The sequence below is a fragment of the Gopherus evgoodei genome, chromosome 4, assembly GCF_007399415.2.
Source record: "Gopherus evgoodei ecotype Sinaloan lineage chromosome 4, rGopEvg1_v1.p, whole genome shotgun sequence".
NCBI lineage: Eukaryota > Metazoa > Chordata > Testudines > Testudinidae > Gopherus > Gopherus evgoodei.
Window position 1 is genome coordinate 97,929,560 of NC_044325.1, and position 576,716 is coordinate 98,506,275.

Sequence of the window (576,716 nt, forward strand, 5' to 3'; positions counted from 1 at the left end):
CAACATGATCAACATCAGGTCGTGCCTTTAAGGAAAATCCCATTATATTAATTTTTTTCAGTAAGAGACTTATAAAGAGCCATACAAATGCTGCTTCATTGTGTATACTTCAGACTGCTGTATATGATCAACATTTTCAGACATAGGTGCCCAAATTTAGGCACTTAATTTTCAACTATACTTATACAGAGCACCTCAGTATTGTGCAAATAAGTAGAATATACACAGATGTGGTTATATCTAGTATATACTACAGCAAAATGGCTTCCTAGCCACTACAGCATGCAACATTGCTGAATATGCATGGTACTAAGTGATTTAATGATTCCATATAATGGTCATGATTCTGATCTCATGGATGCTACCGAAGACAGTGGAGTTACACTAGTGTGAAACCAGCATGATATCAGAATCAGGCCCAGCATGTTTACTGAGCACAGCACAATAGTACAAAAAGATCAGGTGGTGTTTCATTATTTTGAACAGTGTTTTTGCCAAAGGTCACCTAAGCCTTGCAGTTCAGATATCAGGTTGCTCTTTTGCTGGACACTTTGTTCTTGTTACTTCATTCACAGTCATTCTTGGTAACAAATGGTTATATTCCAACTATAGCTGTTGCGGTGCTTGTGTTATGCATATCTTTGTAGTGAAAGTGTGCCACATGCCTGCTTTTCATTTATAGGACATCACCAGTCTGGGCCATGCTCCTGCCACGTGATCACATGCCAAAGCTTGAAAGTGGGTATGCAACATGCTCCATGTTTTAGTGCTGTATATGCCCCATTTTTCAACATACCATAAAATGCCTCTCACATTTTTGCACATGGAACATTCCATTTTTCGCCTGCATGTGTTTTCCTACCCACTTTTTGTCTAATTACCACTTCAAATACAATAGCTTAGCTTGCTTTCTGAATAAGAGATGCAAACCTCCCGTTGATATGAAAGAGAAATAAACCTGTAAATCTCTGAAAGACTTCTAAACCATCAATATTGCCTGTTACCTTTACAGAGTACTTTTGACTTTTACTTATTCCACCTCAAAGATCTTTTAAAACTTGGACCAGAAGTGTGGTGCGTTCTAGGGGGAATATGCCTTGGAGAAGTGCTGCCATGTCTCCTGGCCAAAACAAGCACCATCTCCAACTGCACAACCCCCCAGCATAGTTGGTACAGAGGGATTTTTATAGGCAGTGGTGTCCACTTTTTTTCTCACCTTCCAGTGTCCTAGCTCCATCGCCTATGTGCACATCTGCAGTAGAACCTCAGAGTTACAAATATTTGGGACTGGAGGTTAACTTTGAAATGTTCGTAACTCTGAACAAAACATTAGGGTTGTTCTGTCAAAAGTTCACAACTAAACATTGACTTAATATAACTTTGAAACTTTATTAAGTAGAAGAAAAATGCTGCTTTTAACCATCTTAATTTAAATGAAACAAGCACAGAAAGTTTCCTTAACTTGTCAAATCTTTAACTTCCCCTTTGTTATTTTTAGTAGTTTACATTTACCACTGTACTGTACTGTATTTGCCTTTGTTTGTTTATTTATTAATTTTGTCTCTACTGTCTATGTACTTTCAGTTCCAAATGAGGTGTGTGGTTGACTGGTCAGTATGGAACTTTGGTGTTGGTAACTTTGGCGTTCTATTTTAACACCATTTGGAATGAATGTGAGTTGCACATGGAAAGAAAAATAAACTTTCATATTTTGTAACCCTCTCTCAAAAAAAGCCTTTGAAACCATTTTCCAATGCTTTAATATTAATTAATAAATAATATCTAGCTCTTAGATAGAGCTTTTCATGAGTAGATCTCAAATCATTTTTCAAAGGCATAAATATTATCCCAGATTTACAGATGGGGAGACTGAGGCTCAGGGAGGTGACGTGACTGGACTAAGGTCACCCAGCAGGCCAGTGGTAGCACCGGGAATTGAACCTATTTCTCTCAGTGCAGTGCGCTATCCACTAGGCTACACTCCCACTTCTGCTATATTTGATCATGTCATGTGAACAACAAAACACAAATATAATCCTACTTCACCATGTGTATGCCCAGTTTCAGCTCACTTCAAATTAAAATGGCTGACTTTTATAAACCCTTGAAAAATGGAGTTTAGATTGGAAATGCCAGGGGTCGCTAATCTATAGCAATGCTGAGTGCCAGAACCAGTTCTAGGCACCAGCAAACCAAGCATGTGCTTGGGGCGGCACATTTTCGGGGGGGCATACCAGCCATCCCTTTTTTTTTTTTTTTTTTTTTTTTTTTTTTTTTGCTTGGGGCGGCAAAAGCCTAGAGCCGGCCCTGGTGGTGGCAGCAGCACATCATGCATGGTGGGCACCCCGGAGCTGCTGCTGTTTGTGTCGGGGAGCAGCACCCGCACCTTGTGGCCAGGCAGGCTCCAAGTGCGGGACACTCGGGCTGCGGGCCGCTCCGTGGGGTGCACAGAGCCGCCTGCAGATGCCACAGAGTGGCCACATAGGAGCTGTGGCAGGGCGGTCAGAAGCAGCAGCAGCAGCAGTGGGGCCAGAGTGGGGACCAGTGCCTGGGGCACTGCCATGCAGGGCCCATGTCCTGCTCTCTGTGGCTCTGCCCTGCCCTGGCTCCTCAGCCCCTTGCTAGGGCGGTCCCCCCAGCTCTGCCCTCTTAGGTCCAGGCCAGTCCTGGAGGCAGGAGCCCCAGCTGCAGCCTGGAGGGACCCTGGGCTGAGGTGCGGCCGAGGAGCCCTGCTGCTTTCCCCGACCCTGCCAGTGCCAGACCAGCTAGAGGCAAGGGGGTGTGTGGGCGGAGTCAGCACTGGTTGGGGGGAGCCCAGGGCTGGGGCGGCAGGCGGTGGGAGGGGGGAGAGCCCAGTGCTGGGGTGGCAGGGGATGCAGGTGCGGGAGGGAACTGGTGGGGGGGTGAGAGACCAGGGCTGGGACAGCAGAGGGGTGTGGGGTGGGAAGCCCAGGGCTGGGTTGGGTGGGCATCAATAATGTTTTTGCTTGGGGCAGCAAAAAACCTAGAGCCGGCCCTGCTGAGTGCTGTTATAATGTATCACTGGCAGTCTGAGGCTCAAAGAGCCATTCCTCTAATGATATATGAAACTCACTCCAGCAAGGTACAGTAAGCAGGGGCCAATTCCACAAAGCAAAAAGCCCACTTTTCTTTAAAAGGAGGAAAAACTGTTGAATCTATAGCTATATATAATGTATAAAAACTTCTGAGTAAACTATTGAGGTATGTTAGGAGCTCGTTGAAAAAAGGTTGGTTTCGGTGACATTGCTGGTCAGCAGGTATCAATAAGTCTGTCAATGATGTCATTTTATTCTTCTATTTTATTTCATTAGTCTCTTCTTTCCCTAAAAATCCTTTCCCTCTTCCCTCTTATTTTTGACTATTTAATATATGTTGTTATTTGAATGAGGTTATAGAGCCACCGAATTTAAGACCAGAAGGGACGCTGGATCATGTAGTCTGACCTTCTGAATAGCAGGAGGCATAATTGTTTTGGGCATTTGTAGGGGATTTGACTACATAAGGAATATAGGATTTGGACATTTGGGTTTAACTGTGCAATTGTCTTCTGGGCAGGTATTTATGTAATATTACTTCTATTTATGTAATAGTTGTCTGAAGCCTTGATCACTAATTTTTATATTAAAATCAGAAACATATTCAGAAAAGAGGGTTAGGAAATGTTGTTATAGACATATTTAGAGCTGAGTGAATACTGCAAGGAATGTATTTATGATCCGTTTAGTCAGATAAAACCCCGGAAATTTCATTGACTATCTCTGACTGGTTTTCAGGAAAAAAATTGAATAGTGAAAATGTCTTCATACACAGTTTTTTCAGAAAGAGAATGTGTCACAAATTCCCATGCAAAAAATTTACATGATTGTTTGCACCGCAATTGTTGAAGGCTTTTTTGAGTTTTGGGAGCCCAACTAATATGAGAATGGAAATTGTGTTCTTCTTCGAGTGCTTGCTCATATCGATTCCAATTCCGTGTGTGCGCGCCGCGTGCACGCTCGTTGGAAGATTTTTACCCTAGCAACACTCGGTGGGTCGGCTGGGTCGCCCCCTGGAGTGGCGCCGCTATAGCGCCGGATATATACCCCTGCCAACCCAACAGCCCTTCAGTTCCTTCTTGCCGCCCGTGACAGTTGTTGGAACTGTGGAGCGTGGCTTTGCTGATCTCCACATCCCTAGCTTCTCATAGTTCTTTGCTCTTTACTGTGTTTATAGTTCGAGTTCTTCTAGTTACAGTTAGTGTTAGTACTTCTATTCATAGTTAGTGTATATAGTTGAAGGGGGGATCGGGGATTAGCCCCTTTCCTCCACCCCGGTGCTGGCCCATGCTCAAGGCACTGGGATTCAAACCGTGCTCAGCATGCCAGAAGCCGATGCCAATAGGGGATCCCCACAACTCCTGCCTCAAGTTCCTGGGGAATCCCACCTTGTTGACAAGTGCCGCATCTGCAAGTCATTTAAACCAAGGACGAAGAAGGAGTGGGACTTTCGTTTGAAGCAGCTCCTCATGGAGTCGGCACTTAGTCCTGCAACATCGGTACCGAGCGCACAACAGACTGCCTCGGTAAGGAGCGCTCTGTTGGCATCGGATCACTCTGGTACCGAGAAGGAGTCCCAGCACCGACTCCTCGGCACCGCTCGCTTTCCCCGACTGGGAAACGACGTAGTGCTCTGACTCCAGTCTCACAAAAGGAACACTCGTCTAAGATGGTTCGTCGAGCACCGTCATCCGCTGCGGCACCGTCGAAGCCAGCACCGCAGATTGCAGTTTAACCTGGCACAGCACCATCGATTCCGGTCCCACAAGGGCCGTTGAGTCTGGTGCCAGACAGCTCCCCGGCTCCAGCTGTGGTTGAGCTTGTTCTCCCTTCTACGCCGGAGACCTTCTCTACGGCAAGGGAGCTCATTGCTATGACGGAGCCGATATGTCCTCAACCCCTGGCACCGCCAGTGCGGGTTGTTCAATCAATCAGCAAGCCGGCCCTCGTAAGGCCTCCTTCTGTCGGTCCACCAGAGAGATGTCATTCCAGATCACAGTCTTGCAGATGCTCTTGATCACGTCGTTCCCACTCCCGGCGCCGCTCGCAGTCCCGGCACCGCTCTCCATCACGCTACCGGTCGCACTCGCAGCGACGTTCAACATCTCATTCACCGGACAGATACTCTCAGTACCAATCTGGCTCTCGGCACTGATCTCGGTACCGTGTATCCTGCAGTCACTCCAGGTGAAGGGACTCGAGATCCCGGTCGACCTCCCGGCACCGGTATAGTAGAAGGTCCTGGTCTCGCTCGCGGTACTGCCATAGCTCCCAGTACCTCTCCCCGGTACCGCCCCGGGATCGAGCGTCAAGAACAGTGGCGCCCTCCCAGGGTCTCTCGGCACCACCGTTGCCTTCAAGACACACACCAGTATTGTCTCAAGCTGGCAGTGCATCCTACCATCAGGAGGGGGAATCTGACGTCCCCAGCCAGTATCCACAGGGATAAAGCCACGAACAAGGGTCTCATCACTGGTCCTTCTGGACACCATGGGCATACCACCAGGCCCAAGGTGCCCCATCAGTGGCTCAACGCTCGGCCCCGTCAGAACACCGGGTACCAGAGGCGACAGTGAGCCACCCTCCCCCACAGGCATGGACGAGGCTCCAATTCCCTCTGCAGTCACCAAGGTTCCATCTGATTCAGATGACGCCCCTCAAGTGCACGACCCACCTCAGGACCCTTTGGTCCCGGGTCTCTTCTCTTCCTCCTCCTCACCTGATGAGGCGGTAGCAGGAACATGTTCCTCAGGCCCTCCACCAATTGATCTCAGAGCCCATCAAGACCTCTTGAGGCGGGTGGCCCAGAATATGAACTTGCAGGTAGAGGGGGTCACTGAAATAGAGGACCCAGTCATGGACATCTTATCGGCTGATGCACCCACTAGAGTGGCTCTCTCGTTCATCCGCACTATACTAGCCAATGCGGACACCATTTGGCAATCCCCAGCTTCAATTCCACCTACAGCTAGGGGAGTAAGAGGAAATATATGGTCCCCTCAAAGGGTACTAATATCTCTACACCCACCCACCACCCTGCTCTCTGGTTGTCCAATCGGTGAACGAACGGGAGCGTCATGGCCAGCAAGCATCAGCTCCTAAGGCGAAGGAGGCTAGACACATGGACCTCCTAGGATGCAAAATATACTCGGCTGGGGGCCTCCAACTTAGGCTATGGCTACACTTGCAGCTGTACAGCGCTGGGAGTTACAGCTGTCTTCGTACAGCTGTGTAGGGAAAGCGCTGCAGTGTGGCCACACTGACAGCTACCAGCGCTGCAGTGTGGCCACATTTGCAGCATTTGCAGCGCTGTTGGGAGTGGTGCATTGTGGGCAGCTATCCCACAGAGCACCTCGTCCCATTTTAGCGCTGTTGGTTGTGGGAAGGGGACAGAAGGGTGCGGGTCATTCCGCTTCCTGTTCCAATGCCCCGTGGTGCATCGCTTCACATCCCAGCAGTCACTGTTTTTACATCCACATTTGGCGCCATTGTGAGTCTCCCAACGGTTTCTGTGCAGCGCGATTTCTGTGGGAAATGGAGCCTGAGCTGCTGAAGACTTTGCTGATGAGTGTCACCAGCACATCACGTTTGGCAGTTGAGCTATTCCTTCAGCTCCAAAGTGACAATAAGGAGTCCGACGATGATATCGAGTCATCTGATGCATATGACACTAAATTGCTTGTGGCATTCACGGAAATGCTCAGCACCGTGGAACGCCGCTTTGGGGCTTGGGAAACAAGCACTGATTAGTGGGATCACATCGTCATGGAAGTCTGGGATGACAAACAGTGGCTGCAGAACTTTCGGATGAGAAAAGCCACTTTCATGGGACTGTGTGAGGAGCTCGCCCCCACCCTGCGGCGCAAGAACACGAAATTGAGAGCTGCCCTGCCGGTGGAGAAGTGGGTGGCTATTGCAATCTGGAAGCTGGCAACTCCAGACAGCTACTGATCGGTCGGGAACCAGCTTGGAGTGGGAAAGTCGACTGTTGGAATCGTGTTGATGCAAGTTTGCAGGGCCACTAATCGCATCCTGCTAAGAAGAACTGTGACTCTGGGGAACGTGCAGGACATTGTGGATGGCTTTGCACAAACGGGTTTCCCTAACTGTGGAGGGGCGATAGATGGGACACGTATTCCTATTCTGGCACCACCCCACCTAGCATCTGAGTACATTAATCAGAAGGGGTATTTCTCTATGGTTCTCCAGGCGCTTGTGGATCACCATGGGCATTTCATTGACATTTACACAGGCTGGCCTGGAAAGGTGCATGATGCACGCATCTTTCGGAACAGTGGCCTGTTCAGGAAGCTGCAGGCCGGGACTTTTTTTCCAGATCCGAAGATCACAGTAGGGGACGTTGAAATGCCCATTGTGATCCTTGGAGACCCAGCTTCCCCGTTAATGCCTTGGCTTATGAAACCGTACACAGGGAAGCTTGACAGGAGCAAGGACTGGTTCAACTATGGGCTGAGCCGGTGCTGAATGACGGTGGAGTGTGCTTTTGGCCGTTTAAAAGGGCGCTGGAGATCTCTGTATGGGAAGCTAGACTTGGGGGAAAGCAGCATCCCTGCGGTTATATCTGCGTGCTGTACCCTCCATAATATTTGTGAAGGGAAGGGTGAAACATTCAGTCAGGAATGGACCTCCGAGGTTCAACGCCCAGAGGCTGAATTTGCATAGCCAGAGAGCAGGGCTACTAGAGAGGCCCAGCACAGGGCTACAAGGATTAGGGATGCCTTGAGGGAGGAATCTGAGGCTGAAAGCCAACAGTAATGTTTGGTGCCTTGCACAGGAGTGAAGTGCAGTGGTTACAATGTTAGTAGGAATCTGTTTTTCCTAAAATGATTTGCAATGCATGTTTCTTTCCTGGGCTACGGTATTTTTCACTTTCTGCAATAATAAAAATTGTTTTAAAAGCCAAGAATTCATTTATTGAAAAGAAAATAACGCACAACATTTTGGGAACCTAAAAGGGCAGGGGACTGGGGTGGTGAACTGTACAGTCACAGGTTTGAATATGTCCTGTCTGGAGTGCTGTGCAATGGCTGCTGCACTTCAGGATGAAAATACTGCATGGTGATGGGGATTGAGTGCAGGGGTAAGGGTCGTAGTTCTCAGGGCTGGTTGGTGAACGTACAGGTGTTGGGGGCAGCTGGTGGTGGTAAGAGCCTGGATGCTGGGCAAGGGGGTTTGGAGCTGACATTGGGGCACAAGGGAAAGAGCTTTGGGACGGGCGGCACGGTAGTGCTCTGCCTGCATGGCTATGAGCACCTGGATAGAGTCCGCTTGGAGCGCCAGGATGCTTATCAGCTGCTTTGTGCTTTTCTTCTTAGCCGCTGCATTTCTCTGGCAGATCCTGCTTTCCCTTTCCCTCCAGTCCTGCAGTTTTTTACTCTCTCTGGCAGACTGATCCATAACTACTTTCAGCATGTCTTCTTTGCTTTTTCGCGGCTTCTTCCTGAGGTTTTGTAGCCTCTGAGCAGTCGCTGACATGGGCATTCGAGAAATCAAGGACACTTTTCGAAAGACAAAAATGGCAACAGTTAACACAGGCTGCATTGTTTATAATCTCACACAGACAGTTATTCCCACACAGTGAAGGAGTTTACAGTCTTCACTTTAGCATACTTTTCCCATACCAAACAGAGCACACATACCCCACAGGAGCGAAGAAATGGTGAGTAAGGGGGAATGATTGCTTCAGGGCTGTGCAGGGGTTTCTGTGCATTGGGGAAAGCAAACTGCTGCAGGGGGCATCTACCCTGAATGGTCTCCCAACATTTTCCACAGAAGTTAATTCTGGAAGATATCTCGCTGCTGCGGGTCACCTGGGAAGAGTGGGAGGGTCTTCTACAGCGATGCGGATTCCGCCCTGGCCCCTATGCAGCTTGCCTGTGTGCAGCAATGGTCCCCCCACCCCTCGCGGCACAGTAGCGCGGATGCGTTAGCCTGACTGGGACAAGGACCACAGTGGCTTTCCCTATAAACTTGCGCAAGCGCATTGCCCACGCTCTGGCTGAAACTTTTGAAGAGATTACCGAGGCCAATTACCATGACGTGATAGACCACATCAATGGGCTATTCCACATCTAGGCATGCATGCATGCAGCCCTAACCCCCACCCTCCTCTCCTGAAACATTTCCATCCTGAAAATAAAAGCTGCTTACTGGTAACCCGCTCCTCTGCTTGTCCTTCACCAAGTTCTGGCTGCTGCGACTGGCTACCTTCCTCCTGGCTTAAGAAGAGCTCCTGGCTGCATGCCTCCAGGGATTCCGAAGTGTCTCCCCCTACTCCAGTACCCTCACTCTCGGTTTCCTCCCCCCGTCCCCCCCTCCTCCTTCTCCTCCTCATCTCTCCCGCCTTCTCCCTCCCGCTCTGAAGTGTCCATCGTGGTCATCGGATTGGCGGTGGGGTCAACTCAAAGTATCGTGTCCAGCTCCTTGTAAAAACAGCAGGTCGTGGGGGCAGCGCCGGAGCGGCGGTTTCCTTCACAGGCTTTGCAATAGGCACCCCGCAGCTCCTTCACTTTAACCCTGCACTGCACCGCGTCCCAGTCATGGCCCCTTTCCATCATGGTCTTTGATATCTGCCTATAAGTATCGTAATTCCTACAGCTGGAACGCAACTGTAACTGCACAGCTGCCTCACCCCAAACACTGATGAGGTCCATCAACTTGCCATTGCTCCATGCTGGGGCTCGTTTGGTGCGTGGAGGCATGGTCACCTGGAAAGATTCACTGATTGCATTCAACACCTGGCTGAGCAAACAGGAAGGGGATTTTTAAAATTCCCTGGGCATTTAAAGGGCGGGTCACCTGAGGCCAGGGCAGTAGAGTGCGAACTGATGAGCAGAGTGGCTGAACAGGCATTCTGGGATACCTCCGAATACCTCGGAGGCCAATTACAGCACTTCTGGTGGCCACACTGGCTGAGCAGCGCTGCATCACCAGTGCTGCTATCCTTATACCCCAGGCAGAGCAGGAGTACAGCCAGCGCTGCAGCCAGGGAGATGCAGTGCTATATGTGCCTTGCAAGTGTGGACAGTGAGTAAGTTGCAGCGCTGTAAACCCTACCACCAGCGCTGCAACTCCCCAGTGTAGCCATGGCCTTAGGATGACAAACCAACAAGTCCTCCTAAGTCGTCATAACTTTAATAAGTGGGTGTCTGTGGAGAAGTTTACGGAGCTTCTTCCCCAGGAGTCCCATCCAGAGTTTATGGCCCTGCTTGAAGAGGGTAAAAAGGTAGCAAGAACCTCCCTCCAGGCCTCTCTGGATGCAGCGGACTCGGCTGCCAGAACTCTGGCATCTGGAGTGACGATGAGGTGTATCTCCTGGCTAGGGCTTCAGGCCTTCCCCCTGAATTGCAACAGACCATTCAGGATTTACCCTTCAAGGGCCAGGGCCTTTTCTCAGACACAACCGACCCTAGGTTGCAAAGTCTGAAAGACAACCGGGTCATAATGCGCTCGCTGGGTATGCACACGCCAGTGACCCAAATAAGGTCCTTCCAGTCCCAGCCACACTGCCCTTACAACCAGTCTAGGCTGCGTCAGGACACTACTAGAAGACGTGGAAGGGGGAATCGGCGGAGGCAGTCTGGTCCTCAAGGATCCCAAAGTCAAGTGCTTCCTAAACCACCAACGGGACCCAAGCAAAACTTTTGATGGGACGCCCGAGGACGGCCCACCAGTGATCCTACCGGATCCTTCTCCCTCCTTTTTCAACCGCCTCTCCCATTTCCTCCCTGCCTGGTCCCAGCTAACCTCAGATTGTTGGGTCCTCCGCATGGTGGAAGTGGGATACCACTTCCAGTTTGTTTCAACCCCCCCCCCCACTCGTCCCTCTTCAGGGACCCCTCTCACAAGCAAGTCCTCTTACAAGAGGTCCAGGCGCTCCTAAAACTGGGAGCCATAGAGGAGGTGCCAGAAGACATGAGGGGCAAGGGGTTCTATTCCCGCTACTTCTTAATCCCCAAGGCAAGGAGGTCTATGACCGATCCTAGACCTGTGAGAACTCAACAAATTCCTGATAAAGTTGAAGTTCTGCATGGTATCCCTGGGGACCATCATCCTATCCCTGGATCTGGGAGACTGGTATGCCACCCTTGATATGAAGGACGCTCATTTCCACATCGCCATTTATCCACCACACAGACGGTACCTCCGTTTTGTGGTCAATCACCAACACTTTCAGTTCACAGTACTTCCTTTGGCCTTTCTACAGCTCCAAGGGTCTTCACCAAATGCATGGCTGTAGTAGCCGCCTCCCTCCGGCGTCGTCGAGTACACATCTACCCGTATCTTGACGATTGGCTCATTCGACTTCCCAGTCACAAGTATCGCAGCACCTGTGCATCATCAGAAACCTTTTTGGGAGCCTAGGCCTCATGATCAACACAGAAAAGTCTACTCTGACACCCACGCAGAGAATAGACTTCATCGGAGCTGTTTTGGACTCCAATCTGGCCAGAGCCTGCCTCTCCCAGTCGCTTTTTCAAACGATGGCTTCAATAATTCGAAGTCTTCAATCCTTTCCGACATCGTCGGTGTGCACTTGCCTCGGCCTAATAGATCACATGGCCTCCTGCATCTTCGTGACCAAGTACGTGAGGCTACATCTCCATCCCTTCCAAACCTGGCTGGCTTCAATATACCATCCACACAGAGACAGTCTGGATTCAGTGCTCACTATCCCCAGGAAGGTTCTCGACTCCCTCATTTGGTGGTTAGACCCCTCTCTGGTTTGCACAGGGATGCCATTCCACCCACCGCAACCCTCGGTGGCCCTAACCACAGACACATCATCTCTGGGTTGGGGTGCCCACCTCGGGAGCCTTCACACTCAAGGCCTCTGGTTGCCCCAAGAGCTGGCCCTGCACATCAACGTGAGGGAGCTGAGAGCAGTCTGTCTAGCATGCCAGGTGTTTCGGGACCATCTGCAAGGCTGTTGTATATCAGTGTTCATGGACAACACAACGGCCATGTTTTACATAAATAAGCAGGGCGGAGCACGCTCCTCCCTCCTTTGTCAAGAAGCCATTCGCCTCTGGGACTTTTGCATAGCCCACTCTATCAATTTGGTAGCGTCTTTTCTCCCAGGAGTCCAGAACACTCTGGCAGATCACCTCAGCAGGTCCTTCCTGTCTCACGAGTGGTTGATACGCCCGGACGTTATCCATTCTGTTTTCCGGAGGTGAGGTTTTCCCTACATAGACCTCTTTGCCTCTCGAGAGAACAGGAAATGCCAGATGTTCTGCTCCTTCCAAGGATGCTCCCCGGGCTCCCTCTCAGACGCATTCCTGATCCCGTGGAAGAGGCACCTACTTTATGCCTTCCCACTGTTTCCGCTTGTCCACAGAGTCCTACTCAAGCTCCACTGGGACAGAGCCCGCCTGATCCTCATTGCTCCAGCATGGTCGAGGCAGCATTGGTACACCCTGTTGTTCGACCTCTCAGTGGCAGACCCGATCCCCCTGCCACTCTGGCCGGACCTCATAACACAGGACTTCGGAAGGCTTCACCATCTGGGCCTGCAATCCCTTCATCTCATGGCATGGCTGCTGTGTGGTTGAGCCAGTCTGAGTTGTGTTGCTCTGCCTCGGTTCAACAGGTGCTCTTGGGCAGTAGGAAGCCTTCCACGAGGACGACATATCTTGCCAAGTGGAAGCATTTCTCCTACTGGTGTGCTCAGAATAACTTAGTCCCTGGACAGGTATCTGTCCCCACTGTCCTGGATTACCTATGGTCCCTGAAAGAGCAGGTCCTAGTGGTCTCTTCTATAAAGGTACATTTGGCAGCTATTTCCGCCTTCCACCCAGGGGAAAGTGGCAGTTCAATCTTTTCTCACCCCATAGTTTCCAGGTTCCTTAAGGGATTGGAGCGGTTGTACCCTCAAGTCAGACGTCCAGCCCCTACCTGGGATCTAAACCTGGTGCTAGCCAAGCTTATGGGTGCCTCTTTTGAGCCTCTGGCCACCTGCTCTGTACCTCTCCTGGAAGACAGCCTTCCTTGTTGCTATCACCTCGGCAAGATGAGTATTGGAGCTTTGGGCTTTGACAGCGGATCCCCCCGTATACAGTATTCCACAAGGACAAGGTACAGCTGCGACTGCACCCCTCTTTCATCCCTAAGGTGGTGTCTGCCTTTCATGTCAATCAAGACATCTTTCTCCCAGTCTTTTTCCCAAAGCCGCACTCATCGCGTCGGGAACAACAACTACATACCTTGGATGTCCGCAGGGCTCTCGCCTATATTGAGAGGACCAGACCCTTCGGATGTTCGCCTCAGCTCTTTGTAGCGGTGGCAGACCGGATGAAAGGCATGCCGGTTTCTTCCCAAAGAATTTCATCTTGGGTGACATCCTGCATCCGAACATGCTATGAATTGGCTCACATTCTGGCTAGCCATCTCACCGCCCATTCTACTCGGGCGCAAGCCACATCTGCCGCTTTCCTGGCCCATGTCCCCCTCCAGGAAATATGTTGCGCTGCTACCTGGTCATCGATTCACACCTTTGCCTCACATTACGCATTGGTTCAGCAGTCCAGAGACGATGCAGTCTTTGGCTCAGCAGTTTTGCATTCTGCAACGTCTCACTCCGACCCCACCGCCTAGGTAAGGCTTGGGAATCACCTAATTGGAATCGATATGAGCAAGCACTCGAAGAAGAAAAGACAGTTACTCACCTTTGTAACTGTTGTTCTTCGAGATGTGTTGCTCATATCCATTCTAAACCCGCCCTCCTTCCCCACTGTCGGAGGAACTGGCAAGAAGGAACTGAAGGGCCTTTGGGTCGGCAGGGATATATATCCAGCGCTATACTGGCACCACTCCAGGGGGCGACCCAGCCGACCCACCGAGTGTTGCTAGGGTAAAAATCTTCCAACGAGCGTGCACACGGCGCGCGCACACCTAATTGGAATGGATATGAGCAACACATCTCGAAGAACAACAGTTACAAAGGTGAGTAACCATCTTTTACGTGACTCAGGTGACCCATAACACAAGGTGAATAGTTCAAAGGAATGTTCCATTGCAAACAGAGATGGTGAGCAATCCCTAGCTGAAATATGTCCATGTAAAACCATTCAATGGATATTTTTGAATGGTGATCAAATTTGAAAAAAATGAAGTTTAATTGTTCACTGCATATGTTTTAACCAGCTGTGAGCAAGTTAAAGGTAGTGAGGTTAGGAATGAAGTGAAATCACAAGTAAATAGTAAAGATTAGTATGAGATAATTGAATATAGAATAGACTCTAAGTGGTTTTGTGTTGCTAAGTATTCACTCTTGCGGGGAAGGGGCACGGGGGTTGGTGGGGCGGAGAGGAGACTTAACCAGCTCCTCTGGACTTGTTCAGCACCAATGAGGTGCACCTGCAAGGCTTATTCACCCCCAGGATGGGGGTGAGCTTAAAAGGGAAAACCTGCTAGAGGTGGGAGTGATGAACAGCTGCTCTGCTTCAAAGATTGCTGTCAATAGAGACAGGCAGCCGAGAGGGAGTCCGTGGCAGGCTGCACTACTCCTGAAGTTGCACAGCCCAGCTACAAAGCAGTACACCCAAAGAGGAGGGCCATAAGACCAAAGAGCTGATAGCCAGGTCACTTTTGCCTTTCTTCGTTGTCTTCAGGGCCAGCTCCAGGCACCAGCTGACCAAGCACGTGCTTGGAGCGGCATCTTGTAAGGGGCAGCCAATCTTGGCGTGGTGGGGGGCACTCATATTTTGTTTGTTTGTTTGTTTTTGGTTCGGTGGGGCAGCGCTTGAGGTTTTTTTTTGTTGTTGTTTTTGTTTTGGCGGCACTCGGGGGGGTGTTTTGGAGGTGGGGCAGCGTGGCGCTCGGAAGGGTGGGGATTGTGGCGGGATAGTGCTCTTTTTTTTTTTTTGCTTGAGGCAGCAAAAAAGTTAGAGCCAGCTCTGGTTGTCATACAGATTCCCCTCTCCAATAAGGGAAAGAGAGGGGAGAGGACCTTACTTTTGGCCCTTTTTTAATTGGAGAACCCCTCATGTGCTATGAATTTAGGGGGGGAAGGACATTATAAATGACTGGACTCGAGGGAGCCCCTGGCCTCCCACACTAAGATTCAACAACAACTGTAATCTTTGCAGTTCTATTAAAGTGTGGTTTATTTTGAAAATTAACTGTATAAAAAGGCACCTCCTTCCTCAATAAATCTGTTCCTTTTATATATCCAGATAAATATCTTCATACTTCAACAACAAAAAATGAATATTTACTCTTCTTAGCTCTAGAGAACAACACAGCTATGAAAGTGAGCACTGCTGATTCTATTCCATCTTGCACATCAGCAACAGAATTGTTGACTGAATTTCTATCAGTTGCATCTGTGAAAACCTGTTCAAAACAGTGGGGTTGCACAGGTGTTACTAAGGGCAAAATTGGAAGACAGTGGTATTACACAGGTATAGTGGAGGGTTCAATTTAGCTTGTAGAAATTTTATTTCTGGTGGCAATGTGCAAGAGAAAAAAACTATTGGAATCTTTAAGCCTATGGGAAGATTGCAGGAGTGGTAGTTAGGGGATAAAAAACAACTTTGTATTTGTAAGATGAGGTCATTTAATCCAGAAATTGCTGAGACAAAATAAACCTAGAACTTCATAGTCTTATTTTTAACAGAGTTACTTTGTGGAGTAGAACCTCACTTTAATTCCCTCCACAAATGTAGTGTTGTTCTTTAGGAGTCCATCAGTATGAATTTGACTGTATTTTCAAGTACTATTGACATTCTTTAGGGATCCTAAAGATAGCTGGCAACGTTTAGGAGGGGAGTGAGGTGTGGAACATTTAAGAAACTCTTTTACTTCAGAGCATTGGAAGGGATGTTTAGATTAAATATTCCAAGAAACTCAGACTTCTTTGGACTGAAAAGCTCTCCAAAACAAAATGAGCCTAGAAGGCAAGTTTCTGCCACAGCTTAATCTCTAAAGAACCATTCAAAAACAGCCTTAGTTTAAATCCTTCTGTGCTTATGTGGCACCTAGGGCATTGAACAGATTTCCCAGACCTTTTTCCTCTGTGCAGTTTCAGACAGCTAGTTAGCACCACAATTTGCCAACTTTCAATCTGTTTTCCCCTAAACTACACCTGGAGGGATCGTAACAATCTTTCTCTCTCCCTCTCTTTGACCTTTATGTCCTGCTTTGAAGAGTGCCTCTAATAATATGCAGGCTGCAATTCTCAATGTGTCAGGAACCAAATATTCTTATAATGTACACTATAAACTAAAACTTCACTGTCAGCATCAAACAAGCTGTTCACATGCACTATTAAACAGGCAGCTATAATTAAACTATTGGGAGTTTAATATTAGGGATGCACTGCACTGACTGACAGTGATATGAACTCTGCTGAGCAAATCTCTGCAAACTCTTATTCTCATTGCCCTTTGCCCTCGAGGCTCCTAATAGAAAGCAAATTGAAAACAGTGCTACTGAGCCATCAGAAAATGTCCCAAGTATTAGAGGCACCCAGGCTGTATCCATTGCACACTAAGGCAGCAAACATTTAGAAGACATCAGTCTCCAGATTTCATTCTGAGCAGCATTTCTGGAGAGCTTGTGATCTTGGGGTCTGCATTATGCAGAATGAGGACCCAAACCAGTTCTTATTGTAGATAATTGGGCTTTTGCTAATGACTTTAGTGAGAGTAGGACTAGGCACCCTGGGTTTGGTGCAAACCCCATTGAAGTCATGGGGAAAACTCCCACTGGCTTCCATAAATTTTGCCTTAAGAGAGGAAAGGTAGAAAGAAATGGAGGTGTGGGATTAACTAAAGCCAATTCACAAAGAGATTTAAGCATTGCAGCACCTAACTTTTGGCCCCTAGAAAAATCATAAGTACACCACTGCAATCTATAAAGCCTGAGTTAGGCACAAATGAATCAGGGAGGGGAGAGACACCTGCAAATGGGATCCATGAAACCCAGAACATTAGTTTGGGAGCCACCTAAGCTAGCCAATGGTAGATTCCAACAACTCTCCCATGGAGTTAGCTGCATGGGCTGTGGGGAGGTGCCTGTCTCTGCTTGCAGTCTGGAGCCAGAAACCCTTCTCTTGGAGTTCAGTGGCTTTAGTGTGAGAACGAGTTAGGTGCCTGCCTCATTCTCACACAAAACTGTGGGAGGAGTGGGTTGTGCTGCCCAATTTATAGCTTTTATCCAAGAGGTTAGAGCACTCACCTGGGATGTAAGACAGCCAGGTTTAATGCTCCCTTCTGATAGAGGGGGAAAAAAAATTGGACTGGGGTCACTCACCCATTAGGAGAGTACTCTAACCACTGAGATATGGATATTCTCGTGTGGCACTCGCTCAGGCTGCCCTATAGAAACTGTTGCACTTTGGGTAACTGCTTGAAGAGTCATTGGGTCAGAGAGAGAGAGAGTGAGTGTAACAGGGTATGAGAATGATTCTGTCATCCAGTGATCAGAGCACCCACCTAGGAGATAGAAGACCCTGACTCCAATCCCCCTGCTGCAATGACTATTCAGCTATGTATACATAGCTGAACAGCTTCAAACGGAGATACAGAGGGAACGCCACATTGGAATATCCTTTAGTCTTGTGATTAGAATTCTCTCCTGATGGCTGGGAGACCCCTGCTCAGGCAGAGAAAGGAATTAAACCCGTCTCTCTCACATCTGTCATAGTATCTTTCCCCAATCTGAACCTTAGAGTCCAAAAGTTGGGGTACCAGCATGAATTCCTCTAAGCTTAATTACCAGCTTAGATCTGATAAGCTGCCACCAGTCAGGAATTCCAGTGCCTGATACACTCTGGTCCTCCCAAAACCTTCCCTGGGGACTCCCAAGACCCAGTCTCCCTGGATCTTAACACAAGGAAAGTAAACTCTTTCCCTCATCCATGCCTCTCCTAGGATTTCCCTCCCTGGGTTACCCTGGAAGAGTACCATGATTCAAACTTCTTGAATCTTAAAACAGGGAGGAATGTCCCTTCCCCCAACCCTTCTCCCTCACCCAGAGGCAAAACAGATTCAAGCTCCATGAATCTAAAACAAAGGGATTCCCCCTTTTCCCCTCCCCTCCCCCTTCCCTGTTAAGTACAGACTCCATTCCCTTGAGCCTCAACAAGGGGAAAAAATCAAACAGGTCTTAAACACAAAACTTTTAATAAAAAGAAAGAAAAAGAGTAAAAGTTATCTCTGCAATTTAGATGGTAAAAGTTACAGGGTCTGTCAGCTTATAGAAATTGGAGAAAAAGCCTCCTCCAGCAGAAATAAAATTTAAAATACTTTCAGCCAAATACACATTAAAACCAGCCAGATACACATTTGCAAATAAAGAAAACCAATTAAAAAGACTATAACCGCCTGTTTCTTAATACTCACTATTCTGAATATATAAGAGACTGTAGCAGAGAGATTGGCAAGAAACCTGGTTGCATGTCTAGTCCCTTCCAGGACCCAGAGAGAACAAAGCAAAACCCAGAAAACACAAACAAAGGCTTCCCTCCACCGAGATTTGAAAGTATCTTGTCTCCTGATTGGTCCTCTGGTCAGGTGTTTGATTCCCTGTTTGTTAACCCTTTACAGGTAAAAGAGACATTAACCCTTAACTATCTGTTTATGACAACATCCCACATGAGTGCTCTAACCACTGGCCTGAAAAATATAAGGTGCGGGGCACCACCACCTCCTTTTCTGGTCTGATTTTGAAAATGACCTGATCTGGTTGTCATTTTCTGTGTAAGTCTACTGGATTGGGTCCCATGGGTGAGATAGGTTTTTCCTTTACCTATCTTCCCTTGGTTTGTGGATTGCTCTGGGGATTAGGCACCCAGATGCTTATCTCACACTTAAAGGGAGGCAGCAGTGTCCGTGCTCAGAGACAGAAACATAGGCACCTAGGGAAATTTTACCAGAAAACATAGCTGCTGAGTGAGTTTGGGTGGGTTTGGAGGCAGGCGAATGGGAGTTTTGTGGATTGCAGTGGCACCTAAAACTGGGACTTTGGAGCCTAAGTACTTCTGTGGATCAGGGACCCAGTCTCCAACCATATCTTTGAAAGCATGGAAGTTAGAGGTGGAAGAGACTTAGTGGACCCTCTAGCTGTTTTCCCAGCCAATGCAGGGTTGCTTCTGTAATATATTCTCCAGTGGTTTATGCAGTTTGATTTTAAAGATTTTGAAGCTCTTTTCCCCATGAGAAACAGTATGACAGACTGCAAATCTTGTGAAGTTTTTGCTTTGTTTTGTTAAGATAACCGACCTGGCAAGCAGGTTTTCTCCAGCAATTACTGCTCCATTGAATATATGATATTACCTCATAAATTGTCATGTCTAAGTCATGGACAGCAACATTATTTGTCCCAGGAAGTGCACAAAGAAAAGCAGCACAGCAATCATGAAGATGCCGAGATTTCTCTGTTAAATTTACCAGGGATGATTGGCTTTATTAGTCAGCATGTGTCTTTGACTGATACATCATACTGGATGCTGTAGGCAAACATATACTAATTGGAAGAACAAATAGAAAACCCTAAGGATGCTCATGTTTAATGACACTGCCCATATTCTAAAATGTCTCTACCACAAATTACCCATTACATAGCTTTCGGCAATGCAAGTTAATTTATCAGTATCAGTTAAAGCATGAACTTCTAACAAGATACACTGTACAGTACCTAGCTAGGAAAGTTTCCAACCGCTCAGATTTTAAATGAAAGAGAGAGTGAGAGAAACAGGCCAGGCCAGTTCAGGGAGAAGAAAGCAACAATATATAATGTATTGTAAGGTTAATGATCTAATGGATGGTGATGAATTAATTAACTTTTAATTAGTTCTACTTTGGTACTGTATTAGAACCAAATTATTGCTGAAGAGGACTGTTTAAGCTGAAATCCTCACAGGAGCATCAAGTTAGAAGCAAAAACCTGGCTTCAGAACAAAGACGAATTGAATAGAAATGTATCTGGTTGTCGCCTGTAATGATTTCAAGCCAGATAATTGCTTTTGAAGCCAAGCTGAACAAAAGAAAGGGAAAATCAAGTATGAGAAGGCAGCAAATTCCCAAACCTTTTTTGGCAGTGGGGACTTTATCTTGTCGCATTGTCAGTTGTGTATTAGCTTGTTTTCATCAACTGATAAATCTGACATACAGACTTGTATGAAGTACCTGTGAGTTGTGCTGGTCTAAAGAGGAAATATGGATGTTTTCGTTAACCCTATTACTGTTCTGGAACACTCAAAAATTACTGACCTGAACATAACAGTCAAATGAATACAACACCCTCTTGTAAAGTTAAGAGTTAACATGATCTACAATCTAAACCAAGGGTAGGCAAACGTTTTGGCCTGAGGGCCACATTGGAGTATGGAAATTATATGGTGGGCCATGAATATTTACCAAATTGGGGGTAGGGAAGGGGTGACAGCTCCGGCTGCGGGTGCGGGCTCTGGGATGGGGCCAGGGATGAGGGGTTTGAGGTGCAGGAGGGTGCTCCAGGCTGGGACCAATGGGTTCAGAGGGTGGGAGGGGGATCAGGGATGAGGCAGGCTGTTGCGGCACAGGGATGCATGTGTGTGCAGATGTTGCGATGGGGCTGGGGATAAGGGGCTTGGGGTACAGGAGGGGACTCTGGGCTGAGATCGAAGGGTTTGGAGGGTGGGAGAGGGGAATCAAGGCTGTGGCAGGGGGTTGGAGTGCGGGGAGAGGCTCAGGGGTGCAGGTTCCAGGTGGCGCTTACTGCAAGCAGCTCCTAGAAGCATGTCTCCCTTCCAGCTCCGAAGTGCGGCCAGGTGGCTGTGTGTGCTACCACGTCTGCAGGCACCACCCCCGCAGCTCCTATTGGCCATGGTTCCCAGCCAATGGAAGCTGTGGGGGTGGTGCCTGCAAATGGAGCAGCATGCAGAGCCACCTGACCACACCTCCATGTACTATGTAGGAGCTGGAGAGGGGATATGCCAGCTGCTTCCTGGGAGCCAGCTGGAGCACCAGAATGGGGCCAGCCCCCGACCCTGGCAGGAGCTGAGGGCCGGATGTGGCCCGTGGGCCATAATTTGCCCACCCCGAGCAAAACAAACATGAGAGACCAGGTGGGTGAGGTCATATCTTGTATTGGTGAGAGAAACAAGCTTTTGAGCTTACATAGAGCTTTTCTTCTTACATGGCTACAACAATGCATAAACAAACACGAACATTGGGGGTAGGAAACTTACCCTTTACTGAACTAGCTTGCAGTAAATGGTTCAATGCAATTCCAAAAGTTTTTGCTGCCAAGGCCCCAGAAGTTTATGGATGGAGACTACCCAGCACCTGCTACTTCTAATCCAACGCAACCCAACTCAAACTGCCAGAATCCACCTAGCCACTTGTTGTTAGAGCTAAATCAAATTTTTAAGACAACGCTTTTTACACTAAAAAATGCAGATATGGGTTGTCCAAAACATTGTGCGAATTCATGCAAATTCACCAAATTTTCTTGGTTGGAAAGGAAAGAAAATCCAACATTGCAAAAATATTGAAACATTTTGTTTGGACATTTTCTAGACAAACTTTTTTATTCATATCAAATGACACATTTCATTTTACCCCAAACATTTTTTTTTTCATTTTTTGGTTCAGACAGCAAACCAAAAATCTGTTATTCTCACTGGTCTATTTATTATTATTTATACTTGCTGTATCACAGCAGGTCCCTAGTCCTACACCATGGTCCCACTGTGCTAGTCACTGTAAACAATATCATAAAACACACCACACAAATGAGCTTAATATCTAACAAATCTTTCTGGATGCAAAGGATTAGGGTCCATATGTGAATCCTGATGAGTCTATACTATCAGCTGGCCCTCAACAAGAAGTCCTAGCCAAAGGACTTCCAACTCTGAACTTGGGCTGGGGATCCAGAAACTGGCATCTGCTACTAAACAGGTCCACAGAGGACACTTACCATAGGGTGGAGGGGGGCCCCTGGGATTAATCTCACTCTCACACACACCACTTCCTTCTGCCAGTTATTAAGAAACTGACCCAATAGCCTGTTAAATTTGGAAAAAGTAAATTTTCTACCTCATCAGGTGCACTCCATCATCCCTGAATAAATTAAGGGAGGAATGGTTAACATTATAGTGGTTGATCACTGAACTCTCTAAGTCCTGGAAGTGCTTAGATTGTGAATATGTAGGTGCCTTTCTGTCCCAATTGCTCCTGGTAGGACTTCCCACTAGATTTGCTTCTGGCACATCTTGGACCAAACTAGTATAAAGCTGTGGCCCAGGTCCCTTTTTCTCCTGGTCACCTAACTAACAGCTGTTCTGGACAGAGATCACTTTTCATGGAAATGAGCTATTAAAATCTGAGATGGATAAAAATGATCTAAGAATGAATGTCAGAGAGGCATTTGCTGTTTTCACAGCATGTGTTCTTGTCCAAACCAGAGCACCCATGTGGCTTCCCCTCCAGAGCTGCGAGGTGAACCACCTCAGCTGTTGGCTGCCGGCTTGTGTAGCTAATGAGCGCTGCTCGGGCCTCATGTACATTTGTGAGGCTTAGACACTTGGTCCTGTAAGGAGGACATTTAGAAAAAAACAGGAAAAATTTAAATACTAAATTTCTATTAATTCATTGAAATCAAGAGAGGTAGATTGTGTATTTACAACTTACAACTATCCAGTTACCAATGGCCTATTCACTGAGGTTGGGGCTTCACAGCTATTAATTAAGGCCACAAGGAACCACTGTGATCATCTAGTCTGACCCCCACCCACCTGCATAACACAGGCCAAAGAACCTCACCCAGTAAGCTTTGTATCAAGACAATAACTTCTGTTTGAGCTATAGCATATCTTTTAGACAGACATCAGGCTTTTATTTATTATCTGCAAGAGATGGAGACTACCACACTCCTGTGTAAGTTGTAATCATTCTCACTTTAAAAAATATTTACTTCTTATTTCTAGTCTGTATTTGTCTGTTAGGGAGCTTGCAACTGCTAGATCCTCTTATGCCTTTTTCTATTTGATCCCCATATAGAGCATGGTCAAGTCAACTCTTAACTTTCTTGAATAAACCAAATAGTCTCTCACTAGAAGTCAGAATTTCCAGATTTTGAATTATTCTTGTAGCTCTTTATGAACCTTTTCCCAATTTCTGGAATTCGGTGGGATTTGGACACCTAATCATAGCATGTAGCACTGGAAGGGCCCTTGACAGGTCACCTAGTCCTGTCCCCTCTACTGAGGCAGGACTAAATATTACCTAGAGGCCATCCCTGACAGGTGTTCATCTAATTTGTTCTGAAACACCTCCAATGACAGAGATTCCACAACCTCCTTAGGTAATTTGTTCCAGTGCTTAACTAGCCTTCTGGTTAGAAAGTATATCAGACCTAAATCTCTCTTGCTGCAATTAAAGCCCATTACTTCTCGTCCTGTCTTATCAACAGACAATTTAAGGAGAATACTTTATCACCCTCCTCTTTATAACATGCTTGATGACTGTTATCATGTCCCCGCCCAGTCTTCTCTTTTCCAGACTAATCCCACTTATTTCAATCTTTCCTTGAAGGTCATGATTTCTAGACTTTTAATGATTGTTGTTGCTGTCCCCTGGACTTTCTCCAATTTGTCCACATCTGTTGCCAAGTGTGGTGCCCAGAACTGGACACACTACTCTCCAGCTGAGGCTTTACTTTTCCAGGGTTCCTACTTTCAGCCTGAATCTGCTAGGCTAACATCCCAGCGGGGTTACTGAGGTAGCTGTCCCCTATTCTATGCAGACTAATTATCTGGGGTCAACCTCCAAAATGGAATCCCCTTTTTAACACTATTGTGAACTGAAATTGGATGAAGAGTTTCCCCACATTTTGAGGTAAACAAAGGATTCTGCAAGGAGACTGTGTCTGCATGGAGGAAAGAAGAAGGAAGAGACAGCAGTCAAGAAATGTTCTTTACAGGACACCCCTTTGTTGTTTCATTCATTGGGAACTATTTGAGATCTGATGTCAACCACATCGACTTTGATATATTGGAAAGTCAATATTATGGATCCTTGGTCCCATTGGAAGTTGTCTTTAGACAAGACCATGCCTAACATATCATTCGCTGAGCTTGCTATAACCTTGCTCACCCAGTGCATGCCGAAGAAATTGGCCCAGGAGAGAGAGGGATGGCAGAGCCTTGTTTGTGCCTTATGCAACATATGGTGGCATGAGAATGATTCAGACACATGACATGACTCTGGTGGGTTGGTTGGTTTGCCTTTTCCTGAGGAGGAAAAGTCGTGTAGTTGAGGTACTGGCCCATGACTCAGGAGAAGAACTGCCACAGACCTGCAGTGTGACCTTGGGTAAGTCACCATGTGTAAAATGTGCCTTTGTACATTGTGCCTTTCTGTTCCTCAGTTCTGCATGTGCAAAACCTTTATTCAGTCTGTATGCTATTCTTGGGCATAGACTGTGTCCCTTCCTATAGGTAGGTGCAGTTCTTGGTACAATGGGGCTAAATCTTGGCAGCACCCTCTTGGCCCTACCACACCACTACTATAAAGCTAATTTCAGCCTGCAGTAAATCCTGAAACATCTGTGTGTGTGGAGCCGCTCTTTTGTGGATAGTTCATCTATTTAAGAGCCCCTCTATTCACCAAATGGATATTGAAGTCAGAATTTGCCAGTGAGTGCATGTATATAAAATATACAGTTGCGGGATGAGGATTTGGTGTAGAAATTAATTAACTGCTTCTGGCATATCCCTCTACCCATATCGCTCACATACATGGCCCTGATAAAGTTTGCACTGAAGAAACTGCAGCCCAGCCTCCCTTTGCTTTTCAAGTCTTCAGGGAGTATGTGGCTGTTGCTGCGCTGAACTCGATAAATGTTTGCAGTGTCTGGTGGTTTGAAGAAAAGTGGTGTTGGGGGGAATCAGGAAATTCTTTGAGCCTTTTTATCCCTTCAGTAACTATAGACTTTGGCAGGAATGTGGGTGATTAATTTCGAGTCTGTTAGCTCAGTCCATCCAGTTGAAGCTCTCCCCCCCTTTGGATGTCTTGGAGACAGCAGCGTCCCCCGTGCTCTGCTATTTCACCAAACCCTGTGAATGCAGCTCTGCTAAGTAAACATTGCCGAGCTGCTAATCACAAGCTCTGAAACAAAACAGCACTTCACTTCGGGATCTGGGCAAGATCAGAGCTCGCTGCTCGCTCCCTCTCCCTCCCTCTCTCCCTCCCTCGGATCTCGCAGCTTTCAGCCTCTCTCTCTTTCTCCCCATGCTGGGGAGAACTAGCAGGGTAAAACTGACAGAGGCTGCGGCTTTGTCAGAGGCTTGCTTGTTTTCTCCAGAGACAAGGGGGTGGGAGGGTATTTCCTAACCATCCTTTCCAACCTGTTCATGTTGTGATCCGCCGCAGCACCACAAAAAGTTGTTGGGAGCACCTAGGATGGGACTTCATTTACAACCCTTCGTTTTGCACTTTCTGGCTTTGACTTTTCCCTTAGTGGCAATGGGTTTCTTTGATGAAACCTTAGAGAAAGCCACGAAATCAGAAGGCTATTGCAGCCGGATTCTGCGAGCCCAAGGCACCAGAAGAGAGGGATATAATGAATTTAGCCTGAGAGTTGAAGGCGATCCTGAATTTTACAAGCCTGGAAACAATTACAGGGGTAAGTCTTTGCAGTTCTGTAATTACACAGTGTAATAATAACAGTAATTAATAATGATGATGCTGGTAACTAGGACAAGTGTCACTGAAACTAAAAGACCTCTGTGTGTGTGTGTGTGTGTGTGTGTGTGTGTGTGTGTGTGTGTAAAATCGAGACACTGGGGGGTACTTCCGCACACCGCTTGCAGTGGGGATGCTTTCACCGCAAGTGAGTGTGAGTTGTATTTCAGAGTAATACGTCACCCCAAATATTTTATTCTGCACTAAGGGGGATTTCCTGCTTCTTTCGTGTGTTCTAGCAGCTTTATGAGTGGTAGCAAGAGTCTACAGACCGCTTGTTCTACGGTGCAACAGGAATTCCCCCTCTGTTACTCTGATTTCCCCCACCCCCAGCAATGGAGCACAGCAAAATGTACAAGATTTAACATGCAGTGGAAAGGCAGATAAACTTGGTTCTAATTGTTCTTGCCCTCAAATATGAGTATTAATTTAATGAGTTAGCATAAAGGGCTTCTATGCAGGAGGCTCCTAACTTCCCAATTTCCCACTTACGTTTATCTCTCCCCACCCCCACGCGTTTTTGCTGGGGATATGAACAGATGGTTCAAGCAGGAAGAAGAGAGTGAGAGAGAGATGGTGCTAATGACCACTGTAGATAAGAGTGCTAGGGATGCATTCTGTGCTGAACACTGCACATATAATGCTGGAAATGAATGTCCTAAACTCATCTCAGCATTTTTGCATAATTAACAGGTGAAAGCAGTTTCAGGTCACTTTTTCTGCCTGATAATATTTATTTGGAAATAAACATCCTTCATAAACATTGTTCAAAGTGGTATTTTCAATACCACTTTGAAAAGAAACTGAACGTGCAGTTAGACATCTGATCTCTCATTACAGACTGATAAGTAGTGTATCAGTGAAACCATCTTTTGTGGAGAGCAAATAATTTTTTCAGAGCTGCTTCCAAGTGTTGGTTCTCCATCCTTCCCCCCCATTAGGGTATGGCTACACTTGCAGCCATACAGCTAGATTCAGTATTAAGAGCAATGCTCTCCCACTGGATGAACACAGAAATCTGAGTTCAAGTTGAAGAAAAATCATGTGCACTGTCTCATGGAATATAATCATTAGACTTAAATTCTTAGAGAGGAACATCTACAACTGTGAACCTGTTGTGAGCATCACAACAGCATCACTTGTGAGCATATTACTTTGTGTGATCTTTCTTCACATGGAGAAATTAAAGCATTGTAAGCAATTTGTAACATGGTTTGAAGAAACACGTTTCCCACTAACAGGTTAACAGACATTTGATTTCTTAGCTTGAGTTTGCAAGACTTTATATTGCATGTCATCTTATTATCTGTTCTAGTGGTACTACAGAGAAGCCTCAGGTTCTTGGGCAATAATTTACACATAAACATTCTTATAAAGTTTTGCAAACTATTTCCAGTGAAAATGTCATTAGGTGTTTGATTCATCTGCTCAGAAGATTTTATTTTATTTTATTTTATTTTATTTTTGAGTTGGGGAAATAGATTTCTGAAACACAGTTGGTGGGTATATTAAGTCTTTTATTACACAGACCTCAATTAAAAAAATAATCAGTTTAATGTTTTTACATTCCTTTTTCATTATTAGCTCTCAGGTTCTTGTCCCTAACAAGTTATACTGTGGCACTAAAGGTTCAACTAAGCACACATGCTTATGACATTTAAGAGTAAATTATTCAGATGACACCTAAACCTTAGCAAACGGTCTTTCAAGAATGCTTTACTAGAGTGTAGGTGGAAGATAGCTAAATGTTCCTGTAAGTATGCTTATCAGCTCCAGCAAGAGTTAATGTAACTTGTTTCATGTACAATGTTTCATGCAAAGTTTTAACACAGGGCTTTTGAGTTCATTTTCAAAAGAGTCTCCACTGGGAAATTAGCAATATCCTTCTGTGTTATACAAAGTGAAGAAACTGTGTGTGATGAGAAAAGCTGGGACATTAAGGACAAGCTAGTTTAGTAAATTACCAGAGAACAAGAAATAGTGTTGTAGAAGACTCTAGGAACTTGAGCTGAGGCAGAGCCAAAATTAATCAAAGGCTGTTACCATGGGCCCAGGGCTGATTTAAGGTGACCTGGGGTACAAGGCATGCCCCCTAGGGGCTCCAGTAACCCTGATCCTTTCAGATCTGTGCCTCTGCTTTGGTTGGTGATGGAGGGGGCATGAGTCTGAAGCTATAGTAGTGGGAACCACTGCTGCTGTTCCAGTGCAGCAGGGAGCAGAGGACCGCAGATCACAGCTGTCATTCACCTTTCAGAAGGCCTAGGGTCTTCCTATTCTCTAGCCTACTGCTGCTGCTTATCTTTGGGTGGGGTAGGATCCATTTGCCCAGAAGCAGGCATTAAGAGGGCTCTCTAGGTGGAGAAGTCTTGCTTGCTAGCCCTATAGAGTGTTCTGAGTGGCAGTGATAGAGACAGCGGGAGTCCCCCTCACAGGGCTTTACCGCTCAGGGAGATGTTGGGATGGTGGTAGCTCATAGGTCTGGAACCGGAGGGGAGCATCTCATCAAAGGGCCCTGTCATAAGCAGATAGTTAAAGGTTAATAGAACAGGAGTACTTCATGTCTCTTTTGACTGTAAAGGGTTAACAAGTTCAGTGAGCCTGGCTGTCACCTGACCAGAGGACCAATCAGGGGACAGGATACTTTCAAATCTTGAGGGAGGGAAGTTTTTGTGTGTGCTGTTAGTTTTTGGTGGTTGTTCTCTCTGGGTTCTGAGAGTGACCAGATGTGCAACCAGGTTTCTCTCCAATCTCTGTGATACAGTCTCTTCTATGTCCAGAATAGTAAGTACTAGGTAGATAAGGTGAGTTAGGCTTATGTTTGTTTTCTTTATTTGCAAATGTGTATTTGGCTGGAAGGAGTTCAAATTTGTATTTTGCTGAAAGGATTTTAATTTGTACTTGTATACTTATTCCCAGTGTCTATAGCTGAAAGACCCTGTAACATATTCCATCTTAAATTTACAAAGATAATTTTTACTGTTTTTCTTTCTTCAATTAAAAACTTTTCTTGTTTAAGAACCTGATTGTTTTTTTATTCTGGTGAGATCCAAGGGGACGGGGTCTGGACCCACCAGGGAATTGGTGGGAAGAATGGAGAAGGGGGAGAGAGAGGTTAATTTTCTCTCTGTGTTAGGATTACTTTCTCTCTCAGGGAGAGTCTGGGAGGGGGAGAGAGGAGGAGGGGAGAAGGTGAATTTTCCTCTCTGTTTTAAGATTCAAGGAGTTTGAATCACAGTGATCTTCCAGGGTAACCCAGGGAGGGGAAGTCTGGGAGAGGCAACGGTGAGGGAAAGGGTTTGCTTTCCTTGTGTTAAGATCCAGAGGGACTGGGTATTGGGGGTCCCCAGGCAAGGTTTTGGGGGGGACCGGAGTGTACCAGGCACTGGAATTCCTGGTTGGTGGCAGCGCTACAAGTACTAAGCTGGTAATTGAGCTTAGAGGAATTCATGCTGGTACCCCATCTGTTGGACGCTAAGGTTCAGAGTGGGGAATTATACCATGACAGGCCCTATGATCCAAGGGTGGCCTCCGGAATCATGCTAATGGTGATAGGAGCAGCTGAGGGCTGTGGTCATGGGGTTACTCCCTCCTCCAAGGGCCACATAAAAAACCTGAGGTCAGCATCTGGATGGCTCTGCCTCCCAAAGAAGAGGCAGCAGCAGTAAATGTGTCCCTTCTCCACCAGCTGCCCAGAGGAGAGGGAGTAATGGTGGCTTGGGACTCTCTTTTCTCCTGCTCTCTTCCTTTCCCTGGCTGCCAAGAAAGCAGCCATGTCCAAGGGCTCATTGGCTTTCCCCCAGCAGAAGTTGTTTGGCTGACGGCGTCTCCCAATATACTTATTTGGAGGCTCTAGTGCTGTAGCATTTGGATGGCAGGGCATTCCCTTTCCCTCTCCCAGTGGCACACAATCTGCTCCTCTGGCTCCCAGGATCATGTGACAACATTGTTCACATCGCTGCATGGCCCTGGAGTTTAGGCTAGGGTAGTCAATAAGCAGACTGCAGGCCCAATTCAGACCACTGGACACTTTTGAAAAGACTGCAAAATCTTTTTATTTACTTATTATCAATATTGTCATTATGGTGTGAAAAATGTTTCTCTGGAGTCTGCCCCTTGACGAACAATAACTGACTACCCTTGGTTTAGGCCCATATGCATAGAACTATTGTGCTTGTAAGAGAATCCAGGCCATAACAGGCCTGCTGTTGCTCCCACTGAAGTCAAGGGCACAATTTCCATTGCTCTTAAAGAGAGCAGGATTGGGCCTCCTTGTAAGCAATCAAACAGGGACTCAACCTTTAAAAATTATTCTTGGTAATAAAGTCTCAGAAGTAGTAACTGACAGTTACTGGATACTTTATTAATCCTATAGAGGTTTTTGCTCAGTTAGAAAACTGCATAACGTTATTTTACATGACAAGACAGAGTGAGTTCTATTCCCATAAATATGTACTTAAAAAAAAAAAGCCTCAAAAAAGTCTGCAGGATGGATGTTTCACATGAGCATACAAATTGTTCCCTCCTCAAATTGTTATGCTATTGAAGAGAACAAGGAGAAGACTATTATAATCCATTTAAATGCTCCTTCCATTTGGATGCTGTTTCTGTTGCTAATGGAATTTTCATTTGCAGGTCTGCTCACCTTCTCTGAAGAATAAACAGTGTTCAAGGTCCAGCTCAGATAAACACTGTGTGCTCCATTTGCATTGGTTTTCCAAGTGCTTCCCTCTTGAGTAGTGTTGAATCTGATTCTTTCTCTCTCTTCACCACACACACAAAGATGCACTTTTTTGGAATATATTAACAACTTCTGTTCTGCACCAATCTGGGTGCTTCTGATTTATCTACCTTAGGAGTTTAATGGGCATCGTAATTAGGGTAGAAAGCACCTCTTACAACTAAAGTACCTTATTCTGTCTTCACTTATGCAACATACAACAGAGGTTTTTGCTTAATTTAAATGAGAAAGTTACACAATGTGGCTTCTTTACCAAAAGCCAAGTGTGTTTAGAATCCTACTGTGCAATTCTGACTGCATCACATTTAGTAGGAGGTGGAGGAGGGTAAAGAGAGAGTGTATATCCTTATAAAGGGGTTAAGATTTGGCCAAGTGCTATAGAAATGATCTTCTGCCATTTAATCTCCCCCAGGAAAGTAAAATATACAAAATCCTTTTGCTTAGGTTGAATATCACCCTTAGAGTTCCATAGACTTTACTTTGATCTGTTATTTTCAATAAACAATTTGCTCTACATGTAAATCAACAATCATCCTAAATGACCTACAAAATAGTATACATATAACCTGTGTTATAATTTAGCTCAAGAAAGGGCCTTTATCTTCTGAGTCTCTATCAAGTAATGACATCCCTCCACCTCTTGTATGAAATGAGACTGAGCTCTGACATAGAAATCACAGTCATACAGTTATATAAAGAAACAAATATTGTAGGACCAATAGTGATACAATGTGCATGCAAGTTACTATAACAAGCCTTTTTATTTAACAATTCTTCAAATCAAATCTTGTAAAGCAGTGTTACCTTAGCAGACTGGATAGGTCAGAGAACTGATAATAGGCTAGAAATACTTTCGCTCCTACATCTCTGTGTTCAATGCTCAACTCAGTAGTGTCCAAAAAGCTACCAAGCAGTATTACCTACTTCAAGCATTCAAAAATCATGATTCAGGCCTCAGTATATCATGATTAGCTTAAAAATCATGAAGTTTTTAAACGGTAGTAAATTTTGGACTCATTTTATTTGCTTTCTCAAGTAACCAGGTGCCTCCAGGAGCTGGGGCTTTAAAAAAAGCACCAAATATTGTGATTTTTGACAACCCAGTGTCCTATCTGAAATTAATTTAGAGATCTTAGTTCATTTTTTCAGTGCCTTGGTGTCCTCATCAGTGAGCCACCACAAATGGCACACATTGCCAATCTCAACAGACCAGCCAAGGACGGAGAGGTCCTTAAAGGCTGAAATACTTTCTTGCTTCGATCTGGACCCCTGGGTTAGAATTTTGTGACACTGACAAGTAGGTGGAAGTTTGCACTGTATCTACAATACAGATACATAAATTCAGTCATCAAAGCTACCTGTTCAGCATCTTTCAGGAACACTAAGGGTGACATCCTGGCCTCATTCATGTCAATGGCAAAACACATCTTTAGGGACTGATGCAAAGCCTTTATACTGATTTTGGAGACTTTGGATCTAACCCTATGACAGGTTGTATAAACCAGCAGTTCTCAACTGGCGGTTTGCGCTCCCCCTCCCACCACCCTTGCAGGGGGTCCGCGGAGCCTGCTACTGAAACCCGGTGCTCCGAGTGGTGCTGAAGTGGGGAGTGGTGTGGGGCTGAAGCCACAAGGTCCTCCTATCTGCAGTCGGGAGTGGTGTGGAATTGAAACCCCGAGCTCCCTCCCATCCCTGCAGAAGTCAGGAGCAGTACAGGATTGAAACCTTGAGCTCCACTCCCCCTTCCCCTGCTGAAGTCAGGGGCGGGGGCTGAAACCCCAACACAGGCAGAAACCTTGAGCCCATGGACAGTGTTGAGGGGCACAAGGGTGTTGCCTCCCAAAATTGCAGTGCATTCACCAGAGTGGGGCAATCCTCAGGGCAGCTCCTCCACCTTCTCTTCCCCAACCCCTCTTAGACCCTGCCCTCTGGCCAGGTCCTAGATGGGAAGCTGGAGCCAAGCAGTGTGGGGCAGCTGCTCCTCTGGCCAGTGGGCAGTCATGGCATTCGCCCATCTGCTGCTGGTGCCAGAGGTTGTGGCTGCTCCTCAGCTCCCAGGCCCCTTTAACTGCTCACGTAGATGGTCAGACCTGCCCAGGCAGCTCTAGGCCCAGCTTAGCCCTCAGGGAGTAGTCACCGGTGCACAGCCCCAGACAGGCAGGTGGCCTGCTGAGGTGAGTAAGGGGGTGGACGTGGTGCTTCCTCCCTAGACTCTGATGTATAGAGTTGGCCAGAGGCCCGCTGCTCCTTGCCCACTCCCCCACCCCACCAATAGAAGTCAAACTGTGCCTATGCCCAAGGGGTCTGATCCCTGGCCTGGAGCCCCAAGTTCTCCCCTCCCCACCCTGGACCCTGGAGTTTTTTAGCATGTTGAGGGGGGGCCTCAGAAAGAAAAGGCTTAATAATTCCTGGTATAAACCCCACCCCAATGATGAAGGGGTTAAATAGCTGCCATGGGCAATGCTGGCCCCATTCCTTCGGCCCTGTCAATCATATCCAGGGTGGAATAAGGACTTAAAAGCAGGAATTTTCCAGCAGTTGCTGAGCAGTTCTGGGATAGAGCAGATGGTAGCTCTACAGCTCCTAAGGGAAATTCCTGGGACGCCTTCAGGAGAACTGCCCTCACAAAGGCCATTTACAAGTACTGTCCCCCCACCCATGCTTACAAGGAGACAACAACACTGGTAGACCAGCCAGGTAGGTCCCAAGGCAAACTGATTAGGTGGTTGATACCATTAACGTCTGCCCCTTTTTGGGTTATGGAATATGAGGACATACAAAAAGGGACTAGGGGAGTGAGAGCCAAGAACCCCATCCTATCCAAGCACAAGTGGACTATGTAACTCAGTTTGTATCACAGGATCCATTGTGTACTGTAAGCAAATGGGGGTACCTGAAGGATTGTTCAGTGTCCATACAGTAGGAGGCTCCCATCAGCAGCCCGAAAACTGTGACAAATCCTAATTTCACAGAGCGGGAAAAATAAAAAAGAAATGCCAATTGATCTTCTTATTTATGTAGATTCTAAAATATAATATCTTCTTTATTGTTGCTCTGGATATTAACTATACTGTGCTTGTTTATGCAATAAATGCAACTGTAAAACATATAAATACTGATTCAGGAAAGCATCCCTATTCAGGACAACACTTCAATACGTATTTAAGTGTTGTCTTGAATGGGGATAGATTTGACACCTTGCTTGAATCGGGGCCATAGTCATTATGTGCATACTAATGTATTTGTCTTATTCCTTTGGAGGCAAAACCGTTTCCACAACAACCATCTCTGTTCCTTCCTTTTTGGTGCCTGAAGAATCTGAGACAGAAATAGCAAATGGGCTTTATTAGAAGGATTAATGTAACTAAAAAGTATCACCAATCAGAAACAAAGAATCACCAGTCAGTTTGGTCTTGATTCCATCTTCTCTGGTTTGTGAAAAATCTCTTTCTCTCTAATGTAACAAGTTATGAGCTTATGTTATGAACGGTCTTTATGCCAACCAACCTATTCCACATAAATGTTACAGTGTAAATCCAGCATCTGTAGTGAATCCCATTGAAAAGATAGAAACAATCATTCCACAAGTAGTAATTTACACTCACATTTTATGTCATAACCCTTTTCACTCAAATCTCTCCCCATACTCAAATTCTCATTTCCACTATCCAAGAGAAATAAAAGTTGTGTGTGAAATCCACAGGATAATAGACCATAGCTATATGTAAGTCAAAAATTGCAGAATAGGACTTTAAATGCGGAAAACGTTCCTGGTCAAGGATCTAAGTGGATTTTGTGCATATTACCTATGTCCAAGGTCAGCCCACAATTGGATTTTTCTACTCAAATTCATAGTCACTTAGATGTTGCTGAAATAACTATGTATTTGATATAGTCATATTTTCCTCTTGAACTGTGACTAATCCATGGGAAAGTTTGCTACATATCAGTAATTTTTGTGAGAATTAGACTCTGTCAGTTCCTCAGCAAGAGTGAATGGGTGCACTTCATTGACTTCAGTCGTGCTGCATCTGTTTACTCCAGCTGAGAATCTGGTCCTAGAGCTTCATTTACATTTATCAACTCCCCACCCTCATTGGCCTTCTGCACTGACAAGAGAAGGACAATTATGATTATTATTTATTATTATTGCCATAGTGCCTGAAGGCCCAGTCAGATATTGAGACCATATTGTGCTAGGCACTTTACGTGCATGTAATGAAAATATAGTTCCAGCCCCAAAGAGTTTGCAGTTTGATAATTAAGTTCCATTGAATGAATACAAACTTATGCTAAAAGTCATCACATTTTCAGGAAAAGCTAACTTGTTGATCAATATTCTGCTCTTCTCTGGAAAAAACAATAATAACAACAATTTCTAGATCATAGTGAGCCAAATGCTGCACATATATTCACAAAGGTATTTTCAAATTAATTCCTCTGTTTCAGTGATTCTCAATCTTTCCAGACTACTGTGCCTCTTTCAAGTGTCTGATTTGTCTTGCGTACTTCAAGATTCACCTCACTTAAAAACTAACTTACAAAATCAAACATAAAAATACAAAAGTGTCACAGCACACTTACTGAAAAACTGCTTAATTTCTCATTTTTACCATATAACTATAAAATAAATTGACACCCCCACCAGGTAGACAAACACTGATACAGTATATAGAGCACTATAAACAAATCAGTGTCTGTATGAAATTTAGTCTGTACTGACTTGGCTAGTGCTTTTCATATAACCTGTTGTAGAATATCTGAATGAGTTGATGTACCCCCTACCTCCAGGTTGAGAACCACTGCTCTAATTGACTAGCTCTTTCCAGAGATCAGACTTGCTCAGAGGTCAGCAACCTACCACATGCGTGCCAAAGGTGGCGTGAGAGCTGATTTTTAATGGCACGCGGGATGAGCTAAGCCGCTCAGCCTGCCACCGCTCTAGGGTTCCTGCTACTGGCCCCTTGCCAGCTGGGGTCCCCCCTGCCGCAGCCCCACTCAGCACCTGCTGCTGGCCTGGGGGAAGGAACCCCAGGCTGGCAGGGGGCTGAGACTCCAGCTGGGAGGAGACAGGCTGAAATCCCAAAGCGGGGCAGGCTGAGCCACTCAGTCGCTGCTGTGGGGTTCCGGCTGCTGGCCCCTTGCCAGCTGGGGTCCCCCCTGCCGCAGCCCCACTCACCTTGCGCAGGCCCCCTTCCAGACAGGGTCCAGGCTTGCGGCCCTGCTCCGCCCTACGGGGGTCAGCTCACTCACCTCAGCTGCCAATCTGGGGTTCTAGTTGCTGACCTCCTGCCAGTGTGGGTCTGGATCTCCAGCCTTGCTCAGCCTGCTTTCTGGCCTGGAGTTCCTGCAGGCCAGCCTGAGCTCTGCTCCTGGCCTTGGATCACTGCTCTGCAGCCTCCCCACTGTGGCCCACTGTTCCCAGCCTGGGACAGTGAGGGTTGCACACAAAGCAAGAGGGGGTTCAGCTCAGCACCCCCATCTTAAACTTGCTTATCTCAGACCACACTGTGTTTGACCTTGTGCCTGCCTTCTATCGCCATTTTTTTCTCCACTGAGAGTTGAAGGGAACATTTGACAAAATGGCAGCTCCTAAGAAAGTGAAGCTAGATGTCCAATCATTTCAGCCTGCTTGGACAGACTCATTTGGATTTATTGAAAAGGAGGACTGTTGACGAAGCAGACAAGACTGAATCAATCAAGAAGGCAGGAGTAGCCTATGAGAAGCAAAGTAGTGTTTTTAAAAGCTTAAGTGTAAGTAAAAATCAAGCTACAGAAGGAAGTTGCAAGATTGCCCAGTGCATTGCAAAAACCGGAAAGCCATTTACAGATGGGAAATATATAAAAGAAATTTTTCTCAGCAGTTCGGAGATTTTGTTAAATGATTTACCAAATAAAGATACAATCATATCTAGAATAAAAGAAATGCCCATCTCTGCCAGAACAGGTGAGAGACGCACAAGTGAAATGGCAGAAAACATTAAGGAAAAGCAGATGACTGCATTGAAAGACACAGCATTGTTTAGTGTTGCAGTTGATGAGAGTGTGGATTTAAACGACGTTCCACATTTGGCAGTTGTTGCAAGATACTGTGCTTCCGATGAAATTCAAGAGGAACTTTGTTGCCTAAAACCCCTGCATGGCACAACAAAGGGGGAAGATATACTGGAAAGTTTTGTAAACCATTTTGAAGAACGAGAAGTTGACATCAGAAAAATATTTTGTGTGACAACAGATGGTGCTTCTGCCATGGTCGGAAAACAGAAGGGATTTGTAACATTACTTGAAGATCAAATTGGCCATCCGACAGTCAAATTTCACTGTATCATCCATCAAGAAAACCTGTGCGCTAAAATTTTTAATTCAGAGCTTAATAATGTGATGAATACAGTGGTGAGAATTATAGATTTCCTTGTTGCTCGATCTGCTTTGACTCAGAGACAATTTCAAGCGCTGCTAGAAGAGATGGACAGTGCTTATAATGACATTCCACTTCACAGCAACATTTGGTGGCTAAGTTGTAGCAAGATTTTGGTGCGCTTTGTAAACTGTTTTGATGCAATCAAGGCCTTTTTGTCGGAAAAAGAACAAAACTACCCCGAACTGGATGATGACAAATGGCTGTGTAAGCTCATGTTTCTAACTGATATCACCGCTCACCTTAACGAACTCAACCTCTGTCTCTAGAGTGCAGGGCAAACAGTTCTGGATCTTTATGAAGCGCTGAAAGCATTTGTTGTGAAACTAGCAGTTTTTTCCAGGGATATTCAAACTGCTACTTTCCACTACTTCCAACTCATATCGACACGTTGCATTGTCAATGTGGATGAGATTGGAAAGTACATGCAAGAATTGGAATCAGAATTTTCTGACAGATTTCAAGATTTCCAGCAATTTGGCCCAATGCTTTCTTTTCTAATTAAACCTGAAAAGTTCAACGAAAGTGACTTGGATTTGTCTGTATTTCAGTGGATGGGTGTTGAAGATTTCGAAATGCAGTTCATTCAGTTAAAAAGCTCAGAATTGTGGACATCAAAGTTTATGGATCTGAGGAGCACACTTGAAGCTCCCGAGAGAGATCCTGGAGCCTATATTCTGACCTGCTGGACATCTCTGCCAGTGAAATTTAACTGTTTGAAGAAAATTGCGTTTGCAATGCTTTCAGCATTTGGATCCGCATACCTGTGTGAACAGGTATTTTCACACATGAAATCTGTCCTCTGTCCCTCTCGGAGCCGATTAACAAGTGATCACTCAGAAGCCTGTGTGCAGATTAAAGTATCCAAATATGTGCCAGACATTGGAAAACTCTGCAAGGAAAAGCAGGGGCAAGGATCACACTAAACTAATAAGATCTACATTTTAATTTAATTTTAAATAAAGCTTCTGAAACATTTTGAAAATCTTATTTACTTTACATATAACAGTAGTTTGGTTATATATTATAGACTTATAGAGAGACCTTCTAAAAACGTTAAAATGTATTACTGGCATGCAAAGCCTTAAATTAGAGTGTATAAATGAAGACTTGGCACACCACTGTTGAAAGGTTGCAGACCCCTGGACTAGCTCATTTAACTTAATTTTTGGGTTTTTTTTGTTCATTTCTCTGATCTGCCTTTCTTCATGCCTGACCAGAAGGATATAGGTAGAAATCCTCCCAGAAAACCTATTATTTTCTTTTTTCTGACCTAACTATAGTAGATAGTGCTGGAAATCATCTGATAAATTCTGTCCTTGTGATATTTCTAGACCAGTGGTTTTCAGCCCATCCCTGCTTATGGACCCAGTCAACACACTGCTGCAGCCCATGTGACATCCTCAGGGCCATATAGCTAGTATATATTATGTGGATGCAGCCCACATAATACATAGAGAGTTTAATATGTGACCCACAATGGTAAATAGGTTGAAACCCACCTGTTCTAGACTAATTTCCAGATCAAGGAGAGCTACCTGTGTTCCAGATAAGCAGCTACACTTTTGGACATTGAACAAATTCTAATATAAAAACCCTTTAAATTTTACCTATCACTCTCAGACATTCATTTCAACCACCAATGGCCTATCTGCATCAAAGGGATTCTACCATGGATTTTCTCCTGTGTAGTGGCATTGATGGTGGGAATTGTTCACACGGATTCAGGGGTTTTCCTCAGTCTTTATGTTGCCGACCAGAGTTTAAGGGTGTGAAGGTAGATTATGAAATGACAGTAACTGCATCATAGTTGAAGTTGAAGCTACTCTCACAGTGTAAGCCCAATTTTCAAACACCTATTTTTTCTCCCAAAAGAAACAAATTTCCCTGAAATTTCACATGACCATTCTCATCCCAGGATAGAATTTTTCTTGGAAGTTTGGAGAAAGTTAGAAAGGAATTTTAGAGTTATCGAGCCACAAATCTGTTCCCTTTGCACCAGTCTGGGAGCATAAAAGACATGGAGAGACAGCTGTTTGTCACTTTGCATAAGGCACTGCTGGAAGGTTGTCAGATACAAGGGTGAAGAGGACAGCATAAGAACTTAGGTAGAATGGGAGAGAATACAATAGAAAGATGGACTAACAGGAGAGTTGGGGAATCTCTCAATGTAGGGGAAGTCTCCAGCGATTCTGAAATCAGAGAAGCCAGCTCTGAAGCACACAATCACCTCCACAGACACTTGAAGCATGGGGCATTCCTGGGCAGGTTAGGGCATTGGTAAGGGTGCTTTTGAGGTTTCTTTCTTTCTTTCTTTCTTTTTTTTTTGTTACCAAAGTCCACTGTGCTCTGTTAATTCATAGCTAGCAGAACAATCTCCTGGGGTCAATTCTAGTAGTAAATTATGCTTGTGGCATGTTCAGCTCCAGGATGAGGGTAATGGAAAGTAGTTAACCTTGACTGGTGGATAAGGTATTTGTAGCTCAGTTGCAGAGCTGGCTCCAGGCACCAGAGAAGGAAGCAGGTGCTTGGGGTGGCCAATGGAAAGGGGTGACACATCTGAGTCTTTGGCAGCAATTCAGCTGCGGGTCCCTTAGTTCCTCTCGGATGGAAGGCCTAGCCACCAAATTGCCACTGAAGAAAGAAGTGGCATGGTAGAACTGCCACCGAAGTGCCGCCGATCGTGGCTTTATCTTTTTTTGGGGGAAATTTCTCACAAAAAAAGTTGGAGCCAGCCCTGCTCGGTTGGACTCGGAGATTTGGCTAAAATTTTTCTTATTTTGCATTTAAAATTAAGGAAACTTGGTACACATCAGGGACCACATCCCTGCTCAGCAAAGAGCCTGAGCTACTGGGGGAAAGGCCCCAGTAGATATGTCTCTGCAGCAAAATTCCCTCAAGAGTTTAGCATGTTGACAGTCTATTTTTAAGAAAATCCATGCATTGTAAATAACAGCAATGTTTCATATTAAGGCTGAGACTCATTGGCAGAATTGCATATGGAAACTTGGACTGAACCTTCCTGCACTCTGCCTGACTGTACTCTATTAATCTTTAGCTTTCATTAGCACCAAATTTACACAAATATTTAGACAAAACTGAAGAATAAACTGTTACATAGATTCTTGATTTCACAATCAACTATTTTTTTCTTTTTTGCTTCAGTAACCCTTTCTGCTGCCACTCCAGCCTACTTCCGTGGATTCACACTAATTGCTCTGAAGGAGGGCAAAGAGGGAGACAAAGAAGAAGATCATGCAGGAACCTTTCAGGTGAGAGACACTTCCTTGCTGACCTATGGCTTCAGTGCTCCACACCACTGTGTGGTTGGCTCAGAGAAGACCCATTATTAACATTAAAGAATGCAAGATGTTGTAAAGCATGAACATTTCTGTGGTCCTTGGCATGATGCAAAGGCAGCATAATTTACTTTACATTCTGCTCTTCAGGAGATCTGCAAGGCACTTAAACCTTGACTTCAATGGAACTTCATCACATCTTAAAGTTAAGCTTCTGCTTAAGTGCTTTGCTGAATCAGGGCATAATAGATCAGAGTTTGGGCTGGATATCCTGCTACACCTCCACCTTAGTATAACGTGACCCGATATAACACAAATTCGGATATAATGCGGTAAAGCAGTGCTCCGGGGGGCGGGGCTGCGTGCTCCCGTGGGATCTAAGCAAGTTCTATATAATGTGGTTTCACCTATAACGTGGTAAGATATTTTGGCTCCCAAGGACAGTGTTATATCGAGGTAGAAGTGTATTCAAATATGGTGGTGGTTTAATCCATACATTTCACCTTTTATATTTCTTTTCTTACATGTTTTTGTCGTATACTATATCTCTTTCAAATACAGCTAATGTTTCCTGGTCATTTCTTTGGCTGTAATTATCTTACTAGTTACATGTTTGAGTGTGATAAAGATATGTTGAATAGTAACTTGCTCTGTGAATAGTCCCAATTAAGTCAATGGGGGAAAGTGCTATTTAACATAATTAAAAATACCACAATCTGGCCCTTTGGGTGTTATCAGAGAATAGTTAGGGTTCTTTTGAAACTTGGCATTCTTTCAGTTATTTCACAACCACATTACATGACAAATAATTCTGCACAAAAGTAAGAATGAGTATTACATTTTTAAATTAGACAGAAATCATGCAAGTCTTGTCCAAGATTCCTTATGTAACAATAATAAATTAATAAAAGATTTATCCTGGCAGCTAGCATTCAAGAACAAACACATATTTTAAAGAGAAAAAGGTAAAAGACTTTATTTTTGGTAAGTAACAAGGAAAGAGATGTTAACATCATCCCACTGTTCCCTCTTACAATTTATTTTGGTGCTGTCAGACAGTAAATGTCACCAGCATATTCAATATATTGAATATTTGTCCTATTTCCTCATATCTGGAATATTTGGCAGTGGATTTCAGACTTCTGTTTGTGCAGTTCACAAGAAAAACCTAGACATACATTATGTTGATTTAATCATAGAATTTGGCCCCCAGAGTTAAGCCTCTTCCTAGGCACACTGCTGACCTGGAATAGATTTCAGTTATGAAGACATCTAATGGAAAGGGATATTTGGCTCAGTTTGGACAGTGGAAGGGGATTCAAATAAAGCATAATCCAGTAGTTAGGAAGTACAAATTATTGTGGTTCATTTAATAATTACTATTTTTTTTAAAAAAGTTTCCTTTCCTCTTTCTAGTTAGTTGTATTCCCACTTCTAATATTGCATTGAAGCTAAAATCTAATTAATTTCTCTGTCACTGGCCAGTGTGGAAAGTTATGCCTGAGCATAAACAACGCAAAGTGCATTTCTGCAGCACAATAGAGTCAGAAACTCACTTAGTTTTGCAGAAGTGGAGAACAGTTTTGAAGCCAGTAAAGAGTAGGTAGCAAATAGAAATTTCTAAACAGCACAAAAAAACCTAATGGATCTCAGTGGAGGGATGATTATTAAGATGTTTAATTAGATGTATTGTACTGCTGGCAAGCTGAAATCAATGTTTTAATTGGCAGATGAATATTTCAGAAGTGGTGCATACTAAATTAATATTTCTGTGGCACAAACAGTACTCATTGTCTCCTTCCCCCTGCATAGATACTATTAACTGCTGTTCCTCAGGTTAGCAGCTGACTATGATATATGCATTCATAAAAGATTTAAATATAGGTTTAACTGACGTATATTCCTGTGGCATGGCTAGATACTACCAGTCAGAGAGAGAGGTTTTTTAAACGCTGCATCAGGTTTGCACCGTGTCTTGACCTATGATGTAAAGTCACCAGAGGTGAGCAAAAGTTTTGCAAAGGAAATAAAAACTATGCACAAGACAGTTTTTGTGTGAAGGATAGCTACAACAAATGTTTTCTGTTTGAAAATGGGAGAAAATGGGACATTTCTCAAAAAAAAAAAAGGGAACACAATCAGACAAAAGGATTTGATCCTGCTTCTGACCATAAGCGTGGCCCCCTGCATCCGTGAAGAGTCCCACTTACTTCATGGAGCCCATGCCAGTAGATTCCAGTACAGGATCATTACCAAATTTATGAAACACGATGCATTTGTATACATTGTGGAAAATGTAATGAAGTCGTGAAACAAGATATTCATTCATGTAAATATGAGCCTGTAGTATATCCATAATGGGACGAATCTGATGCTTTTTTCCCCTCACAAATATGTACACTTCATTGTTAATATTGTGAAAGCCATTGCCATACAGTACCTGAAGGACTGCATTGAAATGCATACTGTACATGAGGAAAAATTGTATCTACATTGTATAATGCGGTGAAGATTCCACTGCAGCCATGGATTATTGTATGAAAATACATATCCACGGAGAGTTAAGAATTAAATGAGGCCTGCTTCACCACTGCAATGTTGCATGGTTTCAGTGGAGTTATGCTGGCATAAAACTGGAGTAACAAGATGGTGGATAATCTCAATGAATGATACAAAACTGAGGGGAGAACTAAACAGGGAATATTTTATTGCACTCATAAAATAAACAAAGAATGAAAGAAAAAAGAACAACAATGCCAGCTAAAATAAATGAATCTTTTAAAAATAAAAGATAATATAGTCATCCTCAAAAACTGAGTTGCCATAATTTTTATTTTTAAGACCCATCTTTTGAAAAACATTAAAATGGCAGCAAAAGCTTATCCAATGTAAGCTGCTTAAAATAAACAAATCTGCATAAGGATTCTGTGTTATTTATCTGCAATGCCTATTATCAGCAGGGAGGTGGAGAGCAGATCCTGAAAAATGTCACAGAGCACACAACAAGTTAAATTAGGATGTCAATATTATTCCATTTGGGGTATAAACTACAGTGCTGTGTAACTTTATAAAAAGTCAGGCATTCCAATTAATTGTATTTTCATTGAGTGAATAAGTCAGAATTATGATGATGATTAATAAATCTTTCACTAGAGAATAAAGGCATCACCACTGTTTTCAGTGGTTGCAATCATGCTCTGATCTGGTTGATGTTCCAGCACTTTGAAAATCACAAGTATTTCCTCTGCTGCAGTAAATGGCTACCTTGGGTCAAGTCTGCAGGTGTTCCCTTTTGAAATCCTCTTCCGGCTCATTTACTTTTGAAGGTTAAGTAACTCAGCAGATATGGTCAAGCTTCATTAATCATTAATCAACAGGGTCTTGATCTCATAAATGGTACAGCTGTGATTTGGACAATGCAGGACCTGGTGGATGGGTATTTTCTTCACTTTTTTGGGTTATCTTCACGTTAATCAGGGCTGGCCCTATACCAAATGGGGCCCCACATGAGAAGCATCTTTATTTGTTCAACTTTTGAATATCTTATTTTTATTGCATTTGTAGCCCATTTCACAACATTGATGCACAATTTGCATGCATGATTTATCCCTGTCATACAAGATGATAAATTTGCATGCTAGGATCTGTAAATCTGTATTTATTCATGCCATGTATAAGCAAATAAAAAATATTGTTTCTTCTAAGTGTATAGAAACTTTTAAGAATAACTGAAATGTGCTAACATGAAGACACTGACCTGTGCACCAACATTGGCTGGACCAGTATTAAAGTGTTATAGTAGGTGACAGCTTTAGAATGCTAACCCTAGTCCTTTAGTGCAAAAGCTCTTTATTTCTCGCCTTTGCCCCAGCAAACTGAAGGACAACGCTAGAGAGGTCCGGCCAATGGCATTTTCAAGTGATAAAATAGCAAGCGATGGTCAGTGAGAGACTGCCATCATCAACTGAAGATATGTTTTAATGAACCTGAGTTTCAAAAAGCTGCGTTCACCACTCGCGACTTGGCAAAGGAAGTAACAATATTTCATTTATATCATTACACAGATAGGGGTTCAATACATACTTCTTGCATCTCATTAAATATGTCCTTTATTAGTCGTTGCTTGAACTTTTCAAGTCTTAAAACACAAATACACTTTCACAATTACACAATAAAACAAGGTTCACAGTATCACAGCTTGGCTTTCACTTCACTTCATTCTTATATCTCACTGATTGACTGGCAATGCCCTGCCCCTTATATACCTGCCAGGGCATGGCTGACAAGATTCTAAGAGGTTCAAGGAAAATGTAGTTCTCAGAAAGTCTGGAAGGTTCTGTGAGATTCTATAAAGGTCCAGAACATTCTAGGACGTTAGTGAAAAATTTATCCACATATTGAATACCTGAAACATTTTATTTCAAACTTTCTATTTGCCCTTTTGTCACTAAAAACAGAAACAGCACCCTGAGTCTGGCAAGCCCCAAGCCCAGCATTCTAGGCAGTCGCCTGACCCTAATCTTGCTCTGATGTTAATCACATGAATAAAGATGCGTTGCTGAAATTGATCCAAGTTTATAGTTTAGGCCACACTAATCTGAATCTACTTTATAAGAAGTGAGCAAGATGAGGCACTTTAAACAAGAATCTCAGGGCTGGCCTTACCATCAGGCGAACTGAGGTGGCTGCCTCAGGTGCCAGACTGGGGCAGGGGGGAGGTGCCACTAGGACCCAGAGTGTAGAAAATTGTGTCTGCTGCATATGTATTCTCTCTGCTCTGGATGCACAGAGGTGTTGGAGTGCTGTGCTGGAGGAAGGGGGGCACAAGAGACATAACAGACAGGCAGGAGAAAAGGTGAGAGGGAATAACAGAAAGCAGCAGGAGCTGCAGGGAGAGAGAGGAGGAGGAGCCTCTTATGTACCTCTCTGGCACCCCCAGGAGCCTGGACTGATTAACGCCAGCTTCTCAGGGAGCTTCCTGTTTCCTGCTGCTTCCCTGAACCCACTTGAGGAGAACAGGCAGTCAACTGAAGTAGTAGGAGCCAGTTAGGCCCTTAAGATGCTGATATCTTCCCTCACTCAGGCCCTGCTACTAGCCTGCTTATTTGTCCCCTTCAACTGAGAGCCACTATAGCTGGCACAGAACAGCAGTCATGAGAGAAAGAAGAAAACGCCCCTCTGGGGCAGCATTCAGAAAAAGCAAGCAAGCAAAGGAAACTTTTCTATCTAAGCAGGAAGGAGCTCTCCTGAGATACATAGACACAAATATTCACAGTGAGCCTTCCGGCCCCAGTGAGGATGTGAGTGGTGAGGAGATGCCTGATCTTCCAGTTAGTCAGAGTGCAGGTGACCTGGCAGCTACTGCAGCATCCATATCACCATTGCAAGTGGATGTAACCATGCATATCACTGAAGAAAAGTGTAGAACAGACAAGAGTGTGCTGGAGGTGCAAAAAACAGCTGCTGCTGAGTTTAGTTCCTTAAGTCTAGATGATTCAGGACTTTGGTCCAACTTGAGCAGTAGCCTGAGGGACTTCCTTGTACTGCTTGGGTCACAGCAAGTAAAAAACTTCATGTTCCTCAAAGACAATGAAAATAGACGTTTAAATCCAACACCTTACTGGCATGAAATCCCCAATGGTGACAAAGTGGAGAGGCCATGGCTTATGTACTCAAAAACCCAGAATGCTGCATAATGTTTTTGTTGCAAACTCTTCCAGTCTAATGTTCCAGCCACATTGGGTTCTACAGGAACAAAGGACTGGAAAAATCTGTCATGCCATGAGAAGGCAGCAAATCACCAGAGAGCATTCCATAGGTGGAAAGAGCTTGAGATGAGACTAAGGTTATAGGCCACCATAGATGATCAGCATCAGGAGAAGATTGCATCAGAGTCTCTTTACTGGCAAAATGGTATGAAAAGGCTCATTGCCATTGTGAGAATGCCTGCTACCCAAAACTTAACCCTGCATGGCACTTCAGATCAGCTGTATGTGCCAAACAATGGAAACTTCCTTAAAATTGTGGAGCTGACGGCTGAGTTTGATGCTGTACTCCAGGAGCATCTAAGAAGAGTCACCACCCAAGAAATGTACACACACCACTACCTTGGAAAAACAATTCAAAATGAGATTATACAGTTACTGGCAACAAGAGTCAAACAGAAGATTGTGGTAGATCTGAAGTCAGCAAGATAGTACTCTGTTATTCTGGACTGCACACCTGACATCAGCCATATGGAACAAATGACTTTAATGGTGCATTTTGTAACAACAACAGAACCTAGTGAAAATGTCCCTGCAGTGGTGACTATCAGAGAGCATTTTCTAGAATTTATTGACATTGATGATACTACAGGAGCTGATATGACAAATGTGCTTCTTAAAAAGCTGGAAGTTACAGGAATTGCGATAGCTGACATGAAAGGTCAGGGCTATGATAATGGTGCCAAAATGAGAGGAAAGAACAGAGGAGTGCAGACACGGATCTGAGAGTTAAACCCGTGAACTTCATTTGTCCCATGCAGTTCTCATTCATTGACCTTGGTGGTCAGTGATGCAGCGTCAGCTTCTAGTGAGGCTGCTGAATTTTTTAATGTAATTCAAAGCATCTATGTATTTTTCTCTGCATCAAGTCATTAATGGCAAATTTTGAAGCAACATCTGGATACGTTCTCTCTGACGCTGAAACCACTGAGTGCCACACGATGGGAAAGTTGAGCGAACCATAGAGTATCAGAGTTGGAAGAGACCTGAAGAGGTCATCTAGTCCAACCCCCCCCCGCTCAAAGCAGGACCAATCCCCAACTAAATCCCCAAATGACCCTCTCCAGGATTGAACTCATTAGCAGGCCAATGCTCAAAGCACTGAGCTATCCCTCACCTATCAAACACCAAATTAGGAAGATAGATGATGCTATAGTTGCCATTATGGAGGATAAAGCTATGACAGGAACTGTTTGTGGCAGAACAGTGGGAGAGGAAAATGGAATCACCAGAAACATACATAACTTCAAATTTCTGTGTGGCTTAGTGTTGTGGCATGACATACTGTTTGAAATAAATGTTGTAAGTAAGAGACTCCAAGGTGTTGACCTTGATATATCTGGAGCAATGACACAACTGGACAAAGCAAAGTCATACCTACAGTCTTATCAGTCAGATGAGTGATTTCAAAACATTCTGAAGAGTGCACAGAAGTTGGCAGAGGAACTTCACACTGAAGCTATTTTCCCACCCATTCAAGAATACAAGAGTCACTGATGAAGAAGACACTTTGATTACGAGGTATGGGATAACCCAATAAGAGACCTCAAACAACAATTCAAAGTTGAATTCTTTAACCAGGTGCAAGATTGTAAATACAGTCAGTTGAAAAACGTTTCATGCAGCTCAAGGAACACAGCAGTATATTTGGGATATGGTATGATATTCCAAAACTCCTCACTATACCTGAAGAAGACCTACACCAGCAATGCAGGGCACTAGAGACAGTGTTGACACATGATGACAAGTGCGATATTGATGCAAGTGATTTAGGTGATGAACTGAAAGCTCTTTCAAGATACATTTCAGCAGGATCAACTCCAAAGGCTTTCTGGAATATATGTGCACAAATATGACCACCCTCTTTCTAAATGCTTTTGTTGCTCTGTGCATACTTCCAACACTTCCTGTAACAGTTGCCAGTGGAGAATGCAGCTTCTTCAAGCTGAAGTTAATAAAAACACATCTACTCTCCACAGTGACACAAGAGAGGCTGGTTGGCCTTGCAACCATCTCAACAGAGCATGAGCTGGCCCAGACTGTGGACCTTCAGGAAGCAGTTCAAATCTTTGCAACCAAGAAGGCACAGAAAGCACCACTTTGATTATTCAAACAGATAAAAATGTCAGTGTTTACTTTGCAGACAAGAAAAGTTACATTTGCTGTTCAAGCATTTGAAAGTTAAGTGTTAGTTAACATTTTTGAACAAGGCATTTTAAGTTGTTAGTTCTCCTTTATTGGTGTAGGTATCCGAGCAGTACCATGAGAGAAGTAGAGCAGGAAGAAGGCGGAATTGAGACCTTTCAAAGTTTTGACCCAAGTGAGGGGACATGGGGGCGTCATTTGAGCTCCCTGCCTCAGATGCCAAAATGTTGTGGGCCGGCCCTGTGTATCCAACCCCTTTAGGTAAACTGCTTCTAAATGCAACTACCACAGTATTATTCCAGGAGTGATCCTCCCTCTACAACTATATGGGTTTGATTGTCTTCTCCTTTGCACTAGTGTAAATTGGGAGGAACTCAGCGGAAGTCAAAGGAGTGTAAAGCCAGTATAAGAATAGAACCAGGCTCTACATTTCAGTGAATTAAATGAGTCATTAAAAGTGCTCCATGTATAGAAGTTAAATTTATAACACATGAGATGGTTTTGAAAATGTGCAGTTATCTTTTGCTGTGAGCCTCGCATATCTCACAAGCTAAGTAGGGTTGGACTAGGTCAGTATTCGTACAGATAACCAGAGAAGTAAACACTGAGTACTGTGAGATGGGGCATTGGTCATTTAGTAGGTTGACTTTTTCCTCTGAGTTTATATTGAACCAATGCTCCAGAATATTGCTGAGGGCTTAAGTGCTGCTGATGCTTCTGTCATTTGGCGGAGCATAAAAAAAAGGTGCTGACCATTTGTGATCATTGAAGTTCCCATGGCACTGTTCTAAACTGGAAAATTACATCACATTGTACAGGACCTTGCAGACATGGTTATTTTTCAATAGCAGAGCTACAGTGCTGTGTTGGGTTGTTTGTGTGGTCAAATAGTTGACATTTAATTTCAGAGGTAGTGAGTCTCATAATGTCTGTATATGGCTCATGATTTATGAAGTCTTGGAGTTAGGAATTCCACTGTGTGTGTTTAAAGAACCAAAATGTAGCACATGAGAGTGGTGGGCAGTTGATTGTGTGAATAAGGTGAATTCCTGTTATAAAGAAAGTACTATAATGAAGCTGTGTCATGTCATCACATAGTTGTATTGAGATGTTGTTATTCTGTAACCCAGTATGAGGACACTAGGAAAAAATATCTTGCCCAGAGGTATGTGAAATTATGGGATTCACTTCACAGTGGTTTGTATTCCATACATTTCTCTTTCTAGAATCTCAGACTGAAACTCAGTCAGTTATCTGGTTTCACATAAGCATATGAAACAATGCATTATCATTTGGTTTTGACGCAAGATTTTAAATCATGCCAAATTCTCGCAAAAGGTTTGCGAACTGTAGTGAATCTTTCAATAAGCATGGACTTAATTTCCAGTTTATTATAAAGCCAGATAAGTTTCATGGAGTTGGGGGGTTTTAATGACACCCTCACCCCACACTAGTGAATTAAACTAAGATACATGTGCAGCTTGACCCAATCAAAGGTAAATTCAGAAGCAGTAAAGAAATCAGTCTGAAATGACTATTCAGTCATTAAATCCATGATCCAACACACTAATTAAGGAAGTGTGTTAAAGACAAAAGGGATGGAAAATGTCAGGTATATATTTTGAGGTGTTTGGGAGGTGGGGAAACCTCTAAGTAAGCCCATAAGTTATAAGACTGTATTTTTAATCTTCAAAGACTTTCTCAGTGTCCAATGTTATGCCACATCTGGATGTTTTTGCTGAATTGCTGTCCCTCCTTACACTGCATTTTATGCTATTAGAAGTGTCATTCTAGGAAGAAGAAAGCAGCTCAATGACATTACCATGGTTCTGTGTTAATCTTTGATTAGCAGTGGAATTGACAGCCCTTTATGAAGGCTGGGTTATGTTTAGTGTTGAGGATGTGTACTTTGCAGAATGTGCCAAACCCAGTCCAACCTAGATGAATCGAAGCCCCTTGACTTCTGTTAAACACTATTCAGTGGTTAAAAATTAAAACCTATTCCCTGATAGAGCAGGTTGGAATATGATGAACAGTTTTCATGAACAGTTTTCATAAGTTTTACATAACGTTTGGAAAAATGTTGACCTGCTCTTCTCACCAGCAAGCATTGGTTGACGTAGGCTCAATAGGAAATTGATTCTTGCTTGGGACAGATGGGTAGGGAACCAGAGTAGGTAAGATAGTAATAACTTAATGAAAAGGAAGGAGATGAGGGACTGATGGGAAAGGGAGGTGTTGCTGAATGGAAGTCCATTTGGGGCATTTAGGGGAGCTGTGGGGTTGGAGCATTACAAACTCCCAGTGATCCTCAGCAGTGAAGCAGTTCCATGGGAGCTTTTATCTGTCAGAGAAGCTTCAAGGTTGCTTAATTTTCATTAACATCTGCTGGGAGCAATTTGTCTTGGCTTGTGGGTGGAATATAAAGCTGGCCTGAAATCACCTGTGTCTTCCATTCCCTGCATGAGCTGAGTGATATTCTGGTATGTCAAGGAACTACCTCAATATCTATCATGTGTTCTTTTTTCTTATATTCATTAATGAAATAGGAAGATTGCACAGCTAAAATAAGAAAATGTTAGAAAACGTGAGTCTTAAGGACACTATGTCAATATTTAACTTGACTATACTTCATATTTGAAGTATTAAGAGGTAGAAATTTACCAAGAGAACTAGGAATATAAAATTCTACATATATGCAACATGGCCTAGTTAATGTTACTGAGTGAATCTTGATTTTGAATTTCCTGACTTTTGCTTATTTGAACTCTGCAAATTGAACATTGCATCAAGAACAATTGTTTGCATTCAATTTCCCTACTTTTTTTTAGCCCTATAAAGAAAAGGGTGAAAAGTGGCTTTAGTAATTAAACTTGGCCCAGAATATGTAAAAATAGAGTTACTATTGAAACTGCTGTGCAGATGTAATATATAATGGTATATAATCCTTAGGGAATGGGCAATATTTATTCATGATTTCCAATTACTTGTAAAGCACATATCAGATTTTGTTCTTATGACTTATTTGATCTTTTCTGATATTGCAAGAGTAGGAATAATCCTATTCTGCTTGTGCTGGAAAATTTAATTACACTTGATTGTACTTGGTTTAGACTGTTTATCTCAGACCTACTTTATTTAAAGTTAATTTTTTGCTTTTCAGAGAGGAAGCGGCTAGGGAAAAAGGGACAGAGGAGGTAGATAAAATAGCAAACAAAGCCTGGAAATGGAGAAAAGTTATATACCATGACCCATCTTAAGCAACAGTCCAAGGTTTCTACAAAAATTAGTTACCTATTGTATGTTGTCATTATCTAAAGATTGAAGAACATTTTACTGGGAGCTTCATGGAGATATTTTAGAGTGGTTGCTAGGGTAGTGGATTTAGTATTGTGGGAACCCCAGGTGTATGTATATAGCAGGAAATTGCAGTCAGTAAATTACCCCAAATGTCAACCCTGCATGGGAAGAAAACCTGACCACACGTTTTGATAAGTCCCCGTATTATCATTAAGGTGATCATTAACTCTCTGTAACAGAGCAGTGAGCCATTTGGCTACGTGAAGTTTCTTGGCTTTCCTGAGGGGTGTGTGTGTCTTTAAATAACCTAGTTGTATTATCCTTTAAGGTTATCCACACTTACTTACAATGATTTGACTGTCTGACTTAATATTAGGATATGTAATGTGAAGACAGTGGAATTATAAAGTGCCCTTTTTTCCAGATATCTGGTATCCCAAAGGGTGATCTCTGGGGATTGTTTTCTGAACCTGACTGATAATATGAAAGATCTGTAAACTGTCTGCACAAAGTTGGCTGGATATTAAGCTCCTTTTGAAACATCATGTTCCATATTAGCTGTAAAGATTTCAGTGACTATTGCAAAATAAACCAAATTGGTCTAAGAGTTTATTACAGAATATGAAAGAGATGTGGGATTTCCTTTTTGGGATAATAGACTTGGCTATAAGACACATACAACCACTTTCTACGCTAGTGTGTGTGTTTTTTCCATTCTGTACACTCTGTGTCCAAAGGAGTTTGATTATAGAACTTATGCAAGTGGGCCAGAAATAACATTCTCATAGGTGGGAGTATGCAAGGGAGAAATGAAGGTGGCAAACTGGGAATTTCGGTATAAAACACTGAAATTCCGTGGCAACAACCAATGAACCTGGCTAGCATAGAAAAAATCATCAACAATCGGAATACTATTGCGTTGCCTTCCTATTACAGGTCAGAAAAGGAGCCATAACAGGAATAATTTATTTTTCAGATTTGTTTGTGGAAAACCAGTGTAATGTTAATGGAGGACTCTGGGGAGGATCTCTAAGGTCCAGACTGTGATTTTCTTTCTGACATTTAATACTGTCTCGCTCCATCTGTAGTTCCACTGAAGTCAATGGGATCAAATGTGTAATAAGGTTCTATTTATCATGAGTCAAGTTCTTTGAATCTGTCCCTAAACTTATTTTCATCAAATGTAACAGACTTGTGGCTACCCTTTATGGATAATAAAATAGCTTTTGAGTTGCTCAAATAGGCATTTCTTTGTACTTACATAGAACTTCCATTGGAGGATATTAATGGGCTTGCCTGAATTAAGTGTCATAACACATCTCTATGGAGATAAGCATTATAAACCCATTTTACAGAAAAGTAAGTTGTGGTGCAATTTATTCAAGGTCACAGATAACATTCTGAGTGCAGCTGTGAACAGAACTCAGGAGTTCTGTCTCCTAGGGTTCTGCTGTCAACACAGTATCTCCTAAATCAAGCATGTTTGAACATTAATCTTTCTTTGCATGTACAGTGTGGCTATGTCTTAAACACTCAACATTGGTAAAATGAATAAAATTCATTTCAAGAGAACAAAATCTAACACCAATTCTAAAATGCAGGCACATCGTATAACAGTATTGCCCATTTCTTGAGGATTACATACAAAACATTAATTCTAATATTATTAAAAATGGCAGCAGTCTATATCAGAAAGCCAGGCATGGCCTCCACTGAAAGATTAAAATAGCATAAAACTACTAAATACTGCTGTTACTAATCACACGAAATCCTGGCCCACCTAAAATAAAACATGGACTTGGATCAATTCTAAGTATTTAATTCTATCGATCTTTCTCGTTGTGTATCAGTAAACATCAGGATTTAGGTGTACTCTTGATTAACAAAAAAGATGGCACATTTCCTACTGAGCCATGCATAAAATGCAGGATTATGGATTTTTTTAAAACCTGCCAAAAATACTCCCTTAATCCATTTAGCATGATTCTGCTCCTGTAACTTTGAACACACTTCCCTAATTAAACTGTTCATATTCCAGATTTAAATTGCTGTCCACATCTGCTGCAAAATTATTTGTCCCCTGCTGATAATTGAAACTGATGACTGAAAAAAAATCAAAGATGTTTTTAATTTATTTGTTGCACTAACAAACTACTTTCAGCTCTTTTTTGTTTTGTAAAACTTTTTTTATATCTGTGTACATTTTAGAGTTAATTTTTAACAAAAAGTGTATTTTTGTTGATTCTGCAAGATTGTTCTACCTGTGATGGCATTTATTTATTTATTTAGTTATTTATTTATTTTAAAGAAAGTGTTGCTCTCAAGAGATCAATTTTGGGCTGAAATCTTATGAGTACAACTCACAGTATTTTTGGTACCATCAACTCCAAAGTCTAGTGTAAATACTACAGTGACTGCTGCTCTATAAATACCTAAGATGTAGCAAATAGCTGTGTTCAGCCTCAGAACTGACCTAGGCATCAAACTTATCCTGATCTGGGCACCGTCTGCTGGACTCTTTTCTGCCAGTGGTGGTTTATGCCCTTATTAGTGCTATATACCATTAGTGATACTATAGTGTTTTGTTCTCTGTAAATGACTAGAACACGTGATATATATGTAGAAATGAATTGATTCTAGGTACATTTTGTTCTCAGATGTAACTTTCACAGTTATGTGCCTTGGATTCTCACATGGGAATCTAGATTACAATAAGAAAACAGCTGGTTTTCTTGCTGCACACCAATGCTTCATTAGTATAGTGACAGACAATATTTCCTGTGCTCACAATATATTTATTGCACTATTTTCCCCCTTATTTATGTATGTTCTCATGCAGTTTATTTAAATTCCAGATGAAAAGTACAAAATCAAAGTCTTTGTTTAGTGACATCTGAACAGAACAGGTGGGAATATCTTTAGCTGATAGGAATATATAAACAAGAACAAATTATTTTTTCTGATCTAAAAAATGAGTTGAAGCCAACCCATTCACTGGCTAGTTGGATTATACATTTGTCACATATTTATATGTTCCAGATGATGGGAGTCTTGGATTTAATTCCTTGTGTCATTGAAAATTAGGTCATGAGTCATATAAAGATATACAAATTTTGTATGCATTTATAAAAATGTCAGGAACTTCCAAAGTCCTCTCCACATATTCTCTTTTCAACTGCTTGTTAGGTTTTGGTGGTAAAAAGAAAACAATATGAGCCTTTACGACAGTCTCCGGAGATGAGTAGAAGGGACCCGAGTTCAGTTTCTCCATCTAATTAAAAGCCGTCTGCATTGATAATTATTACTGAAGCATAGTTTAAGTTATTAATAAATACAGTAGTTACAAGGCCATATGCTAATACCCAACATTAGTTATAACCAGAATTGCCATGTGAATTGAGCCCTTTAGTATGATCACAGATTGTTTACATAATGCAGCAGGGTATAACAAGTACCAGATGTTCACCCAAGCACTGTGATTTGTAGTATTTTTCTACTTATTCATTTCTAATTTCTCTTTGCTCTCATTAAAACTTCATCTACAGAATTTATTCAGCTTATTTCCACTTTTCCATGAAATTATCTGAGTCGTTATCTCTTTGAAGAAACTGAGCGACAGCACTTATGGGTGAAGTCAACATATAATTTATGCATCCAGACCCTCAGTACTGTAGCTCTATGGTACTTAGTGATGTAATCTTCTATTTCATTCCAGATTTAATTGACCCTTTGGCAAAAGAGGTGAACACTTGCTAATACTGTTTGTGACCTGATCCTCAGAACAGTTTCAATCTTATGAAACATCCTCAAGGCTATTATCTTTTCATATTGTACTGTACTGTCGTGTTTTGTGGACAGACTCTGTGAGACAGCACTACAAGTTCACATTTAGAAAGTTTTCTATGCAACCATAAAGGCTGATGTTTCTGAACAAAAATTGAAATACTAAAATGAAATATATAAAGACTGCAGACACAGGCCTGGTCTATACTGGAGGGGAGAGGGGGTGGAATTGAGCTAAATTACACAACTTCAGTCGACTGCTGCCTCTCCCCATCGACTCTGACTGTGCTTCTCACCGAGCTGGAGTACAGGAGTTGACAGGAGAGTGCTTGGGGATAAATTTATCATGTCTAGACTAGACACGATAAAGTGATCCCCACTGGCTCGATCGCTGCCTGTCAATCCAGCCAGTAGTGAAGACATACCCACAGTCTAAAATATATACCAGCTCAATCTATGTCCTGTCTGGTGCATTAGCTCTCCTCTGACTAAATACAGTTGATCTTCAGCTTTTATTGTTAAGTGTCATCTAAGGATTTCAGTTTTTTGTGCCCATTTTTGTTGGAAATCAATTTCAAATGAATAGCTGTATTGTAAGAACAAATTCACTGAAGTTATCTGCTCTCTCTTTGCCTTTAAAAGTTCAAATCAAAAATAGAGCTCCAGCTTACATAAAGTATTTGACACTGGTCATGACCCATGTACATAGTATAAAAGTACAAAACTGATTAAGCAGAACACTTGATTAACCTTTTACTTGAAGCAAAATTGAGTCAGTTTAGCCATAGCATAGGTATTGTACAGACGGGGAACATAAAAACCTGAAATTTTAAAAAGACTATTTTTAGTCCAGTTATTGACATCTCATGCAGTAAAATGATAGTCTGTTATAGTTTTCAAACTAAAAATAAAACAAAATACGATTGAAATCTACTTGGACAGATATAGTTTGTATTATCTACTTTATCTACCTAATCATAATAACTTCAGCCTGCTACCTTGGGAAGAACTTCTTTGTTAATGTCCATTGTTGTCATGGTGAAAAGCAGTGCAAAAATCTTGCCACATTTAGGCTACTGAAGTTGACATCAACTGGCCAAATTCTAATAGCTATATTCTTGTGCAGTAGGGCTAATCATGTGAGCAAAACGAGTTGTGTTTCTATTCAGACACCATTACCTGAGGCTCTTCCTATTCTTGTTAAATCTGCCAAAGATTGTTACTTCCAATAGCATTAGTCAAACGTTTTGGTTCAAACTTGTTGCCACTGAATCAATAAGAAACAGAAGTGAATTGGAGTCATTAAGTTAATAATGGATAGAAAGATATTTTAAATTTGATTTTTAATGAATAAATAATATGCATGTTAATTATTTATGAATTTTAATAACTACAGCAATAATTATAAAATTTCTGTATTTAGGATAAACCACCACTTTAAACACATCAGATTCTGCTATGACCATTTTACACAGAAATTCTGTAATTACATTTGGAAATAGATAATAACAATTAGGGCCAGATTTTTAAAGGTTTTTAGGTACCTGACAACAATTGATTTCATTAGGAATTCATTGTGTTTATACTTTTAAAAAATGGCCCCTTAGTCTACACTGCAGTAAAAGACCAATGCTGCTGAGTCTCAGAGCCCAAGTCAAATGACTTGGGCTTGCAGGACTCAGGCTGCGGGGCTAAAAATAGTGGTGTAGATTTTCAACCTTGGGCTGTAGCCCAAACTCTGGAAGGAGGAGGAGGGTCTGAGGGTACGTCTACACTGCAATTAAAAACCCACAACTGACCTTTAGGGTTCAGGCTAAGGAGCTGTTTAATTGTGGTGTAGACATTTGGGCTTGGGCTGGATTTTGGGCTCTAGGCCTCTTCAAGGTAGGAGGGTCCCAGAGCTCAGGCTGCAGCGCAAACCTGAATGTCTACATCACAATTAAACAGCTCCCTTAGCCTCAGCCCCACAAGCCTGAGTCAGGGTTGGAATGGGCCAACCACAGTTTCTAATAACAGTGTAGAAATACCTTCAGAACCCAGTCTCCAGACATCTATGCTGCTATATTTAGCATTGCAGTCTGAGCTCCAAAAGCCTGAGTCAGTTGACCCAGCTCTGACACTCTGTGCCACAAGCTTTTCTTTGCAGTGTGGACGTACCCTTAGTGCTCATGATCTCTGTTGGATCTGCAGCCCTGGGGACTGAAGCCATCTATTAATATAAAAATAGTGACTCCACGAGTATTAGCAGTGCAAGCTCCCTTACCAACATACCCATATCAGACCTGGAAGACCTCCTGTAAGATCTCCATGCCTATTCAGTCCTTGGTCAATTAATGGTGGGCTTTGTGATGTGGATACCAAGTATATATCTACACTCTGATTAAAAACCCCACAGCCCCAAGTCTCAGAGCCTGGGTCAGCTGACTCTGGCTCATGAGGCTTGGGCTAAGGGAGCTACACAATTGAAGTGTAGATGTTTGGGTTCAGGCTGGAGTCTGGGTTCTGAAACCCTGTGAGGGCAAAGTCAGCTGACTCAGGCCAGACTTGAGTCTAGGGACTAGACTGAGATCATTTATATATTTTTTATTTTCCTTAAGGCTCTGATCTGGATTAGGACCCAACAGGGCTAGATGCTATACAAAAACAGTTTGAAGATAATCTTTGTCCTGAAAAGTTTATATCTTATGCCCCACTCCTGCAAATGCTCCAAGGCCCATCTTCAAAACTGCTTCAAGGAAGCTATCATGGGCCAATGTGGGCACAAGAAAAGCCATAAAATCTCATGACTGCATGTGTTACACTTCACTTTCCTCTGTGGAATTCATGTTGGTAAATTCAAGAGACTTTATATGCTTTATGTAAATATTTGTCATTTATAAAATTTCAAAGCAAATCTCATACTAATGAGAATATATTGTTCATGAATACAACCTAACCCAGTCAGTGTTAGAAAATGTTGCTAGGAATGTTTGATTGTGTTTTTGGCACTGCAGCAAATTACTACCAAATACATTTAGTAGCTAATAAATTAGGTGGTTAAAACCGGCACTAGATTTACATTATCATTAGTTAAATCTGAAGGTGGTTATAACATAATGACACAAAAAAACTATTCATTCACTCACTCACTTATCTCCTATAAATGTTACTGGAGATATATCCATCCTTATGACATTCTGATTTTATTAACAAAATTCAACCTCTTTCAGTGAATTCCTGGAAAAAAGCCACCTAATTAGAAAATTCACAGTATTCATGAAATGTTTTCCCCAGCCTTATGTGTAACTAAAATCATTGGGGAAACCCCTCTCCCAAATAATCTCTGCAGTGCTGAATAAAAAAAACAAAAACACACCTGTTAAATTTGAATCATTTATATGTATTTTATTATATCAGTATGGATTAGGTTCTTTGAATTTTACAATAAGAGGACACAACAGATGGTCAAAGTTTAGTTTAAAGTCATATGTGCATTAAAATAACTTATGCTGCCAACAAGTGACTACACTATAAGAGGGTGTTCATTCACTACTATTTAGCATAGTGTTGTGCTTCATTGAATTGGAAACATATGTTACTTTTGAAAGCATCCACTTTACTAGAGGATTCACTGTGGTGTGTGGCAGTTGGTGGCCGCAGACACTAGAGAAGATGGAAACAATTTTAACTGAGTCTCCAATCAGCAGTTGAACTTGTTTTGTGCATTAGTAGAATCAGAATGGAAGCTGTGATCATTCATAGACAGCAGCATCACTATCAAATGAGCCTTCTAGTTGACCCAGTAAGAGCTGTCTCAGGTGAAAGTCATTCTTTGCCTATCTTATGTTTGCCATAACTCAAAGGATATATAAAAGCAGCAAAGAATCCTGTGGCACCTTATAGACTGACAGACGTTTTGGAGCATGAGCTTTCGTGGGTCAATACCCACTTCATCAGATGCATGTAGTGGAAATTTCCAGGGGCAGGTATATATATATGCAGGCAAGCTAGAGATAATGAGGTAGTTCAATCATCCTCCCCGATTGTCATGCAATCACAGTTTAACAACACAGTTTAAATAGGAGTCACTTATCAAATACTCTGAGGCCTGGTCCACACTACACAGTTAAATCAATTTAAACAGCGTTAAATCGATTTAACTCTGTACCCGTCCACACTACAAGGCACTTTAAATCGATTTTAAGGGCTCTTAAAATCGATTTCTGTACTCCTCCCCAACGACAGGAGTAACCCTAAAATCGATATTACTATATCGATTTAGCGTTAGTGTGGAGGGAAATCGAAGTTATTGGTCTCATTCTTTTACTGAGCTACCCAGAGTGCACGGCTCTGGAAATAGATGGTAGCCTAGGACCATGGACGCACACCACCGAATTAATATGCCCTAGTGTGGACGCGTAAAATCGATTTTATAAAACCAGTTTTATAAAACCGGTTTTAATAATTTCGATTTTATGCTGTAGTGTAGACGTGGCCTGAGAGAACTCTTAAGGGTGGCTGCAAGACCTCCCTCTTTGACAAAGCATTTCTATCATCTCCGTTAGCAGGTTTATTACTACACACATATATATTTCCCAAGCAAAGCCCTCCTTATTCAAGAGGGGTATAAGAGCAGAGATCTCTTGAAGTCCAGTAGGGACCTCAGTGTGCAGATTTAATTTGTGTGAGAAGCATGTAGATGCTATGGTGTTAGGCACTATAGAAAACCCTGAGTCAGGCAGGTAGGGAACTTCTACATAATCAGTGTTCAGAGCTGCAATACTTCTGAATACTTTCAAAATTAGGAATGAATTTGAGGAAATCATTATCTGATGCCTGATTATTGCATGAGCATAAATAAATAAATAAAGGGAGAGCTAAATTCAGTGGAGAAACTATTCGTTGCAAATTATTTGCTCAACTTTAATCTGGACGTCAATAGGCCTAGGATTCCATCTAGCTGAGGACGAATGTAAAGACTGGGTTCACATTGCCATTACTTACAAATCTTATCGTGCTCTGCTGCCACAAACCCTTGTAATTATTTATCTGCCATAGCTCTGCTTCACAAACTGCATTGCAGATTTGGCAGCTGATGCTGATGCAAGCTGTTATGCAAAAGAGTGCTGAAGCCCTTTAAGGAGATTAAAGACTTAAATTAAACTAAATGAAGTCTGTAATTCAGGATCGACACTATTTATGTTTTTAAGTGTGATTTTTACCAGTAGATTCTTTCTGAAATAGATTATATTTCTGTAATCAGTCATCTGAAAATGAGGGGAATTAGTTTGGGGTCTATTTGTGCCAGTTGGTGTAATTTTTGGTATTGAGGCTTTGATGAAGAACACAAGTGGCACATGTGCCAATGCTGCTACTGCTTCAAAGCTTTGCCACCAAGCAGGATGCTAATGTCATTAAAAATGTGTACTCGCTATAATCCCCAAATCCCTTTCTCCTTAATTTAGAGGAATTTCAAGTCTGACATGTTCACTTGGCACAGTTCTCTTTATATTAAATTTGTGTCTAAAAGGAAGGAGAGGAAAAAAGTCTGAAGCAAGATAAGCAATTGAGAAATGCTTATCAGCTAAAACTCCCCTTCTGCTTTCTAGTGACTTTCATGGCCTCTCTCTGATGTACATGACTGCAAAAGTGGCTACTTATGTATACTTAGTTTATAGGAAAATTTGGTATGATTTTATATTATATTGTAGGAAAATGTCATTTATATAATTATCATTATTATTTGTAAGATGGTAGGGCCTAGAAGCCCCGAAGATTGAGCCCATGCTGAACAAACTCACAGTAAGTGACAGTCGCTCCCTCTAAGAGCTTACAATCTAAAACAGACAAGGCAGAAAACGTTTGAGAGAAAATGATTATCATTTAGCGGATGGGAAACTGAGGCATAAAGAGATCTCCTGAGTCCTTGTAAAAAGTCTCAATCACAAGACTGTTCTCTTTAATCAATAAGTAAATGTTATCATGTATATATGGCTGAGGCAAAGTGAGAGGCCTCTTACTCATCATCACCAAATGTGCATAGTCTACTGAGGACTGTTGCGCCAGGCAGAGTGATCACAGTTGATGGCATCATACAGACATCGTAGAGTGAAGTTCACAGATCTGACTGAACCATGCAAATCTAGGACTCTCTGGGTAATGCCAGGTAGAGTAAAGATGTGCACCTCTTCACATGTTGATGGAGCATGTAAGAGCACAGTATGCTGGGATGTTTTTGTCCATCCTAATGACATGGGCAAAGAGTTTGCAATGCCGTTTTTGAGCGTAGTGAGCAATTGAAGAAAGGCCAGATCTCTGTGAGATTAGTATATTTTGCAAAAAGTGGAACCACTTTATGCTCAGGATTTGGCACTGATAGCACATGTAGAATGCCTCTAGCCACTCCAGGTTTTGCTGTAAGAAGGTCCAGGTTTCTGCCCCGCCTAGCAGTAAACAGGCTTGATAGATTCTGAACTTCATCTCAGTGCAAAGACACAAAGAGCTGGAGCAGAACTGAATAGTCAGTTTTCTTGCTGGGCTGGGAGAGGAGATGCAGTGCAGCAAGAACTAGCAAGTTAACCATCTGCTTTCTGCACAGAGGAGCAACTGCCCCTAAAGACAGCCCAGGGTCAGACCAGGGACTAGAGGAGTGGCAGGATCCCTGTTGCTATAGCAGCTAATGAGAGGGCTGAGAAAGTGACAGTGTTGCTATCTTTCATAATTGTCTCTTGTGATATTTGGTATCTTTCTTAAAGCCCTAGTTGCTAGAATCCAGTTTTTTAATCTCAGCTTTCATTTTAAAAGAAAGAGTTTCTAGCTTTCATGACTATGGACCATGAAAATGTCAATCCTGAACTCTCTAACCCCCAAAAGCAAATGTAATAATCTACATTTATTGATTTGTAAATCTCATGATTTCTAAGCCAGTATCATAGAATCGTAGGACTGGAAGGGATGTCAAGAGGTTTTCCAGTCCAGTTCTCTGCACTCAAAGCAGACCATCCCTGACAGATGTTTGTCTAACCTGCTCTTAAAAATCTCCAATGACAGAGATTCTACAACTTCCCTAGGCAATTTATTCCACCATTTAACTACCCTGACGGTTAGGAATTTTTTCCTAATGTGCAACCTAAACTGCCTTTGCTGCAATTTAAGCCCTTTGCTTCTTGTCCTATCCTCAGGTTAATAAGAACAATTTTTCTTCTTCTAACCTTTTATGTACTTGAAAACAGTTAGCATGTCCCCCTCAGTCTTCTCTTCTCTTCTCCAGAGTAAACAAACCCAATTTTTTCAATCTTCCCTAATAGGTCATATTTTCTAGATCTTTAATCATTTTTGTAGCACTTCTCTGGACTTTCTCCAATTTGTCCACATCTTTCCTGAACCAAGAACTGGACACAATACTCCAGTTGAGGCCTAATCAGCGCAGAGAAGAGCAGAAGAATTACTTCAGTCTTGCTTATAACACACCTGCTAATACATCCCAAAATGAAGTTTTCCTTTTTTGCACATTTAGCTTGTGATCCACTATGACTCCCAGATCCCTCTCTGCAGTACTCCTTCCTAGGCAGTCATTTCCCAATTTCTGTATGTGCAACTGATTGCTCCTTGATCATGAATTTGGGGTCCTGATTCATAATTTTTGAACCTTTTAGGCTGCCAGTGCTGGAGTGAGGTCAGCTGAGAGAGATTGCTGGGGCTTGCTGAGACTCTAAGCATACTTCTTAAGACCACTGGGAGGTCCAGCAGGTGATTCACTTACTTGATGCAGCCTGGAGTGTATTCGGGCAAGGCTGCAGAAGAGCAGATTTGATCAAACCTACTCAGAGGCTAGTAATTCTGAGTTGTGGAGGAGTCAGAAAGCTTTCTTCCCTAACCCCCAGCAAACCCAAGTGTACACTTCAGGTGTTGGAAAATCAGGCAAGGGCTCTGAATTTGGGAAGTGATTAGCCACCCTAGTGATATTCAGAGGGAACAAACCACTAGTGATTTGGGGAACCTACAACTGAAAGTTTTAGTGTCCCTTTAAGGTCTTAAAGGATCAGAGGTATAAAGCTCAGATAGATGCCTTTTCTCTGCAGAGAAAGTGAGAATGGATTGTATACTGTTGTGGGCAGAATCTTTTTTGGAGGTTTGTCCATCTCAGTTGTTTCCTGATATCTCATTACATGACTGAGAGTATCACAAGAAAATGTATTTATATGGCAAGAGTACTACACAGTGTAAATCTGATTTTTTGATACGGCTTCTGAATATTATTTTGAATAAACTTGTTTTCAGATAGTGTCCATGTATTCCCAGGGTGACTTCAGGGAAAGAGACATTGCTTTGTGTAAGGTGTGATTAGGCCACTAGGATAGAAGTGTCCTTACCTGAAGTCACCTGTGTCATCTTAAATTTGAAATCTAATGACCTGTGGTTGTTTAGTCCTGCAAATCTACTGTGCTCTTAGCACTTCCTCTTGCTGGGGGCAGATCAACTCCTGGAGGAACTGAGCTTCTTTAAATACTGTTGACTTCAATAGGGGTTGAAAATGCAATTGCTCAGAGCCATGCAGGATTGAGCCTTTAATGTAGTTTTTTATGATGCAATATAAAAATTCTTTGCATTAAAATAGTGTTTTGCTTTTGAGGCAATCCAAGTACTTTATAAGCCTTACCTGAACTGCACAACACAACAGATGTTTTACAAAGTGGGAAAATGGACAGATATGAAAAGTGACTTACCCATGGTCCAATAGCAAGTCAGTGAACACTTCCGGAATAGTGCAAGAAATTCTGGCTCTTCCGGCTAAGCTCTCCATGTTGTCATAGTAAGTAAACTTGACAGCACTTCTTTGAGATTTTTACTTGTTGGGACCAGAAATTAGTAAGAAAATTAATCAAAAGAATATATTGAGAGCTATGAGATCTCAACAACCTTATGTGCACACTATGGAAGTAATCAAATAAACTCCAAGTGAATAAGGCAAACCATATGGGAAGCCTACTGTGTGAATGAGGGATTAAGTCCCAGTCTTGTGTGAGACTATGGGGGCTAATTCACCAGAGTTCACATTCCTGTGGACACCTTGCTACTGTTCTAAGGATAGTGATTATGTATAAATGTGACCACAGAGCATAAAAATGATTACCTTTAGCAAAAGATTAATCCTACAAACCCTTTTTAGAGATGAGGATTAAACTCTCAACTGTAACATTTAATTTCACCATACCAGAATTGGTGAATACTGTCATTAGGATGTTGCAACTGTCACCCGTGGTATGTTTGTCATACACTTCATGCAACAGTCAGATTTTTCTTGGCCATTAGCCTTTTGTTAGTTGAATGTGCCAGAGACAAAAGAATGAAATGAAGAATTTAGAAATGGAATTGACTTGTCCTCACTAGAATATAGTTTTATTACTTGACAGTTAAACCGGATGAATGAATTTAAGTTTCTCAGTTATTTACTTTTCTCTCTCTCTCTCTCTCTTTTTCTTTTTTGGTGGGGGATTAACTGAATTGTTTTATTGCTTATGAAAGTTCTGGACCACTGAATCCTAAGTTTAGTATTAACTGGACTCAAATGAAATGCCTATCACCTGTGGCTACGGATCATATTCTGCAAAAGCTGTAAAAGCTGTTTCAGCTCCAGTAGATCAGCAAAATAATTATGTTCACTGACAGAAACAGAAACATGCTCAACTAGATGAGGATTTTATGAGCATTGTTCTAATGCTATTTTTATTCATTCGGAAAATCATAGCTACAAAATGGCTTGTTGTGAAAATGGTAAACTTGAAAGAGAGACTAAGACAGTTTTTACCAAGTTGGAGCTCCCTTATCTCTGTAAAAAGGTTTGTGAATGTCATAAGTGTGATAAGTTGGATCCCCCCATCCAGGGTCCTGATGTGTTGGGGTTCCACTGAGCTCACCCGTTCCACCAGCCTGGGCTCCCTCACCCTGTCCTGCTGCGAACACGTGCGCATGCACACACACACACACACGCACACACATATGCACCCAGCTGTGGAATCACACAGTCTGCAATCAGCTCTGTGTGGGAAGACTCAGCTCAGGGAATTGCCCAGCTCTCTGGAGCACACACCCTCTGGAGTGTAAACCCAAAAGTATATTGTCTTGCTCTGTATAGAGATCTCCCTCAATGTGGAGGAAGATATGCACAGCTTCCCCCCTCCCACCCCCGCTCCTAAGTCATTAACTGCACAAACTGGGTTTTGGAATAAACAAAAACAAGTTTATTAACTACAAAAGGTAATTGTAAGTGATTATAAGGGATAGCAAACAGAACAAAGCAGATTACTGAGCAATTAAAACAAAACATGCAAACTAAACTTAATATACTCAGGAATACTGGCTACAAATAATCATTTCTCACCCTACATATTTTTTCAAGAAGGTTGCAGAGTTTGTTGAAGGTAAATTGCACTGCTTGCAGTTTAAAGCTCCAGGGATTCCTTTTACAGGCTGACCTTTCTTGCCTAGACTCAGCCTCCTGCCTCCCCCAGTTTAGTTCCTTTGTTTCTTCAGGTGTTTTCAGCAGTCTTCCTTCTTGGGTGGGGAGGCAGTGGAAAGAAGCCCAGATTAAATCACCCCCCAGCCTTAAACAGAATTTGCATATGGGAGGAATCCTTTGTTTCCCATTCCGTGGAAAAATACCAGCATTTTAAGATTGTAACCTGTACCAGGTGACATGATCACATGACCCTGCAGTGTCAAAGCAGCATCCCAGGAAACTTCTCAGGCAGGAGGGAGATTAGTAACTTCAAAGTCCTATTTCAGAGTAGCAGCCGTGTTAGTCTGTATGTCCTTCCTAATGACCCATCCAGGCTGATTGCATACTGTCTGGTGGGCATTCCCCAAACACACACACAGTTGTAATAGATACATAGTCAATATTCCTTACTTCAGATACAGTAAATCATAATCTTTCCAATGATACCTCACATGACCCATCTTGCATAAAACATATTTTGGTTATGCCATATTCATATGACAATATTTCTAAGAAGAATATTGGGCGTGATTCACAATAAGCTTTCATGACTTTTTTAAAATATGAGTGTGTCTCTTCTGATTGTGAAGAAAGCATTTAAAATCCTCAAACTTATACTTTTCCCATAGTGAATTTTCCTAAAAATCCTTGGATATTCATGATGATGATTTTTCCATTACACATTATTCAGTAAATAAATTTATCTTAAAATTTACACATCAAAATGACTAGAGACACTATAATGGCTCTGTCCCTACAGTAAATTCTGCATGCATGCCAAAGTACTTACTAGCTTGAGAGACAAGCCATTATTGTCAATCAGATAAATATTCCTTATACCAAAATAGGTTTTTTTACTCCTAATATTTAAACAGGTTAAAAACTTTAATTCTGAAAATACTAAATGACCAATCCTACATATATTTGTGTGAAAGTTATAGTTTATAGTTAAGTACGTTTCTGAGATGGCCATACTCATTTATAACATTGCCATGCAGGATTTCTTTTATGATTTTCCTACCTCCTATGTGAGGGAGGAAGCGGGAGTGGAGAAATTCAAAATTTACTGGCTAAAAAATTATATTGAAATGCTTTAGGTTTAAGACAGAAACCTTTAAGAGCCAAAGAAGTCTAAGTGATAACTAATACTCCAGCTTTGACTTTTGATCTTGGATTAGATTCTCTACTTCCCCTAGTTTTGATTGGGTGCAGTAGATGAGGGCTGGTCCCACATAGGCTCTGCTTGGGTGAGATTACAGCAGCAATGGGACTACTCTATGCTGACTATGGTCCTGAGGGGTGTTATAAACAGATAGCTAAGGGTTAATGTTCTTTTACCTGGAAAGGAGTAACCTGAAACACCTGACCAGAGGACCAATCAGGAACAAGACTATTTCAAATCTGGGTGGAGGGAAGTTTGTGTGTGAGTCCTTTGTTCTTGTGTTCTGCCTGTACTCTCTCGGCTATGAGAGGATTTTTTTCTGCCTCCTGCTTTTCTAATCTTCTGTTTCCCAGTTGTAAGTACAAAAAATAAAATAGTGATTTATAGGGTTTTTATTTTGTATTTACATGTGTGTAGTTGCTGGAGTGTTTTGAATTGTGTTCTTTTGAATAAGGCTGTTTATTCATATTTCTTTTAAGCAATTGACCCTGTATTTGTCACCTTAATACAGAGAGACCATTTTTATGTATTTTTCTTCCTTTTTACATAAAGCTTTCTTTTTAAGACCTGTTGGAGTTTTTCTTTAGTGGGGAACTCCAGGGAACTGAGTCTGTGCTCACCAGGGAATTGGTGGGAGGAAGAAGTCAGGGGGAAATCTGTGTGTGTTAGATTTACTAGCCTGACTTTGCATTCCCTCTGGGTGAAGAGGGAAGTACTTGTGTTTCCAGGACTGGAAATAGAAGAGGGTGGAGTCCCTCTGTTTAGATTCACGGAGCTTGCTTCTGTGTATCTCTCCAGGAACCCAGGGAGGGAACACCTGGAAGGGAGAAGGGGGGGGAAATGGTTTATTCCCCTTTGTTGTAAGACTCAAGGAATTTGGGTCTTGGGGTCCCCAGGGAAGGTTGTTGGGGGGACCAGAGTGCCCCAAAACACTCTAATTTTTTGCGCGGTGGCAGCTTTACCAGGTCCAAGCTGGTAACTAAGCTTGGAGGTTTTCATGCTAACCCCCATATTTTGGACACTAAGGTCCAAATCTGGGAATAGGTTATGACAAGGGGCCATGGTCATCTAACAGCCAGGGCTTATCAGAGTGCAGAGTGCCCCAGCCTTGTCTCCTTGCCATTCTCAACACTCCTGCTTTGATGCAGGAAGATGATGGGGGATGATATACCAACTGACTATGCTGGCTCTATACCTGCTAGGGATTCCAGTATGCGGAAACTCTCCTCAGACTGGGGAGAGCTAGTCAGTTTTCCACTACTTTGCCCTGCTGCAGTGATTACTATTGTTTTGAGAAACAAATTAGAGACAAGAAAGGAAGATAATTTCTGTTTAGATACAATTTCTTAAAATGTACAGTTTTTCCTCTCTGCTTGTTTCATGTTTAGTCAAATTTGACTTGCTCAAATGTAAATTATATCTGAATGTAAATATCTCACTAGCACAACTAGGCCCACGTCTCAGTTGGTAACTTTAGGACACTACTAGAATACAAAGAATGAATAATAATAATATTGAATGCATTTGGACTATATGGACCAGATTGTGGTCTTGCTTCAATGGATTTACTCCAGATTAACAGTAGCAAAAATAAATCCATTATACAGCTAGATGAGCAAATATTTTGGGGAATTTATGAATGTTTGTTTATCCAAATCTGTAATTGCCAATTTTACACAGGATTCTAATTTGTTGTTTGAAATGCAACTTTGTCCTAACAAGAGCCTGAACTGGATTTGAAGCGTTCAGGATAGAGCCTTCCCACATATCGTGCAGAGCACAAAGGGCCTGGTTGGTTTTGCGGAAACCGGCAGGAAAACTTCTCTCACAATTTATTCATGTTGATGTTTCTTATGCTACTACTAATTTTTATGCTCAGTCGCTGATGCCAGGGCATTCTTTTGGGCCACAGTCAGCTGGCACACTCTGATTCTTCATATGCCAAGACAAGAAAATCAAGTTCAGTCCTCAAAAGAATTTACCATGTGTTCTGAGGATCAGCAGATAGCATTTCAACAGGACATTGTTCAGAATAATTTTACACTTTTTCACCACCACTTTATTGTGTAATGAGGGCTTTTAGGAACTCAAACATGAAAAAAAAGAGGAGGATTTTCTTTACGGTTGGTCACAATGGGTATGTCTACACTGCTGTTAGTGACCTGTGGATGGCTTGTGCCTACTGACTCGGGGCTCACAGGGCTTGGACTAAGGGGCTGTTTAATTGCTGTGTGGATCATAGAATAATAGAATATCAGGCTTGGAAAGGACCTCAGGAGGTCATCTAGTCCAACTGCCTGCTCAAAGCAGGACCAATCCCCAACTAAATCATCCCAGCCAGGGCTTTCTCAAGCCTGACCTTAAAAACCTCTAAGGGAGGAGATTCCACCACCTTTCTAGGAAACCCATTCCAGTGTTTCAGCACCCTCCTACTGAAAAAGTTTTTCCTAATATCCAACCTAAACCTCCCCCACTGCAACTTGAGACCATTACTCCTTATTCTGTCATCTGCTACCACTGAGAACAGTATAGATCCATCCTCTTTGGAACCCCCTTTCAGGTAGTTGAAAGCTGCTATCAAATCCCACCCCCATTCTTCTCTTCTACAGACTAAACAATCCCATTTCCTTCAGGCCTTCTCATGTGTCATGTGCTCCGCCCCTAATCATTTTTGTTGCCCTCTGCTGGACTCTTTCCAATTTCCTCACATCCTTCTTGTAGTGTGGGCCCAAAACTGGACATAGTACTCCAATGTCAAATAGAGGGGAATGATCACGTCCCTCAATCTGCTGGCAAAAATATTATACAGCCAAAAATACCATTAGCCTTCTTGGCAATAAAGGCACAATGTCAACTCATATCCAGCTTCTCGTTCACTGTAACCTCTAGGTCCTTTTCTGCAGAACTGCTGCCTAGCCTTTCGGTTCCTAGACTGTAGCAGTGCATGGGATTCTTCTGTCCTAAGTGCAGGACTCTGCTCTTGTCCTTGTTGAATCTCATCATATTTCTTTTGGCCCAATCCTCTAATTTGTCTAGGTCCCTCTGTATCCTATCCCTACCCTCCAGCGTATCTACCACTCCTCCCAGTTTAGTGTCATCTGCAAACTTGCTGAGGATGCAGTCCATGCCGTCCTCCAGATCATTAATGAAAATATTTTACAAAACTGGCCCCAGGACTTATCCTTGGGGCTCTCCGCTTGATACCAGCTGCCAACTAGACATTGAGCCATTGATCACTACCTGTTGAGCCTGATGATCAGGCCACCTTATAGTCCATTCATGCAGCCCATACTTGTTTAATTTGCCAGCAAGAATACTGTAGGAGACCGAATCAAAAGCTTTGCTAAAGTCAAGGAATAACACGTTCACTGCTTTCCCCTCATCCACAGAGCCATAGAAGGCAATTAGGTTAATCAGGCATGACTTGCTCTTGGTGAAGCCATGCTGACTGTTCCTAATCAGTTTCCTCTCGTCTAAGTGCTTCAGAATTGATTCCTTGAGGACCTGCTCCATGATTTTTCCAGGGACTGAGGTGAGGTTGACTGGCTTGTAGTTCTCTGGATCCTCTTCCTTCCCTTTTTTAAAGATGGGCACTACATTAGCCTTTTTCCAGTCATCTGGGACCTCACCGATTGCCATGAGTTTTCAAAGATAATGGCCAATGGCTCTTCAGTCACATCTACCATCTGGCCTTATGGACTTGTGCTCATCCAGCTTTTCTAAATAGTCTCGAACTACTTTCTCCACAGAAAGTTGGTCAGCTCCTCCCCATGTTTTGCTGCCCAGCATAGCAGTCTGGGAGCTGACGTTGTTCGTGAAGACAGAGGCAAAAAAAAGCATGGAGTACATTAGTTTTTTCCACATCCTCTGTCACTAGGTTGCCTCCCTCATTCAGTAAGGGGCCCACACTTTCCTTGACCACCTTGTTGCTAACTTGCTTGGGCTGCAGCCAGAGTTCTGGGACCCTTCCTCCTCACAGGGTCCCAGAGCCTGGCTGCCATGATGATATAGAAGGGCAAAATCATTCTGAACAATGTCCTGTTCAAATGCTAAGGAACTGTTTAATTGTGGTGTAGACATTCGGGCTCAGGTTAGAGCCCTGGCTCTAGGACCCTGCAAGGTGACAGGGTCCCAGAGCTTGGGCTGCAGCCCAAGCCTACACCACAATTAAACAGCCCATTAGCCATAGCCCTGCAAGCCCGTGTCAGCTGGCACGGACCAGGTATGGGTGTCCAGTTGTGGTATAGATATACCTAATGGGTGTTTCTTAAAGAAAAAAATAGATTTAGGTCTGATGACAGCTCTTTGTGCCTAATATATTTATGAAACAATATAACATGAGTACTGCTTTAAAGATTTCCTAATAATGTGTTTATGATCTGTGAATTTTTGGATTATCCATCCCACATTTTTGGGACATATGAGAAAGTAAAGTAGCTTTAATCAGATTATCTAGTTGTTCCCATATTATTCTCAATTTTATAGTTATTGAGAGTTTCATAGAAAACAGGCTCCTTTCTTAAGCTTAATTCTCTTTTGGAATTGTGTGTGTGTGTGTGAGCGACAGCGAGAGAGTAATTTATATTGGTTGACACCTGCTTTAGAGTCATGTGATCTGAGTTCACAAGAATTGGCCACACACAGTTCACTTGCTGCTAATTCCTTCAGCATCAACCTTATAAAGATTAATTCAGCATATTGCAAATATTGATTAAATTTACTGAGACTGGCTCATAAAACAGAAATGTTATACACTATGATAATGGCTATTTTACATCAACTAAGTGTTTTCAAGTTATTTTTGTCTATCCATATCAATATACTTGCACTATCTTCTTAATATATTGACTTAAGTAATGAGTCATATGCTGTTTTATAGGGCTGTTTTATAGGGCTTTTCCTGAATCATTTCTCAGAGATGGAAAAGGTGCTCAGAATGAAAAGCTGGCAGCTAAGTACCTTATTTTTGTTATAGTTAATATTTTGGGCACATTAAACATATTTCTTCCTCTCTTGTTGTTGGAAATGCACATTGAAAAGGGCCATTGTAGGCATAATGTGGCTATGGTGCTCATTTAATCTGATGACCTGAAGAACAACATATGCTATAGTATAGCATATATAAGGTTCATACTAGCTAGGTAAATTAGGGACACTTGAATGCATTTGATTCTCAGACTACAGTTGTTTCTCTCTTTTTGATCATGTAGCACAGCCTTTTCTGCCAGGTACACAACTGAAAGTGCTTATTCTAGGGAAGAAAAGAACAGTTGGACAGAATTCAAGCCCTTCTTTAGAAAGTCTCTTGCAGACAGATTGTTAATTCATTTCTTGTGTCCTGAAGTAGAGAGCATGTACTTTGTTTTCCTGTCCTTTAGCTAATGGATATCATACCCTTTGGTCTTTGGATCATAGTTCAATTAAATGTTTGAAGAGGAGTTCTTAACTTTCCAAGCCTTGTCCTCATCTTCTGCCCATCTCTTGGACTGACTTAGAAGACTTGTCTTTAGGGTGCAGAGGGGGATTAAAATACAATTTCTGTCTTTTTATGTTAGAGATTTTATAGCATCCATCACCATAGTATCTAAGTGCATCACAGGTAAATTAGATTTGCATGGCAAGGTCCCAAATGGACTTCGTGCATATTCTGTCCCTCTGCTTTCCTGGGTATACCAACCATTCTTGTTATGGTGGGAAAGCTTCCTCAAAGAGAAGGGCCTTGCATAAGGCTTATTTTGTAGTGAAAGAGTTGCTGGGGCTCAAGCAATTTTTTTACTTTCATAACTGACGCAGGAAGCCCAGAGGTGCCAGGGCTATGAACTGCCAAGCCTAGAGGTGGGGCTCAGCCCTGGCATGCCCTGGCACAAATTAAGCGCCGGTCTTGCAACATATCCTTGCACAGACTCAATAGTCTGACCTCCTGTGGGACCTAGTTTCAAAGCCAAAGACTCAGCAAAAATGCTAATCTCTTGCTCTCATGTACTTTGTTTGGGTTTTATGAACTACTAAATTGTTCCAAAGGAGCGCAGCTGTTTTAGTGTTTTGAAGATGTGATCACTGACGATTGATGGCTCTGAAGATCAGGACCAGACCCATGATCTTGCAATGGAAGTAGATACTGTGACAGTGGAGGGATTGGAACATTATTCTTTACAGAGCTTTTTCTTCCTTCATCCTCAGTACGGATTTTTTTTTAATACTAACCCCTCTTTCATCTTGGTGCTGTTTTGTCAGCATCATGGCATTTTCCTGTACAGCTTCAGATACTATTTCAAACCACTGTAAAACAAATTTCACTGTATGGAAAACTAATTGCTAGTTTAACTTCTTGAACTAACCATCTGCATAGAATTGCATGCAGATACAATAGTCCATCACTCAACGCTTTGCTCTGATTTGCCATGGTTGTGGGAGAAGATATTTAATCATTCACATTACAGCGAAGGAGTGTCCTTTAACACCCTACACTCCTCCTGAAACCAGTGGGGTATAAAAAGAACGCAAGATCAAGCCTGAAGCCAGTAGTCATTGCCTTTTAATATTTTCCTTATACACATGATGAGCCAAATTCTACTCTCCATTACAGTTTAAATTCACATTATGGTTTAAATCCACAGTAACTTCGAGGATATTGTTCTAGATTTACAGCAGTCTCCCTAACTGAGAGCTAGTATTGCTATAACTAATGCAGTAATTTAGACAGTATTTACAGCTTTCCCAGGAAGTCATCCCTTTTAAGAATGACCCAACCAGCTGTTTTGCATTTTAATACAGTTCTTGAATAGGTCTGTATTTTTGGAGAACAGATCGAACAACTGTTTAATTAATTTAACTAGGTTCAAAGCTGTAGCTTCCATTAGAGGTATACTTTCCAACATTGATTGCTGTTCCATTGTGAAAAATAATGCAGCTTCCACTTCCAGTTTCTTAAGTGGAGGAGAATGATCTCAGCAGAATGATGAACCTTGCTCATTTTGGTTTGGCAGTATCCCTGAAAAGTGTAGAAACGGGCTTTCTTCTTTTGCTTGCTTGATTCTCCCACAAGCCAAAAGTCAGTTTTGCCAGCACATGTTATGAGGGGTGTGAAAGCAAAGTAGGGGCAGATCAGTGGGGCATAAGGTGGCAGAGATAAAGAGCATATTCTGCTTTCTGTGACATATTTGTAAGTGATGGGGAAATCCAAGAAGTTTCTAAGGCCTCCATTGACTAAATGTTCATAAATCCGTATTGGCATTATAGCAGACCTTAGAGGAGTTCTCAGGAAAGGATGGGGGATACTTCCTCCCAACTTTCAGCCTGCAAGGAGCTCTATTTCCCTCCTTCCCTCAGTCTCTCTTCATTCTCCTCTCTCCCAAACTTGCTGCTTTCTTCTCCATCCCGAAGCACCCTAGTCACACCAACATCTCACCAACTGCTCCCCCCGAATCTCAAACTCTTTACCCATGCAGTGAAGACAAACCATAATGTGCTTGAATGGCACCTGTCTCTGATCACCCAGGTGCAAGCATCTCCACTGCAAAGCCCTACCCATGTTACTGTCCTCACTGTGTCTGCACCTGCCCATGTGGGTCTGTGGGTTCTTTGCACTCTAGGGTTTTTCCTTGTCAGTTGTGGGATAAAGTGTCTGTCTTTCAGGGGAATTGTGGAAAGACATTGAAAGAATATCAGCACTCAGATGATTTTGCCTGCATGCTCACTGCAATGTGGGCAGGTTCCACCAATAATTAAACCAAAGACCGGGCTCCAACCTGTACCTCCACCTGGATAATCTAGTTGGGGCTAAAACACCTCCAAACCCAGGTCACAGATTTCTCTGCATGGATGGCAGGAAGATTTGTGTTGAAACCCAGGTAAGAGCTCAAGTTGACTGTGCAGTGAAGATATATCCTTACCCACATCCCTTCCCTGTGGCTCCTTTCTTGTATCCTCCTTCCAAATGTCTTGAGTTTCTCCTTCCTTTGGCCACAGATACCTTATTCCCAAACACCCATATCTCTGTTCCTTCCAAGAGACCACAATCCCCACTCATCTCTCCCACAATTATCTCCCTCAAACTATTCTCCTTTCCCTCTCTCCCACCTTCCTCACCTTTCTCCTCATTTTCTCTTCCCTTGTTGGGAGAGTGGGTAGCAGGCAGAGAGGTAAGAGGGAGCAGGGGAAAGACAATGATGGTGGGAGGGCTCAGTGGCTATATTTATGGAAGGAAGGGGAAAGGTCCTTAACCACATTTTCCTAACCCTCAAAAATATTCCTGTCTGTGTCAAGAAATGGATGTGGCTTCTGGGAAGATGGGGGAGGAAGGGGAAAGTATTCTGATTTTAACAAAATCAGATCAAGGTGTACCTATCCCTAATCAGAAATGTGGTTTAGTTGTTAGGGAGACCAGGATTCTAGTCTTGATTCTGCCACTGACTGTATGCATTATCTTTAGTCAATTCACTGGACTACCCCTGCCTTAGTTTCCCCATCTGTCAAGTGAGAAAAAACAGTAATACTCACATTTGCAAAATGCTTTGATGCCCTTTGATAGAAGTTTCTGTGCAAATGCAAATATTTTCACAGGTTAATGTATACCACAGACACCCAGCTTCCTATTCACTAAGAGGACTGCTAAAGGAGGAAAGGGGATATGGCATATATATATCTTGGGGAAGAGAGAAATGAATAGCTCAGAATTAGCTTATGTCTCACTGTATTGCTACTTGATCTCCTTTGGCTTCACCTGGAAAGGAGAATGATACCATTTTTTTTTCAGTGCTATTTTTATTTTTAAAAGGAGAATTGGCAGAGATAAAGGAACAGACTTGGGACAAGTTGCAATCACCATCATCATCACTGAACATCAGGGAAAACTTTTTGACAGCTCTAGTAGGATATGGAACAGTCTTTCAAGGGTAAGTCCCCTGATTGGACGGGACAGGATGGTTTGTTTACCTGCCATGTCCAGATGTTCGGCTGATCACAGCTCCCACTGGGCGCAGTTCGTTGCTCCAGGCTAATGTGGGCTGTAGGAAGCTGTGCGGGCTGAGGGATGTGCTGGCTGCTGCTTCCTGCAGCCCCCATTGGCCTGGAGTGGCGAACCGCGGCCAGTTGGAGCTGCAATCGGCCAAACCGGCAGACGCTGCAGGTAAACAATCTGACCTGGCCCACCAGGGGGGTCTTACCCTGGCAGGCCACGTGCCAAAGGTTGCCGATCCCTGAACTAGCCTGTACTAGCATGGGATTGCTCTAGATTAGATTATATGAGTTTTTTCCTTCTCTTAAGTTCCATGGGTCCAATCCTGCCAAGTATTGAGTGCTCTCAATGCCATTAACTTGAGTAAGATCTGAGAGATCAGATCTGGTCATTCTATGTGATTCTCAGCCCGTGGTCTGCAGACGCCTGGGGATCCACAGACTATGTCTAGGGGTCTGTGAAAGGTTATCGTTACCATAGAACTGTGGTTTTCAACCTGTCATGACTATGTCCAGGACTTTCAAAGGGGTCTGCAAATGAAAAAAAAAATTGAGAACCACTCATATATAGAAAACATAATTTTGGAGAGGGAGTTAACCAAACTTTCTTGAATTCGCAGAAAGGTCTTGTGTAAATCCGAGTTTTGGATTAAGGTTTAAATTAGTTTCTAGCTTACTCCTTTCTAGAAACAATGCGAAGAGATTGAACCAAACAGGAAAGAACTGTTAATATCTTTATGAATTAGTTATTCTTTTTTTTTTCTGTAAAAGTTGCTCCCACACTGAAGCATGGCTATTTGAATTACCTATAAATTTTGTGGGCTAGTCAGGTATATGTCACCAATTTGAATTAACTTGGATTCTGGACAGTATTTAAAATTAACTCATTCAAATTATTCCCCATGAGGTTTATGCAGTGTCGTAGCCATATTGGTCCCAAGATAGTATAGACAAGGTGGGTGTGTTACGAGAAAACTGGATTTGATATAACCCACAGCCATCTTGTGCACTTAGCCACCAAAAACTGGAAGTGAGAACACCACTTAGCAAAAAGAAATTTGGCCTTGCTTAGACAGACAAAAACAGCTGCTGACAAGGTTAACTGACCTGACTCTAAGTGCCTGTGTCCTTAAGTTTCTTCCTAGAGCTGCTTTGCTGAAGATAAAAATTATGAGTTCTTTGCTGTTGCTAGGAAAATGATCATCCTATTAAAGATTAGTTTAAGTTATGCTTTGTTTTAAGTTACTTATAAAATATTAGTTAGAAAGTGTACTTTGATAAAAGTTTGAATTTTCTAAGAACAAAAAGGCAATAATAATAATCTCCCCAGCAGCTAGGAGAAAGGCTGGCAACTGGAACCCTACTGCTGCCACTTGCTATCACCTCAGATTTCGGATAACTATTTGGGGTGCTTCTAGGTTATTGATAGTTTTAATATGTGCTTTGTACTTAATCAGAATATGGATTTTTGAGTAAAAGCACATTTGTGTGTATCAATCATTTATCAGACAGAGGTGCTGTGTCCCCTCACTGATTTATTTCCTGACACTGCTTGAAAAACAGAGATTGGTTACCATAGCTTTGGGTTGAGATAACCCTGGGTAATAGGCGAAGGAATATCTTTTATTGGGCCAATTTATGTTGGTGAGCAAGAAAAGCTTTAGAGATTACAAAGAGCTCTGCTTCAGGTGAAGAGCTCTGTGTAAGTTTGAAAGCTTGTTTCTCTCACCAACATAAATTAGTCCAATAAAAGATGTTACTTCCTTCACCATGTCTCTCATATAGGTTTGTGGGATTTTCAATCATTCATCTATAACAATATAATCATAATATTTTTGCTGTGTAAATGTTATTTCAACTTAGTAGATATGTTATTTAAATCATGCAATAGTATTTACTTACTAGTTATTAGTTAACATTCATAATTCAACATAGTCTGGGTTTATGCTAAAATGCTGGAAATGATAGTTAATTTTTCATAATTTTATCAGTATATAAAATGAAAAGCAGACATCAGCATAATCCAAAACAAAATTAGAATATATTTCACAGTATGACTGCAAGGAAGTAAATTTAAACAAGTGTTGTTGTTTCAAGTATCTGTGATTGATATTCTTTCCCTCCGAAACATAATAATGTTGCTAGGTATATAAATCAACGTGGGGTGTAGAATGACATGTTCTAGACCATCAGACCTATTTAGTCAAGCAGGCACTGTATTACTTCATCTTCTCAGAGCTATAACTTGAGACATAACCCTTAGGCAAAACTAATCCAATTCCTCTTCTTCCCTTGTCTTTATTCTCCCACACTCTCTGGGTTTTAAAACACAGTGTAATGGGAGACAAGCTAAAATGTAAAATATAATGAAATAAGTTGAAAATGAAGTCCCTTTGCTAAGAAATGCCACCGTGGGCTAACATTAGAGAAAATAATGACATTAATAGCTTACAGTGGTGTGCAGAAAATGCATGTGCTATGAAAAGCTTAATTCTGGTCCTGTTCTGTCCCCAGTTATGCAGCCTGGGCAAAATTTCACACTCTTCATTCAATCAATGACTTACCCGTATAATGGAAAATGGAGCAAGCCTTGCCTATGCCATAATTAGCTGCTTCCCAGCATGATGGGTCAGGTGACAGTCTGGTGAACACCTTAGCCTCATAAAAAGGGCGAAGAGAACTCAGAGAGCGGGAAGCTCTGAGGTAGGATCTACAGGAAGCAGAGAACTCCAGTGAGTGGTGGATGGTAAGAAGGACACCAGGGAAGCAGCTTAGGAGTTAGCCCTTTATCTCAGAGGAGAGAAAGACTTAAAGGTAGCCCTGAAGGAGGGCTGAAAAGTAGCTAAAGAGGAAGAATCTTTTGTTTGTTGGGATTTGGGTTTCTTTGGACTTTTGTTACTCTGGAAGGTGTTAAATTTGCTTGGTTAGTTGGCCAAAGGGCCACATTACCAACACTGACCCATGTGGGGAAGGCTGAGAGGACTCATCTTGAAGGAGGAGAGTGAGGCAGAAGAGGATGATGAGTGGCCGTGCCTGTACTATGCAACATAAGCAAGGGAATCCTAATCAGTCACTGAGCAGTTAACTCTCAGAATATCTCAGAGGAAGGATGATAAATATTATTTTCCCCATTTTGCAGTTGGGGAATTTGAAGCAGATAGGATAAGTACAGCTCAGTGTCAAAGCCAAGATTCCAGTTTAGGACTTTGAGTGAGTGCCATTTGGTGCTTAGACCATTAGATCGTGTCAAATAGAAGGGGGAAAAAAATCAGTATAGCACCTGAACTATATTTGTTCACAGCCAAGGCCGGCTCCAGGCACCAGCTCAGCAAGCAGATGCTTGGGGCGGCCAAGGGGAAGGGGAGGCACATCGGGCTCTTTGGCGGCAATTCGCGGCGGGTCCCTCGGTTCCTTTTGGAGGGAAGGACCTGCCGCCGAATTGCCGCCAAAGAAGAAAGCAGTGTGGTGGAGCTGCTGCCGTCGCGGCTTTTTTTTTTTTTCTGCCGCTTGGAGTGGCAAAAACCCTGCAGCTGGCCCTGTTCGCAGCAATCCATATTCTTAACATTTTGTGCAAAAAATTTACAAAATTCAAATCTAGTGGGATAGTTTGGCCATGACGTGTCTCATAAGGGATGTGGTACAAATCAATAAATGTGATGGACAAAATGTATGGGTATTAGATATATTTAAAAAAAATTGTATACACATACATTCCTTGAATTTATATATTCATTGTTTTTTATTTTTGTTTATTTTCTTAGATTTCATAAAAGAGGCCAGAGTAATGGCCCTAGAATCCAAAGGCATCTGTTTATCTATACACCAAGTAGAACAGAGGGTTGTCCACACTGGATTGTGCCAATGCACCTCCACCCTGACCTAAAAGGAAAGGAGTTCTAGCTCTATGTCTCTCTTTTGAGATTGCAAACAAGGGTGCCAGTTGTTTTAATGTAGACTCCACCTACCCTCTAAATGAAAATCTGTTCAAACTACAGATATTCCCTTTTCTACACTACATAAAATGCTTTCAGTTGTACCAGAACATCTGTTAAAGCAACATTAATTGCAGAATGTATTCAATGGTGAATAGAGTTGGGCAAAAAGTTTGCAATTAAAACCTGCAGCCACAAAAAATGTGCCCAGTTGCAATCTTGAAATTCAGAAAAGATTTGCTGAATGGTTTGGCTAAGATTTGTAACTCCCTAATGTAAACTGGACCCAGTTTGAAGTCACCCTTGGCCAGGCCAAGTCAATGCAAGCCATTTTCTGATTTTGAAGTGCAGCCTCTCAAAATCACAGCATTGTGTGGTTCCAAATAAAACTTCGCAGTTTTAACTGAATTGAGAGTTTGTGCTTGTTCAAACACCAGATTCCAAGTGAAACCCGTGGAATACAAATACTAGAGGACATTGTAGGAAATATTTGCACATGTATCAAAACCAGAATCTTGCAGATTCTAATTCAACCTCTGTTTCAGAGCCCATGTTCCTGCAGAGCATCAGCTTATCACAACTGGCTCAAGGGTATACGGTCACATTATATTATTTTTTCACTTCACTTCTCTTATATTTACCAGTAACCAACCCTATGAAAGATTGTCAACCCCTGCTCTAAAGCAATAATTTATGCATATTGCCTCAGATACCAGGAATGAAGCTATGTTACAGATGAAAGTATGATTCACACCTTACTGGTCACGTTGTGCATAAGACCTTGAGTATAGTAGGATTTACACAGAAGTTTGATGAGAAACTGCCCACTGTAACATGTTTTCTCTACTAACTCTAGTTGCTACAATATAAATAGTGGAAATAATGTAAATTTTGTTATCATTCTGTCTGTAAACATTTATGTGAAGTTTCAATTATCAAAGCCAACTTAATCTTACATCAGCAGTTCCCTAACTGTGGGTCAGAAGCCCAAATGGGATTGTGCCACCAGCAGAACGGTGCAGCGATCCCTAGTGTGCAGAGGAGGCCATTTTGCTCCAAGCAGCATGACTTCGCATAAACAGTGTGTGTGAGGCATAAGCCATTAAGGATGCCATTTTGTAGAGTAAAACAGTGTCCTCCATGCAGCGTGAGCTTACATGTATGGTGTGTGTGAGATCATGCTGTATAGGGGATGCCATTTTGCTGTTCAAAATGTCATCTTCCTTGCTGTCTGGCATCCTGGGAGGAAATAATTCATGAAAATAGGGTCAAGCTGGCAAAAAGTTTGGGAACTCCGTCCCTAATGGTTGATTGCAGCCATATTCAGAAAGGAGCAACTGCCCATAACCTGAGAACCTGAGAACATTTCTTTGTTAGGGCTGGTTTTCATTTTGTTTATTTTAATAGATTAATTGACTTTCACAGCTCTGTCTGGTGATCTAGAAAAATATAGTTACAGGTAATTCCATTTAAAGGAGACACAAACTGACATAAAACACTTTCTAAGCACAATTTTTATTATAAAGTATCTTTATATTTCTTTAGATTATAGATGAAGAAGAAACACAATTCATGAGTAATTGTCCTGTTGCTGTTACCGAGAGCACGCCAAGAAGACGGACACGCATTCATGTTTTCTGGATAGCGCCTCCTGTTGGTACAGGCTGTGTAATTCTGAAGTAAGTACTTTTACATGGCTCCAAGTTACAAGTAAAACCAGGTTCAGTTTATAAGAAGTCTAATATGATTTACAATACATTGATGCCTGTTTTTATATACATGAGTCAGCAGTAGTTTAACCTGCACATCATTCCCTTGCAACTATTTGGCCTACATTTTTAAAAACAGACTCACTATTCCGGGCACAGCTCTGTGTCCCCAGTTGCACCGATTTAGAAGCATAGCTTTTAGTAGACTTCACCAACAAATTAGGCAGTTAGTCTTCTAAACATTTTTTGGAGGAAATTATGTGCATAATATAGGAGGCATGGCTGAAATGCTGGCAAATCCTTACATTTTAGCCAAGCATGTCAATTGGGCTGCACTATGGTATCTGCATTTTCTCAAATTAATCAATATCACTCAGAAAAGCACTGTGTTAGTTCAGCAACCGGATGTTTTTGACAGAAATTTGTTTTGTTTCCTGATTTAAGGTTACAACAAAATATTGCAACTTGCTGTCCACTATGTTGCAAGCTAATTTAAGAACTATGTAGAATGTAATGATGTTATAAGAGTCCTATCAGCAATTCAAAAGGTTCATTCAGTGTCAATGCATTGTTTAATAGAGAGATGATTCCCCTTGCCCACGAGCAACACCTTCATCTTACTTTGATTGTATTTGAGCCCTTTTTATTCCTCAAGGTGTGTATTTCTTCCAGACATTGGGGTAACTAGTTGATGGTGGTGTTTCATTCTGATGAGAATGAGTTATATTGCTCTGTATTATCAGCACACTGTACGCATATGACCCTGAAGCATCATCCATTGTCTCTTGGTGGTTGAAACAGGAAGCGAAAAATATTTAATGCAGTAAAAGCTACTGGAAACATTTAGCTAGGCCAAATTTAATTCTTAACACCCATAAATATCATGATTCCTACAAAACTTTTAACAAGGGTTGGGCAGTTGGAGTACTGTGATTGCTCCTTATTATACTAACCATAAGTGTCTCTGTGTTACCTGCATCTTTGCTGCATCCACCTGAGGTTTGTCTGTTTTATTCTTTGATTATAAGCAAGGATCATTCCATTATATGTGTGCATAGTGCCTACCACAACAGGGCAACGAGGTACTACCATATAACAAATAATAATTATTAGTATTAATTGAGTCGGAATTTATCCGGAACCTCATAATTTAAGACCCTGCTCTTACAAGAATTATGGTGGGATCTATCACGACCACAGGTTGTAAGGAGGAACTTGGTTTTACACACCTTCTAAAAGTCAGCCCACCAACAACAAACAGAGTGCCTCTGATTAGAATTCTGAGATATTAATTCAGTAATGACTAGGGAGAAAGTGTGGGTGATTTAGAAGGTAGGTCTCTAATTTCTACAGTATATAGACTACTCATCCAAATACTGAATCATTTCCAAACGGTTAAGCTTGCAGTATCTGACAAGATCAAAGCCAGGGTGGAATAACTGAAGGTCAGGTGGAAGGGCCACTGTTAGATACACAGGTTTCGGTGAATGTGAATAAAACACTATTTGATTATTAGCTGTCTTTCAATAAAACTTCTGTAGAAAATACAATTTTCCCTGAACTAGTTTCTTAGAGATGCAAAAGATAAATCAACTGTTGTACTTCTGAGTTCAGTTCAAAAGAAGAATGAAACACCTCAGAAAAAAACAGCTACCTATTATTGTGATTTGTTAGAGCCAGTGATTAACATTATAATGTGGCTTTCATTTGCACTGAAATTCAGTGCTCAGTAGTACGATACATAGCAATTACTGTTGTGCTTTTTGGCATAAACTTAACACCATTTACATTTTTCCATTTGGAACTCATCTAAATTATAGGGTTTACATTAAGCCTTCTTTACAATCACCTCCCCATGCTTCCATACAAATGCTGGGCACCATTTTCTCAACTATTTTGGCAATCATAAGCACTTCAATGAGACCATAAAAATTACATAGTTTAAAAATAGCCATTATAATTAGGGATGGCCAAAACCAGCCAGGGGAAATTCTGCTACCTTGAACTCTGAAGAAGGCAAATCCATCCCTCCTCCTACCCACCTTTTTCTATATATGCAGGCGTTCAACTCAGTGTATAGCTGGAGCTGGGACTCTATCCTGATAATTTGCTGGTAAGATTTGCATCAACTGGTGCTGGTGGTTTTGAGCTAGTTTTGAACAGAGAGGGCCTGATTCTTATCTTACACCATATAGTGATCCATTGGCTTCAACTTACACCAGTACAAGTGTAAAGAGAATCATGCCTTAAGAAGAAAAGGTAGTTATCAGTTTATTAAATGAAGCTAATCTACAAATACATTTTTAACTTACTATGGGCCAAATTTTGCTCTCATTATGCCACCTAAATCCAGAGTAACTCTACAGACTTAATGAAGTTGCTTTGGAATTGCACCCGTGTAACTGGGAATAGAATTTAATCTGATGTTCTTAACACTGAGTTTTATTTTCCTGGTTAGTAAAATCTGTTACCTGAGGCCCATAATTGACCAGCAGTCCCCTTAACATTTTTCAGGCGCTGTACCTGTTACATGTTCGGTATGGGAAAGTGAAGGTTCCAAGTGCAGCCTGGGAAGGAGAAATGCTTTGGCAGGAATACTAGTTAGTTTGATGCATAACTTCAAGGGCAGCTTGTAGGTAGCATTAGCTTACATTGTGCCTCCCCACCCCCACCCCATATTACCTTGCTTTGTCACACAACTATTAATCCATTTTTTGCATAAAAGGTTAACATTACCAGGTTATTTTACATCTGATATTTCATAACCATAATTGTTACAGAACACGGCAGCCAGATTCCTCACTCTCACAGGTTGTTGCAGCACAGAAGCCTGAAGGTTTGGTCTCTATTTTGCCCTAGTTTACAATAAGTGTCTTGAATTCTCCCAGCCTCTGCACTGAAATACGTAACCATGAGTCTATTGAGCATCTCTACGCTGCTTGGATACATATACAATACTAACTAATGCAGCAAAGTACTTAAGCACATGCTTAGGTCCCATTGAAATCAGACTTAAGTGCATGTTTAAAGTTTAAACATCCTCTTAAGTGCTTTGCTGGTTCCTGGCCTATACTCTCACAAACATGTTTGTGTACACGGATGTTTTCTGGAATGGGGGTGAGCAAGAGCATGTGAGCAGCAATGATCTGTCCCTACAGCAAGTGGAACATCTTAAATATGGATGATAGGAGAGTCTTGGGGAAATGTGTATCTTTACACAGAAGCTGAGAAGCTCTCCTTCTTGGACTGGGTTATTTAAACGTTGCTAATCACCTCTTTTGCCATATGATAAGAAAAAAAATTCTCCACTATCAATGTAGCTCTCATTGTGGTGTCTCAGTGCAAGAGGGCTTGGGTGAATTCAGCACATAGATCCAGAAATATGGCCTCTGACATCTAAAAGTTCTGCAGCCACCGTTCATCCCCCCAAACCTGCCATATGATGTAATCCCACTAATCAGTGCTTGTTTCCTGGGCCCAGAAGCACTGATCCACCATTTGGAATTGCTCTGTGAATGCCAACAGCAGTCCTGACATTTTTATTCACTGTGTCCATCAGCCTCTCTTCATTGTTGTCAAACATCTCTTCTTCCTCATTGAACCATCAGCTGAACTGGTAGTCACTGAAGTTCTGCAGATACAGACAAATTGTGCATCCTATATTAGCTTTGGTCATTAAAGTTGTGCTGAACTCTGGGTTCTACCAGAGGGATGATGGAAACCAAAAAGTGACACATGGGAGTGTGAGCATTTTAAAATTGTGAGATGGAATGATCAGTATGGGATGGAGAACGTGGCTTTATGGGAACTTGATACCTAGTTCTCAGAAATCCCTGGGAAAATTGCTGATATCCCAGAAAGCACTGAGAAAATGCCGCACAAAGCATTGTGCTGGTTGGCTGCACAGGGCGCACTGGGATGCCTACCTGTGACGCACTGCATTTTCCACTGATGCAAGCACTTGTGGTGTGTATGTGCAGCATTGACACAAGCAGCTAAATGTACATGTGCCTGAGCAGTGTAAACCAGTGTAATTTACATCATGTAGAAACTTTGTAGTGTAGACACACAGCCTTAGATTATAGGTGCATTTCTTAGCTAAGCTGGAGAACAGACTGTCTTAAACCACTTTTAGCCCTAGGTTTCTGAAGTTGAATGATAAAGTATATTGCTGGGGATAAAGTATCTCATTTAAGTGTGATTTGAAATCTGGGAAGATTAAGATTTCAATCTGAAAAAGAAGGAAAATATTAAGGGAAAATGTGTACAATAGAAGGATATACACCTTTACCACGATAGAACACAACCCAATATAACACAAATTCGCATATAACGCGGTAAAGCAGTGGGGAGCCCCGAGCCCCACTGCTTTACTATGTTATATCCAAATTCGTGTGGAGCCCCAGGCCCTTTAAATCGTCGCCCAAGCCCCACTGCTCTTGTAGACCACTTACATTTAAAACAAAATCTGAAAAGTTCCACCTTCTTACTAGACTTAGGGTTTATCTACATGATGCTTTAGTTCACACCAGATGGGTATAAATTTGAGTCTGCATTAGCATGTTGTGCACTAACTGGCCCATCTGGACCCTGCTGGCATGCACTGAAAGTTCCTTACTGCGCATTAATATAGTCCTGTGTCAACATTAATACTCACTAGAGAATCTCAGTGTAGTCCCATTTCAAATACTGCTACGTTATTGCACACTAAGGAACCTTTAATGTGCTCCATCAGGTCCAAGTGGGGCCAGCTCATGTGGACTAAAATTTACACCCCTCTGGTGTGGACTAAAGCACTGTGTAGACAAGCCTTAATATAATTTCTTAAATTTCAAGGAGCCCAGGACAGTTGGAGTACATGTCTAATAAATATACTTTCTTATAGTGACATGCACTAATCTGATGTCTGAGTCAGGACGAATATATTAATGTATGCTCTGGTTGCTTTGTGCTGCTACAGTGAAACTAAACAGCTACAAATCTGGCTTAACTGGCTAGCTACTGTAAACTAGGTTCATACTTGCAGAGATGCATAGCCACTGTAGCCTACTAGTGAATCTGAGCTTAGGTGTTTAATCAAAAAAACAAACCATACCAAATCCAGCTATGGTCATTCACACTGGGCCTCTAAACTTGCACTTCTGAAAAGAGAATAGGAATGACTAGAGCTAGTCGGGAACTGGAATTTCTCTTTCAAGGGAAATTCCACAATTTCAAAATTTGTTTCTGTTCAGAATTAGAACAAAATCTTGGATTTTAAAATATCCTGGAAAATGAAATTGAAGAAAATAATTTTAAGTCAATTGAAATGTTTCATTTAGATAAAATTGTAATGTTTAATTTTGACTTTGACTTCTTAAATTTTACTTTATGTATTTTTATTTTATATGAATTGAATCTGTATATTTGTTTATAACACTACATATGAATTTCAAAACAAAAAGTAACTTAAAAATGAAACATTGAAACATTCCAATCTGATGAGGTTGAAATGGAACCTTACTGAAATGCCTTGTTTCAATTTATATTAGGGCGGTCAAGTGATTTAAAAAAATAACGATTAATTGCACTGTTAAATAATAATAGAATACTATTTATTTAAATAGTTGAAGATATTTTCTACATTTTCAAATATATTGATTTTGATTACATTTGCAGGAGATAATGCTGCCCCCTTCTTGTTTACAGTATCACCTGAAAGTGAGAATAGGTGTTCGCATGGCACTGTTGTAGCAGGCATTGCAAGATATTTATGTGCCAGATGCACTAAAGATTCATACGTCTCTTCATGCTTCAACCACCATTTCAGAGGACATGCATCCATGCTGATAACGGGTTCTGCTCAATAACCATCTAAAGCAGTGTGGACCAACACATGTTTATTTTCATCATCTGAATCAGATGCCCCCAGGAAAAGGCTGATTTTCTTTTTTGAGCATTTTGGGTTCTGTATTTGCCACATTGGACTATTACTCTTTTAAGACTTCTGAAGCATGCTGCATGCCTCATCCCTCTCAGATTTTGGAAGGAACTTCACGTTCTTAAACCTTGGGTCGAGTGCTGTAGCTATCTTTAGAAATCTCACATTGGTACCTTCTTTGTGTTTTGTCAGATCTGCAGTGAAAGTGTTCTTAAAATGAATATCATGTGCTGAGTCATCATCCGAGACTGCTATAACATGAAATATATGGCAGAATGAAGGTAAAACAGCAGGGGACATAAAATTCTCCCCCAAGGAGTTCAGTTACACATTTAGTTAAATGCATTATATTTTTAACAAGCGTCATCAGCATGGAAGCATGTCCTCTGGAATGGTGGCTGAAGCTTGAAGGAGCATATGAATGTTTAGCATGACAGGCATGTAAATACCTTGCAATGCTGGCTACAAAAGTGCCATGCAAACACCTGTTCTCACTTTCAGGTGGCACTGTAAATAAGAAGAGGGCAGCATTATCTCCCACAAATGTAAACAAACTTGTTTGTCTTAGCAATTGGCTGAACAAGAAGTAGGACTGAGTGGATTTGTAGGCTCTAAAGTTTTACACTGTTTTGGTTTTGAGTGCAGGTATGTAATAAAAAACTCTACATTTGTAAGTTGCACTTACACAATAAAGAGATTGCACTACAGTACTTGCATGAGGTGAATTGAAAAATACAATTTCTTTTGTTTGCCATCTTTACAGTGCAAATATTTGTAATACAAATAATATGAAATGAACACTGTCAACTTCGTATTCTGGGTTGTAATTGAAATCAATATATTTTAAAATGTAGAAAAATATCCAAAAATGTTTAATAAATTGCAAATGCTATTCTATTGTTTAACAATATGATTAAAACTGTGATTAATAGCAATTAATTTTTTTAATCATGATTAATTTTTTGAGTGAATTGCATGACTTAACAGCAATAATCGACAGCCCTAATTTACATAAAACATATTTTTTCAAAACTGACTTTCTCAGGGAACATTTTTATTTTGATTCATCTGCATTTTCTTATGGAAAAATGTTCCACTGGAGAATTTTCAAGCAAATTAGGGGAATGTACTGGTGTACTGCAACTCTAACATTGTACACTAGTGAATAAGTTGTGTTCCACTCCAGTGTTACTGGAATTGATAGTGACAGCATATGTAATATATAGGATTAAATTTTCAGCTGGCCTCAAATTGACCTCTCATTTTACATCTGGAAATATGAATGTGGAGGTATTTCAGTGCAAAACTGATTACTATAGGTAGTTAGGATTCCTACTACCTGATACATATTTAAATGCATGCACGCATACATACATACAAATACTTCCTTGCATAGATTCTTGTGCTGATTAGTCAATACAAATATTTGCATCATTGCAAAATAAGGAGCCATTCCTTAAAATGTGATCAGTTGTTTGTAAAGTGCATAGGGACTGAAGGTATTAGGCAAATATAATGTTTATTGTCTTCATGAGAAGACATGTTGCTATCATTTCTTCTTTTGAATGTCTTTGCATTTTCTAGTGTCTTGCAAAATGAAGATTAAAGGTGTGCCTAACATTTGATTGGAAACCCAAATGCAATTGAAATCAATCATGAATCTATTAAATCTGTGTTTGCTGACTAGCTGAGTGAAATTTGTTCTTGGTCATTAACTTTTTGTCTAATATTGATACAAACTTTTTTGCTGCCTGTGGATATGCAGTAACATTTTGAGGCCAATCTTTGGTGCTGCATTCAAGTTCAAAATATGTTCATTGGGAAAAGTTACATGAAGCAGTAAGATGCATGTTTTTTTTCCCATTATGGTCAGTAGTTCCACTTCCAGAAAACCTATGTGAACATTCGTGAGGTCACTGAACTTAAAAACTCATCTATGGATTTCGCAGTGAATTCCAATCATTATGAAAACCAGGTTTGTTCCAGGTTAATTATTTTATTTTATATTTTAATTTTAGTACCTTAAAATTCCTGTAGAGTAGCTCTGAAGTAAACAATTTGTTGGCTTGTTTTGAACCGAACTTTGAAGAATTGGCAGTTGTGACTAGGATACACCATTGTTCAAGGTGTTTACAGTTCTTAAAAGACTAAATAGTGTAAAGAGAGTTAAGGACCTATTTCTTTTATTTTTTTAATTTAAAATTTAAATAATTTTAAATTAACAAATGAACAATACCCCAAGAAAAACATATTTGATTGTACTTTTAAATATCCATGAGGAAAACAATGAAAAAAAACCAATGTCCTGTATAAGAAGAGTGGAAAGTTCCCCAAATTATCAGGTGCTAAGATTTGGTTCAGGCTGTATTCTGCTTACATCAAAGGTAGTTCTACATTAACAGGCTCAAATTGTTAGTCTCTTCCTCCCCTATTCCCCCCACCCTCCTCTTTCTGACAGTGTCTTTTATGAAGTCTTCATTTTTCTGTATTGTAACCAGTAATAAGACAAAGAGGGAGAGATGCTATCATTTCCTAGTTATTTTCTGTTTGTAAATGAAAATTATTGTTAATTTAGGACCCTGACAGCTGTAAAACATTTGCCATTCCACAGCAGCTGTCAGCAGCACTCCAGTTTATTTTATAAACAGATGTTTAATTTGATTTCAATGCCATTGTCAGCTTTTGAGAGGAAAAAAAGAGAGGAAATAGAAATAGAAATAATCATGATATTCATCATTTTGTTTCTTTCAAAACATAAATCAGAGTGATAAATGAAGACATCAGAAGTGTTTTGATATATCTTTAGCTCTAGAATGGTTTAACTCAATATTTATTTTTGTTAACTGCATGGATTGAAATTAACCTCTCTCATTGCACAAAAATGCATATTTAGAACATGTTGTGTCTTTTATTATGCCAGTGCTTGAAGACAATATTTTGCTTTGGAAAACATAACATTGATTTAAAAAAATTAATTCACTCTTTGGTGAATAAAATTTTCTTGCTCTCCAAATTACAGAAAAGTATTCTCTGTTTATATATTACAGCCAGTGAGCCTGATTCTGATCTCAGTGATTATTGACTTCAATGGAATAAAATGCCCAGTATTAACCAGGGGAAATGAGAGGAGAATAGTTTCATTGACTAGAAAAATGATATTGCACAAACTCTTGTACAGCAGTGGTAATAATACTATATACTATACAAGTTCATATCTTGCTTTTCACTAAGGGTTTTATCCTGTATTGCTCATGCAAGATGTCCAGTGACTTAATAGGATTTAATGAAGTATTAAATAAAAAATCTGGGCCAGATCCTCAGCTGGTTTAAATAAGAATAGCTTCATAGACTACAATGCTTCCAGCTTATCGGCTCAGTCCTACAGTCCTTATAGTTGCAGAAATTTCACTGAATTTAATGGGCAAGGCTGCATGTAATTTGTTAATTTCCTTGATATGTTCTGTTCTATTCATTTATTTATGTATTTATTTTGTTTGAGTGCAAGAGAGTGATATATACACAGAGAGAGAGAGAGAGATTTAGCTGTATAATGTATATAATCAACTCATACCATAACTTATCCTGCAGCTAGTGATAGTACTAAACAGGCTAATAAATTAAAAGGGAAAAAAAATCATAACCTGTCACAATTTGTATTAAAGTGACATTGATAAAGGACTAATAAATGATTTATACTATTGTAAATATGTTATAAAAATGAGTAACATGGTTATAAATATATCAGTAAGACATTTTGTAGATCATAATTCACTGTTATATGTTTATTGCCCTATTGGCAAATTGATCTCTTCAACAATCTATAACAATCGATTCACCATTGATTAAAACATCTATTACTCATGTATGACTCTTTTATGAACTAAACCTTAATATAAAGCATGGCTTTATATTCTATATTTCAACATCTGCAGATGGGTGAAAAAATTGTCTGGAAAAAGTTAATTTTCTAATTTAGGGTCAGATTTTGTCATAATGTTGAATAGCACTTATAGCTTCAACGTTAGTAAGGTGATAGAATATGGTCCCTCATGAGTAGTAATAGAACGATGACAGCAACTCTAAAATAATATTGGCCACTATGCTCACTTCCTGCAGTAGAAGTCTCTGGAGGAGAAAAGTAATCTGTGAACTCTGGCTTTTACACCAGGAAGAACCTACGTAAAACACTCTCTTTCATGAGGAGGGGTACATGGACACATAGGGGGAAAACCTATGGTTAAACCAAGCTTAATTTCCTCAGATTTCAGGTCAGCCATGAGAAAGCTTGCCTACTACTTCCCTGTGTTGCTTGGGATTCCCTTTCCCACCTCAAGACAGCATTTTAATTGGTGTCAGAAGATACAGAATTAACTATCATGCTGATATCTCCATAACAAGCCTCCAGTGTTTAGGGAAGCAGATTTCATAGCTTCCCCCCCTGCTCTGCCCTGCACTCTCTCTGGCTTGCATATTTCCAGACCTGCTACTATCCTGTGAAGGGGATGCTTCAGGCCCCTGGGGTTAGGGAGAAGATCTGTCACTGATTCCATTCCTTCTTCTGCAGGGTCAGGAGAATGTTCCTCACCATCTTTCCCAAAGAATGGAGGGGCATGTAGAAGATGATGTGTGTTTGTGTTGGTGAATATCACTTTTCAACAGCAGAGTTCAAATAAACAAGCAAACCAACAAACAAAACCCCACCATTGTAACCAAGGAGCCTAAACAAGCTCAGTCCAAATAGAAATTGACTGGAATAAAGGCTTAGCATTTGGATGAGACTTGGACCATCCAATGGAGCAATAATCCACTTCTTCTGTGAGTGCTTAACCAGATTGGGTGATACTCCAATGGCTATTTGGGGAGGCACAGACTTCCCTACCTGGCTCTCCATATAGTTTCAGAACCTCAATGTGGCCCTCAGGCCAAAAAGTTTGCCCACCCCGTTTTAGTGTCATATCTACAATTAAGAATGAAATATGATCTTAATATTTGTAGTGGTCAATGTCATTAGAAGATACTGTATAGAGAAATTAGCATTGCATTTTCTGATTGCTGGCAGTGTAGGTGGGTGAAACATTTTATGTAAAATATAAATACATCCACTATTTTCTTTTTTTCAATTTCTGGAACTTTTAAAGGTGTGCACAATTTCAGATGAAATTTGCATTGGCAAAATTTTCAGCTTTGCTGTGCTCATGGCAGTTTGGCTGGCCATGAATATTCTGAGCAGCTTTTCATAGTGTATTTTATAGTTAGAGTTTCAAACAGGGATTGATTTCATGATGGAAATCAAATTGCTGACATTACATAGTGCCAGATTCTGCCATCCTTACTTGTCTTGAATAATGCCTTACTCCGTAAGTGGAGTTTAAATGTAATCTCTGGGACCATTCAAGGAGTGAGGTATTACTGAACATAAGTAAGGATATCAGAATCTGACCCACGGTATTTATTCCTAATTCTGTGTGCTCAGGAGGCCCAAAAAATCCATTAGTTTTCTTAAAAAGAGTGGCTGTGTTTTTTGGATGTGATTAAAAAGTGGGGGCAAATTATCCTTGGTGTAACTTTTAGTTATTTTTCTTGGTATGAACCATATCCAGCTGTAATTTTCGAAGGAGTTGTTACCCCATTTTGACCCTATTGGATAGCCCATTTTCAGGAGCTAACAGATTATTTCTTTTAGGAGGAGAAATTGATTCAGTCACAAATTTCCTTGGTTCAAATGTATTTGTTTGCATAAAATGTAGAAAGTCTTGTTTCCCTGAATGCAATAGGAATCAAACAACAGGAGACAGGTTTTAACTGTTCCCAACCTCTTGCAGCCAGCACTTTCCTAAAAGCTCTCGTAGCTCTTTTTTTCTAAGGGTCATGCCATCTGTGCTTCTCTGGCTGAGTCTGGAGCATCTTTATTCCTTCTCTGAGTCCCTCTATATGGTGCTGCTGCTTCTCATAGACTCATAGACTCTAGGACTGGAAGGGACCTCGAGAGGTCATCGAGTCCAGTCCCCTGCCCTCATGGCAGGACCAAATACTGTCTAGACCATCCCTAATAGACATTTATCTAACCTACTCTTAAATATCTCCAGAGATGGAGATTCCACAACTTCCCTAGGCAATCTATTCCAGTGTTTAACTATCCTGACAGTTAGGAACTTTTTCCTAATGTCCAACCTAAATCTCCCTTGCTGTAGTTTAAGCCCATTGCTTCTTGTTCTATCATTGGAGGCTAAGGTGAACAAGTTTTCTCCCTCCTCCTGATGACACCCTTTTAGATACCTGAAAACTGCTATCATGTCCCCTCTCAGTCTTCTCTTTTCCAAACTAAACAAACCCAATTCCTTCAGCCTTCCTTCATAGGTCATGTTCTCAAGACCTTTAATCATTCTTGTTGCTCTTCTCTGGACCCTCTCCAATTTCTCCACATCTTTCTTGAAATGCGGTGCCCAGAACTTGACACAATACTCCAGTTGAGGCCTAACCAGCGCAGAGTAAAGCGGAAGAATGACTTCTCGTGTCTTGTTTACAACACACCTGTTAATGCATCCCAGAATCACGTTTGCTTTTTTTGCAACAGTATCACACTTTGACTCATATTAAGCTTGTGGTCTACTATGACCCCTAGATCTCTTTCTGCCATACTCCTTCCTAGACAGTCTCTTCCCATTCTGTATGTGTGAAACTGATTGTTCCTTCCTAAGTGGAGCACTTTGCATTTATCTTTATTGAACTTCATCCTGTTTACCTCAGACCATTTCTCCAATTTGTCCAGATCATTTTGAATTTTGACCCTGTCCTCCAAAGCGGTTGCAATCCCTCCCAGTTTGGTATCGTCCGCAAACTTAATAAGCGTACTTTCTATGCCAACATCTAAATCGTTGATGAAGATATTGAACAGAGCTGGTCCCAAAACAGACCCCTGCGGAACCCCACTTGTTGTACCTTTCCAGCAGGATTGGGAGCCATTAATAATTACTCTCTGAGTATGGTTATCCAGCCAGTTATGCACCCACCTAGTAGTAGCCCCATCTAAATTGTACTTTCCTAGTTTATCTATAAGAATATCATGCGAGACCGTATCAAATGCCTTACTAAAGTCTAGGTATATCACATCCACCGCTTCTCCCTTATCCACAAGGCTTGTTATCCTATCAAAGAATGCTATCAGATTAGTTTGACACGATTTGTTCTTTACAAATCCATGCTGGCTATTCCCTATCACCTTACCATCTTCCAAGTGTTTGCAGATGATTTCTTTAATTACCTGCTCCATTATCTTCCCTGGCACAGAAGTTAAACTAACTGGTCTGTAGTTTCCTGGGTTGTTTTTATTTCCCTTTTTATAGATGGGCACTATATTTGCCCCCTTCCAGTCTTCTGGAATCTCCGCTGTCTGCCATGATTTCCCAAAGATAATAGCTAGAGGCTCAGATACCTCCTCTATTAACTCCTTGAGTATTCTATTCTCTCTCAGGCCTTGTCTACACTTACTGGGAGTTCAGCGCACGGCAACTGATGCATCGGCAGTTGATTTAGCCGGTCTAGTGAAGACCCACCACTGATTGCTCTCCCGTTGACTCCTGTACTCAACCTGAACAAGAAGCACATGGGGAGTCAACAGGAGAACATCTCCCATCGACATCATGTAGTGTGGACCCTGCGGTAAGTAGATCAAAGTACGTCAACTTCAGCTACATTATTCATGTAGCTGAAGTTGCGTAACTTAGATCGATCCCCCAGCAACTCCCACATAGTATAGACAAGGCCTCACACACAGACATGACAGCTCCACCAGTCAATGCCCTGGCCCCTTTGTTTGCTGTGTAAGTCTCCAAGGAAACCCCTTTGACTACGTGGTTTATCTTCTACTCAAGCCTTGCTGTGCATCTGTGTTTTGCTTTGTGGTTCCTATTCTTTAGCTATCTCATTCTATACAGGATTATTTGTGGATTCTTTCTTACATTTATCCTGAATGAAGGATGGTAGTTAATCCCATCATCTTCAGTCAGGTTTCCACCAACCCCCCAATATAACAGAGTCTCAGAGTTTAAACACTCAAAATTACAGTGAAATTCAATCAGAGCTAGGTGCTTCACTCCTGTGTGCTCCTTTAAAAATTCCAGCCTACACAGGATTCTCTTGCCTAGATCACAGTACCCTGAAACAAAAAAGGAGAAACTTTTAAATGAAACCTATCATTTTTTGAAAAGATCATTTTTGCACAGTTCTAATAACAGAGATAAATTCAATTGGGCTTGGGTGGGCAGCTGCCTTTCTGAGATGTACAGGTACCTATCTTTTCAGGTAGCACATTTTCTGCTTCATCAGAGATATATTCTATCTCAACAGTGTCATTCCAAATGCTTTCTGCCCTGCTATCTTGGAGAAATGGATTTGCTTGCTCAGTCAAATCACTGCTGCAGCTGAACATAGTTTAAAGTCTTGCAATGCATCAGAAAGTGCACTTGCTTTTATGAATAATTTCTCACACACGATTACATTAAAATAAACTTCAAGTTTTCCTATGCCACAAAAAACGATGGGTTTGCAGACACTGGGATGGGTAGATGCGGGAGGAATTAGCTGTGTTTAGAGTGAGGATAATGGGATCTTCACTGACATCCTGTACAGACAGGCAGGTAGTAAGCCTGTTAGTATGCACGACATGTATCGACAATTCTTTTTTAAGTCCTACAGCTTATCAGGATGTCTCTCTTCATGCACTTCTCTAAAGACTGTATGAACTCAGTGAAGTTGAAATGAAGGCATTCACTGGAAAGAGAACCTCTTCTCATGTTGCTGCAGGCTTACAGGTGTCTGAAAAGTAAATTCATATGATGAGAGAAAAGTAGGATATGTATTACAAATAACAAAAGGCTCTGCACTCCAGAGTAACTGCCACTCATAACAGATGTGACATGGCTCCCACAGTGCTTTAAAGTAATCCTCTAGTACACCAGAGTCACCTTAGCAGACACTGTTAACAAGTGGGCATTGAACTTGTCTGTCTGAACAAAGCATAGGAAGACTCACAGTTGTCTTTAATGTAATGAAGGAACAGACAATTGTTCATTCCTGCTAGTCTTCTCATACCAATCAGCCTCTGAAGCATTCAGTTCTGTCACCTGTAGTTCACTACACACAGTACAATGTAGGACAAGCTTAAGAAATGAAATCTGGCACTTTAGCAGGCAAAGTTGAATGCATTTGAAGATGAGTTTTATGGAATGTTTGTAAACAGAAAAAGTTGGCTCAGCAGCATCTTGTAGTTTTTAATGAGGCCTTTCTACTTTCCTGATTTAAATGTCAAAATATATGAAGGCCTCTGCCCCTTTCCCCTATTCAGTCAACTTCAGCTCGGTCATTGATTTCAGTAGAAATAGGGTCAGGCTTGCCCATTATCATACAATAATACAAAATTTCTAGATACCATTAATGACTGCTTCTTGGAGCAGTTAGTCCTAAAACCCACAAAGGGAGAGGCAATTCTTGATTTAGTCCTAAGTGACGCACAGGATCTGACGCACAGGATCTGGTCCACGAGATTAATATAGCTGAATTGCTCTGTAACAGTGTACACCACAGTGTAATTAAATTTAACAGCCTTGTGGGTGGGGAAATACTAAAGGTACCCACCAGAGTAGCATTTAACTTTGGAAAGGGTAACTTCACAAAAATGAAGAAGCTAATTAAACGGAAATTAAAATGAGCATTTACAAGAGTGAAATGCCTGCAAGCTGCATGGAAATTATTTTAAAACACCCTAGGAGATGCTCAGATTAAATGTATACCCCCAAATTTAAAAAAAAATAAAGTGAGAGAACCAAAAAATGCCACCAGGCTAAACAACAGACTAAAAGAGGTGGTTAGAGACAAAAAGACATCCTTTAAAAATTGGAAGTTAAATCCCACAGAAGAAAATAGAAAGAAACACAAATTCTGGCAAGGCCAGTGTAAAATTATAGTTAGGCAGGCCAAAAAAGAATTTGAAGAGCAACTAGCAAAAGACAGAAAAACTGACAGCAATTTTGTTACGTACATCGGAAGCATAAAGCCTGCCAAACAATCAGTGGGGCCAGTGGATGAGAGAAGTACTAAAGGAGCACTCAAAGAAGACAAAGCCATTGAGGAAGAGCTAAATGAATTATTTGCAGGGGATGTGAGGGAAAGTCTCACACCTGAGCCATCCTTTATTGGTGATAAATCTGAGGAACAGTTTGAGATGGTCTATAGAAGCAGGGCCGGCTCTAAATTTTTTGCTGCCCCAAGCAAAAAAGAAGAGTGACACCCTGCCGTACCCCCCCCACAAGCGCTGCGCCATGGAAACCCCACCCCCCTCCGAGCGCCGTGCCATGCCCCTGACCCCACCCTCTGAGCGCCGCGCCTGCCTGCCCTCCCAAGCACCATGCTGCCTGAAGCCCCGCCCCCTCCGAGCGCCGCCCCAAGGCCCCACCCCTCAAGTGCTGTGCCCCCATTCACCCTCTGAGCACCGTGAAGCCCCGCCCCCCCAGCACCATACCACCTAAACAAAAAAAAGAAACTCTCCAGCGCTGCCCTGAAGAATAAAAAAAAAAAACCCAAGCGTTGCCCCGCCCCAAGGTGCCACCCCAAGCATGTGCTTGGTTGGCTGGTGCCTGGAGCTGGCCCTGTATAGAAGAGGTTTTGGAATAAAATGATATATTTATCAGTAATAAATCACCAGGACCAGATGGTATTCACCCAAGTGTTCTCAAGGAATGCAAATATGACATTGCAGAACTACTAGCTGTAGTATGTAACCTATCACTTAAATTGGCTTCTGTACTAGATGATTGGAGGATATCTAATGTAACGCTGAATTTTTTTTAAAGGCTCAAGAGGCGATCATTACAATTAGCGGTTGGTAAGCCTAATTTCAGTACCAGGCACATTGATTAAAACTCTATTAAAGAAGAGAATCACCAGACACCTAGATGACTAAGATATGTTGGGGAAGAGTGAACACGGCATCCGTAAAGGGAAATCATGCCTCACCAGTTTTTTAGAATTCTTTGAGAGTGTCAACAAACATATGGACAAGGGTGATCCAGTGGGTATAATGTACTTGAACTTTTAGAAAGCCTTTGACAAGGTCCCACACCAAAAGCTCTGAAGCAAAGTAAGCAGTCATGGGATAAGATGGAAAGTCCTGTTACGATCAGCAACTGATTAGAAGATAGGGAAATAAAGGGTAGGAATAAATGGTCAGTTTTCACAGTGGAGAGAGATAAATAGTGGGGTCCCCCAAGGATTGGCACTAGGACCAGTGCTGTTCGACATATTCATAAATGAGCTATCAAAATCTATTATCTGTTAATAGTGAGGTGGCAAAGTTTGCAGAGGATACAAAATTATTCAAGATAGTTATGTCCAGAGCTGATTGAGAAGAGTTACAAAGGGGTCTCACAAAACTGGATGACTGGGAAACAAAATGGCAGATGAAATTCAATGTTGATAAATGCAAAATAATGCACATTGGAAAACATAATCCCAACTATACATATAAAATGATGGGGTCTAAATTAGATGTTACCACTCAAGAAAAAGATCTTGGAGTCATTGTGGATAATTCTCTGAAAACACCCACTCAATGTGCAGCAGCAGTCAAAACAAAATGATAAAAAACGTTAGGAAAAGGATAGATAATAAGACAAAAAATATTATAATGCCACTATATAAATCCATGGCATGCCCACACCTGGAATACTGCATGAAGTTCTGTTAGCACCATCTCAAAACATATATTAGAACTAGAAAAAGTGTAAAGAAGGGCAACAAAAATGTTAGGGATATGGAACAGCTTCTATATGAGGAGAGTTTTAAAAGACTCAGATTGTTCAGCTTAGAAAAGAGACAACTAAGGGGGCATATGACAGAGATCTATAAAATAATGAATGGTGTAGAGAAATTGAGTAAGGAAGTGTTATTTACCTCTTCATAAAATGCAAGAACCAGGGGTCACCCAATGAAATTAATAGGCAGCAGACTTTAAAGAAATGTAAGGAAGTACTTCTTCACGCAACACAAAGTCAGTATGTAGAACTCACTAATGGTATATTGTGAAGGCCATAAGTATAACTGGGCTCAAAAAAAATAAGATAAGTTCATGGAGAATAGGTCCTTCAATGGCTATTAGCTGAGATGGTGAGGGACTCCAGAAGTTGGGACTGGACAACAGGGGTGGATTACTGAGCGAATTGTCTGTTCACTCCCTCTGAAGCATATTTCACCTGCCATTGTCAGAAGACAGGATACTGGTCTAGGTGGACCATTGGTCTGACCTAGTATGGCCATTCTTAAGTTCTAAGTCAGTAGCTTAGTCAGTATGAAAAGCCAGATAGACCTAAATTTTCATACTATTCTCATCACCATGATAATTGAGGGCCTGGTATGTTTGTTTCTCAACTTTCATTTTTAAAAGTATGTTTTTTCTCTCTCCCTTTCTTCCATATAGTTGTTTTGGGAGGGGACAGTGCTAATTGTCGAATAGATGAGTTCTGTAATTTGTTCTGAAAACAGTGAGATTCATAGTCATTGTGTTGTGCTCTAGGAATGAGTTTCACAATGTGAGCCAGCTACCGAGAAGGTGTTGTGCCCCTATTGTGTCTGGCCCTTATGGCTGATAGTTGTATTGTTCCAACGGAGCATAACTGTCGTGGGTGATAGTGTAGTGGAAGATGGTCTCAGTTCTCAGGCCTTTATTCCCACCACTCATTCACATAAAATCCATAAAAACATTCCTACTTTTTCTATTTTCTGTAGAATCACTAGCCTTATATCCCCTAAAATCCAATTTCTGGCCATATAAAAGAGGATGTTTCATTCACAGTTTTAAAGTAATATAAACGTATTGTATAGCCTTTGTTACATGCACTATGATAACATTTCATTAATATATGATGTAGCAGAATCTTGTAGGGAAAGCCCACTTTTCTACCCTCTTGTTCTTTTCTGTTTTTTAAACCTGCATAGCTGTATAAATACTGATTTAAAAGGCAAGAAAATCTTTACGGAAAATATTCATGTTCATCTTTGCCAACTGAACTCTCAACTCCAGCCAAAATACCATGTGAACTAAAAATGCCGTCCACTATTTTGTCCTCTTCTACAAACCTTTTATAAGAAATATATAGTAAACTGTAAGAGGAGGGGCTTGTGAAAATATACCAGCTATTTATTTATTTTATACTTGGCAATAAAGTTTTTTCTAAGGACTTGCTATATGATATAGTACTAATGGCTCAGTGGAAAAGGAACTCTCTCTAATGAAGTGGAATCTTGTTATGTGGATTAATTTCAGCAACAATGTTTGATCATTATACTTGATCCATAGTCATAGTGATCTGTTGATTAGCCCCCAAGCACAGTTTGAATAAACCTCCTTCCCACATATGGACCATCCAGAAAGACAATTTTGAGGAGGAGAGAAAGAGTTTTACAGATCTTGATCCCATTCCCCTTTGCCAACACCAATTCTTGCCTCTCTCTTTACATTGTCCCTCAGTACCAATTCTCTCTTCTGCCAGGCTGGAAGCAGCTCTTCATATGTGCAGCAGCCTGTAGTCTCCACTGCTGGTGGAAGCTCTTGAAATAGCCAACATGCAGGAGGTTCATCTCCCTATGGTGGTAGCTCTTCAAAGCCGCTGTGGTGTTGCTCAGCTACACTTTGGAAATAGCATTCCTCTTTGTGGCGGTGGCGCCACATTCTGTTGCAGTGGATTCACGGTTCTCCCTCACCTCAAGTATAACAAGGGATCTATCTAGATAACTTCATCATATCCATAACAGGAGTGTAGTCAAGCCCTTCCTTAAAAGCAAAATCTCCATCAAGCAGGAACAATAAGTACTATGAATCATTTTAATGCCAATTCAAATCAGTGGGTCCTAATTTGGCTTTATCACACAGTGTAATATGGTTTACCTGAAGGCAAGTGGTACTATAAAGGTTTGAAAATCTTTCTGACCTTTGAAAATATCAGATAAATTACTTCCAATCAGACCTTTGCAACTACTTTCTCACTAATCAGGGACATGAACATCAATAACACGTGGCTCTTGTGTAATTTTTTTTTTATCTGTGGAGCCAGTAATTATTTCTGCTCATTCCACTCTTTCCAAAGTCCAGTAAATACACTAAAGATTAGAATGTTTGCTTAGATTTTTGCTTATATGCTCCATTAACTGGACACTGGCTCTAGTAAGCTCAATTTTACAGCATAACTGCCATAGCAAATGAAATGAATTTCCTTTTCATAGCCTGGAATGGGAGGCTAGGGAATGTATGAAGAGTCCTATTTCCATTAGTCTACAACAGTGGTTCCTAAACTTTAACAACTCGCAAACCCCTTTCACTAAAATGTCAAGTCTCATGAACCCCATCCTAAAAATGAATATTTCCAGGGATTTTCTCCCTTACCTCAACATAAATTATAAAAGCAGTGATCTTGGAAATATAAAATTTGTTTTTATGACATGCTTATTGCACAGTATTTATTAATTATTAGTTATTACAGTATTTTTATTATATTATGAAAATGGCAACTCTTCCAAGATCTCACTTTTGTTGCTTATATCACTCTTGATTAATCTTATTATAAGACAAGGCTCATATCAGAGGCTCCTGTAGGGAAAAAAAAAAAGTGTGAGGGCAAAGCCCCTGCACACCCTAGGGCCTGGGGATGCACCTCCAGAAAAGGGAAGGGGCCTGCGGGAGCCATGGAAAAAAAAGGAGAGGGACCTGCTGAGGAGTGAGCCGATGCGGGGGCAGCACATGACCCTCGTCGCCCCCCCGTACTGGCTCCTCTGGCTTCTGTGTTTCATCAAGGAGTATCAGATGTGAAACAGCATGAAGGTATTTAAGAAGCCAACTCAAAGAGTTCCTCCTACACAAGCATTCAGGTCTTGAGCAACAATGCACATTACAACAAAGCTTAAATTTGTTCTTCATAATAATTTAAAAACAACACTAGCAGCCTATTTAATTTTAAAAACAGCAAAAAATATCCACCTCCCTTTCCATTTCTTATAAGGAGTCTTGAAGTTTAAATCTCCTCAGTGTGATAGATCTGCTTGCTTTGATCTGCTTAGCTCTTGGAAGTCCCCCAGGCTCCTGGCTGCTGGCCCCGTGCTGCCCGGGGTCCCTATGCAGAGCTATGTCCACCATGAGGGATTTTTTTCCCAAGAACCCCCTGTAACATTTGGTGAACCCCCAAAGGTTCACAAACCCCAGTTTGGGAACCACTGGTCTACAAGAATCTTATGAAGGGAGAAAATGGTGCCACTGCTGAGCCCTGGGAATGCAGTAAAGAGAACTGAGTACATTGCTGGAGAGATGGGTAATTAGCAATGCTGCAGTGTGGTGGGCTAATCAGCAGGGGCCCAACTGTGGCAATTAATAATTGTCCTGAATAAGGGCAGTGAGGAGCAGCCGGTATGAGGCATTGGAAGAGGTTGGGCTCTTTAAGGTATTTCTTCTCCCTGAGCAGCCTGGTGTTCCCATGCTCATCTGAGGGTGAGGATGGGGCCCTGGCCCTGACTCTGCATCATTGCCATCCCCTAGAACCACACTGAGGGAAACAACCTTTGTGGCCTCATACACAGGGATTGCAACTGTGCCAGCTTATTGTATGAATCATGTAAGTGGCATTAAAGCTCCTAGACCCAGACCCACAAAGGGACTTAAGCACCTAAATCCCAGCTTTAAGCCCTATTGTGCACCACAAAACCCCCACTCAACTACCGCCTAACGCTGTAGGCGCCTAAACTCACTTGGCACCTACATTTTGCAGTAAAAGTCCCCTAGATCTCTAAATTTCTGAGTCTGGGCACGTGCACTGCTGTCCAGGTAGGCGCCCTGAAGCCTATCTCTTGCACAAATGCCAGGACAATCCTTGACTTGGTATATTCCCACCTGATTTGCCTGTTGGGCCCAATCTGGTACACCGATGCCTAAGCTGTTCTGGCAAGAAACAGCTTAGGTGCCTAAGGCACCTGACTCCAGGAGAGGGGTTCCCAGTTGTGGACCACAAATAGAAATAGGCGCCAATCTCAGTGATAGAGGTGGGGCTTAGGCTGCACTCCTCATTGGTCTCTCCCTTTGGCTAGCTTACATGGCTTGCCACCATGTGGATCTCATTGTGCGGCATCTCTCTCTCTCTCCTGATGGATTGTATGGGGAACCTAGGCATCTAACCCAGGCTTTGTGGATTCCAGTTATTTTCAAGGTGCCTAAAAGGTAGGCATTGTGGTGCTAGCAGTCGTACCGTCTAAATCACTTTCTGGATCCAGGAGCTAGTGTTCTCTCTGTGAACTTGGTTAAGGGCTTGTCACAGTTTAGTCCCAGGGTAGTATCATGAGAAAAACCTCTGCAGTTCTGGCATCATTAATATGGCAAAGTCCTTACTGCCCAGTTGCCAGTAAGTTTGGCTGTTCCTGTCTCATGCAGGGAGACAGTATTTTAAGCAATGACACTACACTGTCCTCCAGCCAACACTATCTAACACTTTATGCCTCTTCTCCAGAATATGGGTTACAGCCTAGTGCCTACTGTGTGGAATACTGGACAGGGAAAATAATTCAGCTGGATGCAGTGCTCAAAAGAGTTAGGTGTGAAAGGACTGGAAGCTTACTCAAGAGGTCTAGCCAATCTTTCTTACTTTTATCCTTTCTTTTCTTGAGAAGAAAAGCATGAAATGTCAGAAAAAATCTCTTCATCATGGGTTTTTATCCTGAAGGTTTTAGATTTAATATTTATATCTGTGACAATTCAGGCAAAGAACAGAGAGATTTTCTGAGCACAGGACAAACATAATGTTGCAGCATATTTAATAACATTTTCCTGAGATGTTTCTTGTTGTATTATATATGATAGGCCAGATCCTATCTTGAAGTCGTGGGAATCACGCTCGTGCATATGATGGCATGGCTTGGCACAAAATCAGACAACAAAAGACTGGTGAAAGTCCAGCAAAATCCATGAAAGTTACTTACAATTCTTTGATCTTGATGCAGAATTTTGCTTAGTTGTGTCTCCTGACATTGGTCTGGAGTGCTTAACACTTTTCTCAGAATGAAACAGAAGAAAAAAAACACTTTATTAATTTTATTGTTATTGTGGAGACTTTTGTTGTTTTGTGTCTGATAGTAGGCTACCAAAGAGATGACAGTGTTTTGTCTGCACTAGCCTAAAAACTAAGCTAGGGAAACAGTGAAACTCGACTTAAACAAGATTCCATGTAAAGTAAGTAAAAGTATGCCTGGTTGGCACAACCTGTGTCAGCACCATTTTTAAAATCTATGTCTTAGCGGAGGCTAGACATCAGAAGAAAAATGTTTTTAAGCATGTTTCTAATAGCAGTGAATCTCTGTCAATGCTGGATGATCAAACTCTGGTAGACTCTGATGAAGATGGAATTGTGTCCATAGTGAGTTTGAACACAACTCCACAGGTGCCAGCATCTGAAACAGGTGGCTTTGTGTGCATACTGGTGAATTTTAGCTTATTTGAAATAAAAATCTCTAATTTGGGGCCTCAAGATATAAATAGATTTTTGGTAAACCTCCAGGATATTATGTCATTTCCTAACTTCTAAGTGCTTGGCTTTGCTATTGTAACCTTCTTTTAACATAATTTCAATGTAATATTTATATGTAGCACTGCATAGCCAGCACTGTAGTTACCCTAAATTACATACTATATTTAAAAAAAAAACCTGACCATCACTACCAACAAAAATCAGGACTTTCCCAGCAAAAATAGAACAGTTGGCAAATATATGGTTCTCCAATTCAGTTTCTAAACTGGTATAAATGGGGCTTTTGCACTAAAAATTGAACATTCAGAAACTATATATAAAAGGGGAAGGGCAGGGAGCTACTATCTTCTCATCAACAGCCCAGTTAAATATATTTTCTTTGGGTATGTTGGAAGCTGGCAAAGGAATTCCAAAAATGCGATAAAATTAAAAAAAAACATGAGAAGGAAACAGTTGAAGGGACAAATTGTGATGTAGTAAAAAAAGTTTAACTCATAAATAATAAAAAACAAAAAAAGCCTCTCATCCATAATCCAGTAATGTATCATGATTTCTTGATATCTGGTTGGGGTTTGGTCTCTCTTATTTAACCACTTTTTAATTTTCATTTAAGCTATCTAAGTCCTTTCAAATCTCACAAGCTTTCAAATGCTGATTTTGCTTACTAGGCAGGTTTCCCAAGCTCTTACAATACTACTGAGTGGCACTAATAGTTCTGCTTCCACATACTTGAATCAAAAAGGTTATCCCAAACTGCAAATTGTTTCAATTATAGCTCTTAGAGTGCCAAGCCAGGCCATTTCACATAAAGAAAAAGTGTGGAAGTTTATTTTCTATATATTCCATTCCAATGTGAAACATTTATTGTCCTCATTTCCACCTACCAGGAATCAGGAGGCAAACTGTTTTGTTACTCAGAGAAGGAAATGTACAGCATTTGAGTATGGTTCAGGTAATGAATAGGGAATTATGCAAAATAGTTTTATTTTGGTTAAGTGTCATTTTTGTCCATGACACTGAGTAATGCTTTGAAAATGTATACCATATGTTTTATTAAAATGTCAAGCTGTTTATTGAATTGTGGGCTTTGGCCTAAGTTTCCAGAAGTGACTAGTGATTTAGGAACAAAAGCATAAATTGGTTGGGGTGTGGTCTGACAAAAAGAACAAGATGATCTTTTAGAGTTTTTTCTTAAAACATCTCTCGTGGAAACAGTTGCACCTGCCATATTAACGCTCCTTTTGCAATTTAGAGCATCTTCAGGGTTGCTCTGAGTTGTATTAGCTTGTAACAGCATATTAGGGCTTTTTGCATTAGCTGATAATAACAAGAGCATTCAAGCCACATGCTGTCTGTCATCCTCAGCATGCCTCTGCACTGGGTGCTGTGTGGAAGGACAGCATACAGCCATTGCAGCAACTCTGTGCTGGTTAGGAAATTTCTTATGCCAGGGGTATTCTTTTGGGGCAGGTTCCAGCGCCTACATGCTGCAAGTATGGCATACAGCTGGACAGAACACTGACTATGACATAGTTGTTTTTAAGTAAATAGGCATCCTTGTGCAATATTTCCTAACCCAGAAACTTCAGCCCTATGTACCTGATCTTTACTAGTTTTCATTCGTGAAATGAAAGAACTGCAAAACGCAAACAAACATCATAAAAACAAGTTTTTTTTTCATTTTAATAAGGTAAGGAAATGTGTTTGTTTAAAAATATATATGGGTTAGATCAGTGGTTCTCAACCAGGGGTACGTGTACCCCGGGGGGTATGCTAGGGTAAGCAGATAGCAAATGTGAAAAATCAGGATGGGGTGGGGGGTAATAGGAGCCTATATCAGAAAAAGACCCCAAAATTGGGACTGTCCCTAAAAAATCAGGACATCTGATCACCCAAGGGTATGCAGAGGTCTTGCAGGGGGGTACATCAACTCATCTAGATGTTTGCCTAGTTTTATTACAGGCTACATAAAAAGCACTAGGGAAGTCATACAAACCAAAATTTCATACAGACAATGACTTGTTTATACTGCTGTGTATACTATACACTGAAATGTCAGTACCCGGGCCGGCTCCAGGCACCGGCGGAGGAAGCACGTGCCTGGGGCGGCACATGATAAGGGGCAGCATTCTGTCCATTCTTGGAGTGGCACAGTCTGAGTGGTTCAGTTTTTTTTTGTTTTTGTTTTTTTGCTTCTGCAGTTTGGGAGCATTTGTTTTTTGCTTGGGGCGGCAAAAATGGTAGAGCCGGCCCTGGTCAGTACAATATTTATATTCCAATTGATTTATTTTATAATTGCATGGTAAAAATGAGAAAATAAGCAATTTTTCAGTAGTAACGTGCTGTGACACTTTTCTGTTTTTATGTTCGATTTTATAAGCAAGTCATTCCCAAGTGAGGTGAAACTTGGGGGTGCGTACACACGACAAATCAGACTCCTGAAAGGGGTACAATAGTCTGGAAAGGTTGAGAGCCACTGGGCTAGATTATGCCTTTAAAATTAGTGCAAAAGCTTTTACATCAATCCAGGGTAGTCTTGGGAGTGAATGCAACTCAGACAACTTTCTGAAGCAAATTCCATTGCTGCTTCCTCCTCAGTTCAGGGGAAGAGTAATCTGTTTCTGTTCCAAATTACAATAATCCCCATAGCTGGGTCAGTTTTGCTAGCTGGCACATTGGAGGGGCAGAGTGAAGGCTTTGCTCAGTATTCAGCTCTCCCCATCCACCTATTCCGGGGCAGAAAGGGGGTGAATAAGGTGTACAATGCCTCTTATTCTTATGTGCTTGGGCTCAGAGTGCAGATATCCCACAGAGGTTTTTAAGGGCCTGTGTGTCTCTTGCTTCTCTGAGAAACCTAGCCTTTGAATTTTGGGCTTACAGCTCCCCTGATATAGCAGCATCAAAACCCTGTGCAAAAACCTTTCTTTGGTCGGAGGCAGAGGTCTTGGAGCTGAGTCAGCATAATTTCAAACCCTTTGAAGCAGACAAACACAAGGACCAGCTCCTGTTTGGTTAGCAAATCAGTTTGTGACCTAGAATGCTGATTATTAAACCAGACAGCAAATAAAACCATTATTAAATTCACTGAAAAAATAGCCTCTCCTGTCTGTGTGGATTCGTATCAATGTATGCATATCTACAGTATGCATGTGCCACTGTGTATAATCTGCAGATCCTGTTCCAGTTGATGACAATGGCAAAACTCCCATTGACTTCAATGAGAAGATGATCAGCTCCGTATATAATTTTAAACACAGCTGAAGACATAATGACTCACAAAGCTGTGAGGAAAAGGAAGTGAACTGTTTCTCTGGTATTTCATGCTCATCAGAGCCAACGCTGAGGCATAACAAAAAATTTAAACTTTAAGAGTGTTCAAAAAGAAAAAAAACAGTCTGATAACTTTTCCAAAATGTAATATCCTTAAGTATTTGCCTCTGCTGCAGGTTTGGTGAATCCTTCCTCCACACTTAGGTGATGTTGTGTTGTATTTTTTTTTTAAATGCTAGAAGAAACTTTCTCACACACACACACACACACACACACACACACACACACACACACACACACACACACACACACACACACCCCTTTGAAAAGAGAAACCTAGTCATTAACATGTTCTTTGCCACTCTACTGTGTACAAGGAATAAAAATATCTTGTAAACACATGAGGCCCTAATTATGCCCATGATTGCAGCTTAGAGGATGGTTATTCTGAATTTTACTAATCATCCTAAGTGACTATTAGCTGGTTTTATTCTATTGATGGATGGTTCTTTAAGGACATTTAATGTTTCACTGAGTCTCTCTCGGAGAGAAGAGAACCTCTTCTGCATTGTAGCATCTTGTTCCCAAAAGTCCTTTTGGTAATTTAGGAGAAATTCAAGCAAGGGTGATAATCTATCCTTTTCTTAAGCATGCTATTGTCTGCTGGGCATTTGCTATTACTAGAAAGATTTTTTTTCCCCTTTGTTTTTTTTTCTTGATCAGTGGAACTACTGTCACCATAGTGTGATGTTGCAGCAAATTTTTGTTCTCTGTCATGGATATATTTGGTCAGTGCCTGCTAACTCCATCTGATTCAGCCCAAGACAGTCCTGCCATTAATATGTCCTAGGTTTATTTAACCTGAAACCAATTCTTATGATTTACTCTCTGCTTATGTAAGGGGACTATTGCACCCTTACTAACATTCAGTGGGGGTGTTTTGGTTGGCTAGCTCCCAGTACTAAAAGAATGGGGAGAGGCCAATGCTCCAGGTCAGCCTCAGCCTCTGAGCCTGATTGACAGGGTGGGCAGGCTAATCAGGAAGTCAGGAGGCCAGCGGGATTCTGTCCTCTGTGTGAGCTGGAATTGCCTGGATCAGACAAAGTGGGGCTGAGCTAAGGAGAAAGCAGGGGCCCAAGCCGAGCTGGGGAGCAGAGCTGTGCCAGATCCAGCGGGGCCAGAAAAGTAGCTCAGGAAGGAGGTCAAAGTTGGGAGCAGAGTTGCAGAAGCAGCCCAGGGAGAGAGAAGATCCTGTGCTGGGAGCAGAGCTGCAGCCACAGAGCCAGGTGTGGTGAGCAACTGGGGCCAGCCAAGAGGGGACTTTGGGCAAAGGGCCCAGCACAGAAAGACACCCCTAGCCAAGGGTCCTTGCAGGCCAGACTGGGAGGGGGATCTTAACCTGGTGGGGAGCTGATGTTGGGAAGAAGGGTCCCACCACCCAAAGCCTGGAGGTGTGTGGCCACCGCCATTGCAAGTGTCCAGTGCAGCACAGCCAGGGCCTGAGAAGGAGACATGGGACCTACAAGGAACATACTGTGAAGTTCCCTGGTGTCCAGAGACACTGTTTGTAATGTTCCCTGCCACAGAGCAGGGTGATGTGTTTTCCTTTAACTTTTTCCATTGTTCCTTATTCTTTTTTAAAATTAGTTGTTAATTAAACAACTTGTATTTGTTTTAATTTTATGAAATGGTCAGTGGGTCATGGAGGTGCCCAGTGCAGAGAGAGCACACCAGAGTGGGGACACCCTAGCCCCTGTCCTAGGTTACCACAGCAGGATCGGGGGCTGAGCCCCCCAGGAATCCTGGGCCCAGCCTTGTTGGGGTTATGAGGACTCTGCCAGACAGAAGAGTGGAAAGGGAGCCCTCGAGGGCAGGGGGACCTCTGGGTAAAGGAAGTGGGAGCGAGGACTCAGATCCTCTTGCTAGCCATTTCATCGAGGTCGTGCAGAAGCCAGGAAAGTTCCCCACAATAGTGGGACCATTCCCCCGCTTACACTTATATCTACCCCTCTTGTGGATAGTCTCCCTTCCTATAGGTGATGTCCACAAGCTGCTCTCCTAAATGCTGGACATGCATCCTCTGATTCTATGCAGGAGGGGATCTTGTGCCGGTCCTTGCTTCACACTGCTTTTTTTAACCTTTCTTGGTTGGTATTCCTGGATTGTCCCTTCCCACAGGTGCTTGTACATGTTGCCAACCATGTTAACATTTAGGGCAAGCTCCACCTTTCTGAAGCCTCTCCTGGTCTATGAACATTAGCCATTCTCTTGAGCATTTTAGTGTGAAATGAAATATTTCCTTTATATATTGCCGCTCTCCACTCATCTCACCTCTTGCATTCTGGCAAAGGAAGCACAATCAATTACATTTTATTCTAGTGATGTGTCTGGAATAGGATGTTAGCACAAGTTCACATCTTTTACATTAACAGCAGCTTTAACCATATGCAGCCAGATTCACCTCTCATTTGGTAAATCAAGAATAAATCCATGGAAGTCAGTGGAGTAAATGTAAAATTGAGATGAGAGTGGGCTCAGACCCATGCAGTTTTAACTAATATGGCCTTCATTTGCCATGAAAATTAATTCTTGTTAACCGTTTTTCTTTGCATTATACTTTGGTAAGAGAAGAAGTGTTAAATAAATTATACCAACATGCTGGTAATAAGTCTGGAAGTGGGTGATGTTCTCTTATGTGTAAACAAAGGAAATACAAAGTAATTCCAAACTGAGGAATGGTTTCTCACATTTCCTTTAATTTGACTAAAACCTGTAAGTTTTTACTTTGGAAAGGACACAGGGCTTGTGTGAATTTAAATTCACATAATTATGTGGGCTAAAAAGAAAAGAAATCCAATTATAACTTGTACAGAGCACTTTAGCAACATGTCTCAGTCTGATGGCAACTGTTCAGCATTCTGTTTTTAAAGAGAGGGAGTTGCCCATATTTCAATATACTTTTTCAGAGCTGCTCAACAATAGGATTTAGAACATTCTGGAAATAAAAAATATTACTAATAATGCTTAAAATATTTGCACCTTCTGCCTGATTTATTGTATATTTATTTGAAGATTTATGTAACAGAGGAGGAAGTCAAGATAAAACCGCATGAATAGAAAGAAAATAAATGAGAGAAAACCCTCTAAACTTGTATGCTGTCATCTAAAAACATACATAGCTCCCCAGTGGCCAGAGCTGTGAGGGTCACGGCAAGCTTTGCCCTCTGACCACATGAGCCCTGCTAATGCAGCAAACTCACAAAAGACAAAGACCTGGTGCTGTCTCCTTGGAGTCCTTAGAAGCAGAATGTTTAGGGTTTTTTTAAAACCAAAAGTTGTACATACGAATTAACATTTTAAAAGGTCAAATTAAAAATGAAGTGTTTCAGATCGGACCCCGAGGGAGGGACCTATGGTACAACTATATAGTAACAGCACAATAAAAGATAGAATTATGGTCTTTCCCCAAGTTTCTCTCTATCTCATTCAGGCTCAAAATCTCAAGACAGATTGAGGCTTGCAAACCCACATTTTGTTTTGACTATGAGAGTTAATGAAATATTTCGTGTTTTATGAGTTTTAAAATTGTTTTTTTTTAAGGTTGAGTTGCCCTTTGGAGGAATTTAGTATGATGTTAGTTCTGTGTGATAATAGCACACTATATCTGCATTAAATTGCTGCTGTGTATCAGAAACATTTATCTCCTCAGAACGCCAAGTAATTTCTTATAAACAGCTGCTTGCTTTTAGAGGTGTTATTTTTCTGAATTTGTGACAGTTGAATATCATACACTTCAAAAGAGCAGATTCTGTACAATGTGACTGATCACCTTTTCTTAAGGCATTAAATTATTTCAAGTTTCTGCTGTATGTAATCATAATCAAATGCAACTTGAAATAAAAATATACATCTCTCCATCTGTATCTCTGTCTATAGCACTGTAGGTGTGTATGTATGGGGGGGCAGTACTAGTTTAGATAGCAAATATTACTCATCACAGAGGAAACAATTTTAATATAATACAGTTCTTAAAATGTGGCTGTCATGGGGAAAAAAGAGTGTATACAGACTTTGAGGTATACCTGACTGTAGATAGACTTTTAGAGATCTTATCTTCTAATATAGCAATTTTTACAAAACATTCTAAGAATGACCTATACTGTCCATTCACTGCTTCAACGTTCATCCGCTTCTTCCTTTTAAGGAACAGATATGTTTCATTGTAGCTGTATTTCTCTCTTCAACAGGGCCAGTATTGTGCAGAAGCGAATTATTTATTTTCAAGATGAGGGCTCTCTTACCAAGAAACTATGTGAACAAGGTAAGATGAACCAGGTCCTCCCTTGGCCCTCTTTGAAATATTCCATCGGCTGCTTCTTGTGTCAAGTTTAAACTGCTACGCCTCAATTTTGATGTTCTGCATAACTCTGTCCTGGTATAGATTTGGTATCTGCAGTCTGATGAGGTTTTCTCACCATCTCATCACCTTCATACTACTTTCATATCCTTTCCCCACTTCCACCCTTGCATTTCTTCCATGTGGACCTAAAGGTAGGGCACACCCTCCCCATCACCAGGCAATGACTTCCACACTTCACATTAAATTGCACTCATTTATGCAAGTCTCTGTGTTTATAAACAAGAGCCAAGCCCTCATCGTTCCCTGAACTCTGCATACTGCAGGTGTTTCCAAGATGATAGGGAGGTGGAGATAGAGCTGGAGTTGTCTTACAATTATTATATCTATGTTTCTACATGAAGTGATTACACTGCTCTACAGCCAAAATGCTTCTGAAATAAATGTAGTCCAACTTTACTAATTCTGGGTCACTGAGAACGAAAATGATGCTTAAAATTGTTGATTGGCTCTAGTTTTCAAGATATGCTATTGGGTCAGTATATACGACCCTTGACTTGGGAATGGCAGAGGATAAGTGAGTTATAAAGGGAAGGGATCTCAATTTAAACTAGAAATGACTAAAATACATCTTTGACTGAATCTATGAATAAATCTATGACTGGGTTTGGATAGAACTTGCTTTTGAGGCAAAACAATGAATGATGCAATCTGAAGCTGGTATTGCATCATACGTGATATGAATTGCATCATGTTATTCCTAGAAGTCATGGATGATGCGATCATAACAAAGCTTACATCACTCTGCTGAACAAATTGCCCTCTATCAGCTCTAGAAATCATACAGTGTGGTGCTCTCTTATTTGTCAGTGTTTGATTTTGCAAAGGGACACATTTCTGTTTAGCCAAAGTGAGCAGAGATGCCTTGTACTTGTGTGAACAGTGCAGATAACTTCTGCTAGGTTTGTGGTTAAATGACTTTTGCATCACAAAAGCGCAGTATAACCACTAATGGTTAAGAAAGCCTATCACCTTGATTTCGGCTGCAAAATTGGAGATGAGGACAAGAGGTGGGCCCCACACATATGCTGCAACACTTGTGCAACAAATCTTCGCCAGTGGTTGAACAGGAAAAGGAAATCTATGCCTTTTGCAGTGCCAATGATTTGGAGAGAGCCAACAGATCATCCCAGCAATTGTTACTTCTGCATGGTGCCTCCAGTTGGGAAAGGTGGGTCAAAGAAGAAAAAGTGGACTGTGCATTATCCAAACATTCCATCAGCTATACACCCAGTACCCCACGGAGAAGGACTGCCTGTTCCTGATGCACCAGAATCATTCTCACTTGAGTCAGATGAGGAAGAGGAAGAGGATGAAACTTCTGGTCCTGAACCATCAATGTCACAGGACCCACATTTTCTCCCATCCTCCTCCTCGGAACCACACCTCATAACACAAGGTGAACTGAATGACCTTGTCAGGGGTTTGGAACTACCCAAGAGTAAGGCAGAGCTGTTGGGCTCCAGACTACAGCAGTGGAATCTCCTGGCAGGCTATCAGGGCAAATGGAGCCCATCAATGCTTGCAGACTATTGCTGGACAGTGACAAGAGATGCTCCATTTAATGAATACAAGAGACAAGCCAAGAAGCACCGAGTAGACACTGAATAGGACTAAACTATGTACAGAATAGTTTTTTTGCCTTTTCTTTCATAATAAATGTTATTTATATAACCCTTTTGCTGATTTTTAAAGTGTTACATAAACAGGACAGGTGAAATATTATCATGTAAAGCAACCATAAACACATGAAAAGACCTAGGTTTACAATTTATGATTAAAACTCTACTATCTACACAATATACATAGATATAAAATGTAAAAACTTAAATATCTTAGAAACAATAGCCAATCAGTTGTTTTAATTGTCATATTTGAATTCAGCACATCAAAATACATAATAAATATCACATTTTATCTCTGAAGCAGACGACTTCTCAAAAATTGTAGACCAGTGTTATTCCTCTCTAACGTGGTCTGATTTATAAAGAGACAATGTCTTAGATAACTCCATTCCTTTAGTTATCTTATTGTCTTGTCTTATGTTTGTCTTGGTGTTAACTCCTCAAGGCAAGGACTGTCTTCATGACAGTGCAGACTCTCTTGGGGGAAGATTTTCAAAAGCAGCTAAGACACTTGGAAGTCAAGGGGATTTGTGTGCCTAAATCCATCAGGTGCTTTTGAAAATCCCAGGATCAGCGCTTAATAAATATGTAGAACTAGGGGAAAGAAATCAGGCAAGTAGTTCCTAAATTCAGTTTGCTTGGCAAGTAGTGGGATGTAGGATTCAATTTTAAATGTTATGAGAGAGGTTAGGTCAAGCTGCCTTTAAACAGAGGTTTAATTTGAGATGATTCAAACTCGAGGAGGGGGCTTATTACTCAGACCTCATGGAAATGAGTGATAATTTCTTTGTACAGAAATGCAGAGATAATTGTTGTAAGATGATACTACCTCTATCCCCTTTTCCCCACCGGCTTGGAAACCACTTTGGCTGTGTCTAGTTTAGGAGAAGTTAAGGAGATAACCAGTTGATTTTTGGGCTTGAAGTTAAGGCCCTGGATTGGTTTAATCTGGCCCTGACTATAATGTCCTTCATTTTTACAAAACTGAATGTGTGCTAAGATGCTTAACTGAATTTAATAAATGTAGCATCCTTGATGCTAGCCAGAATTCTCACATTCCATTATATTGTTCTGTTTTATACATTCAAGAATGCACATTACACTCATTAAAAATAACCCTTAACATTAAGAGTGGTGAGTATGTTGAATAAGACCATTGCAAGCAAGCAAAATAAATGAAACTGAGGCAGCTGTTCATGTTCCTGAGAAGAGAGAGGACAGTAGAAAAGCAAGAATATGAAATTGGGAATAGGAAGTAAATTTGCATCATGTGTATACTAGGAAAATAGGTTGTGTTTAAAATGTATTAGCTAAACATTGTAACTAACATGTTTTTAAACACTAGTGTAGACAAGACAAGTCATATTTAAAACATGTTAGCTGGTCATGGTCAACCATGTGGATGGGAATCTAGGGTTGATCATGACCAGCTAACACATTTTTAAAGGTGTTAAACCTTGTCTACAAAAGTGTTCAAAATGTGTTAGTTAAAAGATTTCAGCTAACACATTTTTAAACAGAACCTATCTTCCTAATCTAGTTATAGCCTTAGATAGGAAAAAGCATATTGGGCCTGTAAGTGAGTTTTGTGCTTTGATAATATTCAGTTGTGACCTGAAGGCACAGGGCTGCATTGGGTGCTAGGGAAAAGTTTGGAGCTGCACGGTCCAGCAGAGAAGGCATTATACCATAAGCAGACACATTACCTCCTAATACTCCTGGGGGGGTATGTGGTCACTGGCCATGCTTTCAGAGAGATTAAAAGGTCTGCTTTTATACTCCGCTTCCTGTACAAGGCATCCAGTACTCTCCCTTCCCGTGTTCACTCACACAAGGGCCAAATACAGTATGATCTTCCTTAATCTCTTTTATAGGCTGATAGATATGATCATTTGTTACTGTTGGCTTCATATTAATTCACTAAAGAAACAGAGTTGTATTTTAACTAGAGTTAAGATGATGACATGTTGTTTGGCTTCAGATCTGGATTATATTTAGGGTTGGGCCTGAGGATCAGTATTAAATCTAAATCAGAGAGCAGCTGTTCTTATAAAAATTTGATCCAAATTGAAATAAAAACCAGAAAATAGAAAACCTGTCCAGTTTTGGACCTGAAGTGGAACCAAAACCATAGTGGCAGGTTCAGATCCAGAGATATGAAGCCAAATCACTAACCCCACTTTGAAATATCAAGGTTTCAGTTTTGGCCAATAGCTAATTGTAACTCAAAATAATAAAATACTATGAGTTATGTTGCGATGCTCATATTTATAATTGGAGTTTTGCTGTCATCTGTTGAACTGCAACTGAACATTTTCAATAACTGCTGTTTTTTTAGACTCAACCTTTGAGGGGGTGACTGATAAACCAATCTTAGACTGTTGTGCCTGTGGAACTGCTAAATACAGGCTAACTTTTTATGGAAACTGGTCAGAGAAGACGCATCCAAAAGATTATCCACGTGAGTATTATTATTTTATTATTATAATAGAATCTCGAGGTTAAAATAAGAAGCATGAGGATTCTTGGTGAGAGATGATAAAACAAACCTACAGAAAGATAGTCTTCATTATGATGAATATATGTAGTACTGCCAACCCTGTGTTCAAAAATCTTGAGTCAGGCCCCCCAAAATCAAGAGGTTGGTTTAAAAAATCATGAGATTTTAAAAATAAAAATGCGGTTGATTTGCCTTCTGGCATTTGATATTTGAAATGTGTTGTTGTAGGGTCACATTTTCAAGCTTCTCTTTGTAACCATGAGGGTTAGAAACTTATTTTCTCTCTTTTTTTAAAGAATCTCACATAATTATGTAAGTCTTGGTGCTGAGTTTTTTAGAAACTCAGGAAATGTCGAGATTCAATATAAAATCTTGAGTTTGCAGCAGCGTATATGTCCAATCCAATGACCATATGGAAAGACTCCCAGTGACTTCAGGCTGTTAGTGAGGTTGGCTGCATGTATAAACCATCATTTATGCATTCTTCTTTCTTTCACCATGCTAGCTAGATAAATGTACAAATCTTAAAATACAAACTTTTTTCCTAACTTAAATCAAGTATTACAAAGTTTCTAATCTACAGAATCAGTAGGTTTATGACAATAAAACGCAAATAGCTGTAGTAGATTAAATCTACAAAAACATGCATATGAAAATGGGGATTTTTGTTTGTTTTTAGCATTCTTCTTTAGTTCCTTCCTTTGTCTTTTCCATCTTACATTTGTTCTTTAAATATGGTCTTCATTATCATTGACAATAAAGGCAGGTAAGAGGCTTAGGCATGAAAGTCATATATTTATTTGGTCTTTAAGCTTTGATAATATATTATCTGCTGCATGATCTTTATTAAAGCTTTTGTGTGTAGCTTTTCTTTTTAATATCAATGTGGTGAATTTTCATCATGCAGTCAAAGATTTGTCTGCATATGAATTGTTCCTTGATACTGATTACACTGATTCTGTCTCAAATTTTGCTTTATTAAGTTGAACATAGAATAGTTCAGATACAGCATAATGCGAGTTAATACAAGTCTGCGATGATGCACTGAAACTTGTTTGACTTCCTGGTTGGGCAACAAAACAAACACATGGAGCATAAAACAAGCTATCGTCCCAGTATTCACAGTGATACTCTTCTGAGATATTAGATGATTTGTGTACCTGCTAAATGGTACCCATTCAAATTCATTGTGTGCATAGATTTCACTAGTATTATAGAAACATTTTGAATATATGAGTCAATTTATTTCTTTTCACTTCTGTGGAACATATTTTATAATTGATCATACTTTCCTGCTTATTAGAACATTAGAATGGCCATAGAGAGTCAGACCAATGGTACATCTAGCCCGGTATCCTGTTTTCCGGCAGTGGCCAATGCCCAGAGGTGAAAGTAAGCCGGTATGCCCCAATACGGCGTACCAGCAAGAGCCAGTGCACTGTACCGAGGCGGATTGGCTTCACCTGGTGGCAATGTAAAGGGTCTGGGCTCCCAGCAGCACCTGGAGCCCTGGACCCTTTAAACTGCTGCCAGAGCCCTGCTACCAGAGCCCTGCAGAAGCTTGGGTGGTGATTTAAAGGATCTGGGGCGCCTGCTGCAGCTACTCCCCTAGGCCCTCTAAATCATCCCCAGAGCCCTGGAGCAGCAGCGGTGGGGCTCCAGTGGCTATTTAAAAGATCTGGGGCTGCGGCAGCAGATACTGCCCCAGCCCTTAAAATAGCTGCTGGAGCCCCACCACCGCCTCCCCAGGGCTCCAGCAGCAGGGCTCTGGGGACAATTTAAACAGTTCAGGGCTCCAGCAGCTACTACCACCCTAGGCCCTTTAAATCATCCCCAGAGCCTGCTGGAGCCCTGGGGTAGTGGCGTTGGGACTCAGGCGACGATTTAAAGGGTCAGGGTCTTGGCCGCCACTACAGCCCCGGGCCCTTTAACTTGCCACCGGAGCATTGCCGCTGCTACCCCAGGGCTCCAGCAGTAGGGCTCCAGGGACGATATAAAGGGCCTGGGGTGGTAGCGGCAGCCGGAGCCCCGGGCCCTTTATATCACTGCCCAAGCCCCCGGCTGCTGCTGCTACCCCAGGGCTCTGGCAGCGCTGCTCGGGTGGCGATTTAAAAGGCTTGGGGCTCCCACTGCCGTTAGCCTCTGGGGCCCTTTAAATCACGACCTGAGCCCTGCTGCTGGAGCCCTGGGGTAGTGGTAGCTGGGCTCTGGTGGTGATTTAAAGGGCCAGGGGCTCCCAGATGCTGCTACTGCAGCGGAGCCCTGGACCCTGTAAAGCTCTGCCAGAGGCCGAGGCCCCCTCTAATGGTGAGTTAAAGGGCCTGGGGCTCCACTGCAGTAGCAGCAGCTGGAGCCCCGGGCCCTTTAAATCACCACTGGGGCTCCCAGCTGCCAATCCGGGGGTGATTTAAAGGGCCCGGGCTCCCAGCTGCTGATACTACAGCCCCAGCCCCAGCCCTAGCCCTGGGCCCTTTAAATCCTGATTTAAAGCACCCAGGGATTTAAAGGCCCTGCCTGTTTCGGTAGAGGCCAGACCTCTTCTGGTTGAGGCCCCACCCCCTTCCTAAGGACTTCGGAGTACCGGTAAGTCCTTTAAGTTACCTTCATCCCTGCCTATGCCAGATGCTTCAGTGGGAAAAAAACAGTAGGGCAATTAGTGAGTGATCCATCCCCCATTGTCCAGTCCCAGCTTCTGGCAGTCGGAAGTTTAGGGACACCCAGTGCATGGGGTTGAATCCCTGACCATCTTGACTAATAGCCATTGATGGACCTATCCTCCATGAACTTATCTAATTCTTTTTTGAACCCCGTTATAGTTTTGGTCTTCACAACCCTGGCAATGAGTTCCACATGTTGACTGTGCTTTGTGTGAGAAATACTTCCTTTTGTTTCTTTTAAGCCTGCTGCCTATTAATTTAATCGGGTGACTCCTATTCCTTGTGTTATGTGAAGGGGGGAAATAACACTCCCTTATTCACTTTCTCCATCCCAGTCATTAGTTTATAGACCTCTATTGTATCGCACCCCTCTCCCACCCCCAAGTTGTCTCTTTTCCAAGCTGAACAGTCTATCTTTTTAAACCCTCCTTGTATGAAAGCTATTCCATACCGCTAATCATTTTTGTTGACCTTTTCTGTACTTTTTCCAATTCTAATATATGTTTTTTTGAGATGAGGTGACCAGAACTGCACTCAGTATTCAAGTATGGGTGTACCAGAGATTTATATAGTGGCACTGAGATGTTTTCTCTCCTATTGTCTATCCCTTTTCTAATAGTTCTGAGCATTCTGTTACTTTTTTGACTGCTGCTGCCCACTGAGTTCATGTTTTCAGAGAATTATCCACAGTGATTCCAAAATCTCTTTGTTGAGTGGTAACAGCTAATTTAGATTAGATCTTTTTGTATGTATAGTTGGGATTATGCTTTCCAATGTGCATTACTTTGCATTCATCAACACTGAATTTCATCTGCCATTTTGTTGCCCAGTCACCAGTTTTTTGAGACCCCGTTGCAACTCTTTGTGGTCTGCTTTGGACTTAACGTTTATCTTTAGTAATTTTTTATCGTCTGCAAACTTTGCCACCTCACTGTTTACCTCTTTTTCCAAATAATTTATTACTATGTTGAACAGCACTGCTCCTAGTACAGATCATTGAGGAACCCCACTATTTAACTGTCTTCACATTTAAAATTGACTATTTATTCCTACCCTGTTTCCTATCTTTTAACCAGTTACTTATCCATAAGAGGACCTTCCCTCTGATCCGATGACTGCTTACTTTGCTTCTGAGCATTTGATGTGGGACCAAGTATATTACATTCACTAGATCAGTAATTCTCAATCAGGGGTATATGTACCCCTGGGGGTACACAGAGGTTTACCACAGGATACATCAGCTCATCTACATATTTGCCTAGTTTTACAACATGCTACATAAAAAGCACTAGGGAAGTCAGTACAAACTACAATTTCATACAGACAATGACTTGTTTATACTGCTCTATATACTATATGCTGAAATGTCAGTATAATATTTATTTCCAATTCATTTATTTTATAATTATATTGTAAGCATATAAATACTACAATTTTTCAGTACTACTGTCTTGTGACACTTTTGTATTTTTGTTTGATTGTGTAAGCAAGTAGTTTTTAAGTGAGGTGAAACTTGGGGGTACACAAGACATATCAGACTCCTGAAAGGGATGCAGTAGTCTGGAAAGGTTGAGAGCCACTTCACTAGATCACCCTTGCCCACATGTTTGTTGACATTCTCAAAGAATTCTAATAGATCGGTGAGGCATGATTTCTCTTTACAAAAGCCATGTTGGCTCTTCCCCAACATATTGTGTTCATCTATTATGTCTGATAATTCTAATCATTCCTATAGTTTCAACCAATTTGCCTGCTACTGAAGTTAGGCCTACCATCCTGTAATTGCCAGAATCACCTCTGGATCCTTTTTAAAAAAATCAGCATCACATTAGCTGTCTTCCCATCATTTGGTACAGAGGATGATTTAAAGTGATAGATTAGTAGTTCTGCGATTTCATATTTGAATTCTTTGAGATATCTGGGGTGAATATGATCTGATTCTGGTAACCTATTACTGTTTTACTTAACGATTTGTTGCAAAATCTCCTGTACTGACACCTCTATCTGGGACAGTTCCTCAGATTGGTCACCTAAAAAGAATGGCTCCGGTGTTGGGATCTCTCCCACATCCTCTGGTGTGAAGACTGATGCAAAGATTTAATTTAGCTTCTCTGCAATAGTACCTCAATCATCCAATGGTCCCACCAGTTGTTTGTTAGTCTTCATTATGATGCACTTAAAAAAATGCTGTTAGTTTTTGTGTCTTGCTAGTTGTCTTCAAATTCTTTTTTGGTCTGCCTAATTATACTTTTATGTTTGATTTCCCAGAGTTTGTTCCTTTTTATTTTCCTCAATAGGATTTGACTTCCAATTTTTAAAGGATGTCTTTTTATCTCTAATTGCCTCTTTTACTCTGTTGTTTAGCCATGGTGACATTTTTTGGTCCTCTTACTGTTTTGTTTTGTTTTGTTTTTTATTTGAGGGATATGTTTAGTTTGAGCCTCTATCATGTTGTTTTTAAAAAGTTTCTGTGTTGTTCGCAGGCATTTCACTCTTGTGACTTCCTTTTAATTTCTGCTAAACTGGTCTCCTCATTTTTGTGTTTCCCCCCTTTTTGAAGATAAATCCTACTGTGGTGGGTTTCTTTGGTATCCACCCCCTCCAAAAGGATGTTACATTTAATTACATTATAGTTGCTGTTACCCCGAAAAGTTCAGCTCTATTCACTTCTTGGACCAAATCCTGTGCAGCACTTAGGTCTAAATAAATAATTGCCTCTTCCCTTGTGGGTTCCAGAACTAGCTTCTCCAAGAAGCAGTCATTAATGGTGTCTACAGATTTTATCTCTGTGTCCCCATCCTGAGGTGACATGTTCCCAGTCAATATGGGGATAATTGAAATTCCCGATTACTATTGGGTTTTCTGTTTTTGAAGCTCTCTAATCTCCTTGAGCATTTCACTATCACCATCAACATTCTGATAAGGTGTTTGGTGGTATATTTCTATTGCTGTAGTCTTATTATTCAACATGGAATTTCTAGTTATAGAGATTCTATGGTACTGTTTGATCCATTTAAGATTTTTACTATATTTGACTCTATGCTTTCTTTCACATATAGAGCCACTCCCCCACCTGTGTGACCTTCTCTTTCATTTCTATATATTTTGTACCCTGGTATTCAATGTTTCACTGATTATCATCATTCCATGACATTTCTGTGATACCTACTATATCAATATCCTCATTCCATTTTTTACTTGCTTCTCTGCATCTTTGCTATTTCTTCTCTTCTTCCTTTCTGTAGAGAGATTGACGTGTATTATTCTTCCTCCATGATTCTCAGGCAAAAACGTCCATTAACCACTTAAAAATGTTCTCACTATGCTTCAGTCTATCCTTCACGAATCATTAAGCATATGCTATGGGTAGACCTAGATGAATGCTAATAAATAAATAAATAAATCAAATCTATAAACATATGTTAGAATTGTAAAATGAATTAATTATGTCTATATTCATGCATCATTTTACTCACATATTTGTGCAATGTAATGTTTTGGCACATATGTCCATGGAAAGCAAATTTCAATGATGCATAGATGAAAATTAACAGAAACCTGATTTTGAGCTGAAATTCAGTCTCCTTCAGTCATGTGACTTATTACAGTCAAGTAACTGGGTAGGTCAGAATCCGAATGCTCACATAGAAAATAATAGTTGTTAATAGTTTCAATAACAAATAAATATGAGCTATCTGCTCAGGGATATTCTATGAGAAGAAAAGGAGGGTTATTTTTTATTACAATGGATGTGGCAGAATGGTTTTCAACACAGCAGGGCAGGACTTCAAGTTAAAATGAAAGTGTTTGCTGAAAGTCTCCAGCTAGGGCAGGGGGTCTCAAACTGGGGGTTGGGACCCCTCAGGTGGTTGCGAGTTTATTACATGGGGGGTTGTGAGCTGTCAATCTGCACCCCAAACCTTGCTTTGCCTCCAACATTTATAATGGTGTTAAATATATTAAAAAGTGTTTTTAATTTATAAGGAGGGGGTCGCACTCAGAGGCTTGCAATGTGAAAGGGGTCACCAGTAAAAAAGTTTGAGAGCCACTCAGCCCACAGAGTAATACTAAAAAAAAATCAGTGTTTAGAATGATTTGGTAAAAGAGGGTTGTTTTCATATAATTACTCCCATTGTCCCTTTATTCTTCATTTAATTCTAACCGTGGATCCATTAGGCTATTTACTATTTTAGAAGTCCGTGATTTGATCCCATGTCAGTCAGGAGTGTATGCAACCACACGAGGATCAAACTAGTTATTGGGAAGGAATCACATAATAAGAGGATTAAATGTTGTTACACTTAATGATTATAAAACAAAATAAATAAAGCTACAGTTATTATTTGTTTCACATCCATAGACTCTGCCATCATTAACATATAATTAGAAAAGTCTAATTATGAAAGTACAACAAATCTATTCTCTTTGCACCAAATCTTTGTTCACATTGGAATTGGTGGGACTTTTGACATTGGACCTTAGTGGCAGCAGGACTGGACCCAGGCAGAAGAGCCACTAACAAATTTAGAGCTAAAATTTCTGGAAGGCCAGAGAAATTTGTCATGTGTTCACACGTAGAGGTATTAAAAATGAAAAGTAGTTATCAAAATTCCTGTTTAAAATGTTGACACCATGCAACTATTAAATTAAAATAAAATCTTGTTCACTATTGACTGTGTTGAATCACTGACAATTTGACATACCACTACAGAAATGTTTACAAATATATTTCCAATCCAGTTGTTCTATAAATATATTATTGCTGTCCAACATGTTACATATCACCTACCATTTTAATTGGAGAAGATTTCTAATATTGATCTCCCAAGGGGAATATTATTTCAAAATCCATACTACCTCCCATTTATTCATTTACAGTAGGAGCTAAAGAAGGAGAATATTCTGTTTCTCAGGCTGTATGGATCCAGTGTTGGTAGGAAAAAATCTCCCTCATCAAGAGCAAATTTAGAAAATTGAGAGTTTTGGAGTTTTTTTGGTTTTCTATGGCAACTAAAAACTGAAAAAGCTAAAATTCCCCTTTGCCCTGACAACAGCAATATAGCTAATATATAAACAAGATACAAACACTTATATTTCTCATTCATGTTTCCCTCTAATTTATTTGACAACTCTTATCTTATTCCTATCAGATTCCAAGTCTTTAACATTGACCTTTCTTTACATTTGTATTCTTGATGACTAGCAAACAAGAACTGCAGAGAAAGATTATACAATTGTGACTTTAAAAAAATAAAATAAAACCTAGCCAAGTCCCAGACACTATTATAACGTGTAGTATATTCTTTCCTGAATACACAGGAATTTCCATACAAAGCTCCATTTTATATGCTTTAATTTACTCCAAAGAACTATTTATGCCAGAGAAGCATTGTTTTTATGATAAAAAAAAAAAAGCTTCAGCAAGCTATTTGACAAAGCCTTGAACTCAAGCAAACATCATTTTCCAAGTCCACAAGTACTTCGCTATGTTAGGTACACAATAAAGGATGATTTAGCTGAAGTTACACTATGAAGCTGAAGAACTTGTGTTCCATTAAATTTCAAATTGTATTGTTATGTGTAGGAACCAACAGAGCTGATGAATCCACACAACAATGCTCGGGATGAAATCACTGCATTATACTCTTGTTCTGAGTGTGTTGTTCTGATGGCACCAGCTGACTCTAAAGCAGAAGAAAAGCAGAGCTAAAGAATGATAATATTATCTTTCTCTTTGTGTATGGTTTCAATATTGGTTGTGGGGGGGGGAATCTCCCCTTTTATGAGCAAATTTAGAAAGAGGGGATTGGGGTTTTTTTTAGAAGCGTGAACAGTATCCCAAATGATCACTTTGTAAGTGCTTTTGCTTTCTTCAGTATCAGAGAGACTGTGAGATTTTAATTAAGGTCTTGTTAGACTTGTGAACTTAGATAGATATAAGACAAGAGAAATAGCAAGTACACTTACCAGACACATTTTCACCAGCTATCACAGCTCTTGATAAAAATACTTCTGGAACCCAAATGCTGTATTTATTACATTTGGCTCATTGAAATGGAAGTATTAGATTTCTTCTTACATTTTGCTGGCTAAAATGATTAGTGAGTAGAGCAATCCAGTGGCTTATAGACAATTGGCATCATTTGTGGTTTTTTGGCTAGTGCCCATATATCATGGAAAACAGAAAACATTCAAGAATAATAATTTTACCTGCTCCACCTAGCAAGTATATGGTAGGTGCTAAATTGTCAGTGCATTTCTAAGACACATTGGTCTGTGCAAAAATTTGCATTTCAGCTTGTAAACGGGGGAACTGAACACACAAATAAATAGTGAGGTGTATCAGTAGAAGATTGCCTATATTCCACTGGCCTTCTTGAGAGTTTTGAGGCCACTCTAGTGAGAAATGGGGAATTTGTCTATTCACCTCTGGCTTCTGTGAATGTGGGGTTCATTCCAGAGAAGGTGAGTTTCCTTCGGTTTTTTAGAGAATCACTAGCAGGATAAGAGCAGATTGGGGGAGTGAAATAAGGTATCCATTTGCATGGGTGTGAAATGAAGGTGAGGTGGAGAGTGTGGAAAATTTTGTGGGTTTTCAAGAAGCCTAGGGTACATAGTGTTTTTCAGTCTGCTCTGAAGGTCTTCATTTGAGTATGTAGCTGGGGCAGCTGCTTCCCTTCAATAGATACCTTTCAATAGGTAAGAAGCTTGAGGGATATTATGGCTCAGTAGACTTAGGGTGGACTTGAGTTGGGGGGCTTAATGCCTTTTGGACCAGGTCATGGCATTTAGGGAAGAGACTCCTTGGAAGACATGGGCCACAGTGATAAATGAAGGGAGGAGTAGTTCCATTTTATGTATATTCAGCCAGCCAGTAGCCCACTCACTTCCTTTTACCTATGCATAGCAGTGAGACTGTTTAACCTTTTACAGGTAGAGCAATCAGAGAACAGCTATTAAGAGAGATTTTATAGATACTGGCTGGCTGGCTGTCCATAAAAGGGAGCTACCTTCCCCCCCCCCCTTCATTTATCACAGACACTAATGTGAAATTTATTATATTAACCTTACTGGCCATGCCAGATAATTTTCTCAGGAATGCAGGGTATCAATGATCTTGCTCACACTGAAAGTGTTGAATACAAAGTCAATGTCTGTAATGTCATCACCATTCATGTGTGATTAAGGATGAGGGCTCTGAGTTCTCATGCATGACAGAAACACAGTTGGATAACACTATAGGTTCAGTAATGGCCCAGTTGGGCATTCAGTTCAACATAAACCAAATAAATGTCACAGAGGTGATGTAGCTGTTTTGTATTAATCTGATTTTAAATGCAAGAAGCCTCCCACCCTAAATCTGAATCTGATAGAGTACGTTGCCCTCGCATATGAATCAAAGGGTGGGGATTAATTGCTGTCCAGATTGCATGGTCTGCTCAACAGAGGCCTTGCTTGAGTTGAGAGATTCTTCTCTATGGTAGCAAATTTGTGCCTAATGGGAACAGATGTGGAATCATCTCTACTTGCGTTTCAGTATATGTCACTCACTAAGCTACTGGAGATTCAGGGAGAACTGCAGGCTATGACCTGTGAAATTAGATATGTGTCCCTAGTAAAGGAAAATGAGGGATTCAGAGACCATCATTGGAGCAGATTGACCATGTGTCCATTTGGAGTTACAAAGTACCAGTCTGATAAAATGATTATTAGATCCTGGGTCAAGAAACCATCTCTAGACCCTGAAGGCTCTCCAGCTATCACCCTGTCATTAATTTTCCCATGTAGGGTAAATTATTGAGAAAGTTGTGGTGGAATCAGCTCTAGAAGCCTCTGAAGTCCTTAGATCTCCCTGATTCCAGTAAGTTTGCTTTTAGCCTTGGCCAAAGTATGACTATGCTGGTAGTATTGTTAGATCACCTCCTGGCAATGGCTGAAGATCATGTGGCCATGTTGAGTCTCAGATGTGTCAATTGCCTTCAGTAATGCTGCCTGTGTTTACTAATTTACAGTTTCTAGCAAAGGTCACTGAAGTCCATCATGAGAGGCTCCATAGCTTGCTTTCTGAGATTTCAGGGGATCTTTGTTATAATTGCTTCCTCTGTTGATTGTATTTTCTTCTGTATTTTTTCTAATACCTAATTTTGAACTGCTGTTTATTTTTCTATTATTTCTAATCTCTTTTTTCTAGTGTCTTTTGATTATTTTCCCTTGTGTTTGTTTATTTCTACTCCTTTTCGTCCCCCCTTTCTTTTTCGATTTCACTGTTTCACCTTTAAGTCTTTTAATTTGCATTTCTTTTGTTTACTTCATTACATACTTCTATTTGTTTACTCTAACTTTCTACTCTTCTCTCTGCTTTCACTCTATGTTTTTAGCTCTCTTCCTTCCTGCAGACCAAAATAAATATGCTGGGAGATTCTATTTCTTATTCCCTCAATCTCTTTCCCATATACCCTTCCAGTATACACTATAATCTTTCCTTCCATTAATCTCTCTGCCTCCTCACCACATTCTCTGTCCATCTTCCTGAGTACCCCATTTGTTACCCATTTCCCCTACAGCATCCCATTTCTCCCTTACCATTGTTTCTCTCTCTCCCCCATCGCCCCCCAAATGCTTTCTTCTTCTTCTTCTTCTTGTATATTATGGCATAACAGACTCACATTCTGAGTCTATAACTTCCAGGTGCTGGATTTCATGACACATAGTTAGTCTCTCTTTTTCCCCAGAATTTTAAAAAAATTATAACATTGCTTTCTTAATGGTGCCCCATTTCCTGGATGCTCTAACCAGGTATTTTAGTGTAAACTTTGCCACTTTGAGGTGCCTGAGTTTGTCATACAAAATCCCCCTATTAACATTACACTCTTCACACTGCCAGAGGATATGATTAACCATTTCTTTGACCTTACATGTCTCACACAGCCCATCTCTGAGTTTATTAATTAAGGCCAAATTACTGTTTAAACCACAGTGTCAGGAAAGTATTTGAAGTAGAGCTACTTCACTCTTTCTCTCAGGTTCTTTCAGTACATCACCATCTTTTATTCTAGGGCAGACTTCATGAAATCTTTTCCTCCTGGTTTCTTTTATGCATACTTCCTGTTACTCCTTTCTCAGTTCATTTTAATAAGATTTTTAAATCCCTGTTTACTTAGGAGGATCTCTGTCAATTTTTTTTCACTTTTACAGTGTTTTTGTCTATTTTGTCTGTCACCTCATTTCCTGCTATCCCAGCATGCATTGGGATCCATGCTACTTCAATGTTTACTCCCATCTGCTCCAGTGTTGTTGTTAGTAACAATATTTCATTAATTATATCATTTCTGCTATCTGAATTCCCATTTTTGATTGCCAATAGGGGATATGACAAGATAACAGTGAAGGTAGGTTGCACATCTAGTATGTCCACATTATCACTGCTATCTCGGTCATCAAATGGCTACAAAATTTGATAATCTAATGGATTTCTTTATTCCATGTGTTGGGACATAGAATGCTGTCTCCACTCTCCTGGTTTTCTTATCTTTAGACCCATCCATAAATATTTGGTAATGTTTCCCCATTTTATCACATAGATATTGATTTAACACATTTCACTCTCCTTTCCCCCTTTTAATTTCATTATATAGTCCTTCATTTATATCGTGGTGGAGGGCATGATTTTCCACCTATGATGTGTGTTCCTGTGGCTATATATGCTTATTTCTTATACGTATTTCTTTTGTCTTCATTCCTTTCTCCATACTTTAATCCTATTAACATAGGTATTTGGGTTTTTTCCCCCCTTGTTTTCCACTGAATTCCCAGTATTCTTCATATATTTGTTTAATGTTTCATAGACTCATAGACTTTAAGGTCAGAAGGGACCATTATGGTCATCTAGTCTGACCTTCTGCACAATGCAGGCCACAGAATCTCACCTACCCACTCCTGTAACAAACCCCTAACCTATGTTTGAGTTATTGAAGTCCTCAGATCATGGTTTAAAGACCATCCTCCCTGTTGACTTTTGCCCAAAAGGTTAAGGCTAGTAATTTTGTTCTTAACACTACAGGCATGTCACCAGCAGCTCTCTGCATTATTCAGAAAGAGGTTGTAATGGAGGCACCATGTGCAATGCGTAATGTCTGGGCTTGGTTGCGTCTAACATCCTTAGGTTCTTTTTTGATGCTCAAGTAAACATTTGGCCTCAGTACTCAGTGACTGGTATTAATGTTCTATAAAGCATTACCACTGCTTTCATATCAGTGCCCTAGGTGACTCTGGAAATCCTTCTAAGTATATTGAATTTACCTTTACATTTATTTACAATATTTTCCATTTGATTCTTCCATGTTAGCTTGCTATTTAATGAGGAATGTGTAGCTTTTAACTATACCTATTTACTGTCCATACATAGTGTACAATATTTTTTAATTTTCCTTTTAGTGAATATCATTCCTTCAGTTTTTAGAATTGAAAATTTAAAGCCCCAGGTTTCCCCAGTCCATGCTTTTCCTAAATGCTTCATTGATTTGCTTCTCAGCTATTCCCTGGTTTTTGTTTTGAGCCCATATGTCACAATCACCTGCGAACTTGGATATGCCTATTCCTGCACTCACCCTTTTTAGGAGCTTATTTATCATTATGTTTAATAAGATAGGACTGTTGACACTCTCCTGTCGAGTGCCATTTGCGATTGCACATATGCTAGGGTAGGCTTTCCCTATTCTGACCTGCATAGTTCTTTTACTTAAGAAATCTTTTATTCATCTCCATATTCTTCCTTTCATGCCAACGGATGCTATTTTATGCAATAAGCCCTCTCTCTACAACATATCTTATGATTTTTCAATATAAAGGAAACCTATATATTCTTTATTTCTCCTACATTTTTGTACTTCCATCTTCACTCTTACTATATGATCAACTATACTCCTCCCCCTCCTGAGCCCACTTTGCACATTGTCATAAAGCCATTTCTCCAGATATGGTGTTAATCTTTCACTCATTCTTTGCATGGCTTTACTCATACATGACGTAAGGGCAATTGGCCTGTATGCATCAGGTCTTGCTCGCGGCTAACCTGGTTTCTACATTGAAACTACAACCACATGTTTCCACTGCATTGGTAGCTCACTTTTTTCCCATATACTGTTGTACAGCATTAGCAGTGTTTTCAGATTCCCCTCATCCAAGTGTTTTAATATTTTGTTACATATGCCATCCTTACCTGGTGCAGAGTTTTTGCTCTTAGATAAAGCTTTTTAAAGTTCCTGCATATAGAAGTGTTCATTTTAATAACTAATATCATATCCTTATCTTCATCTCACCTCTTTCAGTTCTCATGATTCTTCTATTTTTTTTCCTCATGTGGATTTCTATTCTCTGATTTTCACATTATTAACGTTGTGGAATATTTCTACTAGAGGTTCTGTGTTTTTCTTCATAAGAGCTTTTTATCCCTCAGCCTGTCACGGTGGTGTTTAATTGCTCTTACCTTGTATTCCATTCATTGTCCTAATCTGCTTATATACCTGTGATGTTTTAGCATCTTCATTTATTTTCCCATAGTACTTTCTCCAACTTTCTTTTTTTGCCTTTTTGATAGCCCTTTGTGCAATTCCCTTGTTTATCTTATAGACCTCTACCTCGATATAATGCTGTCCTCGGGAGCCAAAAAATCTTACCACGTTATAGGTGAAACCATGTTATATTTAACTTGCTTTGATCCACCAGAGTGCACAACCCCTCTCCACTCCCCCCGAGCACTGCTTTACCATGTTATATCCAAATTCGTGTTATATCGAGTGGCGTTATATCGAGGTAGTGATGTATTTCATTAAGTCCTCACTATTCATATATGTTTTGGTCCTTTCCTTAATTGCTTTTGTTACGCTCCTCATTTCACCATGGTACTTGTTTTCTACCTTTAGGATGACCAGATAGATATACCTAAGATAACTTTTCTGCCATCATGATTCCCTTAGTTATATTACTACTAAGTTACAAAATGTTCCCGGTTTGCTTTTTTAATATTCCAAGTAGAGGACTTCTTCCAACCTCAACATTGCCTTTACCTTGATATTCTGTAAGGATAGGGAAGTGATTATCTTCTTTATCTACTTTGCAGCTGTATTTGCTTGCTGTACTCCCGGACACTATTCCCGGGTCTTGAGAGGAGAGATTTCCATTGGCTGCATTAAACCAAGAGGGTTTACCATCATTCACTATTACTAAATTATTTTCATCAATAAATTGTCTAGACATTTACCATTCTTACCGTTTTTTCCACTTTCCCACATTCGGTTATGGTTGTTTAAGTCTCCATGTATAATAAATATGTAGGCATGCTGCATCTTCAATTATCTGTCAAATCCCTAATCTCCAGTTTTCCACAGGGTTTGTATATATTATATGTTCTCAAAGATGAAAATTTATTTTGTGTTGGAATCTCAGTAGCGTTTTACTTTATGTTCAGTTTCTTCACCTCAATTTCAATATAAATTTAAGTTTTTCTTAATTATAAGGAAAGGTTTTCCTCACTCCCAATTCATATTTCTCCATCTTGCCTATAGATGCCATATCCTGGGATTTTGAAATCTAGTTTTTCTATTAAACCTGTTTCTTGTATGCAAATATTATCAGATTTAGTAGCCTTATCGTGGATATTTTTATTTCGTTCCTGTCCATGTGTGATAAGGCTATGTGCATTACAAGAATAAATAGTACCATTTTATTTATCCTTTACTATTTCCTTGTCTTAAAAAAGCATGGAGTCACTCTACTGATAAATTGCTGACACGTAGGTACTTTTCTGCTGCTTTAACTATAATTTTCATTTTCTCTTTTTCCCTGTCTGTGATGTGCAGTTTATTACCTCAGTCATAAAAGCTATAAACCTCTCTTTGTCTACATATAATATGTCTTCTCTTGTTTTCCCCTGTATCACTCATATCCTTTGATGTATTCTATTGTGCGTTTATCTCTTTCTCCTTACTGAGTTTCCTTTTCTCTTCCCCTTTTGGTCTTAGATGCATCTTATTAGCTTACACACATATTATGTTATTTATAATTTTTGGTTTTCTGTCTCTCTCTTGATTGCTTTGCTGCTATAGAACCGCTGTACGCTGCACTGTACTTTCTTGAACCACAGTTGCTTTATTTTGTCCCTTCCACAAAATTGTAGGAGTGCTCCCCTCCAGATTTACTGCATCTGATTTTCCCTTTACATATATTTGTCACATGTCCAAACATTTGACATCTGTAGCACCTCACCAAGGGTGGAATATATGGTTTGGTTTAAAAAATGTGGTATCCTACGGTTACCCTAAAAGCTTCTCTTTTAAATGCAACAAGCACAGCTGTTCATGGCTTTCTTTCCCCTCCTCTCTCTTGCTAATGAGCAGCTTATCATCCGCTATGCTTTACTTCATCTTCTGTCATTTCGATTGGCACCCCGTTTATAAACTTCTCTTATCTCCATCAGATACTTAAGCAGTTGGCAGCTTACTTTCAGTTTTCCCAACATTTTAACCTCTCATAGTTTCCCCACTTGGTCCTTGCTTTTGCATTCAATTAATAGATCTCCTCCTTACAGCTTTCTACCTCTTTCTATGTCTCCATAACTTTTTAAAATTTACTCCGCCAGTTCAGAGGGCTTATATCCCCTATATTCACATCCTTGATTAGTGATTTTATTATTATAACAATTTTAGATTTTACTCCTTCTGGCTGCTGTTTCTTCTTCTAGCTCAACCAAGTCCACGCTTTACTTTTTCCTAACTTCTGGCCAGTCATTCCCTTTGCTACCATTGTATTTCCCATCTCCCCGCTCTAGAGTGTAGCTCAGCCAGTCAGCCTGCCTTAGCCCCAGGAGCCTCATCTGCTCCAGCCAGCCTTCCTGACTGACTTCCCAGCCTCCAGCCCATTCTATTCCCTCCTCCCCCCATGTCTAGCATCTTGGAACTCTTGACCCATTAATCTAGTCCCTTTGCCTCTTCTTCACTATCATTTTTTGTCCCAAGTCTTACATTTTCCCTCTCTCTCTCCTCACAAAGATAACAAATTGGAACAGAACTCCTGAAATAACCTTGTCCTTCATTCCTGACTCTGGAGGACTTCCATGGTCCTCTAGACCTATAAGAAATTAAAACAAACAAGCTGGATAAATGCAGGTGCATTGAAATTTGCGTCTTTGTTCCATTCTTATGATTCTGTAAACATAGAGAACCCTTTGATGAAACTGCTTTGAAATACTGGTGCTATCTGAACAATGAAAATGTGCAGAAGCACAGAGAGAACAAGTCTGAGAGTGCCATAAAAGTGCTCCTCTTTATCATGATTTCGCATGAGAAAATATGTGGCCCACTGATAAGACGGCCCTAGTGAACAGAAGTAAATACTTCCAAGTTGTTATCTAGTGGAATTACTTCCTATGAAACTTTCAAAGGACTGTTCCTTTTTCCCTCTGCTTCCCTCAACTGAATATCTTTAACAAGATATTCTTCTTTAGCTTTAGTTTTCAGGGGCAAATTCTATTATCTCTTTACCCTACACCTGGATGTCTAACCCCCACTCTAATTTTGCCATTCTCTTACATATTTATCCACATTTTCACTGAGATTTCAGAAGAAACATGACCAAAAGTCTACATTTGGAGGGTACAGCCTCTAGATTTAATCTAGGGGAGGGATAGCTCAGTGGTTTGAGCATTAGCCTGCTAAACCCAGGCTTGTGAGCTCAGTCCTTTAGGGTGCCGCTTAGGGATCTGGGACAAAATCAGTACTTGGTCCTGCTAGTGAAGGCAGGGGGGACTCAATGACCCTTCAGGGTTCCTTCCAGTTCTAGGATACAGGTCTCTCTCTCTATGTATATATAATATACTAGTGTATCTCTGTTACAAAGTGGCTTGCCCTGAGTCTGGGACTCAGCCAAGCCTGATTATAGAATGAGCCCCACTTGAGGGGAATCACTCAGAACAAATGGAGGATGCATAGGGAGTTGTGGTAAATGGGGGAGGGAGATATTGCAGCAACAAAAGAAAACTAAAAAAGCCCTTTCAGAACTATGGCACTGGGAAGCTTGGGTAAAGCCTAGTGAGCTCTGTGAAGAAGAAGCCCTGACTGTGTTTTGGATTGGATATGTGTCCTAAATAAGTGATAGAAAAAGAGCTTTGGGGGTGAGAGAAAATGCCAGAGATAAGTATGGACTTTTTCTTTGTGTTGTTGTTTAATGAACTCTAGTTTGGGACTGTGGGCTGTTGTAAACTAGTTCTGGTATTGAACTAGCCCTAGGCAGGGATACTGTTAACCAGAGAAAGTCTCTGTGGGTTCTCAAAGGGCCCTGAAGAGAGGAAAAATGGATAGGGAACAAGCAGAGGCACCACTTTGCCAGGAGGCTCAGTAAGCAGCAGTCTTGTTATACACATAGATGCTTCATAACCATATGTGTGTGTGTATATATACAGATAGTGCACATGCAAGTGTAACCCACACACCTCCTGGGTGTGGTGTTCTGGCCCATCTAGTGGCACTGAAACCAGTGAGAGAGGTAAAATGAGTCTGCTCTACAGCCTTAGCTAAGCTTTTAGCTCATGCAGTACAGGCTCATGCACTAAGGCCCAGAGGCCCCAGGTTCAGTCCCGCTTGCTGATGACCAGGGTCTGTCTGTGTTACACAAGTGATACGTGTGTGGGAAGTAGATGTGTTGAACTCAAGACCTGTGAAGCTCAACAGAAATAGTTTTCAGGCAGAATTTTCAAACAGTTTGGAAGCTGGGACCATATGCAAAAATGCATGTGGCACTTTCTTAATCTGGATATGCAGTTACTTTAATTATGTGAACCAAAAGCCAATTAGATATTAAAATGCAATGTGCACTTGCTAATATAGTATTTGTGCTTGCAGGTTCGAGTAACTACATGTGTAAATTAGGTGTGCAGCTGCAATGCACATATTTGCAAGTGGTCCTAGGTTCCTGACAATGAAAATTTGATTTTTGTGTTGATTCAGTGTTTTCCTGTGTAAGGATGAAAGAATAAAGCAATACTGCCCCCTCTGTCTCTGTAAGGGGTAACTGCTCCCTTTTCTGCTAGTGAGCACTTTCCCTTAGAGCTGCTCAACTGAAGGTGCTTGGGCTCAAAGGAGTGAGCCTTATCTCAGCACGAGGGCACCTCGAGCTCTACCACTGACCCCTGTCTGGGATATTCTTCAGCCTGACCTCACACACAGCAGAAGAAAAGTTTGTTAGGGGGCATGGGCTATTGTTGAGTACTGAAAACTGGTAGAATGGAAGGAAGAGAGAGGACAGGAGTAAGAGAGAGGACAGGAGTAAGAGGAAGGATGAGAAAGGCAAGTATTTTCTATAGGAAGACAGCAGAGGTAGATGGAGGAAGAGATAACAGATCTTGTGCCTGGGCAGGATGGTTGACATTATGAATCTGGGGAAACTGGGGCTTCTTAAGCAATTTTCACATTAGAGATCAAAATAGGGGCTGTGCAAATAGCAATAATGCAAGGAAACATACATTAGGCAACCTCCTATCTTAAAGAACTAACCTGAGTACAAAGCTGATCTATCTTTATTAGAAAACCATCTCTGTTGAGCAAACAATTCTTGTTAAATCCCTTGTGTGGTCATTTAAGACACAACTTCTCTGAGTATCATCTAATATTTTATGTGGAAATTCCAAAGTTAAAATTAAGAGGGAACTTAAGCTCTCAGTCACAGGGTGACTGGCCCTTTAAGGAGTAAGGGGTCCAGCCCCACCTGTGATTCATTTGGCCTTCCTGCCCAGGTAGGGAAAATGAATGTAGCCACTGGAGGCCTGAAGATAAGAGAAGCTTCTTGAGAGACAAAGAGGGAGAAGGACTAACACTGTTTGCTGGCTACTTTCAGGCTTGGTGAAGGGGAAGCAGAAGCACAGGGTTGAAAGCTGAATGAGTGCTGAAGCTGGCCTTAATTAGCAGTGTAGGCCCCAGAATGGTGCCCGTGGGACTCCTGACATGAGGAGAGAGACCCTGTATGAGTTAGCAGCCCAGACATAAGGCCATGGAGCTCCTGACCCAAGGAGAAGAAATCTGTTCAAAGTATGGCACGGTCCCAGAAGGAGGGCTGAGGGGTCCCTGAATCAAAGGGAACGAGCACTGGACTTGAGGAGTGAAGGGAAAGGTTCTCTTGTCATGAGAGACTTAATAAGCAAAACCCCACAAAGTGGGGAATCTTAATTAAAAGTATTCTGGCCTGGGAGATAGTTCTTACAAGAACCAGAAGAGGGAGTGGAGGGAAGCACACCTCAGGGCTGTGTTGGGCTACAAGAGGGCTGCTTGAGATGGCTCCTGTTATGCTGCATAAAGAAGTACAAATCAAGGAGAATATATTTGGTTTTGTTTTGCTTAATTACAAAATTGCTAACCGGTGCATCTACCAAGTGAAAATGTTTACCAAGTGAAAATGTTAAAGGCTCATACCAATTGGCCAGCATGGGTGTGTGTGCCTATCCAGCTGGAACATTGACCACTTTTCCACTTCTATATTTTATTGTTAAATTAATTAAATATTTAGGAGTTTTCAAGTATCCTGTTATAGTGAAATAGTGTTTTTTGTTCCCTAAGGAGATATGGACTGTGGGTTTCATGGAGATCAAAAGCATTCACTAAGCCTCATAAGAGATTCTCAGCACTTGGCAGAATTGGACAATTTAAGCAGAATTTCACTATAATAGGGGAGGGCATAATATGCCCTGGCCCAGGGAGTGGTAGCAGGGCCTGTCTTCACCTTCTTCGGTATTGGGGCTGTAGGCAGTCTGAAAGCCAGTGTGCCTATTCCCTTTTAACCCATTCTCTTTTTATCGTCATTTAAAGGACGAGCTAATCATTGGTCGGCAATCATTGGTGGTTCTCACTCCAAGAACTATGTCCTTTGGGAATATGGAGGATATGCTAGTGAAGGTGTTAAACAAGTTGCAGAGTTGGGGTCTCCAGTAAAAATGGAAGAAGAAATTCGACAACAGGTGAGTGTAATGAAAATAATTATGAATATCTTTAAAAGTAGTTTAGCTTTCACTTTGAATTGCTTGACATTTGACATGTACAGCAATGTCATTGCACTGGCTAGTTTTGAACTGGACAAATTAGGAAGGCCTTCTACTGGTACTTTAAAAAAACACAACAATCCTCAGTTCTTACACAGGCAAATATTAATGAAGCTAACCAGAAGGTCTGCCTGAGTAAGAACAAGTTACATTGTTTGTCAAGTTATTGACATAGGCAAGGCTCCTATAAAGTGGAATGTGATGTACAAAAATAAAGTTAATTTTCACTGGGTTAGTCAATGAAGACACTTTTAATCTGTTAAAAGGAACATGCTGAAGATGGCTTTTCTAGTTAGACAATCAGTATGCCGTGTGCCTCTTTTCCCTTCTGATTTTCACTTTGTATTTCATGATGTGGCAGACCCAGACCAGTGGGGTACAGGAGTCTGGTAGAGGGCAAATATACTGGTCACTGGATAAGTAGTTTTCTGTTCCCTGAGTGACCAGAGCAGAAGCTGCACTAGGGTAACCAGGAACCTGGTAGAACCAATTAAGGCAGACAGGCTGATTAGATCACCTGCAGCCAATCAAGGCAGGCTAATCAAGGCACCTGGGTTTAAAAGGGAGCTCACTTCAGTTTGTGGTGGGCATGTGATGAGCTGGAAGCAAGATGCGCAAGGAGCTGAGAGTGAGTGCTGATGGAGGACTGAGAAGTACAAGCGTTATCAGATGCCAGGAGGAAGGTCTTGTGGTGAGGATAAAGAAGGTGTTTGGAGGAGCCCATGGGGAAGTAGCTCAGGGAGTTGTAGCTGTCATGCAGCTGTTACAGGAGGCACTACAGACAGCTGCAATCCACAGGGCCCTGGGCTGGAACCCGGAGTAGAGAGTGGGCCCGGGTTCCCCCCAAACCTCCCAACTCTTGATCAAACACAGGAGGAGTTGACCCAGACTGGGTTCCACCAGAGGGGAAGATCACTGAGGTGTGCAAATCTGCCAGTAAGTGCAGGACCCACCAAGACAGAAGAGGAACTTTGTACAATGACCATTTGTAACTTATTCTGGTGGGCAAAGCATGTGCAATATTTGTAACTTCTCAAAGCTGTTCAAGTTAAAAATGCTATTTCAGCAAATCAGAAGAGCACTTGTAAATAGTAGCATTTTTGCAAGTTTGCACTAATAAAACTTGATAGATCAGGCAGTCCACTAGCATCATTAAAGGTAGAAGAGTTTTAGCTGTATATCAATATTAGTTTTCTTCATCTGTAATGAAGTCTACTTCTTGAAATGGCTTTTAAACCATTTATATTTTATTACATGGTCTAGAATAAGCAACCAAGTAAAACATTCCCTTGGATTATTTATTGTGTTTATTATGGAATTGTGTAAGGAGAAACCTAGATCAGGGCCCTGTTGCTAGAAACTGTCGAAACACAGAGTAGCAGATGGTTCCTTCCTTGATGAGTTTACAGTCTAGCTAGACAAGACACGTATAGTGTGGTGGGGAGGGATAGAACACACAATCAGAGAGAACATATGATGGCAGCAAATGTCATTATTTATTTTGGGAATGGGTATAGTTATGAGAGCATCAGCTAAATGGAAGGAAAAGACCAGGGAGTGAAGAGGACAGGGCAGAGTGGAACTGAGGAAGGGGGGACTGTGTTGGAGCAAACAGCCAATCAGCACTTGGAAGGGAAAGTCCTGTCAAAACTGTAGAAAGTCCTCCATGTCCAAAGGTACCTGCTTTGGCAGCTGCTCCTACTAGCTATAGTTACTAGCTGGTTCCTCTTAGCCTGGGAGAGAGGCTGTATTGTGGCAGGGAGAGAAAAACACACCACCAGGCCACCTGTGGAAGTTTCATCTAGGACAGTGAGGCATGTGTGAAGACTGAGGGCAATATCTGACCCTAAGGGCTGAATTCTATCATTTGATATATACATATGGTTCTCATTATCTTCACTGAGAGTTGTTTGTGGTTTCAGCAGCAGAATTTTGTCCCCGGGAGTAGCCCCTATGGTTGGATTCACATTTTGTATAAAATGTGTCCTGAGTGAATCCCTTCTGATATGGATTTAAATGTGGCTACATCTTCTGGTATCAAATGGGTGACTAGTGAGTAATTGAACTCCCTTGGTCTCACGCACACTTTAGCTAACCTAGAAATAGTTATGTTAACAGGAACAACTTCCTCATTAGGATGAGATACAATATTTCTAATGTGTTTCCTGAAGACTTTCAGGTGCCTTTATTGATGAGATTTAAAAGCCAAGTAACTAAGGTCTCTCTATTACTATTTATTATTTGAATTACAGTAGTGACTAGAGGGCCCAGCCCCCCTGTGCAAGGCACTATCCAAACATACAGCACAGAGATGGTCCCTGCCCTGAAAAGTTTACAGTCTAAGGTATCCTGCAAACATGCATCTTCAGCGGAAGCTGATTGGTGCAGTGAGGTCAGCTAGTCTAATCTGTACAGACGAAAACTGGGGTGGGATCTGAACTTTTTTAGAAACTGCTCCTTTCAAATGCTCAGAGTGCAAACAAAATAGACTTTCTCTAATGTTGATTAGTTCAGAACTAGTGTGAGAATAGTGCCACTTACAACCATAGGGCTAGATTCACCCCAGCTAGTGTAGGGAGATATAAAATCCATGCAGGTTACACTCTGGCCACAAAGGCTCTCTGGAAAGTGCTGCACACTTTTTAGTGTGCATTGGCCCTCGGTGTTTGTTGTTGTAGAGAGGGCTGCACCCATATAGTACCATCTGAAAGTGACAGGTTTGTGGAAATAGACATTTGACTTTGAGAGTCCCCCATACCCTGTGTGTGTCTGTCTGTGACATGAATGCTTAAATATGTGACTGTATTTTAAAGAAGGGTAATGACAATACATAGTGATTTTTATAATATCAGGTTTAAATGAGTTGGATGAGCAGTTAAAGGCCATTATCAGGGGAAGTTTTCACGGGACAGGAAAAAAAGAATAGATGGGATTTACTTAGAGTTTAACTAATAACTCTAAACTCCAAAATATAGTACATAGAGATTAAGGATAGGGCTGGCTAAAAATTCTACAGTGAAACACTTTTTTTTTTCCAATGGAAAACTAGGATTTCAACTAAAGAAAATCTTTTGAGAAGTGCCTGCCTTTTGGCAGAAAATTTCAGATTTTTGAAAAAACAAACTCCCATAAACCAAAAACTTTGGGCTAAAAACCAAAGATTTCAATTTGGAAATGCCACTGCTGTTCCTTATAGGAGTCTTAGTTTGGATGCCTTATGCCTCTGTAGGCCAAGCTGTCTACACTGCCACATGGGGTCGATCTAAAGTATGCCACTTCAACTACGTGAATAGCGTAATGCCACTTCAACTACGTGAATAGCGTAACTGAAGTCTAAGTACTTAGATCTACTTAATGCAGTGTCTTCACTGCAGTAAGTTGACAGCTGATGCCCTCCCATCAACTCCACTTGCGCTCCTTGTGCTGGTGGAGTACCCGAGTCTATGGGAGAGTGCTCAGCAGTCAATTTATCACATCTATATGAGACATGATAAATCAATCCCCGCTAGCTGGATCGATGCCTGCTGATCTGGCGGGTAGCATAGACAAGCCCTATGTCTCTCATGATGTACCATGGCAGTTCAGCAGGAGGGGAGACAATGGTACATTTTCTGTGTGTGGGTAGATGGCACAGAGTAATGCTGAACATCTTCAGACCAGCTCTAATTAGGCTTTTTTAATACTTCTTTGAGTGTATTGTTAGAGTTGGGAAATAATACTTTTTCATGCTGTTAGGCTTGAAAAATATTGATTACGCACAGCTCTGGTGCATAGTGTTCTTGCATGGCACCTTGCAAAATTTATAGCAATGTTTTCAGTACTTGAAAACAACAAATTGCTGCTGTGGTTTACAGTACCAAATCCATGTATGGTGCACATGTCAAATACAGTAATTAGAAAATTCTCTACTGCTATATCAAGGTTTCTACATTCTACAGAACTGAACTGAAAAGTCATTTTTGTGTTTACTCAGAATTAAAACTATGAACATAGTTATCTCATTGTCTGTAAATAAGAAGTTGTATTTGCCATAACTTTACCTTTCTGGGATGATTAAAATCACATGCTGTTGGTTAAAGGTTAATGCCCTTTAAAATTAAGTAAGTGACTTGATTACTTCGTTATATGCAGCCTTTGATTACAATGGCTGATTGCAAGGGATTGCTAGCTTTGCTCAGTCTTAGTCAAATGAATGCAATGATTTAGATTAGTGCTATGGATCGGTACATATTTTCTGTTGGTTAATGACTATGAATAAATTTTGTGTACCCAAAACCTTGTTAAACAATAATAAAATAAGTGATGCAGTATAATTTTTACCTTAAATCTGGAATGACAAATAATGGTGTAATTAATTATATTTAAATCTTACCTTTATTCCTAAAAGTTAGTTGATCTAATGGTGAGAAGTTAGGGCCCAATCCTGCTTCAGATGAAATCAGTGATTATCATTCCATTGATTACAATGAGTTGGATCACATAGTTGTTCTGTGTCAAGCTCCTAATAAAGAGTTCAGTTGCCTGAGAAAGGATGGCAGAATTAGACCTTATTAGTCATCTGGCACTAAACCCTAAACTGTGCAGTATTCACAAGCATCACTAGTATAATGAGAAGTAGACATTCTTCAGTGATATTTAGAAATGGCAGCCTTTTCTGAATATCCTCTCTTGCAGAGCAGAAGGAACTCTTTAGGTGTCCAAATTGATCCAGCTATCTAGATATGCCAAAACTCTTCAATTAGTACTTCATACAAACAAAAACAGAGGATTGCGATAGAAACAAAGAGCCTGCTTAATTTTTTTTATGAACATCAGGTAGTACATAAATCAAACAAAAATCCCACCTGTGATATGTCAAACTCTATTCTGTATCATCTAGGTCTCTCCTGTAGGCTTTGCTAAAAAGTTGGGGGGTGAGAATCAAATCCTAGGTTCTGGCTTTTAGTACTGAACAAGTGAAACTTTTTTTTAAAAGTGGCTAGAACCATAGTTTCACATGTTTCATAGGTTGTTGTTGTATTTGTTTGATTTGAAAAAGAACAGCATAATTTTAATGGGAAACTTGAAAGTCTTGCAAAATTTGTTTTTAACAAGGAAACAATCCCCAGCATCTCCTATCTGTCTAGATTAGATCATACATCTGTTTGTACTATGATGTACATGACAAGCTTTTTTCATTGGCTGAGCCTATTAAAAATCAGACCTTTAAAATAGCAAGAGGCTTGTAGCATATGTTACTTTTTCGACTATTCAGTGTCCTTCTGTCAAAGTCCATGCTTTATCAAAATCTGAAGATGTAAAAGTATTCTGTGAATGGGAAGCTAAGTACTAAACAAAAAGAATTTGTACTTTGGTTAAGTGGATGAATTATACCTTTTTGGCTAGATAAATTTTGCTATGATTGAACATTTAAAATTGTATATGGAATAAATATTCATTTTCTTTTTAAATGTGAAAAATGTGTTGCCTTTAGTGAAATTATACTTTCTTGTTCTTATAGTGTGGGAAAGTGTAATATTGGTGTCAGTTTTGCTTTCTTCTATTCAGTCATAATCTATCACAATGTCTTCTTTCCAAAGAAAATTGTCCTAGTCCTCAATTTTAGCACATTAGGAGAACAGCAACAAAGGGATTCCTATTTTTTCTACTTGTTAAGATGAAGTGAACAAAATTGAATACAAAATTTAAGGTGAAAATGTATTATTGATTACTATAATGGCATAATCACACTTTCCATATATTATATTTCCCATGTTCATGTAGCCTAAAATTGTACTCATTTTTGTCTCCACTGCACATTGAACAGATTTGTTTCAGCTCTTCAAAATGATACCCAGATCATTTTTCCTGAGTTTAGAACTAATTCAGACCGCAAGCTGCAAGCAGAACTTAAATTGCTCCAAATAATGCCCGTTAAATTTCATCTGACATTTTGATCTAGCTATTTAAATCCCAAGAACTACTACTGAATTTTGCATGTTTCCTAAAAGCAAAGGATAATAAGGAAATAATAAAAAGAAGCTGGAATCAGGGCTGGCTCTTAACTTTTTTGCTGCCCCAAGCAAAAAAGAAGAGCGCCTCTCTGCCATACCCTGCCCCCCCCCCGAGCGCTGCGCCGCCTGAAGCTGCTGCCTCCCCCGAGCGCCGTGCCTCGAAACAAAAAAAAAACCAACCCTCCAGTGCTGCCCCAATGAACCCAAAAAAACCCTAAGTACCGCCCCGCCCCAAGGTGCCGTCCCAAGCACGTGCTTGGTCGGCTGGTGCCTGGAGCCGGCTCTGGCTAGAATACAGCTCATTAAAGTTGTATAGCTGCAGCAGAGAAAAGGGGTGATGAGACAGACTGAGTACATTGAGGGCGGAGAGGAGACACAACAAATCTAATAGAGACATTTAAAAGGAAAAGAATTGGATGTAGCCATCCCTTTAGTGAGTATGTTATCACTATATTTTTCCTAACTTGGGCTCTGTGGGAATTAGAGTGGAAAGAAGCCCTGGATCTTATGTGTTACTTTTTTCACCATTGTCATACGTGGATGGCTTGATTCTTCCCAAGAACACTGTATAAATCCAGCGAAATAGGAATATACTGGCAAATACTATGTATAATGTGTATATTGAGAGATTAAATGTATTGATCCAGGTTAGCAGTATTTTGAGACAGATTGACTCGGGGCATAGAACAGGAGTACCTTCCCTCCAACAAGCAGTTATTCGCTCCTTTGCTTTACAAACCATGTGATGTTGAATCTCACTGACTTTCACGTGTAAATAAAGGAAGGCATGGATGTGAAGTCCAGAGATGGTAGAAGACATAAAGGAGGAAGCTGTAAGGGCAAAGGAATGGGGGGAGAGTAGGTGGAAATGGGAACAATGAAGTAGGAATTCTTAGCTGGCTTTTTTTTTTTTAAACTTTTAGAATGTTCAGTTCTCTAGTTACTGTGTGTCAGCCCCATAACCTGGAGCCTGTTCTAACTAGTGTATAGATATACGAGTACCTCCCATTAATGGTTGTTATGGTTTGAAGGAATTACTACAGTAGACAAACCTACAATAATAGGGGCTGATATGAAATCCATTGAAGTCAATGAAAACACTCTGATTGGATCAGGGCTATAGTGCATGCATCAGTCCCTTGCAATCAATGGGGGCTGTGCATATCTAATGAATGCAGGCACTATAACAGCAATGAATACCTGAAGTTGCCCAGAACTCAACCAACCATTAAAATGCATGATTTTGTAATTACTATATATAGATAGCTAGGTATACATTATGTATAATTAATGATACAATATAGCAGCGCTTGCAGCCTAGTCTAATTTTTTTGTTTGGACTTTTTTTTCTAAAGTGCATCTGTTTTGGACTTGTATCCTCAAAATACTGAAGTCAGTCCTCTGTAGTAATGGTAGAAGTGCAATATGCTTTAAAACAAGTAGACTTAACTTCTCCAGTTCTTGGGCATTTCATTTAGTGTCTTATTCCTGTAGCTTTGTAGAAGACCGTGTCAAATTCTTTGGACTAAAGAGCCCAACTTGTCAACACAGTGCAGCACACTGCAGCACTTCAAACTACCCAGGCACCATGATAATTAGTATTTTAAAGCACTTACGCTCTTGTGGTCGTGACACACATTTCTAACGGAACAGAAGCAGCAACCACAGGGAACTTAGAACTTTCATAAATTACCCTTTTGGTTACTGACTGCACCATTTTTGCAAAATTACCCTCAGCATTGTGTCAAGGAACTTATGGGAGCCTAAACTCTATCGTGACTCAACTTTGAAAAAGTATTTTCAAATGGAAAAAAGTGTGTGAGAGAGAGTTGGGGAGGGGGATACTGCTCCATACCCTGCCCTGAATAAAGTGATCTTCATGGAGGTTTCTGTGCTGCTCTCACCATAGTACAAGTGTTTCACAGGCACTAAAGAATTTCTTTAGTTCGGTGAGATTAATGATTATATCCCCATTTTACACCTGAGATAGTGAGTCACAGAGGAAAATCAAAATTGTCACATTTCTACTAATGTTTGGTGCCCAATTTGAGACACCTAAAACTTGACTTTTCACAGCACTTAACTAAAGTACTACAAAAATGTTGTTCAAAACACCATTCCTATTGACTTCAGTGGCAGTTTTGATACTGAGAAATTCTGCAGCTCTGGCCCTTTGTGTCTTGTAATGGATTTTCAGACAGTGAGGAACACCCTATGAAAAGTTAGTTTATATGACTTACCCAGCATTATAGAGAAACTCTGTGGCAGAGGCAAGGATAGAATTCAGTTCTCTAACATGACATTCAACTTCCAGATCACTGAGACCATCCTTTCACTTTTGTTCTTCCCTGCCTTACAAACTGCACATGTTTCAACTTCTGCAATAAATGATGCAGAGGTCCTGTGGACAACAGCCTAACTTACTTTCTACACAGCCCTGATTCATCCTAGAGCACCTTCCATTACATTCACTGATTGAGTCATTATGAAACTAATGAACAAGTGAGCCAAATTAAGGCTGCACAGGCATGATGAACTCTGGCATTTCCAAACTTTTGAGTGCTTCACCTTGCTACTTTAACATTCTTTTAACTGTTATTTTGAAGTAAATTCCTCTTCTTTTTCTTTAAACTGGAAGTAACTTCCTTTTCTTTTCTTTTTTTTCTTTAAACTGGGCAGGGTGGGGGGAAAAAAACACCAGAATTTCTATCAGGTGGAATCAAAGTAGCCAACAACTTGGGTCATCAGCAGGTTTTGTACCTTTTCCATCCACAGCACAATCCTCTACCACTTGAGCTACTGGAATAACTGGTAGCAGCAGAGGGCTGGACCAGCTGCTAGCGGGAAATGAATGACACTTTGCCTGTAGGTTTCACAATTATTTGTTGATAGCAGAGTGTAGAGGCTCAGGATTCCTGGATTCTAATCCCAGTTCTGAAGGGGATTGTGTCTGCTGGCTATAGACCCTTCTTACCCTGTACCCTAGCTCCTCTGCTCTTATCTGTCCCACCCTGGATCCTTCCCTTCTACTCCTATACACCACTGCCCCATCCCTTTGCTGCTCCTGGTCCTGTGATTCTTTCATCACCTCTGCCCATTTCTCATCCTCTGCATGCCAGTCAGGTGGCTTCATTTTTTGTCCACCCCACTCCTCCTGGCATGGGTTTAGCAGTAGGAACATTGAGAAAATGGGAGACAGTTTCCTGTGTGGGGGTGTTTTGTGTTTTTTTTTGTTGGCTAAATTCGGTCAGTTTTTCCACAGGGATGACAAAAGGCACTTTCCTCATGCCAGAGTGATCCCCCTCAGCTAAATTTCAAGCCCCCTTTCGACAAAGCAAGAGAATGCTAGAGCTACATTGTTGCAAGATATTTTTTTTTAACATAGAGGAAATTGTTCCTCCCCTTCCTCCCACACCTTGTTTTCAGAAACAGTTAAAGCATTTTAGCTTTAACTTGCTAGGGAAAAAAAATCAGCCTGAGGCAAACACCTGACATAAGAAATTTCAGCCCTAGTGATTTGTTTGACAAAGTTATGAGCAATTGAAAATGTGTTTTTTATAATGGACGTGTTAGACCATATTAATTAGAAGTGGTACTAGTAGGGTTGCCACCTCTCGGGTACCAAAAACAGGACCTCTGCCAGCCCCATACAGTGCGCTGGTACCTGGGGACATGAGCACTGTATCCCCACCCCACCTCTGCTAGGGCTGCCCCAAGCACTCACCTTGCCAAGCAAGATGCAGCCCTGGCCAGATTCACTCTGCTCCTGCCCACCAGTGACCTTTGCTGCCAGTACCTGTGTGGTGATCACTGGGTGCTGTCCCTGTCCTGCTCATTCTCGAGCTGCCCTAGTGCCTCAGCTTCCAGACACTTTGGAGCCAGAGTTCCTTCTGCACAGGTGCTGTCACCCCTCAGCTACCCTGCGGGGCTGGAGGAGCCAGCTGGGGTGTGACTGACAAAACCAAAGACTTCTAATATCTTGGGAAGACTGAGATTTCCTGGGACAGCTTCCTGGTTTTCCCAGGATTTTTCTTTTTTGGATGAGTGACACATGTAGGCAGTACAAGCCCTGCCTATAGCACATGTGCACAAACATGTACAATATTTGTGTGAGGTTCCCAATAATCCTCACCAAGCTTCTTCTCCCAATATGCTCCTCCACTGTCATCCCGCTTTCTGACACCCCAACCCTACCCTCCACACACTGTAGCTCTTGTCCCCTTTGCGTTTGAATCAGGCAGCTTCCACCTGCAGGCTCCTGGGGGTGTTATTGAGAGGACAGCAGAGACAGTTTACCTGTTGTGTTAATTCTGATGCCTGTACCCTGACCTAGATTGTTCAGAGTACCAGAGAGCTATAAATTGCAGGGAAGTCCTGTTCAGGCCTAGGCTGGAGCATGTCCAGTGCAGACAGAGTCTTTGGAGAACTTAGCTGCTAAAATCTATTAGGCAGAACTGAGCATATAAACAGCAATTTTCAAAGGCCTATAACTCAGCCAAATTTGGGCAGATTTTCAAGATGCATCCCTGATAGAGGCCATCCCTTGCCAAATTTCAAATCCCTGCTTCAAAACATGGCAGTTCTAAAGCTGCTCAATGAAAAGGTCTTAAGAATATTATTACGTGGGCTAAACAGTAGATTGTGTTATTTCTTACACACATAGATATATATTTCTTATATAAATGGGAAGTTTGCATTTATGCACACATCAAGAGTCAACTTAATTTCTTTTTTATTGAAAGATTTAAAAAAGTTTCTAAAAGTGCCAAAGAGCTCTGGTTTGCTCTATAAATGAAATATGTTATAGCAAAAGTGCTATAACAGATATACAATATTAGCTGGATGCTTGTGAACCATGGACTTTTATTTGTTCAACATTTGAAAAGCCAGAGGGCAAAATGCTGAATTGTCAACTTTTCTTATTGACTGATCATGCCTTACACTTTGATACGTGTTTTTATTGTGAAAACTGTGTGGTGTTTTTGCACAGATGGCCCTGCGTAAGATAAACTTGCTTTGTACTGTAATCTGGGAGAGTGGGGGGGAACTGATCCACTCTTTATTAAACTTTTTCTGGCAGTCTGGAAGGGAAGCCACAGCACATACAAGTTTTAGTAAAATAATCTCTCAGACCTTTCATATGTACAGTATGATAATTCATGTGTTAAATCTCTGGGGTTATAAATGAACAAAGAAGGGATGCAAAAGGAATTCTTTGAGTGAAAACATTAGCTGACATCTCATCTCTAAAATATCTTCATTCCACTCACCTTAGGAAACCTTACTGTGTTTCATTTTCAGAAAGTCTGATTTATCTAAAATCAATTAGAAGTAGAGCTGTCAAGCAATTAAGAAAACTAATCATGATTTAAAATATTAAGAATACCATTTATTTAAGTATTTTGGATGTTTTCTACATATATTGCAACACGGAATACAAAGTTTACAGCGCTCGCTTTATATTTATTTTTGATTGCAAGTATTTGCACTGTAAAAAACCCAAAAGAAATAGCATTTTTCAATTGAACTAAATACTTGTATTAAGTGAATCTCTTTATCATGAAAGCTAAATGTAGAAACATAGAATTATGTACAAAAAACTGCACTCAAATAAAATAATCTAAAATTTTAGAGACTGCAAATCCACTCAGTCCTACTTCTTGTTCAGCCAATTGTTCAGACAAACAAGTTTGTTTACATTTGCAGGAGATAATGCTGCTCAATAATAATCCAAAGCAGTGCGGACCGACACACATTCATTTTCATTATCTGAGTCAGATGCCACCAGCAGATGGCTGATTTTCTTTTTAGGTGGTTTGGGTTCTGTAGTTTCTGCATCAGAGTGTTGCTCTTTTAAGACTTCTGAAAGCATGCTCCACACCTCATCCCTCTTAGATTTTGTAAGGCACTTCAGATTCTTAAACCTTGGGTCAAGTGCTGTAACTATCTTTAGAAATCTCACATTGGTACCTTCTTTGTGCTTTGTCAGATCTGCAGTGAAAGTGTTCTTAAAATGAACAACGTGTGCTGGGTCATCATCCGAGACTGCTATAACCTGAAATGTGTGGCTGAATGGGGGCAAAACAGAGCAGGGGACATTGAACTCCCTGAGGGAGAATTCTGTCACAAATTTAATTAACACTTCTTTAACGAGCATCATCAGCATAGAAACATGTCCTCCAGAATGGTGGCCAAAGCACGAAGAGGCATGTGAATGTTTAGCATATCTGGCACATAAATACCTTGCAATTCCAGCTACAGAAGTGCCATGCAAATACTTGTTCTCACTTTCAGGTGACATTGTAAATAAGAAGAGGCAGCATTATCTCCTGTAATTGTAAACGAACTTGTTTGGCTTAGCGATTGGCTGAACAAGAAGTAGAACTGAGTGGACTTGTAGGCTCTGAAGTTTTACATTGTATTTTTTTTTGAGTGCAGTTATGTAAGAGAAAATCTGTTTGTAAATTGCATTTTCACCAACAAAGACATTGCACTATAGTACTTGTATGAGATGAGTTGAAAAATACTTTCTTTACAAATATTTGCACTGTAAAAATGATGATCAAAAAATATACACTTTGATTTCAAATACAACAAGGAATACTATATATGAAAAAATGTAGAAAAACATCTGAAATATTTAAATTGGTGTTCTATTGTTTAACTCAAAAAAATTAATCGCTATTAATCAGTTTTATTGTACTGTTAATCATGTGAATGAACTGCTATTAATGGACAACGCTTATTAGATGTAAAATAGACCTGACAGAAAACAACTATGGAATTTGAGATGGAATTTTGTGTCTAATTTATGATCACTTTAATAAAAGAATGGAAGAAAAATGGGGATTTTTTTTTTAAATTTCTAACTTTCATAGCATGGGCAGTTAAAACAGGTTCTGAAGACAAGAACATATCTATATTCCCAGTTGGTTTACACTTCTCAGATCTTTAGTGATCTGGTTTATGCTGCCTAATTAATTTAGGATAGATGATGATTAGATAGTAATTTAACAGCAATGTTGTTTTTTTTTCTGTAACTCTTCCCCACTATTGACAGCAAATGCATTCTTTCCTTTTGCTTTATAGAAGTTTAAATGGTTATTCATTATGGACATGGTCCAATGCTCTTTGAAATGTCATTGTGTATGAGTACACTTTCCACCGACTTCAGTGGGTCCTAGGTCAGGTACTGTCTTTCAGAGATACCTGTATTCTGTATCCTAAATTCAGATGCCTATTTGTGGGCATGTATATATTAATTTGAGACATGTAGAGACTGGAAATTGCATGTTGCAGAGAATGAGATCTCAAAATTTGTTTTTGGTTAGGAATGAAACTCCCAAATATTGAAATACTTGGAAAGAAAATTGATTGAAACGTTCTTCTGACATTTTAATACTTTACTGTGTGTTTGTTTATATATAAATAAAAATTCTAAACAGTCATTAGAGATTTCCCGCCTTTTATCTCAAACAGAATTTTGGCAAAATTGACACAATTTCATGAAGCACTTCAATTTTCAACAGAACTGCTTTCTCCGAGGGGAAAAAAGTTTCCATCAAAATATTTCTGACCTATTCTAGCAGTAATGCATATGGTTACTAAGGTGTGTGTTTGCTATTCACTTATATTAATCTGGCAAATTATTATGCTGACAAACGCGGCTCAAACTTCAGTTTTCAATTATTTTGTTCATTCGTCATCATCAACAATCCCTCGAGGTTGAGGCTGCTCTTTCACAGGTTTTTTTTTTTTTTTTAATGTATCGTTTGGTGATTGAGGAGTCCAATCCTTGAGTCACAAATGTTGCAGGTGATGTTGGAAGTAAGGATTGCTCCATGATGATTACATGACAGACATCTGTTCCTTACTGTGTACCTATATGAATTTAAATGCATAAGCTATGGCCTAACCCGTGTTGTGCTTGTATGAATGGTAGGATAGGTGAAAAATCTCTTCCTGATATTCAAGAAAGCCTTACGAAAGGTGTAAGGCCCAAAGTTCTAACAACTAGGGCAGGCATGTCCAGTCCCTCAGTGACTTGTGTGCAAGCTGCAGTCAACACAAGCAGTCTGGGAACAGATACTGCTCCTTAAGGCTTGACCCAAAGCCCATAATACTTCCAGGAGTTTGGGATTAGACGTTTTAGCAGTGTTTTCCAGGGCTATCTCTGGCCAGAGTGGAAGTCCAGGGGTGTCAGATGGCTAGCATTTAATTGTATATAAATCAAGCTGCTGGTTTTATATTTCACATAGGTTTTGGTTTGTGATGTCATAAAAATTGGAGATTGACATGTATTAAAATATAAATGAATGCAGTATACATTTATACTCTATTTTCCACTGTCGTTCTTAGTTGGACTCACTTTAAAAAGTCTCAAGCAATAGGTTTTCCTTTCCCTTCCCTTGGAGAATATTCCACAATCTAATAGCCTTTAGGATACTTTTCATAATTAATAGTTATTCAGTTGTCCAGTACAGGATTGCTGGCTTCACTTTATTGTCAAGTTATTTGTCTTTTCTAGCTGTAAATTATCCATGTAATGGGCTCTTCACCATATCCTTGAGGGTGACTATTCCACTGCTTAATAAACTTCTCCAGTAGGAATTTGTAATTGGAATTCCTGCCAATCATACCCCTTTGGTCCAATTGAAACAATTCCTGTCTATCTTGGTGTATGCACCTTTTAAATATGTGATATCAATATAAAGGTTTTGTTTCTTTTATTTACAAGGATACATAGCTGGTTTGAGCACCATGGATTTTTTTTATCTTCCTGGGATATGAGTAATTTCTGAGGGGCATCATGCCAAGGTAGATCAAACTTCAGCATTTATTTTGAAAGGAGACGTGTCTCCAAAAAGCAACACGTTTCTGAGAGAGATTTTAAATAAAGCATTGTAAACATAATTTCTTGCAGCAATGGCAGAGTTTTCTTAATGTCCTGTTGCACGTGATGTATCCAGATGTTTGGAAGGCACATTCTCTTTGGGGGTGGAGGGGCAGAAGAGAATGTGCACTCTTATCTAGCAGTCGGATGTCAGTAACTGGAAGAACCAACTGGTGTTTTCACAAAGCCCTACTCCTCTAAAGGAAAGAGTGGAAAAAGTAGTTCAACCTTTCTAGCTTGGTTTTATTGCTGCAGGCTTATATAAACAACACTGCTGCTATATGTTCCAATCAATAAAGTAGCAATTGGTTCAGTAGTGAGTTTAGTTTCTAATTAGAGGCATATGAATAAATTCTCACTGTGCAACTAGCTACAGGTCATGTTTTGGCTGGAAAAATAGCTAAGCATTTGGCATATTCACTTTAAACTTTTCACAATGAGTTCAGTCTCAATTGCAAATTTCTCCAAGTTGTCAGAAATCTGTGTGTTGCTAACCGTCGTCATCCATCGCTTCCGCTGCACCTCTGCTCTCCTGCAGACGCCATACCACAGCAAGCATGGAGCCCGCTCAGCTCACTGTCACCGCTGATGTTGTGAGCACTGTAAACACCTTGCGCATTATCCTTGAATATGTGCAGAACCGGGCTAGAAGATGCCAGCATGAGGATAATTGTGAGGAGGACATGGACACAGACATTCCTGAAAGCACGGGCTATGGCAATTGGGACATCATGGCAGCACTGGGGCAGGTTGATACAGTGGAATGTCGATTCTGGGCCAAGCAAACAAGCAGAGACTGGTGGGACCGCATAGTGTTGCAGGTATGGGATGATTCACAGTGGCTGTGAAACTTGCGCATGCCTAAGGCCACTTTCCTGGAACTCTGTGAGTTGCTTTCCCCCACCTTGAAGCGCAGAAATACCAAGGTGAGAACTGCCCTGACAGTTGAGAAGTGAGTGGCGATAGCCCTGTGGAAGCTTGCAATGTCTGACTGCTGCCAGTCAGTCGGGAATCAATTTGGAGTGGGCAAGTCTACTGAGGGGGCTGCTGTGATCCAAGTAGCCAATGCAATCATTGACATTCTGTTATCAAGGGTAGTGACTCTGGGAAATGTGCAGGTCGTAGTGGATGGCTTTGCTGCAATGGGGTTCCCTAACTGTGGTGGGGCGATAGACGGAACGCATATCCCCATCTTGGCACCAGACCACCTTGCCAACCAGTACATGAACCGCAAGGGGTACTTCTCAATGGTGGATCACAAGGAACATTTCACTGACATCAATGTGGGATGGCCGGGAAAGGGGCATGACGCTTGCATCTTTAGGGACTCCGGGCTGTTCGAGCAGCTGCAAGAAGGGACTTACTTCCCAGACCAGAAAATTACCATTGGGGATGTTGAAATGCCAGTAGTTATCCTGGGGGACCCTGCCTACCCCTTGCTTCCACGGCTTATGAAGCCTTAAACAGGCAGCCTGGACAGTAATAAGAAGCAGTTCAACTATAGGCTGAGCAAGTGCAGAATGGTGGTAGAATGTGCCTTTGGATGTTTAAAAGTTCGCGGGGGGTTCTGTTTGCTGACTAGGTCAGACCTCAGCGCAACCAACATTCCCATTGTTATTGCTGCTTGCTGTGTGATGGAGAGGGAGGTTGAAGCAAATCACTTGGCATCTGATTATGTGCAGCCAGATACCAGAGTGATTAGAAGAGCACAGCTAGGCACACTGCACATCAGAGAGGCTTTGAAAACCAGTTTCATGATTGGCCAGGCTTCGGTGTGACAGTTGTGTGTGGTTCTCCATGATGCAAAACAGCCCCTCTTTTCTTGATTTTTTTTTTAATTCCCTGTAAGCCAACCACCCTCCCACCTTTGAAATAAAGTAGTTATTGTTTTGCAACCATGCATTCTTTAATAATTAAAAGAAAAAATTAGATAACAGACAAGGTGGGGTGGGAGAGGAGGGAAAGACAAGGCCACATTGTTGTAGCCACACTACAAATCAAACTGTTTGAATGACAGCCTTCTGTTGCTTGGGCCATCCTCTGGAGTGGAGTGGCTGGGCGCCTGGAGCCACCTCCGCTGCATTCTTGGGTGTCTGGATGAGGTGGCTATGGAACATGGGGAGGAGGGTAGGTGGTGGTGCAGTGGGGGTCTGAGCTCTTGTTGGCTTTCCTGGAGCTCCAGCACACGCTTCAGCATGTCTGTTTGCTCCCCCATTAGCCTCAGCATCGCTTCCTGCCTCCTCTCTTCATGCTCACTCAGTTCTTTCCTGGCCTCTGCCACTGAATGCCTCCATGAGTTAAGCTGCGCCCTATCCGTGTGGGAGGAGTGCATCAGCTCGGAAAACATGTCATTGCGAGTGCACTTTTTTTGCCTTCTAATCTGCAATAACCGCAGAGACGGAAATGATAGGGGGAGCGTAGAAATATTTGCACCTGGGGGAAGATAAAAAAGGAGAGTAAAATTGGGTTGGCTTCTTATGCCTTCATAACATGTGGGAATGTTTTCAAACTGCAGCACCCCCAGAGCAAACAATGGGTGGGTTTCATATTTAAAAGGAGGGGCTGCAGTATTTGAGTATATGTGCAGCACACACCTACCCCCACCCCACCATGTGGCTATTCTCTGGGATGATCCCTTCCCCCTCCCCCTGCCATGTGGCTATTCTCCAGGATGATCCATTTTAGCCAAGCGCAAACAGCCCAGCATGAACGGGGTCCTTTTACTGTTCCCTTATAAAAATTCCCCTATTTCAACCAGGTGACCATGAACACTATTGCTTTTAAACCCTGTGCTGTAGTTAAAAATGTGCACTTACCGGGGTGCCTTCTCTGGCTTCAGGGTCGGGGATCCCGCCTGGGGATGGTATTGGCTCCAGGGTGATGAAAAGTTCCTGGCTGCCGGGGGGAATGGATTTACTGCTTGCCTGCTGTGCATTCTCCTCTTCCTCATCTGCAAAATCCTCCTCTGAGTTCTGTGAGAAGTCCCCCCAGCCCCTTGCAGGTGTCCACGTACAGTGGTGGGACAGTGGTAGGGTCCCCACCTAGAATGCCATGCAGCTGTTCATAGAAGCGGCATGTGTGGGACTCTGACCCAGAGTGACCATTTGTCTCCTTTGTCTTTTGGCAGGCTTGCCTGAGTTCCTTAACTTTCTTGTGGCACTGCTGTGTGTCCCTGGTGTAGTCTCCGTCCAACATGCCCTGTGAGATTTTAGCAAATATATTTGCATTTCTTCTTTTGGATCAAAGTTCTGCTTGCACAGATTCTTCTCCCCATACAGCAATCAGATCCAGTGTCTCCCTTTCAGTCCATGCTGGAGCTCATTTGTGATTCTGGGACTGCACGGCCACCTGTGCTGCTGGGCTCACCACACTGACCAAACAGGAAATGAATTTCAAAAGTTCTTGAGGCTTTTCTTGTGTACCTGGCTAGTGCATCAGAGTTCAAAGTGCTGTCCAGAGCGGTCACAATGGAGCACTCTGGGATAGCCAGTACCTTCGATTTGCGTCCACACTACCCCAAATTTGACCCGGCAAGGTCGATTTTAGCACTACTCCCCTCACTGGGGAGGAGTACAGAAGTCGATTTTAAGAGACATTTTGGTTGATGGAACGGGGTTGGTTGGATAGACGTGGTCATTTTAAAATCGACCTAATGTGGCTAAATTTGACCTAACCCCGTAGCGTAGACCAGGCCTAAGTGGTCTTGGTGCCACTGGATGGGACAGAACACCATGCCCAGGAGGGGTGTGAGTTACATACTCATTTGAGCAGCAGACTATAAATTTAATACTGTAGGCCAGCGGTTCTCAACAGGGGGTCCACGGCTAAAATCGAGCCCCAGCACCACCCATGGAGTTGAAGCCCAGAGCAGCAGGGCTGAATTCCGGAGCCTTGAGCCCCAGTGCTCTCCATGCGGCAGACATTCTTAACCCATGGGCAGAGTTGGGGGGGACACAGGGTGTTGTGCCCCCCCAACCTACAGTGCAAGAGCAGCCCTCCCTGCTCCCTGAGCTACCTCCATGCCTGTACACAGCCCCTAGCTATCCCCTCCCCCGCACCCTGAGCTGTTTTCAAACTTTTTGTGCTGAGCCCCTCCCTCCCTTTGAGTCATAATTTTTGGTAGTGCTCCCACCTGCTGAGGTGAGTAAGAGGGTGGAGCTGGCACTGCCTCCCTGGACCCTGCCGTACAGAGCTGGCTTGAGCCCCGCTGGCCTCTGCCCACCCAAAATAGAAGTCTAACTATACTTGGACTTCTTCCCTCTCCTGCTGGGCTCTGGACTTTTTATAGCATGTTGTGGGAGGCCTCAGAAAGAAAAAGATTGAGAACCCCTGCTCTAGGCCATAGAAATAAAAGTACCCAAGGCAAGTCTTTTGATCAAGACAATACAATTGGAGTGCTAGACATTATTTGCTAATTTGAATGTCTTTTAAAATATCTTGCTTCATCCTTTCCTGCTGTTATAACAGAATTCCATGGTAGATTCTCATAATTACTATTCTGTAGCAGAGTTATACAGCGGGGAAAGATGTGAGTTTATGACTTTTTAGTTGCTTGATTTTAATCTACCATGATAGTACTTACAAAATTTGAACTTTCTTGAGGCTCTTCAATGCTGCTAATATTGAGGCACAAGTTCTGTGTGTCATAGCAGCCATTTGACAATACTAATGTGAAGCTCTGATTACAGAAACAATGTTACTATTCCCCTGAATCCTCTATTTTTGGAATGTGGGTTCTGTAGTTCAGCTACTGTACATGCATTTTACAAATTCCCTCCAGACAGTTCGGAACTGGCGTAGAACTACAGCAGCACTACATTAGGCAACATGCACGCACGCACGCACGCTTTAGGATATTAACCTGGTGAGATGAGTTGGGGTATGTGTTTATGACTTAAGAATTCTGGTTGATATTGTGAAGTTGTATTGTGAAAAACTGCTCTGTCATGAATGCCTATACATTCAGTCACAGATCTTAGTGAGCATCCGTCGCCTGCCATCCAGCAGGATAGCTGTGAGGGGAACCCAAGCATCTGCTGCTCTGGATCCCTGGGTATTTCAAGTTTCTGCAGCCTCAGCAGATTATAGCACTGGCTCATCCCTTAGCCTCTCTGGCACGTTTCTTGGGCGCAGACTCTCTTTCTTTCTTTCATGGAAATGGAGCTCCTCAGCCAACCTGCCCTAGGGCCCCAGGACAAGCACTGGCCCCCAGGGTACTCCAGTTACTTAACCACACTTTCTCCCAGAAGTCCGCCCCAAAGGTGTGAAGCTTCCAATTCATAGTTCAACTCTTAGGGGCGTGCAACACACAAACACATGTACATGGCAGTTTGTAGAAATTTTGGTGGTGCCCAGAACCCTTCGTTGTCCCTGCCCCCAAACTCCACCCCCAGCTGCCTAAGGCTCTGGGAAGGAGTTTGGTTGGGGGTGGGGAAGGGGTCTGGGGTGCAGGCTCTGGGAAGGAGTCCAGGTGTAGGCTCTGGGAGGGAATGCGGAGGGAGTGGGTACAGGCTCTGGAACAGAGTTTGAGTGTAGGCTCTGGGCTTGGGCAAGGGCAAGGGGTGGGAGCATAGGAGGAGATGAGAGGTGCAGGCTCTGGGAGGGAGTTTGGGGGCTGGAGGGGTGCAGGCTCTGGGAGGGAGTTTGGGGGCTGGAGGGGGTGGAGGGAGGGGATGCAGGCTCTGGGAAGGAGTTTAGGGGGCAGAGGGAGGGGTACAGGCTCTGGGAGCCAGAGGAGGGTGTGGGAAAGGAGTAGGGGGGGTGCAGGCTCTGGGAGAGGGTAGGGGTGGGGGTGCAGCGCTTACTTGGGGCTCCTAGGCAGGGCAGGCCAGGCGTCTCCATGTGCTGCTACCCCCAAGCATTGCCCCTGCAGTTTTCTGTTGGCTGCAGGGGCACATGGGGCAGGACACAGACCCACTCCACCCAAGGGCTGCAGGGAGGGGCCAGTAGCCATGTGGAGTGTGCAGGCAGGAAGCAGCTCAGCTCCACTGCACTGCCAGTGGTGAGGGAGGCCCTCCGGCTGTTTTAAATCGCCTGGGGGACGTGTGAATGGTCAGGGGCAGAAGGCAGGGCCAAGGGAGAGACCCAGCCCCAAACATTGTTGGAGCTGGGCCCCGAGCCAGAAATATTCCTGGTGCCCAGGCACCACAGGCCCATAGGACTCGCTGCCCATGCACGCATGCGCGCGCGCGCACACACTCTTCAGAGTCTAACACATTAACGATCTTTTATACTTCATCATTCAAAGTACAGGAAAGTAAGTACAGATCCTACAAACCAAACATTTTAAACAATTATGTCCCCCATGAGCTCACCATCTTCTTGTAAGTCCTTGTACCACTAGTGTGCAGGCAGGCAGGGTATCCCCCCGTCTCATGCATGCTGCTAAATTCTTGGTAACCTCTCCCTCATGGAGCCCCTAGCCCAGCTTCTGTTGTCTTGCTCTCTTCTATCTCATGTTTCCTCTAGTCCTGTGAGGCTTGCTATTTAATCCCCCGCCTTCCTCCAGTTTCCTTTGTTCTGTCTCTTGGGTAACTTTCCACTGCTTCTGCTTCCCTTCTCCCCAACCCCCATTTCCAAGAAGTTAGGCCCTTTGCCTTTTTTTAAAGAAGTCTTCAGGTGTTTGCACCTGAACAGGGTTGCTGAATCCTAAGCACCACCACCCCATTGTATCTCTCTCTGGCATGTACCTACCAGAGACCTGTCAGCAACGGTGGAGTTAAGTACATATACAGAAAGTACACAGAAAAATTCATGCTATCGTAGTTTTTCACAATACAACTTCACAGTATAAACTAGAATTCATACGTTGTACAGACACACAGCCCCAATTCATTACACCCTGAGCATGTCCAACTGTTTTATAAGCATGTGCAATATATTCCTAGACAGTGGACCGCTCTTCCTCATGAATGTCAGTGGCAAAACTGCTATTGACTTCACTGGGAGCAAGATCTCAGGCCTTTTTGTTTTTAACAGTCAGAGCCACCCAAAATATTTCCAGAGGATACTCCTCCCCCAAATCCACTACACCATTTTTGCTTCACACGTGGTAAGCACGCACTGAAGACCTGTCCAATGGCCTCCAGCTAGTTACTGAGGAAGTGCTATAACAATTGAACTCTTTCTGTCAGTGCTTGTGAGAAACCCCTCCCTTCTTCTGTTCTTGCATTGTAAATATTGTTAAAAGGAATAGCAGGAGGAAAAATGTTTTGAAAATGCAACTGAAGAGTCCTTACAAGTTGTTTGATTTGCAAATGGTAAATTGTTTTAATTGCTTGGAGAAATAACCACCTTTAAGGTTAAAATTTTTTTTGAAGGTTAAAAAAATTGCAAAATTTTAATGGGGAAAAAACAACTGGAAATTGCTGTTTGTAGTTACCTCCCGTGATTATTTTCACATGAATTTCATAAAACAAACAAATCCAGAAAAATACTCTATCCAAAATATCATACATCTATCAGTAAATAAATCACCTGCATGTATATCAGCATGTTTATATTTTGCAGGACGACTGGAAAGCGCTCTCACCAACAGAAATTGATCCAATAGAAGATATTACCTCACCAACCTTGTCTCTGTTGTTTCCTATCTATCTAGGATTTCCTGTTTCTTAAGATCACTTTTTAGTTATTACTTTTATTATGGATGTTGAATCCAAACTTTGCTTATTGTATATTTATGTGTGGTGAATCCACTGGCATAAAATACCAAGGTATTGGGGAAGGTATTCGTCACCCTTTAATTTAACTTTTTAATTTAATTTTCTAAGGCTGCCTTTCCAGTCATCAGTAGGAAGAGCTGTAACATGGTACTGGTGACATCAATCAGAAACACAATCAGGATTATTTCATTTGAAACAGTTATTCAACAGGAGCAAAAAAAACCCATTATTTCTGAACGGAGTGTTGTGCTTCAGTCAATCACTGAAGTAAAATGAGGCGTGAATGAATTTAGGAATAGTAATTTGCCTTGAGGATTAAAAACAGATATAGGAGTGAATATACACACTGGTAAAAATGGAGGAGGCACTGTCATTAACTTCTGAATATAAACTCATTACATTTCTTTTAAAATGCATTATTGGAAGCATCACTAGTTGACTTTCTCCTTTTAAACCAGTTGTTTTCATTTAGGACAGTCTTGATTCAACCACTGGTCTGAATGTTTATCCTGTGAACCAAATCCTGTTCTTCCATGCAAAGTAGGAAGGAAACAACATTCTATGAGTAGAAAAAAACTATTCAGGAATTTAGGGTAGAATCCTTCCTTATATGCTGGAGCCAGGGTATGGTAGTACAGTAGTTCAGGCCCCTGAACAGTGCGTCAATAGATCCTGCATTACCACACTCCAGCCAGGTGCCAGTATTGACTAGACTGTAGCAGCAAACACCTGCTCAGTGGTTCAAGTAATATTTTGCACAGATCTAGAAAACTCCCTGAAACACTGAGAACTCCCTCTCCAATGAAAACTGGTTTTGAATTACAATTTTAAAATTTAGCACAATTGGGCAGCAATGTAGTATCTTGCTAGAATAAAAAACCAGATTGCCGAAGTTGCTGAACACTTTCTGTGATGTGCTGTATACCCTAAACATCAGTTACTTTCAATAAGCTCAGCGCAGCATAGGAATCACTACGTAATTTGCATTATCAGGTCCCTTAATGCTGACATTTAGCTTTGAAAAATCAGGGTATGTAATAGGCACATCACCAGCTTGTAACATTTATACTGTCTGTATGTGTCAGGCTTGTAAGAGAATAAGAGTACAATCGCTGGAAAGGATAGCTTGACGGGCTGGCTAAAGGATTTGATTTGGATTTATTTTATTTATTTTTAAATTATTTGTTGTACTATATTCCATATAAGATGATGATACAAAGCTAGATGTTCAGAATACATGATTTTCCTCCTTTTTGGTAGAAGTCAAGTAATTTAAGATTGAATAGCAACATCTAAAATTGACTCTTCTGAATTTTTAAAAACATTCTACTTTTTAAATTCCTTTTAAAACATAGGAACACAGCAAGAAATTCACCAACAGCTCCTTCATTACAGACTGAAAGTACAGTCAGACCTGGTTATTCTAAACAGTTTGTAAAACTCAAACCGTATAAATTTATTGACTTTTCATGTGGGTGTTGGCATTGGATATTTCTTAAATCTTTGATAAGCAGACACACACAAGCCAAGCAAGGATTAACCAAGTATGACTGCATTTGTGACTTATGACATTTTAAATTGCATGGTATGAAATGGGGTTTACTTCTGTTACAAAACAAGCTATAAATAACCTGATGTCATATTCTGCCAATTCCATTATATGCTTCTGGCTTTATTTTTTTTACTTCTCTAACACACGTTTTTCCAGCACAGGTGTGTTGGACCCAAACTTGATATCAATCCTTACATTTACGCTAACCTTGTAGTGCTGTGGAAAAGGAGGAGAGAGAGTGATATCATGAAGACTACCTTATTATCAGTTTCATGTTCCGAGCACTCATAGGCATAGCTAAACCATAACTACACTTCTTTTTCTCAAATATATTTATTAATCATTCCTGAGCTCTTAAGAATTTAAAATCATTCTGTATGAAGGGTGGGTGGGGCAGTAGAGGGAGAAGGGCTAGCAGTCTGTTTTTGTCCATCACATGAACAACCCTCTGTCACTGAATACAGTAAAGGTGAGACATATTCGTATAACTTCTCAAACAGGGCCTAAGTCACATTCTTCTGAAATTCTTGTTTTGTTTTTTGACTTCTCTAAAAACAATCAATAATGTATCCAATAGTCCCAACACAACAAACTGATGCCGCTCTTTTTTTATTCTAAATTCCAGTTCAACAGTCGATAAACACATTCCTCCAGATAAAAGTCAGCCTTAATTTAGTTGCTGATTTCAGTCCTGTATCCTGTGGACAGGTGTCCACGTTTATAACAATTTCTTCCGCAATCAAGACATTTATTGGTAGGCTAAAGCTTCAGTGGGAAGAAGAGATGGGAGTTTTCTTTGCTGTTTGTGCTGTTGTATGTTTTGGGTTTGCCTATGCCCTTGAGCCACAACCCTGAGTAAGAGCATGGCTTCACTTGCAGATGTAGAGAGCTGTGAGTTAAACCTGCAGAGTGCAGTAGCGAAAGCGCTGCAGTCTGTCCACACTAACAGCTTCAAGCACACTGGTGTGGCCACATTTGCGGCGCTTGCAGCTGCATTGGGAGCAGTGCATTATGGGCAGCTATCCCAGCATGCAAGTGACTGTAATGTGCTTTTAAAATGGGAGGGGAGGGTTGGAGTGTGACAGGGAGCGTGTTGTGTGTATGTGGGGGGAGAGAGTGGGGTTTGGGGGGCTGAGAGCATGTCAGCATGCTGTCTTGTAAGTTCAGAGAGCAAAAGATCCCTCCTCCTTCCCCCTGTGCTCACACACAGCATTCCACATTAATGGCTTACATGCCAGCTGTCAGAAACGGAGCTTTGAAAGGGCATTTCCGCATTCCTATAGGAGATCAAAACAATGACAAGAGTGGCCACTTGACTTAAGGGGGATTATGGGATGTTTCCGGAGGCTGATCAGAGCGCAGTAACACAAGACCTCATTCACACTGGTGCCTGGGCATTGTAGCCAAGGCACAGCAAACATTATTCCTCTTGCCAAGGTGGAGTATTGGTAGTGCTGTAGCTGTGGAGTCCAAGTGCTCTATGTGCCTTGCCACTGTGGATAGAGAGTGAGCTAGTGCTCCCGGGGCTCCTTTATTGCGCTGTAAGTCGCAAGTGTAGCCAGGCCCTAAGTATAGCAGAGCCACACCACCCTGAGCAGTGGTTGGATGAGGATAATACGTACAAGGGCCAGGTTCAGTCTAGTTCTTCCTTGAGTGCTTGCTCATGTTGATTCCAATTAGGTGCATGCACGCCACGAGCACAGGAGCTGAAAGGTTTTATCCTCTAGCAATACCCATCGAGTTGGCTCAGGCACTGCCTGGAGTTGTACCTCCATGACGCTGTATAAAGTGCCCTGCCAACCTGCCGCCACTTTAGTTTGTTCTTACCGAATCTCCCAGCACCGGTGAAATTCTCCCAGTCACAGTCTGAGGCAGGTCCCTTCATGTCCAGGCGGAGCAAGCACAGATTGGAGTGCAGATGCTGAAGGTCGGACAGGGAGAGACAGCAATTTCCCCCGATGCCGTGGCCTGCACAATGGCAGGCTGCATCTCAATGGCCATTTTGGACCCCAAGGGCATTCCATCAAAGTCAGGAGTCCTATTCTAGGAGGTCGGATTTCAAACCACCAGCCAGTCCTTAGTAGATATAGCTTCAGTTCCTGTGGGGCTATGTCTATATTCACTGAGCTTCTGCCAGAAGACCTGAGGGTCTTGGCTGAGGAGGGCAAACTTGTGGCAAGGGCGTTGCTCCAGGCAGCCCAGGACGTTGATGATTTGGCTGCTCGCACCATGGCTTTAGCAGTGGCCATGGGGAAGAACTCCTGGCTGCAGGCATCAGGGCTCCTGTATGAGGTCCAACAGACCACCCAGGACCTCCTGTTTAAGGGTTCAATCCTTTTCTCTGAGAAAACTGACTCACAGCTTCGTAGCCTTAAGGACTCGAGCCATTCTCAAGTGTCTAGGTCTCCATACTCTGCCTACCGTAGTGGAGGCATTTTAAGCCCCAGCCTCTGCCTCGATTCTACCAGCTACAGAATAGGCAAGACTATTCTAGGAGGCATAAGAGAAACAACAGGAAGCAGTCTCCTCCCTCATTGGCTCAGGGATCTGGGCAGGCAACTAATCTTCCAGTAAAAAGCAGGCTTTTTGAAGGTCCACCCATGGGCAATGCACCAGTTCAAACACCAGATCCAACCACCCCTTCTCTTTCATGCTGACTGTCCCATTTCTACCCTGTGTGGGCCCAAATTACATCAGACCACTGGGTGCTCTGCACAGTAGAACTGGGCTATTCTCTCTAGTTTGGCTCCCTCTCTCCTTTCCACCCCACTTCTCTGTCCCTTTTCAGGGATCTCTCTCACAAGTAATTTCTAATGCAGGAGCTATCCACGCTTCCTAGTGTGGGGACTGTGGAAGAGGTTCCTCAGGAGCTAAAGGTCAAGGGTTTCTATTCCCTTTATTTCCTAATCCCAAAAGCCAAAGGTGGCCTCTGGCCTATCCTAGACCTGTGAGACCTCAACAAGTTCATGAAGAAGCTGAAGTTATGCATGGTCTCTTTGGCCTCTGTTATCCCTTCCTTGGATCCAGGGAGGGGGACTGGTATGTCGCTTTCAACTTGAAGGGTGCTTATTTTCAAATGTTAATAACACCATCTCACAGAAGGTACCTCAGGTTCATGGTGAACCATAATCACTATCATTTCATGGTCCTCCCCTTCAGACCATTGGCAACACCTCAGGTGTTCACCATGTGCATGGCAGTGATGGCCACTTTTTTGTGGAAGCGTCAGGGGCAGGTGTTTCCATACCTCAACAACTAGCTGATCAAGGGCCGCTCCAAAGCACAAGTGGATGTGCATGTGAGCCTGATAAGAGCAACTTTCCATGACCTTGGCCTTCTATTGAACATGCAAGTGTTGGACTCAAACAGGAAAGAGCATTTCTACCAGTCACATTTTCAGACCCTTTGCAACATCATACAGGGTCTCAGACAATTCCCTACCACCACAACAAGGAATTGCCTAAAACTCTTCAGCCACGTGACTGGTACTTACGTAGTGCAGCATGCCAAACTGAAGCTCTGACTCCTTCAGGTGTAGCTAGCGTTGGTGTCAACCAAACTGAGACAGTCTAGACAAGGTAGTCACTCTTTCCTGGCTGGTTTTCGAGTCTCTCAACCCACAAGGGGTGTGTGAGGATTCCCTTCTCCAAATGTCAACCATCCCTTTCACTGGTCACAAAGGCATCAGCAACGGGTTGGGGAGCACATCTGGGGGAGCTCAGGACTCAGGGCCTCTGGTCTCAATCGGAGATCTCACTTCACATGCCAGACCTTCCAAGCTCACTTGGAGAGGACATGTATCAGTCATGACAGACAATATAACAGAGATGTTTTATAATAAGATGGGGGGAGCATGCTCTTCTCCCGTGTGCCAGGAAGCCCTCAAACTGTGGGGCTTCTGCATAATTCACTCAATACAGCTGGAGGCATCTTATCTCCCCAGAGTTCAGAATGAGTTGGCAGTCAGCAGGTCCTTTCAGAACCACAAGTGATCCATCAACCTGGACATCATGAACACCATCTTCCGGCAGTGGGGAATTCCCCAGATAGATGTGTTTGCAACAAGACACAACAGGAAGCGTCTGCAGTTCTGCTCCTTCCTGAATCACAGCCTGGGCTTGATTTGTGGACGTGTTCCTTCTTCCCTGGAAGAACCACCTCCTTTATACATTTCCATCCATTCCGCTTGTCCACCACGTGCTACTCAAGGTTTGGAGAAATGAAGACTCTTGATATTGATAGCTGCAGTATGGCCACATCAGCATTGGTAGATGTCTCTCCTCAAGCTGTCAATGGAAACTCCTATCCCCCTACCTCTGCTCCGGACCTGATAACTCAGGACCACGGCTGCCTTCAGCACCCCAACCTCGAATCTCTCCATTTCACGGCTTGGAAGCTCCATGGCTAAACCCAACTAAGATGTCTTTCTCTAATCGAGTTAGAGAAGTCCTCCTTGGCAGTAGGAAACTCTGCACTAGGGCCACCAATCTAGCCAAATGATAGAGATTCACAGTTTTGTCATTGCAGAAACACACGTCTCCTATGCACTCGACAATACCTTTTATCTGGGACTACCTTCTACCCCTAAAGCAACAAGGGCTTTCAATGTTCTCAATAAACTTGGCTGCTATTTCTGCCTTTCACCCAGGCATGGCAGGCTGGTCGGTCTTCACCAGCCCAATAGTTGGACACTTTTTTTTAAAGGGCTTGCCGGGCTATACCCTCAAGTAAGGCAGACAATCCTGGCCTGGGACCTTAACCTAGTTCTTTCTAAACTAATGGGACCCTCCCCTTTGAATCACTTGTGACATACTCTTTGCGCGCTCGCTCTCTGTCATGGAAGGTGGCATTCCTAGTGGCAATCACCTCTGTCAAGAGGGTATCCAAGCTTAAGTCTCTAACCTCTGAGCCTCCTTACACAGTGTTCCATAAGGACAAGGGTGAGCTTCAGCTGCACCCAGCCTTCTTCCCAAAGGTCGTTAATCAGGATATTTTTTTCCCAATTTTCTACCCTAGATCACACACACAGCTGGGAACAAAAACTCCACTCTTTGGATGTTCGCCAGGCATTCTCCTTCTATATCGAATGGGCAAAGTCATTTCAAAAATCTACTCAACAATTCATTGCAATAGCAGACAGAGTGAAAGGGCTCCCAGTCTCTCTTCAGAGAATTTCATCATGGATTACATCATGCATTTGAACGTGCTATGATCTGGCAAAAGTTCCTGCCCCCACACTGATAGTGCACTGCATGAGGGTGCAGGCATCTTAAGTGGCGTTCCCAGCCCAGGTTCCAACCCAGGAAATTTGCAGGGCCGTGACATGGTCCTCAATCCACCCCTTTACCTCGCATTATGCCATTACTCAGCAGGCAAGAGATGATGCAGCCTTTGGCAGAGCAGTGCTTCATTTAGTGAACCTATGAGCTCTGATCCCGCCTCTGAGCACCTGCTTAGGAGTCACCTAATTGGAATCGACATGAGCAAGCACTTGAAGAAAAAATGGTAACCTTCCTTTTGTAACTGTTGTTCTTTGAGATGTGTTGCTCATGTCTATTCCAAGACCCACCCACGTACCCCTCTGTTGGAGTAAAGCCAGCAAAAACTAACTGAAGTGGTGGTGGTGGATCGGCAGGGCCCTACATACAGCACCATGGAGGTGCAATTCCGGGGGGCACGTGAGCCAACCCGACAGGTACTGCTAGGGGAAAAATCTTCTGGCTTCCGTGTGCTCTGTGTGCACACACCTAATTGGAATGGACATGAGCAACACATCTCAAAGAACAACAGTTACGAAAGGTAAGTAACCATTTTTATGTCTAACTATCTGCTCAGCAGGCATCTTAAACATTCACTAAGGGCCTAATCCAGTACTCTTTGAGATCAGTTGACTTCCATGAATTTTAGATTGTTCCTTAGATTCATATTCCAAACCATTAGAATCCAGTATTTTCTTTTAATGTATTTCTTTTTTCAGATTCATATATTCTGCTCTATTTGTGACTGTTCCACCCTACCCAGTCATTCACAACAATTTTATGTTCAGAATATATGAAAAGCCTAAAACCCAAAATATATGCATGAACTTTACCTTTAGAACACAGCATAAAAAAAAGATATCGTAACTTAGATTTATGAGAGCGCTTCTAATTTTAAGTGTTTTTCTCTTCTAAACTGTACAACACTACTCCTAGATCTGTAATTCATCAAACAGATGTGATAATAGACATGCCCCCTGGCTAACACCTTCTTGAATGACACTATGCTTTGCTCCTGAGATATTTTATCAAGCTAACAGTCAAAATCAGTGCTTACTGTTGCACTGCAATCAAGAGTAGTAATTTTTGTAAATAAGATGCATGCTAAGAAACAAGAACACCACTCCATACCTTTGTACTAAAGAAGACATAGCTCTTAAAATAATTTCTCACAACAGAGGTCGTAGGCTTCTGTCTCCTGCTACATCAGTGAAAAAACACTGTACTATAGACAATGAAAATTAATTATTCCAGCCATACAGAAATAATAAAAGACTTGGGTGCTTTACTGTCCTCCATCAAACTGCTTTTGTTGGAGGTTAAATTGAAATCCATGAATTCATTTTAGTAGACAGGTGTTTGAATCCCATACATAGCCTTCCTTATGGGAGTAGAACAAGAGATGCTTTTTTAAAAAAATTCTGTGGATGAGAACACAACTTTTTCCAAATCTCACATAGATTTCCTTTAATATATAGTCTCTGAAAATTATATTTTTTAATTCATTATTATCCTGATAAAAATGTTTACTAGAGTTGTATGAGCAGCAAAACACACATGCTGTTGGCAAATTATCCACCAGCTGCTAGTCAGGGTATATTTTGGTAATTTAATTTATGTTGAACAAAAAGAGTGGTGGAATGCTATATCAAAAAAAGGATTATTCTCTTGAGTTGCCCTTCAGGAAAGAATAAACATCTTACATAATTTTTATCAAGGAATCATTAGATCATGTGAATAGTTCCTTCAATATCTGATGAGTAGCCTTTAATACAAAATTGTTATGCAATTAGGCACTACACTACAGCAGAATATTACTTGCATTTTTCCATTGTATTGTAATAGAATATCTTACTCATGTTTATTACATGGTACTAGACATGTCAGTCATAATAAGTGAAACACTAATACAGTTGCCGCCAACATCAACAGTATTGTACCAACACAGTATATCAGATTCAAAATGATTATGATGGAAGATAAGCAGCACAATAAAATCACTGAAGGCATGTAAAGTGCTACAGTAAAATCCAATACCTGTAGTTTTTACAGAACTATTTTTATGCTGTCAGATATAGGTGGGTTGAAAGCAAGTTTAGTCAGTGTACTAAATCCCTTTTCATCAGCTGATACATTGCAAACAATACCTGTATAGTTTCACTGTTTTTATAGCTTTGTCGGCCCCAGGATGTGAAACATACAAGGTAAGTGAAGTAATATCTTGTATTAGACCGTATATGGGCCACTGATTATTCAAATGATTTTCATGAAATTCAGGCTTCTTTAATTCAATCAGTAGCCAGCATATGTGAGGGCAACTTTTTTTTTTCTTTTTTTTTTTTTGCATACACCAGTGACAGGAACATTACTGATGTGAAGATGTAAATAGAAAGGATCCAATCCTCAGAGGTGCTGTGTGCCCCCTACTTCCATATGTTAATAGATCAAGAACTAATTCAGCTCAATAGAAAGGCTCCCATTCACTTTAATAAGAATTGGATCCAACCCCAAATATAAAGAGGTGCTGAGCACTTGCAAGTCGAGCTGATTTCTCTGGGAATGGCAAGTAGAGCTACTGAATAGTTCTTTCAACATAAAACACAGTTTTGGGTCAACTAAAGCTTTTTTCCCAAATTTGAGTTGAAGTCAGCAAATAGTTTTCGCAGAAAACAAAATTGGGAAGAAAAATTCTGGAACCCTAGATGTTTCAGGTTGACATTTTTTAAACAAAATGTTTTGACTTGTTACAAAATGACATTTCATTTCAAGCTTTAGTTATTTAACCAAAAGCAAGCAAACAACCACTCCAAAATGAAACAAGATGTTTGGGTTTGACATGAAATGAAAATTTGGGTTTTTTTTTGTTTTGATGAGAGAACCTGAAAAAAAAAAAGATCTAGGTTAATCTAAAATGATTTTTTTTAATTCTATTTTTCCATTTACTACTAAACCAAAAAATCAATTTTTCATGTAGCTTTAGTGGCAAGTGCTTGCAGATGTTCAGATCCTCCCAGAAATTAGCCATCTGGGAGTTTGGGGTCAATTGGGATCCTTCAAAAAGCATTTAGCATCTTGCTGGATTGAGCTCCAAATCAAAACAGATGGAATTATTTTAAAAGCTAATCTCCTGGAAGTGTTCAAAAATTTTACTAATCTGAAGTTCAAATCTCCTTGCTTTCCTTCAGGTGCTGCAGAACTGAATTCCACTTGAAACTAAAGAACAACAGTGTCTATATCTATGAGACAAATTACTTTTGATTGCTGTGGTTAAGCAGAGACAGAATTTATGTATATGTATTGTTTTCTTCACTTGTCTTGTTCTTTTGCCTTTGATAAAAAATAGTGATATTCTGTTTGCAGAGTCCTATTTACACTTGCAGCACCTTTAGAGCAGATAGTGCTCTGCCTCAGAACTCTTGTAAATAAAAAATAGGTAGATGGAAAAACTCCATGTCCCACAGCAAAATAACAAGAAAACCCTATTATGTTTCATTGACATGCAGTTGTTTCAAATGATTTCCTTTGAGAAATTAATTATGTGATTGCTACTTTCCTTTAAAGCTGAAGAGAAAATATCTATAATGAGCTGAATCTGAACAATGGTTTGTTTTTTTTCGTATATATGCATCTCTTCAACTTTCCCTCTGGGGAAGGGTGCTTATTGAGCTCTTCATTTACACTCTATTACAGATATTTTTAAATACTTTTCTCACTCTCAGTAATTGATGTATTACCATTTCCCCATAGCATATTTTCTTGTTAAACACATTCATCTTTTCTCCATTAAGATTAAACAGAATGGTCATTATATCATACAGAAATAAAATATTCACTTCTCTACTTACTGCAAAAATGCAGCTATTATCTGTCAAGTGTACAGATTAACTTTGCCTTCAGGTAGATTTTAATGGCCTTTTAAATATAGCATTGAACCACTGTAACATACGGTAATAGATGAAGAACTTTCTTCATTAGGGAAAAGGTGTATTTTAATTAGATGTCAGCCCCAAGATTTTTTGTTCCAATCATGCTCTTAGCCATGCAAGATTTTTCTCTTTGCTTATGTGCATTCATGACAACAGTTATACTGGAAGTTAAAATTAGGGGAAGCAATCTGTACTTTATTACTTACTATAGACTTTTTAATAGGTTTTAATTAAAATGTTAAAGATCATATTCCTTATATAGTCCCAATCCAAATAAGAGTGAAAAGCTTGAGTTTGTATAGATCTGAAATAATGTGAGATTAGGCAGTTTGTGAGTGTAAATTGTATTTGCACATGCAGATGGGGAGTTGAAGACTTTACACCCAGTTATGCAGTTTCCATTCACAGATATGAATTTTTGTTCGTGAAGTATTCAGCCATAATAAAACTGCATGTTCTGAAATTTTGAGAAGTAAAACTGACATTGCACTCTATATGATTTTATGAAAATATGCTAATGAGTCTGAGTATAATATAACTGGAATATGCTTCATTCAAAAGGTCTCTTGTAAGGTATCATTACAAAGCTTATAATCTACTGAGTATGGTCATCCTATTTGTATAAAGTATCACTCTTGTATCTGAAACCAAAAATATGAAATATAATTCTGGGGTCTTATTGTAGTTATGCAAGGTGTGGGCCATTAATGGTGGTTTGGAATCTGGATGGTTCCCATCAACCAGGACAATTGACTGTGGATGGCTCTGTTTGCTTGCAGGCCGCCTTGTGAGTAAGGCTGGGAGGAATAATGAAGTGGGTTTTAGCCCACGAAAGCTTATGCCTAAATAAATTTGTTAGTGTCTGAGGTGCCACAAGTACTCCTTCTTTTTGCTGGGAGGAATGAGGGCTTGAAGTCTTACAGTGACATGTGATCATGCCACATGAACTGGAATCCATCTTTAACCTGAGGTTTTTCCATTTAGAAGGAGGGGTGGGAACGCAGAGAGGGACAAAGGATTCTCTCCTTGTGCAAAAGATATATAACGGGGTGGAACAGAACAAAGGGGGCTACAGTCATGAGAAATCCCCTAGCTACCATCTTAGCTGAAACAAGGGCTGTACCAGGGGAGAAAATTGTGCCCAAACTAGGAAGGCGTCCAGTCTGTGATAGAAGTTTATTGAAACATCTGAGGGTGAGGTTTTGTCTGTAGTCAGTTGTCTTACTGTATTAGGCTTAGACTACCGTTTTTTTTAAATTTTGCTTCGTAATTCACTTTGTTCTGTCTGTTATTACTTGGAACCACTTAAATCCTATGTTTTGTATTTAATAAAATCACTTTGTACTAATTAATTAGCCCAGAATATGTATTAATACCTGCGGGGGGGGGGGAGGAGGCAAAAGTCTATCAGTGTGATAGAGGGCAAACAATTCATGAGTTTACCATGTATAAGCTTTATACATGGTAAAATGGATTTATCTGGGGTTTGGACTCCATTGGGAGCTGAGTACCTGAGTGTTGAATACAGGAACACTTCTTAAGCTGTTTTCAGTTAAGCCTGCAGCTTTTGGGGAGCATTCTTCAAAACTGGGTCTGGGTTTATAGCAGGCTAGCGTGTCTTAGTGTTCAGCTATTGCTACAAGTGTACAAGATTTGGGACCTGTTTTTTGTACATTTGCTTTCCTTATTTCAGAATTGTAACACTACCACTTAGGATTTAACTATTTCTTGCCTGGACCTCCTTACCCATTTCATTTTCCTAAGTCTGGTACTGGTAACTGTAACATTTCAGGTCTTCAGATGGTGAATATCTCCATTCCAAGGAGTCTGGTGTAATGAACTCATAGATAAAGTTTCTCCTCGGTGTTCAGCAACATGGATATTTTATTATTTATAAGAGATGTAACCTTTAGTTAAACCCTCCCCAGACTTTTAGATGTCTAGGTCAATTCCAGGGGCTGAAATTACAGGGAGAAGATCAAATTTTTCCTCCTGTCATCCTAGAAAATTCCAGTAGACTCTCCATCATCCAAGCTTGAACCTTACCTCCCTTTTCTCACTTCCTTCCACTTCACTCAGACTGGTACCAGTTCCTATCAGTCATTTCCTACTGCCTATAAAATCTCCCCTCTTCATCCTTTCTGCTAAAACCTAGTCCAGGCCTTGGCCATCTTTTTCCTTCGTTGCTGTTGCCACTTCCTCTCTGGCCTCCATTGCTTCTCACACTGACCCACTCCAGCACATTCAAAATGCTGCTGCTAAAATCTTCTTCCTCTCTGAACACATCACACCTCTCTTGCAACCTATGCACTGGCTTTCCTTTGTCTCTTGCATCATATTAATTTTTCTCATCACATTTTAAGCTGTGTACCATGCTATCCTGATTTGCATCTAAATTCTCATTTCTTCTCACTCCTTATCCAGTTGGCACGCCTCCCAAGTCATTTTGCTAATTACCCGTTTTGTGTCCTTCTCCAGCTCTTATCTTTTTCCATGCCTTCTCCTCCACTTATGCTCCATTCCCTCTTATCTTTCCTCCCTCTTCCATTCTCCTGCAAAGCCTAATAGTGTTGTTCCACCAAAAACTAAGTGCATGGCTGTCATGTTGTCTGGAGTGGCTCACTACTGTGAATGTAGGGAGTAGGCCACTTCCACCTCAATTGAATTGGCCTCGTTAGCACTAACCCCCTCCGTCCCCACTTGGTAAGGCAACTCCCATCTTTTCATGTGCTGAAAAATACAGTAAGCTCTGTGTGTGTGTGTATAAAAATAAAATATACTGCTTACTGTATTTTTCACTCCATGTATCTGATGAAGTGGATTTTAGCCCACAAAAGTTTATGCCCAAATAAATTTGTTAATCTCTAAGGTGCCACAAGGAATTCTCATTATTTTTACCTCAGGGCTGACACCACAAACTAGTGGTATGTTCTATAGTTAGATTTCACCAACTCAGTACAAAATGTGACCTTCCAACATTCTACAATAGTCTTCTAATAGAATCATAGAAAGACTAGCGTGTCTCGGACTATGTGGTTCTTGATGCAAGTGACCATTTATCACAAATATTCTAGGTTACTCCTAGTCTCAAGAGACCAGTCACTCATCCAGGTAAAGTTTCTCACACCAAAGACAATGTTGATAGCCCGTTCGATAGCTAATAACCCTTTAATTAGTTTATTACAAAAAAGAAATTAGCTATTGAGAGATTAAAGCAGGTACAATATATGTACAAATAAGTCACAGTCAGTAGTTCCAAATGATAGCAGAGATGTTAGTAATCTGCCAGTTTCCTAAAAGTCTGTCAGGGCTACTCAGAATATTTCTGGGGATATCCATCTCCTCATCCAGTTATTCTGCCCCATTAGAATCCAAACAGGGCAGAGATGAAGAATTTTCCATTTGTGTCCGTACTTATAGGCTTTCACAGAAAACAAGCTGACCTGGTCACTACCCATTTGCTCTCTTTCTTTGGTTGGCTATGTTTTTGTAAGTGTCGAGGAAGGCTTGGGGCTTTGGCACCTGGTCTGCCAGCGTCACAATGGCATTGTGTTTTTAAAAGTTATTGTATAATTCGGAGGCAAATCTAATTAGCCTTAATCAAATAACAAGTTCCATTGACATCAGTGAACTATTGGTGAGAGTAGGACAATGGAAAAAACTGCCTCAGGAGGCTGTGGAAACTTCTTCACTGGAGGTTTTCAAAAAGAGCCATCTGTCTTGGAGGGTTTAGACACAACAAATCCTGCATCTTGGTAGGGGGCTTTAGACCAGATGGCCTTTGCAGGGCCTTCTAACCCTATGGTTCTATGAAGAATAGTAGTATTTGGTCTTTCAAACGTAAGATTTTTGGGGCGGGGGGAGAGGTTCTTCCCTCTCTTGCACAGTGAGGCGTATGTTTGTGAAAGGTGCTCATTTAAAAAAACAATAATTCTGCTATGTTTTCATTGTTGCCTGAAAGAGTGATGGTACTAGATAACTTTACCTCTTGAATTTAAAATCTCGGGCCCGTAAGCCTTCCAAACCCTGGGGCAGTTAGGATCCAGAGCTGAGTGTTGTACTTTGCTTATTTCTACATTTACCTACCATCAATTCCTCTTTTAATAAAAATATACATAATTTATACAAGAAATTAAACATTGTACTCAAGGCTGTGGCTTTCAGCCATCGGTCTCATGTAGGCAACTAGGCCACCAGCAGGAGGCTTCAGATGTGTTGTAGCTGAACGAACCAAAATTCTTTCACCACAGAAGTTCTCGGGCAGTACAGGTGTCAGCACCCAATATGTTCCCTGTGACAATTAAACTCTACTGGCTGGAGTAGGTGAGGTCAGAGCAAATAGCTCTACCGTCACACTACTCTATGCCCCCTTCCCGTAGCCAATTTCACATATGGTGCCAGAGTAGCTCAGCAACTGTGCCATTTCCCACATATATTGTGGTTGTCCCCAGCACAGGGGCATAATGATGGGGGAAAGCCCTCTATCCCCAGACGTTCTATCTCTTGCCCATACTTTGCATCTTAATTTTCCTTCTAATCTTCACTGAATTTTGCTGAAAAACCTGTTAATCAAATATTAGCATTTTATCCAAAAAAATTTCCAAGCTTCTGTTAAGTAGCATTTATTTTTCAGGTCATTCACTAATCTGCATGGCACCTATTTGGTCAACTCCCTTTCTAATTAGTTTTAGGAGACTTGAGAGTTTACAGGTTTTATAGTCCTTTTCTAGAAATCACTCAGAACATTCAGAGGGAGAACTCAACTGGAGACCCTCCATTCATCCATAAATCTATGTAGAAAAAGAGCATGTATTGGAGCCAGTAGGGACTTTCTGATCTTTTCATAGGAATTGTAATAAAATGGACTGAAAATCTTAAGTATTTTTATTTCCACCTTCATTTTCTGAATATTTGATTTATGAGCAGAGTACCCTTTTGTCTCAATTCCAGTAACTTTTGGCCAGGATTCCAAAATTTGTTGAAAGAAGGAAATAGTACTGTAGAGCATTGTTAAATATACAAGTATATTTATGTAAATGTCTCTTAATTAATCCTGGCTGTGAAGACTTTGACTAAATTACATATCATCTCTCCTGCCCCAAGCACTTGATGGTTTTTAAATGATGAATGTAAATACCAATCAGTTAAATGAAGTGGTTTTCTTATTTATGTGCCCTAAGGTCCGTGTCTCTTGCTTCAGTAATTAAAAAAAAAAAAGGGTCAGGAAAGGAAGAAAAAGCCATGCTTTTTGTTTAAAAAAAAAATTAGCTTTGTGATGCTGTAAAACTTTATTTAAAAATAGAAGAGAGTAGGCCTTATAGGCTTAATGGAGTACTGCTTTTATGTTTGAGGCAAGCTAGCCTTTCATCTAGAAGAAAAAGCTGTTGGCAAGGAGGGCGGCTCAGAATAGCAATAATCTCCTTGTTTGATTATTTATGGCCCCCTTTTTTTTTTTAAATCTTTTTGTTGTTGGTAAGAAAAGAGCAAAATTCCACCTTATAAATGTTAGACTGTAGTCCTCACTGACACCCAGTGTCCCTCCTCTCAAACATGCCCTCTCATTATCCTTTAAATTCAGGCTGGCCAGAAGTAACTTTTAAAGGTCGAAAAGGACAATCTGCCACATAAACAAAAACAAATGGGAAGTAAAGGGGGGAAGAATGTTTGTCTGTTAGTCAGGGCACTATCCCAGGACTTGAGATATCAAGTCACTGTCCCACTTACATGATCTTTGACATAGCCTCTCTCTGCCTCAGTTCCCTAGCTGTAAAATGGGGATAATAATGCTGCCCTACATCACAGGTGTTATGAGATAAATATATTGAAAATTAGGGGGCGGGTAAGTAAAATAGATAGAAATAAGACCAAAAAAACACCTTTTCCCCTCACTCCACTTAGCTGGTGGCACCATTTCTTCACACACTCTGTTGCCCCCACTAGGTACTTTGCATTCATAGAGTGCCATTCAGATGAGGCTAGCAATCTGCTTTTCAAACATTGATTAAATAAACCTTGTCATAAACAGATAGCTAAGGGTTACTGTCTCTTTCACCTGTAAAGGGTTAACAAACAGTGACCTGCAACACCTGACCAGAGGACCAGTCAGGAGACAAAATACTTTCAAATCTCAGTGGAGGGAAGCCTTTGTTTGTGTTTTTTGGGTTTAAGACCCAGCTGAATGCAGTCAAGTGGACTAATGAGTGTCAGAAGGCCTTTACCCAGCTTAAGGCGACGCTCATGTCTGACCCAGTGCTAAGGGCCCCGGATTTTGACAAACCATTCCTAGTAACCACAGATACATCTGAGCGTGGTATAGGAGCAGTTCTCATGCAGGAAGGACCGGATCACAACTTCCATCCTGTTGTGTTTCTCAGCAAGAAACTGTCTGAGAGGGAAAGTCACCGGTCAGCCAGTGAGAAGGAATGCTACGCCCATACGTTTGGGGACGGCAGTTCTGGCTACAAACCGACCATGCTGCGCTAAAGTGGCTTCATACTGCCAAGGGAAACAACAAAAACTGCTTCGATGGAGTTTAGCTCTCCAAGATTTTGATTTTAAAATTCAACACATTTCAGGAGCTTCTAACAAAGTAGCTGATGCACTCTCTCGTGAAAGTTTCCCAGAATCCACTGGTTAAAAATTGTTCTTAAAAATGTAGAAAGTCTTGTAGTTTACATACTTAGTAAATATGTAAAGGTGCATGTGTTGTATTAAACTGTTTGTTCTGAAGTTCTAGGAAGAAATCACCGCCAGTGACGTTCCCCACTGTCTGCAATTGGGGGGCGTGTTATAAACAGATAGCTAAGGGTTACTATCTCTTTCACCTGTAAAGGGTTAACAAACAGTGACCTGCAACACCTGACTAGAGGACCAATCAGGAGACAAAATACTTTCAAATCTCAGTGGAGGGGAGCCTTTGTTTGTGTTTTCTGGGTTTTGCTTTCTTCTCTCTGGGCTCTGAGAGTGACCACACATACCTACAGGCTCTCTAATCTTCTATTCCAATTTTGTGAGTACAAAGGTAGAAAGGTGGTATAGTCTTTTTATTTGTTTTCCTTTATTTGCAAATGTGTAGTTTGCTGGAAGTATTTTAAATTGTATTTTGCTCGGGAGGAGAGGCTTCTTTCTAGTTTCTATAAGCTGACAGACCCTGTAACTTTTTACCATCTATGTTGCAGAGATAAACTTTTACCTTTTTTCTTTCTTTTTATTAAAAGTTTTGCTTTTAAGACCTGTCTGATTTTTCCCCCCGTGGTTGAGGCTCAAGGGAACTGAGTCTGTACTTAACATGGAAGGAGAAGGGAGGGGAAGGGTGGAATCCCTTTGTTTTAGATTCACGGAGCGTGAATCTGTCTGTCTCTCCAGGAGACCTAATTTCTCTGTGTTGTGATTCAGGGAGTTTGAATCACAGTAATCTTCCAGGGTAACCCAGGGAGGGGAAGGCTGACAAAAGGCAATGGTGAGGAAAGGGGTTTACTTTCCTTGTGTTAAGATCCAGGGGGTCTGGGTCTTGGGGGTCCCCAGGGAAGGTTTTAGGGGGACCAAAGTGTATCAGGCACTCGAATTCCTGATTGGTGGCAGCTTATCAGATCTAAGCAGGTAATTAAGCATAGGGGAATTCATGCTAGTACCCATATTTTGGACGCTAAGTTTCAGAATTGGGAAAGATACTATGACAAACCTCACAGCACCCTGTCTGCTGTTGGTACTGTCTTCATTGGTGCAAAATGGTGATGTGACTTGCCTAATGTCACAGAATGAGTCAGTGGCAAAGCCAGGAAAGAGCTTGGGGAATTCTAGCTTAGTATTATACCCTTTTAAAGACTAATATCTTACCTTAGGAAAGATAACAAATTGTCATAGTAAGGTTATAGAAATTCTTCAAAATCTCCCCCAATAAGCATGCATAAGAAGTGCTCCTTTCCTCACCTCTCCGCTGAACTGTGAAAGTTCTGTGTTCTGGGTGTTGTAGAAAGCCTGACATCAAAGGGTCTTTTGTTTGGCTACAGAATTTTAATGGAACTTCAATACAGCAGACATGATCCTCAAATGTCTCCCAAGCTAAACTACCTTTCACTCCCTGCAGAAGCTGAGAGAGAGAGAAAGAGATGCAAACATTGTCATATAAAAAAGGGGGCAAGGGCCCAGTCTTGATTTGTAGAGAAATTCAGTGCATAAGAAGTAGAAAGATTAGGTGAGTGTCAGGTGGGATGGAGTGGTGCTAGAAAATCTTTGTTTCCTTTTTCTATTAGCTCTTGGAAAGGCGGCTTGTCCAGCGGTTAAGGCACACGATTAGGAGTCAAGATTCCTTGGTTCTAATCTTGCCTCTGCCTCCCAGTTGACTGTGTGATCTTAGGCAAGTCACTTTACCTCTTGATGCTTTGATTTCTCCATCTATAAAATAGATATAATTGTCACCCACCACATGTACATGGATGGTGAGGGTTAATGTTTATAAAGTGTTTTGAGTTCCCAAGTAAAAGTTGCTATATATAAGTGTAATTTATTGTTACCTTTAATTACTCTGTTGTTATTCCTGCATGCTACCTGTAGGACAAATGGAGGAAGAGCCAGGTAGACTAAGAATCATCTGGAAGATTTTGTTCAGAGGGTGGGGCAAAAAGAGAGTGAGGCCTGCTATTAGTATTCTTTGGGCAAGTAGGAGAACGCAGAGTTAATAAGAATTCTTTTCAGTCATTTGTCCTTCTCAGGCTCTGACTGGAGGAACTTTGGTCTGCTCTTTGTAAAATGTTTGAGACCTGACAATATTGCCTTTTATTTCTCGGAGTTTGTGAGGCGTGAGAAAATAAGATGGGTTCCAGCAATGAGATAATTCTATTTTCCATGCAGTATACGAGAAGATAAAGGCTGCCATGTGTTGATGAGAACAGCACTTTAATAGCAGTCATTTATCTCTGAGTGCACTCTGGAGGTAAACAAAATGATCACTTTTAAAGTTAAAAGCATAATTGAGCCTGGGTATTTTCTTAATTCAGTTGTCTCATTGAGGGGTGCTTGGTTCTGAAGCTGCCGCGGACAGCTAAACATAGAAGCTGCTGCCGAATTGCCACCACCGCAGAAATGCACCTGCTGCCCGCGGCGGCAATTCCGTGCGCTGCTTGGGGGCAAAACAACAGGGACTGCCGCCCCTTGCAGGTTGCCGCCCCAAGCACCAGCTTGGAATGCTAGTGCCTGGAGCCGGCCCTGATGGGAAGGAGCACCAATTCTTTTTCTGTCCTTCCTGTGCCTAGTGGGAGTGGGAGCTCATATTTCCTTTCTTGCCCTGCCCTCCTGCTGAGGAAGGTGGCTCCAGTCATCTCTCTCAGGAGAGGAGGAAACGTGACAGCTCTCATACCATTAGCTCTATTTTGTTCAGTGCTTCCTGCTCCTGTGGACTTCTTAATGGCAGTGCTTAATATAGTGAGGAGACCACTGACCAAATAAGGGCTCCCCACTGCTTGGAGGAGAGATGGTGGGTACGTTGATCAGTGCTCCTCTCCTGCTTGGTTACAGACAAAGCCCTGTTTTTATGTGAAAGCAAAGCTTCAGACTGTGTGCAGAAAGCATCTTGCCAAAATCTCCCCATTCCGCTACTGCCTTTCACCTCTACAATGTCAATTGTAGAATATTAATAAAAAAAGGGACCAGATCTTGAAATCATGACTTAAAATTTTAGCCCAGTGAGTATCCTGCCTAGATAAGGACTGAGTAACAACTGAGGACCTCAGGGCTTAGCTCATGCAGAATTGCAATTGAGGATTGCAGTAACACTGTGTGACTTACAAAAGACAGATGAAATCAGACTTCTTGGTTTGCTTATGCATGCATGTGCTTTCTGAGTAGTATGTGGTCTGTGGAAAAGAAAATCAGCACACAAGTGTCTGATGCTGCTCCCAGTAAAGTTAAAGAGGATGGGTCCTGTACCCAAATTCTCCAGCTTCAGATGTTTGTTTTGAGATGAAGCTGAAATAAGGGAAATTTATTCATAAAGAAAATACTTACACAATCTTTTGGAAGTATAATATAAAATTGCTCCTCCAAAAGACAGAGATGGAATTTCTAGCATATAAAAACATAACATGCTCATCGTCACCTTAGCCTTTCAGAACAGAATTCCTGCATTCTCAGTAGGCACAGCAATGATTAGGGTGATACTTCAGGGACAGACTCCAGAGGATTTTAGACTATTCCCACCTGTCAAGACTGTGCTGAGCCTAGTTTGGAGTATTTCATTTGAGATGCATTCAGCTTCAATGTGGTGGCATGATGAACACTTATAAATTTTTTTTTTTTTTTTGCTGAAGTAATAATCACAAGATTTATACTACATTAGTCAATTTCTATCTGTGCTGCCCTACTGCAAAGCAGTAGGAGACCAAATGTGGGGTGGATGTGGAGGGGTCCAGCAGCAGTCACAAAAATGAAAATTCTGCTGCAAATGAAATTTACCATTTCCTGAAACAAGGATATGTGTGCACATTTACAAAGAAAATTTAATTATGTATTATTAAATTAATATCACCCACTTTTAAAGTTTGTGCACTAGATGCTTACTCCTTAATATCTATTATGAAACAGTCAGCTGTAGGTGCATTCTGTCTCCATAAAATGTCCAATTAGAGTTAAAATCATTTGTTTAAAGCCCAAACAAAAATCAAAATCTAAACAAACTGCAACCCTTGAACATAACCGCCTCATTTACTATAGGAACTGCCTTTAAGTTTTGACATTTATTTGAGTTACTGAGTTTAATAATGGTCAAGAAGCAAGTACAGAGGTGACAAAAATGTAAGAGCTAACTTTGAGGAGAGATGGATTGATTTAATTAAATTTCTGTCATGTGCTCTAGAAAGAAATTGGCAAATTAAAGCCAGTTATATTGGTTAGATACCTCAGGTCTGACACAAATGAAGTCTTTATTAATTCTTTGATGCCTGACTGCTTTGCCTGCATCATAGCATAATAAGGACTTTATGATATGGGCCTGATCCTGCAGCCTTTGAAGTCCATTGGAGGTTGGCTCTAGGAGAGAAGAAATCAAACCTGCCTGCCCTAATTGCTCAATTTCTTTTATAACTAAAATACTATTTATGGTGCTTAGAATGGTAATGGGGACATACATAGGGTGGCCAAAAAGGGGACCTGACAGTGTATGGTCAGATCTACTGACAAGGTACGAAAAGTCCAGTTACTGCAAGTGGGGAATCACCAGGTCATCACTCGCCCAGCCCCTATTCAGCTGGGGCTGCCTCCTATCTGTCAGACAGCTGCAGGTCCTAGCTCTGCAGGTGAGTCCCTTCTGACTGGGTTGGGGAGGGGAAGAGGAGTGAACAGGGTGATGCGTTCTTGGGGCTAGGTGCTGGGCCTCCTGGGGGCAAGAGCAGGGTCGGGGAGGTTCTGGCACACCTGCGGGAGTGTCCGTTTTTTATATTACTAAGTTGGCAACCCAATGGTAGAGCAGGGTAGTGAACCCATTGCAGGCTAGCACCCTAACCACTGAACCAGCCTTCCTCCCTAGCTAGATTTACTGTGAGAGTCTCATGGAATACAGCATAAACAGCAGGCTTCTTGGCTGGAACCCACCTTCTGTAATAATGCATAGGCCTCCATGACCCCTGACACCTGCCCTGGTACAATTGCTACATCTCACCCGGCTTGCTTGTCCATTCTGTTGTTCCTTCTCTCCTACCTTTATTGTTGTTGAATTATGTTTTCTTTCCTGTGTGTTAACCTTTTGGATTTCCATTTTTCAGTCTCAATTTCTATTCCTATTCCTTCCCTGTCATTCTTCCCTTCAGTATCTTTACTTGTCTTCTTACCTGCCCCTTCTCTCCCTTAGTTCTCTCCTCATCTTATTTTTTTCTCTTTTCACAGCTCTCTCCCTCTCCCCTTTCTGTTTCCTTTTTCTGTCTGTCACTCGCTATCTTCCATGTCCCCCTTGCTTTCTCTGCTACTCCTTCCCTCTCTTTCTCCATGAATCTTGTTGTTCTGAATTACAGCAAAATTTGAAAAAATTAATATTCTCCAAAGGAAAATTGTGGGGAAAAATTGGGTTGATCAAAACCTTTAGCTTTGACAAAATTGAAATGTTTTATTTTGATTTAAACTCTTTTAAAAATTTTGTATGATAACAGAAGTGTTTCAATTTGAATGGAACTGCATATGCCAGTGGAATATGGGTTTTTTGTAGTTTCTTTGACCAGTTCTACTTGTGTGTCTTCTGAAGCTCAGAGCTTTTGTTTGCAGGCATTAAAGAGCCTATACGTCTGAAGGGGGTAAGGAGACAGAGTAGCATGCACAATTATCACCAAGAGATACATGAACTCCCTATAGGAAGGGACTATTCTGAGCTAAGCAGAACAACCAGTAAAGAGCTGAAGGAGCAGCAGAGTAATATTCAAAAATGTGGAGATTACTCAAGAATGGTGGCCAGAGATAATGAAGTTATTTTCATGAAAAGACAAAGTGATGTTTTGATTGTTTAAATACATAGGGGAAAGGCCTGGTGTGTGGCTGTGTGTGTACTCCATTTCAGTTCTCTCAATTTTTTTGCCAGTACTGAATCTACTGGCACTAGAGCTAAAAGTCATTCTGCCATCACTGTTGCAAACCAGAATGCAATTGGTCCTGGGCCTATATATTGACATATGATGAAACAAATGTGATGTCAGAAGAATCAGAATAAACTGACGCTGACCAAACAGACATACTTCCTATGGGGATGGGACTGGATAAATATACGGCCAATATGGGAGCAACCAGCAACAGATAAACATTAAAGGAAAATGTAACACCAGTTAGTTTCTGCAAAGTAGAAGGGCTAAATATGCTACCAGTGTTGAGGATCCAAACAACTGACGGTAAAAATTAAATTTGATAAACAAAGCACTGACATGCATTGATAAACAAAGCACTGACAAAGCTATTTATATATATGTTGCCTGCTCTAATGCTTGAGGAAGGCGATTTAAAGAAGTCTGCTTTTGCTGAAGAAATACCCTACCTGAATCTGGATCCTTTCAAGAAAATCAATTGGATTGGTCAGCAATGTATTTTTCCTCTTTGCAGTGAGAACTCATTATGAGACTTGATATTCAGCATTCCCCCAAGCTAGGCTCATGAATTACAGAAGATCATACTCTGTCAGGGCTTTGACTTTCCCCAATCAAAGATTAGGGAAGATCATTCTTCTTTCTCCATGGCAACACTCCTTTTTCCATGCCATATGTTCATTCCAAATCACAATCTCCAACCCAGTAGAAAAGAGTGAAACAAATCTCATAAACACTAGAGAAGCAGTTACCCAAATGCTTCTCTTCCATTTCAGATAAAGCCAGATAACTTTCCCAGTGCCATTCCTGATTTTAAATTAAAGCCCCTGAAAATATCAATATCTCCTTCTGCTTGAGTCTCCAGTGATAGTTTTGTAGCCCAACTGCCCACACCAATCTGGAGCCAATAAAATAATAATTCCTTTTTCTAAGGTTTATAAAATTCAAAAGATTTTTAATTTCCCCATGCTGATATAGCATTACTGTTCCTACCTACGCTGGCACACAAGATCTTCTGTACATCTTTTCTTCAGTGCTCCTGTTTCCATATTCGTCTCATAGTCATGCCATTTTTGTAGCCCTTTATTGACAATTGGATAGAGGTTCATGATAGAGACTAGCTGGGGTAAAACCACCTTACTCTTCGTATCAAAAGATAAACTTCTATAGGTCACATAGATGTACCTAGGACTTACTGCGTACCTGGAGTGTGTGTGGACTCAGTTAAGTAAGTACGTAAGCATGTGCCTCTGCATGTAAGCTGGCACCCTTGCTTGTTGATCTGTGTAATCTGATGTTACAATTAAAAGGGTGTTTCAGCTTTCAGCCTGATGTAAATTGATAGTTATACCTGCTTCTACCAGGGCTTGAAATTGGCCCTGAATATCTCTGCTTTCATGTGAAATGAGACCTTTGATGGTATTTTAATGTCATTTAAATGGTTTAATTCAGTTGGATTTAGTACTATTAAATAGAATTACCTTCAAATCCAATATCTTGTCAATAGAGGGGAAACATTTAATAGGCTTAATAGCTCTTTGGAGTTAAATTAGTTTGTTGCAACCTTCTGAGTCATTAGTGTGTTTGCTATGAATGCATACTAACAACATTATGAATTTAGTGGTATTGGGCCAGCAAATATTTATTTTTAAAGGCTTCAACAAATTAACATACCATTTTTCATTTCCACTCTACCAGACTATAAGTACTACTGTATAGTATGTATATATAAAACTATTTTCTGCCATCACAGAGATGTTTCCTAACTATATTAATTGTTTGCGTAAATCCAAATGCCAATGAGTACTTTTCAGGTATTTTTCGTGAATTATCTGGGAAATCAAAATTTAATATAAAAGGATTTGGTGCTTAAAAACCAGGTCCTATGTCTCTATTCCTTCTTCCCTAAGCCTTTTTTCCTTCCTACTTTTTGACAGAAATCATCTTTTTGAATGAAAAAATATTGTGCGAAATTTGGCCACCCATAGCTTGAGAGTTGTTACATCATGATACCCATGAAGCTTGCTTGAAAATTACTGTATTGTACAGTTAACATCTAACACTTTTCATTGGTATGTGGCATGGCTAAAACAACTGAAGGGCTAAATGTGGCATGTAAAAGGCGATGCATGGCTTAATGTGCAAAATGCATATCAGTGTGAGGGAACACTCAATGTTGGTGAAATTCACCGATGTGCAGAGGCTGGTATGAAACAGGCCTTCTTCATGAGAGGTGAGTTTCACCCTTTGGGCTGATTTCATGCATGGACTTATGTATGCCCAAAGGACTGCTTTCCATTCTTTGCCAGCCACAGACAGCTGTAAAAATTAGCCAGATTGAATAGGTACTAGGAATGGCATTCTTATCCTACCAAAAAATCCTATTCTGTTTAGTGTGTATCCAGGTAATGTTTGCTTTAGCTAGTATGACTTTAAGCTGTAGAAATATTTTTATATGATAAACCTGTTTTGAAGATTCATGGAATGAAATGTTAAAATAAAATGTCTGTTACAAGCTAAAATGCAGTCACAATGGGTTGAATCTTGTGGAAAACAGAAAAGACTCTTCAGTAGTTTACCAGAATCAATGTAAATCCATTCACAGGGGGCAGAAAGAAATATGGCACTTAGATAACAACTTATCTCCCATGAGCCAGTTGTTAATGGTCTATATGATGCTTGTACCATAGCTTGAGCGAAGCCATTATTAGAACACAGTTCTAGGAATAGTCCATTGCCTAATATTTAGCACAGCAACTGAATTAGAAACTGCACTCAGTATTTCAGAAACATTTCTCCAACTGTTCACATCATTATCACAGTCCTTCCTAGTGCAGCTAGAATGAAGGTTTATGTCAGTTTTTCCATCATTAACCCCACTTTTCAAGAGCTTATAAACATGGCCATTAACATTTACTGTGGGTTGAAACCAGGCGTATAAAGTCTCAACCCTGGAGCATATCATTTTACAATAAAATACCACTTAGTCTGTTTTTATATTATAAATGTATAAAGTGTATGTTTACTGCTATAAGGTTTCCTAATTTCCGCTTGTTTAACTCATAAACAAGTTCAGTGGTAAAAATGGAAAATTGCAAATTAGTGGCTTCGATGCAATCACAGTATCTTCCACGATTATTTATTTATTATGCACGGGAATATGTTTTAAAACCCGTCTTTACATGTATTTGTCTGCTGAGCCATACAGAACACAAAAGAGCCAACTGGAGTCTTTTCAGACTATAATCCACCCTTTTAAGAAGTCCCTGGGTTCACATTCACATAATCCACATTTTAATAAGTCATAAAATACATATTTACACAACACTTCTGCAGTCATTACTGTCTATTGTTTCCCCTTCTCAAATGCTTTTTATGAAGCACTTAAAAAAAAGTTATAGAAAGAAATGAAGTCAACAAGGAAATGACCACACAAAAATTTTATTTATGTAACATTAAAGTGATGATACAACTTATAATAATAAAACTGGCATCATTTTTAAGCCATCCTGTTGTTTGCATATTAGATTACTGTATTCTAGAATCAGTTTCTTGTACAGAATATCAAATATGTTTCATCATGTTACTATTTTGGAGTAATTTAAGGTTTGAGTTTCAGCTTTAAAATTTCTTTGCTTTTTGTTGGTTTGAGTCATAACATTTATTCGATTAACTGCTACAGAACATCATCAGTCATATTCTTTCTGTTCTGCTCTGTATGCATTTTCCCCAGTATCAGCTGGCTTGAAAATGCAGTATGGAGTTCTATGGACAGAAGCATTTCTATGCAGCAGCGAAGTTAGCATGCATACAAATCTGCTTTTCAACACATACTTAAAAAAGACTTATTTTTATTAGCACTGCACTGCTGTTGCCCTAGAAGGAACATACAGTGTACCATATTCCCATCCATAAAAAAAAAAGAAAAACGACCCAGTGTACATCATCATTTTATAGAAACAGAAAGTGTGAATCAGGCAATACAGTTAATGTGCAGGCAGACAATTCACATTCCACCAATAATATATTTAAAATATCTTTAACTGTCAAAGGTTTCTTGTATATGGCAGGGGAAGGATTTCAGCCAGTTGTAGCCTAGAGGGACCACACATTTTCCCCTTTCAAATGTCACTGATGTTTTATTGCTGCTTGAGGTCTGATTTTCTAATAGGTCTATAAAACTGCACCCACAGACATTGAGCCTACAAATCCTACATTTCTACATGCAAATAGAAATGTTGGAGTACAAGTAAGGTAGCGAGACATGCATGATGGATGTACAGTTATCCAGTCTGCAAATACAAATGCCTGTTTCTGTTGCTATTTGTAGCCTATTTGAAAAATGTATCCATCTTTATATGTATATGTAATCACATCACTTGTTTGCCATAAAACAGTGCTCCCTTTTTTACATTTTAAACTTCGCTTCAGATGCTTCTTCAAAGAAAGTGGCACAATGGAAGGTCTGAGAAACCAGATGCATAGAATGTATACACACACACACATTGTATATTTCATTTTTTCTTTAAATTTTCTTCATGGTTCATTGTTTCCCTTCTCTTATCTGGTCATAACAGGAATAATGTTCATGGTTCAGAATATAAGTGCTTGCAATAAACAGCTTCTTTGTTACAGTTGTCAAATGCCTAAACTCTGCTTCAGCATTTAACCAACTTCAAAAGCTGTTTATTGCTTTGTATATACCAAAACAATGACCATTATCTCTTAAGTATGCAGGTCTAATATAGCTATATTTTTTGAGTAAGTTGAAAATAATATGCATGTTTTTCACCTTCACAAAGTTGAAGTAATAATGATGAACCCAGTGAATGAATAATATGACCATTTTTCTCTTTATGCCATTCAAGGAACAAATAAACTTTTTAGAATCTCTCAGAAATATTGGCTTGTGTTAAGTTGGTGAATCAGTTTGATTGGTCAAGTCAGATATTATGGAGGGGCTGAACTCCACTGCATTTGATGGCAAACATGTTGCCTATGGTTTCTTGTTCTTAGTATTACAAAGTGCTGCTGTGTTTGTGTCATCTGATTCTTTTTGATCTGTGACTTCTCAGTTTGAACAAGGATCTAACTCTCTAACAGCTATTTGGCATTGGTTGGTTCTTTTCCAGGTAGTATCAGATATGTTGAGGGCTAGATTCACTGCTAAACTTTGTACGGGTCCAGACACTGAAAGCAGCCATAACCCAGATTAATTGGCCAGTTAAAGCAGATTTACAGCTGGTTTGAATCTCTGTAGAGAGATGCAAAGCAGCTGGAGTGCATTGGTGAAGCTGGTCCTGGACCACTTTGGTTGTTTTCTCTGGAATGTCTCCTTTTTTTAAAGCTATAATTGTACTGTATAGGTGGAAACTGCTCTCATAGTTTTATGCATACGATCTTGCTGAATCTTTTATAAGCTTCAGCATTGCTATTTGGAAGTTTACAGTGTGAGAAGCACTTTTCATTGAGACGTGATATTGAAGGCTTTCATTATGTCTAAACATTTCACATTTGAGTCTACTGCTAATGGCCATTATCTTGTTGAAAAGTGACATTAGTGACATGGGAGCCCAATGCCACAGACTGTAAATCATTTTGCATCCTGCCTGAATAGCATTTTATCATGACATCTTTATCTTGGTGACTGTCCCATTAGGTCAGATCTGGCCTTAATCCCAAATTTAGGAGTGTAGAATTAAGACCAAAGGGCTGATTTTCAACACCATACAACTTCCCGTCAAGTATGCCCACTATTACCAATCCCAAATGTTCATAATTTATTAGTTAAGCCCCCTATATATATAGATCGACTTAAAATAATGAGATTTAAAAAAAATCAAGTCTGACATTTTCCTTCTGGTTTCTGAGTTTATTACGTGTATGCTTGGGTCAGGTTTTCAAGTTTTTCTCTGCAACCATGAGAACTGGAAATGTCATTTTAAAAAAAAATGAAAGCTGAGATTCTCATGTAATCACAGGACTCAGAGGTGGGGCTTTACAAAAACTTCAGATATTGTGAGGCTTGCAATTAAAATTACAAAAGTTGTCAATACTACATACTGCTCAGTCTGTTCCTGCAGTCGTATCTATATCCAGTTAGTGGAGAGTCATGCTCTACCCTGCTTAACATATTGAAGTACAAACATTTTCTTGGAACTATCTACTACCTAAGCATATATACTTAAACTTCCCAATATTGAGCACTAAATATAACAATAGAATTAAATTACTCTCACTAATATTATATTCATTTTTCAATACACAAGTCTAGGAACTAGTGATCAATGGCTCCATGTCTAGTTGACAGCCGGTATCAAGCAGAGTGCCCCAAGGGTCGGTCCTGTTTAATATCTTCATTAATGATCTGGAGGATGGTGTGGACTGCACCCTCAGCAAGTTTGCAGATGACACTAAACTGGGAGAAGTGGTAGATATGCTGGAGGGTAGGGATAGGATCCAGAGGGACTGAGACAAATTAGAGGATTGGGCCAAAAGAAATCTGATGAGGTTCAACAAGGACAAGTGCAGAGTCCTGCATTTAGGACTGAAGAATCCCATGCACTGCTACAGACTAGGGACCGAATGGCTAGGAAGCAGTTCTGCAGAAAAGGACCTACGGGTTACAGTGAACGAGAAGCTGGATATGAGTTGACAGTGTGCCCATGTTGCCAAGAAGGCTAACGGCATTTTGTGCTGTATAAGTAGGGGGCATTGCCAGCAGATTGAGTAACGTGATCATTCCCCTCTATTCAACATTGGTGAGGCCTCATCTGGAGTACTGTGTCCAGTTTTGGGCCCCACGCTACAAGAAGGATGTGGAAAAATTGGAAAGAGTCCAGCGGAGGGCAAGAAAAATGATTAGGGGGCTGGAGCACATGACTTATGAGGAGAGGCTGAGGGGACTGGGATTGTTTAGTCTGCAGAAGACAAGAATGAGGGGGATCTGATAGCTGCTTTCAACTAACTGAAAGGTGGTTCCAAAGAGGCTGGATCTAGACTGTTCTCAGTGATAGCAGATGACAGAAAAGAAGTAATGGTGTCAAGTTGCATTGGGGGAGGTTTAGGTTGGATATTAAGAAAAAAAATTTCACTAGGAGGGGGGTGAAGCACTGGAATGGGTTACCTAGGGAGGTGGTAGAATCTCCTACCTTAAGGGTTTTAAAGGTCAGGCTTGACAAAGCCCAGGCTGGGACAATTTAGTTGGGGTCTGGTCCTGCTTTGAGCAGGGGGTTGGACTGGATGACCTCCTGAGATCCCTTCCAGCCCTGATATTCTATGATTCTCTGATTCTGTGAACTGCACCACATGCTGATCTGTGGGAACTCTGGGTTCAGAACTAAGGTTCGATATCTCACTTCTAGGCTCTGAAGGCCTTGGGTGGATTTTGGAGGCAGTAAACTCTTTCAGGTTTGATCCAAAGCCCCCTGAAGTCAATGAGAGTATCTCCCCTGAGTTCAGCTGATACAGAGATCCAACTCTGAGTGCTTTATCACTGACTTCAATTGATGCAGAATGAGGTTCTAGGTCTGTGGGCAGTGGGGAAGGAAGCATTTTGCATCATTATCTGATGACAGTTGTTTTTCTTTCCCTTGTACTGTTACTTTTTCCTGATTGCCTCTTTCCAGTCTGAGTGCAGTGAACTAACACATGACTACCACCCCCATCATCACCCAGAGATTGAAAAATTAATCGGGGCTCTTGCAGCACCAGCCAAAGAGGAGGGGGGCCTGCGAGGGACTGCCCTTCTCTGAGAGAGAGAGAAAGTGGAGCTGTAAACTCTAAACTCTTAGTACCCATATGCATAGACACTTATTAACTTCTTACATCAATCTTTTGAATTAGAATAGTGTTGAAAGCTTTCCTGAAATCCAGATACATTATTCCACCTTCATATTTCTAAATAGAGCATGAATAATCTGGACACTTTTCAATGTCTTGTTCAAATGAAGTCAAGTTGACATATCTCTACTTTCTTGGATCTTCCTTTGGTGCTTAAATATGTTAACTACATTACTCCAGTCGTCCTTGGCAAGCTATAGACCAAACTTCTGTATAAGGCCGTGATGAGTTGATATGTGTCTGTGTAACCCTCAAACCTTCTGGGTGTAGTTTTCTGTTCCATCTAGTGGCACCGAGACCACTTAAAGGGGGAGATTAAATGAGTCTGCTGTACAACTGTGGCTAACAGACAGTAACTTTTAGCTCATGCGGTAGAGGCTCATGCACTAAACTCCAGCGGCCTGAGGTTCGATCCCACCCACCAATAATCAGGGTCTGTCAGTGCTACAAGTGGGGGCTTGTCCGGGATTCCAGCTGGGAGTCTCTGAAGTTCAGGATGCGCTTCTTCAGCTAGGGGAAGTACATAACTCACACACCTTCTGGGTCCCATCTAGTGGCACCGAGACCATTTAAAGAGAGAGATAAAATGAGTCTATTCTACAGCGGTAGCTTAACAGCCAGTTAACTTTTAGCTCAGGCTGTAGAGGCTCATGCACTAAGCTCCAGAGGCCCCAGGTTCAATCCCAGCTGCCGACACTGCGGTCTGTCAGCGTTACATCTGCCCAAACCTGTACCAAATTGTATCCTTCACTTGACATTGTAACTACCATTTTGAAGATCATGACCTTCATTTTGAGTGTAAATATGAGTCTGACCTTCCTTCTATACTCTTACTGCCATGTTGAATTGCAATCCCATTCTTGTGTTAGGGTGCTTTGTGCCCAGGTGTGTCTCTCATTCAATCAATGGATTTGCTAAAGAGAATGACCAAGCTACAGGAAACTGGTTCTCCCGGTTTGACTCCAGGGGCTGGGACTTTAATTACTTCACTGAGGTTTTGAAGCTGGTTGGTGAGTCACTTGAAAGAGGGGACAGAAATTTTATATAAGGGCTGGGTCTGCTCCAAACTTTTGTCCTCTGTTACTGGCTGAACATCACCAGGAAGCAGGACTGCAAGAGGAAGGGTGGTCTACTTACCTGATACATGGTGTTGGTTTTTTTGCATTTAGGACCAGATCTTTAGCTAATAAAATTAATGTAACTTCACTGGATCTATATGGAATTACACCGGTCAAGGATCTTCCCTCAGATTTCTTCCTGGTTATTTTTATTATTTGGTTTTATTTAATTTAGGGCTACAGCGGTGTCTTACTAATATGTGTACATTCATCTTTTTCTTTTTAGCTGTATTCATTATCATCTTTTTTTCCTTCATATTGCTTTAATTTTCATTCCTAAGTTGAGGATCCTGTGATTCCTGTTTCTCATGTTCTCTCCTTCATGTTTTCTTTTGTATTCTGTATACTAGTGCTGTAATATGTATAATGTTGTTTCTTTCTTCTTTGGTTTATGAACAAACACAATAAAAATGAAAAAAAAATCTTGCATCAGATCCTCATCTCTTTAGCTTTATTTCCGTCACTTTAATGGAATACCGTCTGTGACTGGGTAATGCAATACTCCATACTAGCAGTGTCACCATTTTACACGCTTTTAACATTTTGGATAGTCATTTCATAGGTTAGTAATTTTCCAGAAGGTCCATAACATACTCAATCACCTGATTCCTCAGTGAAACATCTTATACCTCCATCTAAAATGACTTATCTTATATTTCTTTTCAGATTCCTTCTTCTGAAAAATATTAGTTTCCCTTCACGTTCCTTCCTAATAGCCAATATCCCAATGCTAGTGATACCATTCCAGTTTAATTATCCACATTTGGATGATGTCTAACTGCACAGACTTAGGTGCCTCTGAGTCTTAGTCTTGACAAAGTAACTTGAAAATCCACATACAGTAGCTCTGCTTCATAACTCTGCTTTTGACACATTTTCTACCATCGTCATACAAAGAACCCCAGGCTTAATCTGTGTAATCACATCCATTTTCTTAGCAGCCAGAGTGGTGGTATGCTTACTTTCACATTCATGATCCAAGCCTATGGTAAATTTACATTAACTCCTGAAAAACTCAGCAACAGGAGTTATATTACCCCATTACACCTGAGGGGAGATCATGTTTGTTCAAATATAACACAATTCATTTCAAATGCCAGTACAAACTTTTTCTTTGTCTTGCTGCTCATATGTTTCCAGCCTGTTCTTCTGGGCTTCGTGCTCTTTATGTTCAGGACCCCACTCTAACATTGTCAGATTAATCTTACCAGGATTTTAAAATAATTCTGGAAGAACATTTCTTGCCTGTTTCTTCAGTTACTGCCCATCATCCTTGTAGAATGCAAGGCCCGTTTTCAGCACATCAAACATACTGTCCGTCACACGCAATTTTATTCAGGTTGCCTGCAAAAATAGTTTCTGGAATATGTATCTGTAGTTAGATTGAATGTTATCATCTTTCTTTTTTTAAGCAGAGGTCAGCAGTAGATCTTATGCTTAACATAGGTCAATAGAGAAAGTTATTAGGGCACATTCTATATGTGCAAGGAAAGGGAAGAAGGATTGCCCAGTGGCTAGGGCGCTAGCCAAGGATTTAGAAGACTTGGGTTCCATTTCCTGCTCTACTACAAACACCCTATGTGACCTTGGGCAAGTAAATTAGTATCTCTCTGTGCTTCTAGTTCCTCTCTCTCTCACACATGCACACGCACACACACAAAGGGGTGCTCTAAGAAGTAATGCATTAAGGATTTTGAGATGGTTGGCTACTGCAGCAGTAGGGCAGATAAATCCCCTACCACTCAAGAAAGAGTTAAGAACTCCTGCAGTCACAGTAGCGCTATCCCATTACATTTATATTGCTTGTCAGGTTAGGGCAGGTCTTAAAAGCGAGGAATTCAGTACACTTGAGGCAGTGCACTGAAACAAGCAGCGTTAGAGTTTCCCAGAGCAGGGCTCTAGGTTACTTGCTACAGAACAGCTTCAGAGCAATGCCAGTCTGAGTCCTCTGAGGAAAGAAAATTGGCAGTTTGTTTCTTTTGTTGAAATCCCATGATTAGGACTTAGCCTGCAGCCATGCAGCAGGGGCAGGAGCTGAGACTTCTGTGGAGTCTGATAGGCAGCTTCCCCTCCTTTCTGTGGGGGAAGGGGCCTTTGGCCCTTGGAATGATTTTCCTTTTTTTTTTGTTTTGTTTTGTTTGGGCTGTTTTATACACTGAACCCAGAAGGGGGAAGACTCATTAACAGATACTGCTGGAAAGCTATACCCCTGCCCTAAGACCAGACCCCAGGGCTGTGTCACCAAAGGAATGACACATGAAGTAAGTGAGGTGTCTCTCTTCTCCCCAAGGGTCAACCTTTAGACATAATCTATGCCAGGGCCATATAAGTACCTAAGTAGAAAGCAAGAAATATTTCAAAGTACTGAGTCACAGACGTGTAGAATTTCTTCTTTGCCACACAGATAGCTTTAGAATTCCCATTTCTACTCTGCATTCCTATCAAACCTAACTTTAGCCATTCTTAATGTGTCTTCTGGTATTTATCACTCTGGTTAATCAATAATTTTCTAAAGAAAATCAAAAGTCTATTAATGCTGAAGCAAATTACATTTCAGAAAGCATCATCAACTAAATACCATTTTAAAACTTTAATTACAAGGAGATCCCTAATGCTGGTTTGTTTGTAACGTTCACCTAGGAACTAGTGATTGTATCAAACAATTAAACATTTAAATATACTTAACAGAATGAAAATTCTGAGAAAATAACATAATAATATTATTGGTTACTATTTGCTTGCCAGGATTTATAATAGAAGGGGTTGTTATATGTTGATGAATAAATTCCATCATGTCCGTGATTCATATAAACCTGGTAGCACCACAAGAATTTAAAAGTGATTTGATACATTTAATAAAATTAATTACATTCTTTACTATGCAGTGACCTAACTCTGATGTTATTATCAAGTAATAAAGAAGGAATCAATGAAAGTTTATAGGATATGTCATAAGATATGTTACGAAACGTAGACATTGATTTTTGTATATATAATAAACAAAATATTGATAAAACTAAAATAATGTAAAATGAACCTTGTGTTTAATATAATGAACAGATAAATCCCAATAGGAAAGCTGCTCAGAACTGTACCTGTAATATGCTATAAGGTTGATGTTTTATTATGTTAAAGTAATTTAATGTCACTGGTATTATCTTAGGACTACAACAGAAATTACTGACGAATCTATTTAATTTCTCTTCATATTGAATGTAATAGTGTTAAGTATAATGAGCTTAATGAAAAGGGATAATGAAATGAAAGTTTGATATATGGATAATGGCGAGGAGATGCTTGCCGTGGGAGGTCTGGTGTTCTGATCCACTTCATTTTGCTATGGCTAATAATAGTTAGAAAATGACATGATACAAAAAAAGTTGATAGTGAACTTGCACATTGTCATGGTATAATTCCCCACTCTGAACCTTAGCGTCCAAAAGATGGGGTACCAGCATTAATTCCTCTAAGCTCAATTACCAGCTTAGAACCTGTAGTGCTGCCACCAACCAGGAATTCCAGTGCCTGGTACACTCTGGTCCCCACAAAACCTTGCCCGGGGACCCCAAAGACCCAGACCCTCTGGATCTTAACAAGGAAAGTAAACCCTTTCCCTCACCGTTGCCTCTCCCAGGCTTCCCCTCCCTGGGTTACCCTGGAAGATCACTGTGTGATTCAAACTCCTTGACTCACAAAAGAGAGAGGAAAATTCACCTTCCCCCCCTCCTTCTCTCTCCCCCTCCCAGACTCTCCCTGAGGGAGAGTAATCCTGGCACAGAGAGAAATCAGCCTCTCTCTCCCTCTTCTCTCCTTTCTCCCCACCAATTCCCTGGTGAATCCAGACCCAGTCCCCTGGGGTCTCACCAGAATAAAAAAACAATTAGGTTCTTAAACAAGAAAAGCTTTTAATTCAAGAAAGAAAAAACAGTAAAAATTATCTTTGTAAATTTTAAAAAAAGGGAATAGGTACAGGGTCTTTCAGCTATAGACACTGGGAATACTCTCCCAGCCTAAGTAAACAAGTACAAATTAAAATCCCTTCAGCAAAAATACAAATTTGAACTCCTTTCAGCCAAATACACATTTGAACTTCTTCCAACCAAATACACATTTGCAAATAAAGAAAACAACCATAAGCCTAACTCGCTTTATTTACCTAGTACTCACTAGTCTGAACTTATAAGAACCTGGATTGGAGAGATTGGAGAGAAACCTGGTTGCACATCTTGATCCCTCTGAGCCCCCAGAGTGAACAACAACCAAAACCAACAGCACAGCACAAAAACTTCCCTCCCTCAAGTTTTGAAAGTATCCTGTCCTCTGATTGGTCCTCTGGTCAACAGCCAGGCTCACTGTTCTTGTTAACCCTTTCCAGGCAAAGAGATATGAAGCACTTCTGTTCTATTAACTCTTACTTATCTGTTTATGACACACACTTTTGTATGTATTGAAAGGATATGTTCAGCAATAAGAAGATAAGCTAGATATCTCTTGTTCCTTGAATTTTCATGAATTGATGACATTCCTAGTTCTTGAAATTCAAAGCCAGTTAAGAAATGAATAGTTCTATTGATGATTATTGAATATGTACATTTATAGGTGATGAAAAGGACAGTTTGAACCTTCTTAGGAGTGTATGACTGTTGTTCTCTAACAGCTGACCTGTCTTAATACTTTAACAAAAAAAGGAGATTCTTCTTTAGCCCAAGTATTAGGAGCCTTTGTTTAAGAGTAGTAGGCCTCAAATTCTGTCTCGTTTGATGACCAGGGCTAAATCTACCTTGGATTTTTTCCTTAAAATATCATACTGTTGTGTTAGCATGAGTGCAGTTCCTCTCCAATGTTGGTAGCAGTAGTAGAACAGCACGTACCTGCCAACATCTTCTGACAAAAGAGGAGGGTTAAAATTTGCATTAAAATGGCAACATTTGCATAAAGTCCTGATGATTATGAGGCTTCTACCTCCTCTGAAAACCCACAAATGCCAAGTAGTTCTGTGACCACCTGCCTGACCTACATCTGCCCATTTCTACATTCTGTCAGTTCTGTGCCTTCAATCAATTCTGCACCCCAAAGATCCTAGACCCATGTCAATTAATTCTGCATTCCACTGAAGCCACATATCTGCTCCTAGTTCCCCAGCATACCTGCAACACAGAGACTGGTTCCCTTTGCTCCCCTTCCAACTCAGGGGTTGGTTCTTCACCGTCAGGTCTTTTGGGATGGGGCAGATCCAGCAGGGATCTCTTCTTTTCTCTCCCTTTTCCCTCACGCCCAACCTATAGACCAGGGCTGGGACATGGTAGTTGCATCAACTGCATCTTGATCCTTCTCCCCCTTCCAGGCCTGGGCCTCCAGGGGAGAGAAGTGAGCAGAAGGGAGGAAAAGGAGAAAAGAGAAGTCAACACGATAGTCACAAAAGGAGAGTGGGCGGGAGTGGAGTCACCCTGTGTTGCTGATCTCTGTGCTGTCTTCTCCCTCCTTCTGCTCTCGTGAGAGTGGTATTGGGTACTTCCTCTCTCCCTCTCTTTACCCACCATATATTATGTTTGTTCGTGAGGGGAGGGGGGACTGCTCTGCCTGCAACATGCAGCAGTTCTGATTGGTTGCTCTTCTGCAGGAGGCAGAGGAATGGAGAAAGGCAACCATTTGGAGGGATGTGGGAGGAGTTCACCCAGATCTTTTCCTATATCTGTGGGGGAAAAGTATAGGGTTGGCACACATGTCTATCACGAACATTTTAATCTCAGTGTCATGTAACCCTGCTCAGAGCAAGACTAGATGATATTGCTGATTGCACTTGCTCCACCTGTACCCCTGGCATGCCAAGAGTGGAGATATGCAAAACTGTCCTTATTGGGGGAAAGGAGTCCTGTCTTATCTTCTCAGGCAGAAAACATGCAATGATTTGCATATCTCCTCTCTGTACGTAGGACCAGATCATGGCAACCCCTATGTGAGTGTGACAAGGGCAGTGAGCCTCTAAATTTTCACAGGGGCAACCACAATTCTGCCTCTTCCAGTCTGTGGGTGTAAAGTGGAGTGTGAAGTCTAGCACTCAGTCATATCCCTTTACAACATACAACAGTGCAGGGCTGGTACATGGAGAGTGCATGCCACACCCGACTGAAGGTCAGTACCCTGTGTACATTCCCTGCTCCCACTAATGCAGGTGCTCACTTTAAAGCAGCAATAAAGATGACAATATAGCAGACATGCTGCAGACTATGAAGTGATGTTTCCAGTTCCAGTTATGTGAGTTTTGAAAAGCATCCATTTGCTTGCTCTATGTAAACAGTACAAGGCTAAGCTGAACAGCCTGCCTATAACTTTCTTTAAAAGTAAGCAGCAGAGGTACAAAATGTTAAAACACAGTAGTATGGCTCCAGCAGGAGAACTCCCCACTTTGGGAACAAAATCTGACAAAGGCATCTTGATTCATTAGGTATATAAGTACTAAGAATGAACCCCTGCTCTCCCAGATTTATTACTCTTTTGAAAGCAGCATGTGCTATTGTGATTCTGTCTGGATTCATTTCAATGCACCACCCTGTGGGTTTTACTTGTAAGTATACCAGCAGGGTGCTTTACTATCAAAGAGATTAATGAAGCTTTTCATGCTGACCTCTCATGATTTGTCCTATTTCCTTGTGCCAGTCTCAAGAATTTAGCACGTCTTCATTATAAATAAATGAAACCTGAGCACACATTGTCAGCCAGCTGTATAATAGTGCTAGGTCCAGTTGACTGGGGAAGAGCTGGTGCTGATAGTGTGACACCTCCTGGGGTGGGGGGAGAGAGCATTAATGAAAATCTTTATATCTCTCAGAGGAGCCTCTTCTCAATTCACTTTTCAATCTCAGTAACTTGGAACATAAAGGCATCAGAATGTTACCAAAGGTAGTACTGGACGTCAAGGACCTTTCCAGCTGCTTGCTCCTTGGATAAATAGCAGGACAATACAATATACTTGACTCTGCTCTACTCAGTCCCTTTTAGGAGACAATGCCTCATGTAGAGGGCTGGTCAAGACCATGTTCCCAAAGCTGATGCTACAGGGAATCCCCCAGGTCAGAGGGCCTCAACTTATAGTTTATATGCTAACAAATTGCCTACTGGTCCTGTTCCAAAATTTCCTAACCCAAAAAGTGTTGCCTCCAACCTGGGGTAAATCTATCTTAGACTTCATCTGGATGGATAAAGAGGAACTGATCACAGAACTAAAAATTAACAGGTACAAGTGATCATGACTTGTTCACATTTATAACATGGACACAGAATAAAGTCCAAAAGTAATATAAATATGTGGTGCTTTAAAAGGGCCAGTTTCACAAAGCTGAAAACATTTGAGACAAATGATCTGGGAGGTAGAATTTAAACAGAAAAATGTGAATGATAATTGGGAATTGGTTAGGAATACTTTACTAGACATCCTAAAACCCACAATTGAGAAAGAAGGCTGTATTAGTTAAAAAAAAAAACGTGATTTAGAGGGGAAATGAAGGTAACTATAAAAATAACATGTAACAAATGGAAGTAAGGAAAAGTTGATAGTAATGAATATAAATCAGAAGTTAGGAATTGTAGAAAATTAACAAGGGAAACAAAGGGTCACAGGGACAACACAAGGACAACGGAGTTAAGGACGATAGGGAGATTTTAAGGGATATTAGTAACAAAATGAATCCTAACAATTATATTGGTCCATTACTAGATGCAAATGATAGATTATCAATAATGCAGAAAAGGCAGAAATGTTCAATTCATATTTATGTTCTGTATTTGGGAAATGATAGATGATGTCATAGCAATTATGACACTTTTTTCTGTTATCTCAGGAGAAACTTAAACAGTAGCTGCTAAAGTTAGACATTTTATAATCATCAGATCTGGATAACTTGCATCTAAGAGTTTTAAAAGACCTATCTGAAGAGCACACTGGCCCATTAATGTTGATTTGTAGTAAGTCTTGGAACGCTGGGTAAATTCCAGAAGACTGGAATAAAGCTCATGTACCAATATTTAACAAGGAAAAACAGGATATCCCAGGTAATCATAGGCTTGTCAATCTGACATAAATCCAGGGCAAGGTAATGGTGTGGCTGATAGAGGACTTAATCAAAGCAGGGTAATATAATTCTTTATTTATGCCTATGAGCATGGGCTTATGGAAAATAGATTCAGTCAAACTAATCTGATATATTTTTTTGATGAAAGTGCAAGTGTGGTTGATAAAGGTAATAGTGCTGATCTAAGACACACGGACTTCTGGAAGGCATTTGACTTGGTACTGCATGACATTTGGATTAAAAAATTAGAACATTTATCATTAAGATGGCATACATTAAATGGATGAACAGCTGGCTAACAGATAGGTCTGAAAATGTAATTGCAAATGGGAAATCATCATCAAATGGGTGTGTTTCTAGAGGGGCCCCCAGGGATCAATTCTTGGACTTACACTACTGCTTACTTTTAAAGAAAGTCAATATTTTTATGAATAACCTGGAAGAAAACCCCAAATCATCACTGATAAGGTTTGCAGAAGACACAGTTGGGGATAAATAATGAAGAAGACAAATCACTGATACAGAATGGTCGGGATTGCTTAGTAAACTGCTCGTGAGCAAACAATGAGTTTTAATATGGCTAAATGTAAATCTAGGAATAAAGACTGTAGGCCATACTTACATGATGGGGGACTCTATCCTGGGAAACAGTGACTCTGAAAAAGATTGGGAGGGCATGGTGTGTACTCAGTTGAACATGAGCTCCCAGTGCAATACTGGCCAAAAGGATTAGTGTAATCTCCAGTGCATAAACAGGGAAATCCTGAGGAAGATTACAGAGGTTATTTTACCTCTGTATTTGGCACAGCTGCGACTGCTGCTGGAATATTATGTCCAGTTCTGGACATGAACATTTTTTTCACACTGTGTGCAGGGCCTACGCAGCCCCTCAAGCCTATCCCTTATCCCCCAGGGTCTGGAAGGCAGGAGCTGTGAGGGGCAACTTTTGGGGGCCCCACAGGCAAAGAGTGGCCCAGGGGATTAGCGGGGGCCTGGGAGCAGCCCGCTCTGCTTCCCTTGCCCCAGCCCCAGCCGCATCACTCGGGGGAGGGGACTTGGGGGAAGGGATCCCCCACTCACTGGCAGCAGCAGGAAGCGGAGCAGCCCAGCCCCAGCCAGCTCTACTCTGCCAGCTCCCAGCTGCAGTGCTCCGCTTCCCATTGCTGGTGAGAGCCAGGGGCGGTCCTTTCCCCAACCCGAGTGACATAGCTTGGGTTGTGTCTCTCCGCGTCCTGCCGCCGGTGAGTGTGGGAGGCGATCCTTTCCCCGCACTCACCAGCAGCGGGAAGCGGAGCGCTACTGCTTGAGCTGGTGGAGTAGAGCGGACCAGGGCCAGGTTGCTCTGCTTCCTGCTGCTGCCAGTGAGTTCAGGGTCACTGAGGGAAGAGGTGGAATGGGGGCGAGCCAGGGGTGGAGCAGGGGAGAAGGGTAAGAGGCAGGGCGGACAGAGTTGTCTAGGGCCCCACACCCCCCTAGGGACAGCCAAGCCCCTTGCAGGGGGTGACGGCTGAGGGATAGGGCTGGTCCTGCCACGTGTGCAGCTGCCTATGGCACCATGAAATTTGGGGCAATTTGGTGCCCCAAATTTCATGGTGCCCTACACAGCTGCCTATGCTGCATATGCCTAAGGACAGCCCTGGCTGTGTATTTTGTTTTGTTTTAAAGTCTGTTGCCCAGTATTCAGCCAGCTTCTGAAAATGGGTTTGCTGCTGGCTGCTAGTTAACTTTAGAACAGTTCGACACTAACTTGACTGCAAAGCTGTTTCAGTAAATAAGACCCCAGAGGAGTTGGGGGTGGGGGAAGAGGCTTGTTAGAGTATTAGCAATCTAGCATACAACATCTCAGCCAGAGACAAGCAGTTAGATTGACAGTAAAAATCTTTCATAGTTAGGGTTCAGCTGAGACTCTAAAAAGTATAAAGTTTTTGGGAAATGGCCATGTGAGTGTGTTTTCCCTCTGCTTTTCTGCACCCAGAACCTGTTGTTAGATCTGGCTCACTGCTATTCACAGCTGACTGCTATTCTTCACCTGTTTTGTCTGATATACTAACTTGGATTTGGTACATTGACAGTGCTTGCTCAAAGCTGCACCATCACCAGCCTAGTTTTTGAAATAATATTTGCAAAGGCATTAACAAAACAAAGACTTGGAAGAATCAAAGGCCATGATTCTTCCTGACATATTGTTTCATCTAAACATAGTCAATGCTAATTGGAGGATTTATTTGAGGTTGAAGAAGATTGGCACCTTTCAAACATCTCTCTCTTTGCTTCAATGGTTACAATGTTTCCAGAACCTTTGAAGCCCCAAGGCCTAGCAGGCACTACCTGCAGGGCTAAAGCCCCACCCCACCAGGTGCTCCCCAGCTCTTGAATTTCTGAAGATTGTTGAATTTGGCTCAAAGTGTCAGTAAATTTGGCCATCCCTGATATATAGTCAGCGCTGTCCCTTGGGTATGGCGAATTGGGGTGACTGCCCTGGGCCCTGTGCTTTGGGTGTCCCCGCGCTTCTGTAAAATCGTGACGAATTGGGCGGGGAGGTGAGGCAGGAGGCGGGCGGGGAACGGAGAGGTGAGTGGCAGGCAGGCGGGCGGGGGGGGGTGAGGAGAAGCCCCTCTACAGAACCTCCCTTTCCCTCCACAGCGCCTCCTACCCGCCAGTAGGCCCTGCCGATGAGCACCTCCCTCTCCTTCTCAGTGTCTACCGCCTGCTGTGGATCAGATGTTTAACGGTGTCAGGAGGCACTGGTGGGAGGGGAGAGGAGTGAGAGACAGCATGCTCATGGGAGGACAGGGGATAGAACTGGGTGGGGAAGAGGCAGGGTGGGAAGAGGTGGGGAGGGAACGGAGCAGGGATGGGAAGAAGCAGGGTGAGGTTGGGGCCTTGGGGGGAAAAGGGATGGAATGGGGGCAGGACTTGGGTGGGTCCAGGGGCATCATTTACATCTTCCACTCCTGAAGCCATCCCTCTTCCCAAGCCTGCCAAAACCTGAAGGAATGTGACTCTTGTCCTGGGATGAGAGGCCTCTTTCATCTCTTCCCTGAGGCTATCAGTTAGACCACAGCCTTTCCTAGTCCTGGTCAGACTTTTCAGGGTTCAGCAATTGGCCTGATTCCTTAATGGAGCAGCATAAGATGGTGGATGAAAATGAAAATAGGAATCTAATGGGCCAGGGTCACATTGGGGCACAACACTTAATCCTCTGCACGGCAGCTAGCCACTGCTTTAAGTGCATCCACTCATTCCTGTGGCATTCATGCCTCAGGCATCATCTTGGTCTTGTGTTGAGATCCTTGACTTCATTGCCTTGATTCAGTACTTATCACATGGTTGTAGATATGCTTGCTGCAGCCACTTCTATTGCTCACCATGAGGACTGCAGCATTAGCCACAGTTTCCCCATTGCTACCTGACAGCACTTGCCTTGAAAATGGCAATGGCTCACAAAACAAGAATGAAACAAGAGGCATTATTGTGAACATACAGAACAGTGGCTGAGCAATGCACCATTGGATGGGTGTCTGACCAGATTGCAGAATGTTGCAAAACTACACTGTGATATGTGGCCCTAAGGTTACAAGTTAACATTAATTGATGGTGGGATTACTATGCATGGTGTTCAAATTTATCATGTGACAGTTGTGGATCATGTAACACAGATACACAAAACATACCCCATGTTAAATGTATAGGCATGCCCTAAAACACTAAAGCACCTCCATCCTGAATCTTACTATTCTGTAATGAGTTGAATTTAAGGTCATGTCTGTTGCAAAAGATAAAGTGGCAGATAAGATGTCAGAAATATTTCATTTTGGAGGTGGAATAACTTCTGTGCAACAGCTGCGACAAAGGCAGATGGCCAAAGCCTCAGCTGGTGCAAATTGGTATAGCTCCATTGACATCAGTGGACCTCTGCCAATTTTCACCAGTTAAGGATCTGGCCCAGAGTCACCAGGGAAACGGATGAACATTTTGTCTGCTAATGTAATGTGACATATTGGCGCACACACATTCAATAGTGTAATGATCACAAAGTAAACACTAGCATCAGAAATATCAAGTGAATATTCCCTAAGGATACATCTCTCTACAGCCTCACAAAATCAGCTTGGCAACTTTGTGACAGGTACAATCTAACTGCCATATGTCTCTTGCATAATTACAGGAAAAGCTGTCCATGGTACTCAAATCTATGCACAGAAATGGCAAAAGATTTGAGCACCACTCAGCATGAAAGCACCCAGAAACACAGAAATAAAGTACATGCTAACTAGAAGAAGTGGTCCGTCAACCAGTATTGAACACCATGTGTGAGGCAGCCACCTATAACACATACCTTTTCCAAATCTGCCATTAACACTAACTGTTTGGTTTCAGACTGTTCTAGTAGTTTGTTGTGTTGCAGTTTTGTACTTCAAGAACCCATAGGATATTGGAATCATAAGCCAACAGTATGTGTTAATGAAGCAGGATTGCGGCTGTGAACTGCCTTTTAAAATCAGGCATTCGTTGAATTTTTTGATTTTGGATAACTCTTTGACATTGGCTTAGTTTGGGATTGTGGTGTGTGTTATAAACCACTTTACCATATGTAATGTGATCTTCTGGAAGATGTGGAGAAGAACTGTCTTCATGATAGTCTCTTCAGTGAAATGATAGTTGAGTTGTCCACTGGAGTACTACTGGGCTTAACAATCGGCATTCGGTGGTTCGCCATTGGACTTGATGTGAAGGAGATAGAATGCAAAATCACAATTGGCTTTGTTGTACTGACATAATTTGGTTGAATTGTAGTAGTGGAAAAGCCAGGAGGCAATATTTCCTTCGTAGCTATGTTGTAATGTTGCACTTTCACCTAATTTAATAAGTAACCGCATCTTGGTTCTATTCATGCACATAAAATATCAAGTTCCCTTGTATCAACATGTCTATTCATGAAAAGAGTGTAGCAAGTACATAGTAAGAAAATAAAAATCTGGTGTGTGTTAGCCACTGACGATAGCCTTTGAACCAAGAACAAACACATCATTACTCCAAAAATGGAGTTAGCTATTGACCATTTGCCGATAAAGATGAGTCCGCAAACCACACTCACAGCCAGATAGACAAAATCCAAATCCAAAGCACAGTAAAATTGTTCTTCTGGTCCGATGATGCACAGAAATAATTAGAGATGTATTCAACTCAAAAAGATTGGTTCTGGATCCAGATCTGACCTTTCCCAGATCTGTGGGTTTATTCAGCCTATTACAGTTACATGAGGCAGCATCTGTGAAGATTGGCTCCATATGAAAACTCCTAACGTTTGATGGTGTTCTGTTCTGGGCTATTGCTAGGGCCCATGTCTAATACTAATAATTAGTGCTACGCAAAAAAATTGCATGAATAATTTTTTCACTGAATTTGATGCAAATTTGCCAAATAGTTTTTGCCATTATTTTTCCCTTAAGGATTGAGATGACATTCACAAAACAGCAGGAGGAGGTTGTAGCCTCCTTATAACTTTTATCCCAATGTCTAGGCACTCACCCAGGGTGTGTGAGATGCAGGTGCAGTTTCCTCTTCTCCCCGCTCCCTCCTCCCCCGATGTGAAGAAGGGATATTTGAACTTGGGTCTTCCACGCTGTGGGACATAACCCTAGTCCCTGGGCAATGGGTTATTTAGGTGTGGGCCCCTCTGTCTCCTGTTGAAGCTGTTCCACTTTTTATGAATAATTATTGGAACAAGGACTTGAACTTGGCTCTCCCGTAGCTCAAGAGAGAGCCCTAAGAACCAAACAACAGTCATTCCACTCTCTGGCCTAATGACTAGTCATTATCATTCTGAATGGCTGTGAATTGCCACTATGAATGACAATGGAATGCTAGAAACCACTGTTTTACTGTATTTCCCACCCTTTCTTACCTACCCTTGCCAGCAGCATCAAAGTGGCCTTGCATCTTTCCCACAGCTTCCTTTCTGTCTATATAGAATTGTCTGCCTATTTGCCTTTAAGAAGTCTTTGTAAGACTAAGAAAATGAGGAATAAAATATCAAAACAAAGGGCTCATAAAAGTATGAGGAAAATATGCATAATGTGATACATATTTCCCCTTGTCAACAATACAAAAAATTTATAAAAGTTTCCAAGAGACATTGGCTTATATGTATGTGCTTGTACTTCTTTAAAATGTAGTTCTTTTTGTCTCAGAGGTGGCATATATGGTAATTTGATGCAAGAATTGCCATGGTAAATATGTTTTCACTGAACAGCAGAATAAATAGCTACATAAAATCCATGCAGATTGGTGACTGGTGGTGAGAGGTACCCAAGGGCTGCCGTAATTCATACAATCTTTCTTTGAAAAATTCCCATTTGTTTCTTTTTATTCTATTAATTTAATATGTGTGAGAACTAGGAACATATTCTTGGCTCCAGTCCTTTGAATGTATACACACTCAAGCAAGCAATTGTGTCTGTGTGAGTGCAAGCATAACTGGGAAAAGTTTAAACATTATTTCAGAGTAAACTGGGGTGACAACATTCATTTTTATAATAAACATTTTGAGCCTGATGCTCATTTTGCTTATACAAGTGCAAACCAGAAGTAATCTCATTGAACTCAGTGTAAAATCTGTATAAGCTACATCAAACAGGCCCAGAGTTCCAGCATAGAAACGATACCTTTTACACCTTTTAAGGAAAAGCTGATGTGCTACTAATAGGACATGAAACTAGAACTAACCTAGACAGCTAATTGTGTAATAGGCTAATTTACTGGCCTTTCACCTCTTAAGGCCTGAATTCAAATTGTGCCTCAGGTCAGAAGTAAAGATAAACATGATGGTCTGATCTTTGTGCAGTTCTTAAAAGGTCTGCCCTTTTGGTCCAATTCATGGACTCTGCTCAAGGGAGATTCAGGTGCTGCAAACTATAGCTGAAGTGCATCAGCAGAAGTTGTGGGTACATTGCATAGAAGCTGCCTGTATCAGGTCTGTTTTATTATTAGCCCCCAGTTTCAGGAACACTATGTTCAATCAAAAGTATTTCAGAGAGAGATGGGGAGGAAAAACCTGAACAGCAGAGCTATTACACATTGCTTTAAAAATTATTTTGAAATGTGTTTACTGCAGCTTGGTAATGTATCTTTGTAATTATTATTTTTCATCCATTTCTTTAGAGAGGGACTTTACTGAGGGTTTCAAAAGGAGGGCCAGCTCTGTGGCTGCTGTGGCAGGGGAGAGATGCCCCTTCTTCCCAGCCCCCGCTCAGGGGTTGCCGCAGTGAGGGAGAGAGGAAGAGACCCCTCTCCTTCCCAGCCCCAGCTTGGGAGCTTCCCCGGCGGGGGAGAGAGGGCACATCCGTCGCATTAGAAAGATAAGACTACTGATATCAAAATATGAGTTGTGCTTTTATTTGTAGAACAAAAAAAGTTTAGTATTAAGGGTTTTTTTTAAATAGTGCTTTTATCCAAAGTGCTTTACAATAGTTAGCTAATGGTACAAACAACATTTGGAAAGATCATTAAGTGGTCTACCGAGACCTTCAGCAATTTTCAAGTGGTCCGTGAAAAGAAAAGTTTGAGAACCACTGCTCTACACTAACTACATGGAATATGGCAAAAACAGTGGTAAAGTCAGTGACTTGCAAAAAAAAGAGGGTTTGTACAGTGACCACCATTTTAGGAACATATAAATTGGGAATAATTAACTTCATCTTCTAGCGTTGTATAATGCTACATGTTCCTCAGAAAACTGGAACAAAAAGAATACAGAAATGTTGCAATTAATTTCATCACTTTTCTTTCTATTGCTTAATATAATTGTTACTGGGCTCCCTTGTCAAGCTGGAGATAAATGGAACCTAAAGCTTCAACTCTAGCTGTGTTGACGCATTAAGTAAACGATAGGAAGCTGCTGCACTCAAGGAGAGTCAGGGTTTTTGAGGAAGACCATTATTCCAGAAAAATACCACATTCTCCAGTTCTTTTTTCTTTTTGAAAAGCTGTCATCAGTTGGCACTCTTCCTGTTCCCCATCTATGAACATATCAATGAAATGCTGCCTGAGGATGATAAAAAGATCAGGTTGAAAAGGTAAGTTACTTAAAAGTTGCTACAGGATTTTATCTCATACAGGCTTTTTAGCCAATTGTGCTAGTCTCTTCAGTTAAAATGTAATAAAGGGGGGGAAATAGTGCAGACAAAAATTCCTAATATTAAGGGCCAGATTTTGCTATCATTATTCATAATGAGTAGTACCTAGTCCACAGATTTTAATGAGACTATATGGAGTATGCACTATTCAACATAAGTAAAGTGGAGAGAATCTGGTCATACATACATAAGGGCGTGTTTTATGTGGGTGCTCATCTGTGAATAGGTTAGAAATTGAAAAATCTGGATTAACAGCTACATTTTAATTGAATGAAAAATAAGAATATCATTTTATATAACAGAGTATGCAGGCATTAAAATGTATATAAAAAAGAGTGACTCCTGTGATCATGCTAACGTCATTCTGCTCTGGTGATCAGTCTCATAATTAGAGACTATTTAATATGGCCCCAGTCCATGGAACTAGCAGGCTCACATTGGATATGTCTGTCAAGGACCAGTGAATTTTCAAACATAGGTTATGGAACAGCTCTGCAGAGTCTATTTCAATTCAGCAGAGAAGATAGTTCATCCCACTACCAAACCCCAAATCAAAGACCTATCTGGGCTCTGTGCCCTGCAGAGAATGAATGCCTTCAAAGTCCAGCCCCCTTTTTGTTCAGTGTAACCACACTGCATTACTATCAGGGGGACCTCCACAGCCTCAGAGGTGGAGGCTGGATTTGTCCCACAAGACTCAACATTTGAGTGTTTTCATATTGTTGCAAATCTACAATTTGTCCCATTTTCTTGATATTTATGGGAATGTGCTACAAGGCTTCAGTGAAAGTGGACCACTCCTTGAGGGAAATGTTCTCTTATCAAACCAAACAAAATATTTGCGATTGCACATGTTCCTGCATGTGCATGTGGCAAAAAAACAAACAAAAAGATAACCCCACAATATTTCAGCAAAAGGAAGAGTGAGACTATTTTTGTCATTTTAGCTTACCCCTCACCTGAGGGATGTGTAGATATTACAATATAGCCTATATTTTGCTATACTTTATATAGCCATTCTCACATTTATGATTCTTCTCATTGCTCTCCCATTCATTTCCTATTCCTCATTAGAACACAGCTATGATATATTGCACTGCACTGGCTTTACAGCTGAGAAAATGATTATGGTTTGTTTTTCATGACTATTAAAATGAACTGGAGCAGGTTCTGCATATAAAACCTTATGAACTGCTAGTTTAAATTTATCAACAGATGACAAATGGAACGAATACACAGAATACATCTCTGCTTATTGTATGGAAACTAGCTGTTTATCAGCTGATAGATAACTTAGTAATCACTAGGAAGTCAAATGTATTAAAAATATTTGTGTTACAATAGCAGATGGAAGATTTTTCTTGTATATTTCAAAAAATTTAAAAAATGTCTGGATATACATAAAACTTGCTGTGCCATGTTTCAAAATAGGGGAATACAAATTGGTTTACTTCAAGCAAAAACTAAATGAATGGTTTTTCTGGCATCCATGACATTAAGTAATAAACTTAATTGAAATCACAGAGCTAGAATTTGTATAAACATACTTTGTTCATAAGGAAGATCATGTTCCAAAAAATATGCAAGAACAGTCACAAAATAACATGCAAATACCCAGCAAAAGAGTTAATGGCATAGAATTTTTCTTACTAGTTGAGACCACTTAGTTTGGCATCCTGAATCCACCACTGTCCACCACTTTGTTCTTCAGAAGAGGGCAAAATCCCCTGTAATTCTCCTAGCCCACTGTGTAGTTCTTTATAAATAGAAAAAATAATCCTTCCCTTCCCCCTCTTTCTCTCCCCCAACACTGCAGAAAGATAAAAATTAATTTCTCTTATTAGTAAAAATAAATCATCATCATCATCATCATCACAGGTCTTTGGACAAATTTTATCAAGTGTGTACCTAAAATTGGACACCCTATTTTGAAAAGTTTGGCCTTTGTTTTCATACTATTCAACAGGGGAAAAAGACTGGCAGCCGCAGCCCTGGAGCTGGGAAAAGGCGCCTCTTTGGCCGCTGCAGCCCCTCCATGTCCCAAATTTCCCCCCACCCCCTCTTATCACCCCACTTCTCCCTCCCATCTACTCCCATTCCCTATTACACATGTATCTTCTCCAGGGTCCAGACACCTAATTAATGGATCCACACCTGCGTGGCTCCACTAATTAGGTGGGTGGCCCTTCATTCTCTTGTGTGCGACCGCCCAGGCATGCACCTTATCCGCAAACCACCTGAATGGAGCTTGCAGACCATTAGTGGTCCATGGATCACAGTTTGTGAATCTCTGGTGTAGAGAATTGCACAAATACTGACACAGTGTTAATTACTTGCAGTCAACAACTGCAAAGGTTTTTATGATGGCCTCTGTTTACTTACTGCATTCACACAGTTGGGAAGATCATTGATCAACAATATTGCTTCCCTTATGCCTGCCCATGTTCCCCTCATTCTCCTCTCCTCTATAAAAGTCCTTTCCTTTTATTTACTGTGAATGTTCTTTTGCCCATGAGCATATTCAAGCTTGCAGGTTCTGAATGAACTCAACCCAAATCAAATCCAATCTGGGTTTTTTTGTGTGTGTTTGTTTTTTTAAAGAGAGAGAGAGAGACTGCTTGGGTTTTATCGTATGTCAGATCATTCCTGGCACTTTTGTTAACAACATATCTTTATAAACAATGTTATGAATCACAACATAATATTGTCAGTCACTGGTATTTCTGTATCCAGGTGGGTATAGTTACCATTTCCTTATGTCCAAAACAGTTTTGGGGGGGGGGGGAGCACTTTTTAAATTGTCCTCTTCTAATGAGTGTACGACTGATTCACATACATTTAGCTGTTGCAGGTGAAGACTGATTATGATCACAGTTGACAATTTTCATGCAGTAAATAAGCACCCCGACTTTCACAATAAGCCAAAATCAAGCTAATGCCATTTCAAAACAAGGCCGAAACAAGGCAATCCCTAAGAACCCCAACACTCTGTGACTAGATCCCCCCCAGCGTGCAGTCTGGGACTGTAGTGGACCCACAGTGCACCCCTGACTCTTTCACCCCCTTGCCCTTGCTTGCCCCCTGTCACTGCTTTCCCAGAAGCCAATCAAAAAACAGAGAAGCAACAAGCTACAAGCCAAAAACTAGCCAACAACCAACTCACAAGCCAATAAAATCAAAAACAAGCCCAAATGCTGCGTTTTTTCCATGGGTTTGGCACATCTGATTATGATATGGATGTGGAGCTGAATTTTATGACAGCATGTTTTATAATCAAATACTTGTGTACCCATGTGTGAGTGTGCATAAGCATTACACTTAGGGAATCATGGTGTAAACAATGTCTGCTTTATCTGAATGCTTCCAAATGAAGCTTCAAAGAGCTTGCTTCTGCTATGGTTTGAATTTGTTCAGTTGTGCTACTCTCTGCTGCTTCCATGGGAATATTTTTTTTTAATTTGTTTTTGGCTTGGGTTACCCTTTTTTGTAAATCTCCCAGTTTAAACTCTACAATTTAGCTGTAAAAGACAAACTTCCACCAGCACCATGATTAGAGAATTTTGGTTACGTATGTACTTGAGTAACTAGCATCTGATGGATAAACAGAATTATCACCTGCCCAGAGAACAATGTTATATTCATCATTGTCTTACTGCAAAGAGCCTATAAAGCTTTGGTGGCTCTATTGATACCTTTTTCTGGATAATCTGATTTCTAGAACAGAAGTGTCCCATTAAAGGCCAGATCCTGCAGTCCTTACTCAGGCCAACCTGATCAATGGCAGCTTTGAGGGGCTAAGTCTGCAGTTTTATTCATTCACTCAGGAGCTGACCAACAGAGAAGGAAAAATCCCTATGCATAACCCTTTTAATAAATTTGGACTGTTTAAGGCCAGAAAGGACCTTTAGATTATCTGATCTGACTTCCTGCATATCACAGGCCATTAAATTTCACCTAATTACCCCTGTATGTTTGGCTAAAGCATATGTTTCATTCCTAAAGGTACCCTGTCTTGATTTGAAGGCATCCAGTGGCAGAGAATATACCCCCTTTCCTAGGTAGTTTGTTCCAATGGTTAATCACCCTCAACGTTAAAATTATTTTGCCTATATGCCTTCTTTTCTGAAAGAGCAGAGCCTGGGCAGAATGTGGCAATCAGTGATACTGACATGGTTCTAGAAATGGGACTGGTTTAGTTAACTCATGCTGATGCTGTAGGCTAGCTAGAGATCTCTGCAGCAACAGAGCAAAATACTGCACGGGTCACATATAAATGGTAATTTAATTTCTCAATGGTTTTGAAGACTGTTTAGAATCCAGAGCACATTCCTCACCAAATTTGTAACAATGTTAAGGTAGATTAGGTCTGGGGCCTAAGCTGTTTCATAGCTTCTATAGAAAACATAGGTTTAAAAGATATTTCTCTTTTCATACTATGAATTGAAAGGTTTTTTTCAGAAGTCTTCTAGAAAAATATGTATTATGTTGGAATTTGTGTGAAAGTCAACTAACTTCTGTCAGCACTAGGTATCTTTTCCTCTAAGGGAGTAGAAAGGTAAGAAAGCGTAGTCTGGCTAAATAGTAAGGTGCTGTTGTACAAGAGTTTATTCAAACCAAAACCACATCCTTCAAAAAAATGGAAATCCAGCCCAAAGGAACATAAACAGAGGCAAGTTAAATGTACAATTAAAATTAGAAGGGCTAAAAGGAAATTTTAAGAGCAAGTAGCTAAGTGCATAAACCAAAAAAATCTTCAAGTATATGAAAGTAAGTGGAGCAATTAATTGGAGGATGAGGACTGTGCAAAGAAGCTTAACTTATTTACGTCCATTTTCACCAAAGAAGACAACGGGGAAACACCAACCTGACAACTCTTTATTATTTTGCTTAGTGTGACGGATTACTCTGACGAGTCATGTGATGTAACATAAAGTGAATTTTAAGACTGAATTATATAAATCTTGTGTCTTTAAAACAGATCAAGCTAGATTTCTTGGCTAGAGGTTTTACCAGGAAATTAACATGCAAAATCACAGTCATTCTGACCAGATCAAAGGGCATAGAATATATGTGCAATATAATATTTAAAAAAACAACAACAGAATTTAGGTTTGAGGAGAGATGGAAGAGTATTTGAGTGCCTTACCTGTGTATTTCCACACTTTAATATGTTTGGATTTGTTTTAAATCCTTAACTCTAATGTCCTCATTTTGCAATGCTTTTGGGGGGGATGATTTTAGTATATTCCTGTAATGTTTTCTGCCCTGAAGTCACTGATAGGTACTCTCAACCTTACCCCATTTGAACATAGTTTTTTGCCAGTGAATATGAAATAATGAATGGCATATAAAATATCATTCAGGAGCTTTTCTTGTAGTAGAAGAACAAGGGATTAAATTACAAGGCAGCTCATTTAAATTGGATTAAAAATAAATAACTACTTACACAGTTCAAATTAGCCTGTGGAATTCACTGTCACAAGCTATTATTGTGGCAAATAATTTATAAGCTTATTTCTAAAAATAGGATTAGACATTTATGTTAAGACTATTCAGTTACATAAGGTTGAATAAGAATGGTCATATACCCTCATACTTTTACCTAGTATTAGAAAGACATAAGCAATTCATGCACTGTCTGGGGCTAGGAAGAAACTTCACCTAAATATGTATTACTGCATAATTGTCCTTTCTGGGTGTCTTGCATCTTGCTCTGAGGGATATAATATTGGCTACTGTTAGGATATGATATGAAAGTAGATGGACCATTAGTCTGAACTGATATGGCAGTTCCTATATTCCAAAGTTCCTGATAGCGGTTCTATAGAGACATTGGAAAAACTGAGACTTTTGCAAATAGAGGGACCATTCTGACCTTAGTGTCAATGGGAGTTTGGGCCACCCGTAATCTTGAATTATTTTAATTTGCAAATCTTTTACAGTATCATGGTAAAGCTGATGCACTGTCTATGACTGAGGTACATACTCATACCCTTTTCTTCTCTCTTACTGCTACAGTAGTTAATACACAGGGCCCACTTCTCTGTGCACATTTGTTATGTTTCCTTTTGCTACATTTCAGTTTTCTGGCTTACGTCCTTCTTTTCTTTCCTCCTTCGTGAGGCTCTGACAATTTCCAACTTCATTTTGAATATCTGCATTCAAATGCAGATTTTGTCTTTGTAGCTGGGACCAAATAGAAGGTGTCTTTGAAGAAATGCTAATAGAAAATCTGTGTGATAAGGCACTGTTCCTTAGACTTACCTTCCTTTTTGGTAACATTTCTTTGAAATCTAGACTAAAAAAAATTTTCCTCTTATCAGTTTTGCTTTAATGTTCTCAGAAAGTGCATCTTTATAACACCGAAAACTAGATGGATGATAAGTGTTCATTTACTCTGCTGGTTCTGGATGGTTTGATTCCTTCTGTTCAGGTAAGGAGGAGACTGAAGGGAACAGAATTTACTTGTTCGTTTCTTTGATCTTTGTGATTAGCAGTTTACCATGTAGTATTTACTGAAATGACATACCAGCTTTAGGCACATGCCAAACACTGTCAACGCCTGTTTTAGAGTCTAACAATGTATAAATACAGAATATTGCAGCTGTCTTTTATGGTTAAGTAAAAGAAGCAGCTTTGACAGGAAATGCTACCACAGTAGTTTGGAATCCAATGTGAAGAATTCTGTAACAATTAAAAAAAAGGATACAAAACCTATGTACAACAGTATCGTGTGAAGTTTTGGGGACTCTCTGAAAGGTTACAATTATTCCTATAAGATCCACAGAAGAGGTAATGGTTTCACTGAAGAAAAAAGTGTCAGAGACAAATCTAGTCATACAATACTATACGATACAGTGCATTTATCAAATTATAGAATCACATGCTCAACAATTGTAAAACAGCTTTAAGGTTAAAGAAAATTCCTAATAACTTTATTATTCTCACTTAGAAGCAATTAAAGTTCAACTCCTTTTAACTGCATTTGGTGTCATTTTTCTTATGGCCCCATTAGAGTAAAATTAAAGTATTTGTGGAGATAGCGCAGTCATTCCAAATTACTTTCCTGTCTGATGTTCAAGCTTTTGATAGCATACTTTGCTTTTGAATTCAATTTTGGAGAGACACTAGGCATATTAATTAGATTCTCTTTGTGCTCTTTGTAGTCTAAAAGGAAGGAAAAGCAGAACGGATATTTTTTAACATTTCAGCTCTGTTGTGTTTGCTGTGTACATATCTCTTCTATGCAATGCTAAGTGTATTTATAGCAGTAAAACAATCACTGTCCAGTCTGAATTTGCCCAAGGTGAGTGTGACCTTTGGTTTATATACAGCCAGTGTAGAAATATTTTTAAAAATCTAGATGATTTTAATTATTCTGAGATTCTAATTTAAATGTTAATATATTCTGCCACAACAACATTTTCTTTTGTAACTCTGAAACGGAGCAAACCCTTGAGCGGAACAAAAGCTTAGTGTGTTTATTTTCTGCTATTTATAGGAAAGATTTATGCTAGTAAGTCATCGTTTGTAGCATCATTTCATTTTGGTATTTGCAGGCACTCACGGCAACTGTTCTTGGTCAACATGTACTGATGTCTACCTGGAGAAGCTTATGATTTCTAAGGCAGCACTTTTTGGTAGGTGCACCTTAGTGGTCCATGGACTAGTCCAGTGGTGAGAGAGGATACAAGAAAGGAACAGTGAGGTGAAGGGGAAGCTCATGACCCAAGCCGCTCTGCCCTGAAATCATGCTTCTGTGGCTATGAGAAAAAAAGAAGGTAAAGCCCCCTGCTTTCCTTCCTTGTCCGTGTTGTGGTGTCTAATTCTGCAGGCCAGAAGGAGTTTGCATTTTCATTGTTGCCAGCTCAGGCAGCAGACACCTGTCCAAACTCCTGTTCCCTCATGGATCCCAGCTCATCCATAAGATGCATGCAGCCCAGCCTCACGGAGCCACAAATGAATGGCCAATCTCAGCAGCAAGCAGCCTTCTAGTCTCTAGTGTTCCCCATCCCTATGAAGAGTACAAGTAACTCTCATTTACTCCAGTGGGAGTTACTTGTCTCCTTAGGAGATGGAAGGGGGAAATCTGAGCCCTAGGCAATAGGGATGGTCATAGCAAGCTACCGGGAAAAGAAAAAGAAAGAAAACACACACATACACATGCACGAGAAGGAGGACATAGGCAACAAAAGAGGGAGAGACAGGACAGAGAAGGATTAACGGTTTTACTGTGCTTGGATGTGGCACAAGGTGGAAGAGATGAGATGTAACCAAGCAAATTTAGGAACCATTGACCTAAAGGGAATAAATGTATATTGTATATTATGCATAAATCTGCAATATGTTGGCATACTGGCAGCTGAGATTCCTGTTCAGGATAACAGGATGACAAGTTTTTCTTTGATATGGGTAGGAATATATTTTAGGGGATTTGTGAGAGGAGAAACAAGAGCAGGGAGAAAAAGAGAGGGCAAGTGACTGTACATTATTGGTTCTGGGACTGGTATAAGTCACGTGTCCATAAAACAGTGGTGTTCAGAGTATTATAAGGTACAGATTTGAGTAAGAGAGGCTGTACAACTCAGCAATGAGTTCCAAGCGGCTTTTGATTTCTACATTCTTGGAGGGCAAAGCATGGAGAGAGGAGGTCCAAGCATTTAATGCAAAGAGGGGAGATCATGAAGCTGTTAGAGAGAAAGCATCCGACAGCTGAGAGAAGACCTGGCAGTCGGGAGAGAGAGAAAAATGAAGCCATAGACTGGAGAGAGAATTGAGGTCAAAGTGGAACAGATGGGCACTAAAATTAGAGGGGATGAGAGAAACACAGATACAAAGCAGGGAGAGATAAAGGGAGAGGGAAGAGACCCTTATTAAAAAAGAGATGGAAAGGACCTGATCAAGCAAAGGAAGAGAGATGAGAAGGAAAGTCTATAGCACAATTAGGAATCCTCTTCTCTGTCTCTCTCTTTTACTGCAGTCTTTGTATTTAATTGTAACACTGCCAAGAATCCTTTGTGGTGCTGTTGATATTGTTAGGGAGAGAGAAGAATCTGGTTTAAAGGCCACCTCAGGGTGGTAATTATTGAATAGCTATGGAGAAGTTGGAGCTCATAGTGGTAAGGGGACTGGTAGAGTTAAAGCCTTGTCTATATTTAGTTATAATTAGAGAAATGATAGCAGTTAAATTGTCATATAATAATTAGATACATTAGTCAAATAAATAGCAGGAAAGTGAGGGCTGGTCTATACTACTGCTTAAGCCTATGCAACTTATGTCGCACATGGGAGTGAAAACAGCAACTCCCTGAGCGACGTAAGTTACATCAACTTAAAGCGGAGTCCACACCATGTTATGTCGGTGGGAGATGCTCTCCTGTCAGCATAGTGCATCTTCACCAAACATGCTATGGTGGCACAGCTGAGCTGATGTAGCGTGGTAGTATAGATTTTGCCCTGAGTCTGTATAATTCCTGGGACTGACCCTATTCTGCTAGTACCAGGACTTTTCCAATCACTGTGAAGAACTCTTGCCAAGGACAGTCATGAAGGAGAAAGGAGTCAAAACCAGCCCCCACCTTCCTCAGCCATCCTTCCCACAAGAGGATACAGGAGCATTTGGAGAGGGGAACATCAGTTCAGCAACCTGATGCTTGCCATTCTCCCCAACTTCTGTAGCCATAGATGTTTCCCCAGAGCTGGAGTAATCCCTTTGGTCTGTGTCTGGAATAGAGTGGAGCAGGACATGAGAAGGGGTAGGAGTGAGGAGCTCATTTGCTGGCAAACTGGCTGGAATTCTATGATTTATTTTTTGTATCATAGGACATTAAGAAATACCCTCAATGGAGTAATTGTTAATTTTTCTAAGCAGTCAGTATGACTCAGTAACTGTAAACATTCAAAAATGTTCTGAAGATAATTGGAACATCTTGCAAAGTTCTGAATATTTTGCAACCCTTCCTAAATATCTCCTGCTTTCCCTTCCCCTCTCTAAATTGATACTAAAATACTTGCTCTTGAGTTACAAAGCCAAAGGCAGTTGTATAGGGGCTGGATATGGGGTAATGAAGAGTGTCTTAACTGTGTTATTTTGCAAGAACTGCCACAACTCTAAGGGGCCCCGGTCCCTTGGTGCATTTAGCATGATACTAATAGAAGATTCTGGTCATATAGCCAGTATATCTGCCCAGAGAGCATCATTGCATTGCTGTTGGAAGAAAGAGTGTGTGGCAAAGAGGCCTCTAGTCTGTGCCAACTCTTGGCTGCTGGTTCTGTACGCGGCAGCCCTAGAATTGAAGGAATAAAAAGCTGAGTTTTACAGCCCAGTTCCCCACTTCCACCAACTTTTTTATTTTAACTGAGAATGTAGCTTAACATTTTGAGCATAACATTCTTTGATGTGTCTTAGTAATTTGTATACGTCCATAGACAATCCTTTTGCAAAAGCCAAAAAAAAAAAAAGAAAAAAGACCATGCGCTAAAAACCCTTCTCTTCCTTTGGAAGAAAAGCTCACAGGATCCGTTTATCCAAATCTGGTGGGTGCTATTAGTAGTCTTGTACAGCATGTTAATTTTCAAAGCGCCAAGTATTGGCCTATGAAAAAATGTATGTAAAACAGCATCACATGCTCGTTTGTCAATGTATTCTCATGGTTATACAGTAACAGACTAACTAGTTCATTTTTGTGGTGGACTTTTGCTCATTCTGAAGTGATTGCTCTGCTTTTGAATAATTTTTAAATGCTTTCCAGTAAGATGCGTGTTGTAAAGAAGAAAATTTGTAACACACTGTTTCAGAGATAGGGCCAGAGTTCAGTAGGCCTGCATTGCGAGTGGCCTTATAGTAAAAAAAGGAAAAAAAAACCTTACAAGATACCCTTGTGCTAAAGGTTCTTTGGTCTGAAGTCACATGCCAAACATGAAATTGCCTTGCTACAAAATAACCTCAGTGATAAACCATTGACCCTGGTGACTGGATTTAACAAGGGGAGATCTCATCCTTTTAATCTCCTATGTCTTCCTAGCTCTTGGCAGGGTAACAACCAGAGTACTCTCAACAGGCATTATAACCTTGTGCATAATGTGGACTCCATCTTGGTAGAAGGATAGCTTTGTGAATTGACTCCCCCTTTGTTTGTGAATGCATGGACCACTTCCTCTCCCCTTCATGACTGTAACTTCCTGTGGCAACTACAGCAATTGTTTATATGGAAAAATAAGATTAGAAAGGTATATGCATGCATGGATGTAATTATGTGGGGGCGGTCCTAGGGACATTAACCTCTTAACTTTCAGTGGAACGGGGGAAAGCAGAACGTTTTGTTCTTCTCCTTGCAACTTCACGCTTGTTAGGAGCTGAGGTAGGGAAGATATGCGAGGCTATTCCCTACCCCAGAAGTAGTGCTGTGAGAGGCAACCTAATAGATTCTGCCTGATGTGTCCTCATACTGCTTCCTGCCACATCCACGCACGTGATTGCCTGATCATTGCACTCCACCAGATCACTGGAAGAGCATTCACCCTCAAGCAGCTGGCATTGCACAAGATGCTTCATTTTTGAGGCTCTCTGCTGCAGTCACAGGTACTGGGGCTAGTGATATAGTCCCACTTGATTATCACATCTCTAGACTGGCTAACTCTAGTGCAGAGTTGATTAAAGCAACATAGTCCAGGGCTGATCTGCACCAGATGGTACATACTCGACTGGTAGGAGCTATAGCATGCAAGCTACAGGGTCAGGGATGCAACCTCATGCTGTGGGTGTCCTTAGCCTCTGACTGCCAGAAGCTGGGAGTGGGTGACAGAGGATGGATCACTCAGTGATGCCCATTTTGTTCATTCTCTCTGAAGCACTGGCATTGGCCACTTTCAAAACACAGGATACTGCACTTGATGGACCATTGGTCTGACCTAATATTGCCATTCTTATTTTATCTACTCTTGTATGCTAAAACTGAACGCTTGTCTGAGTGACAATGTTAGATGTTTAATAGTGGCAAGAAAAATTTGTCATGATTTCAATTGATTCAGAATTGGTGTTATATTATGTAGCAGGTGTCTTGGATCTATGCATTGCCTTGTGTGTGCGATTCTACTAGCAACTTCCTGGTGTATGTCAGAAGGAGCAATACCTGAAAAGATGTAGAAGTTGTTGACATGGGTAGGCTTTAAGACATCTTGTAGTATAGCAGTGGATGGTGTTAAGAGCTGGGTCTAGCTTCTTTGCATGAAAGGATCATGCCCACGCTGCACTGATGTATTCAGCGAAGGAGTAGCAACCACCGGTGCTGTTGATTGCAGTGTGAACAGGATTGCACCCACTTTGATGCAATCAGCTTGCTGAGGATGTTGTTTGGTATGCTACCCTTGGCTTTAGTTTTCTAAATGCGGGCTCTAAACAAGAGTGTATGATCAAGAGTAATGCCAAGGTATACCGGATTTATGGAATGAGCAAGCTTTGTCCCAAGCCAGCTGATGTTCAGTTTGTGTTTGGGCTTTCAGTTTTTGAGCTGGAATGTATTGACTTGCATCTTTGCTGGGTTTGCATGCAGCTCATTGGCTAGGACAAGTGTACTCAGCAGAATACTCTGTAATATGCCAAATTCCTTGTGCTGTGTGATGATGCACAAATCATTTGTGTTAATAAAACATCTTGCACCAGGGTAACATGGCTGGTCATTTGTGCAGATCTTGAATAATATAGAGACTAAGACTCCTGTGGGCAGTCATTTTTCGGTTGTCACCATCGGCTCTGTTTCCCACAAAAGGTCACAAAGATTCTTCTGATTCATGACCCGAAGCAACCTAGTTCTTTTAACAGTGGTCCTAATCTTTTCTTAGCAAGGCAAGAAGGTTCTACTGGGAGTTGGACAGACACTGCTGTTAGGGAGACTGTCCCCAGAGGAAGAGAGAGAGAGAATGTGAGGAGGTTGGGGGGGACACACAGAGGATATTGAAAACTGAGAGAGGGGCAGGGTGTATGAAAACGTTGGGAGAACAGAGGAACAAGAAAAATATAGGTACTGGGAGGTTGAAGGGGGTAACTACAGAGCATGGCACCATCCACCATGAAATCTAGATACTGAACCTTGATTAAATACTTGTATGTATCCAGATAAAACAAAAAACAAATGTTCATTTGCAAATGTCCTGCTAAGGCCTCCTAATAATATTTTCCCATAAAAACTTCTGGGGCTTTTTAATTTGAGACGTGCATACCTGCTGTAATTTTATCTGTTGGCAGCCCATGTGTGAGAATCATGAGAGCCAAGTGTATTGTTCCTTGTCATTACAAATAGTCATTGTTGATTGTTGATTACATGCTGTAAGTGCTTAGTGCAATTGATCTGTAAACAAGCTTTTGTTCCAACAGATTATATCCTCTCAATTTCCATTTAATGTGTCACATTATCATCCACAAGTGGATTAGAGAATATAGGTCAGATGGGTTTGTGGGGGGTACAAGGAGTTTATAGCTCTGCACACCATGCACTTGAGGGAAGGTGGTGACTGCTTCCTCTTTGCATCACTGGGGTTGCACAGCACCCCCAAAGTGGATGGGAAGAAGGTGAAGTCATGTAGTCTAAGAACAGTGTGCCTACCACAGACTCCTCCGGTGTTCCAGCCAGCGTGGGCAGTGATTATGTCTCTAACAAATCTCCTTAGTGAGAAATCAGATCTAGAGTGTTTCCTGTGAGGGCAATGAAGAAGAGTGTTCCAGGGATTTGGGGATTAGTACAGGACTTGGTTCAAATCTCTGTTCGGACATAGACTTCATGTGTGTCTTGAAATTAGTCTATCTCTGCCTCAGTTCCCCATCTGTAAAGTGGGGATAGTAATGAGTGCTTTGTGTAGGTGTTGTGAGGATAAAGTCATTAAAAGGAATATGTGGAACTGAGATACTACAGTAATGGGCATGATAGGAGTATCTTAGACAGGAACCCTATCTTGTAAATTGGACAAGTTCCATTCCTGAAAATTAGCATAGTTGTAGGGAAAAGCTGGTTCTTATACCTCTGTAATGTCAGAATCCTGGTCCTGATTTTGGGAACATAAGGCTGCAAGACTTTGCCACCTATGTGAAAGTAGAAGTTGCAGGTACCAGTGGTCGGTCTGTTTGTCTTCCTCTGTGTTGAATGACCATTGCTCAGACCACACTTTCCCAAAGACAGGAAGTAAGCACTCTGTCTAGAAGGAATAGTCTGTTGAATTGGCCCAAAGTCTTGTTTGTTTGTTTTGGGGATAATGGGGAGAAGGCCCCAACTTTTGGTCAATCAGAGCCCTATTTAGTCCTAAACTGTGTGATTTCAATATGGTCCAGTGTTTGTGGAGGTGCAGAGCCAACATTGCCTTGGGGAAATTAGGGAGGGATTGTGCCTGACATGTTTTTTCAGACTGTTATAGTATATGCAGTATTTTCCATACATTTGATAAATATATCCTCTCCTTTAATGAACACTGATCTATCACTTAGAGAAGCGAGTTAAGCCGTCATTGGAGGCTGACTGAAGAGTTTTTTTTCTTTTGCACCAAGAAAGTCTTCTCTTAATCATATCTCTTGCTCTTATCCTTGATACTAAATCCTCTCTGCATTGTTTCTAAAAGAACTCATCATAAAATCCCAGCAATGATCGCAGTTGTGCTGGTAGAATATGTTTTGTGAGTTTCAGTGAATCTATGAATGGTTTATGAAACACTCCAAAAGATGGGGTGTGAGAATTTGGTGAAGCGCACAATACTCACAGGCTAAGGATTCCATCAGAGTCCTGAAAATAGGGGGGAAAAATCTGTACAGAAAAGTTCCTCTAAAAAGATACCTGATTCATAAAAGTTTAATAAACACAGCTCACTTAATAGCTCAGAGTTGGCATAGGTTATTGCCATGTTCACATAACTGTTTGTATTTAGCAATTTAATAGCTCTGGCAGACCGATGGGTGTCAACTTCCAATACATCATAGCTCCACAATGATAGATGTTATGACAGACTTTTCCATTCCAGGATAGTGTAGTTCTGCTCAAAGATATGGTATGATGGACATCCATGTTCATTCTCCCTCAATGATTTCTGTATAGAATGTGCTTAGTTTACAAGTAAAAGGATGAAGTTTTGTGTTTCTTTCTAGCTGTCATGGCTACAAACTCAATCTGAGCTCTGAGTCAAGCTGGGTTCTTTCTATCTCATGCATCATCAATAATAGTAAAGATTCCTCTGGGGAAATTAGGACCTCAGTGTCACCTGTGCAACCCATTGTCTTCAAACTATTCCCTCAATTTCATTTGTGCCAACCTATTGCCTTAGGTAGACCTACATAACTGTAATTGCCTTAGGTAGACCTGCATAACTGTAACTGATGGGATCTTAGTAAATAATTTGGTTGATGAGGTACAGGACGGAATAGAATCCACAGCTCAGTTTTGGCTCTGGAGAGCCAAGATGAGTGAACAACATTAAAAACTTATTTTTGATGCCATAGTCAGTGGACAAGACTCTGCATATACACAAGGAGCAGGTCTGTTGGATGAGACAGTGCCATTTTTACATAATCACTTGTCAGACAATTTTAAGTGTCTTTTGAGCAGAAGGGTAGCACCATCTCAATACTAATATATGGAACAGAAGTCACGTAATGGATCATATGTCTATAGCAGACCATGCTAGTTAATTCTTTTTAATTATTCACTCCTTCACTACATAAAACATGCACTAATAGAAAAATTATGCAGTATTCTGTGTGTATATGTTTGTGTGTGTCTGTCTGTGAAAGAGATACAATTTTCAATTTGGAATCAATGTATTCTGAGTAAATACAGATCATTTGGTGTCCATCTATGGTGGGTTGGTAATGGTGTTTTTTTTTTTGCAGGGAGAGTTCAAACTTAGCACTAATCTTTGTTCACCTTATAGGAGATGTTTCAAAAATCTATTTGTGTAGCTGCTGGGCAGTTAAAATCACCTTACTTACCGACTTACATAACCGTCCCTTCTAGCCTTAAAATATAAACACTTTTTGTCCTTTTTAAAAGGTGTTCAGGCTGAGTTTGAATCCAGCCAAGATGGCCGTGATGTAAAATTGCACACCATCTGATGGGTAGTCATTGGTGATAAGTTTTGTTATCTCAGACAAATTTCCACAGCTTGTGCTAATTTGGTATTTGTGATGACAATCTCAGCAGAGAGGCCAATGGTTAAATGGACATTGTTAGTGAACTGCTTTCTCAGTTCTAAAGGTGATCTCTGCAGTTCAAGGTTCAGGCACAGAGAAGCTGGGTTGGGTGGGAGAAACTTGCATTTCCTGTCTGTGCTGTACTAGTTCTGAGGAAGGATGTCAAGTCAGTATATTATGTGCACTGAACTCACATACTTAAATATATACTGTGGAACATTTGGTATGTTCTCAAAGTAGTTCTGCAGATTCTAGTTTGTTGGATCCATATAAGTAGTAATTTCCAGGCATCAAAATTCTGTTCTTCATTCAGTGCTTTGTGGAGCTAAAAAGCTTTAAGCTTTTTGGCACAGAGATGGCAACAGAAGGTTGGTTGCTAGTAAGTTCTGACTACATGGATTAAATATAATTTTATTATCCAACAGCCACTAAGAGTTCAGTGCAGCTCCTGTCCACTGCGCTAAATTGCTTAACTAACGCCTCATTACGTTTGCTCAGTTCATGTTGGTGAGGACAGTACTTGATTGCTGAAGACACAGAGATAATTCACCATTCTAATGTGAGGCAATGGTCTATAGGTGCATGACTTCCATTAATGGGAGTCACCCAGTTAAATCCCCAAATGAGCAATTATGGTAGGCACTGTACAGACACACAGTAAGACAATCCCTGTGCTTAGTTTACAAGTAAAAGGATGAAGTTTTGTGTTTCTTTCTAGCTGTCATGGCTACAAACTCAATCTGAGCTCTGAGTCAAGCTGGGTTCTTTCTATCTCATGCATCATCAATAATAGTAAAGATTCCTCTGGGGAAATTAGGACCTCAGTATTACCTGTGCAACCCATTGTCTTCAAACTATTCCCTCAATTTCATTTGTGCCAACCTATTGCCTTAGGTAGGCCTGCATAACTGTAACTGATGGGATCTTAGTAAATAATTTGGTTGATGAGGTACAGGACGGGATAGAGTCACCCAGTTAAATCCCCAAATGTGGAATTATGGTAGGCACTGTACAGACACACAGTAAGACAATCCCTGCCCTATAGTGCTTGCAACCTAAATAGACAATACAGAAAAAAGGAAAACAAAGGGATGAAGTGACTTGCTCAGAGTCACACAGCAGGACAGCAGGCATAGAACCCAGGGCTGGCTCACATCCAATTACCCTCTCCACCAGTTCATGCTGCTTCAGCATGTGTTCTAAAATTAGGAAAACATCTTTGGAGAGATTTTCACTTTCTTCAAAAAATAAACAGTTAGTAGAAACATTTCTGTCTTTGTTCCAGAAGAAAGGGGCCAAGTCCTGTAAAAGTCACTCAGAGAAAGCAGAAATGCTAATTGGAAAATATATGTTTCTACTTAGTATTGCTGAGCAGGCATAATAGGCTAAATCTTGTTCTAATTTTCAGTGTATGTAAGTTGTTTGCATCAGGCTGAGAATTAAAACTAAATGCAGACCCTACAGTCCTTTCTAATTCCATTTCTTCGATTCAAAGTGAGTGTTGCATGTGGGCTATTTGGTAAATACTGGTAACATTTAAACTGTCACAAATGGGCTTCAAGTGTAATACCAAGTTAAGACAGATGTTGGGGAGGAAATTCTTGTCCATGCTCTTTCATTCTTCATGGCTATTGAATCAATAAGACAGCACAGTGTCTTGATTTAGCCAGTGAAGAATCTAAATGAAAGTGTAGGATTTAGAAAAATACACTCCACTCTGTATATTCAGAGACCGTAAAACCATGTATTTAAATTGTATTTTCAGCTTACTTTCATGTGGTATTTTGAATCTTGCAGGTATATTAGTCACAAACATCTCTATGCACTTTGATCATTTTATCTATACTAGAAAAATCCATACTAAATTGCAATAAAAGTGACTTGCCATAATATCAGTTGTGTTAGAAATTCTAACTCATTAGTACGAAGCTATTTTATGCTCAAGGGGCTCACGGAACAGCAGAAAGGTTTGCATAAATACATGATAGTCTGCATAGATATTGTACTAATATCTACTCAGTGGAAACAGGTGTCCAGTTTGACTCCTCATCCCTGCCTTCTTGAGATAATCACAGTGAAAGTGAGTGGTAGTAACACATCATTAAGTTTGATATTGCACCACACTGGAGATCTTTATCTCCTGTTTTAAAAAAAGCTATAAACCCAATGTAAAAACAGAGGCATATTGACTCCGTAACTATGACAAGAGGCCTTTCACATTTCCCTATCTCCCAATGAGTATTACATAAAGAAAAATGTCAATGCCGCAAGACAAATTTCATTAACAGAATATTGTCTTTCCATAATGTTTAACCACTAACTCACTAGAGGTTCCTTGAGATCTTTTGCCACTTTCACCTCATATGGGCACGTCAGCATGGAAGGCATTTCAGGATAGAGCCCAGGTTTCCAAGGTGTGAATCTGATCATTTCTGTAAAGACATATCCGAGTCATGTAGGTTGAGAGACCCAGCAAAGGAGTCATCCTTTTTTGAATAAGCCTGAAAAGAAGACATTTGTGATATTATAAAGAGAGATTTCCTTTTTGCAGGGAACATAAATGCATGCATAAGTGAGGCTTTCGAAAATCGATGTGCATTTGTATTCTCTTCTTTGTTTCTTTCCTTCTGTAGGGAAATAGGCCTAGGAATAAATAAACCCTTGCCTCTTTTGAAGGTACACCCTTTTCCCTTTTTATTTATTTATTTATTTATTTATTTAAGGAAAGGACTTGTAATGGGGTGGCCTACCCTTTAAGATCCAAAGTCCTAGAGCTGGCCAGCCCTGCCTGCCACACTTGGGATGATATGTAATGTTTAATTAGAATCAGCTGGGTATGGAGAACTGAATCCCCTATAAAAGGCAGCAGCAAGTCATTGAGGGAAGGTGAAGATTAGGAGACTGTAGAGAGTGAGAGGGACTTCTGCAGGGAAGACTCTGAGATCAGGTGAGTTGCTTCAGCTAGCAAGGACTATGAGTGACCTGCTAAAGCAGGAAAGACTCTGAGATACCAGGGAAGTTTTGAGGAAGTACCTCCCGGGGGGAGCGGCTGTGCCCAAGTTAAGGCTACGGAAAGACTTTTTTGTGTCGATTTTGAACTTTTTGGCAATAAAACCATACCTTAAGGGGGGATATTATTAAACAGAGAAACCCTTTAGTGAGAGATTGAATCCCAGATCTGAGGAAGGATGCTTCAGAGACACCCAGAACACGAGGAAGCACTAAGAGGTGGTAATCCTATTATAAATTTGAACTGTCAAAATGTCTTCAAAGAGCTGGGAGCATCTGGGGAAAAGGAAACAGATTTCAGAAGCAAACTTAGAATGAGGTTATTCTTCAGCTCTGAATGGATGGAAACAGGAAAAAAAATCATGTTAAAAAACATTTTCAATTAGTAGGGCTGAGCACCTCCCATATGGAATTTTGACAAGGGAGTCTTCTTGTTCGACAAGACTTCTGGGATTTGAGATGTATTTATTGTAGGGCACAGGGAGATATGAATTTTGGTTTGTATAGTATCAGTCTGTTTAGCAGCATCAACTCCAAATAAATAAATAGATAGAAGAAATGGCCCACTTCTTCTGGAGATGACTCGTTACTTCAATAATTTTGTTTTATAATAAAAATAGATTTGGTGTAAGTTTTCTGAATAATTTTTCTACAAAATGCAACCAAAAAGTATTTGTGGAGGCTTTATGGATGCTTTTACCTAATCAATTAGGACATGAGCTGGAAGATGCCTTGAGAAAAACATTTTAATGTGTTCAGTCCCTAGAATAAATATTGTTTGTTACATTGCCCCATTTGTCCTCATTGCAGAGTTGTGCAAGAGCTAGCATGTTTTGACCAGGGCAGATGCTGAAGCAGGTAACCTTACTTTGTTGTTTGTGTACCAGCAAATGAGGGTGAGGTGCTGAGCAAAATAAAGCGGAGACAAGGAGCCCACGAGTTAGGGCTTTGCACGCTCAAAGCCATAGAAAGTTTTGAATGTGCAAGAAATGCAAGACTGAGACATAAGTAGAACAATAGTTGCAGATGGTGAAATCCTGGTTCTACTGAAGTCAGTGGCACCAGGGAATATATGAAGGGTTCAGGTGATGTTGAGTGGACTCTAGGTAGTTTCTTGTTTCACATATGTAAAGTGTTGTAAGGAGGCAAGGATGAAAGCATGATGTCTAAGATCAGGAGAGTGTGTTCTAATTGTAGGGGGACAGGTATGTAAAATAAGGAAAGTGGTAGATCATGTTCTCTCAAAAGGCTAGAGTAAAAACAACAGTGGAATTAAAAGGAAAAACTCCCACTTAAATTGTTTGTGAAAAAAATGTTTGATCTCAATTTAAAACTGAATGATGTTAACAGAAATAGTATGCAACTGCAAAATGGTGTTTTGAGTATATTCTGTGATGTGTATCTCTTTTCCCAATCTTATATTGTACTTATTGTTAATCCTCCTGCATCTGTTTCTTGTATGAATTCTATAAATATGAATAAATACACAGATGTAGCATACCTGCCGCATAGGATGCAGGAGGTTAGCGTATCCGTCGCCATGTGGCCTTCATAAAACAAAAATTATATTGCTATTTTTGAAAAAAAAATATTTTCATAAAAGAAAATAGAGTTCTCCATGCCCCGGGCTAAGAATTTATGACTGTCAGAACACATCTCTTCTGCTTTTAACAGATATGGGTAAAAGCCAAGGTCTGAATAACCATTTTATGAGCTTTTATCAAGATTTTGTTATCAGCTTTTATTCATTTTATAAGCTTTTAGTTGAAGTACCCTTTGAATACTGACTCCAGCGATTTTTGTTTCATAAGCATTAAACTATATTTGCTGTTTTCCCCTCATAAATCACACCGATATTAAGTACTGAAACTTAATACAAATAAAACTGAGTCTCCACTTTGAAAACAATAAAACAAATACAATGAACAACACTGGGGGAGCCAAGGAGAAATGGTAGCAATCAAAATTTGGCTTCTTAACAGTTAGCTCTGTGTTGTATAAAAATGGGTCCTGGTGAAAGAGTAAAGGACTTGCTTGGCTGGGAAATTACAGACCTGATGCAGAAATGTATTTTTCCCATACCTTTTTTGGTTCATTTTCATGTGATTAGATTTCAAGTTTATTCTTTCAGATGATGAACATTTTATTTTTAAATTCTGAAACTGATGAGCTATTTATTTCAGTCACTGTCCCTAACTGGCAGTATAATTATGCATAGGATTATTAGCTTTGATTTTTTTCCTTGAGTGATTAGCTTGTGACGCTGTAATTCATTTTTAAGAATGATTTATTTTATATTTAAAATGTTTTAATTAAACTAAGATCTGGAAGAGCAAATAGGAACATTTACATTTGACACATACAGTCTTGTAAAACATATATTTGAAGGCAGTTGTCTGTATATTAACTTAGGATAATTAATTGGGGGTATTTACATACTGATATTACCTAATTAACACTCAACAAGGTAATTAATTTACGGTTAGCAGTTGGCCAAGAAACACGGAGCATAGAAACATAGCCAACTGCTTTTACTTAATTGCATCTTTCCTAATCACTTTTTTTTTTGAATAGGCATTGTATTGTAGAGTATTCTGAGATCAAAGAAGACACCTGTTTTGTTGGAAAGGATAGTCTTCATGTTTCACTCACTGAAAGAGCATGGTATAGTACAGACACCACAAAGATGATTAGCATTCGACTCGATGTTGGTGTTCAGAGAGTGTATTGTACAAGACACATAATCTGGTAAATTATCCATCAAAAATGCCTGTACATAGTTCATGGCAGATGTTCAATAAAACAGAACACATTTCTTTTAAAACATGTCTTACAATAGAATTACCCAGTGACATGGCTGCATGTAAGAATCAGATTGGAATGCTGGGCAGCAACAGGGTAGCTGAACTAAACAAAATGGGTCCAGGCTCTGATCTCAGTGCATGCATGCAAACACAATAGGCAATAACCATCATTTAACATACTAGCATGGTCCACTGACTTTGAGGGAATGATATTCTGTAACTGACAGCAGAGCTTACTCCAGTCTTTCCAAGGGATAATGCACTTTTTCAGTATGAAATATAGAAAAGTGGGTGTAAGGTTTCCAATAAAAAAAAAAAGCCAACAGTTATGTGTAGCCTGCCTACCTCTCTGCCCAATCTTGCACAGTACACAAGGTGTTTGGGACCAGATCTTGCCCTTCCTTATACCTCTGCTGTTGACTACCTTTACCATGATGGCGTGCATGAAACTGAAGCCCAAGCCTGATCTTTTAAATGTAGGTTACATTTATGCCTGGGAGGATGTGTGGATGTGGGAAAGGAGAGAGAGAGAGAGAACGGAGAGGCACTGTGCACCATTGTGCCCCAGAGGGAGCACTTCTGCTAACCTCGCATACCTGCTGTGAATTCCTTAGTTGACTGAAATGCTGCCCCTACCTCAATAATTTCACCTGCAGATCTTCAGGGAAAATGAACAGAGTAGTAAGTGCATGGTAGGCTTTTCAAAGGTACTTGGCAGTAGCCTAACTTCACTCCTGAAATCGCAAGGCATATAGGGGGGAAAAAGCATCATGAGGAGGGACAGAGAGAATCTTGCTTGTCCCTGACCTGTAAGTCATTTCTGTGGCCCTCCTGCCAATAGTGCCAAGCATAAATATTTTTCTCAGAGCCCACCTTATAAAATATTTTACAGGGACACGTAAAGAAGGCACCGTATCTTCATTACACAGATCCTTGTGATTTAGGGTTTTCATAATGCTGCCGTCAAAAATCACAAGCTTAGTTGAGATCTACACTTTTTTTTTAAAGTGCACATTAGAATAGGGTGGGGTTTCTCATTAGAAAAGAGACAGCAGGTGCTGTGATGTGATTATCAGAGCTGTGCCTGCAATGCAGCCCAATTTTCTGTTTAAAGTGTATTAGTCTCATCACTTATTCTAAGTGAAAATTCTGAAATTAGTAAGGACAATGAAGGACAATTCATAGAGACTCAGCATTCATAAGTCTCATTAGTTTACAAACTAGACAGGGGGAATTGAGTGATATGATTGGCTAATAAGAATTCTGAATGCAGTGACAATAACACTAGCACAATCCATTGGGCTCAGATGTTATAACAGTCAGATAGCCTGTCTCTTTTCTCAGACCTCTGTAAATTAGGAGTAACTCTATTGAAATCAGCAGAGTTAGAGAGGCAGGGACCCTCATCTAGTGTCAGTGAGAGGAGAATTTCTAAAGTGTAAACTGTTGTTTTACATATTTAATGTGGAGCCATGCTCGGAAAAGTGACTCTGTGAACAGTACATTGTCTCTCCCTGACCCCAAAAGAAATTTGCTGAGTTTACAAATCCTGAGAAACTTTTTTTTTTACTGGGTCTACAAACTCAATCTGTTGTTTGAAACTAAAGCCGGGTTCTGGATCTCTGGTTCCTACAACATCATTAAGCCATTTCTGAACAGTACTGAACACACTGGTTGTGCTTGTAGTCAGACTTAGCTCTGCAATGGTCAGCAATTGGGTTTTTTTTTAGTGGGTACAGGCTTCAGAAAGTAATTCTACTGAAATGCATCAAAGTGGTTTAGGACCTCCATTCTACTTCACACCCTCCACCTAATGCCTACTGTTGCAAGTAAACAATGTGCCGATATATATGTCCTCCATAATATAAACTGATTCCAAATATATGTTACAATGCTTTATATTTGCAGTTACAATACTCCAGTGTAGTTTTGTGCTGTTAATTCATACCCTATTGTGTTTTACAGCTTAATTAAAATATTGATTACCTACATTTATCAATATTTCTGGTATATCATGAAATTATCTTCTTAATTTATGTCAATTACTCAACCAAGAAGACCCTTCAGTTTAGGTTCTGAAATCTATTCATAATTTTACAGAATGCAAATGAGAAAGTTACTATTATAATTTATTCTGTGAAAGATGGAGGTGGAGAGAGTTGTTTCATGGTACACAGGGTAATACTGAGGTTAAAACTATGACTATATTAATTGCATAGCAACTTCTGCAACATAAAAAACCCAAGTATATCAAACATGGGCAAACCATTTAAGAAAATCTGAACAAGCTGAGACCTCAGGAGATCAACAAAAATGATAAAATTTGTAGAGAACCTGACTTATGAGGAAAGTTTAAAAAAACTGAGTATCTTTAGTCTTGAGAAAAGAAGACTGAGCAGAAGCTGATAAGTCTTCAAATAGGTTAAGGGCTGTTATAAAGAGGACAGTGATCAGTTGTTCTCTATGTCCATTGGACATAGGACAAGAAGTAACTGGCTTAATCTTCAGCAAGGGAGATTTAGGCTAAATACTAGAAGAACTTTCTAACTGTAAGGATAGTTAAACACTAAAATAGGTTCCCAAGAGAGGTTGTGGAATTCCCATCAATGTAAAGTATTAGAGGGGTAGCCGTTTTAGTCTGGATCTGTAAAAGCAGCAAAGAATCCTGTGGCACCTTATAGACTAACAGATGTTTTGGAGCATGAGCTTTCATGGGTGAACACCCACTTCATCAGATGCATGCACCCACGAAAGCTCATGCTCCAAAACATCTGTTAGTCTATAAGGTGCCACAGGATTCTTTGCTGCTTTTCCATCAATGTAAGTTTTTAAAGAACTGGTTAGAGAAACACCTGTCAGGGATGGTCTAACTTGACTTGGTCCTGCTTTTGCTAAGGGGGATAGACTAGATGACCTCTTGAGGTCCCTTCCAGCCTATATTTCTATGATTGTATGTACTAAATAATATATTAAAAATTACACGTAATTTTTTGCTGCCTTAATTATAGTGCAAATGTTGCACAGTGGGTTTTGGATATTGTAGAAATATCTAACTCAGGGAATCATTTTGCAGAGTTCCATTACATACCGCTTCAGCACACCCTTCCAGGGCAATAACTATGGGTTTGATCCTGCACCACAAATGTCTGAACCTATCCAATTTTCTAACATCCTTTTTTGAAGTGTGGACAGCACAACAGGGCACAGTATTTCAGTAATGGATTCACTAATACTGTTCATATATGTATGAGGTAAGTAACTGACTTTTTGGGTGTTCCCCTGTATAAATATTAGACTCTTAGCCACACCATCACAGTGGGAATCCATGTTTGGGTATCTATCCACATTGACCCCTTTCCTAAGTCCTTTTCAGAGTCAGTGCTAAACAGTCCCTCTTATTGTAAGTGTGTACTTGTCACGGGGACCTTCACTCACTGGAGTGCTTCCTTCTGGTTATGTCTGGGGATTAGCCCTGCCAGCCTGACTCCCTTTTCTTGCAGTTCCTCGGCTTGTTATCTCACTCTCTCACTCTGTGGCCCTTCTCTTGCTCCTCAGGAGCTGCCACACCTCGTCTTTGTGGCTTAGCCTTCCAGTTAAGTCATGATATTCTCCCACTTCTGGGATACTATCAACATCTCCTGTGCCATCCCAAGAAGTTCTTAAGTGGCTGAGCCACTCCCTCAGTGACTAAAACAAATGGTCCCAGTCTTCAGGTTCACTGCCTAGATTATGACACATTCAGTGGCTGGTAGGGAAATCCAGGCCTTTCCCCTACTCTGGGTTCCAATGCAGGGACCCTATCTCCATCAGCTAAGCTTAAACCTTCCTAGACTATTTCCAACCTTGCCTATCCCAGGTTCATATTCTCCACCTTTCTAGCTAAAACCTTATGTCCTGGATCTGCTAGATAAATGCTTCCTCTTCGGTCCAAATCCATTTCTCTCCCTTGTCCCAGGGAATTTGACTGCAGGCCCCTTTCTGCTATCAGCTCCCTGGCTTGATAGAAGCGCTGCCTGCTCCTGCACAGGTGAGCTTCCCTTGATTAGGGCTTTCCTGTCAGCCTGAATGTCCCCTGGTTTTCAGCCGAATACATTAACCCCTTGAGGGTGAGTATGAGGAGCACACCCCATCACAGTACTACCTTCTTTGTTCTGCGATATAGTGCCTTCAGTTTGGGTGTATTAAAAAAGCATGTTACTCAAAAGAGCCAGCTTACCAGATGATCCAGATTGTTCTGTAAAACTGACCTGTGCTTATTCTTATATACCACTCCATCAGTTTTTGTGTCCACTGAAAACTCTTTCAGCAATAGTTGAATATTTTCTACCAGCTCTTTGCTAAGATATTCAATAGCATTGGGCCAAGGGCAGATCTCTGTCGGACCCCATTAGAAATAGCCCAGTCCATGATGATTCCCCTTTTATAGTTACCTTTTGAAATCTCTCAGTTCTTGTATTTGGGTTAAGATAGGGAGGAAGGAGAGCAGGCTGCAGCATCTTCTGGTACACTGTGCTGCTTAGTTTGAGAATGAGTGAGTAAATTGTGTTTGGTTGGAGCAATAGGAAATTGGAGGCACGGTCTATTTATAGGATTTTCTACAACACTCTTTGCTGCAGGATTTGAGCACCTCACATACCTAATGAATTAATCCTTGTGCCCTCTTAAAGTAGGGAAGTATTAATATCCCCATTTTGTAGATGGGGAGACAGAGACATTGTGTGACTTGCTCACATGATAAGTCTTCCTGGCACTCAAGGAGGAGCTTGCCAGGTCGGTTCCTCAGTCAGTAATAGCTACAGGCATTGTCTCATGGATGATGTGTCAATGCTTTTACTGTCAAAAACTCTTGGTTTTTCTTCACGTGTTCCAAAAGTTTCCCATCAGTTTTGACCTACAGTGTTTGGGAAGAATAGTGTGGATTTAGAAACAAGTTACCTCATATCAGAAGGGCCAGAACATAAGGGCAATGTGAAGAATGCTTCATGTATTCTCTTACAAAATCATGCAGATATTCCTTTGCAGCCTCTAAATGATCTCACTGTTCTTTATTATTTCCTTTTTTTTTTTTTATTCCAAGGGAAGTTTTACTCCATCAATGTCACTTTCACAACAGAGTGCCTGAGTGGTTTCCCTTTTAGCCGTGAATGACATCCACATGACAAAAATACAAATAGTTCAGCTTGATTTTAAAAAAAAATGTTGTTGGAGGGAGAGTTTTGATAGCCAGTATTTAAAAATTGACACAGCAATCCTAGGGATTTGCTTTAAATGTTTCCACTGGTGCTAGTTCATGCACAGAGTGAATAACTATGCCTGACAGTTCCAGTTTACAGCAGTTATTGCTTTGACAGGTCTTGACTTTCTGCTGACTTGGTTGACATGAGACATATATTCCTTTTGCCCCATTGGCTTCCTGGATACTCTCTCTCTTTTTCCATCCTCCAAAGTACTGCTTCTCTCCCTCCCCTCCTCTTCTGATTTCTCTAGAGTTCTTCAGTCCATCACTCCTTGTCCTCATCTGCCTTCTAGGTCCTTAAGTCATCTCTTCTGTTGAATCACTGAGACACAAACACCTTCTCATAAAGCAGGAGAGAGGCATTCATGATGCATCCCTGCTTTCTTGCCTTGTTAATTTTTTAAAGAAAATCCCCCTTCTTGACTTCAGTGCGTGGCAGCTGTTCAGTACAGTACTCTCGGGATCAAGCCAAAAAGCCCCATTAATTACCTCTTCCCCTGACCAAGAGGAAGTCGCCTGTCCCACAAATGTAGAATAGTTGAACCCTACTAGTTAGCAGTCTAAGTTGTAAGCCTCTGAACCTTAGCCTTTTATGCCTGATGCATGAAATGGCATCAGTGTAGAACAGGCAGAACTGCATATATTTGTTCAAAGAAATAAACTTTCAGAAGAAGAGAATAGGGAATGACTAGAGATCAGATGGAGGTTTCCACTAGTTTACTCCTCAACTGTCCAGACTGTTCCTTACCTACTCTGAGTCCAACTCTTGCTGTAAATATTCATGATGATTAGTTACTGTATTGGGGTACAGGCTTATGGGAATTGGTATTGGGCTCTGGAGCCTTTCATCTCCAAGTCACCAGTTCAAACAGACTATCACTGAAAATTTACTCTTCAGAGACGTGAAATGAGCTGTTAGTGTCTGTCTAGTTCCTAATGGGCAGGCATGCACAGTATAGAAATACCATTTTTTTTCTGGTCTGTCTTCTGAGGCTGCCCGAAAGGCTGAGCTGGCATGGGAAATTAGTGACACTCTCACCCTGGGAAATATTGCCAGCTCAAGGTTGGTGAAGTATGCAGAAGATTGCAGTGCTACTGCTTGTGCTGTCGCTATTTGGTGAATGACTAAACCTCAGTCTCCACCACTGTTGTTATGTCCTGAGCACTGAATTCACTGTAAAAACAAACTGTTACTGTGTGATTTGTTTTAATGTTGAAATGAGAACAAGCATGGGATCTCTTTACTTTTGCCCTGTAATCACCATTCATATAATTATTTCTGAAAAATATCCTTTGTATGCAGGTGAATGAACATTACAACTTCTTTTGTGTTTGTACGTGTGCATTAATAGTCCATTTTTAAGGAGTATGTATAAATTTAGAAGTAGAATAATAAAGCAAGGGACCCTGAGCAAAATACATATACTGAGCTAAATTCAGAGCTGACACAACTCCATTTATGTCAGTTTAGTGGTACTTATATCAGAGGTGAACTTATAGATTTAAATATGCATTATTTTAAACTGTATGGACTGTGTACACAATAGCTAATCAGAATTTTAGTGAGCCCTGTTAACTTGACAATTACCTTAGATAATTGAAAAGTATATGTACTATTCCCCAGGTAGTCTGTAAAAGAAGTATGGAGAATATTGAAGATGATGTGGGAACCTAAACTATCTAGGCAACAAAGTTTTTAAAGGAGACAACGGAATATTGAATTGAGAAAAAATCAGTTTGAGAATTGTTATTAATGAATGGAGCTCTGCAATAGTTATGCTGTGCAATAATCTAAAATCTCCCATATGGCATTAAGAATAATTAATATAAATGATAGAGCTATGCTTACAAAATTATTAATGACACTTTGTGGAATGGCTGAAAGTAGCTTTTCATTTTCTGTATCTTTAAATTATCCATATTCTAGCAGCAATGAGAAATAACATTAACATGGACTAATAGGAAGACTTAAACGATTTTTTTCTCAGAGGCGATGTGTCATATCTAGTGGGTATACTGCATGCACTTTCTGGGTCAGCTGTTCAAATACAGTCAGTTGATGCACTCACAGAAGCTTACCTCTGTCTAGTTTTTTCTCAGTCATTATCAATGTCATACACATGCATTTCTGTCTAGGTATTTATGAGACCTTCTGAGTGCTTCACAATCACTGAAGGATTTTATCCTCACAACACAACTCTGAGGTAGGGAAGTATTATCCCCATTTTAAAGATGAGGGGCTTAGGTGAAAGATAGATTAAGTTACTCACACTAAGTCACACTGACTTCCTATGGCTCACCAAGGAGTTGAACCCAGGTCTCCTGAGTTCTTATCCATTACCCTGTCCACTTGTACTGGACGCATAGCTCCATGTAGAAGACCCATAGCTGAATGCACAGTGGCAGGGTAACTGCCAGGATCAGGCAGTTAAACACAGGTTTCACCTGGAATGCACAAATGGACACTTTCACATACATGTGTGGTTTTGCTGGTGCACCAGTAGTACTTACATTTAAAAACTTGGCCCTTGATTTACAGCCTCAGAGAATTTTGCTTTATTGATTTTTATCTAAAGCTCCTTATGATCCTGGATTTCTGACCCATTCTTCCATGAGATTTATTGTATGTTTTCATTTCAAGGTGCCCAGCACACGCATAGCCTTTTATGTTGGATGTTACTTATGGCAAAACCAGGAAATTAAGTGATGCAAGAAGAAAAACACCAAACATTGTCTTGATCTCATGGGGTTGATTCAAGTTTTGGTTGGTGGTAGATTGTTTCTGATTTTATTCAGATCAGTTCTCTCATACCATTAGACTTACTCTTAAGACAAGTGGGAATAACTAGTACTCTCTTTGTTTTTAATTTTTGTAAACGTGCCCATAATGCCTTGTGGGTTACAATATAAATAATTAAATACAGTAGATAAATAAAAATGTATACAGAACACTTTATAGCACCTAACACAGTGGGGTCCTGGTCCATCAATATGGCTCCTAATCACTACAGTAAGACAAATAATAAACTTCACTATGCATGATATTTTAATCTTTTATTATTTGAAGAATTGGAAATGTTTGTCTTTCATTATTTCCTGAGGTTTTTATAGTTCATAAATCTTTCATCCAAAGAGTCACAAAAGGCTATAAACTGTGTTCCTGATATTTATCTGGAAAAATATGCAAAGTGACCTTTTAATTCTCTCAATATGAGTAAAATCAGATGCTGGCCAACTTATATTAGTCATTCCTGGCTCTACTGGAAGTGACTCCAGTAAGAATTATTATTGTTTTTTTCCTTTTCCTTTTAATCAACCCTAAACTTTACGTATGAATTTGTATTATGAACTATAAGCATTGTGAATCGCGGTCAAAGGAAAAGAATAGTAGCTGGGTTGTCCAAAGTCTGGTCAGTTAGCTATCATTGTGGGGGCTATCTTTATTCATGTAGACTAGAGCAGATTGCTACTATCCTCAACTTTCATCTGGCTCAAGATAGATCACTGTGTGCTGGTTCCTGTACCCTACAGGCCGTACATCTGTATTAAAAATAAATGTGGATCTGAGTTGTATTCCATGAGTGCATTTGCTTTATAAGCTGTTCTCAGGCCAGCTCACTGGGTGAACCCATTGGGGCCAAGTTCACTGCTGGCATATGTAGGTGTTAACATCATCAGAGAATTTGGCCCTTCAGACCTGATTCTCATTTATACTAAGGGCTCTAAACCAATAAGGCTAATTTACACCTACTTTAAGACCTTTTTACACTGTCAGATAGATATAAAAAGACCTTAATGTAAATAAGGATACATCTACAGTATGAAATTCATAGATACTTATTTTATTCGAATTTTTTTAAGTGATTTTATACATTCGGTGTTGTGTGTCCCCACTAAAGCATATGAATTCGGCGGAGTGCATCCACACTACCAAGCATCAAATGTCAGAGCGGTGCACTGTGATACCTATCCCACAGTTCCCACAGTCTCTGCTGCCCATTGGAATTGTGGGTTAAGCTCCCAGTGCACAATGGGGCAAAAACGTACTCGCAGGTGTTTCTAGGTGTGTGCCATCACTCTCTCCTCCCTCCGTAAAAGCTACGGCAGATGCCATACTACCAGCAGATGGTACAGCAGGATGCACCGCCTGTCTCCTGGTACTATGAATCCACCTCATGTGTCCTTTTATCTTTCTATATACTCTTTCATCTAACTATTTCCCACCTTTTTTCGGCTCCAATGAACAGAGCCGCACAGCTTCCGCTGCTTTTTCCTTGTTTTCTGTCCTGGGCTCCCATGGAAGCTACAGAAGGCAACAATTCCCTGCCGTTTTTTGGCCATCATGAACAGAGCTGCACAGCTTCCGCCACAAACTCTGCTCACGTTTCCACCACAAACTCTGCTCTCCTGTTCTTGCAGCTCTAACGAGCTTCCTGACTCTGACAAAAGCTACAGAAGACAACCATTTACTGCCTTTTATCGGCCATCTAGAAGCGAACAGCTCGTTTCGTGTCCTTTTTCCAGGATTACCCATGTAGGCGCCACAGCGCGGCAAGCATGGAGCCTGCTCAGATCTCCGCTTCAGTTTTGACCATTCTAAATATCTCGCACATTATCCAGCAGTATGTGCAGTACCTGCAAAACCGGGCAAGGGAGCAACAACAACGCAATTACTATACTGATGAGGACATGGACACAGACATTCCTAGAAGCATGGCATATGGTGATTGAGAAATCATGGTGGCACTGGGCCTGGTTCATGCTGGGGAACGCCAATTCTGGGCCCGGGAAACAAGCAGAGACTGGTGGGACTGCATAGTGTTGCAGGTCTGGGATGATTCTCAGTGGCTGCGAAAATTTCATATGTGTAGGGCCACTTTCATGGAATTTTGTGACTTGCTGTCCCCTGCCCTGAAGTGCAAAGACACCAAAATGAGAGTAACCCTCACAGTTGAGAAGTGAGTGGCCATAACACTGTGGAAGTTTGCAACACCCGACAGCTATCAGTCGGGAATCAGTTTGGAGTGGGCAAATCTACTGTGGGGGCTGCAGTGCTGCAAGTAGCCAATGCAATCACCGACCAGCTGCTATCAAGGGTAGTGACTCTGGGAAATGTGCAGGGCATTGTGGATGGCTTTAATGCACTGGCGGTCCCTAACTGTGGTGGGGCAATAGACGGAACACATATCCTTATCTTGGCTCTGGCACACTGGGGCGGCCAGTACATAAACCGCAAGGGGGTATTTTTTATGGTACTGCAAGCACTGATGGATCACAAGGGTCGTTTCACTGACATCAACGTGGGATGGCCGGGAAAGGTGCATGATGTTCGCATCTTTAGGGACTCCGGGCTGTTCGAGCAGCTGCAGGAAGGGACTTACTTCCCAGACCAGAAAATTACTGTTGGGGATGTTGAAATGCCTATAGCAGGTGTCGGCAGCCTTTCAGAAGTGGTGTGCCGAGTCTTCATTTATTCACTTTAATTTAAGGTTTTGCATACCAGTAATACAGTTTAACATTTTTAGAAAGTCTCTTTCTATAAGTCTATAATATATAACTAAACTATTGTTGTATGTAAAGTAAATAAGGTTTTTAAAATGTTTAAGAAGCTTCATTTAAAATTAAATTAAAATGCAGGGCCCCACAGACCAGTGGCCAGGACCCAGATGGCCAGGACCCAATGTGAGTGCCACTGAAAATCAGTTCGCATGCCGCCTTCAGCACACATGCCGTAGGTTGCCTACCCCTGGCCTATAGTTATCCTCGGGGACCCAGCCTACCCCTTAATGCCATGGCTCATGAAGCTGTACATAGGCACCCTGGACAGTAGTAAGGAGCAGTTCAACTATAGGCTGAGCAAGTGCAGAATGGTGGTAGAATGTGCTTTTGGACGTTGGAAAGCGTGCTGGTGCAGTTCACTGACTTGATTAGATCTCAGCACAACCAATATTCCAATTGTAATTACTGCTTGTTGTGTGCTCCACAATCTCTGTGAGAGTAAAGGGGAGACGTTTATGGTGGGGTGGGAGGTTGAGGCAACTCGTCTGGTGGCCAATTTCACACAGCCAGATAACAGGGCGATTAGAAGAGCGCAGCAGAGTGTGCTGCGCATCAGAGAAGCTTTGAAAGCCAGTTTCATGACTGGTCAGGGTACAGTGTGACAGTTATATTTGTTTCTCTTGAAGTTACCCACCCCCTATATATATGAAAGGAAATAAAGTCTAAACTGTTTGAAAACTGTTCTTTATTATTTGTCACACAACACATTGAGAGAAATCAGAAGGCAGACTTGGGGAGGAGGAGGGTTGGGTTAGGGGGGTGGAGGAGGAGGGAAGGACAAGTTGAGAAACCAAATCAAAAGTTTGTATATGCCAGCTTTCTGCTGCTTGGGCGATCCTCTGGGGTTGAGTGCGTGAGTCCCTGTAGCCTCCCCCCTCATGTTCTTGGGCATCTGGGTGAGGAATCTATGGAACTTGGGGAGGAGGGAGGGTGGTTATGGAAGGGCTGCAGTGGCAGTCTGTGGTCTTGCTGCCTTTCCTGCATTAGATCCACCATACAGCGGAACACGTCAGTTTGCTCCCCCATGAGCTTGACCATAGCGTCCTGCCTGCTCTCATCATGCGCGTCCCTCCTCTCTTCATGTTCCTGTAATGCTTTACAGGACTCCACAATTATTTGCCTCCACGCATTCAGCTGGGCCCTATCAGTGCAGGAGGACTGCATGAGCTCGGCGAACATGTCTTCCTTAGTTCGTTTTTTCTGCCTTCTAATCTGGACCAGCCTCTGGGATGGAATAGATAGGGGCCACGTTGAAACATTTGCACCTTCAGGAGGAGAAAAAGGAAGGGTAGTATTTTAAAATATACATTTCAGAGAACAAAAGAGACACTTTGGTATGAGTAAGCCATCACACATAGCCAGGCAATAGAATTCAGCTCGCAGGCAGCCTAGGGGCATGCGGGGTTCTGCTTCTTCTACATTCATTTCAAAGTTTTCAAACTGCTGGGACCCCTTTCCCATAGCAAGCAGTGCCTGGTGGGTTTGCCATAAAGGAGGGCTGCAGGCTCTCTGGGATGATGACTTAACACAACACCCAACACCGCCCCTCTCCCCCCCCCCCCACCCATCGCGTGGCTCTGATGAGACTGAGCAAGGATGAACCCTTTAAACTATATGCGAACAGCCCAGCGCGGCTGGGTGTCCCCACGGCCCCCCACCGCACGGCTCCGATCAGGCTCTCACTCACCAGAAGTGCCTTCTCCAGGGTCATGGTCCAGGAGCCCGCACTGGGAGTGAGGGGAGGCTATTGGCTCCAGCGTTAAGCATAGTTCCTGGCTAGGGCGGGGAACTGATTCTCCACTTGCCGCCTGTGCGCTGTCGTCCTCCTCCTCCAATGACTCTTCCTCCTCGTTCCGTGCAACTCCCCCCCTTGCAGGTGTCCACAGACAGTGGTGGGGTTTCACCCCCCATAGTTACATGGAGCTCACAGTAGAAGCAGAATATGTGGGGCTGTGACCCAGAGCATCCGTTTGCCTCTCTGGCTTTTTGGTATGTTTGCCTGAGCTCCTTGATTTTTGTATGACAGAGCTCTGTGTCCCTGGATTAGCCTCTTTCCATCAAGGCCCTGGAGACTTTAGCATAAGTATTTGTGTTCCTTTTTTTGGAATGTAGTTCTGTCATAACAGACTCATCTCCCCAACATGCGATGAGATCCAGTACCACCCATTCAGACGATGCTGGAGCTTGTCTGCGAATCCGGGACTGCGTGATCTCTTGTGATGGTGAACTGTGCGTAGCTGCCTTTGATGGTGGACTGTGCTGACGGTCAACTGTGCTGATGGTGACCAAACAGGAAATGAAATTCAAAAGTTCCCAGGGATTTTCCTGCCCACCTGGCTAGAGCATTGGAGTTGAGAGTGTTGTCCAGAGTGGTCACAAGGGAGCATTCTGGGATAGCTCCCGGAAGCCAATAACATTGAACTGCGTCCACAATACCTTTAACCGGGATTGCAATCTTGATTTAGGCGCTACGCCACTTGCCAAGGTGGAGTACAGAAATCGATTTAAAGAGACCTTTAAATCGAAAAAGCTGGTTTGGTCATGTGACTCATAGACTCATAGACTCATAGAGTCTCTGTGGACAGAATTTTTTTTTTTTCAAATTAACTCGGCTAATTCCAAAATAACAGACTAGTGTAGGCCAGGCCTAAGAATCAAGCCCTTCATATATTAATCCTACTCTATACCTCCATGTGGCACAGAAGAAAAAAAAACACCAAACCATCAAAGTTCAAAAATACTGAGCTAAATTCTAGTGCAGAAAAATATCAACCATTCTGTTTAAGGTTCTGTAATTAGGGTACATGCCATTCATGTTCATAAATAAATATTTCAACTCTAGTTGTAACCTGTTTTCAACTGCATTGTTATCACTTTTTACATCTTTGACAAAAAGATTACTTGTGCTGCTGATGTGTGAACTTAAAGCCTTTGAGCTGTCGCCTATTTTTCTCCCCTCATCAGGGCAAGTTTATTGACAAATAGAAAGAAAATTAATTCACTCTGGAAAGCAATTGGTTGAGGCTAGCTAGACTTCTGCACTTTCAGCTCTTTCTTCATGAATCTGAAATACACAGAAATGGATACAGAAGAAATATGCATATGTTCAAGATAAGCACACACAACTTATTCAGGAGTAGCATCTCTCTTAGGTAATTACAATGGCCTTCATCACCATAGTATCTGACTTCCTCGCAATCTTTACTGTATTTATCTTCACAACATCCATGTGAGTTAGAGAAGGATTGATTATTCTCATTTTACAAATGGGAACTAGTGCACAGAAATACTAAAGGTACATCTCTACTTCAGCTTGTGTGTGTGTGAGAGAGAGAAAGAGAGAGTGCTAGCTTCAAGCTAGCATCTACAAATAGTAGTGTAGCTGCAGTGGTGATGGCTAGCCATCTGAGTATAATCCCTTCCACAACCTTAACAAAGTACTTGGATGGCTAGCCCATGCTGCCATGGCTATACTGATATTTATAGCATGTTAGCACATGTGCATCTACCCGAGCTGGAAATGACATGCCCAGTTGCAGTATGACTCATGCAAGGTCACACAGAGTCTGTGTCTGAGCAGGGAACCCTGGTATCCCGATTCCCAGTCTAGTGCCCTAACCATTGGACCATCATTGCTCTCTAAACCTTGGCACTCTAGCACTGGGGCATCCTTTCTTTCCTAGTGCCTTGGGCCGTGGTTGCCTCAGAAAGCACAAGCAAAGCAGGATCAAGGTGGGTAGGTGGATAATGTCATCTGTGTCATTCTAAAAGTATATTGGATAAAAGTCCACTATAATTTTCCTTTTCTGTTTATTTGTTATCATCCTGAACACTCCTAATTACCAAAAAGTGATGTTCCCTGTCTTGCAATTCAGCCAGATTCATGTAAGGCAGATATTTAACAAAAAACACTGTATGAGATGTATAAAGGTTTTCTTTAATTACGATTCAGCTTGTGAGTCAATGCACATTGCACTACTCACTCAGTAACAGCCATCTCATATTTGTCATTGAAAAGGGAAGCTAGAGTTCACTACAGTAACTATTATAATAACAGCACAAATATTGGGGATAAATGACCTCCGATTAGATATTTTATACCTGAACCATTATAACGGCTGCAGATGCAATCTAGGTTATCAGAAAATCAAACAGCCTGTAACATGAAATCAATCAGTTTCCCTTTTAACTTCCAGCAGTGACGTATGTGGCCAGCATAATCAGCAGAATTATATTAGAGGCACCAAATGTAAAAAGATAGAGAGTGAGATTCTGTGAAACAAAAGAATACAAATAATAGAAAAAACCCCTCTATGTTTTAATGACTGAGACTAATGTGCTTTGTTGTATGCAATGCATAACAGTTTAATCTTAATCAATACACAATGAGTTTCTGATCTAAGATGAACTTGTATCAATTTGAGATTAATCCACTGATCTAGATCTCCTTGACACATTGCTGAAAGTGGTGGGTGAAATTCAGGCCATACTGAAGTCAATGGCCATTGTTAACAGCCTTTACATTAGGCTTCCAACATTGGTTACTGGTGTTAGTGTCAGTGGAAAACTCTAAATATTTCCTTTAGCTGCAGTGAGAGGAGTGAGTTGGGAAGTCAGAGGAGGACAGTAGTCACACAGCAGCAGGAGCTGCAGTAGGAAGAGATGCAATTACAGAGATAAATGGAACATAATCGTGAAGGATCTTCTGGATGAGAAGAGTGATTTGAGTAATCGATACAGAAGCAGATGGGGAGGCAGTGGATTTTTTTTTCTGGGTGGAGGTGATGCAATCACTTTTGTACATGTGGGTGAGAAGGTGCACTGCAGGGTTCTGGATGATTTGCATTTTGGATCTGAGTGATTTTACACAAAGGAGACAGAATTGGAGCTAATCAAAGTCAGAAGAGAGGAATGAATAAATGAGCCATTTAGCACAATGAATGTCAAAGCAGTATTGGAAGTGGGAGACAGAAGGGTGAGTCAGCTGTCTCACGTTATTCAGTGGCTGGAAAACAGATGTCTGAACAATATGACATCTAGCTCTTCCTGGGTGCTACAGAATGGCTTTGCTTTTTTCTTTTTTTCAGGTTCTTTTAAAGTGGGAGACAATGCATAGAAGTTTAAAAATAAATCACCGTTTAGTAGTTTTAGGTAAAAGCAGTGTCCCTGCAAACAGCAAAGGGGAAATCCTGGTCCCTTTGTTGTCAAAGGGAAACTTCAATGGGATCAGGATTTCATCCCATGTGTTGCGGATCCAAACTTTCAGTAGTGTGTGGACAGCTCACATGCAGAAGGGAGCAGTGAGCACATTTGAAAATGTGGGCTTTAATGAGCACAGCTAGTTTGAAACTATGAGGATTTCCAACATTCAGGGTCAGATTCTCATTTACACTAAGGATTTGTTTACAAACGAAGTTACTCAGGAATAGCTACTGAAGAATAAGTATTCCTGAATAACTCAGTGTGTGAACACTTTTATTCTGGAATTAAAGGGCTTGTTTACATGGTGTGTTAATATGCTCTAGGATGTGTACATTCTAATGCACACTAGCATGTTGCGCACTAACTGGCCCATGTGCACTAAAAGTTCCCTTGTGTACATTAATGTAGTGCTGTTTGAAATGGAACTACATTAATATGTGCTAGGGAACTTCTGGTCCATGCAAGCCAGTTAGTGTGTGACACACTGGAGCACACTAGGATTTATGCTCCTCTAGCTCAGACTAATGCAGTGTGTAGATAAATCCAGAGAACCTGGTTCCTGTTTAGCTTAATCTGCTTTGCGAGTGGATTAAGATAAACAGGAATAAATTACTTTTATTTTGGAGTAAGTGTGTCTACACATGGAGTTGTTCAGGAATAGCTCTAAATTCAGACCTTATCTTAATGCTAGTAAACGATTAGGTGTATACAAGGTGTAAGGAGATTTAAAGTGGATTTAAATTACATTTACCTCCCTTGAAGGCCTCTTTACACTGCCAGAATTGTGTAAAGGGCCTTACTCTAAAAGAAAAATCAGCCCTCAGTCTAATCTTGAGGCATGGCTACACTTGTAGATGTAGCGCTCTGTGAGTTAAATCTGCCTTCAGAGAGCACAGTAGGGAAAGCGCTGCAGTCTGTCCACATTGACAGCTGCAAGCGCACTGGCGTGGCCACATTTGCGGAACTTGCAGCGGCATTGGGAGTGGTGCATTAAGGTCCCATAGAGCACCTCTTCCCATTCTGGTGCTGTGGCTTGTGGGAAGCGGCGGGGGGGAGTGCAGGGCATTCTGGGTCCTGTCCCAAAGCCCCATGATGCAATGGTTCACATCCCAGCAATCCCTTTCCTTCCATCCAGATTTGGTGCCGTCTTTCAACGTTTTTTGTATTGTGCACTCTGTCTTTCCTTTCGGTCTGTGGGAATGGAGCCCGAACTGCTGAGGAGTATACTGACGAGTCTCTCCAGCACATCATGTTTGGCAGTCAAATTATTCCATATGATCCAAAGTGACAGTGAGAGCCTCAACGATATTGACTCAAGTAATGCATATGACACGAGTCTGCTTGTGGCATTCACAAACATGCTCACCACCATGGAATGCTGCTTTTGGGCTCAGGAAACAAGCACTGAGTGATGGGATCACATCGTTGTGGAAGTCTGGGATGACGAGCTGTGGCCGCAGAACTTTTGGATGAGAAAAGCCACTTTCATGGGACTGTGTGAGGAGCTCGCCCACCCTACGGCGCAAGGACACGAGATTGAGAGCTGCCTGGACAGTGGAGAAGTGGGTGGCTATTGCAATCTGGAAGCTGGCAACTCCAGACAGATACTGATCAGTCGCTAACCAGTTTGGAGTGGGAAAGTCGACCGTTGGAAATATGTTGATGCACATTTGCAGGGCCATTAATCACATCCTGCTCAGAAGAACCATGACTCTGGGTAACGTGCATGACATTGTGGCTGGCTTTGCACAAATTTGTTTCCCTAACTGCGGAGGGGTGATAGATGGAATGCATATTCCAATTCTGGCACCAGCCCACTTAGCCTCCAAGTATGTTAATCGGAAGGGGTATTTCTCGATGGTTCTCCAGGCACTTGTGGATCACCATGGGCGTTTCATTGACATTATTGCAGGCTGACCCAGAAAGGTGCATCTTTCAGAACACTGCCCTGTTCAGGAAGCTGCAAGCTGGGACTTTTTTCCCAGACCAGAAGCTCACCATAGGGGAAGTCTAAATGCCCATTGTGATCCTTGGAGACCCTGCTTACCCTTTAATGCCGTGGCTTATGAAACCCTGCACAGGGAGCCTTGACAGCAGCAAGGAGCAGTTGAACAACAGGCTGAGCCAGTGTGGAATGACTGTGGAGTGTACTTTTGGCTGTTTAAAGGGCCACTGGAGCTCTCTGTATGGGATGCTGGACCTGGCAGATGACAGCATCCCTGCAGTTATATCCGTATGCTGTACCCTCCATAACATTTGTGAAGGGAAAGGCGAAAGATTCATTCAGGCATGAAACACAAGGTTCAACACCCGGAGGCTGAATTTGAATAGCCAGAGAGCAGAGCTGTTAAAGGGGCCCAGCACAGTGCTGCACGGATTAGGGATGCCTTGAGGGAGCAATTTGAGGCTGAAAGCCATCAGTAATATCTGGTGTCCTGCACAGGAGTGAAGTGCAGTGGTTCCAATGTTAATAGGAATCTGTGTTTGCTACGCTGATTTGCAGTGCCTGTTTCTTTCCTGGGCTAAGGTATCTTTTACTTTATGCAATAATAAAGAATGTTTTCAAAGCCAAAAATCCATTTATTGAAAAGAAAATTCATTTATTGAAAAGAGACACAACTGCTTGGGAAACAGAAAGGGGAAGGGGGTGGGGAACGGTACAATCACAGATTTGTGTATGTCCTGTGTGGAGGGCTGTGCAATGAGTGCTGCTCTTCAGGATGGCTACACTGCATGGTGACGGAGGTTGAGTGCTGTGGGTAAGAGTCGTAGTTTTCAGGGCTGGGTGGTGAAGCTACAGGTGTTGGAGGTAGCTGGTGGCGATAAGAACTCGGATGTTGGGGAAAGTGGGTTGGAAGTGACATGGGACACAAGTGAAAGAGTTTTGGGACAAGGGCTGCAAGAGGGGCGAGTGCAGTAGTGCTCCGCCTGCATTGCTATGAGTGCCTGTATCGAGTCCATTTGGCGCTCCATGATGCTTAGCAGCTGCTCCGTGCTTTGGTGCCAGCGATCCGCATTCTGCTGGCAAACCCTCCTTTTGCTCTCCCACCACTCCTGCACTTTTTGATTTTCATTACTTGAATGCTGCATTACTTCATGCAATATGTCTTCCCTGCTTCTGTGTGGCCTCTTTCTGATTTTTTCTAGTCTTTCAGCCAGTGATAACATGGACACCTGAGATCTCAAGGCTGCATCTGTAAAGGCAAAATGCAACACTTAACAGAGGCAGCATTGTTCACACCAGACAGAGCAATGATTCCCCCATACTTAAGGGCAAGCACAGTCTACACAATAGCATAATTTGCCCATCCCAACATGAATGCACATAACCCATAGGAGCCCCAAAATGGTGAGTAAGCACAGGGTCATGGAGGACTGATTCTTTCATGGCTGTACTGTCCTTTGGGTTTCTGTGCCTTGGGGAGAGCCAACAGCAGTAGGGGGGCCCCTATACAGAACACTGTCCCCACATTTTCCACAGGAATTCATCCTGGAAGATATCTCGCTGCTGAGGGTAACCTGGGAAGCAAGGGAGGGTCTTCTACTGGCCCATATGCAGCTTGCCAGTGTGCAGCAATGGTCCCCCCACCCCTCATGGCACAGTAAAGCAGACAAGTTAGCCTAACTGGGACAAGGACCACAGTGGCTCTCCCGAGAAACCTGCGCAAGCACGTTGCCCAAGTTCTGCATGAGACCTTTGAAGAGATCACTGAGGCTGATTACCGCGATGTGAGAGAGCACATCAACACTCTATTCCACATCTAGGCATGCATGCAGCCCTAACCCTCCTTGCCCCAAAAACCTGCACCGAATAACTTCCTTCCCAAAATAAAAGCTGTTTACTGGGAACCTCCTTTGGTGTTTGTTCTTTCCCAAGCACTGGCCACTGTGACTGGCTACCTTCCTCCTGGCTTGAGAACAGCTCCTGGCTGCATGCATCTACGGGTTCTGGGGTGGCTTCCTCCGCCTCACTTTCCCCACTCCCACTTTGCTGCTCCTTCTGCCTTGTTGCACTGGGCTTAGAAGTGTCCATGGTAGTCCCCAGAGTCGAGGTGATGTCACCCCCAAGTATCGCGACCAGCTCTTTGTAGATATGGCAGGTTGCAGGGGCAGCACCGGAGTGGTGGTTTGCTCGTGGGCTTTGTTGTAGGCATTCCGCAGCTCCTTCACTTTAATCCTGCACTTCAGTGCATCCTGGTCATGGCCCCTTTCCATCATGTCCCTTGATAACTGCCTGAAGGTATTGTAATTTCTACAGCTGGAGTGCAGCTGGGACTGGACAGCTTCCTCCCCCCAAACACTGATGAGGTCCAGCAACTCACCATTGCTCCATACGCGGGCTCCTCTGGCATGTGGAGGCGTGGTCACCTGGAAAGATTTGCTGATAGCACTCCACGTCTGGCTGAGCAAACAGAAAGGGGATTTTCAAAATTTCCAGAGAATTTAAAGGTCAGGTCTGATGATTGGTCACCTGAGGGCAGGGCAGTAGAGTTCAAAGTGATGACCAGAGTGGCTAGCACAGGCATTGTGGGACACTTGTGGAGTCCTATGAGTGCATTAACAGACCAGGGCATCCACACTGGCTCCACGGTGCTCCAGCAGGAGCGCAGCAAATGTTATTCCATTTGCTGAGGTGGAGTACCAGCAGCACTGTAGCCACGGAGTCAGAGCACTCTATGTGCCTTGCAGGTATGGAAGGATAATGAGTAGTGTGCACGGGGCTCCTTTATTGGGCTGTAACTCACAACTGTAGCCAAGCCCTCAGTGATACTGATGGAAAGCTAGAATAAATTCATTGGGCTATATCCTCTGGTCTAGCCAAACTGGACTCTGCACAGTATCAGAGTGAATAGGACTAAAAGCAGCTTGAAGCTATGACTGTATCGTTCCAATCCTGGGGTCACTGGAGACCAGACTGGTCCCTTGGCATAAATTAGAGCAGCTGGAAGGATCCTTCCCTGCTCAGATCCCTTTGGATTCATGGCAGTGGACTGAAGTAGAGCAGCAGTAGTCTGTCCATGAGAGTAGCCACTGAGGTTTATGGAGTTACGCCCCATTTATGCTGGTATAACAGATATCAGCATCTGGTCCATAGTTTCTGTTTCCTCCTCCGCTGTTTCTTAATTGTTTGTTTTCCATTTGGGGGCTGTTTATTTTTTTCCTTCAAGGTTTATTTCAGCTCTTCAGTGATAGATTTCAATGTTTATCCTGTCATCTGGGGAAAAAACCAGAGCATTAAAAACATCATTAATCTATTTATAAATATGCGCCTGAGTGCAGTTTCTTGCCAAGAGAAACATTTTTGTTGAAGATGTTTAAACTGTCAGTTTGGTTCAAGTACATGCATCTTATTTGTTAACATCACCACATAGACACAGTGTGTGTGAGATGTGTATACATATGCATATGCCCTAGCTGTCTGTTTTTGCAACATTAGCTGTCTATATATACATGCACATTAATACCCACATACGCACCATACCAAAAGCAGGCAGTGAGAGAATATGCAGAATAAAAATGCTATTTATTTTCATGAGTTGACTACAATCAGATAATTCATAGAGTGGCAGAGCAAAAAGGAGCCATGAGTGAGTTGTCTTAGGTCAGTTGAAAGAAGTGAAAATAATGTTATTCCATTCTGTATCCATTTTAAAAGTGAGAGAAATTGAATTTCCGTTCTGTGATGGATTCAGAAAATGTTAAACTTTGGGAACCTCGAGCTGGAGAGTTGGTATTTTTATTCAGAATGAGAGACAGGCGTAAGCTATGATTTCTTTCTTTCGGGAGTAATGTGGTATTTGATTAGGAAGTAAAATTAAAGTACTGTCAAGTAATAAAGGTCAGTATGTAACATGTACATCAGCAAGAGATGCATGTTCCCACTCCCAAATGGCTGGGCAAATTCAGATGCATGTGTGTGCAGCTCTTAAACCACCTTTTATTAAAGTTTAGTCTGTTGGTTGTATCCTGAGATCAGCACGGCTCCCAGCTACAGTACACAGTTTTTGATAGCTGGGGGGAAAGTATAAGAACTTCCTATTGTTCCATAGAGGAATTCCATTTTGAAACTTGTTTTTCAGTGAAAATTGTAAAGTCATTTTAAATGAAAAGTTGGCAAACTATACTGTATAAGGTTCACACAGGTTCTGACAGTCTGATGCTTATACCTAGGAAAGATCTGCTACTAGATCTGCTACTAGACTGTGATACTCTAACACGAAAGGTTTGAATCTTCAAGGAATAAAGTACATCTTTATTTTCTTTTTTCTCAAACCAAAATTAATTTCCCTGGATGTATGTATTATTATATATACAATTCATGGAGGGCCACATTTTCAATCTTCCATACGCACGTGTAACTTGTGTACAGAAATCCCAGCATTCATGCACAAACACATCCTCATCTGTGCATACAAATGAAGTACAAATGGTTTTTAGGGGTGCGTATACTTCATGCAAGCAATGTTTCTTGAATGCAAGTAGTGAGTAGGTTGAATCCCCTTTGGAAATTAGGCCTTAGTGTTCATGCAGAAACTTCAACAAAATCAAAACCTGAAGAAAAGCCTGGCTGGATGTAAGACAGTAGATGGAAAAGTCAAGTGCTAGGTCACTTAGGCGATCATTTGCCAAAGCAGGACTGTCCTCTATGGTAGATTCTCCAGTGTTCCATTAAAGACCATCCTATAGTTTAATACATTTCACTGTTAAGACACTTTCTCTGATGTTTAGCTTAAATATTTTTTTCTTCAATTTTATCCCAAATTATGATCCCTGTGGGACCCTAAAAACTGTGGGCCAGTTGCTCAGTCAATGTAAGTCGTTGTGGCTCAATTAATTTAAATAGTGCTGTAACCATGCCTCAGTGGGCCACAACTGGGAGTGCCAAATTCAGGGCAAACCGCTGAGAAATAGGGCAGATACACCCCCCAGGACTGGTGGCTAATCCCCCATAGGATATACCAAATCAGCAACAAAAGTAAACTTCTGCTTCTCCACACTGGCTAACAAGAAGTCATAAAAGCAGTTTCCTTAGGCATTCCAGTCCTTGTATGACCACCGAAAACACTAGACTTAGAGATGAGTGGTTCTTTAAAATTAATCTCTTCAAATAAATGGTTCTTCTGATCCCAAAGGACCAGCCACACACCAGGTCAGTATATAACTTAGATCTTACCCAAAATTATGCTGATGCCAATCCTTTAGTAGCTAAAATCTAAAGGTTTTTTCATAAAAAAAAAAAAGAAAGGTGAGAGTTAAAATTGGTTAAAGGAATCAAGTACATACAGTAATTGCAAAGTTCTTGATTCAGACTTGTAACAGTGATGGAATAAACTGCTGGCTTAAGTCAAGTGTCTGACTGTTTCCAAATCATTGGAAGGTCTTCAATCCATTGGTTATAATGTTCCCATTAGTATAAATTCATAGTCCAGAGGCTGGAGCAGAAAAGAGGAAAAATGGAGGGGTTTCCAGGGTCTTTCATAGCTTCTTCCATGTGGGGGGAACCCATTGTTTCAAACAAACCCCCCAGCACAGCTCAGGGAAAATTACAGATGACAAGATGGGAGTTTGGAGTCATATAGGCAAGTCCAAGTGCATGCCCACTTTAGCTTAGTCAGTACAGAAAGCCATTACTTCAGGTGGAATGTCTGCAGGAAAGTCCACTCAGTTTAGCTGGGTGTCTCTCCCATGGTCCTTTGTGAGTTAAGTGTCCTTTTGATGGGCCACTGTAGTGAAGCGACGACTCACTGGCGAGGCACCTCCTGCTGGTTGCCTCAGGAATTAGCTCTTTTCCAGTGTACAGAGTGTCTCCTTCTGGCCAGTGTCTCGCCTGCCTGAGGCCCCCGTGTCCCTCCCAGACTCCAGTGCCCCTTACCTCAGGGTTCTGCCCCAGCAGTACCCCCACACTGTGGGTCTCCCTTTCCAGGGGAACCCCCAACACTCTATGCCCACCTTGCCTCAGTGGCTACTGCCAGTCATCATCTAGCCCCCTTTCATAGAATATCAGAGTTGGAAGGGACCTCAGGAGGTCATCTAGTCCAACCCCTTGCTCAAAGCAGGACCAATCCCCAACTAAATCATCCCAGCCAGGGCTTTCTCAAGCCTGACCTTAAAAACTTCTAAGGAAGGAGATTCCACCACCTCCCTAGGTAACCCATTCCAGTTCATCACCCTCCTAGTGAAAAAGTTTTTCCTAATATCCAACTTAAACCTCCCCCACTGCAACTTGAGACCATTGCTCCTTGTTCTGTCATCTGGTACCACTGAGAACAGTCTAGATCCATCCTCTTTGGAACCCCCTTTCAGGTAGTTGAAAGCAGCTTTCCCTGGGGCAGACTGCAGTCTGTAATGGCCACTCATCAGCAGCAATGGGGTTAGGACCAGCTGCCTCTGCCTATTTCCAGGCTGCACCTCTGTAGCCCCAGTACCTTTGTAAGCCTTCACCAAGGCCTGCAGCCTGGGGGGTTACCAGGTTGGAGCTCCCCAGCTCCTTTTGCCCTTCCCCAGCACTGCTCCACTTCAGGTACCTTGCTCTCAGGCAGCCAGCCCTTCCCATTCCAGGGCTAGAGCAAGAAGCCTCTGTCTCCTGGCCCACAGCCCTCTTATCAGGGTCAGCTGGGTCCTGACTGGGCACAGTCACAGCTGTGGCTGCCTCCCCAATCAGTCTACCTTTGCTGCTTCTGCTCTTTTTCCTAGCTGCAGCCCTCTCCAGGGCTGCTTTTAACCCTTTATATCTTGGAGTGGGGCAGCCACGCCACTACAGCCACTCAATTTGAATAGTTCCTTCAAGATATGCTGGCTAGCTACTTTGTGAGCATTACCCCAGGAACAAACATTTGAAATCCAGGTATAGAACCAATATTTATAACTTCAAATACAAAAATGATACATGCATAAAGATAGCATAATCATAACCTGCAAATCATAACTTTTTCATAGATATCTTACATGCCACATTTTGTACCAGATTTGTTGCAAATATATAACAGCGGTTGCAACAATGATCTATATGGTCATATTTTAATCAGATAACATCACAAATGCTATTCCAGTTTATACCAACAGAGGATCTGTGCCTTTATCATCTTCTTACCTCCCAAACCAACCCTATTCCACTTCCCTCTTTTAATAGCATAGTAAGCCTTGAAAGCACCTGAACCAGTGCTGTTTTGCTGCAGGGCTGTGTGTGGCAGGTTGCAGGCAACCTAAGCAGGGATAAATACATATGCATTTCACAGAACACAGCACGGTGTGGGATCCCTAGCATGACTACACAGTTACACCTGCCAGTCCCCACATTTAAGTGATGTACAGCATCTGTAAAGCTTTCATAACGGCTACAGAGTGTCTCCGTTACTTCTCTGCAACTACTGCTTATGAGTTCCTTGCCACTGCCTTTTACACAGTGAATCTCTGCAGTGTACAGCCTAGATACACAGGCTGTGTGAAGGGAATAGATTTTGCCACTCAAAGCTTACCCTCGTGAACTACTTATATTTATAGAGTCCCCCATCTCCCTCCCACACACCTTGCTTGTTGTTTGGCCCAGCTACGGTATACATATTTAGTTCCTTTAATCTTTTTTCTTAAGCCAAGCCCCTTAATAAGTGTTGTCGCTCTTCTCTGAATATAGTAAGCTGTTTATTTCTCAAGCATTGATTCTATTACTTCTTGGGCGGGGGGGGGGGGGGGGGCGCAGAATTTTGCCCAGGATTGTATGGAAGGCTGAGAGTTCGGGGGTTCAGTAAATGTGTCTGGCATGCCAATGGCATTATAAAATTATCAAGATGACCCACAAACATCCTTTGCCTTTATCAGCATCTTAAAATATTTCCCCTTTCCCCTCCCCACATACATGTGCAAAACACCCACAACATTCCTTAGTGTAATTGTTAGTACCTCTTTCTTGGAGTAATATGCCATTAGGCAAGTACTTGTTGCTTGGCAGTAATCTCATGGTGTGAGGAGCTTGTAGACTATGTAAGACAGAAGAACTCTTCATGATTTGCAGAGGGACAATGAGACTACTTAGTGGGCCCACCACTCTTAGGAGTTGATCCTGCAAGAGTCAAGCAACCCACCTCCCACTGAGTGTAATGAAAGTGAAGGACACTCAGCATCAGGCCAATAAATGCCAGCCTGGTCAACATAGGAGCTACTGAGGGAAGTTCAAGTACATCTGAAAAGAAAACCATTTGACATCTTATCACATATTAAGAGCTACTTAAAACTCCTGATTGAACTATTCATATTTTTTTTCAGGAAGGGTCTTTTTAGAGCCCTTTCCCATTTCCCTCCCCCCGTAATAGGCTATGGAAAGTTAGATGTCCAGTGGCATTCCCTTCAGAAACGTCCCTCCTAAATTTCAATTTATAGTAAATGAAACAGTCAAGCATTTCTAATCACGGGTGAGTAGCTAGGGTATATGATTTCTAAAGGTCAAATCCTGAAGCCATTACTCAATTGAACCGCAGTGGGTGTTCTGACTAAAAAGTTGAATACAAGCTGTGTAAAACTGTAGGATTTGGGACACAGAATAGTTACATAGGACAAAAATAATGCATGATCTGTTTACACTGGGACAGTATACTCCATGGCCTAAACTAGAGCTTGCTCAGCAGTATTCTGTGACTTTTCACTACCTCTCACATTCCTCTCCTGCCCATGCAAGTGGCCCTATGTTTACACCCTACTTTACGTATATAGGTGAAGACATGTTCTCTGCTGAGAAGAATTAAAATAAGAGAAACACAAAGCAAGATGTAGCACACTGGCTCAGTACATATGACCAAAACTCTCTCTTGTGTCTGGCTCCAGCTAGGATAAAAATTTGCTACTAACTGATGAATGGAGTTATACCTTTACATCAAGTGGTAGAAATTTGCATGTTTAGTGCAGAAGGTTTGATCTCCTCTGATAATTGTGGTTTGTATGTGTGCTTGAAGCCATGTCTCATTACAAAGCCACAGGACACCAGTGCAGAAGAGGGAAAGTGAAGGATGTTAATGGTAGAGGAAAGAGGAGATGTAGGATTGTTTGAAAAGGTGGGTTTCTAAGGAGGGATTTTGACCAATTGGCGGTGGTTGGTTATACTGCAGTAGTGCCAAGAAGGCCCAATCAGAAAACAGGGCCCCATTGTTCTAGGCGTATAACAAACAGATGGTCCCTGCCCCAAAGAGCTTAAAAGCTAAGAGACAAGATGTGGATACAACAGATGGAGGGATCACAAGGGAACAGTGAAACAGGACCACCAAACTCTGTTTTATTAGCATGCCAACATTGGAATGTTTTCATCTATAGCAATAAGCAAGGCAACATTGCAGGCACACTTATGACTGAATTAGGAAGGCTCCCTAAAACAGAAAGCAAGAAATCCGATTTTATTCTGGATCACAGAATGTGTTCAAAGCTGCTATCACTGCTAGAAAGGAAGCTCTGGGAATCAATGTACTGTAATTTAGAGAGTAATTTTTCAACCACAGAAGTTCAAAAACAATTACTGTTTTGATAACCACTACAGGTCTCTTGGTTATACAAGCCTTCTAGGTAATATCCAATTGTACTGAAATTCAGAGTTTCAGTTGTCTTTGATCAGCAAGGAAAAGAATTCCCCACACAGTAAACTACTGTTCTTTCTTTGCCCTGGAGCACTAGGATATTAATATCTGCCTTCTATTCTCAATCATTGGACGAGTCTTGTTAAATGTGAACATCTTCCTAGTTTTTTCTTTTTGTGATATTCCTATTCCCTGTCCCCAGCAATATAACATATTACTTAACTGGAAGGTAGTGAAAAGAGATGTTCTAACTTGTGCATTATGACAAATGAGGTCAGTAACATACGTACAGGGGTTTAGGCATTTGAATAGCTGAAACTTTAATGATAACTAGTCCCACTGAAACAGGACATTCTCTATCTTCCATTCCTAAGCTGTGTCCACGCTGCAGTTGGAGATGTAATTTTAGTTTTGGGTAGATGTGCAAGCATTATTTTTGCTCAAGCTAGTGTGCTACAAGAAGCAGGGGGGCCACATGGTGATAGTACTTATCTAGGGTCTCAGGTGCAATTGTACTCAGGTGGATAGCCCATGCCACCTCCACAGTGACACTGCTCTTTTTAGCAACCTAGCTCTGTCAAAGCTAGATCTTGTATGTCTCACTTTCAACAAAAAGTTACATATTTATATCACTTATGGACCATTTTTGCTTTTAGAGTCTGATAAGAAGTTAATGTTTAAATTAGGCTTTTAAGATTAAAACAGCTTTTATATATTGAAGGTTATTACTTTAATGGAACTCTGATGATGTCCAATCTAAGGTATTGCAGATGCTCTTAATTGAGTTTAAAGGATTAAAATAAAGAGAATCTACAGTTGTGTATGTTAGGTATTGTCATAAACAGATAGTTAAGGGTTAATGTCTCTTTTACCTGTAAAGGGTTAACAAACAGGGAACCAAACACCTGACCAGAGGACCAATCAGGAAACAAGATACTTTCAAATCTCGGTGTTTAACTACCCTGACAGTTAGGAACTTTTTCCTAATGTCCAATCTAAATCTCCCTTGCTGCAGTTTAAGCCCATTGCTTCTTGTTCTATCATTGGAGGCTAAGGTGAACAAGTTTTCTCCCTCCTCCTGGTGACACCCTTTTAGATACCTGAAAACTGCTATCATGTCCTCTCTCAAGTCTTCTCTTTTCCAAACTAAACAAACCCAATTCCTTCAGCCTTCCTTCATAGGTCATGTTCTCAAGACCTTTAATCATTCTTGTTGCTCTTCTCTGGACCCTCTCCAATTTCTCCACATCTTTCTTGAAATGCGGTGCCCAGAACTGGACACAATACTCCAGTTGAGGCCTAACCAGCACAGAGTAAAGCGGAAGAATGACTTCTCGTGTCTTGTTTACAACACACCTGTTAATGCATCCCAGAATCACGTTTGCTTTTTTTTGCAACAGTATCACACTGTTGACTCATATTAAGCTTGTGGTCTACTATGACCCCTAGATCTCTTTCTGCCATATTCCTTCCTAGATAGTCTCTTCCCATTCTGTATGTGTGAAACTGATTGTTCTTTCCTAAATGGAGCACTTTGCATTTATCTTTATTGAACTTCATCCTGTTTACCTCAGACCATTTCTCCAATTTGTCCAGATCATTTTGAATTTTGACCCTGTCCTCCAAAGCAGTTGCAATCCCTCCCAGTTTGGTATCGTCCGCAAACTTAATAAGCGTACTTTCTAAGCCAACATCTAAATCGTTGATGAAGATATTGAACAGAGCCGGTCCCAAAAACAGACCCCTGCGGAACCCCACTTGTTATACCTTTCCAGCAGGATTGGGAGCCATTCATAACTATTCTCTGAGTACGGTTATCCAGCCAGTTATGCACCCACCTTATAGTAGCCCCATCTAAATTGTACTTTCCTAGTTTATCTATAAGAATATCATGCGAGACCGTATCAAATGCCTTACTAAAGCCTAGGTATATCACATCCACCACTTCTCCCTTATCCACAAGGCTCGTTATCCTATCAAAGAATGTTATCAGATTAGTTTGACACGATTTGTTCTTTACAAATCCATGCTGGCTGTTCCCTATCACCTTACCACCTTCCAAGTGTTTGCAGATGATTTCTTTAATTACCTGCTCCATTATCTTCCCTGGCACAGAAGTTAAACTAACTGGTCTGTAGTTTCCTGGGTTGTTTTTATTTCCCTTTTTATAGATGGGCACTATATTTGCCCCCTTCCAGTCTTCTGGAATCTCCCCCGTCTCCCATGATTTCCCAAAGATAATAGCTAGAGGCTCAGATACCTCCTCTATTAATTCCTTGAGTATTCTAGGATGCATTTCATCAGGCCCTGGTGACTTGCAGGCATCTAACTTTTCTAAGTGATTTTTTACTTGCTCTTTTTTTATTTTATCTTCTAAACCTACCCTCTTCCCGTAAGCATTCACTCTACTAGACATTCCTTCAGACTTCTCAGTGAAGACCGAAACAAAGAAGTCATTAAGCATCTCTGCCATTTCCAAGTCTCCCGTTACTGTTTCCCCCTCCTCACTGAGCAGTGGGCCTACCCTGTCCTTGGTCTTCCTCTTGCTTCTAATATATTGATAAAAAGTCTTCTTGTTTCCCTTTATTCCCATAGCTAGTTTGAGCTCATTTTGTGCCTTTGCCTTTCTAATCTTGCCTCTGCATTCCTGTGTTATTTGCCTATATTCGTCCTTTGTGATCTGACCTAGTTTCCATTTTTTATATGACACCTTTTTATTTTGTAGGTCATGCAAGATCTCGTGGTTAAGCCAAGGTGGTCTTTTGCCACATTTTCTATCTTTCCTAACCATCGGAATAGCTTGCTTTTGGGCCCTTAATAGTATCCCTTTGAAAAACTGCCAACTCTCCTCAGTTGTTTTTCCCCTCAGTCTTGATTCCCATGGGACCTTACCTATCAGCTCTCTGAGCTTACCAAAATCCGCCTTCCTGAAATCCATTGTCTCTATTTTGCTGTACTCCCTTCTACCCTTCCTTAGAATTGCAAACTCTATGATTTCATGATCACTTTCACCCAAGCTTCCTTCTACTTTCAAATTCTCAACGAGTTCCTCCCTGTTTGTTAAAATCAAGTCTAGAACAGCTTCCCCCCAGTAGCTTTTTCAACTTTCTGAAATAAAAAGTTGTCTGCAATGCAGTCCAGGAACTTATTGGATAGTCTGTGCCCCGAGGTGTTATTTTCCCAACATATATCTGGATAGTTGAAGTCCCCCACCACAACCAAATCTTGGGCTTTAGATGATTTTGTTAGTTGTTTGAAAAAAGGCTCATCCACCTCTTCCACCTGATTAGGTAGCCTGTAGTAGACTCCCAGCATGACATCACCCATGTTTTTTACCCCTTTTAGCCTAACCCAGAGACTCTCAACACTTCCATCTCCTATGTCCATCTCCACCTCAGTCCAAGTGTGTACATTTTTAATATATAAGGCAACAACTCCTCCCTTTTTCCCCTGTCTATCCTTCCTGAGCAAACAATACCCATCCAGACCAACATTCCAGTCGTGTGTATTATCCCACCAAGTTTCAGTAATGCCAACAATGTCATAGTTGTATTTATTTATTAGCACTTCCAGTTCTTCCTGCTTATTACCCATACTTCTTGCATTTGTATATAGGCATCTAAGATACTGGTTTGATCTTGCCTCCCAGCTTTGCCCTGACCCTCCTTTCTCTCTGCCATTATAGCCCATGCTTCCTCCTGTTTCCAACCCATCTCCCAGGTCTTGTTCCCCACTTACCTGTGGGGTTTGCTCACCTGTCCCCATCGAACCTAGTTTAAAGCCCTCCTTATAAGGCGGTTATAGTCTTTTGATTGTTTTCTGTATTTGCAAATGTGTAGTTTGCTGGAAGTATTTTAAATTGTATTTCTGCTGGAGGAGGCTTTTTCTCCAGTTTCTATAAGCTGACAGACCCTGTAACTTTTACCATCTAAATTGCAGAGATAACTTTTACCTTTTTCTTTCTTTTTTTTATTAAAAGTTTTGTTTTTAAGACCTGTTTGATTTTTTCCCCTTGTTGAGGCTCAAGGGAATTGAGTCTGTACTTAACAGGGAAGGGGAAGGGAGGGGAGAAGGGGGAATCCCTTTGGTTTAAATTCACGGAGCTTGAATCTGTATTGCCTCTGGGTGAGGGAGAAAGGGGAGGAGGGGGAAGGGACATTCCTCCCTGTTTTAAGATTCAAGGAGTTTGAATCACGGTAATCTTCCAGAGTAACCCAGGGAGGGGAGGTCTGGGAGAGGCAACAGTGAAAGAAGGGGTTTACTTTCCTTGTGTTAAGATCCAGGGGGTCTGGGTCTTGGGGGTCCCCAGGGAAGGTTTTGGGGGGAAGGTTTTGGGGGGACCAGAGTGTATCAGGCACTGGAATTCCTGATTGGTGGCAGCTTCTCAGATCTAAGCAGGTAATTAAGCTTAGAGGAATTCATGCTGGTACCCCAACTTTTGGACTCTAAGGTTCAGATTGGGGAAAGATACTATAAGATACTATGACAAGTATAAAAATACAAATAGGTGTTTTGAAGAATTATAGTGCTAAAATCAACATACAAAAGGCTGAATCCTCAGCTAACTGCACCGAGCTCATAGTGTAGAGAATGATCTGCCAGACTCTGGTATAGCCAAGGTTCATTTTAGGTTTTTGGGAGCCTTGTTGAGGTTATCCTTCGATAGACTCCAACACCTCAACTTCTCTCAGGATCTCCTGAATCCACACTTCCTCATTCTTTTTTCTCATCCCCTTCCTCCACTCATTTCTAATCCCCATTCCATGGAACTCAAAGCCAAGATCTGCTGGTTTTACCCAGAGTCTGTCTGCCAAGGATAACCTAATCTCTTCTTTTTCTAGCTCTGCCAGATCTTAGGCAGAACTCTTTGCCTAAAGTTAGATACAGCTAGTGCAGAGCACTCAGACCACTGCAAACCTCATAGTCCTACCTCAGGAGCTACCCCGTGGCAATATCTTGTGTGGGTACTAAATGCCAGCCCTGGTGATAGCATAAGTTTGTATTTCTGAAGGTGACATTTAATCTTAGCAGAAGACTGTATAAAGAGGTTGGCTGTTACAGAACTCCCTGGATCAATTCACAATTGCAAAAGAAGCTTGCTGTCCACCTCCCAGTTGGAGGCAGAAGTGTTAGTTGTGTACTGTGGCTTCTTATCATTTTCACACCACTACATAGTTACTAGTTACTTGAGAACAGTGTGGCCAGCTGTGGTGTAAAACTGACAAAGAATAACACAGTAATCAACAACAGTGGGAAATGGGAATGAGAAGCCAAGCAATCATCTGTGATAAAGCTTAGACTCTGCCAAACATAACCTTGAGACAGACCATTACATAAACTAAAACTACTACATAACTCTGACAACCAATTTTTCCTGTCTCCTCCCACCTCTCCTTCCCACAACTGATCAACAGTGTATTTGAAAGAGAAATACACTTTACTTTTGAGTTAAATAGAGACCTGTTCCTAGTTTTCTTTTTGATCAGAAACAAAGACCCTGAGAGCCGCTTCAGATGGCACCTCCAGGCTTGTATCCTCAGAGTGCCCCCAACTCCTAGGGAGAATGGAAGGGGGCATTGCAGCCTAGATTTGCTGAAAAGCCCGTGTTATACTTGCCTGTGCTGTACTGCCGTGAGACTTCATCTCTATTTATTGAGTCCTGTTTCATCCTGATGCATAGAGCTGATCCAGGAAACGTGGGTATCTCACACTGAAATGGATACACCTACTATAGCCCTGTATAGAATAGTAAAGGTAAAATGTGAATTTCACTCAGTTAAATAAATTGGGCCTGATTCTCCACTCTGCTGCACCAGCGTTATGCCAGTGTAATCAGGCCCACTGCATGGAAAATTTGATACTATGTATGATGAAATGGGTAAATCAACCATAGAAACAAGCAGGCCACCTATTCCATTAGATATAGATCCTATCAAATCAGAGATAGCATTTAGTGAAACATTAATGTATTCAATAAATATTGACTTGAGTTGTGGTTCAGTGTAGAAAATCATTAACCTGCATGTTTAAAAGTGATTGACAGTAGAATATAATCACAGAAGCTACAGCAATGAAGGCTAACAAGAGACTTAGAAGTACTATAATGTAACTTCATCACAGACACACACATCGGATTATGGTCTGGAAAGACCAGAAATTTCACACTAGCCCATCAGGTACCTACATGGCAGCCAAGAGAGCAAGGAAAATGTTCTGAATGTCTGGAGAAATGTCCTTACTGTGAGATCTATCAGATTATGAAGTCTCCTACCAGGAAGAGAAATTTAAGAAATTCCCAGAAATTTAGTCATTTGAAACTAGACTAGATTAGACAGCAGCTGTGAACAATCCTCCATTACTGAGGAAATAGAAAAAAATCTTCAATACTAGATTAATCGTATCCATTTCCTAAGTCTAAAAGAGCGATCTTGGAGGCTTCTATAACTGAGTATTAGCAAAACTATCTTGAGGACTAGGAAGGAAATTGATACAAGCTCAAGTTGCAGTCAATTTTGTGAAAGTAATTTTTAATTTTGTTCATTTCCTGAAAGCAAAATATAGAGAATTGTGTTCTGGACCCTGCTTGGTACACTTCCCTTAGAGGTCTTGAAAGGTACTGGATTAACAGCTCCAGAGACTGAAACACTTCAATTTTCCATAGAGTAGCTCCAGAAAGCATAGTAATGCCAATTTACGTAGTGGCTCTGCCAGCGTGCCTCAACCTTATCCTTTAGAGGAAAAAGACTTGTTTAGTTCTCCATGCTTAATTTTTTGGCCTCTGTTCCAAGACTATTAGCTAGTTCCAACTTTGGTAGTTTTTGTCACCTGTTCACTGGGAACCAACACTACCTGTGCATTTCATAATCCCATACAATGACAATTCCCAGGCATGTCCTTGGTGGACATGTTACATAGGCAATCATCAATCCACTGGATCATGGTGGAGGCGTAAATGTTCTAGTCAGGTGCCTGATGAATCCACTTATGATAAGCCCAGTTTAGGAGTGACACAGCTAGTTACAAATTTCACAGATCCATGTGTTATCTGCTGCTTTCTTCTTTCTCACTTTGCTTCCATTCTCTGGATCAAACTGGCTTTGTATTGAGCTACACGCAGTGTCAGATATTCCCTCCAGATTGGATAGGATTCTGTGCACTTTTCCAAACCTTTCACACTGATGTTGAACAGCTTCATATCATTTTTGCACACATCATGATACCGCCATGAAAGGCAACTCTGCTTTCCAGAGCCATCCCGAATCTTGCCGTACATAATATTCTTGGGGATACTGTCTCCTTCCATTCTCCTAACATGATCAAGCCATTGCAATCTCCTCTTCTTAATAGTAGTTTCTAGGTGTGGACATGTAGTAATTCTGAAATGGCACCATATAGTTTGATCTGAGACAACATTCCTGAAATAAATTAGCTTCTTCCATAGACTGCACTGTCCCTAAGCTGTACATCATAATCAAAGGCATGGAGTGATGTGACTATTCACACCTGCCCTATGTACCTATGTGTCACTGACTAAGTGTACCTGTTTTCACAAGTACTGTACCCAAACCTTCATTCTTTCCATTTCCTCTGTGAGAAAATAGCAGCCCCCTTTTGGATAAGCTTTAAGTTTGTCACAGCAACCTACCATTTTAAATAAGAATAACAAACACTTGAATGAAGTAATTTATACAGTAGTTATGTGAGGTACCATAGAATAGAGACCAATAATTTTCCTTTCATTGGTTAAAATAGCATCATTTATCTACACTCAAAAGGATTTTTTTAGAATCCTTTTTATCCAAACACGATCAGCCAAGAACTGACATATGCAAATCAATATATTGTACAGATTAAATGTATATGACAAAATTATAGCATTTCAACTATTGCAACCAATTATATTGAAAAGCCTGCTTTATATTTTATATAAAAAAATGAGTACATGTACTTAACCATAATTTCCACCTATTAAAAACCACTAATTCCAGCTAACACTGTTATTTCAGTAAACAGAGAATTTGTTCTTGTAAAATCATTTCTCAGGCTATTGCTCTCGTTACACTCTTTACAAGTCAGAATGCTGCTTTTTAGATTAGCTTGCCCAAGACTAACTGTGATTCAAGTTTTGGTTCTCTGTTTATATTTCAACAGTTGGACTGTAAGAACCTCATGACAGGGTTGTTGTCTTTTGACAAGTTTTTACATTAATAGGCACACTTTAGTTATAAAAAATTGACTGGAAAGATCAATTTTAAGGGTATAATTTCCTCTGATGGTATGTTACTGTTGAGTCTTCTGTGTGAATCTCTGCATACATTTATGAGATGAGGCTTTTAGCTGCTGTGAGATAGTGTGGATCATCAGTCAGTCAGGCACCATGGGTGGAATCTGTAGATGAAGATAATATTGGGGAAAGTCCCACTCAATTCCGGCTGATAGATCAATAGACAGCATAGAGAAGAGAATGCTCTATGGAAACGCAGACCATCTTAGTGTATCCCTAAAGAGATATTTTATAAATGGAAATCATTATAGTGAGCTGGGTGGGGAAATTAGCCACATTATTTTGGTTATTTGATTTAAAATTAAGAGCTTAAGTTATCACGTCTTCCTAAAGACTCTTCACTTCCCATATACGTGTGCAGTTGATTTTTTGTTCTCTCAAATAGTTTTGGAAAAGTTACCTCTCACTCCTGTAGTGGAAAATGCAATCTTCTACAGTTGCAAGTTGATGACATATTTAAGCATTCTTCAATAATTTATACCAAAACATAAGGGCCTATATTTTTGATATAGCAATTTAAGAATAAGTTTGTGCAAGGCCGGGTCTTCTTCTATAGCATTCACTTTTCACAACTTGGCATGAAAGCTCCAGCTATACAGAAATACAAATTGATATTTGCCAAAGTCTGTGTCTATTGAGTTCTACTAAAAACACAGCCCCTTCCTTCCCCAGATAACCCACACTCTCCCAAGAAGGCTTACAGTAAAATCAGAACAAGCAAATTTGAAAATCTTGCAATACATTTCAAAACAAATATAACAGCCCTTTCCAAAGAATTCTTCCTACTAGGTGTTTGTGCAGAAGATTTCAGAGTCCCAATCTCCGACAGTCAAAGTCCAAAGCAACCCAATAGAAAATGCTTCCGGCTTTTCATGAGAACACACATAAAATATACACTTCTTAACCGGGTCTTTATAAATCCAGTTCAGTATGTAATGTAGTACAAGAAATAGGGAGAATCTGATAGTAGTCGATAAACTCCCCATAATTACTGCTGGCAATGCACCTTTAAACTGGCTCTCTAGGTATTACATGGAACCCACATTTCTTAAAGGTCTAAAAATATCTACAGTACATTTCTGTTCTCCAAAATTCAGCACCCATGAGAGTAAAATATCAACTCTCAACCCACTGCCTTCCTGAAACATCTAAAAGCAAGTGGAGATGTGGTTAGAAAAGTCATTCTTTTCCTCTCCAGAATCAGAGTTATCTCCCTGTCATGCCACTCAGTGCTTTGCAGAACCTCTGTTTTCACCATAACTGGCTATGTTTTCATAAGCACATGTGGCACTTGACGTGAAAACTTGGCTGAATTTGCAGATTTTTAAAAAATGGTGATAAAAAGGGGTGTGAAATCACAACGTTTAGAGTTGTTTTCTTAAACTTTATGAAAATGCTTCAAATAACTAGTTCATTAATCATGACTGGACTTCAGAGAATTCTGTGATATGTCAGTGCCAATTCCAATATTAAGAAAAGAGAATAGAGTGGTAGGTTCTTAGGGAGTCAGTTCTGCTGTACTAGTACTATGCAGTCATGTAATCCACCATGGGCTACAGAAGGCAGAGCTCCTAAATAGATTGTTCCTCCTTTGTGTAGGAATGCATGTAGGAAAAAGCTGAGAGTATGCAAAGCTAATGAATAATGTGAGATCTCCCTGCTCTGTCACCAACAGATTTACATAGGACCAAACCCTGTTCCTCTATTTTTATTTAATGTAAAGGTAATTTCTTCCCTCACAAATGCTTAGACACCTTCTACTGACTTCAGCAGGAGTTGTACACGTGTATTTAAAAGCAAAATTTGACCCAAAATGTGAGCTGGCTACTTAATAGTATTTATTTGTGTCTGCTTTCAGTTTTTACTTTACATTTAAACAGCATATATGACCTTTTAAGACTAAGTAGATTTTGAGCCTTATTATGGCCCCCTTAATGAAGCACCAGCAGTGTGTGGGGGGAGTGCAGGAAGCAAATCCCATGTACCTGTGCAGAAGGTATCCACAATTTATCTGTGTGCCTCCAGGAATGCAAATGGGGAGGCCTTCCCACATTTTTGGACATCATCTAGTTCCCAGCAGGGTCATATCTGGACAAGGTTATGCTGCTCACAGTAGCTGGATGAGAAGCAGGATTGGGTGGACATTGGCACTATGCATATACTATATGTTGCTAATTCTTTTTTGGTGCAGGGTGGCCCAGAGGGGGGGCAAGTGGGGCAATTTGCCCCAGGCCCCGATCTCCGCAGGGGCCCCCACGAGAGTTTTTCAGAGGCCCTGGAGCGGGGTCGTTCACTTGCTCCAAGGGCCCTGGAAAACTCTCGCAGGGCCCGGGCCTGGCCCCCAGAGCTTCTTCCGCTCCAGGTCTTTGGCGGTAATTCGGTGGCGGGGGGTCCTTCTGCTCCAGGACCCGCTGCTGAAGTGACCCAAAGACCTGTGGCGGGAGGTCTTTGGCGGTAATTTGATGGCTGGGGTCCCCCACCCCGGGTCTTTGGGGCACTTTGGCGGCGGGTCCTGGAGCGGAAGGACCCCCCGCCACCTAATTACCACCGAAGTGGGGACCCCCCACTGCCGAGGACCCCAGGCCCTCTGAATCCTCTGGGTGGCCCTGTCTTGGTGGGTATTATGCCTGCTTGTGGTTTGCCTGCTTCTGGTACTGCTCCTTACCTATTTGTCCTCCTGTGTGATTAAATGCTAGAGGGTTAGGAGGTAGATTCCTTTGAAATATAATTTTGCATTTGCAAACTTTCTGGGTCAGGAACTTGAATAATTTTGTGTGCTGTGCAGTGCCAAACACAAAAGTTCCAGCACTTAATAAATAAGTCATTCTCCATATCATCTGCTTCCTTCCTTTCTCCTCCTCTCTTCCCTTGGAAAGATGTTCATTGTAAGAAATAGAAAATACTTTTTCATAAGGGATGGGTGAAAAGCAGAAGAACATCACACAGCAGATTAGTGTTTTTGTGAACTGCATTTTGTGAACAGAGCATCACAGGGAACTATGGGCACTGATTGTTCTTTGGATGTTGAGTGGCATCCTACCTTCTTTGACATACTTGCTTACAATATATTTGTTATTTTTCAGTACTTCATATCATATAAAACATAATAGTGCCCCGCTGTGCAAAATAACCTCCACTGCCTATAGTTTACAATGCTTTAGTATGCCAGATTAATATTGAAAAGTCACATGGAAACAGACAGTTACCTGATTTGAAACCAGGAGATAATTTTTATCATTTGTATTTATTATGTCTCTTAGTGCCATGATAGCGCTTCAAGACACATGCTGAGATCACAAGGGGCAATATAATGCAACAATATCTGGTACTGCATACATGATGTGATATGTCAGAAAAGCAATATACAGTACATTCCCAAAATATTTTAGCAGAGCAAGTATTGGTTAAAAGCAGAGTCACAGCTATTTTCTAGCTGCACATTTCCAATACAAAGAGCAAATTCCAGCAAATGAATTCTGATGCTATGTAATTACTGAATATAGATTTCCCCTGGGGAAAATACTAACCCACCTGATTATAAGATTAATTCGTCCCTCAGCTGCACCAGGAAATATTCCTCTGAAGACAGCAGGCATCGTGCATCCATATGGACGGGCAGAGTTGGAAACTCTATAAAGGCCAATTCTGTGATTCTTAATTGTACCAAACTCCTGTTGAGTTCAGAACACATCTCTGCAATTGGTGAAATGGAAGACCTGTGAAACAGTCTCTCTGTGGCTTTTGGGACAGAGCCAGGAATAGGGTAAATAATCTCAGTCTTATACTGACCCTGCTGACATTTATGAGATAAGGCACTCCTGTGGTATAATTTACTTCAAGTAGAAATGTCCTGATTATTCACTCTAGAATGTAAAAGACTTGGGAAGTATGGAGCTATTTTCATAAAGAAGGGTTTTGCGGGAGATTATTTAGAATTGTCAATTAATGAAAATGAACTGTTCTCTCTGTTCAAATGCTGAGATTTCATTAATATGAAAACTGCCAATAAATTGCTCATTAACAAAACAATAGGACCTCTAATCTAAAATATAATATAATTAAAAAGAAAATCATTGCTGACAATAAAGTGTATTTAAAAGCAGCTGTGGTCAATATGAAGGTTGGATTTTAGTACATGAAATGAAAGGCATGCAGCCACGTGGGACCAATAAAGCCGGGTGATTTATTGTAGAGAAAATGTGCAGAACAAATAAGCAGAAATTTGGGTCATGGAAGAGCTGAATGGGTAAAAAGAATTTGTAGAAATTATTGAGGCTTCCTGTAGTTCCTGTTGATCCACAAACACTGGTGATTAGGAAAGCTCTTCTTTGAGAAATGCTGATTCCGTTTGATCAGGGATAGGGGCACACAACATTACAGGATTCCTCATGTCTCAGAAAAGCACAAAGGACCTGACCCAAAGCTCATTTAAGTCAATGGGAGTTTTTAGTACTTAATTCAGTGGTCCAAAGACCAGCACCGAACTGAACTATAAATATCAATCTAGTAGGCATAACAGTCTAGTAGGCATTGGTCAGTTTGGAAGAGGTAAGATTAGTTTCAGATATCCTTACTTACGTTGATTAGTTTGTGAGTCAGAGTGGTGGGATCTGGTTAATAGTATATGACAGTGTGAGTTCAGAAAGTAGAGACTGGACAAATATCAGAGTAGCAGCCATGTTAGTCTGTGTCCGCAAAAAGAACAGGCACCTTAGAGACTAACACATTTATTTGAGCATAAGCTTTCATGGGCTACAGCCCACTTCATTGGATGCATAGACTGGAACATGCAGCAAGAAGATATTTATACATACAGAGAACATGAAAAGGTGGAAGTAGCCATACCAACTGTAAGAGACCAATCAATTGAGATGAGCTGTCATCAGCAGGAGAAAAAAAACTTTTAAAGTGATAATCGAGATGACCCATAGAAGGTGAGGATACTTGACACAGGACAAATAGTAATGTTGTGTTCTACCAAGATTAGAGCTCGGCAAATAACTGATTTTTTGTTCTGTAGCTGAATGCAAAAATATAGTTCAACTCAACATGATTTAAAAAAAAAATCCTGCAAAATAAAAGAGGGTGTAGGTGTGGGGGTGTGAATACACACATGTATATATACACATACACCAAGGGTTCCCAGACTTGGTTCACGGCTTGTTCAGGGTAAGCCCCTGAGTGTCCGCAGGTACGACCGCTGGCAGCTCCCAGTGGCTGTGGTTCACTGTTCCCGGCCAATGAGAGCTGTGGGAGGCAGTGCAGGCCGGGCCACCACTTCCCGCCGCTCCCATTGGCCAGGAATGGCAAACCGCAGCCACTGGGAGCTGCCAGCCATTGTACCTGCGGACATTCAGGTAAACAAAGCGTCTCGCAGCCCATCAGGGGCTTACCCTCAACAAGCTGTGAATCAAGTTTAGGAACCCCTGACACACACATGCACACACATTATTTATTTATTTATTATTAGGTCGAACAAAAAATTTAGTTTGACCCAAAATGACATGTTTTGTTTTTATTTGTTTGTTAGTTTGTTTTTTGGGGGGAGCAGAAGGCTTAACCTTAAAAAAAAATTAATAAAATTGAATGAAATGCCAAAACAAGCCACTTCAACACTTCTGAATATTTTATATTCAGCTGTTCTAAAGGTTGCCACAAATATCTAGTGTGACCATAGGGCTAATCACCTTCTCTTAGTTTCTTCCTTTATAAAATGGGGAGTTTTGTTAATTAATATTTGTAAAGCATTTTGAGATTCTTCTTCAAGTGATGGTCTCTGTTCGGATTCCAGACAGGTGCACATGTGCCCCATGTGCCAGAAGCCAGAACTATTCAGTAATAGTGTCTGTTGACCCACACATGCATCGAGTGTCTTCTATATGTCTGCATCTGAAGCTATAAGAGGCCATGTGGGTCAGTGCTCCTCCAGTTCCCTTTTACTGCCACATGGCCAGAGTTGGAATCCTTGTTCCTTGGTGCTCTTAGTTCTTCTAAGAGAACTCTTGTCCATTGTGTCTCATCTGTCTGTATATAGTTGTTAGCATTGTATATAGTTCTTGTAGTTTGGTTAGACAGACTCCCCTGTTGGACGTCTCCCATCAGGGAGACATCCCCTGCACCCTCACTCTGGCGATTATGTCCTGACAAGTCAACCTCAAGAACTGTACCTCAAGCCCATGCTCCTTCTCCATGAGCGACAAGCACCAGAGGTATCTCTACTGCCTTGGCAAAGCCCACATCATTTCCTGCTGTTCCATCTGCTTTCCGTTCCCGTCTTGGATTCAGGAGAGTAAGGAACTTCATCTTCTTGAGTTTCTCATGTAGGAAGCTATGCATCCATGTGCACAGTCAGTTCTGGGACCAGTGAATCTGCTGCTATGGCACCCATCACTGCTGGTGAGCGCTTCTCCAGCTTCTCCCATGCACTGGAATCTTCGTACTGACGCATCTGCCAAAGCCCCACTGTGAGCATAAGAAACATGGATGTGGGCATAAGGGTGGCTCCCTAATAGAGATTTCTCCTAAACAAAGTGTTGCATCCCTGAGCCAGGCCCAGTTGGGTGAGAAGTCACATGCCAGCCTGGCTGCTCTGGTTCCCAAGAAGCCTCAGACAGAGCATAAGTTGAAACACCAACGTGAGCTGCAGGTGCTGCCTCCTGCCCCAGCTCCACCTGTCCTCTTCGACATTGCTGGGCCCTTCCAGACTGGCATGCCCAACTCCCCACATGCCATGCCACCTGGAACTGCTGATGTCCACGGCCGAGCTCATGCTCCCATACATTGGTTTTCCGCTGCCTTCTGCAGACCCCGTGCTGCTTTCCTTTATGGTGGAGGAACCTCCTCTTCTCCTCCCAGAGTTCTGCTTCTCTTCCACCTGTGCACCAACACCATTGACACCTCCACCCTTCCTGGATCCATCCTTGGATTTGGAGTGGTTCTCCAAGCTGGAACCCTCCTTCTCAACTACACGCTTTCACAGCCCGGATCCCTGCCATCACCCACCCTATCCACACGCGTATGATCTGTCTGCTGAGACTTGATTCTGTTATCACCGGGGCCTGCCAATGCATGGCAACCCTTATGCTTGGCCCTACTGGCCTCCACTGGGCCCCTATCTGGACAGCTGCCATCTTACCAGCTGTCCCCTGTCCACACTGCACCCCCTCCAGAGAAAGAGGTCATTGCACAACCAGTGCAACCAGTTCCCAGAGGAGCCTCGTCGTCCTTAGATGAGGCACTAATTCTGACTTCACTCTTCCCTCTGGATCACCAAAACCAGTACCACAATCTACTGTGACACGTGGCAGAGGCTCTTGACCTTACAGTGGATGAAGTCTAAGAGACACAAAACCAACTCTTGGACATCCTACAGTTGCCTGGGCCCTCACGCATGACTCACCCTATCCATGCAGCCATCCTACAACTGGCACAGTCAATCTGGTACATGCCTGCCTCCTGTGCCCCTATTCCGAAGCGTGCAGAGCCAGCATCTCAGGGTACAGGCTTCCTCTTTACACACCCACCCCCCAACTTCCTTGCGGTGCGCACAATGAATGAACATGCCTGATGGCAACACCTGAAGGCCACCCTGCCAGACAGGGCAGCAAAGAAGTCAGACCTTTTGGAGTAAAAAGTTTATTCCTCTGCAGGACTTCAATTCCATATTGCCAACTATCAGCCCCATGACTTCTTAACATACTCCAACCTTGCAGATTTTCAGACCTTTCTCTTGTTGGACAAACAACAGGATTTACATGTGCTGCTGGATGAGGTCAAGCTGGTGACCAAGGCACCAGCCAATGCCACTAATACTGCGTCCTGCTCCCTAGCAAACAGTGTGGTACTTTTGCCGTAACTCCTGGCTCCACTCCTCCGGATTTCCTAAGGAGGTCCAGACCATTCTTGAGACCCTAAACTTTGACAATTAGAAACTCTTTGGTGATAAGATGGACAAATCTCTCCACTTCCTCAAGGATTCCCATGCCACACTTTGGTCACCCTGGCCCTGACCATCAGGCAGCAGAGATTGTCTTTTTGTGCCTGCCCCGTGTCTCCTACCAATCCTACTTTCAACAACTGCGGGAGCCATCTCGCTGCCATCTACACAGTCAGTGGGCCCGTTATCCCGCCACTGCCTCTTCTGCTCCCTCACTCTCCCACAATGTCAATCGAAACAGCCATTTTGAGTCTCTGATTGAGACCTGAAAACCATCTCCTATACCACCCTTAGTGGTCTTCAGGGGCCATCTTGCCCTATTTGCCCACACTTGGGCCGAGATCACCACTGATTGCTGAGTACTGGATATTATTCATCCAGGAATACTCAATAGAGTTCCTCTCGTCCTCCCTTGTTGCCTACCCCAGCATGCCTGAGGAGACCCTCCCATCGTCATCTCCTATAAGAAGTGGACGCTCTCATCCAAAAGCGTGCTATAAAGTGTGTCCCCCTCACTCCAATATCAGAGCTGAGGTTTCTATTTCCTCATATTCTCCTCCAGAAGATGCACAACACGTCCTTCTATGGAAATAAAGAGTGGGAGCTCTACAATCCCACTCTTCATTCCATTTTCCACTAGTGAAGCACCCCACATTGGGACATCTTTATGACGTCGAAGAATCACGAACTCCCCCTTTCCTGTTCCAGTGGGGCCCTCAAGGTGGGCTCATGGGGTGACACCCTCCTCCTGCCCTGGACCTCCAAAGTCCACTATGCCTTTCTACCCATTCCAGTGCTCCCAAAAGTCCTGTGCAAAGTATGATAGGATTGAGCAACGATCACCCTGATTACCCCCCTTTTGGCCTCACCAATATTGGTTCACCAACCTCCTCCACTCATCCTCCAATCCACCATCCCACCCACCCAGACCTCCTCACTCGTGTGCAGCCTGGACCCACTCCACCTCATGGCTTGGTATTTCGATAGGACTTGCACATAGACAGAGTGTGCTTCACCATGATATGCAATGTCCTCACACACAGCAGTGGCCATCTACCAGGGCCTGCTATCAGGTGAAATGGAAGCGTTTCACTGCTTGAGTGCACCGTCATCATTACTCTCTGGACTCCATCTCCATTCCCATCCACCTGGAATACCTTCTCCAGCTTAAGCTATTAGGCCTCACACACTCATTCATCTAGGTCCATCTGGCGGCACTCAGTGCTTTCCTCCCCCTGTGGACAGTTCCTCCATCTTCATTCACCCACACATTGCTCACTTCCTTAAAGACATGCTCAATGTCTTTCCGCCAGTACCGAAGCCTACCCTCTCTTGGGACCTGAACATCATCCTCTCTGTCTTCACTAAACCACCCTTTCAACCTCTCATGACCTGCTCCCTCGCCCATCTCTCCATGAAGGTGATCATCTTGGTAGTCATCACCTCAGTATGGCACATTAACAAGTTGGCAACTATGATGGCTGAACCGTCCCCTACACTGTCTTCCATATCTCCCTTTGCCTGCACCCCAAGTTTATCCCCAAGATGGTCTCTCCGTTCCACTTCCACTAAAGATTCTACCTTCCAATCTTCTGCCCCATTCCTCCAGGGCAAAAGCACTGCATTCTCTCAACATCTGCCAGATGCTGGCCTTTTACCTTCAATGCACCCATGCCTTCCGTACTTCACCCTGGCTCTTCATTGCCATTGTGGAACACTGAAGAGTCCAAGTGATCCCCCGTTGCATTGTGGAATGCCACACCCTTTCTCATGTTCCCTCCCTGTCCCCCAACGTCACGCTGCACTCAGTACAGGCCCAGGCTGGCACATTGGCCTATCTCACAGACGTGCCTTGGCAGGACATTTGCAAGGCAGCCACCTAGAACTCTGTCCACACCTTTTTCACTCACTACACCATCACCCCACCGGTGGTGGCAGGTGCGATTGTTGGCCAAGCCGTCCGGCAGACTGTGACTTCACGCGAGTCCACGCAACCACCTCCACGCTGAGTGCTGCTTGCCACTCTCCCATGTCTGGAATCCATATAGGGATCATCACTCAACGAAGAAGAGGAAGTTAAATACTGTAATTAGAGGTTCCCTTCCTTGATGGAAGGTGCTATAAAAATGCAAAGTGCTATTAACTAGTTCAGAAGACTTCAGGCAACTCCACATTTAATTGCATGTTTCCTAGCCTTTTGTGAAATGTTTTCCTCTCACAGCAGTGCATCACTCAGCAGTTCCGCTTTGTGCAAATATTTTCCTTGTTTTCACTCAATAAGCTGTCGCAACTTGGCAGGAGAAGGGTGTCAAGCTGCGAGTTTCATATGATTTCACATCATAGCCATGTAAAATCATGAATTTCACATGATATCAATGTATCAATCACCTCGAGTTTGCTAGAAGGATAATGTAGCTTAATTATTCTTTCAGTGAACTGTGTCTGAGTTTATTAGTAATGAAACTAGGGAGGTTTTGCAGCTCTAATTAGTCAATACTCTGAAACTATCCCACCAAGTGTGGGGCAAATTATCTGTAGCTTTGCATAGTACACTGGAAAACAACTCTAAACTTTATTTTTAAAAACATTCTCACATTTTTAATAAACTGGTTTAGTTTATGGCATCAGGACTCCCCCTAGTGCAGAATGTATCAGCCTGCTACTTCCTCGCCGCTAAAGGAGTGGTAGAATGGTGGAGACAAGTGTTTTAAGGGCCGAATGTCCTGGTTTCAGTCACACAGAAATGATTTTTATATAGATGACAACGTTGCATGTATGGTAAAATATTTGGAGTGGGGGTTTTTTTCTTTGTTTTTTTACACAGTTCTCATGTGTAGAAACAGATTTCACCCTCTTGCTTAGGGAAAAAATGCAAAATAAATTTGTAACCAAAGCAGAGAATAGTGCATGCAGTCTTCCTGGTTTAAAAACTAAATACAAACCTTCAGTGCTGCCCTCGAGCTCTAGAATCATTGGGCAATACCAAAATAATGGGATTGTCTTCTAGAAGTAAATAGGCACACAAAAGAGACAGGCAAATCAATAGCAGCCACACTGACACCCTTTGCATGGTGAGTCACAGACAAAACTGTTAGTTTGCCCCTGCCATTGCTAGCATCACGGAATGTTTGGAGGGCACGTACTGACCTTCACTGCTTCATGGCATGCCAATGCATTTTATTGTACCATGATTATGGAGCTAAAATTGAAACAAAATGTGCACCTAATTTGAGAAAATAACTGTAAACCTTGGAGCTATAGATGCAATTGTACATGCCAATGCAAACTAACCACTGGGAATTAGCAAGATATTCACTGTCACTGTACCCATTCTGAGCATGTCTTTCTCCCTAGATTTAGATACACAAAATTTTCAAGTGTATTATTAGTAGTCGGTTCTACAGAATTGTACAGTTAAATAGAAATCATTTATCTGACCTTGATCCTGACTTCATTGAAAAAAATTTATCTTATTTATTTCATTTTATTTAATTTACAATATTTTTCTACCCTAATAATGGAATATTGTGGTGATTTAATATCAGTGCAGTAAGGTAAATGCTTCTTTTGGAAATGTAAAGCACTGTATGGGTCTCTCTAATTTTAGAGCTGTTCTGATCATAAAGTGATTATATAAATGCAACACTCAGCAGCTTCACCTCCCAAGGAGTTTACTTTAATGACACTAAGAGCAAGAAAGACTTTAATTTAAAAGTTTACCTGAAAATACTATTGTGTGATGAACCACATGGTAAGTTTTTTTTCCATCTCTGTATTCCATGGGTAAAATACTGCCAGTGGCACATCACAGAGGACAGAATTTGATACTATATTTCTGTATCTGCTACTCAAACAACTTGAAATGTCATTTTTTAAAATTTTCTTGAAAGTAGTCATGAGATGAAAAATGTTTGTATCAAGGGTAAGAATACTATTGAACCCCTATTTCTGCCACCAACTTTGCCCTGCTCCTACTGAGTACAGCCAGTATCAAGTTGGCACATCTTAATGAGTTTACTTTGATTGAGTGCACCAAGATAAGGTACTGTTTTGTTCCTGGCTTCCTCCCCTAGCAGAACCGAAAGTTTTCTTCCCTTTAAGGATATACCACCGCAGCGACTTTACCTCAAAAGATTCCAGTGGTCTAATTAAACCATTGATTATTAAGAATTGAGAGAGGAAAACTGGATTAAAACAGAACAGTGATATATCAGATCCAGTCTGAAACCCTGGGAAGCCCATGTAGATTTTCAAAGGAGTGTAAAGCCCTAACTTCCCTCAAAACTGCCCCAGGCCTCTTTGAAAATCCCACCTAAGGCCAATATATTTGTGGTGAATAAAAAGAATAGTAAGGAGTCCTTTCTCCCCTCTGTCTCTTTTGGCCCATCAGCCAGTCAGATAGAATCATAGAATATCAGGGTTGGAAGGGACCTCAGGAGGTCATCTAGTCTGACCTCCTGCTCAAAGGGGATTGATTTTAGGTTTCCTTTCCTTGACCTCTCACAGCCCTGTTACACCTTTTGGGTTTCTGCAGTGTGCCTGGTTTATTACATACCAGACCTTATTCACAAAAGAGTGTTTCCTGGAGTCCGTCCCCAGATTAACTCAGTATTCAGTGTTGTGGCTAAAGGGTTTCAGTTATTTTTCCTTGTTTTGTCTTTGCATCTCACCTCTCCAACTAAGCATACCCCTCCCCAAAGCTATCTACCCATTATGGTGACCTTGATAGCCCTGCCTTGCCACATTAATTATCTTTGTTGTGGGTGTACTACCAGCTTTTTCTGCTATTAAGGATGCAGAGCTTTTATAATTGTTTAGGTCATTCTTAACATTAATTCTACTGAATGGCAAGCATGAATCATGGATTTAACTGAACTGCCACAGGACCTAACAAAGGTATCTGCCTTCCCAGCAATGGAAGATATGGATGCCAATCATACCAACAGCAGTGTTAGAAATGACCTTATCCCACCAACCACAACAAGCCAGCCTATCTAGGGGAACGGTTCACATGCCAAACAGGTCAAGAAATAAAATAATAGTAATTTCCATCTCTGTGGCTACTAAAGAACTTGGGTTTGTCCTGAGAGCTGTGAGCCACTATCACATGCATAAATCAATGCCCTCAAGGAACTTTTCATGAAGGAACAGATAATGAAGCAACCTTTTCTAGATTAGTCATTTAGACACTTAACACAGGTTGGATCATGCTCCCCTCCAGGCAAGGATCTCTGCAGCATTAATCCTCCCATTCTTGGACCTGGCAGAGGCCTTTCTATGTGTCTGTGATTGGGAATGAAGGAGAATGGATAGGCCAAGGGGGACCAACAATCATCCACTCCCTAGTGAGATCCTGAAGAATCCTCAGGAAAAGTAATGAAGTCCTGTACCCTGCTGCATTGTCTGCTGTGCCTCCTCCACATGTGTCCTAGGAGCTGGTGCTGTCAGAATGAGATAGTTGCAGTAATATGTCGATGTGGCTGGCCCTGGATCACTGGGATCCACAGAAGGTTTAGGCCGAAAACTGTGGTCTTTTCTGGGGGAAAGGTGATAAACCCAGCCTCTGTAATGGGGGCTGTGAGAGGATCCTCCGGAAGCTTCCTCCCCTAAGTCCCCCTCTCATAAGTTTTAATGTGGATTAGGATGCTCTTGCCCACAAAATTCTAAAATCCAGCTAAGCGCTGACCCAGCACAGAAAGTTGAGACCATGATGCTACACAGCCCTGGAGAAATGTCACTCTTGGGTGCCTGAAAACACAACCAATTTGCCTTGGGATTCATTGCAATAACTGAAAATTATGAGGGAGCTGGAGAAGGTTGGGTTTTTTTTAAATTCCCATTCTTCTGATTGAATAAAGCATATTTCATAAATGGACCCCTATTTCGTTCTTTAATTTTGGTTAGAGGTTGTTCTATCAAGGATTTTTATTTTTATTTTTTTGGCACAGTTTTTACTGTTCAGGGGAATGAAAGAGTTGCAATTGCCTTTGTGCAGCAGCTGACGCACATTTGGAATATTTGTGTTGTGCATGCTGACTGAAAATAACACTATTAAGCTGATTTGTCACAAAAGCTTTTAAGGCTAGGAAAAACCCACCTGCTCACTGAACTTACAAGTGCAAGGCAGCCTTAATTAAAGTCACTTGCTCTTAATGGAAAAATATGCCGTCTCCTACATACAAGCTGCTGTGGTTGGCTTGTGCACTAATGCCTAATAGAAGCACCAGAAACAGAAGCAGCAAACATATATACCAAACTTAAAGGGTCTTCTGCATATCGTCACTCCATCCTAGAATAGCCGTGTCCTCAGTCCCCAGTTTACAGAAATCGTTTTACAGAACAATCCAGCTTCCCCTTGTGGCTTTTCCCTAGGATGTCTGCTGATCCTTCGATCCAGTTTTAACTGACTGGTTCATAGCATAGCCAGGGATGCCTTTGATGTTGTAATCTACAACTGTTCTGCATCTGACTGAAGCAGTCAGGTTAAGCAGGCATAGCTAGCTGGATGTGAACCTAATAGATAACTGGGGGTGGATGAGGTAAGTTTTCTCATTGATTCCATGAGGACAATTTTGCCAGTATTTCTAATCTCTGAGGAACAAGTCACTGCCCTGTTCCATTGATAGTTCATTCATGTGTTACAAACACGCCTATTGCACTGCCCCCTGCTCCAGAGCAATCTGGACCAAATAATTCAGGGGTGGTGCACACATCGGTAAACTTGTGTAAAGGGATTAAATTTACAGGCCAAGGTAGAAAATGGGGAAGTGTGGCAGATAGAACTACAAGCAGGAGGGTGCAAATTACACTCACATCAATTTATTGACATGTAATTTACACTATCCTTTACAATGGTGCCCATTGTAAGACCCAGCCCCTATTTTAGGCACATGGAACTTTAAGACACTGCCTACGTTCTGTATTCTTAAAGAGATGGGAAAGAAAAGCCAACCCACTCCTAGCAAGATAGTCTACATAGATTGAAGCAAGATATGCAACAGAATAGCAGCCTGCAATCAGCAAAACATGAAGGAGAGCTCTCAGGGGATAAATACTTTCCTATTATGCTGATTGGTTCACTAACTGAAAATGAGAACAGAATATTTACAAAGTACCTAGGAATGATTAACACAAGCTGCGGGGCGGAGGCGGGAGGGTTATAGTGTGTGAGAACAAAATATCACTTTATCAGAAGATGCAGGGTACCCATATATTGTATAACAACAGCTTACAAGACATAAAATAGGGCACAAAATTTTCAATGTTGCCCGTAACAACAATTCTGTTATTAATTTCAGCTCACATTGCTTTCCCAAAACATCCACTTCATGGAAAGAAAACCCCAAGGGACAGGTCATGGAGAAAGATATACCTGGAAGTGAATATATGATTTGGGGATATGTAACAGTAGTAATTAGGAAAATTCTTTTCCTTTTATGTCATCACAGCTAATATACAACACAAAACCATGATCACTCCAGAAATTATCCAGAACTGATTTTTAAATGTACTGTGAATGGAGATCAATTCAACCAGTGCTTTAGCAGTTTTATAGCACTATTTCCATTTATAAACAACGGCCTGGGATTGGTAGCCAGGTATATCGGAGCTTCGGTTCTGCCCCTGGCTCACTGCGTGGCCTGGGGCTAGTCACTTGGATCAACATTTTCTAACTTAGATGCTTGACACCATGCTGATGAGTTTGAAAAGTTTTGACCTTAATCGATCCATCTTCCTTTCTTTAAAATGTGGATACCACCTACTTCTTTTGAAGATGTGTGTATACATACATATATCGTAACATAAATGCTAAGCATTATTGACCCAATTCAGGAAAGCTTCTTTATTCAGCATAGAATGTAAGCAGTTGTATAACTTTAAGCACCTGTCTAAGAGCTCTCCTGAATAGAGACAGACCAAACCACATGCTTACTACCTGCTTTCTTGAATCAAGGCCTATTAGCATGCTAAACATTCAGAGCTGGGTTAGATTCTGATCCCTTTCTTCAGGGTTTTCAGTTCCACCCCCATTTCTACTCCCTTATATATGTCCATATGCCAGTCTGCTTCTGCAATTCCATGGAATTCCGAAGTCATCTAAACTAATACCTTAAGTGTTTTGGTGTCTTTGAGTTGAAAAAGTAGTTCATATAGCTTCTAAGATCAGATCAATTTTATTTCTTATTTCTGGGAGAAAAGAAATGCAAAATGTATACATTAAACACTGAGTTGTGCAGGGAATAATTCAATCTCTGAATATATTACAGTTGTAAATACTGAATTCAGTTCAAGTATATATGTACACTTCATTCATGATGTGTGGTTTTATTATGTGCCACAGTTTTTAAAATGTCAGGACATAAGAGCATCTCCATCCTGCTTCAGAAAAATCACTGTCATATAAATTCAAATAAGAGCAAAGTAAAATTCAGTCCTGGCGTAAGTCCACTGATTTAAATGGGTTCTTGAAGACTTACAATAGCCCTGAATTTGTCCTAGTGGATTTTAAAATAATATGCATAAAGAGAAAAAGATCTCAGCAATGATGTATAGTAAACCATTAGCAATAGTCTCCTATTTTTATTGTCGTTTTTAAAGAAAAATCTTTTTTGATCCTAAAGAACTTAACGCTAAGGTATAAATGCTCTCCTCTGTATAATGTATAAAAGCAGCTTCTTGTAAGTTAGAGTCTAAGCTCTTATAAAGAAAAATGTTGGCACACAAAAATAAACTGCATCCTAGAATTGGGGCTTGGAGTAACTGAAGCAGCACCTTTAGCAACACCCACAGGGAAATGTATGCACTATTCACCATAAGAGGTTATATGATGTTACTATCGTGCAGGGGACTTTGCAAATAAGGGTATGTAATATTTATGTTAATGGCTGTGATGATCTTCTGATGTGCCCATTGTGAACTAAAAAGTCTCAGAAACCTCAGCAGACTCAGGCTAAGCTGACTACTTACGCAATTAATGAAACCCGCCTTCTCTCCAAGATACAGAGTGCATTACTAGATTTCACATTCACGGTTATTATAAGTTAATGTGCATGTCAAGATAAATTTGAAAGCAAAAATGAAGACTGGGAAGTTTTGAGGAATAAAAAGTGATGAGTAGCTGCAACCTATTGCTGGATGCAATCTCAAAATCTGAATGAACAACTTCCTTCTATTCTGAAATCTGGGTGTGGATGTTCTCATTTTGTTCAAAAAAGTACATCTAACTGAATTGGGGAAAATATGTTTTTATTCCCACACACTACAAATAGATTTTCTCAACCAAAGGGCCTTGTTGAACTTCCATTAAGATCAATAGAAACCCTTGTGGATCAATTAACTAACCACTGATTTTGCATTCGTTCAGGGTTCAGAGAAATGTGTCTGTCTCCGTTTTTTCTAGATACTTACAAAAACCATACCATTTTATCCTCCTGCCTCTTTGCACATGCACATTTTCTTTTCTAATCTATGAAACATGAATACTTCCTGACATAGTTTCTGTCACAGTTGCATTCTCTGTACATGCATTGTAAGCATCTAAACTTGTATTCAGAGTTATATTATCAAACAAAAAAATATGTTCATGAATTCAAGAAAATTGTTCATGGACAGTGGACATTGGCTTTTCACAGATCAAGATGGTAATTTGTGTTTGTGTGTGGAGACAGGTGATTTTGTGTATACTTATAATAGTGAAACCCTTGTGTCCTGGCCTCTTCTTAGATTAGGGTACCATCATCTGTCTGCCTTACTGTCCATTGCCCATCCAAATATTTATAATGTCCTTGTCGCCATAGTTTCTGAATTAGGGCCGCCAGGGGGCGGGGGGCAAGAGGGGCAATTTGCCCCAGGCCCTGGGCCCCGCAGGGGCCCCACGAGAGTTTTTTGGGGGCCCTGGAGCGGGGTCCTTCACTTGCTCTGGGGGTCCCGGAAAACTCTCGCGAGGCCCGGGTCCCCCGGAGCTTCTTCCGCTCCGAGTCGGCAGCAACAATTCAGCAGCAGGGGGTTCTTCCACTCTGGGACCCACCACTGAAGTGCCCCAAAGATCCGCGGCAGGGGGTCCTTCTGGCACTTCGGCGGGTCCCGGGGCGGGTCTTAGGCGGCACTTTGGTGGCAGGTGGTCCTTCCGCCCTGTGACCTGCCGCCGAAGTGCCGGGTCTTCAGCGGTCAATTTGGAGACAGGGGCCCCCCGCCGCCAAAGACCCCAGGCCCCTTGAATCCTCTGGATGGCCCTGATCTGAATTTTCTACAAGTGCAACAACACAGTGTTGATTTCTTCGCTTCCTTCCCTCTCACCACCACCTCCTTTAGAGTCTTGTGGAGAGAAAAAATGATCTTGTGGTGAAGACACTGCCCTGGGATGTAGAAATTTGTGTTCAGTTCCTCTCTTTGGCACAGACTGTCAATTAGAGCTATGCATCTAGGTGAGTTTTTGGGTTGCTGGCAATTCTGAGTGAATGAATAAATAAATAAATAAATAAATAAATAAGAATTGGGTCAACCCAAAAGCAGTTCTTTAAAAAAATCTTTGGCAAATAACCCATGCCCCACAAATGTTTTTATTTTTCAGCACCTTTTAATTTTTTTAAAATTATTATTAAATTGAAGGAAATTCAAATTGAAGAGTTGTTGATATGAAAAATCTGAAAGTTAATGCTATGTTGTTAGGTTTTAAAAAAATTGTTTTGTGGGGATGACCAAAACCATCCGATGAAACCAACACATGTTCATGAAATAATATTTTCAAACTCCTGGATGACAGGAGAGGTCCTGGAAGACGGGAGAAGGGCTAACCTAATACCCATTTTTAAAAAGGGGGAAAAGGAGGAGCTGGGAAACTATAGACCAGTCATCCTGACTTTAATACATGGGAAGCTACTAGAATAATGTATAAAACATTGTTTCCAAATGCATGGGGGAATGCAGTGGACATAATATACCTGGACTTCAGCAAGGCTTTTGACACAATCCCACATGACATTCTGATAAGTAAGCTGGAGAAAATGTGAGCTTGACAGAACTACCATTAAGTAGATACATAATTGTAAAAGAACTACAAGCAAAGAGTAACTATTAATGGAATGATGTCAGATTGGAGGGAGATCTCAAGTAGGGAGGTCTCAAGTGGGGTTCCCCAGGAATCTGTTCTGGGTCCAGTGTTGTTTAATATCTTTATTAGTTACCAGGACATAGGTATAGAGAGCATACTGATCTAGTTTGTAGATGACACAAAGCTGGGGGGATGCCAGTACTTTGGAGGATAGAAATTCAGAGGGACTTGATGAATTGGAGAACTGGGCTATAGACAACATGAAATTCAACAGATACACAAGTACAGAATGGAGGGAAACTGACTTAGCAGCAGCACTGCTGAGAAGGATCTGGGAGTTGTGGTGGATGACAAGCTCAACATGAGTCAGCAATGCAATGCTGTTTTGAAAAAAGCAAATGCAATTTTAGATTGCATTAACACAGACATAGCATGTAAGTCATGTGAGATGATAGTATCACTATACTCGGCACTGGTTGGGCCTTAGCTGGAGTACTGTGTCCAATTTTTGTCACCAATGTATAGAAAGAGAAACTGGAAAAGATCCAGAAGTGAGTGACAAAAGATGACTGAAGGGATGGAATGCAAGCCACATGAGCAAAGGCTGCAGGAACTGTTTGGAAAAGAGGAGATTGCTGTCATTTCTCCCCTTAATCTTCAGATGCTTGTAAGGTTCCCACAAAAAGATGGAGAGAAGTTGCTCTCCTTTTGCCACAGAGGGCAGGACAAGAGGCAATGGGTTCAAACTACAGGATAGCAGATTTAGATTGTATCTCAGGAAAAACTTCCTAATTGTAAGAACAGTAGGACAATGGAACAGACTGCCTAGGGATGTTGTGGAAGCTTCTTCATTGGAGGTTTTCAAAAGGAGGCTGGTTAGCCATCTGTCTTGGATGATTTAGGCGCAACAAATCCTGCATCTTGGCAGGGGTTAGACTAGATGACATTTGTGGTCCCTACTAACCCTATGGTTCTATGAAACATTTTGGTGTTGCTGAATCTACATTTTTCACCAAAAAAGTTTCAGCTGAAAAATTTCACCCAGCTTTACTGTTTATGTGACCTTTGGCAAGTCACTCGGTTTCTCTGTGCCCCATCGTAAAATGGGGTGATAGCTTATCTACCTCATAACAGTGTTGCAAGGGCAAGTTCATTAATATTTGAGAGGTGCTCAGATACTATGGCAATATATACCATAGCAACAGATAGAAATCCTGTCTTTTAAAACAAAACAAATGCCAACGAACTGCTGTCTGAAACCATTAAAACGAAACCTTGGCTCAAAACATATTTATTCATTTTCCCAATTGATTCAATCTGACTGGATGATTTGGCTGTCTGCTGAAGTGCTTTATCATTTGTTTAGTTGAACTGAATCCAGTAAAAGTATTTATTATAAAGTACTAAGAATCCTGCATAGTACAATAAAATGTTATAGTATATTACATGTTACATATTATAAAAGCAGTAGTAAAAATTGCTTCATAAAAGCAATACTTTTCAATAGTGAACCAGATACAGATCATGGCAACTACTAAAAAGCAGCAGAAGCATATGAGAAAGTTTGTAGAATTTGCCAGATCCCACGAATCTCGCCTCTGATTCAGTAGGATTCTAACAGAAGACTTAAAATTCTTGCTATAAGCTTCCACAACATTTTCAACTGGCATTACTCTTTAAACAAGTTGCTTTAAATCCCATTGGTTGTGAAATACTTTAAATCAAACTATATTCCGAATGCTACTTTAGTGAGAGATGCCTCGCTTCATGATCCAGGACATTTTCTGAAGCCTTTTGTAACGCACATGATTGAGTGATTTAGTTCAATAGTTGATTTCATAGTGCAAGATTAATGTATGGTGCCATTTAATTGCAAGGACAAACAGATGTAATACAAGTTATTAATTCTTGAAAAATAAAAATATATCTATAATGGGTTTCTATATCTGAGTGGAAGCATGTTATAAAATTCTGCTTTAAAGCTTTCTTTTAGGAGGCTATTTTGGTATGGAAAAGTTGTTGCATGTAAATATCCATAATAACTGAAGTCAGTATAAAGACTCCTATTGACTTCAGAGGGCTTTGGATCAGGCCCTAAGATTATGATAAAGAGATAATTTTGGCAGATCAAGAAACTGAACTCCTGTTTAGACAAAGAACAGGCACAGCATCAGCAGTGGAAATTTCCTTCCCCCATTACTGTGTCTTTAGGGGTGAAAGGATATTTCAGTTTCGTTTCCCAATACTTCCTACTATTGAGACTAACAACGGTGCTAATTAGCAGTCATTTTTGTAAAAACTAGCTGATTGTAGAGAACTGACAGACAGAAAAAATGGCTTTATGTGGCAAAAGCATTGTTCATTATTAATTCTGAAAACTTCACTATGACTTTAGTCAACATACTGTAGTATAATTTGTAAACGTGCTACAGTATAAAGTATCATTAATGATTATATCTAAACTACACTTGTCAGATTAAATTAACTATATAGATTTTGTGATGCAATAATAGTTTATGTTCATTTAATTGCTAATTTGCAAAATGTGGTCATCCTCTCATCCTCTGTGAGCCCCCTAGTCATGAATATAAATGACATAGGCCCTGATTCCAGAAAGCATCTCTATTCAGAACAGTCCTGAAACATGTGAATAGGGATGGAATTAAGTGCATGCTTAAGGCTTTCCTGAATCTGAGCCAAAGGACCTGATCCAAAGCCCACAGATCTGATCAAAAGTGAGTCTCTCTAGTACTTTATTTTGGCCCTGATTCAACAAAGTACTTGAACACGAGACTTAAATTTAAGGACAGGAGTAGTTCCATTGACTTCAATGCTTAAGATGAGGCAGATACTTAAGTACCTTGCTGAACAGAGGCCTAAGAACCCAAGAAAATTCAATTACAAAATGTGTGATTCATATAAGGGGAAGAAACTCACTTAAAAGCAAGTATACATAGAGGGAAAGTTAACAAGGTATCTGTAACAACTGACAGAGAGATGCAGATTCACATTCTTGTATCTCTCACATGCTCAGAAATGTGAGATAAGGTTTTCTTTATCTTCTTTTATAGCCTTAGCCTGAAGGATTTCCAGAAACATCATAAAGTTTTGGTGCCCATTCCTTTTCTTTCACTTGCGGATGGTATTGCATTTTGTGCGTCTGCAGTTTTACAGAATATCTGGGCTTCTGTAAGTGTCAAAATCTAGCAGTTTCAACAGTTAGTCATTACATTATTGCTCCTCTACAATAGTCATTACTATTCAAACTTCTGCATTATTGCGAGGCAAAAAGCATCATAGATGATAAAACTTACTGGTTTTCTCCACATTTTGACATGAATTTGGGTATTGCATGACTGTAAAAATCAAATCAAAACTTTGAGGGTAGGAAGGGCAGGAAGAAAAGTGGGCAAATGATGCAAAAGAACCCAAGGGAAATGTTTGCCAGAACATATTGAAATCAAAAATTGAAAGTATTTTACAACTCTACAGAATTCTTTGCACTTGGATAACTGTAGCAGGGTGGTCCCCTGTGCCTGCCCTGAAGGGCTCTAAACAGCCCAGGAGAGGGCTGTGGCTGTGGCAAGAAGCCTGGGCTGATTGGGGAAAGTAGGCTCAGCTGGGGCCATTCTCCAGTCAGGCCCAGCTGACCCCTATAAGAGGCTGTGAGCCAGAAGCCCAGTCAGTCTCTCTCTGCCTTTAGAGGGAGACGGGCCTGGCTGCAGGGAGCTAGAGACAGGGTATCTGAGTGGAGCAGGGCTGGAGAGCTCTAGCCTGGAAAGCCCCAGACTGTGGCCTAGCATTAGTTAACAGGTACAGGGGGTTGCAGAGGGCAGCCCAGGGGTAGGCCAAGGCAGCAGGTCCAAACCCAACCTTGCCAGTGATGAGTAGGCTGATACTGCAGTCTGCCCCAGGGTGTGGGGGCTAGACAATGACTGGCAGTAGCCATTACTGAGGCGAGGTGGGGGTTCCCTGTGGAGGGCAGACACAAAGAGAGAGGGGTTACTGGGCACTGGGTCCAGGGAGGGACATGGGGTCAGAGGACAGGTGGATCACCAGCCTGCAGAGGGTGCTCCAGAGCTGGAAATTGAGCTAATTCTCAGAGAGACCAGCAGGTGGCGCCACAGGGGTGAGTCCGCTCCTCTACAATAACACAGAGCCATCCACTAGACTTTGGAGTGGAAAAATCCTGGTTTGGACTGACAACTCTTTGTATTACTCATTTGTTGGTTTAATCTCAGACATTTTATATTCTCATAAGAGAATTTAAAAAGTATCCCTCAAATTTCCACCCTACACAGAAGTAGTAGTAGACAGGCAAAGATGTATACTACACCATGGACATGTGTACACACATAGCCCACTGGTGAGCATGTGTTAGAATTGCCTTCTGTGCCCAATCCAGAGAGGCTGTGAGTCTATTACAGCCCCTAGCAAGAGAGCTACAATATGGCTCTTCATCTCATATTTTACAGACTTTTACTCTGGAAGGCCTTGGTTCAATCCCTGGTGTGTTAACCAAGATAGCTGAATCACATGGACTAAGGAAGTCCCTTCCTTTTTAAAGATTGTCACTCTGGTTATATCTGTATACCAGAGATGGTACATTTAAGATTGTGTTATGATTTCAGATTACAGAAAATGTAACAACATTCTGCAAAAGTGTTTTTTTTGTTTTGTTTTGTTTTGTTTTGTTTTGTTTTCAAATCTTATTCTCTGGTAAAAACTAGCTCCTGGCTAGCTCTTTGTGTATAGAATCTCTGTCAAAAGGAGGTTTAAAAACAACAACAAAAATGCCCAGAAACATTTAATAAAAAAAATTAGTCACTTAAAAATTGTGTAACTTTTGAAAAGTCAGTAGTATCTCTGATGTGCACTACTTTAACCTTGATATAATTTGCTGTCATTATTTAAAAATTAAATCTAGCAAATAATTGTTACAGTCTCAATCTGAAACAGTAGGGATGCCTTTAGTCTAATCCCATTTAATTGGAGATGGGTTCATTTGTATCTGGATTTAAAACCCTTCAAAGTGTTGGATTCTGGGGTCTTCAGCTCTGGATATTGATTAATTGTAAAGAGGGGTCCTGGCTATAAAATTCAAATCCCAGACTGGATTCCAGCCTACCCCGGAAGCAAAGCAGTGTTTGAATCCAAGCCTTCTGAGTCGGGTCTCTCTCTCCCTCTCTGCTCTGAAAAATGAACTACCATTGGTATTACATTTTGAAGCATTATTCATTCTTAGTATGCTGTACTATGTACATTTACAATGCAAGTGCCACAAGCACTTGCTTATATAAGTGACTTGAAGTAGCTTTGATTTCTGTTGGGCAAACAGTGCACTGTTTTGAAAGTGCAAATATGTATATTTGACTAATAACAATCAGACTCCCTTTTTGTGTGTGTAATATGTGGTTAAATCATTTTAAAGGCAAATGTGTTTTAAAGGAATGTAAATTAGAACACACACATTTAAAAAGTGCTAGGATGTTGAGCCAAACAGCCAAAAGCAAAGGAAATTTAGAATTAAGGGAGATTCCATCCTCAGCGCAAGATATATATATACACGTACACAGAGAGAGGCAGTGAGTAGCTGCCAGATACAATCAAACCTCACAATAACATGCCCCGCCATAACGCGAAATCGCATATAACACGATCATAGGTTGGCTCCCCTTTACGGTATAATACAGTACTGTACCAGTGGTCCCCAACACCATGGCAGGGGAGAGAAGCTGCAGCTCTGTTCCTGCCGGGGACAGAGAACTCCGAGGCTGCGGGCACCGATGCTCTCTGTCCCTGGCAGGCATGGGACCGCAGCTTCTCCCCAGCTTCTCCGGGGCTGCGGGCACCGGTGCTTTCTGTCCCTGGCAGGCGCTGGGCCACGGCTTCTCTCCAGCTTCAAAAGGAACCGCGACCCCCCGCTTGCCGGGGACAGAGAGCACCGGCGCCCACAGCCTCGGAGTTCTCTGTCCCCGGCAGGCGGGGGCCGCGGCTCCTCTCCCTGGCTGGGCTAGGCGATGCACATCAGTGCACCGCGTTAGGGACGACTGACAAACTGACTGGTTTGAAATCCCGCTATACCGTGACCCCCCATTTAGTGCAATGGAAGTTTTTGGACCCCAAACATCGCGTTATAGCAGGGTTTCACTGTATTTAACTCTCTTGGTTTAATCAGTTTCTGCTATTCACTTGACACCCAGGATGCACTGGAAGTAGTGTGATTATTCTGGGTGCGTTTGGGATCAGGCTGTATGCCCTGCATGAAGCAGAGGACAGCTCAATTCTACCCCAATATGACAGTAGTTTAGGAAGGTGGAGTAGGGAATGAGCAAGACTAGGGCTGGTGGATCAGGCTGCTGCAGCCATGTGGTCTTCGGCAGATCTCAGATTTCTCTGTTACACAACACGTGTGGTGTGCTGCGCATGATTGTTCCCCTTTCCAGCACAATATTCCTTATACTAACCCCACTAATAATCTGATGGTCATTATCTTTTGATATTTATTTAAACACATAATGCTAGATCTTCAGCTGGTGTACATGAGTATTGCTCCACTGAGTTTAATGCAGCTATCCCAATTGACACCGGCTCAGAGTCTGGCTAGTGTCTGTTCAACAGCAGCAAATTATCCCTCTATAAAGTAAATGGATTAGTCCAAGCTGCTCTCTCAGGATGAGGAAGAGGTCATGTTGAGGATGAGCACCTCGGGCTGAACCACTTCCATGTTACAGATAAGCCACATCAGTGCTGTAATTGCTTTGCTTTGGTAAAAAGAGGGAGACCGAGAGAAATGACAGCAGTAGAAATGACCAGTGAAAATTGATTTCTCTAAACTGGGGCATATGGATTAGAGGTAGCCTGGGGTATCAGCGCTATTGCTTTCAAGCAGGAAACGGCCAGATTATCACTAAAATGAAAGGACAGCTCTGTTGGAACTGCCAATTACCAGTAATGTATGGGTGGGTTTTTTTAGTTTAATTGGGAAGTATTTTAAAAGGCTGCAGAAATCATGAGCATGAGTTGTGAACTTCATATTTTCTTAAACAATTTACTGGGCAGGAATCCTGGGGGAGATGGGAAAGGCTCTAAGAAACATTTGATAAATGTCGTCTGGGCACCAGAGCCTCATTAAAACAGTCTCCTGTTTTTGTTCTGAGTTTATTACACTACATATAAATTTTAAAACTGCTGATGCAGGAATTCTTATAGGCTTTAGAAAAAAAATCTTTGTACAGTGCTTAGCCACAGTCTGGGTTTCCACAGGTGTGTTATATACTTCACCATTTTTTTATGAGTTTGCGTGGGTGAGGAAGTGGGATAAAACCACTATCAGTAGTTGTATTTAAATATTTACAGGCGATCACAGTGCATCCATTGACTGTTTGCATAATATTGAATCCTTCCCAATAAAGAATTTTTTTTATTAATGCTGTTTCTGCCATTAATAATAACCATCTTTGTGGTGTTTCTGATTGACTAGGGCAAATTTCCAGTGCAAGGCTCTTTATCTCCTTTCTGCCCTTCTCAGTGAGCACCACTTTGAAAACATTCCCCTCAACTCTGGAGTTGCTGATCCCATTCTCCTTCCCCAAATGCTGTTGTGTCCATTGCTAAAGCCTACAAATAGCACCATTCCTGTTCTTGTTCCTCAGCAAGGGTCAGGTGTGCCTGTACTCACATAGGACTGCACAAAACTGTAACAGAATCCACCAGAGATGTGCAGTTTTGGCACATCTGTCTCCTGTCTTCCCCTCAAGTGGCAGGAGTGGCTGTATGCTGGAATGATGAGGAGGTCTGTGGGAATTATGAAGCACTGTTGTGTGGAGTTTGGTCTCTGTGCTCTTCCCAAGTTTCCCACACTTTTAGCAGAACAGCTCTTGTCTGTGCCATGCTGCCACTGGCCTTGTCCGTGCCATTTGGAAACTCATTGCCCTCCTCAGTTTGATCAAGCTATGGGAGGGAGAGTAACTGTAACCCAAAGCAGAAATCATAAACTCCACCACTCTTAAAGGGAAATGTGATTAACTGAACTGTTCTGCATTCTGCTCCCCACCCTCTTAGTTGAGTTCAGCTCCTGCAGGAGAGAGAGAGGCAGCAATGCAGGGATGGTAAGGGAATGCTTTCTTCTCCGTGTTCACATAAGCTCCTCTCTGCACCACACTGAGCAGGGCAACATATCCCCCAAGCAGCAGGGAAAGCGAGGTATCTCTGTCTTCATCAGAATTCTGAGGTGCATCTAGAATCCAAGTGCCTCCTCGATTTGCTATAAATCATTGCAGAATGTTACTCCCATAGTAAAGTTATCCCAATCACTGTTTTATATTGTGTTGTCTTCTTTTACAGAGCGATGAGGTTTTAACTGTCATCAAGGCGAAAGCACAGTGGCCTGCCTGGCAACCGCTAAACGTGTAAGTAGGTAGAGAATGGAGACTCCCAATAGACTCCTGTTCAATATCATCTAACAGACTGCTCTAAACTTATTGCCTTACACAATGGTTTGCTCTTGCAAAGAAACAATATAAAAGTACTGTTGATAGATGAGATCGTCTTGTGCTTTGGTATTCTGCCAATGAGGGCTTTTTTTGTGTGGTTTTTTTTTTTTTTGCACGTATGGGGCTTACTAACTATATCAGGGAAAGAGAAAAAGCAGATTGTTTTATTGAGCTTGTGCCTATATTAAACAATGGAGTTCATTCAGTGTTTTCTCGAGTATATTGGATACAGATGTCAGGCTTTCTGGAGTGGCACACAAATGCGAGTGCCAACCTCAGGGCAAACTGTCACAAACCAGGGCACTCGGGTGCAGAAGTCGGGCCAGATCCATCACTGTGGTCTCTGTGGCAGGGAGGTAATTGGATGCCTGGTCAAAACTTATGAGCAAACCTCTCCGTTCCTGACCTGGGACTTTCCTTTTAGAGGATATTCCCCTCTCCTTGTCTAACTGTTCAAGGTCTTTTGTGTCAAGATCATCACGTGACCGTGTTTCACCCATTGGAGTTAATCTTTAACCTTTAAAACCCTTAATATCAAATTTAAACTTCTAACAGTGCTGGGTTATGATTAAGGCTATGTTTTAGTCATGGGTGTTTTTATTAAAAGTCATCTACAGATCACTGGCAGTAAACAAAAATTCATAGTCTGTGTCCTGTCCATGACTTGTACTATATACCCCTGACTAAATCTTAGGTGCTTTGTTGGGGTGGGGGGAGGGAGCAGTTGAATGCAGCCTAGGACCCCCACGGCTGCTGGAGAGAGTTAGTTTTAGGTTTCAGAAGCTAATAGGCACTGCTGTGATATGCAAGCTCTATATGTCTTATGGGCTACCTCGAATGAAATAATTTGGGGATTTCTTGCTTATGCTTAGAAATATTGCCCTGTCCAAATTACAAGCAGCACTGTGATACAGTTCCTTCTTAACAAGTATTTTATTCCCTTCCCCCAGAATTCAGACTGTGATGGGATGTGTCCACCTGCATATCTCTCTTCATGAGTGTGGTGGAATCAATCAACAAAGTCCTTTGTCCACTGATGTTCCTCAGTAGTTTCTCTGGTGTCTATAGGCCTTCTTATGTTGGGGAAGAGATGACACTTCTTGTGGTAAACTAGTATTTCACACCTGATAATGTTTCTCTCCTGACTGGGAAGGTGACGGGGTGGCAGGGGAGAGTTACAATCTTAACAAACATGTTCATAGTTACAGAGCAAACACTTCAATATTACCTTAAACATGGGATTCAGATATTGTATGTAAGATTAATACATGTAGCACCCTGCAAGCATTTCATTAAGTCTAAACAGTAAACACTTTCTCATAACTCTAATATCTATTTTAACAATATTAACACAGAGACAGGCCAGTCTGGTTCCCAGCTATGCATTTTTCAGTGTTCAGTGAGGCCCAAGGACCTTGGCATGAGCTGGCATCTGGTGTGCCAGCATCACATGCTCTCCTATTTTGTGCACAGTATCGTTTGGTCTGGCACGTCTCGTTTGTGCACTGTGTCCTAAGAACAAGTGACTCAAACGTGAGGATTTGTATCTCAGAAAAGAGATCTAAAAACAAAGATTAAAGACACTGGGCCACATCCTCAGCAACTGTTCGCTGGTATTGTGACATTGACTTCAATAGAGCTAATCTGATTTATACCAGCTGAGCATCTGATTCACCATCCTCGCAGTCCTTGCTCTTTGGACTTGTGCTCTCAGCTCAAGACAGGGTAGGATTCCAATAGCTCCAGGCTTCTGAACCCCAGATCTTCTGTACCTTCCACCACACGTGATCTATGCTTGGGCCAATGCAATTGCTAGTCAATATCTTTTACTAATGATGTGTCCAGAAATATAAAATCATCAGTATTGATAAAATTAGCAAGTGACAAAAATTGATGGAGTGGTAAATGGTGATGGAAAGGTCACTGACACTGACTGACCCAGATCACTTGGTAAGGTGGGCTCACTGGAAAATATGCATTTTAACACAGAAAAATGTAAAAGCCACCAGGGAACAAAATGTGTAGGTCACTCTGTCGAGATGGGGGTCTTAGGGATCATGACAAGAACCAGCTGAACATGTGCTCTCAGGGCATTGCTGTAGCTCAGAAGTCTAATATGATCCTTGCATGTATAAGCAAGGGAATATCTAGTGGGAGAAGCAGATAGTGGCAGCAGTTCTATATATAACATTAGTGAGACCATTACTGGAATAGTGTGTCCAGTTCTGATGTCTGCACTTTTTAAATTATGTAATCCTTTTCTGAACTCTCCAATTTTTCAACAAGAATGATTCAAGTACTGGAAAACATGCCTTTTTGTGAGAGACTTAAGAAGCTATTTTCATGTATCTAAAGAGAAGGTTAACAGGCGGTGATAAAAGTCTACAAGTATCTACATGGGGAAGAGACTGCTGATAGTAGATTAAAAAGCCATCAGAAAAAGCTAGACATATTCAGACTGGAATAAGGGGCAAAATTTTAACAATGAAGGTAGTTAACCATTAGAATGACTTATCTTGAGATGTGGTGGAGTCTCTATCACTTGAAGTCTTTGACTCAATATTGGATATTTTTCTAGAATATATGCTACAGCTCAAACAGAAGTTATGGGCTCTGTTCAGACATTATTGCGTAAGGTCCGGTGACCTAACTTTTGCAAGAGGTCAGACTAAAATCTATAAATCTGTGGTCTTGCCTGAGTAATTATCGCCCTCAGTACCTAGAGTCTTCTAGTGTGTTCCTTATTTAGCTTAATCATTCAGTGAACACCCCATAGCTCAGCTTTGACCATTACGAGCTCTCCAATTATACTCTGCTCACCAGCTCTTAGTTTTGGATATCTTGTGCTGGGATTCCCTAGAGAGTTCCAATACCATTGTATCTATTTTTTGTCTAGTTGTCCTTTAAAGCTTAGGTTTCATTCCACCACCCAGCTCTGTGGCAGTAGTTTAGCCTGTTTGGCTCAGAGGAGTCATTTATTTTATTTATGTATTTATTTGCTTCCAGCTCCCTCCCCCCGCCCCCCCAATACTGATAGTGCTTTGCATCAAAGTGCTCATTGCCGCAAAGTTTTGCCTTGGCGCTCAAACTCGTAAGGGTTTGGCATAGACAAAGTAGGGTAGGTTTTTAACTCATTGTTTTGCCTCTGTTGGGGATGAAGAGAAGATTTCCTTTTCTAGGGGTGTCAATCCATCATCTTTCAAAAGCATTAAATTAATACACAAAAATCAGAGCTAATTAAACTACAATGCCCCTGTTCATATTAACCAGGACAAGGCAACACTTAAACATCATAAAAATTAACAGTTTTTATTGGAACACAACTTTAGACATTTTTAGGCATATTGTCACGTGGCCAGATATGATAAAGCTTCTAAAACATCCTCCAGATGTTCTTGTAGTCACCTTTCCTTCTCCAGATGTTAATCTTTCTCACCTTGCAACAGTTTCCTGGGGAAACATATGTGTTCTTTAAAATTCTATACAAAGGTGACCTTCTCCTAAGAACTGTTGTTTGTTTGTTATTTGTTTTTAATAATTTTTGTTATGTTCCTGGTATATTGTTGTGGTGCTCCTTTTTTAATTCCATTTTAAAATTTGCTTTCAGCTCCCAAAGGAAGGTAAACCTTCGCAATTAACACACTTGTATTGTTAGAATTTCCATTTGCCTTTTTTGATTATCTCTGTTGGAATTTAGATTATGATTGTGCAAGGATTAAAACTTATGCCAGACAAATGCTTAGTCAATTAGTATGCATAATATAGCTAACTAGTCATGGAAAGCGTGTATTGCTAATTTTCTACTGACTAATGGGCATGGATAATTTTCTCTTGAGTAATCATGAATTATATGTCTTTTCCTGATATGGCATAAAGCTGATTTGTCAAGGCATCATGTCACCTAATAGAAAGCCATTTCACAATATATCATAATACATCCAGCAAGAGATCCTAGTGTAAGGTATAAAACACTAATATTATGAAATACATAGCACTAGTAAACATAACTCTAGAGCCTTAGAAATACATTTACAAATTTTAGCAAGGGATATCAGTCTTCTCATGCTTCAAAGTGCAAGGTTATCACTTGATGGGATCACGATGTAACTTCCTATCCAAGTTTTAATACAAACTTAGTTACGGTGATTGCCCTTATAATATCAGTATTTGTGAGCAGTTAAAATCAGTACAGGGAAAAACCTCTGGTATTTCAGGCACCAATATGTTTAAGTGATGACTGCTGTAAATGTATTAACAGATTTTGGTATTCTGAAGAATCGGGTATCGGACACTATTAGAATCAGAGTGGCTACACTAGAGGAACTATTTGTCTGGTCAACTTTAATTAAAAAATCAAGAGAGTGAGGGGATCCTGTGACTAACAGAGCTGGAAAAATGGGAGCGGTCTGATTGGCTAACAAATTGACATGGTGGGGGGGCGGGAAGGGAAGACAGTCTTAGACGTTGCTAGCTGTATTATTGTGAAATAATCAATCCATGACAGCAGAACTTGGGGGTACAGAATTCCATCACCAGAATAAATATCTTTTCTGCTCTATCCATGGATCCAAATCCAAAAGTTCTTGCCCAGGTAAAACTCCCATTTCTTCAATGAGCGCTTTGCCTGAGAAAGAACATCAGGATTTGTCCCACAGTTAATCTAATATATCACTAGACAAAAACAAAACACAAGACCAGATCAGCCAGCATTTTCTAATTCTGTAACTTGATATAGTTACAGTGGGAGAAATCAGCCTGTTTTGGCAAGTCATGGAGGAGAGCAAACCCCTACGCCTGGAAGTGTGAACTCCATAGCTAGGCACAAGCAGAGTTTTCTTGTTCGATGTGGCTGTGAAATCCAAGCCACGTAGCAATGTTGTCAGCTTATTTGTTGTTACAGCTGTGCAGTTTTCCATGGTCATTCCATCCTCCACCCTTTGTGAGCCTTCAACAGCAAAGTAGGTTATCATACAGGCACCAGATCTTTTACATAAAATCAATTTACATAAAATGGCAACAATCATGCAATAGGAGATAGTAGTTTCTTCAGTTAAGTCTCTGATGCTTTTCCAAAATTTCTGGGAAAAACCACCAAGTATGAAGAAGGGATACCCTTTCACCACACAATTCCTAGCTCTCTGAAAAGCTTTGGGGATTGAAAGCAAGCAGCTGGACAGGCATAGCCCATTAACTTTCCCTCTTGAAAGATGTTACCAGAATGTTTCCAATACAGGTGGATTGGTTTGCTAATCATTGCTGGGGCCAACAGGAGATGTTTGAATCTTAACTCCAGTGCCTAGGGACTTTGTTTGATTATTGCAAGCCAGGGAGCTTGCACCACTATGTATCACCTTGAATCTCAATTAAAGATTTTAGGCTGCATCATAGGGAAAAGCGTAGATTGGACATGGGATAGAAGCAATTTGCCAATCTGCTGTGCACCTAGATATTATAGTGCTGGATATTTTATAACCTATAAATCATGGAGCAGATAAACAGTATCTTTCCATATATCATCACATGTGCAGTCAATCTGCTTACGATAAAATAAAGGAAACTGGTCAACTTAATTATTATCTATGTTATCATATTACTTAGGAGTTCTAGTCGTGGACCAGGACCCAACTGTGCTCGGCACTGTACAATCAGAACGAAAAAGACAGTCCTTGCCTCAAAGAGTTAACAATGTAAGTGTAAGGAAAAAAAGACAACAGACAGACACAGACAGATGGGGGAATACAAAAGTACAATGAGACAATATTGGTCAGCACGTGGTTTTAGCGCACCAGCAGCATAACCATTATCAAATTTTTAGATACTGAATGAGCAAACATCTTTACCTGCATTTATAAAATTAGATTACAAAAACTGAAAGGGAATCTGATGTAGCCTTTCAGTTGTCTGTTTACTCTGCATTTGTCTTCAGCACCTACAGTAAAATCAGTTATCTATTTCACTTTCCAGATCTCGACACAGCAACACTGAGAATGTGTAAATATTTCAGAACAGTGGCTTCTCTTTGAATAGTTAGAAAAAGGTGATGGAAATAGTTTAAATTATTTTGATGATAAGCTGAGGTCTATGTGGAAATCCTCCCTCTGTGTTGTTACTGGTGACTCTGCCACGAGGCAGCTGAGTCAGTGTGTTCTGCCCAGTGTTCTTCCCTTTGTATGCCATTCAGGAAAACATGAAAGTTAAAAGCAGAGTACAATAAATTAATATACCAGCTCCTGGCCAGGGCCACTGCAACCACTGGGTGAACTAGATGGCCGCCTAGGGCGCCTAGTGGTTGAGGGGTCCTAAAAGCCTGCTCAGGCGAGGAGGTGGAATGGAGGTGAGCTGGGGCATGGGGAGGGCAGCCCACAGTAATGGGGGGCACATAGGAGAACCGCTCCCCATCCCAGATCACCTCCATTCTGCCTCCTCCGCTGAGCACATAGCCCCTGCTCTAATTCTCCTCCAATCGGCGCTGCAAGCCTGGGAGGGGAGGAGAATTAGGCACCGGCGTGCTCAGTGGAGGAGGCAGAGCAGAGGTGAGCTAGGGCAGGCTCCCCGGGCAGGGTTAGCATCCGCAGGGTGGGCAGGGTTATCTGCGGGGGGCCCAAGGTGGAAGTTTCTCCTAGGGCGGAAAACTTCCTTGCATCGGCCCTGCTCCCGGCTTTACTCACCACTGTTATCCAGGGCCGGCCCCAGCAGCCAAGCGCATGCTTGGGGTGGCACGCTGCGGGGGGCGCTCTGCCGGTTGCCAGGAGGGTGGCAGGCGGCTCCGGTGGACCTCCCGCAGCCGTCCCTGCGGAGGGTCTGCTGGTCCCGTGGCTTCGGTGGAGCATCTGCAGGCACGCCTGCGGGAGGTCCACTGGAGCCATGGGACCAACAGACCCTCCGCAGCCACGTCTGCAGGAGATCCACCAGAGCCGCGGGACCGGCGAATGGCAGAGCGCCCCCCGTGGCGTGCTGCCGTGCTTGGGGTGGCGAAATGGCTAGAGCCGGCCCTGCTGTTATCTAACAGAGAATAGCTCTCCTAGATGAAGAATCAATGCTGGGGAGCTATTTCCACTATCCTGGAAATGTATAGTGCACCTATACTCATTCCATAAGGGACCCAGTTTAACACAGCAGCAGCAAGCCTTCATAAATGAACAATCTGGTAACACTGAGGAACATATTCCAAAACTAGGTGATGTCCAGCTAAGGCCACTCAGTGTCCTTCCATAGCCTCCACTTCATCTCACTCTGATACTGCTGTCTCCTGGGCTGTTTACAAGGAAAGCCTTTGCTACTGCTGTCTGGGGCACCTGCAACAGGTGAGCTTCGTCCTCCACAGCCACGGACCTCTGGTGTTTTGACTTTGCCCAGAGAACTCCAGTCTGCCGCCCTAAGGAGCCTTACTTAGTTGGAGAACCGGGAATGCAGGGGAAGGGGGTTCTGGCTTGTCATTCTCTTCCATTTGTTGCTTTTTTTTTCCGACTGAGATGAAAGCCTTCTGTGTCTTATTTAATGTCTCTGTTCCCTGGGTCTCACCTATTGAGACTCTGTTACAGCAACCCACTGTCACGGCCATGGTCATATTTGTTTAATGATGATTTTGACTTATTACCTTTTCTTGGGATCACAAACTTCTTCATCTCCTTCCTCTTGCCTATCCTATTAGCTCCTACAGTTCTCTGTGTAGCTTGAGTGAATAGCCACATCTTGCTATTGTCTGGATACTTGGCTGCCTATGGCGTGGTACAATATCTTGAGTGTGTGGCCAGTTTCTTTTCTGAAGTAATGCCAATGTATTTGCCTTCAGCGACATTGTGGTTAATCTTCCTTTGCCCGTTCTTAGGAAAGGGCAAATTTTGGTAAAAACATAGGAGTCAGGTTTGCCAGGAGAGAAGGAACAGTGCAGTTTTATTAATTACCTGAGTGCTTAGCTCAGTCTGAGTCTTTGAAGGCTTCTGGAAATTTCTAGTTCAAACAGGCCATTCTCAACACAGGAGTAAGCATGGCTACTCTAAAGCACTTTTCTGTGTGCATGGGAATTCACTCAATATTTTATCCCTTTACTTCCCCTCAGATGCCACATATTCTGGATAGCCTCCTCCTGAATGAGGAGAGAGGGATACTACCCCTTCTGCTTACCACTACAAAATGAGGTGAGGTGTTCCCTTTTCCCCTCAGGCTGAGCATGATCTCCGGAACAGTCTGTTTCGTCACTCAGCTCTGTGTCACCATCCAGAGTAGGATATTATACAGTAGAGAAAGAGAATAAAAAAGCTCCCAGTATCTATTTCTGCTTACCACATGGTGGCTGGCAAAAGAGGCTGCTATTGGCTGCCTTCCCACTTGTCATTTCCACATCTGGCTGTTCCAGGTGCTACAGAGGTGTGGGGAAGCAGCACACAGAGCCAGATGGGCAGAGAGCTTCAAAGGAGCTGGCAGCTACTTATATCTGCTCTCTTACAGCAGTAGGAGCTCCCTGTAGTGAGGGCAGAGAATTGGCAGCTTTCTCTGAACTGCTGGTTGCTTTTTCCCTCTGGTTATCTCTGTTGCTGATGCTTTCCCCCCTCTGCAGTGGGCGGGGCAGGCAATGGAGCCTAACTGTTCCCACCGAGGTAGCAGTGACTTCTGCTACATGACCTGAAAAGCCTATTTGGGCCAGCATAGCATTACTTTTAACAAACTGAAATATCAGGAAGGCACCATGATGTCCACTCCACTACCAGTGCCTTTTGTTTGCAGTTTCACTCTACAGAGCGTCTGTCTGGGAAAGCAGTTTCTGTTTGCCAGCTGTGTTTGCAAGGTTAGGGGAAAATAGAAGTAACAGCATTGTATGAACATAATATAAGACAGACCCAAGCAAGTTAATCCTATGTACATATAAAAAAAGTAGGATCTAATTTTCAGTGGTGCCAATTCAGACTTGAGATGGGCATTTACAATTCTTTGTGTTCACTGTCCCAGCACTTACTTCTCAGCATCTATATGAAGGAATATTAACAATCAAGAGACGGTGTCTAGTTTAATCATGCTCCATTATATCAGTGTTCCCAAAGTGTGGAGCACTCTCTTTGGGAGCCATGAAGGATTAGCCAGGGTTAGGGGTTCAATTGTTCTGCAGAGTCTCAACTTTGTTTAAAAAAATAGATTCATAGATTCTAGGACTGGAAGGGACCTCGAGAGGTCATCAGATCTGGTCCCCTGCCCTCATGGCAGGACCAAATACTGTCTAGACCATCCCGGATAGACATTTATCTAACCTACTCTTAAATATCTCCAGAGGCAATTTATATACCTAGGCAATTTATTCCAGTGTTTAACCACCCTGACAGTTAAGAAGTTTTTCCTAATGTCCAACCTAAACCTCCCTTGCTGCAGTTTATGCCCATTGCTTCTTGTTCTATCCTTAGAGGCCAAGGTGAATAAGTTTTCTCCCTCCTCCTGATGACCCTCTTTTAGATACCTGAAAACTGCTATCATGTCCATTCTCAGTCTTCTCTTTTCCAAACTAAACAAACCCAATTCTTTCAGCCTTCCTTCATAGGTCATGTTCTCAAGACCTTTAATCATTCTTGTTGCTCTTCTCTGGACCCTCTCCAATTTCTCCACATCTTTCTTGAAATGTGGTGCCCAGAACTGGACACAATACTCCAGTTGAGGCCTCTCTAAGTGTTGTGGTTATGAAAGAAAACCTTGACAATGTCCTGGTCTATACCTAAAACTTAGGTTGACCTAACTACAGTATGTATCTCAGGGCTGTGGAAAAAATTCACACCCTGAGCACCGTAGTTAGGTTGACTTAACCAATGGAAGGATTCTTCCATCAACCTAGATACTGCCTTTCAGAAAGGTGGATTGCCTCCATCAACAAAGAAACCCCTTCCGACAATGTAGGAAACATTTACACTACTGTGGCACTACAGTGACAGAGCTACATTACAGAGCATTACAGCCATAGCTCTGCAGATGTACCCAATGTGAGAGGAGTGTAACTGATGCACTAATGACTGTGTAAGTTTGCAGAGAGCCTGAAACAATAGCTCTGAGGTGTGAATTGCCCCTTCTGTTCAGGGGGTACTAACTCAGATGCCTAGTGATGATGCTGTAAATGTCACCATTGTTATGTATGGTACTACTTATTATTGCCGCTTGTAAGAAAGGAGAAGTAGTAGCATATAAAAAGCACTACCAGTGTTTCCCAAAGGAGATAATGGACGAGTGTGGGTACGGAACAGAATGTATAAAGGACAATGTGCACGTGGGGAAGTTGCAGAGCAAGCATGATTGGGTTCATTTCCTTGAAGAGTGATTCTGCTTTCAGAAATTTAGGAAACATTGAGTTAGACATCTGTCTCTGTCTCTCTCTCTATAATTTATCTAATCTATACATATGGAGACGGAGAATTTATATAGATTGATAAATTCATTTCTCCTTATCCATCTAATCAGAGCATGTGTACCTATATAAAATGTGTGTGTACGTTCACATGCTCATTCACTAAAACTGATGATTTTACCTATATTATCATTTATTATACAGTAGCGCCTAGAGTCCCCTACCAACATGGGAGCCAGCTGTTGCAAAACATCGTACATTCACATAGGGAGAGACAGTTCCTGTCATGAAGAGTTTGCAATCTATTGGCAAGATAATCAAAGGTGGGAAGGGAAACAGAGGCACAGAAACATCACATGGGAGGACAGTGGCCAAGCCAAGAATAAAACCCAGTTCTCCTGATTTCCACTGCCCTATTCCCTCCTAGACCATGCTATCTCCCACTTTACAAGAACAGAGAAGTTTACCTCAATATCTGCCATAGATGTATTTGTATTACCCTATACTACTATAGGAAACACCTTAATTACTGTTAATACTGAGGTGAAATTATTTATTAATGTGTGTGAATGAGAGAGAGCAGAACAAAACTGAATAAGGCATTGTACAGGGATGGTATGTAAATATATTGTCCCTAAAGGAGGAAGATACACCACTGAAACAGAGCTGATAGTGCTCTGTTTAAATATTTAAGAAGTCCATGTCTCTGAACTATGTTCCTGCTGGCAATAGCATAATGATACTAAATCGCTTGTTTAGGTAGCCATTATTCTGGTGATGCCATTCTGGTACCAGCAAGAGGATGTGCTGTTTATTTCATTAGCTTGCTGCCACTACCTGGTTCAGTCTGGAAAAACCTGTTAACCAAATCTTGGCAGAAACCATTCCATCATGTTTTCTCATATAACGATTTTACAGGAAATCTAACTTAAAATTACACTATGTCTGCCAACTCTTGTTCTCTGATAAATCTATATCAATTGGTATTGAGAGGGAAAGATTTCAGTTTTGAAAACTGAAAGGAATTAGGTAAAAAATAATGAAATTCCCAAAGCGTGTACCGCAGAGATCTGGCAACATCTTTGAGTCACTACTGTCCATTAGTCTTTTAAGAATACTCTAAACAATGAATAAAATTATTCACTATAACGCACCAAGTTCCCCATAGCATACAAACTATAAAATTCACACAGTCAGGTATCCAAACATTTCCTTTCAACAACTTCCTGAGGGAAAAAGTATTTATTTTACTTTCCATGCTGTCAGTCTAGTTTCTGTTCTTCTTACTAAAATATTTGCATAGAAAATTACACTTTTTACCCAGTAGTAGCATGGTGTCTTTTTAAACAGTAGGTAGTGTTTTGCAAAACACTCAAGTAAATAAACTAAGGACATTTGCTCAATTTAAGTTAATGTAATTCTTACCTTCCAGTTATATTATAGTGCTAAAATGACCTCCTGTACTGTAACACAAAGCACTGCCCATTAAAGCTTACTTTGTTTTCAGTAAGCAAAATGTTTTATCCAGAGAATTAATTTATAAAAGTGTAAATCACAGATGAACAAATTAGCTTCTGAATGGTTGTTTTGCTCAATTAATCAAGTCCTTAGACTATCCAGCTGAGAATTACAATTAGAATAGGGAAAAGATGATGCGTTTTTTAACACACACACACAACTTCAAATGGTTTATTATAGATTTGACTAACTGGCATGCTGATGAAGGTAAAATGCAGACCTATTCTGAACGCTAATTAACTGGCTGTAATGTGCACATTTTAATTTTTATTTATTTCCTCTAAAGTAAAAAAGGAAAGCTGATATCATAGTCCTTTAATCACCCATCCACTGTATATCATTAGCATTTGATTATACAAATTGCTTATAAACCCTGTTCCACCTAATAATTTGAGAGTGAAATCTTGCATATATAATTTCACCTAGAGTGAGTGTCAACTGGGGGTTACACAGAAATGGGGAAGTTATTGTTTTATAGTTACATGTTACAGAACATTTTACAATACCCATTTTTCTTGCAGTATTAGACATTTTTCCTGATTGTTTGCATTTATGCTCCACTATTTCTGTAACTTTGGATAAAAGGTAAGGCCAGCTTTTTACTTCCTTTAAGCTCTTTGTACTCCTAGAAACACACTTAATATACTGACCACCATACCCAGTGTGCATATTGCACTACCTAAAATCTTCTCGAATGCTTAGATGGTTGTCAGAAGGCCAAGCAGTTACCAAATTGCATATTGCATATTGTATTGAATACAAAGGGGGTTAAAAATGTGTTTGAGGCAGATCATTGTTTTCATTACAGTGATAGAACATACTGTAGGTGTCCTGTTCACTTGGTGTGCTGTATTCTGTACAGCCTATGAGTAAATGCAGAGTGGCTGTAGGACAATGGAACAGGCTGCCTTGGGAGGTTGTGGAAGCTTCTTCACTGGAGGTTTTCAAAAGGAGACTGCTAGCCATCTGTCTTGAATGATTAGACACAACAAATCCTGCATTTTGGCAAGAGGTTAGACTAGATGATTCTTGTAGCCCCTTCTAACCCTGTGGTTCTATGATTCTATGTAATCGTGCTGTTGTTTGAGGAGGCTGGATTGTGAATGGCCTATTCAGGGGGACCATGTGGCCACACATTTATACTGCAGAGTCAAGCACTGTGGTGAATCCACTCCATGAGTAGAGAAATATACTGTAAGACATGTAACCCTTCTGCCAGGCTGAATAGATAGCAGCAAGGGCCAGGTTCAATACATAGGGGTCCCTTCCCTACAACGTAATGCAAAACCAGCTCGAGCCCCCACCCAGTCACCTGGGAAAATCTTACACACACACCCCTGGGCGCCTCGAAGAGGCAATACTTCCCCTCTCGCAAGCACGGAGTCTCATTGTAGCAGAAAAGGTTTAATTACATGAGATAAACAACAAGCATTAAATTGGGAAAACACCTCAACTAGAGTTCATAGACCAAACCGTGAGCAAAGACGCATCCCAGGAAATTGGGCCATGTCCTTTTCCCTGGGCTCTTGAGTCCAGCAACCCCCAAATCACCCCAAGACTCCAAAGTCCAATACTCCAAATGTCCCTAGAGTCCAGCAACCCAAAGATCACCCACAGTCCCAAAAGTCCCACAATCCAAAAGTCTCTGTCCCTTGTCAGTGCAGCCCCAGAGTTCGAGAGTCTATCTGCAGAGGTCCCCTCCTCAGCCTGGGTAGAAAGGGGCACCTTACGTGGTCCAGGGCCAACTGGTCTGCCTCTCCGTGGGGTTCTGCTTCTGCCTTTTCCATGAACTGCTCCACTCTATCAGCCACTCTACTCTGCTCCTCCAGCCATCCTCACAAACTGCTCCACTCTGCTCCCCCAGCTGTTCTGCTCCACCAGCCGTCCCATGATCCGTTCCAGCCGTCCCTGCAAACTGCTCAGCTCTGCTCTCTCCGTGGGCCGCTCCACCCATCCCATAGCTGCTCCATTCTTCCAGCTGCTCTGCTCTACCAGCCATCCCCACAAACTGCTCGGCTCCACTCACTCCGCTCTGCTAGCTGCTCTGATCCACAGTATAGCTTCAGGCTCCCCCACTATTTAGCACAGTACTCAGTGCTCTTAGCTCAGCAATTTCAGCTCTTTAGTGATTTCAGCTCACAGTAGGGGAGTCCCAGAGCTACTGCACCATTAGCCCATAGTGAGTTCAGCACAGTAATCTGTATCTAGATTCTTAAGGGAATCAAAAACCAACTCTGATATTCCACAATGGAGAGAGAAGTAGGTGGAACTGATGCTTCTGGCTCACACAAGGACCCTACACCACCAGGGACAAACACCCATCCCCAGCCTCTCTCAAATCACTGGGTTTTGGAACCCATGTCCCTTGTCTAGCAAGTGCTATTTAGTTGATGGTGAAACCCTTTATCATAAAACAGTTTCATAGTTCCTCTTTTACTTAATTAGGGTGACAACACTTTATTCCTCCTGCTCCAATAACAAATAAATTGGGGATCCCACAGCTGTGAAAGTAACCATTTTAGGCTGCTGTGGGCTATGCTAGGCGGAGTGGGTGTGCCTATGCAAACACAATCAGCCTCTGAAATTCTTTTCCACACTCGCCATAATTCACCACCAGATGTCAGGGTAGAGCTCATCCACACTCTGCTTAATATATATTAAATTGATTAATTATAACGGGCCACAGAATGCTACCTTTTGGTCCATTGAGACGTGCCTACTTTAATACAATTTTATTTGCATTCAGCAAGAGAGACGTGAGGCACACTGTAAGGTGACAGAAATATGATTTTCATAGCAAAAAAAAGTTACATTTCAAACCTTAACACCTCTGCCATTTTAGTGTACCTCCAACCTAAAAGATAATTTTAGACATACACACTGTTGTTAAATTCTGCTTTCTGTGTCAGTCTGAAATACAGCTCCCTTGGCTTCAGTAGAATTACTCCAGATTTAGAATCGAGTTCTGCAATCTTCTTTCTCATATATGCAATGTACTTAGTTAATGACAATAAGTGTGTGTAACTGCAACTCACGTGAGACAACTGCATGTATGTAACTTTACTCGTGTGAGTAAAGTTATATGTATGCAATTAATATTTGTCACAAGTGATGGCAAAATCTGTCTCTGTACATCACACTGAATAACGCTTTTTTTTAAAAAAAAAAGAAACCAGTTCTGTAAATTATACCATAAACAGTTTTTTTTAAAAAAACAATCTAAATGCCTCTCAAGCTGAGATAGCGTCAAATTTCTGCCTGGAGCAAACTTTAACAGCCATCATAGAGACTCTGACTCTCAGTGTCACAGAGTTTAAGGCCAGAAGGTACCACCAGCTCATCTAGTTTGACCTCCTATATATCACATGCCACCAGCATCTACACACTGAAGCCAACAGCTGACACTTAGAACAAAGTATTACAGTCCACGGAAGACAGGGCCATAGAAAGAAAATAGGAAGGAAGGTGAAGAAACCCAAAAGTCACTGCCAATCTGACCTAGGGGAAAATTCGTTCCTGACCCCACATATGGCAATCTGTTAGACCTTGAGCCTGTGAACAAAAATTTGTCAGCCAAGCACCTGAAAGAGGGAATGCTCGGTGCCACCTCTGAGCCCTAGCCCACCCCATCCAATGTCCCATCTCCAGTTGTAGCTATTCCTGATTTAAAAAACTTCCTAGAATACATGTGGGGGCGGAGGGGGGAGAATCCCTCCCTGAGCCCTGCCAACGGCCAGCTGAAACCTTGACGTCTGAGTTTAAGACATAACCCAGAAGTGAGCCCCAGGGCAGCTGAACCTGCCCCCTACTGTCACAATCAACCGTGTCATACAATTATACTCAGAAATTTGTCCAGCTCTCTCTTAATGCTAATTAAAGTGTTTGCCCCCACATCTCCCACTAGGAGGCTGTTCCAGAACCTGATAGTTAGAAACTTGCTTCTAATTTTCATCCTGAATAACTATTTCATGGCCAGTTTATATCCACTTGTTCTTGTGCCAACATTGTCCTTTCATTTAAATAGCTCTTTGCCTTCCCTGATATTTACCTCCCTAATGTTTTTATAGAGAGCAACCATATCCCTTCTCAATCTTCCTTGTGTTAGACTAAACAAGCCAAGCTTGTCCAGTCTCCTCTCATAGGATAGGCCCTCCATTCCCCTGATCACCCTAATATTATTTCTCTGCACCTTTTCCAGTTTAAATTCATCGTTCTTGAACATGGATGATTAGAGCTGTACATAGTATTCCAAATGAGATCTTAGCAGTGCCTTGTACAGTGGCGTTCACACTTCACTATCTCTACTAATATCACATTTGCCTTTTTTGCACCAGCATCACATTAGTGGCGCAAAGTCATCCTGTGATAGACCCATGTCACTCTCCTCCTCTGTTGCTTCTGACTGATGAGCCCCCATCTTGTAGCAGAAATTCTTATTTTGACCCTGCACTTTGTACTACTGAATTTAATTCCATTTCTATCACTGTAATCTACAAGGTCATCCTGATCTTTCTGTTTGTAATTCCAATTCTCCTCTGTATTGATGATGCCTCCCAACTTTATATCATTAGCCAATTTCATTAGCACATTCCTACTTTTTGTGCCAAGGTCATTAATGAAAATATTGAATAAGATTGGTCCCATGACTGATGCTTGAGAAACTGCTCTTGTAGCCTCCATCCAGTCTGACACATCACCTTTTAGCACAACCTGTTACCTTCTCCCCTTTAGCCAATTCCTTGTCCACAGTACAATGCTTGCCCATCTTCCCTAATTTAACTAATAATTTCTCATATAGTTCCATGTCAAATGGTTAATGCAGCCCACGTATCTTAGATTCACTGCACTTCCCGTATCTAAAAAGTCAGTTATTTTCTCAAAGATTGGAATCAAGTTAGTCTGGCATTATCTACCTTTGGTAAGCCCATGTTGAATTGCATCCCCTTTGTCATTTACCTTCACAATATGTTCTAAAACCTTGTATACTACTGAGGTCATACTAACAGATCTGTAATTCCCTGGTTCACTTTTTTCCCTTTCTTAAATATAAGTATGATGTTAGTCAGTCATATGGTGCTACTTCCAATAGATAGACTTATTAAAAATTCTTGCTACTAGACTAGCAGTTTCATGTGCCAGTTCTTCCAGGATTCTGTGGTGAAAATTATCCAGTACCCCTGATTTGAGTCCATTAGGTTTCTTAAGTTTTTCTTCCACCCTCAGAAGTGGTAATTTCCATTTTAGACACCCTTCACCATGCACATGTTCCATATTATCATTGCTATTGAAAACTGAGGTAAAATATTCATTTAGTTTTTGGGCCACACTCTGTACCTAGATTATCGTTAATCTCCTTCCCGTCCGCGCTGCAGACCAACCCTGCCTCATCCTTCCTTGTTTTCTGTTTATAACTATAAATTTATTTATTTTAATTTCTTTGAGCTAATTCAACTTGACTTTTGATTATACTCATTTTTTCCCTACCTTTTGTAACCTCCACAATGTAGCTTTCTTGCTGATCAGCCCCTTTTTCCATTCCCTATATGCTCTCTGCTTATGCCTAATAACTTTTTTGATGTGATTATTCATCCAGCTGGGTCTGGAGCCTTTTCCTAGAAGTTTTTTTCCCCTTTCTTGGGATGCAAATTTCAGATGTTTTTTGCACAGCTGATTTGAAGAAATTCCTAGCCTCCTCCACACTTAAGTCCTTGAGCTCTTGAGTCCCGCTGACTTCTTCAACCCCATAATTTCCCAAAGTCTTTCCTTTTGGAAAAAAAGTCATAATTAACAACCTGGTTCTGATTATCCTTCCATTTAATTTAAATGGAATAAACTCAGGATCACTTGATCCAAGGTTATTTTGTATTACCAGCTGTTCTAGGATGTTCTCACTACTTACTAAAACCAAGTCTGAAATTAAGTCATCTCTTGTTGGTTCAGTGATGATTTGATGAAGAAAACTGTCATCTAACACATCCAGGAATAAGTAGACCTTACCAGTATTAAGGTATCAACAGATGGCTGACCATATTTGTGAAAATGTTACTTGCACAATATACAATAGGGCAGTGATTCTCAAACTTTTGTACTGGTGACCCCTTTCACACAGCAGGTCTATGAGTGCGACCCCCCCCTCCAGCCATTAAGGGTACCCCACCCTGGTACACAGAGACTTGGGGATTCACAGAACCAGCGTGCTGAGTGGGGGAGCCACGTAAGCTAGCCAGTAGGAAATGCCGAGAAGAGGTGTGAGGCTTAAGCCCTCTCCAGCCTGGAGTTAGGCACCTATCTCTGCTCAGGATTCTCAGTCATGTATTCTCTCCTGGAATTAGGTGCCTAAGCCAGATCATCCCTTTCTCAAGAAAAAGCAAGGAGGAGATGTGCCCCCCCCATACCCTTTAGCCCAGAGGGTAACATACTCGAGTGGGGGCCCAGTTCCAGTCCCTGCTTCAGTGCATACTAAAGTATTTCATAAAAAGTAGAAAAGCATCAGCAGGAATGATTAAGACACCCACCCCAGAGTACCATGGAACCCAATGGGTAGGGTGCTCACATGGGATGTGGGAGACCTGGGTTCAAGTCCCTGCTCTGAATCAGGCAGAGTGGGAATTTGAACCTGGATCTCCCACACCCAGGGTGCGTGTTCTAATCCTTGCAGTTTAGCATATAAAGGGGCTGGGGGCACCACCATTTCATCTTTCTCTTCCCCATTTTGTGCAAAGCCCAAGCCAGTAGGTGTACTCTTAGGTGGCTTTAGAGCTTGCCTACCAGATTGCACCCTGAAAGGGAATGCCTAGTTTGTGAATCCTGATGAATTTTAGGCATGATTTAGGTGCCAAGCTGCTATGTGGTGACATGACTCAGCCAGCTGTGTGTGTGCTCAGCAGCAGAAATGTAGGTATCTAGGGTACTTTACCAGTTGACTTTTTTATATATTTAACACCATTATAAATGCCAGAGGCAAAGCAGGTTTGAGGTGGAGGCTGACAGCCCGCGACCCACCATGTAATAACCTTGTGACCCCCTGAGGGGTCCCAAACCCCAGTTTGAGAACCCCAGGAATAGGGAATCTGTCATAAACAAACTAGCTACTCACTGACACAGTAACTACTATTCACCTGAAGTGCATCAAAGCCAACAATACATTATTTTCACTGTAATAATAGCTGCATCCAAAAAAAAAAAAAACATCTGGAAAAAAATTAAAGAGCTGTACAAACATGACTAACCTGTTGATAACAAGCAACTGAAAGCAGCAAAAAGCATATAAAACATAAAATCATTAGTAGCTAAAGCACGAAAAAGAGGAAACCAGGTTCATGCTGATAAACTGCTTGAATTATATATTTTCTCCAACTGACTTGCCAATATTGCAAACTGGGGTGAGTGGAAAGGGATGTCATTTGGAATCTCATCTGGCCTACGCTATCCAGGCAGGAGAGTTATTTGTTTTGGAGGGTTTGTTTTGATTGTTTTGTGACAATTACAAGGTGGCTTGGTTTTTTTGGGAGGTGGGTTGCTTTGAAATTCATTTTAATTTGAAAGATCTTTAAAGTAAACCACTCTTTCCTGAGTAGTTCCTCCTTAAAGTAATATTTAGGCATTTGTCTGCCACTAAAATGGATGCAGTCTGGAGACAGTCCTCACCATATGAAGAGTTCTTGTATCAGGAAAACATTTTAATTGCATAACAACTTTATTAAACCTACACGCTTTTGAACAATGCTACCTATTCTTACATGCCAGTAGATGGCATTTTATGCCACGTCCATATACACATACATACAGTTAAATATATATTATGTATAGCAGTACACTCGGGAACAATTCAAGAGGGTTGACAACCATGCAAGTTCTGCTATGGTGAATAGTATGGTCTAATAGATAATGTAAAATAATATGGGTTTTACACAGTAAATGTTATGGAACGTAGTGGTTGCATTCATCCAGTTACAGAATATCTGTTAACTAGTGAGGCCTGAGTACCTGCACTCCTAAATATTGCATTCTGGGAACCATGTTTTGCATTCAGATAAGCACTCTGGGCAAAATTTTCAAAATCACCCAACTGATTTAGTCCTGGTCTGCACACAAGAGTTGGACAGCTTTTACTATACTAGTCTGGTTAAAATAGTACAATCCTTCTAGAATGTACGTGTATGTATATTGAATATACAATCACGTACGCATGTACATTTTTAAAGCCATTTTGTTGAGCAGCTTTAGCATCTCCATACTTCAGAACAAGAGCTTGAAGGTTTGCAAAAGGATATGCCCTTTTCTCCTTCAGTGAAAAACCACCTAAATATGAACAAGTTACAAGCCTTTGAAAAATCCTAGTTCGCACATGGTCAGTAAAGCCTTGTTAGAATTTGGTAGATAAATTCTTTGAAGTTTTTCTCTGCAATGGACATGCCCATAGAGGAACAATGATTGACTCGGACAAGGAGAGAGGGAGTGGAAGCCGGGGAGGAAGAAGAGGAAGACTACAAGTAGGATGGGAATCCCCAGGTTGGGGCAGGAAGACTAGGGTTGACTTGATTCATCCCCATAGCACCATCCATCCTGTGCACTGAGAATACGGTTGCCCTAGAATTTTCTTACTTTTGAGTCCTTGACTTTTCAACCCTAACGTTCTTTTAGCATAGTGCTTTACAGTTTGAACAGTGAATCTATTCAGAACCAGATATTAGTTTATAAGGATATTGGCTGGCCCTTGCCACTTAGAGGAATTCACAACCCCAAATTAGTGACCAGGCTCCCTGTACAATGCATGGGGTTGCAACTGAGCTGTCTGCCTCCCATGTGCCCCTTTGTGGCCTAAGGTAACACAGTACACAACCTGCCTCAGTTTCCCCTCTTGGACTGTTTAATTAAACTTTTTATCTGGTCTTTTCTTAGTCAAAAATATCCCTCCTTGGAGATTGGGTTTATTAACATAAAATAAAGTCAAATAAAACTCAAAATCCAAAACAAAGGTTTCTCTTCCTCCTCACAGGCCTTCCTGCTTTGAGAGCATTGTGGTCCCTCCTCTCCTTGGACAGGGTCTCTCCCAGGCTTCTCTGCCATGGGCAACTCACCTGGTCTCAATGTTTTCCCTGCCAAAGGCTTTCCTCAATCTCTGCCACAACTTCCTAAACTTCCCCCTTTCTGCTGCCCCTTATTGTTGAGTCACCCAATTCCTCTCTGCTGCAGCTCCTTCAGTAATTAAGACTTCCTGGCCCAAAACCCTCCAGCCATTAAGGGTACCCCACCCTGGTACACAGAGACTTGGGGATTCACAGAACCAGCGTGCTGAGTGGGGGCGCCACGTAAGCTAGCCAGTAGGAAATGCCGAGAAGAGGTGTGAGGCTTAAGCCCTCTCCAGCCTGGAGTTAGGCACCTATCTCTGCTCAGGATTCTCAGTCATGTATTCTCTCCTGGAATTAGGTGCCTAAGCCAGATCATCCCTTTCTCAAGAAAAAGCAAGGAGGAGATGTGCCCCCCCCCATACCCTTTAGCCCAGAGGGTAACATACTCGAGTGGGGGCCCAGTTCCAGTCCCTGCTTCAGTGCATACTAAAGTATTTCATAAAAAGTAGAAAAGCATCAGCAGGAATGATTAAGACACCCACTCCAGAGTACCATGGAACCCAATGGGTAGGGTGCTCACATGGGATGTGGGAGACCTGGGTTCAAGTCCCTGCTCTGAATCAGGCAGAGTGGGAATTTGAACCTGGATCTCCCACACCCAGGGTGCGTGTTCTAATCCTTGCAGTTTAGCATATAAAGGGGCTGGGGGCACCACCATTTCATCTTTCTCTTCCCCATTTTGTGCAAAGCCCAAGCCAGTAGGTGTACTCTTAGGTGGCTTTAGAGCTTGCCTACCAGATTGCACCCTGAAAGGGAATGCCTAGTTTGTGAATCCTGATGAATTTTAGGCATGATTTAGGTGCCAAGCTGCTATGTGGTGACATGACTCAGCCAGCTGTGTGTGTGCTCAGCAGCAGAAATGTAGGTATCTAGGGTACTTTACCAGTTGACTTAAGTGCCTACAGCCTTAGGCAGCAGCTGAGTTTGGGGGCTGGGGGATTGAATGACATTAGTGCCTAAATGTTGGACTTAGATGCCTAAAGTGGCAGTCAGGTGCCTGTGTCCCCCCCTTGTAAACCAAACTGTTCCATTGGCTGGGAACGGCGAACTGCAGCCACAGAGAGCTGAGGGCCTCCATGCCTGCAGATGCTCCAAGTAAACAAAACATCCCAACCCGCCAGTGGCTTACCCTGACGGCTGGGAGCCAAAGTTTGCCAACCCCTGAAATATAGGGTCGGCTTATAAAAGGGCCATGCAGTTTTTGCTATTTTTACCTAGCCATCTTGGGGAGGTCGGCTTATAAACGAATGGGCTAATGAACGAGTATATTCAGTACCCCTCTGCTAATATTTCTGGATCTCGCATGATTGAATTTCACTTTTATTGGAGAGCTAGAGCATGCATAACTTTAACTATTTTTATTTGTATTTCTAGAGACCTTTGGTTTTTCTTATTTCTGAATCTTTGTTCTCTTATTATCTTCTACTGTCACATTGAGCAGTGTAACCTAATATTTGGCAAGAACCAAATCTGTCAATCCAGTATGAGTGCAGAAACCTTTCACAAAATTGTATGGTATAGTATTAAAGAAAAAAAATTTCACAGTTTGGGAACACTCCGTAAGAAACAAGGCCAGACCGAATAACTTGTTTCTATGGCAACAGTAGTGTGCTTAGCTCAGCTATTTTCTCCTTTTGTCATTTTAGAGATAGCTGGTATGAAGCCAGTGCAGAAACATTTCTTTAATGTTGTCAAAAATAGAAGAGTTCTCCTCGACCCCTAGTCTACTGAGATATAGTGATGCATAAAAGAAGGGCTATCTGATGTACAAAAGAATAGATAGGGGAAGAGTGCTGCGCTGTGACTTGTGATAATACAAAGGCAAAGACATAAACCTTTTTTCTGACTGTAAAAGAATTATGATTGTTTCAGCTTTACATTTGGCTAATGCAAAACAAAAGCACAATCACAGTGATCCTTACTGTGAGACTATTATACAGTATAGCTCTAGTTTTAAAAACCTTAAGTGGAAGAATCAGCCTGTGATACCCTGCTCTCGACACTTTAACTTTCTTATTGCATCAGTGGTTGCGCTTACAAATATATTGGGCTTTGAAGCTACACAAGCCCAGATGCTCCAAATGTATTAAGTGCCTAACTCCCATTGAGAACTTTTTTTGAAAATTTTGGAGGTTTTCAAATTTGGAGGTATTTTTAATGGAAATTTGTTATTGTAAACCAAACCATTCGATAAATGTTTGTAGGAAATTTTCTTAAATATTTTTTTTTAATTTCCCACAGAAAACAGTTGACATTTTTTGAGCAGCTCTAATCATCAATCTATGTTTTAAATTTATATAAGCAAGGAAATTTACACTCAAATCAGGTTTCAATTCCAAGTGTATGATACACTATTTAACACCAGTTAGGCTTTAGTGATACATGATCACCTCTAGGTGAAATAAAGATAAAGTGAGAGATTTAACTACATAAATTTCCATTCTATTGTTGTTTTATGGTAGACCTAACAAGTATATTGTGTTATACTAATTTAACAGAGGGCCAAATGCTGCCATCACACCCAGGTCATTCCATTGATTTAATAGTACATATGAAGAGAGAATCTAGCTCCCAATTCTTTTACATTTAATAATACTCAGTTGCATATTGTTACTGGAAGGCTGAGATAGTACACTGCGCAGCTCTACAGTGGTGTTTTTGTAGATCCAGCAGTTTCACTGTTCACATGCCACCGTGAAGTACTATGATTACCCAATTCTTAATATTTACATTCCTACACATATATTCAATGTCATAAAGTGTAGTCCCTGGCCCTTTCAATGACTTCAATGTACAGTTGATGTCCCTTGATGGGCCATGAAGCAGGTTCATTGCTGATGCCAGTATGTCTGGGGAGTGCCACCCAGAGAGACAGCACAAGTTTGGAAATACAGATATACCACATAATACAAAGGTGATAAAAACATATAAACAAGATTATCATACTTGGAAAATGATAACATTTTCACAGATACCTCACATGGCATATCTGGCATGATTTATTGCAGTTTTATAATACTAGTGTCAATAATATCATAAAGAGTCCCACATATTTCATACAGCGTCCCACCATCACGATGACAGGAGTCCAGATAGGCAAAATTTGAGTGAGTGACACTGCAACCCCATGAGCCAGGTCACAACTCCACTCACACATATTTAGTCTAGTCAGGGGAGCAGGGCCAAACCTGAGCAGTGCTGCAACTCTGGAGATTGCAAAGCCTAGCCCAACCAGCCCCCTAGCACAGAAGCGGAAGGAGACGCCACTATGGGGTGAGTGCCCAGCATGACCCAACCCCCCCCCCGGGGGGAGGAGCATGATCTGACTGAAACCAACCCATGGCAGGGCTGTAACCAGGACGAGGCAAACAGGACAGCCACCCAGGATGCAGAGCTCCTGGGGTGGCTCAGGCCAGCGATGCCAGGTAGCTCGGGCCAGCCCAGCAGGACAGGGGTTGAGGAGGGAGTTTCATCTCAGCAGGCCACCTGCTGAGTGGGGGGGACACAACCAAAAAATGTAGGGACACATGATGCCATGTTTACACCCCCCCCCCAATGTTGCCTCTGGGAGGGGGAGCAAATATGCTTGCATGCCCTGGATACTAAAATGCCTAGTTATGGTTCTACCTCAGGGCCTGCACCACCAGACTATTTACCAGGTCACGACAGACCATAAACATTTACAAATGGATCATGAGCCCCAGAAGTTTGAGAACCACTGGATTAGACCATAATCACAAAACCGTTCATCATAGTCATACAGGGAATTTGTTTCGTAAGTGTTGTGCAATTTGCTGAGAGTTATGAGGTGTAATTGTTTGACAGATGGAGCAACACCCACAGCAGCAAAGGTGTTATTCAGTCTCAAAAGACTGAGGAAGAATGTATGTGTGTGTTTGTTGGGAGAGAAAACAATCCTATCAATCATTTTTGTCACAGCAAGCACATATAGCAGTTCCACATCTCATCACTCAATTTTTATTTAAAATTCAAAAGTCGCTATGCAAAACTTACATTGACACATTTGAACACTAGATTTAATTGTGGGCAGAAGTGCAAGGAAACAAAGAAAAGCCCTAACCAAACCAGGAACAGTCACTATAAAAGAACTTTATTCAAATTCTTTGTAGAAATTAATGACCATCCAATTAAAATCTAATTTTAATCATATAATCCTGTCTTTTTCTTTGTATATTCCTCCTATCAGTAGTTACTATTGTATGATTATTTCCTGACCATCTGTTGTCTTTCCTTGGGCCAAAATAATTTCTATTTACAGTTTTCTGAATGATACTGTATATATTATCATATGTTTATATACCTGTTGAATAATTCAGCCTCATGACACTTTCTTAAAATAATCACTAGGTAACTGGAGCAAGTAAACACTTCTAGATTTTGCTTTTTTTAATTTAATACCAAACTGGAACATTTACACAGTATTAATTTGTGCAAAATTTTGGTATTGTACCCTTTGCTAAATGGTTTTTAATTTAACAACACCTAAATTACATTTCTTCTCTAGACTCGGTTCCCAGACAGTTTTTTAAAAAAAAGCTTGTGCAGGGTAGATGCTGCAAGAGCCTTTTGTAAATATTAGATGCGGAGTGAGGTGAAGTGTTTATAGTCTTAATAAAGGTAGTGAGATGCCCGACATCCTCAGAGATTACACAGGGAACAGGAGAATATAAAATATAATTGCAAGGTTTTAGCTATTTATAAAAGTGATTGTTCCTCAGATAAGAGGGAGTTCTAAATGCTGAGAGAACTTTTGTGGCAGCTCCAAATAAATCCTGCATTGTAGATATTGCAGCAGTGTCTTCGACATTCCTGCCTAAAGGAACACTCTACAGCAATTCTAAATGCTCAGGTTAAATCAAATTGATAAAAAATATTTTGGCTAAGCAATAAATATGTTTGCCTTGTGTTTTGAGAGATGCCATTGTAACCTAAAATACCCAATGTTGCTGAAAATAAGTCGATAAAGAATGAAAGCAAAATAGGCAAAGTTAAGGTGCTTACAATACAGGTTTTTATTAGGAATGTTCTCCTCAGGATATTAGCATTTAAACAGAATAATTGTTGGAGGCTTGTCTGGCCCTAACTGGAAAGGGTATACAAGCTTTCAGCCCCACTTCTTCATGGTGCGAAGTGAACTTAGCAGACTAAAGAATCTGGACCTTTACATTTCTCTAAAGAGGAATGAAAGTGTGGTCCTACATTCAATATGTAGCATGCAGTATTCATTTTGGCAGAATCAAGACTGACCCATCAGGTTAAATTTAATAGTGATTATAAAGACTAAAGACAACCCCCAAAATTATTGTGCCAGATTCTAGGCCTGTTTCTTACACTGGGGGGCTGAGAGGGAGGACCAAATAGTCACACAAATTGTCACATTGCTTTCAGTGGGATACTCATGTGAGTATCCACTCACCAATATAAACAAGAGGTGTCACACTATCTGGAGTGACTCAGCTGTGAGTGCCCTCCTTAGGGCAGACTGTCAGAAAACAGGGCAGACACCTCAAATTGGTGCTATGTTCTATAATTAGAGTTCTCCAAGCCAATAACAAATATGAACTCTTGGATCACTGTACCAGTCTTACCAGAAAGTCACAGACAAGTCCTCATTGACTCACCAGTCTGTCTTGCCACCCAGACAAACTGGAGTTTGTGCTAAAAGGTCACTTCAATCAAAATCACACCACATCGGGTTGCTCCAAGTCCCAAGATAGCAGTCCTTTACCCCAGATCAACTGGTACTCTAGATCTTACACCAAAGACAACGCTGGCAGCCAATTCTATAGCAAATTAACTACAGGTTTATTAACTAAGAAAAGGAAATGAGTATTGAGAGATTAAAGTAGGTGAAATATATGTAGAGGTGAGTCAGTTCTTCTCTGAGTAGTGTCCATATGGGTGCGCCACTATAGGAGCGACAGCACCTCCCATGCCTGGGATCAGAAATCTTTGGTAGCGGTGCTTATCTCATGCTGTGACTGCCATCTATATATAATAGCACTGTGCATTCCAACTGCCCTAAGTTCCTTCTCAAACACTATTTGAAAGTTTGTGCTGTTAATCAGACATGGCCAGATTCTGCCACCCTTACTTACACTGTGTAGTATGTTACTCCATGATTGGGCCCAGGAAGTGAAGAGAGTGCTGAGCAGTATGAGCAAGGATATCCGAATCTGAGCCTCTGTGAACAGTTCCATTGAAATCCATGTGGCTGCTTGCAGAGAACAGACTACCCCATGTGAGGAAGGGTGGCAGAATATGGCCCAGGGTAGGTTGTGTGTAAATATGCCAGCTGAAGAAAACTTTAGAGGGATACATGTCATGAAGCTCATCACAGAGAATGGAATTCACCCCTCATCATAGGATTTAAGTGATGCATAGACCACCTTCTGGCCCTCTGCACAGGAATGACTTTCACAGAGAGAGGTAACATGCGGTTTCTGCTTACCATGCTATTTGCCGTGCTGTATGATGTGCAGAGAGGGACGGATCCGAAATTCTGCTGCAGTGCCTCCAAAACTGACAAAGGGAGATCTCCAAAACTCCTCCTTGCAAACACCACATGCTCAGGGCTTTGCAGATTTTGGGGGCGTAGTCAGTTGCCACGAGGAGTAGAGCAATAACACTCCTCTGAAATCCTGCAGGAATTCCTTTTGAAGTATCCCTAAAGAGTCTCTCTTAGCTCTTCCTTTCTCAGAAGCAAGACAGATGTAGGCAGGGAGTTAATGGAAACACAGCTCCTAAGGTGGGAGCAGGACTGGCCCTCCGCTTGGAGGACCTGAGGTCCATAGGATTTCCCTCTAGACCACAGAATATCCATGCCCTCTTCCCTAAACACAGGCCAACAAACCCTTCTATTTTAATGGGATTCTATACTGCTACAACTTGGTTTGGAGAGTGAAGAGATAAGGTCATGAGGGGGTCTGTTATCCAAAATCTACACAATTCTTAGAGGGATATTCCTTTGCTTTTTGTTCTGCCTGGCCTGGGTACTCTATTATAATGCCAGATATCACAACAAGACATTTAAAATGTGCTTTGGCTGTAATTAACAATAAGCACCAACTCTAAACAGAACCAAGGTCAACAGAAATCAATAGGGAATACCATGCTGCAGAGGTTTCTGACCAAATTACAGAGGACATGAAATTAACACCCATCATGTTATAAGACTGGCCCTCTTTATTACTAGATATGTGGGAATATTTGAGAAGTTTCTACATAAAGGAAAAATCTTCATTTGTTAATACATAATGAAGCTGCATCATATTCTGTATCCAATCTCCATATGTATATTATATTGCACATTACATACTATGCTATATTTACACAGTAGGTACTCTAGTACCGTGGTTCTCAACCAGAGGGCTGGGGTCCCTTAGGGACCGTGAGCAGGTTTCACAGGGTCCACTGAGCATGGCCAGCATTAGACTTGCTAGGGTCCAGGGCAGAAAGTCAAAGTCCTGCCATGCAGGACTGCAGCCCAGGACCCTGAGCCCCACCACCTGCAGCTGAAGCTTGAGCAACTTAGCTTTGTGGTGCCCATCGTGCTTTGGGGCCAAAGGCAATTGCCCTGCTTGCTGCCCCCTAATGCCAACCCTGGCTTTTATATGCAGAAAAGCAGTTGTTGTGGCACAGCTGGGCCATGGAGTTTTATAGCACGTTGGAGGGGCCTCAGAAAAAAAAAAAAGGGTGAGAACTCCTGTACTATTACACTTCAAAATGTGAAACCAAAAGTTTGGGCACAATTCAGTGCTTCCTTATACTGATTTGACTTCTTTGGGACTATTTGCAGAATGAGGTGTTACTCAGTGTAGTAGTGACAGGATCTGTCCTTCATTTTATGAGGTTTTTAAAAACATTCAAAGCCTTCATCTCAGAACAGATTTCTGTATGGGCAGCTCCAAGCACCAGCACGCCAAGTGCGTGCCTGGGGCGGCAAGCCGCGGGGGGGCGCTCTGCCGGTCGCCATGAGGGCAGCAGTCAGGTTGCCTTCGGCGGCATGCCTGTGGAGGGTCTGCTGATCCCGCAACTTCGGCGGACCTCCCGCAGGCTTGCTGCCGAATCCGCAGGACCGGGGACCTCCCACAGGAAAGCCGTCAAAGGCAGCCTGCCTGCTGTGCTTGAGGCGGCAAAGTACCTAGAGCCACCCCTGGATTGCTGTCTCCCAGAACCTTTTTATGTTAGTGTTAATGAGGGAGGTGGTCACACACTCAATTGTACAGCCAATTCTCTCAGCTAGTTGAAGTCCAATGTTTTTGAGTGTCAATGTTTTTATCAACCTTTTGGAAGCCTGAAAGGTAAGCGACCAAGAGTTTGTGCAGCCTTATTTTATTAGCTTTACTATGAAACAAAATTGCCAAAGCCTTACTGTTACCACCTTTGAGTTGGGCCTGCGGGAAACATAACATAACATAACAGCTTAGCATTAAATACTTTTCTTTCTCTTTATATGGGTGTCAGTCATATTTCACTGACTCCATGTTCACCTTTTTCTAATTGTTTACTTTTACTGAGTCTTCTGGGGAGCGTCCCTGTTCAAATTATTCAGCAGGTTAAAGGTCCACCTGCTTTGGAAATTTCTGAAGCTCTGCTTAAATGCATTCTCCAAGCAGACTTCTCCCGCTTTCTGTGACTATGAAATGCTATCTTGATGTTAAGTGTCAGTATCTGCTGATACAATTCTGTTTTTCCTTTTGATGCTTCTCTTCTTCTACATGGTTTTCTGAACTCTTGTACTAATATGCTGCCTTGTTTGTTCTGTCTGCTGCTGGGTGTTAGGATCAGTGTCTTACACTCAATTCCAGCCCTTGTTCATTTGTTTCATTTCCTTTCTTCTCATGAAGAGGGTTTTTTTTCCTGGTACGTGATTCCAGGATGTCATGCTCTTTAAGTTTAGTCAATAAAAACTGATTTAGTGCAGGTGCTGCTGGGAACCATAGAGCTAGCAGTTCAAGAACAGCAATATGTGAGATGTGCTTCCATTCACACAGTGGTATTTGTGTTAGTGAAAAATCAACCACCACTCTGAATAAACACCTCTTTCAACCAGTCACTTGAAGAAACAAGAGTATTTGAATACAAAGATGCCTGTTTTGTTGACTATGCCTCTAGTATAACAAGTAATTCTTTTATAGTGTCCGGTGGACATCCAGTTTTCCTACAATGCCACCTACAGAAGAATGGCAGAGTGTCCATATTGTTGTATTAGCACAAAGTGATGTTTCTGTAGCTAGTGCCATGCTTTTATACTGGATACCATGATTCACCGGATTTAATCACTCTCTAAATTCCAATCCAAGGAATACTGGAGGCAAACTTCTTACAAATAATTTAGTCCAAGTACTGGATAGCTCCATGGATAGGTCATGGGGTAAGGAGGACCCTTTCACCTTTGGCTTGCTGGTGTACTGCCAAGAGACACATAAGAAAGTATCTACTGAGAACTGCTAATGTATTGCCAACTGGTTCCTAAGAAGCTGTTACATATTATGTGAAGAGTCACAATCAGCCTAGGACTTCTAGATATGCAGTCTCCTAGTAACTGCATTACTAGAGTTGACACTGATTTATTTAGCACTGCTAAAGTTCTTTTTCTAAGGGCTATCTAAGCAGTTACTTCAGTATTGTGTTTCAGTCTTTGCTATAACAACGACATGTAAGTTGCCATTGGGCACTCACATTAAAGTATCTTAGCTGTGTTTCTGAGGTAGTTCTTTTTGATGAGTTGTCTGACATGATGCACATAGTTTCCTAGTTGTGTAAAACCAGAACAGTCCATGAGCCCTTCATGCTTAGAATCGGTTTGACACTACTGTCATTACATACTGTAACTACCATATGTTAAAAAGTTATATTGTAAACTGTAAAACTATTTTCAAAAATGTGTCAGAGAAGGGAGAAAACACACCAAACCCACAGAAATACACTCAAATATCCACGCTGAGGAAGTGGGGAAATTTTTTTGAGTAGCAAAAAATTCCCTCTGCCAGTGAAGGCAAGCCAGTGCACGAGGCACGCCATGAGGATTAGACCTCACCACCAGGGCTTCCTGGGGGGGGGCAGTGGGGCAATTTACTCCGGGCCCCACAGGGGCCCCCATGAGAATATAGTATTGCAACCTTTTTTTATGGAAAGGGCCCCCCAAATTGCTTTTCCCCAGGCCCCCTGAATCCTCTGGGCAGCCCTGCTCACCACTTGGTGTGCCAATGACAGGGTGAGGGGCAGGGGAATGGGACCCCTTACTCCCCATTCAGGAGTGGCAGCAGAGGCCTCTTTGCCTCCGGCTCAGCAGGGAGGGCAGCCTGACTGCTAGTATATTTAGCTGTGGAGAGAAAGGGCTGGGCTCACTGTATTCTTCTGTTCCTGACACACCCACAGACCCCTGCTGCGGTGGTGTTGATTGAGCATCCCAAAATAATGGGTCTTGGAGTTATTACCCCACAGAAATGCATGGTGCAGTTCATATCTCAGAACTATTATTGCAGGCTCTCTGCACACTCAGGTAGATATCTCTGCGTCAGTTACACTCAAATCATGTTTTTAAGTTTTTCTTCATATCCGTCAGGGCTTGGAATTTACCTTTTGTTTAAATTAAATCTCAGAGTCTGATGTAGTCATGTGACTCTAGGAGCTGGGCTCTAGGAACAGGTCTAAATGCTGATGCCTTAATCCAGCCCTGTTAATAACCCTAGAGAGGTAAGGGCGCCAGCTATTACACATTACAAAATTGCCAAATACCCATTTTAGCTGATTACATTCCATACGCAACTAGTTTTCCCCAGATAGTATTTGACTCTGCCACCTGAGCTGGAAGTCCTCTCCAATTTAATAACTATCATAACAATCATACATGTCTTGTTCTCCCCTTCCCATTCTACCCTCCCACTTACTCGCACTGGCATCATTCTTTAGCCACAACCAAAATGGAGGCTGTGACAATTATCAGGGAACCATAGTCACCTCAACATCACTAAAGTTTCTTAAGACTGTCAAGTTTCTCTCCAGTGCTGCAGCAAAAGCACCTGACACACTTTTGACTTTGCTCATAATGCTTAGATGGAAGGTAATATTATTTTAGATTCTCAAGTCCCTGAGGCAGGGGGTGTATCACCATCTGTGTTTGGTACATCTTTGAGCACCACTGTCAGCATTCAGTAAATAACAAGACTGTAAGTGAAAGCTGTTAACATTAGCTCCGCCTTTTGCGGTCAGCAAAGTCATACACGCTCAGTCCCAAAGACTTCAGTTCCCTACTCATCCTCCCGTTTCCTTCATATTCTACTAGACTAAGAAAACAAGAACAACCATCAAAAATATACCTTTGGTGTAGCAGGTTTTGTCCTGTATAATATTGTTTTCCAATACTTCCATCCAGTATTCAGGATTCCTCCACACTCAAAATTATTTCCCCTCACCAAGCTCTCTATTAGTGTCCCTTTAAATGCTAATCCACATAGCAGTAAGTGCAATTTTCCATGGGAGTGTCAGTATAACAAAAGAAAACTTTTAATAAAAGGGAGCAGGAACTCTGCATTAATTTGGGAAAACATAACAATGATTCCAAAGGAGACAAACCCTGAGTAAACAGTTGCCCTACTGTATCTTGGACAGTAAATCCTTTGTCTCACTTTCCCACTTCGCATTGTGAAACAGCAACAGATGACCCCAAGGGGAACTCAAGCAATTACTCTGCTGCTTCTGCTGTCAGGGGTTCTCTGCCATCACTTGTAACTTGATACTGCCTTTGCTGCTGCTATTTTTGTTGCTGTCACCTTCGCTGCTGTTCACCAACTTCTGTGCCGCCTCTGCTGCTAACTGTGATGCCATGTTCTGAGGTTCCACTGCTTAGTCCAATTCTTAGTGTTTTCACCTCTTAGTGATTTCATTAGGTAATGAGGAACCTCACTTCTAATGCATTCTCTGCACTGTGACACCATTCCCATGTCCTAGACCTGCTCACCAGTGGTTTCAGCTCTAATCACTGAGCAGAACCAAGGACACTGAACTGAGTCTGACCCACGCGGGAGGTCAAATTGTATATAGAACTCTTTCAACAGCATGCAGGGTAAGAATACCTGTCCCCACCCCACTCTGACTTTCACTTGGATGTTGCATTGCTACCCCTGGCTTAGCAAGTAAGTTTTCACTTAGGGACATACAATGAGGATAACATTTCATTACTCCTACATTCAAGAGTAAAGTGAATTTTAATCCCAAACAGCCAAAATTGGTCACCTAGGCAAAGTAGATGTGTTTACGCAAATATAGCATATCCTTTTCCTTCAGCACATCAATAGATGGCAGGGGAGAGCTCATTTACACCCTGGCTTACACCATTTTGGTTCCATTTGCTTCATTCAGAACACATAATTAACAGAGATTGTTTAGTGTTAAAACTATGGTAGAGTCTTACTGTGAAATGACCTGTTTACATTATATTACAGTAACTCCTTGCTTAATGTTATAGTCACGTTCCTGAAAAATGCAACTTTAAGCGAAACGATGTTAAGTGAATCCAATTTCCCCATAAGAATTACTGTAAGGGGGGGGGGGTTAGGTTCCAGAAATATTTTTTTCACCAGACCAAAAAAAACTGTAGATATACACACAGTATATGTTTTATACAAACAATTTAATACTGTTCATAACTATGATGATTGTGAAGCTTGGTTGAGGTGGTGAAGTTAGAGGGTGGAAGAGGGAGGGATATTTCCCAGGGAATGCCTTGTTGCTAAATGATGAACTAGCACTCAGCTGAGCCCTCAAGGGTTAACACATTGTTGTTAATGTAGCCTCTAACACAAGGCAGCACGAACACAAGGGAGGGGAGACAGCAAACAGAGACAGACACACCTTGTGTGTGGGGGGGAGAGAGAGCAATGCACACTGCCCCTTTAAGTACGCTGACCCACTCTTAAGTGCATTGTCCTTTTTAAGTGGATCAGGAAGCTGAGACAGCAGCTGCTGCCCCAAGCTCTCTCTGTCTATCTCCCTCCATGTCCCTTCCCTTCTTTATATGAAGAAGGGATAAGTGGCGTGCAGAAGCAGGGGGGAGGGGGACACCCTGACATTAGCATCCCCCCTTTCCCCTCCTGCACAGCAGGCAGCAGTCTCTGGGAGCAACTCCAAGGCAGGAGTAGCACATGGCAGTGAGGTGAGGGACAGCTGAACATGCTGGGCAGCTGCAGCACAGGGAACTTCAGGGAGCGGGGAGCTGATAGGGGACTGCCGGTCCACCCTGGTTACAAGCCCTCACCAGCTAGCTGCATCGGGCTGCTCTTCCTGCCAGCAGTAGACAAAGCAATCAGTTGCCAAACAATGTTAAAATGGAGCATTGCAAATGAGCATGTTCCCTAGCTGATCGGCAACGTAACAACAAAACAATGTTAACTGAGACGACTTTAAGTGAAGAGTTACTGTACTCTTCTTTCAGTGATTTCATCATCAGTCGAAGAATAACCATGCCAGACCCATGAAGTGTAAGGATGAGAGTTTAGAAATGTGAAGTGAATTATTGTATTGGCTTTTCACTTCTGGAGACATGGAGGCACATCTGACTACATTCATAAGTGAAGTGAAATAAAGTAAATTAAGAATGACCATTGGGAAAATCTTCTAAATGATGAGGTCTTTTTAAAGGTGAGACAAACATCCAAGGGAAGTAATGGAATCCTCATTGCGTAAAAAATTAAAACTAGAAGGACCAATGCACTAGAAAGCAGACAGCAGTCCTACCCTTGCTCCCATATGAACTAGGTTCTTGTAGATCTTTTCCAGCTAACATTTGGTTTTTCCAGCTTGTGTGCTTTATTGCAGTAAATAATTAGCACTATAATAAAATGCTTCAGGCCAGGATTCAGATGTTTTGGTAATGCTGTGGATCAGAAGGACTTGGTTTCTAGTCACTATTATAAAATCTTTTTTTTTTGTGGTCACTAGGAAGTTTTAAAACTTTCCACTTTAGAAAGATGAGACATTACTTCCACTACACATAGGCAGTGATCATTACCCATGTCTTGGAGTAGCCCTCCTCACCTTCTGAATGACAGTTTCCCTAAAAATAGTGGATGAATGTTGAATGCTTTGGCAACATTATTGAAATATGGTCCAAATTTGCAGTGAATAGTCTACTACCAGTTATAACTCTCCGTGGCAAAATTAGGTACTGGTAGAGAGGAACAAGCTCCACAAATAATTTTAATTCTGCACCTCAGATGATAAACCTTTAAAATGTCCAGGCTAATGTGTTATCAAAGGGAGGCCTTCAGCCCTAAAGTTCAGATCAGGAACTGTTGTATCCCAGTGTCTGGTGTTCATATCTAGGGGTTTGGCTTGATCCATTGATAATGGGGCATGTCATGAAATTTGTATCAGGATCAAAACTTTCCAAAAGTGCAAGTGTTTCAGTTTGGGCTCATTTCTAGTTCCCACGTGTCATATATATTCAAGGGCATTTTCTGTACTCCTATCTGTGCATACCCTTATGCTACAGGAGCTCAGACTAGATGCATTGTTTTTCATTGCAACACTGGCTTTAAAGTATATAAAGCTCCTTGAGTAAGTTCCTCCATCCAAATGCTCGGACATACCCCATGGTCTCTGTAGGGAGTCGTGTTCTGTACTCTTGGGACAGAGTAGTCACTGCAATAATTTGTGGGTGTGGTTTTGTGTACAACATTCATATTAATACAATATTATCAGTGTGTTAATTACATGATACTGCCTAGAATTAAATCAAAAGGACAGTCAAGCTAATTTGAAAATGAGTGGACAGAGAAAGTGTTTGTGTTTTAGGGCTAAATTGTTCTATAGATAAGTCATTTGCAGTGATTTACCTAATACAATGCAACAAATCAGTGGTGCAGGCAAGATTAAAACCTAGGACTTCCCTGACCACCAGACCGTTCAGAAAATAATTATCAGCTATAGTATGACCTATCATAGTAGTTTGCTTAGTCATGTCTCATATTCTCGAACACAATGTGGGCCAGATTCTGCTCTGGTTTACGTTCTGGGCAGACACATTGTGGTAATTGACATTGAACTATGCAATAGAGCTGGGCAAATAAATGATTTTTCAGTTTAGTGGCCAAACAGGAAAACAAAATATTTGAGGCCTAACAAAACATTTTGTTCAACCCCAACCAAGTTTGTTTTGGTTTAAGAAGTGGTTTTTACCCTTTGTTTGTTTAGTTGACTCTAGCTAAATTTCAAAAAGATTTGATTCAAAACAAAAAGCCAAAACTTTTTGACTTTTTTGGAAATTTTGTTTTCCATTTTTTTCCAGCAAAAACAATGTGCTGAATTTGACGTGAACTCACTAATAGTTTCAGTTAACCCAAAATTGCATTTTTTTGTGAATAAGCTGTTTGTCAAAAAAAAAAAGCCTTGCTCTAATATGGAGGACTTACATCCTGTGCAATGAAGTACAAGAATCTCAGCGAAGGATTTAGCACCACAGTATGCATATAAAAACAAATAATAAATGATCAACCAACCTCACATAATATTGTACAATGGAATTTATCAGCCCCTTCCTGAAAAGTGTGGTGGTGAAAGGCACCAACCTTTTTGCCTGTGAAATGGGCATATTAGCTACTTACCTACTACTACAATTCCTGTCCATTCTCTCAACAGTGATAATGGGACAAATGAAGTCTGTCCACTATTTTATATCTTGTACCAGCTTCCTGGCTTTTTAAATTTTATACCTTTTTGTTCTGTGTCATTTTTCACCATGTCTATCCAACACCTCTACAGTTTTCCTCTGTTACTAGATCCTTATCGCCAGGAATGGCATCCTTTCCAAGTCCATTCTTGGCATGTCCAAGCCATCATAGTCATCTTTCTTGAATCTTCTGTATTAGCATTATTTCTTGCCCAAGCCATTTTCTTATTGTAACACTGACAAACCCCGGTCATCGGCGGGTGGAATTGAATCTGGGGCCTCTGAAGCTTAGTTCATGAGCCTCTACTGCATGAGCTAAAAGCCATGTGGCTCTTAGCTAAGGCTGTAGAGCAGACTCCTTAATCTCTAAGGGGTCTCAGTGCCACTGGCTGGGACAGAGCACCACACCTAGGTGGTGTGTGAGTTACATTATCACATCATCTTTTATTTTCTGCTGTCTTGAAACAATCAGTATTCTCCTCAGCCAGTTCATGTCTTCAGTTCAAATCTTTTGTTCATTGTATATCCTCATATTCCAGCATTCCAGCCTCTTCAGAGGTGTAGGCATGACAGTTGTCTCATCCCCATTGATTTTTTTTGCTTTTTATCTAAATATCATTAGCCTTCCAGATCTTGCAGAATTTTCCACATACAGTAGCAGCTAGCTAGAGTCTTCATTTTACGTCATTTTCACAATTCCTGTTCTTTGATACTAGTCCTCCAAGGTATGTACCATCGCCCAGGGGAGCTGAGGCATAATTAATGTTTGTAAAGGGCTTTGAAGATGAAGTGCTAAATATTATTATTAAACAACATTACACAGTAGTATGAAATAACAGAAATCTGTATGAAAAGAGCAAATACCTTACTAGCAAAGTGTTCACAAAGACTTATAAATATGTCCAGTATTGATTTAGTCTCAAATGTGCAGTTGATTGATTTTATATTATTTTGAGAACATGATTAATATTTACTTTTCTAACAGTGGATTCAAACAAAGATCCAGCTCTACTGCCATGAACTTATAACAGGGAACAGCAATTTACAAAAGATTTCCATCAAAATGTGTCTAAAGTATCCTTCGTTGTGGATTTCTAATCATCTGTCTTCAATCAGTAGACAGAGTCTACTTCTCGTTGTCTGAGTCTGAAGGGCATGTGAGTGAATGCCTCCATCAGGATCTGAAATGAAAGAAAGCCAAAGACAAGATGACAAGTTTCATATTGTAACTGTGCACAAAATGACCATATATTCATTATTTATACTGTACAGTGCTTCCCTTTAAAACTGTTGAATTTTGCCCCAGATAAATACAGTAGATAAGATGATCTCAATTACCTCAGTATTCACCATAATTCTGATAGGGAAAATTGAGGTGTTTCTGATACGCGGGTAACCTTCATTAGCTTTCCATGGCAACTGGCAGGTTATTTAAGAGTGATCACTCCCATATGACTTACAGATATGTTTTATAAGAAATATTTGATTCAGACCAGATTGTGATACGTTCCCTCACATTGAATTGTACCTTAAAAGACAAGTCAATCTGGAGCGCTACCTAACAAGAGTCGGGTCATATGAATCCACTCCTTAATAAAGCACTTGGATATTTCACCAAACAGTTGGAAAGTTTTCTATTTGGGATCTATAAGAAATCCAATAAACACTTTATACCGTAAAACAACAGCATATGAACAGATCTATGGGCTCAGGACTAAAAACAATCAAAATCAAACACATTACTATTAATTTTCTTGAGGTAAAGAAACTTTGGAGCCCACTTCTTACGTTAGGCCACCCATGTGTGTGATTGGGTTCCCAGATAGGGAAGTGGGCACCCTAACGTGGGCAAGCAAGTTTGAAACTTGAGTTCTGAACTCTATATATTTAAAGAAAAGTAACAGAGAAAGGTGTATTTGGTCTATTGTGATTCTTAATGTACTAGGAGTTCTAGGAGCCATGGTAAAACTTAGGAGAAATATACAAATTAGTTACTACATTTTTTGAGTGATGGGAGCACTAATGGAAAAAGTAAACTCCCACTGAGTGGGGAAGAATTGCAATGACACAGAAAGGCAGGCTGAGGAAGAGCAGCAAAAATTAGAGCAAAAATACCTTATAATCTTCAAATGCCTATAAAACAGAGATTGCTTTGGTATAGGAGTGAGAGACAAATGAACAGTCTGTGTTGGTCTCAAGCATCTAATGAAAGGAAATGCCCCACGGATGTCAGAGTTTTCACTGACTAGAACTGCCAGATTTCAGTGATAGTAACTAGCAAGAAAAAAGTTAATTGTGCAATTAATCGTATTATTAATCGCACTGTTAAACAATAATAGAATACCATTTATTTAAATATTTTTGGATGTTTTCTACATTTTCAAATATATTAATTTGAATTACAACACAGAATACAAAGTGTACAGTGCTCACTTTATATTTATTTTTATTACAAATATTTGCACTCTAAAAAAGAAGAGAAATAGTACATCTCAATTCACCTAATACAAGTACTATAGTGCAATCACTTCATAATGAAAGTTGAACTTACAAACGTAGAATTATGTACAAAAAATAACTGCATTCAAAAATAAAAATGTAAAATTTTAGAACCTACAAGTCCACTCAGTCCTACTTCAGCCAATCACTCAGACAAACAAGTTTGGTTACAATTTGCAGGAAATAATGCTGCCCATGTCTTGCTTACAATGTCACCTGAAAGTGAGAACAGGCATTTGCATGGCACTGTTGTAGCCGGCATTGCAACATATTTATGTGCCAGATGTACCAAAGGTTCATATGTCCCTTTATGCTTCAACCACCATTCCAGAAGACATGCGTCCATGCTGATGACGGGTTCTGCTCGATAACGATCCAAAGCAGGGCAGACCGATGTATGTTCATTTTCATTATCTGCGTCAGATGTCACTAACAGCAGGTTGATTTTCTTTTTTGGTGGTTTGGGTTCTGTAGTTTCCGCATTGGTGTGTTGCTCTTTAAAGACATCTGAAAGCATTCTCCACACCTCCTCCCTCTCAGATTTTGGAAGGCACTTCAGATTCTTAAACCTTGGGTCAAGTGCTGTATCTATCCTTAGAAATCTCACATTGGTACCCTTTGCGTTTTGACAAATCTGCTGTGAAAGTGTTCTTAAAATGAACATGTGCTGGGTCATCATCCGAAACTGCTATAACATGAAATATATGGCAGAATGCAGGTGAAACAGAACAGGAGACATACAATTCTCCCCCAAGGAGTTCAGGCACAAATTTAATTAATGCGTAATTTTTTTAACGAGCATCATCAGCATGGAAGCATGTCCTCTGGAATTGTGGCCAAAGCATGAATGGACATATGAATGTTTAACATATCTGGCACATAAATACCTTGCAATGCCGGCTACAAAAGTGCCATGAGAACACCTGTTCTCACTTTCAGATGACATTGTAAATAAGAAGCAGTCAGCAGTATCTCTGGTAAATTAAACAAACTTGTTCGTCTTAGCAATTGGCTGAACAAGAAGTAGGACTGAGTGGACTTGTAGGCTCTAAAGTTTTACACTGTTTTGTTTTTGAGTGCAGTTATGCTACAAAAAATCTACATTTGTAAGTTACACTTTCACAATAAAGAGATTACACTATAGTACTTGTATGAGATAAATTGAAAAATACTATTTATTTTGTTCATTTTTACAGTGCAAATATTTGTAATAAAAATAATATAAAGTGAGCACTGTACACTTTGTATTCTGTCTTGTAATATAAATCAATATAGTTGAAAATGTAGAAAAACATCCAAAAATATTTAATAAATTTCAATTAGTATCCTATTGTTTAACAGTGCGATTAATTGAGATTATTTTTTTAATTACTTAATTTTTTAGAGTGAATTGCATCAGTTAACTGCGATTGACAGCCTTAACGATAAGTAAAGTAACCTAGCAGTTGCTGTTCATAGGAAAGATGACAAAATGAGTTAATATTCTAGTGTTTTACATGTGAATGGAGATTTTGGCTGAGATTTGGTTTTAGTTTCCAGTTGAATAGGAATTTGATAGTTATTGGTCTACAGCACAAAGCACCACATGATTAACAATCTCTTTTGGAGAGAATCTTTGGCAAGGATTGGACAAGTAGGGGTGCTTGCACATCATCATTGACGTACATTAGCAGAAACTTGCACAATGCCTGGCTGCATTATTCTCTGGGTCTAGCCAGTGCTGTTAATCTCTCGCTTACATGAGCAAGGAAATCTAACTAATGATTGTGTTTTTAAGTTGCACTTCTAGGCACTTTTTAAATTGAAGCCACAGTGCATTGCTGATTAAAAATAACCTGACAGTCAAAAATGAATATTACTTCATGGTACTTCCTACTATGTTGCTTGAAGATTTTAGTTTGTTATGGTATATGAGAACATATTGACAAGGCTTTTTTTGTTACATGACAGTGAAGTAAGGACACCTGCCACAACTCTTCATTCTTCTTCGAGTGATTGCTCACATCCATTCCAGTTAGGTGTGCGCGCCGCGCGTGCACGTTCGTCGGAAACTTTTTACCCTAGCAACTCCAGTGGGCCGGCAGGTCGCCCCCTGGAGTGGCGCCGCCATGGCGCCCAATATATATCCCTGCCGACCCGCCCGCTCCTCAGTTCCTTCTTACCGCCGTGTCGGTCGTTGGAACTGTGGAGCGCGGCATAGCTGTCCTCCACGTCCCTAGCTCTCCTAGTTATCTATCGTTATCTATCGTTAACTCTAGTTCCATTATAGTTGTTAATTAGTTTGTTAAGTTGATAGTTAAGTTAATTAGTTGTAAAGTACTTTTTCGCCGGGGGCTTAGCCCTTCCCGGCACCCGGCACCGGGCTCATGCCTGGTTCGCCGGGCTTCAAGCAGTGTGCGGCCTGCAAGAAGCCCATGCCTACCAGCGATCCCCACGAAGCGTGCCTGAAGTGCCTCGGGGAATCGCACAGATCCGACAAGTGCCGCATCTGTAAGGCCTTTAAGCCGAGGACAAAGAAGGAGAGGGATCAAAGGCTCCGAACTCTCCTAATGGAGGCGGCACTTGACCCGACGGCTTCGCAGGCCGTGGTATAGGCACCGCGACTCCAGGAGCAGGTCCCGACGCTACTCGCCGCACCGGTCGACCTCCCGGCACCGAGCTGGTGGCAGGTCCCGGTCCCGGTCTCGCTCGACCTCCCGGCACCGAGCTGGTGGCAGGTCCCGGTCGACCTCCCGGCACCGAGCTGGTAGCAGGTCCCGGCACCGAAGCAGCGCCCGGCACCAATCAGGATCACGGCACCGTGACAGATCCCGGTCCCGGTCCCGATCCCGGCACCGATATGACTCCCGGCACCGGTCCCCGGCACCGAGACGATCCTCCGTGCCGGCCCGCGCAGACCCGTACCATCCAGGGTCGGCCCCACCGTGGCCCTCGAGACAGCCGTCCGTATCCTCCCAGACGGACAGCGGCTATGCGCTGGGCACCGACCGGCAGGCGGCGCTGTTTGGTGATCCGCCGCTGCAGGACCAAGGCCCACAACAGTGGGGATTCTGGACACCCTGGGCGTACCATCAGGCCCAGGGCCCCCAGCAGCTCCCTGCTAGGCCGGCGACTGCGGAGCGTAGGGCCCCGGAAGCCTCATTGTCTCGCCCCCCTCCCTCCCCGGAAGGGGAGGAAGGGTCCAAGCAGCAGGACTCCGCTGTGGCTCCGGAGGCAGAGGCGAGGGCTGAGGAAGACCCTCAGTTAGACACTCTCGTGCCGGGGGTCTCATCATCCTCCTCCACGGATGAGGCGGTGGCGGGTACCTCCTCCAACAGTCCCCCCCCGCTGGATCTCAGGGCGCACCAAGACCTCCTCAGGCGATTGGCTCAAAATCTGAGTCTGCAGGCGGAGGAGGTCTCGGAGATAGAGGATCCAATTGTAACCATCCTCTCTTCTGATGCTCCCACCAGGGTCGCCCTGCCCTTTATACGAACCATCCAGGCCAACGCCAACACCATCTGGCAGTCTCCGGCCTCCATCCCTCCGACAGCAAAAGGCGTCGAGAGGAAGTACATGGCCCCTTCTAGGGGATACGAATATCTCCATGTACACCCGACTCCGTGTTCACTGGTGGTTCAATCAGTGAACGATAGGGAGCGTCATGGCCAGGAGGCTCCAGCCCCCAAATCAAGAGAGGCCAGGCGGATGGACCTCCTTGGCCGTAAGGTGTATTCGGCTGGGGCGCTGCAGCTCAGGGTCTCCAACCAGCAGGCCCTGCTGAGCAGATATGCCTTTGATTCCTGGGTGGCAGTGGACAAATTTAAGGAGCTGCTGCCACAGGATGCTCGCCAAGAGTTTACGGCCATCTTGGACGAAGGCAAGAAGGTCGCACGCACGGCCTTGCAAGCCTCCTTGGACGCTGCGGACTCGGCTGCCCGTACCCTTGCGTTAGGAGTTACGATGCGTCGCATCTCCTGGCTGCAGGTTTCCGGCCTTCCGCCGGAGCTCCAGCATACTATACAGGACCTTCCTTTCGAAGGCCAGGGCCTGTTTTCTGACAAAACAGACCCCAGACTCAAGAGTCTGAAAGATAACCGAGTCGTTATGCGGTCCCTCGGGATGCACACTCCCGTGACGCAGCGTAGACCCTTCCGGCCACAACAACAACAACAACAACAACAACGCAGGCCGTTTTCCCAGTTCCGCCAGCGGCAGGACCTTTACAGGCGCCGCGGCAGGAACGGGAGGCGCAGGCAGTCGGGGAACCAAGGGGGGCAGAACCAAGGCTCCTCAAAACCCCCGCCTGGTCCTAAGCCTTCATTTTGAAGGTGCGCTCGAGGGCGCAGTAACAGTTTCCCGTATGGATCCTTCCCCCCCGTTTTCCAACCGCCTTTCGTTTTTCCTCCCGGCGTGGTCCCAAATAACATCGGACCGCTGGGTTTTAAGCGTGGTGCAGATGGGATACCGCCTGCAGTTTGTTTCGTTTCCTCCTTCCCGCCCTCCTTCCTCGTCCCTCTTCAGGGACCCCTCTCACGAGCAATTCCTTCGGCAGGAGGTGCAGACGCTCCTCAGCAAAGGAGCTATAGAGGCGGTTCCGGAAAACGAGAAAGGCAAGGGGTTTTATTCCCGCTACTTTCTGATCCCCAAGGCCAAGGGGGGCCTCAGGCCTATCCTCGACCTGCGAGAGCTCAACAAATACCTCGTGAAGTTGAAGTTCCGCATGGTATCCCTGGGGACCATTATTCCATCCCTGGATCCGGGAGACTGGTACGCCGCCCTCGACATGCAGGACGCGTATTTCCACATTGCCATTTGGCCGCGCCACAGACGCTTTCTCCGCTTCGTTGTGGGGGCTCTTCATTATCAATTTGCAGTCCTCCCGTTCGGCCTGTCCACGGCCCCGAGGGTGTTTTCAAAATGCATGGCAGTTGTCGTGGCGCATCTTCGGCGCAACCGTGTCCACGTGTTCCCTTATCTGGACGATTGGTTGATTCGGGGCACGTCGGAACAGCAGGTGAACAGCCATGTCCGCGTGATCACCGGCATGTTTGCGAGTCTGGGCCTCTTGATAAACACAGACAAGTCCACCCTGAGGCCCACTCAGAAGGTGGAATTTATCGGGGCCGTCCTGGACGCCACTGTGGGCAGGGCCTCGCTGCCTCTGCAGCGGTTCCAGACCATGGCGGCGATCGTTCAACGCTTGCGGTCAGCCCCGTTGACGTCAGTGAGGACATGTCTAACCCTGTTAGGCCACATGGCGGCGTGCACCTTTGTGACCGACTACGCTCGGCTCCGCATGAGGCCTCTCCAGCTGTGGCTTATCAGTCATTACAGGCCGGCAAGGCAACCGTTAGACATGTTAATCACAATCCCCCAGAAGGTCTTAGATTCCCTCGGCTGGTGGTTGGACCAGTCCGTATTGTGTGCGGGTCTTCCCTTTCACCCGTCTCAGCCCTCGGTATCCCTGACAACGGATGCCTCAGATCTAGGCTGGGGGGCCCACCTAGGGACCCTGCGGACGCAGGGCCTGTGGTCCCAGGAGGAGGTGGGGCTACACATCAACATGAGGGAGTTGAGAGCGGTCCGCCTTGCTTGCCAAACGTTTTGTCATCAGCTTCAGGGTCGTTGTGTAGCCGTGTTCACGGACAACACGACGACCATGTATTATATCAACAAGCAGGGCGGCACCAGGTCCTCCTCCCTGTGCCTCGAGGCGATACGACTCTGGGACTTTTGCGTAGCCCACTCCATTCACCTCAGGGCTTCCTTCCTTCCCGGAGTACGGAACACGCTGGCGGATCGATTGAGCAGATCCTTCCTGTCACACGAGTGGTCCCTTCGCCCGGACGTCGCTCTCTCCATTTTCCGGAGGTGGGGTTATCCCCGGGTGGACCTCTTTGCGTCCAAGGGGAACAGGAAGTGCCAAGCGTTCTGCTCCTTTCAGGGCAGGGAGCCGGGGTCGATAGCGGATGCCTTCCTCATCCAGTGGTCGACCCACCTGTACTATGCGTTTCCTCCGTTCCCTCTGGTTCACAAGGTCCTCCTGAAGGTGCGCAGAGACAGGGCTCGTGTGATCATGGTGGCCCCGGCATGGCCCAGACAGCACTGGTACACCATGCTGCTGGACTTGGCCGTAGCCGACCCAGTTCCCCTGCCCCTTCATCCGGACCTGATTACCCAGGACCACGGGTCTCTCTGTCACCCAGACCTGCAGTCGCTGCACCTAGCGGCGTGGCTCCTGCGTGGCTAACTGGTTCCGAGCTGCGCTGCTCCACGCCTGTGAGAGAGGTGCTCTTGAGCAGCAGGAAACCGTCCACAAGAGCCACATATTCGGCGAAATGGAAACGCTTCTCCTGTTGGTGCGTAGAGAGAAATCTCCGCCCTATGGAGGTTTCGGTAACCGAAATCTTAGACTATGTTTGGTCCCTCAAGGAGCAAGGTCTGGCCTTATCGTCGTTGCGAGTCCATCTAGCAGCTATCTCCACCTTTCACCCGGGTGCAGACGGTCGCTCCGTTTTTTCTCACCCGATGGTGTCGAGATTCCTTAAAGGGCTGGAACGGTTATTCCCTAACGTCCGTCCCCCTGCTCCAACCTGGGATCTTAACCTGGTGTTGTCCCGGCTCATGGGGCCCCCCTTTGAGCCGTTAGCTACTTGCTCCCTGCTTTACCTCTCTTGGAAGGCTGCCTTTCTAGTAGCTATCACCTCAGCTAGACGGGTGTCGGAACTCCGAGCCCTTGTGGTAGAGCCCCCATATACGGTCTTCCACAAAGACAAGGTGCAGCTTAGACCACACCCTGCCTTTCTACCCAAGGTGGTCTCAGCCTTCCACGTCAACCAAGAGATTTTCCTCCCGGTTTTTTTTCCCAAAACCTCACTCCTCAGGCAGGGAGCAGCAGCTCCACTCGCTGGATGTCCGTAGAGCTCTCGCGTTCTACATAGAGAGGACCAAACCCTTCCGCAAATCCCCCCAGCTTTTCGTGGCGGTAGCGGACCGTATGAAAGGGCTTCCTATCTCCTCCCAGAGGTTATCCTCGTGGGTTACGTCCTGTATCAGGACCTGTTATGACTTGGCCCATGTCCCTACGGGCCGTGTGACTGCGCATTCTACCAGGGCGCAGGCGTCGTCGCTGGCTTTCCTTGCCCGTGTGCCCATCCAGGAAATCTGTCGGGCAGCGACCTGGTCATCGGTCCACACCTTTGCTTCCCACTACGCCCTGGTACAGCAGTCGAGAGAGGATGCGGCCTTCGGAACTGCAGTGCTCCATGCCGCGACTTCTCACTCCGACCCCACCGCCTAGGTATGGCTTGGGAGTCACCTAACTGGAATGGATGTGAGCAATCACTCGAAGAAGAAAAGACGGTTACTCACCTTTGTAACTGTTGTTCTTCGAGATGTGTTGCTCACATCCATTCCACACCCGCCCTCCTTCCCCACTGTCGGAGTAGCCGGCAAGAAGGAACTGAGGAGCGGGCGGGCCGGCAGGGATATATATTGGGCGCCATGGCGGCGCCACTCCAGGGGGCGACCTGCCGGCCCACTGGAGTTGCTAGGGTAAAAAGTTTCCGACGAACGTGCACGCGCGGCGCGCACACCTAACTGGAATGGATGTGAGCAACACATCTCGAAGAACAACAGTTACAAAGGTGAGTAACCGTCTTTTCCAAGCCACTGAGTTACAATAAACCGTAAACATCCTTGAATGAAGTAAGAGCCATTTCATTATATAATACACAAAGGCTGCCTCAGTGCTGAAAAGGCTACAATGTATGAGAGTTGTATCGTGCCTTCACCCTGTCACATCTCTCTGTTTATCTCTAGATTTCAGATATATGTTGTGTCTGAGCTGACTAATTTTTCTCCATTTAAAGCACAAATTTCGTTGCTCAAATAGCAAACTTTAGTTAAGCGGGTAACTTTATCTTCCTGTTTCTTATTTGCAGGAGAGCTGCTCCCTCTGCTGAATTTTCCGTGGACAGGACTCGTCACCTGATGTCTTTCCTTACCATGCTAGGCCCCAGTCCTGACTGGAATGTAGGCTTGTCAGCTGAAGATCTTTGTACTAAGGATTGTGGCTGGGTTCAGAAAGTCATTCAGGATCTGATACCATGGGATGCTGGTACTGACAGTGGGGTCACCTATGAGGTATTTGTAATACTTGTAATGGCTTTAAAACATAAGCTCTACCTTAATTAACGTAGCTTTTAAGAATGAAGGCTAATAAACCACAACTATGTGAAAACCTCTTAGTATTTGACAAATGATTCCTTTCATAGGAAAATGAAAGGCAATTGGAACAGACATTGGTAGCAATTGCTGTCTTTTATGGTGCCTGATTTCCCAAATCTGAGCTCTTAGATACTTCTTGTGACATTGTTGTGCACTGATGACCCTGCTCTCCGAAGAAAAATGAACTTAGGTTACTAAAAATTAGGGATAGATAAGTACTCAATTTCCCAACAAGTGTGTACACTAAACCATGTGCCATCAAAAATCCCAGGGTGCTAGTTTAACTCAATTAAATCGAGACACTGAAAAACATAGGGTGACCAAAGCAATTACCTGGCTGGAGGAAGCCCACCAAACAATCAGCGGGACTAATTGAGATGATTAAGGCACTAAAGGAGCACTCAAGGAACACAAGGTCATTGTGGAGAACCTAAATGAATTATTTGCATCGATCTTCAATGCAGAGGACACCAGGAAGATCCACACATCTGAACCAAAAGATTTTGGAGCAAATTGATAAATTAAGCAGCAATAAGATGCTATTCACCCAAGAGTTCTGAAGGAACTCAAATGTGAAACTGCAGAACTGTTAACTGTGTTATGTCACTTACTTACTGCTTAAATCAGCCTCTGTACCAGATGACTGGAGGATAGCTAATGTAACGTCTAAATTTAAAAAAGGCTCCAGAGGCGATCCTGGCAATTACAGATTGGTAAACCTAACTTCAGTACCAGGCAAATTGGTTGAAACTATAGTAAAGAACACTATTATCAGACACATAGATGAACACGCTATGTTGGGGACTGATCTGGAAAAGTGGGGTAAACATTGAAGTGGCAAAGTTCACAGATGATACAAAATTATGCAATAGACTTAAATCTAAAGCAGGCTGAAGAGTTACAAAGGGCTCTCACAAAACTGGGTGACTGGGCAATAAAATGGCAGATGAAACTCAGTGTTGATAAATTCAAAGTAATGCATGCTGGAAAACAATTCCAACTATACATACAAAATGATGGGTTCTGAATTAGCTGCTATCACTCAAACAAGAGATCTTGGAGTCATCATTGATAGATCTCTGAAAACATCTGTTCCATGTGAAGTGGCAAGCAAGAAGCTAACACAATATTAGGAGCCATTAGGAAAGGGATAGATAAGAAGACAGAAAATATCACAATACCACTGTATAAATCCATAGTACGCCGACACCTGGAATACTGCATGCAGTTCTGTTTACCCTATCTAAAAAAAAAATGAGAATTGGAAAAAGTACAGAGAAGGGCAACAAAAATGATTATGGGTAATATTCCATATGAGGAGAGATTAAAAAGATTGGGACTGTTCAGTTTAGAAAAAAGACTGAGGGAGGATATGATAGATGACTATAAAATCATGAATGGTCTGGAGAAAGTGACTAAGGAAGTGTTATTTACCCCTTCACATAATAAAAGAAGTAGGGGTCATGCAATGAAATTAATAGGCAGCAAGTATAAACAAACATAAGGAAGTACTTCTTCATATAATGCATAGCCAGTCTGTGGAACTGGTTGCCAGGGTATTTTGTGAAGGCCAAAAGTATAACTTGGTTCAAAAAAGGATTATATCAGTTCATGGAGAATGGTCTCGTCAATGGCTAATAGCCAAGATGGTCAGGGATGCAACCCCATGCTGCGGGTATTCTTAAACCTTTCCCTGCCAGAAGCTGGGACTGGACAACAGAGGATGGATCACTTGATAATTGTCCTGTTCTGTTCATTCCCTCTGAAGCATGTGGCACTGGCCACTGTTGAAAGACAGGATACTGGGCTAGATGGACCATTGGTCTGAACCAGTATGGCTGTTTTTATTTTCCTAACTGTTAAAAATCCATACCAGCAAGGAAATAATTACTAAATATCAAGCTGTGGATATATAAGAGAAAGGTCTGCAGAATCTGTGTGATCCTTGAGATGGGGTATGGAACTAACATATAGACTAAGACAACAAAAGCTGAGCAAAAGCCAACCACATCTCCTAGAAAGTTTTATGCTCCAGTAGCAAAGACAGGTAGCTATGAAAACAGATAAAAATCTTGGGAAAAGGGGAAATAAAGAAAACAACAGCATGGGGGAAGGCACATGGTCAAAATAAAGAACCATCCCAAAGGTTTGCAAAGCAATTATGATTGGGGACAAGAACTTATGCACCTCAGTGAGTGGACGAGATAAGATTCCTGAGAAATATGTGAATAGAATAGCAGAGGCCCAAAAGAATTAACGTTTTGGCTGACTCAAATATCCTGTTGTGGAGTGATCACACTACGGCTACCTAAATGATCATGAGTGAATGCACAGAAAGAAAATGTAGTTGAGATTTTTGGTTGATTCCTATGTTTGTTCCTCCACAGGCCTGCCTTTCCACTTATCACCAGAATTATTTTTCAGCTGCAGTTCTTCTGTTCTTACACTGTTCCCTATATGGTTATGTTTGCAATATAGTAAATCTGTCTTGAAAAACAAACAAGCAAAAATAATGTATTCATCAAGTGGAAGATTTCTGTCTTCTGTGGTAAAGCAAAACAATCAGGAGATTACTTTCACTCATCAGTTGCTGAAATAAAATATGCCTCTCCTGCCACCTCGCTGCTAACTATACTCATCCTCCAACAGTAAAATATGACACCATTCATGAAATACACTAACTCCAAAACCCTGGGCTTCTGGTATAAAAAGACATCATTACAAAAAATAGACTGATAATTTATTAAAGCTAGTACTATTTAATATAAATAATTAAAACAAATTGTAATTAAAGCAGTGCATACAGGTGAAGACCTAAAGATCTTGTTCTTTTCACCTTGCCTTGTATTAGTTACATCTCTCACTATATGTTTGTATGGTTCCTAACACAATGGGTCCCTAATCTCAGTTAGGACTTTACCATAAGACAAGTAACTAACAAAGCTCATATTTAATACTGTAAATTCCCCAAAAGTGGTTAGGTTGCTGAATGTTCCCTAAGAATTCACAGTTAAAATAATGCCTTGGTTTACTCTCCAGCTCCAAACAGAATTGTGTTTGCTAATAAAAATGATTTTGGATTTGTGACATTTTTTATATATAGTGCATATTTTTAACAAGCTTTTTCTGTTTTTGTCAGAAAATAAAGTTGATGTAAAAGACAGTTGTCAGTACTAAATTTTCCGCCACTTCTCTAGCTATTGTTCTAGTTCTCTATCCATTTCAGTGACAAGAGTTTGTATGGCAATATGCAGACATACAAAGTTTTTATTGCTGACCTCTTGACTGATCTCGGATGTAAAATAAAACAAACTTCCAAGAAGGAAAAAAAAAAAGCATTCACCATTCCATGTTTTTTATGTCTCGAGGCAGATTGCAGGACAAATATGCAACACAATTATGTGCAAAGCAAACCATTTGGTTTGTTCTGAGATTAGACACCACCACTGTTCTGAAATAGTTATGACCTTGAAGAGCATTCTCAGCAGGGTCAGGTAAACTTCAAAGTGTGTCAGACACTAGCTAGAGATCAACAGAAGACACCAATGGTGGTTTGATTTGTATATTAACTATGAGTTTGCGTTCAGTGTATATATATGACCACAATTAATGAGAATGTGCATGCAGAGAATCAGAATAGGTTTTAATGAGGCATGCCTGTTGGTGCACCGAACACTTTTGCCCAGACCCCCCCACATTTATATAGCATGCTTTCCAAAAGAGAAACTTTTTGCCTAGTTTTTAGTCTCATAACTTTTTTGAGTGAGGTTTTAGGCTCACGAAGCCTCTCCCCCCTCTCCTGGTATATGACATAATAAAAACAAAGACATTTGTTAGGAAGACAAAGATAAAGTACCTAGAATGCAATGTAGCTATCGTTTACACCAGCTGAGGATCTGTCTCCTAACATGCTGTTCAAATGTAACTTAAGCTCAAAAAGCTTTTGCTCTCCTCAACTGTTGTTGGCTACAATGTATTGTAATGTAAAACAGGACATCAGTAATTACAGTTATGCATTTAAAATGTCAGAGGCAACGAAGTAGGGTGGATTTGCTTTCAAAACCTATATTCTCACCCTACCTGGTCTCTCTCAACTGCAACTTAAAAATTTAGGGGATGGGGAAATGCTTATGTTCTAAATTTATTGGCTTCATAAGAATGTTTCTCTCCCCACAATGGCTCCAAATAGTCAGAGTAGGATTTTGTTCTTAACCTTCAAGAGAAGAAATAGCATCCTGAATAGCATAACACACCATTTGTCTTGAACTCCTCTTAACTGCAGTAATTTAAATATGTCTCTAAGATAAACAATTAAACAATGTGTTGTCTAGCTTGGGCCCTAGGTGTTTGTCCAGCTTTCTATACAAAGAGGAAACAACAAATAATTAAATTTTAAAAAAATCCTCTCCTACAATGTGCCCTTTTTTCCCCCAGTGATTTCCAGGCAAATTCTGGTTCTCAGTCTGGCCACTACTATTTTAAAGAAATAATTACTAAGGGTCATTTATGGATCACAAAACTTAAAAACAAGTCAAAGCTTTGAAATATGCTGAAGAAATGATATTGTTGTTTGTTTCTTACTTGTAATTTTAAACATGCTGTGACAAATTCATCTCTGGTGTAAAGCCACTGACATGAGGGAGGTTTCACTGTGGATGACTTTGGTATCGTCTCTCTCCATCTGCAGATGCATTCTCTCCTCTTTTCTCTCTCTTTGTGACACGTAAAGGGAAGTTCCATATGGAAAAGTGACTACAAATAAAAACATTATGGTCTCATTTGAGAGCTGCTCCCTACATATATTCAGAGCAATAACTTGCCTTACATCAAAGACAAAAATAAGCGTTTACTGCTTTTTCTCCTGTTACTGCAGCAGAGCCAACACAGCTCTGTAGGGTAACCTGGATGCTACTGTACCTTACATACCATGAACAGAATTATTAAGTTCCAGTTCCACAGATTTACAGAAATACTGCATAATGGATGTTCGTTGCTATGGGAGAATGCATTCTGTTGAAAGGGGCGTTTTCCTATTGAACATTTCAGAAGCAGCTCTAATTTCTGTATATGAATTACATTGTGTTGACTTCAATTATTCAAAATACATGTGTTTTTATTCCTTTTTAATCTGTATTTGTATCTGTTTCTTTCTGATTGCAGTCACCCAACAAGCCTACAATTCCTCAAGAGAAGATAAGACCACTAACGAGCCTTGATCACCCTCAGAGTCCCTTTTATGATCCAGAAGGAGGATCTATAGCAGTGGTGGCCAGGGTTGTCATTGAGAGAATTGCACGAAAGGTAGCAATATAAAATTCTAAAAGACAGCAGTAAAAATGAAATAATAAAATTTAAATACATTTTATGGATTTTTTAAATTGTTGAAGCCCTTTTAATCTACTGTTCCTCCTGCTGATAGAAATGTCCAGTGCTGCATATTATAGTACTTCTTTTTCACAGAAGCATGGAGATTAGAGATGAAAAACCTAATGCGGTTAGTCATATAATCTACTCACTTGCCAATGCAGAATGGAACCTTACAGTATGTTCTCCAGTTCTTTGCCCAGCCAACTTTTAAATGATTCAAGTGATGGACTTTCCAATACTTCCCTCGGGGGCTTATTCCATGGCCTTGTGGATCCCTCTGTTAAGAAATGCTTCCTGATACTCAAGCTACTTTTCCTTTGGTTTAGTTTCATCCTATTTGTCTCTTTTATTCCACAGGGGATCCTCCTAAACAAGTCTCCGCTCTTTCTGCTTTTTTAGACCACAAGTATTTGCAGATGGTTATATATTCCTGTCTTCATTGTAATTTACAACCACATCAGCACTGATTCAAACCTACAGGTCCTTAAGTATGGTTTGGGCATAGACCCTTTTTATTTTCCCACAAAAGCATATCTGCCTACCTTTAATCACTGATGTTGCTTCAAATTCCTCCCCATTTATTAAGCTCATTGTACACTGCATTCTATATGTAATCCCACCACCAGTGTACTCAGAGGTGCCATTAATATCCTCCTTTGTGATGTAAGGCCTCTGCATATGCAGTCCCAAACCACATTGTTTCTGCCACAGTATGAAACTGCAGACATTTTAGTTTGCTCTCTACTCTCACACCTAGGTTTCTCTGTGCGTTTTTTCTAGCCAGGTTTCCCATTCTCTTTTTATATCAGTGTTTCAGGTGGTTTTCCTTAGATTTATACATACGCTTTTGGAAATCCCAACCTATGTAACATGTTGCTATTTCTAGCCTATATTTTAAATTCTCTAGAGGTGAAATTTCCCACTATGAAACAGGCCATCACAATGTGTATGCAGCATTTAAGCCCTACTGGAATTGAGTGAGTTATAGGATTTGTGCTGGCCCCCTGCATACAAGTGTGAATAACTGCAAATCTGTAGCTTTGCAACCAGGGTACTAGAGCACAAACCCTGCTTGTGTTACTGTGTAGCTTCTAGCAACTAGTTTTACATCCTGCCAGCACCTATCGGTTTATTCTCATTACCTTCCTAATTTAAATCTTTACCACTCTTTCTCTGCAGGGAGAACAATGCAATATCATCCCTGATAATGTAGATGACATTGTAGCAGATCTTGTTCCAGAAGAGAAAGAAGAAGGTACTTTTTAATTACATTCTGCTATATGAGTTTTTTGTTTCATCCTTCAGTGCTGCTTCTGTATCTGTCCTGTCTATGTTATTATTAGTACACTATTAAATATACAAAAACAGCTCACTCCACATCATTTCTTACTTGAATGCCTAAAGAACTGATGACAATATTGGGGTTTTCAAAAGCACTTAAGTGACTTAAAAGCACAAGTCCCACTGAAAGTCACAGTGATGCAGTTTTCCATTCTTTATGTTGCACCTCTTTGGTCTGGCAGCCTGCATAGAACCACCGTGGTGCCCACAGAAGTTTGGCAACAGTTGTCCCATCATTAGAAATGTATACTACAGGTGACTATCTGGGACGAAATAAAACAAACTTCTTAATATACTAACACAGGGAAGAATTCTGAGCTGCATCACACAAAGGTGCCAGCTGAGTGAAACTTAAAACAGTGAAATGCTTCATTAGCAAGCAAGGCACCAATCATGTTAAACATCTCACACAATCACCAACCAAGTAAAGAGGCATAAATAGAGGCTAACCCATTGCTGACACGTTCTGTTTTTTATTGATTTTAGATGACACCCCTGAGACTTGCATTTACTCAAACTGGTCCCCATGGTCAGCCTGCAGCTCCTCCACTTGTGATAAGGGCAAGAGGATGAGGCAGAGAATGCTTAAAGCCCAGCTGGACCTCAGTGTGCCTTGTCCCGATACCCAGGATTTTCAGCCATGTATGGGCCCAGGCTGTAGTGATGAAGGTAACAAAACAAGAAAGAGTGGAGGGGATAAAATGCGGGGGAGGGGAGAGGGCATTTTAACTTGGAGGCCCAACCTTCTATTATAGCTGCATGGGCCCATCTCTGGATGTAACCAGATCAGCCACACCATCACCGGTTCATTCACCTGCACGTCCACCAATGTAATATACACCATCATATGCCAGCTATGCCCCTCTGCTATGTACATCGGCCAAACTGGACAGTCGCTATGGAAAAGGATAAATGGACACAGATCAGATATTAGGAATGGCAATATACAAAAACCTGTAGGAGAACACTTCAACCTCCCTGGCCACACTATAGCAGACCTTAAGGTGGCCATCCTGCAGCAAAAAAACTTCAGGACCAGACTTCAAAGAGAAACTGCTGAGCTTCAGTTCATCTGCAAATTTGACACCATCAGCTCAGGATTAAACAAAGACTATGAATGGCTTGCCAACTACAAAACCAGTTTCTCCTCCCTTGGTTTTCACACCTCAACTGCTAGAACAGGGCCTCATCCTCCCTGATTGAACTAACCTCGTTATCTCTAGCTTGCTTGCATATATATACCTGCCCCTGGAAATTTCCACTACATGCATCTGACAAAGTGGGTATTCACCCACGAAAGCTCATGCTCCAAAACGTCTGTTAGTCTATAAGGTGCCACAGGATTTTTTGCTGCTTTTACAGATCCAGACTAACACGGCCACCCCGCTGATCTCTGGGTGTAAGTGATGATGGTTGAAGAAAAGTGCATGCATAAGTCTTTGTGTGTTCAAAACTGCGAACACCTATGTGGAAAATTATGGAGTCCCCTTAGAAAATGTGGTCCTCTGTGTTCACTATTGCAATTCACTAGGCTGTTTGAGTGTGTGTTTGAAGGTTAAGGAAGAGTAACAAGAAGGAAGGAGTGAAATGAGGAATGAAGGGAAAGGCAGAATGAGACAGGAGACAAAAACAAGATAAAGTGGATAAACAGAAGTATGGAAGTCTAAAAAGAGTGTGTGTGTGGGGGTGGGGTAGATACCTCTTGGTAGATGAGATTTATCGGGCAAAGGCATGGCAATCTCAGTGTAGATAATTGAAATTCTCCTCTGTATTTTAGATGGTTCCACCTGCATGATGTCTGAATGGATTACATGGTCCCCCTGTACTGTTTCCTGTGGAATGGGAATGCGATCTAGAGAGAGATATGTGAAACAATTTCCTGACGACGGCTCGATGTGCAAAGTACCTACTGAAGAAACTGAGAAATGTATTGTAAATGAGGAGTGTTGTAAGTATTTCATTTAGCCTTGCAAAACCCAATCAGTAACAAAAGCACTAAACAAACCATTTCTTAGATAGTGATTTTTTTTCTCTTTACATTATAAATAGCTCCTAGTAGTTGCCTTGTGACAGAATGGGCAGAATGGAATGAATGCAGCGCTAGCTGTGGAATAGGAATGAAAAAGCGACATAGAATGATTAAGATGACTCCAGCTGACGGATCCATGTGCAATACGGAAACTACCGAGGTGGAGAAATGCATGATGCCAGAATGCCGTAAGTGTCTACGAGCCACCTGCCATGGACAGAAGTATGACAATCTTATGACACTTTGTTTGAGCACATCAAAGAATGTGTCTAACAGAAAACATTCCCAACTTTTCCCTGAATCAGATTCCCTGCCTCAAGAGAACATGTATTGGTACCACTTCCACCCAAAGGATGACATATAAGTTCCAGAAAAATTATTCACTGCTATGGCCATATTACTTTTTCAAAGCAATACTTTCAGAATATCACAGTATCATTGCCAGATGCTATACGCATGTATATTAGCAAAATACCTTTGGGCACCCGTAACTATTCCATAGTGGAATACCCACTGCCTTAAGTGATTACTGTTGCTGTAAAGCAGGGATGGGCAAACTATGGCCTGGGGGGCCACATCCGGCCCTTCAGATGTTTTAATTCGGCCCTCGAGCTCCCACCGGGCAGCAGGGTCCAGGGCTTGCCCCACTCTGGCAGTCCAGCCAGGGAGCGGGGTTCGGGGCTTGTCCCACTCTGTGTGGCTCCCAGAAGCAGCAGCATGTCCCCTTGTAGGGGCAGCCAGAGGGCTCTGCACGCTGCCCCTGCCCCAAGCGCTGTCCCCACAGCTCCCATTGGCTGGGAACTGCGGCCAATGCGAGCTGCAGGGGCAGCACCTGCGGACAGGGCAGTGTGCGGAGTCACTTGGCCGCATCTCCGCATAGGATCCGGAGGGGGGGACATGCCACTGTGTCTGGGAGCTGCTTGAGGTAAGCACTGCCCAGAGCCTGAACCCCTAACCCCTCATCCCCAGCCTCACCCTAGAGCCTGCACCCCCAGCCGGAGCCCTGCCCCCTCTCCCCAACCCCCAATTTTGTGAGCATTCATGGCCCGCCATAAAATTTCCATACCCAGATGTGGCCCTCAAGACAAAAAGTTTGCCCTCCCCTGCTGTAAAGGAATCAAAAAGTCTAGAATGAAATACTTTTCCCAGCCCGTGATGAATTCTTTGATTTGGACTCAGACTGCTATAAATTTCACAAGATCAGGCTTTCTCACAGGACGTTCTTAGTTTCAAATGGGCCCACAAGTACTTTCTTGAAGTATTTTGATTCTTATGCATTGAGTCTCTGCAGAAACAAAGTGGAAAAAAGTTTGCAGAGAAACATTTTTAATAGTTAACCTGAAAAAAAATGTTGGGTTTCATCTGAGCTTTTGTAGGAACATCAAGTTAGCTTGAATAACACAAAAAGCAAGCTAACAGCAAAATACAAGAAATAGGGGTTGCATCCCTTCTTCAAATGCTCATGTTTAATTCTTTCAAAGCTTTGTGTTTAAATAAGTTGTCAGCATAATGAGGATTCATTATCTTTGCTAATCATTCTTTTCATACACTAGATACCATTCCCTGTATGCTCTCCCCTTGGTCTGAATGGAGTGACTGCAGTGTCACTTGTGGGAAGGGAATGAGGACCCGGCAAAGGATGCTGAAATCTGCAGCTGAGCTTGGAGACTGTAATGAGGAGCTGGAGCAAGTGGAGAAGTGCATGCTTCCAGAGTGCCGTAAGTGTAGGAACCAGTTTGAAACAGGAAGGCTAATTTCACATGTTCTGCAAACTAAGGTTATATCTACACTACGAGCTGAGGGGGTGATTCCCAGCCTGTGTAAATGTGCTCATGCTAGCACTCCTTGAGATAGGACAGTAAAGATAGCGTGGACAGCAGCAAGCGGTGGCCAGCCGTATTGAGTACCCACCCATTCGGTTCAGGCAGGTTTGCTTTCGGCCTGGCTAGTCCATGCCTTAGCTGCCCATGCTACCATAACAACACTACTATTTTTAGGATGTCTGCGCAAGCTGGGAATCGCACCCCTAGCTCATAGTGTAGACACAGCCTAAGCATCAACCCCTGGTGCCATGCTTAGTCTGTGCTGTGGAGCCTGGACAGAGTTGTGGTAGTTGTGCACCAGACCCATTGAGTGCTGCTCAGAACCTGACAGTGTGCCTGTCCCCTCAGGGTGGTTGTGCAGCTGTACGGCTGTCCAACCCCATCTGGGTAATGGGGAGAGAGTCTGTAACTCCTCCTCTCGGAGTCCTTGGGGGAATTAAATCTGGACAATGCTGAATACGTGCAGCGTGAAGGACTTTGAGAGGTCTGCACAACTGATTAAGAGAACCTATAAAGGGTACTATCAGCTGGGAGAGACAACAGGCCCATCATGGTGAAAATAAACTGCCCCACAGGGTAATCAACTATGGCACTCAAATACATATTGTGTGCCCTGCATATTTGAGAATATACTACTTAAATGAGCAATAACTCGTTATTAAAATATCCAGTGTACTTCATCTCCATGCCGTGGAAAGTTACCCTCACCGAATATGTGAGATTGAGAGGGCACTTAGCTTGTGCAATGCCTTTCACTCAAAGTATACGTATTCCCCACAGCACCAGATTTATTAAAAAATGAGCACCTTGCCATCTTTTCATGCTTCATCTTAGCTCCTTACTAACTGATCCCTTTAAGGAAATATAACTGGATTCTCCCTGCTTATCTTTGCTGTTATGAAATATAACAGTATCTCCATGGACCTCTTTGTATAAATGAAAATTCAGCCACTCACAATCTTCTTCTTATTGAAACAAGGACAGTATGGGAACCTCAGCTTCCTTATACAGTATCTTAAACCTAGAAGGGTAGAAGGACCAGGCCTTCTTGGCCTCTGCTGAGTCCACCACTAAGGGTGTCACTTCTTGCCAATTGTTGATGTGATTTTTTTATGATGGTGTTTCCTGAACACTAGGTACTCGACTGACACCATGACATAGGCCATGAGAGACAATAACAAGATGTGGGTGGGGGGATTTTCACAAAACACAGTTTAGCCCATGAATAGTTCAGATGATAGTGGATTTGGAAATTAGTTCAACCTACCCAACTCTATGCCAGGCTGGTAAAGCGTTAGTGAAACCATGATTTTTTCCAAATGCGTAATTTCATCCAGTATCCAATAGCAAGCAAGTAAAATGTTGGGCCTTGGGTTTGGCTCAATTGGAGCACCCAGGGTCAGTCTGGCTTAAAACTATGCTCCTGCATGCCTGATCTGGGGTTTGTATGTGTAATTTGAGCAGCTTATGAGCTGCTCTAAATTGCCACCTAGAATAGCCCCTTAGGGGCTGCTCCATTGGCCCACAATCACAAGAGAGTCGTATGTCCAACACCTTTTCCTCCAACCACATCTCTAGGCCAATGGGGACTATAACCAAGTGCTGCAGAGCCACATACAGTGGCCTCACACCACCTGGGAATTCCCCTGCATGACAGAATCCCCAGCTGCCCTCTTATTGCTGTTTTGCGCTTCTTAAAAAAAGCAAGGCAGAGGGGAAGCCCTTGCTGATGGATGTGATAGAATCTTCTTACTGGACTCTTTGCCAGCCAAGTGTTATAATGCCCTGCATAAAACTACCTGCATTTTTAGCCAGCATTGGTTATAACCCCCTACCCCCATTCTTATGATGCAATCTTGTAACTGAATGCTTCTTACATAATTTAAACATTACTTTTTTGGAATAAATATGATTATTTCTCCATTTTGAGTGTGTCAGTCAGTCAGTGAGAGTTTGATTTTTAAAGCAATGCTGATTTTTAAAGCAAAGTCCTGAATGCAGACTTTTGGGGTATGAATGGCTCTGTGCCTACAGTGTGGAACTATGATTCAGAAAATCTAAGTTCAAGTCCTGTCTCTTTCACTGATTTGTTCTGGGACTGTAAAAAACTCAAGTTAAAAAGCTCCATGCCTCAGTTTCCCCATCTGTAAAATGGGAATAACAATACTTGGTTAAATCATGTGACTATTCTTAATATTCATTACTATGAATATTATGAGATTCTTGGAGAGTAGGTCCTATATGGGTGTAACGTATTCATTATTTAACATCTTTACTCATATGATGGTTGGAGTAGTGTGCATAACTCCAGAGAAAACTATTGAAAATGGACTAATAGATGGTCAAAACCTACTTCCTGCCACCAGAGCAGAGCATTTAAGGAGGAACAGGACTATTCTTTTTTTTTTTTTTAAGTTTGTGACCTTTCAGCACATTCTTTCCTAGGATGGTTGAGGCAGTGGCAGCTAATGCAAAGTGCTTCCTTCTGACTGCGCAGAGATTTTTAATGTGTTTTCTTGCAAAACTCACTCTGAAGACTGGGTGCATTGCTATGTTCACGTAGTTTGGATATGAAGGCTCATTAGGCAAAGCCATATGTTTCTTCTACATCATCTGGTTAGGTCCCAAAGCGTTGTTATAATTGCCAGTACTACTTTCTTTACAGCCATTGACTGTGAATTAACCGAGTGGTCCAAGTGGTCTGAATGCAATAAATCCTGTGGAAAAGGTCATATAATCAGGACAAGAATGATTAAAATGGAACCACAGTTTGGAGGAGCTCCATGCCCAGAAACTGTCCAACGTAAAAAATGTCGAATAAGAAAATGTTTGAGAGGTCCAAGTCTAGAGAAAAGGCGCTGGAAAGAAGCCCGTGAGAAAAGGAGAAGTGAACATACCAAGGAAGATGTAGAAGGTGAACCGTATCCAGGTATGTGTTATCCACATTGCTTAGGCTACTCATGGCAGCTTGACCTTTGTTCATAACAGGAACAAGTTGGGGAGTATCAGCACTTCACTGCAATAGCACTACATTCTAGAAGAAGCTTCAGCTAAGTTACAGTGGGCTTGTGTTCTTGGCTTTCAGCATGGAAGGTCAGATCTGAACTTCAGTAGCAAGTTGCAACTAGAGAGCTTTTTCAACCTGTTCCCAAAAGAAAACAGGTTATGTCTGTGCAGCTCTAAGAATATTGTGTTCTTTCTCAGTAAGGTCCTTCCATACAAACAATAGATCACCAAAAAAGTTAATACTGACTAAAAACTCCATGGGACTGAACTAAAAACCTCCAGCTCCCATTGCATCTGAACTGTTGCAAAATTTGCTCCTAAATCTAGCGATAAATGTCTTAGTTAGCACCTCTTTCTGTGTTGGGCTTTAGCAGAACTCAAATACCAACATCCCTGGTAATTACAATCTAGGTTATAATAGGTAGATGAAATCTTTTGGGGGAAGGGATTGTATTTTGTACAGTGCCTACCACAAGGGGGCCTTGACTGGACCTGATTGGAGCCTTGTAGTGCTACAATAATAAATTATTAAGAGTGTGCATGTGTCCATACACCAGGGGAGGCAGAGATGAAAAGCTAGCTAAAATAGCATTGATAAATGTTTTTATTTTTAGGTTGTAAGATGAGACCATGGACTGCTTGGTCAGAATGTACCAAACTGTGTGGCGGTGGAATTCAGGAACGCTTCATGACAGTAAAGAAGAGGTTCAAAAGCACTCAGTTTACCAGCTGCAAAGACAAGAAGGAGATAAGAGCATGTAATGTTCACCCTTGTTAGCAAAACCCAGGGCTGCAAAGTGATGGAGTCTGAGCTAAATGGAAAGTCAACCATGGTTTGATTTTTTTTTTAAAAAATATATATAAATGGTGTATATTAGTCTTCATTTTTGCAGTGTGGGTTGCTTATTAGTCTTGCTGGTGCAAGAAATATATTTTATAAATATTTCCTCACAAATGTATGCTGAGAGTGGCTCCTTGATACTCCAGCTAGCCCTTAATGCATAAAACTAGTAAGTCATTGTGAGTCATTTAACTCTGAAATAAAAACATCTCTGTGGATGTGCAATAGCCATATAGAAATATTCCCTGTACAGACATGGGGTGCATGCATATTAACGTAACTAACTTAAAGTGACATGTTTCACGCGTGGAAGGAATTGTCTCATTTGATTTGATTTCAAAATATCCAAAATAGTGCCTATGTGATTACACAACTGTGCCAAGGAATAATTTCAGTAATAATGGTTCAATAATATTAAAGGTGCAGATTTATCTCTTCCCACCATGAGGGTTAAACTGGTATTGGATAATTACTATCTTACATATTTTTCTTCATGAGGATCCCCTTACTTCTTTAAACAACTCAAATACATAGGCATCAGTCTAGATAGCTCAGTAACAGAGTCCGCTCAATGAGCAGTGGTGATAAAAAAAAAAAAAAAAACGACACACACAGGAAAAATATGAACAATGTGATCCCTTATCTTGAACACCACGTTCAGTTCTGCCCACCACCTCTGTCTCAAAAAGGATATAGAAGAAGTTCTAAAGAAAGCCAAAGGCTAGGATTATGGCATGGCAGTCCTTCCATGCCAGAGATTGAAAAATTAGGAATAATTTAGTGAAGAGGTCTATAAAACAATGAATGGTGTTGAAAAGGTGCTCATATATACCTTATGCACAGACACGGGGAGCAGCAAACTGAAAACTAATAGAAGGATTTTTGTGTGTTACTTGATGCATAATCAGTCTGTGACAATCACTGCCACAGGATAGATTCTTGCAACAAAGAGTTTACAAGGATTTGTGAAATGCGTAAACATTTGTGAATTAGAGGGCGATGGCCTGAAGTTACACTAGCGAAGATAAAAGTCATGCCTGACAGCCTAAGCCACCCACTAACTGCCAAAGGTTAGAAAGTAACTTTTCATGCCTAATGTATGTCACTGCCTAAGCAGCAAAGAATCCTGTGGCACCTTATAGACTAACAGATGTTTTGGAGCATGAGCTTTCGTGGGTGAATACCCACTTCCTCAGATGCATGTAATGGAAATATCCAGGGGCAGGTATATATATGTGTGCTAGCAAGCAAGCTAGAGATAACGAGGTCAGTTCAATCAGGGAGGATGAGGCCCTGTTCTAGCAGTTGAGGTGTGAAAACCAAGAGAGGAGAAACTGGTTCTGTAATTGGCAAGCCATTCACAGTCTTTGTTCAATCCTGAGCTGATGGTGTCAAATTTGCAGATGAACTGAAGCTCAGCAGTTTCTCTTTGAAGTCTGGTCCTGAAGTTTTTTTGCTGCAGGATGGCCACCTTAAGGTCTGCTATAGTGTGGCCAGGGAGGTTGAAGTGCTCTCCTACAGGTTTTTGTATATTGCCATTCCTAATGTCTGATTTGTGTCCATTTATCCTTTTCCGTAGAGACTGTCCAGAGAAACTTACCCAGGACAGCTCACTGTTATTTCCACTTATTCCTCTTAGGCTCACCAATGTTATGGATGTTTGAGTTTTCACATTATTAATACTAGCAATCACAAAATAGCTTGCAGTTAGAGATGTGGCGGTTTCTGTCTAGATCCAGCTTACCATATTATTTTTCTGTTGATCCATTTTTCCCAGTTCACTTTGCTGACTTTCTTCTACCTTGATATAAAAAAATATTTAAGTTGTTACTTTTTGTAAAAACAAAACAAAACTATATATATATATATATATATATACACAAACAAAAAAATAGGTTGATTTTCTAAGGAAAACAAAAAGTTCTGATATATAGTATGTAGAATGATTGCATTGATACTGTAAACTTTTCAGTAGCATAATATAACAAATCAATAAAAAATTTACATGGTTCTTGCTTGTAACTCATGAAGTATACAGTTTTCAACTGAAAGCACAGGTATCACTCCAGAGTTTTGTACACCCCATGTATCAGATTGTAGCATCTTGTGTATGTTATATTTTCTAACATGAGCTATAGAAGCTTTACATGTAATGAAAGAAAAGTTAGGGGCTTAAATGTACAATAGGTTTTAATAGGTGCAACACACAATTTTTTTAAAAAAAAATGTTCATTTGTTTTTAGTTTTTGTTTCCTGTGGAATTTATGAGAAAGCAGTCACAAATATATTTCTTATATTTCTTGTGTAGATGTTTTGTAGTTGTCTCGCTAACACATTATTATTTTGGAATAAAGACATCTTTATTATGAAAATTCCATTGCTTGTAGGAGCTTCTATTTGACTGATAGGTTTTTTACATATACATTACCATATGTCCTACACCACTGGCTTTCAGACTACTGGAGCCCTTTCAGGAGTCTGATTTGTCTTGTGTACCCCAAAGTTTCACCTCACCTGAAAAACCACTTGCTTACAAAATCAGACAAATATATAAACATGTCACAGCACATTACTGAAAATTGCTTACTTTCTCATGTTTACCATATAATTATAAAATAAATGGATTGGAACATAAATATTGTACTTACATTTCAGTGTATAGTATATAAAGCAGTATAAACAAGTCATCTGTGTGAAATTTTAGTTTATACTGACCTTGCTTGTGCTTTTTAATGTAGCCTGTTGTAAAACTAGGCAAATGAGTTAACATATTCCATAGAAGACCACTGTGTACGTCCCCTCACATTGAGAAGCAATGTCATAGACTAATCAACAAAAGGTGCCAAATCTTGCCCTCCTTATTCACACAAGTAGGCTTGTTGAAATGAGGGGAACTACAAGCAGGACTCAGGTGAGTGGGATTTGGCTAATGATAGTCACCACATTCCATTCAATTAAGATTTTCATTCAGTAGCTGTTTAGATAGCAAAGGCTAGATTCATACCAATATGACCTGCTCTACCTTACTTGCTGAGTTCCCTAGTTTTACATGCAAATTAAGTGTTTAAAGGAGACTGTTATGAAGCAAGCTGGATGATGTGAGACCCAAGAATACTTGAAGGCCAGTTTTCAAGAAGTTGGCAATATTTTTAACATTGATGTTGTGGTTTTAAAGGCCCTTTTAGCGTATACAATATTAGCTCAGGGGGCCAACATATCCTCACACACCAGCACAGCCCACTTGAGGTAAACAGATGCAGGAGCAAGACAAAGCAGACTCTAATGCGAATTGTTCATTTATAGGGAAAAAAGGAAGGTATAAAACCATAGGTACGGCAGTGTATGGCTCGAATGTGGAAAGAATCATGGGGAATGGCAACAAACATGATCATTTGACATAAACAGCTCCATGTCACTGGGGTTGGTCACATGTAACTGAATGCAGAATCTGGCTCAATTTTAACATTAGTGCTGAAAGACGCATCCAATCGTTTGTAAGTGCTCCCTAATATAGCACTCAGCTTGCATTAGATCTGTCCGAGCAGAGACACACTGAGACGGAAGATGCAGCCACTGCCTAACCTATCCCTAAAGGAGGGCTGGTGTCTCTGCTAGTCCTGCCCCTTTGGAAAGACACCATGAGGGGGGTTTTGAATGCTACTCCCTTCCCCCCCATGCTGCCCTGTAAGTAGCAGGGCTCACACAGCCTGGTGTAATTAACTCCGAAGGCTGAGTAACATCCCCAGGGGCTGGGGACGGGAGGAACTCAATTTTGCCCCTGGAGCAGTCCACTATGAGATGGGCATAAAGGAGGCTTAACGATACCTTTGGCTCTGCTTCAGCATGGGCACCCCAGAAGCTGACCCATTGGACTGCAGCTCAGGCATGTTCCTACACTGCTGTTCTCAGGGGTTTTCCTTCCAGAAGTGACAGTCTGAGATGGAGAACCAGTGTCATGATGTGGCCAGGCACCGGTGAAGGAGAGTAGATGACACAATGCCATCCATGTCCACCTCCGGTCCATCATTATGATTAATGTTTTAAATAATCCAAGCATAACAAGGCTATGGACCAATCCTCCCCCTACCCCCCACCCACCATATGCACAGGAGTAGGCACCTTTACAATAGTCAGCCTTTAAATAAGAAATGCAGCCTCTGGCCCTTAACATTGCAGATGTTGGTGATCAGGCATGTGATCCTGATTTTTATTTAGATTAGGCTAACTAAACCCTGGACTATAGAAAGGTATGCTGCATGGGGCTCTCACTGTAAGTATTTATACAGCCATTGCAGCAGAGAAAGAATCCATAGCCTAGTGGTCAGAGCATTTCCTGGGGAGGTGGGAGACCTGGGTTCATGTCCCTGTTCTGAATCAGGAAGAGGACAATCTTGAACTTGGGTATCTTGCACACAGGTGGGGAGCTAACCCCTTGCACACAGTTATAGAGTGGGAGGGTACCCCCTGGGGCTTTTCTTGAGAAAGAGGTGACATGGCCATTAGGAGGTGGGCTTAGGCCACTCTACTGCCTTTCACATTTCCTCTTGGCTAGCTTAGGCAGCCCCTTGGTGTCTAATAACAGGATTTACCCAACTCCTCCCCTGCATTGTATAGGGAGTCTGGGTGCCTAACTTTGCATTATAAATTCCACTAGGTAGCAAGGTCACATAGCAAGTTTGTGAAAAAGCTGGAAATTTCATTCAGGTCTCCAGCTGGCACCCTGATCTCTGGACCATCCTTTTTCTCTGGCCTGCCTTGTTTCTTATATAAGTGATTTATTTTCAGCTCAGCGGGCCCAGTTGGCAGTGTATTGCAGTATGTTAGGGTTGTGCCCTCTACCCCGCTGAATGGCTACATTTAAAACACAGCCAGATTGGGGGAGAGGATGTAGCTAAGGTCAGATTCTGGTCCATTGTTTAGGGCATAACTGTAATGATCACTGGCTCCCTGCGGCCTAGCTTCCCTACTGGCTCCTTGGGTGGACTGTCTATGAAAGCAGTAAAGTTAATCTCTGTTCTTGGCTAACCCTCGTGTCTGTCATTACAGCAGTGTTGCATTGCCATTTCAGGAGACACCATTACTGTCACCCACAGTGCTGTGACATTCAAGAATTGTTAGCTTCATGCTGATTACATTCCCTTGCTCTTTGATGAATACCAGGATGACACAGTCTGTCACATTTCATCTCTGACTGCAAAACAGACAAAAAAACAACTCCCCACTTTTTATAGTTTTCCACTTAAGAAGCAGCATTCTAACTACCAGGAACAGATTTTAGCAGCAAAATCAAATGTGCTTAAGACCTTTATGGGATAACATTTCAGTCACTTATTCTTTGCTCTGCATGCAAACTCATTTAAAGGCCTTTATTACTATGTTTTTAACATCAAAATTCAGTAACTTCATGGAGTGTTTCGTGGTGGTGTGCAAAACAATGCAGTTACAGTCCACCTGAATGATATTGAGCTTCCTTTCCCCCAGTGTCCAAAAGACAGAGAAGATTGTGCCCTAATTGATGGGCACATTAACTGCTCAGCAGGCAATGACATTTCTCATACTCAGCCCTAGATGGTTCAGTGCATTTAAAATGCTAGCGCTATGGGCTTTGCAGGCTCCTCAGGTTCTTCATAAAAGCCCAGAAGACTATTGTTTATGCCCCCATCAGCATCAAAATAGCAACCATCAAGAGGGAAGGAGCCTTCTGTTACGCTTACTTAAAGCAGCTGCACAAGTAGAAAAATGGATACGCTCTTGGCTTTTAATTTGTTTCCTGCAGTTTCAGTAGCAAATGCCACAAGATCATTTCAAAAGAAGACTGTAAAAATTCATTTAGCAAGTTTCAGCCTAGGACTCCAGTTGCAAGATAACAGTATTTTTTATTTGTATGCTCCCCCCATGGAAGCACTTCTCACTGCTCCAACACAAGTAGCGGCACTGGAGAGAGCAGTGTCTGTAGCAGTGCTATTGTTGATTCATATGGAATCTACTGTGGTTACACACGTGCATTTGGCAAAATTGCCCATTGTCTTTGCAAGTCAAAGACTTTTGCTCCTCTCTTACGATAGCCACCAGTGTGGTTAATATGCTGGGGACTGGACCAGGGACCTCCAGAGTTAAAGCATAACCTTAAATATGGAGCAGCTATCAGTGCCTCCAGAAAGTGGAGGGAAAAAAAACCACTAAAAACACAAGCCAGTTGTAATTTCCAAATAATTGAACAGTCAGGGTGCTTCCAAAATAATCTGAAGTTATAGCCTCACCAATTTATAGCCTTGTTGAAGAGGGCTCCGAGGATGACGGGTTTGAGGAGTTTAGGAGGAGGCTTGGCATAGAACTATCCGAGCCAGTGCCACGTCGTGAGCGTAAAAAAGTTATGCGGACTATTGTACGTGTTGCTGTTTATGCCGTCCTTAAACACTGCCTTAGGGAAAAGCTTTTTGAAGATTGTGAGGGCTGTGTCATAGATGCGCCAGACCAACGGCACCATGACTGTGTGACTTGGACTTCAGTGGATATAAACTGCAAGCTCCGGGCCCTGTGTGCTGAGCTGTGTTTGGAAAGCTTACTAAACACTGTTATTGCCATTAACCTTTTAGCAACTATGTTTTGAAACAATGGGCTAAGAGGGTATAAAAACCCTTAGGTATGCTGTAGTCTGTCCTTTTAACAGAAAACCTTCTTGTATTGCTGCTGACTGCAAAAAGTGGCATTATAGTTTCAAAAAGTTAAAGACAGCAAGTTTACCTCTTTTTGCAGTCAGCAGCAATACAAGAAGGTTTTCTGTTAAAAGGACAGACTACAGCGTACCTAAGGGCTTTTATACCCTCTTAGCCCATTGTTTCAAAACATAGTTGCTAAAAGGTTAATTTAATCACCACAGCTCTCAAATAGATTCGCAGTGTTACCAGATTTGCCCATTACTTTGGGATATGCTCATTTATTCGGGTTACTTTTCTGGGGAAGGGGATTCTGTAATTCTGTCAATGTACTGCTTGTGTCACTTGTGTGTTCATATGGAGCTCTACTTTTCCCTTTCTGCAAGTCCCCTCCCAATGGAGCTATCCTGCAGGACCTAGGTTCCCTAGGGCTGGGCTTCTCCAGCCCCAAAACCAGATGAGCACACACCCACCCACACATACATTAACAGAGCAAGTCTGAGCGGACCAGGTCAATCAGCACTGTCAAGCTGACTCTCCTTATATGCCCCTGGGCTCCATGGACTGGGTCAAGCAGCACTTTCAAGCTGTTACCCTTAGGTGTCCCAGATTCAGCACGTCCCTATCCCCACCTTCACAACACAATTGTACTGGCAGTAACCTACTTGATGAGCAAACCTCACAGTATTTTGGGCACTACAGGGATCTGTAGCTTAGGTAAAAGAAGCGTTGCTGCAGAGTGAATGGGGGAAGCTAAAAACACAAAAGAGTAAGGTTCAGCCAGAGAGAGAGAGAAGCAGCCAGCTTAACCATACAAGTTATTTATTGAATACTGGTGATAACTACACAAGGAGGGCTAAACCAACATAACATACATTATTAAAGTTTAATACCTAAGGTAGAAAGGAAAAATGAAAAGAGAGAGAGAAGGGGATCTCACCACTCCCTGAAGCTTGGACTGGTCGGGGTTCCCAGATGATGCTGATAGCTGAGGGTCCTGAGGGCAGGAGGCAGGCACAGTCCTCAGCACGGTCAGTCAGGAGAGTATGGAGTTCTAGTGGAGCTGATGCAGAGTTTGATCTGAGCATCAGAACCCTAACTGGAGGGATTTTTGTAGAGAAAATATAATTGTTCAAGGGAGCACAATAGATTTGTTTATAGGTAAGGCTGATATTTCAAGGGTTTTCTTTAGTCTAACAAGAGGAGCTGATTACTCTTGGCTATTGGTGGTGTCTTCCAGGGAGCTCACAATGCAACTAGGCGACTATACTATCTGGATATCAATTAAGGATTCATTACTAGAATTGGTCTGATAATTGCTGAGCTGGGTGTGTGCAGACCTAGGTTCATTAGCATCTGGGGCAGAGATTCCCATGATGCAGTGCTGCCCTGCATTTTCTAGTCCCAAAATTCAGTGTGGTTCTTGGTTCTCCATTCTGTATGCAAATGGAGATGTCTTCCTGTCCTGTCTTTCATGCAGATGAGGCTAGGGGAGTCGTTTCTGCTCTCCATTCTGTATGCTAATGGAGATGTCTTATTCTTGTCACCTGTGTCAGGAGGGGTCTAGGTGTGTCTCCCACTGCCCTTCATTGCTCTCTGCAAGTTCTTTTCTCTGATAGGTTTTGGTTTAAGCACAGGCGGGGGGGGGTGGAAGGGGGGATTCTTTCATGAGTCAGTCTGGATACTGCACCCTGGTTCCCCAAGAACACAGAGGTATCTGGTATCAGCAGCACATCCTTTTGTGATCTGGGTTGTGGAAACCATGTTGTATACACAATAGGGCCCCCCCAAGTTAAAATACATTTGTGGCTTTCTTACAGTATTAAACAATACCCCATTTGCAAGTGCGGGGTCCCTTTGCAATATCAATTCATGTCTTGGGGTTGGTTGTTTCTTTCATGCTTAAAGTTTGGGGTGGGGTGTTTTCTAGCAAGAATGACCCATAGCATTCCACCAACTCCTGGGTCCTTTAAACTGTCCAATAGTGCTCCACCTTTACCCCAGGGGTTATATTTAAACTGCCCAATAGCGTTCCACCAGCTCCTGGGTCTTTTAAACTGCCCAATAGCATTCCTGAGGTTTTATTTCATATTAATCAGAACTCACTATCCACCTCCCCAATCAAATGTAACCTTATCGGAACAAAGGTAAGTAATTGCAGACACTCTGGCTATTCAATGAGGGGTGTGTGTGGTTAAACATGTTCATTTCAATAAACAGGATAGCTCAGTGATTTGAGTAATGGCTTGGTAACCTCAGGGTTGGGAATTCAATTCTTGAGGGAACCACTTAAGGATCAGGGGCAAAAAACAATATTTGGTCCTGCTGGTAAAGACAGCTCCATGAGATAAGTATATCTCCATAATAACTGTATTATACTCAAACATGTCTGAACTATCCTTGTTTTGTTTTGTTTTTTTTAAGGATTTTTTCCCCTCCGACAACATGCATTTCAGCTTTTTGCTATAAATCACACACACACACACACACACACACACACACACTAATTCTCACAAACTATTTATTTATTTTAAAAAGACATACAACCCCTTAAAAACAAACCAAGATGCTTCCTTAAAACTCAAGGGCGAAAGGCCTTCTAATAAACCACAGATAGTCACAAAAGATCTTTTTTTAAAAATTTACAGCTACCAAGTTTTATATCGCATGTTTGCACCCTCACCATTCTCTAACTTAATCCTTTTAGATTTCTTACAAATAGTCTTTTCTTAAGCATGGCTCTGTAACTTCTTGTGCGATCTAGACAGTCAATATAACCTTGTAAGCAGGCATCTTCCGGTTTAGTCATTTTCTTTAAAACACGGTCAGGGTCTCCACTGAATTGCACAGCATTTATCAAAGTCACAAAGCCTTGTGCTAAATGTTCTTGGGTTAGGCACAGACATTGCATAGCATAGCCTATGGCAATAACAGTGTTTAGTAAGCTTTCCAAACACAGCTCAGCACACAGGGCCCGGAGCTTGCAGTATATATCCACTGAAGTCCAAGTCACACAGTCATGGTGCCGTTGGCCTGGCGCATCTATGACACAGCCCTCACAATCTTCAAAAAGCTTTTCCCTAAGGCAGTGTTTAAGGACAGCATAAACAGCAACGCGTACAATAGTCCGCATAACTTTTTTACGTTCATGACGTGGCACTGGCTCGGATAGTTCTATGCCAAGCCTCCTCCTAAACTCCTCAAACCCATCATCCTCGGAGCTCTCTTCAACAATTTGTATTGGTGTTGAGCAAAAACATGGTGGGCCCGGTTCATTTTCGCTGCTTGATGCAACGCTGTCCAGGGGCTCTGGGTCCTCTAGAAAGGCTTCGTCGAGCTGCTGAAAGATTTTCAGAAAAAGAAACAGTGTAAGTACCCCAGCTGCTGGTTTTTTTTTTTAATTTACACAAACCCTCGGTTCCTAGCCTCATTACCCACCCACCACCGTTTCTTTATCGTTTATTTACCTGAGCGCCATCTTTTCCGTTTACCTTGTCCACCAGTGACTCTCCCAAGCGGCGATCTGAGGAAGTGGACAAAGAGAGGCCATCAGGCTCTTTGGTGGAGCGTCTCATGAGAGTTTCGGGGTCGGATTCCGGTGTATCCAACAACGGCTGGGCCAAACGGCTCCCCACGGTCACACCCTCCTGCTCCTCAAAACTGTCGCTGATGTAACGTCTTCTCCGTGGACGGTCAAAGACCCTTGGGGCTAGAACAAAGTCCGAAGTTCTAACAGGGGTGGTAAAGGAGTCCATGTTTCCTCTCAGCAGCCTTTCTACGCTTTCTAAAATATGTGTCCTTGGTAAGAAATGGCCTTCTCTGTCGGCGCTGGGACTTATGGGGTATTGGTGCTGAACTCGGGTTGGCGGAGGGCCTTAGGAGGAGTTCTTAGAGGGGACACATGACCCACTTCTAGATGGGGTCACCTTGCCCCAGAAGTCACCCTGATTGGTCAAATCTCCTCTCAGGGTGGTCCTTTCAGGATGAAACTCCTCCTGATTGGTAGAGGGTGGTGGGAGGAGTTCTTAGAGGGGTCATATGACCCACTTTACTTCCGGTCATGTGGCCATCTTGACCCCGGAAGTAATACCCCCATAGGGTGGGACTTCTGGTGACAGGTGGGAGAGACTATAGGGGTCAAGGGGCAGGTTTAGGGCAGGGTTAGGGCTTGATTGATGGTAGGGCCCTTATACTACTGAGCTGGCTCTCCCTCCCCAGCACCGGCGCCAGAGGAGTTTTCTGTGCCCCTGCTGACTGGGGGGAGTGAGCTATGCCCGTTTCCCCTACTCCCCCCCGTGCTGTCCCCTGTTCACACTGTGCCTCAAATATAGTGCCAAGGAGTCAATCTCCAGTTTACACATTGCAGCTTTGCTAGTATATCGCTTTAGTGCAGCACACTATGTAGTGTGCATTGATCTTATAAAATGTTATATTTTAAATACAACACATGGTCCCACAAGACAGAGTTCTCTAGTCTAAGGCTGCTGTTCCAAAGTGAAACTAGCACAGGCTATTTCTCTATTTTTTCCACTTGATTTACTCTGTGCATTTGACAGCATTTCATAGATACTGGCATCCTCTGTTTCACCTCTACAGTCAGTTTGATCTGTTTAAAAATCTTTCACACAACAATGGGGAGAAACAAATATGTTTTAAAAAACAAAGTGTTGTTTGAAAACATCCAACCACCCCACCCCACCCCACCAAAAAAATGGCAGTGGGCCTTTGAGGCAGAGACAAGACCTGAAAGTACTTCAGATTATTTCTTTATACATTCTTTAAACTTGACATCAGCATGCATTTTTACTGAGAACATAATCAAATTTGTATTCTTGGTCTGGTGCAGGTGACAATTCTAATAATAAGAGTCTAGATTATAGTCTAAAAATGTGAAGCATCATGTAAAGGAAATACATCCAAGATACATAAGGTTTTAAGAAGAGCAGGAAGCTATTTTTCCGTAAGTTAAACAGAAAAATCTAGACAGAACAAAATCTAGCATATGACACAACTAATGACAGTATGGGACCACCTATCTCCAAATGTGAACTGACATTTATTGTCCGATTAAACCTTTATGCATTAGAAGCCAAGAAAGTGTTCAGTGAACCAAATGTTTTTCATACTACTGTAAATCTGATTAATTCTATTTTATCCTCTGAGCATGTCAAACTTTAATCTTCATCTGCACTGCAAATCTTATCCCTTAAGAATTGAGCGGAAACTGTCTGTAGATGGGTCTGTGCCCAAAGAGGCAACAGAGAAGGTACAATTCTATTAAAAGCCTGTGCATCAAGATATATGTTGGTCCAACAAAGGAATCACAGTTATGAACTTAATCCACTAGATGGCACTGAAAGCAAGTGTATGAGGCTTTTGTGTAAAAACTACAGACAATGGCCTGCACTGAATGCAGCCTTATACTGCGCGATCACATTGAAATTGCTAGGTTTGCATGGGGTATAGAGCGGTATAGAGCAGTACTGAATGTTGCACTCACTGTATATGTAAATAAATGCATGCATACTGACACTGAAATCATGGTAACACGCACACAGCCAGGTGCTTAACATGTGCCTGGTAGCTCTCGGGAATCAAAATCACTGGTCTAACCTCTGGTAGTTAGCTATGCAACTGGTGATGTAGGCTGCCTTGCAGCAGAAGTTGTGGCAACAGACTCTTGCTTGACTCACACACTGGTTTATTGGGTAATAGATCCATGCAGTTTGCAGACCCACTGGCCTTTCCTTCCCCACTAAGGCACCCCACCTCCCCCTAGAGCAGTGGTTCTCAACCAGGGGTATGCAGAGATCTTCTAGGGGATACATCAACTCATCTAGATATTTGCCTAGTTTTACAGCAGGCTACATAAGAAGCACTAGTGAATTCAGTACAAACTAAAATTTCATTTGGACAATGACTTGTTTATACTGCTCCGTATACGATACACTGAAATATCAGTACAATATTTATATTCCAATTGATTTATTTTATAGTTATATGGTAAAAATGAGAGAGTAAGTAATTTCCCAGTAATAGTGTGCTGTGACACTTTTTGCAAGCAAGTAGTTTTTAAGTGAGGTGAAACTTGAGGGGTACACAAGACAAATCAGCCCCCTGAAAGGGATAAGTGGTGCTTGTGCTCCAGTATTCCCATGGCACGTCATTTTGAGCCATCCGTGCTACAGATATGGAACAAGAGGGGCCAGAGTCTGTGTTGTTGTTCCTGAGTCCCATATTAAACTTAATAGAAAATATTCAGACAGTGAGGCAGTATATAACTATTACAAGTACTTTAGTTCCTTTGGGCTAGATGTTGAAGGGTATTTAGGCACCTAGATGCAGAGTGGGCTTTTCAAAGCCCCACTATCTGCATCAGCAGGTGTCTAATTACCTTTAAAATTCTGGCCCTTTGTGTCCAACAAATTAAAACAATCAAGTTTGCTTTTGCATTGCAGTTTCAGTAAAGCACCTACCATGCACAGTGGTATAAAATACACATTAATAATAAGCACAACATCCCTAACAAATGGGTTACCCAGAATTCTTAAGAAACCTGAGTAATGTATGTGCTGTAGATACTAAGTCTTAAACCAGAGGTTCCCAAACTGGGGTTCGTGAACTCCTAGGGGTTCACAACATGTTACAAGGGGTTCTCGGGAAAAAATTCCCTAATATCGGACAGAGCTGTCGCTAGGGACCCCGGGCAGCTCAGAGCCAGCAGCCTGGAGCCCCTAGACTTCCAAGAGCTAAGCAGATCAAAGCAAGCAGATCTATCACACTAAGGATTTTTAAACTTCGAGACTCCTTATAAGAAATGGAAAGGGAGGTGGATATTTTTTGCTGTTTTTAAAATTATGAAGAACAAGTTTAAGCTTTGTTGTAACGTATGTTGCTTGCCTGGACTGCTCAAGACCTGAATGCTTGTGTAGGAGGAACTCTTTGAGTTGGCTTCTTAAGTACCTTCATGCTGTGTCACATCTCACACTCCTTGATGAAACATAGGAGCCTTGTCTTATAACAGGCTTATTCAAAGTGATACAAGCTATGAAAGTGAGATCTTGGAAGAGTGTTGCCATTTTCACAATGTAATAAAAATACTGTAATGATAAATGGTAATTAATAATAAATAGTGTGTAATAAACATGTCTTAAAAACAAATTTTATATTTCCAAGATCACTGCTTTTATAACTTATACTCAGGTAAAGGAGAAAATCCCTGAAAATATTCATTTTTTAGGAGGGGGTTCACGAGACTTGACATTTTAGTGAAAGAGATTCACAGGTTGTTAAAGTTTGGAAACGATTGTCTTAAACAATTCCTATTATATTATTAGATAATCACTATAGGATTAGTTTGTATCATTAGTGTAGTGTGGTGTATCATTTGTAAGGTTGTTTGCATACTGGAACTATTTCCATACTTTCACATGCTGGGGTTTATTTTAAATTTAATCTTAACTTGGAATTTCTTTGGTCTTGAATCGTGTTTTTTTTGCACTTTTTTTGTGTTGGGGGGAGGGGAGAACATTAAGTAGTTCTTGGAAGTTCTTTCCCTTGAAGTTTAAGATACCTGCTCACAACTTTACCTCCAGCTTAACAAAGATGTTCAGTTTTTTGCAGTGGGGGAATATAATATACCAGTCCAAAATACAAGAGGAAACATTTGCAGAGTGAGAGATAATACAATACTGGTTGTAGTACAAATGAGGAAATCCTCCTGCCATGAGTGAACCTTAGTTCCTACAGGCAAAACCGTTGTAACCTATGCAGGAGCTCAGGGACAGAATCCTTCACCAAGCTGGAGGGAGATCTAAGGACATCAGGGTATCTGGGATTGTAGCAGCTACTACAGTCTGTGGATAAATGTAGTAGCCTCAGTCTTCTAATGCACCTGAGTTGTACTGGGGGCCAGCTATACCTATGCCACTCTCCTAGCCACCCCCACTTTTATCCTTTGTACCCCTACACAGAACTATCCAGAGTTTAGCTGACAGGGATGCAGAATCCCTTGAAAGACCCAGGCTTCCTGCCTCAACACAAAATCACATAGACAAACACTTGAAATGCAGCCATTATTCCTTTTAGAGCTTGGTGCACTTACAGAGGAAACGAAACTCTTGAATGCCTTGGGTCTGAAATGAATGTGATGCATTTCAGGAATGAAACATTTTTAAAGCAAAATAAGAAATGCTCATGTGTCTGACGAAGTGGGTATTCACCCATGAAAGCTCATGCTCCAAAACGTCTGTTAGTCTATAAGGTGCCACAGGACTCTTTGTCCCAATTTTACACCATCTTTTCTGCTTGTTGGGGCAATAGTGATGAGAGCATTGTTTTAAAAATGGGTGGGCTCTGTACTAATTCCTTTCTGCCCTGTAGCATTTCCACAGGAGAAATATACACTGTCTATACACTGCATAAGTTCAATACAACAAAAGGATATTGCCGGATTTTATAGTAGTGGTGATGCAATTTGCTTCTTTTCACCAGCTTCTGACTCTTGCTTAGAGTTTTCTTTTATGGCTGGGATGTGAATGATCATCCTTAGGATAATTTTAAGGAATTTTTCTTCCTAAAATTTTTGGGAAACATAAATTGTGACATAGGATTTGCTGTACATCATTAAGAGGCAAACAACAATGATCAACAAACTAACAAACATGCCTCACCTATCCAATGGGTGAATTAAAGAATTAATACCAGTGGTTCATGCCTAACATGCAATATTTTAGTTATCAAAGTCAAAATTCCTGAACCTGTCAGCCAAACAGATTAGCTGGTCTCCATTTGACAGTCAATGTTCAGCTTCAGACTAATAGGAGCCACATCAGCAACAGCATTCCTTGTTCTCTTATCATGATCTATTCTCTGTTATCATCTCAAACAGAATCAGGAGTGCACACCAAACGGCATGCTCAACAGACACGTTCCAGCTGGCACCAGGCAGTGTTCCACATTTCTGACATGTGTTGCTGCCAATTTGCAACTTCTGTTCCCTCTTAAGACAATTTAAATGACCCCTAGATGTGGCTGTCATAAGATGCAGAAATCACTAAAAACAGCCCAGGATGCAAATTATTTGTACAGAGTCCCACCTGTCAGGACACTGAGAAGGCATCGCTCTCTGGGAACTTGTGATTCATGATCTTCGTATGCTTAATAGCTCAATCTGAACAGATTGCTTCCTAATGTGTTTTCTGTTATTAGTTATGAAGCCCTCATCCCTTAACAATATCAACCTGCTCTCACTGTGTGTGACATGGAGAACTGCATGCCAGAATAATGAGAAGCATGCAGCATGGAATGGAAGTACCATATTGCATTTCAGCCTGCCACAAACACAGCATTAATAGCACTACTAGGAAATTAGGCAGAAAAGACACTATGCTGTTAAGCAGAATCAGCCAGATGGACAGGAGGCTAGAATTGATGGACAGATACATGATGGCATCAAGGAGTCCTTTCTTTTAGTTCCAGATCCTGCCACAGTAACCCACGCTTTATGACTTCTAGAACAAAATATTGCAATATGCTTTATGTGACTCTTCTGCCAGGTATTGATGGCAGCAACAAGAGTTCAAAATGGGTCCGTCTTGAATAATAAACTTTTAAAAAATGCTAGAGCCCCCATCCAGAGTCTTGATTTCAGCTCTTGAAAAAATAACTAACTTTCCCAGGTCACCTTTAGCAGGTAGTTCTTCCCTTGTCCAACACCCTGATCACCAAAGCTCCTGCCCCCTAAATCCTCTTACATTTCAGTTTGAGTCCAGTTATAAATGGTGTCCAGGGCCTCCAGAGATAGCACTCCAAAGTTTGACTGGCTCCAGTCCCATTGTTCTGCAAGTCTGCTCATCCTAATGCTGAGTGAGTCAGGGCCCCATTAAATCTACTCAACTCACCTCTACCAGCCTGGCTGTGGAGATCACTCTAATACAGCCAGTCTAGAGTTCTCACACCAAGAACACATCAGACCTTTAGCGTTTTTGCTTTTTAGAATCAAGCATCTGGCACAGGAAACAACTCTTCCCCACCTACCCCACCTCCTTACTGGGTCCACATTTAGTTCTCACTCAGTGCCCTCATGGTGACCTCTCAACTAGGATATATTTCTCATTGTTCCTACACACTCACATTAAACAATAAAGGTAATTACTTATCACACATGCACATAAAAACAAACATATTTTAACCAAGACAACACAACCTACAAGGTGGAGTTAGAGGTAACAATAAAGCTGTTTTCCCCTTTTACACCAATAGAGGGCTCCATCCTGGTAGGCCAGGGATCGCAAACTGAAATCATCAGGAGGGCCACATGACGACTAGTACTTTGGCTCAAGGGCTGCATCACTGACACCTTTTCATGCAACGATACAAAAGTACAGACAATGAAAAAACTGAAGCGTAATATAGCATGCTATTAAAAGTCATTGTATTAACTTTTTTAAAACTGTAATGTGAAAAGTCAGTGCTAATTTTGACAGTTATTTCATTTTTGGCCACTTAGCTGGCGGCGTTTTGCATCAACATTAAGTCTGATATTCTGAAACAAAACCAATCTCAGTGTTGCTTGCAAATGTTCATCACTGAGCCTTGGCCTTAACACAGATTTGTTCATCTTCATGGAAGAGAAAAACTGTTCACATATATATGTACTTGCAAGCATTGCCATTACCTTTCAGAAGCAGAGAATAACATGGGAAATGTTTCTTGTAAAAGAAACCAGCAGAATTCTGGAATTCCAACATCTGTATAGTTCTGCTTCAAAATGATATCACACTGAAGCTCCACTAACTCCATCTGCATTTCCTCTGCAGCATTGTCAATTTCCACAGCAAATGGCATGGAAAAAAGTTGAAAATGTGGTTCAAGTGCCTTGAAATCTTCAAACCACACATCAAACTGTTTGTGTAAGTTAGAAATGATCTCTGCATATTCTTTCAATGATTTAGGTTCAACTTTTCCTAAGAAATTCAGAGTCGAGAAACGGACCAAATTACCAGCAGTCACCTGTTTCCCCCACAAAGTAAGCTTGATTTTGAATTATTTAACATTGTCATACATCTGTGTTATCACCTGTTTTCTAGCCCTGAGTGCAGTGCATTCAGGTGATCAGTTACATGTGTTAGAAAAGCAAGATTGCAGATAACAGTGGAATCAGCAAGCTGTGGAACTTCCTTGTTTTTCATTGTCATGAATGAAGCAATCTCCTCCCTAAGTGCAAAAAAAAAAAAGCGCTTCAAAACATTTCCACGCCTCAGATATCCAACTTCAGTGTGATACAGAAGTTCCTCATATTTGCTGTCCAGACATTGACTTCAGTGGAGCCAGGATTTCACTCTAAATAATTAGGGACAAATCTGACAAACTCCTGTTGAGACAGATCCTTTGAGTTGCTGAGCATGCCCAACTGGACTTTAGGATGTTCAGCTGGTACTTGGTATATTGCAGGCAGGGCTGGCTCGAGGTTTTTTTTGCTGCCCTGAGCAAAAAAAAAAAAAAAAATTTTGTTAACCCCCCAACCCCAGCCCTAGGCTCCCCCTCGCACCCCTCTGCTGCTCCAGCCCTGAGCTCTCAGCCCCCCCCACCAGTGCCCTCCCCCACCCACACCCCCTACCGGCCCAGCCCTGGGCTCCTCCCTACCAGTGCTAACTCCGCCCGGTTCAGTGCTAGCAGGGTCGGAGTAAGCAGTGGGGCTTCTGGGCCGCACCTCAGCCTAGGATCACTCCAGGCTCCAGCCAGGGCTCCTGCCTCCAAGACCAGTCAGGACCCAGGAAGGCAGAGCTGGGGGGACCACCTCGGCAGGGGGCTGAGGAGCCAGGGCAGGGCAGTCCCAGAAGGAGCAGAGCCCCGGAGAGCAGGACGTGGGCCCTGCACGGCAGCACCCCAGGCACCGGTCCCATCTATGTCCCCGCTGCTACTGTTGCTCCTGGCCGTCCTGCCGCAGCCCCTGGGCAGCTTGGGCTGCTTCACCCAGCCCTGCCTGCGGAGCTGGGGGGCAGCTGCCCCGTGGCACCTGCAGGTGGCTCCGTGCACCCTGCCGAGCAGCCCCCAGCCTCAGTGTCTCCCGCTCAGAGCCCACCCGGCCCAGCCACTAGGTGTGGGCACTGCTCCCCGACACGAACTACAGCAGCCCCAGGGCGCCCCCTATGCACAACGTGCTGCTGCTGCCAGGGCCAGCTCTAGGCTTTTGCTGCCCCAAGCGAAAAGAAAAGGATGGCCAGTATGCTGCCCCTAAAAATGTGCCACCCCAAGCACATGCTTGGTTTCCTGGTGCCTAGAGTTGGTCCTAATTGCAGGATGTTGCATAAGTGAATTTTTTCCTGAGTAAAATTCTGAATCTCAGGATTTGACATATGGTTAGTATTTAAAAAAAAATAAATCATAAAACAACTGGAAGACCTTTATAGCCTATAGGATTTCTATTTAAGTATGTACAATAGAGTACCTGAATTTGAACATATCTTATTTAAGATGCTGAATTTAAACCAATGCATAAATTTAACTTCAATTAGTAAAAATCTTAGTATGTTTGCAAACAATTCACAAACAGGAAGAAGACTATAATGACTGAATAGTTCACCTAACTCTGCTGTCCAACAAGCGCCTTCTCCTGTTATAATGAGAGCATAAATGTCCCCTCCCTCTGCTCTCGGCCTCACCCCTACTCCGCTCCTTCCATGAGGCCCCACCCCTGCCCCGCCCCCATTCCAACCCCTTCCCCAAAGTCCCTGCCCCAACTCTGCCCCCTCCCTGCCCCTATTCCAATCCCTTCCCCAAATTCCCACCCCGGCCCTGCCTCTTCTCCACCTCCTTCCCTGAGCACGTCGCATCCCCGCTCCTCCCCTCTCCCTCCTGGAAAGTCCTAAGCACCGCCAAACAGCTGTTTGGCAGCAGGAAGTTCTGGGAGGTAGGTAGAGAAGCAGGGATGCAGCATGTTCGGGGGAAGGGCAGGGGGGAGGGGAGCTTGGCTGCTGGTGTGTGGAGAGCACCCTCTAATTTTTCCCCATGGGTGTTCCAGCCCTGGAGCACCCACAGAGTTGGCGCCTATGGCAGACTGCAGGAAATAAGTCGACGGGCCGCATGTGACCCACAGGCTGTGTATTTGAGACCCCTGTGCTAGGCCCTTTCTAACCATGGGACTTACATTTATATAGACATATGTTCAAAGACCCCTCAAAGGCGATAGCTAATGCAGAAAGCAGCTGTCCGCCTATTAGGGCGTGTCAGTCTCAGATAACATTACCAATCCTCAAGAAAACATATTGGCTTCCTATTCATTTCCAGCTACAATTACAAATTAAAAATGAATCCAAAGTAATTACTATTAGAATGCCAATCACCAATTTTATATTATTCTTTAAAAACAATTAGCCCTAATTTTAAAAATTCAAAATAAAATAAATTAGATTTATTGAAACAAAATGTTTTTGATCGACCCAGAACTTTTTTTCAGAAGCTTTGTGGGAAGTATAAACATTTTTACTTTTTATTTCAATTTAGAACTATTTTTCCTCCCTCCAAATTTCCTGTGGAATGGAAATTCTGGAGTTTTGATCAGCTGCAGTGATAGTGGTAGTTTGGAGAAAACACCTGGATTACATCACAAAGATTATATTTCCTCCATGGGTTAAGGTGCTTTTCTGCTGTACGTTACACATTTGTAGCTTGGAGCCTGGTCAGATTCCCACTTATTGGTGCATGATCATCTGTTGGGGTAGATAAGACAGCTGCTTTCACTTCTGTCTGGCTAGGATGATGCAATTTTTCCTTGCTTATGGACCACTCCACGTGATTGATGCCTTTGCCATCTCACACTAGATTGCTGCAATGGAGCCTGAAAGGTAACACACGTTAAACCCATTTGGAAACCAACATTTATATGGACAGTGGCAGCCCTCTTGTTGAACAGAGGATCAAGCCATGAACCTTCTACATCGGTGCTCTGTGATCTGCATTAGCCACTTATAGGTTTCCAACTGAAGTTAAGAGGTTGATTTGTCCTATTGAGCTCTAAGGGCCTAATTCAAATTGCATGGAAAACAATGAAAGTCAATTAACTTCAATGGGTTTTCAATCAGTGCCTCAGTGACTTAGGACCTGAGAGATCACATCTCTCCCTTTACTATACTGCCATGGAGTAGCTGAAGATCATTGAAAGTTTTCCCTTTAGAGCAGGAGAAGATGGCAGAGCAAGCTCCATGAGATCCTCTTGGGTACTGGGTCTGAAATATCCCCTATGTGCTGACCTTTGTCGTACACTGAAAGCCACATCTTTTCACAGGGAAGGAAATGTTGCTCGGGGGTCAATATATAGTGTGGAGGTGGGATATCGACTGCATTTTTTCTTTTGCTGTAAGGTTTAACTGCAGTAAATGGTTGTGTCCTCAGGCTTAGGTGTCCTATAAATTATAGTCAAGGGTGCCTGGGGCTTGGAATGGCTGCCTTATTTTTGTCCATTTCATAAATCTTAAGCAAGTAAGTAAATATTTGATGCTTTACCTTCCTTGCGATTCAGTTTGCTTTCACATGCACTTTTAGAATTCCCTACTTCTATGGCAACCAGTGTCTTACTTAGAGCAGGGTGAAATTTATCCAATAATTTATTTGCTGAAAAATAAAGTTTCAGATCATCCAAAACAATTCTCGAATTCAGGTCAAATTCAGTGACTAGTTTTAGCTGACTGGTTTTTATCAGGGGGAATGCTGGATCCTGAGTCTCCCAGGTGAGTGCTCTACCACCAGGCTAAAGAGTCACTCATGCTTGTGCTCTCTCTCTTTCTGCCCCAATAACTTCAAATTAGTTATCCTCATAGGGCTGCCAACTTGTAATACTTAAAAACCAGACACTCCAGCAGGCGTGCTGGAACCTCCCCTTCCCTGCCCCTTCTCCCAGGCCTCAACCCTTTTTTCCACCTCTTCCCCGAGACCCTGCTTCTGCCCTGCCCTTTCCCCCGAGGCCCTGCCGTCCAGCCACTCCTCTTTCCTCTCATCCCTGTGTGGGTTGGGAGGGACTCACCTGCAGAGCTGGGGCTGGGAGCTGCAGCTGCCCGATGCAGACAGGAGGTGGCCCTGATTGAGTAGGGGCTGGCGCTGGTGATGACTTGATGCCTCCCCGGCATGCAGTAACTGGACTTTGTGTGCCTGGTCAGTAGATTTAACTGGACACCATCAAGTCTCCTTTTCAATCGGACTTTCCAGTCGAAAAACAGATGCCTGGCCATCCTATATCTCAGTGGAAGAGCTTCAACAGGAGAAATCAGATCACCCTGTATCAGACTATCCTATAGCCGAGGGGTTAGAGCACTTACCTAAGAGGGGACAGATACCTCTTCATAATCCCTTCTCCCACTCAGGCTGGGGGGGAAGGGGTATAAGGACGGGGACTGGTCATCATATATATATAAAGAATTGGAAAGGGTACAGAAAAAAGGCAACAAAAATGATTAGGGTAAAGTATAGCTTACATAGGAGGAGACATTAAAAAGACTGGGGCTGTTTAATTTAGAAAAGAGATAACTAAGGGGGGTTGGAGATATGCTAGAGGTGTTACCACCATTCAAGATTTTATAAAGTGAATAGAGACGTGTCATTTACCCACCTCACATAACACAAAAACTTGGGGTCACCTGATGAAATTAATAGGCAGCAGGTCTAACAACAAACAAAAGGAAATACTTCACACACACACACACACACAAAACTTGTGGAACTTGTTGCCAGGAGATGTACTGAAAGCCAAAAGTATAACTGAGTTTTACAAAAAATTAGATAAGTTCCTGGAGGATAGGTCCAGCAATGGCTATTAGCCAAGACTCAATCCCATGCTCTGGATGTCACTAAACTTTGACTGCAGAATCTAGGACAGGACCACTTGAAGTTGCTCTGTTCTGTTCATACCCTCTGAAGCGTCTGGCACTGGCCACTGTCAGAGAAAGCTTACTGGGCTAGATAGACCATTGATCTGACTCAGTATAGCTGTTCTTCTGTAAGTATGCAGGGGGAGTAGAGTCCTAAAAGCAGGAGAGGGTAAGAGCCACTCACCTCTGTTTGCCCCCACACATGGGTTGGAGTACTACAGTAATTCTGCAGTGCGGCAGGCCCCAAGCCAACAGGTCAATTCCACCCAAAGTGTTTTTACACACATCAATCAATGAATCCTGTATGGTCCAGACTTATTTTTCATCCCCATTCTATAGATATGGAAATGAGACTCAGAGAAATAGAGACTGATGCAGAGCCTGCTTAGTAAGAAGCCTTGAAGCATTGGGATCCTGAAAGCAGAAGAGTTTTAGAGCAATTTTTAGATTCTCCCTTTGTGCCTGCAGGTGGCAGTATAAGATTAGTTCTAAATCTATTGGTTTTCTAGCCACTGACCGTTTTCTTCAAACAGTAAAAATCCAGTTCAGGATCACGGAGGCAGAGCTGCCTCACAGTGCGAAAAGAGGTACAATGTGGGAAGAGATGCACTGTCCAGAAAGCGATAGCCAGAAGCATTAGGCGAGAGCAGAGAGAACCAGATCCTCAGCTCATGTCAATAAGCATTGCTCTATTGTCTTTAAGAGAGCTACATCCATTTAACCAGCTCAGGATTTGCCCCCACGCTGGGACTGGGCAGTCTGGAGAAGGAGGAAAAGTCACCTTGACTAAAAGCGGATGGGTGAAGAACTGGCAGGGAGGAGCAACAGGATTATAAGGGCAGAGGGGGGAGCAGAATACAGTGGGAGGGACAGGAGAGGTTGAATAGGAGCAGAAGGGAAGGGAGGCAGGAGCTGGGGATGGGAGAGGTGAAAGATAGGAGCCAAAGGAAAAGGGATAGGTGCTATGAAGTATGGGGTGATTAGAAGCTGGGATGGGAGGAGGATCATATAAGAGTTGAGAGAGCAAGTGAGGCAGGAACAAGGATCAGGGGATGATGGCTTGATGGGGAAAGGAAGAGGAAAGAGCTGGAGGTCAGGGAAGTGGTCAATAGGTGCAGAGGTTGGGGCGACAGAGGCAGAAGCTGTGAAACACATTAGCAAAGTGTCTCTCGCCTCATTTTCTAGTGGCTCATGCACATAGCAGATAACAGCCTGCTGTTGCTACCAGTTACTCTGTTAGGTCAGGGACAAAGGCCTGTGCTGCGGATGGAATGGTCTGAACGCTGCAGATGATTTAAATGAAGGTTCAATAACAGACCACATGCTAAAAAGCAACTGAAAATACAGGATTTTTTATTATTAGGAAATTACTAGAGCTTGGCACTCTCCCCTTCTCCCCATCCCAAAAAAGAAAGTTTTTCCACTGAGAAATGCTGATTCAGATCACCCAAAACATTTTCTTAGTTCATATCAAGTTTGCCAATTCTTTCAGTCGGCGGGAGGCGGGGGAAATTCTGAAAGAATTGAAAAGTTTTATTGTCCCACTTTCTAAACAAAACAAAATTTTTTATTTGAAATTCCTTTTTCTTTCAAAATTTACTTCAATTTCATTAAAATTAAAAAGCATAAAAGAGTAGAAACAAAACATTCAATTTCAGGTCAAACTGTTGTTTGACCCAAATGATTTTTATTAATATTTATTTTTTGAATCAGACAGTGAACTGAAAAGTGTCCGTTATTTGCACAGCTCTAGATATTACATTTAAAAACTATGTTAAAAAAACACTGAAGTAGCACAGTTAAGCACTCAGCATTAGGAAATGCCAGAGTCAAGGTTGCCTTTGTAACCTTAATCGGGCTCTCTTGACTGCATGATGATAGCATGAGGTCATATAACTGAAGACCATATTTTTTCCCCCCACAGGATGGATGGCGCTCTGGAAGGAATTATGGTTGTGAAGGAGGCGGTTACCTGTAATATGCCTGCTTTCTTTGTTGCAGCAGTTGGAAGGTGTGTGGTGAATAAGGCAGGGATTTGCAGAAATAAAGGATGTTCAGAAGAATTGGATTATATCCCTGTCTCTGCCACAGACCTCCTGTGTGCTGCTGGGCAAGTCACAAATCAAACTTCTCATAGGTGGCTACTAACTGAGTGGTCCTCATTTACTGGGTGCTCAGCAGGACACACCTGGGGCCTGATTTGCATAAGTGCTGAGCACATACAGCTGCAGCTGAAGTCAACTGGAGCTTTGCTTTGAATCTATAAAGTGCTGCCTACTACTACTTACACTGGAAAAAAAAATCAGGTCCTAGTCATCTCAAGTTGGGCATCCAAAATTAGTCGACACTTTTGACCTTAATTTCTGTTTCAGTTCTCCAGTTGTAAAACAGGGATAATAATCTCATCTCACAAGGGCACTGTGAAAATAAATCAAATAATGCCAGGTACTGTGGTGAGAGCACCATAGAAACATCCAAGAGGAAATTAATGATTTTGTATTCAATGTCGGGTGCGGATGGTGTGCTATAAATAAAACCCAGGGCCACAGGCAGAGAAAAAGCAGTACTGAATAACTAACATTCACTGAACGGAAAAAGTTGCATAGGACCATGTAGTTAAAAACGACTATAATGCATAAACATCAGAGGCTTCACTTTGCAACCCTAGCACTTTTAATGTCATTAAATGTTGTTGCGGTGCAGTGTTCGTTTTCCAGAGAAAACGACAAAGAAAAATTCATCAAGAAAAGCTACTTATATCTAGTGTTGGAGAATAGGGCTCCAGACTGGCTTATGCCTGAGAGGTAGATATATATGCTGGGTCCTCTGGGGGCAGTTGTGCGCTATACAACTGAGTTCTAGTTTTTATTTCTGGGTTATTTGCCTGTGTCTGTTGTTACAAAGCAATCATATGAAAGCAGAACTAAAACCATCCTGTACAGTAAGTTTGTTTGATATATTTGTCACTAAGTTTGTATAAATCAGATGGCTATTTGGATCCTCTGCTTGTAAATTTCCTAAAATTATCAAGAAAATTATGAGGGGAGAACAACAAAAGTCTTCAGTAACTATTGTCCTAATCAAGGCTACCGCTTCGCTGTTGAAAAGAGGACAGCAAAGCAGATTTGTATGAAAGCAAACAGTTTAAAATAAAGTGAAACTCAACACCAGCAAACTCAAGTTTCCTTTCTGGGTGTTGCTTTATCCAGCTTCATTAAACTCTAATATTAAAGAAATTTACCTCAGTCTCCTAATGATTTCAGAAAGCAATCTCTCAATGTCCACGGAGTCTTCCTGACACCCTTCCTTCAAACATATTTTGAGAAAGCCATTTCGAAACAAACACCAGATTCCACAAACAGGGATCCTATGCTGACTACCAGATGGTGCTGACCTGGGAGCATACAACATCCCAGCCCTAGGGCTTCTGAGTATAAAACTTACATTAGAGATAGAAGCTGAGTGAGGTCATATCTTTCATTGGACCTTCTTCTGTTGGGGAGAGAGACAAGCTCATCTCGAAAGCTTGTCTCTCTCACTAACAGAAGATGGTCCATTAAAATATATGACCTCAATCACCTGCTCTCTGATATCTTGGGACTGACACGGCTACAACATTGCATATAATAATTACATTGTCATCTTCCATGGACAGCCCACAAGAAAGGACCAGAGACAACAGATCATGCCACTAGGGTGGAGGAGGGTCAGGTTTGCCTCCCTGCACCATGGGAATAGAATTCAGCCTTCAGAACCTGTGGATCATAGGGGATCTGCTGGAGCCCACTATTTGAATTTGTCTTTGAGGAAGTTTTGCTGCTTCTACTAACAAATGCCTCAGAATTAGGGTGACCATATTTCCCTATGCTGAATATGGGACAAAAGATAAAATTATTCATATTCAAGTGAATTTAATGGCAATCAATCAGAACTATGAAGTACAAATGGTCAAATTAACAACAAGTTGACAGAGCCCCCGTTAAAAAGAAATAATGCATAGTTTGATTCTTTTTATTTACCTTCTGATCGTTAAGGCTTCAGGGTTCACATAGGGATGGGGTGACACATACATATACCTTACCCCCACAAACATAGACGGGGAGAGGCAACAACCTCCTGGTACACCTCTCTCATATGATGTAAGCAGAGTCAGGATGAGCTCTATCCTGACATCTGGTGGTGAATTATGGGGAGTGTGGAAAGAATTGCAGGGAGTGTGGAAAGGAATTTCAGGTATTTGCATTGGCACATCCACCTCACCTAGCATAGCCCACGGCAGCCTGGGATGGTTATTTTGACAGCTCTGGGATCCCCAATTTCTTTGATATTGGCGCAGGAAGAATAAAGTGGTGGTACCCTGATTATGTGAATAAAGTGGTGTTACCTTGATTATATGACTTATGGGCAGGAGGAATAGACCAGTGGTTTGTGGATTGGCCTCCTAAATCCAGGGTTGTGAGTTCAATCCTTAATGGGGCCATTTAGGGCAAAAATTGGCCCTGCTAGTGAAGGCAGGGGGCTGGACTCAATGACCTTTCAAGGTCCCTTCCAGTTCTGGTATATTAATGACAGAAATGACTCAACCTCAATTAAGTAGCACTTGCTAGGAAAGGGACATGGGTTCCAAAACTCAGTGAATTGAGAGAGGTTGGGGACTGGTGTGTACACCTGATGGTCTGGGCTCCTTTTGAGGGCCTAGAACACCAATTGCACATCCTCCTCTCCCCACTGTTAAAGAGTAGAGCTAATTTTGATTCCATTAGGAGTCCACCTAAAGGCTGCTGAGCTGAATTCTTGTTGGGCCAATGGTGCACCAGCACCGGGGCTCCCTTATTATGAGCTGAAATCACTAAAGAGCTGGAATTACTGAGCTGAGAGCATGCAGGTGCACATGCCCCCAAGCATGACAGGCAGGCTGCCTTCGGCGGCTTGCCTGCGGGAGGTCCGCCAAAGCCGAGGAACCAGCGGACCCTCTGCAGGCATGCTGCCAAAGGCAACCTGCCTGCCACCCTCGTGGCGACCAGAAGAGCGCCCCCCCATGGCTTACTGCCCCAAGCATGCGCTTGGCGTGCTGGTGCCTGGAGCTGCCCCTGCCCCCACTCCCCAGTTTTCTGCCAGGGTTCACACCAGAATGTGGCCAGCAGCAGTCTTTCGGCACTATGCAGTGGGAAAGAGACGGGGTCTGCTTTCAGCCACAGGGAAGGTCGGAGGGGAGAAGGGATGATCTGGCCTGTGTCTCTGCAGAGTTCATCTCTTCTGTCCCCATCCCTCCACACCATGGTGGCTGGAAGCAGCTTGTCCCTTCCTGCCCATACATTTGCACAGTGTCAAAAGGCAGGTAACACATCCAGGCTGCTTCTGGCCACTGAGGCTTGGTCTACACTACACGTTTCAACCGATTTTAGCAGTGTTAAACTGATTTAACACTTTACCCGTCCACACTATGAGGCCCTTTATATCGATATAAAGGGCTCTTTAACCCAATTTCTGTACTCCTCCCCGATGAGAGGAGTAGCGCTAAAATGGGTATTACTATATCGGATTAGGGTTAGTGTGGCCGCAAATCGACGGTATTGGCCTCCGGACGGTATCCCACAGTGCACCACTGTGACTGCTCTAGACAGCAACCTCAACTCGGATGCAGTGGCCAGGTAAACAGGAAAAGCCCTGCGAAATTTTGATTTTCATTTCCTGTTTGCCCAGCGTGGAGCTCTGATCAGCACGGGTGGCAATGCAGTCCCAAATCCAAAAAGAGCCCCAGCATGGACTGTACGGGAGATACTGGATCTGATCGCTGCATGGGGAAACAAATCTGTTCTATCAAAGCTCCGTTACAGAAGACGAAACGCCAAAGCGTTTGAAAAAAAAATCTACAGGCTACACAGTGCTGTGTGACAAGCGTAACGGGAAGCCAGAGACTCAAATGGACGCTCATGGAGGGAGGGAGGGAGAGAGGGAGTACTGAGGACTCCACCTATCCCACAGTCCCCAGCAGTCTCCGAAAAGTATTTGCATTCTTGGCTGAGCTCCCAATGCCTGTAGGTTCAAACACATTGTCCGGCGTATTTCAGGGAATAGATCATCAATTTACCCCCCCCCCCAAGTGAAAGAAAAGGGAAAGAAATCGTTTCTTGACTTCTTTCAATGTCCCCTATGTCTACTGAAAGCTGCTGGTAGACGTGATGCTGCAGCAGTGAAGAGCAGTATCCGCTCCTCTCCCCTGCCTGGTGGCAGACGGTGCAGTAGGACTGGTAACCATCCTTATTATCAACCCGTGAGTGTTCCTGGCTGACTTCAGGTGAGGCTGGCCAGGGGCGCCTGGGTGAAAATAGGAATGATTCTCGGTCATTCCCAGTAGGTGGTACAGAATGGCTGGTAACTGTTCTCATCATAGTAACTGGGGGCTGAGCTCCATCAGCCCCCTCCCTTTCCTGTGTAAAGAAAAGATTCTGTCCTGCCTGGACTATCATAGCAGCAGCATGCTGGGCTCCTCTCCCCCGCACCGCTTAATGTCCTGTCTGGACTGTCATAGCACCGGGAGGCTGCCTCCCCCTCATTTTATCTCACTAACAAGTCACTGTTTCTTATTCCTGCATTCTTTATAACTTCATGACACAAATGGGGGGGGACACTGCCACAGTAGCCCAGGAAGGTTGGGGGAGGAGGGAAGCAACGGGTGGGGTTATTGCAGAGGCACCCCCCATGAATGGCACGTAGCTCATCATTTCTGCGGGATTTGACATGGAGCAGCTGTACTCTCTGATACACTGGTTCTCTAGTACACTTGCCCCATATTCTAGGCAGAACTGACTCTATTTTTAGAAACCCATAAAGGAGGGATTGACTCGGGGAGTCATTTCCAGTTTTGCTTTTGCGCCCCCGGCCAATCTCAGCCAAGAGTACCCATGATAGCAGCAGACAGCACAGAAAGACAGATAACCATCATCTCATTGCCAATTTACACCAGCAGCAGACAGTACAGAATAACTAATAACCATCTCTGCTATCATGCAAAAGCAAATGAATGTTGCTGTGTAGCGCTGGAGTATCGCCTCTGTCCGCGGCATCCAGTACACATATGGTGACTGTACAAAAAAATAGCTGACCGGGCTCCATGGTTGCCATGCTATGGCGTCTACCAGGGCAATCCAGGGAAAAAGGGCACGAAATGATTGTCTGCCATTGCTTTCCTGGAGGAAGGAATGACTGATGACATTTACCCAGAACCACCCACGACAATGATTTTTGCCCCATCAGCCACTGGGCTCTCAACCCAGAATTCTAAGGGGCGGGGGAGACTGCGGGAACTATGGGATAGCTACAGAATAGCTACCCACAGTGCAATGCTCCAGAAATCGACGCTAGCTTCGGACGATGGATGCACACCGCAGAATTAATGTGCTTAGTGTGGCCACGTGCACTCGACTTCATACAATCTGTTTTATAAAACCAGTTTATGTAAAATCGGAATAATCCCATAGTGTAGACGTACCCCAACATAACCCAGCCGCCTCCAGTCCCCCAGCTACAGCACAGGCAGGAAAGGGTTAAGCCCTAAGGATGCATTGTGCACTAGGGCCCAGGGAGGCTTCTGCCAGAGAGGTGGCTCAGCAGAGGAGGGTGCCTAGTGATGGAGCAGCCCTGAGCTCCCTGGGGGCAGGACCCAGGGTGGAGGGGTGAAGATTGTCGTAAGCCCCTGCCCAGGGGGCTGCTGTAGAGCATGCAGGGTCAGGGTGTGGACAGGCTGGAAACCACTTCTCCCCTCCTCCCTCCGCCACTACAAAGCTTAGCTGAGGCGCAGAGAGGCTGTCCCACACCAGCACTGTGGGGGCTTTGGGACATGCAGGGCTTGGCTCCTCCTGACCAGCGCCCCAGGCCAGAGGGTCTTGGGCTTTCCTGGGGTGCCAGCCCAGCCAGAGGCAGTGGAGGAAGGAAGGAACCTGCCAGCCAGCCTGCTGGTGAGCTGAGCACTCTGAGCAAGGCTGGCTTTCTGCACAGCGCTGGGAGCAGGATGCACCTCGCTGGCAGGGATATGGAGGAGCAGTGGGGCTGAGAGGGGAAAGGGGCAAAGCAGTTAGAGGACAGCAAGAAGGGGAGTGTGAGGGGGGGCAGCAGAGGCAACACGGAACTGGCGGCTGTCTGATGCCTGCCCGCACTCACCAGCCACCGCAATTCACAGTGCGCAGTCAGCACCGGCCAGCACTCAGCAAGGGCTGCGCTGACGGACCAGCAGAGAAGCAGTTGGCCCCAAGCGTTGCAAAGCTGGTGGCAGGGTGAAGATGCAAACCCACCCGCATTGTTGGCCACTGGATCCCCCGCATTCATCACTGGTGGGAGGGTGGCTGGCGATTAGGGATCTGGCCAGCAGCAGGACCCTGCAGTACAGAAGGAGAGACAGAAAATATGGGAAAATTTGCCCGTTTTTAAGAAAAAGTTGGGACATCTGCAGGAGGGCTTAAATATGTGACTTTCCCTTTAAAAACAGGACGTCTGGTCACCCTCCTCAGAGTCCGCATGGTGGGGGATTTCACACTGTAGGCATGCTGCTGCAAAAGTCTTGTGATTGCATCACCACTTTAATAGATTCCTTGTCTATTCCTGTGAGAGAAGTATGTGGGGGGAGGGAGGGGATTGTAGGCATCCATCCCCCTGCCCCTTCTCCTGCTAAACTGGGCAGATGATACACCTGGATTCACAAATTATTGGCCTACAGCTGGATTTGGAAATTATTCCCATTTTACAGATGGGGAACAGAGAGAAGGGCAGATGCAGTGCCTTGCCCAAGGTCACACAGGAAATGTGTGACAGAGCCATGAATTGATAACACTGAGCTCTTACTATATTGTGACTATTCTGTAACAGGATAATGGAAATACTCATTTTGTAAAATGTCAAGGCTTTTTAAAAGCGCTTACGTATAATGTAGATAAATTTCACATAAGTCGAGCACACTCAAATAAAACTTAGTATGGTGCTCTGTCAGAAACATTCAAATTAATTCAGAGTATGCAGCTATATAGTCATCACATCAGCTTAATAACGAGATGGCAAGATCAGTTTTCAAACATCCATTTGTCTGATGAAAAGAGCATTACTATACAAGAGCAAGATATTACTACAACAGAGCATTTAAAACTTGATTTACATGCTTAGGTGAGTACTCAGATAACTATAAGGCATTAAATGACAGAGAAACCTTGTCCTGCAAGTATACATCCAATGAGATTACTCACCTGTGTGTAAAGTTACTTGCATACTTATTTGCAGAATCATAGGTAATCCAAGTATTCTGTTAAGAAGGAATAAGGGTCTTGTGGTCAAAGCATTGAGGAGCTGTGTGTGCCTATATCAGCTCTGCCACAGACTTCCTGTGTGATCTTGGACATGTCATTTAATCTTTCTGTGCCTCAGTTCCTCATTTGTAAAATGGAGATAATACTTCCTTTCTTCCACCATTTGCTTGTCATGGTGCTATGATAAACTCTCACCGTTAAAGCACCTTCTTGTATCCAGGCGCAATGTTGCAGGAACTTGCAAGTCTTGCACCAAACACAAGCCATCTGTCTCTGTGCACAATTCCGCCTTCCATCTGAGGAAGCATCTCATTCTAATCTTTTTCAGGGCAACAAAATGTTCAAACTAGTAATCAGAGTCTGTCAACAAATCTACCCTTTCCTGGGCTTTGCCTTCCATCTCCTTTTAAGTCTTTAACTCATGATTTGAGGACTTCAGTGAGTCAGCCAGAGGTTAAGGATCTATTATAGGAATGGGTGGGCAAGGTTCTGTGACCTGCAATGTGCAGGAGGCCAGACCAGATGATCATAGTGGTCCCTTCTGGCCTCAAAGTCTGAGTCTGAGTCCTTCTTCAGCTACTCCAGAGTCTTCTCCCCAGCTCCAGCACTGAGCACTAGCCCCTCAGACTGAGTCTCTCTGAGGTCTCTGGGTTTTTTTGCAGACTCTAACTCAGGCCCATTCACAGGAATTGCTCTGCTCCCTGTGGTACCATCTAGACTGAGCTCTCTGCCCTTTATCAAGGCCTAGTTGTCCATTAAGTTATCACCTGATGCCTAGCAGTACAAGCCCTCTGTCTGAGACAACTAATTAGGAACATTTTTGTACCTGTGCTATGAACTGGCTGTGATGGGGTAGAACTGTTTGAAACAGGACTACATTAACATGCACTAGGGAACTTTTAGTGAATGCTAGCAGGATTCACTCAGACAATTAGTGCACATCTTGCTGGAGCACAGTAAAATGTACACCCTAGTAGTGCAGACTAATGCACTGTGTGGACAAGCTTTAAGACACACCTCAAGTAAGACATGCATGTTGTGCGTCCCACTATTAGACTGTATGATGCAAATCAACATCACTATATGGCACCGCTAAATTACAAATTAACCCTCTCTAAAAGAAGATCCGGTCATGTCAGCTAGAAGATCAGTACTGTATGTTCAGTCTTAATATCATTATCAAGCAATCTGTGCCAATCTGATGGGCAGACGCACTCGAACTCCAAACTCAGGGCTCCAGCTGTTGGATTAATGGACCATTTGTCCCCTCCCAAGCTGCATTTGACCATCCCTTCCTGTTGATTTCAGCAGTAGAAGCGCACACGCATTAAATGTCACCAAAGGGGGAGGAAGTGCTCAAGTTTAATGGGATTTGTCCATAGATAGTATTTCCAAGTGTATTACTTCACATTACAGTAGATTTTCCCCATTTAGAATAAGAGTCCATCCCACCAGAAGTGCAGAGTTCCTTAGACCTGAGTCAGATTAAGCCAGGTTGGAGTTCTTGAACTATTGCGTGATAAATTTTCTGTAGAGCTTGTGGTCAACAGATCAGATTTATTCTCACTGGTCCAACCCCATAGGTTTAAACTGACCCTGGGATTTGGCACCAACTATTGTTTTCAGTAGATTCTTGACTGAATTGGTCACTGTTCCATATAACACTTTTTTCAGTCCCCTGCTACAATCAGTGAGTGAAATTTGACCCTGTGCAAAGGGCTGGCACAAGCCCTATGTACCACTCTGTCCCACTTCAGCCCTCAAAATATGATTGAAAATGGAGCATGGCCCTGTGCAGGGTGAATTTCATCACAGAAAAATACAGTTATCGCCTTCTGATTAGAGGATGGAGAACATTTAACATACAGAAGAGAAGTTACGTGAATATACATCTGTCATAAACAGATAAGTAAGAGTTAATAGAACAGAAGTACTTCATATCTCTTTTGCCTGTAAAGGGTTAACAAGATCAGTGAGCCTGGCTGTCACCTGACCAGAGGACCAATCAGGGGACAGGATACTTTCAAATCTTGAGGGAGGGAAGTTGTGTGTGTGCTGTTAGATTTTGGTTGTTCTCTCTGGGTTCTGAGAGTGACCAGACGTGCAACCAGGTTTCTCTCCAATCTCTTTGATACAGTCTCTTATATGTCTAGAATAGTGAGTACTAGGTAGATAAGGCGAGTTAGGCTTATGTTTGTTTTTTTTATTTGCAAATGTGTATTTGGCTGGAAGGAGTTCAAATTTGTATTTTGCTGAAAGGATTTTAATTTGTACTTGTATACTTAGGCTGGGAGGGTATTCCCAGTGTCTATAGCTGAAAGACCCTGTAACATATTCCATCTTAAATTTACAAAGATAATTTTTACTGTTTTTTTCTTTCTTTAATTAAAAGCTTTTCTTGTTTAAGACCCTGATTGGTTTTTTATTCTGATGAGACCCCAGGGGACTGGGTCTGGATCCACCAGGGAATTGGTGGGGAGAAAGGAGGGAAGGGGGAGAGAAAGGTTAATTTTCTCTCTGTGTTAGGATTACTTTCTCTCTCAGGGAGAGTCTGGGAGGGGGAGAGAGAAGGAGGGGGGAAGGTGAATTTTCCTCTCTGTTTTGAGATTCAAGAAGTTTGGATCACAGTGATCTTCCAGGGTAACCCAGGGAGGGGAAGCCTGGGAGAGGCAACTGTGAGGGTCTGGGTCTTGGGGGTCCCCAGGCAAGGTTTTGGGGGGACCGGAGTGTACCAGGCACTGGAATTCCTGGTTGGCGGCAGCGCTACAAGTACTAAGCTGGTAATTGAGCTTAAAGGAATTCATGCTGGTACCCCATCTTTTGGATGCTAAGGTTCGGAGTGGGAAATTATACCATGACAACATCTCATACAACTGATATGTTCATATACACACACACATCCACATGGTGCATAGTAACTCTAGAATCTATATAACAACTTCCTGTAACGTTCTAAACAGTGGCTATTCAGAAGCATTCAATTTGCTTTTTGAAATTCTGAGCCACTATGGATATACACAGCCACAACAGGAAGGATGTGTTATGTTTTACATCTTGCCTGAGAACACTAGCTGTTGCTAATTGGTCTCATGATTATGACTCCAAACACTTCCCGACAAATGAATGGTGCTATGTATTGGCTTTTTAAAACCTGCCATTAGCTCAGCTAGGCAGGGAAAACCAAAACCTGTACTGCTAAGAAACTGACAGAAATATGTTTGTTTCCAGCAGTATTACAAAGAAATAGCTGGTGCTTTTGAGGTAATTTTTCATAATGGATAAAGGCAGTTCTTTTAGGCAAAACCTGGCTTTATACTCATAATTCCCTACCCTACCCTACCCCAAAGTACTAATACACGAGTATTGTGAGTATGATGGGTGAAATGCTGGATCATTTGTAAATCCATGACAAAATGCCTACTGATGTCAACGGGGCTAAAATTACAACCAATCCACCCAAAGGAAAAAAAATCTTTGCACTTTTGGAGGTTCCTCAACTCTAGGGTGACCAGACATCCTTTTTAAAGGGACAGTACCATATTTAAGCCCTCCTGCTGGTGTCCCAACTTTTTCTTAAAAATGGACAAGTTGTCCCGTATTTTCTGTCTCCCCCCACATCAGTATGGGCAAATCTTGCTGCTGGCTGGATCCCTGTTCCCCAGCTGCCCGCCCACAAGCAGTGAATTGGGGTGGGGTCCAGTGGCCAACAATGGGGGTGGGTATGCAAGGCTGGTGGCGGGGCAAAGCTAAGTGCGTGAGGCACCGTCTGCCACCAGGCAGGGGAGAGGTAGGGAGGGTTGGGTTGGGGAAATAGAATTGAGTGGGCTGACTCATGGCTGCAAAGAAGTCAAAAGGACATTTCAGTTGCCTACCAGGAAAAAGAAGTTTTCAGAGAACAAACGTTACCATTTTGCACCAAAAATGACAACATTTAGTTTCTAAGGAAATTCACAATTTTTCTCGTGCATTAAAAAAAATGCTTTTGCAGGGAACATATTTTAGAAGTGACTTGAGTTAGTGCATCTATAAATGTGAGAAATTAAGCAAGAGTGCAGGGGGGAAAAACACCATATATCCCTCTTCACAATACCAAGAGAAAGGAAGGTCAGCTATTATGGTGGATAATTCACAAAAGAAAAAAGCTCTGGGTAGCAAATTCAGTCCTAATTCTAAGAGTTTCTATTAAAGGATCATCATTTCTCTATCATAATGCCACATGGTAAAGACACTAAAGCAGAATGGTCTTGCGCAGAAATCTCTGTATAGCTCATCATCTTTGAATGAGATGCTTGGCCCTTACCACATATGCATTCAGCAACATGGTATATGACTGCCTACTTCACCTTAACATGCCAGGTATTAATGTCCGTGACTAAAAGCTGAAGCCAAACACATGACAAAAACATCATTTAAAATGTAAGCAGTTGAAGAATATAAAAACAAATGTGTAAAAGATGGGGTTCCTGGTATGCCCATGTGTCAGTGGCTTGACATACAAAGAAAAGATTTCCTCTTTTAAAAGAAAGACAAAGCTACTATTCATAAATTATAGATGATTCTTTTTTCTACAGATACATTGTTTCTTGGTATTTTTAGAAGGCTGTGTGCTGACAAACAAAATGATGGTTTTATTCTGATCATTCACAACTCACAAAGAGAAGAGCAAATTCACCACTACTTGCTGACCCTATGGAGGCCTTGAAACAGCAAAGAAAACAAAGGAACTTCCCTCAAGCTGCTTATTCTAGTGGATTGGCACATAGCAAACTGAAAGGGAGAGGTATTCAAAAACTAAGCTACCATTCAAGGTTGCTGAATCATTTTTTTCTTTTAAGCACCCTGCTCTGGGTTTATGATAAAGTACATTTAAGTCTTCATTATTGGTGGGAATATAAATATAACCACCTTGAACCAAATGACCTGCAGTATTCACAGATGTAAAGAAAAAAAATTTAGTTATTAAACAGATACTTCTTCCTGGTTTTGGGTGCTGTTAAGTAGCATGAAAGGCACTTGGCAATTCCTTCAAGAAGTGATGTCTAAGTGGTTTAAGCTTCAGCTATGAAATGCCTAGATTCTCTAGAATCTCAGCTTCAAATGCTAGAGCAGGGTCAGCTCAGTCCATCTTCCTTCTGTGGAGACATTATCCACCTTGTTCATACATTGAAGCTCTCCCATATTATGTGGTTTACTCTGTGCAAGGTCTCAAAAACTAACATTATCCTGCAAACACTAACTACTAGGCACTCTGTCCCGTTACTGCAAGCAGTCTCATTTAAGTTAATGGACCTACTCATAGTAGTAAGCACTATACTCTGTAGTAAGTGTTTGCAGAATTAAGCCCTATATGCGATCTACTCTGGATGAACATTAAAGACTCAATGGCATTTTACATAAGATTAAGAATTTGACAGTGTCCTTTGTCAGAAATCTACACCATGCAGTTCCAGGCTTATCTGCTCTCCCACCGCAGAAGAGGCTATATTTTAATGGAGGGTTAATAGAGTGATTCCTTTAGTATGCTGCATCCGAGGAAGTGGGTATTCACTCATGAAAGCTCATGCTCCAATACATCTGTTAGGATATAAGGTGCCACAGGACTCTTTGCTCCTTTAGTATGCTTGATAGTGTGCTTTGGGATCCTTTGGAATGAAAGGTGGTATACAAAGGTAACACATTTATCATGATTTCTGAATATAGTATTTTTGCAACTCTGTGTTGACTAAACCAAAGGCAGTTTATTCACATTCAGCTTTCAGTTCAAAACAAGAAAACATGGCATGTAACATCTTGAACTAACACGTCAAGGAACAGACTCTCTTACCGAGAGCTCTAACCGCCTAGGGCTTTTTCTCCTCTCATTTTTGATACGGGTGCCATCCAGCATGTGAGGACAGTGTCTAATAAGTATACACATGCTGCACTTCACATAGTGAAGCAGTTTAATCACTATTATTATTTCATACTTATAGAATCCAAATGCCCTAAATATAACCGGGACTCCGTTGCTAAGCACTATACAAACACATCTGAAAAAAATGTGTCTGTGTAATCCCTGACTTCCCTCGAGCGAGCACCAGCTGGGACAGAACACAGAACTGTCACCGTTAAAAGCATGGATATCCACTATTTAAGCTTTTTTAGTTGGAGGGAGAAGGAGGCTCTTATATTCCATGTAGGTCAGCCAGGTATGCATCTACTTATCTAACACACACACCTAGAACATAGAACCTTTCTAATGCACTGCAACCTATTTGCCCTTGTTTTGGATGACATACACTTGTTCCAGATCACGTGCATAACTCACTTATGACTAATGCAGCCATCCTAAACACACACTGATAAAACCTTTATGCTTAACATATTATTGTATATCCTCCCTCTCTCTGGATACATATACAATACACCGCACATATGCACGGTGGTTTCCACTATAAATATCAACAAATTAGCATTTGCCTCAGTATGTTATTGCCTGTACTGTGTGAGATTTCCTAGTCCCAAACTCCTCCACACTTCTAGTTATCACTATGGGTTAAACCTTGCCCTTGCTTAGTGTTTTCACTGTACATGCATGTGGAGGAAAAGGCAAGTTGTCTGTCTCTCTTGTAAGCTTTTTCCATATTTCTGTATCAAAGAATGTTCAGCTGTGAAAAGAGAGGTTTCCAACCCTGCCTGATGCATATTTCAAGGGAAGAGAGCTCACCATCTGCTCAAATAGAGGACGATTTACAACTGTTACAATATGTTGTTCTTTTCCATCCCCTGTATTCTCCTTCACAGAGGCTTCCATAGGAAGACTACAAACTTTGGAGGATATGGAATACAAAACAGCACCAATTTCCAGTACCAATTTCCTTACCTAGAATCTGATGGAGCACCAAGACAGCCAGGGCTTCTATCAGAGTCTGAAAAGGCCAGCACTACGGAACAGAGTTCAATGCTGTCCATCTTGGCAGAAGAATACATCCAGGATGACAAGCATGACTATAGACCATTTACTCTGCTAGGAATTTGGAATCCTCCTGTGGCAGACATTTCTGAAAATTCCTTTTCTTAACTTCAGTTGACCTTCTCAGTTCATACTCAGAATATACTCTAGTGTTGGTGGTATCATGTCAGACAAGAAAGCGTTGTTCAGTCATTATTATTAAGCCCCGCAATTTCCTTTGTACAGGAGAGAAAATCTTCTGGAATTAAACTTCCTCTCCAAAATCTGGATAGGAAAAGGAGGAAAAAGAAAATAGGAAAGAAGAGAGGTTTGTATTAAGATGTTTTTATTTTCAAGTGACTTTTGGATAATAATTCATTTAATTAATTCAGTATCTGTCAGAAAATCTTATGGGATCTTTTATCAAAAATGTAGGTGCTATCTCTGCTTTTTTATTTCTTTTACCTCTTTTTTTTTCTCTCTTGCTTAGGCTTTTGTGTTTCTCTTTTCTCTCATTCCTATTCTGTGAACATTTCTCCTCCATATTCTACTATCCCCTTTTCAAGTCCCCCCCACTCCCTCCTTTCCAGAAGTGGCTGATGGGATTCTCCGTTATCCCTCCCTATGAAAGGACAGGCCTGGCAATAGAACCTGCACCTTGGCCAAGATCTGCAAACAGCTCCTGCAACAGCCAGTCAACACTTCTCCTTTAGTTAGTACAAAAAGCGTAGACACATATTAGCTGATATTATGGCTACAGATGGGCAGGAACTGGATTGTTTTAATTTCATGGGAAATTCTATGATTTTGAAATTTTTTCCATTCCAAAAATTCTAAGTTTCCCACAAAGGGAAATTCTGGGGGGGGGGAAGTAATTTCAGGTTGATCAAAACATTTTGTTCCAATAAAATCAAATCATTTTCTAATTTTACATTGTATAAAATGCAGCTTTAAAATATTGAAACAAAAAGTAATTTCGAAACAGAAAATTGAAACATTCCATTCCAGAAAGGTCACACACAGAGTTTTCACCTTTTCAAAATACTTTTAAAAAAAACAAAACAAAAAAAACCACAACCACCTTTCTGAACAAAATTTTGTTAAAAATCAACATATTCCTCTGAACATTTCGCTTTTGACAAATCAGCATTTTCCGACAGCATTTCCATCAGAAAATTTCTGACCATCTCTAATTATGGGCTCTTTGTACACGTTCAGTGTCCAAAACATGTATGCAAGTTGAATTGCATGCTTTCACAAATGTATGCATGAAACCCCAAATTGTGCATGTGTGATGGAAGCTGCCTGCATAGAAATTAGAGGTAAATATGCATATACACTTTGAGAGCATACTTTGAAAATATGGGTCTATATGTACATGTAGACATCACACACACACACACACACACACCACACTGCTCTGTCATGGAGAAATTCCTTTTGTTCCTTCTTGTTTTTTGTTTCCCTTCATTCAAAATAGAAGTCATTCTAACTGAAAGCGCAATTGCTCTACATTTGGGAAAATACAGACAGCAAGGATTGAATGGAAACTGAGTATGGCACTGACATTTAGATGCTATAAAATTCAATACAAATTGTAACAGCGCTTTAAATAAGGAATCTGCACTGGGTGTAATATTATCATCTACTACATGGCATCATAAACATGCATGATGGTTTACAGGCACAAAATAAATCAAAATCCTTATTCCAAGAAGTTTACAATCTATGGCCCTGTTTCTGCAATAAACTCTGTGTGAAGGAGCCCCTGTATCCATGTGGAGTCACATTGACTTCAATGGGATGCTGTGCAAGTCTGAAGGTCCACCAACATGTATCCAATTGGAGGAGAAGGGCCATCTATTTTATTGACAGATAACACAAGGGAAAGATAGTAATGAGAAAATGGGGTATTGTTCATCTGCAGGATATGAGAGCCGTAAAGCTTGCAGATTGCTTTTGTTTGGTGTTTTAAAAATCTCTTTCCATTGTTATAATATTTTATCTTTCTTTGTGTTTCACTGCCCCTAGACTCTCAATACCCCAACAAGCTCTTATTGGACTTAATTCATGCCTGATATGACCAGTTTGAATGGAAAACATACCAGAGCTGAATCGTCCCCTTCGTGTTTTCCAAAGAAATTATAAGTGTAATTTTTTGCAACTGGCTTGGAGCCTGAATTATTGCTCATGAAAAGAAACATGGAAACAGACAGTACAAGAAGGAATCATTTAAAGCTTAATGAACCTAGGTATGGATTCTAAATGTGAGCTATAAGCTTTACTGCCTGTGCTTTCAGAGAACATATTTTCAGTGGGATTACTTTGAGGTTATAAAAACATTTCTTTCACCGAGAGTAGAAATATAGCAGGTACCCTGCTAAGTGCAAGTGGGAACCTGCATGTTCTGCATTAAGAATGCATAGGAAACTTCCATAGCCATGTTCCATTGTTTGTCCCCAGAAAGAACTATTACATAATAAGGGATGGTGCTGTTGTTTACATTGGCTGACATTAAAATATCTCCCTGGATTGGATTCCTGGAATTTCATTTAGACTTTCGCTTCATTTTCCAGGGTCTTTATCTGCTTTGAGAAATGTTTTTATGTGCTTCCAGGACTTTATCCACTCTCTGATTCTCAGGCTTGATCATTCTTAGCTTCCACTCCTGTTTCTCTGCTTTCAGGCTCTCTCAATTGTCAGCTTCCAGGCAGGAGCGGCGCCAGGGTTTTTGGTGCCCTAGGCAGGGGTCCTTCCGCGCTCCTGGTCTTCGGGGCACTTTGGCAGTGGGTCCCAGAGCGAGTGAAGGACCTGCCGCAGAATTGCCGCTGAAGACCCAGAGCTTGGAAGGACCCCCCGCCACCGAATTGCCACTGAGGGCCGCAAAATGCCACACACCCCCAAAATCCTGGCGCCCTAGGCCACCGCCTAGGGTGCCTAAATGGAAGCGCCAGCCCTGCTTCCAGGGCTCTGTCAAATCTATTTTCTGCCCATTATATATGATCTTTGAGTACATATCATTAAGGGCAAAATATTCCAGGTATGTTGTGCTTATCCCCAAAACAAGCATCAGATATCCAGGACATTCAAACCTGAGGTTAAATTCAAGAAAAATGCAAACATGTTAAGGTGTGGAAATGCGCAGTTGAGACACCCTGCTCTATAATGATGCCATGCAATAACCATACAATTATGATTAGTGCATAAATGTTTCTAGTCATCAATTAAATTAAACTTATTTCTAAAAAGACTTTTTCCTCTACTGCCTCCCCCCTTCCATGATGTCACTGCAGGATGAAGCGCTGTAATTTTGCAGTGGATGCGCTGTATTCTTCATATGTAACAAAGTGGTTGTAACTCTGTTTTAGAAGTGCAAAACTCAACTCAGCCTTAACTCTGGAAATGCAGCTGATACTTCCATAATGGAGAAGGGATGAGAGGTCTGTATTTACTTTCCTACAGAAGAGTTTCTGAGGAGGTACAATGTAGGCTAAAAAGACGGTGATTTTGAATACTTAGGAAAACCAGACAGACCATCCCCTCCAGCAGGAGGAAATGGCTATAGGGAGGATAGGAAGGTCAGAAGTACTGCCCTATTATTGCACAGATACCCTGAGATCCCAGGGGAAACGTGGTTCCAGACACATGACTCCTAGCATATCCATGCAGAGAGATGCCTTCATCCATCCATCCATACTGCTCTCTAGCCACCATTCATTCAAGAGCATGTGCCATTGCAAAGACGGCAGATGCTGCAGAGGAGGAAACTATTGTTGCAAGGAGTAACAAACTCATATAGTTTTCAATGTTATTGCTATATCAATTTAAAATGCACAGCAAAGACCAGTGTAATAAGTAGTAAATGAATCCCAGCTTCTTTACCTACTTGGCAGGCCCTAAACTTCAGCTCTCCCACTTGAGACTCTCCTCCCGGTATCCTCAGCACCATACTCCATAACCAACTTTGATGCACTCACAAAACAGAGATGGACAAGATCTATTGCATCTATATAGACCAAGCCCCTGCCAAAGCAGGTATCTTTACATATATTTCCTTGTGTTTTGTTCAGTCCAGTATTAAATGACCCAAACATTGGGTTTCCACTATGTGTAACTCACTCTGATGCCACATCCATCACATTATAGACATCTCAGCTGCCACTTGGCTCTTCTGAATGGATCATTTCCTGCTCCTGTGCCATAGGAAATGCATCTCCTGACAGTACTGACTAGAATAATGCATGACAGACACTGTGACAGGTCAGAGTTGAGGCAGAAATAATTGTAGTATTTTGATTTTTGTATTTTCTAGTCCATATCGTGGATTTTTCCCTCTTTATTTGGCTTTGGAACACTGCTGGAGTGCCCTGATGAGTTTTTCCAACTCCTTGAAGTTAGGAACATTTATCACAATTATCTAAAAATAATTGCTGCATTCAATCTTAAAAGGAAAATTGTATTTTCTCTCCTAACAGAAAATTGTGGCCTTTTTAATGTCCTAGAATAGCAAGCTGATAATAAGATTAGTTTTCATATTTTGATGCATACAATAATATTTATTTCAGATGTCTCCGCTGTGGTATTTTTGTTTGATTGTTTGTTTTAAAAGTGAACGCGCTTCATGTTCTAATAGTTACAGCTTAATTCTTTTGCATGCATCAATCATGCTGATCAGGATCATGTATAATGGTGCCCTCTAAGAACTCAATTGCACACTTGGCTGAAAACCCACCTGCTATTGCATACATTTCCAGTTCAAACACATTCCCTTACTAAATCATGAAAGCCTTTAATACGTAGAAATGATGGGATTAAATATGTTGCCTTTGAATATATTTGTTCTCGAAGTACAGCATTAGTTAGAGTTACTCATTTTATTTAAAGGTATATCTGTAGTGCTAGCCAGTTACATTAAACTCTAGGAACTATGTCCCTGAAGAAAATGAGGTTCATTTTCAAACAAGATTCTTTAATGTTGGTAATCACAGGGCCTGGCTGTTTTTAGTAATTCTGAGATGATGTAAATTAGTGTTTAACACACATGATAATCCACATGTTAAAAATCTCCCAACGGTCTGGACTAGCTGTGCATGGGGCAACAGGGCACAATGCAGGCAGGGGACAATAGTGGCTGACTTTATTATACCATTGCATTTCCTAGTCTTTAGGGTTGCTGGTTGCCATTTTGGTCCTCAGCCAAAGACAAAGGAGCCACCAGGTTAAAAGAAAAGTTATATTTGCATGTGATGTTTAGGAATCGGGCCCATATGGTTTGCACAGCTGAATTTCAGATACTGGATCACATGCTTTGCTCTGAGAAAAAAACTCTGCATAGCAGCTCAAGTAGATTGAAAACAGATGGAGCTTTCAGCCAAGGAGAAGCAAACAGCTTCCTCAGGCAGAGAGAAGATAAAAATAAATAAATAAATGGAGATATCCTACCTCCTAGAACTGGAAGAGACCTTGAAAAGGTCATAGAGTCCAGCCTGCTGCCTTCACTAGCAGGACCAAGTACTGATTTTGCCTCAGATCCCTAAGTGGCCCTCTCAAGGATTGAACTTACAACCCTGGGTTTAGCAAGCCCATACTCAAACCACTCAGCTATCCCTCCCCCCTAAAAAATGGGGAGTGGGAACATTCCCTATGCTTTTGGCACAGACAGACAATCTTAATTCTGAAAGTTCCTAATTTTTGAGGGCTTGACTTTGCCAACTTATTGGGGTAAATTTTGTAGGTAGCATGATGATATCTTCTGCAAAGAACAGGCAGGTCATCCTTTGTATTAATAAAAGGCTAAATTAGATTGTAAGCTCTTTGGGGCAGGAACTGTCCACTACTTTGTGTCTGTGCATCATCTGTCAAAATGAGTTCCAGGTGCATAATGGGGACTCCTAGGTGCCATGACAATGCCAATAAAAATAAATAAAGTAGTGAGTTGATAGTTTTGAAGAGAAAAGGGGCTAAATATTGCTGGTTCTGCAGTACTGGAGAAGCACTGAACGAAATAAATTATTCTACTTCCCAGCATTTAAAATAATGTTATGCTGGGTTTGTTTGTTAGAAACAACACATATCGTGGTTGACATATTGCATCTTTTAACACATGAAAATAGCACATGCTGATTGGAGAGGGACAAAATATTTGCCAGAAGTCCTCCCTACCCTGTATTGATGAATGGGTTATGTAAATATATTCCAGCCTATAGGTTGTTCACCAAGGACTAGATTATTGCATTACAGAGCTGCAGTGCTTCAGGCTAATTTAGCTGTGTCTATGGAGGGGCTTAGGTCAAGCTAACTACATTACAGAGGCATGAAAATTTCCCATAGCTAGGAGCAACATAGCTACGTGACCCTTAGAGCTCCTCCTCTGCTGCCCCCTTGCTGTGGGAGTGAAGTACATAACTTCATCTCTTGGTGGAGCAGCTTATTCCCCCAATGCACACCAGGAAGCTAGTCTGGCTGGCAAAGCAGGAGGTGAAGAAGCAGGGCTCCTTTCACGTCCTGCCACTTGTTTGCAGTGAGGATTATTGTGCAAGCAGCCTCCCGCTTTCCCTATTGCATGGATGGAGTTACAATCAGAGTGGGACCAATCAGGGGAGTAAAGGAGACATTACTCCCCCTTATATTCCTGCATGGCTGAAGAAGGGCTGTGAGAATCCAGCACTGAGATCATTGCTTCAGAGTGATTTGTCACCTAAATCAATCACATAGTATTTTTTCTGCCCTCAGATGTGAATGCTTCCACTGAGAACACTTATGCAAAACTATATCAATGCGAGTATTAGCATAAAAATATATTCACAGGAGGATTCACAGTGTCTTTTTTGGGAACATGCAAATTTTTAGTATGTGAATTTTTGTGAAAAGTTTTGAGTACCAGCAGCAGAGCAAGTGTGTGGTTTTAGATCAACGAATGCTCATGCATACCTTTTTTTGCAGTATTTGGCATACTCCACTATTGATCAGCTGGTCTCACGTAAAGCATGCATGACCTTATCTGCTCTCCAATGAAGCTAAACCATTTCTAGACATCATTAGGAGAAAAATTCACATGGAATGTCAACTCACTGGAAGTACAAAAGTGTAATAATGACAACTGAATGCCTCTGGCAGGACTACATGAAAGTATGTGTTTGACAAAGCTTAGCAATGGTGGCTTGTGACATCTCAAAATGGGTGAAAGGAGCTGCCAAAAATATCTGTTTTATCCGGCAACAATTGGACAAGATAAGAATGTTCCAGAAGAGCTACTCATCTGCAAAGAGATGGAAGAAGATGTAAAACCACTGGATTTGAGGAAAGAAGTTCACCAAGAAGTGGGGAAAATGCTATTCATTTGCACATGATCTTGTTTTTAATGGAGCCTTTATTTGGAGTCAGAAGAATATGCTTGAAAAATGTACTTGTGAGCTGGGTGAAACATTGTTATGGGTTGAGTTAGCATCTCTTTAAAACTGATGTGACTGAGTCCCCATTTAAGTCAACTGTAAGAAATAGTTAAAGGACACATCTCAAACAAAGTCTCAGAGAGCCTGCCCAGAAACTAGCACCATGTGGCTGGAGGGTTTGACTGGATATTGTGACCATGTGCGTGGAAGAGAACATACAGAAACTGAGAACAGACTGAGTGAGAGGCCTGGTCTACACTATGCGTTTAAACCGAATTTAGCAGTGTTAAACTGATTTAACCCTGCACCCGTCCACACAACGAGGCCCTTTATATCGATATAAAGGGCTCTTTAAACCGATTTCTGTATTCCTCCTCGACGAAAGGAGTAGTGCTGAAATCGGTATTGCCATGTCAGCTTAGGGTTAGTGTGGCCATAAATAGACGATATTGGCCTCCAGGCGGTATCCCACAGTGCACCATTGTGACCACTCTGGAAAGAAATCTGAACTCGGATGCACTGGCCAGGTAGACAGGAAAAGCCCCATGAACTTTTGTATTTGATTTCCTGTTTGCCCAGCGTGGAGCTCTGATCAGCACGGGTGGTGATGCAGTCCCAAATCCAAAAAGAGCTCAAGCATGGACCATACGGGAGATACGGGATCTGATCTTTGTATGGGGAGACAAATCTGTTCTATCAGAGCTCCATTACAGAAGACGAAATAACAAAGCATTTGAAAAAATCTCCAGGCTATGATAGACAGAGGCCACATCACAGTGCTGCATGACAAGCGTAATGGAAAGCCAAAGAATCAAATGGACACTCATGGAGGGAGGGTGGAGGTATGGAGGACTCCAGCTATCCCACAGTCCCCGCAGTCTCCGAAAAGCATTTGCATTCTTGGCTGAGCTCCCAATGCCTGAAAGGTCAAAAACATTTTCCCAGGTGTTTCAGGGTATATGTCATCCATTTACACCCTCCCCCCCCACCCCCCGGAAGAAAAGGGAAAAAATGTTTCTCGCCTTTTTTCAGTGTCACCTTATGTCTACTGCATGCTGCTGGTAGACGGGGTGCTGCAGCGCTGAACACCAGCATCCCCTTCCCAGTGGCAGACAGTACAATATGACTGCTATCCATTGTCATCAACAGCCTGTGAGTGCTCCTGGTTGGCCTCAGTGAGGTTGGCCAGGGGCACCTGGGTAAAAATGGGAATGACTCCTGGTCATTTCCGACAGAACGGCTGGTAACCGTCTTCATCATAGCAACTGGAGGCTGAGCTCCATCAGCCCCCACCCCCTTTCATGTCTAAAGAAAAGATTCTGTACTGCTTGGACTATCATAGCAGCTGGAGACTTCCTCCCTCTCATTTTATCTCACTCAAAAGTCAGTGTTTCTTATTCCTGCATTCTTTATTACTTCATCACACAAATGGTAGCCCAGGAGGACTGGGGGAGGAGGGAAGCAACGGGTGGGGTTGTTGCAGGGGCACCCCCTAGAATGGCATATAGCTCATCATTTCTCCGGGATCTCTGGGGCTCTGACACAGAGCGTTTGTGCTCTCTGGTTCTCTAGTACACTTGCCCCATATTCTAGGCAGGACTGACTCTATTTTTAGACAAAACATAAAGAAGGGAATGACCCAGGGAGTCATTCCCATTTTTGTCCATGCGCCCCCAGCCGACTTCAGCGAGGCCAGCCGGGAGCACCCATGACAGCAGCAGATGGTACAGAACGACTGATAACCGCCATCTCATCACCAATTTACAATGGCATGGCAGACGGTGCAATAGGGATGGTAACCGTCTCTGCTACCTTGCAAAGGGAAATGAATGCTGCTGTGCAGCACTGCAGTACCGCGTCTGTCAGCAGCATCCAGTACACATACGGTGACAGTGACAAAAGGCAAAACAGGCTCCATGGTTGCCATGCTATGGAGTCTGCCAGGGCAATCCAGGGAAAGAGGTCTGCCGTTGCTTTCACGGAGGAAGAATTGAGTGACGACATTTACCCAGAATCACCCATGACACTGTTTTTGCATTGGGATCTCAACCCAGAATTCCAATGGGCGAGGGAGACTGCAGAAACTATGGGATAGCTACCCACAGTGCAACGCTCCAGAAATCGACGCTAGCTTCGGTACATGGACGCACACCTCCGAATTAATGTGCTTAGTGTGGCCGTGTGCACACGACTTTATACAATCTTTTTTACAAAACTGGTTTATGTAAAATTGGAATAATCCCGTAGTGTAGACATACCCAGGGATAGTGAAAGAGAGGTTGGAGGAGCTGCTGAAAGTATGTGGCTGATCCTGGAAGAAGCCTACGGAGATGGCGTTTTGGGGTCAGAGGTACAGGCTGAAAAGACTGCTCATGGTGCTGAGCCCAAAAGAGGTTGTTTCCTGCTGTTCGATTCCCTCTGTGTTGAGTGACACAGGATTTTGTACATTCTTTGTGAATAAAAAACAAGTGTGAAGGAACACCTACCGCCAACGTCTACTCCTAACTGGAACACCCACAGGGCCCTAAACTTTGACTAGCTGCTTGGGTCAAAAAGGGCAACACATACCATACGTCCTAGCTGCTCACTAAGCCAACTAGCTAGGGTGAGAACTACCTGAGATGCCTCGACTTTCGAGGCCCGAGCCCCAGGAGCTACACTCCTTGCACATTAAAGGGAAACAATGGTTGGTTTTTATACACAGCAGTTATTAGTAATGTATCAGACATTCTAACAGTATTTTTTGTGAGCAGAAATTTTCTCAGAGGCAGGTAGAACATTAAGGGGTTTATAAAGGGAAGGGAAGCAAAAAGAAATTAACAAAATTAGTACAGAGCTCACAAAAATAAGAGACAGTATCTGAGAGCACAGGGGTTGAGCTAAGACACTGGAGGTGCATGATGGAAGGACCAGATCCTCCATCTGGGACAGTATCTTATCACAAAGCTAAATGGAATTTTTTCATCTTTAGACACCCCTCCTTTGCTGATATACTGCCAAGCATAGGACATGGTCTCAGAAGGCCTCAAAGTTTCTGCTCTCCTGGCTACTATCTTCAGTTCTTATGTACTCTGAAACAGCCCTGTGTAGGAAGCAGCTACTATTACTATCACTTAATACTTCCAAAGCACCTTTAACCTTCAAAGCACTTTACAAAACACTAAGGTCTTGTCTACACTGGCACTTTATAGCACTGCAATGTTCTTGGGGTGAAAAAACACCCACCCCCCGAGTGCTGCAAGTTTCAGCACTGTAAAGCGCTAGTGTAGAGTGTGCATCAGCACTGGGAGGCACGCTTCTCTCCCAGAGCCCTGCCACAACCACACAAGCCACCTTGAAGCACTGTCGCAGCAGCACTGTAGCGTTGCCAGTATAGACTAGCCCTTAGACTAACAGTACATTACTTAACTGAAGTGGTATTATCCCCATTCTACAGATGGAGAAAGCACAAAATGGGAGGAGAAGTGACCTACTCAAGGTGATAGAGTGACTAAGAGTATGTTTACATTGCAACAAGAGATCCATGGCATGACTGCCTGGCTTGGGTCAGCTGATTTTGTGAGGCTTAAATTGCAGTGTAGATGTCCAGGTTTGGGCTAGAGCCCAGGCTCTGAGACCAATCCCCAATCATTACGCTCTTGTGGGGTGAGTCTCAGAGTCCAGGATCCATCCCAAAGCCCAGATATCTACACTGTGATTTTTACCCCTACAATCGAAGGCCCACAAGCCCAAGTCAATTGACCCAGGCTTCAAGACTTGGTCATGCAGGTTTTTTATTGAAGTGTAAACATTCCCTCAGTTCCTTGTTCTGTTTGCCTCTTTTCAGTTCCCTCCCTGCCTCTCTCCACCCAGCTCCCTGTTGTCCCTTCCCCTTCTCGCACCTTATAGTCCATTTGCTCTTCCCATGGGTCTCTTCTTCATCTTGTTCCTTTGTCCATTGGGCAATTCTGACTTTAACTAGATTCTGCACAGGCATAAGTGCCTGCCAGAATAGATTGAGCCTTACATTGTAAACTCTTCGGGGCAGTCACCCGTGACTTTCCATTTGTCTTTTAAGATGCCTCAAGCATCTTTCTATTCCAGATCATGTAATAACTGTAGTAGGCAATAATTAACAACAACAAAAACAACAAAGTCTCTCCCCCCCATATTAATGTTCCCCACATCTCAGCTTGCCAATTTTGGTTGGATGTATTCCTGGAGGTTTCATCACATGATATAATCTTTAAAGATTAATCTTTAATTCCTGAAGACTCCAGGACAATCCTGGAGGTTTGGCAACCCTACTCCCATCACTCTTTTCCTCTCCTTTGCTCCTATATTACATGTTACACAGGCCTAAGACCTTTTATGCAACACATTAATACACTATTACTTGTTGGAAGAAGGGAAATTATATTATCTGTGAATAATTTGCTTTGGGAGATATATTACCAAGTGCCTATCTAATATTACCTGCCATGTCTTGACAGATATTCGAGAGAGATTAAATTAGCCCAATTAAAGCTTCATTGGGATTCAATATTTCTTTTGTAGAATGTCAATATAAATGGAAACCTGCGATATCAATCTTTATCAAGAATAACATAATATAATCATGATATTTCAGACTCTTTTGAATTATAAACTAGTTCTCAATGAAAAAGGCTGCTTTCATATTCATAATCAGGATTCAACAGCAATTGTTGAACTTGCATAAATTAAGCACAGAGGCATTAAAACACTGCACTTAATTATGCCTTCTGAGCACTCTTCAAATACCAATATTTACCTTTGAGTCTATAACTAAATTGCATGTTTCCAAGCTGGTAGAAAGCTTTCTGGAGTCAATGTGCAGATTGCTTTCGGGAAATGCATCTAATAATTATGTACCCGACTGCAAATTTTTTTCAGTAATTTACAGGAGATTATAGTGGTGAATTACATCTTAAAAATCAGCAGTTCCATTTGTGTGCAGTGCTACTGAGGAGGATCTAAAAGTAAATATGGATAAACCTTTCGTGGGTCCAGTGCCAAACATATTTGTGGGCCCCTGTGGGGGCAATGAAGCTTGGTGCAGCGGGGCTGGTCAGTCCCTGGAGCGAGGGGCCAGCCCTTAGAGCGAGGGGCTGGCCAGAGGCATGATATGGTCCGCCCAGCCCAGTGCAAGGGCACTATTTACAAACCAGCAGTTGCCAGATGCACAGTGGTTTATGCTGCATCACATGCCCCTCGCCCAACACCGGAACACCCCCAGCCCCAATTCCCTCTGGCCAGAGAGCCCCCAGTCCCACTATGACCAGTGCCCTCCCAGGCCCTTCCACCAATGTACAGCGCCCTGCACAACACCAGCCCTGCCCAGTGCCTCCCTACCCACAACCCCAACACAACTGCCCAGCATCCCACACAGAACCCCCCACTTCCTAGTGCCCCAACACACAGAGATCTTCCCCCCCCTCACAGCCCAGCACCCCCCCGGACCCTTAAGACACCCACTCTCCCACACCCTGCCTCCTGGCCACACTCACTGGCCCTGCTGGGAGGCGACTGTGTCTGCCAGGTTGAGCCAGCAGCACAGCCAGGGCTGCTCCCCAGGTGGGGAATCACTCCGGCCCTTTGGGAGGGGCACAATCAGCCCACTTGCATGGAGGGGCCCAGCCAAGCCCACCCCACTGTTCCCTCCCAACTGGCTGAGACTGGCTAGGCTTCTGCACCAGTCCCAGGCAGCTCAGCTCTGGGGAGACAGGCAGGGCCCTACAGGTGGTGAAAAACAGAGACTGTCTGGAGCCGCAGGTGCACTGGGGTCTGGCCAGGGGGCAGAGAGAAGCCAGCGAGTGGGCCCAGGGGTTGGAGTCGAGCCCTTGGCCAGCTGGCAGCGAGGAGCAAGTGGTGAGCAGGGGGAAAGGGAGAGAGCCAGCATGCTGGCAGGGTCTCAGGGCGCAGTGCAAGCAGAGTAGACCGGGGCCCCTTCTGATCATGGGCCCAGCCCCACGAAGCCACTGGCAACATTGTAAACCCGGCACTACCTCTAACGTCTGTCCCCAGCAAGAAGAAGAGCCTGTTACTGACAGCAAGTCACTCCTTTATAACTAAATGAGAGAATATTATTATATATAAATGGCAGGAGAGCTGGCTGTATTTTAAAGAATCCTTATTGAGGTTGCAGGAACAAACTATCCCGATGTATAGAAAGAATAGTAAATATGCAGGTGATTAGCTTGGCTTAACAGTGAAATTCTTGCTGATCTTAAACATGAAAAAGAAGCTGACAAGAAGTGGACGCTTGGACAAATGACCAGGGAGGAGTATAAAAATATTGCTCAGGCATGCAGGAGTGAAGTCAGGAAGGCCAAATCACACTTGGTGTTGCAGCTAGCAAGGCATGTTAAGAGTAACAAGAAAGGTTTCTACAGGTATGTTAGCAACAAGAAGGTCAGGGAAAGTGTAGACCCCTTAATGAATGGGGAGGCAAACTAGTGACAAAGGATGTGGAAAAAGCTAATGTACTCAATGCTTTTTTTGCCTCTGTCTTCACGAACAAGGTCAGTTCCCAGACTACTGCACTGGACAGCACAGTATGGGGAGGAGGTGACCAGCCCTCTGTGGAGAAAGAAGTGGTTCAGGACTATTTAGAAAAGCTAGAAGAGCACAAGTTCATGGGGCTGGATGCACTGCATCCAAGGGTGCTAAAGGAGTTGGCGGATGTGATTGCAGAGCCATTGGCCATTATCTTTGAAAACTCATGGTGAATGGGGGATGTCTCAGATGACTGGAAAAAGGCTAATGTAGTGCCCATCTTTAAAAAAGGGAAGAAGGAGGATCTGGGAAACTACAGGCCAGTCAGCCTCACCTCAGTCCCTGGAAAAATCATGGAGCGGGTCCTCATGGAATCAATTCTGAAGCACTTAGAAGAGAGGAAAGTGATCAGGAACAGTCAGCATGGATTCATCAAGGGCAAGTCAGGTCTGACTAACCTAATTGCCTTCTATGAGGAGATAACTGGGTCTGTGGATGAGGGGAAAGCAGTGGATGTGTTATTCCTTGACTTTAGGAAAGCTTTTGATATGGTCTCCCACAGTATTCTTGCCAGCAAGTTGAAGAAGTATGGGCTGGATGAATGGACTATAAGGTGGATAGAAAGCTGGCTAGATCGTCGGGCTCAAGGGTAGTGATCAACGACTCCATGTCTAGTTGGCAGCCGGTTTCAAGCGGAGTGCCCCAAGGGTCAGTCCTGGGGCCAGTTTTGTTCAATATCTTGATTAATGATCTGGAGGATGGTGTGGATTGCACCCTCAGCAAGTTTGCAGATGACACTAAATTGGGAGGAGTGGTAGATATGCTGGAGGGTAGGGACAGAATATAGAGGGACCTAGACACATTAGAGGATTGGGCCAAAAGAAATCTGATGAGGTTCAACAAGGACAAGTGCAGAGTCCTGCACTTAGGACAGAAGAATCCCATGCACTGCTACAGACTAGGAACCGAGTGACTAGGTCGCTGGATATGAGTCAACAGTGTGCCCTTATTGCCAAGAAGGCTAATGGCATTTTGGGCTGTATAAGTAGGAGCATTGCCAGCAGATCGAGGGATGTGATCATTCCCCTCTATTCGGCATTAGTGAGGCCTCATCTGGAGTACTATGTCCAGCTGTGGGCCTCACACTACAAGAAAGATGTGAAAAAATTGGAAAGAGTCCAGCAGAGGGCAACAAAAATTATTAGGGATCTGGAACATGTGATTTATGAGGAGAGGCTGAGGGAACTGGGATTATTTAGTCTGCAGAAGAGAAGAATGAGGGGGGATTTGATAGCTGCTTTCAACTACCTGAAATGGGGTTCCAAAGAAGATGTATCTAGACTGTTCTCAGTGGTGGCAGATGACAGAACAAGGAGTAATGGTCTCAAGTTGCAGTGGTGGAGGTTTAGGCTGGATATTAGGAAAAACTTTTTCACTAGGTGGGTGGTGAAGTTCTGAAATGGGTTACCTAAGGAGGTGGTGGAATCTGCTTCCTTAGAGGTTTCCAAGGTCAAGCTTGACAAAGCCCTGGCTGGGATGATTTAGTTGGGGATTGGTCCTGCTTTGAGCAGGGGGTTGGACTAGATGACCTCCTGAGGTTCCTTCCAAACCTGATATTCTATGATTCTAAGCTAATTATTTTGGTGCTAAAAAACATAGGACCCATGCTTTCTGTATGTAAGAAGCTCAAGATACATCTCACGTTTGCTCCAGCTCATGCTTACGATGTACATTGGCAGGGCAGCATGCAGATGTTTCCCCATGGTTTAACCATTGATTTATGAACAGAGAGCCAAGTGCTAGCCCCTGTTCCATTCCCTTAGCACTGGAGCTTAGGTAGCTGAATGTTCATAAAGTGCTTTGAGATCCTCAGATGCACTGTGACAAGTACTATTTTTATTTAGATTATATATTTAGTTTTACTGACAAAGGAAAAAGAATCCTACCAGAATTTTATTAAATTCCATTTTTAAAAGGTTGGTTCTTTCCAGTCTAGATATTCCCCCATGAAATATTTGGGTTAGTCCATTCAGATTTAAAATTCTTCCATAAATGATCTGGAGAAAGAGGTAAACAGCGAGGTGGCAAAGTTTGCAGATGACACTAAACTGCTCAAGAAAGTTAGGACCAAAGCAGACTGTGAAGAACTTCAAAAAGATCTCACAAAACTAAGTGATTGGGCAACAAAATGGCTAATGAAATTTAATGTGGATAAATGTAAAGTAAAGCACATTGGAAAAAATAACCCCAATGTGATGGGGGCTAATTTAGCTACAACGAGTCAGGAAAAATATCTTGGAGTCATCGTGGACAGTTCTCTGAAGATGTCCACGCAGTGTGCAGCGGCAGTAAAAAAAGCAAACAGAATGTTAGGAATCATTAAAAAGGGGATAGACAATAAGACTGAGAATATATTATTGCCCTTATATAAATCGATGGTACGCCCACATCTTGAATACTGCGTACAGATGTGGTCTCCTCATCTCAAAAAAGATATACTGGCACTAGAAAAGGTTCAGAAAAGGGTAACTAAAATGATTAGGGGTTTGGAAAGGGTCCCATATGAGGAAAGATTAAAGAGGCTAGGACTCTTCAGCTTGGAAAAGAGGAGACTAAGGGGGGATATGATAGATGTTATAAAATCATGAGTGATGTGGAGAAAGTGGATAAGGAAAAGTTATTTACTTATTCCCATAATACAAGAACTAGGGGTCACCCAATGAAATTAATAGGCAGCAGGTTTAAAACAAATAAAAGGAAGCTCTTTAAGCAGCACACAGTCAACTTGTGGAACTCCTTACCTGAGGAGGTTGTGAAGGCTAGGACTATAACAGCATTTAAAAGGGAACTGGATAAATTCATGGTGGTTAAGTCCATAAATGACTATTAGCCAGGATGGGTAAGAAATGGTGTCCCTAGCCTCTGTTTGGCAGAGGATGGAGATGGATGGCAGGAGAGAGATCACTTGATCGTTGCCTGTTAGGTTCACTCCCTCTGGGGCACCTGGCATTGGCCACTGTCGGTAGACAGGATACTGGGCTAGATGGACCTTTGGTCTGACCCGGTATGGCCGTTCTTATGTTCTTATGAAAAGTCAAACTATTTTGAAGATTTTTTTAAAGCTGCAGAAGTATATTAACAACAAATATTTATATCAAGATATTTTGCCTGTATTTGTCAGAAGGAAAAAGCAAAATGTATGAGTTAATGCAAATGTAAGGCACAAAATAATGTATACAGATTTTTAAGCTTTTAATACAAAGGTTTGTGATTAATACACTTCCACAGTTTTAGTACAATTTTGAAAATATTAGATTTTTTCAGTAGGAAAAATGTGAGCATTAATGGACTGGCATAAAATATTTCATGGAAGAACATCCAAGTAGGGAAGAATTTTTTATTTAATTCAAGTTATTTGATGTATTTTAGAAATAGAATGTAATAGTATTTCAATCGGATTTTTTTCTTTATGGCCCTGATTCAGCAAAGCACATATGCATCTGGTTAACTTCAAGCACCCGAGTAGTCCCATCAGCTTCACAAAAATTACTTGCATAGTTAACATTAGCCAAAATTAAAGCTCATTGTTGAATCAGGGCTTAAGATAACAAAATGAAATGATATATAATGAACAAAAATACTTTGAGATCCTCAGATGGACATTGCTTTGTGCAAAGTGCTTTATTAACATTAGTTGAACAAATTTCACATCTCACATGAGGTAGATAAGTAGTTCTATTAGCTGCATTTTACAGATGGGGAATTGGAAGATCAGAAAAATAACGGCCTTAGATGTGTATTGTGAGTAGTTCTACTGACTTCAAATGGGACAATTCAATACAAAAAGGGTTCGTCTACACTATCTGCCAGATCAGCGGGTAGTGATCGATCTATCGGGGATCAATTTATCACGTCTAGTGTAGAAGCGATAAAATCAATCCCCGATCGCTCTGCCGTCGACTCCGGAACTCCACTGCGGTGAGAGGCAAAAGTGGAGTTGACAGGGGAGTGGCAGCACTCAACTCGTCGCCGTTCTCATGGCCAGGTAAATCGATCTAAGATACACCAGCTTCAACTACACTATTTGCTCCCCGCACCCCACAGTAGACCTAGACAAAGGTAAGCATGTATGTCTGTTCTTGCAGGAGCAGGGCCTAAGGGACTTGCCTAAGGTCACACAGGAAGCCTGGGAAAGAAAACCAGGGGCGAAATCCTGGTTCCTGTAAATCAACACCAAAACTCCCACTATCTTCAATGTGGCAAAGATTTTATCCCAGGTTTCTTGACTCCTCATCCTGTGCCTTCACCACAAATTCATTCTCCCTCCCCCCACATGGGAAAAAATATTTCAGAGTACATTTTAATCACGATTGAGAGAGGCAAAAGTTGAGGCCAGATTATGTTCTCTTGTACTTCAAGTAAACAGCAAACATTCATTATAGTAATTTTATAAAATGAGATTATAAATTCAGCAATCTGACTTCTTAATGGTGAGTCATAGCCATGCCACTAAAATTCAGCGATTAGATGATTATGGTGTAATAAGTACCATCACCATACAACTATACTAGTAGGGGTGGCAGATAACCCAGCACTAGAGAGACAGAGTATGATTTTTGTACTCTTGGTTTAATTATTTTGTAAATGTTAAACTTTTCTACAGGCTTAGTATGTCAGTAGAGCCAAATTCTTATGGCCTTTTCCCCCTTTATATCTATATTCACTGTATTATTGTTTCAACACTGACATTACTACCATCTATAAGAAAAAAAAGGGGGGGATATTAGAGTACAAATCAGCAATAATATATATTACCGAAAAAGTTACCAAAAAAAAAAATATCGTCATGGAAACCATGCTTCCAAGTTAAAGTAGAACTACACTATCTTTGTCATTAAAGCTATCTCTGGCAAGTTTATCCATCCAGAAGAGAAGACATTTATAAAGGACACATACATGTTCATCTACATGGACTCCAGTCTTACTGAAAAAATATGTACATGCATTTAACTTTAAGCACTAGGAGTCATTCCATTGGCTTCAGAGAGATTATTCCAAGTGGTTAAAGTGAAGCATATGCAGGTGGTTTTGGATCTCAAATGAAACATTTTTGGAGTAGAAATGGTCTTTTGATTATGTGTGCACAGAGTGCCAAGTGTAATGGAGCCACATCCCCGACGGGAACCTCTAGGCACTACTGGAATATAAATATTAAAACACAACAAATGAAAGAGGAAGATCCACAGCCCAAAAACCACCATGATACCAAACACTCAATGTTACCATCACAGCGGCATCTACTAATTCACATTTTGGCATAAACCCTCTCCCCTTTATAAAGCCCGAGCAAAGGTGCTTTCCGTAGACTACTTCGTGGCTATTAGGAGGTGAGTTCCTTCTTCCTAACACAAAGCCTGAAGTTCCAGCTCGGAACTTGTGCTTTTTATAGGCTGAGGTAGCTTCTAGAGCTTCTGTGCCTAGGAATTCTGTACACATCCTTCATTTAATATGGAAGAATGTTTTGTTCTTTTCCACAGCTATGCAAATTAATTATAATTTTGAAAAAAGCTATATTGGGAAAGTATTTACAGAATTAGTATCACAGAGTCATTTAGGGTACGTCTTCACTACTCACCATATCGGCGGGTAGCAATCGATTGCTCGGGGATCGATATATCGCATCTCATCTAGACGCGATATATCGATCCCCAAACGCACTTATATCGATTCCGTAACTCCATCAACCAGAACGGAGTTGCAGAATCGACAGGGGGAGCTGCGGATATCGATCCCGCGCCGTGAGGACAGTGAGTAATTCGATCTTAGATACTTCAACTTCAGCTACGTTATTCACGTAGCTGAAGTTGCGTATCTAAGATCGATTTCCCCCCCGTAGTGTAGACCAGCCCTTGGACTAGGAGGGAACTTTACTGGATTACTCCAGCCATCCCCTTTCATCATAGGAGAATTTATTTAGTAAATGAAGTATTCTTATCTCCATTATGGAAAATTAAAAGTTGCATGTTTAAAATCCCTGAGTATCAGAATAGTCTGAAGTGCAAGTTAAAGGCAGTAGAGATATGTGGATGCTCAGATACCAGACAGATGAATGTGACAGCAAATCCTAGATGGATAAGATCTGAAAGGATAGCTAACTCATTGAAAGTACCCAAAACATCTCATAATCTACGGGTTTCAAAGAGAATTGTGATTTTTTTCCTCATTACACATCCTCTTTTTCCCCTGCCATAAACTGCAGCTTTGAGGGGGTGCTGAAGTTGTAGAAAATATACTTCTAGTGCTACTAATTTCAACCCCTTGTTTATTGATCCAGGGCAGTGGTTTTTGACATGGTTGCCACCAGAACAACAGACACGTGGCAAGAAATCTAAAACCAATAGATTTTAATTTTCCTTTAGAAGATAACGGATGTTGGGGGAGTACACAGGGGATTAATCTGGGAACTGAATGTGCAGAGACTGCAGGCAAGATACAATACTGTTTCTGGTCATGTATGATTCATAAAGAGAAAGAGAGGGAGAGCGTTTACCCGCCAGGGACATTCCATTTGAACTATCTCCTCATCATCATTTCAGGCAGAGAAGTAGTCACATGAACTGTAAGAAACTCTCAGTTGGACGCAGCATTAAATTTTTGGCACTGAGGCCAGCAAATCATTAGTTAAACGCAACATGTCATTCTGCTTCATCATTACCAGCAACAACAGGAGAGGGCTTAATGAGAAATAGGAGCTTCCAACTGGAAATTTAAAGTGATACAAAAATATTTTCCAGCTGAGATATCATCAGATCAGACAACAATTGTCCTTGTTAAAAAACTAGCTGTGTATTACATTATGATGATGATTAAAGCCTTAGATTTAGCATACAAATGTGTGTAACAAAATTAAGTATGTTTATTACTGTAGTTAAATAAAGGCTATAATCTCAGTTATTTCTATGTTAATATTTAGGGATCACTTTCCAGGGATACCTCCTAGGACAATACAGATTATGCAATGTGTCTGAGTCTAAGTCTAAGGTTGTGAAGAAACAAGACACTCTGACTGAATTGTATTAGACTAAAGTTGTAAACTTACATAGGAGTGGCTATTGATTTTCCATTTTGAAGAACACCTCATTTCAAACCTTACATAGCACTTTTCACATACAAAAGTAATTGGGAATATGATTTAACAAATGTCTGCAACACTCTTGTGAGGCTTGTAAATATGAACCCCATTTTACAGATGGGGAGCTTGAGGCAGAGATGGCTAGTAACTTGCTCAAAGCCACAAAGAAATCAGGATTAGACCTCAAATTCTTTGTAATCAAACTATGCACGTATGGTATAAAAAGCAGAGATCTTCCTGAGCAAGTTTTATACCAACTTTGATGTAAAATAAGGGCCACTTTTCCAAAGGAATTACTTTTGTACATGCATAAAACGAGCATAAGTGCATGTAAATTGAGTGGATTAGCACTCTGATGTGCACTCAGAAAAGGAAGAAGCTTTTACCAGTCAGAAACTTCAGACTGGTAAACAGTCGTTTCCTCATACTGGAATAAACAGAGGTACCCTAGACTACTACTGAGGAAACTGAAGTAAGAAGACTCCTGCAAGTCTCCGTAAGGTTTCAGCAAAGGTTATATCAGCCCCAAAAAACTGATTAAGTAAACAGGTCAAGAACTGGACTTATTAGCTGGCATTTTCACAATGTTTACTAATTTAAATCAGTGCCTTAAGTACTGAGAAATGTTTGCATAATTTCACTATTTAAATCTAGGGACATAATGAGCATTGATATTTTAGGCCAGTCAATTTGACTTCAGGTCAGGAGTGAGATTTAGAAATTCTACTAAGACATCAGTGGGAAAATATTAGCATATGGACAAAATAGACTGAGATTTTTTTCCTTTTTTTAAAAAAAAACTTCTCTTTTTATCAACAAGAAGAACGATAAAGGGCTAGAGGTTAAAGTGGATGGCAGGGAAAGGGAGGAGATGTGGATTCTCTTCTTGGTTTTGCTGCTCAGACTTGTGCAGGTCTGTTCCTCAGCTAGTCCATCTACAAAAATGGAGATAACAATACTTCACTACCTCACTGGAGTGTTTTAGTGAAGACCAAATTCTGTTCTCTGATGGACGCATGCAGCTCCCCTAAACTTCAGTGTGAGTTGCCTGCCTATGTGAGGGCAGACTTCAGCCATTAACATCTGTATTGTGCTTCAGGACCTTTGGACGAAAGTAGCTGTAGAATGGCGTAGTAGCTGCATTTTTATCACTACCAAAAGGAAAAAGTTGCAATGACTTCCGAGCATAAGGAGAAGGGATTCACTTGTTGGTTTCAGACACAATCAGCAATATTGACAATGGATTATATACAGGCGGACTTACTGCATTGTACTAGTAATGGCATTTACAATAAAAACCAGTTCTGTACACTTAACCTTCATTGTACTGGGTTCTTTCTTTCATGGTCTGAAATATGGATATGATTCAGGACTTTTTGAAGAGGAGTGGTGGGAAATAGAAAGGAGAATAGATGGATAAAGGTAACCAAAGGGCAGAATTGTGGTGAGGACGGGGACTGGTGTGGAACTGAAGAGGGACGTCTGAGTGTGAGAGACTCACTTGGATTTCAGTTTCAAAGAGAGAGACTGTTCATTATTTAGGAGGAATCAAAGAGTGTCCATTGGCATTGGTTCAAGATATCTTGCCATGGTTCCCAAGTGAAGTAGAAGGAGTCTCCCTAGTGTGGTTCAGAGTGAGTTATCTCAGCCTTGGAAAACTGTCATGAAACTTACCAGCCTGAGAACAAAATCTATTCCCCCTTTCTCCCTCTTGAAGATAATGAAAAAAGAATGCTATTTTGCTCACTCATGAACAAAAAAATGTGATTGCATGGAATTAGTTAGTGAGTTGAATTTTCGAAGTTGGGAGACCTATTCCATCACTAAAAGGGGGATTATGGTCCTTTCAACACATGTTTAAAGAGAATCACTGATGTTAAGGCTGCATCTTTGATGTATGGTGGAATTTCATTATTTTAATAAAGGCCTATTAGACAGTTTCTCTGATAAGATAATTGGAAAATTAATGGATTCGACACGTAGCTTGATTAGGAGCAGTCAACTTGATTTTAAGAATGAAGGCACATACTTAACTCTTTTGCTGGAACTGCTGTGATTTCTAGCAATAATTCACAACAATACAGAGCTACATCATTCCCTTGCATGGGAAGGAGAAACCAGGCCCAGTAATTTCTGCTAGGTTCACTTCATAATGATCTCCTACGAAGCAGCATTGTCAGGGGAGGTCACAGAAGGAACAGGGTACTCCGGGAGAACACCGTTCCCAGCCTTTTGGATCCTCATGTTACCAATCAATGTGCAACAGAGACAGTCATGCTAGATGACTCACACAGATTGCTGTGGAGCCAAGTCTAGAAAACTGGCCCAATGGTTCCCAAAACACAGATGATAATCAGTCAAACTAAAGGAGATCCTTCATCCTTCTGTGACAAACTCTGTCAGAGAGATATCAGACATGTAGCATTAGCTTAGAGGTGCAGTCCTTCTACACTGTTCCAAGGGTTCAGTTGCCCAGCAGCAATGATCTCTCAGGAACAATGCTGCCGCGAATGTCTCTCAACCCACCACAGAAGGTATTAATTTCATTCAAAACATTTATACAAAAGAGCATGACCTACAGCACAAAGACTCGCAAGGCCACTTTCAAACAATGGGCCAGATCCTCAGCTACAAATATGGGCCTCAGCAGAACTATGCAAGTTCACACCAGCAGAGGATCTGGCCCAACAGGAATATATTCATGAAGACTGGAGGTAAGGAGAGGGAACTAGGCCAAGGGATAGACTGTTTAAACAGCATACTCAGACAAAGCCTGATCTCTACTGTGTAGCACAAGAAAAGATAAAGGAAAGTTTTCTAGCAAAGGCAAAAGGAAGATTAATTGCTACTTAGCAAACATAGTGGAGGAACCCTAAATTCAGCCAAGATATATTTTAGTTTCCTCCAGTTTCTCAGTAGCAAATACAAGCAAACCACAGTCTTCCTCAAAGTAACAGCTGCTTTTTTTAAGGAGGGGGAGGTGTGAACATGAGTTGAAGAAGTGTTTCTCAGTCACAGCTTGAGAAAAGTTTCAATTTGTCTGAAAATATTTATTAATTCATCATTTTTAATTAATTACTCTACAAATTTTAAATCTTTAGCTTGGAACATCCACCATTTTTCAGCAGAGAAAAATGACAGTTACGTAAGCTTTCCTGGAAGCCAGAGTGAAGAGAAAACTGACCTCCCATGGAAATAGAAAAAGGTATGGTCTTCTCATAGTAAAGTGAAGAGAAGATTAAATAGCACAAGTCTTGTAACTTGCATGCCAATGTCAACAATTTCTTCAAACAAAAAGTTAACTTATAAAGATTAACAAAGTTTGGTCCTTCTCAGCCAATCGTGGTACTGCCTTTTTAAAAGCCTGGTAAACATGCAGGCCCCAGCCAAGAAAGTAGCTGAAAGTAGCACTACGGGATTATTCCGATTTTACATAAACCAGTTTTGTAAAACAGATTGTATAAAGTCGAGTGCACAGGGCCACACTAAGCACATTAATTCGGCGGTGTACATCCATGTACCAAGGCTAGCGTCGATTTCTGGAGTGTTGCACTGTGGGTAGCTATCCCGTAGTTATCTCATAGTTCCCACAGTCTCCCTCGCCCCTTGGAATTCTAGGTTGAGATCCCAGTGCCTGATGGGGCAAAAAACATTGTCGCAGGTGGTTCTGGGTACAGCCTCACCCCTCCCTCCGTGAAAGCAGCAGATAACCATTTCACGCCTTTTTTCCTGAGTGAACTGTGCAAACGCCATAGCACAGCAAGCATGGACTCTGCTCAGATCAAGACCACAATCATGGATGTTGTAAACACCTCGCGCATTCTTGTGCAGTCTATGCTGAACCAGGACCTGAAAAGCCAGACGAGGAGGCGGCGGCTACGGCAGCGCGGCAACGAGAGTGATGAGGACATGGACACAGAATTCTCTCAAACCACGGGCCCCTGCGCTTTGGAGAGCATGCTGGTAATGGGGCAGGTTCTAGCCATTGAACGCCTATTTTGGGCCCGGGAAACAAGCACAGATTGGTGGGACTACATAGTTTTGCAGGTTTCGGATGATTCGCAGTGGCTGCGAAACTTTCGCATGCGTAAGAGCACTTTCATGGAACTTTGTGACTTGCTTTCCCCTGCCCTGAAAGCCAGAATACCAAGATGAGAGCAGCCCTCACAGTGGAAAAGTGAATGGCAATAGCCTTCTGGAAGCTTGCAACGCCAGACAGCTACCAGTCAGTCGGGAATCAATTTGGAGTGGGAAAATCTACTGTGGGGGCTGCTGTGATGCAAATAGCCAAAGCAATCATTAAGCTGCTGCTATGAAAGATTGTGACTCTGGGAAACGTGCAGGTCATAGTGGATGGCTTTGCTGCAATGGGATTCCCTAAATGTTGGGGGGCGATAGATGGAACCCATATCCCTATCTTGGCACCGGAGCACCCGGGCACCCAGTACGTAAACTGCAAGGGGTACTTTTCAATGGTGCTGCCAGCACTGGTGGATCACAAGGGACGTTTCACCAACATCCACGTGGGATGGCCGGGAAGGGTTCATGACGCTCGCGTCTTCAGGAACACTACTCTGTTTAAACAGCTCCAGCAAGGGAATTACTTCCAAGACCAGAAAATAACAGTTGGGGATGTTGAAATGCCTGTAGTTATCCTGTGCATGGCTTCATGAGCCTACCCCTTGATACCATGGCTCATGAAGCCATACACAGGCAGCCTGGACAGTAGTCAGGAGTTGTTCAACTACAGGCTGAGCAAGTGCAAAATGGTGGTAGAATGTGCATTTGGTGGTTTAAAGGCACGCTGGAGCACATTATGACTCGCTCAGACCTCAGCCAAACCAATGTCCCCATTGTTATTGCTGCTTGCTGTGTGCTCCACAATCTCTGTGAGAGTAAGGGGGAGACCTTTAAGGCAGGGTGGGATGTTGAGGCAAATCACCTGGCAGCTGATTTCGTGCAGCCAGACACCAGGGCGATTAGAAGAGCACACCAGGAAGTGGTGCGCATCAGAGAAGCTTTGAAAATGAGTTTCATCACGGGCCAGGGTATGGTGTGACTGCTGTGTTTGTTTCCCCTTGATGAACCCCCCCGATTGACTCATTCCCTGTAAGAAACCCACCTTCCCCCTTCGATTACAGCTTGCTTAAGCAAATAAATTCACTATCGTTTAAAAGTCATGTATTCTTTATTAAGTCCTTATAAAAAGAGGGAGAGAACTGACAAGGTAGCCTGGGTGTGCTTTGGGTGGAGGATAGGAGGGAAGGAAAAGGCCACTAAAAAAATTTCAAAGTAATGACAGCCTTTTGGTTGGGCTGTCCACGGGGGTAGAGTGGGCGGGTGCACGGAGCCTCCCCCCACGCGTTCTTACACGTCTGGGTGAGGAGGGTATGGAACATGGTGAGGGTCATTACACAGGGGCTTCAGCGGCACTCTGTGATCCTGCTGCTGTTCCTGAAGCTTCACCAGACGTCAGAGGATGTCATTTTGATCACGCAGCAGCCCCAGCATTGCATCCCACCACCGCTGATCTTCCTGCCTATACCTCTGATCTTCCTGCTGCCACCTCTCATCTCGAGCGTCCTTCCTGTCCTCACGTTCATCCCTCCTGTCCTCATGTTCACTGGCATCTATCCTGTAATTTGGTACCACATCCTTCCACTCATTCAGATGAGCTCTTTCATTGCGGGTCACTTCCATGATTTCTGAGAACATTTCGTCTCACATCTTTTTTTTTCCGCCGCCTCGTCTGAGATAGCCTTCGGGATGGAGTAGGGAGGCTTGAAAAATTTGAAGCTGCATGAGGGAGGGAAAAAAGGGAGAGAAGTATTTTAAAAGATACATTTTACAGAACAATGCTTATACTCTTTCACGATGAACAACACTATTCACCTTACATAGCACATGTGATTTCACTACAAGGTCGCATTTTGCATCTTAATATTGAGTGCCTGCGGTTCTGGTGTTAGAGATCTCACAGATGCAGGTCTGGGCAGCAGAATTCAGCTTGCATGCGGCCATAGTAAGCCATTGTCTTTCGGCTTCTGCAGCCTTCATATACACAGTGCCCTCCTTTCCCAAATACAAAGCAAATCCCATTCAGTGCTGCTTCTTTCCTGTTAACATGCAGCAGCAGAAACCACACCCTCCCCCCGCATCCAATTCTCTGGGATGATCGCTTTACCCCTCCCTCCACCGTGTTGCAGGTATCATGGAAAATCACTGCTAAACACCCCCCTTCCCCTCCCCCACTGTGTGGCTGGTAGCAGGGAAGATCCCTGCTAGCCAAACGCAAAAAAACTCAGCACCATTACCCCCACCTCCCCTCCCCCTGCTTGGCAACCTGCAAGGAAGGATTTCTTGTAAGCAACAGGCAAACAGCCCAGTAGGAATGGCCATCTCTGTCCCCTTAATTAAAGTCCTGAATTTCAACCAGGTTACCATGTATGATATCACTCTCCTGAGGATAACACAGCAAGATAAAGAACGGATGTTGCTTTAATGCCAGCAATCACTGGGACCATACACAGCTAGGCTTTGTCATGCAATGATGCCAGATTACTTGCTACGTGCATAGCGTAGTCAAGTGTCCTACCATGGAGGACGGAATAAGGCTGCCCTGCCCAGAAAACTTCTGCAAAGGCTTTTGGAGTACCTCCAGGAGAGCTTCATGGAGATGTTCCTGGAGGATTTCCGCTCCATCCCCAGACATGTTAACAGACTTTCCAATAACTGTACTGGCTGCGAATGCATCCCAAGTCCTCAGGGAAAATTAATCATTAAAAAATGCTTGCTTTTAAACCATGTTTTATATTTACAAAGGTACACTCACCAGAGGTCGCTTCCATGGCTTCATTGTCTGGGCTAGTGGCTTGGGAGGGCTGGGAGGGTATTCGTCTGGGTGAGAAAAAGCTTCTGGTTGTTGGGGAGAACGGAGTGCTGTGTGCTGTCTGCAAGCTCGTCCTCCTCTTCCTCCTCATCTTCCCTGTCCGCAGAATCCTCAGCCATGGCTGAGATTACCACCCCCACCTCGGAATCCACGGACAGGGGTAGGGTAGTGGTGGTGGACACCCCTAGAACTGCATGCAGCTCAGTGTAGAAGCGGCATGTTTTTGGCCTTGCCCTGGACCTTCCGTTTGCTTCTTTGGTTTTCTGGTAGGCTTGTCTGAGCTCCTTAACTTTCACATAGCACTGCACTGAGTCCCTGGTGTGGCCTTTCTCCATCATGGCCTTGGAAATTTTTTCAAAGGTTTTTTTCATTTCGTCTTTTGGAAAGGAGTTCTGTTAGCACGGAATTCTCTCCCAATATAGCGAACAGATCCAGTACCTCCCGTGCGGTCCATGCTAGAGATCTCTTTCGATTCTCAGGAGACTGCATTGTTACCTGTGCTGATGAGATCTGCATGGTCACCTGTGCTGGTGAGCTGTCCAAACAGGAAATGAAATTCAAAAGTTTGCAGGGCTCTTCCTGTCTATCTGGCCAGTGCATCTGAGTTCAGATTGCTTTCCAGAGCGGTCACAGTGGTGCACTGTGGGATACCGCCCAGAGGCTAATACCGTCGATTTGCGGCCACACTAACCCTAACCTGACATGGCAATACCGATTTCAGCGCTACTCCTCTCGTCGGGGAGGAGTACAGAAACTGATTTAAAGAGCCCTTTATATCGATATAAAGGGCCTCGTTGTGTGGACGGGTGCAGGGTTAAATCGGTTTAATGGTATTAAAATCGGTTTAAACGCATAGTGTAGACCAGGCCTGACTGAACTTAACTAAAGGCATTTAAGAATTGCACTAGTGTTTAAATTTATATTCTACTGTAAACACAACAATAAATTCAATAAAAATAAGCAGCTATCTTTTAATATAATTAAGGATCTGATAAACTCACCATCGCAAGGAAGTTCACAGTTAAGACTGACAATCTGGGCTGAGATTGTCCCCTTATTTTACCCTGTTAATTGCAAACTCCGAAGGAACCAGGAGATTTAAGAACATGGCCTTAGCTCAGATTTTCAGTTTTAAATCAGAGTTCCATTCCCTTTTGCAAGCTTAAATGTCATGCTCATGCATGCTTCATGCAATGCTTTGTGGTTGAAGTTATATTTCTTAAGATGCAAGTCTGACACATATTTAAGTAAGGTTCCTCATTCTTCTTCAAGCACCATTTTGGTAGATATAAAGACAGATTATTTCTGCAGGCAGAAGAATGTTATCTTTGTGCTCTACACAGGTTTGTCCTTACCAAGTGATTGTTTAGCAACAGGAGCCTTAATATAAAGGGGAAATCGTACTGCAAACAGACTGACTGCTGAAAGTCTATTTAACATGTTTATATTAAAAAATATAAATTAAGACTCAATTATTATAAAAGTTGGTTGCCTGGAAGGGATCCTGCAGTTATTCTGCTTTAGAGATTTACTCAATGCAAAGATTTAACTACAGACAGAAACAAAAAACAAGGAGGATTGTGGAGATAACTGTTTAGGTCTCCAAGGGGAAGTTTAATTAGTGCTGCATTATGAGCATACCACAAACGCACAGAGGGAAGAGAACAGCCAAAATATTGTAATGTATACAAAGATATGAGGACCTTCATTATACCACGGCACCATGCCTCAAGGAGGAAAGGATACTTTTAGCATTAACCTTGTCCAATGTTTATTGATCTCTAAAAGTCTCTAGGCACATGGCACAGTAAATATTTATGGATATAAGAGCTCAAGGCCTTCAGCAGTTAAGGCCTTCCCATCGTAACACGAATAGCATTCACAGGACTAACAACTCCTACACAACAACCCTATTTTCTTAAAATAAGTAAATAAATAACCTTGAAAACAAACAAAAACATAACCCTCTCCCAAGCAGAGTTTCTAGATCCCCAAACAGGAGGAGAGCTGGAGATTCCATGAAGCTCACTAAAGACTTGGCTACTGTCAGTCTAATTTATATGGAAGGTACTCAGACACAAAAACATTATCCATCCAACAAGACATCCCAGAGTTGATGCAAAAGAAATTGTGAGAAGATGATGATGAACCTGCTTCCAGACATACAGCAAAAAGAGACATCCTTTACAAAATAATTATAATGCAACTAGAACAGCTGGGATTGGATGAACCGGGGTTAATCCAAGCTTGGAGGCTCTCAGCCATGTGGCTAAAACTGATTTGAAAAAGGATGCTATTTAAAAATTAAAATCTATTTTACATCCTAAAAAAAGTGTTTTTATGAAGGACTTATTTAAAAGGGGAAATATGAAGGAAATATGAATAGAGAGATACTGGCTCCTATGTGCTCTGCTGTACATATCACATCACACCATTAACTATAGTGAAGATGGTGCAATTCACAGTAGTGTAGTTGAAAAGGGAGATTGTAGTTCACTCTGATGTTTCTAAGTTTGTATGGAGTTTCATGATACTTTTGTTAGTGCAGCTAACTCATAGACTCATAGACTTTAAGGTCAGAAGGGACCAATATGATCATCTAGTCTGACCTCCTGCACAAAGCAGGCCACAGAACCCTACCCATCCACTTCTATAACAAACCCCTAACCTATGTCCGAGTTACTGAAGTCTTCAAATTGTGGTTTGAAGACCTCAAGCTCCAGAGAATCCACCAGCAAGTGACCCATGCCCCATGCTGCAGAGGAAGGTGAAAAACCTCCAGGGCTTCTGCCAATCTGCACCACAGGAAAATTGCTTCCCGACCCCAGATATGGCGATCAGCTAAACCCTGAGCATGTGGGCAAGACTCACCAGCCAGCACTCAGGAAAGAATTCTCTGCAGTAACTCAGATCCCATCTCATCCAACATCCCATCACAGATCATTGGGCATACTTATCTGCTGATAATCAAAGATCAATTGCCAAAATTAAGCTATCCCATCATACCATCCCTTCCATAAACTTATCAAGCTTAGTCTTAAAGCCAGATATGCCTTTTGCCCCCACTACTCCCCTTCGAAGGCTGTTCCAGAACTTCACTCCTCTAATGGCTAGAAACCTTCATCTAATTTCAAGTCTAAACTTCCTAGTGTCCAGTTTATATCCATTTGTTCTTGTGTCTACATTGGTACTAAGCTTAAATAATTCCTCTCCCTCCCTAATATTAATCCCTCTGATATATTTATAAAGAGCAAGCATATCCCCCCTCAGCTTTCTTTTGGCTAGGCTAAACAAGCCAAGCTCTTTGAGTCTCCTTTCATAAGGCAGGTTTTCCATTCCTCGGATCATCCTAGTAGCCCGTCTCTGAACCTGTTCCAGTTTGAATTCATCCTTCTTACACATGGGAGACCAGAACTGCACACAGTATTCCAGATGAGGTCTCACCAGTGCCTATATAACGGTACTAACACCTCCTTATCTTTGCTGGAAATACCTCGCCTGATGCATCCTAAAAATGCATTAGCTTTTTTAACAGCCATATCACATTGGTGGCTCATCGTTATCCTGTGATCAACCAATACTCCAAGGTCCTTCTCCTCCTCTGTTGCTTCCAACTGATGTGTCCCCAATCTATATCTAAAATTCTTATTATTAATCCTTAAGTGCATGACCTTGCACTTTTCTCTATTAAGTTTCATCCTATTACTATTACTCCAGTTTACAAGGTAATCCTGATCTTCCTGTATGATATCCCAGTCCTTCTCTGTGTTAGCAATACCCCCCAGCTTTGTGTCATCCGCAAACTTTATTAGCACATTTCCGCTTTTTGTGCCAAGGTCAGTAATAAAAAGGTTAAATAAGATTGGTCCCAAAACTGATCCTTGAGGAACTCCACTAGTAACCTCCTTTCAGCTTGACAGTTCACCCTTCAGTACGACCCGTTGGAGTCTCCCCTTTAACCAGTTCCTTATCCACCTTTCAATTTTCATATTCATCCCCATCTTTTCCAATTTAACTAATAGTTCCCATGTGGAACCGTGTCAAATGCCTTACTGAAATCGAGGTAAGTTAGATCTACTGCATTTCCTTTGTCTAAATAATCTGTTACCTTCTCAAAGAAGGAGATCAGGTTGGTTTGGCACGATTTACCCTTAGTAAAACCATGCTGTAACTTGTCCCAATTACCCTTGACCTCAATGTCCTTAACTACTTTCTCCTTCAAAATTTTTTCCAAGACTTTACATACTACAAATGTCAAACTAACAGGCCTATAGTTACTCAGATCACTTTTTTCCCCTTTCTTAAAGATAGGAACTATGTTAGCAATTCTCCAGTTGTACGGTACAACCCCTGAGTTTACCGATTCATTAAAAATTCTTGCTAACGGGCTTGTAATTTCATGCACCAGTTCCTTTAATATTCTTGGATGAAGATTATCTGGGCCCTCCGATTTTGTCCCATTAAGCTGTTCAAGTTTGGTCTCTACCTCAGATGTGGTAATATCCACCTCCATATCCTCATTCCCGTTTGTCATCCTTCCATTATCCCTAAGCTCCTCTTTAGCCTTATTAAAGACTGAGGCAGAGTACTTATTTAGATATTGGGCCATGCCTAGGTTATCCTTAACCTCCTTTCCATCCTCAGTGTTTAGCGGTCCCACTTCTTCTTTCTTTGTTTTCTTCTTATTTATATGACTATAGAACCTTTTAATATTGGTTTTAATTCCCTTTGCAAGGTCCAACTCTACATGGCTTTTAGCCTTTCTCACTTTATCCCTTCATGTTCTGATCTCACTAAGGTAGTTTTCCTTGCTAATCCCACCCTTCTTCCACTCCTTGTAGGCTTTCTGCTTTTTCTTAATCACCTCTCTGAGATGCTTGCTCATCCAGCTTGGTCTTCAACTCCTGCCTACGTTTTTTTTCCCCTTTCTTGGGATGCAGGCTTCTGATAGTTTCTGCAGCTCCGACTTAAAGTAATTCCAGGCCTCCTCTGCATTTAGATCCACAAGTTCTTCAGTCCAATCCACGTCCCTAACTGATTTCCTTAATTCTTTAAAGTTAGCCCTTGAGAAATGAAAAACCCTAGTCCCAGATCTATTTTTGTTTATCCTTCCATCTAGTTTGAACTGAATTAGCTCATGATCACTAGAACCAAGGTTGTCCCCTACAACCATTTCTTCTATGAGGTCCTCAGTACTCACCAAAAGCAAATCTAAAATGGCATCCCCTCTTGTTGGTTCTTCAACTACTTGGTGAAGGAATCCATCTGCTATCACATCCAGAAAAATCTGAGCCCTACTATTCTTGCTAGCACTTGTCCTCCAGTCTATATCTGGGAAGTTAAAGTCTCCCATGATCACACATTTCCCATTAGTGTTTACTTCCTTAAAAACATTAAAGAGGTCTCTATCCATATCCAAATCAGATCCCGGCGGTCTGTAGCACACTCCAAGCACTATCTCAGGGGAGGCTCTAGTAGCTTTCTTTCCCAGTGTGATTTTTGCCCAGACAGACTCTGCCTTGTCCATTCCATCACTTCTTATTTCTTTACAGTTAACCTCCTCATTGATGTACAATGCTACTCCACCACCTTTGCCTTTATTTCTGTCTTTCTTAAACAGCACATAGCCTTCAATACCTGTACTCCAGTCATGACTACTATTCCACCATGTTTCTGTTATCCCTATAATATCCGGTTTCACTTCCTGCACCAGTAGCTCTAGTTCCTCCATTTTGTTACCTAGGCTCCTCGCATTAGTGTACAGACATCTTAATTTTTGCCGTTTGGCTTCACTGACATTCTTTACCCTGTTAGGCACAGATATTCTACCACCAGCATCACCTGTTAGTCTGGTATCTACACTACCCTTCCTCCTTATGTTAATTCTTCTGTCCATGGATGTATCCCCTCTTACTTTGTTTACTTCCCTCTCAAGGTTAAATTCCAGCGTGGAGATCACCTGGACATCTCCCAACCATCTCCCCCAAATTCCTAGTTTAAAGCTCTCTTAATCAGTTGGGCGAGCCTCTATCATAGAAGTCTATTTCCCTCCTTACTCAGGTGAAGTCCATCCCGAGAGAACAGTCTTCTGTCCATAAATGCTTCCCAGTGGCCGTACATCCCAAAGCCCTCCTTATAGCACCACTGCCTGAGCCATCTCTTGATCGCCATAATCTTGTCACACCTTTGTTGCCCTTCTCTAGGAACCGGCAGAATCCCACTAAAGATCACCTGAGCCTCGATTTCCTTAAGCCTCTTCCCCAGTCTGGCATAGTCTCCCTTGATACATTCCAGCAAGAATCTAGCCGTATCATTCGTTCCCACATGAAGGACAATCAAAGGATTCTTTCCCCATCCCGCTAGGATCCTTTTCAGCCTCAGGTCCACATCCTGTATCTTAGCACCCAGCAGACAGCACACCCTTCTGTTCTCCCAATCAGCTCTAGTTACAGGCCTGTCTATTCTTCTCGGTAAGGAGTCTCCAATCACGTAGACCTGCCTTTTCCTCTTGACAGTGTGATTCTCCGGTCTATCCCCTGCACCCACTGGCTGCAAGTCCTCTTGCTTCCTATTCACCCTTACAATCTGCCTGGGGCTTATATTTGGTGTTGCCTCCATTGACTCCTCCCCTCTTCCTGTAGGACTAACAGCTCTTCTCTTTTTTCTTGCCCTCTCTCCTTCAGCGACCACCTGCTGTGCCCCTTCCTCATTTTCCAACTCTGCAAACCTATTCCTGAGTTCTATTTCCCCTTCACTGGCCCGTCTTCTCCTCTGCCTGGTTCTCTTAGTCACATGCTTCCACCGTCCACTTTCCTCACCCAGCAGTCTCGGCTCAGAATTCTTTGATCCTGCTTCCATCTGCAAGTCTGAGCTTACCCCTTCAGCCCCCTTGTGTCTGTGCTCCATCATCTGCTCGAACCCCCTTCTAAACTCGACAAGAGTTTCCACCTGCATTTCTAGTCCTCGGATCTTTTCTTCCATCAGCTCTATCAAGCAGCACTTCATGCAGACAAAAAATTCTTTTCAGGTACCCCCTCCAGGATCATGTACATGCCACAGCTTGCACATCCAGTCATCCTCATTGTGTCTTTCACTGCTGCCTCTGTATCAGTCATAGCCTTCCCACCTAACCTGGTAGTCCACGAAACACAGCACAACACAAACCCCCAACAGGCACCAGAACACTGACAGACCATCACCCACTCCCTTTACTAGCCTGTCAGTTCCTCTGTCTAGGTCTCTTAGACTCCCCCGCAACCTTCCCCTGTAAACTCCCTCTGAAACTCCCGTTTACAGCTCTGTTTGCTGGCTACTGTGCCGCTGTAGCTGTCTGTGCTGCTGCCTGACTGGCTGGCTACTTTTATAGGACTCCTAATCAGGGCTCAGCTACTCTCCCAGCACACTGCCCCTAGCAGCCTCCACACATGCTAACTACACAGTACAATCCACAAACTACAAAAACCTGCTCCTCCGCGAGAACTCCCTCTGAAACTCCCCCCTTTACAGCTCTGTTTGCTGGCTGCTGTGCCGCTGCCTGACTGGCTGGCTGGCTACTTTTATAGGACCCCTAATCAGGTAAGCTCCACCCCCTAATCAGGGCTCAGCTGCTCTCCCAGCATACTGCCCGTAGCAGCCCCTTCTGCCAATCTGCCCTGGAGGAAAATTCCTTCCCGACCCCAAATATGGCGATCAGCTAAACCCTGGGCATGTGGGCAAGACTCACCAGCCAGCACTCAAGAAAGAATTCTCTGCAGTAACTCAGATCCCATCCCATCCAACATCCCATCCCAGACCACTGGGCATATTTATCTGCTGATAATCAAAGATCAGTTGCCAAAATTAAGCTATCCCATCATACCATCCCTTCCATAAACTTATCAAGCTTAGTCTTAAAGCTAGATATGTCTTTTGCCCCCACTACTCCCCTTGGAAGGCTGTTCCAGAACTTCACTCCTCTAACATCCACTTATCAGAGAAAATTGACTACAAAACCAGAATATGTTGGATCTTAAAACTACACTAGACTTTAAGAAGCAGAAGGCCATATGCAAGTCTGCAATTATATTTTGAGATATATCTAATCCTTCAGGAAAAATACAAGTTTTGCATATGTAAGGAATAAAATATCAGGACCTAACTTGTTTTCCCCTGATTAATATTCAAGATACCATTCTACCAGTTAAGATGGTGCAGAATCTGATCTATGTTAAAACACAGACAATAATTAATTCCTGAACCAGATCTATATGTATGATTAGAGCCCTGTCTGCTGACAATCTATTTGCTTGACTGTATTGGAGTAAGTGAACTGCAAGTGGATAGTTAGATCAAAAATAATGGCTTCAGAATACAAGCATTTGTTTGTTTGTCTGGATCATTATATAGGAGCAGGAAGAAGTGGAGAGATTATGAATCACTGCAGGAAACGTGGGCACACTCACAAGCACTAACTGGGTCAGGAACATTAGCACTCAGCCGTAGGGAATCAGGTGTTTGTCTGGGTAGACATCTCTGTATGCAGAAGCTCTGAACAAATGGGTAAAAATGAAGATCATTCTAACCACACATTCATAATGGTCCATTGAGCTACACTACCTCCAGGCCCATATATATGGCAGCTTCAGGTTGCATCTATGGCATAGATGTGTGGATTCCCAGGCAGTGAGAATGCATGATTCCCTGCTGGCCTTCCAGGGCTGGCCTTCCCATTAGGTGAACTGAGGCAGCCACCTCAGGTACCAGACTGTTGGGGGAGGGGGCGCCACTAGGACTCAGAGTGTAGAAAACTGTGTCTGCTGCTGGTGCATATGTATTCTCTCTGCTCTAGATGCACAGAGTTGGTGGAGTGCTGTGCTGGAGGAAGGAGGTCACAAGAGACATAACAGGCAGGCAGGAGAAAAGGTGAGAGAATAACAGAAAGCAGCACGAGCTGCAGGGAGAGAGAGGAGGAGCCGCCTTTTATGTACCCCTGTAGCACCCCCAAGAGCCTGGACTGATTAACACCAGCTGCTCAGGGAGCTTCCTGTTTCCTGCTGCTTCCCGGAACCCACTTGAGAACAGGCAGTCAACTGAAGTAGTAGGAGCTAGTTAGGCCCTTAAGACACTGATATCTTCCCTCACTAAGGCCCTACTACCAGCCTGCTTATTTGTCCCTTTCAATTGAGTGTTGAGAGCCACTATAGCTGGCACAGAACAGCAGTCATGAGTGAAAGAAGAAAATGCCCCTCTGGGGTAGCATTCAGAAAAAGAAAGCAAGCAAAGGAAGCTTTTCTGAGATACATAGACACAAATGTTCACGGTGAGCCTTCGGGCCCCAGGTAGGATGTGGGTGGTGAGAAGATGCCTGATCTTCCAGTTAGTCAGAGTGCAGGTGACCTGCCAGCTACTGCAGCATCCATATCTCCTCAAATGGGTGAAACCATGCACATTCTTGAAGTGTAGATCAGAGAAGAGTGTGGTGGAGGCATAAGAAACAGCTGCTGCTGAGTTTAGTTCCTTAATCTAGATGATCCAGGGCTGTGGACCCACTTGAGCAGTAGCCTGAGGGACTTCCTTGTACTGCATGGGCCACAGCAAGTGAAAAACTTCATGTTCCCCAAAGACAATGAAAATAGAAGTTTCCATCCAACACATTACTGATGTGAAATCCCCAATGGAGATAAAGTGGAGTGGCGATGGCTTATGTACTCAAAAACCCAGAATGCTGCATACTGTTTTTGTTGCAAACTCTTCCAGTCTAATGTTCCAGTCATATTGGGTTCTACAGGAACAAAGGACTGGAAAAATCTGTCTAGAAATCTGGCATGCCATGAGAAAACAGCAAATCACCAGAGAGCATTCCATAGGTGGAAAGAGCTTGAGATGAGACTAAGGTTAAAGGCGACCATAGATGATCAGCATCAAGAGAAGATTGCATCAGAGTCCCTGTACTGGCAAAATGTTCTGAAAAGGCTCATTGCCATTGCGAGAATGCTTGCTACCCAAAACCTAGCACTGCGTGGCACTTCGGATCAGCTGTATGTGCCAAACAGTGAAAACTTCCTTACAATTGTGGAGCTGATGGCTGAGTTTGATGCTGTACTCCAGGAGCATCTACAAAGAGTCACCACCCAAGAAATGTATGCACACCACTACCTTGGAAAAACAATTCAAAATGAGATCATACAGTTAATGGCAACAAAAGTCAATCAGAAGATTGTGGTAGATCTGAAGTCAGCAAGATATTACTCTGTTATTCTGGACTGCACACCTGACATCAGCCATACAGAACAAATGACTTTAATGGTGCATTTTGTAACAACAACAGAACCTAGTGAAAATGTCCCTGCAATGGTAACTGTCAAAGAGCATTTTCTAGAATTTATTGACATTGATGATACTACAGGAGCTGATATGACAAATGTGCTTCTTAAAAAGCTGGAAGATACGGGAATTGCGATAGCTGACATGAAAGGTCAGGGCTATGATAATGGTGCCAACATGAGAGGAAAGAACAGAGGAGTGCAGACACGGATCCAAGAGTTAAACCCTCGAGATTTTTTTGTCCCATGCAGTTCTCATTCATTGAACTTGGTGGTCAGTGATGCAGCATCAGCTTCTAGTAAAGCTGCTGATTTTTTAAATGTAATTCAAAGCATCTATGTATTTTTCTCTGAATCAACTCATCGATGGCAAATTTTGAAGCAACATCTGGAAACACCCTCTCTGACACTGAAACCACTGAGTGCCACATAATGGGAAAGTTGAGTGGAGGCGATAAAGCCTATCAAACACCAAACTGGAAAGATAGGTGATGCCATAGTTGTCATTATGGAGGATAATGCTATGACAGGAACTGTTCATGGGAGAACAGTGGCAGAGGGATATGGAATCACCAGAAACATACATAACTTCAAATTTCTGTGTGGCTTACTGTTGTGGCATGACACACTGTTTGAAATAAATGTTGTAAGCAAGAGACTCCAAGGGGTTGACCTTGATATATCTGGAGCAATGGAACAACTGGACAAAGCAAAGTCATACCTACAGTCTTACCAGTCAGATGAGGGATTTCAAAATGTTCTGAAGTGTGCACAGAAGTTGTTAGAGGAATTTCACACTGAAGCTATTTTCCTACCCATTCAAGAATACAAGAGTCACCAAAGATGACATTTTGATTACAAGGCAAGAGACCCCAAAAAACAATTAAAGTTGAATTCTTTAACCAGGTGCTAGATTGTGTAATACAGTCAGCTGAAGACTATTTCATGCAGCTCAAGGAACATGGCAGTATATTTGGGATGTTGTATGATATTCCAGAACTCCTCACTATACCTGAAGATGACCTACACCAGCAATGCAGGGCACTAGAGACAGTGTTGACACGTGATGACATGCGCAATATTGATGCGAGTGATTTAGGTGATGAACTGAAAGCCTTTTCATGATACATTTCAGCAGGATCAACTCCAAAGGCTGCTCTGGAATATATGTGCACAAATAAGATGACCATCCTCTTTTGTTGCTCTGCACATACTTCTAACACTTCCTGTAACAGTTGCCAGTGGAGAACACAGCTTTGCCAAGCTGAAGTTAATAAAAACACATCTACGCTCCACAATGACACAGGAGAGGCTGGTTGGCCTTGAAACCATCTCAGTAGAGCATGAGCTGGCCCAGACTGTGGATCTTCAGGAAGCAGTTCAAATCTTTGCAACCAAGAAGGCACGGAAAGCACCACTTTGATTATTCAAACAGATAAAAGTGTCAGTGTTTATTATGCAGACAAGAAAAGTTACATTTGCTGTTCAGGCGTCTGAAACTCAAGTGTTACTTAAAACTTTTGAAGAAAGCATTTTAAGTTGTTAGTTCTCCTTTATTGGGGTAGGTACCCGAGCAGTACCATGAGAGGAGTAGAACAGGAAGAAGGCAGAATTGAGACCTTTCAAAGTTTTGGCCTAAGTGAGGGGACATGGGGATGCCATTTGAGCTCCCCGCCTCAGGTGCCAAAATGTTCTGGGCCAGCCTTGTGGCCTACCTCTCCTCGAACAGATCCTGGCATTCTCAGAAACAGGGGAGAGTCACAATCAATGTCCCTTTACCTGAAATGCTGCTCACACCAAGGGCAAGGAGACAGAATAGAGGAAGCTTATTCTCTTTTTCCAGAACATCTGCCCTGATGGCCTAATTCCACTGTCCCTGCTTCTAGTTAAAAGACTCAAAGACTCGTAGTCAGATTCTTAAAACAACTGGAGGCAACACCTCAGTGTTTGTGATAAAACGTCAAGCTGATTAGTTTAGAGAGCCAGGTGTGTAACAGTCTCAGCACCACCTTGTCATGATATAATTCCCCAATCTGAACCTTAGAGTCCAAAAGATGGGGTACCAGCATGAATTCCTCTAAGCTTAATTACCAGCTTAGATCTGATAGGCTGCCACCACCCAAAAATATATAGTGTTTTGGGGCACTCTGGTCCCCCCACAAACTTTCCCTGGGGACCCCAAGACCCAAATTCCTTGAGTCTCACAACAAAGGGGAATAAACCATTTCCCTTCCCCCTCCTTTCTTCCTCCCAGAGCTTTCCCGCCCTGGGTACACTAGGAGATCACCGTGATTCAAGGAGTTTGAATCACAACACAGAGAAATCAGGTTTTTGCTCCCCCTTCTCTCCCCCTCCCAGGCTTTCCCTCCCTGGACTATCCTGTAGAGATAGACAGATTCAAGCTCTGTGAATCTAAAACAAAGGGATTCCCCCTTTTCCCCCCTCCCTTCTCTCTCCCTGTCTCCCACCAATTCCCTGGTAAGTACAGACTCAATTCCCTTGTGCCTCAACAAGGGGAAAAAATTAAACAGGTCTTTAAAAAGCAAAACTTTTAATAAAAAGAAAGAAAAAAAGTAAAAGTTGTCTCTGGAATTTAGATGGTAAGTATTACCGGGTCTTTCAGCTTATAGACACTAGAGAGGAGCCTCCCCCCAGCAAAAATACAATTTAAAATACTTCCAGCAAAATACACATTTGCAAATACAGAAAACAATCAAAAGACTAAACTCGCCTTTTTCCTGGTACTTACTAAAATTAGAACAGAAGAGATTTTTTTCAAAAAGATTGGAGGAATCTGCTTACATGTCTGGTCCCTCTCAGAATCCAGAGAGAACAAAGCAAAACCCAAAAACACAGACAAAGGCTTCCCTCCACCAAGATTTGAAAGTATCTTGTCTCCTGATTGGTCCTCTGGTCAGGTGTTCCAGGTTTACTGTTTGTTAACCCTTTACAGGTAAGAGAGACATTAACCCTTAACTATCTGTTTATGACACACCTACACACAGAGTTTAGTAAATGAACAAGAGCAAGGTAAACCAGGGTTATATCAGCAGAACAGTGTCCACACATAAAGCTGCACTGGTTTAACAAAATCAGTACAACCTTAGTTGCACACAGTACAAGTATGCGCAGAGATCAGACCCTTTCTTCCACTAAATTCATTTTAATCTTTTATTTCAAATAATTAGTAAAAATGACATCGAGTCTGAAGTTTCACAAATCATGCAAGCTGCCAGATTGCTTTATTTAAATTCTTTGTCAGGCAGTCTGGCAAGAAGAGTGGAAGGAAACAGCTGATGCACAGAGGCTCTTTTGGTTTATTTGCTAACCACTTCCAAAACTGGGATACATTACCACACGTAACAAATCAGGCAGACTGGCTAGTGGAAAAATCCCCAGGAAAGGGCAGACAGCAAGCATGGTCAGATGCATTCCATACCCCAACAAGGCATGGCTGGATCAAAGTGCCCCCCCAATCCCCTGTTCACTAGCTGGGAAATAGAGGCTGAAGACCATGATTCACTTTGATTTTTGAAATGTAATACCTGCTTTTAAGTATGTCTCTCTAAATGATCCTGGCTAGTACCTGCAATCACTGGTCTAGTTCAATTTCAAACCTCCCTCCCATATAGTTGTGGCTTTCATGGACACAGCCAAGCCCTTAGTAAAAGGTCCAGCAATCTTTTTTGTCCATTTTAGGTCTGAGCTGGTAGAAACTACCTAATCAGGCTCATATATGAGCATCTCAGTGGTCAGGGTTGTTCTAAATCTTGACTTGGCTGGAAGCTGGGCTTGCCAAGATCAGAAGGGAGCTACAAACATTCTTCCAGAAAGGAGAGGAATAGTAAAGTATGAGACCCTATCTGCATTTTGCTTGGAAATTTAAGAAGTCAGTTTTTTATTACATTACAAATCTTGTTTTTGCAGGAAATTGTCCTCCATCGGCACCATTTAAACTAAAGGCTATAAATATAAATGCATTTACAGATTTTTTTTTTTAAATGAGTAAGATACAGCATCAGAAGGCAGGGCAGAGATCAAAAGCAGGCTGGTCTCAGCTAGCTTACATAATTTACTGTCTACCAGTTTAGAGTCATAACAAAAACAATACATACTGTCCTCCTTATAGGAAAATAATCCTACACAGAAGTACAGATAATGAGACCTCAATTCCAATTAGAGATACAGACACATCATCCCGAGACTTTTGTGCTCCAAACCATACAACATCTTTTGATAAAATCATTTGTTTAATAAATATCCACCTTATATAGCAAGATCCATTGTCAAACAGTCTATGGGATCTTGCTTGCATTTCTGGGAATGTTCTGCATGAATTCTGTCATGATCACCTGCTATGTTGACTTAGTGCAACAAAATCAAGCCTACTAAATGGCTCACCCATGTGATCACAGGACTTGGCTACAACACAGATGCATTTTGTAGGGTACACAGAACCTTAATGTATTCCTCCACCATGCTAAACTCTTGAAAGGTCCTAGTGAAGGTCCCATTTACACTACAAAATGTAACTGTGTTGTAATCAGATCAGGGGACCTCTGTGTTACAAATGGGTCCCTATACTTAGTTGTAATCATAGGGTAGATGGCTCCTGATTCCTACACCTGACGGAATGGACTAGCAAATTCTACTATGAGCCACCAGCACAAGAGAAGTGTACAGTAGTTTCCTCTCTCACAGCAATATACTAATTATTTTCTGAATGCTTAGACAATAGGATCAGAAAGGGACGAACTAGGAGCCTCATCTCTCATGGAAGTGTAACTACTCCCTCGTAACAGAGAAGTCCAAACTTATTTAGATTATGGGCCCACTGGTTCTGTTGAAAGCTCCCATTGAGTGCAATGAGAGCAGAAGTAGGCCTCAAATTAGGGAATTCCTTTTTCAGAATCCACCTCATGTCACAATATTTAGCGGCATGATTGTGAGGGGAAGGTAAAGAGGGGATTTTCCACCTTTCCCCTCCCCAGTAAACCATTTCCTGAGGTAGCAAGAAACCCTCCTCTCCTCAAGTAAGATGAATCCAAGGCCCATACCAACTACCCCTCTGTACAAATACCACAGGCTCTTGCCTTCCCTCAACAAGCTTCTATAATGCAATGATGTGTGGTCAATACAAAATACAAAATTCTTTGTAAACTGAGAGGCATTCAGAGTTTGAGATTTGTATTAAGTATGTGGAGGTGGGAACATTATGAGGGATAATGTGATGGCTAGATTATATTCATATTGAATTCAATTAAAACTTCTGGTGTGGATTTTATTGGAAGCTTCCACAGGAATTTGCATGTGGTATAGAATTTAGCATGGAGTATTGCGGAAAATCATAGGACTCACTGCGAAGTTTGTCTAGCTGCAGAGTACACACATAATGAGCAAGGAGTAATGGTATCTTTACTCACGTAGTTTAATGGTGGTAGAATATTCCAGGTAGGGGAGTGGTAAGGCTGTACCCATTGGAGATACCATCAAGAACATTTCAGAGGTAGGGGTGGGCAGCTTTTGGAACAGAAGGAACTGTGTAGGTTCAATAGACTTTCAGGAACCTGCACTGAATTTCATTAAACCACAAATCCAAACTGACTTCTTTCGTAGCCACAGCTCTAACTAAGTGAATTAAAGAACTCAGCCTTGAATGCTTTTTTCGATTAGTCAGTTGGATTGTGCCTACATAGAAGAATCAAATAAACAAATTGAAAATCCAGTCTGTTTCTAATCTATCTCAAGTCGGTCTCTGTTTACACCTTTGTACACAGAACTGTGTGGTTTACACTAGGGTGATCAGATAGCAAGTGTGAAAAATCGGGACACTTTTTTTTCCTGGGGAAGAGAGGGAGTTAGTGGCACATATAAGACAAAGCCCCTAATATTGGGATGTTTGGTCATCTTACTTACACCAAACTCTAAAATATGCATATTCTTCAAATAAAGATTAAAAAGAGAATTCTTTCCTCTTTACAGAGTCGGGGAAAACAAACCAATCCTGAACATGTATAGTGATGTGAATTCATTTCTCATAATTATTTTCCATATCTTATTTAAAAATAAAATGTTATGCATTTAAATGTGGTTCTTATAGGTTCAGAGCAAGCAGAGCTTAAAAATACAAATGAACTATTAGTCAGTTCGTGCTAATATTTATTAAAAACCATTCACACCTCCCACCACCACATACACACAGTGCAGATGTATCTATAAGAATAGACATAAAGCAAGAGGGTCATTTTAGAATGGAGAATAAATGATGGTATTTTTGAATGTGCACAGATTTGATTTTATCCAGTATTTTAGTGCAAGTCATTTTAATCTGGAAGGAAACCTGTGTCTCATCATTGTTCCCCATTTCATTACTGACCTCTTCACATTTTCGAGTATTTACTTGGATTTAGCCACATGACTTCTGCAAAAGTCTCTTTTCTCAAAATACAAATGAGCAGGTCTTTGTAAGAACAGATTAGATGTATTTTTCCCTCCTTAAAAATTAAGTAATTTAAGTAAGTATTTAATTTTTTCATATTATTTTGGTTCATGTTGCATTAATTTTCTTACACTCGGATGGTGTTTAACTTCTCCAAAGTTGAAGCTCATTAAGTTAAACTTTGCAGCCTCTCCGCAAGTTTCTTCAAACTAATTATAACAATTCTTTGTGGGTTTTTTAATTACATTATTGTGTGGTAGATACTCAAGAGATCTGAATTTCATTCCTGGCTCTGCCATTGACTTTGTGTGACCTTGGGCAACTCATTTCACCTTGTCCTTCAGTTTTCCTACCTACAGAATGCCAATAATTATACTTACCCTCATTTGTAAAGTGCTTTGAGATGTATAGATGAAAATCTCTATATAAGAGGTAAGTATTATTATTCTGTTTGGGGGTTTATAGGTTTCCCAAGGGAACTTGGAAAAGTATGTGTGTAAAAAACACTGCTATATTGCGTGTGAAACTAGTGCTTGTGGAATGATTCCAAAGCAACAGCCTTGGAGACTGAAATCGTGCATTTATCTATAAGACACGTACAACATAAGCAATGACAGCTCAAGATTCCTTTTACTGTTCTACCATTCTGTCTCAGTACTGTCCCAGGGGTCCACCTCTATAACTGAGAGGTAAGTGTCTAAAGCCCATTCAGTCTTTGGCCACCTTGCTGAAGTTGGCAAGTACCAACAGTCTTGCCAATCAGGGGCAGCTCAGATGGTTTTTGTGACAAGAACATACATCTGCTGGGATTTGGATTAAGACCATATAGCAGTGTGGATCCCTGCTCCTGGCCTGCAGGGGTTAAAAAAAGCCCTGGATAAGGGCTGAGGCTGGACAAAGCAGCCTTTTAGGCTGGGCTGATTGGGGAAGTGGCAGCAGCTGGGGCCATACCCCAAACTGAGCAACAGGCCTTTATATAAGGGCAGGGACGCTAGGAGCCCAGATAGTCTCTCTCTGCATTCAGAGGGGGGGGGGGGAAACACAGAGGGCCTGGCTGCAGGGAACCAAATAAGGTACCTAGGGTGAAGCAGGGCTGGGGAAAGGCAGAGGAGCTGGGGAGCTCCTGGAAAGCCCCAGGCTGCAGCCTAGCAGAAGGCTAAGAGGTACCAGGCATTGCAGGGTACAACCCAGGGGTAGGCCAAGGCAGCAGGTCCAACCCCCCTTGCCGATGATGAGAGGCTAATACTGCAGTCTGCCCCAGGGTGTGGGGCTAGCTAATAACTGGGCAGTTGCCAAGACACTGAGGCAAAGTGGGGATAGAGGGTGGGGGGGTTCCCAGGGAGGGGAAACCCCTAAGAAAGAGGAAGGGGTTACTGCCAGGGGGCAGAACCCCACGTAAAAGGGGCACCGGGGTCCAGGGAGGGACACGGGGCCTGTAGCAGGAAACAAGGCGGATCACTGGCCTGCAGAGGGCGCTCCGAGCTGGAATTTGAGCTAATTCCCAGGACGATCAGTAGGAGGCACTGCGGGGGTGAGTCCGCCCATTTATAGACCACTAAAAAGTTTCACATAAACCAAACCAACCATCCAAACATTCCAGGTAACATTTTCATGGAGTGAGACACATAGCTTCCTAAGTCTCACTGAAAGTCAAAGCGCCTAATGTTTGGTCTGCACAAGGGAGAGGGGGGAAGGCGTGAGATTTCTAAAGCACATTAATGTCTTGCACATGAATTGGTCCATGTAGACCCTGCTGGTGCACACTAAAGGTTCCCTAGTGCACTTTAGTGCAGCACGCCTCCGAAACCATTAGTACATACCAGCAGAATCTACACTGACCAGTTAACGTGCAATATGTTAATGCACTTTAGAAATCACACCCCCAGAGTGCACATTGCCCCACCATGTAGACATAGCCTTAGTCACTTCTGCAAATGGAACGCAGGCTCCTAAGTCATTCAGTCATACTAATATAAAGATAACAACCTTGCTAGAGTTAAGCTAGTGATACAGAAGTCTGTTATCTGAAGTAGGAATAATGAGCACCATCTGGACTGCCTCTGCTGGCTGTGAGCCAACTTGCTAAGCAGATGCTCCTCCTTGTGGAGGAAAAGGTTACATTAGAGCGTGCGGAGCTACTGCAGTCTTAGTGCCCCAGTAGCAGCTGCAAAGCCAAACTCTGGACTCAGTTAATTCATAACATAGGGAAGAAAGATCAATTTCCCCTCTTCCCCACAAACATTTCCCCAGGGTCCAGCACAGTAACTATCCATGAGAAGAACCAGGCTTCCTCACTGTCACATTCCTTAGAAGTGCCTACTCCAGAAGTGCCTGCTGTGGGTTGTAGGATAAAGACTAGAGGTGAACTAAAACTTTCTTGAGCTTAAAATGGTTCACTTCTACAAATGAACAAAGGGTCTAGAGGGAGCAGAAAGTAAAGTGTTTATGTTACCCAGCCTGTTTTCCATAATTTACACAAGGTTTGTACTGGGTTTCAAGTAGAAGATTGTGATTGTGAGTCACTGAAGATCTATGATTCAGTGTGAAAATATTCACATTTCATTAACCTCTCAAAACACATTTTCTCTATTTCAACTACAGTGTGAATTCTATTGACCAACTTTATTAATAAAAAAAGTATAGACACTACAATGATAGGAGTCTTAGAAATACCATATGTAGCTCAGCTACATATTGAAATATTAACAAATTATCTGGAGACAATATGGAGATGCAACTGCATATCCATAATTAAAGGGGAAATGAGAAGTTATGCCCTTTTGGTTCATTTTCTATGTATAACTAAGGCCTGAAACATTTGTTCTTCACTTTTTACATAAATTCATTAGCAAGCTTTGTTTTTCCTAGAAAACATCACAGAAAATGGAGATTAAGTAGGTTTAGGACATCAGAGAAACCATACACGTGAAACATGATCACTTAAGAAAGTCGTCAAGGAAAAAGTGCTGTTTGTTAAAAATTCACCACACACTGCCTCTTCAATCAAGAGCTGAGAACACTCCTGGTTCACATCTTAGTCATCCAAAAAGTTCCCCACCAAAAACAAGGACAATTAGATATGACATGCCTGATATTTCTTACATTAAAAGAGAGAGGGGGAAAAAAACTGTTTTTGTGAGGAAAAGGAAGGCAGGGACACCTTTAAGAACCTTTACACATCACAAGGAAGCAAACTGCAGAAATCAGATTTCCCCTTCCCCCTCCCCAGCTGTACGTTTTACACCTGAAAGCTGTGATAGCTAAGATTCTTGCAGGGACATCGGCAGCACTAGCCGAAAGAAATTAATATTTCCCTTTGTATTAAACAAGACATTTCTTCCATTTCCTGGCAAGGATGAATGACATAATTCTGACTGAAGTAAAGGATAGAGTTGTACTTCTACTTGACTTGGCAAGATGAATATTGAGCTTTATACAGAATAGCTCTGCAGTAAAGTACTTCACTATTTCTGATCGCCTCCAAATTTCTCACAAAGATAATCTTTATAAAGCTTTTTAAAGCTAATTGGAAATGTTCATGTCACTATTTCATAGTTCCTGTATGGGAAAAGGCCACGACTCTGAGCTCTTAATGAAAATAACACAAAAGAAATACAATCAGTATTTTAGCATGAAGTCTAGGTAATTTCTGTATAATCAGATAGCAGAAATGAATCATAAACAGTGCCCACTGGCACTGCTATAGTTAAAGTTCTGCCCAATGTTTCTATTACAAACTGCTCATATACAGAGGTTTAAAATTTAGCTGTCGGACAATTTCTGAGCCACAGAACTATAAAAACCATGTTCAACCGGCTTGGATTTTTAGTATTTTCCTCTAGCAAATTTTAAAAGAAAGGTACTCCAGGTAATGAGTCAATAATGTGGATTAATAGTGTTTGATATTTATTTAGCAACCATCCAGAGTACCAAGAAGCCAGACTACTGAGATTTAAAATATAAATGGCCTGTCTGGAATTCCAGCCTTAGCTGGAATAGCTTTTGTAGGGGTTCATCAGGCTCTTAATGTTATGAAACCTCTTCATTGACCTATGGATATTCAGTGTAGGGCCATCTAAATGGCATATGCTTAGATCAGTGGCCACATGCTGTACATCTCACAGTTCCTGACAATTTTCAGATAAGGAACATTCCTAGCCATTGAATGCATAGCATTTAGCCTGCTTATCGGTTTGAATCAATGTGTGTGTAAATTTTAGCGTACACTATAACTCCTCTAATACAATGATGTAAAGTCTTTGTAGCCCTCACTCTGCCCACAGGATATTTCTGCTAGGCTTCGGCTCAGTAAGCCTCACTTTAGGCCAGGATGTGGTTGATTTCATAAATAATAGAGAGATTCAGTAATATAGGGCCCTATCATCCCCTTCAGCAGCAAATGCAAGGAAGGAGAAAAACTAATAGCAAAGCAGCATAATTTTCAGCTAATGGAGAAACTGACAGATTATTCTCTCCTGAGAGAAGGATTAGAGGCAGTACTGAAAAAGTTGGGCCATGGCTATTCAGCTATGAAATCTGACTACCAACACTGCACAATCAATCACTGGTACAGGCTACACACTCATCCTTTGCCTTCTCTCAAGAGGCAGAAGACTGGAAATTAGTGCTGTAAAGAACAACGGCATCATAGGTGAAATCTACTGAAAACTATGTGGATTTGCTAGAGAAGCATTGAAGTCTCAGCCGGAGTTTACAAGCCCTGGGACTGACTGTAAAGTGTTACTCCTTCACCCTTCCTTTGTGCCTCTTTCCAAAAGTGCCCAGTTTCATGCCTGTGTGAGTCTGGCCCAATTCAATGTGTTCTCTAAATGGTACTCTAGGCAGAGGTGAAAATAAGCCGGTATGGGCCAGTACGGTAAAAAAGGTGCAGCAGTGTACCCGCAAGTAAGCGGAGCATTCAGCACCATCTTACTTTTACCTCTTTTGGCTGCATAACAAACAGCTTAAACTCAGAGCTAATAAAAGCTGCGCCATGCGCCTCTTTCCCTAGACCCTCCCTATTTCCTAGTAAGTCAGATAATCAAGGATTGTTTAATGTCCCTTTTAGACACATAAAAAGGTGCAGGGGGCATACCAATGGGTGGTTAGTAATAGGGGAAAGCAAGGGAGAATGAAGGACAACTAGAATAGCGTCTGACGAAATGGGTATTCACCCAGGAAAGCTTATGCTCCAATACAACTGTTAGTCTATAAGGTGCCACAGGACTCTTTGTTGCTTTTTACAGATCCAGACTAACACGGCTGTCCCTCTGACACAAGATACTTAGAGAAAGTTTTGTCAATTTCAGCTTCCCCACTCTGCAGGACACGGACAAAACAAAAAGAGATCTGAAATCGTTCCCTGTCCTAAGGACATTTCAGGTGTTTAATTCAATATATAAAGAGGATAGAATGAAAACTACTATTTCTTTCAAAGGAGGCACAATAATTTCCCTGAATATCCAGTTTCCCCCTCCAATCCCTTGTGGTTTTGTCTAGCAGGCTATTTGCTTTCCCTGTAAATCTTTAGTTGCTTCAGCAAAATTGCTTTGCCCAAAGTAAACCCCTCAATCATCATGACATCTTACCACCATGTCCTCAATTTTTTTTTTTTTTTTTTTTAACAATAACATTTCAAAGAGGATCCGCAAGCAGTTTGGACATCACAACCATGATCCTCTGCTGGGGAGGGAATAGGATAGATTTGAACTTGGAAATGGTACCCAATTTTGATTGTATTTTTTTGTGTATTATACTATTGCCCCTGCCTTGGTCTCACACACATACACCCAACAACTGAGAGTGAAATTAACAAGGATGCCAGAAATGGCTCTTAATTCTGCGGTCTGAACCGTGGATGGAAAGCTGAATTTAAACTGTTCTTATGCAGGTGGCAGGCTTCCTGGGCAGGCTTCTCCCTCAGCCAGTCCCCCTGCTCCTTGCTGCAAGCTAGAGGGGAGCCACTGCAGCCCCTAGCCATGTCCGCAGCCTGGTTGGAAGAGGAGGGAGGACAAGGAGAAAAATGGGACCGTAACTTTTCACTTTTTCAGGCTTATTCCAATATTGAAGTTTTATTACAGACAATATTGGTAGTAGTAGTAGCTTTATTTTCTAAATCTAAGCATGCAATGGGAGGGATCCACAAAGTATGTAGGAGAGGTGGGTTGCTTGCGATTGGATCGTACCGGTAAGAAATGTAAATTACTTTCACCCCTGACTCTAGGGATCATGACTACTACCCAACACACCAGCCAAGACCGATGCATTTCCCCACATAGACCCAGATGTGGATTGTACACATGGAGAGGCAAGCATGGTGTTTACCAACCTTTCGTCTCCAGCCTGCATCCTGGGCCTATTTTCAAGGGAAAAGCATGCTTTTGTTCACTTCTGTGCCACATAGCAGAGGAGCACATGGGCTCCATAGCGAAGATATGATCAGCAACTTGTTACAATCTTTGGAGGATGATAAACAGAAGTTACTAAAAAGTTAGACATTTTTTAATAAAGCAGGTCCAGACAACTTGCATGCAAGCCCTTTAAAAGAGCTGACTGAGGAGTCACTGAACTATTAATGCTGTTTTTCAATATATCTGGGAGCACTGGGGAAGTTTCAAAAGACTGGAAGAAAGCACTAATGCTGTGCCAGTTTTTAAAAGGTTAAACAGGATGCCCTGGATCATAATAGGTCTTTCAGACTTACATCAAGCCCATAGCAATTTAATGGAGCAGCTGTTACAGGACTCAAATTAAATAAGTGTAATGTAACTATGCAAATAACAAGGGGTTTATGGAAAATAGATATGTCAAACTAACTTTTTTGTTTTTTAAGATTATAAATTTGGTTGATAAAGGTAATAGTATTGACATAATATACTTTGACTTGATACCAAATGACATTTTGATTAAGCTTAACAAAGAGAAGATTAAGGGGTGGCTTGATTAAATTCTATAATTATCTACCAGGGGAACAGATACTTAATGGACTCTTAATCCAGCAGAGAAAGGTATAACACAATCCAATGGCTGGAAGTTGAAGCTAGACAAATTCAGACAGGAAATAAGGCACACATTTTTAACAGAGTAATTAGCCATTGAAACAATTTACCAAGGGTTATGGTGGATTCTCCATCACCTACCATTTTAAAGCAAGACTGGATGTTTTTCTAAAAGCAGATCTGCTCTAGGAATTATTTTAGGGAAGGTCTATGGCCTGTATTACACAGGTGATCATAATAGTCCTTTCTGGCCTTGGAATCTATCATTTCACACAACTCTTATTCACCAATGAATCAAATGGGTTTACTTTTGACAGGGCTTTGCATTTCCACCAGGTTTTCTGCTCTTTTTAGACCACGGTACTACTTACCCCAGAGCTATGGTACATGCAGGAACATACACTCGGAATGGAAATAAGTCATACATATTTTAGATTGGAAAATAATCTAATTAATTTTTTATTTTTCTTTATCTTTATGTTTTAAACACCTGAGTTGGTTAATTCTGCCTTTTGTCAATCAGTTTTTGGCACCCCTTTAAACAAAGATGTATACTGCCCTGGGCTCAGCTCCTAGCTAGGCTGTGAGAATACTGATGAATTCACAAAGCAATCTCTTATAGAAAATTGAAGGCTTTTGTCTAGCTACGTAGTTTGTTATCTGCAGAATTCTATAATACTTCCTAGCCAACTCTAAGACAGTAGCGCTCATCAGAAAATTTTTTCCTGATTTTTTTTATTCACTGATCAATCAAAAACTAATAAAAAATTGGGTGTATGTGTGTGGGAGGAGGGGTGTTGAAAAACTGAAAACCCCACCACTGCCAACAATAATGGAAGTTTCTGTTTTGTCAAAAAAGCCATCGTTTTCCCCAGTGGAAAAAAATGTTTCAGTGTCTTAGCTGGATTTATTTCTAAATGGCAACTGTAAGAGCAGTACTATATTTCCCCCCAAAACTAGACAAGTATTGTAAAGCACCAAAAAGAAAAATCACCACCACTCACTTTCCTATTAGTTCTAATAAAAAAAAAAAACCACATATATATATATATATATATTTTTCAGGAAGATGCATAACAGTCTTCCTTGAATGTTATCTGTCTGATTTTGCTATGAAGGAAACAAACTTATGGGTTTCATTTAAATTGTGAACAGTTTTAGGGTCAATCAAACATGATTTAGACAGATATTCACTTGCCTTTGAGGTGCTTCCTATTTTTGGAAATAGGGTGTGAATAAATAATGGAAATGAAGCTTCTCCCTGGTTGAAACAGCCCTCACCTGCTTGTGACAACCCCCAAAAAAGTGTGTAGGAGTGAACAGAAGAGCACAAGTTTTGCACAAGGGCTCACAGAGCACAAAGGAGCAGCCCCACAGGGCGGCATTCTGTTTATGCAGCACTTCCTGAAGCCACGGTCTCAGGACAGAGAACAGCAGCAGAAGTTACACTGAAAGGTAATTTCCTATCTGCATCACCCAATGTGATGGAACTATACTTCACTCTAGGATTTCATAGTGAATGACAGTTTTAAAGGCAACTATAGCAGCTGTTTCTCTTTTAGTTATTTTCACATTTCAAATCTTGATATACATGTTGGTGATAAAATCTTGGCCTACCTTACACAGGTTGGTGGGGGGGGAGAAGAGAGTATGGAGGTAGCCTCTTCCTGCCCCTTCCCCATATGAATAGCAGGACAAGACATGAACCAAGTACTCCTTCCAGTGGAAGGCAGGGACAGCTACATGACTAGTTAACATGCCCCTATGGATAGGCCTCTGGTTGCTGATTAGATTGGTCAGTGAGGTTGAGAATGGCCAAGCTCCCAGGCCCTTGTGCTTGAGCAGCAGCCATATTGGGAAACACATGACATTCTTACTGGAGCAGCCATATGAGGCAGAGTAATGGGCATCATGAGCCCTTGAGGCATCATGGCCTACATAGTAAAAATGGATTAGGGACCATCTGCTCAACTGCTCCTGTCTCATTGTCCTACCTCTGTGCACCTCACTTATAAGGTGCACAATTTGCTTTAGGTTTTCTAGAAGCACAATCTTTCCGTAGAAAAAAAAAATATTGCTGCATGATGACAAAGGAGCTTAGACATTTGTAATGAATCCAAAGTTACTAACCTAGCCTGTCATCAGGACATAAAATGTTTCCTCATCGGAATAAACATCAGCAATTAACTGTATTGTATTAAAAGGTTTTACTGAAGCTGTTCTATGCTTGTGGCCACTTTACTGTATCCAGAGTTCTCCTTTCTTTGCAAAGAGACTTCTGTAGCATTTTCTCTGTTTTGGTGGTTAGTATGTGGAAAAGGGTCTTCTCTCACTGCAGTTACAGTGCGATATTTATCTGGAATATATTCAGGGTATGTCTAAACTGCAATTAAAAACTGCAGCTAGCCCATGTCAGCTGTCACGTGCTCGCAGGACTCAGGCTAGGAGGCTCTTTAGGGACAGTGCAGATGTTCGGGCTCTGGGAACCTTCCCACTGTTGGGGTCCCAGAGCCCAGGTACGAATGTCTACACCACAATTAAACAGCCCTGAAGCCCATGTCAGTTGACACAAGTAGCCGCAGTTATTTAATTGCAGTACAGACATCCCACCAAAGACCCACGAAAGCCTTAAAAAACTAGCCTAACTCATTTGATAATGTATACTTTATTTCTTGCCTTTAATAGTTGTCTAAAGTATTTGCATGAAATGGAAGACAGGCCCCTTGTTGCATTTAGGTGACAGTATGGTCTAGCATTTAGTGCAGCAAACTGGTTTTCAGGAGATGGATTCTATTTGCTACTATGCCACTGTGCAAATCTAACTTCTCTGTGCCTCAGTTTCCCCCCTGGTACCACTGCTTACCAACCGGTGATGAAAGGGGCTCTTCAAGTGCTAAAAGTGTCATTCCTGTGAAGCCCTTGCCTCCAACTGTTTTTTGCTCACTTTAGGTTACAAGCCTCTGCATCCAAAATACCACAGCTGATTGCTCAAGAGATTATTAGGACGCTGCACAAAACACAAAGGATCATCAGAATCGGGGGAATCTGAGCTGGGAGGGGGCAGGGATGAGCAGATGAGTTTATCTGATCTCTTCTTGTACATTAAGAAGCAGAGTGCATGTTCAGCAAAGTAAATATAAGCCATCTGTCATTGTGACTTAAGCACAGGTGGTAATGGGAAATACTACAACAATTTGCAGCTCTAAGCTCGCTGACCCCCCGTTTGTCTTTGCTGACATTTGCCTGCCAAAACAAGCAAGAAAATAAGTTATGTTCATAGGGCCGGATCCTCCATTAGCACAAATCAGCATCACTTGCTTGACTTGACTTCATTGGAGTTATGCTGATTTACAGCAGCCAAGGATCTGTTCCACACTTTTCTATTGCCTGCAATATAGTTTCTTGTTTTATGCTATATAGGTTCTTATGTTAAGCTCATTACCATGGGGTTTGACCACAATAATGCCCACTGACACACGACTTCCCTCCTATGCTTCATTCTGTGACATTCCATATTCTTTATGAAAATATGCTTGTGATATGAATATGACGTAACAGACATACTTTATGCAAGATGGTACATGTAAGATATCATTGCAAAGGTTATGATTTACTGAATGCGATTATCCAATTTGTATGCCTGTATCATTTCTGTATCTGAAATTAGGAATATTGACTAAGTATCTGTATTTCAACTATGCTACTTTGGGTGACTGCTAACACTTCAGGTACAACAATGGAAAAGCCAGACAGGGCGATGGCCCATCAGTGAGGACAATAGATGGTGAAGAGCTTGGCCTTCCTGTGGACACTCCATACTGCCACTGACTCATGGATGCTGGGATCAGGTGGTCTTGTCACATGATACTAAAACATTACCTGGGACTTCTTGTAACTTTTTACTGTAATGGAAGCCGGGGGTCGAGTTTGGGAAACAAAGGATTCCTGCCTTATGTAAATCCTATTTAAGGGTGGGGAGGAAGAGGAAGGCACACAGGACTCCTCCTCTCCATGGCCTGTCTGCCCAAGAGGAAAGACTGAAAAAGGGAAGGCAAGGAGGGAGTTTGGACTGAGATGGGTCCAGTCTGAAAAGGAATATAACTGAAACTCTGCACCACAGAAGCTTTTCAGACTGCCTGCAACAATATCTAGGGTGAGAAATACTATTTGTAACCAATTTCTTTAGTGAAACTAGCTTAGTTTGCATGTTTGATTTCATTTTCTTAGTAATCTGCTTTGGTCTGTTACCCCTTTTACTACTTAAAAATCTGCCTTTTTTCAGTTAATAAAATCTGTTTCATTTATTATTAAACCCAGTTTCTATAATTTCTAACTAGGGGGGAGGGCAAGAAGTGTGCACACCTCTCTCCGCATTGAGGGAGGGGGCAAATTTCATAATATATCTTTGGGTCTGCACTGCAAAGGAGGTGGACATCTGATTGCTAGAGCATATTCCTTAAACTGAGTCTTCCCAGAGTTGATATGAAGCTGAGTGTGACCCTGCCTCTGTGTGTGTGTGTGTGTTAGAGGAGGTTTTCAGAGCCTGGCTCAGCAAGACAGGTTAAAGGGGGCCCATGCTAGCAGAACAGGTAGACTCTGATATCTCAGCACATCCGGTGGCTTCCCAACCCATCACACATTCATTCCTTCTCTAATTTCAGCTTTATGCAACGTGATTTTTGCATAAGAAAATTCAGAGTTATTTCCATGTCACACTTGATAGAACACAAAGTATTTACATGCAAACCAAGAAAATGTGTTAATTGTGGAAAGCACACTTCTGGGTAAATTTGCCCTCCAGTGCATCAGCTGATTTAGTCTGCATATCAAAGAGTTTTACATAACAGTTTCAGCCCTCAATTAGTGTAAACTGTCATAGCTTCATTGAATCTCACACCAGCTGAGGATCAGGCCCTATTTTTTGAAATAAATTATTCGTTGCTCCATCTTCTCAGCAATTTCATTGTGTTATACCACACACACACACGTCCAAGGTTCTTGCACAAAACCCAGCTGCAGCTTCTCTACCTGTCCATTTAACAATACACATGGAAATGCATAATGAGCTCAGCTGTTATATGATACTAAGTATTTTTGGGCCGTTCTCTTGCAGCCACCATTCAGAACAGCAAGAGTTTCTCACAGTTAGTGGCTCTGGCCCTCTTCAGTTCTCTAGCACAGGAGCAGGCAACGGAAGGCAGCACGCGAACTGATTTTCAGTGGCACTCACACTTCACGGGTCCTGGCGGCTCTCCATTTTAGTTTAATTTTAATTGAAGCTTCTTACACATTTTAAAAACCTTATTTACTTTACATACAATAACAGTTTAGTTATATATTACAGACTTATAGAAAAAGACCTTCTAAAAACATTAAAATGTATCAGGGCTGCCCAGAGGATTCAGGGGGCCTGGGGCAAAGCAATTTCAGGGGTCCCTTTCATAAAAAAAATTTCAATACTATATTCTTGTGGGGGCCCCTGTGGAGCCCGGCGCAAATTGCCCCACTTGCTCCCCTCCGTGGATGGCCCTGGGAAAAATAAACCTTCTGCATCTCGGCACAAATCCAGTTTTGAGAAAGCTTCTTTAGAAGGTATCACTGGTTCTCAGCATCAGCGAGTGCTAAAAGGCACTAAAGCTCATTAAAAGGGTTGGACAAATATGTGCCATCAAAACTGTTTCTGGATCGAAAACTAGGGGTTTTTAAAAAGCAGAAAAAAAACACGGACAATGTCTGCTTTCCTTCAAAATTTGTTGTGTTTTTTTTAATTGAAAAGCTGAAATTAGTCTGCCATAACCTGAATGTGGTTTGGAGTTTCAGAAGTGTGTGGCCAAATATCTGCTGCTTGCTGTGTTTGATTGTTTAAAGAAACAATAAAAAAATTCTGCTTAAAAAAAAATCCAAAAAACTTTCTGAACCACCTCAGCTTGTGACCAAATGCCTGAGCCCATCCAGTCAAAGATTTTTGCAGGTTTCTGATACTCTGCTGCCTTCCTTGACTCATATCTGTCTCCATAACTTTGGGTTCATTTAGGTTAGAATATAAGAACAGCCATACTGGGTCAAACCAAAGATCTATCCAGCCCAGTATCCTGTCTACCGACAATGGCCAATGCCAAGTGCCCCAGAGGGAGTAAACCTAACAGGTAATTATCAAGTGATCTCTCTCCTGCCATCCATCTCCACCCTCTGACAAACAGAGGCTAGGGACACCATTCCTTACCCATCCTGGCTAATAGCCATTAATGGACTTCACCACCATGCATTTATCTGTTTCCTAGAGACTGGCTCCATGGGGTCCCTCACAAACTGGAGACGGTTACTGTGGGTTTGTCTTTAGTATATCTTATGTACATACTCCATGCACTGAGCATTTGAGCTTGTTTCAAATCTGGGATGAGCCTATGTTGTGAAAACTGAAATGCTCAAAATAGCACATGCACGTGAATGGACACAGGGTGCTAAAATTCAATTAACCTAGGGGTTCTCAAACTGGGGGTCGGGACCCCTCAGGGGGTCATGAGGTTATTACTGGGAGCCGTGAGCTGTCAGGCTCCACCTCAAACCCTGCTTTGCCTCCAGCATTTATAATAGTGTTAAATATATTTTTAAAAGTGTTTTCAATTTATAAAGGGGGGGTCACACTCACAGGTTTGCTATGTGAAAGGGGTCCCCAGTACAAAAGTTTGAGAACCACTGAATTAACTCCTCTGGAGCCTCAGGAAATGTAGGGGACGAGGGGTCTCTCTTGGTAGGGTTGGGAAGGAGGTAGGTGGTGTAGGATATTGCTCTTCTCATGTGATCCCTCCCCCAGTGGCTAATTTTAAATGAAGCTACCCTCCCATGACATGAATCTCCCTATGGCACTGAAATTAAATATAGGCTATAATTTGGCATTTGAGAAGTGAAAGGGATGGTAGTCCTAATGGAAAAGCTAACAGCTTGGCTCTTCTGAAAGCCTCAAACTGCTGAATGAGCTTTAGGGTAGGGAAGGCTGTGCCTCGTAAACAGCCTAGCCCTGCCCCCACCCATTTCCTTCCCCGACTGCCTGCCCCCCTCAGAATCCCTGACCCATCCTGCTCCTTGCCCCCTCACCATCCCCCAGAGACTCTCCACTACCACCCCAGAACCCCACCCTTGCTCCCTGTCCCCTGACTGCTCCAACCCCTATCACCCCCTCGCTGAGTCCTGACATACCCCTGGAATGCCCATGATTCAACCCTCCCGTTGCCTGTCCCCTGACCGCACCCCCAACCTCTGCCCTCTCCCCGGGACTCCCTGCCCCTTACCCCTGGCTCTCCTCTCACCTGGAGCCTCAGCGCATCCAGGAGCTTCGCTCAACAGTGGCAGCATGGCTCCAGTGGGGCCCGAGCCCCTCCCCGCTCAGAGCCACGTGGTCAGGGGGCAGGGCCCGAGCCCCTCCCCGCTCAGAGCCATGTGGTCAGGAGGCAGGGCCCAAGCCCCTCTCCGCTCAGAGCCACGTGGTCAGGGGACAGGGCTGGGAGCTCCATACTGAGCTCAGCTTCCTCCGTTCAGCCTGGAGCTCGCAGCCCCACCCCCTCATCACGCGGCTCTGAGCAGGGCGGGGCTCAGGGACCCGTCGGAGCCACGCTGCAGCTGTCTGGGACACTGCTGGATGGGCTGAGGCTCCAGGAGAGGGGAGGAGACGGGGCCAGGGAGGGAGCCTCAGCCATGCTCATGGGGGCGCTTGCAGAGCCCGGGGTCTGGGGCAAATTGCCCCTCCCCCGGGCGTCCCTGCAATGTATTACTGGCATGCGAAACCTTAAATTAGAGTGAACAAATGAAGACTTGGCACACCACTTCTGAAAGGCTGCGACCCCTGCGCTAGCAGATTATTGTGCATCTTGTTTTACTGGTAAATTGTGAGCCACTTCTCTGTATTCATCTTTCAGATCTACTGGAGGAACTGTAAGCAATGGAGGAAAGAGAGAATACAAGCAACTGGGAAGTATGTTCAACTGTACGGAAATGAAACAATATTGATTACATACTGTTTAATATCATGGCTACAGCACAGTGAGCTAGTATGTTTCAAGTTTATTAAATGAATTCTCTTCATACTAAATTTCCAAAGATGTTAGTTGACAGGAGGCTCTCATTTCAATGGCAAAGACCACTTGTTATCAGTGTCATATTAGCAAAGTATTGGCTTTGTATTTTAAAGCACAGATGTTTAGATGGCACAGTTCTTGCAAATAGGAAAGTGAGCCAGAAAATGAAAAGCAAACTACTATGGTCAAAATCATATCTATATAGGCCAGCAAGTCATACTGATGCATTTCTGCAGCAGCTTCCCTGTATGCTTCTTTCCCATTAAAAATTCATGTGTATTCTTGGATACTCTTTTACTCTACATAAAACTTAGAAGTATGGAAATATTATTAAAATAATATGGTCAAAAAGTTTTACATAGACTAAGGACACATGCAATAAAATAACTTGTTTATTGCTATTTGTGTTGCTCTAAATGCCGAGGCTGCCATGTAAAGGACCGAGTTATACAATATACAGGCTATTGTGGGTTTTATCCGGTAATATTAAAGCTGTTGAGTACAATGTTTAAGAAAACAGACTATGGCTTCAATATATTTACTTTGATCTACCAGGAAAAAACATTTCCCCTATTTCTCAAAGTGGCAGATTGGATGGTAACCATACTGTTTCTATTCACACATGGCAAGATTTTGTCTTTTGTCAGATGCCCCCTTACTCTCCTGTACAGGCTCACCTATCGTAGTAGTAGTGGAGTAGTGACTAAGTGCAAATGGATGGGAAGTGAGTGGTGGGGAATGGGAAGTTTTGATTCTACTGTGCCAATTCCCCTCACCCAGGAGTGCACTAGCAAGCAGTTTGGCAGTTACAGCGGTTGAAAATAATCTGTACCTTGAAAAAGTGCTGGCACAGATTACTTTCCCTCTGGAGCAAAGGGAAACAAGGGATCGAACTTTGGCTCTGAGTCACAACATAGTCTCTACTGTCCTCCCAGAGTAGTACAGCTACATGCTGCTCTTTACTTGAGGCAGACTGTAACATTACAATGGAGCCCTTTAAGGGGAGTCACATGCTGAAACCCCATCAGTCACTCTGAAAACATAGAGATTGTGGTCATATCATCCTGAATAGCACAGGCAGCAGAGCAAGCTTTCCCACAGTTTGCTTCAGTCCAGACTTGAAAGGACACAGAGTGAGAAGGTGGTTCATCTTCCAGGCCATTTCAGTCCTGGTATTGAGATCACGCTCCAGTTGTGCTAAATATTGTATGAACACATAAGTGGCAGCCTCTGACCCAGAGAGCTTAGAGTATAAATTGACAACACAGATGAAAGGTAAGAGGGGAAACTGAGACACGGAGCTCTGACATGGACTTGCCCCAGGTCATAATAGCAGGTCAGTGGAAAAGACAGGAGTAGAACTCAGGTTTGCCGAGTCCCAGTTCAGTGCTGGAGTGGTCAAGATGCATCTCACAATTCAGGGGGAGTTATACAAACTGTAGAAATGGTCTTGCATAAGAAACATTATGCAAAAGCCATGGCTTCACATTGAGGCAGTGGGAGTTACACCCATTTCTGACTTTACAAGGTGTGGCAAATTACCGGTACTGTTATGCTGGGTCTCGCGCTCTCTTTTCTTTGGGGAAGATTTCAGGGCACCATTGCTTGCCTCTGAACCATTATTTTAGTTACCCCACTAGTGTCCTTGAGGAGGGAAGTGGAGAGGGAGGGACCTGGGCTCGCCCTCTTCTCCAGGTCCCAACCCAGGGGCCCTGAGGTTTGTGGTGAACCACTTGAACTAGCAGTTCCTTCCCCTGGGCCACTTCCCTCTCCTGCCCTTCAGCTTGGAAAGGGGCTTCTTGCCCTCCTTTTACACAAGCCAGGTGCCCCTTACCTAGGGTTTCTTTTGGATTTCTCAGCCCACTGCAGCACTCCTCCAAACTTTCCTTTTGTCTCTCTTCAATACTGCTCTCTGCTCCAACCAAACCTTCCTGCTCCAACTCCCACACTGTCTGACTGAAGCAGGGGGGTTTTATCACATGACTGACTGCTGGTGCTCTAATTGGCTTCAGGTGCTCTAGTTAATCTATAACAAACCTTCCTCCCCTTGCAGGGAATAAGGCTCCCTGCTAACACTCTCCTGCTGCCCTCTGGCCATGCTGTATCACAAAAGACAAAGCCTATGCATCCAGGAACAATTTAAATAAATCCTGATCTTTAGGATCATCTACTTGAGCGTCTTATGTTAGGCATCTAAATCCACATTTGGGCACTTAAATAAGTGATTAAATGGAAATCTACTTATTTAGGTATCTGAATTTAGATTTAGATGCCTAATTTAAGGAATCCAGGTTTTCAGTGTTGGCACAAGTAAAAAGGAAATTATTTTCACAGGATAACGACCCAAAGCCATTATGGAGTCAGATTCTTGGCTCCGCTCTGCCCACGTAGCACTATAAATCTAATAATACAGAAGGACTGTAAAGCTAGCTTAAACAGCATCCTCAGAATTCCCACCCCCACATAGGGGCATTCTTCACAGTCTAAGGTGCATTCTTGGGTGAAAGGGAGGGTGATTAGGACATCTCTATGCCATGCAATGTCCAGCTGACAAAATGGCCCCAGAGGGGCATATGCAGCTAAATTGTGTCTGGTTGCCTAAGGGACTGAACCCAGGATCCAGGGAACGCAGATCTCTCCCCTCAGATGGCCAGACCACAGAATCTAAACCTCCAAACTCTCCCTGCTCATGCTGCTGGGAATCTTGCTTTAGAAGTGATTCCGAATTCAAATATAAGCAAAGGCAAGGAAGATTAAAAACATGCTCATTAATCTCTGTGGACCTAGATTGCCAACCAATGCCAAGAAAGGCATTACCATTTATACCAACTACATCGTGCAACAGATTTTATCTGAATACTGAAATGTTTGCATTCCTTCAGATATTTAAACTAAATATTTTCTTCATAGATCAGGAAAACATTATTCAAAACAGTAGCAAAGCCTCTGGCAGAAGCCAAAAATGAAAGAGGCAGTGTTAGATCCATCTTGTCCAGCTCACTGTCAGTTCTGCAATGTTACCAACAGCAATATTTAGTACTTTGGCTAATTTGTTTATAAAATGAGAAATGAGGAGACTTCCATTACAGCCGTTGGCAGGGCATTCCACAGTCTAATAGAACTCAGTATTTTTTTCTGACAGTCAGCTTGCATTGTATGCTACTGTTTAACAGTGAGGTTTTCCTGTGAACATCCATCTCTCATGGCATTATGAGAACACAGTATATTAGTGTGAGATACGGATAGAGATTCCGTAAATAATCAATGAACATAAAAAGAACTTTTCAACCTTAAAGTCAAGCACTCAAAAATTAGGAATTGATGGATTTGATGGCCTCTGACTTTAATTCTGCCCTCTTGTACATACACATTATGAGGGAATTGGGGTTAGACTAGATAACCTTTGAGGTCCCATCTAACCCTATGGTTCTATGATCACATATTTTTCCCCCACTGGATCTCTGCCTCAAAGAGGCCTCAATTCAGGAAAACACTTAAACACATACTTCACTTTAAGTGTCCTGGATAGAGATGCTTTGCTGAATCAGGGCCTCAGTGCAGAAGACCATCTGATTTAGTACAACCAAATTTTCATGGAGCAAAACCACTGCTACTGAAGATTACCAATATGACAGTTTCTTTGAAATTCATTGAAGATGGGACAGGAATTTTAGCTGATTCCAGACATAAGAGCTATGTCAAAAAATAATCTTTCATCACTGAAAAAAATCACAGAACATTTATGGTCTTGCCTGGAATTTTCCTTGGTTTCTGAAAAAGTAAGAGACAGTTTTGACAAAAGAAAAGCTTCAGCCTGCCAAGCAAAGACCCTGTTTTGCTGTGAAATGCCACAATTTCTTTGTAAAAAATAGTGTAATTTCTCTTTTGGGAAAATTTGCAATTTTCAAGAGCTCTGTGTGCTGGCAGAAAATTATATTTCTCCTTGGATCAAATGTTCAAATTCATGTGAATTCTCCACTGAAACTCCAGGGAGTTTTGGTTTACAAATAATTGCAAAGCCAAAATGAGTAGTTTCACGCTGTCATACTGATATGCTTGGCAGAGTGCTGCAGACCCACTCAGTACAAATTTGTCAGGCAAGCCATAGCCATTAAAAATAAATAGTAATGAGAGCATGTCTAAAGGAAACAAATACAAAACAAAATGCCTAAGTTCTAACAAACCTATTGCCTGAGAAGGTCAAGACTATTTTACTACAGAAACTACCATTATTTAAAAAAAATAGCAGAACATGGGAAGCATTTAAAGCCAGAACCTTTATGAATTCTGAGTAATAGCTTAGAACGACACTGAAACCAATGGACAATTTGGAGCAAGGGACTACTCCAAGTGAGAAAAATTGGCAGAATTTGGATCTTGGAATATTACTTCTATTATGAGAATGGATTGAGGTAAATCAGATGATTTTTATCTCACTCTGATTTATCTTACAGAATGTACTATCCTGACAGATTGTCCTTTTCCCTCCCATCACCTTAGGATATAGTCTAGTTACTCTCTTACTGATGTGTGTTTGCAAAGGAAATCAGGCATGCTGCTGTGGGCATGCAGCATATTGCCACAGTAATCCTGTTGCTGTTGTTTTCAGCCATGGACTCAGCAATTAATTGTGTTGACTCCTTCATCACCTAGGACAGCACTGGTATATTGTACAACTTGTACTTTTAAAAATGTTGCCCAAAATAGAGTTTTTTATTCCACTTAAAAATGTGTTTGCCTGTCTATTTGTTCCTTTCCTAGAAACTTAATATTATATGTTCCACAGTTCATCAAGTAAGTACATTATTCATAAACTAACCGGCGCCACTGTTGAGTCAAAGTCTTTATTCTCAATGACTTACCAGTTCTGTAGTTTCTGAAGCAAATTAGTGTCAAAGAGAATCATTACTTGAAACATTTCTACTTCCCATGAATAACAAACCAGGTTATTCAATGGCATATACTTAAAACTACAGCTGGAGGACCTTGAAAATTAATTGCTGATGTGTGCCTGGTCTACATAAGCTTCACAATTACAGTTCATGCTCCAGCTAAATAGGACATTCACCTATTATTTCTGTTGCTTAAATCCAGAATTATTCAATTTTCTTCCCAGCTTCTGTTCCTCGTATCCATGGCAGCCACATCTCACATAGTGGGCTTACTGAAAAACACCCTTAAAGTGTTGACACAAAGCAAGGAAGTACAGCAGGTGGGAAAAACACAACAGTAACATGGTTTATAAAACCAACAGGGTTGCACTGCCTTAGTTCTAATTAGGAAAAAAAAAAACATTCAATAGAGCTTACGGTAAATGGAAAGGGTCAGGGAACAAAAATATAAGTGGCAAAGAGTGGACCAGCAAAAATAGATGTTAAAAGCAAAAAAGAGAGACTGAAATAACTATAGATCTTGTGAATAGAAGGGAAAATCTCCCCACAGGTACCCACATCCCATCTGCCCTCCTATACGTAGGGAAACTTAAGGGTTAAATGCAGTGGACATGTCTGCGTGGTGTATGGGGTGATCAGTTAGAGGGCAGGTATGGCTGCCTGGGTGAAATTCACCTCCTGCACATGATCTAGGCCCCACTCACATCATCATACTAGCACTGAAGCACAGGGTTAATCAGAAAGTGGGAACAAAAGCTTGGCTAAAATTTTCTTTTTCATTTTTTTAAAACACTGTTTCGAGGTAAAGCTTTTGAAATTGTGGGGGCGAGGAGAGGGGAAGAGAAAGTTTCAACTAGCAATAACTAAGTGGTACATAGGCCCTGTGCTGGCCCTCTGTACAGCAGTGAGTTTCAGCCCATCTATGGAACACACTAGCTACCATGGACCCAAACCTCACGTCATATGCTGCCCCCAGGGCCAGCGCTACCATTTAGGTGACCTAGGCAATGGCCTAAGGCACCAGAATTTTTTGGGGGCGCTATTTTGCCGGGAGGGGTGGCACGCGGGTCCGGTGGACATACCACAGTCATGCTGGCAGACGGTCTGCTGCTGGAAAGTCTCCGGTGGAGCTGCCGCAGTCATTTCGGCGGACGGTGCGCTGGTCTAAAGGCTCCGGCGGACCTACCGCAGTCATGCCTGCGGCAGGTCCACCGGAGCCTTTAGACCAGCGGACCATCTGCCGGCATCACTGCGGCAGCTCCACCGGACCCTTTCCAGCAGTGGACCATCTGCCGGCATGACTGAGGTAGGTCCACCGGACCCGCGGGAGGCAGCAAAATGGCCGTCCGCCTAGGGCGTCAGAAACCCTGGCGCCGCTCCTGGCTGCCCCTCGTTCCCATTACTTCTGAGTGCTCAGGCTATTTAACTGAGTTGGACCCTCTTTCCCTAAGATTTGGCCATAAAAGCTAGACACTGTTTTCAGGTTTTTGATGCCTCACAATTGTTAGCTCCTTTCTACTTGGATAAGTTCTGAGATATTTTGTAAGTTGTTGTGCATAATTCCTGTTTGCTAATGCAGAATTTGAACAGTTGCAGTATAGTCTAGTAGATCTATAAACAAACTTTACTCCTGACAGAATTCTGCAGGGCCACCCAGAAAGGGGTGGGCAAGTGGGGCAATTTGCCCCAGCCCCCCCCGAAGAATACAGTATTCTATAGTATTACAACTTTTTTTATGGAAGGGGCCCCTGAAATTGCTTTGCCCTAGACCCCTTAAATCCTCTGGGTGGCCCTGGAATTCTGTGCCCCTGTGAGGGTGCAGAATTCGTATGGCCTGCATATTTTTGAGTCCCACATACAGAAAAATACAAAAAATCTGCAGGAGTGGGGGAACACACCTCTTCCCCAGCAGCCCAGGTACCCCACAAGACTTTGAGGACAAATAAAACATTTGCCAAGCAGTCAATAAAATGTCAGGACAATCAGAAGCAATCATTTTGCAAAGTACCCAGCCAGCTCCAGAACAAAAATTTGCAAAACTATAAAACTTCCATATGTGAAAGTCTGAGCAATTTAAAATGACATTTTCATTTTTTATTCTTGCTGTTTGATGTTCTGTAATGTAGTTTAAATGAAAATCTAGGATTATAACTGGAATACAAGGTATTAGTTACCAAGTGTTTGTAACATAACTTTCATGTGTTTAGGAAATACTGAATAGTTATTGTGACTTTTTTCTGTATTGTAGTTTAAATAAATTGCCAAAACAACAGAAACTGGTGAGATTATATTGCATTATTTTGATCAAAAAAATATGCAATTTTTTGGTGCAGAATCCCCGCAGAAATAAAACGTATATGCCAAAATTAGTAATGAGAGACATTTTAGGCCCAAATCCACCCTGCATTGAAATCAAAGGATCTCCTATTTTCACCTTTTTTAAAAAATGGAAGTTAAAGTATTTTACAGAAGTAATTAAATTTTGAAAGCTAGATGCTTCAATAGATATTTGGGACATAGTCTAAGGATGGGTCACAGGAAGTTAATTTTTTAGATACTAAATCTGTGTAAAAATTTTCAGTTCTCGGAGGTGATTACTGCAATATTCAATTCTTTGAGAGTACGAATATAAATCTTCAAAACAAACCACAACCAGATCATTTTGGGGCTGTAGTCATTCTCCACAACATACCTGCATTATTCCTGTCAATAAACAGAAACAAAGGGGGAAATATACTCAGGCTAGGTCTACACTTGGGGGGGGAAGTCGATCTAAGATACACAACTTCAGCTATGCGAATACGTGAATAGCGTAGCTGACGTCAGCATATCTTAGATTGATTTACCTGGCCATGAGGACGGCGGCGAGTCGACCGCTGTTGCTCCCCTGTCGACTCTGCTTATGCCTCTCATCATGGTGGAGTTCCGGAGCCAATGGCAGAACCATCGGGGATCCATTTTATCGCATCTACACTAGACCCGATAAGTCAATCCCTAATAGCTCAATCACTACCAGCCAATCCGGCGGGTAGTGTAGACGTACCCTCAGTCTATAAGCAAAGATCTTGATCTTACTACTCACATATTTAATTTGATACAATAAATCCTCACCATATCTGTGTTGCTTATTGACTTCTCTTCAGAAGCAATGAATAATAGAGGGTGCAATTCTGGCCCTAATAAAGTCAGTGGCAAGACTCCCATTAACATCAATAGAACAAGAATTTCACTGTGAAAGTTTAGGACCAAACTCTGGCCCAACTAACACAGTGGCATAAGTGGTAACAAGGCCTCCCTATGATCCCTTTGCCAGCATCATAGGAGGAAAGTAAACTCTGCAAAGCTGCAACATCCCCTCCATTTTGCAGATGGGAAGAAAAGCATGAACTGGAGTGAGAACTGCCCAATGTAGTTGTGCTGAGTGTAAACCAAGTTTACTTCCTTCCCAGTGGGGGAGGATAATTGATAGAGCGATTAATCTCTCTGAATCACAATCTCCCTTCCAAGCCGCTCAGAGGGCAGTGTACTGCACCTTGCTCTGAGCTAGTTCAGGTGAGCCTTTTATCACTTTCAGCAGTTTTGTTAGTAACTTTTGCAGCATCAGTGACTGACACATGCTTTCAAAGAACATCTGTCAGACTGATGTTCCTTGCATAGAACTTTGTTACCAACAATAATAATATAGAGCTAAATCTATTCCCATTAAAACCTTTAAGACTTTTGACATTGACTTTAAGACACTGGACTCAAACTTCAGAAAAAGCTATGTTGTATGTACAGTATTTTTATTTAGCTTGATTGAGAAATTAATACTTAATTCAGTTTTTCTGTTCACAGATTGTCAGAAAAGAAATATATCTGAGGACAAATGTGATCTATTATTTTACATTTTCCCTAAAGCTATCTCTTCAGAATTTGAAATTTTAACTGGTGATATATTGCCAACCAAACCCAAGTCAGTCAGTCAATAGTGGTGTTTCTACTCCTTGACTGGACAAGCAGAATTTTAATAATCAGGGTCTCTGGTGCACAAATTTGTTCTGCATTTTTCCATTAGCATTTTCATCTGCAAAAATTGGTTAAATTTATGTTCTCAAAGTGTAGTTGAGTGTGTGCAAGTGAAAAATCATACAGATGGTAGCTAATTCTTTAGGGAACTCAATTGGTTAATTTCAGTAATGTCTGAGATTCAGATTCAAGACACCACTCCTGCACTCAGGAAAGCACTTAAGCATGTTCTAACGTTAATCTGAAGTCAATAGGATTTAAACATGTGCGTAAGTGATTTTCTGAACAAGGACAGATTTGATGTATGCTTAAGTACTTTCCTGAACTGGGCTAATTCTAGATTTATTAATATTCATGCATTACATACAACAGGCCAAAATCCCACAGCCCTTAGTTTACATTGTCCTCTGTCAAAGCCACTGAAATCACTGTGAGACTTGCTTGAGTAAGGACCAGGTAAGCACAGGAGGATTGGTCTAATGATATTTTAATGTCTATCTGAGTTAAAAATAAAATATGTCAACTGTCAGCATTTTTGGAGAGGTGTTTAACAAGAATTCTATTAAAAATGACCTAGTGCAGAGGGTCCCAGCCTGATATGTAGTCAGCAGCAGGCTGCAGAACACTTGCTAGTGATTGTCAGGAATTGGGTCATCCCAAAATGCTGGGTTTCTTCCTAACATCCACAGGCTCTCGCATTATAAGACAACTGAAAAAACTATTCCTGACATACTTTCCTATATAAAACTTTTTCAGATAAGCAGTTCCTGTAGTTACCATAGGATGTCATGTAATTGTAAAACAGGAAGGGAGGTGGGTCCATGAGACACTCTCTTTACTAAGATGAGGCTCACACACTATGGAAAAAACATCTGAGAACTCATCTAATGGCTATCAGGGGACTGCGAATCAGAACTCCTGGGTTCTCTTTTAGGCTTTTCCACGGATTCATTTTATGAGTTTAGGCAATTCCCTTAGTCTTTCCATACCTGAAGTGAAGATAACAGTTCTCTAGCTCACAACAGTGCTATAGAGAAGTTAATTCATTTAAGCCTTAAATTACTCTGAGACCCTTAGATAACAGACTCTATATAAATGCCAAGTATAATTGTATTTACATATGAGCATATGTATTCAAATTAAACCACTGCATGAATCAGACTGAAAAAAGTAGATTACACACACTGCATCCACTGTAAATTACTCACAAGAGAAATATTTCTAAAATATGAAGAAAAATGTCTTGCTACAAGTTAAATAGCTTAAGGATACAAACAATCTAGCTGCTTCTGTGGTCTGGTTATTGATATTATGGTACACTGGCTTATTCATTGAAGTAAAACATTGAGGAAAACAACACTGCATATGAGTAACTTTTTGAATAAAATGCTAGAAGAAACAACCTGCTCAAACATGTAACCAATTACTTTAATCAGATCAAGTTCATTGAACCAGAAACTCCAGAAAACTTGCATATTGTGCCCAGCAATAGTATTAATAAGTTCTCGTCATAAAATGTTAATTGCATGCATTAAAAGTCACTAACACTGGCTATAAAATTTTAAATATTGTTTGCTCTGTTTTCCCCTAATTCCACCATGCATTGCTATATGAAACAGAGAGAATTCAGGGACCTGAAGATATGAAGTTCTTTGATATTTTTCTGTGTCTTTAGAGACTCTTTAAGCAATACATTACAATTATGTAATTATGTAAATACCTCTGAGACATGATCTGATTAGAGCATACAAAATTATTAGATTTGCCTATGAGCACAATGTATTTCTGTTCCTTGAGAACTTTTCTTATGGAAGGGCTCAATCCAGCTCCCAATTAAATAATTTGTACACTGACTTCAATGGAAGTAGGATTCATTTCAGTCTTTTAAATACTACCCTTATTTACAATACTCCTCACTTACATATAGCATTTTATGTGAAGTTCTCAAAACATTTGCAAACAAGCAAGAAAAACCATCTTCAGAACACTCCTGTAAGGCAACTAAGTTTTACTATACCCATGTAATAGCTGGGCAATATGACAACGTGTGTCCATAATAAAGTGTTGGGGGTAATGTATTGGGGTCATTTGATGATAGAGAGAAATTATTTATGTGAAACACACCCACCTCACTCTTGACATTAATTCTTGCTGAATGATGGCTTGGTCTGATGCTTGTGAGCCTTGAGATTATAGGATCTGAGTGACATAAACAGATGTAGCTGCACAGAGAGAAGAATAGGAAGCAAAGCATGTTAAAAAAAGTAACATTGATTATGCTGCAGCTCTGTTCTTTATTTTTGGAATGTGTAGCTTGGTTATAATCTCTATATTAGTGCCTCAGTGTTGTATAAAATACAGAGTAACAGACTGCAAACACTTTCTTCTGGAATTCTCCTTTGTTCACATATTTGTTTGTATTGTTATTTAAGGCTCAGGCATAGCCGGAGTGTAGTCCAAGTATCACTTGGAGCAAGTGCCCTCCCACTCTTCTTTCCATGCTGCTATATGCAATTAGGGTGACCAGATGTCCTGATTTTATAGGGACAGTCCTGATTTTGAGGGCTTATTCTTATACAGGCACCTATTACCCCCATCCCGATTTTTCACACTTGCTATCTGGTCACACCAATATACAGAATACAGGTAACAAGCAGGGGGACTAAGGGAGGAGAGGACAAGTTAGACCAGGGATGGCCAACCTGTGGCTCCGGAGCCACATGTGGCTCTTCAGAAGTTAATATGTGGCTCCTCGTATAGGCACTGACTCCGGGGCTGGAGCTACAGGCACCAAATTTCCAATGTGCCAGGGGTGCTCACTGCTCAACCTCTGACTCTGCCATAGGCCCTGCCCCCACTCCACTCCTTCCCAGCCTCCTGCACACCACAAAACAGCTGATCGGGAGGTGCAGAGAGGGAGGCACTGATTAGTGAAGCTGCCGGTAGGCAGGAGGCACTGGGAGTCGGGGTCAGGGGGAACTGATGGAGGGCTGCTGATGTATTACTGTGGCTCTTTGGCAATGTACATTGGTAAATTCTAGCTCCTTCTCAGGTTCAGCCTGGCCACCCCTGAGTTAGATTCTCAACCTTACAAGTAAAAAAGGAATAGTAGCAATTAAAGATTTAGGCATACGCAAGTTTACACAGTGCCTTGAAGGTAAGCATGGGAAGATGGGGGTGGGGAGTCATTCACTGGCCACAGGCACTGCCCTTGTAGCCATGTGTGGCAGATTCATCAGCTCAAGCACCCCTTTTGAACAGCCACTCAGACCCTGACATGGTTTGCTCCTTGTCATGACTCATTTATAGTTCCCACCCCTCTCAGGGTAATAAAGAGTCCAAAAAGTACCTAAAGTCTTCAGCCCTTCCCTGGGCTCAAGAGTCCTTGCCTGCTTCCATTGGGGCTTTTACACCCCTTTTCTTGGTGGGCCAGTAGGAGAATCCAGGCCCACCCCCTATGCTGGGTTCCAGCCTAGGCCCACCATTTTCCCCACTACCACAATAGGAACTCAGCAGCTACAATCCACTTCGTCAGATCTGCTGCTGCTGCTTTTCTGTGCCACTTCCTACCTCCATCTGCTTCCAGGCTCCTTTAATAGAGCAACCCATTCCAGTGCTTTGTCCCTGGTGGTTCCAGCTCCTTTGACCCACTTTCTACCAGTTTGTAGCTGATACAGAGTTGCCTGTCAGAAGATCCCATCTGCCTGCTCTGCAGGCTTTTAACCCAGCTGTACATGGTTTGCCCAATTAGCCATAGCTGAGGAGGTATCTACTCTGTATCTTAACCCCTTAGTGACTGAGGTAGGATAGAGTTTATACACCCATCACAGACCACAAACCTGAGTTTGATGCGGAAGGCACTGCACAGCTAATAAAGGATTTTGAAAAGGAGAGCAACTTAGCCTGGGTAATTGGAGAGATAAATTGTTTTAGAAGCTGTATTCTGGATGAACTGGTCCTGGATGTGGTAAGAATAAGGAGGACAGACAGTTGTATGGCATGGTAGTCATGGCACAAAGAATATCAATCAATAAACAAGGATTGCAAAGCAAGGGAGAAAACTGAAGCTGATACAGTGGTGGCACCATGTGTTTGTACATACAGAAACAAGATAATGGAAGGGGAAAATAGTCGTCATATAAAAAGTAGGGCTTTGACATAAGCCTGATGCCAAAGATAGTTTTCTCTTGGAATTAATATACTTCCGTGTTCCAATATTTCTTAGGCATCTGAAGCAATATCTATGAATTGGAATAAGGAGTTATTTGGAATGCGTAAGGGTACATGTGCCTTCTCCATATATAATATCATGAAAAGTGGGTGTTATCACCACATGATCATACATTGCACAACCTGATCCTGAGTTTTCTTCTTAGTCTGTTAAACAGTGTGAGCTCATTTTAAAAATCTGCAAAGCAAACTGCTGGATTTTACAGTGCCCCATGGGGTCATGCTAGCTTGGACCATCTTCTGAGAGGGAATCTGCAACTGTAGTTTTTGAAGCTCTGTGTTGTTTTCAGATGCTTTCTGCACATAGACACTGCTCTAAAAATCCTTTTATAATAAACCACTGAAATGAGTTTACTCTTCAGGGGTACAAGCACTAAATGGCAGCTGCAAGGAACGGTTGCAGGAACTTGCATCACAGAGCCCAGGAGTCTGCCACATTTTTAAAGCGATGCTTGCATATGTGAGAGTAATTTAGCAGATGACAATGAAAACATGTGGCAGATTATATACCCCTTTTTACTGGAAAAGTAATGCACTCAAAACAGAAATGTGTGTACAGTCCTGGAGTCTTAAATTCCTATCATTCCTTATTTTCTGCTCTGCAGCATGAATTCCACTGAGTTCCTTTAAAAAAAAATTTCCACAAATCAGGTGGAATTTTAAAGCTCTAGAAGTATATATACAGACATGTTGGGTCTGATCCAAAAACCATTGATGTCAATGTGAGTTTTTTCATGGATTTCAAAGCATCTGGATTCTCAACAAGTGGATTGCTGAATATATATACCTTGATTTTACCACTGTCCAAATGTGTTCCCTCTTTTATTGCTTGCATTTTATTACACCACTACGGCTATATAATTCTGTGACAAGACAACTTTACTTCATAATGTTTCAGCATTCAAATGCCATATTGAATAAAAAAACTTAAGAACAGCCATACTGGATCTGACCAAAGGTCCATCTAGCCCAGTATCCTGTCTTCTGACAGTGGCCAATGCCAGACGCCCCCATTTTGATTGGTACTCAATGAAACATTACATTAACTTACTCTGACACAATAATTCCATGATAAACCTCTACCCTGATATAACGTTATCCTTGGGAGCCAAAAAATCTTACCGTGTTATAGGTGAAACTACATTATATTGCTTTGATCTGCCAGAGCGCATAGTCCGGCCCCTATCCCCCCGGAGCACTGCTTTACCGCGTTATATCCGAATTCATGTTATATTGGGTCATGTTATATCGGGGTAGAGGTGTATCAAAGCAGTACCATATGTACATACAAGAAAATAAAGACAGCAAGGTAAAGTATGTAACATAAAAATGTAACTTCCTGTGTTATCTAACTAGGAAAGCACCGATGACAAGCATGGGACCTTCACAGGCCATCGATGACCTTCTCTGAGAGCACTCTATTTCACTTGGCGATTTCTCTCTTATGTAGTCCTACAAACTTCCATAAATACACTGCTTACAAAAGCCTTCATAAAGAATAGGAAAAGGTATCTGTGCTTACCTGAAAATTTCCTTTCTTTAAGAAATAAGGTCCCCAGATCCATCACAATGCATCAGCCTGCTTGAGCTTGGAGATAGAACCAGACTTGTCATGTCACTGGAAGCATGAGAATGCACTGCCTCCCAAAATTCCTTCCAGTTGAGATAACATCTATCACCAGCATAATTCAAATCTGCTTTCTTAAATTACAGATTGTGTTAAATATACTTTGAGAAAAAGCACAATTTTTCCTACTGCAGAACATGACAGATTATACCTAATTACAACAAACCCAAATCCTTAGATGTCAGTTTACATCTCTATTCTGGATGATCCATTTGTTTCCAGAGTGAGCCTGATCTGTGGACCTCTATCTCAAAGAAAGGAATTTTTTAGATAAAATATAGGTAAATTTTCTTATTCTTTAGGCTAAGGGCCATAGATCTGTTACAATGAGATTTTCACAGTAATGTGCCTCCAATGTAGGAAGCAGGATTATCTTTTAAGGACAGACATCCAAAATGAAGTAGATGATGTATACATATCTCTTTCATCTTCACTTGGGCACTAAGGGAATGTCTACACAGCAACTAGACACTCGCAGCTGGCTTGCAAGGTGGGAGGGTCCTACAGCCCAGACTCCAGCCCAAGCCCAGAAGTCTACTCAGCAATTAAATAGCCCCACGAGCCTGAGTCAGCTGGCACGGGCCAGCCAGGGGGTTTTCTTTGCTGTGTAGACATACTCTAAGGGGTGGTAAAGTCTTCTGCCAAAAGAAATAGTATTATCTAAGCCTGGATGACCAATATGCAAAGAATTTGGTGAACTAATGACTTTCTAGCAGATCTCAATACAGGAGATATGACTGCTTTTCCCTGATGTTGTCAGTGTTCCTAAGGGTTGGACTTTGATCATTAACCAAACGAGGAACATTTCTTGAATTTACTTAGGGAATGGATGCTATGGCAGTTGTGAGGACAACCTGTCTGTCTTAAAAGTAAGAACATAAGAATTCTGTGACAAGACAACTTTACTTCATAATGTTTCAGCATTCAAATGCCATATTGAATATAAGAACATAAGAACGGCCATACTGGGTCAGATCAAAGGTCCATCTAACCCAGTATCCTGTCTTCCGACAGTGGCCAATGCCAGGTGCCCCAGACAGAATGAACAGAACAGGTAATCATCAAGTGATCCATCCCCTGTTGCCCATTCCCAGCTTCTGGCAAACACAGGCTAGGGACACCACTTAGGACTAAATTAAGAATTGCTTCTCCTCTGGTGGGTTCCAGGATCAGCTGCTCCAAGAAGCTGTCATTTAAGGTGTCAAGAAACTTTATCTCTGGATCCCATCCTGAGGTGACAAGTACCCAGTTAATATGGAGATAATTGAATTCCCCCATTATTATTATTATTATTGAGTTTTTATTTTAATAGCCTCTCTAATCTCCCTGAGCATTTCACAGTCACTATCACCCTCCTGGTTGGTCATACATCCCTACTGTTATATTGTTATTAGAGCACGGAATTACCATCCATAGAAATACTATGGTACAGTTTGAGTCATTTAGGATTTTTACTTCATTTGATTCTATGCTTTCTTTCACATATAATGCCAACCCCCACCAGGACGACCTGTTCTGTTCTTCTGATATATTTTGTACCCTGGTATTTCTGTATCCTATTGATTATTCTCATTTCACCAAGTTTCTGTGATGTCTATTATATCAATATCCTAATTTAATACGAGGCACTCTAGTTCACCCATTTTATTATTTAGACCTCTAGCATTGGTATATAAGCACTTTAAAAACTTGTCTCCTTTTAGCTGTCTGACATTACATGTGTAATATGGGTCTCATAAGAGAAAACTCCTAACTTCAAATAAAATCCATTCTATTGCAGATAGTAGCTATTGGGCAGCCCACTCTGATGAACAGGAAATATAATGACATCTCCTTCAGAGGGTCAGTTGTGGGCGGGAGAGAGGATAGTCCCAAGTTAAAGGACTGTTACCAAAAATACCATGTTTTACTTATTATTCGTCTTATATTATATATATAGTTATTGCATTTTCCCAAGATGGTGCTGTGTCCACTAATAAGACCTTTCCATTGTTTTTTATGCAGACTCAGTGCTTGAGAACATGGAACATAAAGGCATCCAGGGAAGGTACTTCATTTCCCCAGGTTTCTGGGTGGGGACTGGAGCTGGTGGTGAATTTAAAGAGGAAGCCCTAGACATTTGAACCCAGCTGTTGTTGGAGTCCACAACATGGGGCAGAAGGGCTACATAAAAATAGGAACTAAAGTTTGGAATTTTCATCAGAGAAGCTTTGCAGGAGAGGGGGCTGCTTGAGCCACTGGCTGCTGGGGAGACAGAAGAAAATTAGAGGGAACTTCAGGAGGTGAAGCATTCCCCTGTTGATAGCTACTAACGGGTCTGATTCTGCCCTCCAAGCTGCAAGCAGGCTGAGGCACCTCTGGAATGGATCTGTGTACCTTAGCAAAAACAAGAATAAATTTTGGTTTTGTACCATTGAATGTGGCTTTAAGTTGCTCAGCTAGCCCCTTTAATGCAAAGATGTTAATCTGCTTGTCTGGAGTCCCCTAAATCTATCCCTAAATCATTTTTGAAAGTTTAAGCTTATGAAGATTTATTTGTAAAGCGGGGTGTGTGTGGGGGGGAAGGATTGAAATCCACTCTCACAAAAGATATCAATAGTCTGGAGAATACCATCCTCTAAAAGGTAATTTACACTAAGAGATGTGATTACTTGCATGCTGAATAGTTTAAAAAACAGATTCCAACATCTTTATTCACATACCCTTACTCTGATGTCAATAGGACCACTTGCGGAGTAAGGTACTAGTCAACTGGAGTGACCAGATGTCCCGATTTTTGGGTCTTTTTCTTATATAGGCTCCTGTTACCCCCTCCACCCCCGTCCCGATTTTTCACACTAGCTCTCTGGTCACCCTATAGTCAACATAAGAGTTAGAATGCAGCCCTAAGTTTAAATTTTCCTGCCAGTTCTCACACAAAAATAGTTATTGTGCTTTGTAGAAATAATTTTAAGTAAAATGACAGAAAGCATTAGCCATTTATAGGGTTAAATCCTGAAGTCCTTAATCAGTCTTCAAAGGGGGAGTTCAGGATTTGGTTCATACATCTTGCAACATTCAGTATTATTTCAGAAATTCATGTTCCACTCATTATAAACTAAAGTTTTGAGTTATACTTTCTGGCTCCAAGTCTACTGTGTTTACACATGTGGAGTAGCGCCTTATTCTGCAAGTAGTCTCATCTGGCAGCTATGGGACTACTGTACTCAACATGGATAAGTATAAGAATCGGGACTGTTGTTGCTTATCTTGTGCTGTTTTTCAGACCAAACAGGGAGGCTACAGTTGATAGGCTGAGAACAAACTACTCTAGGATTAAATATTGTAACACTGTTCTGTAATGTTCCCAAAGCTTCAACTTAACTGGAGTCTGCTGCACTGCTGTAATATAAATAACTATAACCCCAATTATCCAAGCCTCTGTTAACCCAAATTCCCTGCCATCTGAAATAGGGTCATGTCTGTTATGATTTATGTCTATCAATTACACTGAAGAGTCCCTTAGTTATCCAGTCTTATTCAGTGTCTCTCATCGTGTTTAGTTAATTTGAGGTAGCACCATACCTGGACATCTATGAGTATTTTGAGACAGCTTTTCAGACTGTGATAATTGAGAAAGATCATATGGGACAAACTACATAGAATTTCTGCCTGTGGCCTCTCATTAAAAAACAACACTACCTAGCATGCTCTTTGACAAAATACCTACCACTATGTCACTAAGGGGGCAAAAGATTCATTTTGTTTTGTAGGGCACAGGCAACTCACTCAAATTGTTTAGCCATAGCAGCTGCTTCATATTAAACCCATCAGCTAACCCATCATATTAAACCCATGAAACTCTGTTGGCCTCATATATATATATATAATATGGTGGTTTTGGCAGCATTCATTCTTCCAGTTCTGTTAGGACATACGTCTCTTTCCCTCTAATATTAGCAGTGAGCAAGCTACCATAGGGTGTGTTTCTGCCTGTGCTGGATGGATAGGATTAACAATAGCAACATGGCACATTTAATGGCTTAGTGCTTCAGCACTAGGTGACAGGATCCACTCTGCCTCATTCTTTCACTAACTGTGTAAAGGTTGTTTGGGGTGGGGGCGGGGGGGAAATCATTTTTTGAAGGAAAGGGTGTTTTTTAAAAAAAACACAATAGCTTTTTAGGGGGTGTTTTGTTTCAATTCACATTTTAAAGAAAAAAAGAATAGACTTAAAATGGAATTATGCCCTTCAAAACCTTTTTAAAACTCATCGCTAATAGATGCCCATTATTAACCTTAGCAAATATATATCAAACTACTGACCAGTGCTCAGAGATGATCACCATAGGAGCATTTAAATAGAGATTAAAATAGACAGAAATAGGGATCAAATTCCCCATCTCTTTCTTTAAAATGTACTAAAGCCAGTAACTCATCTGAATCTATGGTTTGCGGTTAAATATTAAATTTTGTTAAAGGCTGTTTCTATGGAAGACAGGTGTATAGGGTGACCAGATGTCCTGATTTTATAGACAGTCCCGATTTTTGGGTCTTTTTCTTATATAGGCTCCTATTACCTGCTACTCCCGCCCCGATTTTTCACATTTGTTGTCTGGTTACCCTACAGGTGTATGAACTGGGGGCTAGTGAGATGAGAGGAATGTGTGTGTTTCTTAAAATCTGCAGTCCAAAGCCAGGCAGCTGGGGAAAGTTCTAGGCAGAATCTACAGTGAAACAGGGTTCCTTCAGTCATGTTAAGAGACTCCTTTTACCCTTGTCACCAGACATCATCGACTTAATTTCTGATTCTTAAAAACAGCTCTGGTACCTGAATTAGCAGAGGTGGGAAAACACAATCCAATGATTAGTATAAGTTTAAATGCAAGTTTTCATTAGCCATGTTCACACCCCTATGTGTTAGCTGTTTGTTTATTTCTTTATTTGCAATCAGCACTAAAAAAAAATTAAGCTTTCAGCCTAATACAAAAAGGGAATTTTAAGTTTTCCTTTCCATAACCATTCATGTCAGAAAAATAATTAAAGAGTTACATTCACCCAATAAATGGAACAAAAACAAAGCTAAGTGAAAATAGAGCTAAAATTCAGAGGGTTCTTGATAGATTGAAGAATTGGGCTATAGACAACAAAATGAAATTCAACAAAGACAAATATAAGGTGTTACACTTAGGGAAAAAAACATGCACAAATACAGAATGAGAGATAAGTGCCTTGGCAGCAGCACTGCTGAGAAGGATATAAGAGTTCTGGTGGATCACAGCCTCAAGATAAGTCAGCAATGTGATGCTGTTGCAAAAAAACAAAAACAAACACACGCAATTTTAGGTTGCATTAACAGAGGCATAGCATGCAAGTTATGGGAGGTGATAGTACCATTCTACCTGACACTGGTTAGGCCTCAGCTGAAGAACTGTGTCCAATTTTGTTCACCAATGTAGAGAAAGGATGTGGATAAACTGGAAAAGATCCAGAGACAAGCAACAAAGACGATCAAAGAGATGGAATGCAAGCCATATGGGCAGAGGCTGAAAGAATAAGGTATGTTTAGTTTGGAAAAGAAGAGATGAAGGAGGGATATGATAGTGGTCTTTAAATACTTGAAAGGCTGCCGTAAAAAAAGATGGAGAAAAGTTGTTCTCTTGCCACAGAGGGCAGGACAAAAGGTAATACATAACAGATTTAGATTGAATCTCAGGAAAAACTTCCTAACTGTACGAACAGTAGGACAATGGAACAGACTGCCTAGGGTGGTTGTGGAAGCTTCTTCACTGGATGTTTTCAGAAGGAGGCTGAAGAGCCATCCATCTTGGATGGTTTAGACATGGGGTACTCAAACTTCATTGTACCATGACCCCCTTCTGACAACAAAAATTACTACATGACCCCAGGGAAGAAGGGAAGGAAATGAAGCCTGAGCCTGTCCAAGCCCCACTGACCCGTGTGAGGGGAGGAGGATCCTAAAGCCAAAGACCAAGACCAAAACCAAGACCAAGCCCCACTGCCCTGGACAGGGTGGGTGAAAACCCAAGGGCTTCAGCCCTGGCCCTGGGCAGTTGAGCTCGAGCTTCAGCCCCAAGCTCCCTCAAGCCTAACACCAGCCCTGGCGACCCCATTAAAACAGGGTCAGGATCCCAGTTTGAGAACCACTGGTTTAGATGTAGAAAATCCTGTATCTTGGTAGGGAGTTAGACTAGATGATCCTTGCTATCCCTTCTAACCCTATGGTTTTATGACAAGACACACAGCTCTAATGTTAAGTATCAAATAGCTAGACTTGAATTTCAGTTACTCTAAGAAAAATAAAGTTTAGTGAATAAATGAAATTGCCATCTGCCCACATACATTTGCAACCAGGGAGTAAGAAAATATGCCACATAAAATACAAATTATGAATTATCTGATCAACTGTGATTATTGCCCCGGCAGGCTTCTCTAGTGATGAGTTTTAAATAACACTAACAATTGATTACAAATTAAGTTTGATAGCCAAATTACTTTGGAGTCTAACAAAACTCAATTTCCATACATGAGTCGAGGTTTCTTCTCCCCCACCCCCAGATTACAAGTATTTTCTCTATTGATAACCAAATATTCTATTTACAGTACATCAAGCTGCCATTGTTTTTTATGGGGTTAGTGGATACTGCTAACTGACACACTATGCCTTTGGGTGGCTGGCTATGAAGTGTGTGAAGGCAGGGAGACATTTTATAAATGTTTATGCTGTAATCCTAAGGCATCAGTCAAAGCCCTGGCAGACTCCAAATGAAGCTATTAATAGTTCTTCTTGTAACTTTCCTTAGAGCTCAAAGGCAGATTGAAATCTGGGAGTTTTCAAAACTGTTCAAGAAGCTAAATTAACGTTCAAGTTTTAGGTAGCGTAGCTGAGAACTCATAAATCATGTGACAGTTATTAGACTGTACTTGTACCTCTCTTACATACCAAACCTCAGGATTCAAATGTCTGTCTTCAGTCTTATTTAACAATTTTCTATTTTTGTTTACAAAGAGCAATGTTTCAGGAAGAGATGCTTCCTGCCCATGGTTTTACATAAGAAAGAAGTGTTACTGGAGAACTTAAAAAGATGATTTCTGTGAATATTCATCTCTTTTTGGCAGATTATCCTCCCTCTGTTCAGCTTAGCACCCCTCTGCTCCAAACATCCAGGTAGTTTCCCTTTAGCCTTTACTTTCTACAGTATAGTGTTCCCAGGAATAGCCATTCTTAGGCAGAACGGATTTTCAGGATCACAGTAATGAAAAAAGACGTAGTTGACACCGTTCCACAGAGCAAGTGAACATTAATGCATGGAGGGTGTTCTGCACACACACACACACAAAGTTGGCAAGTGTTATCACCCAAGCAGATATTATATAACTGATCATGCCTGTAAGGAGGCGCCCTGGCTCCCCGCCGCGCCTGAGAGGGACGAGCCAGAGCAGGTGTCTCAGCGGGCAGAGTCAGCACGGCCTGTCCCCGCCCCCCGAAAGTCAAGGGGCGGGACAGGAAGTATAAAAGCCCGGCCCCAGCACTCAGTTGGGCGCAGGCTGCCGGAGAGGACAGATGCTGGTGCCCGGGCTCCCACCGGGCCGGACCTGCCCCGTGCCCACTACCCACAGGAGCGCTGGCTGGACCTGCCTCGCGCCCATTACCCAGAGGAGCGCTGGCCTGACCTGCCCCGCGCCCATTACCCGGAGGAGCGCTGCCCGGACCTGCCTCGCGCCCACTACCCAGAGGAACGCTGGCCGGACCTGCCCCGTGCCCACTACCCAGAGGAGCGCTGGCTGGACTTGCCTCAGACCCGGTACCCGGAGGAACATCGGCCTGACCTGCCGTGTGCCCGATACCCCGAGGAGTGGCCTGAGCTTCCCCACGACCGGTACCTGGAGGAGCCCATGGTCTGGGACCCCCCAGACGACGCTGGCAAGGACCAGGTACCCAGAGAGGGGGAGGTTGGAAGTAGCCCGGGGATAGCCGACCCTGGTTTGGCTCCTGAAGAGCCCGAACCCATGTCAGTGTGTTGCGGCCAGGATCCCCACTGACCGCAGTGGGTCTTGACCGCTGCTAGGGCCCCGGGCTGAAACGCAGTGGAGTGGGAGGGCCTGCATTCCCCCTGCCACCCGTAACCGGGTGGCAGACTCCCCCTCTTCCTGCCTATTGCCACTGCTCTGCCCTGACCCAACGGGCCAGAGCTAACTAGACTTGTGTTTGGTGCCCCGCCCGGACCAAGGGCTGGGCCTCTTTGATTTTGCCACTGTGCTGCCCTGACCCAGAGGGCCAGAGTGAACTCGACTTGTGTTTGGTGCCCCGCCCGAACCAAGGGCCCGGGCTGATACTGTGTTTGCTCAGCCCCTGCTAGAGGCCTGAGCCTGAACTATTACTGCCCGCCCTGTCCAAGGGCCTGGGCTGATACTGTGTTTGCTCAGCCCCTGCTAGAGGCCTGAGCCTGGACTATTACTGCCCTCCCTGCCCAAGAGCTGGGCTTGTCTACTTTGAGAGCCCCGACCCCGGCTAGAGGGCCGGGGCTCTACCTTGTGTACAGACCTTGTACCCCGCTCAACACCTGCCGAGGGGCTAAGCCTACACGGACTGCAGTGCGTAAGGAGGCGCCCTGGCTCCCCGCCGCGCCTGAGAGGGACGAGCCCCGACACGACCGGCTTACAATGCCATAACCTTCAGCTTCAGAAATATGAAAAGACGACACATTGGCTTTCGGCTATAGCGCTAATGGAAGAAATAACCCAACCTATTGCTCTGATCAGAGTAAAACTAGATGTCCTGAGGCAGGTAGTTAATAAATGATAAATTACTACCCTGTGATGTATGTTTCCTAAAATTGGAAGAGAATGAACCAAAACCAGCACTGAGACAGATGCAGCAATGGATGAGTTGCAAAGAAAAATATCACCATTAAGGAATGCTGTAATCCCTTTCAGCAGCAGAAATTAATGGAACATTGTCAATTAGTGTGAAAGACTTTGTGTAATGGGTCTGGAATACACCTGATGGATAGTCCATGTAGCTCAATAACAAAGGTTAGCACTAGAAAATTGGTTCCCTGTATTTGTTTTAATCCACGATTTTCTTCAAGAAGGGAAACAAGAACAAAGGAAATCAATATAATTCAACATTTTTGCAAGAATAAAATTAGTTGTTTCTTCTAAGCCTTCTGATACTCCCAGATTCTTCAGAACTTAAGCTTTCATTTTAAAATGGTCCTGATCCTGCAAAGACCAGTAAACAGTAAGCTTGCAAGTAGTTTCACTGAAGTCAACAAGACTACTCACAAGCTCAAATGTAAGCCTTTGGATAAGACTTTCTAGGACTGGGTCCCATGCTTCTAAACCTTTTCATTGTGACTCAGTCTACTGTTATCACCCTGTCTTATGTGTATGATTTTCCTGTCTCTGCAAGCCTAGACCCTGCTTTAGCAAAGTACTGAAGCATGAGACTAAGCACAGGACTTGTCCCATTTGAGTGAGTAGGACTTTTCACAGGCTTAAAAGGTAGGCTCATGCTGAAGTGCCTTGCTGAACTGGGGCCCTAAAGAAGGAGTGTACAGGTGACTACCAGCCCTGCTTACTCCAGGTTACACCTTATAGGTTACCACATCTACATAGAATTAAACATCTGTAGCTGGTCCAAGTCAGTTAGCTCAGGCTTGCAGGGCTCAGGCTGTGGTGCTGCAAAATTGCTATGTAGACATTTGGGCTCAGGCTGGAGCACAAGCTCTAGGCCCCCATGAGGTGGGAGGGTCCCAGAGCCCGGGTTCCAGCCCAAACATCTACACAGCAATTTTTAGCCCTGCTGCCCAAGCCCTGCAAGTCTGAGTCAGCTGACCTGGGCCAGCCGCAGAAATGCTATGGGACTTTTACTCCAGTGTAGACAAACCCATAGATACATACGGTCACCTCTCAGTCAAATGACAGCAAATGTTGGGACATTGCAGGTCAGGTTCTTGTAGAAGGATACATCAGTGATGAGCAATCTGCCAATAAAAAAGTTGCACTAAGAATATACCCAAACACACCATTCCTGGAATAAAGAAGGTCAAACAATAGGCAGGTCATTCCTCTTTCAGGGATCTAAGCCAAACATTCATGTGTGACCCTCAGGCAGCAGCTCTGCCTCAAGAATTGGCTCTAGTTAGATAAGGTAGACAGCAAACTCGCTCGTTGCTAGGCACATCTCCCACAAAGAGACTGCAACAGTATAATCAGGATCACAGCATCTCTTCCAAGACTAAAATCTCTCTTGCACAATAAAAAACAGAAATTGCAAGACAATGCGTAATAGTGTCATCTGGTGATCCCTGCATAACAAACAGCCGATATTTCTCAGTTTAAGACAGTCCATAAACTTTAGTATTTATATGCATCTGTACTAGCCTATATATGCATCTATGCTGTCCTAAGAGATTCTTCATTTTAAATGAATTACAGTTCAGCTCTAAACTTTTAGAGGAATCCCAAACCATTGCACTATTTTTAGACACATTTAATACCAGCTTATTCCCCTGACATGAATGCAGCCATCTGTCAAATTCCTTCTGGATCACGGAAGTCAAATGTATAACAGATTTAGAAATTACAGAATACTCTTCAGGAAGACAAGACATCTCTCTGGAACCTCATTAGAAAGCCACATCCTGATACTTTTATTTAATCGTATTTATTTGACTTATTGCCATATGTTTGTGGTTTATTCTGGAAAACAAAGGTTGAAAACAAAAATTGTGTTCCTGTCATTTATATCCTCTTTTGTTTGCCAGTTGGACTCTTTGTCTCTGGCTGGATCCCTTTGGAATCTCCAACAATGCCTTCAGGATGAGAAACCTTGCCACTGAACAAGAGCAGCACAACATCTGCCACGTGCATAACCCTGCCTCCACAAAGCCAGCATCACTTGGAATAAAATTCAGGTCATGCTGGTCTTTTGATGCAGGCCTGACCCTACAGAACAGCTCCGTGGCACCGAAACAGAACAAGCTAGAAAGGGCCATGAATACTGCTTCTGTGGCAGTCGGATAGCTTCAAGGGGAAGTTCCGTCTGCTCCAAAAAAGCAAAATAATAAGAGTTCCAGTTGCTGCTGTCAACATTGGTCAGAAGAACTGCATACTCAGTAAGTACCCTGGATCATCATCAGGAGTTAAAACTATCATGTTTGGGATCTGGCTAACTGGAGAGAGAGATGCCACGCTTCCAAAGGGATGTTCACAGGCTACAGAACAGGAAGAAGGGTCCATTAATTAGGGAGCTAGCCCAGGATTCAGTGACCCTGAATTCCTGCTCTGCCATATATATTTCCTCTGACACCTTGGGCAAATCAATTTAGTCTTTGTGCCTCAGTTTCCTATCTGCAAAATAGGGACACCAATACATCCCTACCTCACAGGGATATAAAGATTGTGAGGAGCTCAAATACTACAATAATGGGGGGAACAGGGCATATAAATATCTAAGATACAGCATTAGGTTTTGTACCAATTATATCTTGTTCTGTTTTAAATATGGTGAGTGAAATTCTGGCCCCGTTTAAGTTTTCAGGAATTTTGCTATTGACTTCAATAGAGTAAACAAATTCACAATGTATTATAGGCAGAGCTGGTAGCACTGCTTATAGTTAAGATTACCTGACACTTACTGTTTAATAAGCCACTGAAAGCAGGGTCTTACGACTTTGCTACATTTTAATTGTCTGGCTTTAATTTTCCATGTCAGGTTCCTGCCTCAGGCAGAATATTTTTGGAAATTTTCAGCAAAAATGGTTCAGCTATTTCTGAAAAAGAGGTCTGGGGAAATGCATTGTTTCACCCATGTTAATAAAATTCTTATAACCATTTTGTTGAGGACTCAGGAGTATGGCCAATCAGGCCCCCTGCAACAGGCCAGCTGTACTGCAGAGGCAATCTGGGGACCAGCTCTGCTGCAGGCCCTAATTTAGCGGTGCCATTCGGAGTACCTGACCCAGACCCGAAGAAGAGCTCTGTGTAGCTCAAAAGCGTCTCTTTTTCTCTCTTTGATTTAAGGATATTTACTTTATATGTTTGGACATGTGATGCTGATAATGTGTATTTTCACAGTTAAGCTTTAACTTTTTGAATCTCTACCTTATTTGCTATACCCTAACAACCCACCATAATTTCCCCCAACTGTGAAAGCTAAAACCAATACAAATAAAATGCTTAAAAATATACATTGCTATTATCCATCAAAATTGTAAAAAATAAAAATGAAATTCTGCCAACCCTAATTATGATGCAGTTAACACTGTCACATGCTATTTTTTCCCCTGAGGACTCCTCAGTAAAACCTTGTAGGAGTTTGGGGGCTTGGCTGGTTGGTTTTGTTAACTGTATATACATACTGTGACAAACCCAGACCAGTGGGGTACAGGAGTCTGGTAGAGGGCAAATTTATGGTCCTATTGGCATCCAGCGGGGGTGGGCGGGCAAAGCCCGCCCACTTCTAAAGGGCCTCCCCTCAGCCTAAGGGGAGGACCCACAGGTCTGGGACACCAAATTATTACGGGGGACAACTAATGAAAAAAAAACAACACAGGATCGGGAGTGAGGTCATAGGGCTAAACGAAGGGAACCCGATGGGGACACCGAGCAGAGAACCCCGGACAACGCCCACTGCTCCTCGAAGACGTCAAGGGAGCCAGTGGACGCCGCTCAGAGGAACTCTGCCCGGATGCGTGAGCAGACGGAGGAACGGAAATAGGCCCTACAGTCGCAGGAAATCCCGTCGGCCAACCTCCTCTCCCTGGTGTTGTAGATGGTCAGTTTGGCCAGGGCCAAGAGGAGGTTGAGAAGGAGATCCCGCAACTTCGTGGGGCCACGGATGGGAAGCGTGTAGATAAAAAGGTGAGGGGAAAAGTGCAACCAAAAACGCAGGAAAATATTCAGGAGGAGCCGGAACAGGGGCTGCAACCTGGCACACTCCAAATAAACGTGCGCCAAGGTCTCCTTCTCACCACAGAAAGGGCAGGTGCTAGGGACAGACGTGAACCGCGCCACGTGCTCACGGCTCCGTGAAGGAGCCTCCAACTGATATCCCCGGCGGGCCTCGGGACCAGGGCAGAGTACAAGCTGGCCCACCGGGACTCCTCACCCTCGAGAGGCGGCAGGAGGTCCCGCCATTTGGTATCGGGGCGGGATGCGAGGGTGAGGTAGTGAAGGGTATGGAGCACGAGCGAGTACAGATGGCGCGGTTTGGAAACGTACCGGCTGCAGGTCGTGCAGCCGGCTTGCGGAGAAGGGACGGGGGGGGGCGGTCGGGCCTACGGGGCAGGGGCCCGATGAAAAGGTCCGGAGGGCTTGGGGTGGGGGGTGGGCGGGGCGTGCCCTCCCGCAGGACCCGGTCGAGATAGGCCCGAGCAGCGGGCGGTAAAGCGGCCTCCACCTCCTGGAGTACGCGCCGGGGAGTGCAAGGTCTGGAGAGCCCCATGCGCTGAGCGAGCGTCAGGGGATCCAGCCAGCCTCCCCGGTCGTAGTCCAGGAGGTCTCCGACCCTGGTGACTCCCGCCAGGACCAGCCTCCGGCGCACCGCGGGGGACTCCGCCACCTGTGCACGAAGCTGGGGATTGTGTAGCAGGGGCTCCGCGAGGAGGTCGGCCCCCACGGTGGCCGCCACAGACCTGGTCACAGAGAACAGCTTCCAGGTCCGGAGGAGGTCTTGGTAGAAGACCGGCAGCCCGGAGAGGTCTCGCGGAAGACCTCTTGGATGGAGGTAAAAGAGCTGCCGGTCGTATCGGAGCCCTCGGAAGCGGCAGAGGAAGGCGTGCGCCAATACGCTCCACGCCGGACTACCCGCACCAAACAGGAGCCTCTGCAGGGCCTGGAGGCGGAAGACATGGACCTGAGCGCGTAAGCACTTCAGGCCCTGCCCCCCCTCCTCCAGGGGCAGGTGGAGGATCCCTGCAGTGACCCAGTGTGTCCCTGGCCAAAAGAACTCCAGAATCACCGTCCGGAGGTTGGCCAGGAAACCCGGGGCCGGGACCAGGGTGTTGAGTCGGTACCAGAGCATGGACAGGACCAGTTGATTAAGCACCAGTGCCCTCCCCCGAAGGGAGAGGCACCGGAGTAGTCCTGTCCATTTCCGGAGCCGCTCCGTCACCCTGCCCTGCAAATCCTGCCAGTTCTCCGGCGGAGACGGATGCGTGGCAGAAAGGTAAACGCCGAGATAGAGCAGCGGACCCGCGCTCCACCTGATGGCCTGAAGCTCAGGTGGGAGGGAGCTCGCCTGCCACCCGTCCCCGACCACCAGGCCAGAGCTCTTGACCCAGTTGACCCGGGCGGAGGAGGCCGCCGAGTACACAGCCTGGCAAGCCTCCACCCGCGCCAAGTCGCCCGGGTCCTGGACCACGAGGAGCACATCGTCAGCGTATGCCGACAGGACCAGCCGCAGCCCCAGCTCCCGAAGCACCAACCCCGTCAACCTCTTGCGGAGGAGACAGAGGAAGGGCTCGATCGCCAGAGTGTACAGCTGGCCTGAGAGGGGGCACCCCTGCCGCACTCCCCGCCCGAAGCTGACCGGCTCGGTCAGGGTCCAGTTGAGCCTGACCAGACACTCCGCAGAAGCGTACAGCACCTGGAGAAAACCCACAAACAGGGGTCCGAAGCCGAACGCTCGCAGAGTGCCCAGGAGATACCCGTGATCCATCCGGTCGAACGCCTTCTCCTGATCCAGGGACAAGAGGGCGAACGACAGACCATCCCTACACCCCAATTCCAGAAGGTCCCGGACCAGATACAAGTTATCAAAGATGGTGCGGCCCGGGACGGTGTAGGTCTGGTCTGGATGGACCACGTCCGCCAGCACGGACCCTAGCCGCATCGAGATGGCCTTCGCAACAATTTTGTAGTCCGTGCTGAGGAGCGAGACGGGACGCCAATTCCGTAAGTCGCGGAGGTCCCCCCTCTTCGGCAATAAGGCCAGCACGGCTCGCCTGCACGAGAGAGGGAGGACCCCGCTCTGCAAAGCCTCGGCCCAGACGGTGACCAAGTCTGGGCCGAGGACGTCCCAGAACACGCGGTAGAACTCCACGGTCAGCCCGTCCAAGCCCGGAGATTTATTGGTGGGCATGTGACGGAGGGCCTCCGAGAACTCGGCCAGAGTGAGAGGCAGCTCTAGCCGGTCCCGGTCGCCCGTGCTGACCATCGGGAGCCCGTCCCAGAGCACTCTGCAAGCGTTAGGATCGGTCGGATCCGGGGAGAAAAGAGTGGCGTAGAAGGCCCTGGCCCTCTGGCACATCTCCGCCGGATCCGTGAGGGGGGTGCCGTCCTCCGCCAGGAGGCAGGTGACGTGCTTCTTGGCCCCCCTCCTTTTCTCCAGGGCGTAGAAGAAGCGGGAGCCGCGATCCATCTCCCGAAGGAGGTGGATGCGGGATCGAACAAAAGCACCCCGGGCCCGATGGTCTTCGAGGGCTCGGAGCTCCTCCCGCTTCTCCCGGCACGCTCCGCAGAGGGATGGATCCTCGGGGTTGACGGCCAGACGCCTCTCCAGCTCCAAGACCTCCCGCTCCAACTGCCCTATCGCCGCATCCCTCCGTCGGCTGGCACCCCGAGTGTAGTCACGGCAGAAGAGCCGGGCGCGCACCTTCCCCAGATCCCACCACCGCCGCACCGAGGAAAAGGCGCGCCTCTGCCCTCGCCAGGCCAGCCAGAACTCCCGGAAGGACGCCACAAAGCCCGCATCCTCCAGCAAACTATTATTAAAGTGCCAATAGGCCGGCCCCGGCCTCTCCGCGCAGAGAGAGGCCGTCACGGTGGCAAGGTGGTGATCCGAAAAGGGGGCCGGCCGAACGCTGGAGGAGTGGGCCCGTGAAAGGTGGAAACGTGACAGGTAAATACGGTCCAGCCGGGAGTGGCACGACCGATGGGCCTCCACCCGGACGAAGGTGAACGTCGAGACGTCGTCCGGGTGGTGGTCGCGCCAGACGTCCACCAGGGAGTGGCGGTCGACAATCTCCCGGAGGACATCCGCAGCTGCCGGGCACTGCTCGGTCCCCGAGCGGTCCCGTTCCTCGAGGGTGGTGTTAAAATCCCCTCCCAGGACCAGGCACTCACGAGGATCCAGGGAGCCAAGGAAGGCGGACGCCTGCTGATAAAAATGTAGCCTCTCCGGGGCCGATGTCGGGGCGTAAACGTTGACGAGATTAACCACAAGCCCCTCCACACGGACCCGGAGGTGCAGCAGGCGACCCGGCACAGCCTCGGCGACCCCTAGCACCTCGGGCCGTAGGTCGGGGGAGAACAGGGTCGCCACTCCAGCCGCGCAGACAGAGAAGTGGCTAAAGTAGGCCCCGTCCCCCCACTCCAGCCGCCAGCTAGCTTCAGCGGCAGGATCCGTATGGGTCTCCTGCAGGAAAACCACAGAGTACCCCCCCTCCCGGAGGAAGGAGAGCACCTGGCTCCTGCGGAGACCCATCCTACAGCCTCGGGTGTTTAAGGTGGCAAGGATGATCGGCGCCATGAGGAGGGCTGGGGGTGATCCTCGCTGGCAGACACGCCCACGGCCTCCGGCAGGCCGCGCAGCAATCCGTGACCAACCCCGAAGGTGAGTAAGGAGTCACGGAAGACACGGACCCGCCGGTAGGCCGCGGCGGCCTGCTTCCCGGTCCTCTTACCCTCCCCCATGAGGGCCCTCGCGGCCCGGAGGACCTGATGGAAATCCCCCCACCGCTGGAGCGCAAGATGGACTTTGTTCCGGGAGCCACGGACGTCCTCGAGGAACTCCCGCAGCTCCTCCCTCAGCGCATGGGGGGGTGGGGTCACTGATCGATGACTGGCCCCCAGTGGGGCCCCCGTCACAGCCCCGTGGCCCACTGAGGCGGGTAGGCAGGGGGCAGATCCCCAACGTGGCAGCAGATGGACCGACGCCACACGACCCGCCCCGCTCCCAGAATCAAGAAGGGGCGGTGGAAGGGGAACAGCAGCCCCTGGGGGGTCGGGACAGGAAAGAACTAGTGAACCCGCTCCCTGGGAGGGATTGCCAGGGGCGGCACTGGCATCACAGGAAGTGGGGGGGATAAGGACAGGGCCAACAGGAGTAGGGCGTGGATCAGGGAGAGAATCCGGGAAGGAGGTAGAGGCAGGATCCGGAGCCTCCATAGGTGAGACGCCGGAAGGTGGCTCCTCCTGGCCAGGCTCAAGGATCTGGGAAGTGGGCAGGGGACCCCTAACGATGCCGGGCTCAGCCACTGTGGCACGTGCGGCAGCCTCGGCACCCAGAGAGAGATGGTGGTCAATGGGGTCCCCGCTGAGGAAGGAGGGCGGGTCCTCCACACCCAAGAGGGACACCTCCTGGGAAGCGGGTCTCGGCAGCGGGGCACTGGCCGTCGCCCCAAGGGGCTCGGCAGCTGCCAACAGAGTGCCACCCACAGCCGAGTCGAGGGAAGATTCCAGGGGACCCTCAGAGGTGGGAGCAGAAACAGCGGGTAGGGGAAGGGAACCCAGGGACAGGGGGGATGTAGTGAGGTCGCCCAGATCGAGGCCCGCCGGCAGAGGGTCGTCCTCCCCCTGCGTGACCGGGGTCAAACCCAGGGCCTCGATTTCTGCGTAGATGGGAGGGAGATCACAGTCCACCACCCCAGGGCCCTCCCCGCCAGCACCCGAGGCGATACCCACCGCGGCACTCTCAGAGGCGCCAAGTGGGAAGGGGGCGAGAGAGGCTCCCTCGGGGGCATCCACGGGAAGGGACCCCGGAGGAGGGGCGGTGTCACCTTCCGGTGCTGCCACGGCATCCCCAGCCGGCACCACAAACTGGGAGTCATCAGGGGACAAGGCGGAAGACTCGACATTGGCGCCCTCCTTCCTGCTCTTCCGAGGGGCCTCCGAATCCGAAGTATGTAAAGAAACTCGAGCCTTCCGCTTGCCCCGCTTCCCCTGCACTAAGGACCAGCCCTCCATGGCATCATCCGGGGGCTGGCTAACAGGGGTCGGCTCGGGGGGCAAGGGCAATGGCTCAGGGACTCGAGGAGGCAGTGATGGGACAGCAGAAACTGGGGAGGATTCCCCCTGGGACGAGCCCTCTCCCACGTCCGGCGGTAGCCCCGCCACACCCTCCTCCACAGAGGTGGACCGAGAAGGAGGAGGAGGGGCAGCTTCGGGTGCCGGGCAGCTAGGGGGACCGGCGATGACAGGGCCGGCGCCTTGCCGGGGCTCGGGGGTCCCGGACGCTCCTCCGTGCTGGGCCAAGGGACAGTCCCTCCGGACGTGCCCCATCGCCCGGCAGAGGTAGCACCGGGCCTCCCCCGTTGAGTAATGCACCCGGTAGTGGGCTCCCTGGTAGGGGACCAGAAAGGACCCCTCGAGCGCCTCTCCGCCACGCGCCGCCGGCGGCAGTTGAAGCTGCACTTGCCGGCGGAACGAGAGAACATGACGGAGGGCGGGGTCCTTGCAGCCCAAGGGGAGAGGGCTGATGACAGAGATGGGGCGTCCCAGGGCAGAAAGGGCGGGCAGCAGGGCGGCATTGGGCAGGAAGGGAGGGACGGAGGTCAAGATCAAGCGGACCCCCAGGTCTTCTAACGGCTCCAGGGGGACGAACACGCCCCCCACCGCCAGGCCCGTCTCTACCGCCTCCTGGGCGGCGGCCTCCGATGCCAGGAAGAAGACCACCTTCCCGTACATTTTGGAGGCCGCCACGATGGCCGTGGGCCCCACTACCCTGGCCAACGCCCGCACGTAGGTCTCCACGTGGGGCGAGGCGGGCACCAGGAGGCAACGGACGCCGTGCTTCCTGGTCAAAGTGGGAAAGGGGCCCCGGCCGCTGTAGATGTTGGCGGAAGCAGCGGGCGGAGGAGCAGCGGCAGGCGGGGGGGCCGCCGCCACCTGGGCGTACGCCCTGGGGGCCGGGGGAGGGACACCTGCAGAGCTGGTGGAGGGAATAGCGGGGAGGGATGCCGCAGCCGGTAGCGGGGCTGCGGCAGCGGGGGCAGTCTCCGCCATGGAGGGCCTGGCCTTTCTAGCGGGGCCCTTACCCTTCTTCCCACCCCGACCCTTCCCACCGGCTGGGGGGGCTCCCCCCGAATCAGAAGGGGCGAGAGAAGTGGCAGCAACGGAGGTCTCCCCAGTACTCGCCGCCGCCGGTGCCCCAGCAGGGGCGGTGGTAGGTGGATCGGCAGCGGCGGTCGAGGTAGAGGCTTGGGCAGTGGACACGGGGGCAGGTGGAGGAGGGGTAGTGGGAGCATCGCGAGGGGTCTCCCCCGCCGCATCCCCCGCCATAACGAGAGCGGGGAGGGGGACAAACAGCGAGGGGAGGGGAAGGAGAGGAGGCGGCCACCCTTCCCCGCTAGGCTGCAGGCAGGGGAGGAGGGCGCCAGAAGGGGAAGGCTAAAGGGGCGTGGGGAGCAACCAAGGACTAAGGGTGGGATTGTTGCAGGGCACCAACGCAGAGGGGGGTTCCGGCTCCTCCAGTTGCACTAGGGGAGCGGGGGGGGCAACGGCAGAGGGGGGAGTGCAGTGAACAAGGGGAAACCAAATGGGGAAGGGCACAAGCGCCTGAGAGGGGGCGTGGGCGCATGGGGGGGAACCGATCAGGGCTGGGGGAGCACAGGGTGGGGGGAAAGGGCGAGCTGAGATTGGGGTAGAGGGACCACAGGGACAGCTACAGGGCCGGGGCAGAACTATCAGGCGGCAGAGGGAAATAGGTGGGGTGGACAAATGTGGCAAAGGGGAGGGGGTCAGTCCAGTATGAGGGGGGAGGTGGTGCACCCACAGGCACTTGTGCCAAAAAGTCAATGGTTGGCTGCTGCTGCTGCAGGCCCAAATGGTGGAAGTGGGCGTGGTGAGCCAGGCGAGCAGCTCAGTCCCAGAGGCAGGAGTCCAAAGCAGAAGGAAAACAGCCAGCGGGGGTGGTGGAGGGGGCAACGATGGTGGTGGGGGCGAAGGGGGACACGGATGGACTGGGGACAGGCTCCACGCCACACCCCCGGTGCCCCAGCGGACACAGTCCAAACCCCCACCACAAGAGCACAGTTTGAAAAAGACTCAGTCCAGAAAAGCCCCCTCCACAGTGGTCTTCATACTGTCTCCAGCAGCGGGTGGTCCTCTTCTCCTTCCTCTCCTCCTCCGGGCACCAACAGCTCCCCAGCAACAGCCACAGTAGGCCCAGCAGCTCCAGGTGGTGGTGGTCTGGCGTCCAGGCAGGAGGGACCCCGCTCAGAGGGTGGTGGTCTCAGCAACAAGAGCTGGGGTCCCTTACTCCCCTCTTCTCTGGGAAGCAGGCCAGCAGCCCCCCCCCAGGGGCTGTAGGTGGAATAACAGCAGTAACTGAGGTGGGGGGGGGGAACCACCAGCCAGCCAGCAAACAGACAGCAGAGAGAGGGGTAGGTGGTGGTGTCTAGCCCAGCCAGGGAAGCAACAGCAGCAGAAACAGCAGCAGCGAGGGCCCAGCGCCCAGCAGGAACAGCAGCAGCAGCAGCAGCAGCAGCCCTCTCTCTCCTTCCTCTACAGCAGAGTGGTCCTATTGGCATCCAGCGGGGGTGGGCGGGCGAAGCCCGCCCACTTCTAAAGGGCCTCCCCCAGCCTAAGGGGAGGACCCACAGGTCTGGGACACCAAATAATTACGGGGGACAACTAATGAAAAAAACAGGATCGGGAGTGAGGTCATAGGGCTAAACGAAGGGAACCCGATGGGGACACCGAGCAGAGAACCCCGGACAACGCCCACTGCTCCTCGAAGGCGTCAAGGGAGCCAGTGGACGCCGCCCAGAGGAACTCAGCCCGGATGCGTGAGCAGACGGAGGAACGGAAATAGGCCCTACAGTCGCAGGAAATCCCGTCGGCCAACCTCCTCTCCCTGGTGTTGTAGATGGCCAGTTTGGCCAGGGCCAAGAGGAGGTTGAGAAGGAGATCCCGCGACTTCGTGGGGCCACGGATGGGGAGCGTGTAGATAAAAAGGTGAGGGGAAAAGTGCAACCAAAAACGCAGGAAAATATTCAGGAGGAGCCGGAACAGGGGCTGCAACCTGGCGCACTCCAAATAAACGTGCGCCAAGGTCTCCTTCTCCCCACAGAAAGGGCAGGTGCTAGGGACAGATGTGAACCGCGCCAAGTACACGCCCGTGCTCACGGCTCCGTGAAGGAGCCTCCAACTGATATCCCCGGCGGGCCTCGGGACCAGGGCAGAGTACAAGCTGGCCCACCGGGGCTCCTCACCCTCGAGAGGCGGCAGGAGGTCCCGCCATTTGGTATCGGGGCGGGATGCGAGGGTGAGGTAGTGAAGGGTATGGAGCACGAGCGAGTACAGATGTTTCCGTGGCGCGGTCTGGAACAAAACCGGCTGCAGATCATGCAGCCGGCTGGCAGTGAAAGGGTGAGGGGGCCGATTGGGTCCACGGGGCAGGGGCCCGATAAAAATGTCCACGGGGCCTGGGGTGGAGGGTGGGCGGGGCGTGCCCTCTCGCAGGACCCGGTCGAGGTAAGCCCGAGCAGCGGGCAGTAAAGCGGCCTTCACCTCCTGAAGTACGCGCTGGGGAGTACGAGGTCTGGAGAGCCCCATGCGCTGAGCGAGCGTCAGGGGATCCAGCCAGTCTCCCCGGTCGTAGTCCAGGAGGTCTCCGACCCTGGTGACTCCCGCCGAGACCAACCTCTGGCACACCGTGGGGGACTCCGCCACCTGCACACGAAGCTGGGGATTGTGTAGCAGGGGCTCCGCGAGGAGGTCAACCCCCACGGTGGCCGCCACGGACCTGGTCGTTGAAAAGAGCTTCCAGGTCCGGAGGAGGTCTTGGTAGAAGACCGGCAGCCCGGAGAGGTCTCGCGGAAGACCTCTCGGATGGAGGTAAAAGAGCTGCCGGTCGTATCGGAGCCCTCGAAAGCGGCGGAGGAAGGCGTGCGCCAATACGCTCCACGCCGGACTACCCGCACCAAACAGGAGCCTCTGCAGGGCCTGGAGGCGGAAGACATGGACCTGAGCGCGTAAGCACTTCAGGCCCTGCCTCCCCTCCTCCAGGGGCAGGTGGAGGACCCCTGCAGAGACCCAGTGCGTCCCTGGCCAAAAGAACTCCAGAATCACAGTCCGGAGGTTGGCCAGGAAACCCGGGGCCGGGACCAGGGTGTTGAGTCGGTACCAGAGCATGGACAGGACCAGTTGATTAAGCACCAGTGCCCTCCCCCGAAGGGAGAGGCACCGGAGTAGTCCTGTCCATTTCCGGAGCCGCTCCGTCACCCTGCCCTGCAAATCCTGCCAGTTCTCCGGCGGAGACGGATGCGTGGCAGAAAGGTAAACGCCGAGATAGAGCAGCGGACCCGCGCTCCACCTGATGGCCTGAAGCGCAGGTGGGAGGGAGCTCGCCTGCCACCCGTCCCCGACCACCAGGCCAGAGCTCTTGACCCAGTTGACCCGGGCGGAGGAGGCCGCCGAGTACACAGCCTGGCAAGCCTCCACCCGCGCCAAGTCGCCCGGGTCCTGGACCACGAGGAGCACATCGTCGGCGTATGCCGACAGGACCAGCCGCAGCCCCAGCTCCCGAAGCACCAACCCCGTCAACCTCTTGCGGAGGAGACAGAGGAAGGGCTCGATCGCCAGAGTGTACAGCTGGCCCGAGAGGGGGCACCCCTGCCGCACTCCCCGCCCGAAGCTGACCGGCTCGGTCAGGGTCCAGTTGAGCCTGACCAGACACTCCGCAGAAGCGTACAGCACCTGGAGAAAACCCACAAACAGGGGTCCGAAGCCGAACGCTCGCAGAGTGCCCAGGAGATACCCGTGATCCATCCGGTCGAACGCCTTCTCCTGATCCAGGGACAAGAGGGCGAACGACAGACCATCCCTACACCCCAATTCCAGAAGGTCCCGGACCAGATACAAGTTATCAAAGATGGTGCGGCCCGGGACGGTGTAGGTCTGGTCTGGATGGACCACGTCCGCCAGCACGGACCCTAGCCGCATCGAGATGGCCTTCGCAACAATTTTGTAGTCCGTGCTGAGGAGCGAGATGGGACGCCAATTCCGTAAGTCGCGGAGGTCCCCCCTCTTCGGCAATAAGGCCAGCACGGCTCGCCTGCACGAGAGAGGGAGGACCCCGCTCTGCAAAGCCTCGGCCCAGACGGTGACCAAGTCTGGGCCGAGGACGTCCCAGAACACGCGGTAGAACTCCACGGTCAGCCCGTCCAAGCCCGGAGATTTATTGGTGGGCATGTGACGGAGGGCCTCCGAGAACTCGGCCAGAGTGAGAGGCAGCTCTAGCCGGTCCCGGTCGCCCGTGCTGACCGTCGGGAGCCCGTCCCAGAGCACTCTGCAAGCGTTAGGATCGGTCGGATCTGGGGAGAAAAGAGTGGCGTAGAAGGCCCTGGCCCTCTGGCACATCTCCGCCGGATCCGTGAGGGGGGTGCCGTCCTCCGCCAGGAGGCAGGTGACGTGCTTCTTGGCCCCCCTCCTTTTCTCCAGGGCGTAGAAGAAGCGGGAGCCGTGATCCATCTCCCGAAGGAGGTGGATGCGGGATCGAACAAAAGCACCCCGGGCCCGATGGTCTTCGAGGGCTCGGAGCTCCTCCCGCTTCTCCCGGCACGCTCCGCAGAGGGATGGATCCTCGGGGTTGACGGCCAGACGCCTCTCCAGCTCCAAGACCTCCCGCTCCAACTGCCCTATCGCCGCATCCCTCCGTCGGCTGGCACCCCGAGTGTAGTCACGGCAGAAGAGCCGGGCGCGCACCTTCCCCAGATCCCACCACCGCCGCACCGAGGAAAAGGCGCGCCTCTGCCCTCGCCAGGCCAGCCAGAACTCCCGGAAGGACGCCACAAAGCCCGCATCCTCCAGCAAACTATTATTAAAGTGCCAATAGGCCGGCCCCGGCCTCTCCGCGCAGAGAGAGGCCGTCACGGTGGCAAGGTGGTGATCCGAAAAGGGGGCCGGCCGAACGCTGGAGGAGTGGGCCCGTGAAAGGTGGAAACGTGACAGGTAAATACGGTCCAGCCGGGAGTGGCACGACCGATGGGCCTCCACCCGGACGAAGGTGAACGTCGAGACGTCGTCTGGGTGGTGGTCGCGCCAGACGTCCACCAGGGAGTGGCGGTCGACAATCTCCCGGAGGACGTCCGCAGCTGCCGGGCACTGCTCGGTCCCCGAGCGGTCCCGTTCCTCGAGGGTGGTGTTAAAATCCCCTCCCAGGACCAGGCACTCACGAGGATCCAGGGAGCCAAGGAAGGCGGACGCCTGCTGATAAAAATGTAGCCTCTCCGGGGCCGATGTCGGGGCGTAAACGTTGACGAGATTAACCACAAGCCCCTCCACACGGATCCGGAGGTGCAGCAGGCGACCCGGCACAGCCTCGGCGACCCCTAGCACCTCGGGCCGTAGGTCGGGGGAGAACAGGGTCGCCACTCCAGCCGCGCAGACAGAGAAGTGGCTAAAGTAGGCCCCGTCCCCCCACTCCAGCCGCCAGCTAGCTTCAGCGGCAGGATCCGTATGGGTCTCCTGCAGGAAAACCACAGAGTACCCCCCCTCCCGGAGGAAGGAGAGCACCTGGCTCCTGCGGAGACCCATCCTACAGCCTCGGGTGTTTAAGGTGGCAAGGATGATCGGCGCCATGAGGAGGGCTGGGGGTGATCCTCGCTGGCAGACACGCCCACGGCCTCCGGCAGGCCGCGCAGCAATCCGTGACCAACCCCGAAGGTGAGTAAGGAGTCACGGAAGACACGGACCCGCCGGTAGGCCGCGGCGGTCTGCTTCCCGGTCCTCCTACCCTCCCCCATGAGGGCCCTCGCGGCCCGGAGGACCTGATGGAAATCCCCCCACCGCTGGAGCGCAAGATGGACTTTGTTCCGGGAGCCACGGACGTCCTCGAGGAACTCCCGCAGCTCCTCTCTCAGCGCATGGGGGGGTGGGGTCACTGATCGATGACTGGCCCCCAGTGGGGCCCCTGTCACAGCCCCGTGGCCCACTGAGGCGGGTAGGCAGGGGGCAGATCCCCAACGTGGCAGCAGATGGACCGACGCCACACGACCCGCCCCGCTCCCAGAATCAAGAAGGGGCGGTGGAAGGGGAACAGCAGCCCCTGGGGGGTCGGGACAGGAAAGAACTAGTGAACCCGCTCCCTGGGAGGGATTGCCAGGGGCGGCACTGACATCACAGGAAGTGGGGGGGATAAGGACAGGGCCAACAGGAGTAGGGCGTGGATCAGGGAGAGAATCCGGGAAGGAGGTAGAAGCAGGATCCGGAGCCTCCATAGGTGAGACGCCGGAAGGTGGCTCCTCCTGGCCAGGCTCAAGGATCTGGGAAGTGGGCAGGGGACCCCTAACGATGCCGGGCTCAGCCACTGTGGCACGTGCGGCAGCCTCGGCACCCAGAGAGAGATGGTGGTCAATGGGGTCCCCGCTGAGGAAGGAGGGCGGGTCCTCCACACCCAAGAGGGACACCCCCTGGGAAGCGGGTCTCGGCAGCGGGGCACTGGCCGTCGCCCCAAGGGGCTCGGCAGCTGCCAACAGAGTGCCACCCACAGCCGAGTCGAGGGAAGATTCCAGGGGACCCTCAGAGGTGGGAGCAGAAACAGCGGGTAGGGGAAGGGAACCCAGGGACAGGGGGGATGTAGTGAGGTCGCCCAGATCGAGGCCCGCCGGCAGAGGGTCGTCCTCCCCCTGCGTGACCGGGGTCAAACCCAGGGCCTCGATTTCTGCGTAGATGGGAGGGAGATCACAGTCCACCACCCCAGGGCCCTCCCCGCCAGCACCCGAGGCGATACCCACCGCGGCACTCTCAGAGGCGCCAAGTGGGAAGGGGGCGAGAGAGGCTCCCTCGGGGGCATCCACGGGAAGGGACCCCGGAGGAGGGGCGGTGTCACCTTCCGGTGCTGCCACGGCATCCCCAGCCGGCACCACAAACTGGGAGTCATCAGGGGACAAGGCGGAAGACTCGACATCGGCGCCCCCCTTCCTGCTCTTCCGGGGGGCCTCCGAATCCGAAGTATGTAAAGAAACTCGAGCCTTCCGCTTGCCCCGCTTCCCCTGCACTAAGGACCAGCCCTCCATGGCATCATCCGGGGGCTGGCTAACAGGGGTCGGCTCGGGGGGCAAGGGCAATGGCTCAGGGACTCGAGGAGGCAGTGGTGGGACAGCAGAAACCGGGGAGGATTCCCCCTGGGACGAGCCCTCTCCCACGGCCGGCGGTAGCCCCGCCACACCCTCCTCCACAGAGGTGGACCGAGAAGGAGGAGGAGGGGCAGCTTCGGGTGCCGGGCAGCTAGGGGGACCGGCGATGACAGGGCCGGCGCCTTGCCGGGGCTCGGGGGTCCCGGACGCTCCTCCGTGCTGGGCCAAGGGACAGTCCCTCCGGACGTGCCCCATCGCCCGGCAGAGGTAGCACCGGGCCTCCCCCGTTGAGTAATGCACCCGGTAGTGGGCTCCCTGGTAAGGGACCAGAAAGGACCCCTCGAGCGCCTCTCCGCCACGCGCCGCCGGCGGCAGTTGAAGCTGCACTTGCCGGCGGAACGAGAGAACATGACGGAGGGCGGGGTCCTTGCAGCCCAAGGGGAGAGGGCTGATGACAGAGACGGGGCGTCCCAGGGCAGAAAGGGCGGGCAGCAGGGCGGCATTGGGCAGGAAGGGAGGGACGGAGGTCAAGATCAAGCGGACCCCCAGGTCTTCTAACGGCTCCAGGGGGACGAACACGCCCCCCACCGCCAGGCCCGTCTCTACCGCCTCCTGGGCGGCAGCCTCCGATGCCAGGAAGAAGACCACCTTCCCGTACATTTTGGAGGCCGCCACGATGGCCGTGGGCCCCACTACCCTGGCCAACGCCCGCACGTAGGTCTCCACGTGGGGCGAGGCGGGCACCAGGAGGCAACGGACGCCGTGCTTCCTGGTCAAAGTGGGAAAGGGGCCCCGGCCGCTGTAGATGTTGGCGGAAGCAGCGGGCGGAGGAGCAGCAGCAGGCGGGGGGGCCGCCGCCACCTGGGCGTACGCCCTGGGGGCCGGGGGAGGGACACCTGCAGAGCTGGTGGAGGGAATAGCGGGGAGGGATGCCGCAGCCGGTAGCGGGGCTGCGGCAGCGGGGGCAGTCTCCGCCATGGAGGGCCTGGCCTTTCTAGCGGGGCCCTTACCCTTCTTCCCACCCCGACCCTTCCCACCGGCTGGGGGGGCTCCCCCCGAATCAGAAGGGGCGAGAGAAGTGGCAGCAACGGAGGTCTCCCCAGTACTCGCCGCCGCCGGTGCCCCAGCAGGGGCGGTGGTAGGTGGATCGGCAGCGGCGGTCGAGGTAGAGGCTTGGGCAGTGGACACGGGGGCAGGTGGAGGAGGGGTAGTGGGAGCATCGCGAGGGGTCTCCCCCGCCGCATCCCCCGCCATAACGAGAGCGGGGAGGGGGACAAACAGCGAGGGGAGGGGAAGGAGAGGAGGCGGCCACCCTTCCCCGCTAGGCTGCAGGCAGGGGAGGAGGGCGCCAGAAGGGGAAGGCTAAAGGGGCGTAGGGAGCAACCAAGGACTAAGGGTGGGATTGTTGCAGGGCACCAACGCAGAGGGGGGTTCCGGCTCCTCCAGTTGCACTAGGGGAGCGGGGGGGCAACGGCAGAGGGGGGAGTGCAGTGAACAAGGGGAAACCAAATGGGGAAGGGCACAAGCGCCTGAGAGGGGGCGTGGGCGCATGGGGGGGAACCGATCAGGGCTGGGGGAGCACAGGGTGGGGGGAAAGGGCGAGCTGAGATTGGGGTAGAGGGACCACGGGGACAGCTACAGGGCCGGGGCAGAACTATCAGGCAGCAGAGGGAAATAGGTGGGGTGGACAAATGTGGCAAAGGGGAGGGGGTCAGTCCAGTATGAGGGGGGAGGTGGTGCACCCACAGGCACTTGTGCCAAAAAGTCAATGGTTGGCTGCTGCTGCTGCAGGCCCAAATGGTGGAAGTGGGCGTGGTGAGCCAGGCGAGCAGCTCAGTCCCAGAGGCAGGAGTCCAAAGCAGAAGGAAAACAGCCAGCGGGGGTGGTGGAGGGGGCAACGATGGTGGTGGGGGCGAAGGGGGACACGGATGGACTGGGGGCAGGCTCCACGCCACACCCCCGGTGCCCCAGCGGACACAGTCCAAACCCCCACCACAAGAGCACAGTTTGAAAAAGACTCAGTCCAGAAAAGCCCCCTCCACAGTGGTCTTCATACTGTCTCCAGCAGCGGGTGGTCCTCTTCTCCTTCCTCTCCTCCTCCGGGCACCAACAGCTCCCCAGCAACAGCCACAGTAGGCCCAGCAGCTCCAGGTGGTGGTGGTCTGGCGTCCAGGCAGGAGGGACCCCGCTCAGAGGGTGGTGGTCTCAGCAACAAGAGCTGGGGTCCCTTACTCCCCTCTTCTCTGGGAAGCAGGCCAGCAGCCCCCCCCAAGGGGCTGTAGGTGGAATAACAGCAGTAACTGAGGTGGGGGGGGGAACCACCAGCCAGCCAGCAAACAGACAGCAGAGAGAGGGGTAGGTGGTGGTGTCTAGCCCAGCCAGGGAAGCAGCAGGAGCAGGAACAGCAGCAGAAACAGCAGCAGCGAGGGCCCAGCGCCCAGCAGGAACAGCAGCAGCAGCAGCAGCCCTCTCCCTCCTTCCTCTACAGCAGAGTGGTCCTATTGGCATCCAGCGGGGGTGGGCGGGCAAAGCCCGCCCACTTCTAAAGGGCCTCCCCCAGCCTAAGGGGAGGACCCACAGGTCTGGGACACCAAATAATTACGGGGGACAACTAATGAAAAAAACAGGATCGGGAGTGAGGTCATAGGGCTAAACGAAGGGAACCCGATGGGGACACCGAGCAGAGAACCCCGGACAACGCCCACTGCTCCTCGAAGGCGTCAAGGGAGCCAGTGGACGCCGCCCAGAGGAACTCAGCCCGGATGCGTGAGCAGACGGAGGAACGGAAATAGGCCCTACAGTCGCAGGAAATCCCGTCGGCCAACCTCCTCTCCCTGGTGTTGTAGATGGCCAGTTTGGCCAGGGCCAAGAGGAGGTTGAGAAGGAGATCCCGCGACTTCGTGGGGCCACGGATGGGGAGCGTGTAGATAAAAAGGTGAGGGGAAAAGTGCAACCAAAAACGCAGGAAAATATTCAGGAGGAGCCGGAACAGGGGCTGCAACCTGGCGCACTCCAAATAAACGTGCGCCAAGGTCTCCTTCTCCCCACAGAAAGGGCAGGTGCTAGGGACAGATGTGAACCGCGCCAAGTACACGCCCGTGCTCACGGCTCCGTGAAGGAGCCTCCAACTGATATCCCCGGCGGGCCTCGGGACCAGGGCAGAGTACAAGCTGGCCCACCGGGGCTCCTCACCCTCGAGAGGCGGCAGGAGGTCCCGCCATTTGGTATCGGGGCGGGATGCGAGGGTGAGGTAGTGAAGGGTATGGAGCACGAGCGAGTACAGATGTTTCCGTGGCGCGGTCTGGAACAAAACCGGCTGCAGATCATGCAGCCGGCTGGCAGTGAAAGGGTGAGGGGGCCGATTGGGTCCACGGGGCAGGGGCCCGATAAAAATGTCCACGGGGCCTGGGGTGGAGGGTGGGCGGGGCGTGCCCTCTCACAGGACCCGGTCGAGGTAAGCCCGAGCAGCGGGCAGTAAAGCGGCCTTCACCTCCTGAAGTACGCGCTGGGGAGTACGAGGTCTGGAGAGCCCCATGCGCTGAGCGAGCGTCAGGGGATCCAGCCAGTCTCCCCGGTCGTAGTCCAGGAGGTCTCCGACCCTGGTGACTCCCGCCGAGACCAACCTCTGGCACACCGTGGGGGACTCCGCCACCTGCACACGAAGCTGGGGATTGTGTAGCAGGGGCTCCGCGAGGAGGTCAACCCCCACGGTGGCCGCCACGGACCTGGTCGTTGAAAAGAGCTTCCAGGTCCGGAGGAGGTCTTGGTAGAAGACCGGCAGCCCGGAGAGGTCTCGCGGAAGACCTCTCGGATGGAGGTAAAAGAGCTGCCGGTCGTATCGGAGCCCTCGAAAGCGGCGGAGGAAGGCGTGCGCCAATACGCTCCACGCCGGACTACCCGCACCAAACAGGAGCCTCTGCAGGGCCTGGAGGCGGAAGACATGGACCTGAGCGCGTAAGCACTTCAGGCCCTGCCCCCCCTCCTCCAGGGGCAGGTGGAGGACCCCTGCAGAGACCCAGTGCGTCCCTGGCCAAAAGAACTCCAGAATCACAGTCCGGAGGTTGGCCAGGAAACCCGGGGCCGGGACCAGGGTGTTGAGTCGGTACCAGAGCATGGACAGGACCAGTTGATTAAGCACCAGAGCCCTCCCCCGAAGGGAGAGGCACCGGAGTAGTCCTGTCCATTTCCGGAGCCGCTCCGTCACCCTGCCCTGCAAATCCTGCCAGTTCTCCGGCGGAGACGGATGCGTGGCAGAAAGGTAAACGCCGAGATAGAGCAGCGGACCCGCGCTCCACCTGATGGCCTGAAGCGCAGGTGGGAGGGAGCTCGCCTGCCACCCGTCCCCGACCACCAGGCCAGAGCTCTTGACCCAGTTGACCCGGGCGGAGGAGGCCGCCGAGTACACAGCCTGGCAAGCCTCCACCCGCGCCAAGTCGCCCGGGTCCTGGACCACGAGGAGCACATCGTCGGCGTATGCCGACAGGACCAGCCGCAGCCCCAGCTCCCGAAGCACCAACCCCGTCAACCTCTTGAGGAGGAGACAGAGGAAGGGCTCGATCGCCAGAGTGTACAGCTGGCCCGAGAGGGGGCACCCCTGCCGCACTCCCCGCCCGAAGCTGACCGGCTCGGTCAGGGTCCAGTTGAGCCTGACCAGACACTCCGCAGAAGCGTACAGCACCTGGAGAAAACCCACAAACAGGGGTCCGAAGCCGAACGCTCGCAGAGTGCCCAGGAGATACCCGTGATCCATCCGGTCGAACGCCTTCTCCTGATCCAGGGACAAGAGGGCGAACGACAGACCATCCCTACACCCCAATTCCAGAAGGTCCCGGACCAGATACAAGTTATCAAAGATGGTGCGGCCCGGGACGGTGTAGGTCTGGTCTGGATGGACCACGTCCGCCAGCACGGACCCTAGCCGCATCGAGATGGCCTTCGCAACAATTTTGTAGTCCGTGCTGAGGAGCGAGACGGGACGCCAATTCCGTAAGTCGCGGAGGTCCCCCCTCTTCGGCAATAAGGCCAGCACGGCTCGCCTGCACGAGAGAGGGAGGACCCCGCTCTGCAAAGCCTCGGCCCAGACGGTGACCAAGTCTGGGCCGAGGACGTCCCAGAACACGCGGTAGAACTCCACGGTCAGCCCGTCCAAGCCCGGAGATTTATTGGTGGGCATGTGACGGAGGGCCTCCGAGAACTCGGCCAGAGTGAGAGGCAGCTCTAGCCGGTCCCGGTCGCCCGTGCTGACCGTCGGGAGCCCGTCCCAGAGCACTCTGCAAGCGTTAGGATCGGTCGGATCCGGGGAGAAAAGAGTGGCGTAGAAGGCCCTGGCCCTCTGGCACATCTCCGCCGGATCCGTGAGGGGGGTGCCGTCCTCCGCCAGGAGGCAGGTGACGTGCTTCTTGGCCCCCCTCCTTTTCTCCAGGGCGTAGAAGAAGCGGGAGCCGTGATCCATCTCCCGAAGGAGGTGGATGCGGGATCGAACAAAAGCACCCCGGGCCCGATGGTCTTCGAGGGCTCGGAGCTCCTCCCGCTTCTCCCGGCACGCTCCGCAGAGGGATGGATCCTCGGGGTTGACGGCCAGACGCCTCTCCAGCTCCAAGACCTCCCGCTCCAACTGCCCTATCGCCGCATCCCTCCGTCGGCTGGCACCCCGAGTGTAGTCACGGCAGAAGAGCCGGGCGCGCACCTTCCCCAGATCCCACCACCGCCACACCGAGGAAAAGGCGCGCCTCTGCCCTCGCCAGGCCAGCCAGAACTCCCGGAAGGACGCCACAAAGCCCGCATCCTCCAGCAAACTATTATTAAAGTGCCAATAGGCCGGCCCCGGCCTCTCCGCGCAGAGAGAGGCCGTCACGGTGGCAAGGTGGTGATCCGAAAAGGGGGCCGGCCGAACGCTGGAGGAGTGGGCCCGTGAAAGGTGGAAACGTGACAGGTAAATACGGTCCAGCCGGGAGTGGCACGACCGATGGGCCTCCACCCGGACGAAGGTGAACGTCGAGACGTCGTCTGGGTGGTGGTCGCGCCAGACGTCCACCAGGGAGTGGCGGTCGACAATCTCCCGGAGGACATCCGCAGCTGCCGGGCACTGCTCGGTCCCCGAGCGGTCCCGTTCCTCGAGGGTGGTGTTAAAATCCCCTCCCAGGACCAGGCACTCACGAGGATCCAGGGAGCCAAGGAAGGCGGACGCCTGCTGATAAAAATGTAGCCTCTCCGGGGCCGATGTCGGGGCGTAAACGTTGACGAGATTAACCACAAGCCCCTCCACACGGACCCGGAGGTGCAGCAGGCGACCCGGCACAGCCTCGGCGACCCCTAGCACCTCGGGCCGTAGGTCGGGGGAGAACAGGGTCGCCACTCCAGCCGCGCAGACAGAGAAGTGGCTAAAGTAGGCCCCGTCCCCCCACTCCAGCCGCCAGCTAGCTTCAGCGGCAGGATCCGTATGGGTCTCCTGCAGGAAAACCACAGAGTACCCCCCCTCCCGGAGGAAGGAGAGCACCTGGCTCCTGCGGAGACCCATCCTACAGCCTCGGGTGTTTAAGGTGGCAAGGATGATCGGCGCCATGAGGAGGGCTGGGGGTGATCCTCGCTGGCAGACACGCCCACGGCCTCCGGCAGGCCGCGCAGCAATCCGTGACCAACCCCGAAGGTGAGTAAGGAGTCACGGAAGACACGGACCCGCCGGTAGGCCGCGGCGGTCTGCTTCCCGGTCCTCCTACCCTCCCCCATGAGGGCCCTCGCGGCCCGGAGGACCTGATGGAAATCCCCCCACCGCTGGAGCGCAAGATGGACTTTGTTCCGGGAGCCACGGACGTCCTCGAGGAACTCCCGCAGCTCCTCTCTCAGCGCATGGGGGGGTGGGGTCACTGATCGATGACTGGCCCCCAGTGGGGCCCCTGTCACAGCCCCGTGGCCCACTGAGGCGGGTAGGCAGGGGGCAGATCCCCAACGTGGCAGCAGATGGACCGACGCCACACGACCCGCCCCGCTCCCAGAATCAAGAAGGGGCGGTGGAAGGGGAACAGCAGCCCCTGGGGGGTCGGGACAGGAAAGAACTAGTGAACCCGCTCCCTGGGAGGGATTGCCAGGGGCGGCACTGACATCACAGGAAGTGGGGGGGATAAGGACAGGGCCAACAGGAGTAGGGCGTGGATCAGGGAGAGAATCCGGGAAGGAGGTAGAAGCAGGATCCGGAGCCTCCATAGGTGAGACGCCGGAAGGTGGCTCCTCCTGGCCAGGCTCAAGGATCTGGGAAGTGGGCAGGGGACCCCTAACGATGCCGGGCTCAGCCACTGTGGCACGTGCGGCAGCCTCGGCACCCAGAGAGAGATGGTGGTCAATGGGGTCCCCGCTGAGGAAGGAGGGCGGGTCCTCCACACCCAAGAGGGACACCCCCTGGGAAGCGGGTCTCGGCAGCGGGGCACTGGCCGTCGCCCCAAGGGGCTCGGCAGCTGCCAACAGAGTGCCACTCACAGCCGAGTCGAGGGAAGATTCCAGGGGACCCTCAGAGGTGGGAGCAGAAACAGCGGGTAGGGGAAGGGAACCCAGGGACAGGGGGGATGTAGTGAGGTCGCCCAGATCGAGGCCCGCCGGCAGAGGGTCGTCCTCCCCCTGCGTGACCGGGGTCAAACCCAGGGCCTCGATTTCTGCGTAGATGGGAGGGAGATCACAGTCCACCACCCCAGGGCCCTCCCCGCCAGCACCCGAGGCGATACCCACCGCGGCACTCTCAGAGGCGCCAAGTGGGAAGGGGGCGAGAGAGGCTCCCTCGGGGGCATTCCACGGGAAGGGACCCCGGAGGAGGGGCGGTGTCACCTTCCGGTGCTGCCACGGCATCCCCAGCCGGCACCACAAACTGGGAGTCATCAGGGGACAAGGCGGAAGACTCGACATCGGCGCCCCCCTTCCTGCTCTTCCGAGGGGCCTCCGAATCCGAAGTATGTAAAGAAACTCGAGCCTTCCGCTTGCCCCGCTTCCCCTGCACTAAGGACCAGCCCTCCATGGCATCATCCGGGGGCTGGCTAACAGGGGTCGGCTCGGGGGGCAAGGGCAATGGCTCAGGAACTCGAGGAGGCAGTGATGGGACAGCAGAAACTGGGGAGGATTCCCCCTGGGACGAGCCCTCTCCCACGTCCTAGCGGTAGCCCCGCCACACCCTCCTCCACAGAGGTGGACCGAGAAGGAGGAGGAGGGGCAGCTTCCGGTGCCGGGCAGTCTAGGGGCACCGGCGATGACAGGGCCGGCGCCTTGCCGGGGCTCGGGGGTCCCGGACGCTCCTCCGTGCTGGGCCAAGGGACAGTCCCTCCGGACGTGCCCCATCGCCCGGCAGAGGTAGCACCGGGCCTCCCCCGTCGAGTAATGCACCCGGTAGTGGGCTCCCTGGTAAGGGACCAGAAAGGACCCCTCGAGCGCCTCTCCGCCACGCGCCGCCGGCGGCAGTTGAAGCTGCACTTGCCGGCGGAACGAGAGAACATGACGGAGGGCGGGGTCCTTGCAGCCCAAGGGGAGAGGGCTGATGACAGAGACGGGGCGTCCCAGGGCAGAAAGGGCGGGCAGCAGGGCGGCATTGGGCAGGAAGGGAGGGACGGAGGTCAAGATCAAGCGGACCCCCAGGTCTTCTAACGGCTCCAGGGGGACGAACACGCCCCCCACCGCCAGGCCCGTCTCTACCGCCTCCTGGGCGGCAGCCTCCGATGCCAGGAAGAAGACCACCTTCCCGTACATTTTGGAGGCCGCCACGATGGCCGTGGGCCCCACTACCCTGGCCAACGCCCGCACGTAGGTCTCCACGTGGGGCGAGGCGGGCACCAGGAGGCAATGGACGCCGTGCTTCCTGGTCAAAGTGGGAAAGGGGCCCCGGCCGCTGTAGATGTTGGCGGAAGCAGCGGGCGGAGGAGCAGCTGCAGGCGGGGGGGCCGCCGCCACCTGGGCGTACGCCCTGGGGGCCGAGGGAGGGACACCTGCAGAGCTGGTGGAGGGAATAGCGGGGAGGGATGCCGCAGCCGGTAGCGGGGCTGCGGCAGCGGGGGCAGTCTCCGCCATGGAGGGCCTGGCCTTTCTAGCGGGGCCCTTACCCTTCTTCCCACCCCGACCCTTCCCACCGGCTGGGGGGGCTCCCCCCGAATCAGAAGGGGCGAGAGAAGTGGCAGCAACGGAGGTCTCCCCAGTACTCGCCGCCGCCGGTGCCCCAGCAGGGGCGGTGGTAGGTGGATCGGCAGCGGCGGTCGAGGTAGAGGCTTGGGCAGTGGACACGGGGGCAGGTGGAGGAGGGGTAGTGGGAGCATCGCGAGGGGTCTCCCCCGCCATAACGAGAGCGGGGAGGGGGACAAACAGCGAGGGGAGGGGAAGGAGAGGAGGCGGCCACCCTTCCCCGCTAGGCTGCAGGCAGGGGAGGAGGGCGCCAGAAGGGGAAGGCTAAAGGGGCGTAGGGAGCAACCCAGGACTAAGGGTGGGATTGTTGCAGGGCACCAACGCAGAGGGGGGTTCCGGCTCCTCCAGTTGCACTAGGGGAGCGGGGGGGCAACGGCAGAGGGGGGAGTGCAGTGAACAAGGGGAAACCAAATGGGGAAGGGCACAAGCGCCTGAGAGGGGGCGTGGGCGCATGGGGGGAACCGATCAGGGCTGGGGGAGCACAGGGTGGGGGGAAAGGGCGAGCTGAGATTGGGGTAGAGGGACCACGGGGACAGCTACAGGGCCGGGGCAGAACTATCAGGCAGCAGAGGGAAATAGGTGGGGTGGACAAATGTGGCAGAGGGGAGGGGGTCAGTCCAGTATGAGGGGGGAGGTGGTGCACCCACAGGCACTTGTGCCAAAAAGTCAATGGTTGGCTGCTGCTGCTGCAGGCCCAAATGGTGGAAGTGGGCGTGGTGAGCCAGGCGAGCAGCTCAGACCCAGAGGCAGGAGTCCAAAGCAGAAGGAAAACAGCCAGCGGGGGTGGTGGAGGGGGCAACGATGGTGGTGGGGGCGAAAGGGGGACACGGATGGACTGGGGACAGGCTCCACGCCACACCCCCGGTGCCCCAGCAGACACAGTCCAAACCCCCACCACAAGAGCACAGTTTGAAAAAGACTCAGTCCAGAAAAGCCCCCTCCACAGTGGTCTTCATACTGTCTCCAGCAGCGGGTGGTCCTCTTCTCCTTCCTCTCCTCCTCCGGTCACCAACAGCTCCCCAGCAACAGCCACAGTAGGCCCAGCAGCTCCAGGTGGTGGTGGTCTGGCGTCCAGGCAGGAGGGACCCCGCTCAGAGGGTGGTGGTCTCAGCAACAAGAGCTGGGGTCCCTTACTCCCCTCTTCTCTGGGAAGCAGGCCAGCAGCCCCCCCCCAAGGGGCTGTAGGTGGAATAACAGCAGTAACTGAGGTGGGGGGGGGGAACCACCAGCCAGCCAGCAAACAGACAGCAGAGAGAGGGGTAGGTGGTGGTGTCTAGCCCAGCCAGGGAAGCAGCAGGAGCAGGAACAGCAGCAGAAACAGCAGCAGCGAGGGCCCAGCGCCCAGCAGGAACAGCAGCAGCAGCAGCAGCAGCCCTCTCCCTCCTTCCTCTACAGCAGAGCGGTCCAAGGGTCTGCTACTGGCCCCAGGAGAAGCAGGCTTCTGCTCCCTGAGGGACCAGAGCAGGGGCTGCACTAGAATAATCAGGAACCTGCTAGGACCAATTAAGACAGGCAGGATAATTAAGTCACCTGGAATCAATTGAGAAACTGCCAGAATCAATTAGGACAGACTAGCTAATCAGGGCACCTGAGTTTAAAAAGGACCTCACTTCAGTTTGTGGTGTGCATGTGAGGATCTGGGTGCAAGAGGAGCTGAGAGTGAGAAGACATATTCCTGGAAGACTGAGGAGTACAAGCATTGTCAGGCACCAGGAGAAAGGTCCTGGGGTGAGGATAAGAAGGTGTTGGGAGGAGGCCATGGGGAAGTAGCCTAGGGAGTTGTAGCTGTTGCACAGCTGTACCAGGAGGCACCCTAACAGGGTGATCAGATGTCCTGACTTTATAGGGACAGTCCTGATTTTTGGGTCTTTTTATTATATAGGCTCCTATTACCCCTCACCCCCTGTCCTGATTTTTCATATTTGCTGTCTAGTCACCCTACATGCTGGACAGCTGTAGTACACAGGGCCCTGGGCTGGAACCTGGAGTAGAGGGTGGGCCTTGGTTCCTCCCAACTCCTGATCAGACACAGGGGGAATTGACCTGGATTAGTATCAGAGGGGTAGCTGTGTTAGTCTGGATCTGTAAAAGCAGCAAAGAGTCTTTGCTGCTGACCTGGACTGCGGCTTCTATCAGAGAGGAAGGTCTCTGGGCTGTTTCCTGACCCACATGGTGAATCTGTGAGGCGAGCAAATCCGCCAATAAGCACAGGATCCACCAAGGTAGAGGAGGAACTTTGTCATAATGCATACATATTATATGTATATACACTTTATAGTGATAAAACTTGCACACTTTTGTAAAAAACTATAATCTACTGATCAACTGTCTGCATATATTTTAAGCTGCTGCTTTCTCTGTTGGACTTTTCATTCCTGTCTATTCTATCTTATTTAGATTGTAAACTCTTCAATACTGGGACTGTGGCAGGTGTGTGTGTGTGTGTGTGTGTGTGTTTTGCAGTGTGAAGCATATTGTCAGAATTAAACAAGTGATCAGATGTTGATAATGACTTAAGAGTACATTTTTAGCCAAACTTAGATCAGAAAATGGTGAATAATTTTAGAGGGCCTTCCTGCTGATGACTGCATATCCCATTATATTAACCTAGCATGAGGTAAAAAATTATCTGCTTTTAGTATATAGACTTTCCATGGAACAGTGTTGGCTCAGAATCCACATTCTCTGCTGTAGGTTATTTTCTTGAATAACATAATCAACATTTGCTTTTGCATTGCATCTTTACTGTAAAATTTGCCAGTGATTTCAAGAACATAAGAGTAGTATAATGACTTTAAATAACTGTAGAAAATCACATAGACTATTTGGTTAAAATAAAGTTACTTTCATAGATGATGAGTATTTTGGACTCACGAGCAGTATTACCATCTCCAAACATTAAAAAAATCATAAGATTCTCTTTTTTAAATGTTTTTACTTGCCTTCTTTCTGGGCCTTTAGAGTTTGAACTTTTCTCCATAATCAGAAGCTCTAGAAACTTTCGTTTAAATGAAAAATGAGTCTTTAATCACATGACTCCAGAAGCTAGGGATTTAAGAAACTCCATAAAACTGCAGGAGTTCAGAACACTGCAGCTGTACACTTTGTTTGCTGCTCTTACTATTCCAGCAGACCAAAGCAGCACACTGTACAGTCAGAGTAGCACATGTTCTCCCTTCCCAGCACTGAATCTTGGAATTATGGTTGATTGTGTTATTTTGCATAGGATAACTCCTCCTTCAGGGATAAGTCCTGCTCCATTCATCTGAATGGAAGATCTAAATCCATATTGCCACAGAACTGCTGTAATTTACAGTTTCACTGGATAGCAACATGTGCAACCATACTTCTTTAAATGTGCTTGAAGACAACAGGACTGTTATTTCCTAACTACAACTTTCATCCTCACTTTTAAACTAGTGACATTTATTAAAAATAATATGGAAAAGTATAATTAATGTCTAACACAAGTGAACAGTTTGTCACAAACAACTTCCAACTGAACAAGTTTACCATGGTTCATTCTGGCTCAGCCAAGCAAGGCTTATGTTTAAATTATATTAGGGAGGAAGGTCTGCTAGTTAGAGCACAAGCCTAGGATTCTGGAAACCTGGTTTCCATTTTCTTCACTGCCACAGACTTCGGCAAGTCCTTTATCCTCTCTGGCTCAGTTCCCATCTGTAAAATGGGAATAACTGTGCCTCACTGCAGCGTTGTCAAATTCTCAGATGAGAGGTTTGGCTCAAACATTGTGTGGTGTGTCAGGACTATGTGGAATTGCAAACTATCACTTTATAAGAAGGTTGGGCTGTTCCCTGGTCCTGCTTGCAGACAAGGTGGCTTTGTAACAAAGTATTCAATTACAGTCAGTTAGCAGATTGCCAATTTAAAGCAAGGTGTGGTGATTGTGCCTCTGTTTCAGGGAGCAGTCTGTTTTTCTCACTGTGGTGTTGGTCTGAATTCTCAGAAACAAGCAGCATTATGTTGCAATCTTGTGGTTTTTTGTCTACCTCTCTGTTTGTATACCATGAAACATAACACATTGCAGTAAATGGGAATTAAGATGCTCTACTGAGCATATTAAATATCCAACCAGATATAACCTTAAGCAGGCCTGCACAACATACAGCCCGCGGGCCACATGCACCGGCAGAGGCTCACTGTGCGGCCCGCGGCAGGGATTCAAAAGGCTCTGGGCTGCCTGCAGCCACGGGGAGTCCAGAGCCCTTTAAATACCAGCCACAGCCGCAATTCAAAAGGCTCTGAGCTGCAGGCAGCTGGGAGCTCAGAGCTCTTTAAATCTCAGCCACCAGGGCCAGCTTTAGGCCAATTCAACCAATTCCCCTGAATCAGCCTGCCCTTAAGAGGGCCACATGCCCAGGCCCCAGTACGGTGTACCGGCAAAAGCCAGTGCACTCTAGCGGGGTGTCCCAGCTTCCCCAGGGGGCAATTTAAAAGGCCTGTGGCTCCCAGACCCTTTAAATTGCCACCAGAGCACCACTGCTGGAGCCCTGGGGTGGGGCTCTGGGGGCTATTTAAAAAGTCCGGGGTTCCCATCGCTTCTACCACCCTGGCCCTTTAAATAGCCACCGGAGCCCAACCACTTCCCCAGGGTTCCCGTGGCTATTTAAAGGGCTGGGGCGGTAGAAGAAGGGGAGCCCTGGGCCCTTTAAATACCCACAGAGCCCCTGCCGCATCCCCCTGCCTGAAGCCAGCCAGTCCTGCACTTTTTCTCCAGCCCTGCCAACCCATGCCGCACCCCTCCCGTGGCCCTGCCTGAAGCCAGCCAGCCCTCCCACACCCCTTGCCCAGCCTGCAGCCAGACCCTACCTCCAGCCACCTCCCCCCCAACTCCAGCCAGCCCCATGTCCACTGGTGCCCTGTAGTTCCCAAGGAAGTAACCCTGCATACCTGCTTCAATGAGGTGGGCAGGGAGCAGTTGGGACCCACACATGCACCCTAGCACACCCTCAGGGAGTGGTGGAGCTCATTTCTAGTTCAGACACATCTTTTTAAAAAAGAACTTTAGGTAGGGTTAACACACATCTGTACTTTCCCAGACATGTCAGACTTTTTGGATCTTAAATCGCCATCCAGGAGGAAAATACGGATGTATGGTAACCCTATTGGTACAAAAACTACATACTGTGGCAGAACTTTTTATAGGGAACCGGTTGCTAAGAAATGAGAGGCTTTTTTTTTTTACATTTTTTTTCTTTCAGTCATCCCTGCTGGGGCCCTGCTGAAAATGTTCGAATTGGGCCCCGCACTTCCTACAGCTGGCCCTGCCAGCTGCAGATGGGATTCAAAGGACTCTGAGCTGTCCGCAGAGATTCTCGGCCATAGCTGAGATTTAAAGGGCTCAGGGCTCCCCGCTGCCACGGGCAGCCCAGAGCCCTTTGAATCCCGGTGGCGGCTCCAGCGGATGAGCTGGGGCTGGGATTTAAAGGGCTCGGGCTCCCCTCAGCAGCAGGAGCTCTGGGCCCTTTAAATCCCTGCCCCAGCCCCACAAAGCTCCGGGTTCCTGCAGCCGCTGGAGCCCCGGGCCCTTTAATTTGACCCTGAGGGCTCCCAGCCAGCTCTTCAGCTGGGAGCCCCTGGTTGATTTAAAATCAAGTATCACCGCCCCACCCCCAACCTTCCTTTTTGGCCCACAGCTGTTCTGGTGGGGCAGCACTGGGAAAGGAGGGTTTGTTTCTACAGGGCTGGGCGGTGCTGGGGTGGAGTGTTTCCACTGGGCTGGGGGGGCGTGTTTCCCCGGGGCCGGGGGGTTTCGGCCCTCAGCTGTTTTCTTTGGAGTAATGTGGCCCTTGCCGCTTTATGAGTTGTGCAGGCCTGACCTTAAGGATGAAGACAGAGATTGATCCATGTGGTACTCAATATGCAAAGACGCCATGTCCCTTTTGGATTTGCCACGATGACGATGATGATGATAACTGAGCATATTATAGGATCAGACCCTTAGAACAGATTGAATAAGGATTAAACACTTTGCCATTTTGGTCTGGACTATTTGTAAGTTTGTAACCAAAGTGCAAGTCTCAGGAATTAGATTGCAACTATTGCCTCTTGTTTGTGAAGCTCATTAATAATATACTAGAAGGTAGCTGCAGGATTGCAGAAAATGTCTGGGAAACGAACCAAAACTGTTACATCATCTTGCCTGTTGTTTTTGTTCTTGCTGCTGCTTTTTCATGTTTTGGGTTGCGAAGGAATGAATGAATAAATAAATACAATTATAAGTGAATCCTGTGCACAGAAATACCTTGCACTGAATAAACTATATATCATAAACAGTCTCAATCCCTCACCAATTTGTGGCCTTCAGTTTTCTACTGTAGGTACAAGAAAACATAATTTTCAGAAAACAACAAACTAGAGAATTTTTTCAAATTTCAGTAACATTTCAAACATTCTCAATTATGATACAATTGTTGGGGGGAAGAAACAATTCAAAGCATGTCCTAACACTATATTTTATATTTTCCACTCTCTTGCACTGGTATAAAACTGGTGTAACTGACTGATGAATCAGAACCTGAATGTGCAAAAGTTACCAAGAGAGAAAGTTATATTTAAAAAAATACCAGGCATTACACACCAAGACTCCAGGAAATGTAGATTTATTAGGATAAAATCTGAAGAGTTGGCCCCAGATTTCTCATCAACTTCTTGTTCCCAAGAGGCTAAAATGTTCAGATCCACGAATATATTGGCTTCATTGTAGTCAAAGAAAAACCAATTTTGTGTGTATTAGAACTGAGCTATGCAAGAGCCTGTTGGACACACATGTAGGTGTTTCACTTTATAAGTAACCTTTTTCTTAGTTTTCTTTTGAGTCACTACACATCTCTATTAATAATAGATATTAAATAAATATAAACCTCACTACCACCTGTCCTTAGCATGAAGAAACCTTGTGTGTGCCTGCCAGGGGTCATCTTCCCCAACTTCACCCACCCTGGGCAACAGAAGCACTCCCCTCTAGGCCTCACAGGCCCCATTCTCTCTCTGCAGGTTAGCAGTAGGCACGCTCCAATTTGCATGTTTTATTAAGCTGTACTCACCCAAAGTCCTTCCAGTATTTTACAGCCAAGCTTGGCTGTGATCTTCCATTCATGAGATAAATCACATTGTCATCTTGCTGCTTCTGTGGCAGAGTCAGGGAGTCTGGACTGTTCTGATATATTGGGGGGGGGGGTGCAAACAATATCCTTATTCATAAACAAGATCTCCCTTTCTGGTTGTGTTTTCCTGTGGCTTTCCTCTCTTGTTGATTTCGCAATCTCCTGATTTGCCTCAGGCTAAGTATGCAAATAGTCATCCATTCTGAAGCAGACAATACCCACTTTACAGATGACTACACAGGGATAACCCCATTACTCCCTGCCTGAGTCCAAGCACCCATCATCTCCTAAAGGATACCTGCCTTATAAATGTATTTTTAGTAGACATAATTCCTTAAAAATTACACTGCTCTACAGCCAAAATGCTTCTGAAATAAATGTAGTCCAACTTTACTAATTCTGGGTCACTGAGAACAAAAATGATGCTTAAAATTGTTGATTGGCTCTAGTTTTCAAGATATGCTATTGGATCAGTATATACGACCCTTGACTTGGGAATGCGGAGGATAAGTGAGTTATAAAGGGAAGGGATCTCAGTTTAAACCAGAAATGACTAAAATACATCTTTGACTGGATCTATGACTGGGTTTGGACAGTACTTGCTTTTGAGGCAAAACAATGAATGATGCAATCTGAAGCTGGTATTGCATCATACATGATATGAATTGCATCATGTTATTCCTAGAAGTCATGGATGATGCTTACATCACTCTGCTGAACAAATTGCCCTATATCAGCTCTAGAAATCATACAGTGTGGTGCTCTCTTATTTGTCAGTGTTTGATTTTGCAAAAGGACACATTTCTGTTTAGCCAAAGTGAGCAGAGATGCCTCGTACTTGTGTGAACAGTGCAGATAACTTCTGCTATGTTTGTGGTGAAGTGACTTTTGCATCACAAAAGCGCAGTATAACCACTATGCTTAAGAGAGCCTATCGCCTTTATTTTGGCTGCAAAATTGGAGATCAGGACAAGAGGTGGGCCCCATCCATATGCTGCAACACTTGTGCAACAAATCTTCGCCAGTGGTTGAACAGGAAAAGAAAATCTATGCCTTTTGCAGTGCCGATGATTTGGAGAGAGCCAACAGATCATCCCAGCAATTGTTACTTCTGCATGGTGCCTCCAGTTGGGAAAGGTGTGTCAAAGAAGAAAAAGTGGACTGTGCATTATCCAAACATTCCATCAGCTATGTACCCCAGTGCCCCACGGTGGGGTACTGGTACACCCAGTACCCCACGGAGAAGGACTGCCGGTTCCTGATGCACCAGAATCATTCTCAATTGATTCATAGATTCATAGATTCTAGGGTCAGAAGGGACCAATGTGATCATCTAGTCCGACCCCCTGCACAAAGCAGGTCACAGAAACCTACCCATCCACTTCTATAACAAACCCCTAACCTATGCCTGAGTTATTGAAGTCTTCAAATTGTGGTTTGAAGACCTCAAGCTGCAGAGAATCCACAAGCAAGTGACCCATGCCCCATGCTGCAGGGGAAGACGAAAAACCTCCAGGGCCTCTGCCAATCTGCCCTGGAGGAAAATTCCCTCCCGACCCCAAATATGGCGATCAGCTAAACCCTGAGCATGTGGGCAAGACTCACCAGCCAGCACTCAGAAAAGAATTCTCTGCAGTAACTCAGATCCCATCCCATCCAACATCCAATCACCAACCACTGGGCCTACTTATCTGGCGATAATCAAAGATCAATTGCCAAAATTAGGCTCTCCCATCATACCATCCCTTCCATAAACTTATCAAGCTTAATCTTAAAGCCAGATATGTCTTTTGCCCCCACTACTCCCCTTGGAAGGCTGTTCCAGAACTTCACTCCTCTAATGGTTAGAAACCTTCGTCTCATTTCAAGTCTAAACTTCCTAGTGTCCAGTTTATACCCATTTGTTCTTGTGTCTACATTGGTACTAAGCTTAAATAATTCCTCTCCCTCCCTAATATTAATCCCTCTGATATATTTATAAAGAGCAAGCATATCCCCCCTCAGCCTTCTTTTGGCTAGACTAAACAAGCCAAGCTCTTTGAGTCTCCTTTTATATGACAGGTTTTCCATTCCTCGGATCATCCTAGTAGCCCATCTCTGAACCTGTTCCAGTTTGAATTCATCCTTCTTAAACATGGGAGACCAGAACTGCACACAGTATTCCACGTGGGGTCTCACCAGCGCCTTATATAACGGTACTAACACCTCCTTATCTTTGCTGGAAATATCTTGCCTGATGCATCCTAAAACCATTCACGGCCATATCACATTGGTGGCTCATAGTCATCCTGTGATCTACCAATACCCAAGGTCCTTCTCCTCCTCTGTAGCTTCCAACTGATGCATCCCCAATCTATATCTAAAGTTCTTATTATTAATCCCTAAGTGCATGACCTTGCACTTTTCACTATTAAATTTCATCCTATTACTATTACTCCAGTTTACAAGGTCCTCCAGATCTTCCTGTATGATATCCCGGTCCTTCTCCGTGTTAGCAATACCCCCCAGCTTTGTGTCATCCGCAAACTTTATTAGCACATTCCCGCTTTTTGTGCCAAGGTCGGTAATAAAAAGGTTAAATAGGATTGGTCCCAGAACTGATCCTTGAGGAACTCCACTAGTAACCTCCTTCCAGCCTGACAGTTCACCCTTCAGTACGACCCGTTGTAGTCTCCCCTTTAACCAGTTCCTTATCCACCTTTCAGTTCTCATACTGATCCCCATCTTTTCCAAGTTGACTAATAATTCCGCATGTGGAACCGTGTCAAATGCCTTACTGAAATCGAGGTAAATTAGGTCTACCGCATTTCCTTTGTCTAAATAGTCTGTCACCTTCTCAAAGAAGGAGATCAGGTTGGTTTGACACAATCTCCCTTTAGTAAAACCATGTTGTACTTTGTCCCAGTTACCATTGACCTCAATGTCCTTAACTACTTTCTCCTTCAAAATTTTTTCCAAGACCTTACATACTACAGATGTCAAACTAACAGGCCTATAGTTACTCGGATCACTCTTTCTCCCTTTCTTAAAGATAGGAACTATGTTAGCAATTCTCCAGTTGTACGGTACAACCCCTGAGTTTACTGATTCATTAAAAATTCTCGCTAACAGGCTTGCAATTTCATGCGCCAGTTCCTTTAATATTCTCGGATGAAGATTGTCCGAGCCCTCCGATTTTGTCCCATTAAGCTGTTCAAGTATGGCTTCTACCTCAGATGTGGTAATATCCACCTCCATATCCTCATTTCCGTTTGTCATCCTTCCATTACCCCTAAGCTCCCCATTAGCCTTACTAAAGACTGAGGCAAAGTACTTATTTAGATATTGGGCCATGCCTAGGTTATCCTTAACCTCCTTTCCATCCTCAGTGTGTAGCGGTCCCACTTCTTTCCTTGTCTTCTTCTTATTTATATGGCTATAGAACCTTTTACTATTGGTTTTAATTCCCTTTGCAAGGTTCCACTCTACTTGGCTTTTAGCCTTTCTCACTTTATCCCTACATGTTCTGACCTCACTAAGATAGCTTTCCTTGCTAATCCCACCCTTCTTCCACTCCTTGTAGGCTTTCTGCTTTTTCTTAATCACCTCTCTGAGATACTTGCTCATCCAGCTTGGTCTACAACCCCTGCCTACGTTTTTTTTCCCCCTTTCTTGGGATGCAGGCTTCCGATAGTTTCTGCAGCTGCAACTTAAAGTAATTCCAGGCCTCTTCCGCATTTAGATCCACAAGTTCTTCAGTCCAATCCACTTCCCTAACTGATTTCCTTAATTCTTTAAAGTTAGCCCTTTTGAAATCAAAAACCCTAGTCCCAGATCTATTTTTGTTTATCCTTCCATCTAGTTTGAACTGAATTAGCTCATGATCACTAGAACCAAGGTTGTCCCCTACATCATTTCTTCTATTAGGTCCTCACTGCTCACCAAAACCAAATCTAAAATGGCATCCCCTCTTGTTGGTTCTTCAACTACTTGGTGAAGGAATCCATCAGCTATCACATACAGAAAAATCTGAGCCCTACTATTCTTGCTAGCACTTGTCCTCCAGTCTATATCTGGGAAGTTAAAGTCTCCCATGATCACACATTTCCCATTAGTGTTTACTTCATTAAAAACATTAAAGAGGTCTCTATCCATATCCAAATCAGATCCCGGCGGTCTGTAGCACACCCCAAGCACTATGTCAGGGGATGCTCTAGTAGTTTTCTTTCCCAGTGTGATTTTTGCCCAGACAGACTCTGTCTTGTCCATTCCATCACTTCTTATTTCTTTACAGTTAACCTCTTCATTGATGTACAGTGCTACTCCACCACCTTTGCCTTTATTTCTATCTTTCATAAACAGCACATAGCCTTCAATACCTGTACTCCAGTCATGACTACTATTCCACCACGTTTCTGTTATCCCTATAATAGCTGGTTTCACTTCCTGCACCAGTAGCTCTAGTTCCTCCATTTTGTTCCCTAGGCTCCTCGCATTAGTGTACAGACATCTTAATTTTTGCCGTTTGGCTTCACTCACATTCTGTACCCTGTTAGGCATGGACATTCTACCACCAACATCACCTGTTAGTCTGTTATCTACATTATCCTTCCTCCTTATGCCAATTCTTCTGTCCATGGCTGTATCCCCTCTTACTTTGTTTACTTCCCTCTCAAGGTTAAATTCCGGCGTGGAGATCTCCCAAACATCTCCCAACCATCTCCCCCAAATTCCTAGTTTAAAGCTCTCTTAATCAGGTCAGCGAGCCTCCATCCTAGAAGTCTATTTCCCTCCTTGCTCAGGTGAAGTCCATCCCGAGAGAACAGTCTTCTGTCCGTAAATGCTTCCCAATGGCCGTACATCCCAAAGCCCTTCTTATAGCACCACTGCCTGAGCCATCTGTTGATCGCTATAATCTTGTCACACCTTTGTCGCCCCTCTCTAGGAACTGGCAGAATCCCACTGAAGATCACCTGAGCCTTGATTTCCTTAAGCGTCTTCCCCAGTCTGGCATAGTCTCCCTTGATACATTCCAGAGAGTATCTAGCCGTATCCTTCGTTCCCACATGAAGGACAATCAATGGATTTTCCCCGCTCCCGCTAGTATCCTTTTCAGCCTCAGGTCCACATCCTGTATCTTAGCACCCGGTATACAGCACACCCTTCTGTTCTTCTGATCAGCTCTAGTCACAGGCCTGTCTATTCTTCTCAGTAAGGAGTCCCCAATCACGTAGAACTGCCTTTTCCTGGTGACAGTGCGCTTCTCCGGTCTATCTCCCGCACCCACCGGCTGCAAGTCCTCTCGATTCCTATTCCCTCTTGCAATCCTCCTGGGGCTTATATTTGGTGTTGCCTCCATTGACTCCTCCCCTCCTCTTGCAGGACTATCAGCTCTTCTCTTTTTTCTTGCCCTCTCTGCTTCAGCGACCACCTGCTGTGCCCCTTCTTCATTTTCCAACTCTGCAAACCTGTTCCTGAGTTCTATTTCTCCTTCACTGGCCCGTCTTTTCCTCTGCCTGGTTCTCTTAGTCACATGCTTCCACCGTCCACTTTCCTCACCCAGCAGTCTCTCCTCTGAATTCTTTGGTCCTGCTTCCATCTGCACATCTGAGCTTATCCCTTCAGCCCCCTCGTGTCTGTGCTCCATTGTCTGCTCAAACCCCCTTCTGAACTCAACCAGAGTTTCCACCTGCATCTCCAGTCCTCGGATCTTCTCTTCCATCAGCTCTATCAGGCGGCACTTCATGCAGACAAAGCTCTTTTCAGGCGCCCCCTCCAGGATCATGTACATGCCGCAGCTTCCACATCCAGTCATCCTCATTGTGTCTTTCACTGCTGTCTCTGTATCAGTCATGGCTTTCCCACCTGACGCCTGGTAGTCAACACAACACAAGCCCCCAGCAAGCACCAGACCACCACCCTATCCCTTGACTTGCTTGTCGGTTCCTCTGTCTTAGTCTCCCCTGCAACCTCCCTCTGGAAATTCCCCCTGAAACTCCCGTTTACAGCTCTGTTTGCTGGCTCCTGTGCTGCTGCAGCTGTCTTGACTTGAGTCAGACGAGGAAGAGGATGAAACTTTTGGTCCTGAACCATCAATGTCACACATAACAATGATTATGATGACCAATGGGCTATAGGTTCTCATCAGAGAAGTAACATGCCACACTTTAAAACTCAATGCACCCTTGGTGCCCTCTGTCCAGAGCCATAACCAGGGTGGGGAGAGTGGGGCAGCCGCCCAGGGCACAAAGCCACCAGGGCAGAAAAATGAAAAAAAAATAGTAGGGGGCACAAACATCTTGCTCACCCCAGGCATTAAAACGCCTAGTTACAGATCTGCCTCTACAGCTTGGCACCAAGATGTTGTTGGGTCACATTCTGCAAAGGACAATTCTGGCTCAGCAAGAGCACCTGGAACTCTGGAATAATGACCACCCCATCACCACCACCACCAACCTGCACTGAACGAGACGGGAGTCCTGTGGAAACAATGGCATGTGATAATGTAATTAACTGTAAAGAATCATGATCATGGAAATGACCATGTAGCTGGACCTAAGTGAAGAGAGACTTTCTTCACCAATAATGGTAGGTTGAATTTTGTTCCTGGAAGAGTTTCTAAAAGAGCTTGAGTGTTATTAGTTAAATCCAGGTCTTCAGATCTCTCTTGCAAACCAAATACACAAAAGGTTTGGCCTTTGATAATCCCAGCCAAAACCCCCTCTCCCTAAATTGAGATCTGTATCTTATCAGTATGTCTGACAACAGGAAAGTGACAAGCAGGTAAAATGTAGTTTTTCACTTGCTCTATCCCAAGTACCTCCTATATCAGGAGTTCATAAACATTTTTATAGTATGGACCACAACTTAGACAGATTGTTGTTATAAAAAGCATTATCCCTCCAATTTATGATCATGTGCCTCACTTTATTTTCCATTTGTTATTGAATAACACCCCTGTAAAATAAAACCACAGTAACTGCTTAAATGGAAAAGTACTTCTCTATTTTAGTGATCTTTTATGGCAAACTAGCAGCTAGAAATACAGCTCTCTATGTGACCAGATAGAACCATTAGTGGTCCACTGACCACAGTTTGAGAACCACAGGACTATATCTCATGTGTGAAGTTAAGAGAGGCTACTCGTGGCTTCTGCTGGAGAGGTTCTGACAACTTATTCTTTTCACGAGTCATTTCTGACCCACAAAATTCAAATCAGAACAAACAGCAACAGAAACTAAGTCAGAAGAGCACAAAAGCAGATTAGGAAGTTTTCTCATCAGTCCGTAAGCAGCAAATGAGACGAAGAGATTTCATAGACTGCCATACTTCAGTAATGTACATTACTTGGATACAAATGGGAAAACTGAATATGGCAAAATTAATTGGTGAGAACTGTATTTTACATATATGAAATGTATTAAAGGTATAACAACAACAAAATGAAATTCTCAGGAATGAGACCTGTAACAATCCGGGTTCCCACCCACTACACCCACTGTACCCTCTGATTCTATTACAAGGGCTCATAGGGATCTACATAAATGTCCTTGAAATTTGATGTTTTACACCAGTACAGTGTGGAAATCAAACAGTTACTCTTCAGAGTGTGAATCTGCCTCTGCACTTGTGAATTAAACAAATCTTGGAACAAAGAAATACCATAGAAATGGCTTCAGAATTTCTGTACTCTGTGGGATACCTAGTCAGAGTCTGGACTCATGTCTCTATATTTCTGGTATACTTTCAAAGTCATTCCCTGCTGTGTCTTTTTTCTTTTAAATGTCAGGACTGTAAATGTCTAGACAGAATATGGGAGACCACTATTGAATCTGTAAGGTCAGAGCTTGAACAATTCTAGCAGTTTAAAAAAAAAAGTTTGTTCAAACCCCAGTAAAACATTTTAAAAGGATACTGTTTCCTATGCCTGCTTCTGCTGTATTGAAGTCATGGAAGTTTTGCTATTAACTTCATCAGGAGTAGGAGAACGCTTTCATAGTCATGGTTTTTTAAATTTCTTTACTCACTTGCCTCATTTCAATCTTCTTCCCCTCCCCCTCTTCTCCTGTACAAAGGAATACGGGATGCATTTTATTAAAGGTAACTTGTGCAGTTTCTCCACCCCTCCTTCAAGTCCCTTTGTGCCACACGGGCCCTGTAAAGGAAGAGGAGACTGGCGTCACCTGTATCCCAAAGTGCTGAAGAGACCCCAGCAGCCATAGAACTGGCAAAGTCAGGTCCCAGGCCACCTTCCCCACAAGCCCTAGTGCAAGGGAATGTTGGAGGTGGGGAGAAAGCATGCCTCCGACTAGCCTCAGCTGGTGGATGGACTTTTGGGGACTATTGCCAAATGATACACATTAGAGCAGCCCCACAGCTTAGGCTCAAACCTGCAGCTTGAGCCAGGGTAGGACAGCATATCGGAGAGCCAAAACCTGCTCCCTGATAGCCCATCAAGAGGAGGGGTGTCCGGGAAACCAATAAAAGAAACAACCAATTGCTTGTTTCTTCTCCTTCAAGGTGATCAGGTGATCATCATCATTGACTTTTCCCTCCACGTTCACCTTTGACACACGGATCTCCTCACAGTCTCCCACTTTCATCCTTTGATTGTTGATGTCGAGATTCAAATATCCATCTGCCATTACTGCCCTCTCAGCACCTGTTGATCACCTCCTTCAGCCTCAATCTCTGGACCAATGATCTCACTTCACAATTTTGCAATAAATGAACAGGGGCCCGGTGGAAAAAATTGTATATGATCATGTAATAAAATGTAAATGATCATGTAATATACATAAAGCATATACACAAGGGTGAAGAATTAAAGCTGTATTGGCAACCATAATTCTGGCATTGCAACCTAAACTACATTTTCAGAAAATTATATAGAAATATTATTGCCTCTGTTTTTAATGGAAAAAGATAAAAGCAAATTCTATTACCTGTTTTCAAATGATTTTGGTTTTGCTTTTCCCCGGGAGAAGTCTATTTCTTTTGCTAAAAATTTCAACAAAAATGAACTATCAATTTTTTTCACTAAAAAACATTTTCAGATTAATTATACAGAAAGTGCAGTGGAAAAGAATTATGGTCTTGTAGTTAAGGGACTGGACTGGGATTTTGGTGATCTCTATTCAGTTCCCAGCTCTGCCATATGCTTCAGCTCCCCATGCATAAAATGGGGCTAATAGTACTTCCTTTCTCCTAAGCATCAAGAGTCACATCTACTTAGATTTTAATCTCTCCAGGAGAATATGCATTTGTACATAGCATTTTGGGCCTTCAAGGCATTGCTCAGACAGTCCAGAGCTGCAGAATTTAGCTCAAATATGGATTTCAAACATCTGCAAATTGGGGATGTTTGAAATCAAGGCTATGTTTCCAGCCCACCACTACTTTTATTTTGTTTTTCAGCAGTATATTTAACTCATCTATGCCACAGGTCAAAGCTGAAATAGAGACTAACTTTATTATTCTTCTTGTTTCAACTGGGACTAGTAGCATCAATCAGACCAGGTTCCCACGCTGCTAGACGCTGAGCAGTATATAGTCAGGCTCAAAGAGCTTATAATTTAAAAGACAACATGTACCAGGTAGTTTAAGCAAACAAATGGTCAGGAAGATGGGGTGGGACAAGGTAGTAATGATAACAGGATGTTTTCGTATAGTCTAGTGGCATGATTTCCAGGTGTAATAAATTTACTCAGAAGTACAACTTTCCTTTAAAAATAAAGTTATTAGTCTTACCTAAATCTACAATATATTATTTAGCCTTTATAAGCTCTCTTAGATGATTAAACTTTGATTGATAATGTCCTAGGCAGACGAGTAATAGCAATCAAACAGACGATATGCTATCTTCCCTAGAAGAACTGCTGTGTGAGAACTAGCAGACATTATAGTGTCTTTCTGATACTTCATTCAGAGCCTGTGGAAAGAACAGAGAATTAAGAGTCAGAACTCCTGATATTCTTAGCTCTTTTACTGACATGCCCTGTGACCGTGGCGAAGTTGCTAATGTCATTTCTCCGTGCTTGGTTTACCCATCTGCAAAACTGCCATAACAACATTTTCTATGGTACCCTTTGGGGAATTGTGAGGTTTAATTTACATTTGTAAGGCACTTTGAGAGTCTTGGATGAAAAGTGCGGTAAGTGCACAGTAGTGTTATTTCAGCTCTGTAACAGTCAGACAGCTGCTGATGTGCAGCAGCACTGAAAGTTGCTATTATCTTGGCTTAATAGTAATGGCTGGAAACAAGTTTCTGAAGACTGTCAGGATGACATCAGACATTTTCACAACACTTACAGAGATTTATTCAGGGTTGTTAGTTTACTGATACTGTCTGACATTCTGTTCTATCTGAGTACAGCTTTTGATAAATAGATCACAGCATCTTGCTAGACAGAGACAAGAATTGCATTAGGCAGGACTGCACTTTATTGATGTAGCTTCACTTTTTCTTAATAGTCAGTAAGAGATAAAACCATCCATTGACTTACTGACATCATTCTCATGAACATGATGATTGCCATGATTGTGATTACGGTAGGTGGAGTCAAATACCATCTTGAGAGGTGGCAGCTATAGTAGGTAACATGCAGAACTCCATGGCAGCCAGAATGGGACATTTTTAATTTGAAATATAAAATATTGTCTGTTACTGCAAAGGCAAGGAGAGTTGGAGCAGTGGCTATCAGAACAGATTGAATACACCCCTAAATACTTACATATTGATCCTCTGGATATTTGCAACAAGTTTCTTGTCTCTTTTTAAAAAGTATTTGGAGCCAGATTTTCCCTCTTCCAGTCATCCTGCACCTCAAGATTTGCCCAGAAAGATTGCTAATGACTGTGTGAGAGCAATACTTACCAGTACACTTAACTACACATGGGAGAATATGAGGGGCTTATGCATGGTAAATAAGGACACAATTTGTACCATAGTGTGTTCTGAACTCACACAAATGTGATTTTTCCCTGGTTTCAGTAACTGGCTTTTTTTCTACTTCTGTCCTCATATGGAACCAAATTATTATTATATCCCCTTTTCTTCAAAACTGTGTGGCTAAATGTTACTGCAGTATACAGCAAATGAGGCACAATCTCCTTCCTCTCTAATCTGTCTGTTCTAGCTATGTATTTCTATCATGCCTACCATCACTGTATCTGGGAACAACTAAACCTGAATAATAACCTACCCCAGCCCCATCCTGCTGTTCCAGCTGGCAAGGCTGTTCTGAGCAGTTACTATTCTTCACATTAAATTTTTAAAAATCAGTTTTCTGTAAATAAATGTTACAATTTCTTTTAAAAAATACAAACATTTGTTTCTTAAAATCCAGAAAAGAGAATAGGGAAAACCATTTTGATGAAGTGAATACAAAGTAATATGAGTTTTTCAGAGCAAAGTCAGTGGTTGGACTAGAATTGGAATATCAGTCTATCTATGTATGTTATGGTTTACTACAGCACTCATCACTATAGTACCTAAATACTACTGTGAACACACAGCTTAACTGAAGAAAACAAGTTTGTTTCTCTCTCTTAGAAGACAGGGCAAAACTGCATTACAAGATATAGATATGTAAACTTGAAAGAAAATAGTTAAAGAAATGTTATCTTCCCCAAAGGTTTCATTAAGGCTCTGTGTGGCTAGGCTGACTGGATGTTATTAGACTTTGTTACTGATATCTAATTGCATCACATATTTTATTTATCTTGCTGTGATTTAAAGCCCAGCGCTTATAAATGACAAACTTAAGAAATATTACCAGCATTGCTGCATCAATAACAGTCTTAATGCTGTCAAATCAACACATATGCTTCACTCATTCATTATATTTAGCTGTTCAGACATTTACAGCACTATTAAATTATGCTGAGAGTGGTAGTGTCTTGCATTCCACTCATTTATTTTACATTGTTTCTGGAATATCATTTTGTTTTACATTAGTTACCCTGGACAAAAATGCATTATCCATTCGTAGCTAGATCAGCTTCAAAGTCTACCACACCAGAAGAAAAGTCTGAGGACCTATATTCACAGGTTTGAGTAAAAAATAAACAAACAGTAAGTTATACCCTACAACTAGGGACATCTTTTACTAGCACATGTAACATGATTTCAGGCTTTATCCTACACTTATTAGCTCCCATTAACTTTAATGATGCAGAATTAAGGACTAAATGAAAGCTCATGTCTCTATAAAACAGCATTTCTAAAACTAAAACCCTGGTATGCTGGCTTCTGAATTGGGTGCTATTCATGAGGGTGAAGACACCATTGTAATATTATTATTGTGAGGGTAAGTGCAGGATCTTAAGGTTGAAAAGGAAATTCATTCTTTTCTATGTTACATTCTTTCTTTATTGCATTACATTCATTCAATACGTACAAATTCTCTCAAATTTTTATTCAGCCCTCACTTAAGGAAAACTCTCACTGGTGGCTATTGGGTTTTAGGATAGTCACTGAGAGCAGAATTACTGAGATTAAACATAGGGATTTTGCCCTGTGTTCACAATAATGCTTAGAATCAGAGGTAGATCAAGATTTATTGCAGCCCTGGGCACAAAGAACATTGCCCCCCCACACACACACACACCTTGGGGCCTCCCCTGCTTTCTCCCATGGCCCTATCTCCTGACCTGGACAGAAGTCGGGCCATGGTAAGAGCTGTCCAGGGAGCGTGGGCTGCTGTGGGGAGCTCTGGACACTCCACCTGTCCTGGACGGCATGCCCTAGGGGGCCAGGGACACAGGCCAGGGGCTGCTCTCAGGCACCCCAGCTCCTCACCCAGACAGGTGGAGGGTCCGGTGCTCCCCACTGCTGCCCTGGGAGGCTCTTAGTACACAGTCTAGAGTGATCATACATCCTGTTTTGGCCAGGACAGTCCCCTTTTTAAACTCTGCCCCAGACATCCCGACTTTTTTGGCAAAACTAGACATTTGTCCATCATCAGTTGACAAGAGCAAATGAAACAAATGTCCAGTTTTGCCAAAAAGGAACTCCAGGGCGGGGGCAGCTCCACATGGAGGGAGGGGGATAGATTCGGGTGGGCCTAGAAGCAAAAGTCTATTTACAAATACAGGGAGCTGGAAAAAAACAACTATTTATTGAAGACAACAAAAGAACCATGTACAGTTGCTGCACTTTATTTTACTGCCTTTACTGTTTAAAATGAGTTAGAACTGCCTATCTTATTGCAACTAGTTTTATAAAGAAAAACATGTAATGATTTAAAATACTTTAATTATTCCTGTTTAACTTAGATACAATATGTACATTTTCCTTTTTAAGTGGTTTGAGATGCTGATGTAGTCAGAACATCTGAGCATAGGCTGCGGAGCCAGAAAAATGAGTCCTCTTCGGCCTGGTCTACACTACGCGTTTAAACCGATTTTAGCAGCGTTAAACCAATTTAATACTGTACCCATCCACACTACGAGGCCCTTTATATGGATATAAAGGGCTCTTTAAATCGGTTTCTGTACTCCTCCTCGACGAGAGGAGTAGGGCTAAAATCCGTATTACCATATCGGATTAGGGTTAGTGTGGCCGCAAATCGACGGTATTGGCCTCTGGGCGGTATCCCACAGTGCACCACTGTGACCGCTCTGGACAGCAATCTCAACTCGGATGCAGTGGCCAGGTAAACAGGAAAAGCCCTGCGAAATTTTGATTTTCATTTCCTGTTTGCCCAGTGTGGAGCTCTGATCAGCACGCGTGGCAATGCAGTCCCAAATCCAAAAAGAGCTCCAGCATGGACTGTACGGGAAATACTGGATCTGATCGCTGTATGGGGAAACAAATCTGTTCTATCAGAGCTCCGTTACAGAAGATGAAATGCCAAAGCGTTTGAAAAAAAAATCTACAGGCTACACAGTGATGCGTGACAAGCGTAACGGGAAGCCAGAGACTCAAATGGATGCTCATGGAGGGAGGGAGGGAGGGGGTACTGATGACTCCAGCTATCCCACAGTCCCCAGCAGTCTCCGAAAAGTATTTGCATCCTTGGCTGAGCTCCCAATGCCTGTAGGTTCAAACACATTGTCCGGCGTGGTTCAGGGTATAGCTCGTCAATTTACTCCCTCCCCCCACCACATGAAAGAAAAGGGAAAGAAATCGTTTTTTGACTTTTTTCAATGTCACCCTATGCCTATTGAATGCTAGTGGTAGACGCGATGCTGCAGCAGTGAAGAGCAGTATCTGCTCTTCTCCCCTTCCCGGTGGCAGATGGTACAATATGACTGCTATCCGTCGTCACCATCAGCCCGTGCTTGATAACTGCTGAATACCCCTGGCTGGCCTCAGGGGCACCTGGGTAAAAATAGGAATGATTCTCGGTCATTCCCAGTAGATGGGATAGAACGGCTGGTAACCGTCCTCATCATAGCAACTGGGGGCTGAGCTCCATCAGCCCCCGCCCTTTCCTGTGTAAAGAAAAGATTCTGTACTGCCTGGACTATCATAGCAGCGGGATGCTGGGCTCCTCTCCTCTGCACCACTTAATGTCCTGCCTGGACTGTCATGGCACTGGGGGCTGGCTCCCCCTCATTTTATCTCATTAACTAGTCACTGTTTCTTATTCCTGCATTCTTTATAACTTCATGACACAAATGTGGGGGACACTGCCACGGTAGCCCAGGAAGGTTGGGGTAGGAGGGAAGCAACGGGTGGGGTTGTTGCAGGGGCACCCCCCGTGAATGGCATGTAGCTCATCATTTCTGTGGGATCTGACATGGAGCAGCTGTGCTCTCTGATACACTGGTTCTCCAGTACACTTGCCCTATATTCTAGGCAGGACTGACTCTATTTTTAGAAACCATAAAGGAAGGATTGACTCAGGGAGTCATTCCCAGTTTTGCTTTTGCGCCCTGGCCGATCTCAGCCAGGGGCACCCATGATAGTAGCAGACAGCACAGAAGGACAGATAACCATCATCTCATTGCCAAATTACACTGGCAGCAGATGGTACAGAACAACTGGTAACCATCTCTGCTATCATGCAAAAGCAAATGACTGCTGCTGTGTAGCGCTGGAGTATAGCCTCTGTCCGTGGCATCAGTACACATACGGTGACTGTAAAAAAAAAAAAACCTGAACGGGCTCCATGGTTGCCGTGCTATGGCGTCTGCCAGGGCAATCCAGGGAAAAAGGGCACGAAATGATTGTCTACTGTTGCTTTCCCGGAGGAAGGAATGACTGACGACATTTACCCAGAACCACCCACAACAATGATTTTTGCCCCATCAGCCACTGGGCTCTCAACCCAGAATTCTAAGGGGCAGGGGAGACTGTGGGAACTATGGGATAGCTATGGAATAGCTACCCACAGTGCAACGCTCCAGAAATCGACGCTAGCCTCGGACCATGGACGCACATCGCCGAATTAATGTGCTTAGTGTGGCTGCGTGCACTCGACTTTATACAATCTGTTTTATAAAACTGGTTTATGTAAAATCAGAATTATCCCATAGTGTAGACGTACCCTTCCTTGCTAGGTGATCTTTGCTAATTGCACAACTTTGCACTGTCTGAGTTTCCACATCATAACACGATTTTTACTTACTTACCTCCCAGCAGGAGTGAGGTTTAATTATTTAGCTTTTATAAAGCAGCTTGAATTAAAAAACACTATATATAAGCTACATATTTATTGGAAAAATACTAGATTATAAGCTACTCATGGCAGGAGCCTTGTCTCTTTACATGTCAAAGAATCAAAACACTAACATAAAATAGGCAGCATAGAAATAAATGGTCAATGCACTAAAAATGTGGCTATCTTAAATTTATCATCTTGTCAATAAATTGTTTGGCTTTGGATTTTGGGTTAGAATTAATAACCCTGCTGGTACTTGTGACACTAGTTTTGGAACCTGTAGTTTCAGGTGAGTGAGTGTGGACAACTGCAGCTGTCTGTACACATAATACAACATTGTGCCTGAGAACTGGACAAATTGGAGAAATGGTCTGAGGTAAACAGGATGAAGTTCAATAAAGATAAATGCAAAGTGCTCCACCTAGGAAGGAACAATCAGTTTCAAACATACAGAATGGGAAGAGACTGTCTAGGAAGGAGTATGGCAGAAAGAGATCTAGGGGTCATAGTAGACCACAAGCTTAATATGAGTGAACAGTGTGATACTGTTGCAAAAAAAGCAAACGTGATTCTGGGATGCATTAACAGGTGTGTTGTAAACAAGACACGAGAAGTCATTCTTCCTCTTTACTCTGTGCTGGTTAGGCCTCAACTGGAGTATTGTGTCCAGTTCTGGGCACCGCATTTCAAGAAGGATGTGGAGAAATTGGAGAGGGTCCAGAGAAGAGCAACAAGAATGATTAAAGGTCTTGAGAACATGACCTATGAAGGAAGGCTGAAGGAATTGAGTTTGTTTAGTTTGGAAAAGAGAAGACTGAGAGGGGACATGATAGCAATTTTCAGGTATCTAAAAGGGTGTCATCAGGAGGAGGGAGAAAACTTGTTCACCTTAGCCTCCAATGATAGAACAAGAAGCAATGGGCTTAAACTGCAGCAAGGGAGATTTAGGTTGGACATTAGGAAAAAGTTCCTAACTGTCAGGGTAGTTAAACACTGGAATAGATTGCCTAGGGAAGTTGTGGAATCCCCATCTCTGGAGATATTTAAGAGTAGGTTAGATAAATGTCTATTAGGGATGGTCTAGACAGTATTTGGTCCTGCCATGAGGGCAGGGGACTGGACTCGATGACCTCTCGAGGTCCCTTCCAGTCCTAGAGTCTATGAGTCTAACTCTGCCTAAGTGCTAAATATTGCAATAGCTGAGACAAAGCGTTTGTTTTGTTTTTTTTAAACAATATCTTTGGTAAGTGTTAGAGACTGGGAATCAGGACTCTTGAGTTTTCTAACTAGCAGTGATACTTGATTCACTTTGTGCTTGAGTGTGGGCAATTCACCTAAACTCTATGTGTTTCACCATACCCATGTGTAAAATGCGGGGAAGAAGAGGGGCTGAAGGAGGCAGCTCCACATGGGAGGGAGGAGGAGGGAAGGAGAAGGAAGTGGGGAGGGGAGGACAGCTCTGCGTGGGAGGGAGGGGGGAAGGAGAGGAACTTGGGGGTAGCCAGCTCCACACCAGGGAAATATGCTCAGTACTCACCCTACACAGCTCCTGCATCCAGCCTGGCAAGGGGGCGAGGCCTCCAGGGGAAAGAGGAGGAGCAGGGTGGCAGAGTCCCGAGGGGAGGGAGAGAGAGGAGGAGCAGGGAGTGGGTCAGTATTCGAGCTTGTGGGGGCCCCCCCAATTGGTTGGGGCCCCTGGGCATGGACCCTGTGGACCTCTACAGCCATCCACCAGTGCTTAGAATAATAAAAGTTGAATTAATGTTTAACATCTGTTGTATTTTCTAGCATTTATAACAGTTTGCTGTGTGCATTCCACTCACATTGGGCAGTGAAAAATAGACTAGAATCATAGATATGTCCAGCTGCACTGGACCTTGAGAGGTCATCTAGTCTAGCCCCACTGCGCTGAGACAGAACCAAGTAAACCTAGACCATCCCTGACAGGTATTTGTCCAACCTGTTCTTAAAAACCTTCAGCGATGGGGATTCCACAACCTCCCTTGGAAGCCTATTCCAGAGTTTAGCTACCTGTGTAGTTAGAAAGTTTTTTCTTGATATCAAACCTAAATCTCGCTTGCTGCAAATTAAGCCAATTACTTCATGTCCTACCTTCAGTGGACATGGAGAACAATTGATCACAGTTCTCTTTGTAACAGCCCTTTACATATTTGAAGACAGCCAAGAGGTCCTCGGTCAGTCTTCTTTTCTGAGGACTAAACATGCCCAGTTTTTTCAACCTTTCCTCGTAGATCAGGTTTTCTAAACCTTTTATCAGCATGGTCTGCTCCTATCTCATCTGCATTATTATATACAATAGGTTTTTTTCAGCAACTGGCATCTTTGTGTGTAAAAGGCATTCATGCTTGAGGAGTCTAGGATTGCTCAAATGTTTAAAGCAATTAACACTCTTTAAATTTGCTTGGGCATCTCTCATTGGTATTTAGAAAATTATAAAGGTAAAACCATATATATGCCCTTTAAATGAGCAGATTCCTGTACACTTTTCCAAAGTATTGCTCTGATTATTCAGAAGCCCCAGAGAAATTGTAAGATGCTCCAAGAGTGAAAATTCTGTGTTCAGCAATGTACTGTAGAATACACAAAGGAGTGGGGAAATAAATAATATTAATAATAACAACAACAAAGAAACTAGGTGTCAAACACTGATTTAGATCAAAACAATAATAATTGATTGTCTAAAAGTTACTATGGTAACACATCTTCAAAGGGGAAAAAAGTGTGCAGTCCTAAATAACCTGAACAAGCTGACCTGAATAACTAGCCCTGAAGAAGAACTGTTTAAGCTTGAAAGCTTGTTTCTCTCACCAACAGAAGTTGGTCCAATAAAAAATATTACCTCGCCCACTTTGTGTCTCAGCCATAAATAAGTCATTTCAAAGAATTTTCAGGCTGCTTTACTTCAGCGCATCTTTGTGCTTGAGTTTTAATTCACAACTCAAGTTGCCATACTTGTTTTCATAACATATGCTAACAGCAATCTCCATTAGCATAGTCTCTTTGCCAGCAAAAAAGTACAGTCTGTTGGCATAAGATATTATTTATTCATTTTCCCACTCTGAATAATGGATGCAGCTCAGAAAACGCTGTAGAAATTTAAAATACCTTATTATGTTCTTAACAGCTTTGTAGTGCACTTAGGGAAGACAAGAGCTATATTCTTTATTGGAGGAAAAACTCATGCTAGTTTGAGTACCAATTTCAATTTGCAGACATCTGATATTTTGCTTTAAGTTCTATTTAATTCCTGTTGCAAGAAAAGATATCTGTGTAATTATTTAATTAGCAATAAGAAGACAGATACATGACAATATATACAGTATTTTTGCATTAAAATGTTGTGCTACACTTAAAAGCAACTTTGTAAATATGGCACCTCTTATTCTGCAGATCTGTGTCGAGTGGATATTCAGAGTCATCTCTGCTGATGTTACCTGGAAAACAAACAAACAAAACCTATTTTTACTTCTTTATACATGTATTTGCACTTCAGAGGTAAGACAGCTAAAAGAGGGATATTGATTGGCTCTTAGGTCTGGTTACGCTAATGCTGGAGTCCGGGGTCAGTAACCTTCATCATGCAGCCCATCAGGATAATCCACTGGTGAGCTGCGAGACATTTTTTTTTCATTGACCACCCACAGAAACGACAACCCCCCAGCCCCCAGTCGCTGCAGTTCACTGTTCCCAGCCAGTGGGAGCTGCAGGAAGCCGTGGGCCACAGAGATGTGCTGGCTGCTGCTTCTCGCAACTCCCATTGGCCAGGAACAGCGAACCATGGCCACTGGGAGCTGCAGGGGGACATGCCTGCGAACGATCAATGTAAACAAAACGTCTCGCGGCCCGCCAGTGGATTACCCTGATGGACCGCATGCCGAAGGTTGCTGACCCCTGCTGTACTTGGTCTAAGTTACATTAGTTAAGTTATGTAAGTAATGTAAGTCGATCTATCTTAGATAGACTTACAGAAGTGTCCACACTATACTGTGTCAACAGAAGACACTCTCCCAATGACATAGCTTCTGCCTCTCATTGAGGTGGATTACAAACATCAATGGGAGAGCGCTCTCACATCAACTTAGTGTGCCTTCACTAGACTCGCTAAATTGATGCCACTGCATTGATCGCAGTGGAGCTGATTTAGCAGCAGAATGTAGACATGGCTTTAGTAAACAATTCTATTGATGATGCACAAGAAGGAATGGAATCTGTTATATATACACCAAATCAAGGGAAGATCACTGTTTCAGCAAAGGTATAACTAACACCCCAATTTGACATTTTTTAATAGCAATGATGCACTGGAAAGATCCCAGCTTCACTTTCAGATCTCAGGGCTGGAAGATACTAAAGTCATATTTTAGTTATAAAGTATTGGCAGTCATTGAGACACAAACATAGTACCCATGCAATGCCATTGGATAGAGTCACTTTGCAAAGCAGGACTGCATTTTAAGTCATTTTTGATCCCTTAGTGAAGTTTAGACTGGAAATAAATGTTTTTATTATAATGCCATTCAGGATGATCCAATAACTTGACAACTGGAAGAAAAGCTGTTAGTATTTATTCACCATTTTTGCAATATAGAATGTACATGGGGGGAAAAGTTAACATTTCTAGGTTTCACGAAAACTTTTCTTCAATTATCAAACTCTAAAACTTTTAATTTTGTTGCTCAATGTTTTGATAGGAAGTTGTTCCGAATTCCTGTTAATTTTTTTTTCAATAGGATATCCAATAGACACGCTCATGGTATGAAAAAGTTAGAGAAAAATTGAAGTTTATTTTCTTTTAACAAAATTATGCCCATTTCACTCAGCTCAGCATTTGGAAAGAGCAAACATTAAGGAACACTTTTCATCATAAAAAATGGAAAACTATGATATAATTACAAGTAGAAGTTCAGAGGATTCTTCTGGTGGTGGCCATTTTGCTAGGACAGCAGTGTCCTCATCGACCTTGAAATATCTTACTAATGAGCAGAACATTGTCAAGATAAAACCTTTATTATGAACAGAAACTATGTACAAAAAATCAGGAAACAAAACTTTCTACTATTCTGTGTAGCTGCAGCCTGTGACTGCCCTGTCCTGGGCTTCCCTGTTTCTGCCCAGCAGGAAGCATGTCCCAAGATAGCCAAAGACTGCATCTACAGTGTAGAGGAAATATGGTATCTATACATTTCCTGCAGGACCTAGTCTATATTCCCTTTTTAAAAAAAAATGTTTTCTGAATTAACTCTTTAGGTTGCTTAAACACAACCCTAACATTCCTCAGTCAGTCTCAGAGGGTGTTTCAGTAATTTTCCCAAACTGCTATATTGCAAACACTCTTTAGTCAAATTCTTCTCAGTAACAGACTGTTCAGTCTCATGGTCAATAACAGGGTCAGTTTGTGAATTATTTTCAATTTGTATGTTTGATCTCATGTCCCTTGTCTCAGGCAAGTTGTCAGGTATCTTGAGCAGATGCTTACGATTTCTTCGTAAGACTTTGCCTTCGTCTGTGATCACTGAGAATGACTGAGGTAACTCTTCTTTGGTCATTGCAACTTTGTGTCCTGTGATCATCTTGCCAAATTCTCACAAAGTCTTTGTTTTTTAACTGTGGAAAAGGTCTTGCTCCTTTATTGTGTTTTTTTTTCTGATTGTACTTTCCCAGTCTTTTCTTCTCTAACACAGTCATCCTTTGTTTTTGTCCCAAATCTAGTAATGAAGTATTTATTGGTCTGTTATAAATAAGTTTATCACATGATTTTCCACATTGCAGCCATGTAAACTCTATAGTTGAGTAGTGCTAAATATGATTTTCTGTTGCATTTATTGCTCTTTTTAGCAAAAGCAGCAAAGAATCCTGTGGCACCTTATAGATTTAACAGACGTTTTGGAGCATGAGCTTTCGTAGGTGAATACCCACTTCCTCAGATTGCATGTAGTGGAAATATCCAGGGGCAGGTATATATATGCTAGCAAGCAAGCTAGAGATAACGAGGTCAGTTCAATCAGGGAGGATGAGGCTCTGTTCTAGCAGTTGAGGTGTGAAAACCAAGAGAGGAGAAACTGGTTCTGTAGTTGGCAAGCCATTCACAGTCTTTGTTCAATCCTGAGCTGATGGTGTCAAATTTGCAGATGAACTGAAGCTCAGCAGTTTCTCTTTGAAGTCTGGTCCTGAAGTTTTTTTGCTGCAGGATGGCCACCTTAAGGTCTGCTATAGTGTGGCCAGGGAGGTTGAAGTGCTCTCCTACAGGTTTTTGTATATTGTCATTCCTAATGTCTGATTTGTGTCCATTTATCCTTTTCCGTAGAGACTGTCCAGTTTGGCCGATGTACATAGCAGAGGGGCATTGCTGGCATATGATGGCGTATATTACATTGGTGGATGTGCAGGTGAATGAACCAGTGATGGTGTGGCTGATCTGGTTCGGTCCTGTGATGGTGTCGCTGGTGTAGATATGTGGGCAGAGTTGGCATCGAGGTTTGTTGCATGGATTGGTTCCTGAGCTAGAGTTATTATGGTGCAGTTACTGGTGAGAATATGTTTCAGGTTGGCAGGTTGTCTGTGGGCAAGGATTGGCCTGCCACCCAAGGCCTGTGAAAGTGTGGGATCATTGTCCAGGATGGGTTGTAGATCCTTGATGATGCGTTGGAGGGGTTTTAGCTGGGGGCTGTATGTGATGGCCAATGGAGTCCTGTTGGTTTCTTTCTTGGTTTGTCTTGCAGTAGGAGGCTTCTGGGTACACGTCTGGCTCTGTTGATCTGTTTCCTTATTTCCTCGTGCGGGTATTGTAGTAAAGAGAAACTGCTGAGCTTCAGTTCATCTGCAAATTTGACACCATCAGCTCAGGATTGAACAAAGACTGTGAATGGCTTGCCAGCTACAGAACCAGTTTCTCCTCTCTTGGTTTTCATACCTCAACTGCTAGAACAGGGCCTCATCCTCCCTGACTGAACTGACCGCGTTATCTCTAGCTTGCTTGCTAGCATATATATACCTGCCCCTGGATATTTCCACTACATGCATCTGAGGAAGAGGGTATTCACCCACGAAAGCTCATGCTCCAAAACGTCCGTTAGTCTATAAGGTGCCACAGGATTCTTTGCTGCTTTTACAGATCCAGACTAACACGGCTACCTCTCTGATCTTTTTAGCAAGTTCTTCACTATATATTCCCTAAATTCAGCTACACCCCATAGAGAAAGTCACGAAATCTTGTACATCCATACATCAGACCTAGTGTCTTTCAATTTCTGCATACATCCTTTCTGCGGCTATCATAGTGCCCTAGATGCATATGAGACTGACACCCATTCTGTTCCATGACTCTATAATAGCACTGCTTCCAGCCTTCATTTTGGAGGCATTTGTGCAGAGTCTGATGTCTTTCAATGGGTCAAAAGATTGCAGCACTGGAGCTGATGTCAGAATGTGCTTTAAATCAGGGAACACTCTTTCAGGCTCTGGTGTCCATGTCCATTTGGTCACCTTGTGGATGAGATGTTTTAACTGAGTTGTGCAAGATGTATAGTCAGGTCTGAATTTGCAGACATAATTCCACATGTCTAGCAGCCTTTAAGTTCCTTTTTTATCTTCAAGTCTTGACACAAACATAGTACCCATGCAATGCCATTGGATAGAGTCACTTTGCAAAACAGGACTGGATTTTAAGTCATTTTTGAACCCTTAGTGAAGTTTAGACTGGAAATAAATGTTTTTATTATAATGCCATTCAGGATGATCCAATAACTTGACAACTGGAAGAAAAGCTATTAATATTTATTCACCATTTTTGCAATATAGAACGTACATGGGGGGAAAAGTTAACATTTCTAGGTTTCACGAAAACTTTTCTTCAATTATCAAACTCTAAAACTTTTAATTTTGTTGCTCAATGTTTTGATAGGAAGTTGTTCAGAATTTCTGTTAATTTTTTTTCAATAGGATATCCAATAGACACATGATTCACTGGGCAAGATTCCCCTTGAAGGTCAGTCTCTCTCCCAAGTATGTTATTTCCATTGTTTGAAATCGACATTGCTTATTCAATTTAAGGTTATTAGCTCTCATGATTTCCAGTACGCTCTTCAGTCATTCCTGATGGTCGGTGCTAGTGGTGATTCAGATTACTATGTCATAAATGCACACCTTCACACCTGCTAGACCCTCAAGCATCTGGCTCATTGTACAAAGAGAGACTTCTGGAGCTAAACATTCTGAAATGCAGTCTTAGGAAACAGTATTTGCCAAATGGTGTGGTGAAAGTGCACATCTTGGTGGTCTCAGTGTCTAAGGACACCTGCCAAAATCCAGCCAATGCATCTAATTGCTGAAGAATTTGGATCCTGCCATCACAGACAACAGTTCACTTTGTGTGAGCAAATAGAAGGGTTCTCCTTTTATGTGTGTGTTTGAGCTTCTTAGGGTCCATACAACAAGAGGAATCTCCCCTCCCCCTCTTTTTTCTTTTTTCTTTACTAAGGAGTAAACCCAGTCAGTTGTGATTTTTCTATTCTCCAGATGAAGTCATTTGCTGTCAGGTTTTGCAGCTCTTCTTTCTTAAGTCTTGTGGAACTTTTACTGTAGCATGTTCCACAAATTGCCCTTTAGTGTCAGATCCATCTCCCTTAGTAACCGTTCACTGACTTTTTTTTTATTGCTGCCACTCTAAAAACCAGATTGTTCTGAGGATGTTTTTTAATATTGCATATTCATAGGACTGACTTTTTAGTTTTAAATCTGTTACAAACTCTTCTATTATTCCCCCTTCATTCTGCAGTCTCATCCTGAGCCCCTCTCTCTGGTAACTTTTTCCCCCCTAAGGACACAGTGAGTCTCAAACATTTTCATTATGCCCTCAAAGCTTTTCTCTCTCTCTCTCCCCCCGCCCCACTACCATCTGTATGGAGTGTTTTGTGTATATCTAGAGCTTCTGTGTCTCCCACTGTTCATCCTCCAACTTTATATGTAGCTTCCATATACAGCTCAAATTGCTGTTTGAACCTTTTCCAGGTACATCCAGTATCTCCCCTTATTTTCAGGGCTCATGGGAGAGTTACTTGCAATTACAGAAGCTCTGTAGCAGCCATATCAAAGTTACCTCCCTTACTTATTTAAGTCTTTCAGCACTCTATTCTTTCCACTTCTGGTGCCATGTGGTATCTTACTGTTGAGCAGACTGGTGTCAAGATAAACTATTATTATGAACAGAACTATGTACAGAAATTAGATAAACTTTCTTCTCTGTATAGCTGCAGCCTGTGATTGCCCTGTCCTTGGCTTCTTTGTTTCTGCCCCAGCAGAAAGTGTGTCTAGAGTACACAGGAAGTGTTTGCTAAACCAATATGAAGTAGAAGGGAAATTTATTTCAGTCTCATGGGGCCAGATTTTCAGAGATGCTGAATATTCTCAGATTCCACTGATGATGTTAACAGGATTTGTGTAGTTAGCACTTCCAAAAAATTAGGCCCTTGCTGTTCTTTGGGCTTCCCTACTGTTAGGGTCACAAATGACCGCACTCTTTGCAGCAAGATGGCTGACAATGGGACGAGACTCAGAAATACTAACTGTAGAAATGGTCTCAAACCAAATACTGGGAGCCAAATACCTATGTTTTAAGGAAATCTGGAGTCAGATCCAAATCTCACAGCTAATCCATCTCTAATGAGCCAAACCAAATCCACAAATAAGAACATCTTCAGACTTTAGGGTGATCTGAATCTAGTTCCAGTCATTCCAGCTTGAGCTTATAGACTCAGATTCATAGACTTTAAGGTCTCAATCTAAATTACATGTCAAATTTTTCCCACAGGTTAGCACAGAAATGCGCTTTCAATTTTCAGACATGCAGATTGCTGAGCAAGATATGTGCATTTTCATTAAAAACATGTTGAGCCAAAACACAGACTCACTACTATAAGTAGCAGTTTGGACCATTCCTGTAGCATGCTGTAGTATTTTTATGAAGACTGCTTTACTTCAGATATTTGCAATGTTGTAATGATATGCCCTCTCTTCTTGTCTGCTGCAAGTTAACAAAAATCAAAGCAGGCAGTGTTCTGAGATTATTACAGTTATTAGCTGTCAGTAAAAATTAAACTACAGCAGGAAGTCTGTAGGAAAAATTCGTAATTAAATGTAAAGTGCATCTGAGCTATTTACCCTGTTGAAGTGCATCCTGCCAATAGCAAGAATGTTGTTGTTGTTGGCCTGCCTCATGATGATATTTTCCTAAGAAAATACATGTATCTGATGAAGAGTTTTAATTAGCAATCTTGGCAAGAAGCTGAGGTTTTAGTCCTCAAAGAAAGAAAATGCTTTCAGGCTTGATCCAAAGGCTATTGGAGTCAACAAGAAGGAAAGAGTGGTAGACAAGCAGACTTAAAATCTCCTGGTGCTGAAGGTAGGTTTGGATTATAGGCAAAACTGAGGGTGGATTTAGGTTTGCAAGATCTCAGTCACATTTTAATTTTACAAAGCCAAAACTAGAGGGGAAGGCATCATTTCAGATTCAGAAGCCCCATTTAATTTAAATCTTCAGATTTGAGAGCCTACCATTGCTCTGAATATTGCTATATGCAGCCAGACGTTCAGTAGCTCAATATGGGAATTGACCACCAGTGCTTGAACACTCGTAAAACCAGGCCAGGGAGACAGCTAAAGCAATTCCCAGCTAGCTTGAGTGAGGGTCTGGATTCACTCCATGAGCTAAGGTAGTCTTTTCCCAGCTAGCTTGAGCGAGGGTCTGGATTCACTCCATGAGCTAAGGTAATCTTTTCTTTATTTGCAGCACACCTCACCACCACTTTTGCATTCATCACTAAGAGTAAGCTTGGCAGAATTCAATTTTTTATATATATAATTTTAACAGATTCTATCAATGTTTATTTTTAAGCGTTTTTTTATCTATTTAAATTTTCACAGTTGCAGGCAATTATGGCAGGGCAAACCAAATACTGGGACAATTATTTAATGACAGATGTTCAGATTCCAAAAGTTAAAGCTTTATAACTATTAAAACACAAAATATACAGAGAACACTTCCACTTGCTCACAAAAAGTGAACTGTTGTCTGCGATGGCATGATCCAAATTCTTCATCAATTGGATACATTGGCTGGATTTTGGTAGGTGCCCTCAGACACTGTGAGCACCAAAATGTGCACTTTCACGTGTCAAAATATACAGAGTATATCCTTAAGTTAAACTCTAATAAATCCTCAAGCAGCATTTTTCTGATTTTGACTATCTGTACATTTTGATTATTATTGATGGAAATATTTTTTCATCAGTTTTCATGTATATGGAGAAACTGTGGAGAAAATTACTGACAGTAATAATAAATATCAGAGTTTCCAAGACCAGAAGGGACCACTGTGATCATCTAATCTGATCTCCTCTGTAACGCAGGCCATAGAATGTCACCAGAAATAATTCCTAGAGTATATCTTTTAGAAAAACATCCAGTCTTGATCCAAAAATAATCACTGATGGAAAAGTTAGACCGGGGTAGGCAACCTATGGCAAGGGTGCGGAAGGCGGCACACGAGCTGATTTTTCAGTGGCACTCGCAGTGCGTGGGTCCTGGCTACTAGTCTGGGGGACTCTGCATTTTATTTAATTTTAAATGAAGCTTCTTAAACATTTTTAAAACCTTATTTACTTTACATACAACAATAGTTTAGTTATATATTATAGACTTGTAGAAAGAGACCTTCAGGAACGTTAAAATGTATTACTGGCACACGAAACCTGAAATCAGAGTGAATGAATGAAGACTCAGCACAGCACTTTTGAAAGGTTGCCGACCCCTGTTTTAGACTGTCACCTTCTCTTTGTTCAGTTAAATAGACTGAGCTCCTTCCATCTAATGCTATAAAACATGTTTTTCTAATTCTTTAATTGTATTTGTGGCTTTTCTGTGAACTTTACCTCTCCTTCTTCAGGACACCAAAAAAATACCAAGATCTCTGATATAAAAATCAAAACAAACCAGGAACCTCTCACTTCAAGCACAATTCATAACAGGACATTATATGTACATTGCTACTTTCATAACTAGCCAACCTTTAAATAAAAATTCTTTGGATCTTCTCTACACTAAGAATATAAATGAGATATAAATTTAAAATATATTACTTCTGTTGCTAACTTTTAATTTAGATTAAATGAAATCCCCTGTTTTGCAGAGAGAGTAAATATTACCCCTGAAGTGATGAATCATAGCAGTTTATATAGTGAAATAAAGACTGCGTTGACAGGTCTCTGAAACCAAATTAAGCACACACTAAATGTTTTTAGGAACACAAAGGCAAAATGGATTGCTAAAAGCAAAATATTTTTTAAAAACTGAATCATTTGTTCTTTCAGTACCTTCAGTGCATCACATTTAAGCCAGGAAACAGGCTCATTAGTGGTTTTATGAATCTTTATGGTTTCTCTTTGTACCAATATATTTGTTACTATTGATAGTGTGTCAGCCCAGCAATGTAAGTTTAGGGAAAGCAAAGCTATTTTTAGTAAATACAAAAGCAATCCACAAAGAAAAAAAACTTGCAATTACAAGGAAACTATAGAATGTATATAATATGTAACAAAATGTGGCATCTTTCAGTGAATTGTAAGTAACATCGCATCAAACAGGAAGAGCTTACAGGATGAGGCTATTAGCTCAGAAGAGCATATAGACTGAAATCCAAAATGGCCATTTAAACCGTTTCCTCTACAGTGTTATACTGTCATACTCAGGGTTTTTTTTAAAGTTTCCTATGCTTTGTTGTTAGTGACAAAGGTGTTATTTACTTGACTTCCCACCTGGTCATTTAAAATGCACACACTGAACCTGCCCTCCTGTAAATTCTTTTATCACATGTTCACTTTTTATTTTTAATTTCCTTATTTTTTATTTCTGCCCTGTCTTATATTTTCTCTAATCACACTATTATCACATTTCTATTTTTAGACTCTCCCCAGCTGCCTACATTATCTCCTTTATTTCAGAATTTAACTATTTATGCTTAGATCTATTAATTTTCTTTTTTTAAACTCTAATTCCTTTTTTGCTTTCCTTGTGTGATGCAATCTGACCTTTCTATCAGCTTGTCATAAACAGATAGCTAAGGGTTAATGTCTCTTACATCTGGAAAGAAGTACCTGAAACACCTGACCAGAGGACCAATCAGGAAACCAGACTTTTTCAGATCTGGGTGGAGGGAAGTTTGCGTGTGAGTCTTTTGTTCTGGGGTCTTCTGTCTGTCTCTCTCTCGGCTATGAGAGGATTTCTGTTTCCTGCTTTCTAATCTTCTGTTTCCAAGTTGTAAGTACAAATATAGTAAGGCAGTAAGGTTTCTATTGTTTTCTTTTGTATTTACCTGGGTATAGTTGCTGGAATGTTTTGAATTGTATTCTTTTTGAATAAGGCTGTTTATTCATATTTCTTTTAAGCAAATGACCCTGTATTTGTCACCATGATACAGAGAGACCATTTTTATGTATTTTTCTTTCTTTTTATATAAAGCTTTCTTTTTGAGACCTGTTGGAGTTTTTCTTTAGTGGGGAACTCCAGGGAATTGAGTCTGTGCTCACCAGGGAATTGGTGGGAGGAAGAAGTCAGGGGGAAATCTGTGTGTGTTAGATTTACTAGCCTGACTTGGCATTCCCTCTGGGTGAGGGGGAAAGAGAGATTAGCTCTCGGTACTTCTGTTTTCCAAGGCTGGAAACGGGGAGGGTGGAATCCCTCTGTTTAGATTCACGGAGCTTGCTTCTGTGTGTCTCTCCAGGAACACCTGGAGGGGGGAAGGGAAACGGTTTATTTCCCTTTGTTGTGAGACTCAAGGGATTTGGGTCTTGGGGTCCCCAGGGAAGGTTTGGGGGGACCAGAGTGCCCCAAAACACTCTAACTTTTTGGGTGGTGGCAGCTTTACCAGGTCCAAGCTGGTAACTAAGCTTGGAGGTTTTCATGCTAACCCCCATATTTTGGACGCTAAGGTCCAAATCTGGGACTAAGTTATGATACAGCTACCCTAGCACATTTCTCTTTCTTGCTTCTCTCTCTAAATAATAACTCTACAGAGATTTGCTAGCCCCTTCAACCTGAAACCACAAAGTAGAGCTAGCTGAAGTGGAGATCCCCTGAAGACCATCAGTATAATTCTTTCCTCCAGGCACTGAAGAATCTTAGACAAGTTAATACAGGAATCTTTGCCTTGCAATTTTCCTTTTGGCATCTTGGTGATTTAATAATTATGTGTGACTCTACTATTTCTGAAGGATTAGATGATGAAGGATGGCTTTTTCAGACTCACCATGGCACAAAAGAGAATCATGGTGATGAGAGGGAAAGAGAATGAATATCTGTCTTGAAAAGCTAAAACAAAAATATAAAACCAGTGACCCTAACGGGGTCCTTAAAAATCAAGATATGTGGACAGGAAGGCCTGACTGTCCATTGCTTGTGAAGGCTCTTTGAACTGGCAACAGGATGTAAAGCCTCTCACTTCCTGGTCTTGTCTTCTAATCTGAAAGTTTCTAAATGACTAAGGCTACAGATTACCTTCAGTTGAGGGTAGGCTTTGGCCCTGGTCACATTGACAACAATAGGAAATGGTGGCCATTTTAAGAGAGAACAGTTCTTTGTGGAATTATCTTTAGATCATTATTTTTCATCCATTGCTAAAGCATAAACTTTCAGTTATGAGGAATAAATACTAAAATATTAATCCTTAAAAACTTCTTTAAATATAGCCAGTATATGAGATTTCAGTGCATTTTAATTCAGAAAAGAAGTGCTGAAATTTGGGAGGATACCGTGTATTTTTCCACCAAAACAAAAAGGTTGAATTAATGCGATAAGTGCAAAACTCAACTCAGCCTTAACCATACAGCAAGACAAACACTGTGTCAAAAGGGAAAAAAGCAGGCCAGGTTTTATTCCCTGTATTTGTTGTCTTTCATGACACTTGATATTTAGACAGAAATCATTGCATTCTTGCCATCTGGCCATTGCACAGCCCATGTGACATCTGTCTTTGCAATGCTAGGATGAAGACATTCCATAGTACAGTGTTTAAACATTTATTTTGTTTTTTTACTGCTCTGCAATCAAAATGCACCCATCTCATGCTCTGGGAGCCTTTGACAATCACTACAACAGACTCATCAGTTACCCCCAATCACATCAAATAGCCTAGCAACAACATACATAAAAAAGAAAATCCAACTCCCCAAAGAATCCTCACACCACTACTAGACAGCCGTATCATGGGACATGGAAAAAAGACAGGCCCTGAAGTGCACCCTCAAGGTTAGCAAACAAGGGCTGTTGCTGACAAACAAGTTCCAAAACATAGATCCCTAATGGTAAAAACTCAACTAGCTGCCTTCTCTCATCCCAATTGGATTTCAGCTTAGGCACCTCTGCTGACCACAGTTGTAGTAGTAGGTCACAGGAAGAGAGGAAGTCTTAGAAGTCTCAAGGCGATTTATATGTCAGAAACCAACCGTTTAAAATCAACCCAGAAACCAATATGCAGCCAGTGCAGATTGGAGAGCACAGGTTTCATCTGTTCAAAAAGACACAGAGAATACACCTTTTCCTCTCCCCCTGTTCATGGACACAATACACAAAATATAGTACTAAACAAACAAACATTTCCTTTCCAATCAACTTATCAAGACTACTAATTGCCACTACCACTCTTAGCCCATTTACATCATCTTTAGCCTTTTTTCTTCTCAAAGCCTGAGAGATCAGACAGATCTTGCAACATGGTATCACAATGAAATAAAAAGGAATGCAAGGTAGGCATACAAACAATAGCCATCAAGTTAGAAAATACGATGGATTTAGTCATAAACATTGAATAATTAACTTAAATACATTTTGAACACAAATCTCCAGGCAAAAACCCAAATTTGGAGCTAATTAATCTTAACACACAGCTAATCTAGATATGGATACCATTGAATATGGGGTTAACTTCAAGGAATAGAGCAGAGTTTTACTTCAGCAAGGGGCACCCCTTCTGTCACAATCCACTCTGAGCCCTAGCTGTCTTCCTTGCATGGCTGAGAGTTCATTTACACAGGCTGTCAATTAGGAATAAATACCCTTTGAAGTAGCCAGACAGAAAAGTTCAGTTGATGCCCTTTGTAAGACTGTAGCCAATTATCAGATAGAGGGGTCCAAAAGTGCAGGTGTCATGGTGGAGAAAGGCTCCGATGTAAAGATTCAGATAGCTCTGAGTGCAGTAACATGACAACAGTGGAGATGTATAGCCCTAGATGTTTTACATGGCAACCATCAACAGCAGGCATTTTTTAGGGCAGGATAAGATATTAAATATCCAACTAAAGTGAAGGGTATTTTAATGTGAAAATAATGTAATCCTCTGGCACAGCAGGTTTAACAGTAACTGGTAGCCTCTGCTCACTGGAGGCCTATGATGTCCAATTATTTCACTGTCGTCAATCCACTCCAATGTGGCTGTTTAAAGGTCACGAATCATGTTTCTGGTTCTTTTCCTTTTAGTCCCTCCTCCCTGTCATCCCCTCTTCATCTGACACATTCTTCATTGTTATCTGCACTGCAGTAGGAACTAAAGACCCCAGTCAGGATCAAGACACCGACACTGGTGCTAGGCAATGTCCACACATATAATGAAAATTTGGCCTCTGCCCCAAAGAGCTCACAGTCTAAGTATAAGATGAGAGACAACAGGTGAGCACAACAAGGGAGAAGCACAAGGTAACAATGAGATGATTAGGATTAGTGTAATCCAATCACTAATGGCTAGACCATGCACTACATTCTAGCCCCAGGCAAGGGACAGTGTGTTGCTACATTTCTCCTTAGTGCATGTACATCGTGTCTCAGGTGCAGTGTGACCAGAATTCATCATTGAATTTGGTCCACTGATTGGATAATTTGCTTCTCCAGCCCAGGCCAGATACTGAAGGGGGGAGGGCAACATGAACACTGATCCATGCCCCGCATGCACTGTTCCTGCAGCAGCCAGGGAGGGACACTGTGACTCAGATTCTGAGGTGAGAGTAAACTGTGAAGGTCTATACCCAGCTCAGCAACTGCTCCCAACAGGCTCATGTAGCGTCACTCCCAGGTGCAGTGGTGTCATGCCAAGTCTCCACCCGCCTTAATAAGGTATTGGGCATAATGGCTATGTGGAGCCTACTCTCCACTGTGAACATGAAGTGACAGGATGGCACACTGGTGTAAGGAGCACCTTAAGTCCCTGTCCTCCTTTCTGCCAATTTGAAGAGTGGGACATAATTTCTCCCTCTACCAGTAGCTGTCAGTTCTTCAGCAAGCACTGATGTCCAGTCTTTTCTCTCAGCGAAGACACATGCCACTCCTGCTAAAGTGATGTCTATGCTGCCCATGACTTAAAAATCCATAACTGGTCCATGCCAGCTGACTTGGGCTTGTGGGGCTCAGACTAAGGGCAATTTAACTGTGGTGTAGATGGTTGGGCTCAGGCTGGAGCCTGGGCTCTAGGATCCTGTGAGGAGAGAGGCTCCCAGAGCTCAGGCTGCAGCTCAAGCCCAAATGTCTACATTGCAGTTAAACAGCCATTTAGCCTGAGCCTTGCAAGTCTGAGTCAGCTGGCATGGGCTGACTGTGTGTAGACATACCCTCAGCTTGTAACAGGCAAACCACAGCACATAGTACCCAAGGACAAATCCTCCCACTTTTACATTTGTCCAGCATTAAGGCAGTTATTAATAATCAAAAGACAGACTGCAGAAATGGAGAGCCATAGAAGTCCAACAAATAATATATGTAAATAAACATATTTAAAATGAAATATCTTTGCATAGTTTTGAATTTGCGAGTCATTGATAAAAAACGAACGTTAAGTAGAGAGCTCAGATGTAAAACCAGTGGTACAAGTATGGTGGTACAGCCCGGTATGCCATACCAGTAAGATATTTGTTGCTGGTACGGTGTACCGGAAAGACACAGGAGGAGCCTCCACCCAGTCCTTCCACGCAGCTGCATCTCGAGTCCTCCTGCCTGAGGTCTGTACAGCAGAAGTCTCTGGCACAGCAGGAGGAGGACTGAGCTTCTTTCTCTCCCCACCCACCCAAGGTAACGTGGTATAGATAGGGATCATGGGGAGGGGACAAGGAGGGTGTGGGGGGCAGGGTGGGGAGGAGTCACATGGGGGGTCATGTGCTCCCCATTCGTGTCCCTCCCACGAGTGCAGCATACTGGCAAAAATGATTTCTACTTGCAACACTTTGTAAAACTAAGGACAATTTAGAATATTATGTGCAGGTAATAAGATACAAGACACATACGCTCATATCTGGAGTGTGGTATTTAAAAAAAAGTCATATCCTGTTAATTTGTTTTCTGTTTGAGTGCAAATACACAACTGGCAAATTGAGATGCTATTTAACACCAATTATGAATGGCCACTGGCAGTTTATCTGTTCATACTAGATACAGGTTTTTGTAGATTATTTAATACATTTGTTAGCCAAATGGATTAGATTCAGCTATTTAGGGGTTGGTTATTCCATTCAGCAGGTGACTTCCAGTTGATCTTCTGAACAGTGAATACCAACTAGTTGATTGGTAGATTTCTCACAGCCAGCTTTTTCACTCTGTGTATGCCAGAGGCTCCAGTCACTGCTGATGTCTTTAAAAGGATCATACTGAAAAGCATCTTAATAAGGTGGCCCTACACAACGAGTTTGCCTAGAGTTATGTACATTCTTTGGAAAATACCACATTTTAAAAAAATATTTTAATAATAAAATTGGGTTTGTTCATTGGAGATTGGCAGTATTTTGTCAGTTTCTCAAAAACCAGTTTCTTCTGCACTTCAAAAGCTAAACTACAAGTTACATGTTGCCTAATGGTTGCCTGTATAAATGGTTTACATGTATAAACTACAAGTTACATGTTGCCTAATGGTTGCCTAATGGTTGTCTTTTATTTTCTGTTGTCTAATGGTTGTCTTTATTTTGACATTTGTTACTTTTTTGGTATAATTATTTTACTAAAATGTTTTCTTCACTGAAGAAAATATCTAAGAAAAAATATTGGCAATACTTTTCTGTTAGCTTGCCTATTAAGATATGCCAGAGACAAATTCATGGTACCTGCATTCTGTATCAGTAGAGTGTAACCAGCATTAAGAATGCTATTTAGCAATCTTAGTGCAAGTTGGATGACATTTAAAATAATCTGAAATTCCATCCATCAAGGTCATGGTAATGGCCCAGTTTTTATACAGGTTGAGGTAGCACTCTCTGAAGATACGCAGATTTTAAAGTTTCTGCCTCAACTGGTTTTTACAAGGTTTTGCTTTCTCAGTTACCAGATCGCTGCTTCTGCTATTGCAGGTCACAGTGCACCCTAAAACTGTCTAGTGCTACTCTGCATATCCAAGTCTATTGATTTTGGTGTATACAATTTTCTCTTTCTCTCCATAAATCAGCATGTCAAATATAAAAACAACATTTATGATTGTGCCCAGCTACCAGAAATCTAGAGTGTGAACTCTGCAGCTTGCAGGAATACTTTTGCCTTTATTCTGCTTTCATCCTTAATCATTTCTATTACATACGGTATTTGTTGTAATACTTTTTCTGATATTTGAGGTGTTAAAACCTTATAAAACTATAGGAAGAGCATATTGATATAGTTTCAAATGATTATAGCCATGGTATTTTGTTGTTTTTTTTTAAGTAGTTCCATAACTACCATGTCTTTCTTAAAGAGCCTACTTTGCGCTTAGAGAAGGAAACTAGGAGTCAAGGAGTCCTGGATTCTGTTTCCAGCTCTGGCACTTCGTTCCTCAGTGACCTTAGCAAGTCATTTCTGATGTGACTAATCAGAAATATGAATTTAAAATGTGGTTTCAGAACTTCATATATGTGACTTTGAAATGTGCTTTCTACAAGGGATGGTTGAAAAGTTCCCATTGAAACTCATTTTGATGCAACGTTGAGTTTTTGACAAAAATTTCATTGAGTGAGAATGACTTTCTGTGAAAAAGTTTCAATTTTTCATCAAGAAACAACAGCCCCAAACCCCAAGTCTTTGGTTTTGGCCAAGCTAAAAACATTTTGGCAAAACCAAAACATTTTAATATGGATATACTGCTATAGTACTGCATGGGAATTTTAGTTAGATTCTCCTTTATGGACCAGGTCCTTCAGACAGAATTTGTCTCCCATGATACACTCTCATGCAACTTACATGACACACTGCCTCCCCCACGAAGTAGGGATATTATGGTGCATCATGGGAGATGTAGTCCAATGACCAAGCTTAGTTTATAGAGGAAAACCGGAGTAAAAAGCACCCAAATTACACCACCTATGAGGCATCACAGTGACATTTCAAAAGCAAAATATTTTGGATTTTAGTTTAAAATGTTTTGGATTTTATTTTATTTTGAAAAATAAGAGTTTTCTGTGAGAGATGTTGAAAATGATTTTTTCCCATTTTCATTGAAATTTTGCATGGGAAATGAAAAAACGCTGACAAGCTTTACTTTCTACTAACTTTGTTCCATTCAAATTTTGATTGCTCAGATATTCACAGAAAAATCACACCACAGGGTTATGAGTGTGGCTGAAGCAGTTTTAAAATACTAGCAGTTTTCAGTATTTACTCTATTCTAACAATACCTCTCTACTTTGTATAGAGTTGTGAAGATCTGGTATCCTATAAATATGTCTGATAGATGTTCATTAATGCTAGTAAATTGTTTTATGGTCCTCAAATGAAAGGGTTTTAGAAGTGCAGAATATAATTAACCAATTCAGTTTAAACTCACCTACTTCCTGCTGAATTTATTTCTTGTTCAGCTGATGAGCTCACTTCCTACTGAATCAAAACTTCATCTTTATAACATTAGTTAAACCAGAGAAACCCATAGCACATCTGATAAAACTTATTAATGGATTTTCTCAAGGTGTAAAATAAATTGACAAAATGTTTAAGTGCTCCCCTTGTCCCTATTCTGCCATATTAACCTACTAACCAAATGAAATTTCTAGTGGCTTAAAAGAGCATGAAGTAATTGAACATACTGTTAAACCAGAGTATTAGAAAAATATGAGAATATTAGTTCAGCAGTATAATCCTTAAAAACCGCATTTATGAACCAGAGCAAATTAGTGAAGTTGTGTTGCCTTGTCAAAATGAAATAATAAAAGTGATACCAGGACCACAGCTAAATTACTTATTTAGGTCATTGCCAAACATTATTCTATGCAGTTACTTTAATGGACAAATGATCATAACATTTTTATCAGAAGGGAAAAGACCATTAGTTCAAACAGAAGGTCATAAAACTAATGGTAGTTTAGGACTTCCCAATCTAGAGATGTTATATATTGAAAAATGTCTTTCACAAATGCCTTCCCCCTTTTTTCTTTTTGAAACTACTGCATCTTTTTCTAACTGTTTGGAAGCTCAAGAAATGGCACAATTTTTAATTCTGTTGTTCTTCGCTGCCCTAATTAAAAATCATCCCAATATCTCTTGCAGTAAGGATCCATGAATTGATCAATGTTTTACCAGATTTAGCCCATTGTTTTTCCTTTTGGAACACTGTTAAAAATTCATGATAAATCCCTTTTTGGAGACTGTGGTAAATGACAGGGATTGCTTCTTCAAGACTTTTGCCTGTGGGGCTTACCCAAGTGCCTTTTCATCCTGACAAAAATGGCTTTAACATGGGAAATCACCAGCCATGGAGTTATGTAAGTTATTTGATTTGATTTCTGCTTGCCTACAGCACCCAACCCACTTCCTATGTAATAATCTCAGTAGTGAAACCTGCATCTGCATTTCATCCAGTTTTTAAAGTTTAAGTGATTTTACTAGCACTATGTTTCCTATTTGTGCATATCAGTCTCAAAGAGAGATAAATGTTTTGATGAATCCAAAACAAAATTAGAACAAGGTGTATTGCACATCTGCACTCTTTTAATATGTGGGCTGCTTAGCAACATTTCACACTGGAAATCAGAATGGTAATCTCACACACATATTATTTGTCAGTGTCCTATAATTAGCATTTTGGGTCAAGTGTTTTAAGTTATATAGCAGCAGTACAAAAAGAAGTTACCACCAGAGTCTGACTGATATTTCCTACATGGGTTTTCATCAATATACTGGACTACAATGACTATAAAATGCTCTAAAGTTGTACATGGTCCAAAGAGACTGATCTGGAGAAAATAAGGCTCCTAAGTTCAATTTTCAAGATTGATATGTTGAAGTGGTAGAAATTGCTTTGTATCAGCACCTTCTCCATTCAATTACAAAAGTGAAGAACTTTTGGGAATAAACATTTTTCATCTAGGGAGCAAAGCTGACACTCATTTCAGTGACTCATTCATTAGCCAGGTCTTGAGAGATAGATGACACCACTAGACAAATTCTGAAACCAATACTGCATCCTCCAGAGAGTCCCCTGATGGTAATAGGTGGTACTGCATGTTACAGTACATCATACCACATTATGGGCTCTATTCTCTACTTCTTTAAACCTTGTTGAGTCTTGTTCACCTGTGCCAAATGACAGTAAAATGTTGCCATTCTGATTTGGCAGAGACTTACACTCAGTTGACACAGGTGTAAATGACTCCACAAGATGCAGGTCAATAGAAAAATCAAGACTAATGTCAACAGTGTGACAGACAGCTGGGGCTTAGCTAATCAGCTTCTGATGACCAGCTGCCCCTGCGTTTTAGGCCAGGTTATGGCCTTTACCCATCTGCACAGATGATAAAACGTGGTTAGTGTCAGCATTGATCCAAAAAAGATTGGCATCACAGTGCAGGTGACCCACAGACCAAAGGAAAACTGCACCTTCTCACAGGATGGTGTAGCTGTCACGGCAAAGCATGCTAGAGTCCCCAGAGGACTACTGGTTTCAGACAACAGAACTCCTTCCTGGGTGCCCCAGTGTAGCACATCCCCACTGCATTCTCACATCCAGTGTGGTCTGTGGTAGTAAGCTGCAAACTAATGCATATGTCGCTCACTGCCCTTTCTTACTCCATTTCCTCTCTTCAAAGTCCGTGATATGTCTTGAAGTCCTTCTCACTTGTTCCATGACTTAGAGTGGATGAGGCCTTCTTCATCTTCTCTGTTGCTTTGCATATCCTTCCCAGCTTTAGCAACCCCTAGGTGGGATGGATACATTGAGATCTGCTCAATAAGCCTCTTAAATAGTGGTCATTGAAGCATGTTTTCTACCATGCTGTAATAACTGAGAGAATAAAGGCCCTTGCTGCCTTCTGGACATCCCAAGATGTTACAAAATGCATTGAGTTATTTTTGCTTTTGCTTCATCTGTCAATACTCCCAAAACACTTTTTATAGCACTGATTTAATTTGGGTATTTTGTTTGTTTTTAATACACTGTTGCTTTCAATTACCAAATGATGGATCAATTGATGGGTACTTTTTTCTTTACCTCCTTCTGTTTTCATATTTCTCACTCTTACACGAGGTGATGATATTTTTAGACTATGGAAGTGCCCATAGCATTTGCTGAACATTGCTGTCTGCATTGTACTACCACAGTGTCACAAAGCAGCCCTAGCATCTGAAAATCAAGGCCAGAGAATCTTGTCCAAAGGATTCCATAAGAATTAGTTAAAGCAACCAACCACACCCAGACATCATTTCAGGAATTGTTTGGGAGTAAGCACTCATCTGCATGGAGTGAAAAGGAAGTTGCAAGATGTATGAATAGAGATGCCCTTATTTTGAATTGGGCTTAGGCTAGGATGACATCCCAGTTCTGTGACTAATGTGTGAGAGCATAACCAGCCACTAGATATCATGCATGTCATTTTTGGTGGTTGTGCATCCAGGATTTGCTTATCACAGGAGAGCAGGGCTGAGTAAAGAACTTATTCCTAAAGGAGATGTGATTAAGCTCCATTTACCCATGTTACCCTACACTACATGACTGGGATGCTGGCTTCAGTGATGTTTGTTACAGCTGAACCTTCGAGTAGTTCAGGAGTTCTCAGACTTTTGTACTGGTGACCCCTTTCACACAGTAAACTCTAAGTGCAACCCCCCCTTATACATTAAAAACATTTTATAACATATTTAACACCATTTTAAAGGCAAAGAAGGGTTTGGGGTGGAGGGTGACAGCTCATGACTCCACAAGTAATAACCTCGCGACCAGCGATGAGCTGCCAAAATCTTAACAACTGGTTCTCTACCAGGTCTTCGGTGGTACCTCGGCGGTGGGCCTTTCACTCAGTCCAGGTCTTCAGCGGCACTTCGGCGGTGGGTCCTTCAGTGCCGCCGAAGAGTACAAACCCCACATGTTTGTTTACGTGTTTTTTTTTAAGTCATCCCTGCTGGGGCCCCGTCGAAACTGTTTGAATCAGGCCCCGCACTTCCTAAAGCTGGCCCTGCACATCAGGGTTGCAAAATTGTATTGGGGGCTGGGTAGGGAAGGCTGTGCCTCTCAAAACAGCCTGTCCCCACTCATCAGACCCCCACTCATGTCCTGTCCCCGAATTCCCCCCTCAGAACCCACAACCTATCAACCCTTCCCGCTCCTTGTCCCCTGACCACCCCCTCCTGAGAACCACCCCACTAACTGCCCCCCAGGATCCCAGCCCCTACCCAACTTGCACTACTCCCTGTCCCCTGACTGCCCCGACCACCCATCCACACTACCCCGACAGACCCCCAGAACTCCCATGTCTACCCAGCCCCCTCCGTTCCCTGCCCCCCCCCAGAACCTCCGCCCCCTCCAACTGCTCCCTGCCCCTTATCCAACCCCTAGCCCGGCCCCCTTACCATGGTGCTCAGGGCAGTGTGCCTGGATGCTGCACGGCCTGCTGGAGTTCGCAGCTGTGGAGCTGCCCAAGAGTAGTCCAGAGCACTGGCACAGGCAGCGCGTCACACTGAGGCTCTGCGAGAGGGGAGAAGGCGGGGGAGGGGCTGGGGGAGCCTTCCTAGCTGGGAGCTCAGACGGGCCGGACAGGATGGTCCCGCGGGCCGGATGTGGCCCATGGGTCGGTGTAACAACAGAAAAACCTCCCTCTCCCAATTGCCCACCCTTTAACAACCAGTTCTAAACGGGCTTCTAAATTTAACAACTAGTTCGCATGAACCGGTGCGAACCGGCTCGAGCTCACGACTGCTCCCGACCTTTGAGAACCTCTGGAGTAGTTCCTTTGTATTGCAGAGCAGCTGAACAGAAAGGTGTTAACTCCCAGGCCCAACTTAACTAGCCAAGCTTAATATAATGAAAGCCATGTGACAGTGCTGAGCAGTTACCTGTGTGAGAGTGAAGGGAACAGACAGTAACAGGAGTGCAGGGCAGAGACAACAAGGAAGTTGTAAATGCTGTCTAAATTTGAAAGATTTGGGAGGGAAGAAATATTGGCTGTCTAGTATGGGTATCAAAATGATGTATATCCAAAACCAGTCATGAAATAGTATTTAAAATCTGTATGTGGTGGCACAAATCAGTATAACCAGTTATATCATCAACTAGGCATGTCCTGCAGTGCTGACATTCAGTGAGATAGTTTGCAGCAGGCAGTTTTACTGGTATATTTTTTCCCTTTCTGTGCTCTTTGCCTAACAAGAAGGCATTTTGCATACTTATGCCCCAATGCTGCAAACTGCACTGAACATGCAGAATTCTGCACCCCTACAGAGGTACATTAACTGTCTGTAGCTTTTCAGGTCAGGACCGAAGGGTCAGAAGGCAACGTTGACAAACCCAATTATTGAAGAAGTCAGGAGTCAGGCCTCAGAAGTGGCATAAGATTTTTAAAATGCATTTGGGACTCACTTTATTTTACTTCTGGCTTCAGAGCCTTTAATGTTCACTAGAGCTGGGCAGAAGATAAGGGAAGGATCAATGGAAAACTTCAAACTTTGGGACAAAATATTTAGATTCAGTAAACCGAATTACCTATATTCCAAAATGCTGCCATAGTGGCTCATAGGAGTTGTAGTTTGAGTGCCTCATGCTCCCTTTATTCTTCACAGACCACGCTCTCTTGTCAGCCTGCATCTACCATGTACCATCCACTGTCTTCCTTCTTGGTGAGGGGACATTGTGAATCATGGGAGTCACATGGCCATTGTACATCATGAGAGAAGAAATTCAGGTGGGGAGCCTGACCCCAGGGGCGGCTCTAAACATTTCACCGCCCCAAGCAGGGCGGCATGCCGTGGGAGGCGCTCTGCCAGTCGCCAGTGTCGCGGCTCTGGTGGACCTCCTGCAGGCATGCCTACAGAGGGTCCGCTGATCCCGTGGCTCCAGCGGACCCTCCGTAGGCACGCCTGCAGGAGGTCCACTGGAGCCGCCTGCTGCCCTCCCGGTGACCGGCAGAGCGCCCCCCATGGCATGCCGCCCCAAGCACGCGCTTGGCATGCCGGGGTCTGGAGCTGCCCCTGCCTGACCCCCAAAGGAGAAGAGGCCAGGAGGCAATAAAACTACAACTTCCATGAGACACAGTGATGGCATATCCAGAATGAAATGTTAGGGGTTTGGTCAAAACCAGAACATTTTGGTGTTCAGTTTTTGTGACAAATCAGAAGTTTCACAGAAAGCAGATATTTTCACCAAAAAAATCTGTTTAGCTGACAACTCAGTTTTGGTCAAAAAAAGTTTTGATGTAAATTATCAGTCAGCTCTAGTCTTCACGTTTCTACTCTCCTCTTCAGCCATGAAGGCTAGACATTCATCTTTTTTTTTAAAAAAAAAAGAAAGCTGAACATTCTCATGTATTCACTTGACTCGGGTTTTTTTTCTTTCCAATTTACTCAAAACTTCTTTTGCTGAATGTGACCTGAATTCATGAATAGTTTTTACTCGACTGAAAAGTGCATATTTCTGACAAAATTATTCACCAAAAAAACCCATTGAATTTAACAATTAGTACAGAGACTTCTTGGGTATCATCTATGAGATGATGCACAACTGAGTTTAGTGAGTCTATTTCATAAGAGATTATAAATATTCCCCTTGTATCTCCCCTCAGTGATCCAGCAGGGCCACACTGGCTTCCTGCTCCCCAGTTGTTGTCTCTAAGGTGGAGACATGTGTCTCTCCGCCTTCTGACAAGTATATTTCAAGGCTGCGTATTCCCTGCCTTCAGGTTTCCCTAAGACACCTGCTTGCTTTATCCTCAGAGACAGTTAACAGCTGTAATGGCTACATTTATAAGGTACCATGGCAGCACTTCTTTGCAAGTCTACCTTATGCTTAAGGTAAAAAGCACTACAGAGAAGGCATATTAAAAACAATAAAAGAACTTATGCACGTTAATAAGCTTACGAGACATCACCCTAACATGAATGCTGGCAGGAGCTGTCCTTCAATCTCCCAACCCAAGGGGATTTCTTGTGGTTACCAGTTCATCACAGCTTCATTTCAGATCAAGCACACAGCCTTCTGAGGCCTCAGGATTGGGACCCTCCATGGACCAGAAGTCTTGTCCATTTGCTAGAACAGGAAGAAGGCCCTGAGACAGTTTAAAACCAGGCTATTTATCCAAAACCCATTTATTTGTCTGTTGATCCCTGGAGAATCCAGACTGAGCTAGTATATGCAGCTAACAACCCTTTGAAGCCACCTCTATGGAGATAATGGAGAAAATACATTAGCTTCCCCCCTCTGTATTAGAAAAGGTACACACAATGCCACAACCCATATACTGCATTTTTAATATGCCTCCCAAAGGTATTAACCCTAATTCAATAAAGTTTAACTTCATTCCATAAAGTTTGATCTGTATATTGTCAGTCTGTCTCAGTCCTTCTCCTGTGTCTGTCTTGCCCAGATCGTGAATGAAGCAACATTAGACATACAAATAGTTACTATTAGCTTGTTCAACTTGAATCTAAGAAATAGTAAAATCAGTTCCTACACCCCATTAATCACAATTAATATTAATTTTAAAATCGTAGATTTTACTTTTCCTCTGAAACCACCCACTGGTTTGCAAAGTTTTGCACTAGTTTGCAAAGTTTTTTACAACTATTTTAAGACATCCCTCCACAAAATACCGCTCTCAGTTATATACAGCAGGAAGCAGTGTATAGATTCTTTGCTTTTCACTCTTTCGGATATATTGCTCATGTATATGCTCAGATGTTTGATCACCTTCACTAGAATATTCATGGGATATAAATAATGTAAAAATATGAAAACCACTAGAATGTAGCAGGAAAAATATACACTCTCTTGGATAATGCTGATGTTTTTTAAGGTAACGCTCTTTCTATTGTATGGGAACTTGAAACAAAATCTGTTCTATGTAGAGAATCATAGGACTGGAAGAGACCTCAAGAGGTCATCTAGTCCAATCCCCTGCATTCATGGCAGGACTAAGTATTATCTAGACAATTCCTGGCAGGTGTTTGTCTAACCTGCTCTTAAAAATCTCCAATGATGGAGATTCCACAATCTCCCTAGGCATTTATTCCAGTGCTTAACCACCCAGACAGAAGCTTCAAAACAAACATTTCCAGTTAAAAATATACTTCATTTTGTAAAAATACTGTAACAGAATATAAACACTGTGCCAATAGTCCTGATTAGAGATGGGCAATTTTTTAAAATGGTTTTGCAAGGGCCAAAACCATTTGCCAAATTTGAGTTGAATATGATGAATAGTTCTGGCTGGGAGAGAAAACTTCAGAAGAGTCAAAACATTTTGACTTTTCCATTCAAAACAGCATTTCAATTTTTAAGTTTTAAAGTTTGTTTGTTTTTTCACTAAGCACACACAAAGAGGGTGAAAAAACATCTGAAAGGCCACATTGAACTGAAAAACTCAGGGGGAAAATGACTGAGTCACTGAAATGAAATGTTTTGAGTTGATGAAAAAATTGTTTAGTTTTGAATTGAACTGGATTTTTCAGTTTAGTTCCCAGACAAAAAAATAATCCATTTGCGCAGCTCTAGTCATGTCCTCTGGCTAATGTAGTATTGTTGGCTATCAGGATGAGAAGCATATTTACCTATTGCAAGTCTCATGAAACTGAATAACACAAGGAAAATTGGAACTTAAAAATCTTTACACAGATTCCATTCAATAGAAATGCACTTCCAATCTGGTTACCTTCCAGTCAAGAACAGGCTACCTCCATACCATATTACTTCTCTTCTAGGGCTAGATGCTCACTTGTCTTTTGCATCTGTAGCCTCCATCAACTGTATCTGTTTTCTGCATCCTTTAATCTTTACCTGGAACCACAATGACACACGTAGTGCACTTATCAGACAGTGAAAGATATGTTGGGGTGTAGGAGAAGCTATTACAGAAATCAATATTTATATATCGGAAACTATTTGCTTGTTACTTTAAACCTCTCCTCAAAACCCTTATTTTGATAAAGTGCATTTTGCAAACTGTCCCATCAGATGGAAAAGGTATACTCTGGAGATTTCAAGACCACCAGACCTTTCTATCACATTAATGTTATCTGGTAGTGATTGAAAAGGGATGAGAGTTCCATTTAGGTGGCCAAAACTGTCATCTACAGACGGTAGAAATTAGAGTCTCCTCCCTAGTATGAAGACTTGCTGAGTCAGTCTATATCAAAGCTCATTCTCATAAGGAATGGAACAATGAGGAAAGATACACTAAGAGCCAGGTGCACAGAAAATAGCTACCCTCTTTAAATTTTTTCCATAAGTACACTTGTAGTTGTGCTGACGGTTGCCTCGCTATCCATCTGTACTGAGTACCAGGAGAGGTGTGTTCTTGGGAAGCTATCTTGTCTTGTTTTGTAGCTTGTTGCTCTTCTTAGTGACTATTTAAGGAGCACTGTGACTCCAGATACTACCACCACCCTCAAATCAGTTCAAATTCTACTTCTCAAACACAACAAGATTTTTCTGCTAATTACCTCCAGTTTCTCCAGGACAACAATTCAAGGGTCTGAGCTATTAATAATGTTATATTTCATATGCTGTATAACTTGGCCTGCCTAATATCTGCAGATATTATTTGTAAACTACTATGCTGTTGTAGTAAATATATACTATTATAGGAAGATAAATTGAAAGAAGAAAACCCAACTATCTATTTAGTGCCTGTAAACTCTCTTCATTTGAGAAGCCCTGATGAAGTTGATATTCATGGGAGTGAGGGTTTTGCACCAACTGGGGCAATTAATTATAAAATCTCCATGACATCCTTGTGTATGGTTTGCAAAGTGCATAGCATAGTCTCACTGCTACATACATTTGAAAAACTCACACCCATTCAAGGTACCAGGATTAACTGATCTGAAAAACGTTGAAGATTTTCTTCCAGCAGCATTCCCAGCAATCTAAGATCAGTCTCATTCTAAATAACCTTTAAAGGGTCTTAATTTATACTTCCTAGTTTGCAGCTCCAGAACCCTCTTCTACAGCTACCCAGGAACATTATTGCCTATGTCCTGGAAACTCCTTTCCCTGACAGACCCAATGCTGTATATGTGCTTTTAGATAAGTTTCTTTTTGAAAAACCACATAGTTTATATAACAGCACAGTCACACAAGACTGCACTGGACGATCCATCCAGGTTTCAGTGGTGTGAATTTTACAAATACAATAAACACAAAATCTACATTGCATGCCCCCTTTTAGCTAATATCTTCTGGCATAAGAGAGCAGCCATTCTCTTCAAACTTCAAAAAGGGAAAGAGCTGATCTATAAGCTGTCTCTAAGCAGGAGCTTACCACTGTAAATTAGACCTATGAATCATAGTAATGGACAAGGCTCCCATCTATTACTAATTCTATCCACTGAGATAAATCTGTCTGAAGAGGAATACCAGATAGTGGTCTTTGCTCACTGGGTGCAGCTGACACTTCAGCCTGGCTAGCTATGGTCCCAGGTGGCTGGTGTGCCATCTGGGGATTACCCTAAATAGTGCACTTTCTCCATGCCTTTCTCTTGGCATGCCTCCTATAGCTATGTGGCTGGCACCCAGTGATTTCTCCAAGCAAGGGTCATCCTCAGCTGGAAAGATCTGCCAGCTGCCAAGCAACTTTTCACTAAACAGGGTGGCAAAGGGAGGCCGAGAAAGGATCAGGATTGAGCACAATTTCTTCTAACTAAATGCTTGATGGTGATCAAAAAATCATTCCTTGAAAAAAAAATACTGGAATTGATTAATAGAAAAAAATGATACTGGCTTTAGGTCAGAAAGCAAAGTTTAATAGTGTTCATGACAGATTTAGGACCAAATGCAGCAGCACTTTATACTGGATTTGACCCTCAGTAGCAGACTTAATTATTTTCTCAATCTCTGCAGTCAGAAAGGATGAAAACCAAGCAGATACAGCTTGGTGGTGGGTTGAGAGAAGGGGATTTGGTGTTTCCATAGCATCAGTCCCCCTAGCTGATACCCAACAGAACCGCTTCCTTAAGTGCTCTGCCAGGATAAGAACTAGGAACCTTGTTCTCCCAGCTCCCCTGCAGAGATCCCCGCCTAACTTAATGCCAGTTACAATATTGTTATGCTGAGAGAAACTGATAAGTGCATGGTACCCAAACCTGAAACTGGGTGTGAACACACTGTTCAGTTACTATAACTGTCAGGATCAATTAGTCTGAGCCCCCCACCTATAGGAGTGGTGAACCTGCCCAGGAACTATAGACTGGGTTAGTGGAACAGCTTTTTGCTGAGTATTGTTTTGGACCAGAGTGTTTGGAGGAGGCAGAGACAGACAGATGGAAGAAGCAGCTGAAAACCTGGTATCCGACCCTGAAAGAAACCTGGGGAGAGGTTTTTGGGTCGGGGAATAGGCTGAAAAAAAGAGTGACTGTGCTACGGTTTCCTTCTGTTTGATTCCTCTGAATCAGAGACCCAGGACTTTGGACCTTCTTTGTAAATAAAGAAAATGGCACCAAATCAAAGAAAACCTATCACTAATTTCCACTGCCAAATGGAGCATCCCCAGTTGCTGAATTCTGACTAGCCACTCAGATCAAAGAGGGGTGGCAACAATATCTACTGTCCTCAGCAAGAGCATGAGTACTACCATGGTTTGAATCACAAGAACAGGTTTTACAATATTCAGCCAGTCTAGCTGGGAGGACATGCCTCAGAGGGCATCTTGCAGTCTTTACAGAAAGGAGTGCACTGTGCACCTGCCAGCTACTGTTTGCTGCCCACTAGAGTGGACTGCAATTATTTATTTTAGGGAAAAGGAAGAAAAAGATTTAGTGGAAATTAGTTTGTTTTTCAATCAGCTCTGCTTCTGGCAGCAGCATGTTCACTAGTCAGGGAGAGGTATGGAGAAAAGAGGCTGGAATTCTCCCTAACCAATCCCCACACTATGCTCTTCTGGAGACTCAGTGGGCTAGCACATTAGCTAACCAGCTCTCTAGGGAGAGAGACTGAGGGATTCTATATCAGTGCTGGCCCCAGGGTAGAAGTTCCCGACCCCCTCTGGCATACCAGTACAGCAGAGTGGGATTTAGCTCCAGCTGTATTAGAAGTTGATGATGCACTTTAGTGGAGTAGGATGCTGGAGCAGCATTGCCTTTTTTCAGATAGAAGGCTTGCCATTAGTTAATTTTAGCTCTAATGTTCGGCTACAATAAACACTTTTAATTGTATTTAGTTAAGAAATATGTAAAGAACACGATAAAAATAGAATATTTTAAAAAACACAAAGTCCATACATCTTGAAAAAAATGTTTTCAGATCACTCTATTTCAGTGCTTCTGCAAAACAAATGATTGCTCATTTCACATTAACAATAGGACACATTCTGAAGAGAGTACTGTAAGATAATTGGAGTAAGCTGTGGTGTGCACATTGCCACTCGGACAATCTTAAAGTATTTTTTCAAAGCCCAGGCGACTCCTTTTCTCTCACGCATCTGCACTTAGTGAAATCATCACTGAGAATTGGTTTCAAAAACAGGCTATAAGCAAGTTTGCCAATGAAATCTGGCCATAAATATATTGCTCTGTCATTTGAATGAGGTTATTACAGTTTTTATTTAGATCAAAACTGAAGGCTAGATTCTCAAAAGGACTTAGGTGCCTAGACCTCAGAATCAGGCCTCACTGAGATTCACAAGACCCTTGCTTAGCCATTGCCAAACCCTATAGGTGCCTAAACTTGCTCAGCACCTAAATGTTTGCAGTAAAAGTTCCCAAGGTGCCTATGTTTCTGCCTGTGGGCGTGCAAGCTTTCAGCCCCATGCCAGTTGTCTGGAGGCCCAAGACCTAGAGCAATGCACAAACTAGGGGAAGATTGATGTGCCTCCAGCTAACTCACCTGCCGGGCCTGATCCAGCTAGTGTACTCAGACCTCACCTACCAGATCAGGCCCTTACAAATGAGCTTACACAAAACAGAGGAGGAGCTCCCTCACAGCTTTCAGCCCAGTGGCTAGGATACTCATCTGGGACACAGGAGACCCCTGGATAAAGTTCCCCCTTTGGCAGAAGGCATCTAAACAGGGATCTGTCACCTCTCAGGTGAGCGCCCTAGTTACTGGGCTATGAGATATTCTGATGCAGGGGAGCTCCCTCAGTCTCTCCTGATGAAGCTGTTACATTGTGGATAGATTAAAAAAAATCCACTGAGGCAGGAATTGGCTCCTGGGTCTTCCATGTTCAAGGTGAGTGCTCTAACCACCAGGCTACATCATCACTCTCTCTGTCTCTCTCTCTGGTACAGTGCCTCTCTCATTATTTATCCACAGTGGAATAGCTTCAACGGGAGAGAGTGAGGGAGCCCCACATCAGAACATCCTACAGCACCTGTGGGTGGTGCACTCTCCTGCCAGGTGGCCAATCCCTGTTCAAATTCTTTCTCCCCCTCAGCTGGAGGGAAGACTTGAGCTAGGTCTCCCATGAGTACCCTAACCACTGGGCTAAGTTGTGAGAGAGGTCATCCTCTGCCTCTCGTTTGCCAAATAATGGACATGTTAGCTCGGATATGTGGTAGGGCTGATGTATAGACAGTTGTAATGCCCCACGTACAATGTGTATAATCTGTTCATGGACAATCCACAAATGAGAAAGTCACCAATGGCCAATGCACTCACGCAGATCAGGTGCCAGCTCATGCCAAGGCCCCTAGGCCTCACTGAACACTCACAAATGTATAACTAGAAGCCACTCTGGCTCACCTATCCATTAGCACTGTTAAAATGGATGTTAAGTTTATAAGAATATGTTTAGACTTGATGAAATGCTTGTAGGATGCTACAGGGCCGCCCAGAGGATTCAGGGGACCTGGGGTCTTTGGCGGCAGGGGGCCCCTGCTTCAGCAGTAATTTGGTGGCAGGGGGTCCTTCCACTCTGGGACCCGCCGCTGAAGTGCCCCAAAGACCTGCGGCAGGGGCCCCCCGCTGCCGAATTACCACCGAAGACCCGGCACTTCGGCGGCGGGTCCCACTTTGGTGGTAATTTGTCGGCAGGGGCCCCAAAAAACTCTTGTAGAGGCCCCTGTGGGGCCTGGGACCTGAGGCAAATTGCCCCACTTGCCCCCTCCCTCCCGGGCGGCCCTGGTGATTAAAATAAAATAGATTTTCCTCTTCTGATCTGTCATAGAAAACTTCAAGTTAGCAAGAATTGTTCAATCTAGCATTTAATTAAATAGTCTGAAATCAATGAATGCTAATGGAAACAAAAAGCATCACTTACAGCTTGTGATGGGCAAACAACTTGTAATACAACCTACTCAAAGCTACTTTCAGAGATCAGTGAGACTACTCATGGAGAAAGTTACTAGTCAGCATGACCAGGGCTGCTTTCCTATTTGGTGAGTTACACAGTTACAATGAAAACAGCCAATATAACTTTACCATGAGATTCAGATGGTATAAGTGAGCAAATGCTACATGTATTGAGCTCACTTATACCATCTGAATCTCATGGTAAAGTTATATTGACTGTTTTCATTATAACTGTGTAACTCACCAAATAGGAAAGCAGCATTAATTAATGTAAAATGCTGGTCCTGAACACTGGAACACCCACTGAAACCAAGAGAGTCATTGTGAAACAAAGGAAAAAGACTGTTGATTGCCCCCTACCCCTACTCCCAACCATTCAGAGGAGACAGGAACAGACACTTGTTCCATCAGTTTGAACTCTGAGGGAAGGGAATAAAAATCCCTGACCAGAAGGAAAGCTTGCCTAGGTGTCAAGATAGACCAGAGTGCTCAAAGGGACCGTCTGTAACTCCATGTTAAGGCTATTATAATGCTTGAGGAGTTCACACTTGATACTTAGTTGGCGCAATCAAATTCTAGAACACACAACCAGTTTGGAGTTTGTGCCCTGGTCATGCTGACTAGTAACTTTCTCCATGAGTAGTCTCACTGATCTCTGAAAGTAGCTTTGAGTAGGTTGTTTTACAAGTTGTTTGCCCATCACAAGCTGTAAGTGATGATTTTTGTTTCCATTAGCATTCATTGATTTCAGACTATTTAATTAAATGCTAGGTTGAACAATTCTTGCTAACTTGAAGTTTTCTATGACAGATCAGAAGAGGAAAATCTATTTTATTGTTAAATCATATTTCAGTAATGGGAAATATGATTTAAGACTACTGTAACTTAAATTGCATATATATATATCACTTAAATTTTGCTACATGTTCAGGTTAATTAAAATGCAATACAAACCATCGGAAAACTTAAAAAAACACTTTGGATTCCTTAATCATAGGAAGGTTTTCTGTTTTGCATAGCCCTTTCAAGGATAATATGCTTTACCATTATTCTCCAGAGAAATGGTGATTGTGTATAGGAATCATTTCTTAAACTACATTTGATTACTGCTGTGCTCTTCACAAGATCACTTGACAAAATGGTTGCATTTATCATTCAAGACTAATCTCAGTTTGCTTCTCATTGAGACTGGATGAATCAAAGAAACAATCCATTGATAGAGAAACCCTTGAAATTAGTAAATTCTGAATTGACTCTACTATGTACTCAAGTCAAATCCAAGAGAAATTATAAACCTTAAAGGTTTTAACCTTATTTTAAGTTGTCTCAACATACTTAACTGATCATGAAAAAAGGAAACACAATAAATAACACTGGTCTACAATTTTTGAGAAGTTGTCTGCTTCAGAGATAAAATGTGATATTTATTATGTATTTTGATGTGCTGAATTCAAATATGATAATTAAAACAACTGATTGGCTACTGTTTCTAAGATATTTAAATTTTTACATTTTATGTTTATGTATATTGTGTAGATAGTAGAGTTTTAATCATAAATTGTAAACCTAGGTCTTTTCATGTGTTTATGGTTGCTTTGCATGATAATATTTCACCTGTCCTGTTTATGTAACACTTTATAAATCAGCAAAAGGGTTATATAAATAAAATTTATTATGAAACAAAAAGCAAAAAACTATTCTGTACATAGTTTAGTCCTATTCAGTGTCTACTCGGCGCTTCTTGGTTTGTCTCTTGTATTCATTAAATGGAGCGTCTCTTGTCACTGTCCAGCAATAGTCTGCAAGCATTGATGGGCTCCATTTGCCCTGATAGCCTGCCAGGAGATTCCACTGCTGTAGTCTGGAGCCCAACAGCTCTGCCTTATTCTTGGGTAGTTCCAAATCCCTGACAAGGTCATTCAGTTCACCTTGTGTTATGAGGTGTGGTTCAGAGGAGGAGGGTGGGAGAAAATGTGGGTCCTGTGACATTGATGGTTCAGGACCAGAAGTTTCATCCTCTTCCTCGTCTGACTCAAGTGAGAATGATTCTGGTGCATCAGGAACCGGCAGTCCTTCTCCGTGGGGTACTGGGCGTATAGCTGATGGAATGTCTGGATAATGCACAGTCCACTTTTTCTTCTTTGACACACCTTTCCCAACTGGAGGCACCATGCAGAAGTAACAATTGCTGGTATGATCTGTTGGCTCTCTCCAAATCATTGGCACTGCAAAAGGCATAGATTTCCTTTTCCTCTTCAACCACTGGCGAAGATTAGTTCCACAAGTGTTGCAGCATATGTGTGGAGCCCACCTCTTGTCCTGATCTCCAATTTTGCAGCCAAAATCAAGGTGATAGGCTTTCTTAACCATAGTGGTTAGACTGCGCTTTTGTGATGCAAAAGTCACTTCACCACAAACATAGCAGAAGTTATCTGCACTGTTCACACAAGTACGAGGCATCTCTGCTCACTTTGGCTAAACAGAAATGTGTCCCTTTGCAAAATCAAACACTGACAAATAAGAGAGCACCACACTATATGATTTCTAGAGCTGATATAGGGCAATTTGTTCAACAGAGTGATGTAAGCTTCGTTATGATTGCATCATCCATGACTTCTAGGAATAACATGATGCAATTCATATCATGTATGATGCAATACCAGCTTCAGATTGCATCATTCATTGTTTTGCCTAAAAAGCAAGTACTGTCCAAATCCAGTCATAGATTTATTCATAGATCCAGTCAAAGATGTATTTTAGTCATTTCTGGTTTAAATTGAGATCCCTTCCCTTTATAACTCACTTATCCTCCGCCATTCCCAAGTCAAGGGTAGTATATACTGACCCAATAGCATATCTTGAAAACTAGAGCCAATCAACAATTTTAAGCATCATTTTCGTTCTCAGTGACCCAGAATTAGTAAAGTTTGACTACATTTATTTCAGAAGCATTTTGGCTGTAGAGCAATGTAATCAGAGACTGTCAGGATTGCAAAAAAAAAAAAAAAAAGCCAAAAATGCATATGGCATTTCTTCTAACCTAGGGCTAGGTTGTGCTTTGATTTTATTCAGCCTTACACAGGAGTAAGGCTTCAACTTGCTTCCTACTTGGCCTAACTCTGAGCACAGAGGAGGAGAGTAGGAGCTGCACGCCCAGTGTCTGCAGTGGGAAGTAAGTAGGGAAGGAGGGGCAAGAAGTGAGAGAAAACATTGGCTGGGCAGTCGGCGGGAGGGGAGAGGAGGGACAGGGTGGCGAAAAATGATGCTGCACCTTGGAAAGGGTGTATTAATTTATTCCCCTCAACTCTCCACTCACCTCCAAAATAAGAGGTCAACCTAGGGAGGAATTGTGCATTGAGGCACAAGTTCTTTCTCAGGACTCCTCTTTGAGTCGCACACCTCTGCACTGTCCCATACTTAGAGTGTACCCCAAAGGCTCCACCTAGCCCTCAATAAATAGCCTTAAGAATACATGTAGTGGGGGTGAGGGGGGTGTGCCCAGGAACAAAAGTTTCCATTGTATACTGAATTGCAAGTGTTATTCTACTGTTACTGTAAAATGGACTGTTGCAGAGTTGGGTACTGCTAGTATTTGTTATTATTCTACATAGAATAAAAATGCATGTGAATAAGAAACCCCAAAGAGCTAAAAATAAACTAACATTTTGAAATAATGATATTTTTAAATAAATATTTCAGACCTGCAAAATATTCTTTTTTCTTGCTTTATTTCTGTGACTCCAGATGTGTCATGTTAGTGCATGCAGGTGATGGTGACAGAGTAAAATAGATTAGTTGAATTAGTTCAGACAAGTTTGGCAAATTCTGAACATCTGAGCACTTATCAATTTGCAGGTGTTTTGCCACTTACATTCCACAGAGCTGCTGCCAACGGACCAAGTCATTACCAGTCTTAGAAGAGTAAAGTAAGGGGAGCTTTTGCAAAGGCTTCCCTGACTCAGAAATTCATAGTTCTGAGATGCCATTTCCCAGTAGGACTGATAGTAGCCATTTCCGCTTGGCACTGAGATTACTTTACATTTATTTAAAATGAATAAAAAACTTTCCCTTTTTAAAATGGATGATATCTTAGAATAATAGATTCTCCCAGCTCTTTCATTAAGTTACAGAATCTTGTCACAAATTCATCTAGTATGTAGAGGATCTAACAATATATTTATTTTATTGAAAAGTAGCAGGGACTGATAAACAAGCTTGCAGTTTGTTCGTGAGTTCCGATGCTGTTGCAATGACAGCAGAAGACTTCTCCTCCCGCTACTTTTCAGTGGATAGCAAGTTAGCAGATGTTACAGCACCAAATGATATGTTCAGGGGGCAAGTGAAGTGATTTATGTCCAGTATGTGAGAAGTTCTGTATAAGGCAGTTAGGGCCAGATTCAAGCCTCCTTACTCACCTGGAGTAGTTCTTTATTACACAAGTAGTCTCACTGAAGGCAGTGGGATTATATACAGAGTAAAGTACCAATCCCAGAGAGTAAGGGTATCGTAGACTAGTTAGAGCATAAATATGATAAAGTTTTGCATAAATATTCAAGTTTTGGTTTTATTTTGACTGCTTTCATTCTCCTCAATTATTGTGACAAAGGAGTTTACTGGCAAGAAAGTTTGCTGGAAAAGCAAAATTTGAAGTGAATATTGGAGAATATTTTCAAATACAAGTGTCAGGATTTATCCAGTCAGGCCACAGTAGCATCCCAGTAAAAGCAGATCACATTTCATATTTCAGATATCTAAATTCTGCAGCTAAGTGCTTGCAAAAGAGAGAGAGAGAGAGAAGAATGAATTATTTGCAGAAGTTATCTGAAATAATTTCAGATAGAGAATAAGTCTGGACAATTCATGAACAGAAAAATAAAAATAATTAGTTGAATAAAAATTCATTATTAATTATTTGCCTAGCTCTGATCACAGCAATAATTTGGCATAAGTTCTTTTCAGCCTGCCTACATCTAGTTACCAATATATTATTATAGTCAACTATATGCATATAAAGACCAAAATAAATTCATTTTATGAACTACATTTAGCTGCAAGGCAGATTCTCCATGACATTGACAATACAGACATGAGGAGTAAGATGCCCAATATATCCATCTTCATGTGGACATTGCTACTGTAAAGTAAAACTAAAATAGATCAGAACTCTTTGCCATTCATACCTAAATTTAAATCCAAGCATAAATTGTCTCAGTATTATTCCATTATTGTACAATTTTATCATTCTATTATAAAATAAATCTAGTTTCTGTACAAACAGTGATGAACACTCGTCACTCCCTTTGAAGTTCAATTACAGTAGACAAAAATCCACACTGATTTACATACACATATGTATATGTAAATACATATACAAGATGATGTATATGGAAGTTGAGAAAAGAAAACACTCATTCCCCTACAGACAAAGAGATCTTTTATTATGCAGTCTCAGTCAGTGGTTACATTGGCTGAGCTACGACCATTGAGAGGGCTACTCCTAGAGAGACGAAAACCCTGATATTATTCTTCAATAGAATTAAATTATGTTTCTTACCAGAGCTCTTCCCATATTAGTTATTCTAAGGAATAAGGATAAGATCAATGGTGAACCACTTTCACAGAACATGCAAACTGAAAGTTTTCAAAGGCACTTGTTGGCCTAGGTCTGCTCCACTGATGTCAGTGAGAGTTTTATCTTTGACCTCACAAAAGCAGAGTCAGGCCAACAAGTGCCTTTGAAAAAAATCTCACTTTGCTGCCTCACCAACATCCCTGGAGAAAATTTAATAGGTACAGTAGCTCTAGTGGATTTACTATGAGTGGGCTGAAGAGAGGTTCTCATGTTTCATAAAGTAGATACAAATACTTTAAGGCTCTTGCTCTTCTTTTCTGGACAGCCTGAAAAGAGTGACAGTCCACACCAGACCACACAGACTTTGCACACCGAAGTCAATGGGGCTATGTTATGAGAAGGATCTGGTCCAGCCTTTGCATTTCTGGATGCCAATATTTAACAAGTGAAAACTCCTTTCTGAGGCTTAGCATACATTAGTCTGTTGATCTTTTCATTTCACATGGCTTTCTATTTTCCAATTTTTCCTGCTCTTATTTTCCTGGCTTTTCAGATTTCCTTTGCTTCACCCTCACAATGTTATATCTACAGATTTTATATTTCTCACTGCAGTTTTATTTGGAGTATCACAGACTTATTTACATATAGACTATCATTTTATTTTTATTGTCGCAATGTGTATACTTTAGCCATTTTATTTGACTGGATGATTTGCTGTCCATGAATTTCATTATCCTTGCTAGAATATCCAGTCATTCGTAAGAGATTTCAATGTAATGTATCACTTTACAAGTGCCATCAACCTTTTCTAAAGAGCTAGGCCGTATGGACTAGACAGCAGTTGTTACCACCCATCTCTCTAAATTATGCTAGAATTTTTAATAATTTCTGCTACTAACTCTAGACATCCACTTACTGTTACTTCCCATTATGTGACAAAAAGATAAAAATACATTTCATATTGTTTGTATCTTGGAATTTGTTGTCTCTAATGCGAGCTACGTGGACAGGTTTGGACAGAACTGGAGAGCCAATGGGCCATGTTGTGCTCATGGAGTTAGATTACAACTTGGGCTACACACACACAGTTATGGTGCACACTCACTGTTAGAGCACCTCCTGGCATCAGGACATGATGTTGCAGGGGACTTCACCTCTTGCACCTCCTCCGACCACTCTCTTGGCCCTGTGATGGCCATTCTCTCCCCAAGTTTTCCATGGCCTAGCCCTCCATCCAGGTCACTTCTTAAGTTCAGCCCCCTTCTGGGGCAACAGAAGGTCCAACTATAAGACCAAATAAATATGCAAACTTCTGCCCCTCTTGCAGGGCCGGTGCAACCATTTAGGCGAACTATGTGGTTGCCTAGGGCGCCAAGATTTGAGGGCGCCAAAAAGCGGCGCCCTCAAAAAAAATTTTAAATGGTTGCAGCCGCTGCTGCTGGAGAGGCAGTCTGAGCTGCCCGTGGCAGCAGCTGCCTGCAGCGGGCAGCCCAGGTCGCCCCCGTCAGGGAGCCGCCGCGGCAGCCCGGCACCCCAGGGCGCCCCCGGGATCAGTGCACTGCCGCGGCAGCCCGGGGCACCCCCCGAGTCAGCGCACCGCCGCGCGGCAGCCCAGCAGCCCAGGGTGACCCCGGGGTCGCTGCGCGGCAGCCTGGCACACCCCCGGGATCAGCGCACCGCCGCGGCAGCCCGGCACGCTCCCGGAATCAGTGCACTGCTGCAGCAGCCCAAGGCGCCCCCGGGGTCAGGGTGGCAGCCCGGCAGCCCAAGGCGTCCCCGAAATCAGCGCGCCGCCGTGGCAGCCCAAGGCGCCCCCCGGGTCAGCGCACCGCCGCGCGGCAGCCCAGCAACCCAGGGCGACCCCGGAGTCAGCACGCCGCTGCGTGGCAGCCCGGGGCACCCCCGGGGTCAGGACGCAGCCGCGGCAGCCCGGGGCACCCCCGGGGTCAGGGTGGCAGCCCGGCAGCCCAGGGCACCCCTGGGGTCAGCGCGCTGCCATGGCAGCACAAAAGTTTGAGCTGATGGTGGCTGCACTGACCCAGGGGAATCCCTGAGCTGCAGGCAGAGGCTCAGAATCCCTCTCCCTCCCAGAGCAGCGGCTCCAGCCTCTGCAATTTTTCTCGTTGCCCGGCGGGGGCGCCGGCGGCTGGGCAGAGCTGCGCAGCTCTGCTTAGGGCACGTGGCAGGGGCCCTGCGACAGGGGCACAACACCAGGGCTTCGCTTCTGGAGGAAAGCCACGGCTGCCCCCTGGCTCAGCCTCCAGTCAGCCCCAGCGAGGGGCACAGAGAAGAAAAGAGCCTCAGCAGTGGTCTGGTGGAGCGGAGGAAGAAAGAGGACCCTAGCGCTCATGCCTTGGGCAAGGTAAGCAAGTGCCTCCCCATGGGTCAGCCTCAGGTGCCTGTGCTCCTGCCCCCTTGGTCCTTAGCTGGTCCCTGCTCCTGCTCCCCTTGTGCCTGGACAGCTGGAGAGAACAGCAGCCTGCAGAGCTGAGCTGCCCCAGTGCCCCCAGGCACCCCCCTGAGCCCATCCCCCCCACAGCCCTGACCCCCAGCTCCGAGCCTAGTCCTTCTGAGCTGGAAACCTCCTCGACCTCATCCCCCCACGGACCTTACCCCTAGCTCCGAGCCCAGTCCCTCTGAGCTGGCATTTGGGGGGGGGGGGAGCGCAAGATGGAATTTTCGCGTAGGGCGCAAAATATCCTTGCACCGGCCCTGCCCTCTTGAGCTCCACTGAAGTTCTCTGCTCCTTGACCCCTACAGACCTTCTCTTATGCTGCTTCCTCCCAGCATGTTTTCCTTCCATGGCCTCTCATCCACAAGGAGTGTGCCAGCTTCCCTTAGGGCTTGCAAAGAGCAGGGAAATCCCTGTCTCAGGGCTCCCTCGCAGGAGCTTAGCTTGCTCCCCTAGGACTTCTAGCCTCACTGCCCCAAACTCCTCCCAAAGAAAGAACTCCTCTTGTTCTTCTCTCCAGGCTCTCTTCTCCTAAGGTCTTGTCTACACTGCAGAGTTTGTCACCAAAAGGCAGTTTTTGGAGACAAAACAGTGGAGGTGCACACACTGCAATGCCTCTTTTTGTGACAAAACTTTTCAGTTTCAGCGACAAAAGAAAAGCACCTCGGTGAGAGGCATAAAGCTTTTTGCTGCAAACGTAAAACAACAAAGTGTCAGTGTAGACACCATAACTGTATCCCATAATGCCTGCCCTGACCGTTCTGCTCACCGTTTTGAACTCGACTGCTCTGCAGGCATGTGTCCCTCTCCTTTCAAAGCTCTGGGAAGTTCTAACAGTGCAGTGTGTTGCTCTGCTCCGGGCAACAAAGAGCAAGCCATTAGTGGAATGCTCCTGCTCTCTCTGCACTAGAAACATGGAGGCAGGCAGGCAGGCAGGGGCAGAGCATGCGTGTGTGTGTGTGTGCGTGTGTGTGTGTGTGAGAGAGAGAGAGAGAGAGAGAGAGAGAGAGAGAGAGAGAGAGAGAGAGAGGCTGCTGTGCAGAGCCAGACAGGGAAGCAGGGGCTGATGTTGGGGTTCCCTCTCCCCCTGCCTCAGGACTGATTGCTTCTGGGGCTGTCTGAACTTAAGAAACACCTTGCTGACACACTCACTCTCCCCCCAACACACACACTCCCCTAACACACACTCTTTCTGTCTCTCCCCACACACACACACTCATGCTTCCTGTCACACACTTCCCTCCCCCCAACCCCACTTCAGTTGAAAAGCAGCTGGCAATCGAGTAGGATGCCCATGGAACAATTGGATTGAGAAACTTGCATCTTGTGACACTGTACCTGCCCCATGTGACATTGCAAATCCTTCCCAAAGCATACTGCAGCCAGTTGCACAGTGGAATAGCTACCCACTGTGCACTGCTCTCTGTGGTGATTGAAGAGCTTCTAATGTGGATGTGCTCCGCTGACACAAGAAGCATAGTGTGGACATGCATCAGTGGTTTAATTAAAGTGCTTTAATTAAAACAGCATAACTTTTGGTGACAAAATTCTGCAGTGTAGACATAGCCTTAGTGCCTTCAGCTCTGCTTAAATCAGTGGTCGGCAACCTGTGGCCCACCAGGGTAATCTGCTGGTGGGCTGCGAGACAGTTTGTTTACACTGACCATCCACAGGCACAGTCGCCCGCAGCTCTCAGTGGCTGCGATTTGCCATTCCCAGCCAATGGGAGCTGCGGGAAAAGTTTAGATTTAGAAGTTCACCATTTTTTCTTTTTTTGCTCAAGTCTAATGTGCTGGGATATTTGCCACTCAGATACAGCAATGAATATTGAATCCGGCCCTAAATACATGTTGCAAGACAAAATACTTGGTGTATGTAGTCTGCTTAGGGTCTGCATCAAAAATAAACTTACTAAAACCACTGATTCTTTTTAAGAGAGTGTAGTTATATGTTTTGCTTTCATATCTTACTAGTGAAATGTTGCAATGTAGTCTGGCAATAAATATTATAAAATAATCAGATGGGTGACAATCCTAATGCAGGGCAGCGATTATTAACTGCTCTTCCCTTTCTCAATACCTAAAAATGAAGCCTGTTCTCTAAGATTTGTATTTATTTTAAATAAGACAATATGATATGGAACAGTGAATGCTTTAAATTCATGAGCATACCAGAGGCAATGAGTAACGTTTGTAGACTCCTACTGCAATCATCCATGACATAGGAGGAGAGTGTCTCCCGTGAGTTAAAACTAAACTGAAATCAGTCAAAGTAGTTCAACAGCTTCAGTATCAAGTTACTGTTAGTTCCCTTAAGGCTTTTATTAATGTAATGTCTTTTTTAAAAGAGCTGAACACATTGTAACTGCTACAATAATATTGCATTTTATAACTCCATCCTGATTGTGTTTTGACCTGTGGTTGTATTTGCAGTTCTAATAATGAAATCCCAGGTTTCTGTCCAGCTTCCCAAGCAACTAAAATCTCATGCTCTTGTACAACCCTAAACACACAGCACATATAGCTTTGCAGTATGTGATGTATGACCTGTCATTCCTTTCCTATCACTGCAAAACAAAGAAAACACGGGGGCAATTCTAAATCATGCAGCACCATGTGTGCTTGGGAGAAGAGGATCTGAAACTCAAGTACATAATTATTCCTCAAGAGTTTACATCACTGCACAAAGCCTTAGTACGTGTATAGTGACACTTGAGTCAAAACCAAAACATCCAATCTGAACCTCTACTATAATGAAGGAGTCACACTTTGATCCTCAGATATAAACTTTATTTTTTTTGTGGTTAGGTTCTAAAACTGAAAAGAAGCTAATTTTCCAGTTCTGGTTTGGATACTTCTGAAGTCTCATGAGAACAAACAGTCTCATGAATTCTTAGCTGCAATATGATGAGATCTTAAGAAAGAACAACTCACAAGAGTTCAGGACCTTCAAAATCTGAACCCAAACACTAACCTAAATGAGGATCTGAGCCAAACCTCTCCAGTATAAGTGAAAAAAGGCCAAGCCAAAAATTCAGTTCTGGATGCAGATTTTTAAGCCCATCCCTTATAGAAAAGCCCTGGTGAAAATACAGATTTTATAGAACTGACTGAAAAGTATAGAATGTTGTGGAAAAGGACATTCTTTCAGGAGGGATTTTTACATCACCTTGTAGAATTCTATAGCAGGGAATAATTCCCAATCACATTCTCTGTTATGTTTCAAGACATATGGATTAGTAATCACTTTCTATTGAATTCAATAGGACTTTTCCATAAGGGAGTGTAAAAGATAGCTCTAATATTTGAAATTTAGATCCAGATTCTCACACACAAATACAGGGTATCTATGTTCAGGCTATTCGTTTGGGTGCCTTCCTAATATATACATAACAAATAGGATGTTTGCAAAAGCCTGTAGGCCTAATTTTGCATCCTTGCACCCAAGCTCCCTTAGAGGGATTGCAAAAGTGTACATAAGGACAATTGCTCTTTCTTTTAATCTGCTAAACATTCTAATTCTACTTTTTTCTAAGAAGGATGCTTCAGAGTTCCCTCCCCTGTTTTTTTCTTTTTTGGGGGGGGGGCATGAGGTGGTGCATGTAGGAAAATTATGAAAGTTATGAAAATAGTTTGCACTTAGTGCTCCTGTCACCCAAGGAGCTTGGTGTTTTGTAAACAATAATTAAGCCTCCATACCCAATACCTGATCCAGACCTCACTGAAGTCCATGGAAAGACTCCCATGGGTTCTCAGAGAGGTAGATATTACTGTTCTCATTTTACAGATGGAGAAATGAGGCACTAGGTGATTAATTTGCCTCTCCAATAGGAATCAAGTGCATGACAAATTCATAGAGACTCCAGAAGTCCTGAATACCAACCCCCAGGTCAACGCTCTCACTTCTAAATATAACTGCTAGCTCTTCTGGAAAAAAAGCCACAAAACTGGATGTCCAAGAGGAATGGGTGTGGCAATATGAAACAAATACAAAATAGAGAACTATCAAAAACATGTGGTAACAGAAGAACATAGGAACAACTGTTGAAAGAAATAAAGTTACTAGATATTTGTTTTTTCCAGAGAATATCAATACATTTATTTCTGTTACAAGCCAGCATGATTGATTATAGATGTAAGCTGACACTCTTGCAGAAAGTTTCACTGCTTAAGGATGGAGGAAGTGACTGTTTCCTTAGATCTCCAAAGTCTCTACATCAATTGTGCTCATAGAAGTGAGTCATATTGCAGCAACCCCCCCGAACACTGCAAATTCCATGCTGCATTGGTTCAAAGACCTAAAAATATTAATAATAATGATGATGATGCTTGGGAGTTTTTCCTAATGGGAAGTGGTATAAATTGGTTTCTGCTGCCTAGAAAAAGTTGATCTCCAGTGAACACTCACATTTTGTTCACAAACAGCTACAGTCCTGTTATCAAAGCATATGGTTTGATTCAGATGAGAAATCTTTAGTCTTCCTGCTAGTGACAGAAACAATTCAGTTTTTAGTGTAAGGCAAGCCAAAATAGAGCAGTGAAATGTTTCTTCATTAAGAATCTTTCCTAGTATACTCCTGATATTTAAACAGGTATTCAGAGATCCTATGTCACAGATGGAACAATGACTAGTGACACTTAAAATCTATAAACCTGACAAGAAAGATATTGAAACTTGTGTTTTAATTTTGGTTCATTACTGCTTAGGAGAAATTCTATGAATTCAAGAGTTGTTAAACCTATTTTGCTGATTTAAATGTCACCTTAGGCAAATCTCAGTAACAGTATGATGCTACTTAGATGGGAACAGATATTTATCAGTTTTCTTCAATATTGAAATAGGTTCTGTCACAAATCCTACTGGCCACCCAATAGGACTACTGTGCAGAGAATCCAAGCCTCTATGCTCTAGATCCCTGGGTCTGAACAGAGTCCAGCCACTGCCCCAATCTGGGGTCCCTAGCACTCTCAGGACACAGAATTTCCATCTGGCACCTCCATCTGAGAGTTGGAACCCACTGACCAACTGCCTAGTCCCCTTATGGTGCAGCACTAACCCTTGAAGACTCCACAGTACCTACACACACCCACTCCTAGAACTCTATCCAAAAGGTCTTAAACTTCTGGCTCACTGTTTAACTCTCTCAAAAGCATGCAGCAGTTACATACACACAGAGTAAAAAGTCCAACATCTTTATGTTTTTTTTTACACTTAATCATGTAAAGCACAGGACTGTACAGATGATACAAACAATGAAATATTACACAGTCCCTTTCCTATCTTGCCCTTCCCTTGGGAGTCCCTAGGTTTCCACTGGTGTCCAGGAAGCCAGACAGGCAGTGTCCCCAGCCGCTTATATAGTGGATGGTCTCTCCCTCAGGAGCCCCTTACACACCTTGTGACCTTGCTTTCTCCTGCCCCATGCTGTCTCTTCCCATCTGGCTTGCTTTTAAAATCCTTCTGGCTTCTTTTGTTCTGTCTTTTGGGTAACTTTCCATTGCTTCTTCCTTCCCTCTCCCTTCAGAGGAGTCAGCTAACCTGGTTTTCTAAGCATGCACCGTTCAGATGTTTGCACCTCAATAGGGTGGTTGAGTCCTTAGCACCCTTCCCCCACAGTACTTGGCTGGTGGGTACCTGCTACAGGACCTGTCAGCAATGGTGGATCCACATACACAGATACTGATGATACAGCAGTGTTTCAAAATACCGCTTCACAATATCAACCAGAATTCATAAGTTGTGCAGACATAGCCTCAGTTCAACACAGCTTCTTCAATCTTATCTTTGGTTTTGAATTTCCCTGTTGCAAATTCTGTATGTTAGGCTTGTATTCTAGGGTCCCGAGATGGAGTGGGGCTATGATGCCCTCCAGCTTAAGACACTGCAGGAGAAGGGTAGTTATGCAAATGAGGAAATTTGCACTTGTATTTAGAGTATTAGACTGTGACATGGGTTCAATTTCTGGCTATACCAAAAGTCTCCTATATGACCTTGGGCAAATTAGCTATGGGTGGGATGGGAAAAGTACTCAGTGTTAGACTAACTCTGCCAACATTGGAGTCATTGGCCTCATTAAGGCTTGTCTACATCACAAAGTTGCAGCACTGGTGAGGGGGTTACAGCGCTGCAACTTAGGAGGTGTACACATCTGCAGGGCATCACCAGCGCTGCAACTCCCTGTTTCCAGTGCTGGCCGTACTCCCGTTTTGTCTCGGGTGTAGAGGATCCAGCGCTGGTGATCCAGCGCTGGTAATCAAGTGTAGACACTTACCAGCGTTTTTCTTGACCTCCATGGAATAAGCAGGTATCCCAGCATACCTGAGGAAGCCTCTCTGGTAATCAAGCAGGTCTCCTTCCCTGCGGTTTGCTCCGGTGTTCTCCGAATCCCCCCCCCAAGCGGGTCTCCTTCCCCGCGGTTTGCAGGGAGGTTCGGGGAACGCGAGAGCAAACCGCGGGGAAGCAGGTCTCCTTCCCCGGTTTGCTCCAGTGTTCCCCGAACCCCCGTGCAAGCAGGTCTCCTTCCCCGCGGTGTGCTCTCGCGTTCCCCGAACCCCCGAGCAAGCAGGTCTCCTTCCCCGCAGTTTGCTCTCGCATTCCCCGAACCCCCGTGCAAGCAGGTCTCCTTCCCCGCGGTGTGCTCTCGCGTTCCCCGAACCCCCGTGCAAGCAGGTCTCCTTTCCCGCGGTTTGCAGGGGGGTTCGGGGAATGCGAGAGCAAACCGCGGGGAAGGAGACCTGCTTGCACGGGGGTTCGGGGAATGCGAGAGCAAACCGCGGGGAAGGAGACCTGCTTGCACGGGGGTTCGGGGAACGCGAGAGCAAACTGCGGGGAAGGAGACCTGCTTGCTCGGGGGTTCGGGGAACGCGAGAGCAAACCACGGGGAAGGAGACCTGCTTGCACGGGGGTTCGGGGAACACTGGAGCAAACCGGGGAAGGAGACCTGCTTCCTCACGGTTTGCTCTCGCGTTCCCCGAACCCCCCTTGAAGCTGCCCAACAGCGCTGCAGTGTGGCCACATCTAACACCACTTGCAGCGCTGGTTGCTGTAAGTGTGGCCACTCTGCAGCGCTGGCCCTATACAGCTGTACTAATACAGCTGTAACAACCAGCGCTGCAAAATTGTAGATGTAGACATACCCTAAGAATCACTTCTGAGTATCCCACTCTTTGTCTTCATAGGTGTCAGCTGCCCATCTGAGAAGTGGGATAATACTTCCCTACCTTACAGGGATATTGTGAGCATAAGCCTTTGGTTGGAAACTAGTGTGTAAAGTGGAAGAATGCATAAAGCACTGTGGAAATCCTGAGTAACAGATGTATTGGCTCTTCCCACCTTCCAATTCACTGCCC

At 43.0% G+C, this 576,716-nt stretch overlaps 1 protein-coding gene across 1 annotated transcript; it reads left to right on the forward strand.

Moving 5' to 3' along the window:
* Positions 1-25,177: 25,177 nt before the first annotated feature.
* On the forward strand, positions 25,178-356,185 carry SPON1 (spondin 1). The gene is made up of 16 exons (XM_030560301.1): positions 25,178-25,694; positions 40,075-40,181; positions 81,273-81,406; positions 112,423-112,496; positions 116,556-116,678; positions 137,224-137,372; positions 293,604-293,668; positions 340,838-341,039; positions 346,284-346,424; positions 347,670-347,745; positions 348,318-348,500; positions 349,609-349,779; positions 349,881-350,048; positions 351,414-351,578; positions 354,349-354,612; positions 355,304-356,185. The coding sequence occupies exons 1-16, from the start codon at positions 25,472-25,474 to the stop codon at positions 355,465-355,467; spliced, it is 2,409 nt and encodes an 802-aa protein (XP_030416161.1). The 5' UTR covers positions 25,178-25,471; the 3' UTR covers positions 355,468-356,185.
* Positions 356,186-576,716: the final 220,531 nt, after the last annotated feature.

Bases quoted from the DNA above. Each gene is read 5' to 3' on its own strand.
- SPON1 (XM_030560301.1), top strand. From the start codon at position 25,472: ATGGGACTTCATTTACAACCCTTCGTTTTGCACTTTCTGGCTTTGACT. The intron at 116,679-137,223 runs GTGAGTATTATT...CGTCATTTAAAG, and splicing joins GCATCCAAAAGATTATCCAC to GACGAGCTAATCATTGGTCG. The intron at 137,373-293,603 runs GTGAGTGTAATG...CTTCTTTTACAG, and splicing joins AAGAAGAAATTCGACAACAG to AGCGATGAGGTTTTAACTGT.